Here is a 576716-nt window from a genome sequence, read left to right as displayed (position 1 = left end):
GGCTGCCCGTCAGCCCTGCAACCAGGTAGGTTCCAGCATAGGAACAATGATCCCTGTGAGCACCTTCATCTGGGAGAAAGTCGCCCTGAGTTCCTGCCCTGATGTCAGAGAATCTAGTTCCGCCTTGTATGTGTCTGTGTTCCCCAGAGCCTCACCCTGGTGCTGGAGCTCAGAGGAAGCAGGGCCTTATAAGTTCAGTTCATGGAGCCGGCCTTTTAAGAGGAACAGCTGGGTCTCCAGCAGCCTCTGTGTCACTGAGCCCCAATCCGCACTGGTTTTTATAGTCCGTACTTCTTACTGCCCATAGGGACTTCTTTTCCCAGCTCTGGGGGTCTGGTGTGGGGTTGGGATCTCTTGCTCCTCTGGGTGGCCTCCACAGAGACAATCTCCCTCCCAATTAAAAAAATGGCACATGTGGATGCTGGACCAGCCTGTTCCACACCTCTGCACCTCCTACTAGTCTCAGTGTGCTTTCTTCTTTACTTCTCTAGTTATAGGACTCCCATTCAGCAGCTTTCCAGCAGTTCTGGATGATGGTTGTTCTATATTTTAGTTGTAATTTTGATGTGGTTGTGGGAGGTGGTAAGTATAGGCATTTACCTACACTGCCATCTTCAAATCTCCTCTTTTTTTATACATGCTTAATCTTAATTACACACACATAAGTAAAAATAGGTAAACTAATTTGTCAACTTTTTAACATAGGCATTTGGAAAACCTACTTTATTATATAATGGACTTTCAGCTTTAATGGATATCCCCTTGCCCAAATTAGTTTACTATATTGAGGTTTTACTGTATTTCATTTATCCTGGGATTCAAGGCAAGTCATATATCTTTCTGGTATCCATGCTATGGATTCAAGATAATGCTATTTGATTTCTTTCCAAGCAATCTGGGGCCTGAGAATTTTAGCAGGATCTAGAAACTACTCAGTGGTCCCTAGGGGGGTGGGGGTGAGTGTGGATGTTGCGGACGCCTGTGAACATGTGAAGCACCTGTTCTCTCCAAGTGTGCAGTTTCATATGCAGCTCCCACTCCCCTGCTCCTTCAGGTTTGAAACCTCAGCACTTTCTTAATGGAGTCTGGGTAGGTAGTTCCACACAAGCCACAGAATGCGTGGATTTCTGCCACTTGGTGTATCACTCATGGTTTTAGAAACAAAACCAACAGGTGATTATCTATCTCTCTGTCTGTCTATACATCTATCCTCCCACTCACCCACCCACCCATCCATTTATAGATATTTGTTTTAAGGAATTAGCTCATGTGATTGTAGAGCCCAGCAAGTCTAACATTTGTAGGGCAGGCTGACAGGCTGGAGACCCAGGGAAGAATTGATACTGCAGTTAGAGTCCAAAGGCTGTCTACTGGCAGAATTGTCTATTCTCAGCATCTCTCACTCTTTTTCTATTCAGGCCTTCAACTGATTGGATGAAGCCCACCCAGTCCTCCACACTGTGGAGGATAATCTGCTTCACCCAAAGTCCACAGGTTTATGTGTTAATCTTATCTAAAAATTACCTTCACAGAAACATCTAGAATAGTATTTGACCAAATATCTGGGTCCCATGATCTAGCCAAGCTGGCACATAAAATTAACCATCACACTTGGCTGCCCTGACATTTGATGCCAGAGGCTTGTTCTGACCTGGCCATGTGACTGTGCCGCTCATAACTCAGCGTGCCAGCTTTTCTGGGTACCAGCCTCTCGGCATGCATTTTTCAAGTTGTGCTTCATCCTGGAAGAAAAGCCTTCCAGGGTGTGAATCCCACTTTTAACCCGAGTGTATGGCAGAGGTGATGCTCCCTCACCTTGTTTTCTTCCCGTAGGACAGATTCTTGGAGGCTGGGACCCGGCTGGCTCATCCTGCCCCTTCAATTCCAGCACCAGACCTGTGCAAAGGAGGAGCTTAATAAATATGCTGGGCTGACCCCTAGAGAGCAGCTCTGTGGGAAGTTCTCTTAGTGGTCATGGGGCATGCAGACGTCCATGCCTCTGGGCAGTGGGCAGGCCTGCTGCTGCCAGCAGCCCAGTCCTGTCCTGCATGATCGCCCTTGGCAGACCACCTGTGGGTTTTGTAGTCCCATTGCTTGGGCTGCTTGGCTCTGTCCTTAATTGGGTCCTTCAGGGCTGGGGTGCTTCCTATCTCTCCAGATAGCCTTAACTCTGGACCCGGGCCCTGAACATGGAGCTCAGGAAAGGCTTGCTCCTGTTGCTGCTTGTCAGAGAGCCAGTCTGGAAGCTTTACTATGAAAAAGTTGGCAAGAGGCCACCAGAGGAGTGAATTCGTCACAGAGCTCTCTGTGTGGTAGAAGAACAAATAATCAGGACAAAATATACTTTGATAAAGAAGCCTGCCCTTTTTGTTTACTGGCATGCATCTCTGCTTTAAGCTGTTTTAAAAATGACTATTTCATTTGCAAGGTGATAAAAGAATAAATGAAAATTTACCCAAGAATGTCTCTGTAATTGCCTGCCTATCTGCGGGTGAATAGTGAAAGTAAATTATCCGCCATGGGCCAACTCTCTGCTTTCCTAGGACTGTGCATTCTATTCTTCCTTCTCAATGGAGGACGTTGTCTGCTCCCCCAAATTAGCCAAACACAGATAATGCTGTCAAAGAATGGTTCCATTAGTTTTCTCAGATGCCTGACACCAATGTAAAAGCTTCTACCCTCATAGCATTTCAACTTCAATTTTTTTCCTACATGACTCAAAAAAATAAATTTGTTTTGTGGGCAGAGATGATGAGTTTGACAGGTTGTTAGAACAGGATATAAAGGAAAAGGTAGCAGTATTGGCTGGGGGAATTCCAGCAAATTCCATTAGGCTGCATACCATAGATGGGGATTTAGGCAACTTGGTGACTTGGAAAGGACCTTCCGGTGGGTAGGGTAGTTGTGGGGGATGGAAAAGCCTGGACTCCAGTCCAGACTGCAATGTTATGATGTTAACTTGGTTCCTCCCCATGAAGATGATAATGTTGAGATCCAGAACAAGCAACTTTGATCTCGAGCTAAGAAGTCTGGTAAGGAACCCAGGACTAGGGAGGGGCGATGTCCATAGTCTCCACATGATTCGATGTGTCTTGTAGAATTCAAAACACCGCTCAGATAACAGGCCTTTTGGAGAACTGAGCAGAGAGTAGGACACAGGGCATCCTGGAAGTGGGACAGCCATTCAGACGAGGGCTAATTTTGGCACCCATTTAAAGAAGACCTAAGAGATCCAATGATCTCTTTATATTTATTTTCCCTTTATAGAAAAGTCTTATAACAGGGAATCTTATAAAATAACTAGAGGCCCGATGCATGAAGATTCGTGCAAGAATGGGCCTTCCTTCCCCTGGCTGCCGGCACTGCCTTCGCTCTGGCCTTTCTGCCTTCCCACGCTGCCCAGAGGCTCCAAGCTGCTGGGGTGGTGCGGAACGCCTGCGTCGTTGCCATGGCTATGACACAAGCGTCCTGCCCAGCCCCCGGCCGCTTGTTGCCTGTATATGCAAATTAACCCGCCATCTTCGTTGGGTTAATTTGCACACTCACTCCTGATTGGCTGGTGGGCATCGTGAAGGTATGGTCAACTAGCATGTTTCTCTTTATTAGTGTGCATTCCATAATCTCATCACTCTAATAAAGCAGCAGTGGAGAGTGGGGCAGGAGCTCCAGAAAGTGCTCCTAGGCCTAGGAATTGGAAATCGTGGCTCCTGTGTTCAAAGTTTCCTGAGTCCAGGGTGGGGAAACACAAGGCCTGCAGTGGGAGGTGTATCTATGGGTTGAGACATAGCGACTGGGCTCAGATGGGGTTTCTTTTCTGTCTTACCATGGCATGGCCAGGTCTGACACTCAGACTATAATCTTAGATACTGGGCTTGGAGTTTGAAGAGGCAAGTTTGTTCACAGACACAGGAGTCAATCTTGGGAGCTCTGTATGAGGACTATATTCATCTGGGTTCTTGATTGTAAATAACAGGCAAATCCCCTCCTCTTTATTGACTTGTGTAGCTGAGGAATTCAGGGGTGTCTGTCTCAGGCAAGGCTGGATCCAGAAACATAATGCTCTTTCTCTCACTTTCTCCTTTTCTTGGCTCTGCTGTCTCATATTTATTTGAATGAGGGTCTCATTCTCTCCTACTTCTGATAGGTTTCCTGTATAAGGTCAGGGAAGATGGCTCCTAGCAGCTCCAGGCTTAGCCAATCAATAGAGAAAGCAGGCTTTCTCTCCAAACATGAAAACGGAAGTGATTGGCCTTGCTGGGTTAAGTGTCCACCTTGTAGACACCGTACTATGTTTGGGAAGATGTGGTGCTCTAATCATTTCAGCTTGGCACACTTGCCCACCTCTGTGACCAGAGGCTGGGGCTGGGGAAGAGGAACTATGATGGATAGCCCCATGGACCACATGGCGAGTAAGAGGCAGGGTTCCCCAAAGGAATAAACAGCAACCTAGTTCCAGAACTAAAGAGAACAGGAAGAGGCCTGCGCTGAGATGATGATGACTCTAGGCTGAGAAGAGATGCCACATGAGGGCCCTTAGCTTAGTCAGTATCATCTCACACACACGTGGGCATCCAGCTGGCCCTACTCCAGCTGAGAGGGGCCAGATTCTCCCTGTTCCATTACAAGGGCCTTGCTCCCCTCAATTATGTTACATTTGCCATGAACTTATTTTAAATGCCACATTTGGTCTTTATCTGGGTATGGTGTCTGAGGCTAACTAGACCTTTCAGCTGCATGGGTTTTATGGTGAAACATACCCCGTCCAAGAGAGATAACAAATACTTTCCCTCCTTTGGTTTTCCTTGTTGATTCTTTGGCTCCTGACACCCTCCTACTTAGTAATTGCAAAATTATGCATTTATTCAGTCAGTATTTACTGAGAACCTACTGTGTGAAAGGCCCTGAGGATTAGTGTTGAACCCCCATAGAACTTAAAGCCAAACAGGTTATAGACCCAGTTGGTGAACACATTACCGGTGGCAGTGGGATATGGGCTTCAAAGGAGAAGGATCCTGTGTTCGGACAATTTAAGACTGACCTGGCTCATGGGAAGGGAGGCTTCCTGGAGAAGGGGGTGTTAAACTAAGCTGAGGATGACCTGATTCTGAATTTTGATGGGGCCAAAGGGGTGGGGAACAGGTAAGTATGCTTGAATGCCAGGGCTTGGTGCACAGAAGGGGCTGCTGCCTGGAAGGGGCAACGTTTGAAGGCCTGGAGGCCATGCTGGGGTTAGGATCTCCAGCTCGGCAGCGGGTAGGAACTTGGTGCCATCCCACCAGAGCCCTCAGCTATGAGCGCGAGGGGAATGGCCACTGTGTGGGCCCCGTACCTCCTCTAAGTGCCGCTCACCCCCAGATCACTTGGCAGAAAGAACGAGTTCCCCTAACTGCACTTGAACCTTTCAAGTCCAGGTCTGAGCTGTTGGGGGTGAGGGCACTGCTGTAATTACGCTCATGTGGGACAGCCCTCCTGGCTGCCGTACAGAGCGGAGTGGGGGGAGGCAGGGCGTTGGGCGGGGAGATGGTGGCACTTGGAAGGCTGTTAGCTCTGCAGGTGGCACAAAGTGTCAGATTCAGGATGTGCTTTGAAGGTAAAGCCATCGGACTCATGGGCAGAGTCGGATGGGGGTGTGGTGGCGAGGAGAAGAAGAATGAGGGCGATTATGAGGCTGCGGCCTGGGTAGATGGGGGTGCCATGCACTGAGGCGCAGAAGGCTGGGAGGAAACTGACTTGGAGGAAAGAGATGCAGGCACACGTGTCTGTCTTGGAAATTCTGAGTTTGAGGAGATGCCGGGGAAGCCTGGGTATTGGGTCTGGGCTGGAGACCTGAGTGTGGGAGCTGTCGACTCAGAGGTGGGGTGTGACGTTGTGGGAGTAGGGGCCTGTATGTGGGGTGGGGGGTTCCAGGCCTGGGTCCCTGGGAACCGCAGTGTGTGGAGGTCAGTTAGAGGAGAAGCACCCAGCAAACAGATAAACCCGATGGGAGAGGCGACAAGCTGCCCGAGATAAATCATGCCAGCGCTGCCGGGCTGCAGATGTGCGCTCTGAGGACCCCCGGCACCAGGGGCCTGTCGCGGGTGATGGATGAAGGCTGCTCCCACCCACCCACCTCCCGCCAGCCTCTGCTTCCAGCCACCACCAGGCAGTCCCTCAGGAACAGAGAAAAGAGCTGAGCAGCTCACCGTGACAGCCTTTTAAAAGTGACTTTTAAAACTTCTTATAATTGTTGATTAAAAGGCCCATTGCTCCAAAGGCTCTGTTTGTGGTGGAAGAAGGAAAGTCATTTTAGGAGAAATTTCTGGGGAGGTGAAGCATTCCAGCAAATTGGCTGGGCAGCATTTGTAGCTCCAGGCTTATATTTCATAAGCCATTAAAAGCCCCTCAAGAAAGTGCTGCACAGCCATCATTTTGAGAACGGGAAATACGTTTTGTGGAGGAAGGAGGAAGTGCCAGTGGTGGGGCTGGCCGTGGGCAGTGGGAGGAGAAGGCGGGGGCCCCTGTCCACCTGCACCTTGGGGCGGGGCTGAGCTCTGCCCACCTGCCTGGCCCGGGCGGCCCCTCCACCTCCTGCCGGCCGGCGTGTGCTCCCGCTCCGCCCGCACCTCCTCACGTGGCATTCACTGCTCCTCCATTGGGAATGACCACTCCTCAGCACCATCCTCTTTAAAGTGAACCCATTTTGCCGACTTTCTTCTAAATCTTCCTAGGCCCCGCTAGCCCGCACTGACCTCCTGTGGCCCACTGACTCTTGCAGGACCCACGTGTGTTTGTGTCTGGGGACCCGCGTGCTGCTGTTTCATACATGTCTCTGGTTTCCCCCCAGCAGCCTGTGATATATGCTGAGGGCAAAGGGCGCTCAGGGTGCTGGGGGTGGGATGGACTCTGCAGACGTCAAAGGCTCCCTTCCTCTGTGCTAAGTGGCCAAGGTGCTGGTACTCCGCACCTATGGTGTCTCTGAGTACTATCTGGTACTCCCACCTATCATGGGCCTTGTTACCTCCCACATGAGGCTACCCCAGCAAATGCAGGCAGGGTGAGTGTGTGTGTGTGTGTGTGTGTGTTTTCTCTGTTTTCCTGTGGTTGTCAAGGTGAGGGCAGCTAGGCAAGCTGGTCAGGGGAGAGCTGCCCAGCAGAACCTCCTGGGGTTGAGGTGAGATCATGAAGAGTTTACATATAGCACACAACCACCTGCGGCTGGGGCAGGGCAGGGGGGCACCAAGTGTCTTTGCTCCCAGTGCCTCAGAGCCCTGTGCCCAGGGTGGGGTTGCAGACAGGCCAGCTTCTGGGAAGGCAGAGCTGCTCATCCATCAGGAGCTCAAAGAGGCGCAGAGATGAGAGGCAGTGCCTGTGGCTAGCACTCCAGTCCTGAGATCTCCCGAGTCCCGCTGGGGCAACGTGGGATGCTTTAGTAAGCTCATAAGTTCATTTCTGCGGCGGCTAGCTCGAGTGCACCTTGGACACGGGGGCCATTTCCAGGTGCCCAGCCAGGGAGATCCTCAGAGAGGGCTCACACCATCTCTGGGAAGGAACACGAGGACCTGGCGTGGCTCCTGCTTTTGGAGCCGTGGGACAATGCCCTCGGGGTGTGGGGTAAGTCCCAGTGTTGAACACCTGTGGTCATTTAGTCCCAGCTCACCTTCTGAAGGGAAGAGGGGCAGGTGTGCCAGGCAAGGTCAAGGCTGGATTCCCTCCTTTTCTCCTTCCTCTTTCACTCCTCCCTCCCTCTTTCTTTTTTCTCTCCTCTCTTTCTCTCCTGTCAGTTCATCAGTCCATCCATCCACCCACCTATCCTAGGCCTCATGTAAGGGGCTGGGGACACAATGGTTAAGGTCTGTGGCCTTGGGTTGGGAGGAGGCAGACAGGAACCAGACAGCTACATGGTCAGCATGAAGGCTGCTGTGTTAGGATCCCATCCAGCTGGGGGGGGGGTGGCTACAGGAAGCTCCCTGGGGCCTTGATCATCCCTAGTGTGAGTGGGTACAGCACCGCAGGCTTCAGTGGCTGGGTTGGGCGGAGTCTGTGAGCACAGCTTGGCTGGAGAGGAGGGAGGTCTGAGGAGTGGTCCTGCCCCTGGTGGGTGTGGTTTCTGCTCTGCTTTCCCTGTGCAAATGCAGGTTTGTGTGATTGTTTTGGAAGTTCTCTCTTTGAACCTATCTTACTGCTGATAAAATCTGGTATTTTTAAAAAAAGTCCCTCTGCAGACCCCTCCTCTCAGAACTACAGCCCCCCTTACCCTCCCAGCTCCTTTGGGAAATGAGGCGGCTGGATTAATGGATTTTCAAGGATTTTAATATTCAGAACTTTTAGAACTATTTATTTTTTTTAAATCCAGAGTGCCTGCATTAAAGTACTTTTACTTCTTTTCAGCCTGCCGAGGAGAAAGCTCTGCAGGACCCCATCCCCTTGGGAGGAGAGAACACGCTGAGCCACAGCACGGCGACCAGCCAGCGCCTGCGTGGGGAGCGGAAGGCAGGTAGGACTGCCCTGGGCCTGGTGCTGTTGGGCTGCCTCTTGTTCGGGTTCAGTTGCAGGTGTTGTTGGGACCCCACGTGAAGGGAGTGCTGGAGGGCCCGCGCTGTCCTTGGATGATGAGCAGGTGACGTGGAGTCTGGCATCTGTGGGTGGGTGCAGGGTTCAGGAGGTTGACGTCCCAGTTTGCTGGGTCTCCATGGGGAGACTGGTCGGCCTCAGGAGATGACTAGGGAGCAAAGCCCTGCCTGAGGGACAGATGGGCTTTCGGATCAGAGCAAAGGCATGAGGGCCGAGGTAGAGGACTTGGCAAGGGAGAGGTGCCGAGCCCTGGGGATAGACAGGCTTGAGACTGACTCCTATAAACGATTGAGAACAGGAAGGGCTGTAAAGGGGACCAAGGAGTCTTGGGCTCAATGTGGCAATGTGCCCAGGGATGGGCCCAGGGATGGGCAATATTAATTTTTAAGGTTGCTTAAAGATTTTTGGCTTAATCTGGTAATGTGGATTTGTTTCTCCATGGTAATGTAAGAGATTTGTGTGCTTATCTGAGAGACAGTACAAGGGGCACATTGGAGATCGTTGGGGAGGGAGGAGGAGGGCTGGTAAGCAGAGAAGAAGGTTGGGGACCAGGGAGAGAAGAGGTGAGGGGTGCACGGGGCAGGGGCTCAGAGGATGGTCAGGGTCGTTAGTGCTTGGGAGCCCCCATGAGTCCACAGAGGAGCCCAGGTGACTGGTCCCCTTCATGCCTACATTCATACATCATGTGTCCACGTGAACACTGGGCTGTTTGTTCATCTGTGGTTCCCAGGAGGGAAATGTAGGCCTCCTAGAAGAGGAGGCGGTGTCTCCCAGGCCCTCACTGAGACTTGGCTCCTGTGAACATTTGTGTCTCTCTCTGGAGCATCCTCTAGACACCATTTCATTCCTATTGGGTACAAGTCCTCTGAGATGCTCTATTAAAGCTGCCTGTGGCCCACGGAATAATATCGGGAAACACCACATTCAGTGCTTCCTTCTTGGAGATTTCCAATGAACATTAGCATTTCAAAGGCTACAAACTATTCTCGGCGAAAGAAATCTGTTAAACTTTCTTTAGTGCCGTGTTTCCTAAACGCGTTTGCCCACAGATCACTTTTGTGACAGAAAGCCTATTAAAGTCCTGTGCCAGGCTCCTCATCCCCCCCACACACCGTGGGCATTCTGATTACTCTGTATTCTCATGCTAGCTACCTGTGGACTCACAGGCTCTGAATTTAAAAGCAGGCAGGGAGTTTGTCATCTGGCCTGCTGTGGCCTCCTCTGAGCTCGGAGCAGGCCTGCTAGGGCCAGCGTGCAGACACATCTGTTTATGCCGCACCACTCAGTGGCCTGATGTGCCCACTGATTGCGTCTTGGTTTAGCAGGAGCATTTGGCATGATGGCCAGTCTGTACGCATTCATCTTCACGGCCAAACGAAGCTCACCTGGGCCCAGAAAGCTCCGTGAAGGACAGGATGTGAGCAGAAACACTCCATCTGTTGAATCCCCTCTCCCCTGCAGTAGCGCATGCCCTGGGCTGTTCTGACTGTCTTGTTTTGCATATAGCAAATGAAATATTAAAGGAAATTCTTCCGTTTTGAAACTTTTTTGTCAAGGCTCCAGGGATAGCCTGAACATGTGACAGGACCCCTGGTGCTTGGAGAGAGAAGCAGAAGGACAAAGAGAGGGAGCAGAAACCATTCCAGAGGTTGGAGCCTCCTTGAGAGGGGACAGGGATGGCCATCTTCTCCCGTCTTCTCCCTGCCGGCTGTTCAAGGCAGGCACTGCTGACCCAGAGCCTGGGAGGACATGGTTCTAGTGAGAGGCTTGTAGTGTGTCCTTGGGCAGGTAGTTGGCTTTCTCAGGGCTTGGGTTTCTCCACTGATAAAACTAGGTGGTAGACCAGGTGGTCTGGGGCTTGGCAAGCTTTAGGTGATAGGATTCTACTTGGAGTTGGTTTGTCTTGCACACATTTGATGCCTATGCTGCCTTGATTCTTTGCGTGACAAACTGAGCCAGTGGCTGTCCTGGAAGGAAGGCTGCACCGAGAGGGCCGGCTGAGTGTGGGTTGCTGTGGCTTGAGCAGCCCCAGGATTTCCTGTCCATAGAGACTGTAAGAGCTGGGGCAGCCACATGGAAAAGTTAGCATTGGCCAGCACACTTCTGAGCTGGCCTCCTGGCATCCCCCATGTCTTAACTCCTGCTGGGTACCCGCACAGGATTGTGTCTGCATCCCCGTCTGTGTGTGAGCTGGGGTCTGCTCTGGGCACAGACTCAGGGGCGGCCCCGTGGCATTTCTGATTCAAAGTGTCTACCTCTCCAAGGCCTTGCCTGGCCCTCTGTCCAGTACTGCTCTGGCCCCTGGCTTGGACAGATGTGACCTGACCCGACCCAAGTCTGGGATGACTCTGGAATGGCCAGGGCATCTGCAGAGCCCGGATCTGTGCCTCTCTGGCGATGTAGGCCCTGTGCCAAGGGCCTGAGCACACCCACCTCCCAGGGAGCAGTGAGCAGCTCCCCCTCAGATGATTGATTAGCATCCTCTGCTAACACGTCTCAGAAGCACACAAGCAGATGGCTTCTTGGGAGAATTCCTGTAGGGGAACTGGGCTTCTACAAATCCAATATTCAAATGAGAGAAGAAACTGGGAAAGAAATAAGTTTTCTCTCCCTACCTCTCAGTTAAAACCTGGATCTAGAGCCGGAGGGGGTCAAAAACAGCCTCCACTCTCTTGTGGTTGAACGCCCAGCTAGAAGGAGAAAAACAGACCCGGGGCTGCTTCTAACCAGCCTGGAAACAGGCCTCGGAAGGGCTGCTGGCAGATGCGTGGCCAAGGCAGTGGGCTCCGATCCAAATGAACAGGCTTACTTAAGCAGCTACTGTGTGTTAGGCCTGGCCTGACACTGTGTGGAACGAGGTCCGATAGGTTATGGCTGAAAAAGCACAGACCCCTGATGTAGACCTGGGCTTTGATCCTGGCTTTGTCACACTCCTGCTGTGAGACCTTGAACCAGGAACTTGGGGTCTCTGAGCCCCATGTTCTCAATCTGTTTGTAGGATTGTTGGTAACGATGCAAATGAGTTAGTGCATATAAAGAACTCAGCAGGGGCCAACTCAGAACACTGTCATTAATCACAGGGCTCCAGGCCCATGCAGCAGGCAGAGGGGGTGTGCCCCCTGGTAGAGATGACAAAGTGGAGGCTGAGAGAGATTGTGTGAGTTTTGCTAAAATCACCTGGGTTGTTACTGATAAGGCCGGGGATTGGCACTGTGGTCTCTCCATTGTCCAGTGGGACCTGCTGCCTCTGCTCCCAGCTTAGTGATGAAGATGAGTCTGCTGGGAAGGGGTGACCTCCATTCTCAGGGCCCTTTAAGTCTTTTTTTTCCCCTAAGAAAAGTGTTTTATAGAAGTCCAAGGAATTAGAAAAGCTACCCAGATCCATCCTCCTGAATGGGCAGACAGTCCTCTGTGGAGGGGGAAATCGGAGCCCCCTTCCCGAGAGCCCAGACTTCCTGCCGCCCCGCCTCCATGTTTTACGGCACCTGCTCTCTGGCATTTGGCTTTTCCCTTTCTTCTCCTTGAAATTTGGTCCCATTAATGTTTATGAGCAAATAAAACCTGGACTGCTGCTTTGGGCTGTGGATCACTGCTGATTCGGGGAGGAATGTCTAATTTAACATAATCCTGCTCCGTCGGCTTTCCATGACTGCATCCTCCTTCATGACAATGAGCAAAAGGAGGAGAAATGTGATTACAGCAGAGGCTGTGCCTTCCCCTCCTAACCTCAGCGGCATCTGTCCCCTGCTAGGAGTGGGAGGAGAGTCAGACGGAGTACTGCCAACACAGATGTGATTATGTTAATTCCTATGTGGACATGAATGGATGACCAACCTCTGGGGACACCTGAGCTCCAGGGGAACACGAGTAGTATGTCAGCTAGTTTCCCACAGAACAAGCTGTCAGTCAGGGCTGGTGGATATGTTTTTTTTTTTAATTTAAATTTAATAAATCCTTATTGTTCAGATTATTACAATTGTTCCTCTTTTTTTCCCCCCCCCATAGTTCCCCTCTACCTGGTCCCCACCCCACCCTCTGCCCTTACCTCCCCCACACTGTCCTCATCCATAGGTGTACGATTTTTGTTCAGTCTCTTCCCATACCCCCCCCCCCCTTTTCCTCCTGAGAATTGTCAGTCCACTCCCTTTCTATGCCCCTGATTCTATTATATTCACCAGTTTTTTCTGTTCATCAGATTTTTAATTCATTTGATTTTTAGGTTCACTTGTTGATAGATATGTATTTGTTGTTCATAATTTTTATCTTTACCTTTTTCTTCTTCTTAAAGAATACCTTTCAGCATTTCATATAATACTGGTTTGGTGTTGATGAACTCCTTTAGCTTTTTCTTATCTGTGAAGCTCGTTATCTGACCTTCAATTCTGAATGATAACTTTGCTGGGTAGAGTAGTCTTGGTTGTAGGTTCTTGCTTTTCATCACTTTGAATATTTCTTGCCACTCCCGTCTGGCCTTCATAGTTTCTGTTGAGAAATCAACTGACTGTCGTATGGCTGCTCCCTTGTAGGTAACTAACTGTTTTTCTCTTGCTGCTTTTAATATTCTCTCTTTGTCTTTTGCTCTTGGCATTTTAATTATGATGTGTCTTGGTGTGGTCCTCTTTGGATTCCTTTTATTTGGGGTTCTGTGCGCTTCCTGGACTTGTAAGTCTATTTCTTTCACCAGGTGGGGGAAGTTTTCTGTCATTATTTCTTCAAATAGGTTTTCAATACCTTGCTCTCTCTCTTCTTCTGGCACCCCCATAATTCTGATGTTGGTACACTTGAAGTTGTCCCAGAGGCTTCTTACACTATCTTCAAATTTTTGGATTTTTTTTTCTTTTAGCTTTTCCAGTTGAGTGATTTTTGCTTCTTTGTATTTCAAATCTTTGACTTGATTCTTGTGTTCCTCTAGTTTGCTGTTGGGTGTCTGTATAATATTTTTTTATTTCAGTCAGTGTATGTTTAATTTCTAGTTGGTCCTTTTTCATATCCTTGAGGGTCTCGCTAAATTTATCAGCCTTTTCTAGGAAATTCTTGAAAAACCTTATAACCATCGTTTTGAACTCTATATCCAGTCTTTTGCTTTCCTTCATTTCTTTCATTTGTGATCTGTTTCTTTGTCTCCCCATTTTCGCTGCTTCCCTGAGTTGGTAGAGTAGCTTTGTGTGCTAGTTGTCCTATATGGCCAATGGCTCAGCCTCCCCAGTTACCTGAGGTGGACACTCTTGGTGCACCCCTTTGTGGACTGTGTGTATAGCCTTGTTGTAGTTAAGTCTTGATTGTTGTTGGTATATATCACTGGGAGGAATTGACCTCCAGGCCAATTGGCTGTGAGGATCAGCTGTGTCTACACCGAGAGAACTTCTGTGCTGGAGACAGCCTTATGAGACAAGACTTGCAAAATTGCGAAAGCCTCTGTGCTCAGCTTGGATGGGGCGGAGTCTCAGGGCTGAGCAGACAGCCTTGGATTCCCGTCAGCCCTGCCCTATGAGGCCCCTGGGTCTCAGTGTCCCTCGTTAATCACTGTAAGCACCTCTGAGAGAAAGCCGCCCTTGAGTTTCGCCTGCTGCCAGATAGTCCAGTTTCTCCCCCAATGAATCTGGATTCCCAGATTCTCACCCGGAACTGGAGTTCAGCGCAGGCGGGAGCTTCCGTCTCCCTCCCACTAGAGAAAGCCAGCCAGGCACTCAGCCGCCCGTCCTCTCCGTGCATGTGTCTCCGTACCTCAGCCTTTTGCAGCTCCTCTGAGTCTCCGTGCACTTTTTTCTTTCCTTCTAGTTGTAGAATTTCCACTCAGCCAGCTTTTCTGTGGTTCTGGATGATGTCCGTTTTGTCTTTTAGTTGTAGTTTTGAAATTGTTGTGCGAGGCAGCAATTTAGATGTTTACCTATGCCTCCATCTTGGTTTCTTTCCTGTTTTTGTTTTTTTTTTAAAGATATTTTAAAATTGATTTTTAGAGAGAGAGGAATAGAGAAAGAGAGAGAGAAACATAGATGTGAGAGCAAAACATTGATTGGCTACCTTCTGCACACCCCCTTACTGGCGATCAAACCCAAACTTGGGCATATGCCCTGACCAGGAATCAAACCAGCAACCTTTTGGTGCATGGGATAATGCCCAACCAACTCAGCCACACTGGCCAGGCATGATATGTTTTTATTTGTACACATGAGGATGCCCTTTCCTTCTTTGGAGCAGCGGATTGAACAATTTATTACTTCAAGGATAAAACCTTGTTGAACTGGTGTGGTGCCATGTATTCCCCCTTGTTTGTATCAAATGTGTCATTTCTCTTCTCCTGAATGCACAGGTTCTTGTCTGGGCTTCTTTTTAATGGGCGTGGAGGGGCTGTCTTGGGGGGCCGAGGGGAGGGTGAGGGCCTGCACGTGGGCTGCCTTATGGAGATGCCTCTTCAGGAAGGGCGGCATATTTCTGCTGGGGCTGTCGACGAGGCTGTGAGCCAGGTAGGAGGAAGGTAATTATATCATCACATGTCACTGTTGTCTCAAGGGGCCACATTAGCTGATGCTCCAAAACTAGGGTTTACTTTGACTTTTTAATTTACAGACTGATTCAGATGCATGCTAGTTCACTCCTGAATCTTCCTGGAACAGCGGAGGTGTGCCTGGCACAGCGGGCGAGACAATGGTCCTGACATTAGGGCTGTTACTGATTAGCTGAGAATACGGGACAGACCACCATCCATGGCGATGCCCAGCAGGATGGGCAAAGGGCACAGGAATGGCATGGAGAAGCTCAAGGGCGAGCACCCCATGCTGGGTACACAGGCTTCAATGCAGGACGAGGCAGTGGGTTGGCCCTTGGAGGATGAATAGGATTTCCACACGTGGTGATGGGATCGGCAAGGCTTCAGGGAAAAGGCCATCCAAACGTGGGTGTATAAACAGAGATGCGGGCCATTCGGTGGAGGGGAGTCCTGAGAAAGTGGTTGGAAAGCCTGAGTGAGGCCCTAATGGGCTTTGAAAGTGCTTAGTGGGTGTTTGTTTAATAAATGTGTGATTTAACAGCTGAGCCTTCATTCATTTGACAAATATTTACTGAGTGACTACTATGTGCTACACACTGCTGGGGGCTGGATATGCAGCTGTGAGCAAAAGAGATAGACATCACTTCCTTGTGAGTTTACATGCAACAGAGGAAGACAGACAGTAAACAAACATGATACATGAGTACTGTATGCAGTATGTTAGGAGGAGGTAGGTTCAGGGGAAAAGAATGAACGAAACTGGGTAGGGATGGGGACACGGGGGTATATGAGTGTGTTTGGGGAGACATTGTAATGTTGACCAGGGTCACAGAATAGGCCTCTTGGAGAAGATGACATTTGAGCAATTTAAAAGGGAGGGAAGGAGTCGACCAGGTGGATCATTGGGGGAAGAACATTCTAGACACAGCGACTAGGAAGGGTATAAGACGCTGATGCAAGAGGGTGCCCGGCATGCTCAAGGAACAGCAGGAAGCAGTGTGGCTGAGGTGGGGTGAGCGAGGGGTCAGTAGGAGGAAAGGGGCCTTGTAAGCCAGCAAAGGGCTTTGAGCTTCACCCTCAGTGACAAGGGGGCTCCTGAGGGATTTTGAGTAGAGGAGAATTATGATGTGACGTCTGTTTTAAAAGTGTGTTGTGTGAAAACCTGACCATTTCAGAGTCAAGGGTGGAGGCAAGGAGACCAGTTGAGAGGCTGCTGCAGCCTCCAGGTGAGAGGTGATGGTGGCCTGGGCCAGAGTCGTGTCATGGAGGTGGTAAGAAGTGGTTCCATTCTGGACATTGAAGATTTTTTAAAAAATATATTTTTATTGATTTCAGAGAGGAAGGGAGAGGGAGAGAGAGAGAAACACCAATGATGAGAGAGAATCATTGATAGGCTGCCTTCTGCATGCCCCCTACTGGGGATCCGGCCCATGACCCGGGCATATGTCCTTGACCTGAAGCGAACCCGAGACCCTTCAGTCCACAGGCCGATGCTCTATCCACCGAGCCAAACCGGCCAGGGCTGGACATTAAAGATTTCTTAACAGACTACACGTGGATGTGAGAGGTAGGGAATCAAAGTAATGCTGCTGTTTCAGCCCCAGCCATTGGACTGGGAAGACTGTGGGTGGAGCAGGCTGGGTTGGATCAGGAGCAGTTTTAGACATGATGAGCCCGAGATGCCTGTTGACATCTGTGTGGAGATGTGAGGGGCAGCTGGCTTTCCTCGTCTGGAGAGAGGCTGGGGCTGGGGATGTAAATTTAGGGGCCATTGGCCTTTGGGTGGTGTTAAAGCTGTGAGATGGGACGAGGCCACCATGGGGTTGATGGAGAGCATAATGACAACCAGGGCTAACTTTTTATTTAGTTTTAAGTGCCAGGCATTCTGGCAAGCACGTCCCAGCATTCCCTCTCTTTGTCTCTACCCTAACCGGATGAAGTAGGAGCGGTTATTTTCCCATTTTACAGAAGAGGGACCTGCGGATCAGAGGGGTTAAGTGGGTTACACAGGATCATGCAGCTACTAAGGTCAGAGCTGGAACTTGCACGTAGGTCTGTCTGACTCCAAGTTTTTAATCAGCCCACTTACTGACTTTCTAAATTAGGGACCTAATTCTGTGCATGGTCAGGGAGCCACTGAAGGTTTTGAGCAGAGAGAGGCCTCAGAGTTGTGGGTTAGGAAGAGGCATCTGGAACCTGGGGGCTCCTGAAGAATGCACTGGGATGGGGAGAGGTAGACACCAGAGGCAGGGAGTACTGAGAAGGCGAGGGCTGAAAACGGCCCGGGGAGGGGGTTTCCAGAAAAGAAGAGAACCCCGTGGTGGCAAGTCCAGTGTTATGAACTTAACGTTTGTGTCTCCCCCAAATTCATGTGTTGAAGGCCTGATGCCCCGTGTGGCTGTATTTGGATTTGGGACATATAAGGAAGTAATTAAGGTTAAATGGGGTAATAAAGGTGGGGCCCCGATCCAACAGGATTAGTGTCCTAGGACAGTGATGGGCAACCCTTTGAGCTTGGTGGGTCAAACTTCGCCAAAAAACTGAGCATAACTCAGGTAGTGTGTCACTTTGAGGAAAAAAACATTATTTCACAAATGTTTCATCCTCAGGAGCAGCAAATGTTTCATCCTTGGCCTCAGCGGCCACATGTCATCAGAAATGGCTACGTGTGTCAGTGCTGACACGCGTGTCAAAGGTTCGCCATCACTGTTCTAGGAAGTGACATCAGAGAGCTGTCTCTCTGTGTACACTCAGCAAGGAAAGCCTGTGTGATGACATAGCGAGGCGGCTGCCTGCCAGCCAGGAAGAGGGCCTTGGCCAGAAACCGATTTAGCCAGAACCTTGATCTTGGACTTCCAATCTCCAGAAATGTGAGAAAATAAATGTCTGTTTGTTAATGTCAGTGTGTGGGTTTTTTTTTTTTTTTTTTTTATGGCAGCCCTAGAAGACTAATACACCTGACTCTTTGGTAGACTGGCTTCTTCCAGAACTGTATCTTTTTGCCAGGTTGCAGGGCCCAGCAGTTAGGTAACTGGTCTCTGAAGGGACTTCTCCCTCCCTCTTTACAATTCAACAGATGAGAACAGACCAGAAGAGTCATCGAACAATTACCTAGTGATTAGCTTCCCTGTGGAGTCCAGAGAGAATTGCTGGAAGAAAATTGGTAAATTCTTTTCATTCTTAATAAAACCTAACATTATCTTGCTAATGCCTGATATTAAGAGTTCAAAGTCATCTGTACCATTGATCTTCAAAGGAAGAGATTTCCTAATTTATTTGACAAGGCCGGGAAAAGATGTAGGAGAGATTCCTTTCAGGTGGGAATTTTATTTTTGTTTTTTAAAAAATCTTTTAAGTGTTTCTGTACAAAAAGTGGTGTAATTTTGTTTTTCATTTTAAAACAGAGTGTAGGGGAAGAATGTAAGCAAATAACAAAAAAATGCTTTTATAACATGATTTTCACTGTTGAGAAAGGAAAGGAAACATTCTAATAGTATTGAAAAGTGCAGAGATGAGATAATTTTATATTCTTCTCTAAAGGCTTGTAAAGGCCTTTGATTCCACGTCTGGTGTCCAGAGGAGCCACGTGACTGCTCAGTGGCTCCGGGGTTCACGTGCATTGAGATCAGCCAGGCTCCTGGGCACGTGGCCTGAACAGAAAGGCGGGCGTGTCAGGGGATTAAATACTCCATGGAAGTGTTGTGGGCAGGAAGCGACTTCCTGAGCCGAGGAGTGGACAGTGCAGCAGCATGCCACACCCAGGGCAGAGGGGGGCAGAGGGGGGCAAAGTGCAGCAGAGGGGGGCAGAGCCCTGGGTGGCTCACTTCTGTCTCCATTTTCTTTCCAGAAGACTTAAAAAAAAAAGTCAGAATGACATGCCTGTGAAGAAAGTAAAAATGACATATGTTTAGAAACACGGTGGCGGGAAGCACGTTAGGAGTAAGAAAAGCTTTGCCAGCTTTTGCTGCACGTGGGAGAAGAACGCCATCAGGGAGATCCCACCGTGAGGTAAACAGACTTGCCTTTTCTGGAACCCCGCTAGCATTTTCAGTTTCCCTTTGCAACGGGAAAGGCCTTTTGGCTATATATGGATCAATAACTCCAAGACCATAGTCCAGGGCCCGATTCAGCTATAAAGTCACCCCAATGCCAACAAATGATGTAGTGGAACCTTGTAATTCTGTAATGGGGAAATGTCACATGTTTTCAGATGGCGAATTTAGAACATCACATAAATTGATGTGATGCTGCTCTTGCCCCCTCCCCGCTCTTGTCTTCCTTTGACTGTCTGGGTTGTTATGGCATGTGTCTCCCTGAGAGGCTCCCCCCTCACCCCCTGCCCCCAAGGAGGCTGGCATCCTTGTCTCTGTCCCTGGTCTGGGAGGAGCAGGTTCGTGCTGTTTGATGGAACAGTTGTAAAGGAGGTGCAGAGAGGTGCGCCCCATGCAGTCAGCCTCTTGGGAAGCAATGTTTCCGGAACCTTAACGTTTTCTCCTCCTCCCCCTGAGAAAACTCTATCTCAATAAAAATGAGTGGTCAGCTGCTCTTGAGTTTTTATAAATTGATTTTGGCTCTGTCCATTATAGGTAGCTTCTGTGTGAAGAACCTGTATACATCTTGCTCAGAAGGGAGTGTTTAAAATGGCAAATTTCAGAGTGAAGGTTTAACAAAACCATAAATAAAACTTCAGAAGTAATGGAAGTGTTTATAAGCATCTGCAGAATTCCACACAAGAACAATGAGTGTGGTTTGGGTGCCAGGAATTGACTGAGGTGTTGTGTTTGCTGCGAGAGGGAAACTATTCATCTTTATTTGGCCTCTGTTCAGAGAGGCCGGACCTGGACAGCACAGGTGTGAGCAGGGCTCCGTGGCTAGGCTGTGAGAGTGAATTTATCACTGTCAGGGGCCTGGAGAGTCCAGCTCGGGAGGCTGCCAGTGGGAGTGCCACTTGAGCTTGCCAAGGACCGGGGCCTGGAGTCCACCATGCTTCCAGGCCTACTGTGTGCCTCTTGCTGTGGGAAGGTCCTAATAGCATAGTGATGGCATGATCCCAGCACAAGCTACGGGGCAGTCGGAGCACGGTATCTGTTTTCCAGCTAAGGAAACCGAAGCAGAGTGGTAGGTGACTTGTCCAAACCCCAGAGTAGCCTCCTTTGAAGCCTCATTCAAAGCCGGAGGAGAGGCTGTGGTTGCCAGGCCTGCACTCTCCTGCCCGTTTCCTCCCTCCTCATCTGAACTTCACCTCTCCGTGGGCAGGTATTGAATCTGTTCCAGGACAGAACCTGGGCTGGGTACAGGGTTGTGAGAAGATACATCAGTGTGCAAAGGTTTTTACTTTAATTCCTCTAGGATGCCCTCTGTCCTGCTGAGAACTGCACATGTGGAAGTCAGCATGCAGGGCAAAGATATAGTGACTATCATTCATTCATTCATATATTCACCAAGCACTTACTGAGCATGAAGTTAATGTCCCAGGTTCTATGCTAGGTGCTCAATAAATAATAAAATGTGCAAATGTTTGGTGCACAGGGTCAGTTCTAAGGGTGGCCCAGCAGGGGTGACTGGCAGGTGGGCAGGGTGGGTGCAGGCTTTCTAGAGAAGGTGGGGCTGAGTTGGATCCTCCTGGAAGGCGGGGCTTAGGGAGGACAGACAGCTTCCAGATGGGAGGGAAGAGGAAACAAAGGCCCCGGGGTGTGATACTCCACACCTCAGTGTTCTTATCTGTGAAGTGGGAATGGTGATAGTCTCCACCACATGAGTGAGGAATAAGTGAGGTAATGCCTGGAAGGTGCGAGCACAGTGCCTGGTAGCCCCATTATTATTGTTATTAATATTGTTGTTGTTGTCCATCACCTGATGGGGCCACACAGCTGCCTCCGTAGCTGCCCCACGAAATGCTCTCTGCTCCCTCACCTTCTGCCTCTCTTCCTTGAGACTGGCCTCTCTGGGGTCCCCATGGCCTCCCCTGTCCCATGAGTATGCATTCCAAGTGAAACACACTAGATTCTCTCAGACCCATCGGGCCTCCATCCCTGCTGGCAACATTCGAGTGCAGCTTGAGTTAAGCTTACAGACGTGGCTTGGGTAGCAAAGTCCTTTGGCAGACTTTATAATGGGACATAGATCATTACAGATGGGACTCAGATTTTACAAAATATTTTAGGAGGTAGATAAATTAGATCATGAAAAGTGCATAAGGATATCAATTATGCAGGAGCCAGAAGAACGATTATAAAGTGATCTGGCCTCTACCACCCTCCCCCAGTCCAACTGATCTACCCTGGTTGTCAAGGTTCTGAGCCATCATTTGTGACCCACAGGACGCTGGCAGTCAGGGCAGAGCTGTGAGCCCCATGCAGCCATGGAGGGCCAGCTGCCTGCCACCGCATCCACTTTCCAGCTGATCCTGGCGATTTCTGAGAGCTCAAGATGTGTCCCAGGTCTCCCTGCTTTCCCCTGGGTGATCCTGGTGGGCACTCTGGTGGTGGTGTCTGTGATAGTAAAGAGATGACACACTTCAAGAAGTGTGAAGGCGCCAGGTAAAAGGTGTTCTGCTTGTGATGAAGTCTGTGGATGATGTAGGGCAAGCATGTCAAACTCGCGGCACATGCCTAGTTTATTTGGCCCGTGTTAGCCTTTGGGTTTGACATGCTTGATGTAGGGAGACTATTGAACCAATGACACAAGACAATGATGTCTTCAAGTCACCTCGGGTGGAGGCCAGTCCTCCCTCATTACAGACCTTGCGCTTGTCGGCATTGAACACACACCTGAGCAGGTCGGCACTTTAGGACCTGGTTGACTTACTGAAAAAAGCAACGAAGAGCCAGCCTTCTAAACTTTCCCAAGTGACTGATGAAAAGCCCATCTCAAAAGCACCGGCGAGAGTTGGAGAACAACTTCAGAAGAACATAATGGATGATTCGAATGAAAACACTCATTTTCCAGAAAGTTCAGAACTGATCCACGAAGAAATTATGATATAGCAGCAGAAAATCCAGGAAGCAGAGGAGAAAGAAAGGCTGGAGCAGTTGAATGCAGGAATAGAACGGGTCTTGAGAAATAAAGTCAGCCAATCAATGTCAGTGGCTGAAAACCTGCCTCAGACTATCCGCAAGCCTGCCAACCTTGGAGGTCAGGTGGGTGATGGGAACTTGGAATTCCTGCAAAAGAGGGAAGCAGAAAAAGGAGATCAGTTCTCCATCCATCAGAAGATGATTTGAAGGATATAAGTGATGATGCCGACGTCCATGTGTCCCTTCAAGGTGCCGAAGAGGAAAAGCAGGAAGTAGCCATACAGTCGTAGGAGGAAAAGCAAATAGGTGAAGCGCTTACAGCACAAATAACGAGTCTGCAAACCGAGGAAGCATCTTTTCAGCATGAAAATTCAAACATAAAAAGTGAGTGGAAGCTGAAGCTTAAAATTCTACCTGATATATATGAAGATCATTGAAAACAACTGGAGGAAAGCCTGTGTCAGAAGGACATGTACTACTCAGAAACGAAGAAGGAACTTCTCAACATGCAGAGAAGCATGAACTCCATGGATCTGATTTGAAACATATATAAGAAGATGGTCCAAGACATGGGCAAGGAACTACAGAAAAGCACTTCCTGATAAAGAAAGGACATTCTATTCTTTCGAAAAAGAGTTGAAGCAACCAGGCAGCTGTGCCTACTGGGAAAAAGCACAAGGAGCTCAGGAAAGCAAATGATCGCAATGGCAAATGCTGGCTAAGTTCAAGGTCAAGTTCTGGCCTTTCCCAGGTGACCCTTTTGCTCCCACTGCTCCACCACAGCCCACAGAGGCTGGATGTGTCAGGCCATCCCCTGGGTCATCAGGCCCCCAGGACGGAGGATGCTCATGCTGTGAGTGCCCAGGGATCTGGGGTCACCTGCAGGTTCGACTCAGCTTCCACAGCAGCTGGGCCTCAGCACTCACAGCCAGGGCACCACATCTGAGTTTCTGTTAAAGTATTTCGGATTGATCTCTCTTTAGTTAAGCTACTATTACTAAATTGATGCCATAATTGCTCTTAGTAATATCGCATTATAACTTTATAGTAGTAGTCCTATCTAATAAAAGAGTAATATATGCAAATTGACCATCACTCCAACACACAGGATGGCTGCCCCCATGTGGTCAAAGATGGCTGCCCCCAAGTGGACACAAGATGGCTGCCACAAGGTGGCCAGCAGGAGAGGGCAGTTTGGAGGGACCAGACCTGCAGGGAGGGCAGTTGGGGGCGATCAAGCCTGCAGGGGAGGGCAGTTAGGGGTGACCAGGCCAGCTGAGGAGGGAAGTTGGGGGCGACCGGGCCTGCAGGGAAGGGCAGTTGGGGGGACCCAGGCCTGCAGGGGAGAGCAGTTGGGGGGGGGGACCAGGCCTGCAGGGGAGGGCAGTTAGGGGTGACCAGGCCAGCAGAGGAGGGAAGTTGGGGGTGACCGGGCCTGCAGGGAAGGGCAGTTGGGGGGACCCAGGCCTGCAGGGGAGAGCAGTTGGGGTGGGGGGACCAGGCCTGCAGGGGAGGGCAGTTAGGGGTGACCAGGCCTGCAGGGGAGGGCAGTTAGGGGCAATCAGGCTGGCAGGGGAGCAGTTAGGCATCAATCAGGCTGGCAGGGGAGTGGTTAGGGGGTGATCAGGCTGGCAGGCAGAAGCAGTAAGGGGCAATCAGGCAGGCAGGCAGGTGAGCAGTTGGGAGCCAGCAGTCCCAGATTGTGAGAGGGATGTCCGACTGCCCGTTTAGGTCCGATTCCGGTAGGATCGGGCCTAAACGGGCAGTCGGACATCCCTCGAGGGGTCCAAGATTGGAGAGGGTGCAGGCTGGGCTGAGGGACACCCCCCCCCCCCCCCCCGACCGTGCACGAATTTCGTGCACCGGGTCTCTAGTATTTAAATAAGATGGTTAATATAACTCTCATGAATACATGAATCCCCCACTAGACCCTTTGGAAGTTTGGGTTCTTCTACCTAAAGGGAGTTCCTAGAGGGTTGAGGTTCACTTCCAAACCTGAAACTTAGTAGTTTCTGTGTGGGGGCAGGGGTGGCACTAAGCACTGATGACACAAAGCAATAATGGGGCTTCTCGTGGGGGAGATCCATGGCATCCCCGAGACCCCAGCTCCCTGACAGCGGGGCACTTACAGGGCCCCTCCCTCCCAAAGGCAGTGTGAGGCCTGATTCCAAGCAGCTCTGGGCTCCTTGGGTGGCCCTCACCATGTGCCCGGGATGAGAACTCAGGCAACATGCCAGAGTTACCGAGGGCAGCTGCAGGGCTGGAGGTCTGTGGCTCGGGCACCCGTTCACTGCTGTGTTTTACGACGCTAAGCTGCTCTAGCTTGTTCTAGATCTTGGGTTGTGCAAACCCACGGGTAAGTGTCACAGCAAGTTGACAGAATAAGGTTTCTGCTGGCTTTCCTGGCTTGTATCTCCCAGCTTTGCCTGGGAGAAGGTTGAAGCTAGCCTTTCTGGTCCAGATAAAGAGCTCACAGGGAAGTCTCACTGGCCTGTCCCTGACCAACCACTGAGGGGGTGGCAGGAGGGGCCCAACTCTGGCCATTTGCAGCCACTGGGGTGACAGAAAGAGAACATGGCAGCTCCACATCCTACCATGTTTCTGCAGGAGGGGGGGAACCGTTCCTGGCAGGAGGGCTGCATTTTCCAGAAGAGGAGAAGAATGGGGCAGAGAGGCTGTGTGGCCTGCACACGTGTTTACCAACAGCTGCAGAGCTATAGCTGAAAGCCTCCGCTGATCGGATGGAAGAGACATGTCTGATTGAAATGAGTGCTTCTTGATTACTAGTGGGGCTAGCTGTTTCCCCAGGATTTGTGGGCCATTTGAATTTTCTTCTTTTGAGAATTGCCTGCCTGTGGCCTTTGCCCGTTTTTTCTTTCTTTTTTCTTTTTGTAGCTGGTACTGAGTATTTCAGAGTAGTGGGGGTGGTTGAATCTGAGGTTGCTATTTCCCACGGCCTTCGGTGGGTAATTATAGTGACTGTGTTTACATCTGCTTAGAAGAGACCCAGCTGAGCCTTCGGGAGACCAATGTGGAAATCCAAGAAAAATGCTCACTCCTTAATGAAATTTCTGGTATTATGAATGGTTATTAAATGTTTTATGTGGAAATTGTAATTACTGATTAAGGCCAGTATCAATAGCGGCAGATAATCAGTGCCTAACGCTAATTAGAAGGTACTGAGCAACCCCGGCGAGCTGTCTAGTGCACGTTGGGAATTGCCATCATTGTTGGCAAGCTGAGCTGGGAGGTGGGCATGCTGGCTGGGCGGGTGCCCGTGTGTCTGTGTCAAAGCCAAGTCTTGAGGGGCAGGGTAAACGCAGCCGGCAGTCATCACCCTGCTGATTCAGTGGGCTCCCTTCAGGCGAGCTGTCTTACCTGGTGGGCGGCATGGGGGCCTACTGCACCCCCCGGTCTCCAGGTGAGTGGGGTCAGGGTTAACGAAGACTCACTCGGAGTGGTGAGAGGTTTTCAGCCTGAGAGGTGGACCTCCAACCACATGCCTCCAGACCTCCTACCCTTCCAACACACACACACACACACACACAACACACAGACACTAGTGCTGAACCATTAGCTGGCTTTGTTTGTTGGGAATGTTCTTTTTGAGAGTTTTGTTCTACCTCCACTGGGGGCAGCCGATGATGCTGCACGAGGGTTTCTGGCTGCAGAATATCAGGGTCACGTTATCATTCCACTCGGGCCACCCAATGGCGTTGTAGTTTGTAGGAGCAGGGATGGGCTTTGGTCTTGGGGCCTGATGTCTGGGTGGGCGTCATGCTGGGTTATTCCTTCCTGAGCCCTGGGACAGTGCCTGGCTCCGCCCTGGGAAGTGGCCTAGCCCAGTGGTCGGCAAACTCACTAGTCAACAGAGCCAAATATCAACAGTACAACGATTGAAATTTCTTCTGAGAGCCGAAAACCGACTTCTGTGCATGGGCCACGAAGTTTCAATCGCACTGTACGTGCGCACCCGCACGTGGTATTTTGTGGAAGAGCCACACTCAAGGGGCCAAAGAGCCGCATGTGGCTCACGAGCCGCAGTTTGCCGACCACTGGCCTAGACGTCGTCATTTGAGAGGCAGCCTAGGCCTGTGAGGGGCACAGCCTCTGGAGCCCCTTGGTGGCCTGACTCCCTGTCTGTGCCTCTCCCCAGCTGTGCTTCTGTGACCAAGTTATTGAACGTCTGATCTCAGCTTCCTAATGTGTACAGTGAGGATGATAACAGTCCCTACCTCACTGGATAACTGGGGAGACTGAGTGAGTTGTGAGGAACTTAGAGCAATAAATACTACCAAGTGTTTGTTAAATATAAGTAAATCAAAAGTGATGCCTGAGGGGTGCCAGGAAGCACTAAAGTGCTCGAAAGCCCCACTGTGCGAAGGGCTGGACAGGTGCTAAGGAGCAGGGCCAGGGCAGTCTAGCAGGAGACACCAGGAGCCAGCAAACGAGCAGGACCAGTGCGGATGGTGGTTTGTGCCACGAAGAACACTGCAGCCAGGGAAGGTGGGAAAGCGTGACCAGGGGGAGGGGAGGGGGGTTTCGGTGGTGGAGCCGGTGACATCGGAGTGGACACCTTAAGGAAAGGAGTGAGTCAGGGGAGGAGGCAGAGGTAGAGGCAGGCACAGAGACCTTGGCTGGTGCTGTGGCTGCCCTGCCCACGTCCCCGAGCCGTCCTTCCCCCCATGCACCCTTCTCCCCGTGCCTTCCCACCCATCGGCCTGTGCCCGTGGCTCTGGTTGCTGAACTGGCCTCAGGCTTCTGGAGCTGCTCTCCCTCCACACCGACGGCAGGAGGGACTGGGGGTTTGCATCTCCCTTTGGGGCAGCCCATCGCCAGTGATTGATGGGTGCAGGGTGTGCCCACAGGCCCGCTGCCCCTGGCAGGGAGTGATCGACACTGTTTCCCTGGCTTCCCAGCGACGTGTCACAGCCACGCTCCGTGGGACTTTACTCGACTGCACTTGTCCACCTGGCCTCGTCCTCTCCTGCTCCATCACTTCCCTGCTGGCTTTCTGTGGGAACATTTCCCCAGTGAATCACTTTCTCACGACCCTCCTCTCAGCTTCTGGGGAACCTAAGGCAGACCCCGAGTTGGGAACAAGTGTGACATGTTGAAGGGACAATGAAAAGACCTGCTGAGAACAGGGAGAGGTTGGATGCTGGAGAGGCTGCAGGGGAGGCAGAGCTGGGTCCTCAGGGGCCTGTTGGCTGTGATAGATTTGCGTTTTTCCCACGAGCAATAGGAAATGATTGGAAGTTTCTAGGCAGAGAGGTAACTATATAATTTATTTCATCAGCACTCTGTAAAGAAGAGACGATAAGGGGACCAGAGTGGGAGCAGGGAGCCCAGGTAGGAAGTTGCCACAGTCATGGAGGAGAGAGAGGACGCCCTTGAACTAGGAAGGTAGCCAAGGGGATGAATTTGGGATTTGTTCTGAGGATTGGTAGGTGATTGGGACACATAGACTCAGTTTTATAGTTTGCCCAAAGTCACAGCAATCCTCCAAGTAATCCAGTGAGGTAGGCCCTGTTATTATCCTCATTGTACATTGTTGGTGCCTTCTATGACGTCACCTTGTACTGTTTCCGGCTGCCTGTGCCCTGCCTTCATTCCTGCTGCCAGGCCGTGCCCACAAGGCCGGGTTGGAGGGGCCACGTGGGAGGAGTCCTGGGCGGGCAGATCCTGTCCCTCCCTGGGCCTGGCTTCTTGCCTTGGAATTAAGGGAGTCCAAGATGGGAGCTCCACAGCCCTTCTGAGGCCGATTCAGGGCCCTTTCAAAGGCGGCTTTGCGGAGAGCTTTGTGTGGGGCTTTGCGGAGAGCTTTGTGTGGGGCTTTGCGGAGAGCTTTGTGTGGGGTGTGACAGGCCCAGGGCTGCCTCTGCCCCAGCAGCACTGCTGAGACCCAGTCTCTGTAGGATGGGCGGGCGGGACGAGCGTGCAGCCCACCTCCCCCGGGCTCGGAGTTCCATGGTCCCTTCCAGGGACCCTCCTCTGAGGGCCAGGGCTAGACAGAGCCCACTTTAGCTGTGACTGGGTTGAACTGGAATCCATTTTGCTTCCACAAGTAAAGATAGCATTTCTTCAGAAAGCAAGACAGTCATTCTAAGCTACGTTTCTTCCAGAAATTATCTGCAATGTGAGATGCTTGGCTGTAACTTTCAGTTCTTAGGGGGAAATAAACTCCTTTCTGCATGAGATAGAAACATCTATGGTGAGGTGCAGTGGGTGGTGGGCTTTCTTTGAGAAACCCCTTTCCCTAGCTGTGTATCTTTTCATGATCTAAATACTAAATAGGATGCTGCAGGTGGCTGGACCCAGGCAGGTCCTATGGCTTGATCCCCAGGCACATGTGGCGGGCAGATGTGGAGTTTGTATGTACCTGGGTGTTGGGCAACCCGCAGTGACCCCAAGGACCCCGGGGAGGCTAGGTCACCGTAGCCCTAGGACCCACTGACCGGCTGAGACCCCGTTTCCCCAGAAGCAGCCAGTGGTGTCCGAGGGTGGGGTGGGAATCGGATCTGTCTACGGGAATTTTAACATTAAACTATCCAAACCTTCAATCGAAACCCCGCTTCTTAGTGTCCGCTCTAACGTGTGCCAAGAGGCATTTGTGCGGCCGGCCGTTGCCGTTTGTTTGGAACAGTGACAAACGGAAACGGCCGTAGGTGCCCGGCATGCGGAGCGAACGCTGGAACAGTTGGTGGGCCCTTATTCGGACCTAGTTTTCGGGGCTAAAATCCCTTAAGCTGATATGTATGCGTCGCCGTGGAAAGACCCCGAGGCATTATTACTAAGCTACGAAGGTAAGCTGCAGAATAATTTGTAAACATGTCATTTATGTTAAAACACTCCTAGAAGTGAGAACCTTATTTCTCTACATAAGAAGAAGCCAGACAGAGCAAAATGGAACAGGCGTTGTCTTGGGAGGGGACAGGGGTTGGGGGTGGCATCCTCCTTGATGCCCCGCCTCCACAGTTGAGTCTAAAAAACGATGGTATTTTCTCACTTGTGTAATTAAGAAGGTTATAACAGGACATAAGGGGATTGATGCCTCTTTAAGAGATTTGTTAAGCACAGAGAAATGCCAGCCTGCTTCCCACTGTTAGCATCGGGCGCATTTCCCCCCAGGCCCCCTTTCCTCGGGCAGTTTACGTGGTGTGAAGCGTACTGTGTGCATATAACTTGTACCCTGCTTTTTCCTCCTGGCTTGTGTCATAAGCACTTTCTGCGCTGTTTCAACCTCTCTGTGAATATCTTTAATAGCTGCATCATTTTCTATTGTGTGTATTTAGCCCATTTCCCACCTTTCCTTCCCATTTAAAAAGTGATCTCTGTTTGGCTAGAAAATCTTCCCCCAGTCTGCGAGACAACCAACATCGCTATTACTCCCATGCTTGGTGCCGTGCCACTACATGGCGTGTGACCCGTGTGTGTGTGTACATGTAAGTATGTGCATGTGCGTGTGTGTACATGTGAGCGTGTGTGCGTGCGTGTGTGTGTGTGTGTGTGTGTGTGAGAGAGAGAGAGAGAGAGAATGAGAGTGATGGGGAACTGAGGCACTGCCCGCAGGAGGGCCTGGCCGTGGCTCCCCCAGGGTAAGTCAGGCAGAAGAGGCTGGGCCACACATTCAAGCCAGAGGCTGGGAAGTCAGGGCAGTGGCACCTTTGGATACCCCTTCTGTGAAATAATTGACAGCCGATGGCCTGGGGGTATTCTGCACTGGGCGGGAGAATCCTGGATGGGAGACCAGCTCTGCATGAACCCCCTTCCTTCCTCTGGAAAACCTCTTCCCCCAGCCGCTAACCACTTGCTGTTCTGAATCCAGAAAAGGAGGTTTCCCGAGGTGTGTCCCCTGGGTGATCAGGTCCAGGCAGGGCCTGTGGCTGGGCCCGTAGAGGCTCCTGTGGGAGGTCCAGGAGCAGCCTCTAGGCCTGTGTTCTGCTCTGAGAACTGAAGCTGCCTGGAGCACAAGAGACAGAAACCCTAAAGGGTACTGTGAGAGGCTGGGAAGGACTGTTTGTAATGATGGGGCAGGATTAAGGGAGCCAGCAGGAGATGGTGATGCCCCGCCTCTCCCTTCGCCCCCCCTCCCCTCTCCACCCCATCACCACCCCCTAGCAACATTGGAAAACCATTCGGACCTCTGGCTTGAAGGGGGAAAGGAAAGGAGCTGTTAGGAGCTCAGAGCTGACATCGCGGGAGAGAGGCTGCTGAACAGAATCTGTGGCCTTCAGCTGTTTTCTAACCTGAGATTGGGCACGGAGGGAACGGGGGAGTCAACATCACAACCTCTCTGTCCTCCCATTCCCCAGTCTCTGGTTGGTACTGCCCATTGGCAAGCCCATCGGAAAGCCAGAGGCGACGAGGGAGCCTGGGTAATGTAGTCCACCTCGGCCAGCTGCCCCGGGCGCAGCGCAGGCCTCTACTCCTTTTTTTAGGCAAAAACGATGGCCCGGGCACAGTGGAAGCACAAAGTCCCCTCAGCGATTGGATCTTAGTGCCAATCCAGTTATAGGTGATGCAACACACAAAACAGTCATTTAACTTATGTGATTGTGAGGGCCTTTCGTGCAGCGATGGCTCTCTGGTGAGGAATCCGTGGGACATGGGTCTTCACACGTACTCTGAGCGCACTGTGAGTGGCCCTTCCCCATGTCTGTCTCTGTCATCAATGGTTCAATCTTATCGTTAGACTGTAGGTCAGTGTAGGTTTATCAGGCACTTTCTCCTTCCACGTGATGCGGACAACTACCTGTGCTTCCTGGGTTTCTGCCTACCCGGAGGATTTCCCCTCAACACTGTCCCTCGGGGTCACCCTTGAGTGGAGTTGCAATACATTGTCCATCTACCTGTGACTTGTTCCAGCATGCTGTGCAAACCATCCATAAAGCAGGCCACGCTTTTCCCTCCTCTCTTTACTAATTATGGGAAGCTCCCCAGAAGGCATAGGCGTGGGTCGAGGCAGACGTGGTGAGGCTGCAGGAGTAAGGACCATGGGAGTCTGGGCCACCTTCTGACCCGTTCAGACTTGATTCTGTATATGCCATTTCCACTTGACAATGGAATTCTGCTGTGTGCTTCCAGTTTCGTGATTCGGGCGATCACCTAGCACTCAGTTCATGGAGGGTGGCTTTGCCATATAGTCGCTTGGTGTCCCATGGTTTGGTGTTCAGTCTTTCCCATGGTTTAGTAGGAAGCCAGAAGCTGCTTTACAAAAGGAGTACTGTTGTTAGCAGAATTCGTACTCGAACACCTTGGGATCAGTGCTGTAACTTTCCTATCAGGGCTTGCTGGAGGCTCTCTTATAACATCTCTACCTGCCCTGGGTATCCTATATAATAAAAGCCTAATATGCAAATTGTCCCCTCGGGCAGTCATTCAACCAAGAGTTTGACTGGTAGACCGGGAATTTGACCGCTTGCTATGATGTGCGCTGACCACCAGGGGGCGGTGTGGAACATGGCGGGTATCTGCGATGCGGCGCTGGCAGCAGGTGGCAGTGGAGGCGTTGCTGGCCCTGATGGGCCCTGATGAGAGCGGGACGGTGGCGGGATGGTGGAGCAGGTGAGTGGGTGGTGCCAGGCCAAGGTGGGTGCAAGTGGGGCCCGATCACCCTCCGATCGCCCCTCAGATGGCAACTAGCGGCGGAGACCAGGCGCTGAGGGAGCCAGGTGGGGGGCCTGGCCCTGATTGATTGCTCTGCAGGTGGGATGGTGGAGCAGGTGAGGGGCAGCGCCAGGCCAAGGTGGGGTGCCAGGTGGGGCTGCAGGGCTTCGAGGCTGGGGGCGCGAGCTGGGCCCCGATCTCCGCAGGCCACCCTGAGGGATTCCACCCGTGCACAAATTCATGCACTGGGCCTCTAGTTTTAGTATAATTGGATATGCTGGTTCACCAAATAACAGAGCAACAAAGCATCTCATAGCCAGGATTTTCTGTAGAAACTTGTCTTCATCCAGATTTCTCTCAGACTGGAAGACTTACTAGTTATCTAGCAAGAGGTCAGAGCAGGATGCCCAAATGTGGTACCTATTTCTTCCAGAATTCAAAGAAGCCCATTTAAGTGTCAAGCTTATCTTTGTGGTGAAGGGTGGAAGGAAAGCAACATTTTGGTCAGTTTAGATGGAATATACCTGTATGTTCTGGACGACAGTACCCTTAGAAACTTCACTTATGTGCCAGGTCCTTGACTTTTGCAGGGTTTATTACCCATTTCTGGCATGCATTTGTTTTGGTAAAAAAATGTATGGTGCTTCCTCATTCCTCCTCAACAGGTCAAATTTGCATAATTATATCAATGTAATAGACTATGGTGACTTTCTATGGGATAGCAAGACAATTAAGACTACATTGTGACAGAGAACCGATGACATTGTAACAGAACAGGAGAGTTGGGATAAGACAGTGAAGGTATACGGCTATGCCTGCCATGTAAAAACAAATGGCTTCTGATTATTTTTATTGACTAAGATTTGTTAGATCAATAATTTCATAAGAGACATGTATTGGAGGGAAATCTTGTTTCTTTGTATGAGGATGAAGATCTGCTTCAACCAGTAAGGAACTTTGAAGAGGATTTAGGGGTTCAAAGTTCACACTCACCTAAATGTCCCCATTTCATGTATCAGGGTTTTATATCTTTTCTACCAGTGCCCGTACCTTAGCACATTGTTGCTCAACCTCACCACTGCTGAATTTTGGGCTATCTCTGTGTGTGGCTATCCTGTAAACTGTGGGATGTTTATAGCATCTGTGGCTTCTATCCACCAGATACCAGTAGTACCCCCACAGGGTGGCAACCCAAAATGTCTCTAGACATTGCCTGATGTTCCCTGGGAGGCAAATTGTGCCCAGTTAAGAACCACCACCTTAGCATCAGATACCTGGCAAAGATTATATTCATTGGTATTTGAACTCTGCAATGCTAATACTTAGGTTTTATACCTGATCTTCAGCCATATCTGCTCTGCAACCAACCATAGATGATGAGAAACTCCTTCAGAAACTGCCATGAAGTCCTCCTGCTTTTCCACCTGTTCTTTTACTCAGGAATTCAAGGCTTTCATTTTGCCTCTTCGGTGTGTATTCCACCTACAGCAGTCAGAAGCAGTTGGCACACCCCAGGGTCTTTGTGATTACCATTGTCACTAAGCTCTCAACACTTGGACTTCTTCCTAGACTTCACCATATGCCATCACCAGTGACTTGAGTAATTGTAATGCCACTGATTACCACAGATTATCACTATCCCTTAGAAAGCTCATCCATGATCTCATCAAATAGGCGAGTAACCCAATCCCCAAATCCCATTTTTTAGTGCTTATTTCCTGAGGTCACTTCCAGGACCAATTATTGTAAAAAGTCAAGAGAAAACCTGGCACACTCAGAAGAATAACTAGAGAGAGGTTAATGTAAGGACTATTTATAAAGGTGTGAGCAAGATGAAAGGAACCAAGAAAAGGATGGTGACCACCCAGTGACTAGTAAGAGCAGAAAGTCATTACCCCCTTGGAGTGGAAGAGGAAAGGGAAGGAGCTGTTCCTGGAATGAGGTAAGAGCTGCAGGCAAAGGAGAGGGTCTCTGAAGTTGTAGCCTCAGGTAGAAATGTGACTACTACTAAATTGCTGCCTGGAAGGAGAGGAGATGGGGGGATAAATATTCCAATTTTTCTCCCTTCCTACCTTCTCATTTCCATGTGCTTCCTAGGGGCTGAGGAAGGAAGGAAACCCATTTATGTAATTTACATAGGTCAGCCTCCTGGGGTACAGGGCAAGAGTGGGGAGGAATGTGGAAGACAAACCAGGACAGTGGTTGAACAAGATATATATTACATATCCTATAAAATAAAAGCCTAATATGCTAAGTGTCCGTACGTCCAGTCAGCCGTTCAACCAATCAAAGTGTAACATGCTAATGATATGCTAAGGCTGCTCAACCGCTCACTGTGATGTGCACTGACCACCAGGGGGCAGACAGTCAACCGGTTGACTAGTTGCTATGACATGCACCAACGACCAGGGGGCAGACGCTCCGACCGATAAGTTAGCTTGCTGCTGGGGTCCGGCAGATTGGGACTGAGCTGGACATGCCCTGGAGCCCTCCTGCAGTCCCTCCCCGAATGGCCAACCTCCCGCATCCCTCCCTGGCCCGGATCATGCACAGGTAAAGTCCCTCGGCCTGGCCTGTGCCCTCTGTCAATCTGGGACCCCTTGGGGGATGTGAGAGAGCCAGTTTTGGCCTGACGGCGGAACAACTAGTCGCTATGACATGCACTGACCACCGGGGGCAGACACTCAATGCAGGAGCTGCCCCCTGGTGGTCAGTGTGCTACCACAGGGGCAGTGCTGCTCAGCCAGAAGCCAGGCTCATGGCTGGCAAGAGCAGCGGGGTGGCGGGAGCTTCTCCCACCTCCATGGCAGCACTAAGGATGTCTGACTGATGACTTAGGCCTGCTCCCTGGCCTAAGCCAGCAGTCAGACATCCCCTAAGGGCTCCCGGACTGTGAGAGGGCGCAGGCCAGGCTGAGGGACCCCCTTGAGTGATTTCATGCACCGGGCCTCTAGTACATATATACTAGTAAACTTCTTCTGCAGCAATTTAATCTCTCAGACACCAAAAGAATTTTAAAAATTACTCAATCACCTTTGAGTGGTATTCTAATAAATCATTCATATTTATTTCTCAATTTTAATTTAAAAAATTAAACATTTAAATTTATAATATTAATTTATAATTATCTTAAATTAAAAAATTTATTATTAAAATTAATTCATAATTTTAACTAAAAATTGAGATCAGTATTGTTAAAATTTATATAAGTTTATTTCACAAATGACATTCAATATATAAAGTATATTAGAACAAATTAAATTTTTCCCATTTAACTGATAATTTAATAGTAAAAATAATGGCTAACATTTATTTTGTGCTTTTCATATATTTGGTACCATAAGAGGTGCTTTGAAGGCATTAATCTAATTAATTTTTAATTAGTTATGCAAGAAAAAGCATGCTTTGTTAAGAGATAAATTACATCCATCATGTTTGTTGGGGACTCTGTATACAAGGTGTCCCAAAAAATGTATACACACTTTGAATAATTATAAAGGCAGTGTTTATTAAAATACATTTCATTTTCAAAATGTAATAGAGTCAGCTTTAAAGTGTGTATACATTTTTTTGGGATACCCTGTATATAATGAAATTGGAATTTAACTATGTGATTTAACATCAAATGTGCTAAAGCTTCCTTCATGACCTGGTGTTTTGGATTCTTACATTTTGCACTAAAAACACAAATGGTGTATTTTGACAATGCTTGCTTTATGTTTTAAATGACAGGAGAGATGACCTCATTCTGTTATGTATTTGTAAGCACTTTGCTAGAAACAACATATTGTGTGTTATTTCTTTATTCTTTATTCTCAACCAATGAAAAGCCAAATTAGATATAATTGTTACTGCATTAAAAACACACACACATTCACATTTGAAGTACTAAAACTTTCTAGGTGTGTTATATGTGATTTCTCATCAGATGGGTGCAACTTACTTAACTGGCAGAAATCATTCAAGGGTGATTTTACAGAATTATCATTTTTTACAGTCTTCATTAATATGTTGTATTTTAACATCAGTGTTTCTTATGCTTCCTGACTTTAAGCCAATGGCCCAGTATGAGTATAAATGAACTAATGTATGGCTAAGAATATGAATTTAAAAAGAGTATAATGATCAAGCCTGCTATGGCAATCAGTACTCAAGCAGCTAAGTTACAAATAGATTAAGAAACGGACCTGTTAACAGGTTCATTTGATCTTCACTAACTGCCATTCTTGTCCTCTTGATGCACACTAAGGAGTTCTTTAACTTTTAAAAAGTTATTTTATGTAATCATTTTTTTAAAAATGGAAATGGATATCCTTGCTTATGGACACGAGCTCTTGTGTCAGGCAGAGAAAAAGGCACCTTTGGTCCACCCTGGTTTTGCTGCTGCTGCTGCTGTGGGCCACAGTAGCGTTGCAGGAGGCAGGGCAGGAGTGACTGGGCTCCAGAGAGTGGAGAATTGGCTCCCAGGAGGCCGGGGCCCAGTGTCCAGCATGTCTGTGTTGAAGGAGACATTGGGGTCATATGGCCCAGGCATCCTTTAATATCCTGTATTGAGGAGGAAACAGTCTAAGAGATTTACAGTGTCAGAGCCATAAAAAGAGCAGGCACAGCCTCTTCTCTCCTTATAAACGATTCTAGAGAATGTTTGCTTTTGAGCACATTGCCCAGTGCCCCTGGGGGTCGTAGATCCTCATTTCCTGTGGCAGGAGAGATGGTTTCAGGGACAGCTGTGCCAGGTGGCCGGCTGAGGCTTGGTGAATGGCAAAGATGGGCATTTGTCTCTGGAGTCCAGGAAGGATTTCCAGTCATGACCTCTGATGTGTACCTGGGGCCTATCAAATAGGTTTAGTGACATGTGGTTCTCTTGGGGATTTAGAAGCCGACACCCCCAAAACCTTCTTTGGTGCCAGGAGCTGCTGGTAAAGCCGGCAAGCAGCAGTTGAGATGCACAGGCTCTGTGTCCTATCTGGAGAAACAGTGTGGCTTTCCACACGACAGACAGTCTTTGTGACCCACAGGACAGACCCAGCGAGTCTTGAACACCTGGTGTAACATGCAGGTGACCTTGGCTCTGTGTCTTGAGCATCAAGGTGCCCCAGCAGAGGCACTAACTTCCTTGTACTGAAATGTTTCTCAAAGCCTTTTAAGTTGGAGCCTTACTCTCTTTTCCCTTTTTTCCACAACAGAAGACTCTCTGTTCTCCGAGGAAAGATTGGGGTGATCAGTGTGCTGGCTGGTGGCTCTGTCTGCAGCCCCGCATAGCAGCCACAGAGCAAACTTTCCACAAAGAAAAACTCTGACTTGCTGATGTGCCTGCAGCAATGGCAGGTCAGGGATTTTGGTCTTGATGGTTTTCTTCTGTGAAGGGTAGGGAAAATTCCATGCTCATTCATTCAGGAGGTCTCTGTCTCCCTCTTGCTATCCCACCTCAGGCTCAGGCTGAACTCTAGCTCTGAGGGGCTGATGACTCACTGGTTACTCGGAGCTGGGCTTCTTTCCTTTGTGGGTTTACAGGACCCTTTGGGAATCATTGAAAGTGTTGGCTCATCTCCTCCACAAAAATGCCTGCTGCACAGCCACACTGAGTTCTGAGAACACTGGCGGTGGGGGGCCGTGTTCACAGACCATCCAGAATGCTATGCACTTGAGGTGTAGCATGCTGAGGTTGACAACATTTGTGGTCTTGGCTAGAGCAGAGTCAGAGCCCAACTTGTTGCCTGTGGAGAGGTGGGTGCAGGCTGGGACTCGAACCCCATGTGGAGGATCACCTCACGCCAGCAAGATTTAGCTGTTGAAACTCCTCTACGTGTGTTTCTGAATTAGGTTCCCAACATGTTTCTCCTGCTTCTCTGACTCATATTCCTCCTCCTCCTCCATCAGATACAAATATTTTTCAAAGCTGATGTTAGCCTTTGTCTCTTCTCTCTAAATCCCCTCCCTGAATAACCTTGACTTTTGTGCCAATGATTTTCCAATCAGTTTTCAGTCCTGCATTCTCTCTTGAGCTCCAGAATAATTTCCAGTTGCCATGAAGATGTCTCTGAAACCCAGAGCCCCCTCCCCTCCTGTACCTGCCCACTATACTCCTCTGTGCGGCTTCTCCAGCTGCCCGTCTGCTAGAACCTTGGCGTCACCATTGTTGGCCTCCAGATCGTCACTGGATGTATGTGTGCGTGTGTCTCCCCATCTCTCCAATCCCAATATGATGGCCTGGTTCTGGCCCCATTATCACCCTTCTGGGAGGTTACAAAATTCTTGCATGGGCCTCTTAGCTTATTTGTGTCTTGAATCATATTCTAAATTGTAGCCCTACTGCCTCCAGGCTTAGAAGCCTCGTTTGCTCCCATTTTCTATAGACCAACAGAGCCCACTATGGACACACTCAAGGCTTCACAGTCAGGACCCACCTGCGGTGGATGCTGTGAGGCCCTGCTCACATCCCTCAGGTCCCCTCTCAGTACACACAGAATATTCCTGAGAAGGTGGGATGAGTTGACCACAGTGCCGACCGTAGACCTGGGCTGGGGACCCGGGGAGGGTTGTCCTCTCTGCACCATCCTTGCTTCCTCTCTGCATGGCTGCTCTCTAACGACGTGGCTCTCTCAACTCGATTGCAATTTTAATTTCAGCCAGAGGTCAGCTGTCTCTTCCTTCCTAAATGGCTGCCCCTCCTGATTGAATTTTCTGGGTAATGGCATAATCTTATTTCTGCTTTTACTTTGGAAACTGACTCCATATTAACCTCCTAACAGGCCCCAGTCCTTCCCCTCCTCCCGCCACGTTTGCTACCTGCCCTTCTCTGGTTATCATTGCTTCCCTCCCTCCTCCACTGTGCTTGGCCTCAGGCTTCAGCCAACTCATCCCCCTTCCTTCCTGTGGGGGACCTTCCCAAGAACCACGGATGGCTTCTCTGTCTCCCATACCTCCAGTCAGTCTCTCCCACTGCTGGTTTTCAGGGCTCTGCATGGCCCACGCCCCACATCAGCCTGAGGTCGCAGCCAGTCAGTGGCTGACGAGGTGTCTGATTGCTGGCTGCAACCCAGAGCCGGGTATTTTAAAAAATTAATTAAGTAACATTATTTAAGTGTAGTTGTGAAGTTGTTGTAATTAACCTAGTTATTAAGAACTGGAAAGGAGCAAAGGGAAGGCCAGATGTTATAGGTGTGTCACTTGGGCAGCCTGGCCAGGAAGCTGCAGTTTAACACTCCCCAGGGAGCCCCTGGTCTATTCCCCACAGATTGCTGGGGGAAGGGACTGGACAGGGTGGAGAATAGACACATGCCCAGTGAAGTCTGGGTGATATAGGAAAGGTACTTGCCTGTCAGTCATACCTGGGAGCAGGTCATTGGCCAGAGTGGGCGTGGCCACTGCAAGCACGGGAACATTGGGAATATTTAATGCCTTAAACCAAGAAGTTCACTCTCTTGGTTCATGCTCTCTTGGTTCCTCTTGGTCTCTTTCGGTTCCTCTTGGTTGACCCCTTGCTTGTGGGGGCTCTCACGCTCCTGCTCTCTTGCATCAGCTCGCATAGCCCACAGTCATCCATGAGGGCCCCACACAATGGACTAGTGGATTACAGCTAGCCTGATGCTAAACCAGACCCAGTTTCAACATGGAACAGAAACTCTGGACACTGGCTTTGCTTTTAGCTCTACTGACTCCCCAGCTGCACTTCTTCCAGGACTGGATTAAGGGAAATGGGACTTTGGAAACCCAGGGATGTAATTCCACACAAATAAAAATCACTTATCCTCCAGTGCAAGTCTCAGAAAATTCTTTTTCTCGAGACATTGTAAGGATCCCACCCCGAGCACTCAGTGGGGAAAGGGATACCCCACTCCCACCAGCAACAGTTGGTACACAGTATTATATTAGTTTCAGGTATACAATACAGTGACTTGGTATTTACATACCTTACATTGTGATCACCACACTAAGTCACCATGGAAACTTATCACAATATTATTGACTATATTCCCCTTCACCTTTTCACCCATCCCTCAGCCCCTCTTCTCTGGCATCCGTCATCAGTTCAATCTCTGTTTCTATGAGTCTGTTTTTGTTTTGTTCACTCATTTTGTTTCTTTAGATTCCACATGTAAGTGAAACCATACAGTATTTGTCTTTCTCAGTCTGACTTATTTCACTTAGCATAATGCCCTCCAGGTCCATCCATGTTGTCTCAAATGGTAAGATTTCATCCTTTTTTTTATGGCTGAGTAGTATTCCATTGTGTGTATGTGTTGTGTGTATATACACAGATATGTCATAACTTTAGCCATTTGTTTATTGATGGACACCTAGGTTGCTTCCATATCTTGGCTATCCTATATAATAAAAGCCTAATATGCTAAGTGTCTGACCATTCATTCTACTGTTCCACTGGTTGCTATGATGCACACTGACCACCAGGGGGCAGACGCTCTGACCAGCAGCTTAGCTTGCTGCTGGGGTCCTGCCTATCGGGACTGGGGGAGACGGGCTGGACATGCCCTGGAGCCCTCCTGCAGTTCCTCCCCAGCCCCGATCATGCACCGGTGGGGTCCCTCAGCCTGGTCTGTGCACTCTCACAATCCGGGACCCCTCAGGGGATTTTGGAGAGCCAGTTTTGGCCTGATCCCCGCAGGCCAGGCTGAGGGACCCCACGGGTGCAAGAACCGGGCTTCTAGTTGTAAATAATGCTGCAATGCACATAAGGGTGCATGTGTCTTTTGGAATTAGTGTTTTAATGTTCTTTGCACCCATTGCTGTTTTGGACTCAGAGTTTCCTGAGTGTCCTATCCCTGTCCTGCACTATCCACCGTGGCAGAAGCCTTCATGATGAATTAGGTCCCTTGGTGTCCTTGTCCTCTTCACCTCAAAGGATTTAGTCATGCATTGGTTAATTTGGCCTTGCAGGAGATAATAAAAAATAACATTTTCTATTAAAAAATCTTTCTTAGAGACACAGATACACAATAAATAGAAAGCTTATGCCTTAGACCTCCCTGCCCCCACTGGCATCTTTCACTTATAGTTACCCGTTTTATAGAAATCCACTCTAACAAAGAGGGGAAATAATTTGCACATTCCAAAATTTCTCTTGGTTTGCAAAAGAATTTGTTGCCAGCTTTTATAAAGTAGCAAGCTCCCTTAGTGCATTTTCAGTAGTTTTATTTGCAAGGTTTTGATTGAGGTTTAACTTGGGGAACACAGGGAGCGCAGAAGCGCGCGGCAAATTCATGCTCACCTGGAGCAGATTGTTACCCCACATAGGTGAGGAAAAAATCATTTGCAAGTCTGATGTGGATGCTCTACCCCAAGTCCCACAGGGCAGTGAGTTCACATTCCAGAATGCAGGTGTCTCCTAGTCTTTTATCTTAAGCTCACTTGTAAGAATCTGTCTTTGGAATGCAGGAAAGTCAAGATCTGAGGATTTGGGTCGAACGTGATTATGATCCACTGAAAGACTTCTACAGATCATGGTGGTATTTGAACAAATCCCTCAGCCAGCTCTACTCACTGAACAGGGCCTTGTATCAGCTTCCTCTTTGCTCCAGGTTCCTGACCTGGTGTTCTCAGACCCCTGGGGTCCACCTGTGGCCGTGAGGGACCCACCGGCCCTGTGAGAAGGCATCCAGATTTGCCTGCCATTGCTTGTGTGCGTTCTTTTGGAGATTTGCAAAATATTTGGGATCCTCCCAAAGGCCCACCTGTGGTGTGTTCTCAGGAGATGAGATGGTTCTTGAAGGTCGATCCTTTGGCTTGTTCTCTGCTGGGTCCCAAGTCCTGGAGTAGAAACTAGTGCATAGTTGTTGCTCAATGTGTATTTGTGAGTTGAATGATTCAATAAGTGAATGAATAAAATGATAGCACCAGGTCTTGACCCCGGACTGCTCTGATCCTGAGGCACTCTGCCATGCAGCCTCTCAGAGGAAAGAGGCTACTTTGGTTTTCCAGAAAGGCTGGGCTGGGAGCTGGGCACAGAAGAGGGAGGAAAAGGCAGTTTTCACCAAGGACCCAAAGTGTGAACCAAAGACCCGGGTCACTGCAAAAGAAATCTCAAAGCAATAACCAGAACAAAGACTGTAAGAGGAAAGACAAATTGGATTTTCTGAGGCTGTCTCTCTCGGAGCAGTTACCTCTGAGCCTGGGGAGGGTTTGGGCTCTGGCCAGCCCTGGTTGCCGGCAGGCAAAGAGCACTTCTGAGGCCCCTGTAGTGGGGAGCAGCTGCTCTGGGCTGCCGTGGGCCCTGGCTGAGGAGCAGAGCATGAGCCAGGCTGCTACCATGTTCTTCTGTTACCAATGCACTGCCGGGGGCTGCCTCAGGCGCTGAGGAAGGTTGCCCGCTGGTGAAGAGGCACTGGATCAAGGGTCAGAGGGCCTGGTCTCGGGGCCTGACTCTGGCTCTTGGCACCCCTTGGATCTCCTGCTTTCCCTCCTGGATTTCAGTCTCTATGTAGAAGAGTTAACAGTGTCTGATCTTGTTCTTCCCAGGTTAGTTGGGGCAGATGCTGAGGAATTGTAAATGGGTTTTATAAACAATAAAATACAGAAGGCAGAAGGCACGTGGGGAGACAGGAACCCAGCTGAATGAGCTGTCAGGGTCCTCCTGTCTGGGGTCTGGTCTGTGTGGCCAGACCCTGTGGTCAGCTGGTCAGGCAGATGCTCCTGGTGAGCAAGGGCTGCCTGGGAGTCAGAGTTGACAGTAGCCCAGGACTGCCTGCAGGAGGCTCCGAGGGTGTGGTCCTGTCACAAGAGACTCATCGCTTACTCAGGTGAACGTGTAAGGAGAGTCATTGGTCAAGAAAGCAAGAAGGAGGAGCTGGTGCTCCACTTGTGCCCTAAGCTGATGACCTGGCCCTCTTCTTTAGACAATGTCAGCTACTAGAGCCACTTAATTAATTCTAAGATGCTGTGCTTAGCCCACTCTCGACAGCACAGCAGGCACACATGGCCAGTGACCCATCCCAGAGTTAATAAAGAATAGATGGACAGAGTAGCTGGGAGTTCCCGACTCAATCCCGGATGGGAGATGAGGATTCTCAGCATTCTAGGACTCCTGGGGATTGCTTTAGGTCGAATGGCAGTGAAAACAGTGCTCCTGGACCCTGAGGCCATTTTCAAGGGAGAGAGCAGAACTTTCAGGAATGGGTGAGGAGCAGGAGGAAATGGACATTGTGATTGCCTTGCCCCATACTCTCCCAGGAACTAGCAGCCTCATGATTTGAGTGGCTCTGATTGGTCCAAGTCAGTTAGGGAAACCCCACTCTCTCCTTGCTGGAGGAGTAGTTGGAGAAATGGTCCAATTAGAACAAAGCTTTAGTGGTCTGAGAAATGGTCCTCTCCCTCTGGATGTGAAAAGTGAAGCGTGGCGTTCTGACAGCTATTTTGTGACCATGAGGATAACTGATCTGAAGCCAAAATGAACACATGGAGGGCAACAGAACAGAGAGGATCACAAAAAAATAAAGCTTCACTTTCTGGAGCTATGAGACGATGAATTTCCTTTATTTTCAAGCCAATTTGAGTTGGCTATTTTGGTTTGTGTGTTGAGTACTTTCTGACACGGAGGACATATTGGTTTCTCACAATCCTCTCAATCCTAGAAGTCAGTAATTCAACTTTATAGTTTTGTGTCCTGGGGCTAGAGACAAAAGTAGATAAAAATGGAAATTTGTAGTGAAGGTTTCACTGGATACCTAAGCTTTGTGTTGGAGGTTGGAATGCTAGAAGCTACCTTGTGCTGGGTATTTCTTCAGTCCAGTCATCACAGATCCCTTTAAAAGCATGGAAAGACCCTCTTTGCATTTTTGGGGCACATAAGTCTAGTCTGTACTTTGTTGGGAGTTGGAGATGGTCTAGATCTAGAAGAATCCAATCTGAAAATTTAGGTTTGTTCTTCAAATGGTCTGTGGCTTGGAAACTACTAATAAGTTGAGAAAAAATGAGCTCTTCTCAGTTGTGTTCTTAGCTCCTGGAGTCAATTATCTGCAAGTCTTAGAGCCCACCCGCCACTTAAAATTGCACAATTTCTAAGCCTGTATGTCAGGGGCAGCCAAACAGGCTTTCATTTGGGAAACCCTCAGACGTTTCCACAAAAGCTCCCTTCACTGTCTCTGTCAGCAAGAAACTTAATAGGTGCAGCTGACAATGAGTAAAAGATGGTGTGTATGGAGGTCTCAGAGGATAATATAACGTCTTCACTGGTCTGGTATGACGTGGACCGGCAGCACAGGAGATGTTGGCCAGGAAGCCCGCCATGGGGTACGTGTCATCACTCCAGGCTCTTTTAATCAGGAAATAGATGTCAGGTGCCTGCAGGTGCCTGACACGGGACCGGGCACCCAGTAATCTAGGCATGCAGGATGATGTTAAAGGAGAAGAGCACCCCTTGACCTTGAGGAGCTGCTCTGTCAGGCGGGAAGAGGAGGCCCCCACGCCTAACTTCCAGGGTGCACTTGAAGGCTGCATATGTTCTCTGAAGTCTGTAAGAAGGAAATGATTTTCGGAATCTGGGCTTTCTCAGGGGAAATGGGGCTTGAATTAGACTTCAAAGAAATTGAGCAAATTATTATTTGGACTGGAATTATGTATTATTGAATGAACCTTGAAGCAGCCATTCATTGGCTGGGTCCTGGTGATTTTATTTACCGAGAATGTTAGAATAAAATTTATTATAACAAGAATTGGCCTGCCCTGTATTTGTCCTATATTTAAAACATGTAATTTTTCACAGTAACAGCAGAGAACATGAAATTTAAATGCAGGCTTCTTTATGGAGTCTTGGAAATGACTTTTCTTCCTAGATGGAATTGGACTATTGACTGTGTCAGGTTTGGAGGTGATTGAGCAAATAGTATTTTCTATTTGATCTTATTATATTTTAATCACATTGCAAGAAATGTCAGAATAGGGCAAAATGAGAAACTTCACAAGCTCATATTTCATTAGGAAGCCAGTTTGTACAGAAGTTTGGAAGGGACCTCACTCCCATTGATTTGCTGCGGTGATCAATTATGGCTCAGCTCTAACAGGCCGAAGCCAGTGTGCGTGGAGTTCCCACCATGCTGAGCCTGAAGATCACTCCTCCACACCCTCTGCCTGGAGCCAGCCATGCTGTCCACTGTTTAATGGGGTGACTTGGATCTGGAGGTCAGTGGATGAAATACCTCTCCTTGTGGCTCTGGTTTGCTAACACATCAAGCCATCATGGCTGAACAAATATTGCCTGTGGGCTGAGTTATATTTTGAGCTATTCATTTTTTCCTGACTCCCCTCCCCTCACCTTCTTCCTAGTCAAACAGGTAGCAGGCTTGAGGCTTCGTTGACTTAGTGGAGCTGCATGGCCAGGCTGCAAGTGGAAGTTGCTCGAATGATTTCTTGGCTTTTATTTTCTAAAAGTCCAAGCCTCTGGTGTAAGATGGGATTTTAGGAAAAAGGAAAAGTGCATGGGGGAAGCAAGAGGCAGAGAGCTTCTATCCATCACCCTTACATGGAGATTGCTTTGTCTGGGCACCCGAGGGCGGGTGACAGTCCTAACTTGATGCATTTTCACAGATGGGGCTGCAGCCTATGTCTCCTGTCCCTGCATGGTGGTGTGGAGGCAGCAAAGAGCCACAATGCACCAGACAGCAGAGGCAATGAGGAAGTCAGTGCCACTCAGTGATTCCTGGAAAGTGGAGGCTCTGCCCCTTTCCAGGAACCAGAGTTCAGGGGAGACTGGGAGGACGGAAGCCCTAGAATGGCCCAGTAGCCCCTTGACATATAGTCATTCTATAGCTTCCTTTCACCAGTGAAGGGACACTTGGCCAAGGCTAGCCATTCTGGTATCTTGGCCCAACCTCTCTGGTGCCTCCTCAGGACGTAGCCACCCAGTTAAGATGCTCCCACATTTTTGACCCTTAGAACGAGGTGAAATAATGTTTATTCTCATGTCAAGCAGCTGAGTTTGGGGTGATTTGTTATGTAGCAATAGGAAACTAATACAGAGTATTTGTCTTTTCCTTATTGACCTGTAAGGGATTTTTGTATGATAAGAATATTAATTATTTGTAGGTTATATGTTGTAAATAGCCCATGGGATTTTCATTGACTCTGCATTGAATTTATAATTATTTGGGGGAGAAGTAACATCTTTACTTTTACTTGTGTAGAACAGTGTTGCTTCTTCTTGACCATGAGTTGGGTTTAAGTCTTCTTCTATACCCTGTAGTAAGTGTGGTTGTTTTATTTGTTTAGGTCCTTCCCTCATTTTTCTTGAAGGAAAGGTAGGAATTGGGGCATGGGAATACTTCACAGGAAGGGAGGTGGTGTGAATGAAGGAGCCAGGCTGGAGATGTCACCTACATTAACTGGAGGGTGGGCGGAAGGTGCCCAGGCATGGCTGTCTTAAACGGTAGGCTCTGGTGTTAGAGCAAAATCAACCAGGCTTTGTCTACCCAGGTGCCTGAGTTCCACTGGGTTCAGGACACTGCCCTCTAGTGGCACGGGCTATTTTGTCCCCAGACCTAGCTGCTGGCAGGGATGTTTTGATGACAGTCCAAGGACCTCCTCCCTGTTTATGAAGGCAGATGTAATGAATGTTTGGATTGAGTCCATTAAGTCAGTTTAGTGCCTAGATCAGTTTACTATCAAGTCTAGTAAGCTTATTTCTGACACTTTTTTACTTTTATTTTAATGTTGTTAAACTTATTTTCAAATAATTTAATTCTGTTTTGTATGAATTGTACAGGAAGAATTTAATACATCTATCAAATTATATCCATTATAACATCTGACACTGTGAATTTTTTTTTCGTGGTCGTCGTTTCTATCAAATCCAATTTTCCTGGACAAATATTTGCAGATCTAAATTTTATCAAGACAATTATATGTATAATCTCTAACAAATTGTACAGTGTGAAATTTTAATCATTATCAGTACTATTTTGAGGAGATTATTTCTTCTAATAAAATTCATTATGACCAGGATCAAAGATTGATAGTTTATATTTATTTCTTCACTAATTTGTTACAAATTTACGAGAAGACTCTGTGAGATGGTTCCAGTTTGCCCTCATGTCCAGGTGACTGAATTGAAGTCTAATTCTCCTGTCTGTTTCTGATTACTCTGTGTGCGGGGTATACATCGCCTCCTCCGCTGGAGCACATGGTGAGGGCAGGATATCCTCAAGGACAGTGTCAGTGGTGGGACTTCCTGTCTCCGTTCCATCATCCTCCACAGAACGCTCCCTCTGTGCAGTCACGGTGCTAACCTTTTACAGACATCCCCTCACTGAATTCTCCTTTCTTAGGCCATTTTACGGGGTGGAAATAGCAGCTTAGAGAACTTAAGGGGCATAACTGGGATTTGAACCTACACTTGTCTAAATCTAAAGTCCACAGTTTAAACCACTGTATGTATTTCACTATATTTGTGTACTCAGCAGATAAACCACTCACTGCCAGATGCTATATGGGGGGCAGAGTTGTTAATTATTGTCATAGAATATCTGGTCCATACCCTCCCTGTCAACACACACACACACACACACACACACACACACACACACACTCCCCCTCCCCCAAATGTGGAAACAAAGGCTCAGGGGAGAGAAGGAATAGCCCAGGGTCGAGTAGTTGTTGGGCAGCACAGTTGGCTAGAACCCAGGTTTCCAGTCCCCCTGTGCCGACCTCTGGCGGTGATCGCCACTCAGTTAGCTCAGCTGTGAAAGTGTCTTCGACTCTTCTCCAGCTCAATGGGTGGCCAGTTTGATGGAGAAGCCAGGCAGTGTGCTTGGGGATGCTTGGATTTCCCTTGTTTCAAGAAAACTGGGAGAAAATGCCCCAGGGATGGGGACCGTTACATCACTGATTAGAAGTGACCATGTCTGGCAGTTGCCATATGCCCATCCCGGGCGGGGCCTTGTGTCTCTTACAGGGTCTAATTTCCCCGTCAGAAGGAGCTGAGTGGGACCTCCAGACCCCTGTCCTCTGTCTGTGGGATGCTGAGCAGGGAGCAGAGAAGGCTGCCTCTTTTGTTTGGCCTGGAACGCACATCCATTACCTTTTCAGCTTCCATTGTGAATAATGCACTGAGGTACTTCAGGCCCTGAAATGACGGGAAGAAGTCATTTCTTTGTGTTGCTATAACATTTACCTTTTCTGATTATGTAAGGAATGCTGCCTCATTGTGGTGCGGTTTTCCTTTAAAGGGGCTCTTTCATAACAGCCATCCTAATGGCATGAGAATGAGAGAGAGGGCCTGGGCTTTCCTTTCTCTCTTGAAAGTCCACATTCACACAAAGAAAGGAAAGAGTGGGGCTCAGAGCATGAGAAAATAACAACACACTTGACCTAATTAGACGGAGAGATAGCTGACGGGCTGGTAACAGGCTGGGTGGCCTTTCTCCATGTGTAGTTCTGGGGCATCTGTGCTGGCAGCACTGAGCCCTAAACCCGACTGTCCCCCCGCGACCCTGAGCAGTGACAAGTGGTCAGGTACATGTGCAAGGGAAGAGGACCTTCAGTACTCTGCATCTCGGGTAGTTTCCCCTGAGGCCAGGAAAGAAAGTGTTATGGGAGGGGGACGAACTGGTGGTTACTGGGAAAACTTGTAGGCTCAGTGGAGGGTCCTTGCCTTTGCTGTTCTTCTTCTGTTCCCAGGAGTCTGGCTGGGGCCACCTTGATGCTGGGTTAGCCATAAGGCGCTGACTGCTCTTTGAAGCTGGAGGTACTCCTTCTGTTTCTGAAATTCCACCCAAAAGGAGGCCCCACAGCGGAGGACCCTGTTCTGATAGAGTATTTTTAGCAGGTTGGGAAAAGGCAAGCCAAACAGGGCCTCTGTGCCAGACCTCCTCTCTGGGGACCACGTGACTTCTCCTTGGCTTAGCATCTCAGGTGGCCAACTCTCTGAGCAGTGTGCCTGGGAGGGCGGGGCTTGTCCAAGGACCCAGCACCAGTGTTCAGGCTGCCTCTGCCTCCTGGGCCCGGCCTCCATTAGCAGCCAAGAGGCAGAGCGAGTCTGACATCGCTGACCCACCAGTGAGTCTTCCTTTGTTTGACTCCATTAGCAACGGAGACTATCAGACTTTGTGAGATAAAGATTCTAAAAGCCACCCACGCCTCCTAAGCTTTCAGGGAAACAGTTGGTCTGTGCTCCTCTGGCAGATAGCTTTGGGCGGAGAAGGGCGGAATGGCTGTGGTGTGCTCCAGAAGCATTCTGTGGAAGGACTCTTTATTCGAGGCACAGTCTGCTTGGCCCGACACCCCTCAGACAGTCAATAATTCCAGTTTGCTTATGATTACCCTCGCCCCCTCCCCCTCCATCTGCCGCGGGAGTTTGCGCCTTCGCTGCAGCCGCCCCATGGCACGGGGAAGCATCTGTCTCTCTAATGACCAGTCATGGCAATCTCGCCCGCTCAATATGGCTAGATGAAGAAAACATTTAATTTCTATGAAACAGGGCACTCCAAAGCCAGATTTGACAACTGTTCCATTGAGCACGAGTATTTCACAATTTCCTTAGATAACACAAAGAAACACTTCTTACTCCCAGTGGAATATATTTGCAAGGCGGGATGTTGATAACTAGGCCACGAGAATGACAAATGGTTCTGAAATACACTATGTATTGACTTTGATGAACATGGACTGCCTTCTGTGAGATGGAATTCTTCCCGTGTGCCTTGTTCTTAGCTTGAAGGGCTCACAGACGTCTTGGTTATTCCTGCTTCCTGGGGCCTTCTTGTAGTCCTGGGGTGGGGAACCTTTTTTTCTGCCAAGGGCCATTTGGATATTTATAACATCATTCGTGGGCCATACAAAATCATCAACTTAAAGAGTAGCCTGCTGTATTTGGTCAAACATTTAATTAACCCACCCCTAATGTCTTGGCAGGGCCAGACCAAATGATTTTTGGGGCCTCGTATGGCCCGAGGGCCGGACGTTCCCCACCTCTGTGTAGTCTGAGAAGACAGAGCTTTTGGATGAGAGCCCCTGGGACAGGCATGAGTGGCAGGTAGGAGCTCAGAGGGCAGGAGATCCCCAAGGGCTGGGTCAGCAGAAGCTTCATGTAGAGGTGGGGTGCATGTAGGGAGGTAAAGGATGGGAAAGGCCTTGGTAAGTGGGAAGTTGGGGGCGGGGAGCAGAGAGGGCGAAGACATCCAAACTGTTGTGTAAGGTAAAAGTGAGGAGTGGTTGGTTGGGGATCTGCTGCTCTGTGGGCAGGGAGAGGGCTATGGATGAGTTTTTGGGGCTGTGGTCTTCTGACCTTGACCGAGATAGATCGATTCATGGTCATGCGTGCAAGCAGAGGGAAGATGTGCCTCCTGCCCCGGCCTTGTGGCTGTGGAGGGTGAGGCCCCAGAGACAAGGATAATAGCAAGGCTACCGTTATAGAGGCTCGCTGTGCGCTGTCCTGGGCCCAACGCCTTGGGGATGTTTTCATAGAAGAATATTTCATAGTAAAAGCTGATTGGCATGACGGCAGCCTGGGACAAGGAGGTGGTCAGGCTCCTCCGAGCCCTCTGCAGGTGGGGTTCCTGCTCCCCTTCTAGAGACACATTTTCCCGCCTGATGGGCTAAGACCCAGAGCCTGTGATCCAGAAGGCCAGCCGCCCTCGCCTGCTGGTGCTGAAGCCCCCTTGTCCTTTGTGGGGCTCCTCGTGGAAGGGAGGCCTGGGCTGTGGGGGGAGGGAGGGAAAGCTGGATGAAGTCAGAAACTCTCCTTTCACCTCATGAAATGGCAGACATTTTCAGAGACAGGAACTGAGAAATGGGCAAAGAAAAGTGAGCGATGATGCTTCAGAAAAGCAACTTCCACCAACATTTGCTTTAAATTCCCCAGCGCTTGGGGCTTATGTGAGTAATTAATTGATAATAATTAAGCACCTGCCCTGGATTTTTTAGATAATTAGTAGGTCAGGTGCCTATTAGCAAAGAGGATTTCTTGGGGTCCCTCTGGGTCCTGTGTCTTCTCAGTACTGTCCCCCCCTGGCTCTGCCTTGTGAAAAACTCACCTGGCTTCAGCTTGCTGTATGGTTCAAAATATGACTCTATACCCCTCCCTGCCCCAACACACACACCTCTCATCACCTTTAGTCGGCTTGCCCCAGGGTGGAGGGAAGCCCTACAGGTCTGGATTGGGAATCCCCAGAGAGAAGAGGATTTTGTGACCCATTTCTCTCTGTAGAACACATTTAACTTAAGAAGGAGGTGAATTAAAGAAGTGCTGTTAAGAGATTTTCATCATGTTTCTTGAGCTGTTATAATACCCGGCTTAAGTATTTCTGCCCTAAACCCCGCTGAAGTAGTTTCTAAGGCTCAGGGTGACTTAGGGATGCTGTGATGCTTTTCCTTTGGATACCTCTACCCAGCAACAGGCTGAGAAGGGTGGCAGGATTGTGGGAGGGAAGAGCCGACCTGTTAGATACACCCTACGAGGCTGGTTCCAGCTCTGTCCCTTTACTAATGAAATGGCCCAGCGATCCCTGCTTTCTCCCTCCGCAGGAGATGGGGAAAGCTTTAGACAAGGCAAAATGTGAATACATTGTTAGGTCTCAGCATCATGTGGGTGGGCCTCTGCCCTTTGCTTGCAGTCCATGTGTTATGCGAAGTGCTGAGGTCCACAAAAACCTCAGTGTATTGTTTGCGGATTCCTAAGAAATAATCCGGAGAACTGGCTGTGAAAGACATGGGTTTATTAGGACTTACATGCGCACCGGTGGCAGCTGACCAGTGAAATTTACCACTGCACTGGCTGCCACCTGTGAAGTTGTCCTGCTGCGCCCCATCCAGCCTGCGGACAGGCTGCACCGGGCAGCGGCCTGTGCTATTGTTTTGCCGCCACCCAGACTTTCCCAGCACAAGGTTTTATAGAGTACAGAAAACAGAGAAAAGCAGGGCATGCGGGGTGGGGGGGTGGGGGGGTGGGGCGGGAACGGGGCACATGTGCAAAGCTGTATGAGACCAAAACACTAGCTACTGCCCGGCTGATGTGGCTCAGTGGTTGAGTGTTGACCTATATGAACCAGGAGGTCACGGTTCAATTCCCAGTCGGGGCACATGCCTGGGTTGCAGGCTTGATCCCCATGTAGGGTGTGCAGGAGGCAGCTAATCAATGATTTTCTCTCATCATTGATATTTTTATCTCTCTCTCCCTCTCCCTTTCTCTCTAAAATCAATCTATCTATATATAAAAGCCTAATTTGCAAAGTGTCCCCTTGGGAATTCAACCGACTGGGTGTTTGATGGCTTGCTATGATGTGCGCTGACCACCAGGGGGTGGCGCAGAATGAAGGAAGGCCCCAGCCCTCAGTCAGCAGCCGCTAGGGACTCTATCTGTGCATGAATTTCATGCACTGGGCCTCTAGTAAAAAATAAATAATAATAAAAAATATATATATATGACGCCCCCCCTCCCCCCTACACACACACAAAAGCCAAAAGACACTAGATACTTACAATCCAGGCTTCTATCTAGAAGCAGTCTCTTTTGGCCTTTCTTAGACTGAGTTGCTGGCCAGATTCCCAAGGCCTCACAGTCCGCTTACAGATGGCCTTCCCTAACATTCCCACAGGGTGGAGGGGGAGGGGGAGCATGGGAAGGGGCCATGCTCCCATTTACCTTACACCATGGCTGCTATTTCACTCGAGCAGGTTGTCAGCGGAGGGAGCAAATGGGGGCTGAAATCCTTTGTGCACTGAGATACCAACCTGCTGCCCTTGGGGCTGTGTCTGCCCAGTGGGCACATTCTCTGACTCATATAAAAGAACAGGCTGGTGGTGGCACTGGCTAGGAATCCTCAGGCTGGTCTCCGAGCAGGGCCTGGCCACTCAGGGTCTGCACCTTGTGAATTCCTCCAAGAGAGAGCACCCAGGCCTTCACTTCATGTACTCTGGCTTCTGTTTGCCACTGCCCCCAACATTCCCCCTGCCTCTGGTTCTCAGTGCCTCTCCTCAGAAGTTCATGCATCAATGTATTCATTAAGGGGCCTGGAGCCCAGTCCAACGCCTCTGTCAGGGAGTGCTGACTGATCAAGATCAGCCGCTCTGACCCATTATCTACCCACAACCAACCCACTCCACCTCTGACCTCCATCTCCTCCTGCCCCGAGGCTGGTCCTGGCACCAAACCTGCTCTCCTGGGTCTGTTCCTCTCTTGCACCTGCTCTCCACTGTGGCCCCTGAGTTTGTACCTCCCGCTCTGACTACCACAAGAGAGCTGCTCTTGAAATAGCTCTCACCCACAGTCTTAACTCTCTTTCTCCCTGCCCCCGTCTGCCTTTCACCACATGGCTGCTGCCCCCACCTTCAGGAGGCCTGATTGGGTCATGCTGTTGGGTTTGTTTTTCAGGAGAAACTTTTGGCTGACTCTGCTGCCTTAGCCAGAGCAAACCCCCCCCCCCCCCCCCCCCCGCAACCTCCTCCCCACCCCAGTCTGCTGAATAACCTGAGCAGCTCCTGGGGAGAGGATGAGAATCCCCAGTTAGCAATTTAGAAACTTCATTTTGCCTTCTATGCATAAATTCCTCCCGGAGATTCCACAGGGGGCAGGGAGCAGTTGGTTGGAGGCAGGATATAGGGGTTCAAAACTGAGTACCTCAGCCGTTTAGCTGCCCTTGGGACTCCCCACCCATTACCCACCGAATCAGCCTGTCTAAAGCCTTTCCCCAGCTTTAGCCCAACACCAGCCTCTCTCCTGGCTTCCCCCAGGACCCTGGCGAGGTCTGAGGCCAGGAAGAAGCAGGAGGAGACAGCCAAGGACACACGCAGAAGTTTCCCAGCGGCTCTTTAGGCGCTAATAAAAACAAAAAGAAAATTAACCCAGATTCATTCTCTAATCACTAGATCACGTTAGAGCCCGATTATATAATCTATCTTGGTTTACATTCTCTCTTAACCTGTTTTTTTAATTGGTGATAATGGAGCTTGGGAGTCTCATGTTGGACTCATACATCTGGCCGAGGTGGGTGAGATGAGGCAATTTATTGTAAGCATAACTCTGGGAGAACCAGAGGGCTCTGCACAAATGAGAGGTTGTTGCTAACAGTGGTTGCTTTGTGTTGTGGGACTTGCAATTAGGATCGATCAACATTGTAATAAAGAGTCACTAAGCTACCGGGTGCCACAGCTCTGATAGAATCATTGGTTTTGGGTTCTCTGGGGGTAGTCCTTTAGTTTCCATGGGCCTGCCACAGCTAGCTAGCTAAAGTCGGGAAGGGGAAACATTATGTTTTTATAGAAACATGTGAGGGGCAAATTTAGTGCATTGGTCTATCCCTGTGCCTCAGAGTTCTAGGCTCTGCTTTCTCAGCCCCCACTGCTGCAGCTGGAGGCCCCATTCCCCACAGGTGTCCATCTTAGGCAATATAAACAATGGGAAGTGATAGTAGGACCGAATGCAAGCAAGCCATGGCCTCTTAGCCAGTTGCTGTATGGTCAAGGAGAAGCTTCTCACCCATCCTCACAGTGCCCCTGGTGGTCTGGAGGAGTTATTGGAGCATTTCCTCCAAGCCCCTCAGGAAGCCTGGGGATGGGGCTTTTTTCATCTGCTCCATATTCTCTTAGCTGGACCAGGCAGTTAAGCGATTGGCAATGATCTGTCATTGTTATTTTCAATGCCTACTTTTGTCATTTTTATTACCCAAATATCTATTTGGTTTCTTTCTATTTTTTTCTTGGTGAAAACAGAACACAGCTCTTTGCTTGCATACTGTCAATGTCTTTTTGCAATACCAGTGTTCCTTCTCTGCTGGTTCTTGTTCATTTAGCTTGGAATTGATGTTTCATTGGGTCACTGCTAACAATTTGTCAGGCTTTTTGGGCCAGAAATTATTATTTTTTTCTGCCTGGGGAACAATGTAACTATATTTGAAAAGCAATTTCCCCAGATTCAGGGGCCGACACTGATTTTATGATTCAGATATTACATGCATTGTTTTTTGCTTTGTAAATTTCTAATTTTTTCTTTAGAAGAAATACACGAATAGTTGCCTGCACATGTCTGTCTACAAGAAGGCGGAGCCATGTTTCTTCATGAACTATCACTTATGAAAAAAGAGAGAGAACACAAACCACACACATGCGTAAGGCCTGCTTGCTAATTGATGTGCTCTTCAGAATGATATAAATACTGTACACTTGAAGCAATGATCTGTAGATCTCATCCTACAAAACGAGGAATGACAAGACAGGCCTCTTGTACAAAGCCTCATCGGGAGTGTTTCAAGGGTAATGGGGTTACCTCAGCTGAATGGAGTCCTTAATATTAATTTTCTTTGCTTTATTTTTTTTTGAGGCATTAAAAAACTCGTTTTGCCTAATATATTAGCATTCATTTCTAGGCTTTGAAAACGAATCCTACTCTGAAAGGAGAGTTTTAAACTTGAAATATGAGGCCTGTATAGCAGTGCCTTGAAATCATTAACTGTCCTTTCAATATTAATTGCAGGTATATCCATCAAGGGGAACTTGTTTGTCATTAATGGGAAGGGGATGCAAAAAAGAACAGCTCCCGAAACCCCTCCAGGGGTAATGCTGTCACTCAAAACTTTGTTCTGCGATCGATCTGACCTCAGAAATGGGTTGTACCTATTGACAAAATGACAGTTGGTAGTTTTAACAAAGCTGGCGAGTGGCAGTTTTAGCAAATGGAATGGGAGTTGGTTTGTGGATGAATCTGCCAGGCAGTTTTAGCGCTGAGCAAGGTTTTTTTTGTGTGGATGAGTCTGATGAGCTTGAGGGGTCAAAGGGCAGGGTACTCCAGAATCCGTGTTTAAGTCCATGGTTCTGCCAAAGAGATGGCTTATTTGCAACGTAGCCTAGTTACCACAGGCTCAGCCTACTTGGGGAAGGTGGCATTTGTGTTTGTTCAGGTCTCTGGCTAAAGGAACATTAATTTATGTATATACTCTACATGGATTTAAAAAGTTTAGCCACTCCCCCAAGAGCCTCCACGGCTTGTCTTCTGATGTGTTTATCGACTTGTGTGCTATTGATTCCCTCTTGGGGCTGGTGACTCTTTGCTTTTTGCTCTTATTCAGCAATTTTGCCTGTTAAATTCTAATCTGGGTTTAAAACATTTTCCAATAAAGCCAAAGCTTGAGGATCATCCAGCTGAAAGGGAAGCTGGAAGCATAGAGGGCCCTCCGGGTATTTGCACTAAAGGGCTTTGCCTGCACTGAGGAGTGAACAGCCCCAGTCTGGAAACCTTGCTGGTCCAGCTGGAAGGGAGCGACTCTTTTTAAATTGAGTTTTTTTGTTTCACACCTCAGCCACCCTGTTTGTTGTTATTTTATAGAATGCCATCTTACTGGTACAGATGGGGGAATAAGCCCACTCTCATTCCTGAGAACAAACAGCCTTAGCCCCATTGTTGGTAAAATTTCCCTGCCTCCAGTTCCCAGCTTGCCCCTTTGCCAGGCCTGATGCAGTCCAGGTATGGAGATATCCAATTCACTTTACTCTTCAATAAATTCAATTTAACAAACACATATTGAGTGTCAGCTCTGTAAAATTACCATGGAAACCCAAGTGGAATCTTTAAAATCCACTGGGGAAATTGGTCAGAGTTCTCACATCCACTGACACTTCAGTGAGCAGAAAGGGTATCTTGGTCCAACCCATGCCTGGTTGTATGCTTGCATTCAGCCCACGAAAGGGGACACAGATGGAGGAAAATTTGTAAAGCCGATGATACGGCTTTTTGTCCCTGGCTGTGTAATGTTCGGCTCCCAGGGAAGAGGGATGAGGAGCCAGGGCTTTGATTTCTGTTGGAGCAAAGAGCTGAGTTCAGTTACAACTGCCTCTGCTCAATAGTGTCAATTACCCACACGCCCTGCACCGGGGCAGGACCTGAAAAGGGATGTCTTGGTGCCCGGTGACAGCCTTCTCTGCAGCACCTTGTAGCACAGCAGGGGCCAGGGGCTTCAGAAGAGCAGAGCCTCGATTATGTGAGGCACTCGTCACGCAGCGGGAGCAGGGATTGTCCCTGACACAGGGCTAGAAACCGTAGAAGCGTGGTCCCAACAGGGGTCTTACAGGAACCATGAGGCCCCGTGCCGTTTGTTCTTAAGAAGACAGTACTTCCAACTGTGCTTAGCAAAGTTCCAGCCTAGAAAGGGAAAGATGGGGCTTTGACATTTAAGATCATTGCAGTGATTATAAATCTGTGCACTGCAAGTGACAAAAAAGAAAAAAGAAAAAAAAAGAAAAGAAAAAAAGAAAAGAAAGCATAGAAAATCAAACTGGATTCAACCATGAAAGAAATCTGCTGGTTCAGTTAACAGAAAAGTCCAGATGTAAGTTTAGGTGAGGATTGATCCGAACTCAATGATGTCACCAAGGACACAGTTTCTTTTTTTATTTTTAAATATATTTTATTGATTTTTTACAGAGAGGAAGAGAGAGGGATAGAGAGTTAGAAACATCGATGAGAGAGAAACATCGATCAGCTGCCTCTTGCACACCCCCCACTGGGGATGTGCCCGCAACCAAGGTACATGCCCTTGACCGGAATCGAACCTGGGACCCTTGAGTCCGAAGGCCGACACTCTATCCACTGAGCCAAACCGGTTTCGGCAGGACACAGTTTCTTCCCACTGCTCTGTGCTACAGTTTGATTGGCTTCCGAGATGGCCCTAAGCGGTCAGCAGTTCCTAGGCCCGCAGGCTTTCTTATCCACGTCTAAACGCTTTTGCCTCAACTTTGCCACAGTCCCTGAGATTCACCCTGATTGGACTGGCGTGGCTCACATGACTGCTCCTGAGCTAATCATGGGTGGACAGAAGGAGTTCACAAGATCTGCCCTTGGGGTACACAGTCAGCTTTGGGGGGAGGGGGGACAAATGTAGACGATGAGCTGTTGAGGGGACGTGGAGGCAAACAACAAATGTTTACTACAATCTCCAGAAGGACATAAATTGAGTTTACCCCTGTCTCTGCCTGCTAGTATCTGTTTACAGATAATTAAAACAGCAACTTAGATTCATTAATGTCAGCAGCTACCATTAATTTGGGAATTTACCATTAGATTGAAAAGACTTTAATATGCCAAGCACTTTATGTGAATTTCATTACTTAATCCTTATACAAAGCCCTGAGATTGTGATCATGCATTACCATCCATCTTTGTACAGGTGGGGAAACCAAGGCACAGAGAAGTGAGGTGACTTGCCCAAGGTCACAAAGGCAGTGAGTCATAGAGACTTAAGCGTTTGAGCTCAGGTCTGTGACTCAGAAGTCCATTCAGTTAAAGGTAGGATGCCGGAGGCACCATGTACTGAATATTGCAGGGTAAGGATTTCCCACCAACAAAGGGTTTGAGTCTTTTTTGGACCCTCTGGCCTTTCTGTACAAGTATTCTCCAGATTCCTGGGTTCCAGGCCTGTTCTTGCCATTAAGCTGCCCTAAGACCTGGGGTTTCTGCTTGTTCTGAGCCTCAGCCACCTCACCTATAAAAATGAGGGCTTGTCCGCCATGGTGTCTCTGGTTATTTCCAACTCAGACAGCCTAGGGCTTCCTGAGTCTGAGCTGGACAAGGGTTTTTGTTTTTGTTTTTTTGGCTCCTGGAGGCAGGAGGGATCTTCCCCTTCCCTTCCCATATACATCGCGGGAGAGAGAATTCCACTAATAGGCTCTTGTTTTCCCCCTAAATAAAAGGAGTATTCCAATATTTTCTTTTCTAATTTCAGACTCTAAGAGCAGCAAACAAATCATGTCCAGGGATACATTTCCAGTGGGAAAGTGGCAAACCCACCTGAGATGCAGCACCTTTCGGCCTGTGGGGATTTTGTTCTCCACAGCCTGCACCCCTGTCATCACTTAGGTGGGCACTCCGCCTGGACATCCCTGACCCCAACTCCAGTGTGTACACTGTTCCTTCAGGAACACTGCAGAGCCCACATGGGCCCCCAACTCACAGGTCAGAGTGGAAGAGCCAACCCCTCTCGCAATCCCTCTGTCCTCAGAGGAGGGAACAGTTTAATTGTCAGTAGCTCATTGAGCCTTTCACTTACTTTTGCCATCCTGCTGTCCTTTCCATGTCTGTCTCCTAGAGCCACCCTTCTGAGGGCCGAGGGCCTCTCACCATCCAGGCATAGTATGTACCCACACAGGCGGGCCTGTTGCTCTGTGTGTGCAACCTTGTATTGCTGCAAAAAGTCTGCATGGCAGAAGTTACATTTGAGGTTCCACTTACCTGCCATTTGTGTAAGGCTCTCTCATCAACCTTAAAAATAGCTTTTGTGTCCTTATAAATCATGTCCCTTTTTTGGGGGGCACTGCTTTTTCTTCTTTTAGTGTGGTTGGTGGTTGTGTTTAGTCAGTGTCTGTGATCTGCCAGGCTTTGCGGAGCTGGGGTTTGGAGGCATGAAATGGTGCTTCCGATGGTGGTGCGTGTGCCCGGCTGTACTGTCTTTCTGCTCAGCACACCCCACAGGGCAGCCCTGCTGGCTCCTTGACAGCATTGGGGCGGAGCACCAAAATGAGTGACTGTATTTGTGTTCAGATTAATGAGCTTCTTGGTCACTATGTGGACTTCCTGGAGGTAAGTGGGTGCAGGTGTCCCTGGCACTGATGTGGTGACCCCCATGCAAGAAGGCTGTGTGCCCAACATGCCACATTCCCACTTCACCTCTGCAGGTTCATAAACAATTCATGTGATGTGGTCTGTCTTGATACGGAGCGGCTTATCCTAGAGAAGGGGTCGTGCTAGGAGACAGAGGGTGATTGGGTCTCCAGAGATGTCAGAGCCAAGTCTGACTTAAAAGTGTGGAGGTGAATGTCTTCTTAAAGAGATACACATCTCCTAAACCCTCAGTACATCTACTCTCAGTCGTGAGGGCTGGGAGAGAGGACACACCGACTCTCTCCCATGGTGGGTTAGCTTTTTAAAGAATGGCCTGTGGGAAATGGAAGTGCCTGAAGCCTCAGGGTGAGACCCACCTCATGGGGCAGCTGTGCTTTAGAGCATGCTGCACTATCAGCATTAAGCCAGCCTCCAGCTCCTCCTGCTTCCTTGTCCTCTCCCCCACCCTCCCAATAATGTGTGTTGAGTCTAACAAATACTTCTGGGAATATTTGCACCTAGAACCCAAATCCTTGTCTTAGTTCCTGCTTTTAGGAAATCTGACCTAAGGCACATGGTCACTACTGACCAGGATTGTGTCATCAGCATGGGATTAATAGGGGCTATCCTCCATTCATTCCAGTAATGCCAGTCCCTTTCCTACTCTGTCTCCCCCAACACTTCCTCTCTTTTTCCCTCCTTTGCTGTTTCATATGCCTGCACATACACTTGCCTACCCACTCACTCACCCATTCATCCACCCTTTGCCCATCTGTCTACACACCCATTCATCCAGAGACTGACCTTCAACCCTTCCTGTATGGTGGAAATATTAGGATTCAGATTCTGATCTGATGGAGACTCTCTGGGACCTACCATCTCTTTGAGACTGGGCTTCCATTCTGTTCCTCTAGGGATTGGGTAAGATTGGGAAACAGAAGGGTGGGTGCTATTGCTTCCAGCCAAGAAGAACACCCATCCAGAAGTGGGAACTGGCTTTGTGGATTCAGTACGACGTGCTTTTAGTACGTTCTCTGCCATTTCATGAGCTTGTTTTCCTAGAGGCTCACCACCTGGCCCTGGGTCACTGGCAGACACAGCAGAGGGAGTGTTTTTCACTTATAAATGCTGTAGGAAAAATCGAGGTGAATTATCCGGCTGTTGCATGAGTGCTTTATTGATTTCAGAGAGCCAATCAAATTAGCTGTCGGAAGAGAATGCAGATGGCACCATGTGGAATAGATTTTCTATACCCTCTAATTGCATTATTTCAATCAGTGGGTGAACATTGCATGACCTGCGGTGGGATTGGGGTGGGGTGTGTGTGTGGGGGCGGGTTGACACACTGTCTGTCTGGGCCAGGCTGAGGATATGAGCTTGAATGTCACAAGTATTTTAATACAAGATTGAGGCATTAACAAAAATGGATCTGGGTTGCTAATGGGTTAGTGCAGGTCAGGAGCAGGACTGCAAGCGTGCATTTACAGGAGAGAACGCCTCCCCACCCTTGAGTTTGGAGATGTGTCAATCCCCAGTACAAGCAGATTGAAACAACTCTCTTCCACCTTTTCAAGGTGGTATTTTTAGCACTTAAGAGCTTAAGTGCTGGTCAAATCTCAGTTCTATTCTTATAGGTGAGTTACCTTTGGCAAACTACTTAACCTCTCTAATCCTCAGTTTCCTCATTTGTAAAGTAGGACTGATAATTGTACCTCCCTCACAGAGCTTTTGTGAGGATCACCGTGCCTGGCTAGTACGTTTCCTCCTAAAGGCCATTTACCTTTCCTTTGGGTACCTGGAAATTTAAGAAGGTTCCCAGGTTGGATCATGTAACAGCTGGTTCAGTGATGCAGAAAGACCTAAGCACCTGATTTCTGCTCTTCACAGAAATTCTATCTATCTATCTATCTATCTATCTATCTATCTATCTATCTATCTATCATCATCTATCATCTATCAATATATTTACTATCCTTTTATTTATTTGTCAATTTTTCTTTGCATTTCCTTTGAGCAGGGAGATAAACATGTGAACTCTTCCCAGGTGGAGCCTCAAGTCTCTATTGGTGGTGGGTGTGCAAGTTTAATTGCAGGTGCGTTGTTGGCAGCTGTGTGGCCTCCTGTTGACAGGCAGCCATGGGCTCTGAGGGGCCAAGCTTCCTGCATGGTGGGGTGGTACTGGCTAAAGGCAATTGATTAGTGAACTCCAACCCAGTGAGACCCATGGCAGCAACTCTGTTTGCACTGGGGCTGCTGCAGCCAAGGACCCCCACAAAGTTCTGGACAAGAGCTGGTGAGGGGTGAGGAGGAAGCCTGGGTAAGATCTGTGGGACTCCAACCTAGGCTCTGTCACTTCAATGAAGTAAGAGCTCCATTTTCAGAAGTCTTGGGCCTGGGTAGCATCTATGCCTCCTGTGGAAGACTGTGCTTGCACCGCTGGGATACCTTTGGCTGTCCCTGTTGTGGCTACTTGCTCCTCTCATTAAAAACCCTTTCTTTTGCACTGGCTGGTTTTTCTCAGTGGTTAGAGCTTCAGCCCACAGACTGAAGGGTCTCGGGTTCGATTCCCAGCCCAGGGCACATATGTTGTTTGCAGGTTTGATCCCTGGCCCCGGTTGGAGTGTGAGAGGGAAGCAACCAATCAATGTGTCTCTCTCATGTTGATGTTTCTCTCTTTCTCCCCCACTTCTCTCTCTCTTCCATTCTCTCTAAAAAATCAATGGAAAAAATATCCTCGGGTGAGGATTTAAAAAAATCCTTTCTTTCATCTTCCACCTGAGAACTTTCTGCATTCTTGAACAAGTGCATTATCTTCCCTAGAAGAAAGGAGGTGGCAGTAAGGCACAGTTCTGAGATGGCATCAGGACCCAACTTGATATTTGGAGAAGCAAGTAAGTTCTTTGTGTCAGAAGAACAGCTACTTTCCTATCCAGCACCATGGCTGGGAAGAGTGGAGTGGGGCAGGCAGAGGAGGAAACTGGGAGCCAAATACTCATAGTGTGAGCCATCCTTAGGTGCTGGGGTCACAATCATGGCCTTGGCCAAACCTGTCCAGGTCAATGGAAGAGAGACAAGAGGCTCAGACCACATCCTCATCCCACACTCTTTACAGATGGAGATCAGGGTCTGCAATATGCAATGTTTGTTGTCTTATAAGAAAACATACACAAACAAGCAAACCTCAGTAAGTTCACAGTTCAGAGTATTAAACTCCTTAGAGAGAAAACTCCTAGGAAATCAAATTAGGAAGCTTATAATCGAATAAGTCTCTGTGTTCTAGGACTGCATATTTTGGAGAGAGAGAGAGAGAGAGAGAGAGAGAGAGAGAGAGAGAGAGAGAGAGAGAGAGAGAGAGAGAGAGAGAGAGAGAGAGAGATTGGGAGGTAGAAGCCAAGCAGCTCTTTGCATGTGGCTTGGCAGAGCCATGGCCGAGGGCAGCCTGGCCAGGATGCGGATGGAATGCTTCCTGTCAGTGAACCAGAGCACCTCCTAGAGCTGGCTGGTTACTCCAAGCCCCAAGAAATATAGACATTGCCTAGGAAGGTGCCAAGGGTGTCTTCAACCTCTCCTTTTCATGCACAGTGCACTGCAGATATACCTCTAGTGTTGGGATGCTGACTTCTCCCAGAATCAGTCTCTCACCTTGTTGGATCCATGATTGACAATGATAAGGCTGGAGTCCATCTAAATTTGCCTCCTGCTTGTCCCTGGGAGCCAAGCTGCAGGTTGGACACCAGCAAGTTGCAGATGCAGTTGAGGGCTGGTCAGCAAAACCAAGAGAACCAAGGGCTCTGTCTGTACTTCCTTAGCTTGTCCTGCATCTGTTCCCTCCCTTCCCTTCCCATTGGCTCTCGCCTGGCTCTTTCCTAGACTGTGATGCTGTGGTTGGCTCCAGGTGAGTAATGAGAAGGATCACAAGTAATGTCTGAATGACAAATAACTAAAGCATCAATGTTTCATATAATTTACCTTTTTTCTATAGTAGCAGACACAAGGGTGTTGCTTTAAATCTCACTTTGCTTCTGCTGTTGTTTTGATGGATGATGAGAGGCATCATTATAGAAAGAGTTGGGGGATTGCATGTGACTGGTGGCCTCTCTTATCTAGGTCAGGGCATTTGGTCTGGAAATGCCCACAAGAGGGGTCAGGTGCATGAACACCGCTGGAATGAAAGTAATAACTGGTATCCTGGACTTTACAACAACCTCCTAAGAGGCCTTCTTGCCTTTAGTCTTGCCTCCTCCAATGTATCTTCCACATGGTGGACAGAAAGATATTTCTAGAATAGAACTGAGTAGTTCTCCATGGTTTCTTTTCCCCAAAGGACAAATCTCCCCTCTCCCCTCAGAAGCCTCCTTGGGATGGCCTACAAGGCCCTGCACAATGGGTTCCCTGTCCTCCAACCTCCAGGCACATTCCAGCCTGTGCACTTGTCACCTGACAGCATTAAAACCAGAGGTGGTGGAGTGTGGGTAACACACAGTCCCACACATTGGCTATCTCTCTCTGCACTTCCAACACCAGAGACTGAAGACCTGTCTTACAGAGTCAGAAAATGGTGATGGGGAAGCGAATGCCAGCCTTGGCAATTCTGTCACGGTTTAGCTCTGTTTTCTTTCTCCTTCTCTTGGGGGAGTTGCAACACTAGAGCAGGTCATCAGGAAATACTTCCTGATGCTCAAGAACTTCCAAACTGAGGGGTAGTAGAAATAAGGTGCATCCATGGTGAAGATTAGGGCACCTCTTTAGCCTGGGACAAAATAGACCTACACAAGCAGATTGTTTTTCTATTGCTATAGTTGCAAGGACATCTTCAGACCTTTGTTAGTAGACTGTGACTCAAAGGCAGGGAGGGAGCTGCAGAGATTAAAAATGCAGGTTTTTTTGGGGGGGATAAGCATGTGTTTTGGTGAAGGAAAATACAAAAAAAGAAAAAAAAAGAAAGAAAGTCTGGTCAAGAGGTTCAGGGGATCAGGCAAAATTTTTGAACTTCAAGGACAAAAGGGAAAAGTCCTCTGTGTAAGCATGTAGTTAGAAAAACTAATTATCCACCAGAACTTATTTGCTTCTCATTACCCACCATGGGACACAGTTGGAATCTAAGAATTTTATAACCAATCAAGCTGGTTTTTATGTGTGAGTGAAGACAACAGAATGATGGATTCTGATATGCAAAAGTTCAGAAATATATACCAACTACATGTACTTCCTGGGGAAAAAAGCCTTGAGGATGTATGTCATTTATCCATGGTTTCATTTATTAGTTCAGCAAATATTTGAGCACTTCCCATGTCCTTAGGTAGGGGCTGGAGCTTGGCCTGTCCAGGAAGGAATGAAATTAAGGACTGGAGCCCAGAGAAGCCGTGTGTGGCATGGAGGGCCACGTGGTGAGCCTGGTCCAGTGACACACAGGGGGAAGTCCAAGCAGACATCACCAATCTGGTTGTAAACTGTCTAGGTCGGGCTGTTGTTCCAAGCTCAGATAGGCTCCTCCTTCAAGGGACGGAGAGCCGGGGAACCCCTGGACAGTGGGCAGCGCAGGTCTGGGCGGAATCTTACTAGTGCCTAAGGGCCTGGGTATGCAGAAAGGAAAGAGCATCATTGTGGGGAAGTACAGGCTCCAGAGCTGGGAGGCAGCAAGGGTGAGTGGCTGATCCAAAGTGGGCATGAAGGGGAACTCAGGAGGCAGGCTGTGCCAAGGGAAGTGAACAGTGCTGGTGAGAGAGTAGCTCTGATGGGGTGCGGGTGAGGGATAGGACTTTCTAGAAGTTTCTAGCCCTGATCCTGGGGCTGAATTAGGGATGTGAAAGAACATTAAAGAAGCTGTGGAGAGATGTGTAGGGAGCAATAGAGACGGCACCCCAAAGCCCCCTGGTTCTGCATGATGTCTCTTCTGTCGGGAGCTCTATGATCCGCTGACTGTGGTGTTAACCCCCTCACAGGTTCTTCTTCCTCAGGGCCCACAGTGCAGTCCTAGCAACGGTCAGTACACAGGCAGGCTGTAGCCTCTACCACAAGCGTCCTCTCCTCCTTACACTAGTCAGCAGATTTAGGAGGGCCCTGGGGAGGGGGGGTGTCACAAACTGCCTGACAAACTTCCTGCTCCTCTGGCACCTGGCTCTGGATTGACCTTGCGGTTCCATTCCACCACTGGGTCTGACCCACTGGGAAGCAGATGGGTTGTACATGAATCACTGGGTGCCACCCTCAGCAGGGATTGAGGGGCGCTTATTAGATGATGCCAGAGCGTGGGTCTCTCCTGTCCTCTAGCAGAAGTGGTGGGGGGAAACTTTAGAGCAAACATGACAAACTTGCAGCCAGCAGGTGGGCCGCATGCCTCGTTTATTTGTGGCTCGCCGGCTGTGAGTTTGACATGCTTGCTTTAGAGAATCACAGAATGAGGGAGAAGGAGGGACACCAATGTTAGAGATAATTAGAACATGCTCCTCTCTGCTCCCCCCAGAGTAAACCTCTGACCAGATTGAAGAAAAGCATAGGCACCTTTTTCTCTGTGTGAGCTTCTCCCTGCACCTTCTGGTGATGATTTGCAACTCAATGGGCCTCCCACTGCCCACTGGCCTTCTTTTTCCCTGCTTCATCTCTCTTCCTTTTTTTCTTTATTGCTTCTCTCAAGAGCTAGTGTAAAAATAACTGTGACCCCCTAACTCCCTTGGCCCTCCATTCTAGCCAAACTCTAATCTCTAGTCAATTGAGGTTTTTTTTTTTCTTTCTGCATGTATGTAAAATCCCAGCCTACAGCTCTCTGAGGTACTTCCCTTCCACTTTCTACATGTTAGGTAAAGAGACTGGACCGGGAGTCAGAGTGTGTGTCTTAGCCGGGGTGTCTCCTGACCTCTCTGGTTTCCTGCGGTGGTCTCGTCTTCAGCCTGCTCTTTCTCCTGTGCTGAGTGCAGCAGTGCTGACTGAAACAGTGTTTTGAGTCTTTTCCAGAGTGTGGCTGACTTGCTTTGTGCCCATCCTTGCCTTCAGGTCAGGGCTCATCTAGTCCAGCTCAGACCCAAACCTGACTGGGCTGTTGTTGGAGGTTCACAGATATAGACAACTTGACCTCAACCTTGGGAGAGTTTTCCAGTGTGGGCCCCTGTATTAGGCAATAAAACTGTGCTCCTCTTAAATTATGCCTCTTGTTTCTTCAGCCCTTCTCTCTGCTATTTATGTAGAGCAGGGGTGAGCAATGTCCGGCCCCTATATAAGGCCCGTGAAATCGTTTGGTCTGGCCCTGCCAAGGCATTAAGGGTGAGTTAATTAATTGTTGACCAAATATGGCAGGCTAATTTTTAAGTTGATGATTTCGTATGACCTGCAAATGGTGTTATAAATATCCAATGGCCCTTGGCAGAAAAGAGGTTCCCCACCCCTAATATAGAGGGAAACAGGGTCAGCTCTCTGGCCTGCCAACCAACCTACTTCCGTTTCCCCCAGACAGCCTCGGGTCAGAGCAGCCCTCTGGCTCTATAGCATCCTAGCCGGGCCAGAGTCTGCATGCCTGCTCCCAAGGCCTCATCTCTTTTAATCTCTGGGACATGTCCAGGGCATTTAGCATCTCTTTCTTGGTTGTATTTCTCACTCTTTCTTTTCCCTTTTTTTTTTTTTTACATTTTCTGCCTTTCAAGTTCTTTGTTCTCAATTGCTCCAGAAGCCAGACAGATGGGCTGGTTTCTTTAGCCAAAATAAAATTTAAAAATCATCTCAAAGTAAATGGGAGGCTCAGATGTTTCAGTTAACTTGCACGCATCTCCACAATGGCTAGTTTGCCATCACAAGAGCTTCCTGTGTTTAATAAGCCATCTGGGCCTGGCCATGCCTCCCTCCAGAAGGCGTCTGACAGCTTTGCTGGACTTGGCGAAGGACACTGTTGGCCAGCTGGATTGTGAGTTTCCCCGACTTGTGTAAATTTGGGGGTGATTCAGGCTGAGTAAGACATGCCAGAACGTTCTGTCTCACCTCCATTGTAAGGCTGTGGGACCTGTGGCCTCGGAGAATAATGAGTTGCCCAGGGTCACACAGCTGGGAATAAAAGCTAGGCCTCCAGACTCTTGGTTTAGCTCTCTTTCTTTAACATCAGGGAGCCTGTCACAGAGGAGGGGCTTAAGAAGGTCTTGTGGGAAGAATGAATGGATGATCTTGTTTAAGGGAAATATCAAGAGTCTTGATGAGGGGAGCATAGTTGAGAGACTTGAATGCTCTAGTTTGGAACTCTCCAGCCACTACCTTAGAAATAAGAAATGGATAAGGTTATATCTTCCCATACCACTTCAATATCTAGTCTTCAGATATGCCCCAAGGCTTCCGTCTATTCATATAAGGAGAATCATGTCCTAAAAAAGACTGCTTCAGCCAGGCTAACCTTATATTAACTTCTTTCAGGTTTGTACTAGCCAAGACAGCTTACTAGTTATAAGAGGACAAGGGGTCTACCAGATGACCAGGTCATCACGTTGCTCTTCTGGAGACGGTTGGAGGCCATGGAACTGCTCTGCTCATCAGAAAGTTGTTGGTGAGCACAGAATAAGAGCAGGGAGTGCTGGGTATTCTTCAGGATGTCCCCTCTGTTTCTGAGGTTCCTTCTTTTGATGTCCAGAGCCATGCCTTCTGGAATATGACATCTCTCCTCCGAGTTGGGGAGTGGGATAGTACAAAGAACAGGATTCTCTCTGCATCGCCTTTCTTTCTGAATCATATAATCTTGAAATGCTCTTTTTCTTTTTTCCTTCTCCCATTATGAGTAGGGTGTGTTGGTGGTGGATAAATTTATCATTTAGTCTGTAGGTGGTAGAATATTGAGGTGAGGAAAATGAATGTTACCCAGAGATCTTGGGCTTGAAGTTGGATGCAGTAACTAGATACACATTCGGGATGCTTCCTTTTGAGAAGGGATGGGATGGTAACACAATGTTAGATGGAGAAATTTTTAAATAGTTATGTGAAGAAACCTCCACAATTAACTTAGTGGTCACATATTGGGTGCCAGGCACTGTGCTCAAACTTCACATGGATTTATTTAGTCCTCCCAGCAAGCCTTAACAGGGATAGTATCCCTTTTATGAAGGAGGAAATGGACACAGAAAGTTTAGGTAGCACTAAAGGTCAGACATTGGTCAAGCCAGGATTCAAGCCTTGACAGTCTTAAGCCCTAAATTTTCTCTCTTGCTCCCTTCCTTTCTTTCCTTGCTTCCTTCTGATACACATGGCTTACAACTAAAGAACCTTATCTGATACCCCACCAACTTCTTTTTAAATGTCTGGTAGTTCAGTCTGCTTGCAAACCATTTGGTCTAAAAATCACTTCATACCATGCTGTAACTCCCAAGAGTAAACTTACCACATTAAGGACAGTTGTATTCATGCAGGCCGATTCCACTTCCCTTTAACAAAGGAGTTTTCCTTCAAGGACCTAGCAGTCATATCGTATTTTCAGTTCCATCTTTTTAGTCCTATTCTTAAAAGTCTACAGGTGCCTCACTCAGGGAGCCTAGAGTCCTGCTCCAATAATAAAGATGGGAGTACTAGTTTCCAAGTCATCAGGTATGTGGGTCTCCTTTGGGAAGGTTTTCTGGGGCTGCTGATCTAATCGAAGGCACAGAGATTCCCAGGCATGCTGGCTGCTTCCACAAGCTCTCCTCCTGAGATCCTTGAGCAGTAAGGGCCATTTGAACCCTGGTAAGCTGCTAAGTGCTCGTGAGGAGCCCTCTTTTTATGCACTTTTCTACCTCAGATGCCTCTCCCAGGCTGGAATAACAGACGTCTGTTGAGTGAATGTAAGAGTCTGTTCAAGAGGCTGCAATGTCATCTCCTCCGCAGGCCCTCTCCTTGCTCTGGGCAGGCTGTGGACAGAATATTCCAGAGCTGGGGCAACTGTTACCCTCCCGTTGCCCCTTTTCACCTCCCCGTTCTTTCTTTATGCGCACAAAAGACCAGCAAAACTTGTCTGTAAATTACTGATGCTTCTCTCTTTCCATCCCTTCCCTGCCAGATCCATAGTTCCTGATGGGGACTCAAAGGGTGCGGTGGACTCCCCAAGGCAGTGACTGCCCCCAGCCTCTTGGTTCCCCTGATGCTGTCCTGGACCCCTCTGACCTCTTCAGCCTCTGCCTGTTCCCAGCCTCCTGTCTCGCGGTGCTGTGTCCCAAGGGTTTATTTCCGCTGTGTGAAGCGGGATGGCCCCTGAGTCAGACGGAACTGCCCTTTTTAAACTAGCGTGGGATGAATTGTTCAGGGTCCAGATCTGGGGAGAAGTTTATGTCCTGCTTTGTAATGTTCTTCCTGGCCTCAGAAGCTAAGATATCGGCTGGGTCTTCAGCTCTGTGGTCCTAACCAGACGTCCTTATCTTCCTTTGACCTCTTGAGCAGCCTCTCCTGGACCCTCTTGAAGAGACCATCCATGGGATTGTTCCTTCATAGCCAGACCTGGCAACTGCTCCCAGGTCTGTCTGCGGGGGAGCTGGGTGATGCTGCTGACTTCGTCCTGTGGGGGATGGGATGCATTTACTGCATAGATAGATCCCAGCAAGTGACCGCTTCAGCAGTGGAAGAGGAGGTCACGGTGGCTTTTTTCCCTTTTAAGTTTAAACTGATGTTCTCAAACGTCTGCTCCAATTTCTTGATCCCCGGGAAGTAGCCATCTCTATTTCAGCTTCCACGAGGGCAAGCTAAACCTCCTTGTAGCCTTTAAAATGCCTTTTGTTGTTCGCCAAGTTTGCTGCCTGTTGGAGTTTTCCGTTTCATTTTCTGTCCTGCTGCTTCTGAAAGTTGATGGCTCTCTGGGTCTTTGAGCTTCCCTTTGTCTGGGACACAGTTAGCTCTGGATGTGGGATGTGGTTTGTATAATGTGGAGACGTGATTGAGAATCCGAGCGATGGTTCCCCACCTGCCACCAGGCTTTCGAATATATAGTTAACACACCGACATGCCACTGGCTGCAATTTGCAGCTCGGCGATCATTCAAACGTTAGCATGGGATGCTCCAGCCTTAGAAAAATGAAACTGCTTACATAAGAAGGAAGGCTTTATCCTGCGTGTGAAGGGTGATATGCCTTTCCTATGTTCACTCAGCAAAGGGTGGGGGTAAATGAAGGCCTTGTTCAAACTGGCTTTATTTCCAATATTGGAAGTCTGATTGGTTTTACAAATTGAATTCCTTCATACATTTTTGAAGCTAAGGTGTGTTATTCAGCTGGGATCCTCTTTTTGCACATGGAGCTCTCCTCGGAGCCGACTGCCCTGCCTCTCTTGAATCTGTTCCTTCATTATTTTCAGTACATACAACAGTAAAATATGTTAAATCCTCCAGCTGAAAGAAATGCCCATAGTGCTACAAAAAAAAAAGCCGCTGCTTTTGGCTCATTCACGGGGATAGAGGAAATTGGGATGATTTCCATTGTGGCAGCATTTCCGGGGGGAAGTGAGGATTGCTGGGCCGTGGTAACATGGCGCTCCCACAGAGGACATGGATGAGAGGCTGCCCTCCCCTGTGGATGGGACACCCAACAGTTTCCGTGCACCTTGGTAAAAAGAATGTTTTCAGGCTGTACTGTGCTCAGGGTGGATACCAAGTACGCGAGGGGTCTCAGTAAGGTCTCGGTGAGTCGCGTGGCTGAGTAGGGTCAAATAATCACTTTTTAGCCTGTTTTCCCTGTTAGATGTGTGGATGGGGTGGGTTTGGGCATAGGGGTACTGTCTACCTTGTATGGCTATAGGTTCCATGTGGGGGAGAGGACATTAGCCACCCCTTGATAGTCTCTCAGCTGTTAGTGAGCAGAATCACTCAGCACAATAGAGCAGGTAAAAGTAACAAGGTTGGTCTGGTGGTAACATCTTACTTAGCCGGCTAATCTGGACTCCGGGCTTCAGAACAAGGACCGAGGGAGACGGCCATGGGGATCCAGTCATTGTCCTTTCAAGTTTTATCTCAAGAATGACACAGGTGCTGACAGGATTCCTAACCTAGACCCTATCCTCATGTTTCCCCCAAACTGGGTCTCCCCAGGGTCAACAAATGGAGGTCCATGTGATGCCCAACACAAGGTGAACTGCCCCTTTCCCATGATCCACGGCAGTTTTGGGGTCATCAAGACAACTCAGTCTCACACGCCCTGACACCCTCTCCCAAATATTATGAAGGGGGCTGTTAATGACAACTCCTTGCACTGATGCAGAGCTTCACCCTTCCCCAATCTCCACATCTCCCTCGGTTTTTATGATTACTATTCACACTCGAGTGAGTGCCAGTGTGTGGCCCAGGCCACACCCCCAGAGTTGAGAAGACTCCAGCTGATACCCCCAAGCTATAAGCCAGGATTTGGTAAAAGCCGTGAGTGAGGCAGAGGCAGAGAGCTCTGAAGGCTGATTGCCTCTAAGAGTAACAGTTTAAATGTATCGCGTGTCTGTTTGAAAGATATTTGTCTCCTAAACAAAACAAATCACAGATCTGAGGAGTGGGTGGCTCACGGAGAACACATCTCTGGGGAGACAGTCATTTTCTGACAGACTAACACTGCGTCTTGGCAAAAAGCCGTTTTCCCCTTCACTGCACAGAACTAACCAGCCTCCAGCTTGCATCCAAGTTTTCATCTCTGCATCTAGTCTGAGCTTTTTTTTTCTGGCAAAGTCAACACAAAGTGAGACTTACCCACTGTGAAACGCCCTCTAAAGGTGGTGTTCTAAAGTTTATATGAAAATGGGAAGCACCTAGAATAGCGAACACAATTTAGAAAGAGAAGAACAATGTTGGAGGAGTTACAGACACTACCCATTCGTAAGACTTACTGTAAAACGCCAGTAATCAAGATGGTGTGGCGTCGGCATAAAAATAGATGGATCAATCAAACAGAATAGAGTCCAGAAATAGACCTTCACATATGTGGCCAATTGGTTTTCAACAAAGATACCAATGTAATTTGATGGAGAAATGATAGTGTTCTCAACAAATGGTGTAGGAACAGCTGGATAATCATATGGAAAAAAGTGCTCCTCAACATTTACCTCATGTTGTACACAAAAATTAACTCAAAATGGATCATAAACCTAAATGTAAATGCTAAAACTATAAAACTTCTGGGGGAAAAATAGGAGAAAAATCTTCATGACCTTGGGAGAGGCAAAAATTTGTAGGATACAAAAGCATAAACTAAAAAAGGTAAAATTGATAAATTTAATTTCATCAAAATTAAAATTTTCTGCACTTTTAAAGCTGATGCCAATGAAGTGAAAAATCAAGACACAGACTGAGAGAAAATATTTTCAATGGATATTTCTGACAAAGATCTTTTATCCAGAATGTATAAAGATCACATTAATCAATGATTCAAAAACAACCTCATTTAAAAAGTGGCACCTGATTTAAGTCTACTTCACACATCCAAAAATATGTGAGTGGCCAATGAACACATGAAAAACTATAAGGAGTTGCCACTGCACACACATTAGAATGGCTACAATTAAAAGAATACCCTATTGGGGAGGATATGGAGCAGCTGGATCCCTTGTTGGTAAACATGTACAATGGGACAACCACTTTGTAAATAGTTTGACAGTTTCTTTGTAAAGTTCAAAATATAATACAACCCATCAGTTCCACTCCTAAGTATTTACCCACGTGACATGAAAAGATGTTCATCCTGAAACTGTACATAGACGTTCACAGCACTTTATTCACAATAGCTAAATGCTGGAAACAGTTCAAATGCCCATCAGCAGGTGAAGGGATAAACAAATCGTGGTATATCCATACAGTGGAATACTAGTCAGCAATAAAAATGAATGGATTACTGATACATGTAATGACGTAGACGATGCTAAAAAAAATGTTACTTTGAGTGAAAGAAACCAAGACAATCAAGAATACGTTATATGGTTTTATTTAATTGAAACTCTAGAAAAGACCAATCTAGCCTGTGGTCGTAGAAAGCAGATCAGTGTTTGCCTGGGGCTGGTGGGGAATTGACTGATGGGGCACGAGGGAATTTTTCATTCTGATGGAAACTTTCTACATTTTGATTGGAGTTGGTGGTGACATGAGTACACAAATTTGTCACAATTTATCAAAACATATGTTTAAAATGGGTGCATTTTATTGTGTGTAATCTGTAACTCAGTAAAGTTAATTTAAAAAATATAGTACAAAGCACATGGAAACATCAGCCTCTGTCCTCCTAACGGAGCAATATTATCGCCCTGAAGAATGCCAGGCGTTTCTCCTCGCAGGCCCCCGGAGCTCCTGCCACCAGTGCCCGATCAGGAGTGCGGTCTGTGACGGTGAAGCCCTGGGACTTGCCCTCCAGATGGAGTCGGAGAAAACCGCTTATGGGCCGGAGAGCTGCTGCTTGTAGGGTCTCCCTGGCTGAGGACGCACCCCGACTTTCAAGGACCAGGTAGGGGATTTGCCAAAAAGCCAACTGGCCAAGGCACAGATACTTAGACTGAATGAAATACTGGTTTGGAAGATCTTATTCCAATTCAATAATTTAAGAAATGCTCTGTCTAAAGTTTCTCTTTTTAAAAAGTGGAACTGGATTTTGTGATCCATAGAAGTTAATATTTGGGGTTATTTTCCATGTGACTATACACCTCTTGAGGAAAGAGACTCTTGCTTTTTGTTTACTGCTGTCTTCCCCGTGCTTAATGGAGTGCCTGGCACATTTTGGGATCTTTACAAATATTCTTTGAATGATTGTGGGAATAGATGAAGCCAGGATTCAAGCAATGAATACGTTTATCTAATGTATTAGTCAAGAGGAAATAGGTTAGGCTGCCCATGTAACAAACAGTCCCTAAATCTTATTTATCTTCTGCACAGAACTAGTCTCATGGTCCAGTTGCCTGCAGGGTCCGTGTCTCCAGAAAAGGAGGGGTATGAAATGAGATTTGGTGAACACAGCATTGCTGTGGCCACATGAAATATAGAATAGGTTACATTAATAGATGGAGACAAGTCTGTGCTGATGGCTTGGGTGTTTGGGAAGAGTGAGCCCATATGAAGTGAACATAAGTCTTCCTGAAGGTCTCTATCAGACTCCACGCTCAGTTGTGTTTCTACATTTATCTCATGCAGTTCCTTCCATCAGGAAGGCTCTCCATTTTCTTGTTGGATGAGCTAAAATTCTGATAGATTCTTAGACAGTCAGTTAAGAGTTACTTCTTCCAACGACCCATTCCTGGTCCATGGCCATCGTTAAGTGCACTTGCATTTGCATGCTTAGCTGCACTTCATCCAGCACTTGGATACATACAGTCGCGTGGTTTCTAATGATGCCATGTATCTAAGAATTGTTTCCTCAAGTTTATAAGCTCCTAGGGACTTGGCTTTCTTCGGCTCTCTCATCCAGCAGAGGAGTGAGGACAGGTGGATGCTCAATAAATTCATGTTTTCCACAGACATTGGTTGAACAAACCAATGGGAAGCATTCACTGGGTGTAGCAGGTGTGGGCTGCACAAAGGTCTCCTTGCCGTGATTCCCAAATGGTTAGGGCCAATGTCGCCAGGCCGTCCATGATGTGCTGTGGGGTGGGCATTGATTTATCTGTGGCACACTTCTCAGCTCCCGTGGAGCAAAACCAAACCAGGTGAGCCCTGAAAAATAGAGTCCTGTGGGCTGTGGCCGCTTGTCCTCTGAGAAGTCGAAGAGCTCCGGCCCCAGGTCCTTTCATTGCCAGCCTAAGGAAGGCTAATCTGTTCCCTTTCCCCTAAGTCTAGGCTGAAGCATAATGGATAGAAGGCTTAATCACTCCGGCATCAAGATCTGCCTTTCTGTCTGTGCAAATGTTCCTGGGTGTGTAATGTGAACATGCTGCACTCATTTGGAGCCATTGTTCTCTCTAAATGAGAAAATGCAAATGAGGCACTCAGGGTACCACGCCATAACTCGCTGCATAAAATTCTTGACATCAACATGAAGCTACTTAGCATAATTTTTCTGTTAATAAAGTGCCAATTTAGTCATTTAGGTTTCAGCTTCTAAAGAATGAAACAGCATCAGCTGGATTCCCTCCTTGCCCCCCATATATGCTTGAATTTATTATTTTGCTGTTTATGTTAAAACATAGGAAATTGGAGTTTATGTGATTATTTGGCGATCTTCTACCCTAATTTGTTTACTTTCATAATGCAAGGAATTTTTGCTTATTTGAAAAGCAAAACATAATTTTTCACAGCATTTTCTTCTATTCGGGACATTTCCATATTTGAAATGACTGAGGAACATTTTGAGGATCTGACTGAGTAAAGTCTACGCTGAAGGCATCAAACCAGGGGCCATGCCTGCCCTGGTCCCACGTGGAGACCCTGAGGGAGTCAGGAATCTTGAGGGAAGCCTTGGAGGGGCCCGGGGTTCCCAGTTGGTGTGGAAGTCTCATTTCTGGAGGCCCTCCTATGCTCTCTACCTTCCTAGCCACCGCCTAGGACAGCCAGCCTCTTTGCTGGTCATTTATCTCTTTATTCATATCCACTGTGTGCCTACTATGTGCTTGTTGTGGAGATGACGCTGGGGTAACATGTATCCTAATGGGGAAGACAGATGTTAGTTAATGAATCAAGAACCACAAATTAAAATGCAAAGCAGGAGGGCAATGGTGCTTTGGAGGAGCAAAGCAAGGATCTGAGTTCCTGCCTGCAAGAGCTCTCAGTCAACATTTACTCGCATAATCACAGCAGTTTTATGAAGATTAAATTAGCTGTCAAGCTTTTCTGCATCTCCAGGTTGCTGTGAAATGTAGACACAGCCTAACTAGCGGCATCAGATATTTTTTGTCACTTTTCCAGACAGTGCCAGACACAGTTCCAGGCACCAGATATGGAACGCTCTCAGATTCTGGTGAGATGGCTGGAGGGCAGCCCAGCCTGGCCATTGAGAGTGTGGGCTTCGGGGTGAGGCGGGCATGAGTGCCAATCTGGTCTACACCACTTCCCAGGCATGCATCTTGGCCCTCCCCTTTGTAAAATGAGTAACTGAGTCACAGAGTTGTTGGGAGGATTAAATGAGATGGTGGAGCACAGGCACATAGGAGGGGCTTGATCAGTCTTGGTTATTTTATGTTCCCAGAGAGGAGGGAACACATTGGGCAGGAGTGTGTCTGGTATTTTTGTATTTCTCCTGTGTCCAGGCCAGGTCTGAACTGGAGGGAGGTCCTTGGGGACTTTATCATTATTGTGTGATTCACATCTGGAGTCCAGTGGGGCTCCGGTGCTGTTTCTAGCTTCTCACCCCTTTTGTGGGTAGGTAGGCAAGGGGCTGGGAGAAGCTGGCTCCTGGTGAGGGCCTCGTCACCCTGGGACGCCTCTGGTGGTGGCTCTCTCTGGGTCTCCAGGCACCTCTGTTGGCTGGATGTGGGGTAACGATGCCTGTGCACGTGCACTGCCCACCACAATCAAGTAGGAAGCACTGACATGGCCTCATCTAGCTGCTTCCCTGATTTCAGTGTTGGAAGAAAATAAGCTCACCCATCACTCCTAGTTTGGGTGTTTTTCTTCTCTGAAGCCCTCAGGTCTTGCTCAGGCGTGGAGATCGAGCTTGGCTTATGCAGCCAGACGGAAGCTGCCTGGTGGGGAGCTGGACTTCCCCAGACAGGGGGCATCCTGGGAAGATGGAAGCTGTCTGGTAGCTTGAGTTCATGGTTCCTTGATTCAGTGCATCTGTCCTGCTTTCCTGAGAATTCTGTGGGCTTTTGTTGTCTCTCTTTTAATCCAGGCTTCTGTGTCCCCATTTCTGTGCTGGGTTCTTAGAGGGCAAAGGCTCTGGACCTGCAGGGGGTAGCTGGAAGGCTGAGGACAGCGGAGGCCGGGCCAGGGAGGAAGGTCCTGAGCCACTTCCCTCCCATCAGATCCCGCACTTGGCTTTGCTTTTTCAACGCGTTTGTCCAGAGCAAGTGTTGGAATGATTATGCCAACCCATAATTTATTCTTTGTTCATCCTGATAATTAGCAGAGTTGCAATTCTCACATGAATTTAAAAAGATAAGCTAAAATAAATGTAATTTTTAGTTTTAATTTTCAAGATAAAGTCTCATTAAAAGCTCTTTTCACTGTATTTGTCCCTGTTTTGAGTGGGTTCACAGAGGCCTTGTCCCTGCCCCCTGTTGTCCTTGGAGGGCAAGGACCTCTTATGGATTTCTTTTAAAACATTGATTGAAATACTGATGTTCAGAGTAGGGCACAATTCTAGTTTTCCAGCAAGTCTTGGACACCGGGTTCTTACACACTCACCTGCCCTGAGCTGGGGGAGAGAAAGAGATGGTGCAGCTGTGAGAACCATGCAGTGTGTCCTCAGGAGCCTATCCTGTCCTGGGGGGGTGCGGGGGGGGGGGGTGGCTGTCCCATGCTATGCACCACTGCTGGGGTCTAGCCTCCCACCCAACTTTCCAGACATCTGCACAGTCTCATGGACTGTGACCTTCAAAGTGGCCTTCTTGAGGATCCCTGACTTCATGCTGGCCAGGCTTTGGTGTTGACATCTGTCTGGAAGGTCTCTGGGACAAATCCAAGACAAACCGAATGACTTCCAGGCTCAGCTTGTGTTTGCAACCAGACGAAGTGGTTTCCTCCCATGTGGTCTCCATAGGCCTTTTGTGTTTCTCCAAGTAAAGCTTTACCTACAGTCAGGCATCATTCTCAGGACTTTATGCATGATAACTCATTTAATCCCCATTTTACAGATGTTGAGACTGAGCCTCCTGGCACTTCAGTAGCTTGCCAAGTCACAGAGCTGGTGGGCCAGGGCTGGGATCTGCACCCAGTAGCCTGGCTCTGGAATCCGTATGTTTGGTCCATGGATTCTTTGCCTATTTGTGCTGGACAGCCTATCACAGACCGGCTGTAGCTGGCAGGGCCTACTCTGCTTCTCTTTCCAACCCCACCAGGCCTACTTATGAAGCTCCACATCGCCATATCAATACTGGGACGATGTCATTGATTTTAGTGGCATTTAGATCACAGGAGCCTGACTGGAGCTGTGCCCCGAGATTTATGCTCCCACATCCACTAGAGCTAATGGGAAAGGTCTGCACACTAAATTATGAGTGGTGGCACCGGTGGCGGGGAGTTACCGCCCTGAGCTGCCCTCCAGGAGTTTCTCCCATCGACCCTGACTTGGAATGCTACCCTCTCTAGTTATCCCCTGTATCTCCGTTGTTAGTTTTCTTGGGGAGGATGAGCTTGGGGAGAAATGTCCAAAGCACTGGGTTGGATATTCTGTAGCTGTGTGACCTCGGGTAAGTTACATCACCTCTCTGAGCTGTCTTTAATTTTCCCACCTGTAAAATGAAGCAAACACCTTGGTGTGCTGTTGAAGAAGAGTGAAAGCCCCAACTCCAGCAAATATGAACACTCCTTTTCCTTCCACCATTTCTCCTCTTAGTACAGGGGACCCAAGAAAGGCTGTGAGAATGGCCAGGTGTACCTATTGGCCCTGATCTAGAGGGGCTGAGGAGCTCAGAGAGAGGTCGGCTCTGTGACCAGAGTGCAACCAGAGGCAAGGCTTTCTTCTGCTCACTGGCTCGTTTATTCCCATATGTATTTGTCCAGTCATTCATTCTGCACGTTTTTTTTGTTTTTTTGTTTCTAACACTACTCATTTTAAGTTTGGGGGGCAGTGAACCAGGAGTATCCTGGTGGTGTGTACAGTTGGGGGTTTCTTTGCTCCCACTTCCCCACACTGTTCTGAGCCGCTCACCTGTCTTGCCACCACAGATGCTAAAGCTCCTTAAAGTTGGGTTTGCTGCCGATTTGCTTGTGCTTTTACCATCTTTTGTACAAGGTGGCACCCAGGTCCAGGCCATGCTTTTGAACACATTCTCTGGGCATCTCTGTAGGGTCGCACTGGGGGCAAAGGCTGGAATAGGCAGTGGATGAGGAAGGGGAAACTGTGGCCACCACCCAGGAGGGTGGATCGGGCCCCCTGGACAGTGCTCAGGTTCGTGAGTGTCTGATGGGGGTGGGGAAAGGGAGGAAGAGAGAAAGGGAGCCTACAGAACTTACCGTCCAAGCTGGGACACTCGCAGAACAGGAGGCTCTGTGAATAGTGGACAGAGGTGTAAGCAAGGATCGGCTCAGGGACATCTGGCCTCCCGGTCCTGTCCGGCTGAGAGGCACGGGAAGGCTTCATGAAGAGGGGAGCCCGGGATGAGCCCGATGGAGGCCGCGTTTGGTGTTCAGCCCCCCGCCCCATCCCCAAAAAGTATGGTCGCCACCAACTGTCCTGAAGGGAGCATTTTGGAGGGTCCACGTTTCTTTCTTCGTTTTTTAACCAATAAAGAGGCATGTGGAGGCTGGTGGCTGACGTAAAGCAGCCATGAGCAGTACCTTCCTGAGCGTCCGGCTGGAGTGACCCCTCCTTCCCCAGTTCCTCCATGTCGGCCTCAGTTCTGACTCGGACCCTGGATGCCGGTCTCGCTGGGTTGCGGAGAGGGAAAGAGACATCCCCAGACCCTGAGGGCTTGCTGCCTGAACTCAGGGTCTTTCCGGTTCTCCTGTGGAGCGGGCCCCAGGGAGCGCGCATCCTCCCGCAATTTACCGAGTGAGATGTGTCAAAGCCCCTTCCTCTTCAAGCCAATAAAACCGAGACTGATGGCCCACGTCAAAGTGATGAGATGGCGGTCTCTCAGGTGGCTCCCTTTGAGCTGGCTGGGGGCACGAGCATTTGGGATGAGGCCACTGTGTCTGGGACCTACTTACAGGGGGTCTCTGGCCCTTCAGGTGGCTTGAGATGGGGTTTCGGGGCCGTGATGGAGGAGCAGAGTGAAGGGACGGTGTGCTCAGGGCCAGTCACTGTCCCAAGAAGGGGGACACAGAAGCTCCTGCCTGCTCTGAATGCTCCCGAGCGGCCCGGCCGAGGCTCAGCGAGGCGCCTGCGGCTGAGGGCTGCGCCGCTGTATCTCACCAGGGAAAATAAACGTCTTTGAAAATGCCCTTCCTGCCGCCGAGGCGGGAAAAGCACACTGAGGAAGTATGTGAAGGAGCCGGTGTTTGCAGGGTCAGCGCAGCCAGGCCTCACGGAGCTCGCATCTCAAGCAGAAGTCGCACGGGAGTTGGCACAGAAGGGAGAGAACGGCTTCCTCTGACCAAGCTGCCAGCCGGCCTCGCAGGAGGGAGCTGGTTCTAGGGAATAAATGGGCTCTTCTTGGGACGAACGTTTGGCCCAATCACTATAAAACCCTCATGTCCTCCCCTGTCGCCTCAGCTTTTCCTGCAGTGGATGGATGGGGAGTGACGCGGGCGGCCTGTCCTCTGGAAGGATCCCCCCGCGCCGGTCTGTGACAGCTGTGCCTCACTTTGCTGTTGGCCGTGTGTCTAAACTTTTGTGTATAGAGCGATTTGTGAGTTGTCCCTTTTTAATGCTCTGCGGATTGAGGTGATGAATAATGACAGATAATACTGAGTGCCTACTGTATGCCAGGCTGCCAGGGTCAAAGATAGTGGTGAATACAGCTCTGACCACAGGCCCAGCCACTGGCTGGGTTACCGGCTCCCTTCCCCTGGAGATTAAGGTCGATTTGGTTCTCCCCCAGTCTCAGGGGGAGCCAGACCAAGGTGACCCCTCCCCCAAGTTTGAGCCAGATTGACGGGTCTGATCCTGAATTTTGAAAGGAGAGGAGGCAGGAGATACTGGCAGTGCCAGGGCTCAGAGCTGCGGCTCCCCAAAGGGCTGTGCGGTGGGGAGCACCGGTCCCTCTGCTGTCATCGGGGTCTCCCACCTGCCAGGTGCAGTGAGCTGGGGGCCCTGAGCAGCGTGTGGCATCAGATACGTCACTGCAATGGAGCAGGGCAGTGTCTGGGCCTGGGAGGGGCAGTGGTCTGGCCCATGGGCCTGGTTTAGTGTCTCAGGTCTAGCAGTGAGGTGGCTGGTGGGAAATCAGGGTGCATATCCAAGGACAGGGCCACAGGGACGGGACCCTCTGTAGCCCCGCCTACTTTAAACTAGAGCGGAGACGCACCCACAGGTGGAGGGGTATCAGCGCAGGGCACCGAGGAGGGGAAAAGGGCATTGCAGGAAACCTCCCTGGCAAGGTCTGTGGCCAGAGTCCAAATACATGCAAACCACCGCGTTTCAGAGAGGAGCGAGGCAACCCGAACATCGCCCTCACATCTTTAATGAACTGAACTTCTTCCTTCCTCCTTCTCTCCCTCTTCCTCCCCCTTCCATCCCTCTTTTCTTCCTACCCCACAGCTATTTACTGACAACATCACCACCAGACTCTGTTCTAGGCACTGAGGATACACATTCCCAGCTTTCAAGGAACCTACAGCTGGTTTCTCACCTGCCAATCAAACATGCCTTATGGGAGCACAGCCAGGGAAAGGCCCCAAATGCAGGGCCGCCTCCCCAGTGGGCAGGGGCTTACAGTGACGCCTGGAGGCTGGGGGCCAGGGAAGGGCTGTGCAGTCAAAGCTCCCGGGAGGAAGTGAGATGGGCCCATTCTGTAACCCAGCCAGTGGCTGGGCCTGTGGTCAGAGCTGCTGGCCTGCCCCCTCTCCCCACTTGTACAGCTTATAAAGGTGATGCCTGGCCTTACCTGGGGGAGCTGCTGTAACTGGGCTGGGATGTGGCCCGAGCACTGGGAGTTTTAAAAGCTCCTTGGCTGATTCTAATGAGCTGCCCAGGTGAGAGCCCCTGGTCTGAGAAGGAGGCGACTTGACGTGAGTGTGGGAGAGAGCCGAGAGGTCTGGGGGAGACAGCTCTCAGTCCAGAAGGAGGCTGGGGCCTGCCAGGTAGGGGGGCTGTGGATGGGGTGGAGGGTTACAAGGATGAGTCCCACAGACCCCAGTGGGAGGTAAGGCAGGGGAGGGGCAGCGGTGACAGGAGTTGCAGACAGCGGAGGTCCCGGGGAGCTGCGGCCAGTCCCTGAAGAATAGTCAGTGAGCTCAGGCAGCCCTTGCTGTAGGCCCACCTCCGACCTGGTGCAGGTCCCTAGGGTGGGAGGACTGCTGTGAGATGCACAGGGTGAGGCTGATTCCATTTCTCCTAAAAGCCCAGAAAGGGGGAGTCGGCAGGGGGTGGTCCGTGAAGCAAACAATTGCCTTTCCCTTTCCCTCGCCCTGGGCAGCACAGCTCCCTGGCTCTTAGCCTCAGGGAAAACAGGGCTCAGGGGCCCCTCACTTGCTATGACCAGTTCCCCATCCTTCAGTGAGCTGCCACCTGCTGGGAGTGGCCTTGGGTGCACCTCTCAGGGGCTTGGTGTGACCTCTGTGGAATTCCCTCTGGCCTCTTACGCTTCCTCCTCTAGAGAAGCTTCTGTTCCACCCCCATAGTACTGTAACCCAGCTCACTTCTTCCTTGAGGCCCAGAGGCGGGAAAGGGCTTACTCAAGGCTGATGGGAGAGGCAGGATTCAAATCCAGGCTGCGGGGTGTTTTCCAGGACAATGATAGCCTTTCTCCTGTGTGTGCATCCTTCGTTTCCCCCAATTGTTTGGCTTTATTGTTGCATTTAGGTCCTGGGAAATGATTACATTCCATGAAATAGCGTGATCGATTGACCTTTTGAAATGTCAGCAGCCACTCCCCGCTCTAGGGGATTTTGTGAGCTTCATCAGCCCTCACCTCCTGAGACGTGTGGGCAAACCTATCCTGTAATTGGCAAGACAGCGGCGAGAGGGGAGCTTGGCAACTGCTTATGAGCAGGACCCTTGAGGAATTGGGGCACAAAATCATTGCTATCATTTACACAAACCAGGATTGGATTAGGGAACAGGAGAAGGGCTGCAGGACAGAGCTGTGAGTCAGCAAATTGCCCAGATCTGTTACTGAGTGGACACTAATTTAGTCCCCTGACACCCTCCTCTTTGAGGAAGAGGGAGGCTCAGCTAAGCCCTGGAATTGTCCTGGATGCCTAGCTTCTGCTGAAAGCAGTGACGGTGTTTATGAGCTAATGTCTTTTCCTGCTCGGCCATGCCCCGGCTGCTGTGATGGCTGCCAGAGGATCAGGAAGTTGCTGTGGGTGAGGCCTCTGCACTGCTTGAAGATTTCTCTTCCATGCCATCCTCCTCCTGAGCAGCATACCCCTGGTTTCCAGACTTGAGGGCTCTGGCGCACCTAGCGGGAGGGATGGGATGAAACGATCCCGAATGTGTTGTATTGGTTGGAGAGGAAGACCCGCGTGGCAGGCGGCTGGCTGGAGGTGTATGCTCATGGGCACTGATGTGTGTAAAAGTCTGTAATTCATACGGTAAAGGTTGGATGTAATCGTCTAGTAATCAGAAAGTTCTGCTAAGTGGCATTTCTAAAATTTCCCAGCACAAGCAATGGTCAAGATTTTCAATGATGACTGAAAGTCTTAGGAGAGTCTCAAATGTCTTCAGATTCATCAATTTTTAAAATATATATTTTTATTGATTTCAGAGAGGAAAGGAGAGGGAGAGGGGGTGAAAGAGAGAGAGAGAGAAATGTCAATGATGTGAGAGAATCATTGATCAGCTGCTTTCTGCACGCCCCACACTGGGGATTGAGCCCACAACTTGGGCATGTACCCTGACTGAGAATCAAAACGCGACCTCCTGGTCAACCACTGAGCCATGCCGGCTGGGCAGATTCATCAATTATTAAGTAGTTATGTATGTTATTTTATTTCTTAAAAAATAGATAATTATATTGTGGCAACTTGTAATTTTCTTTTAACCAAGATGGTTAACTAATTAGAACATTCTTTTCCTAATCATGCTCAATATTATCAATATATTTTATATTATTGGTTTTAATGATGATACACTAGTAATTGTAAGCAGAATGATAGATATCATTTCTTGAATGCTAACTGTAAACCAGGCCCTGTGTATGAAATACTTTGTATATATTTTCTCAATCATTTCAGCTACCCTATTAAGTGGGTATTATTGTTATTCCTGTTTAACAGTTGGGGTTTGGAGAGATTAAATAACACATCCAAGATCACCAGGAAGGGATAGAGGATGCCCAACTCCAGCTTCTGTGCTCTGAACCGCTTGCACATGCCCCTCCTTTTGCAGTGTTACTTCACACCTACCCATTGGCTGACTTTGTGAGAGCGATTGTAGGGGACTAAGCCCTGCTTTCGAGTCACCTGAGGAGATGGCAGAGCATAGAGGAATAGAGGAGAGAAAAAACAAATGGTGTGTTTCAGGTTCTTTGCCATGCGAATGATTCAGGTAGCTGAGAAGAGCTGGAGCCACATGCTTTGTTTGTGTGTGTGTGTGTGTGTGTGTGTGTGTGAGAGAGAGAGAGAGAGAGAGAGAGAGAGAGAGAGAGAGAGAGAGAATGAATGAGGGAGGTTTCTGAAAGAGGAGCAAGTTTATTTGGACTGCATAATGCAAGGGGGATGGGTAAGGGCTCTGGCTGGGACCCAGCGGACCCATAATAGGGATGGAGAGCAGACTGAAGAGGTTGTTCAGACAGGTATTGGGTTCTGTGGCTGCCGCCCTACACCCTGTGCTTGCTCCTGATGAACCCAAGCAATATTTCTGCCGGATCAGAGGAGCACTCGAGTGAGCCCAGATCCTGTGGTGGTTGGTCAGGATCCTGGGAGAAGAACTTATGGTCCAACTGAGGCTGCCCTAGAGGTAGGAGGGGAGCCGAACCTGTGTAGAGGCCTGGTGGTGGGAGATATGGGGCCCTGTTCCAGAAAAAGGTGTGTGGAGCCTGAGGGAAGTTTTTTGTTATTCTGTAACCACGGCTAGAGTTAATCTGTAAAACATACATCCCACTAACCATCTTCTACCACAGGCCTCTGGAGCGCTAGCCAGTGTCAGGATGCCTGTGCAATTCAGCCCCATAGAAAAATGCATTGTCAACTGAAACCATAACTCCCAGGGAGTGGGCAAATGCCTTTTCATGTTTTCAGATCACAGACAGACCCCGATTCTGTTGGCCTCCCATGTCAGTCAGCAGCGGTGTGCCAGTATGAGCCAGCATGCGGCCGGCCTGACACCGTGGTTGGCTCAGGGTGATTTTGGCACAGGTGACAGTACATGACCACGTCAGTCTGGGGAGCTTCGTGGAGGAAGAGCATCCCAAGGTTGCTGTGTATTTGGAATATGAGATGCCCTTGCCTATCTGGTTATTACCTGGCTACTTCTCGCCATGTGCCTGGGGCCCCTTTGGTGGGAACCAGGATTTAGGACTGGCATTCTGCGCCCCTCGCCCTGGTTCAGTCTGAGCTGAATGCTGCCAGTCTGCTTCCTGCCTGGGTGCCTGAGTCTTCACCCGCTGTGACCTGGCCTTGATGGCAGTGAGATGTGGGGTCATGAGGTTGGTCCCCTGGTTCTTCTCTACTTTCCTTCATTAGGGTTTTCTATTCCTCTCTGACCCCAGAATTGCCAGCGGTTCCATGAAACTGCCAGTTAAACCAATTTCTTGGCCTAATTACTCAAAAAAAAAAATCAAGTGTAAAAACAAAAAAGCCTTCATACAAGTTAGTTATGGGACTGAATTTCCCGGTTTCCCTCTGGCTTTGCAAATGTCTTTTCCTCTGTGGCCCCTCACAGTTGATGTCTTCATGGGAACTCCTTTATAATGATTCAGTTATAATAACAACAGATAAAGCATTCTTTAAAAAAGTAATGAATATGTTTATTGAATTTATTGGGGTGACATTGATTCATAAAATTATATAGGTTTCAGGTGTACAATTCTATAATACATCCTCTGAATATTATATTGTGTGTTCATCACCCCAAGTCAAGTCTACTTTCGTCACCATTTATCCCCCTTTACCCTCTTTTACCTCCCCTTACCCCGCTTCCTGGTAATTACCATACTGTGGTCTGTGTCTATGAGTTGTTGGTTTTTTATTTTTTGGTGTTTTTTTTTGATATAGCATTCGGCCGTAGCTAACAGCAATATTGGAATTTGAGGAGCTGCAGAGACAAATTACCTCTGAATTTTCTTGCAGCCATAAAAGCTTTCACTGTATAGTAATTTTCCATTTCTGCTGCAGGCATATTTGCATATTCCTTAACAATTTATTGCCTGTCATTTGTTAGATATTATCCATCTCCTGTTAATAAGCTAAGACAGGTCATATTAAGACTGTGCAGGCCCCCTGTGCTCACTGTTGGCCTGCCTCTCCTGCCCACGGGGCCCCTCTGCTGTGGGAGCAGGCAGGGCATGGCTGCAGCCTGGCTCTGTGTCCGGGGCTCTGTCTGCAGTCCCTTCTGTTCTTGTCCCCAAGCAGAGAGACGATGGAGTCACAGTGTTGTGCTCCTGCTCACGGCCTTCAGAGGAAGCTCTGGTTGCCAACTCTCCCCACGTGGGAGCGGGTTCCCTGTGCAAGGGGAAAGAGCCCTGCTCTGATTCTACCTGTGGCACTGGCTCCAGTCCCTCTAAGATTTGATCTAACTTCTTTCCCTCTCTGGAACTCAGTTTCCCCAGGATTCTAGGACAGGTTTAATTACTTCTTTTCAAAAGATTGTCCATTACAGTTTACATTCAACATTATTCTGTGTTAGTTTCAGATGTACAGCAGAGTGGTTATACAAAAAAATGGTCTCCCGGATATTTGCAGTACCCACCTGGCCCCACACAGGGGCGTTATGATATTATTGACGATATTCCCTATGCTGCACTTCACATCCCTGTGACTACAAACCCCTTCTCCATTTCCACCCAGTCCCCCAACATCTCTTCCCTCAGCAACCACCGGTCTGCTCTCTGTATCTATGAGTCTGTCTCTGTGTTGTTTACTCATTTTTATTGTTCTTTAGATTCCACATATAAGTGAAACCACATGGCATTTGTCTTTCTCTGTCTGACTTATTTCATAATGACTTATTAGCCTAATACACTCTGGGTCCATCCATATTATTGTAAAAGGTAAGATTTCAAAAAGGAGACATATGTAAAACTTTAAACAATTAAAAAAAAGGTAAGATTTCATTCTTTTTTATGGCCAAGTAATATTCCATTTTTTATTTGTACCACAGATTTAAAAAAACACACACATATTTTAAAATATAACTTAAATGATTTCAGAGAGGAAGGGAGAGGGAAAGAGAGAGATAGAAACATCAATGATGAGAGAAAATCATTGATTGGGCTGCCTCCTGCATGCCCCACACAGGGGATTGAGCTCACAACCCAGGCATACGCCCTGACCGGGTATTGAACTATGACCTCCTTGTTCACAGGTCGATGCTCAATCACTGATCCATGCCAGCCAGGCTGTACCACAGCTTTTTTATTCACTCATCTATTGCTGGGCCCTTGAGTTGCTTCCATATTTTAGCTAATGTAAATAATGCCACAATGAACATGGGGTGCATTGCATATATTCGTTTGAATTAGTGTTTGGGGTTTTTTCAGATATGGTCCCAGAAGTGGAATTGCTGGGTCATAAGGCAGGGGGAAAAATGGACTTGTCTTTTTTAAAAATATGAAAGCAGTAGCACCCTGTCTTACAAACTAAGATTTCCATGGAACCCCAGATGTGGAACAGGCAGCTGGTGAACTGTACTCGGGGAGATGAGTGGAGAATGGGGTCTGGTTTTCCGGCTATTTCCACTGACCCCTCTTGCTTCCCCACACAGAGGCCCTGGGGCACCTCCTGGCATCTTGGCATCCTGTGGAACAATGGGATAAAGGTGCCGGTGGGATGGTCTTGGTCTTGCCTTCTGCCCGACACTGCAGCTCTGGGGTTATCAGCACCTGTCACAGGCCTGGTTCTGTGCTCAGGCTGCTGAGCGATTTCATTTTCCAGCTTTCTACCTTGAGATGCTAGGACTCAGAGCTCCAAATTGGAAGTAGTAGGTTCAGTTGGCCATTGGCCGATAGATTTGAAGAGGAAAGAAAAATGGTTTGATGCTGAATGTGTGATTAGATTTGCATAATTGAATCAAAATAGAATTAAAGGGTCATATGTTTACACAGCGCTGCCTAAAATCAGATTGTGGTGATGTGTGTTCAGTACTAAAATGGGTTCCTTGGGGACATGTGGATACCTGCTTCCCAGAATCTCTGCAAGACCCGGAGAGAAGTTTCTGGGTGGGGGGGTGGGGGATGGTGGTTTTGAGGGTGCAATGGGGTACTAATAACAATGGCAGAGTTGACTGAGCACTTCCTGGGTGCCTGGCCATGTGCTGTGTGATTTGCCTAAATTTCCTTGTGGAATCCTCACTACATCTGGAACATGGGTACTATTATTGCTTCCTTTTACAGATAAGGAAACCGAGGCCCAGAGTGGTTAAACTAGGAAGAGATGGAGGCCGCCCTTGAACCTGGGCAGCAGTGTCATAGGACCTGTGCTGCTGGCTCAGGCGTGCTGTTGGGAAAAACATGCATGTTCCCCTGTGTGCACTTTGTGACCGACCCTATTTCTGCTATCATTTCTATGTATCAGTTTGATCCCTGATGTTATTTGATCTGAAAATAAAATGTCAAAGTATACCCATTAGAGCAGCGGTTGCCAACCGGTGGTCGGTGAGGTCCGAAAGGTTGGCGACCGCTGCATTAGAGGATGTGTGCAGGGGACGTAATGCTCAGAAATGAAGAGTAGCATTACTATGCAGACCGAGCTGTGGCCCCCAGCAATGCCAGCGTGCTCTTGAGCCTGAGGCTGCCTTCTGTAACTGTGTGTGTTTCTCCGACCAGGCTCTCACCTGGTTTTTGTATTCAGCATCGAATGTCCTCCCTAAGGCAGTCAACCTGGCCAAGCCTCGACAGTTGTCTTAATCATGATTGAGACACTGACACATAGTCACATGTGCCTCAGGTGAAGAGAGGACCAGCATTCTCAAGGCTGTGGGGCAGCTCTGTCTTTTTGTCATTATGACATTGTCTGTGTCTGGAAGAGAGTCGGAATCCTGTGGAATTTCCAAATGAGGGCTGGAGTGACTTCTTCCTAATAGGCCACCAGATCCTTTCAAAGAGTAATGCACACCACCTCCTTTGACCCTACAAAGCCCAGCAACATAGGACATATTACACCCTGTGTGTGGATGAACAAACAGAGGCCCTGAGAGGTGACGTGGCTTAACCAAGGTCACACGGTAGCTGGGATAGGGCATAGTGAGGAGAATGAACTGCCTGGGTTCACCTCCAGGCTCTGCCCCTTGGGAGCTGTGCGGCCATGGTAAATTGGGGTATTGTCCTTGGGGCTGCACCCCATGCTGGGATGCAGTGCACATCCATGGCCTTGGTGGGGTGTGTACTTCCCTGGCCACATCAGGGCTACCTGGTTTGGCCAGGGAATGTTAGCAGACTCGTGAGCAGAGGCTGTCCACGTGCTTCTTTGGTTTGGTTTGTTCTCTTGTGGAGCAGGGTGAGGGTCCATTCAGCATGGACCGCAGAATGCTGACCCGAGGGCAGACAGATGTGAGCGTGACCAAGAGTCTGGAGTCCAGTCTGGTACAGCTGAGCCCAGACTAGATTAGCTAAATGGTAGCCAACCTGCAGACCTGGGAGAATAAATGTTTGTGATGTAAGGCACTGAGATTTTTGAAATTATTTGTTATGCAGCAGAAACCAACTGGCACAAAGTCCTTAGGCAAGTAACTAACTATGTAGCCTCCTTTTCTTTTTAAAAAATCATCACCCAAGGAGTGGAAAAGAGAGAGAGAGAGAGAGAGAGAGAGACCGACCCATTGATTGCCTCCCGTATGTGCCCCAGTAGGAGATAGAACCTGCAATCTTTTGGTGTACGGGACAACGTTCTAAACAACTGAGCCACCCGGCAAGGGCTGGAGCCTCCATTTCTTTATGAATAAAATAGAAAGATTAATACCAGGCTTGTAGGACAGGTGTGATGAAGAGAGGAGATAGGCACAGTTCCTCGCATAGACTAAGTTCTCATAGTTTTGTTGTTTTGTTTTGGCACGTGTTTTCCCTAGGGTGGTTTTTGATGCTAACACTGTTGGTGGCAGAGGGGGAATCCCTGACTTTTGGGTGGGGGCTGTTTCCCGCAGGTTTTCTCCCTCTGGCCTCCCAGCCCAAGGGCCCGGCTTGCCATAGCAGGTGGAAGCCTGCGTGGGCTCCTCAGGCCCCGCCTGGGACGCTGGTTCGCCTGAGTGACATCCTGGAAAGGCTCACGGTGAAAGGCTGACAAGGCTGGCCAGAGGGCTGGGGGCTGGGAGCCTTGGTCGCAGTAGGTCCCAGACCTCCAGGCCACCCCAGGCTGCCTTTCCTTTGAGATTATGTCCTTAAGGCGCCGACCCTGTCACCATTCACCATCATCCTGTGAGGGAAAGGTCAGAGCAGTTGATGCCTGGGAACAAATCTCTCTCTCTCTCTCTCTCTCTCTCTCTCTCTCTCTCTCTCTCTCTCTCTTTCTCTCTCTCTCTCTCTCTCTCTCTCCCCAAGGCTCAGGGCCTGAGTGCTGTGGGTGGTCGCCTCTGAGGGAGACCACCAGGCCTCACACACACTGCCCGACGCCCTGGGCCTCGTTCCACCTTGTGGTTAGTCCCTCCAGCCCGGGAGAAGCTTTGGCTGTCCCCGGGAGCAGATCTGGAGCTCAGGGTCCTTGAGCAGCTTTTTAGGACAAACCCGGGTCCTTACGCTTCCCCTGGTGAAGCCAACTCCACATGCTAAGTGCTGTCTCTGCGAACTTGTGCCAGGCATGTGACAGTCACAACCCCTCCGTCATGGGGCACTATTTTTATTACCATTTGCAGAAGAGGAAATGGAGGCTAAGAGGGGTGTAGTACATTGCACAGTGCCATGGAGGGGACCTGAGGGCCGGGCACTGGTGCTGTGGAGGGGAGCTGAGGGCCGGGCACTGGTGCTGTGGAGGGGAGCTGAGGGCCGGGCACTGGTGCTGTGGAGGGGAGCTGAAGGCCGGGCACTGGTGCTATGGAGGGGAGCTGAGGGCCGGCACTGGTGCTGTGGAGAGGGCCTGAGGGCCGGCACTGGTGTGTGGAGAGGGCCTGAGGGCCGGCACTGGTGCCGTGGAGAGGGCCTGAGGGCCGGCACTGGTGCTATGGAGGGGAGCTGAGGGCCGGCACTGGTGTGTGGAGAGGGCCTGAGGGCCGGCACTGGTGTGTGGAGAGGGCCTGAGGGCCGGCACTGGTGCTATGGAGGGGAGCTGAGGGCCGGCACTGGTGTGTGGAGAGGGCCTGAGGGCCGGCACTGGTGCCGTGGAGAGGGCCTGAGGGCCGGCACTGGTGTGTGGAGAGGGCCTGAGGGCCGGCACTGGTGCCGTGGAGAGGGCCTGAGGGCCGGCACTGGTGCCGTGGAGAGGGCCTGAGGGCCGGCACTGGCGCTGTGGAGGGGAGCTGAGGGCCGGGCACTGGTGCTGTGGAGGGGAGCTGAGGGCCGGCACTGGTGCTGTGGAGAGGAGCTGAGGGCCGGGCACTGGTGCTGTGGAGAGGGCCTGAGGGCTGGCACTGGCGCTGTGGAGAGGAGCTGAGGGCCGGCACTGGTGCCGTGGAGAGGGCCTGAGGGCCGGCACTGGCGCTGTGGAGAGGAGCTGAGGGCCGGGCACTGGTGCTGTGGAGAGGGCCTGAGGGCTGGCACTGGCGCTGTGGAGAGGAGCTGAGGGCCGGCACTGGTGTGTGGAGAGGAGCTGAGGGCCGGCACTGGTGCCGTGGAGAGGGCCTGAGGGCTGGCACTGGCGCTGTGGAGAGGAGCTGAGGGCCGGCACTGGCGCTGTGGAGAGGAGCTGAGGGCCGGCACTGGCGCTGTGGAGAGGAGCTGAGGGCCGGCACTGGTGTGTGGAGAGGAGCTGAGGGCCGGCACTGGTGTGTGGAGAGGGCCTGAGGGCCGGCACTGGTGCTGTGGAGAGGAGCTGAGGGCCGGCACTGGTGTGTGGAGAGGAGCTGAGGGCCGGCACTGGTGTGTGGAGAGGGCCTGAGGGCCGGCACTGGTGTGTGGAGAGGGCCTGAGGGCCGGCACTGGTGTGTGGAGAGGAGCTGAGGGCCGGCACTGGTGTGTGGAGGGGGCCTGAGGGCCGGCACTGGTGTGTGGAGGGGGCCTGAGGGCCGGCACTGGTGTGTGGAGGGGGCCTGAGGGCCGGCACTGGTGTGTGGAGAGGGCCTGAGGGCCGGCACTGGTGTGTGGAGGGGGCCTGAGGGCCGGCACTGGTGTGTGGAGAGGGCTGAGGGCCGGCACTGGTGTGTGGAGAGGGCTGAGGGCCGGCACTGGTGCCGTGGAGAGGGCTGAGGGCCGGCACTGGTGTGTGGAGAGGGCCTGAGGGCCGGCACTGGTGTGTGGAGAGGGCTGAGGGCCGGCACTGGTGTGTGGAGAGGAGCTGAGGGCCGGCACTGGCGCTGTGGAGAGGATCGCTGTGTCAGGCCAGAAGGGCCCACTTCGCATTGAGTTTATAAATTCAGCCTCTTAACCAGAAAGAGATTCTGACAAGTGGGGTTCAGTTTTCACTCCTCATTCGCTGTTGATGTGCGTTGGGTTTTCTTGGTACATTTACGTGACCAGGGGAGGGATGGAGAACGTCTTTCCCATGGCTTCTGACCGTGGAGGGTGACTGTATGTTGTGGGGAGGGAGGTCAGCATGGTTGGGGGCAGGTGGCCGGGAAGAGCGGGGTCCGGCGGGGTGCCTCCGGGCCAGCAGAGTGCGTTTGCTCTTACGTAATGCCTGGCTCCTCACTGGCGAGGACAAAGAGGAGAGCCGCACAAAAGCTGTGCCCACAGTTGCCATGGCAGTCTCCGAGCCCCCCTCACTAATTCCTCCTCATCGGCTGTGTTTCGGGGCCGCAGCTGAGGCGGCGTGTTTCTGGCTCAGGACCTCGCCCTGGGCGTTGGTGCTCCTCTCCCCCAGAGGGTCCTCGGAGGCGAGCATGTCTCAGAAAGGGCTGCCTCTCGGCCTTGCACGCATCTACACACACGCGCACACACACTCATCACACGCACACACCCAGTGCAGAGACGGTTGGGAAGGTGCTTGTCCCCAAGGGGCTGCCCAGTAGTCTCCTGCTCCTCCTCCCTCCCCAGCCCTTCTCGCCAGGTGAATTAGAGCCGTGCCAGGAATCTGTCCATCCGTCTGCCCTTCCATGTGTGCACATACCACTCAGCAGGTATCTTTTGAAGCCGGCCACACGCCCTAAAGTGTACAGCACAGAAATGGTCAGAGTGGACCTTGGGCGAGGGGATGGATGTCACTGATTAAAACTGGGAGTTCATCAGGCGAGGAGAGCACAGATGAAGGCCTGGGGCCTGGAGGAGAGGGAGAGCGAGCTCCAAGCACTTCGAGGAGCCGAGGTGGGCAAGGACTTCCAGGAGAGGGGTCAGCATGCGCAGGCGCATGGCATTGGAGGCTGGGCCTGCTTGGGGCCTTGCAGAGGCCGGGAGATGGAGCAGACCCCCAGGAGGACAGTCAGGAGGACCTCAGCAGGATCCTGGGGGAAAGCTCAGAGCCAGGCACCAGTCTTGTCCTCAGAGGCCCCAGATACAGGCAGGACAGCCAAAGACCAAAGATGTCCCATCCCTACCCCTGCCCCCCAAACCAGGAGTGAGCAAAGAATGTGGGGAGCGGAGGAGGGACAGTGTGGGGCCAGGAGCCTCTGGAGGAAGACAGACCCAAATACTACTCCCCACAACCGGCTGTGTGACCAGGCCCACCCACAACGTCCCTGACCCTCTGTGTCCTCAGACTGAGAGCGGTAAGAGTGCATGAAGGTTAAATGAGATACCATATCTAAAGCTCAGGCACAGACTGTCACAGCATTTCAGTGGGGATGGAGCTTTGGTGAAGGTGTGGCTTTGTCTCCAAGGAGAAAAGATGGGAGCAGTGGATCGTGAATAGAGCCACCCAAAACCAGTATCGGACTCTGGGTTTCCTTCTGTAGGACTGACAAACCTTCCCAAAGCTGCCCCCGTGGAGGCTGCGCAATGCCTTGACTTCCCTATCCCCCTCCCCCACTCCCCAAATTCTTGGCTCACTGCTGGTTAGCAGGGAGGGGATATATTGTCTTCTGCTGTCCTGGCTCAACCTGGGGACTCGAGGACAGGATCGGTGCTTGACTCTGAGCTGTGCCTCAGGCTCCTGGTGGCAGTTATTGAGGGTGTGGCTGAGGTGGGGGCAGGCCTTGAATGTTGGGTTTGGTGGCACCCGTTGCCCTCCTGACTGTGGCCACTGCCCTGGAACCCTGGGTTGCTGGCAGGCAGCCTCTAGCCTCTGGTTTCTTTGGTCTTAGGGGAGTGCATTGCTTGGGTGGGAGCTACAGATACACAAACCCCTTGAAAACAGCGATGACTTAGGAAGGAACAGTCTGCCTGCTGTGATGTTTGGGAACCCCCTCCCTCCAACGTGCCACAGCAGGGGCTGCGCCTCCCCCGTCCCTGGAACTTGCAGTGGGAGGTGAGGGTGCTGGCTGCTGTGCTGGGTGCTGGGGCCACGGACCACGAGGTGAGCCTTCAGGTACCTGGTATGTGTCCCGATGGTAATAGTTTGGAACCCAGAGGGGAAGGAGAGAAGGCGCTAGCAAAGCGCTTTGCTGGCGTGTTCTAGGTGCTGATAGCGATGACGAGGTTCGTGGCCTTTCTCAGAAAAGGCTGAGAAAGGGCTGAGGTCAACTGCGACATCATGGCAGGCCTGGGGGCTGTGCTCACTCCCACTGCTGATGGGAGGGGCCTGGGGGCCGAGCAGGAACACACAGGACTCAAAACAGAGGTACGGTGACAATGCTGGAAGGTAAGGAGAATCAGGGGCACCAGGGCCGTGGGCGCCCTCCTTCGTAGGGCTCCCGATTCTATCTGTGTGTGAACATTGAGTAGTGCCTGTCGACTGCTGGACTGTGAGCTCCAAGAGGGCGAGAGCCGGGCTCAGTTCCACTCCCCCTCCTGTCCCTAGCACCTAGCGAAGTGCCTGGCACCCAGTACTGTGAATGAATGCTGATGGGTGAGCGGAGGAGAGCAGGGAATTTCTGTGGGATGGGGTTGGGGGTGCAGAGAAATTGCAGGCCATCGCGGCAAAGGCAGCCGTAGGCCGTGCGGTGTACCTGGACCTGCATGGCATCACACCCGAGGCCCGGGGACAGGGTGATGCGGCGGGACACCCTTTGGAGAGCAAGTCCTCCGTCTCCTCTCCCAGGCACTGCCCATCCCAGGCATACGATGAAGCAATTGATGCTTTGTACGGCTTTGATGGGATCACAGGGGGGCGCTCATCAGGGGTTTGGAGTTTTGGGGCCTCCACACAGACTCTGGTAGGGCTCACAATGCCAGGCACAGGAAGTGCTTATCTTTAGCTCCGTGGCCGGCAGAGCCCTCTGGGAGGACAGAGCTAGGGCAAACAATACAACATGGTAACAGACATTAACCCCCCCTCCCCCAAGACTGTCAGATCAGAGTCCCCTCCGCCCTCTGGGTGGAAACAGGGCCAGTTTTCCTCAGGAGATGTGCAGGGTGTTATAATTGGGGAGGATGCAACAAATTTTTTATAATTGTATATAATTCCTTGTAATAAAATGTGATGATTATAGTTCTGTTCTCATAAAAGGCTTCCTAGTCTTCTAATTAGGGAAGGATGTTTTCTGTGCTCCAGAGTGGGCCCTCTTTAAAAGTTTTTATTTTTTTTAATGAGAGTCAGTGTCGAGTCTGAATCCTGCAGCTCTCAGGCAGCAGGGGCAATGGCTCCATCCGCCCCAGTCCCATCGCCGACGGGTGGGCCAGGAGCGAGAGCACTTTCTCACAAGTGGGAATCCTTTCATGTCTGCCAGAAACATTATCCTCTGAAACAAGGTATGTGCTGCCTTAATGCCACACTCACGAAACAAACACAAGCACCTACTGTGTGCCATCAGCGCATTTCGCACACGAGGGTGAGAGAGATGTGGATCCAAGAACCACGCTAAGGAATGTGGCCTTGCAGCTGTGATGCGAGCTGTGGAGTGAGGTGCACAGTGCAGCGAAAGCAGATGCCGGTGGGCCTGCCCTGATCAGGGAGGTCAGAGAGGGCCCTTGAGGCAGAGACATTTGAGTTGGGCTGTGAACGATGAGTAGGAGTTAGCGGAATTAAGGGCGGAGGGAGCCCTCCAAGCTAAGAGAGTAGCCTGATGCGTGAGGGGGTCTGGCCTGTTCTCTTCTCACACTTGGGAAGACACCAGCTCTTCCCAGCTCCCCTCCTGTGGCCAGAGCAGCAGAGACCTGGTCTTGGAGCACGTGGTGCTTGCGCCCCTGCTGGAGCTGCCAGCCCCTTCCATCGCATCCTCCAAAAGGGTTTTGTGGTGGTTGTTGTTGTTCTGCTTCTCTCCTTTGCATGAAGTCACAGCTCCGGCTCTGGTTGTACAAGTACAGGCCACTGCTGTCTCTTACCAAAGCCCCCCTGGACGTGACAACAGGCTCTCACCATCCTCCAGTCAGAGGGATCTTTATGTGGACAAATCTGGTCACATCATGCCCCTGCTCAAGCCCTCTGAGGGCTTCTTACCACCAATGATGAAGTCCACGCTCAGCCCTGCCAGCCTTGGAGTCCCAGGGCCTCCACTCTCCGTAGGGTCTTTGCACATGTCATTCATTCTCCCTGACCACCCTTCTCACCTGAACCGGATTCTGTCCCCTTATCCAGCTGGCAAACTCCTCCCCATCCCACCTTCAGTTCTCAACTTAAAGCCAGCTCGTCCAGGAGCCTCCCAGCCCTCCTAGGTCTTCGATCTAGTTTTTTATTTTAAATTGATTTCTAGAGTGAGAGGAAGAGAGAGACAGAGAGACAGAGACATCAATTTGTTTTTCCACTTATTTTTCATTCATTGGTTGCTTCTTGTATGGGCCCTGACCGGGCTTGGAACCTGCAACCTTGGCATATCGGGTCAGCCAACCGAGCCATCCGGCCAGGGCTGTCCTTGATCTAGTTTTCCACTACACTTTGCTACAGATGCTTGTTTCATATCAGTTTTCCCTTCTGGACCATAAGATCCTTGAGACCAAGCACATGTCTGACTTATTCACAGTGTCACGTGTCTTCAATGTCTGGACCATACCTAGTATGGTGGTAGTGCTCGGGAAATGAGTGAGTGGTGGAGTGACAGCTCGGGGTGGCTGTGTGCTGCCTCCTCTCCCTCCGGCGTGTCCCCATAGTCCCTGTCCCCACACAGGCCCTGGCTTCCTGTTGGTGTCGCTTGCACAGCATCTCTCGTGTGCTGTCTCTGCTTGCTGAGTGAGCTGGTCTGTGACAGATAGCTCTCCTCAAGACTTTACCCACCTTGAGAGCTCAGCCTCATGGGATGATGTGAACAGGTTTCAGGGGGAGACTTGGACCTGTGGGGAGTTCAGTGGTGGCTCAGCCTTAAATTCTTTCCGGACAGAGGTAATGAGATGTCCATTCCCCGGTTCTCAGCTCTGGGCAGCTCAGAACTTAGATGTGAGTCAGAACTACATCCATAGTCACAGCCAACTTGCTGGTTGGCAGGACGGCGGCAGCTGGGCGGCCCTCCATCGGGAGGCGTCGGGCCTGAGTGCCGCCAGCAGTGCAGACCCTGGAGGAGGCCTCAGAGAGACGTTGCTCTGGAGGCTGCCACGGCGTGGCTCCTGGCTGGCAACCACGCATTTCTGATCCATTAAAGGATGCTTTGGCAAAGGAAATGCAGATTAGGAATGAAGTCGTAATAGAATCAAATTGCATTTTTTATGGAAGGGACTACATTTTTCTCCAAATAAAATTCAGTAACAAAATTTTATTTGCTTTTTCTCAAAACCTACCTTTCCAAATTGATTTCTCAGAGAAATTGTGGAAACCAGCATGGTTAAGTGGAAGAAAGGTCTAAATGGGAGGCCTCCGACCCAAAGCATGGCATGGTTACGATGGGCCGGCTCGGGATCCCGGGGCTCAGAGCTCCCCATTCCCCCAGCACTCCTCGCTGGCTGCTCATCTTTCCCAGAGCCGGGAGAGGAGACGGCCGAGCTGCCTCTGCCGGGGAGGAGGAAATGTGTACTTTCTGAGTCATCTCATGGTAATGCAGCAGCAGGCAGGTGTTCAGAGGGAAATTATTAGAAGAAGCAGATATGAGGCTTAGAGTCTGGAAATTGCTGGAGAAGGGGATGCACAAATCACCATCTCTATGGGCTAAGGTTTGCAAAAAGGATTTTAAGCTGTCCATGCATAGCTTCAGCCATTCATGTGAAAAGTCGGAAATTCAGTTCGTCCTGCCAGTGTTTGCCCTGCATCTTTATATTTGGGAACATCTGGATCATCATCGGAATTTATCATCTACCCAGATGCTTGATAGTCCCTACATGGGGCCAGCTGTGTGCACACAGCAGGAACTGAACAGGATTTATGCTTTCTCTGATAACTATAATCAACCGCCAGGTTTTCAGTAACTGTAATCAACCCTCAGGTACTTATTGATCTCTTACGCTAGGCATATGCAAGGTGCAAGTGACATATGTCATGATGCTTCACGGAAGGAAAGTGGCATCTTGTTTGAGAGACAAAATCAGAAGCCCTGTCCACTTCACCCTTGGTTCTCTCTCTTGTTCTAACCAGGAGAGCCTCCGGGGAGTATGACAGGAACCAGGGAAGGCTGGTAGACAGGAAGGCTTCTTGGAGGAAGAGAACTACATCCATAGCTGATCTTATGAATGGAATTTAGGGTAATGAATGGGAGTCAGGGTCCCTTTATGTTATGGAAAGAATATGGGCAAGTTCACAGCAGGGTATAGGTGTGAAGGGGAGGATGAGTTGACTGGGGAAGGGGAGTGTGATGGGAAGTTAAACTGAGATCACTTGTCCGATTGGGACTGTGGGTTGAATTTTGGAGAACAGGAACAGTCACTTTTGATTATAAAGGGCGCGACCTGATGGTCAGAAGCCTGAACCCCTCAAGAAGAGAGTTTTTCTTTTATTCCGGGCACCGTGGTTCTCAATGAGTGGCTCAGAGTTTGTGCAGGGGATCCTTCTGTCCAGGTGGCCAGCACTGCACTGTCTGTGGATGGAATAAACAATAGTTCTCACACATGGACCCACACCTGTTCCTGAATGCACTGAGACTGCTGTGGAAAGATGCAATTTTATTAAAACAATTCACTGCATTTGAAGTAGCTGTTTGCACTGTGGATCCTCTCAAGCAATGTTTCCTATTCTTGACGTAATTGCTCCGAAGTGTAGGAACTGGTTTTGCTGGTAGGAAGAGGATGTCCTGCATCAGAGGCATGTGCTACTGCCCCAGGGGGCGTCAGCTTGGAGGGTGTTTGGATAAGAAAGGGGGTGGTCCAAGGTGGGCTTTAAGGGGATGGCTGTGGAGCAGAGTCAACAGCAAGTTGGAGAGATGGGAGAGAGGAGGCTGATGGAACAGCAGGACCACTAGGGAGAGAATGGGGTATATGGGGCGGGGGGGGCGGGCGGGGGCAAAAAGGTGAGGTCTCTTGCTGAATTGAAATGCGAACTCCAAGAGGAGTGTAGAGCAGGGAAGACCCGGGGACTGTGGGAGGGGCGATGGCCAGGGCACTGTCTGCTCAGGGAGCACGCAAGGACATCAGCCAGCCCCTCTTCTTTTTCCGAGTGGATCTGCCTCTGTTGGTGGCTGCTACCACCCTGAGTGGGTGGCTGCCACCCATGTCAGGAACTAAAGGACTGACCAGTGTGAGGGGCCTACAGGGTTCAGAGTTCTAGGTTCGGAAATTCCCCTCACCCACCCCACAGGCCTCAGCTGAGTGCTGGGGCCTGGCTGGCTGCAGCTGAGTGTATCAGAGGCCCCGAGGAGGACAGAACAGAAAGTCAAGGGAAGTCGGCCGACAAATACAGGTGTCTACCCTGCAGCCCCTCAGAACTGTGGGCCCTGCCATATTTCTCATCAAACTCACATGTTTACCGAGGAAGTCAGAGTAATTGAATTTAGAGAAAACGAGTTTCAAGTCAGACCTACTTATCCCCTTGAAGGCTAAATCCAGGTGCCTGGCTTTTGTGTGAGCTGTTGACAGAGTCTTTGCTCTGTCCTCGGAATGACTGGGCTGAGAGGAGTGGAGAAAGAACAATCACTGTTTTGAGGTTAAGTCATACAGCATTTCCAAATCAATGACAAAGCACAAAACCGTTTGCCAGAAAGAACTAGTTGTCCCCCAACATCCATTCTCCTCTTTTCTAGAACCATCTGTTTTCAGCCGGGCCCATGGCTCCCTTTCCCAGCTGTCCTGTCTGCAGGCTCTGGCTGTTTACTGAGCGCTGGCCCACCGGAGGTGAACTCGGTGACAGGAGTGACTTAGAGGTGTGCCGTAAACCCTGTGCCCTACACCCTCCCCTCCTTTCCCTTTGCATTTTGTCCAGAATGCAGACGTGGTGGGATGACCCTGGATGATGGCGCCCTGGGGATGGGCAGAGCAGTCAGCTAGAAGGAGTCTGGTCCCCGGGCACCCTGGGGCCACCACGCCAGCCTGGACTGATTTTGCCCACATTGTTATGCCAGAGAGAAGTAGATGTCTCCCTTATTTAAGCCAGTGTTACGTTGGATCCCTATTCACAGCAGTTACATCTAGATCCTCGTTTAACATTCTTTCATTTGAAAGTTGAATGTGTACATTGGAGAATAAAAATGATGTATAAACAAATCACCTTGGCAACTGTTTGGATATGCTGTCTCGGGGCATTCCTTCACGAGAGAGAGGAATGAAAGGTTTTTTAAAAAAAACCTGCCAGTTTGCAATGAGTTTTGAAAACACACCATCCTGGGAAGCCCCCTGGATGTTCTCCCATCTCGCTCCTCCTCCTGTCTTTGTTTATCGCTTGTCCTGGCTGAGAAGTTTATCATCTCTTGCTGGATTGAAATGTAAACTCCAAAGCACCAGGGCTTTTGCTCACTGCTTATTCCCACACCACAAAGGGTACCTTGCAGATAGTAGGTGCTTATTCCCACACCACAAAGGGTATCTTGCAGATAGTAGGTGCTCAATAAATGCTGGCTGATTTAACTAACACCTTAGAGCTCAGACTTTGCCTCCCGGCCTCGGGCTCATTGCTCTCTTCCCTCAGTCCAGTCTACACAGCCATTCTTCTTAATCTTCCACCATGTAGATCCTACACCCACGTCCACCCCTCACCCTAGCCTGTCATTGGCTCCCTGCAGGATAGAGCCGTAGTCCTTGAGTTATGACACAGGGGGCCCCAGTTCCTCCTGCATGTGCCCCGGGCCACAGGCTCAGTCCCTGGGACCCCTGGCAGCTCCCAGGCTGTGGTGCCCTTTCCTACACCCACACTGGTGCAGGTGTTGCTGCCTCTATTTGCAATACGATTCCCAGCATCCTTTACCTGGTGAACTCATCTTCCAGGACTCAGCCCTGGCTGGCCTCGTCCCACCCACCCCTGCCCAGCAGAGCGGGCCCTCCCTGCCTGGCTTTCCCATAGCACAGTCACACTTCCATGGCAAGTCTTCCTTCCACGGAAGTCACTTCTCTGGAGTTTGCCCATCTGACTGCCTGAGGGCAGAGCCCAGGTTCCCGTCCCTTTAATTCCCAGCCCCCATCAGAGTAGACCTCGGTGAAAGTGACAAATGAGTCAAGCGACTCGGGCTTTATCCTGTAACCTTGAATAAGTCATTTTCCATATCCGTCTGGCCTCAGGCCCTTGGTGTGTGACATGTGGGTAATCATAGTCCTCTGCCCATCTCATCTGGCTCTGTAACATGGGGAGCATGGGGAGGGGGTGTGCATGGACCAGTGTCACCTTGGGCTGGGGTGGAGTACACACGGGCTCTCTAGGCTGTGATACTGGGATGGCTTCTGAGCCACAGCCGACAAATTCAATCAATTCTGACTCGGAACCAGCTGAACTTCCCAGAGGATGGGCTGCATTTGCTTATACAAATACTTACAAAAAAAGTTATTTACTGTGTGCCAGACACTGGTTACACATTTTATAATATCATCTCGTTTAATTATCTGCCACTCGCTGTAGTAGGTACTTTTCTTAACCCCATTTTATAGATGGGGAAGCTGAGGAGAGGTTGGACACATTGCTTGAGGGCAGAATTAGGGAGTGGGGGTGGGGACAGAGGTCTGAACATAGGCAACTCAGCTCTGCCATCCAGGCTGGTAACCTTTGCACCTGCCATCTTTCCAAAGGGAGCAAGGGCCTGAGGGCTGGAGGCTCGGCTATGGCAAATGCGTGGGACGGTCATAACTGTGATTTTTATTTGGCATCAGAGGAGAAAACAGAAACCCCAAGCAGAGGCCCACGTGCCGTCCAGCGGGTCCCCTACAGACGCAGTGCGGTTCCGCAGTAAAAAATGCAGACCTCTTAATCAGGTGGCCTGACAACCGTGCCATTTGTCAGGGAAATTATGCCCCTCTCGAAGTGATTGTGGGGAGAATACGAAAAATAAATGAGTCGGGAGTATGTCAGAGCTGATAAGCCTCAGGGACATGGCCGAAACACAGCGAGGACAGACGTTTTAAAAGCAGTTGCTGGCAGAGCGATCGGGCCTGCTTTCCTGGGCATCCATCACCGGAGAATTGCGACTGGCCTGGCTCTTGCCAAGTGCCGGTTGCAAGCCCACATCCTCCGGCTCTTACCTGGCTAGTTGTTCCAGACTTCCATTACTGTAATGACGGGCACGGAGTGGGTGCCTAATAAGGCTCAGATAATTCCTGAGTGCTCTGTGGGTGAACAAAGAGGAGGGCGAAGCCGGTCCGTCCTGGGCGGGGCTTGCTGAAGCCCAGGAGAGAGTGTGCGGGGCTGGCTCTGCCGGGAGCAGCAGCATCAAGGAGCAACCTCACCGCTGTCAGCCCGGCACGGCATGGTTTCCAAGGACACGCCTGTCTGTTGTGTCACCTGCTTCTGGGGTTTGCTCTCTGTGTAGACTCAGCATGTGCTGGGCCCTTGGCGGCCACTGCCGCTGGACAGATGTTTTATTCTTTGGACCCTTCCAGCTTTCCCTTCCCAACTCAGCCAACCATGCACCTCGCCCCCGTGTAAGCAGCTCTGTTCCCTCGGAGGCGCCACATTGAAAGCCCACAAACTTTGAGTCCGGTGGGAGGGGATAGGACCCAAAGCTTGATTTCTAGCAGAAGAAGGAACATGGCCATTCAGATGAGAGCACTAGCCCATCCCTGGAGCGTTGCCGAGTCCCCAGGGGCAGGTTCCTGACACCGGAGGCGCCGTCGCCCTTGCCCTTTGAAAATGAAACCAGTGTTTAAGGCCCTGCACACGTGGTCAAGTGTTCAATGCTGTCCACCCACTGTTTGTTAGAGAAGAATGTATAGGCTCTTTGGAACAAGCCCTCCGAGTGTAGTCTAAAGCAACGTGGCTGTCATTTAAATCTTGTCACAAGTATGTCTCAATCCCTGGAGCTTCTCTTTGGGAAGAAGCAGGATGCCTAATAAACAGTGAATAATAATTTGGGGCTGTTCATTATTTACAGCTGCCCCAGGTCATCTGTAAATTATGCAGCCCTCAGTTACGCCTGGCTTCCTCCTTGCACGGAGCCACCTCTTTATACTGCGATCACCGTGGGTGAGAGCCGTGTGCGCCAGCTAATTGCACCAGGAGGGCAGTTTCCCATTTCTTGAAATGCGTCAAGTCCCCTGGTTGAATGCTTGTATTCCGCAAACTCAGTATCTCAGTGATGGGTCCCCGGATACTGGGAGGCAGAAAGACAGACCAGGGGTTAGGCTTGACAGAGAGGGTGCGTTCCTCTCTCTGCTGAGCATGAAAGCAAGCAAGCATCCGTCAATGGGTGCTCGGGGGAGAGAATGCTCAAGTGTCAGCTGCAGCAGTGGCTGGGTGAAGGGGAAGGTCAGGCTCAGTGGTTGCCTCTCTGTGCCTGGGAAGCTCAGGGTGGTTGACAAGCAACAAGTGAGAGAAGGGCAGTGGGTTGAATCATCTCTCAGGGACACGCAACCAAGAAGTGGGGTGGGGGTGCAAGCCTTGGCTCCTTGCACATGCTCTCTCCTCTGCAACCACCCTGGGTGACCTGGGAGGGTGGGTGGGAGGATAAGGGAGGTGGGGGTGCAGCAGCAGCTGGCCAGGCAAGGTGAGCGTCTTGCGACTGCCTTTTGCTGACGCATCTCTTTCAGCCCCACACTTGGCATGTAACTGCAAACAAGACCTTTCCCTAACACAGAGCTTAATGATCCCTTTAATGCCCGAGCTGTAGCATCACTTCTCTCTCTCGCCTGTTCCCTGTCAGCCATGGGGCATTAAACCGGTGATAAAAATGCCTTTTTGGTATGGTCCACAAACTCACCAAGAGGCTCCTGGTAGCAGTATAGCCATCCAGCATGAAATCACGAGGCAATCACTGCGGATGAGGCAAGATGAGCTTTGCGCAGGAGCAATTAGTTGAGCCCACGTCCTGGGTCCCGACCTTCACCATCTCCTTGCACCTGCACCCACTGCCCCGGCCCCAGCGGGGAGGGCCGCCACCATGGATCCCACAGCCCAAGTGCAGTTCTGAAGTCCATGCTTCTCCTTTCCCGTCGGCGCTTGGGGCAGTGAAAGATGCTTCTTCACGTCTTTAATCCAATTGAGCACAGCATTCCTGACCACATGACCCCTGGGAACAAATGTCCTTAGGTTGTTTTTCAACCCAGAAAGAAGAAAACCCAAAAGAGAAAAAAAAAAAGGAAAGAAATGCCAATTATGAATATGCATTAGGGTGATGCTGTGTTTGGAGAGGGAAGCAGGAGCCATTTGTTTTAAGCAAATAGGATCTTGATACATGGCCGGTGAACACACCGACTTCTCTATCACACAAACACGCTGGGCAAGCTTGATTTATACGGTGTGGCTGTGAGGTTTTTTCCCCAATTAAAAATGAACCGAGAAAAATCATTAATTTAACCACTGTATATTAAATTTGCATTAAGACATCCGTTTGTCTATATTTATATGTGAGTTATCGAAAATGTGAGCTCATGAATTCTAATTTTTGAGATCACATGCCAAATATTGAAGATAAATTTTATTTATTTCTGCAATTAATTCTATGAGAACAAATAGCTCTAATTTAGGGGACGGCAGATGTAACTGTCCGCCTGTGCCCTCACTGCACAGCACATGGAACGTTCATCTTTTCTCATTAGGTTCCTCCTGAGCCCGGTCTCTAATGTGCAAACCTCGGGCGCCTCTCTGTACCGCGGGCTTCCACGGCCCTGAGCAGACACGCCCAGAAAGCACTTGGGAAAATATGGGCCGTGTCAAATCTCCTTTTTCTGCTTCTCTGTGATGAGCCAAGGCTTCAGCCATCCCCCAAAGGTCAAGCAAACATTTCTTCAAAGTGTATCTTGATATTAGCCACTTGGGTGGAGGACTTGGTGGCTTTTCTCTCGGGCCACTGCCCCCACGCAGTCTTTACCATCAATATATGGATCTTAGGCAGGGCGGCTGTGGCCCTGCCTCTCCACCTGAGCACCAGGACATCTGGTTAAACTTAGAACTTTGCAACCCCCAGTTTCCCTCTGCCGGAACCCCGTCCACCCCATACCTCCCAGGGCACAGGGTTTCTCAGGGTGCACAAGGCTCAGGGCTCCAGTCCCATGGCTGCAGTGGCAAATGGTGCCCCAGTTAGGTTCTCCGAAGCCCTGGCCCAGGGCAGTCAGGTGCTACTTGGCAGCATCAGGTGTCTAAAACAATATGTTTATGGTAAAGCCTTTCTTTTGGTAGATGGCCTCACGTATTACCAGCACGGGTGTTAGGCAGTAAGTAGTTTGCATACCCAATGGGTTACACATGGGGCTTATAATAGTTTTAACCATTAATTCAAGGCAGTCCCTGCCTTCAGGAGCAAAACAGGCAATGACAATGAAGTGATGGGACTGTGATCAGGGCCAGATTAGGGGAGTTGGAGGCAAGAGCTGGATGAGCCCGGTTCCTACGTGGGAGGCCGCCAGCTGATTGGGTGCCTGAGCTCACACTTGTGCCCTGAAAGGTTCATTCATTCTGATGGTTGTCTTGTCTGTACAAGGAGCTGAATTGCCACATGCCCTCACTTCCAGATGCAGTGCTGTGGTTGGTGCCATTGTTATGCAGAAGGTGAGCGTTGGGCCAGGAGCCATGCATGCAGGGGCTCCTTCCACGGTACCGCAAAGTACTGAGAGCCTCGCCGACCAAGTGTCCCCTCTGCCATGCCACCAAGTACCCATTAGCAAGAGGTCACTTTCTCCTTGCCAGGAGCTCTTTTCCTGAGCATGGCTTGCTGGTCTCATCCTCTGGGGCCAATTCAAGGGCAGCTGCAAGTATAGTCCTGAACTTGGCCTCTGCTGCGGCCATAGGGTGGCTTCCAGAAGTCTCTTCTATACAAGAGGAATCCCAGGGCTGTGTCTGGAATGCTGGACCCTTCAGAGAGCAGGCCCACCTTGCTGGGGGTCATGGGTCATTAGTGAATTAGATGCTTTTCCAACACGAAGCTCCCAGCAGCTGGAATGTCCGTGGCCTTGCCCCTCTCCCTGGGACGCTCCAGATTCCTTTTGATTAGCAGCCTTTCTAAAATCACATTTTGTAATAATCAGCCCCAGGAACGTGCAAGTCAAGTATATCACATTATCAATGACAATTGTCATGCAAGGCTTTTTTTCCCCTTTTCCCTCAGTAGCAGAATGATCAGACAGTCTCTCTTTGATTTCCAAAGGGTTGATCACTCTTACATTTGGCTCTAGAATATATTAACACATCACAGACTCAATGGGGCTGCAGCCAGTCCTTCTGGTGGCTCCAGGCGTGAAGCATCTGATTCAGGGCTGCTGGAATCAGGAAGAGCTGTGATGGTCACATCACCTGTTACTTCTCGGAGGGTAGAGAACATATGCCTGTGTGGTGGGTGTTTGCCCTGCTTCACTCATTACTCTGTTCTGGCCTCACATCATCTGGGTGCAGCTTGGGAAAGCAGGGATGGGGGTGACCACTTTGTCTCCAGATGCTCAGGATCTGCCCTCCCTGGACAGCTGGGCATCTGGAGACAAAGCCAGAAGGAGGCCAAGGTTGGAGCTCGTGCCAGCCTGCCCACCAGCCACCTCTCTCCCTCCTGCACTTGCCCCTGTCCCGGTGACTGGTGCTGACCACTAAATACAAATCATCAGAACACAGGAATTACCATAGGGAGATAGCCTGCCACACCCATGGAGGGGGGCATGCTTGTGTGGAGCTCACCTCTGCCTGCCCTGGGTGCCCCTGCTTTGTTCAGACACCAGGCCTCAGTGAAGAGGCTACAGCGCCTACAGCTCTAGAGTCCAACAGATCTTGGTTCAGTCCTGACTCTGCCCAGGACCAGTGGCATTGCCTTGAGCAAGTGATTCCCCTTGCTGAGCTTCAGTTTCTTCACCTGGAAAATCAGGGTGATGGACAGCATCTCTCATGAGGGTAACAGGAGGCAATGCATGTAATGTCATTAGCATAGTGGCCGTTGTGATGTCACTATTCTGCTGTAGCCAGATTACCGCAGGGACTTTGCGTCCACCCCTCCTCTTGGCCTGAAGTCGGGACAGAGTACTTGTAAGGAGGGGCCTTCTCCTGTGGGGCTGATAGGGGTTTTCATCTCACTGGGAGTCAAGTTCACTTGTAAGCATGAGCTGTTCCTTGCCCTCGGTGAGATCCTAGATGAGAAGAGGAGATCAGAGATTGATTGGGTAGTCCATTAAGAAGTGGGGGACCACCCATTATGGGAACCCTAGACAGGGAGTGCTTGCTTTATGTTGGGAAGAGCCTATAGAAGTGTGCCTGGAAGAGGTGGCATGAGGTAGGGCTGGAAATATGAGGTCCACGTACTTGGGGAGGATCCTGTGTTTGGAGCTTCACTTACGGCCCCCAAGCCCACGTGTTACACATCTGGTGGAAATCCTTGGTTCACAGATATCTCTTTCCTTAGCTGCATGCTTCTGGGGGTACAGGGGAAGATAGTATGCTGTTTGTGTGTATTGAGAATTCATTACAAGGCCTTAGAGTAGGACTCAGTAGGGTTGAATACATAAATGAATGAAAATGTGAATGAATGAGAAGGCATGAAAAAAAAATGTGCTATAGTGTGGAATGCACTCTGGGATTTACTATATGGATTTCAGGAGCCAACAGAGGTTTTTGGAAATGACTGATTTATAGAATCAAAATAAGAGACCTACCTGCCTCTCTGACATCCCAGCTCAATGCACTGTCTTGCCTTTTTGGAGTTTCATTAGAGTCCTATCCATAACCAAACATATATCTTGCCTGTTGTGGTCACCACAGGCAGACTACTTGGGAGGTTTGGGAGAAGCCCCTTGGCCAGGGAGCTGTCCCAATGTCATCATTTCTGTGCTTCCAGGTGGATATTCTTCCCTTGAGTAGCAAGGCCTCCAAGCCAGCAGAGATTAGAGTTGCAAGGATGGAAAGAAAAAATTATTCTGTGAGTAGGTTTTAGATGTAATGAGAGGAGCCACTTCCATTCCCACCTCTTGATTCCAGACTGTGTTCTGGCTTTGGGGAGAATAGTACTGTGTATTGGTTGCTGACTCAGAGCGTATACTGCATCCTGTAAGTCACAATCCCAGCCTTCCTAGGTGTTATCATAACTGATGCCATAACTTTGGTTTCCCACTCTGTCCCCACGACACAAACTCCATGCCCCTAACCCACCCTGTTACTTCATCTCCATCTGCTTTGCTGGCTCGTTCTCTTCTCACCAGGCACTAATTGTTGACTTATCCAGTCCATAATCCTTAATTCTATTTCCTTCCATAGCTACACTCCCTCTCCAGGTGATCTCATCTATAGCCTCAGGGCTTAAATACCTTCTATACAGTGGTGAGCCCCAAATTTGGAACTCCAGGCTTGACTTCTCCTGAAATCCAAATTCATATCCAGCTGTCTTCTCAGTAGCTCCACTTGTGTATCCAATGGCATCTCAACATGAACATGTCCAACCTGAACTCTTGATCTCCTCCTTTGGACGTGCACACATTGACCCCCCTTGTGCTCATGGACCTGCTCTTCCCCCAGGCTTTCCGGAGTCAGTTCCTGGTACTCACATGCATGCAGTTGCTGCTCAGATCTATAATTTTGGGATTATCCTTGCTTGTTTCCTTTTTCTTATACTCCACCTCCAAGCCCTCAGCCAATGCTGTCATTCTCACCTTCAAGATAAATCCAGAATCTGACTAGTTCCTGGTGCTCTACTGCCAATACCCCGCAAGCCATCATTATCTTTTGTTTGAATCCTTTATTACAACAGCCCTCTAACGGGTCTCCCGCCTCTGCCTCCCTAGAGTTTGTTCTCAACACAGTAGCCAGGGTGATCCTTTTAAAGTGTTTCTTCACAGTACTTACCATCGCCCAACATAATCCATAATCACTTGTTTATTGCCTGTCTTCTTGCATTAAAATATAAGCTCCATGGGAATCCGGACTTTATTGGTTTGCTCACTACTGTCTTCTCAGCATCTGCAATATTTCCTGGCACATTAGAGGTTTCTGTAGTTATTTTGTTGAATAAATAAATGAATAAACACAACATCTTAATCCTCACAATAACCCTTTGTTTGAGGGCATTAAAACTCAGAGCCATTAAGTAACTTGACCAAGTCACTGAGCTACTAAGTAAGTGGCAGACTCAGGCTTTAGTCTCTCCCTTGAGCCTGTAGATTTTAGTGCTCTGCTAGACTCACCCATGTTTGTGTTCACTTCCTAGGCTGCTCAGGTCTGGAGAGAATGTTTTCCTGAGATGAGATATTCTGTCAATCTCCACGTGTGAAACTCTACTTTATTCACTGGTAGGATAATCTCCCAAACCCAGAGGATCTGCTTTGCTCCTGAACTTGATGGTCTTTTCCACATTCGACTTTGCTGGTCTCTAAATGGGCCCTCCCGCTCTAAGGCCAAGTGCAGCAGAGACCTCAGATGCCTCCAGGTTGCTGTCATGTGGGCAGAGGGGTGAAGGGACATGATTCCATGTCCACATCTACGCAGGGGCCAAATCAAGGTCAAGCTGCCCAGATCCCAGGGAATTCAGCTCCATGACCTCCAGGACTCAGGACGTGTGTCTCTGGATTTGTCTCCCTGGGAAGAGAGCAGAAGGATTTTTATTCAAGGGGAAAGTAAACGTTTTATAGCTAAAGACTGACGTGTGTGAGAATGATTCACTATGTGAGGATTTCAGGTTTTAAACAGAGGCACAATTTGTCAATTTTGGTTTCAGTTTTACAAGGTTATCTTTTCCAAAGACTAAATTTGTGTGAGCACGAATGTCCTAATGAAACATGACATTTTCTTCTATTAAATGCACCTTCTCCGGGGAAGGTTCCAAAAGAGTTCATAAAACTTCTCGTGGCATTTGGGGAAGCACATCATTATATCTATAGATGTTTGAAAGCAGGACTGCAGCCCTCATGGTGGAAAAGTACTCAGTGTAATTGAAACTATTAACATTGAGAGACTAAACAGAATTCAGAATTAGGCAAGAGAAGTAAAGGGTACTCATGTTCCCCCCCTTCCAGTTTCTGATAACAGGCTGGCTTGCAAATGTAAGAAATTTGCATTTTAACAATATTCATAATTTAATTTTCAGGCTGACACAAACTTGACTCAATTTTATCCTAAGAAGCCCGAAAGAACAATCTATTTTTTAAACATCTCAGCCTGTAGCTTTAGTCCAAATCAGAAACTCCTGGTGTTCTTTCATCTTCATGTAATAGAAAATTGGCAATATTAATACTAATGTTTTTTGCTGTTAAGTCCAAATTGGTTATTATCCAACTCTTTCTAAGGTTGAGGCAAAGGCTTTTCTAAGAAAATATAAAACTGCAAGGAGAACAGTTACATTTCAAAGCATTTTTGAAGAACTGGAATCTTGAAAGAAGAAACTAATTAATCAAGAGTCTTGTTAAAAGCAGGATTATTTTCAGAGAGCTAAGAATACATGGAATTTAAAGTGTTCTTAACAAAAGGTATTGTTATAAGGTTTTTCCAGCTATCTGAAAGCTATTGAAAAGTAACCAGAAAAACCCCAGTTAGTCCATGGAGTTATAAGATAGCAAAAAAAAAAAAAAAAAGTAAACTTCATTTTTCCATACTCATTTCAGTGTTAGGATTTTAAAAATCCTTAGGATAACTTATTTCTTTGTGAACAAATATGATGAGCAGATATTAATCCCCTCACCCACTATTATATTTTTGCTTTGGCCTCTAAAATTCCTCTTACATCCTCTAGTCCAATAGAAATTAAACAATTCATTCATACATCTGAGGGGCCCCAGCCCCCTGGGGCCTGGTTATGGAATTTGGGTGAGGAGGGTGGGGTCTGGATGGGGAGGTCACCAAGGGCTCAGCCCAGGAGCATCCCTGCTGGTTCTAGGGCCTGTCACACACCCTGACGGACTGCAATCCTGCCAGGCCTCGAGGCCAGACCACAGGGCTACCCACTGCCAAGGTGTCAGGAACGAGGGCCCCCTCCTTCCTGACCCTCTGCAGTCCCTTGAGAGGTTCACTGAGATCTGCTCGGGTGAGATAAGGAGGCTCTTCTCACTGACCTCCCAATTTCTGTACAGTCCTCATTTTTGTGTACCCCAATCCCAAGCCAATTAGGGGTGGTAGTGGGCTTATTTGCAAGCTAGTCTCTAAGGGTTAAATCTCAGGTCCTGAGACCAGACCTGCAAAGGGCCCTCACTTGGCCCAGGCTGGCAGGTACCTATAGCCCTCTCTTTCCTGCCACCAGCTCTGCACAGTGGGCGCTTATAACAACCAGTCCTAACATTGACACAGCACCTCATCTCATTCGGTCCACAGAAGCACTCCTGTGGATCGGTGTCATGAGCCTTCTTTAGGTGGGAAATTGAGACAGGAGGTGAGTGGCTTGCCTGCGGTCCATGGTGAGCAAGAGGCCCAGACTTGTCTGACCCACACCCTGCTGCTACCACTGGGGGTGCAATGAATGGTGGTTCTGCTTACTCTTTCACATTGGGATTGGAGACATTGGCAACACATATTATTAAGTGTCAATTTAAAAACGTATTTCCCACATTTTAAATTATTCCATGTTCCCATTTCCATACCAAACTTTCTCATATTAGATCCTTTGTGCAGGCTGTTCCTTCTGCCCTAATGCTTTTCCTTTAGAACTCACAGAAAGAATCTATTATCATTCAGGCCTCCATGGAACTGTTATTACAAGAGGCCTTCATGAACGCCCTTCTCCCCCCCCCCCCCCCACGCCCCCGCCCCAGCTCTGAATCACAGCCTGATTTTTAAGTTTGTGGCTCCATTGTCTGTGTCACCATTAGAATGCAGTCTCCATGGCCGCTGGTTCACTGCAGGAAGTCCAGTACTTGGTCCAGTACTTAGGGCCAGAACATGGCATGAACTCAAAGTCTGTTGAATGGATTTCTTGGCTAAATTAACGATTTCGTGGTTATAATGAGAAATCTTCCAGCTTATGTCAAGAACAATATTTAGTTTTCTATCCGGATACTTATGAGCAGGTTCCCTTTCCTTTACCCACACACTCATGTGATTGCTCTGATTGTATTCAGCTTGCATTTATTGAGCACCTACTGTGTGCCTGGCATGGCATTCTGACGTACACCATCTGTGATCTCCAGGCAACAGAGCAAGAAAAGACTCTGCCATTTCACATCCATATGGCTTTCATTAACTCTCTCTCTCTCTCTCTCTCTCTCTCTCTCTCTCTCTCTCTCTCTCTCGGAAGGCACCTTGGTCTTTCCTGCTTCATTCTCTATGTGATTTGTCAAGATTTCTTTTGTCTTCATGAGATCTGAATTAATAAAGTTTTGTTTTCTTTCTTTAGTGATTCTTTTTTTTTAGAGAGAGAGAGAGAGAAACATTGATTCGGGAGAGAAACATTCATTTGTTGTTCCACTTATTTATGCATTCATTGGTTCTTGTATGTGCCCTGATCGGAGATGGAACCCACAACCTTGGGGTGTTGGGACAATACTCTAACCAACTGAGCTACTCGGCCAAGGCTTGCGTCTTTCTTTATTATAATACTAGAGGCCCAGTGCATGATTGAATCATGCATGTGTGGAGTCCCCTACACGCTTTCGCTTTTCGCGGTGGAGCTGGGTGCCTGTCCGCTGGTGCACCAGGCCTTTCAGAAGCCTCCGGCTCAGTGGAGGCTTCTGAAAGGCCTGGTGCCGGAGCAGACAGGCACCCAGCTCCCCCACTTTTGATGGTCCGCGGCCACTGAGGGGGGCTGCTGCAGACACCTGGCTACCCTGCCGTTGAGAGGCTCAGCTGGGTGTCCGCGGCAGGCCCCCTCAGCGGCTGCGGATCTGGCCGTTGAGAGGCACAGGGGGCCCCCTGTGCCTCTCAACAGCAGGGTAGCACCCCTCAGTGGCAGCGGATCCGTGCCTCTCAATGGCCGGATAGGCCACCCCGAGTCCCGCCCTCTAGCCTCCTGCCGCCCAATCGTGGGCCTAGCGGAGTGATGGTAATTTACATGTTACTCTATTATTAGATAGGATGCGGAGACTCTTTCCTTACTTTGTGTGAAGGGTGGATCCTATTGATTACCAATAGTATTAGAAATGATAATACTATAACCCTCATTTATCTGAAGGCCAGAATTGCAGTGACCTCTACCATTAAGGTAGCTAAAAGCTTTGATGTAGGTGGTGGGAAATAGCTCATAGAGGGGCAAACTGCCGTCATACAGCTGATGCGGTTTTCTTACAGGAAAGGTACAGCATCCTGAGTATTGAGATGATCGTGTGTGATAGAAGCAGCCGTCTGTGGACATCGGCAGCCCTTCCCTCACAGAGGGAGACAGAAGTCCCCCCAGAGGGTATAGCCACCTGGAGCCTGGTGCAGGCCACCACCCTTTCTTCAACGGCAGCCTTGTTGCTATATCACTGCTTTGCACTGCAATCATTGTTATAATGATTATCAGATCAACACAGAAGTGTAATTATGTTCCAAAGACTGCTTAGTGAGGCACAAATAGTAAGAATTGTATTGTAGAAAAATTATAGTAAAAACACAGACAGACAAGTAAGTTCTGTCTCTGAGAGGAACTTGGAGAGTTTGAATCTGTCTGCCCTGGTTTCTTGTTGCCTTTGTCCCTCTGTTCCAGCCCTTATCAAACTTGGCCTTGGATTATGGCCCCTTTCACTTGTGTGTTTCTCCCTCACTAGAATGTGAGTCCCTGGAGGCAGAGAAGATGTTTTATTTATTTCCTGGTCATTGCTCTGTGTGCATAATAGGCCCAAGATAAGCATTTGCTGATCTGCATACACTTAAAGTTTGGTAACTGGAAAATTCACTTAAATTAGAGAGTTCAAAGTTAAGGCAGATGAGTTGAATTTGAATTCACAGTTGCTGGTGGGCATCATGAGATGTCAAATTAAGGCCCTTGAGTTGATTAACCGGGTGATTTTGGTTACTTTTGAGTTGAAGAGGTTTGAGTGACAAGAGTGCTGAGAAGCCATCCTGATCCATCTTAGTTTAGGGGAGGAAGACCTAGCAGTGAGCAGCGGCCGGGGTGGCCTGGCCAGAAGGAGACATTCCCGCATGGGAGGGACCCTGGATGGCCCACCGGGGGCTGCTCCTCTGCCCAGGTGGCTGCCGAGGCCTCTAAATCTCAGAGAGACGGGCTGGAGGCACCACGCCTATGCTCCCCGGCCATTCCCGTTGCATCTGCTTTGCCACAATTCTTCCGGAAACCTTCAGATGGGACGCAGAAGCCAGCTGTCTCCTCAGCTCCAGGGGGCAGCTCTGGAGGGCGGAGGCAGGAGGGACCTCATGTCCCCACACCACCTGAGATGCTTTCCCTTCTCTCTGATCTCCAGACAGAACATTTGCTCCTCTGACCTCTGCGGTCTCAGTTACATCAATTTGTTGTCTCTAATCTTTTTCTCTCTCTTGCTGTTTCAGTGAGCACCATTGGGCTTGTCTTTCAAACAAGAGTCATTTATGCACCACTCATCTGTGAACAGAGCATGGGTTTAGGGATCACACAGCCCTTCCTGGACCCCAGATCATGGCAGGACTGTCCCCCTGGCCAAAGGATGTGACAGCTCCTGCCGCCTCTCCATGAATCCCCAGAGAACAGTGTCCTCCTGAGCACTTGCGTCTCCAGCAGAAGTAGATCAGGCTGTGAAGAAGCCCAGAGTGTGGGCCCTCGCCTGCCCTGCCCCCTCAGCAGGGAGGGCTGGGCCTGAGTACTGGCCTCCCCCACACCCCCAGGAACGGGTACATAGAAGAGGAGCCAGGGAAGTGTCGGCGTGTCCGGCCCTAGTGGGTGACCTCAAGCTGTTGAAGGAGCAGTTTTGGAAAATGGATTTTTCTGGGACTCCTTAAATCCGACAGCCAGGCATCCAATTATGCCACCTATATGAGGCTCTAATTATTAAAATATCACGAATTGTGATGCTAATAGCAAATTTGATAAGTGGAAATGAATTTTTAATATCATAATTTGCCTTTTCCTTTTCATCTGATTCATTTTCTTGCTAGATGTCACTTCATAAGAGCGAATGAGACTTGGAAACCTTTCTTGCCCTTTCTGCTTGTGACATGTTTAGTTAGATTTCATCACTTCTGGGGATCACTCAGGACTGGTTAGGCGTGCATGCCTGATGGACCCCGCTCGTTTGTTTTAGTGACGACTGCCCCCGCCCCCAAGAATCAGTCGCCCTCGCAGCCTCACCTCCAGCTTGACCTGCCACAGGCAGAGCATCCGGGGCCCAGCCAGAGCTGGAGATGCACCCAGGCGGGGCCCAACGCCCCCAGCCCTGGCCAGCCTTTGGGTACGGGTGAAGTCACGTTGGCAGCATAACCCACATGTTAGGAGGCCTTGCACAAGCCTGGCCACTGGGCCCTCGCCTGTTCCTGAGTGTTTTAGAAGTTCCCTGGGCACGTCCCTTGGGCTCACGGGCTAGTTTGTGCGGCCGTTGGCTGAGCTCGGAGATGACGCTGCGCGGTGTCTGTGGCAGCGGGGAGACATTGCTCCCCTCCTCCCCACGCACCTGTCTGCAGGTATGGCAGCCTTTGGTGAGACAAATCCACCTTTTTACTTCCCACCCTCCCTGGACCAGGCAAAGGTGTTGGAGAAGGTCTGATTTTCTCACAACTAGGTGGCTCTATTCAGAATTACCCCTGCCCTCTGACCCCTGCAGCTCTGTCTTCTCAGAGGATGCGTGGTGTTCCAGAGGGACCTCAGTCCCTGAGGGGACAGACTTGTGCTGACCCCGCCCCTGCCCCTAAAGGTGCCTGCTTTGACTGACCCCTGCACTGAGCCCAGCTCAGGAGTAAATTCCAGTCTGTAGCATAGAACACATGAGTACACTCTGATGGTGAAAATCATGCTTTCACTTAGGTCATAATTCAGTCCTATTACAAGGAGCCCCTCGGCCAGTCATTGGTTTTCTCACCACGAATAAGTGAGTGAGAAGCATTATAGCGTGAATGCTGAGGCTGAACCCCTAATTTACTCAAATGCATTGATTCACCACTAAATAGAATTTTGTTCATTCGTTCAGCAAATATTTATGAAGTGTCTGCCTTAAATGCGTGGACAAAGCAGTGAACAAAGCAGATACAAATCTCTGCCCTTGTGGAGTTTATATTCTAGTAGAAAAAAAAGCGAATAAACAAGCACAGTGCAAATGTCAGGTGAAAAGTAATATGGAGAAAAATGCAGCAGGGAAGGGAGGACGGGCTAGGAGTGAGGATGTTGAACTGTACATAGTCAGGACAAGTTTGGAGCAGAGAATTAATGAGATGAGGGCACTTGGCAGATATTTGAGAAAGAGCATCTGAGGCAAAGGAACAGCCAGTGCAAAGGTCCTGAGATAGAAACAGGCCTGGTATGTCAGGGGAGAGTCATGGGAGATGAGGTCAAAGAGAGTTTTATAGTTCCTTTTAAGGGCTTTGCTTTAATGCTGGGTGATAGGGGAGGCTGGAGTGTTTAGAGCATTGAAGTGACACGATCCTCTTTATGTTTTGAAAGAATCACTGTAGCTGTGGTGGTAAAATTAGACTGTAGGAGGACAAAGGCAGAATCAGGGAGAAGACCATTGCAAAAACCTAGGCAGGCAATGATGGTGGCGTGGACCAGGGTGATAATGGTGAAGGTGGTAACAAATGGTCACCTTCTGGACATGCTTGAAGATGGGGTCAATCGAACTTAGCCGATGCATTGAAAGTGAAATGTGAGAGAAAGGGCAGAATCGAGAACTGCCAGGCTTCTGCCCTGGAAACCGGAAGCGCAGTCCGCCTGTCCGCCTGTGTTGAGATGGAGGAAGTGGGGGAGGGGCAGGGGCAGGGGCAGGTCGCAGGAAATCAGGCCTCGGGTTTTGGACACGCTCAGTTTGCAGTGCCGGTGCGCTAACCAAATGCAGATATTAAATGGACAGTTGGCTGTGTAAGCCTGGAGCTCCAGTGGAGATGGAAATTTGGGAACCATCAGCATTTCAATGGTGGTTATGACCAGGGGACTAGAATAGAATACAACTCAGATATCAGGGAAATAATGATGCTTTAAAATATGTCTCTGGCAATGTTTTCAGCAAGTAAGAGGCAATGCTTGAGAAACCCTTTTCAGTACGGGAATGACTTTCTTAATTTCTCTTCAGTTTCTTTGTCCAGTTGTGTGTTTTGATTCTGAAAAAGGGGGAAAGAAGTTTTCACTGTTAAGAAAGGAAGATTAACATAGAATTGCTTCAAAATCAGATTCAAATCGGGGCCCGCACTTGAGGTGTTTCAGGGAGAACAGCCCAGGAAAACCGTGCTGTGGGAGGAGGTTCCCCTGTGTAGTCACGAGGGGGAAACAAGGTGTGAGAGCTACCAAGGCTCTGGAAATAGACTTTTTTTTTTTTTTAAACCAGTGAACAGTTGAGAAAAAGCTTTTAACATTTTAAATATCCTTTAACCATGGATATTTATTTCCGTGAACTGATTTACATATAATTAGAATAAGTACAGGTTTTAAGGGAAAACTACAGCCTTATTCTGAGCTAGAGAAATACAGTGTTGGAGGCTTTCAGGGAATAGGGAACAATAAAACGGGAGAAAAGCATCAAAGTTCAATTTCTTTTATAATTTACCAATATTTTCAAGGCTTCCAAACAGTTTTTAAAAAGTAGCTTTGGGGAAGTAGCACTTCTAGATTTTTCCATCAATTTTCTAATTAAAAAAAGGTGCTTTATCCACTAAAATGATTCTTGCATTGAAGGTACTGTAACATGAATTCTGTAATAGTATAATGTCATCATAGCTGAGCGGCTTGGTGGGTTCAGCTACAGAGGAGACTCTGGTGGATCCCCTTCCTTCCTTCCTTCCTTCCTTCCTTCCTTCCTTCCTTCCTTCCTTCCTTCCTTCCTTTCTTTTTTTTTTGAATTGGGGAGAGGTATGACATGCAGGACACTCCCGCGCCTGCCTCTCTTCTGGGGACTTTGGCCAGTGTTGAGCCAGTGAGGTCAGGGCCTAGAGACAGCGCCACCTGAGGGCCCAGGTGTGCGGTGCTCTCGGATTCTGCGGGGCCGCTCTGCTGGCTTTGGGAAGAGTTGCCTCCCCCGCTTCCCCCAACAGGCCCTGGAGCACAGGGCGGTGCAGAGGCCTGGCTGTTCTCCTTGCATTTCCTTGCTGGCTGCTGTTTTCACATTTGGAACGCAGAGGAGGAAAAGACCCTTGCAACGCACGCCCTCCGATATGTGTCCCAAGTCGGCCTGATGTCCCAGGTTTAGCACATTGAACCCTCGACTTCGCTTCCAGAAGAGGCTTCTGTGCTGTGCATCCCAGTTCTCCTTTGGTCACAGGAGTGCGGCAGCTTTCTCAGTCCAGCTTTCACGCCAGAACAAACCTGGATCCCAGCGGTCACCAGCTCCACAGGGTGATAGGTCAGGGTGGCATGTAGGCACTGAGGAAGCTGTCCTCGGGGTTCAGCCCGGTGGCAGACACATCTGTGTTTACTGATCGTGCAGGTGCTCCCGCTGTGGCTCAGACCTTCCAGTTGGGCCCTGGCCTATGCCTAGTTCTGGACAATGGGTTGTGAGTGTCACTCTCAGGACCTGGAATTTAAAAGTGGGCGGGCGAGTGTCATCAGGGAAATTAGAATAATAATGAGATACCACTACACACCAAAATCCAAAACACGAACAACACCAAATGCTGACAAGGACATAGGGTAATAACAACTCTCATTCATTGCTGGAGGGAATGCAACATGGTACAGACACTTTGGAAAACTGTTCTGCAGTTTCTTACAAAACTAAACATGCTTTAACGATCTGATCCAGCAATCATGCTCCTTGGTATTTACCCAAAGGAGTTGAAAACTATGCCCACACAAAACCTGCACACAGATGTTTATAGCAGCTTTATCAGTAGTTGCCAAAACTTAGAAGTAACTACAGTGTCTTGCAGCAGGTGAATGGATAAACCGTGGTGCATCCAGACAATGGAATATTATTCAGCACTAAAAGGAAAGGGGTTTTAAAGCCATGGGGAGACATGGAGGAACTTCAAATGTATATTACTGAAATATGAGGAGGCTACATACGATATGATTCCCAACTATATGACATTCTAGAAAAGGCAAAAAATATGAAGACAATAAAAAGATCAGTGGTTTTTGGGGTGTGTGTGGCGTGCGGGGCGGAGCGGGGCGGGGGGAGATGACTAAGTGGAGCACAGGGAACTTTTAGGGCAGTGAAACTACTCGGAATGATGCCATGATGATGCAAACATGTCATTATCCATTTGTCCAAACCCACAGAATGTAAGACACCAACAGTGGACCCTAATGAAAACGATGGACTCTGAGCGATAATTATGTGTGGGTCACTGTAGGTTCATCAGTTGTAACAAATGTACCACTCTGGTTGGGGATCCTGATAGTGGGGAGGCTGTTCATCTGGGAACAGGGGGCATATGGGAACTCTAATTGTTCCTCCATTTTGCTGTGAATCTAAAACTGCTCTAAAAAGTGAGTCCATAGAAAAGAAAGAGAGAAAGAAATGTGAGTGGAGTTCTTCAGTCCCTCTATTCTTTCTGCTGTGAAAGAGGTGAATGAGGGCAGGGCTGGTTCCTGAGTCACCATGGAATGTCACTGATTGGAAACCTGAAGAGAAGGAGAAATGCACTTTTGTTGGGTTCAGCCACAGAGATGTAAGGGTTTAGGTCTGATTGCAGCATAGCAGAGCCTGTCCTAACTAATACAGCGCCTTTCTCAAAGCACCCGCGGACTTCATGGCTTAGTCAGTGGTGCGGTTTGGACATATGCTCCAGACAAGGAGCCTCATACTGCTTTGCTTTGGGCTATACAATGGTACGCGTTGGTGAGGATTTTCTGAGTGGTGGCCACCAGGTGGGTGTTGGCGTCAACCTCTTAGCTCTGGCCAGGTGGGTGCAGGGGTATGTCAGTGTGATTCAATTTTCATAATTTGCATGAAATGTAATCGATCTCACGCCTCATCAAGGAGACATGTTCTTCAGTAGAAAGAACAACAACCCATATAAAATTGTGTGCGTTGGGTCATCTTTCATCTACCTTTGAAGTGATTCATGGCTCTCAAAGCTAATAAAACACCTTGCTGAAATAAAATGGTCTGCCCAAGTAAATAAAACCCTGACAGTGAGAGCATGCCGTTTCCTAGGGGGCTGTAACTATGATAGCTTGTTCATTGAGAACTAAGTACAAAACCACACACTGACAAAGCTGCGAAGGAGAAATGAATCACCATAGCGGGGAGTCCGTGCCAGGAAGCACTCTGAGGTCATAAAATATATGGACTCCCAGTGCAAGAGGACGGCGAGTGGGCAGCCGGGCTGGCTTCTTGCCCCGGGCATGCCTGAGCAATCGTTCACCGCGTCAGTGTTTACCCAGCTTCCCTGCTGCACCCACCTTGGGCCAGGCTGTGTGCGGGCAGAAGGAGCAGTAGAGGTAGCCTCTCTCTTTTTAAAAAACATATGTTTTTACTTTTTTTGAGAGAGAGAGAGAGAGAGAGAGAGAGAGAGCGAGAGAGAGAGAGAGAGAGAGAGAGAGAGAGAGAGAGAGAGAGAGAACACTGATGTGATTGAGTGGCTGCCTCCTACAAAACTCTCCACTGGGGTTCCAGCCCACAACCTGGGCATGTGCCCTGGCCAGGAATCGAACCTGTGACCTCTTGGTGCATAGGACAATGCTCAAGCAAATAAGCCACATTGGCCAGGGCAAGGCAGCCTCTCCCTTCACAGGAGGCCTGAAGATCTGCTGGGGGAGGTGAGATTTACTTGTGGACACAATGAGCCACTGAAGCGTTAGTGATCTTGGGAAAGCCGATAGGTACTAAATGGAGTCAAACAAAAGGGAGAGGGCGCTGCACTGGGTCATATCTTAGATCAGGGTCCCCCACCTCCAGTGTCCTCACTGTTGGTGTCACCTTCTTGGAGTGGGATGGAGGCCCTTGAATGGGAATCCCTGTAGCATCCTCGACAGGTAGCCAATGGATCGATGTTCGAGTAGTTCCAGTGCTTGGGAACTTATTGCCTGTTGAGGAAGGTGTGTTGGATAATTCCTCATGTGAGTTGAAAGCTGCTTTCATCAGGCTTCTACTTACAGCTTAGGACCTGCCCTCAGATGGATATAGTGCAGGGGTAATCTCTCCCCCCACAACAGCCCTGCAGGCATTTGCTCATAGCAACCAGGCCACATCTCTCTGCATATACACCTGGCCCCACACACCTCTCCATGCTGAGCAACCCAGCTGCGCTCAGAAGCACCACCTGGTTTCCTGACCCCTCACCCCCTGGGTGGCCTCCCGGGCTTGTTTCAGTTGTCTGAGGCCTCGGGAGAGCCTTGCTGTTTGCAGGAGCTGTGGCTGCCATGCCGCCTTCAGGCGTGACTCTTCCCACAGCCAGGGGTGGAGCCCCGCTGGCCTCAAAAGTCTCACTGCTCCAACTTCCCTGTCCCACAGTGAAGACCCTGGAAAATCCCCTTTATGACCTAACTCCTGCCAACAAAACCATGTGCGCTCAACTTTCCCCTGCTGTCAGGAATGCAGATAAGGCATGTGCAATGCCTCTGTCCTCGTAAAGAGAGATGCTCTCTTGGCCCATGAGAACATATTGGTAAAGAATGCTCCAGTGATGTCTTAAACTTTTTTTAAAATAGTTAAGTCTCCCAGGAAGTTGCAAAAATAGTGCATAAGTTCCCGTGTCCCCTTTAGGCAGCTTCCTCCAATGACAATGAGGCTACCCTGGAACATCGTCCGAGCCAGGAAATTGGTATTGGTGCAATACTCTTAACTCAGTTACAGACCTTATTTGGATGTTAGCAGTTTTTCCACATACTCTTGTGTGTGCGTTGTAGTTCTATGATATTATGTGTAGATTAACCATCAGACAATCAGGGAACAGAACTGTCCCATCACCATAAAGAAACTCTCATATGGCTCCCCATAATCACATCCTTCCCCACCCCGAAAGCCTGGCCACCACTGACCTGTTCTCTATCACGGCCATTTTGTCACTTTGAGAATTTGTATCAATGGAATTGTACCGTATGTGAGCTTTGAGACTGGCCTTTTCCATTCGGCATGATATCCCTGGGTATCTTCTTACATGTATCCATGAGCTGAAACTATTGGATGGTTTTATATTTTTATCTTGGACAATGTGACAAGACCGTATCAATGCATATGGTTAAATGATGAGCCATTGGCTTAAGGGTGAAAGAGTGGCCGAAACCGGTTTGGCTCAGTGGATAGAGCGTAAGCCTGCGGACTGAAAGGTCCCAGGTTCGATTCCGGTCAAGGGCATGTACATTGGTTGCGGGCACATCCCCGGTAGGGGTGTGCAGGAGGCAGCTGGTCAATGTTTCTCTCTCATCGATGTTTCTAGCTCTCTATCCCTCTCCCTTCCTCTCTGTAAAAAATCAATAAAATATATTTTAAAAAATTAAAAAAAGGGTGAAAGAGTGAATTGTGCCCCCACAGCCAGTAAGTGGAGCATGGTGGCATGAGCTCGGTGACCACCCTCCCCACCACGCGGAGATGCTCTTTGTGGAGTCCCCCTGGACTGTCAGACTGTGAATGGGATGCATTCCTCTTCTAACTACCTCTGTGCTTTCAAACACATTTTTCCATAGCCTGAAGATTTCAAGATTTTCAAAAGGCAGGCATCAAAGTCAAGAGTAATTATGCTTCTCAACACACAGGGATTTTTTTTCAGGTAGTATTTTAGCAGGAACGATGGGCACCATATTTTTCAACCCCTCCGCCCCCCACCATGGTGTACCTTCAAAGGGTGTCTGTGTTCTGTGATCATCTGATCTGGAGAAAAGTTGTACAAATTCAGATTCTAATCCGGCTCTGCACACTCAGAAATCATTAGCCACAGAGTGAAACACCCACAGTGATTTGACAAATATTAACATTGCTGCCGAGCATTTCCACTGTAAATGAAAAAGTAAAGTATGTAAAAATTGAGGATTAGGTGGAAAAGAGAGCTGGTCATGTTTTAGGAATGTAAATAATTATTTAGTGAGCTTATCTATTTACAGCATTGCACTATGCAAGGAAGTTGGGGTTTTGCCACCTTTTGCTAAATCTAGGAAGTTTAATGGAATGAACATTTCTATAGCAATTCTCAGAAAGTACAAATGTATTGGCTGTAGATCAGCTCATTTGTTTCAGAGGTTAAGCAACGTAAAACTGGATGTTTAATAAACAATAATAAAATACAAAAACAGTTGAATTCTGGTGTATAATTATTTTTAAAAATTCAGCATTTATTGAAGGCCTACTTTGTGCCAAGCCTCTCTGATAGGCATCTAACAAATATTTGTTGAATAAATGATGGATGAATAAATGAGTGTACAAGGACAGGTTAATAAGAATGCCATCAGATATCTTGGATTCTTGAGGGAAGCAATGGTACAAACTTCAGGACAACACAGAAGTCCCTAAAGAATCTGTTACCCTTCCCTTACTTAATTTCAAAGTTATCTTTGTGAGCAAGAGCTTTGCATTTTGTTGGACCAATTCTAAGAAGTGATTAGTAAATATTGTAGATGAGGTATTATGCATCCATTGAGGAAGCAGTGATACTACCTTCTTCATTAGTAACCCCAGGTTAGGCACTAATATAGTGATACTACTGCTAATGCCATTACTTACACTAACACGAACAGTAAGCACCTGCCTGTTTGACCTTCGTTAAGTGAAGCTCTGTGCTAAGCATCACAAGCATGGTGCTGTTTGATCTTCACCACCACCATGTGAAACTATAACCAATGTCTTTAAAAATGAGAAACCTGAGGCTCAGAGCATTTCAGGTTTTTCCCAAGGTCACAGTGACAGTAGGCAGAGCAGTCGGGGTTTGAGCACAGGGGGTTGTCTCCAAAGCGGGAGCTCATAATCTCCTTTCCTGTTTCCATACTGTTTTGTTTCTATCTACTCATTAAAGCCAGCGTGAATGGCATCTGAAGTGGGCCTCACTGGACTTACTCTAGTCTTTGGAAGCAGTAATAACGGCTGTTTCTCTTTCAGAGATTTCCTAACTCAGACTCCTGCCTTGATCTGTCTAAACTAGTGAGTGTGATTGTGCATAAAAGAAAATTAAGACAGACCCGGGGCAGATTGGTGAGGTAGAGCAGCGGTAACCTCAGGAACTAGTGGCCACATTGACATCAGTTTGCAGTTCCCTTGATATGGCCTAGGAGATGGGACAGGGTGGGGACCTTGTGAATTCTGGACGCGTGTACTGAGAGAACCTGGGCTCTGGGCCAAGTGTTAGCACCGCAGCCTTGACCGCAGTCTGGGTGTGTTCAGCCCACAGCTCCATGGAACGCAGAGGAACAGTGGCCATCAGCTGGGCAGTAGTTAAGGCCAGCCTCTGCCCTTGGCACCCATTGATGGAGGAGCTATAGCCTTCCAATCAGCTTAGATATCACTGCGGTGGGATTTCCCTGACTCCCACAGGCCAGGCGGGGTTTCCTTTGCTGGATGCTCCCAAGGCGCCCTGTACTTCCCTACTCTGTTGTAATTGCTTTCTAAACTACTCATCTCAACTGGGCGCTAGGTGGGCAAGGAGGGGGCCCATTTGTTCACCGCTTTGCCCCGGCTTGAAGGAGGGCCTCGGACACAGTGGCTGCTTGGCAAATAATCATGCAATGATGTGTAATGTTTCCCAGACAAGGGAAGACAGGAGTGACCTGGGGACGCTGCATGAAAGGAGGGGATGGAGCCTACAGCTCGCACTGTCTGAGTGCAGGTGCGCTGGGTGTGCAGGACTCCTGGTTTAGTTCCTCAGACCCCAGCTCTTTTATTTTTGACTTACCTCTTTCTCTCTTTTTTTGTTCCTTGCTGACCTCTTGCTTCCTTATTTATTTCCTTCCTTTTATCCTTCCTTTCTCACTTTGATGTGGTTTTGTCTAGTTCTCTGAAAAAAAATTTTTTTTTCTGGAGGAACAAATACAAATTGAGAGCTTAAGAAACTGGCAGGGAAAAATTTATTTTTCTTAATAACGTAGGGAAAGCTACTAGAGGAATAAATGTAGAATGTATAATTTTCAAACCAGAAGAAAATTCCATCTACTCAACAGAATATAAGAGAGTAAGGGAAGGAAATAAAAAGAAGATATGGAAAATTATAAATGTAAAAAAGGCAGGAATAAATATTAATGTAGGAGGAATTACATAAATATAAATAGTTTAAATTCATAAAAATGTAGACTCTCTAATTAAATTAAAATATAACTCTTACCCTTTGCAACAGCATGGATGGACCTAGAGATTATTATGCTAAGTGAAATAAGCCAGTCAGAGAAAGACAAATATCACATGATCTCATTTATATGCAGAATCTAAAGAACAAAATAAGCTGAGGAACAAAATAGGACCAAGGGAAGGGATAAATGGAACAGACTGACAGATTTCCGAGGGGAAGGGCGGGAGGAAGGAAAGAGAGCAACCAAAGTACTTATATGCATATATGCATAACCCACGGACACAGACAATAATGTGGTGAAACCTTAGGGGCTGGTGGGGGCAAGATGGAGGGAGGCAAAGGGGGAGAAAAGAGGGATATCTGTAATAGAGTGAACAATTAAACAGAAGATGAGAACTTAAAAAAAAATACCAAGCAATGGATTGCCTACAAGTATATATTAAAAACAAAAACAAAAAATACAGAAAGGATAAATAGGAAAAGATTTACCAAACATAAGCCAAGATAGAAATTTTAGCATGAAAGGAATAATAGTTTAAGGCATACATATTAGAAGGGGAAGATGAAGATATATTGATAAAACAAATAATATATCAAGAAATATAATAATCATGAACATGTACATCCCTGACAATATAACATCAAAATACATAAAGTAACAATTGACAGGTCTAGGATGACATAATAAATAAAAATATCATAGTTGAGGATTTTAATTACCCTCTCAAAAACTAGAAGTTGAGCATACAAAAATCATTAGATATAGAACAATATAGTCATTATATGTATCTGTCCCAAGAAACAAAATCCTCTTTTTCTTCATACATAAATAGAACAAACACAAACAAATTATCTGGTAGGCCACAAAAGAAGCTTTAGTAAATTTAAAAGAATCAACATTATGTATACAACACAATGTTTCTGACAATGATGCAATTAAATTAAAATTTAGAATTCTGTATGTCTAGAAATTTAAAAAATACTACCAAACATCATTGGGCTATAGAAGAAATCAAGGAGAAACTATTAAAGACTTATTGATAGGAATGACAATGAAAGTACCCTATGTCAAATTTTGTGGATCATACTTTAGGCAGTACCAGAGGTAAATTTATAGCTTTAAATATAATAGGAATTAAGAAAGAATGCAAGCAAGAGAGTTAAGCTTTCAACTTGTAAAGTTCAAAAGAGAGAAACAGAGTAAACCCAAATAAAGAAGAAGGAAGAACATAAAGGGGAACAATCAATAAATCTAGAGTATAAAAACAAATGGGAAATCAACAAAACGGAAAGTATGCTTTAGAAAGACTAACAAAATAGAACTGCCTCTGGGAAGACTGATAGAAGAGGGAAAGGGGGAGGGAATATGAATTAACAAAGCAGGAGTAGGAGAGTGTGGGGACAGCTATACACTCATAAACTGGATACTTAGATGAACTAGGTAAAGTTCTGGAAAAATATAAACATGCTGAAAGTGGCCTAAGGTCTTAGAATCATAACCCTTAAAGAAACGGAAATGGAATTATCATCACCTTTCCAAAAAGCCCCAGTTCCAGATGGCTTTACAGCTGTGTTCAAAACACTGCCAAAGAAGAGATAATCCCAGTCTTGTAAAGTTGCTCCAGAAAAATGTCTAGAACTGACTTCCGGATTTTCTCACCCACTGCTCTGAACTTCTGTCTCCCCTAATCTCTCCATCTTAATAAAGGACTCTTCTCTGTGACTCATAACCATTCCATCGTTAATTCTTATCAACCGGAAATTTAAGCTGGCTTTCGAACCAGGGAGTCCAGGGAGGGACCACTGTGACCCAGAGCGGTCCAGAGACAGCGCCGATGATGCCAGTGTGTGAGGACTATGCCCAGGATTGGGGGTGGGTGGGGTTTAAGAACACAAACTCTGAAGCCAGACCACGTGGGCTTAGCCTCCGCGTTTTATAGTCTGGCGGCTATGGGCAGGGTGTGTAACTTCTCCGAGCCTCGGAGTTTGGTATGGAAACAGAGCAAAGGAATCGTACCCAGGTCAGAGACTTGTGTTGAGGTTAAATAAGACAATTCATGTAAAGGACCCATGTAAGTGCCCAGTACCTAACACATCTGTCAGTGGTGGCTGTTAGGGTTATCGAGCACTCCAATCTTAGTTTCTGCTCGTGGGGAAGATGAGACGAGAGAAAAGGAACAGGTTTGCATAAGGCCAACTTGGCCTGTGAGAAGCAGAGCTGGAGACATTAGAAATTGCTTCAAGTACAGATAATTTATTGTCAGCCTGTTTGCCTAGAAATGAGTACATTGAGGCCCCCCTGGAATCTTCCTCCTGTCCAGCACAAGCCGTTGTAAGAAGTACAGAAGCGGATGGGGAAAGGTGGAGTGAACAAATGAATGAAAGCATGAAGGAATAAACAAGGGAATAATGAGCTTTCTCTGGTGGCCCATCACTGCTGACCTTTCTCTGATTTCACTCTGCAAATTGTTGGGATTGCATCTGAAATGCAGTCCAGTGCCGTCTCTCCACGCCAGCACGTGTGCGTATGCGTGTGCGTGTTGAGGTTAACATAGGAATAAATCATAGATGTTGAATCTTCCAGGACCCTGACAGGCCGGTTAAGCAGAAGTTATCAGACCTAATTTAACTTGCACTCCCTTTTCGGCTCCCGTCAATCTCGGCTGGACAGTGGTGTACTGTGAAGTGCCTCATGAATTAATGAAGAGACGTCAGCTTATCCAGCCTTAACTGCTATGTTGACTTCATTTCAGGATTTGACCACAATAAACAGCAAAGAACTCATTTCCTGCCCAAGATGCAGAACAGCTAATCCCCAGCAGGAGAGAGAAGATGCTACTCGGGAGATGAGCTGCAGCAGAGGGGGTACTTTCTGAGAGATTTCCAGGGCTAGTGTTCAAACAGGGGCGTCTCCTGTGACCCAGGAGTGGTGAGTTCCCTGGAGGCCTCCGACTTGGCTGGGGTGCCTTGTGGTGAGTTTCACCTCAGAAAGTTTGACGACTGGAGAGAGGAGACCTCAGTGACAAAGCGCTGTGTGAATTGTAAGTCCGCGAGTCAGTTTGACTGGAGGAAATTTTAGCATTGCTTCCCCTCCCTTCATCCTCTGTGGGTTTCCCACCTACAATGGGGAGGCTGAGCTATATCATCATCAAAGGCCCTTCTTGCGCTAATAACCGACACCTTGACTCACCGAGCATGTACTCTGGGGTATGAATGTGTGTGTGTGTGTGTGTGTGTGTGTGTGTTATTTTGTGTAAAGGCTAAGCAGCATGGTCTTACACTCACAGTAAATGGGGGCCATTTGTGGATGTATGAACCCATTTCTGGCCTAGGACTTCAGACTGTGGATAGTTCTATAATCCAAATAAAACCCCTGGGGAGTGGGGTGGAACAGGAGGGATGGTCCACTTACAGAACTGAATATACTGAGGTGACATTGATCAAAACCATAAAATAGTTTAGTGGGGTGTTTGGTAAGTAGTGGACTGCTCAGGCATTCAGGATATATCGTTCAACATTGCCTCTCCTGTATCTTCTCATGGAGCTTCCAGTAGGGTCCAGACCATGACAAGTGGATGGTAGAACCAACTGGGTGGAGTACAGATGTTATTAAATTAGATCCCAATCAATGGAGTCCTCAGTGTACAGTGGGCTGTTGAACACAGAAGAGACGACAAATATCTCATTTAGAAGACCCCACTTCTACTGGTACTCTCTGTGCATTGGTGTGTTGTGTGGTGTGTGATATCAAGGGAATTGGATCTCGGTGACCAATAGTCCCAGTCCCCCTTCGTGTTAACCAAAATACCTTTCATAGGGTTCCTAAACAACAAAAACTGGTATAGCTTTCTGAGTCTCAGGAGACTTTGCTGATACTGTGAAGGGAGTGGGAGGGCATTTCCCAGGTTCATCCCTAGCTTGCTGTCTTCCTCAGCCCCCTTCATCTTCTCTCAACAGGTGGCACCACATTCACCCACTTACACAAGCCTAAAATCTTGGTGCTCTCCTTAACTCACGGCTTTCTTTCTCTCATACCCCAAATCCATCCATTCTTGACAGTTATAGCTCCAAACTATGTCTTCAATCCATCTCTTTCTCTCCATCTCTAAGGGATCACATGGCCCACCTTCATTGCTGGCCTAGAAGAATACCGCAGTCTAGTAACTGGTCTCTCTGCTCTCCCTCAATCCCCTGCCAGGTTGTTTCCTACCAATAAGTAGAGGGACTTACACAAAACCTTAAATTAGCTCATGGCATTCCACTGCCTTCAACCAGCAGGTTCCTTCTCATTACAGAATAAATCCCAAGACCTTACCATGACCCCTAAGCCCTGTAAGTCCTGGTCTTCCTTATCGCTCTGATCTCATTCCAACCTTACTGGACTTTGCTGTGTTTCTAGAACATGCTAGTGTGTTCCCCACCTCGGGGCCTTTGGCTTTCTGTCTCTCCCTGGACACTCTTCCCTGAGACATGTGCAAAGCAGGGCTAAAGCCCACAAACACATTGCCAGGGGTCAGGGAGAGGGTTTCAGCAAGAACTTCAATTCCACTGTGGCTTCACAGCTCAATTTCTGCCCTGCCACAGGGTGGAAAGGAAAAAGAACATGTTCACTGTTTACTTGCATGTTGGAAGAAAGGAGAGGATTAGGGCCGGGATGGTCTTTTTCAGCACAGCTGAAAACTGGAACTCTAGTGGCCAGAAGGGCTGCGCCAGCCGTAAGCACAGATTACACACGTCCCCTGGACACCCAGGCACCTGAGTGGAGTGAACGCTCTTTCCTTCTGGCAAAGCACATCCCGGTGGTCCCCGGGAGGACATGGTTTACAAAGCACCGCACCTTCATCCTTTGCAATACCATCATTTTATTTTGATAACCGCTTGAATTTAGGAAATATTTTTTATTTGCTAGAGAATAAAATAAGGATTAGAAATGTTAGAGAGAAAAAGTTATCTCCCTGCACAGCAGAAACCTAAGAGTAGCTTCCTTCTGCCCTTGGGTCTTCCATGCGGGCTGTTTTGTCCCCCTTGGGTTGCTGCCAGGTTCTCACCGCCCTCCCACGTGGGGCAATGCCGGCTTCACTCTTTTCTCTCTGAACCTTGTGAGCTCTGTGGCCATGCTGCCTTTGGGGCAGGCTCTCTCTTGATTAAACAGGACAGTCAATTAGTCTTATTCATGATGCACTACGTCGTTAAGCAGTTTCTCTTGAGACAGGGTTTAGCTCCTGTGTCTATGGATAGCTCTCTGGGAGGGGCACCTGTCTGGTGGGTGCCCTGCTCTGCCCTGGGTTGTGGGATGAGCCCTCAGCTCATTGCAAAGATCTCTAAAGGGCCACCATGAGGCTGTGTGTCGACCTCCTAATTTTGGGGATCAAGACCGAAGGCCCAGAGGGATGGTGTGGCAGGCATGAGAGCACACATCAGCCTGGAGGAGGATCAAGGAGAGGACAGAGGTCTCCTGAGGTCCAGCGTCTGGGGCTTGTGCCCACACAGTGGCCCCAGGTCTTGGAAAGTTCTAGAACCCTCATATTTTTTTCTTCACAATGGAAATATCTTTAAGGGTTTCGATGATTATAATTTAAAATGATTCAAACTCTTAATCCACAGAGTTAACACCTTCTCAGAGCTGGCAGGGTATATGTCTAAGAATAGATTTTTTTCAATGTCTATTTCATACACATACCTACACGAATGTGTTAAAGCTGGGGTCTCCTGTATCCTGCTTATTTTACCTTGGAATATATGGGCACTCTCCTGCTTTCACACATCAACATTTCTGAAAAAATGTTCAAAAGTTAAATATGTGAAAGTAAATAATCGACATACATTTTCTAAGGTGATTACAGTTTTAGAGACCTTAAGATTATTCTGGCACCTCATTCACATTCTTGGAATTTCTTCCTATACTTTGCACTTGAACATGAAGTCCACAAGTTTAAAACTCCTTGTAGTGCACCGGTGATTTCTTTGTTTCAATTTTATTAAGCATGTGATAACTTTCCTTCGTGTTGTAAATAACATTTCGATTTCTTTTCTTATCGTTCATTTTTATAAGACAACAAGGGCATGATGCGATAAAATATTCAAGGGTAATTCTACAAACTGCTCGGCCACACTCCTTAACCTGTATTAGGGCCAGCAGTCAGGGTCACCTTGCACAGCTCAAACATGCTTCCCTCTGCTGAGCTCTGGAGGCCTCAAGCTGGCACTTGAGCGGGGCTTAGGGGCCCTCCATGTGGTTACAGAAGTGTGGGTTATTACAGAGCTGAAATTACAGAGTCAAGGATACCTGTATCGTGGATGTCTTTCCAGGCAGTGGAAGCTGACTCAGCTCCTTAAGAAGAAAAGGAGCTTGTCAAAGGAGAGGGGCAGCTCACAGAGGTACTGGGGGTCCGAGAGCTAGGCTTGGAGCCCTGCTTTCCGGAATGACTAAACCCGCCTGCAGAGCTGTCCTGATGAGAAAATGCCCCCGGGAAGCCCAAGGGCTGCAGGTGGCTCTGCTGGGAACTCATTTTGGTGAAACCACTCCTGCCACTAGTACCGACACCACTTCTGTGTCAGAAACTCAGCCTCGCACAAGGAGGCTGTCTCGACCTCTCTCCTTGCTAGCAAACACCACCCCCCCCGCCCCCCCAACTGGCTTCCTCACTTCCTGTTTGAAGTCTGTGTGCCGTGTCTCATTGGTGGGACCAGGTTATATTCCCGTGTCCTAGCTGCAAAGGAGGCTGGGAGGTGAGTGGGGTTTCTGGCCTTCGAAAGCTGTTGGAAATGCAGGAAAAAGAAAAAAAATGTCCTCTATAAGTACAAATAGCTATAGTGAATTATCCTAAAGGCTCCATAGTATCTTATTTTATGCACATACTCGAATTCATTTAGCAAATCCTTATTAGCATACATTCAAATAATTTCCTTTATGATCACTATTAAAATCATATTACAATGAACATCTTAGTGTATCTCTGTGTATAATAGTATATACACATATCTCTATATACTATATACACAAATGTGCAAATAAATTTGTATACTTTAACTTATTTTTTTTAAATATATTTTTTATTGATTTCAGAGAGGGAGAGGGAGAGAAAGAGAGAAACATCAATGATGGAAGAGAATCATTGATCAGCTGCCTCTTACATGCACCCCAGGCATGTGCCCTTGACCGGAACTGAACCTGAGACCCTTCAGTCCACGGGCCAACGCTCTATCCACTGAACCAAACCGGCTAGGGCTTTACCTTATTTTTATAGGATTAATTCTTAGGAGTAGAAGTGCTGTCCACAGGATATTTAAAATCTTATACTATGATACATGTTACAGCATCGTCTTCCTAAAACTTTTGCTGAAGTGCCTCTAAACAAAGATAGATCATGTTTAAAGGCGTTGTCAAGTTTAGGGAGTTTTAATAATATTCAAATAATTAAGAAATGGTTACACATGCAAGTTTCTAAATGGCAGCTTTGTTAACCAGAGTCAGAGTATCTAGAAGAAAGGGAATGGCCCCTTGCCCTGCCGAGCCTGGTAACAGAAAGTTCACTGTGCCAGACCGTATTCTGTGGGTCTGTGCATGGATTCCCCAGACTCTCAGTGTGGGCACTGTGTGCCTGGGTCTCTCCCATCCACTTTAGTGACACTCCGTGAGCCCCTAGGAATAGGAACTCCACGTTGCTCAACCAGCCCCAGGCTGCTGCATAGGGTGTATGGAAATGACTTCCCCACAGGAGAGACGGGGGAGGGTGCTGTTTCACAGTGCAGTCTATGGAGCTGCCTGCTGGAGCCACAACCTGCACAGCCGAGCATAGCACCCCTGCAGGCAAAGCAGGAAGGGTCGCTGGGAAGCCCCGCCAGTACTCCTTTTGGGCTTTTAACTCATTTGTCTAAGGCCACTGGTTGTGAAACATTAAGCCTGTTTCCCCTCCAGAGCAAGAGGCAGCTATGGTGACAGCTCCTAAGTACAGAAGAAACACATTGTGAGTTCTGTGACATTTTACATTCCCGACATTGCCCGGCGGCCAATGGTCCCTCTTCCAAGTGACATATTGATTGTACATACATGCAGGGTGACTGTGATTGTGTGCAGTATTTTGAGCTCATCATCTGTTATCCCACTCTTTTTGTCATCCTAGGCCCAGACAGTATCAAATTGGAAGCACTAGTGTAGAAAATTACGAACAAATCAAAAAGGACTACAGCTGTGCCCTGAATCAGGCCGTCGCTCCACATTTAGCGCTTCCCCTGATGTGAACACCCTGCTCCTTTCTTCTCCCTGTTAGGCGGTCTCAGAGCCCGGGGCATGCTGGGATAATTAGAGCTACACTCTGGCCTTGCTTTGAAGCTGGGTACACGGTGTCCCCGACAGCAGCAGAGTCTGCTGTCCTAGAAACCGTGTTACATCTTAAAGGCCATGGGGTGGCTCGCCAAGGTGTGACAACCAAGTAGAGACTGACACACAGTGGTTTATGTGGCTGTGAATGGCAATTTCCCTCTCCCAGGGCACCAGGGATGGCTCTTCCCCCAGATTTTATGAGACTCTCATTAGTATCACACCGCTCTGGGGGATTTGTGACCAAGGGGATAATGAGAGGATGTGTGTTGTGCAAGGTGGCATGAGCATAGGCGCAGCTCCGTCAGGTGGATAATTTCATGCATCATCAGAGGGAAAAAGCTTAACAAAGGGCAGGTGGGCCGGGCTCACCTTGTCACTCTGATAGCCGTGGGCTCCTCCGTCCTCGCACCGAGCCTGTTGTCGCTTTGTGTTTGCTTAACGTACCTGTGCTGGAGGTGAGCGGGGCCTGCATGTTAATGTTAGTTGGGAACAGTACAGGTTCTTTCTTCTTGTTCTAAAAAGTCAGTTCTGACTCTTTTCTTGGCTCACAGAGAGTGTGGGCAAGGGGAACGGGGCTGGGAATGTCTCGGTGCTGACCCTTCAGAGTCTGTGGGAAGGGTCACCATGGGTGGGGCGAACATGGGGTGACCAGTTTGTTCACCATCCAGGCTCAACCTTGGGCTGGTAGCACATGAGCTGGTAGATGAAAGCTTGCTGCTGTTCCCCTTGTTGTGGGACCTCCTGGCCCTGGGCAGTCCGAGATGATGAAGGGAGAGAGGCACTCCTCTGAATATTCCAGGGACCCATGTTGAAAGTCAATTGGCCATGCATGTACGTTTCTGGACTCTCAGTTCTATTCCATTGGTCTCTATGTCTATCCTTATGCCAGTACCTCACTGTTTTGATTACTGCAGCTTTGTAGTAAGTTTTAAAATCAGAAAGTGTGAGTTCTCCAACTTTGTTTTTCCTTCAATCTCTTTTTACAAGATTGTTTTGGCTTTATAGGGCCCTCTGCAATTCCTGCCCAACTGATTTTTGACAAGGTGTAAAGAAATTCAATGAAGGAAAGATAGCCTTTTCAACAAATGAGGTGGGACAATTGGAAATTCTTAGAGAGAGGAAAAAAAAAAAAAAGACTCTCAAAAGTCCTTGACCTTGCACAAAACTTCACTCAAAATGGGTGACAAACTGAATTACAAAATGTAAAACTATTAAACTTTTATAAAAAATAGGAGAAAATCTTTGGGATCTTGGATTTAGACTTGACATTAAATGTAAGAGCTATAAAAAGGAAAACTTGATAAATCTGATTGCATCAAAACTAAAAACCTTTGCTCTGCAAAAGACCCTATTAGGAGGATGAAAAAAAACAAGCTAAAGGGCTAGTATTGAGATACATAAAGAACTCTTAAAACTTAACCGTAATAAAATCAAGCAATTTGATTTGAAAATGGCCAAAGACATGAAGAGACTTTTAACCAAAGAAAAACATACAGGTAACAAGTAAGCACATGAAAAGATGTTCAACATCACTTTCCATTTAGGGAAATGCAAAATAAACCCACAATGAGATGTCATTACCCACCTCTCAGAATAATAGTGAAATAATAGTGACACCAGCAAATGCAGTCAAGGATGCAGAAATAGGAATCACTCATGCATCGCTGGTGGGAATATAAAATGCAACAGCCACTCTGGAACATAGTTTGGCCATTTATTAAAAAACTAAACATGCCACTATCATACAAGCCAGCAAGAGCTCTCATGGGCATTTATCCCAGAGAAATGAAAATTTACATTTATATAAAAACCTGTATACAAATGTTTATAGCAACTTTATTTGTAATAGCCCCAAATGGAAACAACCCAGGTGGTTCAACAAATGTGGTACTTCCAGATCATGGAACACTAATTCAGTAATACAAAGGAACTACTATTGATATGTGAAGCAACTTGAATGACGCTCTAGGTAATTAGGCTGAGTGAAAAAAAGCCCAAGGTTACATATTGTATCCTTTTCTTTCATATTCTTAAAATGACTAAATTATAGAGATGAGAACAGATGAGTAGTTGCCAGGGGTTAGGGATGAGGAGGGAGGGGCAGAGGGAAGGGAGATCGGTGTGACTTTAAAAGGTGTTTGGTGGGAAGAGATCAACCAATGACTTTGTATGCATATATGCATAACTCCGGGACACAGGCAATGGGGTGGTGAGGGCAGGGGGCGGGGTGGGAAATGAGAGCAGGCTGGAAGAGATTAATGGGGGAGAAAGGAAGACATATGTAATACTTTCAACAATAAAGATTAAAAAAATAAATAAAAAATCAATGGGAAAAATATCTTCAGGTGAGGATGAACAACAGCAGCAATAAAAAGAATAAATACATGATATAACATTTCCAGGAAATAAAAAGGCCTACAAGTGGGATTTTCTGTGGTGATGGAAAGGTTCTGTACCGTGACTGTATCAATGTCAGTATCCTGGCTGGGATATTGTACTATATATAGGTTTGCAGGATGTTACCATTGGAGGAAAGTGGGCAAAGGGTGCAGGTGGTCGCTCTGAACTACTTCTTACAACTGGATGTGAATCTCTAATATTGTCACAATGAAAGGTTTAAGTTAAAATATCAATAAGCGAGACGTTATTTATCCCTCCTCCCTCCCCTCATTTATAACAGAAGACTGTGAACCTCTCAGTGTGTAACAAGTGAGCACACACAGAGGTTAGGTGGAGGTCAGACGAAGATGCTCATGTTTCTATCACTCAGTCTATCTCTAAACAGCACTGACTGCTGGGATGGTTGATACTGTTACATTTTACATTATTTTTATTCTTTTTTAAAAATATTTTTATTGATTTTTTTTTTTTACAGAGAGGAAGGGAGAGGGATAGAGAGTTAGAAACATCGATGAGAGAGAAACATCGATCAGCTGCCTCCTGCATACCCCTGACTGGGGATGTGCCCGCAACCAAGGTACATGCCCTTGACCGGAATCGAACCTGGGACCCTTCCTTCAGTCCGCAGGCCAACGCTCTGTCCACTGATCCAAACCAGTCAGGGCTATTTTTATTCTTAGTTATATATGTTTGATTTGTGCCCACAATAGATTGTGTTTAAAGACTAGAAACATAAGGAACCCAGTGATGAAATACAAGATAATTAAGAGCAAAACATGGTAAGACTACAATCCTACTTCAAAATTACCTTCACTAATCTGTAAATGGCATTCATCTCCTAAAAGAAATCCTTATATAAAACATCAAGATGTCTTTGGTACTTCAAAAACAGTGTTAAGAAGAGAAAATAGAGTGACAATTATATCCAATTTTGCTTTTCATTTATTGAGAATAAAGTCTCTGCCCACACCCACAATGTGCTATTTGCAGAGTGCGTGCAAACAGCAGCCTGGAATCTCTCCCTTCCAGTCATCTATAAACAAAACATAAAAGCTACAAAAAGGAAAATGTAGTGTTTTTAAGCATAAAATTCTATAAATTCAGACATCAACTTTTGGAAAACAGTGTTTGCCTATACTTGCTGCTGTGTCATGGAGTTAAATCCCAACGTACTTTCAAGTATATATTCAGTCCCCAAACCAGATATGACATATCATTTTTTAGTGTATTTTTCAGAAAATTATGCTTTCTCTTATATAATATAATAAAAGTTAAATATTGTACACTTGTTAAATGATACAAAGTGGAAATTTGTCTGCAATGACTGTATATTATAAATGTTAATCATTGCATTAGAACAAACTTTAGACTACAATACTTAATATGATACTCTTAAATAATTTGTTTAAAACTTCGAGTCACTCCTTTGTCACATGCCACACAAAGATGGCAAACCAGTTTTAAAAATCTTTTGAGGAGGGTTGCAGTGATAGGCATTGCAAGTCACAGATGGCTAGGCAGTGCTGACAGGTGCCTGCATTCGACAGCTTTAAAGCCTCCTAGACAGTAATGTGTCCACTGTCTCTTATCTAGGGCAATTAGGAAATGGAGAGCCTTGGTTAACTAAATGTTCTCCATAACTGACAATTACAGCATGTCTGAGCACTGGATTGGAGTCAGGAGACTTCAACTTTCTTTGTGTGTGTGTGTTTTTTTTTAAATCCTCACCTGAGAGGGAAAAGGAGAGGGAGAGAGAGAAAAACAAAAACAAATATTGATCGGTTGATGGAACTACAACCTAGGTGTGTGTCCTGACCGGGAATCAAACCTCCAACCTTTTGGTGTATGGGATGACGCTCCTACCAACTGAGCCACACCGGCCAGAGCAAGAGATTTCAACCTTTGATCTAGCCTAGGTTTCTTGGACAAACCAAGTGAGATGGTGACAACATTAGTAGTTCCTGTCTCCCATGCTGTGTGTCAGAGGCCGGTCCAATAATGCATGAGGTTCTTATTTATATTTTAGCTTCTTTCTCATTTGGTATGTTTTCTACTTCAAGTCACAGAAAATCTCCACTCAATTGATGTAAGCCATGAGGAAAATAGGAATGTCGAGGTCGGGCAGCGTCAGAGTGGTTATTTCAGCAGCTCATCTCAGCAGGCCATTAAGGTTCCAGCTTCTCTCCCGCTCCCTACTCTGCCACCTTCCATCAGTCAGCTTGGCTGCTCTCAGGGTAACAAGATGGTGACTGTAGGTCTCGGGGTCCCTTGTAATGAATGAGGATATTGAGAGGGAAAAGAGACACCATCTCTTCCCAAGCATCGCTTTAACCCCCCAGCAGACGGTCTCTCACCTCTCCTTGGCCAGAACCGGGCCCCCTGCTCTCCCCTTAGCCAGTTCCTGAAAGGGGACTGGGAGCTTCATGGCTTAGACCAGGATGCGGTGCTTTGTGGTTTGAAGGCCTGGCCTTCTGGTCCCAAATTCTTTCTGTGCACGTGGAATTCTGAGAGCAGTCAAACTTCACTTCCTCCTGTTATCAGGGCCTTTCTTAGGCCCCTGGTACCATCAATCCAGCCCCTGGGAGTTGGATGGGACTTCTGTCCCTGGAAACAATACCATGGTGAAGGGTTTTATTGTTCATCTCCCTCCACTTTCACCATTCATAATTCCCTGTCCATCACTGCATCACCTCTTTTGTCCCAACGTTTTAATTAAAAGTCTTACTCTACACCACTTCTTCATTGCCTTAAAAAGTTTCCCAAATTTCACTTACCTATTGAATCGATACCTTACTGATCTCCATGCTGGCTACTTTTCTTCTACATTAGTTAAGAAATTATTTCTGAGTGTGATTTTAGGTTGAGAATTTTGCATTAGTTGCCTATATTCACTTAATTTCTAGATGACTAAATGAGCCATTACTTAAGAAATCAGCATTTATATTAGACTTAGGGAAAACCTTTAACTTCATAGCTCTTTTTTGATTGGAGAAGCCCTAACTTCTATAGATACTAGCAAAATAAAGGCATAGACTTGTATAATTGAAAATGGCCATAGAAGTTCATTTAGTATGACTGCCTCGCACTTCACCCACCCCCAGCCCCTACTTGAGGATGAGGAAACAAGGGCCAGAAAGGGTGCGGCTCACCCAGCCAGAGAGGGGCAGAGACAGGAGAGGGAGCCAGTGCCAGTGCCTCCCGTCCAGGGCTCTCCTAAGACAGCCTGCTTCTTCAGTCAACTTCACGGTTTGGTCTGAAGATTTACTAAGACATTTTTTGGACAGGTAGCAGAATGTTAAATTATGCAAGACAAGGAAGACAGTTTCCTGCCTTTTCTGATCTTAGTACATGACCTCTTGGCCTGGCTTCTAGTGGGTACTTCTGGGCACCATCTGAGCAGCCCAGAGTGGCCCTGACTCATAGCTAGTGACAGGAAACTTCTGGTTGAATCTGGAGGAGGTGCCCTACTCTCCCCTGATCCCACGGCTGGCTGCATGTCACCTCTGCTTCAATCTGAAATGATCTGTAGGAGACACGTTACTTGGCAGCAATTTTGATCATATGGTTGTATTTGTATTAGAATAGAAATTTTGAAAGTTTAAAAACCAGTAAAGTATATATATATATATATATATATATATATATATATATATATATATATATAATCTATAATAATAAAAGGGTAATATGCTAATTAGACCAGACATCCTTCTGGACATCATTCCAAACATCCTTCCAGACAAAGCCAGGGCCGTCCTGGGTGCCTGCGGGCGGCTGAGGGAAGCCAGCCTGGGTCCCAGGTGCCAGTGGGAAGCTGGTGCCGGCAGCGAGCGGAAGGAAGGCCTACTCTTGCACGAATTTTGTACATCAGGCCTCTAATATATATATATATATATATATATATATATATATATATATATATATATATATATTAGATTTTAAACTTTTTGACCTCATATATATACATTGCTAACTTCCTTTTGTGTGTCTGAGTCTGCCTGGCTAGATCTCTCACCAATAACCTAGAGTGGGGGTTGGGGTTAGTCATCTGAACTTGTGTTTCCTTTTAGCTTTCCCATTCCAAACTTAGTGAATTGTTTGAAGTTGAAACTTAACCTTTTTTTTTTTTATTTCGAAGCATCCTAGTTGGCTACTGAGAATATCAGTATTCTTTCAAGTTCTGAAGCAGGGTTTCAAGCAAATTCTGAAAATTTCTGTGTGAAATCCAGCCTATTTAGAGCAATACAAAGAGGTGCAAAGGTCTGCTGGCATTGATGCCATTTCCCCGAAGGCTTGTTTGATTTCATCATTCACACTTCACCTTTTTTATTCCAAGGTGACTTTTACTTCCACTCTTATTTTATGCACAGTAGTCACAATAGCTCACTTCCGATGTTAGCATCATCTCTAGGGATATCCTGTACATCTGGTTTGTAGCAGCTACATTCTCCCTCTTCTTTGGGAAGCAGAGGAAGTTTGTGGAAGTCCAGTCCCTGTTCCCTGCAGTAAACAGGGCTATTTCTGATCTTGGTCAATCTGCAGACCCTGACTTACCGGTACATACGACCCTGAGTTATTAAAAACACCCCCCCGAGGCCTGGCTGGGTTATGTAATAGGGCCATGAGGCTGAACCAGGGACTTTGTGTTCAGAGCTGAGAACAGAGATCTGGTTTCCCAAATAACTCACAGTGTGGGAGGGGAGATGAACTCAGCCGCTGAGCTGTGGGGCACCATCTTGACCAGGACTTAGAATTACATTTCAAAGGGAGATACAGCGTGTTTCCAAATCGCCCTGCTTCCTTTTATGCCTTTTAGTCTTTCTTCTATTTTTCCCAAGATAGAAAGTGCCATCCCTTTCTTGATCCAGCTGTAGAGAATCTGACCTCAAGCCTTGAAGGTCAGTCATGGGTGGCCTTGGCAAAGACAAAATCTGAGAGGGCATTATGCCTTCCAAGGCCCGAGGGGCACTAAGGAGGGAGTAGGCTTTACTCTTCTGAGACTAAATCCTGATATCCATGTGGAAAGTCATAGCAAACCTGGAAGTCACCCAGGTCTCATCCAGCTCCCCATTTTACAGATGGGGAAACTGATGCCTCTAGCAGACATATGAGTGACTCGGGGTTACCAGCTGAGCAGTGGTGGAGGGAGAGCTGGATCCCAAACCAAAACCTGTGTGAGGGCAGAGGCCATGTGGCCCAGCCACGGCGTTCTCCTCCACATCTAGCACAGTGCCTGGTCCGTGGGAGGGCTCCGTAAGTATCTGTGGAAGGAAAGAGTAAATGTACTGCCTCTCCCTCCACATCAGCCTGGTGGCCTTCCCCTTCTGCTGAGATTTGACTAAGTTTATCCTCAGAAAAGCCCCCTGCCCCTGCCCCAGGCCAGGAGCTATCACAGGGCATGGCCAAGACACTGCTCCCTTAAGGCAGAGAGTGACCCCGGGTCCACACAGCCAGAGCAGGGGCAGTCCCCCAGAGAGGCCCCTGCCCAGCCATCACCACCAGCCTGGCCTGGGCTGGGGCCAGCGTGGGACTACAGTATGACCACTTGGGGGGCCCTAGTTGTTACAAAGATGTTTCCAGTTTATTTCTGCTTCAAGACCGATCTCTAGACCAATTAACAAAAGAAAAGTGACTGCTTGGTTGCAGTGGAAAAAAATGCTTAAATCTTAATAAAGATTGGTTTAGTAAAAAAAAAAAAAAAAAAAAAAAGTTGTGGGTGTTGAAGAGGGATCCAGAAAGGTTTGGGAGCCCCAGGCTTGAGGATGGGGCTCCAGCTGCAAAAACGTCTGGTTGTAGGAGAAGGAAGACCTGGCCACAGCTTGGCCAAGCTAAGCAAATGTCATCACCTGGGACTGCCCCTCTATGCCCAAGACTTTGTAAGATTCTGCAGTTGGGAGAGGGCAGATTCAGAAGCAAGAAAGTGATACAAACTGCCTTTTCGCAGGTCGTTGGCTCTCAGCCAGGGCGAGTGTCATTTGACGTTGCCTCCAGGGACAGTACCGCCCGGGCTCTACAAGCTGTAGGGCCAGTTAGTTGTGCCTCTTGAGCGCACGGCCTTGGAGAATCCAGCCCCAGAAGGAGCCGGGAGGAGAGAGAGGTGAGGAGGGGTGTTTTGGCAGGTAATGGGGGTTGTCACCTGCCAGGCTCCCGCGAGCCAGGGGCCGGAGCTACTCCGTCCCGCGGCGGGTGCAGGGGTCGCCCTGGAGCGCCCGAGTCCTCGCGGCCCGCGTGCGCGCCCCAAGCTCTGCGCACCTGCTGCGGCCCCGCGCGGCTCAGAGCGGCGGGCGGGTGGCTGCGCGCACAGGTGGCTGCGATTGGATAGGCGGGGCCGGGAGGGTGACGTCACGGGCTCCGGTCCCGGCGGCAGAAATAGGGCAGCCTCGGCGGCGGTGGCACAGCAGTGGGCAGCGGTGGCTCGGAGAGCTGGAGCCGCGACAACCTCCAGGGCGCCCGGGACCCGCCAACAGCCACAGAGACCGACCGAACGCGGAGCCGGGGCGCCGCTACCGCTGCCGCCACGGGGCGCTCCCGCGAGTGGGAGTCCGGCCACCTGGTCTTTCCTTCGGCCCCAGCTGCTTCAGGTACGCGGGAGCGGGGAGGGTGCCAAGCCGCCGCCAGCAACGCCGGGATGCACCCCGTCGGGGTCCCTGCGCCCACGGGTCTGCGTCTTCCCGCAGGGCCCGGAGCGGACGCTTGCTTGTCCTCCCAGCCGGTGCTGGGAGAGCCAAGTTTGCCCGCCTGGCGGGCGGCGGGCACGGGATCACGGAACGCGGGCTTGGCTGGGCTACCCCGGCCCGGGCCAGGACTCGGGGTAAAGGCTGGGGCGCCGAGGCTTGGGGCCCACGTCTGCTGGAAGGGCCGGAGTGATCTGGTGGCGCGCGGAGCGCGGCGCGGAACAGTTGGGGCCGAGCCCGCAGCCCGCGCGGGCCTGAGACCCTGCAGGCGCCGCTCTGGGGCTCAGGACCCCTAGCGGCCTCGGCGAGTCAGGCGAGCGGCGGCCCTTCGGCTCGGACCCGTGCCCTTGGCCCCGGGCTCACTCCCCCCTCCCTCCAGCTTTGCGGGGAAACTTGCGTCTCCTCGCTGCAGCTCAAGGGCCCGCTAAACTCGCCTGGCCCTCACTTCCCCGAGCTCCCAGCGTCTGGGCTGAGCGTTGGGCTCGGCGCGGGAGGCTGGGGAGGACGGACCCGGGACTGAAGGCGGCCCGGGGCAGCCTGCAGCTCTCGTTCTGCGGGGCTGGTCGCAGTCCCGAGCGTGCAGCCGTGTTCCCCGCTGGGGAGTCGCCAGGGAGCATTTTGTTTTGGGGCCGCCCAGGCAGGGGAGCTTGGTCCTAAGAGACCCCGCACGGTGGGTGATCTCCGCCTCTCTCTGCGCTAGCGAAGGAAACCCGTTCCAAGTTTCGGGGGACTAGGCTACGCCAGGCAGAACGCTCCGCCTTGGGCGCGTGTCGCCTCGAGTTTGGGGGGAGAGCCGCGTGAGCCTTTGCGACTCCCTTCAGCTGACACAGGGCCTGCCTGCCACCTGAGGACTTCTGTACCTTCCGCTCTGGAAAGGGCAGGAACCCGCTGGAAGTAGTGGGGTTTCTCTCCATGCCCGGCACGTGGCGAGCACCCGTGCAGCGGGTCCGCCCGCTGGCAGTGCCTGGGGCCGGCGGAGTGGAGCCCCCCTAGGCCCGTATCCTCGCCCAGAGTTGGTCCCCATGAGCTGTCCAGCCTCGCTGACCACTGGTAACTGTCCCCGACATTGATGAATAGCGCTTCCACAGCCTCTCCTCCGCTCCCCTCTAGGTGTCGCTTCCGCCGAGGTTTCTGGCAAGTGAGAGCAGTGCCAGCAGCTTGGGTCTGAAACCCTGGCACATTTGTGGCCATGCTGTGTGTGCACCAGGAACCGTACTAGACCGGCCCCCGAGATACAAGCATCCACCCACATTTTGTGAGTCAAAGATAAATAGAATTTCAAGAGGAGGTGGCACGGCAACTACTGATTAGTGCCCCAGAAACGGGCCTATATTACAATCTGTGAGGGGGAAAAGGGGATGGGGAAGAAATTCTGACTTTTCTCAAAAGTCCCTATTTTTCTACTATCAGGCTCGAGGGAAAGCCAAAGCTGACTTTTCACAGTGTCCTCGTAATCCTGGAGTGGCCTGGGGCCAGCCCGGGGTCTGGGCAGTGGTCAGGTGGAGGGCTCACCTAGGAAGCAAATGGTCAAGGGGATGCGTGGTGTGGCTTCTATGACGCTAGAGCCGCAGCAACCCTCAGGCAGTAGCTCAAGCGGAAGACTTGAGCTGATGCCCACAGGGCCCATGATGTCTGCTTCTCGTCTGAGTTTTGAAGGCAGACACTGCAGCATCTCTAGACCATTTTTGTTTAGACACACTCAGCTGAATGTTCGTTTTTCTCCCCATCCCAGGGGAAAAGACAGCCCACCCCCCTCCCTGAAGACAGACCGAAATAGTCATTGATGCGACCTATTAAAATTGCTCATTAAAAAGTTGTCCCAGTGGCTTCTGCTCTCTTGGAATTTTATGACCACCCCCAGTTTTCGTCAATCCCAGGAAGGCTCTTATTGCTCCAGAGAGGGGCCAGCTTGTTCTGGCCATCCGGAGAACTCCTGTCCCTTTGGTTGTACCTGGAGGTAGGTGAGGGAGGGGCAGGTTGGATTTTTTTACCTTGATAAATCAGTCACTCAGGATTCTTTTCTGTCTACTAAAGGCTGCAGCATTTTTTAAAAAGTGATCTTCATGTTGCGATCTTTTGTTGGACTTAACACTATATTCCAGAACCTGGAGTTGAATAGTCAAGATTTCCTGAAAATTTACCTTAATTCCTACTTTGCTCTTTTGGGTATTTCTCTTCAGACTCAACCTCCTTGTGTTGCTTATTTGTGGTCAATTGTATGCTTGCTAACTTAATGAAATTAGGTAGTTATTTCAAGAACACGTCTTTCCTTACATTTTCTCTCTCAATGCACAACACAAGGCATGGAACGTCAAATAAAACAGAATTACAGTTGAGAGAAGATGGTACTTTAAGAGGTATAATCTGAATGTTGGAAGGGTGAGGGTTACTGGAAGTTGTGTGTGTGTGTGTGTGTGTGTGTGTGTGAAGCTTAATAGTAAATAGGAATGCTATAGATTAGCATATACATTGTGTACAGACTAATTTAGGCATCTAATTTATTGTTGGAACAAATCAACCAAAGACACAGAGTAGGAATTAATAGAAAGTGCAATATAACTTCATTATGGTTTGTGGCATGTTAGCCTGATATATTTCCATACTCAGTTTCCTGGGTTGGTATTTCAGGGACTATCTTAGGAAGTTTGACCCCCTTTCTTTTTTCCTAAAACACTCACAAATAAAAACCAGGGTCCTAAACCTTCCAACAGAAATTAAAGCATAGCGTCCTGGTTTTAGGCTGGGGTTTGTGTGGATTTCATTTCCTTTTTACACTGGGCAGGCAGACAGAAGAGGACTGCAGGGTTTGGTGGTCCCCAGTGGGTGTCTGTTTGTTGATTGCCAACATCCCAGGTGTAAAATGCAATGCACCTCCAGTAACTGGCGAGGACATACAGTTTTTCAGTAGGAAAGGTTGGACATGCAGGCGCCTCAGGGTCACAGACCTTACCAGCACTCTTCAAGGTTGGGTGTTGTCGCTTGGTTCTGCCAAATTGTCGTCACAATTTCTGGTCCTGTCCATTACAAAGAGAAGCCATTTCCATGTGGCTAATCCATATGTCTGCTTTGGTAATGTTACCGTATTTGGAGAGAAAGCCAGAGAGAGAGAGAGAGAGAGAGAGAGAGAGAGAGAGAGAGAGAGAGAGAGAGCTCATGAACAGTCTCCCGAAAAGCTTTGATGGTCAGAATTTCCTCTTTTTCTCAATCAGGGCTGCTTCCCACTGGAGAAAAGAAGTTTGTATTAAACCTGCCAGTTTAACGATGGTGCTTCTCTCTGGCCTCTGACCCTGTTCGATAAAGACAGCTTCCATTCTGGCCTGTGTTCTCTGGTGGGGCGGATTTGGAATTGACATCCTCATACCAATTTCTCCCTACTGTGTCGTATTTTTCAACTTTCTTCACAAAGCAAGTCAAAATTTAGAATGTTACATTGTACAACTTTGTAGTGCCCCATAATTTTAAATACAAATAAACAAGAGAACCAGTATAACATTATATTATGAAGCCAGAAAATCTCGTGGTTTTTATAAGGATCAGGCAGATGCCCTAGTGGTAGATGCACTAAAAATAGCAAAATCAGTCAATCTAAACAGAAGGCAAACATATTCCATACATGAGTTTGTGACAAGGTAAGAAACAGGACGGTTACCTAGACCTGGGTTTTAGTCTCGGTCTGGCGTGCTGTCACACGCGGGTGAATCCCTTAACTCCCTGGGCTCTGGTGTTCTGTCCGTGCAGCCGACTGGCTGGCCCCTGGCTCCCCTGAGTGTGGGGAAAGCGAGGCACAGGAGGCGAACCTGGGAGGATGCAATGAATGACTTCTCTTGGAAACGCGATGTCTTAGATATCAAGGGACTGTGTTTTATGAGTTGTTTGAAAAGGTGGTCCCAGCTCTTTCCTGAGGACGATCTTGGGTAGATTTTTAACAATCCTAGCACTCTAGCATGGACTGAATGACGTTTATAAACCTGAAGTGATCTCAGGAGGAACTCTAGGTTGCACAAAGAGGGTTTGCGACCTTATTGATGGTGCCTTCCCATGTCTATAACCAGGAGATTCTTTTATTCCCTTCTGTCTGAAGGCCAGTAGGGCTACTTGCATTTGAGGAGTAATGTGTCTACAGGTCACCTCCCGCAGAGTGACTGTCTTCGCCATGCTGGTGTGCCCATGAACTGAGGGGCATCCTTGTTGCCTGGCAGTCTGTGCACCACCATGTGGTTTCTTCTTGGTCAATAAAGACAGCAGCAGTGAAAGCTGAGAGCCTGCCGAGTGGTCCCCTCCAGAGGGGGGTGGGGTGCAGGAGCGGAGCAGCATGGCTTTCCCTCGCCCTGCTCCTTTGGTCTTGGTTGGACCCCTGAAAAGCTGGAGGAGTGCAGCTCTTGGCAGCCTTTCGAGGAAAGGGAGGCTTGGGGCTCAAGGTCTCCTTTCACATCATGTTAAAAACAGCAGTTTGTCAAAATAAAATATTGCTAAGTATTGAGTGGCAGCAGAGAATGGGGGTTATGAGCATAGATATCGAGTCCAGCTGCCTGGCTCAAAGTCCCATCTCTACCACTTATTTGCCACATGGCCATAACCCCCCTGCCCCCCTTGAGTGCACAAATTTTGTTCTCCGGGCTTCTAGTTGCTATATAAGTGTTAACCAAATAGTTCTACTTGGTTATTAGACAGATCATCAAAATTGATTTAGACCCAATATTAATTCTTTTTTTATGAACTGAACTGTCATAAAGCTTGAGTTGTAAATTTTTAGGCTGTTGCTACTATAGATGTAATGAATTGTCACTCACCCAGAGAATAGAATGACACATCTACCATGCAAATGAAGGTTGATCTAGTGGTAGCTGAGCTGAGCTCAGCTTTACAAAGAAGCTGCCTAGGAATGTTTCAGGAGTTGGCCTGGCTCCTGTGTTCTCCTGCATTCAAATAAAATCTCCCAGGACCTCAATACAAACCAGATGAATCCAGGGACAAGTCCAGGTGTGACAGGGCTGAGCTCCAGCTTCCCAAAACACAGAACAGCTGGCTTAAAGCCAGAGGTCAGGCTGCATACTCCTAAAGGGAAGTGATTTGCAGCTTGCCAAAATAGCAATTAGAATGAGTGGATTTTATTTTGATGCCACCCATTAATAATAAAACATCAAACATAACTGGTCTTGGATTACCAGGCAAGTTGAAAACTAAATTTTGTGGCTTGAATATTTCCTAACTCCTGGAATTGACAGCTGGACACTAGCTAGAATAAGTCTTGATGGCCTTGCTTTTTTAGTTTTTTTGGGCTGGAAGGCATGAGCAGGGAGAAAAGACCTTCCCTGTGTGTGCTCAGCCCAGCAGCACTGTTGCTGAGAGTGGACAAGTAGGAAAGAATTAATAAAGGAGAGTGGGAAGCAATGTCTTTCTAGTTCTAGCTTGAGTTACTGTTGCTGGTTTTAAAAAATTTCCCAAAATCCAGCAACCGGTTTTGGCAGTGTCTGGAACGTGGCTCTGTGTTCAGGAGAGAATAATTTATGGACAGTAGGGAGTCGCCATGTTTATTTTTGGAAAAACCGGTTGCAGTTCGGGAAAGACATTTCTATTCCTTTCCCCGCTGAGTGTGATGTTCCCTCCTCCCCAGTGCTGGAGGAACCCCCAGGCCCCAGCTAGAGTGCCAGATGGGGTGTGCTGAGTGGGTGGCTGCTGGGAATGCTCCCGTCCTCTCCCAGGTGGCAGCCAAAGCCATACCTTTCCACTTACCTCTGCCTCCTTCAGAGTGCAGAGCGGGGGGGGGGGGGGGCAAAGTGGGCGCGACTGTGACCTTCACGCTATACTTACCTGACACCTGGACTGTTGCCCTCGTAGCTCCAGCTTTGCCAACAGATGTGGAAGATGAGCAGCTGGAGGAACAGATGTAGGAGTGGGAGCCTATGGACTCTTTTTAATTTAAGAAGACACCTTCTCGTACAAGACAGTCAGAACTTATAACCTTGCCTTTTCGTGGAACCGTGTTCCTGCCCACACTTTTCAGTCTGCTTCTCCTTCCTGGGGGCATTTCTGTCTCAAGCTGGGGACATAAGCAAATCTGGAGAGGCAGCTCTATTTGGGTGTGGAAAGCAGCCAAAGGAAACCTGGAATGTGGCAGGAGTGTGTGTGTGTGTTTGAGCACTAGTGACCATGTGGCACCTCTGACGCCCTTTGTTAGGGTCGGAGTCCTCCAAAGCTGTTGCCTTTGGGGGTGAACAGGGGTGGACGCCTCCAACGGGCTGTAATGTCCCTCAGGCAGTTAATCCTTTTTGACTGGGGCGCCTTCTCTGGACCAGCCCTAAGCCAGGTCCCATGGGCTGCTGGCCTCCAAGGCGCTCTGTGTCTTTTCATCTCCCAGCCAGGATCAAGATGCAGTGTGGACCACATGCAATTAGGCACTAAATTGTGTGGTGCTCACAGAAATCAATAACCCCTAAAGCGCCTGGAGTAAGAGTTGTAAACACTGCACCATGCGTTCTATCTTGCTCTGTTTCTTAGAGATACTGAAATTGAGGTCGGAATATGTTCATAGTAGAAACCCTTTAAAATAAAACTACAGCTACTTGTGCAAGTGGACTAGTCTGTGTCCTGGTCCCCTTTAGTACAATGCCCAGCACATGACAGGGAGTGGAATATTTATTGTAGCTGATCCTTAGTTTTTTTTCATCCAGGTAATTCTGTGATTACTTTGAATTGCCCATGTCTTGTCTTCTGGGACTTTAGACCATTTATCACGGGAGCCTCCGGAAAAACCTTTAAAGTGATTGAAATCCCATTATCCATGGGCTGCTTGGATTCTGCTGCAAAAATGATTGGTCTTGAAATGAAAATATTGGACCTTATAATTCTATTTTGAAGCTTGTAGACTGAGATATCAGCTGCAAACGGGCTGCCACGGGCTTAACATCAGCATTTATAGAGCACTGACTGCTTTCTGAGGACACCGAGGCACAGGTGCATGGTGACCTCACAGAGGGGCCCAGCGTTGTCACCCTGGTCTGTTCTTACAGACGTAGTGGTAGGTGGCCTTTCAGATTGGCTTCTACAGAGCAGCTAGCATTTATAGAGCCCTTACTGTGCGCCTGACACTGACTCCTTCCATCCTCACAGCAACCCTATGAGGTACGTATTATTGACTCCATTTTAGAGAGGAGTAAACCAAGGCCCAGAAGTCATATAACTTCTCCATAGTAGAACGGAAAAGTTGTTGCTAGGATTTAACTCAAGTTTATCTGATTCTGGAGTACAAATACTAACTACCCCACGACTTGCTTGCACTTTGTAACACTTAATTCTAAGCCCTTGCCATTTTCTCAACAGACTCAACAAAATGAAACCAGGACACGTTTGGCTGCATCTCGCACTGCTTGGGGCCTCCCTGCGGGCTGTGCTGGGATGGACCGACCCAGGAACCGGCAGAGGCCCGAGCGTGGGTGTGGAGGAGTCGCAGGCAGAGGTATTGTCACTTAGCAGCTGACCTGACATTGCAAACTGATTGCTTTACAGTATCTGACTTACCCCTTCACTTTTAGTTTATATCAGTTAGATTGCAGTGTGAATTTAAATTGGTCCCCTTCTTGGTAGGGGACAGAAGAAGCAACATGTGTTGCTACGGACAGAAGGTTTACATCACACTGTCAGTAATGGTCTAAATCTCTCCAACGCTGAAAATGCATTCCAAAACCCAGCTGGAGTTGCAAGGTTTGTCTTCCACAAAGACCTCAAGAGAACCGCCTTCCTGTATATTCAATAAACCCCAGAAAATGCACACTCATGGGTGGAGCACACCCCACGTGAATGAATGAAGTCTTTTAATTATAAAATATATTTTAAGAGAAATGAACTCCTTTTCGGGTCTATAGATAAAAAGGAGCATGCTGAGAAAGAACTGGCAAGTGGAGGTCCTCTGGGAGGCCGCCTTAATGAACAGATGAGAATGATTAATGGCATGCTAGGTGTATATAAATGCTTCTAAAGTGCTTGGAAAACTTGTTCTCAAATACCTCCCTGGAGAGTCTGATATACTGCTAATTGCTTAGTGAACTTGGTCTTAAGTAATGAAGAGGATTCATGAACTACACCTCACCCTGCTCAGGTAGCAGGCCTCATGAATTTGGGGCTCATGGGGGACACAGCTTTTCTGCAGAAAAGGTTTTGTATGTGCTGAGCTTTAAGAAATGACTTTCAAGACCCCCTGGGGTTTTCCCTATGATGCGGCGAATACTGCGTCTCCTCTAAGAGCAGCTCAGGGCACCTGCACTTCCGTTGCCATCCTCCATGCACACCCTTCCCCCACCCCGTTTCCCTCTGTGTGCATTTCCTGTCCTGTGGGAATGACAGAAAAATTACCTCAAAAAGTCAACACTGCCAGCGAGCGAGTAACGGTACAAAGTGTAGGGTTGGGCTAATGCATTTATTTGATCAAATGATATGATTTCTCTTTCATTATTACTTAATTGTAATGCAGTCCCAAACCTATGGGGCCTTAATCTTCAGGGAGCTTCAGAGGTAATTTGCCGCACACTTTTCCTGCTGAAGTTAGCGAGGCTTCCTTTTGTGGTGAGCAGATGATTAAATAGAAACACTATCTCTCCCATCTAAATCCGTGAAGGACGCAACTTAATGCTCTTTTGAGAGAGTCTGGAGGCTGACTTGCTGGGGAGCACAGCATTCTGGAATGGCTTAATCATTATTCTCGCATCCACGGAGAGAAACGATCACCTAAATCCTACAAATATACTGTGGCATATTTGATAGCAAAGCAAACAGGCAAACACGTAGGTTGCTTACTTAGACTGCTTACTGTTGGGGCTCGCTGGCCCACTGCTTCAAATCACTTCTTTCATGTAAAATAGTCCTGTCGATTAAGGTGGAATTTAGATGGAGGTAAATTGAAGACAAGTTAATATCAACTTAGGGTCTCTTTATCTTAGCTGGGCAACACCCTAATACTCTGTGCACCAACAAGAAAGAGCAGCTACTACTCATCCTGAGGGAGGGAGGCTTTTTTGTTTGGGGGTGTGGTTTTGCTCTCCCCCCATTAGGATAGATGCTATTGTCTTCCAGGCCCAGGAATTTGTTTTTCTAATCCTCACCCGAGGATACGATGCTTTTATTGATTTGAGAGAAAGAGAGAGGGAGACAAAGAAAGAGAAAGAGAGATATCAATGTGAGAGAGAGACATCAATTAGTTGCCTCCTGTGTGTACCGCAACCAGGGACCAAGCCCGCAGCCTTTTGACAAAGGCTCCAGCCCACCAAGCCACCTGGCGGGGTGCCAGTTCCAGGAATCTTGTTGCTTCCAGAAAAGGAAGTGACACCTCTGCAGACTCTTCCTGCAGGTGCAACTGCATCGATCCAATGCTCTTCGCTATAGATGGGGTTTTGCAAAGGGTTGTCACTTCTACCCGGGGAGTCTGCTTATAGCGATGGTTAAATGAGCTGATGATGACGTGAAGGGCCCAGGACAAGGGACCGCCTCAGTGCATGTTTAGACAGAGACAGAACATTTGTGACTGCTTAGTTTGCTGACCTTGGTCACACTTTATGCGCCCGCCCCCCCCCCCCAAACACACACACACACTTATCGCCAGGGTCTTCCTGCTCAGGAGGCTGTCCCGTCTTTCCACATGCCTGAATCATCCCCTCTTCTGAGGCTCAGCTCTGGCGCTCACCTTTTATCCAGAACCTTCTTTGACCACTCTTGGTTACATTCAATCTTTTCCTCTGAACTCCTAGTCTTGGCTACCTTTTTCCCCCCCATAGATGAAGCCTATCTTATTTATCTTTCTCTTCCTCACAGTGTCTGATCATTTTAAGAGCAAAATAGAAGCTCAGTGTGCTTCTGAGCCAATCAATATTTTTCAACATTTTGGTGGTAGTCATGAAGTCACGGGTGCTTTCCAAATCCCGATTAGACCACCTGGTACTTAAGTGTGTGACAGCTCCCTGCACAGCGGGTTCCTTTCCAGTGGAGACACGAATGGTCTCCCCAGCCGCCTGCCAGCCAAGCCAGGCTTGTATCTTATCCGCATCCAAGAAAGTCCCTGTGTTACAGGTCCTGGGTAGTTTTTTTCTTTGAGTTGTAGCTATTAACATATCCATAACTCACTGCCCAAACCACATGAAACTCCTCTAGCAGTTTCCTCAGACAGTCTTATTTTCTGGAAGAATAAAAACCAACAGAGTTTCTTGAGACTCACAAAATAAATCTAAAGACTGTTTCAGGAACTAAATGGTAAAATGTTTCTGTGTTTGTTTTCTTCCTGAGAGTAGTAATTTACAAAACATTCATTCGCTTAAGATTTTTAAAGTACTTGGAAAGCATTAATAAGATTTGATTTGCCTTTCAAGTTATTGTACCAATTACTTGAGTGACCTAAGGGTAAGTAAGAATTAACTGACCAATGCATGTGTGTTCCTACATTTCTAAAGCAATTACAGCAAATGTGAATTTTGTTAAATTGTTTTACGAACAAAGACTGCAGTTGACATAGCTTCAAGGAGTTTGCCATTTTACAAACATAGATAAAAAGAAATTTAGCTGGGTGGAGTTGCTCTTTAAAAAGGGTTGAGTGGCAGAATGGCCTAGAATACTAATGCAATTCTGAATTCAGAAGAAACAATTCTGAGAGATACAACTTATTGAAATTCTGAAAGTTATATTTTTCCCTTCCCCCTATGCTCTGGCTAATATAGAAACAGTAGTAAAATCAATGTTGGTAGAATTTTATATTTGGGGGGAACCAGGAAAGTGAGAAGTGATGTGGTGGCAGCTCCAGGAACTCACCCCCTCTTGAGGAGCAGGCATCTAAAGGAGGGCCCCCCCACTTTGGGCCCTGGATGCTGTGTTCCCTCCACTCACTGGGCTCTGGGATTGCATGGTGGCCATTACACAGCCTTATGCATCCTTCATGTGTCTTACCGAACTTTTTCAGAATTGCTCTTCCTCCTAGTTTCTAGTCCTGCACTAGATAACTAGACACAATCACATTGGCTCCTATGCAAACTGTTAGCTTTGTAAGCCTCAGTGCTTACGGGCCAGAGATGTGCTTGGCGGTCAGACACCACGTGTTTTTGATCTGTGCAAATTTTCATGGGAAGTCTTGGAGGAAGAACTGTGTCCGGGGGTGTCCGTAACAAGGATGACTCCCCTGTTTCCTAACCCCAAGGGTCAGCCTAGGAAAGCCCCATCCTCCCTGGCTGACTGGCCCTTTCCCCTTTTTCACAAGACTGTGCTCACGGACACTCCTGCCTCTGAGAGGATGGCTCCTCATTGCAGAGCCCTTACCTGCTCTGGCTTCTTCTGTGTTGGTTGGGCTTTCAGGAGGACTTGGGCTGCTAAGACTGGGCATTAATTTAAAAATAAGTTTTTCTTAAAGTGTCATTGTTCTTACACATGTGACTGAATCTAAGGCCATACTCCCCTGTCCTTTCTGGTACTGTGCTCCCCCCTCCCCTCCCCTCTCCTGGCCCTTCCTTTTGATTGGCTGCTGGGGAAGAATAGCTGATCTTCCATGGGCTGTAAGGTCTGCCCATTATCACCTCTGCTCACTCTGCCCCTCGCTTTGTGGGTTTGGTCCGCCCTGTGGACAGACAGGTCCAGGCTGGATGCTGGGCGTTTTCTCTGCTTCTCCTGCAGCACAGGCCTGCATGTATCTCTCCTGTATGTCCCCGGCATCACCCTTCCTAAACGCTCACTGTTGCCAAATCTAGCATTTGACGGACTTTCAAAGAAAATGATGGGCAAAGTGTCTCAGCAAGAGGCAGAGCGGCTCTTTCACGGGCAGGGAGCTCTGGGGTTGCTGCCTGCACCCCTTCACGAGGAGCAGGACTTCTACTGCAAGTGGGGTGTGGGGCAGCCTCTTCTAGGCTTGCACGCTCAGCATGGCTCTCTGCTGGGTCAGAGGGTGTGGGTTTTAGCTTTTCAGGTGACGTTGGGAGAGCACGAACTCGCATCTGCAGATGTGTGCGTAAATCCACAATTTTCAAGGCGAAAGAAGGTGGCAAATGCTCCAAGTTCATGGGGCTGTTGGATGAGCTGGTTCCCACCGCACGTTGGCGTGGGCTGTGCCCTGTGCCAGCACCCTTGGAGCTTCTGTGAGCTTGTGAACAGCCAGGGCGGCCTGTAAGTGCAGAGGCTGATGCAGTAGATCGGGGTTGGGCCTGACATTCTCATTTCTCACGAGCTCCACGTGATGCTGCTACTCCCAGTCCCAGGGCACACTGGGCAGGAAAGTTCTAGAGGCGTCCTCCCCCACGCCCCATACACACACCCAAGGAGGAGCATCCAGCTTGTGACTAAGCCTGGCCTTTGTCAGCTCTTGCCAACACGACAGTGCTGACTGCTGTCAGGAAGGAAAGAGCAATGTACACGCTGCAGTCATGGCAGGAAATAACATGCTGTGGGATGGGCGTGGGGGCAGAGACAGGTAGGTGAGGGGAAAGGTGAATTTAAATAGCCTGGGTTTGGAGTCATTTTCACCTATTTTCAAGCAAGCAGGTGGAGAGAGGTACTTACATCTCTGATCCCAGTGCTCCTCCTTGGTTTGTTTGTAGGTGATTTAAATCCTGAGGGTCAGCCACACCCTAAGCTCTCTCCCACCACCACCTCCATGCCACTCATACTGGTGTCCTGTCCCAGTCTCTGTCCCCCGGGCCCATCCAGGCTGTTTGGAGGAGCGCAGCTGCCTGGCTAGTGTCCTCTTTGGAGCTCTTATTCTTTATCCTTGGACAGAGGAAGTGGCTGTCTTCGTCCTTTGGGTTGGATTTCTCCTCACCCACCTCTCCTGGGGAGCCTTTTGCTCTGTACGGGTCGGCGCACTGCCCTTTTAGTATTTTGAGATTATAGGTGACAGAGTTTTAATTGGCTCTGAGAAGTTCAATGCCCCGGGAAAATGAATATTTATGAGTTCACAGAGAACTATTATTTTTCCCCTCTTCATTTAGCATTTACTCATCTAACTACTTTATTTATGCCTTTGCTGCTGAATAAGCTGTGCTCCTTTAGGACACTGCCCACCCTGTAATCAGGACAGCAGGCCCTGCGTTGTCAATGGGGCTCTGATTTCCATTTTGGGGGAGTTGGCAGCATCAGGTCTGCTAGGCCCCCATCATCTGCTTGATTTATTCTTGGTGACTTATGGGCTGTCTCTCTGGCTTCCCGTTTAGAGAGAAGTAAATGCTTTGCTGGTGTCGGCCAGATTGTCACAGGCCTCATGTAGGTGGGCCTCACTCTTCCCTCCCAGGGCCTTTGTCCTTCTGCCTTCACTGCTGTGGCTTCTGCTCTGAGCTCCTGGCCCTGCCTTGTCTCCACCACCTGGGAGGCGGAGGGCCTGGTTCCAGCCACGCTGGGCGTAGGATGCGGTGGGCCTTGTACTGGAGCAGGCGGCCCCTGAGGGAGCTGCAGTGGGGGCCAGGCGATGCTGTGGGGAGGACGTGTGTCCCAGTGGCTGAGAAGCGGTCTGTCCGTTGAGCCTGCCCTCCCTCGTGATTGGTGACCACACACATTTGCATTTTGGCTTTAGGCATTCCCCTGAGACAGGAAGACATGGACTAAGGAAATCCCGTCTCTTTCTTCCTAGGGTCCAGGTTCCAAGAGCTTTTGGGGGATTGGATGGGAAGAGATTAAACAAGAACATATATGCATATACTGGTATACATAACCCATGGACACAGACAATAGGGCGGTGAAGGCCTGGGGTGGGGCGGGGGCTGGGTGGAGGGGGCAAAGTAGGGGGAAACGAGAGACATTTGTAATAGTGTCAGTAATTTAAAAAGAAAAAGTGAAACTTGAGCATTCTCATTTAACACTTCATCTTGATGGGGCTGCCCGCCAGCTGACCCTGGAGACAGACAGTTCCTAGCCCCATGCTGTGCTCAGACATTTCAAGGACTATAGCGATATTCAGAAAACAAAATTAACTTCATTTCAGTTTAATTTAAAAATGTGTTCTGACAGCACTTCGGGGCTTGGTAGGGAGTGGCGACCCAGAATCCTGCCACAAGTGGATCACCACAAGCAGAGACAGGGCCCGAATCCTGGCGGGATTGGGGGAAGGGGTGGCTAGCGGTTTACCTGGCGCTTCTTCCTCCTCTCCAAGGGAAGGTGCCACACAATCATGTTATGAGGCGTCGTCGTCCCTGAGGATCTGGGCTGCAGTGTGATCCATCGGACAGCAACGGAGGGCTGGTGGGTGGGGGTGAGGAGATGGAGGAGAGCGCTGAGGTATGGCTGTGGGGTCAGCGAGTGAGTGTAACTGCCCGGTGATGGCAGTGGAGCTGGGAGTGGCACGGGCGTGTGTAAATTCTAGTGACCCGCCTGTTATAGGGCTGGCTCTCTCTCTGCCGTCGGAGTAAAGCCTGTTAGTCCTTTCACCCACTCCCAAACTTGGAAGATGGCCCAGTGGGGGAGAACCAAGCAGAGACCTCAAGCACTGGAGGAACCTTCTAACTCATTGCAGCCCGCCCAAACCTGCTTATTTCAGGACGAGACCACAGGATTGTCGCTGAGGCTCTGCATTCCGGGCCTAGCCTGGCCCAAGTGAGGTCTGTGCACCTGAGGCCCTCCCTTCGCTCTCTGGACCTCTTCCCCAGGGCCTGGGCCTCTGCAGCCGGCCTGCTTTTCTGACAGCACATCTGGCCCCACGCAGGCTGAGCGGCCTCGGTGCTCCCGGCGGCTTGGCTGGCTGGGTGGGCAGCCTGATGCAGGCAGCTCTGGGCTCTGGGAGAAATGGCTGCTGTCCACCCCCCTCTCCTAAGCAAACCCCGTACGTTCCACGTTCCTGCTTTCTCCTCTAGGATATTTGTTGTTGTTTTAAAACCCCGTAGTTGGTGTTTCCTGCTGGGGCTGCACCCCTCGCCTGACGGGCTGCCTGTCTGCACTGGCTCCTAAGGAACCTCAGCCCTGCCTCTGTCTCAGGGGCCTCGAGTCGGAGCACCCGGCGGCTCTAACCTGTGTCTTCCCTTGCCAGCTGTGTGCTGAGGGCCCTTCCTCCCTGTGACCTTCAGGTTAGCGATGAGTAAAATGCAGATGATCACAGCACCGCTGTCAGAGCTGTCATGAGGACTGAGATGGCACCTGTGATTCCTGGCACCGAGCACCTGCTCAGAAGGTGGCAGTCAGAGCTGTAATCCCAGAACCCCACTGTGTACCTCTCCCTCCCCACGGCCTGGCATGTCCCCCTGGGCCATAGCCCTTGTCACTCCGTGTTTAGCAGGTGGCTCTGGGGGTGGGAGGGTGCTCTCCCCGGTGGAAAGGTAAATCTCCCTGTGTGAGCTTCCCCCGGGGCCCCCCAGGGTCCAGGAGAGCTTGGTACAAAGTGGGACGTTCAGATATCTGTCAGGTGAGTGAATGAGTCAGCGATCTTTATTATTCATTTTGGCATCACGTAGGAATTTGGACAAGGTGACTAGAGTTTCTAGGACTCCTTACAAAAGAAATCCCAGGAGAGAGTCACCTGACTGTCTTTGGTTTCTACTTATAATAGAATCTTGTCACAGTTTCAGATCTTCCCACTGTCCTTCCTGAATCAGAGGGAGCTAAGGGAGTCCTATAGGCGGTGTGTGTGGGCGGGAGCAGAGTCCTCCACTCAGAGGCTGTGCCTTCCTAGAGGGGTCCCTGGGGCCCGCGTGGCCCCGGCTGTCCCTTCTGTGGCCAGGCCAGCATCGCTGAGGCAGGCACACCTGCACCTCGCCAACAAGGGAACCAGAGAAGGAAATGTAAAGTCAGACCAACGCAGGGTGTTCTGTTCGTGCGCAGAATTTTCAGTCAGCAGAAACAGTCTGTGGCTCCGGGGAGGGTGGCCGCCCGCGGTCCCTGCGAAGGGAGGAAGCGCCCGAGGGCGATGGGGACAGAAGTTCTCTTTGGAGATGTCGTTACATAGGTGTGAGGCTTCTGATGGCTTTTCCCGACAGTCACCTTAGGACGATTGGATTAAAAGCGTGTCTAAGCTGTTCTATCATCTAAAGCCCGCTCTCTGGATAAAGAAAGCAGAACTCTTCCTATTTATTTCCCTTTCTGGCCTTGCACTTAGAGCATGCCCAGAAACTTCCTCTGTCGTAACGACCTCGGGTTTCTGTGCTTCTGCTGATGCCACATTTTGTGCATCCGCTCAGGGGAATAGACTTGCATGTGGGCACGCTGGGAGACGTCAGATGGGAGAGGCCTGCCAGGCGGGGCTCTAATTGGAGTGCTTCTAAAAACTGCCCCACGGTGCCTCCTCCTCCTCCTCCACTCTCTGCTGTTTGGCTGTTGCATATGCGGTTGTTTCCACTTCAGCATTTGGCTGTGGAGAAGGGGATTTTCTGCCTCATGCTTGGGTGTTCATCCCCTGGCCGCATAGCTCAGGGGTATGTCCTCACGTCCCCAATCAAGGGCCTTCTCGGGACACCGTTTACCTACCGAGCATGGGTTTCTGGCCCCTGGGTTGTCCGGGCCAACAGGAATATCTGGTGGACTTAAATCTTAGTCATCAACAGTATCCATTGAGCACCCAGCTCTGTGCTTGGCCCTGGGCCAAGTAGGTGACGAGAAAGAGGATTTATGATTCCGTTCTGGGGGCTTGAAGACCAGGGGACCAGGGGGTGCGTGGGGAGATTGGGAGGTAGATGGAGCAATCCGCAGTTGCTGAGGGAATCTGAGTTAGCAGAAGGAATTACACACCTCTGTCGACTGTTGCTCTTTTCTAACCTGTGTATAGTGATTCAATTAAGTTCTCAACCTCAGCCTGAAGAAAATTCAGTCTGTTTATTGGCTAATGAAGGAGGAAGCCACTAGCGCCTGCCTGTGGGGGTTCCCCCCACGCCCCCCTCCCCCATCCCACAACAGGATGCTGGTCTCACAGGCCAGGCTCTTGCTTTAGACCCACCTGGGGCTAGGTGTCCGTCCTTGTCCACTGGCTGTCCCAATGGGTTTGGTCATTTTTAGGAATGGAGACACTTCCATGGCCATGCTGACTAGAACACAAATCTCTGTGCTTCACGGAAATGTGTAATAAAATTTAAACCTGACCTCGTTCCAAACAACCATTCCTGCGATACAGGAAGAGATGGTCATGAGCTGCTCCCCGGGAAGTTCCTGCACGCAGGCTGGCATCTCACCGTGTAACCGCGAGCAGGAAAAGGCGCAAGCAGAGCTTTAGGAAATCAGCTGTATGCTCACACACGGTGAGCCGTGAATACCGTAGAAAGCATATTTGGCTACAGTGTGGGCCAAACCGTGGGTGGCGTGAGTTTAGAGCAGAGAGGCGCTGGGTGGGAGCCGGGGTAAGGGAGGACTTCTGGGAGGCAGAGGGCCTTAGAGAGGGTGGGGGAGATCTGGGTGGGCACAGTATGTAAGTGTAGGCATGGGCTGGAATAGGACCATATCTTGTGGGAGGAAAAAGGAGAAGAGACTGGTGGGCTGGGTGTCCAGGCTGCTGGCAAAGTGAGCCATCTGGGACCCCTGATGGCCAGGAGCAGACTCGCCTCCCGATGTGCCCATGAGGAAGGGGTATCCTGAGCCCAGGAATCTCCTGGAGCCCACTGCCGGCTGCGGGTGGGCTCAGGGCATCGAGCATCAGGCGGCCGCCTTCCTCTCCTTCTTCCCATCCTCCATGTCTCTCTCCTCTGGAGACTGGCTTTTCCTCAGAGCTGTACACCCCACCCTGTGGACCTCACCATGTCACATCAGCGCCGTGGCCCTGGCCCTGCCATCACTCGGGCCTCCTGCTCCAGGGCCCTGGACTGCTCAGAGGAGGTCTAGTCTTTGGGAACTTGACTGAAGAAGCATCTGCCCTGGTCCCATCCATAGGGGATAGGTCTGCGTATGTGAGGTGACATGTAGGGGTTCTGATTAGAGGGTGTGGGTGCAGGCCTTGGAGAGCGGGAGAGCAGTTCATGTCAGTGGAGGGGGCTGCTGAGAGCGAGGACCAGCCTCCATCCTCTCAGCACGCGCTCAGAGCAATGTGCGCTGAGGTTGTTAGAGAGCTGGAGTCAGGGGAGGAGGGCCTGCCTATGTGGTCTTAAAGCTTTGCTCTTCTTTGCCTGCCCACCTTCCCCTACCTGTCTCACCGGTATCCTCCCCCACCAACCCGGCCCATCTGTAGCTGGGCAGCTCGGAAGCCTAGCTTATCCCTCTCTGGGTTTTCCCAGAAGACTTGTTATAAAGTCTGCCTGACCTCTGGGTGCCGACTCACATATCAAGGTCAGACCCTGACCGTCCTGGTGCCTGTGCACCTGACACCCGGGCCTGTGCCCGCACCCTGCCCACCAAAACTGAGCCGGCTTTGGGGCTCGGACGTGGCCCTGCGACTCCAGAGTCTCATATCCTGTGGCTGCAGGGAGTTCCTTTGTGCAGCTGCTTCGAGGTTTAGCTGGAGTCATTCTTGGGGAGAGTAAAGGGGCAACATGGGAGGCGAGTCCTGGCTTTACCAGATGCCTCTTCTTAGAGAGCCTGACGCCCAGTGGAATCAGTGAGCAGCATCGCACTTGCGGGGTAATTAGGCCAGTCATCACGGACGACAGGACGCGCGGGGAGCTCCCCCGCTCTGGGCTGCGCTCTGCTCCCAGCCAGGTGCAGAGTCTTGTTGCATTAGGAACGTGGTGTCTGCGTGATGTCTATTTATGCGTAACCAAGAGCTAGGGAGTGGTGGGGACAGAGGGCACCTGAGGGTGGGGGACAGGGGGGCCTCTGGAGCTCAGGGCTGGGAGTCTGGATGACATGTCTCATCCTTTCCTTACGGGAGGAAGGAGGAGATTCCTGCTAGGAATTGTGGTTTTGGAGATGGAATTCTTTCTATAGCTCAGTGATGATAGCATTAATAAGCAGCTACCATTTTGTCCAAGTTTAAGTAGATCCCTTCACTGACTTCTTTAAACGAGTTTGTGAGGGACTCAGAGGTAGGTGAGCTGTGGGGGTCTCCGTGTATTAAGTGGGGGAGCTGGGTGGACAGGCCTTCTGACCATCCTGCCTATGCTCCTAACCACCTCCCCTACCGGCTCCCTAGTACACACATTGTTCTGGTATCTTCTCCTACCCAACAGGAAGGGCCTGCAGGGGAGTCATTGATCCTAGGAGAATTAATATCTTTTTGGCTATTTCCTTCCAGTTCTCCAAGGGGGTCTGGTGAGAACTCCGCAGCCATTGTCTTGTGGGTCCCTGAGCATCTGCCCCCACTGCTGTGCCCGTGCACATGGGAAGGTGCCTGGCCTCTGGATGCAGACCTAAGCGTGATGATGTGTGGTCTCTGTTTCTGCTTCTAAGACCTGGCCTTGGGGAGTCCCCGAGGGTTCATCAGAGTGTCTCCTTTCAAAGCTAGGCTCTGGAACCTTGATCTTAGGGAGGAGGCAGGATTCCCAGCATTAGTGAGCAGAGTAGTTACCAACAGACAAAGGTTTTTGGAGAGTCAGGACACGTAGTGGGAAAAGGCTGGTGTTTGCTGACTCCCGCCAGCCACAGGAAGAGAATAAACCGTCAGTGCTAGTTGTAGCCAGAGACAAGCCCAAATGCTCCTTCTGTGGGGGGGTCGAGGGGGAGGGCTCTCCTGCCAGGGGTAGGACAGCCCCAGGCAGACGGGCACAGAGCTTGGCCACGCTGTGGTCATGGGCAGCGGCTCCTTCAGAGGCATGCCTGCCTCATCCAGAGGGCACCCCACCTATGGAATGGGCGTGGCTGGGGAGTGATCAAAGCTGCTCATGATCCAGGAGGGCGGGGCAGCTCGCTGGGCAGGGCGGGATACACACAGTGCCCATTCCACAGAAAGCTGAGGGAAAGGGATTCCAGCATTTCCGGATGCTGGAGCCAGCGAGCCAAAGGGAAGCCCCAAAGGGTGAGAGAAAATCAGGGATGCCAGCCTGGCTGCACGTAGGAGGAGGTGTGAGGGGACAGCTCTGGTCAGGTGTTGATGGTTCTCGATTGACCCTGTGCCACCAATGGAGTCTTCGCTCCACCCCATCTTCCTGGTCATTGCCCACTGGTCACAGCAGAACTGTGGGCCCTGCCTGCACCCCCCTCCATCCTCCCCCCCCCCCCCCCCCCGCAGAGGCCCTGAAACATGGGTGAGCTCCTCTTCCATTTTGTGCTGGGGCAGGATGATGCCCATCAGTCCCGAAGGTGCTGTCTTGGGGTGGGGGGGTGGGTGGAGACTGGTGAGTTCCAGCAGCCACCAAACAGTGGATGCTCCCTGTACCCTCCTCTCTCAGTTGTCACAAGGATCTCATGGGCACGACCTGAATCTCACCTTAGCGCTGAGGAAGCGGAAGCTCTTGGAGGTGAGCATCTGCAGCTGGGGCTCAGTGTACGGGGCCCAGGGCCCGGCTGTGCGTCTGCGGGGCTGCAGACAGCCAGCTCACGCCCTCCAGGCAGTCACCCCGCTCCCATCACCAGAGCGGCTTATCAGTTCTGGGTGCTGCGCCTGCCTGCCTTCCTACCTGCGCCCAGGGCTGCTGAGACTGCGAGCTCACATGGCATCATCCCTGTTGAGAGAGAACACCGTCCCTCCTTAGGCACCTCCCTGTGTAGTTTCTGTGCCAGTGACACCAAGCAGCCCCCTGCCAGCACCGGTGGAAGCCACGCTGGCCCACGGGAGGCTGCAGCACCAAGGAGGCAGTAAGGAGCAGTGACGTGCAGAGTGAGAACCTAGTACTGGGGGAGAGGTTGTAAGATATTTGTGCTCAGTGGTTCCCGCTCTTGTCCTCACATTGAATTATCTGCAGCTTCAAGAAAGTACTGATGCCCGTGTCCCAGCCCCAGAGACTGCACTTCATTGTTCGGGGCTGTGCCTGTTTGGGTCTTTTCATCACTGGGTTAGCCTAGGGAAGCAATTCCGTCAAAACACTTCCCTCACCACCGTCCTCCTCAGACTCCGCTCTTTAGAAGAGAGAATATTCAGGCTGTTGGGGACGAGGTGTCCATGTGTCATGCCCCAACACCAGCCCCTCTGGGTGGGGGTGACTGAGGCTGGCCTGGCCCTGAGCTGGCGGCGCGCGCTCCAGCCCCGGAGTGGTGCAGAGTGTTCTTTGCACACCCCTTGCTCGTTCTCACAACAATCGCAGAGGCACCGCCCTGAATCTCACCTGGCAGCTGAGCAACCTGAAGCTGGTGGCGCCTCCCACCTGAGAAGCCAGGGGAGGACAGGGAGGAGCTGTAGGTTTTACCTGGGACTCTTGGTGGGCCGGCCGCTCGGTGAATAGCAATCCAGCCACGCCAGCCACCGGGCACCTTCCTTCCTTTCTGACTCTGCTATAAAAGGGAATTGAAAAAGAGCCTTATTGTGCCTTAAAGGCTTTTTAATTATATATAAGTCACTTAATTTAAACTACTTTAAGTTCCATTTTTAATATAAGTTTTATAGCGGTACAAAGGAAGTGCTTTCTAATTAAAGTGTGCTTGGGGATTTATCTCCCGGTACAAAAGCAGATGCCCATGGGAGTCCAGGCCAATTATTTATTCAGACAACAATCAAAAATCACCAAGCACTGGTCGGAAGCAGGGTGGTGAAGGTTTGTGGGAGGGAGTAGGCGTCGGTGGCTCCTCCGGTGGGAGCAGGGGGCTGTGAAGATCCAAGGAGGAGGGTGTGGAGGCTCACAGACGGAGCTGCCCTGGTGATGCTCACGGCCAGATGCTCACAGCTGCTTCCTCCACCGCTTCTCAGCGCCGGTGCTGCTGCTCTGAGGGGCAGCGGGTGATGGACAGGGGCCTGCTTATTGGACAGAAGGGGTGACTGAGCAGGGAAGGTCCTGCTCCAGCGGGGAAGGTCTCCACTCAAACAACAGCCCTTGGGGGGCCCTCCCCCCTGCTCCCTCCCGTGCCCCCCCCCCGCCACTTTATCTAAAATACAAAACCCTTCCCCTCTGTCATTCCCCGCTGTCCCCACTCCCTGTTTTATTTCTGACCGTGCAGCTTTGTAACATACATGTTTTATGAATCTCATTTGCTTGCTTGTTGTATGTTTCTCCATGTGAGATCATAAGCATTGTGGGGACAGGGGCTGCGGCTGTCTTGGCACTGCTGTATCCCAGGACCGTACATATTTGTTGAATGAATGAATACATGACCAAATGAGTAAACGAATAGGTCAGGAGACCCATCAGGGTGTCTGGGGGAGAGTCAACGTGGTAGGCATAGGAGGATTAGGCCTGACAAAAATGCACGCGCAAAGCCGAGCCCACGGAGGCTGGAAGTGACCAGAAAGGAAGTGAAGGGTAGGCGGAGGCCACGCCTCGGAGGCCAGGGCGCCCTGGAGGGCAGAGGGGTCACTGACCGAGCTGGAGGATCAGAGGGGAGGGGGCCTGTTTCTGGGCAAGATGAGAGATTCTGGTTGGATTAGAAGGTCTTTACTGCCCCTTTTGGGAGAAGAGGGTGCCTGTCCTTAGGTGTCGGCCACACCACGTGTTTCAGCCTGACTGCTATCAGACACTGCCTCGCAGTCCATTTTCCCAGCTGCCCCCTCTCACCCACCCCTGCGCCACCAGGGCTCTGCAAGATTTTGCATCTTTATGTCGGATCATCTGCATTTGTGACTACTCCCACCCCCCCGCCCCATGCCTGCCCCATGCCTGCCCCGGCCACTCCACGTACAAAAGCAAGAATGAAAAGTGGACATGAGGAGCATGCTGGAGGGTAGCCTTTCTTCCTCTTTTGTCTTTTAATTTTCTAGATGCCGGCTATTCTACCAGTAAATCTCATCTTGGGCTTACAGCTGGCAGAAAGGGAAAACGGGGCAGGTTTGAATGTCATGCTAAGCAGGTGACATGATCTTTTTGGAAGGTGCCTGGAGGGTATGATGAATAATGAACATGTGAACCTGTCCCCTTTCCTCCTAGGGGCCATCTGTCCTCCCCCGAACACCCACAAGGCAGTCCTGATTTTCTTAGGGCACGCAATGTGCTGGGCTTGCTGAGTCCTGCTAGTGTCGCTGGAGGTGACTGTCATGAAGGGCCCCTACTCTCCCCCCTCCCCATGCTGAGTCAGAGCCCCAGGCTGCTAATTGTTAGGAGAGGCCCTCACGCAGTGATTGCTTGTGTGGAGGCCGAGATGTGGATCATTTTCCAAATCAGAACGTTAATTTGTTGGGTTGTCTGAGAGATTAAACCGGAAAGGGCCCCTCTTTCCTTCTTGGTCTCTTAGCCTGGCTGTGTGCAGGCGATTATGTTTAACAAGGTGGAGTGATCAATTAGTCTTTGACATTTATTCCGTCAAACGCAATTTTAATGTTTACTTGTTGCTGTGGGAGATTAGCCACAGAAAACTGCCTTAAATTTGGAGTCAACTTTTTAAAAAAATTTTTTAAATGAATAACCTTTAAGATAGAGTTTCAAAAATTAGAATTTAAAATCCCTAAATTCTCATATAATAGTCTATTCATTCTTTACTTTTAAAAATGAGAAAATTAACTCCTAACGGGTCTTAATTTTTGAAGGCCTGGCAAATATCCTCACACTACCTTTCCTATCTGGTGTTTTATAGTTACCATCCATCCCCTTTCTCTTTAGAGTATCGCAGCTTTCTCCTATACTGGGCAACCTCTGCTCTGCCTCAGAAAGCATTGGGCAGAATGGCCTGTGAGACGCAGCCCATGCTTCTGATTCGCCCTGGCTGGGCTGTCTGGTCTCCCCATTTTACAGATGGGTAAACTGTGGTGGGAGATGGCTCTCTCAGGGCTACAGCTGGTGGAGTAGTCAGGACCAAAAGCAGGTTATTCAGACTTCCTGGAGGCTGCGAGGGTCTTGTTTCACAGGATCCCTCAGGGACATATAATAAAATTGATGTTCCTCCCTTGTGTGCCACAGGGAGGCTATAGTAGCTTCATAAAAGTGATTTAAAAACAACAACAACCAAAAAACAAACAAAATAGATGACTTGCACCTCAATCACAAAGAGGTTTCTAATATTTTTTCAAAATTGTCTATACGTGGTCTCTGCCGTTTGTCTTGATAAACCTCTGTTTACACTCTCCTGTCCTGTGTAAGCACTAGTTTGCTTACACTGATCCATTTGTTATTGGATGGGAAATACAAGGGACACAGATCTTACGGTGTCAGCCATGGTTCAGCCCAGTGCAGGTCACTCACTTCCTTTGCCTGTGCTGTCATGCCCAGCCCCACCCCTTCTGTTCGTGGTCTCCTGAGAAAGGCAGCAAGGCCTCACCTGATTGGGCAGGTTGTGGGTGAAGCTGGCTGACAGGCCAAAGCAACTCCCTCAGCTACCTAAGCATCTTGGGGTTCAGATGCCGCCCGTGCCTCTCCCGCCTGCAGCCTGCCTGTAAGGCATCGATAGCCCATCCACCCCGAGGACTCGGGCCGTTCTCTGTGAGGCCGCAGGTGAGCGCTGACCTCTTGCCTGGGTGGCATTTCTCCAGAGCTGGCACGTCCGTGCTGGCATTTCCCTTGAACACTTGCCCAGAAAACTCTGCTGTTAGCGGGATTATCCACTTGGCCCTCAAACCAGCCTTGAGTGTAAGGTTAATTCCCTAACCCTTTCTTTATCTGGCTTTAAGGCCCAGGCATGTTGTGCTGGGAAATCTAACAATGGGAGGTTTTCCTTCTGCTTTTAACTGGATGATACCGGTGAGATAAAGTGTACAAAGTGCTCGGTGTGGGCTCAGGAAACGGGAGCCAGTGACGGAACACAGGCCACGTAAGGCATCGCTTCATTTAGCTGTATCCTGCCCGTCCAGGTGAAGATTTCAATTGCAGAATGGGGTCTTGCTAGCAAAAAATGGAAGTGGTTAGAGTCAAACTTTTAAAATTCAAATGAACGAATGAAAAATCGCAGGAAGGGTTGTTAAAGAAGCATTAGTTTTAAGAGCATCTCAGAAGTGAATAAAGTAGAATTTAGATGTCAGAATTTCAGTCTGAATTAGCCCTGATAGCACAGCTTCCATCTCCACTGTATCGAATGGTTTATAAATTGAACGCGTGGGCTTCCTTTTGTAGCTGCTTCAGGCACTTGGGGCCTAGAGAACTCTGAGGAAGGGCGTGTCCTCAGCTCCTCTGAGGCTGGGCCCTGGGCTCACCATCAGGACACTGGCAGGGGCAGAGGGCCGGCCGACAGCTGCCCACCTGAGCAGGTTGTGCCCCATCTGTGCCAGGCTCACCTCTGCTTTGTCTACAAAGACCTGGCCATGTCGCGCTCCTTTCAGCTTAACTTTCCTGGCATCTCTTCTTACTAGTGGGTACTTTTGAGCCCCATTTTCCTAACCTACACAGCCAACATTTTCCCAGAAGCCACAGAATCCCTTAATATTTCAAGTGACAGACTGAGACTTACCCTGTCATCAGGGGTGGATGAGGAGGTGTGACTGTGGTCTGGGCCTGCGCTACACCACCCTTTTCCTGAGCCTCGTGCGCAGCCTGAGCTCGGAGCACAGCCTGGAGTGGAAGTGAGAAGGCCCCCCTGGCATGGAGTCTGAGGCTCCTCATTCATGCTTTTTCAGCAGCTCTCAAGCTGAGGATCTGTAATAGATTTTTGGATTATGAAAAATACTACTCAGCCCTCACATTATATTGATTCAAAAATAAAGATTATGCAGTTCAACGGCACAGTAAAATACAGCTTTATGGAATGGTAATTTTTTACTTAAGCTCCTCTACATTATAGTGGAAGATAATGGATCTGGGAAGGGTACAATGAGGAATAAAGCTGTTGTATTGTATTGGTTAAATGACATTTAAAATGATTTGGCTGTCAAATTCGTGGAAAGGTTATGAACAGTGAATGAAAAATCTAAAATTAATTCCCTCCTTCAAGAAAGTGTGATTTATACCATAATAAAATTAGATTTTTAGTTAAAGAAATTTAGTCATTAAGTAATGCCCATGCGCTAGCTCTCATTTATAACCGTCTTGTTTGAAGCTTCTGCAGCAAATAATTTTTCCCTTAGGCAATGAACCCAGGGCCTTGGTGTCAGTTATTCCAGTGAGCTGTGTTCTATTCAGTTCTGCTACAGCTTTTGGGGGGTTGATTTTCAAGTACTGGACAGACAGGTGTGTTTTTTTATTAATCCTTACCCAAGGAATGAGGATGTTTTTTCCATTGACTTTTAGAGGGAGGCGGGGGAGAAGCATTGATATGAGAGAGACACATTGACTGGTTGCCTCCCACATTCCCCCTTGACCAGGAATTGAACCCGAGACCCTCCAGTGCTCAGGCTGACTGACGCTCTAACCACTGAGCCGAGGCGGGAAAGACAGATTTTTATTTAGCCTCAATAACTGATGGAGCCATTGAACTCATTGCCTCCCCCAAATGATTTTACCATCCCTCTCCGTTAGTTAACTTCATTAATGGTGGTAGTGATGATGACAGCCACCAGGAGGATGAATGTGTGCCAACCACCATGCTCAGCATGGTACAGGCTTATTGTTGTTTCACTTAATCATCACAGCTACTCTGTGAGGAAGGCACCATCATGGCCTGATTTTGCAGATGAACAAACTGAGGCTTAGGAGGCAAACTACTTCACCAAAGTTGTCGGGGTACAGCTGTATGGAGTTGACACCTTTGTCATAAACTCAGAAACTGGATATATGTGGTTTCTTGCTTGATTTTTAATTCTATATATGTTTTTCTCTGTTTTCTTGATCAGCCTTCTTAGGAATTTATCAAGTTTATTATCTTTTCAAAGAACCAACTGTTGGCTTTAAAATTTTGTGGTATTAGTTTTTTTCTCTTATAATTCATTGATTTCTGCTCCTAACTTATTTTTCCCCTCTACTGTTTATGGGCTTAAATTGTCCTTTTCCTAGCTTTTAGAGATAGATGTTTAGGTCATCAATTTCTAGCCTTTACTTTTTTCTACATGCATTTAAGGCTATAATTTCCCTCTAACTACTGCTTTAGCCACATCCCATAATTTTTTAAATGCTATTATTCAGTCATCATTCAATTCAAAATATCTTCTCATTTTCTTTGTGATTTTCTTTAGGAAATTATACAGTATACTTCTAGATTCATGGATCAGATATTTGGACATTTTTTTCTATAGTCTTCTGTTATTAATTTCTAATTTAATTTCTCTACAGTCAGAAAAATATGTATGTTCTCTGTATGATTTTAATAGTTTGAAACTCATTGAAACATCCGGATGACTCAGCATATGACTAGTTTTTATAAATGTTGAATGGATACTTGAAATATTGTGCAGTATGTAGTTTTGGGGCACAGTGTTTGATGTACATCAACTAGGTCAAGTTTGTTCATGAGGTTCAAATCTTCTATAGCCTTACTGTTTTTTTCTCTACTTACTCTATGAGTTAGTTACAGAGGTTTCTTAAATTCTCCAACTATTGTGGATTTGTCAATGTAGATTTCTTCTTTTAGTTCTTACAGTGTTTTTTTAAAAAATATTTTTATTGATTTCAGAGAGGCAGGAAGAGGGAGAGATAGGTAGAAACATCAATGATGACAGATAATCATCAATTGGCTGCCTCCTGCACGCCCCTTACTGGGTATTGAGCCCGCAACCTGAACATGAGCCCTGACTGGGAATTGAACCATGACCTCCTGGTTCAGAGGTCTATGTTCACGCACTGAGCCACACTAGAGGGCAGTTCTTTTAGTTTTGACTTTATATATATTTAGTATATGCTATTATATGTGTATAAATTTAGAATTTCTATGTATTCCTATTAAAATATCCTTTTTATCTTTATGAATCATCTTCTTTGTCACTAATAATAATTCTTGTTTTAGAGTCTACATTGTCTACACCAACTTTATTTTAATTGGCATTACTATGGTTTATCTTTTGTATCTTTTTACCTTCAACCTTTTTGTATCTTTTTATTTATGGTGTGTCTCTTATAGGTAGCAAATAATTGAATTTTGTTTTATCTAGTATTTCAACATTTGTATTTTAGTTGGATTATTTAGTCTACTTTTTTTTAAATGGACTTAAATTTAACACATTTTCCCTTCTGTTCTTGGTTTCTTTCTTCCCCTGTCCTTTCTTGTCTTTTTTTTTTTTAAATCTATCAGTTTTTTTTTGTTATTTTTTAAATCTCATTCCTTTGACCTCATAGCACTAATTTTATCTTCTTCTTCTTCTTCTTTTTTTTTTTTTTTTGGATAGTAATAGGACATTTTCATATTCAATTCCATTTGAACTCCAGACCATTTGTGATCATATTGCATTAATTTTAGTTTTCCAACTATTATTACCTAGGAAGACGTTATTGATGTTGTGTTAAATAGCCAAAATTAGATTTCTTTTAAAAAATATATTTTTATTGACTTCAGAGAGGAAGGGAGAGGGAGAGAGAGAGAGAAACATCAATGATGAGAGAGAATCATTGATCAGCTGCTTCCTACATGCCCCCTACTGGTGATCAAGCCTGCCACCTGGGCATGTGACCTTGACCAGAATTGAATCTGGGACCCTTCAGTCCGCAGGCCAAAGCACTATCTACTGAGCCAAACCAGCTAGGGCCAAAATTAGATTTCTTGATTTTTAACCTTCCTTATTTATGTTCTTTGTTCCTTCTTGCATAACTGTGCATTCATCTCAAAATTTTCCTTTTGTTCAGTGTTTCCTTTTATTGCTCTTACTATTAATCTGCTGGCAAAGTATTCTCAGTTTTTGTTTGTTTATATAAGTCTTTATTTTATCTTATGAATTCCCATATTTTCACTGAGTTTAGATTTCTAAGTGTTTTTCAGAATTTTAAAGATGTCATTTGTTTTCTGAATCCATTATTTTTTCCTGAAAAGTCAGCCATCAGTCTTATTGTTGCTCCTTTGTAAGTAATATACCCTTTTCACCCCCTCTGCTTTCCCTCTGGCCATTTTTAAGACTTTTTTCTCTCTTTGTATATTCAAGTGTTTTTCTTTGAGTACCTGTTGATGGTTTTCTTTGTATTTATCTTACTGGGCTTTTAGAGCTTCCTAAATCTCTGGTTTCATGCCTTTCATTAATTTTGGAAATTCTCAACCAATATCACTTCAAATATTGATTCTACCTATTTTCCCCTTTCCTTTCACTCTGAAACTTCAATTACACGCTTGTTAGACCATTTCACCATGTGCCATAATGTCTCTCATATTCTTCTGTATTTTTCATTTTTTATTTCTCTCTTTCAGATCTTTAGTTTGGTTATTTTCTACTGACCTAGCTTCCATTTTACTAGTTCTCTCTTTAGTTATGTTTAAGCTGCTATTAAATTTATCTGTTAGGCCCTGACTGGGTAGCTCAATTAGTTAGAGTATTATCCCAATATGCCAGGGTTGTGAATTTGATCCCTGGTCAATAAAAAATTCTTTCAGTTATTTAATTTTCAGTTCTAGAATATCCATTTGATTCTTATTTTAATATACTCCAATTTCATGGTGAAATTTAACATATTTTCTTTTATTTTCCTGAACATATTAGTCATAATTATTCTAGAGCTTGTGTCTGATAATTCTAAATCTGGATAACCTGTGGGTCTGTATCTGCTGTCTACTTTATTGGATTTTAGTCATTTGATCCCATTTCCTGCAATGCCTATTAATTTTGAATTGTTTGCTGGACATTACATATGAGAAATTGTAAAGTCTGTGGGTAACTTATTGTCTTCCACAGAAGATTTACTTTTCTTTGATCTGCTCAGGAATAGAAGTTCTTTGAAAATATATGATCTTAACTGAAAGTTAGCTACGTTTACTAGGGCTCCTCTTTTTTTGGACAGCCTAATTTTTTGTCCCTGTAGCATCATGATATTGTCAAAATCTATGCTTAGTTTTTTAGCTTATTTGAAGCTAGTTATTGTTTGCTTGTTTGTGTTGGTTTTTTGTGTTGTTGTTGGGGTTTTTGTTTGTTTGTTTGTGTTTTTGCTTTTTTTCTCAACTTCTTGCCCTTTATGTGCAGCTCAGGTATAACCATATAACGCAAGAGGAAGCTGTTTGGAGAATATTGGGCTCACTTCTTTCTGGTTCTTTTCCCCGGGTTTTAGATGCTCAAGTTCTGGATACTTCAGTAGCCACAACCCATGTACCCCCAGTGAGACTTTTTAAAGCTCCAAAGCATCACTTTCTGTTTGGCTTCTATACAAAACTGCAAATGCCCCAAAGGAAAAATGTGGCAGTGAATATGGGACTCACTTCAATGGACTTTTCTTCTCTCCAAATATTGGCTCTTTAAATTTTGGCTGCTTTTGTTGCTCTTATGTGCCTTCAAAAAACTTTTTTTGTTGTTATTGTTGAGAATTTAAAAACCTCTTAAACAACTTTTATAGTTTTTTCTTAATAGAAGGATTGGCTTAATACAAGGTATTCTTTTATAGCCTGAAGCAGTTTATTTCATCTAATTTTCACACTGTCTTTATGAATTAAATAAAGATGGAATGTTATGTGCAGGAGCTTTGGAATAAGATTTTTAGAATTTAAATCTCAGCTGGCCGTTGACCAAAACTTGGAGAAGTTTTAACCTCTCTGACCTTCCCCCTTCCTCCCATTTTATTAAATACCTGGAAATGAAGTTGAAGAAACCTTTAAAGATCAGATAATCTCATTTTTAAACTATTCAGAGCAAAATAAAGGAAAACTTCCAAATACATTACATGAAACTAGTATCATTTTAATTCCTGACTGAGAAAAACAATACCTAAAAGTTATAGACTACTCTCACTTATGAGTGTTAATGTAAGAATATATTTAAATCATAGAAAACAGAATTCAGCAACATGTTTTTAAAAATACACAGTGGTATATATAGAACTGTATACACAATGGAATACCACTCAGCCATAAAAAGGTAAAATATTGCCATTTGTAACAACATAGCTGGACTGTGTGGGTATTTTGCTAAGGAAATAAGTCAGACAGAAAAGGATAAAAACCATATGATTTCATGCATATGTGGATTATAAAACAGAAAAGGAGCAAACAAACTCATAGATATGGACAACAGATTGGTGGTTATTAGAGGGGAAGGGGTTTGGGGGAGGGTGAAATGGGTAAAGGGGATCAAATATATAGTGACAAATTAAAGCTAGACTTTTGGTGGGTGAGCACACATACAGTATACAGATATTGAATTATAATATTCACCTGAAATTTATAAAATGTTATTAACCAATGTTACTTCAATAAAAAATATAAAGAAAGAAAAGAAAGAATTTTTTTAAAAGAAAAGTTATTCCAGAAATACAGGGATAATTGAATACTATGAAATCTACTAAATAAGTCATCAAATTAATAGAGCTAAGGAGGAAAAAATATCATATAATCATTTCCATAAATGCAGAGAAAGTCTTTGATAAAATTCAACACACATTTTTTTTTTCCACTCAACAAATGTGTAAGAGCATCTGTTCTAATGTAGCACTGAGGATGCAAAACTGGAAAAGATACTCACATTCTAGTGGAGGGAAAGAGGCAGTGAATAAGTAGGGAACACGCTGGGCCATTTGTTTCTTTAAATATTTATTTAAAAGTATGTATGGATTTCATTATTATAATAAACATTTTATTTAATAGGCAAACACTAAAGTTTTTTTCTCAAAGTCAGAAACAAGACCAGGATGCCCACTATGTCCACAGTATTTAACATTAAATTAAGGGTTAGCTAAAGCAATAAGATAAGAGAAAGCAACTAGAGACATAGGAAATGAAAATAAAATCATTGCTATTTATAGGTTATATAAATAGAAACCCCAAAATAATCAATGGAAAAACTATTACAAGCAATAAGATATTTAGTCAAGTGACTGGTTATAAAATTAATATATAAAAATCAATTGCCATCATATTTACAAATAAAAATGAGTTAGAAGATATAATGGAAGAGAAATTTCATTTATGATAACAAAAACAAAATATTCAAAATACTTAAAGGAAAATGATAAAAAAAAACTCTTGAAAGAAATGAAAGTAGACTTGGACCAATTATTGAAAATACCATGTTGCTAGATAAGAAGGTACAACATTATACCACAGTTAGCTTTCTCTAAGCTAATTTATAAATTTTATGCATTTGTAATGAAACTTCCATGAAGTTTTTTTCTAGAGCCATAAAAGTTGATTATTAATTTTCCCTGTTCCACAAATACTAGTTATTTGTGGAGCAGGGAGCTGAGGAGCAGCGTGGGAGGAGCTGGGTTTGTGTTATGCATGCTGTGCTTTGTGGCTACCATACCTCTCAGTACACTTAGCACTGGCCATGCTCCCTCTTCTGAGCCCTGAGGTGTGAGTGTCCCTCAGGAGCCAGCATTCCGGAAGCTCACTGGTTCGTTGTGCTATGCTGCTGGCTGCTGGCCTATAACATGCATCTTTCATTGGCCTCCACTGGGCTTTAGACTCATTGCAGAGGTGGCAGTCAGAGAGTGTAGTTTGGGGAGGACAAACTTCTCAGTGCCTCCTCAGTTTTCTCTCTGATATCACTTCCCCTCCTGACCCCAAAAGGATACTAGACAAGAATGCTAAGGTATGAAAGACCATGTCATTTCTTTAAAAAGTGCTGGCCTGGCACTGAATGGTCTTCTTGGTTGTGATGGTGAAGAGTTGGCCCAAGTTTGGTGTTTTAGCTTCTTCAGTTACTAGCATGGATTTTCAGCTTACTCTTAATAGTAGGCTTTTGAGAGTAAGCTGGTCATTTATGATGAATTGTAGATACTTTATGTAGTTATGAAACTACAATATATGTTTTCAGCCCTTTCCCCCTATTACTTCTCACTGGGTGTTTTTCTGCTTCCTGGGCATTCTAAACCCTACCTTTCGTTAAGCTATTATCTCTCCCTCCCTCCCTTATTCCTATCTGAAAGCCTGCCCTTCTTCAGTGCTGCGTTCAAAGGTTCTTTTACAAGTCCCTTTCCAGCTGAGTGTGAATATTTATCAAGGAAAAATAACCCCTTTATTTTTCAGTAATTCATGTTTGTTCTGTAGCCTCCTGTTCAACTGCGAATATCTTCAAAGCGGGAACTCAGTGTGTTTTACCTATGTAACTTCTAAAATACTTTGCTTATTGCCCTACATATAGCAGGAAGATGAGATTGAATTTAGAAAAACCAAGGGCTTAATGTAGTCAGTGGCATGGACTGGCATTCCATATTGTCCATAGATCCTACCCTTGGGAAACTATTGAATTGAGCATAATCAATCACCAGATCATGCCAGTGACCTACACAAGCAATAGTGGTCTTCGCTGTGGCACCACTGATTGGAACCTGCTGCTGGTGAGATAACTGGCCCTTGACTATCGGTGTTTTCCCCAGGCCCTTCAAAGCACCTGCAGTCTAGGTGGAGTCTTCCACCTGGTACCAGCTCAGATTCCACATAAGGAAGACCATGAGAGTTGGCTCTGCTCATTTAAAACTGCACAATTAATAATATTTTCCCCTAAGTCCCCCAAGCAACAAGTTGTTTACCTTTACAGATATGTGTGTGTTGAGAGTTTAAGACCCATCCAGCATTGCTGAATGTCATGTTCTTATGACATTGTTCACCTTTGTGTGAATAAATGGCTAGTAAAGGGTGGGATGTTTGCAAGTAACTGTGCACATGAATTATTCTTCAAAAACACAAAGCCTTTCTTTTCTTGCAGGAATTGAGAAGCTTTGAAGTCACAAGAAGAAAAGGTAGGAAAAATGCATTCATACCCATTTCATTCTCGTGTTGATGTCTTGGAAGTAGTTTGTTGAAGCTAAGATGAACTTCAGAATGTGGGAAGCCTGTTCTTTGAAATTTCATGTGGCCTTTTCTGGGTGCTGACTGTTTGGCATTTGGCTTCCGGGGACTCAAGAACTGAGTGTCAGGTTTGCTTGAGAGAACTATGTCTTCTTCCTTCAAGTATCAGAGGTGGTGGTTGGGAACTGGCTCACTCATGATCATGTTTACAGTCTCTTGCAAGAAGCCTTATTTTATTTTTAGTGCAGTTTGATATAATTATTTAGTTTCACCCAGCAAAAACAGCACCAACAATAGAAAATGGTTTATGTTTTGAGGTATTTCAATATCTTGGAAAAGATGCCACTGTGAAAAATATTTCTGATTAGATTTTACAGCTTTAGCTAAGCTGAAATAGAAATAACCAATTACTTTCCCTTTTGAAAACAATTCTGTGATTTCCTGTTTTCCCTGCCAGAGTTCCTTAGCACATTTGTTTTCTGGTCTCTGAGGTAAGTATATGGGTAGTAATTTCTGAAATCTTTCTGTGGAAATTTAAGTTTCCCTTATTGTCCTTCAGCAATACCCAGTCTCTAATAAAGGAATGTCTTTTGTATGGTTTATGAAATCATCACCAGTCATCCCTTAATTGAAGGGAAGATGAAGTCAGAAACCAAAGTGAGTTCTTGGTCTAGGATCGGGCCTTTGGTTTTCTTTTTGTTGTTGTTGTTGACACCATTACAGGTGTTCCTCCATGTTCCCCCTCTTTGCCTGTCTCTGCCCAGCCCCCGCCCCCTCCCCTGACCTTCACCACATTGTTGTCTGTGTCCATGGGCTGTGCATATATGCTCTTTGGCTAATATTTTCAGCTATTATCCAGTCCCCTCCCCCCAACACCCTCCCTTATGACATCTGTCAGTCTGTTCCATGTATCCATGCCTCTGGTTTTATTTTGTTCATCAGTTTATCTTGTTCTTTAGATTCCACATAATAGTAAGATCATATGGTATTTGTCTTTCTCTGACTGGTTTATTTCACTTAGCATAATAATCTCCAGGTCCATTCATGCTGTCACAAGGCATAAGAGTTTCTTCATGTTTACAGCTGCATAGTATTCCACTGTGTAAATGTACCACAGCTTTTTTATCCACTCATCCACTGATGGGCACTTGGGCTATTTCCAGATCTTGGCTATTATAAATAATACTGCTTGGAGACTGTAAAAAAAAAATAATAAAAAATAAATAAATAATACTGCTATGAACATAGGGGTGCATATATTCTTTCTGATTGGTGTTTCGGGATTCTTAAGATATATTCCTAGAAGTGGGATCACTAGGTCAAAAAAACAGTTCCACTTTTAATTTTTTGAGAACTATCCATACTGTTTCCACAGTGGCTGCACCAGTCTGCATTCCCACCGACAGTGCATGAGGATTCCCTTTTCTCCACACCCTCACCAGCACTTGTTGTTTGTTGATTTATTGACGGTAGCCATTCTGACAGGTGTGAGGTGATACCTCACTGTGGTTTTAATTTGCATCTCTCTGATGATTAGTGACATGGAACATTTTTTCATATGTCTGGCCTTTGGTTTTAGATTTAACCACACCTTCTCTGTGGCAATGTCTCCGAAAAGTGGCAATCTTTAAAAAGTGAGCAAATTCCATGTTGACTCCCAGATGTAACATATTCCTGCCTCCTGTTTAGCTCTTATTTTGTATACTACAATGAAAGACATAGAATGGCCATTTTTGTCAAAGTGTGTTTCTAGAGCTTGGAGACCTAAATTTTCCACATTATATTAGTGGACTAATCAAACTAGGTGTTTGCTGCTGTCCATGGTGCTGGAATCTTGGATTCAAAGGATGTAGGTAATCTAGTTCTAGGATGAACTTCTGGCTTCCATTCTCATTTGCTGTTGTCTCTGGGCTGCTATTGTCCATGTCCTCTGAATTGCATCCATAGGTTAAAACTGCATTATTTGGGTAGAAAAACTAAAATAAATTGGACGAAGGTGGGTGGGGCAAGGAAGGCACATTTCTTATTGAAAGTTGTGTTCACAATGGGTGTGATGACCATGTGAGTTGAAGAGAAATAACAACAAGGAGAGAAGGTGACATGAACTTTGCTTTTGATTACTATTCAATTCATGTCAGTATTTCTAAGTGTGAATGTGTGGAATTAATTTGCATTGTGGAATCACATTATTTTGGAATCTTCCTGTCCTTGTGTTAGAACTGTTTCTAAATAGTAAGATTGGGGTATGAGAGAACTATGTATATTTTTCTCAAAGACACAAAACAGTCTAGAATACTGAGGCTGTCTGAGGATGAGCAAAGGCTTGGTCAGGCTGTACTCTACTCATCTTGAAGCAGCAGCTTTCACACTGGCTGACCAGCACTTCCTTTGGGTTTGTACTGGCAAATTTGTCTTGACATCACATAAACGTTTTTCTTCCTATTTGCACTGATGTCTTTCTTGCTTGTTTCTGTCAAAGTTGAGTGTTTGAGAATCCCTGAAATAGCCCAGTTCCTTAATGTCAATGCTTATAACCTGGCAGCAAGGAAGGAAAAGTGAACCTTGCAGGTTGCTTGAAAGTATTTCTCTGTCTGAGAATTCATGGGCTTGGGCAGTGGGGTTGTTAATCTTCTCCAGAACAGTGTAGGGGTATACAAATAATAGAGACACTGTGAATGTTTTAATAAAGTATTATTCCTCAACACAGAAGATGCTATTGTCTACCCACAGATACTTAAGTTTGGGGGCCTTAGCTTTGACTTTGAGCTAGAGCTGAAAGAGAAGCAAATAAGTAACATTCTGAATGTTTCTGTTCAGTTTACTGGGCCCAGCAGATTCTGGAGAAGTCTGGAGAGGTAGCCTCTGGGTCACAACACCTAGGATATTTTTGTTTTGTGTTGTTTAAGTCCCATACCTGACTCAAGGCTACAACTGGATGACCAATTGCAACTTCACCCTATATGACTCCTGGACACTCTTCACTAAGTCTGTGAAGTGAGAGGGACTAACATTAGTAGTGGAACTGAAGTCCAGGCTAAATCATAGTGGGGCTGGAGACTGTTAGTGACATGATGCACCGTTTGCCTGAGACCTGCTCTCTGCCATGTTTCCCTCTATGGTCCTCCCAACCTTGGGTCCAGTGTTATGGTCCCAGACCATAGCCCAGCTTCCTTACCTCTGGCTTAACTCACATTGTTCCTATAGCCTGCGTGCTCTTTCTTGAAGTGTTTAGCATACCCTACCTTCTCTGAGAGATCGGGGATCCTATTAGGTCAATCATTTCCTGAGAGTAGAGACCCTCCCCTCATTCACCCCCAGATCCCTCACAACCCTAGCCCAGGGCCTGTAACTACTCAATAGTTGTTTCTTGACTTAAATACAAGCTATACATTGCTTTGTATAGGTCCTAACCCAGTGAGTGATGTCCTGATCAGAAGGGGGAATTTGGTCACAGACACATAGGGAGGACACCATGTGATGATGGAGGCCGAGACTGGAGCCGTGAGTCTGTTCGCCAAGCATTGCTGGCAACCACCAGAAGCCGGGCAGGGGCAAGGAGGCTCCTCCCTGGAGCCTTCAGAGACAGCATGGCTCTGCCAGCACCTTGGTTTCTGACTTCTGGTCTCCAGAACTGTGAGAAATTAATTTCTCTGGTTTTAAACCACCAATTTGTGGAACTTGATTACAGCAGCCCTAGGAAAGTACTACACCAGGCAAATGCCGGACTCAGTATTGAGCTAGTTTTGCCATTGTTGATGTTTTTACTGCAGAATCTCTCAAGGTCTTTAAGACGCTAAGTATGATTGTCAACAATGGGCTGTAATATGCAGCATTTCCCAAGCTTAGCTTCCCATGGCATCTCCGTTTTGTTGTTTTTTAGCATGTTGGGACTGGCATGCAATGCCCTTTGCAAGCCCCTCTGTGGAGAGTTCAGGGAGAAGGAGCACTTCCTCAGTGCCCAGGACAGGATGCCCTGGCACCAGTGTCTTTAAGGGCGGTGCAAGGACAGGATGGTAGGGTAGTAATAATGATAATCACTTCTCAGTTGTTCTAAAGTTTTCAGAGACCTTTCACTTTTTTTTATCCTCACCTGAGGATATTTTTTTCCATTGCTTTTCAGAAAGAGTGGAAGGGAGGAAGAGAGGGAGAGAAACATTGATATGAGAGAGACACATCAACTGGTTGCCTCCCACATGCACCCCGACTGGGAGGCAGGGAGCGAACCGCAACCTAGGTACGTGCTCTTGATCAGGAATTGAACCCATGGCCCTTCAATGTGCGGGCTGACACTCCAACCAATGAGCCATACTGGCCAGGGTGACCTTCACCATTTTTTACCTCCCGTGACTCTCAGGAACCCAGGACATGAGCAGGGCAGGTAGCACCTTATGCATGCGACTCCTCCCTTCCTAGCTATCTGATTTTAGTAGCAACAAGGGCTCCCTCGGATGTGTCCATCCTCTCTCTAAGGGGTGGTAGCTTAAATGACTTGGTCTTATGTTATCACATCCAAGGTCTCTGTACCTACATGCCTACTCCCAAGCCAGACTGCTGAGAGGGACACTCTTGTGAGAAAACTTCCTAGGGGAGCTTTGTTTCCAGTTGGCTCTGTGGTAAGGATTCTTGGGGGAACCTGGAGGGAGATATAGTTTCAGAGATTTTGCCAGGACTGAAAGACTGGTAGGATGTGTTTTTTTGGGGAAGGACCCGTGCCTTCCCAGCTGAACAAAGCCCTTCCACCTTCAGGGCAGTCCCATATTATCCTCAGGTCCTGGGACGCACGGGTGCGAGCTTCACGGGGAAGGCGAGCCGGCTGCTGCATCATCTGCTTTCCCATGCAGGTGTTCTCCCCTCTTCCAGACACCTACAATTTAATTTCAACCTTTTTCTGAGGCTTCAGCACAAGGTGCCAACCTCACCTCTCCTCCTAGCCACTCCCCAGTCCACTCGGAGGGCTGGTGCTGATTACGACTGCCAGGTCTCATCTGCTCAAACCAGTCCTTTTCTCTAACCGATCCCATCATGTTGGATTACAGCCACGAGAGAACACTTGAGCTGAGCAAGTGTCTGGGATAATGCAGCCCTTGTCGGTCATGTCTCAGGAGCACGGGGTGATCTGTGCGCTCTTACGGATGCCTGTGCCTGTGCTACGGGTGGAGGTTGTGAGTTTTGGGGTGGGCACCAGTGTCACGTTGCATTACCCAATGACGGCTCACCCACATGTTCCAGTCCGGACCCACCTAGCCTGGCTCCTAGCAGGGCTGTGAGGGAGACCTGGGAAGAGGGATGCTGCTGTCTTCAAGATAAAAGGAAGAGGGGAGTGACGGTCACACACAGCATCAGGGTGGCTCAGCTGCTTAGCAATGCACATCTCCTCAATAAACATGACCTGCAGTCCTGAGTGTAACTAGAGCCTCACTCTCTGAAAGCCCTTGGAATTATCCCTAATTGGCAGCTGCCTCTAATAGCCCCTTACAGTTCTATGCATCTGGAGAACTTCAGCTATCAAGAATTGCATTCTGTTCACCATTCATTGTGATTTTGTTTAGCAGCTGCTTTCTGGATCTCTCAGTTGTCTGCACAATGTCTCTTGGTATGAGGTGAAGTCTGACTCTCTTCCATGAAACCGATTAATAAACTCCTCGCTTCTTTTGAGGTAACTTCTTTAATGGCTGCAGATGCAGGAAATTTAAAAGGGAGTTGTCCAGATTGGACAGGGCCCGGGGCGGTGGGTCCTTTTCAAATCTGAGAAAGAGGTGGAGTTTCCGGCCCCGTCCTGCCCCCACATGTACAGTGGAACTTGCTCTTTCTCTCCTATAGTCGCTGGGCTCCGGAAAGCTGGGAGTGATGTCTACCTCCTTCTACTTGTAACCCCACAGAAATGGGCCTTCTGGATGGCGCTGTTCTTTGTCAGTGGCTGGAAACCTACACTGTACCTGGTTGCCCAGGTTGAGTGGGAAGTGGATGGCACAGCAGGCTGGTTGTTCTGGTTGAAGGCAATGAATTGGTGCCTAGTTTTTATCATGACCAAGTGGTGAGCAGTAGAATCTCACCTCACCCCTTACTCACAGTGTAACTTTGGGCTAGTTACTCAATCTTATCTGGGGGGAAAAAAGTGGGCATAGGAATAGTACAGACCAGTAGTTCCAACTCCTGGATATAGAAACTCAGCGTGCACCGGCTAAAGTCTGAAAGGCAGGTGAAACTGCAGAGCCCCAGGGGGAGCTGGCTTCAGGAACAGCTGCTACAGGGGCTCTCCGCTCTCCCGCTCCTTCTTTCCTTTGGCTAGGTGGCCTCTTTCTTTTTTATTCTTTTTACCCTCACCCAAGGACATGTTTATATTGAGTTTTGGAGAGAGGAAGGGGAGGGTGGAAAGAGAGAGAGAAAGAGAGAGAGAGAGAGAGAGAGAGAGAGTTGAGAGAAACAATCAGTTGCCTCTTGTATGCACCCCAAATACCAAGGACCAAACACACAACCTAGGTGTGTGCTCTGACCAGGAATGGAACCACAACCTTTTCGGCATACAGGATGATGCTCCAACCCACTGAGCCACCCAGGCAGGGCTTGTTGGCCTCTTTCATGCAGCCTTGCAAGATGGCTGCCCGCAGCTGCAGCTGAGTCCTGATTGCTCGCCACCTTGAGGGTGAAACAGCTTTCCCCAGGATGACACCAGAAAAGTCCCAGAGAGGATTATGATTTGCTGGGCTTGTATTATGACTCCAGCTCTAAGCCAGCCACTGTGGTGGGGAGGGGATAGAAAACTGTGATTGGCCAGGTGCGATCACATATTCTCCCTAGAGGGTTTGCAAAACCACTCTCACTCAAATGCCGGAGAAATGGGCACAGGTTTGGTCCTCAGAGGAAGGGTGTTGGCAGTATGCAATCTATGCCCCTCACAGCCTCATGGAGATGTTGTTGTGGGGAGGGATGGGGTGTGGACAGCCCTTGGCACAGTGTGGGAGGTGGTATCAGTGCCAGTGAGGTTGGTAATCTTCACTATGGCTCTTCTTAACCTGCACCTGTAGGTCTTAAACATAGAGTGAGGACCACCTCCAACCTGACCTGCATGTGACCTGCATGATGTTGCCTGTTGACTTTTCCTCCCCTCCGGCAGAGTCTTTTGTTAGCTTTATGCTCTAGTTCTCTCATTCCACAATCAGAAGAACCAAACAGCTGCCTTCTTGATGGTGACTTAGAGAATTTAAGGACAAACACTCACAACCCCCCCTACCCTCACAAATCCTTGGGCATCACAGTTAGTGACTCCTTGTCTTTCCTTGTAGTTACGGTGTTGCAATAAAGCTCAGGTTGTGCAGACCAGGGCCCTTCCCAAGGGCCAAGCACAGTGTTGGCCAGAGGAGTAGTGGGCTGTGGGCAACCCCAAGCTTCCGTTCCCAAGATTCCCCGAGATCATTCCGAGTCCGTGGGCCTGGGAAGCCCGGCTGGGCCCCATTCAGTGAGCACCGAGGGAGGGTGAGATGCCTGGTACATTCCAGGCTGGCCTGCTCTGTGTCTCCACTTATCACAAGGCAGAATCACAGGCATGAGGACTGCTTGGTGGTTTGGCTCTGGACCCATGGCTCCAGGCTCCCTGGCCCCACCGATCTGCTATGCTTGCTCTTCCTACCCAGGTCCTTGGAAGGCTCCCTGTCCTCAGAGACCATCCTCAGAGCCACCCTGCTCTTGCTGCCAACGCGTGAGTCCCCCTTCTAAAAAGTGCCCCCAAGGTGCTTGTGCAGATGAGCTGTCTCTGGTTGGGATGGGCAAGCTGTAGGCCTGGTAGGTGTGGGCAGGGCCATGAACCCTGTGCAGCGAGTTGTGCTTGTTGTGGCGTCTCCTTGGTGCCATTGCAATATGTGGGCATGGGTCCCTGTCTAGGATTTGTGGGGCAGAGTCATGTTCCCTGAGAGTTCATCACCCCCACAGGGTATGAGGCAATGCAAGTTCACAGGACAATAGGGCGAGTCCTTCCCGAGACAGCACTGCCCTGAACTCCGAGCTTCTGTCAGGTTCCGAGAGGGGGTGGTGCCACTCCCACCAGCCCTGCCGAGGCCCGTCCCTGCCAGGAGGCTCGCTTCTCGATTCTCTTCTCTGAGACCCCAGCTCTGAAGGTTGGCATTTGTCCACTTCACCCCTTGCCTGGGCCCCAAGCCCGGAGGCGTTTCTCTGCTTTTCAGAAACCCTTGGAATGATCTTCTCCATATAAACATGGAAGCCCTTTCCAGTCGCGTTAAGCCATTTGCCCAGCAATATTAATGCACCGTTGGCGAGCCTCTGGGTTAATTACCTGTGACTCGAGAATCATTTGTTTCTGTCTCTTCTATCTCGTCACTGCTCAGCAATTTTTACTAGGAAACCAGCTACAGAATCCAGCCGATCATTCCGTTCCCTTCTTTTCTCGTCATCAGAATTAGTCCGTCTTTTAAAAACTCATCTTTGAAAGCCTTCTTATTTTCAGCTTGTGTTCTCTTAACAGATCTCAGCTTCAGTGGGAACAGAGCCAAACTGGAGACAGTCGGCAGGGTGGGCCGTCTCATCTCCATGAGTGAGGCCTGGCAGGGCCCTCTCCGACGGGGAGCTGCCTGCTGCCCAGCCATGGGCCAGTTTCTCCCCGTGGTGAGGGCTTCACAGTGTGCCCTCTGGGGCAATCGCTGGCCTTGGTGACTGAGCCACGGTGTCCCTGGAGGTCTTTGCAGATCGGGCAACCCGGTTGCAAGACCCTGAGCATCAGCACCCAGCCCGGGGCTCTCTGCACGCCTGTTGCAGTTACACTTCTTCTTGCCCAGGGCTGCCACTGGGTTCCGAGAAAAGTCGCCTACGTACAGAAAAGTTTTTGCAAAATGTTGAATTTTACATGAGGTGAGATAAGTTTTCCTTGTGCACTGCAGGAAGCCAGGGGACATGCGATGCAGAAATGAGCAGGTTCTGACCAGCCTCCGGCTCTGTGAAGTGCATAGAGCATCCACTGGCCTAAACTGTGGGAGGTGTCATTGTTTGGACCCCTACGCATCCTCCTTTCTTTAGCTCTTCAGCCAAAGGGCACAAGGACCAGGGCCATTGTGCAAACTCCTCCCGGTGGCAACTTCTTAATACTTACATCCATGGGCTACTCAGAAGCTTTATTTTACATTTTTCATAACAGATCCCTTTCTTCTTGGGAAGGGGGGTGGGGGCTCCCTGTGCTGCTCCTTCCAGATGGGCATTATGTGGCAGGTGGGGACACAGCTGGTGGGGCACCTGGGCCTTCCATATAACCAGAGGTCTTGTTTGGAGCCATTTTTATTTTTAATAGGCAATTTCCTGTTTGTCAATACATTAATTTAGGGGCAAAGGCTTACCCACTGTTTTAATATAAACTCCTTAGATTGAGGCTATTCCTAATGGAAATATTTTCACAGCTGTGTCTTATTTAGTACTCATGAACACCCTCTGACGTATGCATTACAATTTTATTCTGTAAACAGAAAAAAAACGAGGGACGCTTTGAATGTTATAGGAAATGGATCAAAGAATGAAAATGGGCTTGACCCTGGTCATTCAGGAATGCACATTCTGGATGGAAATCCAGCAGGGTCGTACCGTTCTGATTGAAACACTCACACTCACACACATAGATGCATCGGTCCACGGTGGACGTGCCCGCAGGGCTGGGTCCGTGGGACCTGCGGGTCTGCCGCTGCAGAGAGAAGTGGGACCTCCAGGTTCAGCAGAAATAGGCCTTTGAGAGAAAAAATCACAGGCCTGGAAAATGAGTTGTGGGAGTAAAAATGCATGTCAATCTGTTTGCTTTACTGATTTTAGCAGCGACTTGCTCTCTCTTTTTTGCCGTAAGCAGCATTCCCACTCAGCTGCTGGGCTGCTTCATCTGAATTTTTATCCTTTGTTTGAGTCGCTGCATGGTTGGGCAACTGCGGCTAAGAGGAGACGTTGATCTGATAGGGTCAGATCTAATCTCATGCTTAGAAACTTCAGCTGAAAATAAAATGAGGGTTTTTTTTTCCTCTTTTTTTAAAGACAGCAGGTCTGTAATGCTGTGCTAGCCTGTCACATTTCCCCTTTTACAAAATTTAGAGTAATAACGTCTTACACTTGGATAATGTTCCCAGGCTGCTTTTGCTCTCAAAGAACTTTCCTTGTGTGTGATCTCATTTAACATACGTTCAAGAAAGCCTTTGAGTTAGGCAGCGTGAAGATGCTATCATTGGTGTCTGCCAGATGAGGAGACATGCTCAGAGGTGGCAGGGACTTGTCCCAGGTCACACAGCTCCCTGAGGCGGGGCTGAAGATTCGGAGATCAGCTCTGCACCCTCCCCCCCGGGCCTCTTCCCCCATGTGTGAGTTTACAGCAGAAGTTTTAAAATTAACACCCCATAGTAAAGCACGGAGTTTTTAGTGCTGTTTTGGTTCTTTCAAAAATAAATTCTTATCATGACAACTCTTATCATCGGTCAATGGGATAATTCCCACACCTTGGGGATTCAGCATATTGAAAATGTGTGTGCGGGGGTGGGGGGGGATGGGGGAGGGATGGTAAAAGTTAATCATTTCACAGTACATGTCTGTGGTGAGGTTTAATTATCACTTGACATATTTCATGGATTAAAACGATGACAGTTTAAAATATAGCCAGGAAATCCATTCATTATCGTGTGTCAGGTTACATCAGAGTCACCCCCAAATACAGATGCTCCCCAGACAGATGAACCTGCCGCACGATCTGATAGCTACGGATGGCCCTGAACTGAAACTCGGACCGAGAACTGCATTCTGCCCCTGCTGTCAGGACCCAGAGGGAGCTCGGGTGCAATCCATCGGTGTGCCTTGATTCTTGCATCATGTTGCAGGTGCTAACCTCGCGATGCTCCCAACCTCCCCCCGCCCCCACCACGGGCTTTCTGCAGAATGTCTAATGGACAAGGTAATTTACTGTGAAATGGGCTTTGAGGGAACGAATGACAGCTATTGGAACTGCAAGGGGTGACATACATTTCCATGTCTTCCCAAGATGAGGAGGTCGAGAAGCAGCTTCTTGGGGAGGTTGCTGGTGCGGGTGGTTTGATAAGCTCAGCCTCATCTTTCTGTTTAGGAAATAATTACATAATTGCCCCTTTCCCACAAGCTTGCTGGACGAGGAGCTGTCCAGAGCTGACCTGTCTGTCCAAATGTCAAATTTGCGTTTGGAGAGCCCTGGGAGAGGGAGCAGATGAAGCCATCTCAGCAATGCAAATGCTGTTTGACATCTACTAGCTCAGTGCTTATCCATGCTGACAGCGGGGTCCATTAGGACGCCGTGTCGTTGATCTGAGGCACTCGAACATGGCCCGAGGCATGCCGCCCCGGCCGGGCCCCAATGAGACCATCTGAGAGCACACCGGGTGTGCCTCGCTCTCTGGTCCAGGGGCTCTGCCACCCGTCTCTGTCTCCCCTCAGTCTCTGGTTTCCACAACCATCCCATGGCCAGTCTTCATGCCTGCCTGAATGCTCTGGGTGGCAGTGGCCGTGCCTCCTTGGGAGGTCTGCCTCGCTTCTTGGCTCTGCCATTCAACTCAACGATCCAACTCCGGATCTGGAAGATCAGGCTGGACGGGGGTGGGGGGGGTGGGGGGGGTGATGCGTTTGGGGCCCACGGCTATACATAGTGAGCAGCAGAGGTGGGATGTGAGGACCGGAGCCAGCGTCATAGACCTCAGGGCTCTCTGTGGTTGTTGTTCTCACGTTCTTCCCCTTCTTCCTACCCTTGGGGACAGCTTTTCCCTTCTCTGGAGAGCGGCACAGTGTCTGACGCCCTAGATGCCATTTCCCGGGCATGTACATTCTGGCTGTGTTTTCTAGTTAAATGTCTGCTTTGACTTTTGTTTGAAATATTTCTAGTTATTTTGTTTTTCTGTTGGGGAGGAAGGGACCACAGGAGGGACATATGATCACAGCTGTCACTACTAAAGTCCCACCATAGCTTTGCTGGGTTAACTCGTTTCAGCGCTCCCAGCCGTCCGTGCGGCCGGCCAGCATGACCTCCCAGCATGGCCTTCCATTTTCCAGGTGAGGAAAGGCTTTGGGAGGATTGGCGGTCAGGCTGGCTGGCTGTCTCAGTTGGTGCCCGCACACTGGCTCTCACTGGAGGAGGATCTGAAGTCCTTAGAGAGAGCGTGTCTCTGTGTCTCTCCGTGGTGGCCTCGCTAGGACCCCTGTCCTGGGGACTCTCAGCTCTAAGGTACATCTGCAGGGCCTTTTCTCATGGCCAGCCCTGGAGAAGCTGAAGGAGCACAGTGCCCCTGTGGCCCTGCCCGGTGGGGGCGGGAGCAGTGTGGAGGACTGGGGAGACAGAAGGGCAGGTCAAGGCCAGACACTGCAGCTGCTGGGTGCTGGGAACAGAGGAGAGGAGGCTGGTGGCTCAGACAAACCGGAGCCTCCGCCTCTGACTCAGTGAGCTGCAGGCAGCATCAGGCTCGCCTCCCACACCCCCGGGGGGATCAGAGGGAGAGTTTCCTTCTGTGGACAGGAGACCCCAAAGCAGAAACGAACATGGCCACTGTGGTGGGAGCCCAGGGAGTGGCGGGGGCAGGAGCCTTTGCCCACGGGCTGCACTGCCCTGTGCCTGTGGCTCTGTTCCCATCTTCAAGGGGCCAGAAAGGACTTTGCCCACAGATGCCTCTCCTGCCTGATGGCTAAGGCCTAACCCCCTCCATGACTGCTCCCTCCCCCTTTCCTCTTCAACACCCCATAGTGATTTGGGGTCCTGAAGGAGCGGCAGAGGTTCCACTGAGCCACCTCACACCTTTCCTGGGGAGCTCACCATGCCTGTCTGCCTCTTTGTGAGAATAGCAAACACAGGCTTCTTCTAAGAACCCCAAGCCCAGTGTCTGTCCCATATTTATTTTGAATGACAGGCCTCAAACTGGTGGCCCATGGGCCAGATTCAGCCGGTGGTCATGTTTCATTTGACTTATATAGTATTGGCCCACAGAGGGTTTTTACAAAAATAGGTTGATCTTATTAAGTTGCCAACATTTAAAAACAAGGACATTTTGTATACAGATTCAAATAGGACAGTTATCTTGGAATGTGAGATGGTTTGTTAACCCTGGTTCTATTTGACTTCATGGCAGCAAGAAGCTGTGTGAGCAGCCATACCCTTAGAGAGTGCCCGTGCTCTCCTGTTTGCCACAGTCCGCACTGCTCCCTAGTGCCTTCCTAATACTGAGACCAAGTGTCTGAGGCAGTTTTGGAAAATGAATATAAACAAGTTGATGTCCAGAAAGAACCACACTGACTAAATTACCTGAGTGGCATCTGTAGGCATTTGAGTTTTTAGCCCTATTTTGAACTCAGGTATAGAACTTGTTAATCACAGTGCAGAAGGGACAGGTGTCAGTGAGAGGCAGGACAGGGGTGAGGTGGGAAGAGCAGGAAGCAGGGAGAAATCCTATCTAATAAAAGGGTAATATGCAAATTAACCATCTTTCTGTCACAAAGATGGCCATGCCCATAGCCACAAGATGGCGGCACCCAGTCCTCTCAGCCCTGCCAGAGTCCCCCAGTCCCAGGCGGGCGGCTGCTGAGAGCAGGCAGCATGAGCGGCCTGGCAGAATGCTTGCTTCGTCGCCATGGCGACGAGGCAAACGTTCCTCCCCGGATGCGGAGGGCCTCTGGGCAGCGGACATGGAGTGGCCAGGCCCCGCAGAGAGCTACTGGTGCACGGATTCATGCGCAGGGCTACTAGTTTAGTATAAAGGCTGAAGTAGCCCTTACTCACCCTCTCCTTGAGTATCTCTGGTGAAGCTGGTGTCCCTAGGTGGGCCCTTGGTTTTGGCAGTTAAGTCTCCCATTAAACTTATTTTCTGATATTTATGCCTTGATCTATAAGCATTCACTCCAGGCTATCAGTTTGCAAGTGAGTTTCCAGCTTGGTAATTAATATTTGTGCCTGTTTATGTAAGTTATGTCTTCAAAATGAGTCAGTTGCTTTAAGCATTTAAAAGACATTTTGCATATATTTTAAAGTAATTGCTTTCCAAAAATATTTCCTACTGATATTTTGTTAAATCTAAATGTACATTTATAGTACTCGGTAGACCAGAATAGCTCTGATTTATATGTTTTGGTCCTCTGGGTTAAAAAAAAAAGAGAGAGAGAGAGAGACATTTTAAAACCATCTTTTTAATCAGTGTACCTATTCCAAAGAATCCCTTGGTTTCTCGAGAACCAGTCAGTGTTAGAAAAATAATAAATATGGCGTGTTCTCTGGGCTGATTTAGAATTTAATGAGAGATGACATCTGAGCCCGAGAGCAAGCCTGGCTAACTTTTAATCTGGGCTCCGAAGTGTCCCAGAGCTTGGAGGAGCTTATTAACTCCCTCTGTGTCAGTTTCTTAATGTGCAAAATTCCGATGATAAACAGCAACTGACCTTGTGTGGTGAGAATTAATGCTTGCTGAGTAGCAAGTATTGTTTTAATAAAATAGTCCTAATTGTTTGCTTTGTACATTTTCCGCTTTATTATTTTTATTATTTCTCTTTGCCTCTGTAATTGGTAGTTATTGTGTTCTCGTTACTTTTTTATTAGTCATTTTGTAAAAACTGTATTGTGATTTATCATCTCTCCCACACTTACTTCCCCCCAAATGTCGTCAGAGGAGGCAGGAGGCAGGCAAACATCACTCGCCTCTAACGGAGTTGGAGCTACGGGCAGCTCCTCGCGGCTCGCCCTGGTCTTAGCAACAGTGGTTCCCAACTGGTCGGCTGCTGTGCAGTTAAAGGACTTGTAAAGACGCCAAGGAGACTTCCTAGAAAAGCATCTAAGTAACAGTGAGAGGGCAGGATTAAGAGTCTGCATGGGGACTGTGAACTCCTTCCATGTAGGAGGAGCAGGGCAAGATGGTCCCATTCAGCTTGGGACAGGCAATGAGCCCATTCTTATATAAATGAATAAATAAGTGGGAATCAAGGAGAGCTCTTCCTATAGTAGAATGCCAGTTAAGAAATTTAGGAGGGATGATAGAGTTTAAAAGTCATCAATGGATACTGAAAACCAATAGCCCAAACTTGATGACAAATATATATTTATATATTCTGAAAGTATTTCTTCACCAATTATTTTTTAATTACAAAGAGAAAAAATACTACCTCTACTTTGGAGACACTTGGTGGGTACCACCTCAACCAAGGGATTAAAGCCAACATCATGTGCCTCTTGATTTGATGTACTGAGGAAGACAAAATGCCAGTTCTGTGGTATTCCTGTTAATAATTTATCACTTGAATCTTATCATCAGAAAACATCAGACAATTTCAAGATGTAGGATAGTCTACAAAATAACTTTCCTATACTCTTCAAAATACCAAGGTTATAGAGAAACACAGAGAAGGCTGAGGAACTCTTCCAGATAAAAGGAAACTAAAGAAATGTAACAACTAAATGCAATCTGTAGCTCCTGGACTAAGCGAGAAAAATAGCTATAAAACACTATTGGAACAATTAATAAAACTTGAATATGGACAGTAGATTAGATAATAGTGTTGTGGCAATGCTGATCTTTACAGTTGTACTATAGGAGCATGTCTTGACCTCAGGAAATATATAAGTTAAGGTTAAAGGCATCTGATTGCTTTACCTTGTTCTCATATAGTTTCCAAAAAAGTGTGTGTGTGTTTGTGTGTAGTGTGCATATTTACATGTGTGTATTATATATTATAATAGAGGCATGGTGCACGAAATTTGTGCACGGGAGGGTGGTGTCCCCTCAGCACAGCCTGCACCTTCTCCAATCTGAGACCCCTCAGGGGATGTCCGACTGCCGGCAGTCAGACATCACATAATCCGGGACCACTGGCTCCTAACTGCTCACCTGCCTGCCTGCCTGATTGTACCTAACTGCCCCCCCTGTTGGCCTGGTCACCCCCAACTGCTCCCCCTGCAGGCATAGTCGCCCCCAACTGCCCCCCCCCCCCGCCGGCCTGGTTGCCCCTTAGTGCCCCCCCCACCGACCTGGTCTCCCCTTACTGCACCCCCTGCTAGCATGGTCGCCCCCAACTGCCCCCCCCCCCCCCGCCAACCTGGTTGCCCCTCACTGCCCCCCTCTGCCAGCCTGGTTGCCCCTCACTGCCCCCCACCCTGCCAGTCTGGTTGCCCCCAACTGCCCTCCTGCTGGCCTGGTTGCCCCATGCAGCCTCCTGCTGGGTCGTTTGGTCGCCCCTCACTAACCCCTGCTGGCCTGGTTGCCCTACACAGCCTGTTCGGTCGTCTATTCGGTTGTTTCAGATGCGATGGTCGCTTAGCCTTTTATATATAGAGATATTATACATATAAAGAAAGAGACAGAGGGAGAAATGATAAATAGGGAAAAAGTGTGAGTTCCTTATAATATTCTTGCTATTTTTCAATAAGTTTAAAATTGTATCCAAATAAAAAGTGATAAACCTATAACGAAGAATGTTCACAATAAAGAATCATTAAAAGCATTCCCTTTAAGATCATAAGCAAGTTAAGGGTGCCTGCTATGTCTCTTCTATTGAATGCCATACTGGAGGTTTTAGCTGGTGCAATAAGGCAAGAAAAAGAAATGAACAATATAAAAATTGGAAAGTAAGAAACAAAACTCTGATTTTTCACAAATGATATAGTTGTATAAAGAAGCCAAAAGACTCTCTGAATAAATTATTAGGACTAACATATTTTAATCAGGTTGCTAACTATAAAATTAATATACAGAATTTAGTTGCATTTCTATATAACAACAAAGAGAAAATGATACCACAATGATACCACAATCACTGGCATAAAAAATATAAAGTTTCTAAAAATGAGTATAATTAATGTATGTAAGATATTCATAGAAAAGAGTTGTGACAATTTATTGAAGGACTTAAATTAATGGATAAGAAAAGTCAATATTGCAAAGAAGTTTATTTCCCCCAAAATGATTATTAACCTTCTGTCAGGTGTATGTGTGCATGTGATTTAACAAGCTGGTTCTAATATTTTCATTAAAACGAAGGACCAGAAATAGTGATGGCCATCCTGAAGAAAAATCACAAATCAGGGGCTCTTATACACTGTTGGGGAGAATATAAATTGTATGACGCCTTTGGAAAACAGTTCGGTCTGAGTATAGCTGATAGCACTCATGCCCTAGGACCCAGGCATTCCACTCCCAGGTGTATATTCTCAGAGAATTCTTGCACAGCACGAAGGTGCTACTGTGAGGGGCAGTTTGCAGTGACTGGATTCCTGCAAGTTATGATGGTTGGTCTGGGTGGCCTCAGACCAGCACGAGGCAGTGCTTCCTTCTACCAGGTCTAGGGGAGAGGCTCTCTCCTTGCATTTTCTAGCTTCTGGAGAAAACTTGCTTTCTTGGCTGTGGCCCCACATGGCCCCTACCTGTGCTTCTGCTCTGACTGCATCCTGACTCCCACCCTCGTGCTTCCTTCTTGGAAGGTCCCTGTGATTGCATTGGGCCCCCCATGGTAATGCGGGATAATCGCTGCATCTCACATCCTTGCCTTAAACACGCCGCACCGTCCCTTTGCCCCGTAAGGGACCGCAGGTCCAGCGGACTGGGGTGGGCGCCTCGGGGCAGTGTTCTCTCTACCTCAGGGCTGGGACAGGCGCCCCTCCCTGTTCGGCTCCCTGCCCTGGAGCCTGCTTGCTTTTTCTCCCAGGACAGAAGGACACGGAGTATTGGGTGTTACACGGTGGTGACGGATGCCAGGAAGGAACTCGGTGGAATACTTTTTAGTGTCACTCAGAGAGCATGACTGTGACGGCAGAGGCCCATGGTGTCCACCCCGGTCACTAACCTGGGGTTTTGTGAACGGGAACTCGACTGACAATTGGAAAAGGACCCTCTTTCCCTTTCTCTTTCCTCACCTCACACCGATTTATTTCAGGCTGTAACTCACAGTCTTGGCAAGCGAAACCATTTGTCGCTCGCTTCATCACTCCGTGCCCTGGAGTGGAGAGACCTGCTTGGAACCGCGTCCTCCGAGGTGACTGGCTCAGCTGGGAGGCCCGGCTTCGGTCTGTGCTGGGACATCCACACGCAGCTCTGGCCCTCCCTCTTCCCCGCTGGTCTGTGACACCAGAGGCAGGACTCTTGAGGCCTCCTGAGTCACTATTGGCAGGAATAATCCTGAAACTCACCATGTGGGTGGTCCCTTCCTGGCAAGGTAACCCCCAGGCCTGGGCCCCAGCCACCTCCCCCCTCTCCCCTTTCATGCCTCCCACCATTAGCACTGGGGTTGGGCAGCACTTTCTCCAACAGTGGTACCTGGTGACAATTTATATAAGGGACTAGGTCAGCCAGAAAGCTGTTAAGATTTTGCTGGAGAGAAGTTGATAGAAACAGTGTGAAGACAAAGTCATACCAGTGGTCCCCAGAGAGACCCTGGGAGAGGGTCAGGATGGTGGGGCCCATCCTAGCTTGCATGAGCTCTTCTGGCAAACAGGACTGTCGGCTCCACCAAGCGTCCAGGCTCAACACCACGCTCATGCCCCGGCTGTGAGATATGGCCCCATGTCCCAGTCAGGGCACTGCCCGCTGTGGTCCAGCCCACACATTGGGCAATGGGGCAGTCCCTTCTCTTGTGGCCTTGCTGTCGTAGCTCAAGGAAGGGTGGCAAGACTCCAGACCAGAGTTTGTGGTGTTAGTGTTTGAAACACACAGACCCCAGTTACAACCTGCTTTGTCTGCACCTCTGGCCCAGCCCAGCCTGCCAGATCTCTGCGCTGGGCGTGGGGCCCGGGGCCAGCTGGGAGCAAGGGGTTACTTGGCTCTCCTTGGCCAAGCTGTCTTGTGTATTTGGGGACTTCGTGGGAAGGGATCACGGTGGTCAGGGCAGGGTCCCTGGCTGTCAGTCCACCTATTAGCAGGCTGGCAACACAGCGATTTCTAAGAGGACGCGATGAGGCCCTCCTTCCCTGTACACTTAGATCTTCCCCGTGACACCGGCGCATACCCTGGGTGTATTTTGCCTCCTTGCCTCGTCTACCATCTCCTTGAAGGCAGAGCCGATGTTTTTGCTTAACTTGTGCTTATTTTCCTGTTGTCTCTTGAAGCTGGTGAGGCTGGTGATGAGTACAAAAATACACGTCATGAGACTCAGAATGATGGGGTCCCCTGAGAACTGCTTCGTGAGCTGTCCCGAGTCAGCCAGCGAAGGGTGGCGGCAGAGGTGGGAGCTGGGAGTCCAGTCCGGCCAGGTGTTTTTAACCTGCCCTCACCTTGACGCCGCGGAAGCACAGCGGCTGCGCTTGGGCTGCAGCCCAATCCCCGCCGAAGATGCTGATCCGCTAGTTTTCCCCGAGCCCTTCCTTTTTCCTTAGATCAGTAATTCCCTCCCCGGTTTTTCAGCGCCCCAAGGTGTCTCCAGTTGTCTCAAGAGTTGGCACAGAATTCTCAAAAACATTTGCTTCAAACGAAAAACAAATATGCAGAACACAGCAGTTTTCGCTGCGTTTGGAGGAGGGGAAGAAGTGCCGCAAAATCCAAACAAGCGCCTCGGCTGTCACTCTCCGAAAGGTTGGCTTGTTTGCTCAAGAAAGAGAAAAGGCAACAAGAGCCCGCGTCTCCGCAGCGGTTTGGATCAGAGTCTGAGGCACTGCTCACAGACGCAAGCATACAGAACCTCTTCTAAAACACCATTTTGCCGCTTTCTTTTCCCTTCCTATAGAAAGCAAATGTTATTATAGATGAACAGTGTTATACAAAACACCATTCAATAGAGATCTGAGCTGGCCAACTCTGAAGGAGCGAGTCTCCGCGAAGCAGACGTTTACGGTGTGCTGAGCCTTTGTGGGGCCAGGAGTGGGCCCTGAGGGAAATGCTCGGGCTGGGGTGGGGGTCCCAGCTGCTTGACGGGTCCTTAGGGAGGCAGCAGGGCCTCCGTTTCCTCCTCTGTGCAGTGGAGATGAGGATAGTATGTACCTCATGGTGTTAAGAGAAGTAAATGAAGGTTTATCAGAACCTTAGAACGGAGCTTGGCACATAGTAGGCATATGTGTGCACTAAATAAAACATTGAAAGCCTACTATGTACGAGAACGGTGCTAGGTAGGCTCCTGTTCGCTGAGGGCCAGTGGTGAAGACCGGGAAGGGCACAGCGGGGGGGGAAAGGCCTGCTGGTTCAGCACAGACTCGTGGGAGGATTCTTAATTAAAACATTCTGGTGCCGGTATTGGTTGGTAATATTTTGGGCAAGTCATTTGCCTTTTTTGAGCCCCAGGGCATTTGTTAGGGTGTGTTGGGTTACCACGACAAACAGGCTCCACGGTTTTAGTGCCTGAGCACCGCAGAAACGGGCTTCTGCCCCAGGAGCGGTCCTGGGCAGGTGTTGGCGTTGTCGAGGCAGCTGTCCTCCACATGGTCATTCAAGGACCCAGGCTGACAGCAGCTTCCAAGGCTGCCCTGGAGGTCCACGTCCCAGCCAGGCCGGGGAAGGAGCAGGGGGGCATGTCTGCAGCGGGTGGCACTCGCACTGCCACACACTTTCTAACGGAGAGGACTAACCACATGGCCACCTCCAAGGGCAAGCATGGCTGGGGGATATCCGCTCCGTGTCCAGGGAAGGAGAACAGATTCTGTCAGACATCTCAGGTGGCTCATTTCTGGAGTGGGGGGTGAGGTTCCCTGCCATGCGGACTCACATAGGTTGTTGGGTGTCAAGTCCCCTAAGCAGAAAGGAGCCATGTAGACCAGGGGAGCCGTTGCCTGGGGCACCGTGGCCTTGGCTTGCAGAAGAACAAGGTGGGGGTTCAGCCAGAATCTCTGATTCACCCCCACAGGGACCGTGAATCACATTGGAGTGCGACATGCTCTGTGAGAGCACACGGGCATCTAATCTTTCCCAAGAAGGGACATCTAATGCGAGAACAGAGGGGTGGGCCCAGCAGGGGCAGGGTGTGCAGGGCCAGGTGGAGGGAGCGTGTTGGAGCAGAGGGAATCCCGTGAGCCCTGAGGGAGCAAGAGCACAGCTTGAGTGAGGAACCAAAACTCAAAGAGGCCAGATATCGGGGGGGGGGGGGGGGGGGGGGGAAGCCAAGACACCAAGCAGTTGGTGGCTGGCGCAGAGCTTTGCAGTCCATCTTCCTGTGGGAAATGCCCCGTTAGGAAAGTGACTGATCTCTTGGCATCACAATGGGATGCCGTAGGAGTGGTTACTGAAACAGCATGGAAGTGTGTGGAGTTCCACCTCCAGCCACGGATCTGGGACCACCTTTCCCCTGTCCCTGATGCACACTATTAACCCGTCCCCGAGGGGAAGTGGCAGACACTTACCAAGGTTGTGTTGTGCTTAGATGGAACTGGTCACCAGAGGTCACCTGGCTCCCAGCGCAGGTCGGAGGAGCTGAGTTAATGGGATCTGGGTCGTCCTTCAGACTCGCAGGTGAGAGTGCACAGATGAGGCCTAGCACGGCCAAGGCTGCAGTGCCGGGTGGGGACCCTGGCCGTCAGGGAGCCACTAGGACCCTCTTGTCTGGGCCCAAGGCTATACATACATGGCTGGGTTTTGCACCCTGCTGGTTATCACTCCACAGTCCACGCAACCTGGGCTTGCTGGTGTTCATTTTGCCCCTTGATATTTCCAAGTAAGGAGGTAAAGTAAGGGGAAATCAATAGGACGTAAATGATGACTCTTGCTGCGCTGCCTCCCTTCAGCCGTTCAGTTCGCGGGCCTCTCAGGGTCAGTTCTGGCCTGCAGTTTCTAGGTCAGTCCCGGTTTCTAGCTGCATGATGTGTCTGGATGCCTGTGACTTTCATCAGTGTTGCCATGAGCCCCCCTCATGCACAGGTGTGGGGTGAGGTGGGGGGAGCTTATGACTGAGGATGGGACAGTGGGCACCGCCTGGCCCCACCTGGCTTTGGGGTGAACCCTGGTTTCCATGAGTCCGAAGCCGTGTTCGGTGGGAGGGTTGCGTCTCTGAGGCACCCAGCTCCACGTCTTCCTGGAACCTTGACTAATTTTTGATTCTCTGGTTCTGTTAGCCAAGCATTAGACGGAGTACCAAAATATACCCTCCAATTTGCAGAGAAGTGGAAGGTATTCAAACACAGAACCAAAATAAAGGATACTTTTTCATCTTCCACTGAAACCCCTCATTTTCCAGCAGCACAGAAACAAAAGAGGAGGCGGTGGGAGCGTGCCTTGACTGAGAAGCAGCGCGCAGCTGTCTCCCGGAGGGATGACGCGCCACTGTCCCGCTGCTGGGTGGGCAGGGGGAGCACTTCCTCCTCAGCTCCCTGCAGAGCTGGAGGGAGTCCTCTGGCAGCTCCATCCACCCGGGCTCAGAACCTCGGCACCCTCACCAGTTCCTCTGGGTCCCACATCTGCCACGTCCAGGTTAGCCGGCAAGCTCTCCTTTGCCTCCTCTTTCAGATCCATCCCTCCTTGGCCTCGAAGTCCTCATCCCTGGTTCCCTGCAGAGGCCTCTGTGGCCCCGGGTGCCCAGCACCGCTCCAGTGCTCGCCTGCTATCTTCGCACACTGGGCCAGCTCAGTGTGGGGGTGGAGGGTATGCGATGAGCTTATTCACGAGGAGATCTAAATGGCTGTCACGGGGAGATGGCTGGGAATCTTCTCTGCTTTTCTGCCTGAATTTTGAGGCCATCCTTGGTCTATCCTCACCTGCCTCTCCGGTGACAAGTCCCACCCCGCTCTAGCATGCTTCCTTTGTTCTGGCTGTATATTTGGGCTTCCTCTATTTTTGAATAAATTCTCCATTTCCTCGAAGGTCCAGCTAAGGTCTCATCTCAGTTTTTCTCTGTTCATCTGCTTTTTTTCCCTATCATCCAAAACCCACTCCTCATTGTCCAGTGCTTGATAATGAGGCTACCCGCTAGGTTTCACGGGTTACCTCATCTCCCCAGCCATGTTGAGGAGAATAAAAACAGCCACAACACATTGATCACTTACTATGGACCAAAGATTAGGCCAAGCGCCTCTTAACTATCACTGCCTTTATTATGCTCAATAACTCTAGGTTGGTTAGTAGCAAAATCTTATTTTAGTTAGTAAATCACACTCCAGGAATCAAAGCTGTTTCGCTGTGAAAGCAATCCTTTAACCAGCATCCTCGCTGTGTGTAGTCCACAGTCTTTGCTCAATAGCAGTTATTGAAAGAATGAACAAGCCGTTATGTCTTCCCCCTGACCCTGGGGCCTGGCATAGTATGGAGCACATAATACTTGCTCAATTAATATGTCTGATTGACATACATGAAGGGATAAAGACCAGGGAATAGCTCTTACTGCCTTCTGGAGTTAGCCAGTGCTTCAGTTGTCAGTCAGTCTAGAGATCCAGATTCTAGTCCTAGCACTCTGCTAATTGGTTGTGGGACCTTGGGCCCTAATTATCCGCATGCACAGTTTCCTTATCTGTATGACAAGGGGTTGTGCACAGGTCCTGCGAACTCTGAAATTCTTAATGCTTTTATTTCCGTTCCCTGAAGAGGTTAATTAGGACGAGGTGCTCTCTAACTGGCAGCTACACAGCTGAGACGTAGCTCGTTAGTGAGGACGGCATCATTGCCAAGGCTGGTATGGTTACTGATGACTGTCTGCCATTCTCCGGAGAGCCAAGACCGTGAGGAGATTGCTTAAGATGAATAAAAATTTCCCCCCCAAACACCATCAAATGAGAAAGCTATGGATCCAGAGCTGGGAACATTAGTGGGCAGGAGGTTTTCAATGCTCCTAATTTAGCTCGCGCTAATTCTTCCCTAAGCATCTCTGCGTCCACACTGGGGTAAAGGAGCCGCCTTTGAGTGGAGCTCTGTGTCTCTTCACAAGCAGGAAGCCAGGACAGGCCAACCCAGGATGGGCATGGGCAGAAAGAATCTAGCTCCTGGGAACCCAGCCTCATCAAGTGTCACACTTGGCCAGCTTGGTTTGGGGTTGGAATGTGTGTGATAAGCTAATGCACATGGAGATCTAAATAGCTGCCAAGGATCATTTGCATTTTTCACTAAAGGGATGCATTGTTCATGGAAGTCCCCCAGACATCAAGGGGACTGTCTATCCTGTGAACTAGAAATGTCAGTTCCAAGAGAAAAAAAAAGTGTCCTATCAGAGTTGGTAACCATGGTACCTTAGGTGGGTAGAATGCTATTGAATGAATGAATGAATGACAATAATGATGGTAGCAGCTACTATTTATTGAGCACCTATAATATGTCAGGGTATGTCCATAAACACACTTAATTATCACACCAACACCAAGAGGTCAAAGCTATTACCCTCACTTTAAATATGGGAAAATCAAGATCCTATAGGCTAAGGTCATTGTCACTTTGGTAACAAACACAATAGCTGGGTTTCAAATCCAAGTCTGTCTGGCCTGGAAACCCATACACCGTCTTAGAGAACAAGAGAGTAACTTACTGTGTTGTCCACTACCCCAGCCTTAGCACTCTTGGTGCCCCTGGTCTTTCCTCCTTAAAGGTCCTATATCCAAATACAGTCACACTGGGTTAGAACTTCAGCATATGGATTTGAGTGGACATAGTTCAGTCCATAACACCTTCCATGGAAAAATTTTCCAAAGTCCTTAGCTACACCTCGCTGATTAAAACACGAAAGTTCCCACTATCTCAAAACAAAATCCTGAAACAGGTGGCTCCTGCCCTCAAGAAACAGAGTTTTAAATGATCAGATCATTGAATTGTATGCTCTATTAATGATCATGGGCCTTTGGAATGATGGCTAGATGCCCCTGTAGAAGCTTCTGGGCTCTGAGGGGCCGCTGGGGCAGACACATGCTAAGAATGTGTCAATTAGCTAATCAATTAGCTTAATTTAAAAAGTGGCAGCCACTGAAATATTAAATGTGAACGTTTCTGTTGAAAATGGTTTAGGTTGCAAGTCACATCAGAGGGATGTCTGCCTCAGCATGATGTCATGCGTTGGCCTCCAAAATGCAGGCAGAATATGGAAAAGCTGGAGCGGGTCCAGAAGTGAACCACAGGGTGCATTAAGGCACACTAAATGACGTTAGGGGGGAAAGTGATAAGAGTTGTGTTTCTTATTTTTTAAGCCCAAGGCCCAAGGGATTATAGCAAATAGTTAGTTTACTGTCCTCCCAGTGGTTAAAGGAAGAATGCTGACCAGCTATTTAACATTTTCTTGGAAAATTTCATAGGAATCATGGGCTCCAGTCCAGCCAACGAAAGGTGGAGGAGGCAAAGAGGCAATCATTTTGATTTCTGTGTGATTAAATACTGAATTAGACGAGCGAGACAGTTGCACTGGTGCTGGTCCTGTCCTGACGGCCGTTTGTTTTGACTGGTTCATGTGCAAGTAAACTCACGCCTCTCCTGCCGGTGGAATTCTTGCTACTCATAAACAATCCCCGCCCCCACCCCCCAACATCTGTATGCCCCTGTGGGGATCCCGGGGACCTGGAGACACATGCCCCTACCTTGTTTTGCACACTGTCTCCTGAAATTCCCGCATCTTTGTCACAAAGGGAGCTTTATATCCTCTAACTGTGCCTCTTGGCATCTCTCCTCAGTCGCATCCCTGTGCTCTTGGGACAACCCTGCAGTTTACAAATCCAGCTCTCGGAAGCACATTAATCCAGGTGACCTGTAAGCCTCACTGTGGCCAAGACCCTGAGTGACTTTCTTACTTGTAACTTAACAATGGGTGTAATATCAGTTTGCCCACTCTGCCTGTCCATGAAAGAGGATTTAATAAAAATTCCCACTTAAACATTAACGGCCATAAAGAGCCCAATGGCCAATAGAGTCCCTCCCTGGGAGTTAATTTAGAAAGAGTTTATAAGCTAATGGGCCAAAAAATGGGAAAGGAAATACTGTTTATTGAGAATCATTTTTTCTGTTAAAATATTGCTGATTTACGAAGGAGATGCTGCTGTTTCTACTTGTATCATTTATTCGCGATCCCACCAAGACTTCTGAGAGCCAACTAGATGCCAGGCACTATATAGGTGCTGGGGAGAGGGTGGCCAACAGTGCAGAGCTCCTGACCTCAGAGACCTTGCATTCCTCACTTGGGATTACCAATTGCCCTGGACAGAAATCCAGCCAGAACTGTTGTCAGCAAGGAGAGAGGGATGTGTCACTGGAGAGGCCAGTGATAACTAAACTGGCTCCCGACATGACTAGATTCGGTTCTCAGTAGGGAAGCAAGAGATGGCTCCTCCCCGCTACCTAAGTTAAAACCCTCAGGTCTCCTCTCCCTGGACAACCTTGAGTCATGGACTCCTTCTTGAACACCCAGTACAGAGAAAAGCAAAGACTGCATCAAGGTCAAGTGGAGACCCTGTTTCCCTGTCCTGGTGCTGAGTGTGAGGCCTGGGTCACCCAAAGAGTGGGGCTGGGTGATTACTTTAAAACAGGTCCAGGAACTCTCACCCTAAGAAGGAACAGTGGATGGGGAAAAAAGACAGTTACTTCCCACTCCGCCATTTCTCAGGGGAGGAAACAAACTTCAGAAAGTGTACATGACCCACTCGAGGCCTCACAGTGAGAAGCAGGGCTGGCCGTGGGACCCAGGTCTGTCCTGGCACTGGGCTCCTTCCGGAAGCAGCAGGCCAGTGTTTCCCTGGTCCTCTCCAGCAGAACAACCGTCTTCCTCCACGTCACTCTTCCAGAGGGTTCAGACACACCCTCACCCTTCATCCCATTAGGCAGGTCTTGTTCTCCAACACCTAGATCTGTGTTTTCCAAAGTGATGCATAATTCTAGGTTATATATACTAATAAAAGCCTAGGTGGCCCTCGCGCCCTCACGTCATCACAAGATGGCCGCCCCCAAGTCGTCACAAGATGGCCACCACAAGATGGCCACTCCCATGTCATCACAAGATGGCCACCCCCAAGTCATCACAAGATGGCCACCACAGGATGGCCACCACAAGATGGCCAGCAGGGGAGGGCAGTTAGGGGCAACCAGGCCGGAAGGGAAGGGCAGTTGGGAGTGACCAGGCCGGCAGGGGGGGGTGCAGACTGGGCTGAGGGACACCCCCCAGCGCATGAATTTCGTGCACTGGGCCTGTAGTTACATATAATAGCACATATATAACACATACATACACGTATATATGACTTTCCATAAAAGCAACCCTGTTTTTTAAAATCCCTAATTGAACACTTCCCACCCTCCCGTCCTTCTGAGCAGGACCCCAGCCAATCATTACACTTTCCATCAGCAGGGACCGGCAGCCTCTGCTCTCAGCACTTAGCACCGTGCTGGGCACACGGCAGACACCCAGGGCTGTTGCTGAATGTGGAATGGGCCCTGCTGCCCTGGAGGGCGTGCACCCCTCACAGGTGGTTTGTGTCCTGAGAAAGCTGTCTGTCACCTGCTGCCTCGGCAGCTGCCCATCCCCATCCCGCCCCAGACACTGAGCATCTCAACGGACAGCTCTGGAGTTCTCTTCCTCGTGCTCGCCCTGCACGCTGCAGTGTGCAGCCCATGCTCGGCACAGAACGGAGGACTGGGGTCACTTCCCAAGACCACCCGGGGTCTGCAGGATTGCAGGGAAGGAGGTGGCACAGGCCCCTCGCCATTGCTCAGGACTCTGTTTCGGTGTCTAGCGACATCCTCCAAGATGTTCTCACTGTCTTCCCCCAAAACCCTGTATTTTTAAACATAGAATTAATACAACCAGGGTGCAAAAAGGAAGAGGGGGAGGAGGGGGAGAGGAGGAGAAGGAGGAGGAGAAGGAAGGAATGGGGGGAGAGAAAAGGGGGGAGAGGGGAGAAAAGGGAGAAGAAAACTTGAGAAAAGAAATACGTAAACCCACTTCTTATTGCCACTTGGGCTTATTTCCTCTCAGGCTCCTTTCATGTGCATCTGTTTTATGTGGGTTTTTAGTTTAATACAGTGGTATCTACAGTCTAATTCAGCTGCTTATTCCAAGTAATTTTATGTAATTTTTTTCTCTGCAAAATTGACTCTCAATCTTCTGTAGCTCCCGGGGCTGTCGCTAACACCTACATCTCAGGCCTAAGTGTTGTAATTAGACCCAGAACGAATGTAAGTGACTTGCAGGGTCGAAGACCCTGTGCCCTCTCTCTCTCTCTCTCTCTGATTAGGAGATTGTAGAGATGACTTATTCTGAATTCTCCTTCCTGACTGTGCCTCTCGGAGCAGGAATGGTTCCTGCTAAACAACAAAATTCTCTGTAAAAGGCAACTTGCTGGGAAGGAGGGATAATATCTGGTTGGGGAAGTACAGCTAGTTACTGCGTGGGAAAAGCCGGAGGGGTGCAGTCACCATTATCATGGCTATTGCCCTTCTCCGAAAGGTGGGAGGCAGCCCCACAGCCTTGAAATGGCCCGGCCACTGGGCTCTCCTTTGCATTGCTTCTCTGGGGAGACCAGACTGCAAGAACCATGTCCCTTGGTGACTAGCGACATGAGAGCCTCAAGGCCCGACCCAGCCTGTGCTTCCTGAGGCCTGGTGCTCGGCTTGGAGCCGAAGGGCTGGTCCCGGACTGGGGCGGGAGGGGAGATGGTGAACCAGCTGCATAGGTGACTGTTAGTGCTGCTTAGGCCTGGGTGTCCGGGAGCAATGGGCACTTTTTGGCTTCTTGAAGGGAAGCCCTGTGGGGGCAGCCACATGGTTGGACTTTACAATGGTCAGAACACACCGTAGCCTTTTGCAAAGTGCCATAAACAATATGAGACAGTAAGGACAAGTAATTTGGTGAAAGAGGCAGAAGCAAGGGAGGGGGCACCCCATTCCTTGCTTGGGAGTCCTTGGTCCCCACCTGACAAGTGAGCTCTGGAACACACAGCTTGGTTTTGCAAACGTTTGTGTGTTTTTTTTGTGTGTGTGTGTGTTTTTTTTTTTGTTGTTGTTGTTCCCTCTAGGTCTCTGTACCTTTATCTGTAAAGTGCTCCTAATAATAATACAATAATAGCCTTTCTTCTCTTGCTGGTTTGATGAAAGCCTCAAAAAGGGACTGAGCACATACAAAGGGCAGTGTTCATTTTGTTCCATGCCGTGGTGGTCAGGGAATAATATCCTTTTAATTTCGTTTTGAGAGAGCTTTTCATTTGTTTTCAGCTTCCCAACTGATCTATCTGTTTTGTAGTCAGTTTGGAAAATACAGCAAAGCACGTAACGAATGTTTTAAAACTATATTAAAAACCATTACTGTTTGCATGCGCGCCCTGTCCAGGCTTTTTCTCCTACGCAAGGGTTCAGAGCAAAGCACTTCATATCTTTGTGCCGACACCCTCATCTATGCAGTCCCGATTTCCTCCTGAGCACCGAACTTTAGCAGCAAAATCGCTGGGCTTTGGAGCAGAATATATGTAGAGTTTCAGATCTGTAGAAACACAGTGTCAAATTGCCATTTTGAAAAATGATGTTAATTCACAACCCCACCAGAAATTTAAGATAATGCACTTCCCCCCTCACCTGTCCTTTGCTGGGTGTTGATATATTTTGTAAAGTCTTATTTGATGGTATGAAAATGGCATTTCCTTGTTTTCATGTTGCCTTTGACCATCGGCAACGATGAACACGCCTTCTTCTGTTTACTGGACACTTGCCTGGATTTCTCTGCAGCTTGTACCTTGGCCTCTTTTCTGCTGATGTATTTCATCTTTTTCCTTGTAAAATGACACTTCACTCTATTAAAGGCATTAGCTTTTCAGCATATATTTTGCAAATATTTCCCCAATTTGTCGCTTGCCTTTTAATATTGTTTATGATAGGTTTGATGCACTCAGGGTTTGATTAATTGTTTACTTAGAAAATTTTTCAAAATTTTTTTCCTCCGTTGTATCTGCATTTGCTCACATGCTTAGAAAATTCTTTGCAACCCAAGAATAATACAAATATGCATCTGTACTTTCTTCCCATACTATTATGCTGTCCATGTTTGCATTTCTTTAGTCTGTCGAGAATTTTGAGTTTGCTGTTAGGCAGAGAGTTAATTTAATTATCTCCCGTGTGGTAAGCTAGTTGTCCCAACACCATATTCTCTCTCCTTTCTTTGAAATGGTACCCTTTTCATTTGCAAGTACCATTGCCAGGATTTCTCATTCTGTAGTTTTGATCTGTGTACTACCCCATACTCCATTGTTCTAGTTTCCCTAGATTTACAATTTATTTGATTTATTTACTTACTTATTTATTTATTTCCATCACCATTTACCCATTTATGACATCTTCCACCAACACCCCCTTGCCCCCACCCCCACCCCCCGCAACACTACCTGCCCTCTGCCCCCTGCAATCACAACACTGTTGTCCAGGGCCATGAGTTCTCTCTCTTTTTTTCCTGTTTTTTGCTCAGTCCCTCCATATAATTTACTTTAATGTCTGAGAGGGCAACCCCCCATACAGTTGTTTCCAAATACTTTTTGGAAAGAAAGAAATCCTGTGGGGGATTTATTGGAATTATGTTCATATTATAGGTTAATGTAGAGAAAATTAAAATTCTTATAATTTTGAATGTTCCCATTCAGAGACATAGCATCTCTCCGTTAAGGCTCTTATTTTTCTCAATAAACTCTTGTAATTTTTTTCATATGTATTTTGTAGTTTCACAGACATTTATATTTTGCTTTGCTATTATAAACTGGATTACTTTTTTGGCATTATATCTGTTCTTCTATTAATTTATAGTGTTAAGTTGCCTTACTAAATTCTTTATAAATCCTAATAATAACTTGGGGGATTACTGATTTTTTCCATAAAAGAGGATTATTTTTCTCTCCTTCTTTTTCATGTTTTTGACTGTGAGTTGGTTTCCTTGTCTAATTGCAATGACCAGAGTTTCCAGAAAACAAAGTCCTAGGACCGTGGTCGGCAAACTGCGGCTCGCGAGCCACATGCGGCTCTTTGGCCCCTTGAGTGTGGCTCTTCCACAAAATACCACGGCCTGGGTGAGTCTATTTTGAAGAAGTGGTGTTAGAAGAAGTTTAAGTTTAAAAAATGTGGCTCTCAAAAGAAATTTCAATCGTTGTACTGTTGATATTTGGCTCTGTTGACTAATGAGTTTGCCGACCACTGTCCTGGTATATCCTGTGTTAACCTCTGTCTTAATTCTAAAAGTTAAAAGAATGCCCCTCAGTGAATCATGATTAAAATTGTATTGGTTGTTATTTTGAGGTATGATTTATTTATCATATAAAGCAAGCGCTGTATTTCTGCTTTACATGGGAACTTTGCCAAGTGCCTTTTCTACATCTATAAAGTGTTTCTCGCCTTTGGACGGCCAGTGAGTTGGCAGAGTGGTTAAGGGTGTGGGTTCTGGAGCCACACTCCTAGGTACAAATCCTGGCACTGTCATTTATTATACATGGGGGTTTGGACAAATTACTTAATCTTTTTGTATCTTGGTTTTCTCACCTTTAAGTCAGGATAATAATAGCCCCTCAGTAAATATTGGCTATTAGGTATTATTGCTGTTACCATTGTTTTGTATATAAAATTCATTTCCCCAAAATAATCACTAAATTCCTAGAATTAATCCTCATTGGTCATGGTGTGTTACTCTTTAAAAAAAAAAAAAAGTGCAGAAAAATAAAAAAAATGGAACTGCCTTATGACCCAATGATTCCACTTCTGGGAATTTATCCAAAAAAACCTGGAACACTAATTTGAAAGAATATATGCACCCCTACATTCATTGTAGTGTTATTTACAATAGCCAAGATTTGGAAGCAGCCCAAGTGCCCATCAGTAGATGAGTGGATAAAAAAAACTGTGGAACATTTACATAATGAAATACTACTCTGCTGTAAAGAGGAAGAAAATTGTACCTGTTATGACAGCATGGATGAACCTGGAGAACATTATACTAAGTGAAATAAGCCAGTCAGAGAAAGACAAATACCATATGATTTCACTCATATGTGGAATCTAATGAAGAAACTGAACTACCAAGCAAAATAGAGACAGACTCATAGAAAGAGAGAAAGCAGACTTTTAGGGTTGGTGTGTGGGGGGGGTGCTCGGCTGGGGAATTGGGTTGGGGTGTGTGTTTGGAGGAGCTGGGCAAAAAAAAGAGAGAGAACTCATGGACATGAACAACAGTGTGGTGATTGTGGGTGGGGAAGGGGGTGGGTGGAGGTGGAAGAGAGGATAATGGTGATGGAATATAAATGAAGTAAAAAAAAATAGTGCAGGACTTAATTTGTTATTTTTTTAGTTAGGGTTTTTGCATAAATTTTCATGAGATTGAGCTGTTGTTTTAGTTTGTATCATTGGTGGCTCACTGAGAACCGCTGCTGTAGAGCCTAAGACCATTGGAAAACACAGATATTTACATTATGATTAATTAACAGTAGCAAAATTACAGTTATGAAGTAACAACGAAAATAATTTTATGGTTGGGGGTCACCACAACATGAGGAACTGTATTAAAGGGTCGCGGCATTACAAAGGTTGAGAACCACTGTTTTAAGTACTGATTTTTACCTGTCTATCTTTAATCTTTCTATGTTTTCTTTGTTTTGCCTATTTTTTTTTAAAGCAGATGCTCTTTGTTGAACCAATCTGAATCTTTCATTTTGGAGCAAGAGGACTTAACCTAGTTTTGTTTATTATAATACTAGAGGCCCAGTGCATGATTGAATCATGCACGTGTAGGGTCCCCTACACGCTTTTGCTTTTGATCACGGGGAGCTGGGTGCCTCTCCAGCGCGGCGGAGGCTTCTGAAAGGCCTGGTGCTTGAGCGGAAAGGCATCCAGCTGCCACACTTTTGCTTTTGATCACGGGGAGCTGGGTGCCTGAGCGGACAGGCACCCAGCTCCCACGCTTTTGATGGTCCGTGGCCGCTGAGGGGGGCTACCCTGCTGTTGAGAGGCGCAGGGGGCGGGACTCCCACCCCCTGCGCCTCTCAACGGCCGCTGAGGGGGCCTGCCGCGGACACCTGGCTACCCTGCCGTTGAGAGGCGCAGCTGGGTGTCCGCGCAGGCCCCCTCAGCGGCCGCGGATCTGGCCTCGATCTGGCCGTTGAGAGTCGCAGGGGGCGGGAGTCCCGCCCCCCTCAGTGGCAGCGGATCCGTGCCTCTCAATGGCTGGATAGGCCACCCCGAGTCCCGCCCCCCAGCCTCCCACCGCCCAATGGTGGGCGTAGCGGAGTGATGGTAATTTACATTTTACTCTATTATTAGATAGGATGTGTCATGATTGGAAAATCCTTCTTTCAGCTTATTTGGTTTTCTGAATTTATGCTTCTTTTGTCTTTCTTTGCTTTCTGTATTTTACCCTATAAACAATTTTTATTTTATCATTTTCCAGTGTTTTATGTGGTATATTCCCTATTCTTAAATCTCCTACAGATTATCTTTTAAGTCTTTGGGAGCATTTTAAATTCCTCTTTCTCTATTTCTCAAATATATTGAAAGAATGTCTTTTGAATCCCAATATTAATTCATTTAAATGAATTTTTAACCTCCTTTCTGTTTCCAATTTCTCTCCCCACTCCTCAAACTTTTACGTTTTTGTTTTTATTAGGGATTTGGAGCCAAATCAATTTGAAAAAAAATATTTTGGTCTTTCCTTTCAAAAAAATGTTGACAGTTGTTTTTAGCTAATCAACTAATAATAGCATTTATGTAGGTTGCATGGCTTGTTGAAGGTTATAGCTTCAGGAATGTCAACTTTCTTGGGTTAGTTGTATTTATGTTAAATTTTCAAGTAATGCTTCTGAAGAGCACCTGAGCATTACAGTGTCTGAAATGTTGCATATCCAAGAATATAATACTTTCGTACACGGAAGACAACTTTCCCGGCTATGCTTCTTAAGTAAAATTATTTTCCCTTACAACTGAGAAGACATTGCTCCGTCATCTCCCAGCACTTTGTGTCCAGAAAAAAGTCTAAAGGAGGCTGCTTTTGTTTCCTTGGGGGAAATCTGTTTGTTGTTCTTTTATTTTCTTGCTACAATGCTAGAACCACTTGCACTCCTTTATCTTCGTTACGCAGATGTTTGGTTTGGATAAGTACAGGCATGCATTTGTCAGCATTTTTTCTTCTGGAACACAGTGAACACTTTTAATCTGTGCTTTGGTCTCTGAGAAAGATTTCTTCCACTGTGTTATAAGGAACCCTTCCGGCTTGTCTTAGGAAAGTGTGTGTGGAGGAGATCTCTGCTGCCTGCCCCACACCTCTGTGCTCTCCCATCTCTGCGCTCTGGGAAAGCTTCTGACGCTTGCCTTCCCTGTCACTGAGTTTTGTACCATTTCAGTTCTGCTCTTTACTGGCTCCTCCATGGATGTTAATTATGCAAATTCACTTCCCGCCTCTGTTGATGGCCCATTTTCTGTGCTACCTACCTTGGATTTCCGCATGTTGTGCCTTCGTCCTCTTCTGTTGTGTTTTGATATGTTCTCTTGTCTTTTGATTTATTCCTCTTCTCTATGGATGCCTGTTTCCTTCTCAGAAGCCCTGGCTTTTTGAATTCTGTTGCGGTGCAGAAGTTTTCTTAAAGTTTCTTCCGAATCCTGAAATAGATCCTTTCCAGATATGGCTCTTGGGGATGACATTCCTCTGATGTGCAGATTCCACCCCCACATCCACCCCCACTCCTTTGCCCCCCGCCTCCTGCCGGGTTTAAGTCCTTTACTCACCATAGAAAGAGGAGTGATCCACTCCCACTCCTTGTTTGCCAATAGCCAGGGCATTCAGACGCTTTTGTCCTTGTGGTCTGCCCACTTGGTGGCTCAAGAGGATCCCCTCCTACCTGCAGGTCACAGGAAGCATTCTGCTCAGGTAGTTCTGTTTAACCAGGCGTACCTTCCAGCCCCACTGGCTGCTCCTCTGATGGGCTGGGGATCTGGATGGGGGCGGGGCACAGTATATTCAGAGGATGTACTGCTGCTGGGATCTCTGCTCTCACCCACTGTGTCCAGGTGAAGTCCATTGTCACTGCTTGTACTGCTGGCGAGCATTGTTCTCTCTGACCAGAGAAAACAAGGACTTTTGTCCCTATAATAATTAGCAAGTGATGCTTACTTGTGGAAAGAAACAGCTCCGCCCTGTTAGAACACAGGGTGTCCCCAAAACATGTATTCACACTTTAACAGCTGGTAGCTCAAAATGAGTGTTTCTCTCTTTTCAGCCAGACTAAGCTTTGAACAAAGGAAAGTCATCCTAAAACGCTACTGGAAGCTTGAAAATGCAGTTGAAGTACAAGCACTGCCTTTATAATTATTCAACGTGGGTACATGTTTTTTGGGACACAGGGTGGATAGCTGGCTTTCATGCCCCCACTTCTCAGGCGGATGCTGAGGCCAGAGGAGATGGTGTGTCAGAGCCTCACACCCCGGGATGCAGCCCTGCTCTTGGGTGCATTCTGTGACTCAGCGCCAGAGCAGGAGGACAGGAGCATGGGGCTTTCTGCCTTCCAGAAAGGTCTCTCTGGGGTTGAATGAGGTCAGCACCCTCAGTAACACACACACTAAATTTCGTTCCCTTTTGCCTTTAAAGTGTTTTGTTTTCTCCAAGTTCTCTGGGAGCAGGAGATGAAACCTGGGTAGGGAGCTGAGTCTGTGGTTTACCCCTCCGCGGGGAGAATTGATCTTCCTGAAAGCCTGCGTGGCCTGCTCTGGAGGGCCAGGGACATGGCTGGGCAGGCACAGCGATAGACTCCAGAGTCATAAATTCATCCTGGGACGCTGACAGGAAGGTGCCCCCTGGACGACACGAGCTTGCAGCCCAACCTTGGAGCATCTGGCACAGTCCTTGGGGTTTGAAAGGTAATTTTTAATAGAGAAGTGGGCAGACTCTCGCTTGACTTAACACTCGGTCTTCTGGGGTCAGTGGCTTTTGTTCATGTGTGATGCCAGCACGTTGTTTTGTGTAGCATGGTTGTGTGTGTGTGTGCGGGGGGGTATAAGCTGTAGCTTGCTGACTAGGAGTTTAGTATTGGGGGTCAGACAAATTCGGCTCCACGTGCAGCCATGCCACTGAATAACTGTGCCCTTAGACAAGTTCGTTAACCACACTGAGCCTCACCTCCCTAACCGTACGATGGGGCTAGTACTGCCTCATAGGGTTATTATCCAGATTAAAGGAGGTAAGTACATCGATCTCTTGGCACAGGGCCTGGCATCCAGTGGGCCCTCAAACGTTAGCTACGATTATTAAGGATGGGTGAGTGGACCAGATCTTTTTTTGCTCTCCATGTATGAATCGTGGCATCTGGGATTTGTGCCAGACATTTGTCCCCAGGGCCTGTAGACAATTGACATGTGAATGACTTCTGAGGTCCTTGCCCAGGTTCAGAGCAGGCGCTTCAAGGTCAAGGCCCTCCCCCAGTGGGCATTGCCCAGGGAAGCAGGAGGTGGGGCTGGCACAGTGACCGCACAGCTTCACAGCTATCTCTGTGTCTTGTCTTTTTTCCTAGTGGCTTACATGTGTTGCCGCATTAGGCCCATTATCCATAATGAAGCACTCAGAGTGTTTAGCAACCCAGATGCAAGGGCACTCCTTCACTGAAGGGCTCTGTGGATGTGAAATGAATCATTTCCAGAAGAAAACAAGTAAAAGCTCCAACGGCCACATTGCTAGGCTAAGAGCAATAACTGTTTGAATAGCGAGAGTGAGCACTCAGTGGTCCTAGTCCTTTAAAAGGTTTTCTTGGGATGAATTGGTGCTTGTAGAGTGATTTGCTTCTCTGAGAGGGTGTTCAGGGTGCTGCCTGTAATGAACAAATGAGCGAGGAGGAGGCAGGTGCCAGGATGGCAAAGCCTCTTCTGGATAAAGAACAGAGGAGAGGAAGTTAGGAAAAGCAACAATCTGAACAGAATATGGCATCGAGGAACTGAGGAGGTTGGCCAGGTCTTTGCTGTGTGTGCAAAGGAGGAGAGGGCTCTGTCTCAGAAGAGTCCAGAAGCCCGGGGGAGGCGAGGTTCAGGGATAGGCAGCCCCGTGGACAGGAGGAGGGCCCCACTATTGCAGGCGCAGCTCTACTGGGTCTGAAGGAAGCTTACACCTGGGGATGGGAATATGATAGGGTGGCGGGAAAAAGACCAACATGTTGAAAATCGTTGCCAGATTGTTTTGTTTTCATATGTGTTGTTACTTTCAAAAAAGAGCATTAGGCCATTGAGATGGTGAAGGCAGTTTCTGAGCTAGTTCCAAAGCAGCCTTCTGATCGACCTGCAGAAATGACCCAGTGGCCCAACTTCTTTTCAGCCCGATTGGGAAAACTGTACGAAGCCGGGGGCAGCCTGCTACATGGTTCACGGTTATTAACAAAACAAAATGAAACCAAGTTTTGCATTGCCTGCTAGTTTATTTCACGTGAACCTTGCAGAGATACTTGCTATTTGTTTATTCAGCCAGACATTCCTCCAACAAATGCACAGTGGGCGACCCCACTGTGCCAGCTCTGTCCTGGGCCCTGGGAGCAGAGATGGATGCTTACACAATTCTGTTCTCACCTGATTTCCACCTCCGTGCCATCTCGGCACTCCAATCCGAGAGTGTTTCTGTCCCGTCTGCCCCCACAACACGCTGGGCAGATGATATGCTCATTACACAGGTGAGCAAACAGTCTGAGAGTGATGGTCACATGGATATCAGAGGAAGTGGTGGGTGAGTCAGAAGCCAGAGTGCCCCTTCTGGTTCCCCATCCCCTCTTGTGCACCCAAATGAGCTTCAGATCTTTCTTCTCTCTCTACCTGTTCATCAGTGCTTACCTGTCCGTACCCTCACTCCCTCAGGGTTGAGCTATTGGCTTTTCAGGGTGACAACTGATTGAATCAAGTCCTCTGTGCTGATGGGTAGGAAGCTAATAATGGCTCATTGTCTCCTTTCTGTGCATAGACTTGTATCCTGGCACAAGGTCATCAGCGTGTCAATCAAATCTCTCACCTTTGGCTCCAACAGACTGTTAACTAAAGTTGGGGATATGCCTGGACTAAAACTTTATAACTAAGAGCATATCCCTGCCATGTCACAAATCTCTGGACAATAAATGAATTGACATAGCTTTTATGTTTATAAAATAATTATCAGCATTTTCTTTAAGAGGTGGGTTTAGATAACACCTTTGATTTGATCTTTCACTCAATGAAGACTGCCCAAAGTTAAAGATTCTTCCCCAGCTCCAAAGAGACCCCCTTTTATTGGGATTGGCAGGTCGCCCCTGGCTCACCCTCTGTGGTTCGGCAGTCGTCTTGCCTTAAATAAATCTACTTGAAGGTTGTATTTCCTAGCAAGTGGGATGGGTATTTTTTATGGGGATCGAGAAGAGGTAGTTTATTGGATTTTGTCTTGCATCTGATTTGTTTCTGCCAGATGTTGATAAGCAGCCCCGATGCCATGACTCCAGGCCTCGGGAGTATTCATGTTATAAACAACCTCCCGTGGTTTCATCTGCTGGGAGGAACCCTACGTTATCAGGAGATGTTAGACTTGCAGTTTCTCATCCGCTCAGAAAAAATATCAGCCGCTGTGGCAAATGCACTCCCTCTTTTAAAAATTCATTCCAAGGAATAAGAGAGAGAATTTATTGTAAAATATCTTCATCCCTATGGAAATAAAAATTCTGCCTAATGGCCAGGAACCTCCCCTGGGCTTTGACTAAGAAGGAACTGCAAAGATGGGCATTTCTTCTGTCTGTCTGTCTTTCTTATGTGCTAGTCAGGCTCCAGGACAGTCTAGTCCTCGGTCCTCATTGGAGCAGGTGCCTTCTGGGACGCAGAGGTGGGTCTGTGAGGACCTGCTGGTGCCAAGGCCATGCTGGGAGGACACTCAGTGACCAGTGGCGCTGACAGCACAGCGGAGCTCGAGGCCACCACCCTCCTCCGCTCTTTGACTTCGGACACGATGTCCCTTGTGTTCTGATGTTTGAAAACAATGCCCGTCATAGTTGTTTTTTCTGATTATAAAAACAAAACATGTCCTTTGTTTAAAAAAAAAACACACAAAACCTTGAATCTATAAATATGTAGAAAGGAAGGCAAAAATGACTTGTAATGCTACCACTCACAGATAGTCTTTGTCATCATGCTGATTTATATCCAGTCTGGTATCTCTTAAAAAATGTATGTTGTTTCCACAAGACTGGGATCTTCCCGCACATCCTATTCCATAATCTGATTTTTTCCACTTAATGCTTATTTTTCATTTGCTGTTATTTAAATATATATATATATTCTTCGCTGTGCACCAAGAGGCCATCCTGGTATCGTGAAGATATGGCAGCGCCAAGCCCACAGGGAGCCTGCCCTCAGGGGCAGGAAGCAGGCATTAAACAAATCATTGCACCGACAATCACGTGATTGCAACTTTATAAAGAGCTATGATGGAGAAGGAGAGAGGACTGTGGGTGGCTGACTTAGTCTGAGAATCAGGAAAGCTTCCCTGAGGAAAGGGCTTTAAAGGTTGATTAAGCAAAGAGCCCAGGGAAGAGTGAGAGGGAGATGACAGCTCTGGGGAGCTAAGAGCAGCTGGAGTGACTTAGAGAGGGAGGGAGGGGGCAGCACAGGTGACACAGGAGAGGTAGGGGGGACCAGATCGCTCAGAGCCCCAGTTAAGGATGTCGGATTTATCCTAAGAATAATGGTGGGTCATTGGTGGTTTTTAATCAGGGATATGGCTTGATAAGACTTGCAGATTTAAATGAATTACTCTTTTGCAGAGAATGGGACTGTGGGAATTTAGGGGACTGTGAGAATTTAGGGGACTACTACAATAATGTAGGAGTTCAGTGCCAGTCGTTTGGAATAGAATGATAGTGGAGATGGGAGACATGGGTGGATCTACCTATTTTCTTCTATGTTGGAGGCATACGTTGATCAGATATGATGAATTGTTGGATATGGAAAGCAGAAAGGGCAAAGACATCAAGGATGCTCCTGTGTTTCTGCCTTTTGCAATTGGACAGAGGCGCTGGATGCTGTGACGGGAACCCTGGGGGAGCACCGGGACTTGGGGCAGAAATGGACCCTGGTTCACCATGAGCCGGATGTGCCTGTGGGAAAGGAGACGTGGGCTGCTGGCTGGGTAGGATGGTAATGCAACCGAGGGCCCTGGGCCGAAGAGATAGACTTGGGAATCATTAGCATGTGGGCAGCAAAGAAGCCCTAAGTGGCTGAAATGGTCTGGGGCACGAGGGTAGAGTCTTCAGAGAAGGCCACAGCCTTTGAGCCCCTTCATAGGAGGGTGGACCCTGGGGCTGGGCCTCTCAGCTCCTCAGGCCAAGCCTGTCCACAGCCCTTCAAGGCAGCTTCTCTCCTTTCAGCCTCGGTGACCCCAGGCATGTGCTCACTAGCCAGCTCACACTGGTTCATCAGAGCTTATGTTCAACTACCAGGAATTTTTGAGCCAGTTGCTTGAAATTGGTCATTATAGGAGCACTAGTTATCAAATTTCCCGGTACATGAAATTTGTGTGCGGGTATGGTCCCTAGGCCTGGTCTGTGATCAGGGCCATCTTCCCCGGCTGCCTGCAGCCGGCCCCGCCCCCTGCTGCCACCCACCCCCGGTTCCCCTTTCACCATCAGGCTATCGGAGCCTGACGGCCGGGATAAGGGACCGAGAGGTCAGCCATTCCCGCCCACTCTCCGGCCCTGCCCCCGCCACAGGTTGCCCTCTGTGTGTGAGGTGACTGGTGGGGTGGGGGCCTTGGCCTGGCGCCTCCCACATACCCCACCACTCACCCCCGGTTACCCATTCACCATCAGGCGATCGGAGCCTGCCGGCCAGGGAAAGGGACCGAGAGGTGGTCAGTGCGCCTCATAGTGACTGGTCGAGCGGTCATTCTGGTTGTTCTGCCGTTAGGGTCAATTTGCATATTACCCTTTTATTATATAGGAGGATTCACACCATGGAAATCGGCAAATGCTACAAATTGGGACCGGCTCCCCATCCTCACTTTCCTTATCAGCCCACCACTGTTTATAACCAACCTCTGTTTTTGATTCCGGCATTACTAGTATTTTGTAAATTATCTCCATTTGAATTTGAGGGGGAGAGTTACCTGTGATCACTTTGATATCTTTCTTCCTCTCTCCTTTTCGTTAATCCTCACCTGAGGATATTTTTTCCATTGCTTTTTCAGAGAGGGTGGAAGGAAGGGGGAGAGAGAGAAACATTGATGTGAGAGAGACAGTTCTGTTGGATTAGGACCTATCCTAACAACCTCATTAAGTTGAATACATCTGCAAAGACCCTATTTCCAAATAAAGTCACATTCACTGGTACTAGAGGTTAGAGCGTCAATATATATTTTTGAGGGGCACAACTCAATCCATAGTGATGCCATGTAACATAACATAACCACAGAAATGGCGGGTCCCAGGGATCAGGGCACGGACCATTTAGAATTCTGCCTCACTCAGTCTCCAAAGATGCCCTTTAGGGAATTGTTTCATTTCTAACATACCTAAAAATAGATTCGGTGCTATCCAGAGCTCCTCCTTGGGTGGCCTCAGTTCACCCCTGTTCCTCCCTTCCCCAATTTTGAGTGTATTGTCCGCCTGCCACACAGAACTGTTCCATGGCCCATGCTGCCCGCTCTCCCGAGGGCCGGGCTCAGTAGGTTACTGCCAGGGCTGACTGTGGTAGTTGGTACAAGGCACAGTAGCGGGAAAGAGCTCTCCCATCCTTCAGACACCACCGATGTTGTGCTCCCATCATCGGCAGAGGAAAGTTCGCTCTTGGTGTTTATTTTTGTCTTAAGATTTGAAGCGTGTAACCAATTGCTCCCGTCTCCCTGCGCGTTTGGATTGGAGGACGTGGCTCTCTCCTGCTGGCCGCATGCCTCGCGGCTCTCCTGGAGCTGCCGTGTGCAGGCTGCAGCCGTCCCAGGGCCGCCTGCGAGCTGCCTGCCCTGTCTTTTCATCTTCCCAGGAGCTCGCTTCCCACGGTGAGTAATGGCCAAAATTGCACAGCACTTAGAGCCTCTCTTTTATCTCCCCCGCCCTGAGATGTCAAGCAATTCAGAAGTTAAAGCACACGTTTTTATGAAGCAAAAGGAGTCTTGTTGGTATCTGTGTTCTGCAGGAATGTTGAAAGCAGAACAGCTTCCCACTGTGTGTCCAGTTTATTCTCTCCCGGGCACTTTCTTTTGGAGAATTTCACTATACTGAGTGATCATTTGATTGTCTACCCAGAAAGATTAGAGAGGAGAAGTAGTCATTAGGAGATCCTTTTTGGAAATGGGTTTGGTTATTGTGTCAGCTTTTATATCCTCAAAGGTTAATATGCTAATCAGCTTGTTGTTTTTAACATGGCTGTTTTTGTCAAGTTGCCTCAGAGTGCATTGCAAGCTTGGGAAAATTAACACCTTCATTATTTTGTGTGTCTGCATGCTGATCTTTGCAACCCAAGACGACATGACACCCCGGGTCAGGGGGCTGGGCCTTCTTGCTGCTGAGGCAAAGTTCCAGACACGTCTGCTCCGACCTGGGTCCTTTGGGATCAAAGCTGTGCCTGTGGCTCACTCTGTGAAGACGGGAGAGGAAGGGCTTCTTCTGAGCAGGGACTTGAACCCACAACTTTGGTCTCATGAATCCTTCGTTCAGTGGCAGAGTCAGGCGGTGTGATGAGCCGAAGACCAAGGCTCAGGAAGTGGGAACTGCAGTGTCCGCTCTGAGCCGCGTTGGTGTATCGAACAGGCACAAGTCGGCTACCCGCCACGGACATCTTGTCCTTCTCTGCAGAGTGAGGGCTCGGCTTTTCTTGCAGGGAGCTGGGCGGGTCACCTGAGTTCACAGAAGTGGAAGTGTGCCAGCCCAGGGGAAGAGAAGGGTGGAGATGAAAGAGCCTTCAACTTGGGAACTCCCTTCCTGGTCCAGCAGCGGAGCAAATACTTACTCGATGCTCCCAGATTTTCTGAAACAGCCTCTCCACCCGGCCTCGGCTGGCCCATGAGAGGTGATAGAAAGGAAATATGCAGCCTGGCGTGTGGCCCCCCTGGTCCAGTTGTAAAGCTAAGACTTGCACAGAACAGGCACTAACTACACATTGGCTGATGGAACAAATGTATGTCAAACAAAATATGAGAAGGCAGCATTTAGGCCCGGCCTTTCTAGGATCCCATAATCAAGCTGAAATGTGTGCCATGGGAGGCGGGGATGGGTATAGATTGTTGCTGCCTCGAGGACTTCAAAGGGATGAGAAGGAGGCGTGGGCGGCGTGGCCGCATGTCAGAGGCCCCAAATCCCAAGGCGGCCTTCATCAGCTGAGCCCCTGCTCAGTCACAGAAGGAATTTAAAATCATGTAAGGCTGTGCTTCACTGAAGCACATACAAGTTGTCAGTGTTATGAATAGCAGATTTTAAGCCGAGCTGAAACCCTGGGAGGTTGTTTCATTCCCGGGTTTGAATTTGGGGCAGCCATTGGCAATTGCAATTTGTGGAAGCCCTTCCGGGAGATGCCAGCCCACAGCCCCCACGAGGGAGCTGACCTTTGCTTAGACCCACAGCCAGATGAGCCTTCCACTGTGTTACTAGACTCCTAGCACCCCCCCAGGCCTCCAGGCCCCAGTGATGTATGAAGCCGGGAAGGCTCCGGCCAAATGGTCCGATCCCTCCAGGGATTTCAGCAAAGACTTGGCCTCTGATGCATCTCGGAGCTATTTTCCTAGCTTTAAACTGGCCCTGTTAGGACCAGGTTAGACAGTGATATGAGGGCGGCTTAGCCAATCCCCGGTGTGCGGTTTTTAAAACACGGCCATGAGAAGGGCTGACATTTAGCCAGTCTGCAGCCATTTGGTTGAGCTAAGCATTTATGGCTGAGATCCACTCTGACTGGTCCGTGCTCATGCCACACCACTGTGTGTGTGCATGTGCGTGTGTGTGTGCGTGTGCAGTGTGTGCATGTGCGTGTGCGTGTTTGTGTGTGTGTGTGTGTGTGTGCGTGTTTGTGTGTGTGTGATTTGTTGGTGCTGAGAACTTGCTGGCCGTTGGGGATTGGAGAAGCTCCTATATTCCCTGTCAAACATCCATGCGTGGTGATTGTGAAGGCATTTCCTATAAATAAGGAAGACACATGTTGGCAGAAAAAAAATAGAAATTTTTCCCCTGGACTCAGCCCTCACAGGCACTGCTATGGAGCCCAGCTGTGAGGTAGTTGGTCCAGCACAAAATTATCCAAGACCTCCCCTTCCTCACCACAGAGGAACAGGGCTTGGAGCTTCAGACTCACATGATGTGAGTTCCAATCCCTGTCCTGCCACTTAAGTAGATGTGTGACCCTGAGGTCACCTTCCTTGAACTCTCATGCAAGATGAACATAGCAAAGCCTACCTCCTGGAGGGATTGTGGTCATCAGAGCAGTAAATGGAACGCCCCTGGAACACTGCTTGACTCGGAGCAGGCGCTCAGTCAGTGGAAGCTATGGCTGTGATATTATTGTTATTGTTGTTTGCCTGAGGGGGCAGGGGAAGAAACCTCGGCCCCCTGAGGTTTAGCCCAGGCAGTCTTGGGGGTCATAGTCCCCGTGATCCAAGGAAAAGGCATGCGGCGCCTCTGTCAGACCCAGATTCTGCGTGTCACTCATGCAGCTGTGGTGCAGGAGCCGCCAGCCTCCGACCTGGCACGGGGCTGGCGGCCACAGCACACTGCTGTCCGACATCTCTGGTACACTCGAGCAAGATTCCGGCCGGGGTGCATGCCCTTCCTGCTGCTGGAGGAGTCCCTGCACCTGTCTGTTCCGCCCACTGATGTTTTCCCTGGCTCTTTAGACAAGATTGGGTGTGTTCAGGGTGGTATGGCTATAGGCTTCCCTTGCTCTTTAAATGGAAGGCAGACCAAAGCATGGCTATTACATTTTATGATTTGTTTGTTTTTAAGTAGGAGATGCTCTCAAGAAAGCCAGGATTTAGAGAACGGTTGAGAGGCAGGAGGTTTGCATGGAAGAATTTACCCAGAAGGTACTTCTCCGCTGAACCCACACTAAGCGGGCTGTGCATTGGGCTCGTCTGTGGCACGAGGGTCAGTCTTCAGGCACAGCAGCCTTCTCCCTGGTGGCACAGGCGTGGCTGGGAGAGGAGGCTGCAGCGCTCCCAAAGGGTCTTCACCTCCTTCACAAATGTGCTTCTGAGTGAGCAGTGGGTGGGCTGTGCAAACGGGGCGTCAAGAAAAGTTCTCAGGTGCCTCCTCCTCCAGGGAAACTGCCATCACAGTCCCTCCTCCTGGTCAGCCCACATGCTCCCACCTTTCTCCCGCAATGGCATGCTTCAGAAAGCTTTGTCCCCAGGACTCACTGTCCATGCTTGACTGTGGTAAGAATCTGACTTCTCCATAGAGCCCCGGGGGCTGTTCGATTCTTTGTGAAAGGGCTGGGGATGTGTAAACCCTGGAGAAGGGACACCCAGCAAAATGATGAGGCTTCGACTGAAGCAGGCTTCTCCACCACGGTCTTGAGCTCAGTTACTTGGATTACTTGCTCATCCGTTAGAGAAGCCAAAATGTGCCAGTTTCAGGGTGTGGCTTATCTCTTACTTCCCCGGACTGACATTCCAGTTTCGTTTCATTCCCCTCACTGATGGGAACACCTGCCTCCTAGGTGTGCTCACCACACCTGAGGTCCCTGCTCTCTCACGGCAGTCACGGTGGGCGGCCGGGAAACTAGCCACGGAGCTTCTCTGGGAGCTCAGACCTGTCCCCACAAGCGCGGCCTTGCTCATTAAGGCCCGTGCTCCCATCTCCCACGTCAGCTGCAGCCCCTCCGTCCCAGTGGTTTGTACGTGGGCTAGCATTTGTGCCGATCCTTCTCATAGATGATTCTGGCTGCTTGTTCCCTGGACTGATTTCCATCACGATGCTATGGGTCAAGGCAGGAACCATCCTATCTGCTTTGTTTGTTTAACACGGATATGTTTGGTTTTCTGCCTCCAAATGAAGACAGTTGTTTACAGCCTCAACAGTCAAAATATTTAATAAAAAACACCTGCAAGTAAAAAGGACTGAGAAGATGGAAAAAACGCAGTCCACTGTCCAGGTTGATCAAAGCATTTGCACAAGATGCCTTGATGTGCGAGCCGTGCCTCCCTGCGCTTGGGGTGGCGTGTTCAGGGCAGGGTCGCACCTGTGGGTTTTCCAAGGCTCGGGCCACAGGCCTCGTTCTCCTAACCGTTGTAAAGGCAATAAATGTGTCCATAAACCAGACCACGCTCTTCAAAGCAGCATGAGGATTTCAGAGTTTTCAGGTACATTTCAGCCCCATGAAATTAGACCCAGCTGATCAAAACCTATGCTAGGAGTCCCACAGGGTCTAAGGACACAGTTGTTGAACATTTTAACTTCAAAAACTGCCACCAGTCAATGTATTCTGTGCTGGCAGAATATCCAAAAATGTCTGCGCCTCTATTTCCAGAGTGAGATTCCACGTGTGCCAGCGTCCCCGGGACATCAGGGACGGCGCCCGTGAGTCAGTGAACTCACTCCTGTGCTGTGCGATGCTGGGCTGGAGAGCTTTCCAGGAAATTAAATTACGCATGGGTAAAACACAGCATCGCGAGAAAGCTATCACCACAGTGCCATCTTAGGCAGGATAACCCACTGGCAGATAAAAGTTGCAAGACTCTTACACATGAAATCCTCAGTCATCCCTGCTTACACATGAAATCCTCATTCTGCTGCTGTTTAGATGTTCTTAAACACATAGCTGCTGCGTATGTGTGGCCTCTCTGTTGTGAGTTTCCTTAACTGTCAAATGGATAATAATGCCGGCCTCTTTAGGGAGAGCTATGGAGAGCAATGTCTTAGGATGGCTAAAGCGCTTAGAACAGTGTCTGGCACATAGTAGGTCTGCAGTTCTTAGTACACATGTTAGAGCTCTGTTTTTCACTGTTGGAGTTTTCCTTCTTTTAACTTTGTGGAGTTTGAAGCAACACTTAGCTGGGGGTTGGTTTTTACCTCAGAAGAAAACAAATACCGAGGCTGGAAGATTTACCTTTTGACAGAGGATGATCTACGTTGACACCAGAACCCTCCATTATCCCCACTCCAAACATATAAACGTTGGTTAAAATATTACTTGGGAAAAAAATTGTTTTCTAAAAATGTCATAACCTAAAGGTAAGCAGAATTTCTAGGTGCCAAAAATGAACAAAGAACTCTCAGAGGCAGTGATTAGTGAACAAGCAATGTTGTGGCACCCTGCGGTCTCAGGGACCATATCAGACTCAGATATAAGCCATCAATGTTGGTAGCCGAGACTTTAACATCTATGCCAGGACAGCAAGTATAGTCTGCCCCTGGACCATACCAAAAGGCCTCTACATAGCACAAAACCCGGGGAACTACCAGGGACTAAGACAATTTTACCACCTGGGCTGGTAATTTGTGATCTGCTGGAGTTTGCTTCACACGTTGGTGTGGGCATATGAATTTAAACTACTTACATGGTGCTGAAATTCTAAACGTAGAAATTAACTTGAAGGTAGGTCCCAGGTCAGTAAAACCACTAGTGATCTTAGAAGAAACACAGGTAAAGAAACATATTCATTTTAAAAGACTACTTTCATACCAGAATGTATGGGATGCCCATGGGAAAAAGAAATCCTGAGCCTAGAATATAAAACTGCAGATCATAAAGAAATAATTTGCCATGAGGAAAAGTTAAAAGACTCAGCATGCTGGAGGATTAAGTCCTTCAGAATTTTTGGATAATAAAACAATGTAAAAGTGACTATTTAAAAATTCACATTTGAAATTGTTAGAATAGTAAAGAGAAGAGAATTATAAAGAAAGAAGTACGGTGGGGGGAAAAACAGGTAAACTTGGAAAGGTAGGATTTCTAGAGATTAATGTTATTAAAATTGATAAGTCAACAGATGGGTAAAAGCATATTAGACATAGCTGAAAAGAGACTTATTGAACTGGATGACACCCCTAAAGAAATTATCCAGGAAAGAATTCAGAGAAACACAAAGGTGGAAAATATAAATCAGATATTAAGAGAACATATTAAGATATTATTGAGAGATTTTATTAAAATATATCGTTAAGATTTTTGAAGAGAGAATAGGAGGTCCATAAGGAAAGTATACAGGGAATGGCAGAGAGGAAACATTAGAAGTAATACTGGCTAATGAAGTATTAAGCATTAAAGGAAGATGTAATGAATTCCTAGGCTGAAGGAGTGCACCAAGTTCCAAACAGAATAAATACAAATTACATATCACAGTGAACTGCAGAATACCAAGGATAAAAAGAAACCCGAAAGAAAAAATAGATTAACTACAAAGGAACAATTACTGATTGTAAACTTTGTATCAGCAGCAGTGGAGGCCAGAAAGCAATCAAATAAAATCTTCCAAATTATGAGAGGAGATAGTCAACTCAGAACTCTATTCAAGAGTGAGAGCAAAGATACTTCCTGACAAAGATTTGAGAGGTTATCATTCACAAACCCTGTCTGAACAAACTACTGAAGAAGGCAATTGAGCCCAGAAAATAATATGGAACACAAAAATTATTGGTAGAAAGGCTAGTAGGAAAATATATGGGTGACTATAGTAAGCAATGCCTGTAGAAAAACAGCAATAATAAGATGATTACTTTAGGGGAGTTTAAATATGAGATGGGAGGTGATAATGATGACCAGTACTAAAACATTTTATGATTTTGTGTTATTTGAGAAGATAACAGGCCTTAATAAATTTTAGATTTTAAGTCAAAATGGATATTAAAATTTTAAGGGTAACCTATAAAAGAAGAGAAATAGAATATAATTTCTAATCTAGAAGAGTGGAAAAGGGGGGTTGGATAAATAACACTAAACCAATTCAATAGAAGGCAGGAAAAGTAGAAAAAAATGAAGCCAAGTAAAAGCATAATCATATAGCTCACTGGTGGCACTCTGTGAGACCTGAGCAAAACACGTCCATGCAGTCCTTCCTTCCTTCACTTTTTTATGGTACCATGTCATTTTTTTTAAAGCAAAACAAAAACATGAATGAGGAAAAAAAAAAAAGAATGAGAGGTGACTTGCATAAAGGATGGGAGGTGAATACACCTAAACCAGGACAGGTAAATAAAAGTTAAAAAGAGAAACAAATTTGACAAAGAAGAGGATGTCTTCTTGCACTAAGACCTAGAATGAGATGATGGTCCCTGGGGGTCAAATTTAGCATGAAAACAGGCATTTCCTGGCAGAGGGGTGAGCTGTGGGCAATGATGTCATTGGTCGCAGCGGTCAGGCTAGAGACTTGCTTTCGGGCAGGGGTAGGCCTTTGACCTGCCCTGCGTGCATGAGCATCTGTTCGGTCGTCAGTGATGAGTGGCTGCTTGTCCTTTGTCAACCCTCCGGGAGGGCTCAGGGCCATGCTAACAGAGTCAGGGGACCCCCTTGGGCAACATGGAGCTGAGAAGATAGATAGGGGTTATTTCGGGGTCGGTATAGTATATATTCATTGTCCAGACACAGTGTGCTGTATGTGCTTATTCTAAAAGGGAAGTTTTCTCCCAGAACCAACATTAGTCCCTGAGCTGGTGATCTCATCTGAGAACATTTCGGGAGTCTCAGCCTGAGGTTCTCCTGAGGGCATGGACAACGTCCGAGGTGATGGAGCCTTCCGGGTGGGGCCTCAAGACACCTGAGGAATCCTCACTTGGTAATGGAGGCCTCCCTCCATGCTGCCTGAGATGGTCACAGTGAAAGGCCCTTGCATAAGCAGCCATGTGCACACAGTTATTACTGTGCCATGCTGGTTAGGCCCTCCCTCCCTCACACCTGGCCCTGCCCAGCACTCGGCACAATGAGCGTTTCTGAACAGGAACCAGGTTTCCACAGTGGACCAGGCTGAGCTAAAAGTGGGTTCCCTTGAGGGGCCTGCCCCAGAGCTGAGCTGAAAGTGGGTTCCCCTTCGTTTCAGAGGTCCAGAGTTTGACGTTACTCTTAAGAATCCTGGATGCTGCTGGGCCTGATTGGGAGCACCCCGTGTCAGGACACGATTCCAAAACAGGAAGAAGCCAAGTTTCCAGGGGGCCAGTTGTGCTTAATCAACACCGGTACACACCCACTCCCAGCCCCGGCCTTCTGCCCAGCGGGGCTTGGCGAGATGGCTTTCTGGGCAGGCCCTAAGCAGGAGCTCCAGGTTCCCACACTCCGTGAATGTCTGACAAGCCGCCTCCAGAAGGAGGACCAGATGCCAGAGGGGCAGGGTTAGGGGTGAGGTACCTCACTTGGAGATGGGGAGCGTCCTGGGGCCTCTGAGATTAGGGTAAAGGTGGGTCCTCTGAAGCACCCGTATGCATTCCCAGCCTAGCACTGACCCCCCACTCCCCTAAGGACGTCCTTGCTTCAGTGTTTTCATTTTCCTCGGTAATGAAAACTGGCAATGGTTTGGGAATCTTTCTTCCAAATCTACATTTTTAATAACATCTCTTAACCAGAGATACGCACATGATCTCCACTCTACACATGGAAGGAAGTGCTCCATCATTAATCTGTGTTGGTTTCTTACCAAAAAGATGGTGTCTCTCATCTGTCCTAGTCTTCCTAAAAATCCTAAATAACACAAGTTAATTATATCAACAAAATTAAAATTATAAAACACCAATAAAAAATCTATACATCTTATATATATATATATATATGTAGATTTTCTAGTTTAGCTTCCAGTCCTTATACACACAGCTGTGTGGGAAGAGGTCTGACTTCTAGTTCCTTAACTATCTTTGTGTGAGGCGCCAGCCCTTCCATCTTGGAGCATCAGCGTTCCCATCTGTAAAATGATGGTGCTTGACTGGACCATTGCTTTTGGACCTCACGCTCTACACTAGGCCCTAGCGATGGTGAGTCCAAGGCCCACAGCCGCAGGGCTAGAGGCAGACCAGGTCTCCCGGGATGTTTCAGAGATCAGAGAGGTCCGAGGTGCCAGCCCTTTGCTGAGGCTCTGTGGAGGCCACGGAGATGGCAAGGAATGGCGAGGTGGGGTCCTGTGCATGTGGTAGCACCCACAGAGGGGGATGCAGCCTCCTCCCAGGGCTAACTCTCCTTTCTGAGTGAGGACGTGCCATCTACTAGGGCCGGTGCTAAACTGTTTACATCACCCGCTCAGGGCATGCTCACCACGACCTGATAAGGTTGGAATTTTACATTTAATAGCGGAGACCTGAGGCTCAGCAGCAGAGGCTTATCTGAGGTCACAGAGATAGACCGCCAGCAGAACAGTTCAGTAAAGCGGGCACCCTGTCATCCTGTATCCCGGGGCCCCCGTGAGTGATGCTTAACCTCAGAGTAGCTCATGCTCTATCATCTGCAAGGAAAGATGGTGACAGCTCAGACTTCGGGAGGATGAGAATACCAAACAGGCGGCAGCATAAATTGTGGGTGTCTGCCCTTTCCCGTGTGCGATCGTCCTGAGCTGGGCCACCAGGGGAGGGCAGGGTGTAGACAGGAGCGAAGGCACGACGTGGGCAGTGAGACCAAGAGTTCCGTGCCCGGCCTCCCTGTGCTCCCGTGGTGAAAAGCCCAGAGCTCACAGGGTGCCAAGGACGTGGTTGGCGTCCGCCTGCTCTGCGCAGCCTCTGCCAGCTCTTCTACGTGGTTCGCTGCTGTATTGGGTTCCAGGGTTTTACCCACTTCCCCAGACCCAGCTACCATCAGGGCAATGTAAGTGGGTTGAAATCCTGACAAAGCTCAGTTCTGTCCTTGGGAGGCAGGCGTCAGGGGCCTCGTGCAGGTGTCCTGAAGTCCCCAATCCTCCTCCTACTGGCTACACAACTTGGAGCAAGTTATCCTGCCTGAGCCTCCATTTCCTCACCAGTCAAGTGCAGATAATATTACTTCGCCTGAGTTGGTGGCGCTTCGATACGGATGTAGTGCTGAAGACAGCGTGGTCCAAACCTCCTTCCCCGCTCCGCCCGCCCCGGCCAGCTCCAGCTCTGAGACTCCCCGGCCCTCCTAAGGCTGACCCTCTCCCTCTCCTGGCTGTGGCCTCAGCCCCCTCACTGGGGACCAGGAGCTGGGGGGGGGGGGGGCTCTCCCAGCAGCATGCCCATCAGCGGTGGTGGTCACCGGGAGTGCCTGGTGTGGGGTGCTGGGTTTTAGGGAAACACATTTTTCTCAGCTTACCTACTCAAAAGCAGTTTGAAACGTGGTTGGTGATTGAGCGGGTTTTAAAACTGAAGGACAGACAGGGAAGGGCATGCTTGCTAGGATGATGTCCCTTTCTCCTGTACCTTAGAGAAACCAACCTCTCTCTTTGTCCCACCCTCCCTCCCCTCCTTGGTCTCTCCGTCAGTCTCTCAGTCTCTCTCTGTCTGTATATCTCTCTCAAGGTCTGTCTTACTTGCTCCATTTTGGTCTCTTCTTCTCTCCCTGTACCCCCTCCTCTTTCTCTCTTCTCTTTAGGTCTCTCTTATACTCTCATAGTCTCTCTTCTTTGCTATCTTGGTCAGCCTCTCTCTCTCTCTCTCTCTCTCTCTCTCTCTCTCTCTCGCTCTCTCTCTCTCTCTCTCTCTCACACACACACACACACACACACACACCCGCTTGCTCCCTCTTTCTCTTCCTCGAGCCCGTGAGTTACTGATGGCTACATGAAGATTACATGTTCATGAGTGTGAGCTAATCCTGCTGTGATTGCAAGTACTTCTAGTGACAGGTACATCCTGCTCACCTTGGGAATATGTCCATTTACCCACAGGAAGACAGCCACATCGTCCAGAATTGGAGAAAAGAGTGTTTGCCACCTGTGGGAGAGTTTGCCTCCTGCACTTAGGTAATGGGTTCAGGACCAACGTGTGCCCATGGACGGCAGAGCTGAGCCATTCAGCCTCTCTCACCCACAGTCTCTTGATGCCTGGCTGAGTTTTCCAGGCACCCAGTGTTTGCTGAGACTCTGAGTATTGTCAGCAAGCCTGCGGCAGAGCCTGTGTCTGCCCCGCAACCCGCTAAGACAACTTATTTGCTGCTGCCCTGGCTGCTTTCACTCGCATATTTGCTAGGAATGTGCTGATGATGAGTCATTTGCCTCTTAAAGGACCTCTGCAGAGCAGCAAGTCCTGGCCATTTCTAGTTTGAGTGGCTGCAAAACGGAAATTAAATTAGACCTCACTTTCAGTGTTCCCAAAGTCAGCCGTTGCACACACAGCTGGCCACCCTCCCGACGAACCAGAAGTGGTGAGGTTCGGTTGCATGGGAATCAGCGCCATTAGCTGCCCATGAAGGGCTCCTTCCTGCCTCCTCTATGAGTCTCCAGGCAGACAGTTCTTTAGCACCTGCTCCCAAGAGCCGGCTGTGAATGTGCGCGCTGGCTCCGTACTTATTCCAAAGCACATGCTCAGTAAGAGGACCGTGTTCCCCCTGCGGAGCTGCTGCAGGGTCCCCTCTGTGGCCGGAGACAAACCCTTGATGCTCTGCAATGTCTTACAGATAGGTTGTTGTTTTTTTCTGGGTAGAGAAGTGGCACTATCTGAGGCAGTCACATTTCATTTTTATACCAAAATTCACAGCTACTATCCAGGGTAATATAAATGTATTGAAATCCTTGACAAAGAGATAAAAACAAGAGAGGAGCCAGGAAAGTTCTCTGGGTGAAGGTAGCCTGCAAATCATCCCTAAATGAGAGTTAGCCTGAATTCAAAGCATCTTCCTGCAGCAATAAGAATTGTTACTTAATAAATACAAGCTGTTTGCATGCAGGGAGCTCTAGCCATCACGCTCAGGACCTCAACTTATCCCGATGACAACCATGCGAAGTAAGACAGGGACATCCCCACTTTACAGAGGGGGACACAGGGCCTCATGCTGACGTCAGCCGGGACTAGATTTGCAGTGTCCCGAATGCCGGCACCAGGCTCTTGTCACTGCGTTCTCACGTAAGGGACGGTAGACAGTGTCACTGAGCAGTGTCTGGGAAGAGCCACCTCGGGGTGCAGAGAAAGCCGGGGAGGTCTGGGTAGTGGAGGCGGTTCTCTTTCTGGGCCGGCAGAGGGTGGGGACTCTCAGGTGAGCTGTTCTAAGCCTCACACGAGGCTTGCTTTTCTTTGACACGTGATGGTTCTCATCAACGTAGAACAGAGTTCCCCTCACATGTAAGCTAGCGGGTGTCTTCTACTCTTCCTTTCTTGGTTAGTGAAGAAACAGGAATTTCAATTATTTCTAGTTTTGTGGGTTTTTTTAAAGCCCAATTTGTGCAGTGGAAGTGGCCTTTCTTCCAGTGTTGTCTTCAAAGTTCTATGCAAGGAGGCCTGTGAGAGAAACATCCTCCTCAGAAAGCAGTCTTCTTCCTACATTTCTAGTCTCTGCAGAGAGGGGGCTCGGAGTGTGTGATACATCACTTCCGCTGCTGACTTTCATTCACTTCAAGGGTCCATGCCTGGGAGATAGAGAAATTGCCCAGGTTGCTATGCAGCAGAAAAGGTGCCACACCCAGGGGACAGAGGACCTGCATGGACCTACGACCTGGGCAGAGGTTCATCTGGGAGAGGGTGGACAGGGGGCAAGGGACAGCAGAGCCCGGTTAGTGGACACTGAAGCAGCCACTTGGCTGGAGAGTGATGGATGCTGGGAATTTGGAGTGGGGATGAGGGGGGCGAGGGGCCAAAGGGAAATAATGGGAGTGGACATTCTTGCTGGGAGGCCTAGCAGGCTGCAGGGAGAAGCTGGAGGGGGTGGAAACTGCAGCCAGTACCTCTAGTTCAGATGGTTTGGGAGGGGGCTAAGGAGGCGTCCTGTGGGCTGTGTGGCAGGATTGACAGCAGGAAAGGGTTTCATCTTCTGCTGACCCCCCGTCTGCCTCTGCCCAGAGGCTCCCACCTGCCCTGGAGCCTCCTGGCCTCCACTACCGTGCCCCGCAGGCACCTTGCTGAACCACGAAACCTGGTGGTGAGAAGCTCTGTGAGGAGGGGAAAGGCTGGCTGGTGAACTGGCCTTCGCCTGTAAGCTAAGTAATGAGGCCCGTCCGGGGCCAGGGTCAGGGGGGTCTGGTCCATGATGAGGACGGCTAGCCCATCCATAGGTGACTCGGATGGTCTTAGAAGGTCTGGCTTTAGGAGAGAGTGCAGTCAAGGCCCCATCCAGCATATACCAGCCTTTTTGTTGGGGTGGGCGCTGAGCGAGGGCTCACTGTGGGGTGCACATGTGTGGAGGCGTGTGTACACAGCCTTTGCCGGCTGCTTGGCTTTCTCTGAAGATGGAGTGTCCACGAGACCCTCAGGTCTCTGTGCAGCCCCCGTGGGTTACCTGCATGGGGCCAGAGGGGCTGCCTTCCCAGGGCACACAGCCCCAGGTGGGCCTACTCTGAGCCTCCCTCCTTTTGACAAATTGAAGCTGACCCTTACACTGGCTGAGGGATCCCCAAACCTCTGCCCTTCAAGGGAGGCCTTGGGACCCCCTACCCTCACACAAACCATCTTCTCCTCCCCTCCGACCCTCCTGGCTGTGTGCTGTAGTGGGGGAGCCTGCTTGCTCCCGCTCACTCTCTTGACAGCTGGGCCTATAAATCTGTGTTCCCACTCGGACTAAGGGTGAGCTGCAGGGCCCTGCTCTGGGCAGCCAGCTGGTTGCCTGGCAGGAAGTGATGGGCACCAATGGACAAGGCAGGGGGTCAGCCTGTGTTAGCCCCTGCAGCGTTCTCTGGAAGCCGGCCACTCCTGTGGCTTCTCAGGGCCTGTGACAATCAGGGCTGAGCCAGACTGACCCCTGCGCAGCCCCCACCCTCGCCGGCGATGTTTCCCGGGAGCCTGGCCATTGTTAACGGTCTCCCTCCCGCGCTGTCCTCAGCGGCGGCGTGCCGTCAGTGTCGCTCCGCAGCCCGAGCCGGAGCAGTGCCAGCCAGAAGCCTGGATCTGAGTTTGCGTCTCTTGGCATTGCAGTCTGGGCTCCCTTGTTCTTTTTCAAACAAACAACTCGCGTGGCATTTTTCCCCCCTTCGTCGATTAGCATTCGTTTTTAGTGAAACTGGGGCTGCGTGTGCAGGCGGACTGCCTGGCTGTGGTCCTGCTCGTCTTTCTCGGATGTCTCCCCTTTCCACCCGGAGTCAGCTGCCCCCCCTCCCTCCCTCCTCCCTCCCTCTCTCCCTTGCTCTCCAGACCCATTATCCCCAGGAGCTGGGATCCAGTTCTCTCTGCCTGTGCTCGGGGTTTGTTGCTGTAGGGGTGCCCTCCTAGGTGCCGAGGACAGGAGTCAGAAGTTTGCAGCCCTCCTCCCGCGCCCCCCCCCCCCCCCGCGCCCCGCCATCCTCCTTGCGTTAGGCTGCTGTCCTAGGAGCGGAACGTTCCCTCCTCGTGGTGGGTCAATTCTGGATCACTCCCTGCTTGTAGGGACTGTGTCTGGCCTTTCACCCTTGCAAATCCAGGCAGTGACACAGAGCCTGGCCCACAGGGGGCATTCACAAACATTTGCTGAATGAATGAACAAAGAAAATGTTCTTTCGAGCTGAGTGGCTTAGCACCTGTGATGAGAGTCCTTCCACAGCAGTGCTTGGAAGCTCAGGAGTGGTTAGGATCAGAACCAAAACCTAGGCCCTGCTGGGGGGCTCAGTTGGTTGGAGCATCGTCCTGTACGCCAAAAGGTTGTGGGTTTGATTATTGGCCAGGGCACATACCTAGGTTGCAGGTCCAATCTCCAGTCAGGGTGCCTATGGGAGGCAAGTGATTGATACTTCTCTCTCTCTCTCTCTTCCTCTCTCTCTAAAAATCAATAAAAAATGTATCTGCGGGTGAGGGAGGAAGGAAGGAAGGAAGGGAGGGAGGGAGGGAGGGAGGGAGGGAGGGAGGGAGGGAGGGAGGAAGGAAACGGACAACCCAAACCCCAAGCAGGGATTAAAGGCCCAAATACCTGGGCCCCATGCTCGTTGCTTGTGCAGGCACCAGACGTAGGCCTGCTCTCAGAATGTGCTCAGCAAACATTGTGGCCCCCGCCGCTGCCGCCGGGCTGCTCATTAAGCTTATTAGGCAGTGGCCACTGTCCCTGCAGCCTGGACTTCGGGGGCATCTGGGATTGCCGGGACTGCGTCTGTGTCATGGTCTGGCTCGTCTCCCCCCCTCCCCCCAGGTCTCAACTGTGATGTGCACGGCCTGCTGCTAGGTCAGGGGTAAAACCTTCGGGAGAGAAATCTCATTTAGTGTATGTGTTGCCGAAGTGAACAAAGGAAGTAAACATCAAGTTTTTCTTCCCGGGAAAACAGAGGCTCATCATCTAACGAAGCATTTCTTCAGGGTCATGTGGAAGGTCATCTGAGAGCAGAGGCTTAAGGATTAGATGTGAGATTCTAAGAGAGGCATCACTGGAGAAAACACAGCAGAAAGACTGGTACAGAGGAGACGCTGGCCCCCAGCACTCACACACACAGGCCCTCTCACCTGCTATCCAGCAGCTGCGGCTACTGGTAGACATGCATTTAAGTTGGCCCAAGGTTAACTTGACCCAAGCCAGGCATTATCAGGGCAAGGGGGTGGCGAAGGACAAATGAGAGAATGCCTCCCAAAGCAAACCTTGGTGAATTTGAAAGCGCTTTACTTTTCCAGCCATCACTTGGAGCGATGTTCTGGCCGTTGGTGCAGTAAGATGGCTGTGCGAGCACTTTGGTGGCATTTGGCTTTTCAGTCTCACTGAGAAACTCAAATAGTAGTAATGGCAAATGCAGGGTGGGGCCAAGGTAGGTTTACAGTTGTTTGTATAGAAAATAATACAATAATTGATAAATAATAATACAAGAATAAACTCTGTTTCCCATACTCACAACTGTAAACCTACTTTTGCCCCACCTGTACTTATACAGGGCTTACTCTGCACCAGGTTCAGATGGGAGACAATGAGATCGATATTAAAATTCCCATTTTACAGATGAGGAAACTAAGGCTTACAGAGGTGAAGTCATTTGCCCAAGATCCTGGGGCCAGTAGATGGCAGAGCTTAGCTTCAAACCCAGGCATCGAGCTCCAGCATCGGTGTCCCCGCACTGTTTGCTCTGTGTGTGTGGCGGGGGGGGGGGGGGGGGGGGGGGTGCGCAGCTGTGGTCAGCAGTGCGGGATTCCATCAGATGCACACCAGTTTTTTCTCGCTTTATGTGTCAAACGCTTTGATAAACATTGTCCCATTTGATCCTCATGGAGAAGGAGGGAAGAGTGTCACCTTCTTTGTTCAAAAACAATTTTTGAGTCTTGTACGTAGTTTATTTTGTTTAAGGAGATGAAAGGCATAGTAGCTACACCTGTATGCATTTCCCAAAGACCACAGAAAGAACTCATGGCACACAGGTAGTCTTTCATTTTTGTCAGGCATCTGAGTGTGTTTATTTTTTTGAAAATGGTGTATTAACTTTAATAACAAAAAGGTCACTAGGTGGTCATATCCTCTCCTGGTCATTCATACCCTCCACCCCTCAAATCCTCAATGTTGGTTTTATAAAGGATTCAAAAGCAGCCCCTAGGGACCATTATCCCTCAAACATGGATTAGGATTCAAAGAGAGACACAAAACTCAGCTCCTCTTTCATTTAAAAAATAAAGTGGAGAAACTTTTAGGTTAAAAAAAACACACACACATATTCTCATAGCTGCCTCAGGAGTGGACCTTAATCCTTCCACCTGGAGAGATGCCTTCATATCTGCAGGAGGCCATGGACTCAAGCCAAACTGAGCCTATTCCTCATTCTCTCTCCGGCTCTTCAGTGGCTTTTCTTAGGCCTTCCAGGAGATTTTGAGTGGCTCCATGCCTGCGACTGTGGTGATGACCCGGGGACTTGGAACAGGATGCTGCCATGCCCTCTTGGACTCCGGCTCTGATGCTTCTCTCAGTGTGTGTTTGGCGGGGGAGGGGGGGAGGGGGCTCCTCCTTCTCCTACAGCACAGTGTGGGAGAACAACGGGGCTGGTCCAAGTCTCAGTAGCTTCTCTGGTGGTGATCAGGTAATGGTACCCTGTCCAATTTCTCCTCCTCCTCTTCACTGGATTCCACCTCATCCACGTCCTTGTCTAGAGCGCTAACCCGAGGCTCCACTCGCGCGGCTTGCTCAGGCACACGGTGTTCCTATGGCCGGGCCAGAATGATATCAGACTCTCTCACTGTGAGCAGTTCATCAATGAACTCATCTACGTGCACCAGTTCGAACTTCCCACTTTGGTTCTGGCTCTTAATTCTTCTACAGTCATTGTACAGAGGCTCCAAGTACTTGTAGTGGCTCCAATCAATTGCAGTGCCTGTTGGCCTCATGTAAAGTGCTCCCAACATGTGGATATACTTGAAGTCTTCATTTTTTATAAACCCAACAATGAGATCCTTCTCCAGTGGAATCTGAAGCATCCTCAAGGTCAAACACAGAAAGGGAGCTGGCTTTATGTTGCCACCGTAGATGACTCCCACAAACCTGAACTCCATGGCTTCATTGATTACAAGTTCAGCCGTAAGTCCCAAGCACTCCTCTTTCCAGTACTTGGGCTCCTAGATTCGCGCCCGAATGATCCCATCCACCAGATATCAAGGGCAGGTGCCATGGATGCTGTGAGCATCCTGGACCCTGCGGTTTGTCATTTTAGAACGCCTTCGGTTCTATTTCTGTCAGGTCCTTTAGTGTGTCATGTCCAGGTTAAAAAAGTAAATAAAAAAACCCAGTGAGAAAAGGAGAAAGGTGGAGGAAGTCTCATTTACATAGCTCAGGCGACCATCTTGAAATTGGAAATGTTGCACGGGTTCCTTTCAAAGACAGTGCCATGATGCTGATAGAATCCTGCTTCTGTTTAACTCAATGGCTGGTGTTTTTCCCACTGGTGAAACCAGTCCACTAGAAGCCTGTGGGTGCAGGGTGCAAGCCCTGGCAGCCAGAGGTTACCCAGCTCCAGCAGTGTCTCCTTACCCAGCTCCCACATAGAGCCATGATCATGAGACCCGTGACTGGAGCTTGTGACCAGCTCTTGAGGCCTTTACTCTGGAGGTCTCAGGGGAGGGTCTCAATAGAATATTCATCAGCTTTCCAGGTGTGTCTCCTCAGGGTTGTGGTCTCTGCTGATTGGTTGGCGTCAGGGCAGGGGCTCATTCGTCATCGTAGCTGGTCCTGGTGTCAGCCATGGCATTGTCCTACCTGGCCTTGCTGCTAACTGGGTCTGGAGCTGAAACACAACTGAGGCCTAGATGTTATCTCTAGTTTGACCAAAACTCTGTCTGTGTGGTCAATAGACTTGAGGCTTTTTTCCTCTGATTATTTGATGCAGGAGTATTTCATTTTTTTAAACATCTTTATTGAGATAAATTTACATACCATAAAACTCATCCGTGTTTACTGTACAATTCAATGGTTTTATTATATTTACAGAACTGTGCAACTATTACTGCAATCTAATTTTAGAAGGTTTCCATCATCACCCCCAAAAGAAACCTCATGCCCATTTGTAGACACTAATCCACTTTCTGCCTATAGATCTGCCTCTTCTAGACATTTCATATAGGTGGACTAAAAATAAATTTGTGGCCTAGTGGGTCTGGCTTCTTTCACTGAGCAAATGTTCTTGAAGTTCTTCTGTGTATCAGAACCTCATTTCTTTTCATTGCTGAATCCTACAGCATCCTATGTACCACATTTTGTTCAACCATCCACTAGTTGAGGAAGATCTGGGTGGTTTCCATTTATTGGCTATAGTATCATTCTCTTTGGATGGAAATGAAGTGGGTCTCAGATACCCTGTTACAGTTAAGTCATCAGTGGAGTCAGGCTAGACTCAGGCTGGTGACTCCCAGTTCATTCATTGACCCAAGCAAACACGTATTTTGCTCCTTCTGTGTGCCTGGCACTGGTCTGAACCCTGGGAGCCTGCAGTGAGCAAGACACAGAAGGCCCCTGTCTCCATGGGACCACCATTGCAGTGGAGGGAGACAATTAGCAAGTGAACAAACTTACAAGTGTTAGGTACTGGTAAGTGTGCTATGAAGGAAATAACATGAGACAATACAAGAACATGTAACAAGGAGTTCAGAATTTTTTTCAACATTTCTATTTTATTTAAACTTCTCTAGATGCTTTCCCCAGCATTGGACATTTTTGTTTTACTTAAAGAATTATCCAAATAATTTCACTTCACGTGGAAAATATTCAAAGATTTGAGACAGAAGGAATGACTTTTAGCTGTATACTTTCAAGACTCACCCATGGGCTGCCCTGTGGGTGGGATGTGGCTGGTCTCCATGCTACGTGTACATCCCTCCCCTATCCCCCCAAGTTCCTGCCCCCCCTCCACCTGAGAAGGCAGCGTCCTTTCCATTCCACAATTGAGGGCAGCTCAGTGGCCTCGGGAGCCTCCAGCCGAAACTGCATTACTGTGTGTGAGCCGATTACCCCAGTTATCTGGCCATGTAAAAAGCCACAGTTTCACTCTTCATGAAAAATTAAAATCTAGTCCTGATCTGATGGAAGGAAACGGATGAGGCAACGTGGGTGAACTCAGCCATTGTTGATCAGGCAGATGATAAACTACTCATTTTCTTGACTCGGGGGATCCATGGAGAATCTTAAAGAGAAAATCACGGAAGAAATTAAGATTACATTTGCAGGCCTCTAATATTGGGAATGCATTCTAAAATTGCAACAAAATAAGGTTCTCTCCTGAAAATGCATTATTTACCCCCTGCCTGTTACCGCAGTTACAGATGCTCACGCCTGTGGTTCAAACCCGAGTCGCTGATAGAAGCAGACCAGGCGACTTGTATCTCACCAGGAAACTTAGAATTTCAGATGAGCAGTCATGGTATTTTTAGACTGGTTGTGTGTACAGTCACATCATAAATCGTGAGGATAAAGGTAGCTGTGTGCATCTAAGTCCATCTGAGGCCACAGCATACATTTTGAGAGAGGAAAAAAAAATCAAGAAATTGGTTACCTACTTAATTCCCACCTATTTTTCATCAGTAAAATCTTGGAGGAACATGGAAAGTGGCTTGTGGTTCAATGGGGCCTCCAATGGAAGAACATAATTTGCTCCCTGATGAAATCCACTCCTACAGTCGTATTTACCAGCGTAAAACTGGGAAAGAGAAAATTGTCCCACTGGTGTTAATGGATTGGCATCTGCCTCAGATGCCATCACTGATGAAGTCACATAAGCCGGACAATGGAAACTTTTCAATAATTGAAGCACAAATAAAAATGAAATGTCTGCAATGAGAGGTGTGCTTTAGTACCCGCCAAGGCGTTATCAGTTATCTGGGCAAATTTCTCTCTGAATTCTCTGGGAAAGTGGCACTTTTCAGCAAAGAAAGAAAAAGGATCTTGCAGCGTTTTGAAGATAAAGTTTAAAGAAGATGCTTTCAGTAAAGTTGTCACCCGAGCCAATTAAAATGCAGCCGGTTGTTCTCTCAGAGAAGAGAAGCAGACAAAACATTAAGGGGTCAAGTCTGCCACCCTGTACCTTCCTGAAGAGAGAAATACTGGAAACTGGGAAAAAGCAGGAACCCCACAGAGCAGTTTGATTCCCAGCTCTGAAGCCACATATGTTCTCCAGTCTCGGTTTCCTCGTCTGCAAGGTGGGGACTTATAAGCCCCGTCTCCACAGGTTTGCTAGGAGGATTCAATGAGAAGTATGAAAACATTGAGCAGAGTAGTCAGCATAAAGTAGATGCTCCACAGAGTGGCAATCTGGCGGATAGGCAGGGAAGGAGTGGAATTTGTTAGAATAGCAGGGAGAATCAGAGAGAAAATGGTGGAACTGCTTATTGGTCATTTGTGAGAAATTTGACTCCCTCTCCTGAGAAATCAGAGCAAAATTCTTATAAGCCAGTTAAGCTATAGCAGATTTAAGGAATGTATTTAACTTCCCCCTCCCCTTTCCTTCTTTCCTCCCTTCCTCCCAGCCTCCCTCCCTGATGTTAAGATTTAAAAAAAAATTGTGGAATTGTTACATGGTTTATTCTCATGGACAATTAGTGAGTCATTTGAACAGTTATTTTAAACAGACTGAAACATAGTGGGTAAACATTTGCATATCAATGGCATTAGTCTGTTGGCTCCTTGAGCAGAGTGGTGATGGCAGAACATGCAAAAACCTTCACTAACGCAAATGGTTTACTAAGCACTCACTGTGCCAGGCTCAGCCCCAGGTGTTAAGACACTTTGCCAAAGAGGCCAAGGTCATGGTTATAACCTTCAGGTGGGTCAATTGGGTTTATGCTGATCCACCTGAAGGATCCCATGACCCCAGCCCCAGGCACTGAGTGTATCTGACCCAGACTTCGCTTGGTTCCTAACCTCATCCAGCCATTTCCTGGGGTTCACACTGTGACATGAGAAGGAACTTACAAATCAGTCTTCCAATTCTAGTTATAATATATGTATATATGCATCGAACGATCACTCAGTGGGTTCCACAGACATGGGGTCAGTGAGGTCCATTCTCCACAGAAAGGACAACCTCTGGCTCCTGAATAAAGAAACTGCGACGGGCGAGGGAAGGGGACTCTGGAAAACACAGCGGAAACGTTGGCGGGACAGAGACCTCTCTCTCCCCAGAAAATGGGCATCTGGCCCTAGCTGGCTTGGCTCAGTGGATAGAGCGTCGGCCTGTAGACTGAAGGGTCGCGGGTTTGATTCCCATCAGGGCACATGCCTAGGTTGCAGGCTGGATCCCCAGTAGGGGGCGTGCAGGAGGCAGCCGATCAACAATTCTCTCTCATCAGTGATGTTTCTATCTCTCTCTCCCTCTCCCTTCCTCTCTGCAATCAATACAAATATATTTTTTTAAAAAAGAAAATGGGCATCCATTGTTGAGGATGGCAGATTTGACATCTGATGTACTGTTTTCTGTTAAGAGTAATGGCTGGGCTATAAAAATTTCACAGAATCATTTTCTCTACCACAACTTCTCTCTAGCTAGCTTTCCTATCACTCATGAATATTTATGCCTTGTCTGCTTAAAATGCTTGGAGGGGGGAAAAACAAACTTTGTTCTCAATCTCAAATTATTCTGCGAGGTATAAGAGCATTGGTATAAGATAGTAACAGTGTACTTTAGCTAAACCAAGTGCTTAGACCAATATTCATTTAGAGCCCACATGGGCTGCATATTAACGCCGAATGTAATAAGGTCCACAGGAGATAAGGAAATTGAGGGGCCCTCCACAGGGTGCCGAGCGGGCCAGCGCAGCTACGCGCTTCCTTCATGGTTTTGTAATCGAGCTTCACACAACTTACTGGAAGCTCAGTGGCGAGGCTTCGGAAGGTTTGGGGATTGATTCCATTTGGTTCAGATGCCCATCAGGACTCCTGTCTGGGTGCTGTGGCCTGTGCTTTTGCCCCATGCGCTTACCTTCTCCCACCTCCCAGCTGACCTCAAGCACCTTGGTTCTTGCCTCTACTCTTTGCCTTTTCTCTGCCCCCTCCTTCTTCCCTGAACTCTGCCCCTGCCTACCCCCACCCCCCGCCCGCCCCGCTGCACTGTCCAGAGCTCCATGAGGGGGATCCCACCGGCCCACACTCTTCTTGAGGCCCGATACAGAGGCAGTTCCTCCGCTCAGAGTTTCCGAAGGGTGGGAACCATCACTGGCCAGAGCAGAACTGGCGGGGAATGTAGAGTCATTCACAGGCAGGCTTCTGAAGTGAGGGGGGCGGGGAGCTGATTATGCAGACCACTCCAAATTCAATCTCCTGCTTTATGTTTATCGCTGGAGCCGGTGATGGAAGCACCGCCCGTTAATTCAGACTCGCCCATTACTTATTCTCTATCTAGAGGAAATAAAGAGAAACAATTACCTTGGTGTGACATTCTGCCAGCTCTACCGAGCCACCTGCCTGCACCTGGACTTTGCTAGCAGCAGAAAGAACGAGTTAGATGCTAAATATTTCAGAGGGAAGAGAGTAAGCAGGGCTATTGAAAATAAATTTAAAAGACCTTCATGTATTCTGGTCATATATCCCCGGCATAAAACTTCCCCGGAGATAAAATAGCTTTCTGACAGGAGGGCTGAGGGAGGGAGGGAGGGGGTGGAGGGAGGGGAAACACTGGGAAACCCTCAACCTCCCTCTCAGGCGCAGGCGCCTCCTTTGTGAAGGCATCTTCGAAATGATTGAAGGTGGCCTATTACCACGGAGCCCTTTTCAATAAAGAATTTTAAATTATAAATGACATTTTGTTGTGTGCCCTTCTCTCCCACCTGTTGGTAGTTAACGGGGAAAATCAATACAGTTGTTGTCTAAAGGGAGCAGGCATCTCAGGACGTGAAGCCTGGAGCTTAGTTCTCAACTAAGACGCTCCCAACCCGCCCCGATGTACGTCTGCGAAGGCCAAGGCCTGGGACCGGCCTGGCCTGGACCGGCGGCGCACAGCCCCCTTGAGGCACGCAAACATTCCCTTTCGGTCCCTGGCCCGGTGGGAGCTGAACACTGGGACGATTTGGGACCGTGGATGACTGAGGCTGCCTGGGGACCCTGTGTGCTGTCTTCCTCCCACGGGTGGTGGGAGTGAACATCATCAATTAAAATTACAGGACTACCTCAACGAGACAATTCCCAAACTACAAAGAAGTTGCTGTTTGTTTACTGCCCTTGGAGAAGCTGCTAAGACGGAGGAGAGACCATTTAGGAGAAATCATGGGTGCACCAGCCCTTTCCACTGACCCTGGCGTTCAGAATTTTCTCTCCTTGCCTCAACCATTCTTGGCAATTAGGTGTGCTTTCCTTATTAATGCCAGGGTAGGGAAGCAGAAAATGAAGGCCCTTCTTCGCAAATAGCTGCTTAATGTTGCAATGCCTGCCTATAAGTCACGGAAGCCAGGGAGGTTTGCCCATCCCTGGGCACGGAACGCCCTTGATGAGCTGCTGAATGGAATTACTTGCTCTGCCTGACATTTGCCGCTGGCCTGTGCCCTCCCTGCTGCATGGGCGGGGCTGGGCGCGCTCCTGCAGGGGCTAGAGTGGAAGGGCCTGGCCCCCACAGAATCGGAGCCTGCCTTCCAGAGGTGCCTTGTTCTCCAGCTGGGCCCTGCACACCCGCTGCTTCTCCGCCAAAACTTGGTCCCCTCTGCCCCCATCCTTTCTCCTCAGGCGACGTGATTGGAGCTGCTGGGCACTGGGAGGGAGGGGATGCAGGGGCCATAGAGAGGCTGTGCGTATGTTTGTGTGTCCCATTCTGTAGTCATGAGCCGTCACTTATTGTTACCTGTGCGTGCGATGCCGCCCTAGATGCTACACACCCAGGTCTCAGTTTCCAGGTGTGACGTGGGTAGCTCTGAAGACGGGGCTAGCTCCCCTGAGCCTCGCTGGGCCTAGTATGGGAAGAAAGTTCAGCAGGAAGAAGTGAGGTAAGACCTGAAGTCTGCCCTTTTTTCCTGTGGAGTCCATCACGCCACCCCTGCAGCGAGTTTCTCTAGAAGACGTCTCCCATGAAGCCTGTCTAGGCAGCGGCATTGGTCTGGATGCAGAGGACTGGCCCGGCTGACCTCTTGACCCCATGACCAGTTGGACAGCCGTCAGCTCAGGCTGCCAAAGGTGTCCTTACCCAGGCGTGCCTGGTCAGTTCTGATCTCAGACCCAGAGAGGCCATGGGAGGGACACATTGCACACAGCCAGGAGCGCTCTGTCCAGCCCGTCAGAGCACCCTGCGGACCCGGAGGCGTGGGGCTGCTTGCCTGGCACACCGCTGAGTGGCTAATGCGCCTTGACGTATCACTGCACAAAGCACACCGCTGATACTTTTCTCTTTTCAAATTCATGCCTCTCGCGTAGCGTCCAAAAGCTATAGGAACAGAGCACTGGATCAGATCACATTGGACGGGCCAGGCTGTCTTCTCTAGAGAGGAAATAGCTGCCCCTCCTGGGAGGAAAGGTGTCTAAGGAAGCAGATGGGGGAAGGCTTGTCAGAACTGGAACTGGATGACAAACTCCACAGAAGTCAGAGCAGCCTTTGCTGAGAAGGCAGGACCACAGCGGGAGCTCCCCGCCCCAGCCTGGTAGTAGTGAGCCGGGTGGGCAGTGGGAGAGACAGGGCCCAGGGGGGCAGGCGTGCAGGAGCCACGGGCACTCTCCGCAGTCTGAGGGACCTTGGGAAAATCACATTCCTGTTCCGGTTCTGGTTTATCCATCTTTAAAGGCTGGGGTTGGACTCAGTGACCAAGCTCTGCCCCTGCTATGCCAGCATTTGGATGGCCTCCCATCATTGATCTATAAGCTGACTCTAAAAGTTGAGGACAAATAAATTACATTTATATTATTGTGACTATAAAAGTGTCCTCTGGCAAGTCAAATTATGTCCTAATATTTAACTTCATTCTCTGTGCATCCAGCACACTGACCCCTTGTTTCATGCGATGAAGGCTTTTTCCTGGCATCAATTTCGGATAGATTCTCCTTTTTACTCCCCATTAATTGCCTTTCACATATCCTCGCATTCATTCAGGTTACCTCTTCAGTCATCAGCTGTCTCTTTAGCCTGAAGTCCTCTCTCTTGGAGCCTCTGTTTCTCAACCCACTCTAGAACATTCTTTTAGGTTGTACCACTGTTTCAGAATATCCTGACTTTTCCTTTCTTGGCTGTTCACCAATGAATGTTCTCCCAGAAATGTCTGTAAATCCCTGGCTCAGTGAGGGTAGCTCTCCCATTCTCCATTTTTATGTGATTTATTCTTCTAACGTCATTTTCATTGAGACTCAGGAGGAGGAAGAAATGCATGTGCCTACCCTGTCAGTTTGAACCCTCCTCTTCTGTTCAACCTGCTTGGAAGATCTAGCCCTCTGGTGTTAGCACTTGGCATCTCAGGCGTCAAATGCCCAGAGTAAAACTGTTCTGTCCTCTCTGCCATCCCCCAGACATAGCTACTTCTCCTCCCGGCCATGCCCGGCTCGGGGAGCAGCACTAAATCCACCCACTTGTCAAGTTGGAAAACGGAGTCATCTGCCATCCCTCCCTTTTCCCCCTCCAGCATCAAGGCCACTTGGCTCCACCGTCTGTATTTGCATCTGAAATCTGTCCACATCTCTACCCCCCACTCCACCAACTTAGACAAGCCAGCCCCCTCTCACCTGAATGACCCTCCTCCCCTCGCCCTGGTTTCCCTCCTGCCAGCCTTACCCCCACAAGCCATTCTCCCCATGGCAGAGTGAGCCACCTAAAGGGTAATTCCAGCTCCCCTCTCCATCGCCCTTACAAGTCCCCACCAGGCCCTTCTGCGTGAGCTAGCCCCTTCCTACCTCCCACATCTCAGCGTGTCCCCACTCGCTCCTTTGCCTCTGGGCTCCAGCCACTCTGGCCTCCTCCAATGACCATCTCCCCTTCCCCCAACTCTGCACAGCACCCTCTTTCTCATTCTCGGGCACTGAGTAAACGTCCACTCACTCTACGTGGGTTTCGCCCAGCCATTTCTTGCCCGTGCTTGTTCATTTCCTCCACAGCTCTTATCCCATTTGTACGCGCGCATGCAAACAGCTCAGAGCATGATGTGTTTGCTGGTTTATCGTTGGGTTGTGCACTGGACCCTGGCTCTCTCCTTCAGCGGGTTCTCAGCCCTGCCTGGTGCCTGGGCGGGTGTGCCCAGCAGAGGCCCAGCGTGGGTGGTCTCAGCCAGCCTCTGGTCATGGGCTGGGTGATGTCTTCTCCTGGACGGATCTCTGGCAGATTCCTGACTCCATTGCATCTCCGACCACTGCAGCTCACCCTCCTTGGAACTGGAGATGCTGGCTCTCCCAGAACACAAAGGAGAACAGGCACTGGTGTGTCATTCTGCCTCTTCACAGACTGGTCCCAGCTGTCTTTCCCACCATATCTCCCTCTGCTCTGCCGCTGGCCCTCTGCCCTCTGCCCCTACCAGCCACCCTCAGGCATGTCTTCTGCCTTCACACATCCGTGCACTTGGTCAGCTTACGATGCCCTCTCTTCCATGCCTGCCTTGCACATCCTGCCCGTGCGTTAGGGCCTGGATGGAATGCCACCTCCTCGGGAGGTCTCCCGAACCCCCGCACTTGTACGGACTCTCTCAGCTCTTCCCTTGTGCAGCTCGTTATAACTCATGGGTCATCCTGCCCGGCACCTACGTGTTGGTTGGGAAGGTGTGCTACCCGCACTGACTGTAAGGTCTGAGAGATGATGTTGGTCATGGCTGGCCTGCCCGCCGGGAGCCCCTTGGTGGACATTGCACGACAGGAGCAGATGCGGGGAGCTTGCCCAGTGCTGGCGCCCAAGCATCTCAGGGCTGGCACCTGGACATTAGGCCTGGGGTGTGGCCTACTGAATGGTGAAGCTGGTGTGCAGTGTTACAACGCTAATGTGGTTCCCCTGTAACAGGCGGGGCGTCCACAGCGCTGTGCCCTCCGCCGTAGCAGGCGACGTGAGTAAGGCTCTCTGAGAAGCTTCCGTGAGCCTCAGCGAAAAACTCTCCAGCGTCCTTCCCTCAGAGCTCTCCCTCGTCCTGCTTATTCACTGCCTCAGGGGTGAGCCAAGATGCAGTCGTCTTTCCCAGACAGACGTGCTGGCCTGGTGGTCCCCGGGGACTGGTCCTGCTCGAAGGACGGAGTCTTCTGCAATCCGTGAGAGACACCCGGGGGCATGACTCCCACGGCACGCGGGCAAGGCCTGCTGTGCCCTTGTCGGTGCAGAGCTTGTGTGCTGGGTGCTGAGCTGGTGGGAAGCATCGTCTCTCATTTCATCCTCTCCGCAGGAGGAGCCGCGCAGGGGCTGCGCCGTGAGCGCCTGGCACCCGCACCCCCGTCTCTTGCCGAGACACCTGCCTGTGACAGGACCGGCAGAATGCTCCAGACGTGGTGAACCTGGAAGGCGCCTGCCAGGCCCTCCTGCGCGGTGCTGAGGCTGTTCCCTGTGAGCGCCCCATTCTGAAGGCAATTAGTCTAATTGCTTTTGTTATTTCAGAAAACAAATTAAACCACCCGAGTGTTTCAGGGCAGAAAAGCGTCTGCAGTGCGGTGTAAGAAACGTTTCAGGAGCGTTTAGTTCACGGCCAGCAGTGCCCGAGCAACAGGCAGAAAGCAGGCCAAGGGGCGGGCCCAGGAGGCCAGCAGCTTGGGAGGTGAGCCGCAGGCCTGTGGGGGTGGGTTTGGGGGAAGTCTCTGCTCCTGGCCGTCCTGCCTGCAGGTCTGCGGATTCCGTGTCCCCCTGCCCACCCCGCCCATCACTGACTGGGCTCGGGCTCGTCCTCTGTGGCGAGGATCAGTAGAGCAGCCACCAGCTGGGCTCCCTGTCCTCCCTGCGCCCTCCTCACGGCCACCACAGGGGCTGCCTGAGACACAAGTAGCACAAATGGGGACCTACTTCACTTCTGGACAGGCTTCCTATAGGCTACCGGGCACCCCTTCGCACGGGGAGCCAGAGGCCCAGCCTGCCTGCACGCAGGCCTCGCAAAACCTTCTCGTTTCCCCATGCTTTTGCTCTGTGCTTCCTGCTGCTGAGCCTTTGTCCCAGTGGGGTGGGGTGCACCATCCACACCCACACCCACCCACCCATCCACACACCCACACACCTACCTGTCACCCTACACTGCTCCCTCAGCTGCAGGCCAGGCACCCTGGCCTGTGTACCTTCCCTGCCGTGGTGGGAGGAGTTAGGCACTTTCTTCTTTGTGCCCCTCGGCCTAGGACTGATCTCACGTGCTGTGTTGCACCATTTGTCTCTCTGGGACCTCACCAGGCTGTGAGCAATTGAGAGAGGAGGGGCCTCGCCTTGTTCGCTGTGGTCCTAGCGTGTGGCAAAGGGTCTGTACTCAGAGAGAGTCCAGTACCCGCTGGCTGAGGAAATGGGTCTAGGTGGGCGGATGGATGGACAGTGGATGAATGAGCAGCTCTGAAGATGGGTAAATGCTCTTGTCCCAAGGAATTCTTTCACTTCAACCTTCTCAAAATCAGGGACTACCCCAGGGAAGAGAGGGATGGGGTGGGTCACTAGGACTCTGGGGGTCACCCGGCACCACCCTTCCCTGTGTGGGAGGCAGATGTGGTGAGAACCTTGTTCAAAGAGTGTGTGAGCAGTTTGACGACAGAGGCCAAGTCCTCCTTCCTCCCACGTGAGGCTCACAAGTTAGCCTTTCTCCCTGTTCCGTCGCCCTTAAGTGTGCAAATCCAATTCAGCCTCTCCCTGACGTGCTGGAACCTGGTTGGCATAGGGTGGGGGCCAGGTCTCTTGGACGAGCCACCCACCCTGTTGTGTCCCCATAAGAGGACCCTACAACACAGAAACACCCATCTTTTTAAAGTTGCCCTTGATGATGTGTTGAAAAAAACAGAGGAGGGTGTAGCCGGAAGGTCTGCTCTGTTTCTAGGACCCGAGTGGCTCTCAGACCCAGGACACAGACCAGCCCCAGAGCCACTGGGAAGGCTTCTTACATCAGCCTTGGGCCCCACCCGGTCTGGTGGAATCAGAATTGCTGGGTGGGGTCCAGATGGGTATTTTAAGCTAGCACCCCTGGACTTTCTTATGCAAGGGAAGGGCAAGACTCCTTGCCTGGGAGATTCCACAGGTGGGAAGAATTCAAAATGACAGAAACCTGAATGCAGGCATCCCCCTCCATCTGGGATGCCCCAGCCTGGCCCTTGGAAACCCACCCAGGGTCAGCAGCCTTCGCCCCTGCTCTTTCATCTACTTCTCCTGCCTCAGCAGAAACGCATCCTGCTCCCCACATCCTCCAAACTACCTGCGTCTTCAACCATCGATATAATTACTTGGAAACGCTGCGTCCTGGTTGGAATTTATTTTAGTCACGCTTGTCTGCATGCCCGTTTGTCAGACGCGTTGTTAAGGTTTTTCCTTCCCACCTTCAGCGGGCTGCATTGTCCGTCCATTCGGGTTCACGCAGCTGCTGTCACGCGGGCCAGCCTGTGGCCAAGGTCCCATGCCGGGCCCGGCTGGAGATGACATGCCCCTCAAGTGGCAGGGGGCACTTTCCTCCACACAGCTGGGCCAGCCCATGGCTTCCCTGTGCGAGGCTGGCCAGGGGGGGTGATCTCGCGAGCCTCTTCCCTGAGCGGCGGGGGTGGGGGGTAAGGGACACTGTTCTGGGTCACTTGTGCCTGGAAATATAGGCTCTCTGCTGTGCTAGTCTGCCTCCCCGCCTAAGTCCCCCACTGCCCCGTATGCTTCAGCCCCCACTGGGGCTCAGTCCCTGCTGGGGGCTTCGGGATGTGTGATGCAGGACCTGCCCTTGGGGCCTGCGCTCTCTGTTTGGGGAAAACGCAGCACACAGGGAGTGACAATGAGTAAAACAGGACGGCACGAGGAGCATTATTCATTCTCCCACATTTAAGTGGAACAGAATTGTGGCCTCAAGGAGCTCAGAGGAGATGAATGTGGGCAGAGCCAGGTAGGAAGGGCATTGACAGGCGAGGTGGAAAGTGGAGTGGGTGCTCGGCTGGCAGTAATGATGGCAGAGGAGGGAGCGGGCATGGCCTGGGCACAGGCCAGGGGACGCCAATGTGGGGGCACCTTTCAGGGACTGACAGTGAGAGGCCAGACTGCCCTGTGGGCAAATGATCATTTCCCCCGGTGGAGGAGAAATGCCCAGGGGTGTGGTTTACTGCACAGACCGTCCAAATTAAGGCAGGTCATCAAAAGGCTTGATTTAAATTTCTTGATCCATCAGCTACGCTTTGTAGGAAAACATAAAACATAAGAAAATGAGCTCTTCTTTCACATAACCTTTGAGGATTTCTCCCTCAAACTTGGCAGGTGGGTTGACCTTTTCCCGGCTCCTGGCCCTGAAGTCCCAGTCTCCCCCCCCCCCCCCCCCATTCTACACAGCAGCTCCTGTTGGTGGAGGGCAGGTGGAGGGGAGGGGAAGGGAGGGGGGAAATGAGGGGGAGAGAGGGGGAAAGGAAGGGGAGGGGAGGAGAAAGGGAGCTGGAGGGGAGGGGGAAATGAGGGGGGGAGAGAGGGGGAAAGGAAGGGGAGGGGAGGAGAAAGGAAGCTGGAGGGGAGGGGGAGGGGAAGGGAGTGGGGAACTGGAGGGGAGGGGTAAATGAGGGGGAGGGAGGGGAAAAGGAGGGGGAGGGGAGCTGGAGGGGAGGGGGAAGGGGAGATGGAGAGGAGGGGGCGGGGATGGGAGAGGAGGGGAGGTGGAGGGGGAGCTGGAGGGGCTGTGGGCCAGCGAAGGCCAGGCAAGGGCCCTGGTGCTTCCACCACAGCAGTCACCTGAGCTGGCCCCACAAGACTGGGGCCAGAAAAACCTGCCTGTGGAGTCAGCGGAGAAGAATGGTTCTGTCATTGGAGACCGTAGCTGCCTTAATCGGTGATGTGGGCTGTTCCCGAGACCCCGACCCTGTGCCTGGCCTGGTAGATTCACCTCAGGGCTTTTGTGTGGATGCAGGAGAGGGGGCGCTTCCATATCCCCATGCGAGTGTGGGGAGCAGAGAAGCCAGGGAGAGCATTCGCGAGCCCCGGGGCTGTGAGACGGTTGCCATGAGTCCGTGAACACACACTGCACGTTCAGTGGCTGTCCCGGTGGGAATGATTGGACCTGAATCAGAACAAGGGATCAATGCAGACCTGGTAGGATCCTTTGGGCCATGAAGGCTTGGGACTGCCCTGCAGCTAATGGGTTATGCAGGTCGGGAGGTCAGTGCTTGCCTCGCCAACCTCCGCCTGCCTTTTCTGGTCTTTCTACCCTTCCCTGCCTTCAGGTGCTCAGTACCTAAGCAGATATCACTGGCTGCCTGGTCCCTGTGAGGACTGTGTCTGCCTTTCTCATGCCACAGCCCCTGACTTGGATGGTGGCGTCTGTGCATGACGGGGAACCAGGCCAGCTGGTTTGTGAACTTGGAGACCATCGTTTGCTCTTCATAAGGGGGTTATGTGCTCGGCGGGACCCTTCCCGTAACCCCGAAGAGGCTCAGAGCTGGCCTCATCCTGGCTGGGATATGTGCTCATGAGAATGTGTAATTATTTTCTAATTTTAACATCCTAGGTCATTGGATCTTTTCTTTTTAAATGAGTTGGGGAGGGGTTCTCAAATGAAGAAAACGTATGAGATTTATTACCCACACTGATCAAAAGGCATAACAAATCACCTAAATGGTATGACATGCTAGATATGCATAGCGTAATAGTGAATAGGATTGAGCACCGGCCCGTCTCCCAGAGCACTGGTGTGAAATACACAAACCCCCAGGTTTGTCTGGTCCATCATCGGCAGGGTTTGTAACCACAGCATTTCTTTGGAAATTTGGATTGATTGATGGATTGATTTTTGGTTTGAGGGAAACCAAATCTGCATTCATCTCAAGATGTTTCAAGGACATATTTGTAGCAACAAACGTTGGTGAACTAAAACTGGGAGATTACACTGTGGAGTTGATATGTGGAGCAGGAAATTGGTCAATGCCCCAGTAATCTACTTAAAGAATTGAATTAAGTCCCCTGCAAGCACCCAAACTGCTGAGGATGTGAGAATCGCCCCGTTGTTCTTGAAGAACCAGCGCTGAAGTCATCAGTCTGTGATGACAGGGAGGATGGGTGGCAGGGTCCGATATTGAGACACGGTATTAAAACCCACACTAGTATGGCATTTCCCTCTGGATTAGGAATTTTAATAGCAGAGCAGTGTTGACAGGTGAACGTATAGATAAATGGATGCTTGTGAATAAGTGATTTGTGCAAGCCGTCCACAATTCTCGAGAGGGTTTTGTTCCCAGCAGGCTGTCGTCTGTGGAGAGGCCGTTTTGTGGATCATGGGAAACTAAAATGCAGTTTTCCACAGACATATTCCCCAGAATGGGGGTTGATTGATAGACGAGCCTCCAAAACTTTATGTAAGCCTTAATGTAGTTTAAAAATACTCCACACAGCCCTAGCCAGTGTTGCTCAGTGGTTAGAGCGTTGGCCTGCTCACCGGAGGGTCACGGGTTCCAGGCCTGCTCAAGGGCACATACCTGGGTTGCAGGTTTGATTTCCGGCCCATGTGGGAGGCAACCAATGGAAAAAACATATCCTCACTCCTTGCATGAGGATTTAAAAAAAAAATACTTCACACGAGTGGTTAATATCAGAGAACCCAGTGTTACGAGTAAAACAGTAACATTGAAGAGGAAATCATGTTTTTGTGGGTTTTTTGATTGGTGTACCTTTCAGAGTGTTGAGAGGCTAACCTCATAGCATGCAAGACTAGGAGGGGTTTGAGTGATAGTTGAGTCCAAGCCCCTATTTGCCAAATGAGGAAACTGAGTTTCAGAGAGGCACAGAATCTGGCCGGAGGTCACACAGCCAGCCAGTGTGACTGGAACCCAGGCCTGCCCCGACCCAGGGGATAATGCCTGTGGCAAGTTTCCCAAGAGACTGTCAGATACAGTTAGGGTCCTCCAGGTTGTGCCGAGCCCCATTGGACGTCTCTTATTCCCAGGTTCACTATAAAACATGTCCGGTTCCTTCTTTCTACAATGGAGATGGGGCCTAGGACTACTATTAGGCTCTCGAGAAATAGAGCCCACAGACAAAATGAAATGTGTGTTCATGTGGGAAACAACAACCAGGTGTAAGTGACCCAGCTGGGAGAAGGTTGGTTGCCGCAGGGCAGAGCAGGGCTTGGCCTCGGAGAGCCACAGAGGGCAGGCAGACCTCCCACCAGGGGGCGCTGTCACCTCCACTCAGCCTTGTTGCAGCCCTTGTTGGAAAGAGCACTGGCATAGGACCATGTGTCCATGATGGGACGGGAGAGAGGGTCACGTGAGTCCTCAAAGGAAAGGGGCGATGGTCATCTAAAAACATAGTTCACTAGTCAAGGGAGTATAACCCAGAGCACATCGAGGCCAAAACAAGAAATAAAAGCCGGAGTATTTCATGTCACTAAACTCAACGCTGACATTCAGCCTGAACCTGGCCCACTCATGACCTCGCAGTGGTCTCTGTCCCAGAGACAACCTCGGACGCCGGAAACCCACATGAGTCTCTCCTCTTCTGTATGACCCATCGCCTCAGAATAGCCACTGCTTGAGGACAAGGACTGTCTTGTTTTCTTGTTAACTCTCTTTGGTCCACTCGTCAGATGTTTGATGATATCTATTGATTGAATTTCCTCAAGTGTAAGGTAGATTTCTCAGAACAAAACAATATTTTAGAATAACAAAATTTAATATTTAGACTTGAAATTTTAGACAGTGTTTATTTTTGTATTTCCATCTCTGCTTTCCTTTGGTAACCATCAGCTTGTTCTCCATATCTGTGTGTTTGTTTCTATTTTGTTTTGTTTGTTTATTTATTCATAATTTAGATTCCACATATAAATGAGGTCATATGGTATATGTCTCCCTCTCTGACTTATTTGAGTTAACATAATACCCTCTAGGTCCATTCATGTTGTCACAAGATTTCGTTCTTTTTATGGCTGAGTTATATTTCATCATAAATAAGTACCACTTCTTTATCCATTTGTCTGTTGATGGACATCTAGGTGCTTCCATAGCTTGGCTATTGTAAATAATGCTGCAATGAACACAGGGGTGCATATATCTTTTTGAATTAGTGTCTTTGTTTTCTTTGGATAAAGGAAGCACATGTTTCTTTAAGATCTAGAATTTATGATCTATTCATAATCACATTTGGTTGTACCGCGTATTGAGTGGCTCTTGCTGTGGTATCAGTTCCACGTGCAGGTCTTGGCAAGGTGGTTACTGATAACCGAAGGAAACGGGGGAAAAAATAGTGGAAAAGCCTCAGTGTCTGGAAGCCTGCGGCTGAAAGAACCCCGGAAGGGTTCAGCCTCCTGCACCCCCTCATTGGAAGTGGTGGGGGTCTGTTGGGGACAGGGAGGTGACAATGCCATTCCCCTTAGAGAGGCAGAGATCTGAGCTGTCCATCAGCACCAGCTCCGCTTTTGACTTGAAGGCCTCAGAAGCTGGATATCGACGTTCCCCTCTGATTCTCCTGCCCGCCCCGTCCAGCATATGTGAAACCGACCTCCACACCTCATGTCCTTTCGTGTCCTTCCCAGGAGGCTGGCCAAGGCCTAAGCACACAGCCGGTTGTTCAAAAAACACTCGCTGACACATCTAAAGAGTTGCAGGTTTCAAAGCATTGGACTCTTCCCTCCCCCACTCCCACTGTGTGTTTGATGATAACACCCCAGCTGATAACAGCAGTCCGCACGACAGCCCCCACGACTGGCCAGCCATCGCCCATCACCTTGGGCACACCCCGCAGGCCTGGTCATGCCCACTTCACAGCAGGGCACAGACTCGGAGGACAAATGTCTTGCCAGATGTGGAAAGGCCAGGATTCCAACCCCAGGGCACCTCTCCGGAGTCCCATGAAGGAAAGCCCCGGCTCCCGTGTGAGGTATATGGGGTAGGACACCGCCTTGGCCAACGTCAAGCCTCACTTCAAGCTGGGGTGGAGACAGGCGGGAACGGGAGGCATGGCGGGGCTGACTCTACCCGGGCAGGCTGGCTAATGACATCTGTGTTTCCTCTGGAGTGTCCTGGCTGGGACCGTAAAGCCCAAGGCGGATGCTTCAAGGCTTCCATTACTCAGTTCTTAAGGACGAAAATCATTCTTTTCTATTTATACATAAATAACTGTTTTCTTGAGCAGGCTCAAAGAAATGAAACACAGATTGAAATAATGTTGAAAATGTTTACCTATTTCCTCTCTGAGGACATCAGATTAGCCCTTTCTGTGGGCGGAATATGTAATCTGCGGGGAGACAATATCATCCTTTTGATCTTGCAATACATTTTTCATATCTTTGCCGCAAAAGCTGATTAGTATCGTGACATTTTTAAACAATGACTGTTCGCTGTGCGGAATGGGGAGGGAGAGCTGAGCTGAACGTATAGATAAATGGCTGCTTGTCGAAGGCCAGGCTGTGGGAATGAATTTTCCTGTGTTTCTGTGGCTCGGTGACATTGGCATTAACCCCTTCATCCCAGGACGCAGTCTCGTGCACTAATTGGAATCCGATGCTCGGCCGTACGAGTTGGCTTCTCCTCGCTCTTACGCGGGGAACCCTTGATTAATGGCCTCCTCCACTCCTTCCAAGGTCGCGGCGCCCCTTTTTCTCCTGGAAGTTAAAGGACCCTTGATTAAATGGCAGGAGCGGATTGAGTGGGCAGATGTGTGGGGAAGGGCTCTTACACACTGTGCAGGGCCACGCAGACTGGAGATGCTGATGACTCCTTTGTGGACGGCGCCCATCGGCGAACGGCACAGGCGGCCACTCGGCATTTGATTGGCCGGCTGCCCTGGCTCGCTGACATGGAAACTAACGTTTCCAAAAGGCTCCTTCGCACAGCCACAGCCTCGCCTCCCTTCAGAGCTTTGCAGCATTTCAAAGGGAAGGCATCCGATAAAGGAGAAAGCAGCAGAAGCAAGCGGGAAGGACACAGATTGCCAATGTTTTGTTTCATTTTGGCTCCAGAGAGTTTTGTTTGTGCGGGGGACGGGAGGGGAGGGGGGAGAGGGCCAGGGTCTCTGTGGGCTGGGGGCACCCGCCTCCAGGAGGCCCGTGATGTCCGGCCCAGTCGCTGAGAGCAACCAGCTGCCAGGCCAGGGAGCGGCAGCGGGAGGGCCAGCAGCCACCAGCAAAGGGAAGGTTAAGGCTGCCGAGCTGTTTGCGGCGCCTGCACCAGGCCATCCTGCAGCGGGATAAAAATTCCCTGCAGCCACAGGGGGGAACAGATACATCAGGAATACATTTGAAATTATATTTCCTTCTCTTAGCTTTCTTTCTTCCTGCCTTTCTTCTTGTTCCTTCTCTAGCTCCCCACCCTGGGAACGATGTTACAGAAAATTATAAGTTGTAAATTCCGACCCAGTGCGTTTACTCTGTCCTTGCTAAGCTGCCTGCGAATGCAGTTGCCCCAGTCATGTGTCAGGAGGCCTGTCCTCGAGTTCACGCACCACGCAGGGATCTGAAGAGCAAACACAGGAAGTCGCCAGGGCAGACTTGGAGCCACGGGTGGGCAGAGTGCAGGGCAGCCGGGGCAGAGGGTTCCCCGCTCTGTGAGCAGCCAGGCTGTGTGCTCTGGGGCATCGCAACGTACAAGGGAGGCTCGAGTCGCAGGCCGGGCGCCATGGGGCCTGGTTCCCTATGCAGCGCCAAAGCTGCCGGAAGCAGATCTCGGGCCCACGTAGCTTATGGCTTTATTGATACTGTGCTCCGACCCCTGAAAAGTCTTTCCAGGGAAAACGAGAGGTAGAGAGAGCTCCCAAGCTTGGGAAGGGTGGTCTCGTCGCTGGTGGAAACAGCTCTTCCACGGAGCCACCAGGAACGCATTTTGGAGACCCAGGCGTGAGGGGACGAGGTAAGGCTTGTTAAAGTAAAACCAAAGGTCTGTCCCCAGGTGCCTGGTGTCTCACCCCGACCGGGCGCTGGCTCTGTCCGGCTGTGGAGGAAGCCCAGCCTTGTGCCCACCAAGCCCAGAAGGGCCCGGGCCCAGAGGTGTGCCACTGCCCGGCATCAGCAGGGCGTCCGACGCTGCCTTAGGCCAGTGCAGGCCATGCCAAAGCGCCGTGCAGCTCTCTGCCTTTGCCTCTCCGCTTCTCTCCCAAGACCTCGAGTGTCGTCGTCTGCTGTGGAAGGCTCCCTGAGTGTGGTCTCCACCGACATAAGGCCTCCCCAGGGTCTCCCTCTGCTCTCTCCCTCTCAACGTTTCCCTCTTGCAGGCCTCCTTCCAAGACCCTGCGCCCTTGGCCTCCCCCAGTGAAGTCTGCAGGCCCCACCCCTTCTAAAAGGCCCAGTCCATTTGAAAAGGCAATCAACACAGGTCAAGAAATATAGTCAGTGAGGAGCACGTGCATGCATGTTTGAAAAGCAAACGTCTCATCTTTTGCTGCGGGAGCAGTAGCAGCCGCAGGGTACCTGTCACCTTCAACCAGAGGTCGCGGCTCCGGCGTCCTCCCCGTTCATTCCTTTGGGTTAAGCATTTCCTGCCTGCTATTTTCTTGTGAAAGAAAAATACCTCTCGAGACAATATGCCTGGCACTTTCACGGGATGAGTTGATCTGGAGCAGGGAAACTGGGAAGTGCAGAGGTGAGGAGCCTGGGAAGGTGAGGCAGTTAGAGGAAGGAAGGCCCACACGGGGAGACCACTGAGTATTCCACCTGCCCTTTCTCTCTCCCCCCCTTTCTCTCTCCCTCCCCCTTTCTCTCTCCCTCCCCCTTTCTCTCTCCCTGCCCCTTTCTCTCTCTCCCCCTTTCTCTCTCCCTGCCCCTTTCTCTCTCCCTCCCCCTTTCTCTCTCCTTCCCCCTTTCTCTCTCCCTCCCCCTTTCTCTCTCCCTCTCCCTTTCTCTCTCCTTCCCCCTTTCTCTCTCCCTCCCCCTTTCTCTCTCCCTCTCCCTTTCTCTCTCCCTCCTCCTTTCTCTCTCCCCCCCTTTCTCTCTCCCTCCCCCTTTCTCTCTCCCTCTCCCTTTCTCTCTCCTTCCCCCTTTCTCTCTCCCTCCCCAGCAACACGCTGTTAGCTTCTCGAGGCAGGGCCCTCTCTTGCTCATCTCTCTGCCCTCCTCCCTTGGTCTGGAGCCTGTCACTTACGTATTTAATCAGCTCATTGAGTGAGGGCTACCAGGTGCCAAGCACTGTGCAGGGGGTGGGCCTCCCAATCAAACTAGACCCAGTCCTGCCCCGCACCCCTGGGGTGCTCCGGCCTGTGAGGAGGTGGGCCACAGAGAAAATTATAGAACAAAATGCCACAAGGAGAGCCTCGTGATAGGACAGACTGCTTTGGGACCCCCCACATCTTCGGGTTCTCAACCCGTGCAGGCTCAGTGTGGTTGCTGAGGGACCCCTCGCACCCCAGCTGGTGACTGGCAGGCCCTGGGTGGTATCATGACAACCCAAGTGCAGGTCAACAGAATTCGGAGGGCAGCCTGAACAGGGTGCGCAGCCGTCCTGCCCCCCCGATACCTGTAATTCCACAGCGAGAAACACCGCGTTTGGGGGCAGACATATCCCACTTTCTTGTCAAATGGTTCCGGTGTCCGGGCAGCCACCTACCGTCTGTGTGAGGTTATGAACTCCAGGAGTTCCTGCTGCAAGTTCAGGGTCAGGGTTGAGTCTGTGTCGCAGAGCTGGGTGTGGGGGAAAGGGTTTCATTGATTCAAGGAGGAGGAACAATCCAGCACCCTTTCAGAGAGAGCTTGCCCAGGCCCTCCTTGCCAAGTCTCATTTTTAAAAGCTCTGCAACTTCGCTTAGATGTATGTGTTTTCGCTTTGTAATCAGATTTTCACCACACTGATATATCATTAAACCTTTGTTTTTACAATACATGCTTTATTGCAAAACCAATTTCAACAAAGTATTGCAGATGCAATGTAATTTTTATGTCTTAGTTGTTGTTTTATTTTTTTTCCCTTTTTTGGTTGCTAGGGTACCAAACACTTTTGAAAAAGTAGCTTGATCATATCTATAATATGGTGGTTTTCTGGATAAGAGATTGCATTATCCCCATGTAATATATTTGGGCAGACTGTATCCATCATGGCTCGGCTAGATAAATAAATTAAAACCCGCTGATTGAGGAAGAAATGCGATATTTCTGTTGCCAAGAACGGTTTATGCTTCTCTTCTGACAGCTGCTGTGTGGCTGGTGTGCCTCATCCCTGCCCAACTGAGTCATTCCCGCTTCTGTGAAAGGTTAGAATGCAGCGGCTCTCCGAGCTGCGGGAACACTGCTCTGAGGCCGGTGCCCCCCACAAACCCCCCGCCCCCCCGCCTCTCCGGCCCCTGCACCTGGCCCCTCTGCCTAACGAATCATGAGATGAACCTCAGGGTCCCTGCCACAGGGAGAGCGCCACACGGTGGTCCCTGCTGGGGACCCCACCCTTGCCTGGGTGCGGGCTGTGACTCCCAGCCTTGGATCAGCTCAGGGGACCTCTGAGAAGGTGGCTTGTTCTTTTATCTCCTTCCCCGAGGTGGCAGCCTGGCTGAGCAGGAGCCAGGGCCAGCCCCAGGGTCTGAGCTGGGTCAGGGCTCGCCGCCAGCCGCCAGCCCTGGGCCCAGGAGGGCCTGGTCGTGAGCAGCTGAGAGGAGCCAGGTGCGGCCGGTGCTGCTCCCAGGGGAGGGTGCCGTGGCCCGGGTGGGAGCAGGCACTCCAGAGCCCACCGAGTCTCAATGCAAGAACTTGGAAAGCTGTAGTCCAGCCTCTGAACAGCCAGGAGATGGTTGTACGGAGGCCATGGGGATGCTGATGATAATGATGGACTAGAGACTGTAGGAGAGGTGGCACCATTTAAGTTTCTAATGAGTATCCACTGCGGGTCTCACATCACCTCCAGCCCCTCCCTCCCAGGCATGCGGCCCTGCAGGAGAGAGAAAGAATCATATATCCTCTTCTGCCTTCTCACTGCCTGTGTTGTCATTGGATGTAGAAGAATAGCCTAGGAAATGCAGGATAGCACACTGAGGTGAGGTCTGGTCTGGGATCAGGATTAGTTCGTTCATTCATTCATTCATTTGCTCATTCATTCGTTCGGTATGGGCTTCAGGCACTGTCCTGGGCACGATAGGAATCAAAGTCACGAGGCACTGTTTGTATTGCCTCCAACAAGCCCCTTCACCTCTGTGCCTCGGTTGCCCCAGGGTTGTTGGGAGGACTGAGTGAGGAAAGGACGAGACACAGAGTGAGCCTGTAATAGAGAAGATTTTGGTCACCGCCGTGTCTGTGGTATTTCGCTGTGGTCTGAGGACAGCAGAGCTGCACTGCGTGCAGGCACTCCGGGCAGGGATGGCACCGGCGCACCCCATCAGCTGCCCGACACCCTGCTTCCCCAGAGAAAGACGACTCACCCCTTGCTTGTGTGGCAGAAGGGCTCCGAGGATTCAGAACGGCAAAGCGTCTCCACTCTTCCCCTTTGGAGAAGTGAATCCTTTCTGAGATGGACTCCCAAAACCAATGATCTTGAGGTCTGTTAAAACTAACTAAATCCCTGCAGAGCAGCTGTCGAGGCCATTGGAACTGTGAGCAGTTCTTATGAAAGTTAATTGAATGCTTTCATGATAGACCATGTGCCCTCCATGACACATTCGTGGTTAAGATGATGGATTCTGGACCCCGACTGCCCGAGTTCAAGTCCAGGCTCTGCTACTCACAAGCGGAGTGATCTTGGGCTCATTGCTTCATCTCTCTGAGCCTCCTTCCCCTCACCTGTAAGTCACAGATGGAAGGCAGTTGTGAGGGTTAAATGAGTTAATACGCACAAAGCCCTCGGAACAGGGCGCAGCATTTGGTAAAGCCCTGGATGTGTTAGCTGCTGTTGTTAGTGTTTCAGGAGGAATTTCCATTTAAATGAGAAATGTCTATAGAAATTGCCTACACGGAAATCTCTTAACTCAGGAAAATTTCCTAGCTGCGGTACCCGCTAAGTATTCCTGTGTTGTTTTCCTCTCTTTGCTCGGTGCAGCACAAATACCTTTGTCATCTCTTAAAAATCCCGTTATTTGGTTTGGTACTTGAGAGATAGGAGCAAAGGATGATGCAGCAAGAACAGTCTGCGTCTCTCCGACCAGCTTCTTCCCAGGTGTTCAGACAGGCAAGAGTGACGCCCAGCAGGGCAGCCGGAGTGTCCATGCTCCCAAGGCACCAGGGGCCAAGCAGCGTCCCCTGGACTGCTGACGTCTTCTCCTGACGGCCTGGGTGTGCGGGGGCCACAGCCTGCGCGTCCGCAGTCAGGCTCCCGGCCACCGCTCCTGCCCCCGTGGTTTTGCACACTCACAGGCTGCACCCGGGCAGTACTCACCCAGGCGGCTCCCAAGTGGGCCAATAGGAGACTGGCCTGGCCCCTGGACCCCAGGGTGTATTGTCAGGGGCCTCCTTTGGCCTTTACGATCACCACTCACTCCTCCCTGCCAGGTCAGGGGCCCGCCCTCTGCTCCTGCGGCCTGTGCATGGAGCCCAGGGAAGCCCAGGGCTCTGCAGGCCCGTCTCCCCAGCTGGGTGTGGGCTCCCGCAGAAAGGGACCGTGTCTTTTCTGTCTGCACTGCAGTGCCTCCTGACACTTGGGGGACTTTGCCAAGATGGGGGGAGGGCTTCCTTCTCCAGGTTCTCGGATCCAGGGTTCCCTCCACCTTTCATGTTCCCCACCCTCCCTCTGCTGCTGCTCCCTACAAATCCTCCCTCTCCTTATCCCCCTGCCCCCCGCTTATCCCTCTCTTCCTACCTCTGTCCTCCACCTCTCTCCTTCCTTCCTTCGGTACAAGGCAGGCAGACGCGGGACAATGACCCTTCTCTCTCAGCTGTGGCCGCCTTTCTGCGCATGGCTCCTGGTGACCTCAGTGCCCTCTTTCCTCGTAAAGAGTTACGGCAATTTCACTGCCAGAGAAACAGAAAAGCCCAATTCTCCTGCCTGACTCGGACAATTCTGCTTCCTCCTGAGATGCCCGGGGCCTTGCAGAAATCCCCTCCTGTTCAGGGCCTCGGTTTCTCGCCTGTAAGGTGAGACTGCTCTGCCCCCAGCACGGCACTCCACTGACCCTGGCAGGCGGCTCTGTCCACGGGGTGTCGGGTGGAGCTCCAGCCCTGTTGCCTTTCACTGCTGTTGACATTCTCAAGCTTTCCTTCTGTATATAATGGGGCCCCCAAAGATTTCTCGATTGGAATGGAAACCTTTCTTGCCCATTAGCCAATGCAGGTGGAACTAATCAATATGTACGCTCCCTGCCCACCCAGATCAATTCAACCTGTCCTTGGGGGGCTTCACCAAGATGGGGGGAGGGCTTCCTTCTCCAGGTTCTCGGATCCAGGGTTCCCTCCACCTTTCATGTTCCCCACCCTCCCTTTGCTGCTGCTCCCTACAAATCCTCCCTCTCCTTATCCCCACCCCCCGCTTATCCCTCTCTTCCTACCTCTGTCCTTCACCTCTCTCCTTCCTTCCTACCGCCTCTCCCTCCATCCCTCTCTCTCCTTTTCTCCCATTCTTTCCCTCCGCACACTCCATGCCTCCTCTAGTGTGACAAGCTAGGGCCTGGGAATACCTGGAGTAAGGTCACGCCCCCACGTGATCTGAGTGCTAGCAGGTTTGGTCGGCCTCTCTCCCAATGGGTCTGCAGCCCTGGTCTCCCCAGCCCCGTGATAGATCCGATCTGAAAGGGCGCCGGGTAGACTCCCGCATCAAGTCAGCTGCTGTGGTGCTGAGATGACAGGTGCGATGTTTTCCTGGGGATGCTGATCTGGGAAAAGCACAATCTCCTGCCGTAATGGAGCTAATGGTGCTCCGCTCAGGACAGCTGCACTTACATCTGGTGTTAAAGCGCCGTGATTTAACTTTATGATGGGAGAGGATGCCAGCACGTCCACTTGCAGGATATAAATTACGGCGATTGCTCATGCACTTTTTTTAACCCTGATTCTCCTGAATTATGAAAGATGGACAAGACTGGCGATGGTTCTCAGGTCTCCCCTGGGCCCTGTGGGCTTGGAGTGCGTGAGGAGCCCTAGCTCGCGGTGTGCAGATGGCTCGGAGGCGGGCCATTAAGGCGCAGTCCTGGAGGAACCCCCAGCCCTGAGGGGTCCATCACTGTGGCTCCGCAGGTTCACCCTCAGGTGACCTCCTGGCCGCCTCCTCGTGGGGAGCTCCAGGCTGTGTGTCATAGGCACCGTGGGTGGTACAGCCGGCCGGCTCTCCATGCTCTCCCCCGACAGAAGCAGGCTCGGGGGTGTACGTTTGCATCCTGGGCTTTCCCCAGGGCACAGACATGGAGCAAAGGCTGGTTTCCGTGTTTGGAGAAGAAACTGGATACAGCTCTCAGCGGAAAGAGCCTTTCTGTCCACGTCAGTTAGTAAGTGGCTGCACCAAAGCCACTTGTGCAGTGGCTGCCAAACACAGAAGATCTTTCCCACTTGTGAGTCGAAGTTGGCCTGACCCTGGAAGGGGAGCCTGGGTTGTAACTTCGGCCGGACAACTGACCACTGGGCCCCAGTAAGGGCCTGTGAAACCCGGGAGCAGAGGGCCGGGCCCACGGCCGTAGACCTCCACTCAGGAGGAGAGCCAGTTGGCCTCGGTTTCCTTGCCTTTGAATTTCCCACATTTGCCAATACTTCAAAGACCTCCAGGAAAATGAATGGCACAGCGACACTGGGGGGAGGCGGGTGGAAGGAGAAAGTCAGCCGTCTCAGAAAGAAACCTGGGACCCATTTATGTAGCCCTTGAAATACCGAAGAGAAGGCCGTGACTGGGGGTCACCCCTCACCCGGACTCCACCTGGAGTGATGCTGGGAAGCTCCCCCTGAACCCCGCCCTCTCAGATGAGGTGTGTCCCAGGTTTTCCTCATGCAGAGCTCACTCCTGGGCACGTCACTGGCTCACAGACTCCAGACTGGTTTCCTGACCCCACCGCCCTGGACCGAGCCCCAGAACCTGCCTCTTCCAGGAGGTTTGCGAGAGGCCCACGTGTCCTCGGCTCTTGGCGGTGGTTTCCCTTGGCTTTGCTGTGTTTCTCCAGCCCCGTGGTGTCACGCCTGCCTCTCTCTGAAGGCCTCTATGTGGTACCTAATTCAATGGGCCTCTACAATCTGGGGGTGGGGTGCCGGCATTCTGCAGGGTCATCTGAGTCCAGGCTAGGGCGAAGCACGGAGGTGCAGAGAGAGCGGACACAGCCTCCCTGCTCCCCAGGGCTGCCGGGAGCTTCCGCGAGGGCGCACCAGGTGTGTGCCTGCAGGGGGCTCAGAGGAGAGGTGGGGTTTGGGAATGCCCCTTCCCTTTTCAGTGGTTGTCTGTGTGCCTAAAGGCCACCACCAAAATGTAAATGTTATCTGGAAGGGAAACCCATTAAACCATTGTCAGAATTCCCTCCCCAGAATAAGTTAGTCAATCCGCCTCAAACACCTGGGTATGAATTAGTCACTCGATTACCTGAAACATTGGTGGCAGCTGTGGTTTAAGACACTGGCTCTGGGGACATGGATTTAAATCCCTGTCATCTCCACTGCGGGGAAGACAGGACACTCAGAGCCCCCTCCCCAGGATCCTGATCAGGAGGCTGTTTTGTAACAAGTGCTGCAGGAGACCAAGGCCACCCCTTTGAGAAACACTGAAGAGAGTGTGACCTTGGTAGTTGCCAGCAAGCTCTCGGGGCCTCAGCCTGACTCTAACGTGGGGTGTTCATGTGCTCCCGCCGTGTCGTTGAGAGGAGGCTGACAAGAGCCCGGTGGGCTCTCATGGAGGGCAGGCCCTGATCCTGTGTGTGTCCCCGGGAAGCCCTGGGAGCCAGGGAGCACCTGACATCGTGTTTGCGATGAGGGGATGCTGGCCTGTGACAGGAGTGACACCTGGGGGGGGACAGGACTCCCGTGGCCATCAGCACACTTGTGCCCCCATTGATGGAGCTGGCAGCCAAGCGCCTGGCAGTGTGGCCCTGGACGCTTCTCCGGATCAGACAGGGCGGGTGCTGGCCCTGCGCCCTCCCAGGTCCCTGAGGAAGGTCACAGGGCCTGGGAGGACAGAGGGTGTGGAGAAAGCTGGAGGCCCTGACCCTATTGCAGAGTTGACAGAAACCCTTCAGAAGGGCGGCTCGGGGAGGGGGCCGCATAGGGCCTCATCTGGGGCCAAATTAGTGGAATGTATCTCCCGCTACTTCAGGTCACTGTTTACTGACGGTGCTGAATTTAAATGTCTTCTCGGCATCTCAAGTGTGAGCAGAGACTAAACACAGCCGCTTCCCTGCTAATGTGCGACGCCTCTCACAGCAAACAAAGGGGGAAATAACACATTTCTCTCGGATGGCAAACGTCTCACCTCCTGGTCCAAGAAAGAAAACAAGGAAAGTTCTGTTGAAAAATTAGGAAGTTTCCACCAGACTGGCTGGGTTGTGGAGCTCACACTGAGATAGCAGTCCCCGGCTCTGCCGCCGGCAGTGTCTCCGTGAGCTTGATCGAGTCGGAGCTGCAGGAACCTGACCCTGGATCTCGCCCAGCGTGTTGTCCTTTCCCGTGTCAGCCAGGTGCTGCTCTCAAGCGCTGGCTTTGGAAATTTCCGGAGGTGCATTTCATATGCTTTGAAAGGCAGAATGGCGCCGTGGTTTAGAGAGAAACTTGGGGGTCGGGTGGCCCGTACGGCCTGGGCTGGTCCTTCCCATGCTCCATGCCTCAGTCTTCCTAAATGCAACGTGGGCTGGTAATAATGCTGGCCTCGTCACTGAGGTTTGTCATGTGCCCAGCACACAAGTCCTCCTTAGACGTTGACCATCACTGCTCTTCCCATGACCTCTGCCTGTCCCCTGCTGCCGTGGCACACGCCACACGGTACCTCCGTGGCACAGGTAGGGAACCCAGAAAGAACAGTGTTGTTGGGTCTTGAAAAGTTAAAAGGACGTGGGACTTTAGTAATAGGAGCCCTCTTTCCCCTCCAGCCGACACGAGCAGCTTCGTTTTCCTGACCCGAACGCTCTAGACCTGTGCTCTCACCTGTGTGCCTCCTGGCCCCCCTCTGCTCCGGGACTGAATCACTGGTGGTCAGAGCACCCAGGGACTGAGGTCCAGGGAGGGGGCAGGATGGGAGCTAGAGAGGACCAGGGCCAGGCCTGGAACATGGACCCACCCAGAGGGAGGGGCCATGAGGAGCAGAGACATCCCACGGGGCCTGCTCCAGAATCAGCACCTTCATGGAGGACACTGGGCTGGGCAGTCAGTGGCAGTAGTGAAAGGCAGTGGAGGTTGAATGGGGACTGCAGACAATCAAGTATCTACCCTCTTCCCTGGGGCCCAAAATAGGAGGCTGGGAGGAGGATGCTGCGGGCTCAGTGGAGCAGGTGAAGGGGCTGCAGGAGACCTGGCACCTGTGCAGCCCCTGCCCCAAGGGCCCTGCAGAGGCCGCTGCTTCACCTTCACTCCTGCCCTGCCCCTAGAGCACACAGGCTATCTAGGGCGGAGCCAGGCCCCGGGAGCTGCAGCCTGCTGTTCATGCCCGGCCAGGGTGTGGTAGCAAGCAGTGGGAGCAAACAATGATCTAGCACAGCGGTCGCCAACCTTTCGGACCTCACGGACCACCAGTGCTCCGTGGACCACCGGTTGGCGACTGCTGAGCTAGCAAGGGAGAGGAAATACAAGGCATAGTGTGGACCTACTTGGTTGCCCAGTGTGGGCAGAGAGGGAGCTGTCTGAGCACAAAGGTGTTTGGGCAAGAGTGGGAGCAGGACACCAGCGGGCCCCAGAGAGGGAGCCCAGGCCGCAGCTCCTGGGCCTTTGTTGGTGTGGGCCTTGGCCCAGCTTTGCTCAGCACTTCTAACGGCCCTGGCCACCCTCCTGTGGGAGCTGTCTCCATCAGTTTTGGCTGCTAGAACAAAATACCACAGACGGGGTGGCTTTTAAATAACAAATACCTGTTTCTCCGAGCTCTGGAGGCTGGAGTATGAGAGCAGGCTGTTGGCGAGGCCGGTTCTCAGGAGGGCCCTTTTCCAGGTTGCGACTTCCCGCTGTGTCCTCACCTGGTGGAAGGAGCTAGGGGGCTCTCTGGGGTCTCTCTTATAAGGTGCTAACCCATTCATGGGCCTCTACTCTCATGACTTAATCACCTCCCTAAGGCCCAAGTCCTAATATCATCACCCTGGGAGTTAGGTTTCAACATATAAATTCTGGGAGGACACATTCAAACCACGGGATGGGTCTGGAGGGTTAGCTTCCCACCTGGTTTTAAGAAGATACAATAGCAAAAGGGGTTGGGGACCTTCCAAAACCACGAATGAGTTGCCCCAACACCAAAATGTATGGGAATTCTGTTCAAATTTGGATGTTTAGAACATTTGGGATTTTTCCATTCCCAGATGGGAATCCCTAAATGTTTCTATTTCTTCCTTAAGGCACCTTAGAAGAAGTGAGCTTCCTTATCACTTTCTTACACCTGGAAGAATCTCAGCTAGGAACGATTGGATGTTTTTGGACTTTGGGTGAATTTAAACTGCACATTTAGACTCCACCACCCATGTTTGATTTCTAATTAGAATATCACACTTGCCTTATGAACACAGGGTGTTGCGCAGAAGACCTTCTGCGAACGAGGTTGGAGATGGGTGGAAATAAAGGTGGGCCGTATGGAAAAGAATGATATTTCTGCAGCTATATTTGAGGTAGCAATTTTCTGATAAACTGAATCTTAAAAAAAATTTTTTTAACCACCAGACTGCCCTGGCCAGGGTGGCTCTATTGGTTGGAGCATCCTCCCATACACTGAAAGATGGCGGGTTCAATTCCTGGTTAGGGCACATACCTAGGTTGCAGATTCTGTCCTGGTTGTAGTGTATACAAGAGGCAGCCAATCAATGCTTCTTTCTTTCTCACATCAATGTTTCTCTCTCTCTCCCTCTCTTTCCCTGCCTCACTCTAAAATCAATAAACATATCCTAGGGTGAGAATAAGAAAAAACACCCACCAGATTGACTTAATGTGACTTGTTCATATTTAGTAAGATATACAGGGTACCTGTTGTTTCTTTAAAGAAGGTACAGCCCTGGCAGGTGTGGCTCAGTTGGTTGAGCATCATCCTGTACACTGACAGGTCACTGGTTCAACTTGAGGTCAAGGCACATGCCCAGATTGGGGGTTTGGTCCCCAATCGGGGTGTATATGGGAGGCAACCGATTGATGTTTCTCTCTCACAGCGATGTTTCTCTCTGTCTTTTTGCCTCTCCCTTCTCTCTCTATCTAAAATCAATGAAAACATTTTTATAAAAGAAGGTACAAAATGCAGTTTCACATGACAAAAAATGAAGTGGTGCATAACATCTGGAGATTCTGATAGTGTTTGGTCAATGGTAAAATGAGACTTAATCAGTGACTGGTTTTGTCTTGGTGACTGTGAAAGTCTGGTTGAGCCTGTCTGATTCAGGAGAAGGGAAGGCATGGATTTGGGGGTCCTGTGACTCTTTGTGGGTCATCACACAGATGCTGCTCTGTTTTTTCTTCTGGTTTCCATCAGAGTTCAAGATGACACACCACTGTGTGGAAGCTCTTTAAGGAGTACATCAAAGACTGACACCCCTGCTGTATTGGATTGGTTTTGCTGAACATGTTCTTATTGACTCTGCCCAAAAAAGAGATGTGGATTATTTTTTCCTTTATCTTGAAAAAAAGATAAAAACATCAACATCACATCTCTCAAGAAAAGCTGCAGAAGAGGATGTTCAATAAAAATGGATCTGACTCCATGATAGCATAGACTTATTAGCATCTTCATCTCCTTCTAATGACTTAATGGTGAAATATCACAACTGTCCACTTAGCAACAAAGAGAAATGGTTGAGAGCTGAAAGGGACGCCTGTGCCATCCATTTGCCGTCTGGCCGCATCTTCTTGTAGCCAAACAGAGGGAAAAAGATAGCTGGGCTCATGTTACCCCTTGGCATGGACATATAGCTGTCCTAAGCCAATCAGCCATCAGGAGGTTATTGCTGCCTCAGATCATCAAATCAGACTGTGCCTGGAGACGCCTCCTCATTCCCCCAGGAGGAGGATGCCTGGCCCACCTCTGATGTGCACATACGGTGCACTTGTTAGAAGCTCAGACCCAGGGAATGAGACCCCTGTGGGCTCCGTGTGAGAGAGGGGAAGCAGGTTTCTGCCCCAACTAGTCATGCTTCTGGCCATCAGGGGAAATGCCGGCAGCTCACTGATTGACAGACATGGCTGCCCACACCCACTCAGATACATGGCACTCCACCCTGCGCGTCCATCTATCCCAGGCCCTCAACCTGGCCTGAATCCCTGCACAAGAGAAGCTTGGCTCACCAGGTAGACAGTGACCTTTACCAATGATGCTGTCGGTGTGTGACCAGTGTCAGCCATTGGCCACATTGGAGCATGCCTGTGGGAGGTGAGAGGCTACATTGAGTGTGGGAGTCACAGCCCTGGGTTCCCTGTCCTAACCTTGCCGTCAGCCATCTCTGTGGCCTAATACAAGTAACCAATTTCCCTGGGCCCTTTCCAGGGTAGAGTAGCCCTGTGTGTCACTGATGCTGGCCTTAGGCCTTTGTTCAAGTCTCCACCCCTTGCCCTGCCCTCTGTGGGGAAGGATTGGCCACATGTGACCCTCCTTCTCTGAAATCTTGACTCAATAGTTCTTGCCCCTGGCAGATGCCACCCCTGAGGGCATCTACCACCGCTGTCTGCCTCGCCTTGGGCCCTTCCCTGGGTGCTGGGACAGACTTGGTCAGTGCACCCAGCAGGCCAGGAATCTGGGAAATTAATGTCCTCAGAGCAGCCATCAACCAACAATGAATGAGAGCTGATGGATAAGCCACAGCTCTGCACCCTCAGGTGGACGGGGAGGCGGGCTCTACCTCCATCGCCCAGAGGTGCCTGCTCAGCAGGTTTGAGTCCTAGTTGCCCGTGGCAATAACCTGCTCATTAATGTCCCCTGTGTCAGCTTCTGTCTCTTCCTTGTTTCACTTAATCGTCTCTTATCAGTGCATGCTGGGATCACCTCCCAATAAACTACTTGCACTCAAGTCCTTGACTCGGGATCTGCTTCTGGGAACTGCACTCAGGCAGGTCCCCGTTACACCGACCCCTGTGCCGTGCAGGCCCTGACAGAGTCTTTCCTTGCCATCCTCAGGAACAGGGCCCACCCGGTCACAGAGACAGGAGGCCCAGTCCAGGAGGGAGTGTCAGCTGTGTGTGCGTGTAGGCCTCTCTCTGCGGTGCCGTGAGGGGCCCAGCAGAGGTGTGGTGAGACCATGCGGGTGGCGGGGCTTTGGTTTGCTGCTGTGCCGGAAACCCCTTTTCTGTTCCGGGCCTTGGCTGGGCCCTCTGCGATCTCCACGGTCTTCCCCTCCCTGGCCTCTCAGAGGTTGTGTCTGCCAGTGGGATGAGTCAGGCCAGTGCCCCGATGCTGCACCTCCAAGGAGGTGACCCAGCTGCTTGGAGAACCGGGACACTTTTTGGCATATTCGTCTGGAGCTGCCCGTGCTCTGCAGGCAGCAACCTTCCCTGATGCAATTGATGTTTCGGGTCAAACCCTGGACATGACCACGAGCAGCTTTGCCAGCCAGGCCGATGGAAGTGTTCAGTGCACCCCGGCCACTGTGGGGTGGTTGATTAGACCCGGACCTGGGCCTGCCACCGGCAGACTTTGATCCTCTCCCTAAGCAAGTGCCTTGCTGTCCAAACCCCTCCCTAAAACGGGCCTGGTGAGACATCTTACAGGCACCCTTGAGCTGCCCACAGCCACCAAAATGGACAGAGCTGTTTTTGTGTCCCCGCCTCACCCTCGGATCCCTTCTTTCTCGCCAGCACCCAGGGGTGATTCAGTGAGTGGATGTGTCCCAGATGTCCAGAGCTGTCTCCTGGGCCACCTGCCCAGCTGGACCCTCCATTCTGCTGTGGCCAGGGCCTGTGCTACAAGTTTGCTCTTCCTTCCTCCACCCGCACCTCCATCCTCCACCCCCACCCTATCCCCTATCCAGGGAGCTCTGCTCTCCAAGAACTGTCCTCAGAGGGAGTGAACAAGTCATCTGTCTGCGCTCAGAATGGAGAAATCAACCCCCAGCTCCTCCAGGTGTCTGAGCCCTAATGAGAACAGGCTTGCAGCCAAGGGAGTGAGTTCCTAATGAAGAACCCTACCACTGAGGTGCTGGCCCGGGGATGGGCGGAGATGGGCTGAGCTCATGACACCCGGGCCTGTCCCCTCCATCAGCTGGGAGCGCCTCTCATTCTCAGTTCTGGTTTCAGAGACAAGGAGAGACAGTCCCAAGAGGAAGGGCTTTCCCAAGGTGTCCCATGAGTTGGCCCTTGAGGTTTCCCGAGGCCGGAGAGAAGGCATGGTGTTCAGCGTACTCTCACGTTTCCTACTACCTGGCAACCCTGAGCTATTTCCTTTTAGTGATGGAAAGGACAGTCTGACAATCACAGGATGAACATTCTAACATGTGGTATCAATCCTCAGTCTCACCTAGAGACCCAAAATAGCTTTTGTACGGATTTAAGATAGAAACTCAGGTCACTAAATACTGGCAGAATTGGGCCTGGTCATGTCAAAAGACGTCTTTAAAAAGTGTTTTACATAAATGACAAAGGTGATCAAAAGGGCTTACAGAGTTCTAGGGGGAAACTCTCCTAGCCACGCCTTTTCTACTCTGATCATCCTCCTATCCCCACTCCAGGAGGCCCAAACCTCCGGACATTAGCCGAGGCTGGGAGAAGATTCTGTCAATGCATCGGTCAAAGCATCGCTGGGCTCCCAGGCGCCCCGGGGAACACACCATGCTGTTTCCCGTTCCAGTTTCCTTCCAGGCAGTGTTACCAGTCGGTGGAGTGAGAGAGACAGTGTCACCTCCCAGAGACATGATTTACTGACTCCACTGACTTCCACAGAGTGAGCAGGAGAAGGAAAATAGGCATGTGGACTCCAGCTGCCCTGGGCCCCAAGCGCATCCTGACCCTTTTATGTACGGGGTGGGCAAAAGTAGGCTTACAGTTGTGAGCACGCGAAGCAGAGTTTACACTGTATTATTATTTATTTATTATTGTTAACCTACGTTCGCCCACCCCTGTATAATGTGGCTCGATTCTCACAAAATTACATTCTTTGCCTGCAGCCCAGATGCTTCCCTAACTCTCAGATCTTTGCCAAAGGTGCAGCTACTAGACCACTTCTGTTCCTCTTCTGTTCACCTAATGGATTTAATTTGCATGTGGGTTTTTCCTCATTTAAATGTCCTTCTCCTGAGGTGTGAGCCCCATAGTCAGACAGTCAGGGTGGTGCATTTGCTGTTCTGCCTTCCCGGAAATCTTTCCTTAGTTAAACTCTGTCTTCCTCGCGCGTCCTGTGTTTGTGAGCATGGGAATTCAGAGACCTCTCTCTCCCACCCCATATCCATTTCTCCACATCTCACTGACCTGTACAGTGACCCTGACTTCAGGGCCATCACAGAATCTTTTCTGTTTACAACCCCCAAAATATTTCTTTCCACCAATAAGATATGTTCTCCTTCTAATCAATTCTGCCCAATCCATAGACATATCTTGAAAAAGTTTTCGAAATTCACGCACACAAGTTCTAGCATCCTGAGGGGAAAAAAGCAAATCAATGTATGACTTCTTGTCTATAAATATTGTGTGCAAGAAGATACTGGAGCAGTAGTTAGAGAGTATTGAGAACAAAAGATTATGATCCAAGAATTCTGTACCCTGCTTTGGTATCATTCATGTGTGAAGGCAAGAGAAAGTCATTCTCAGATATGCAAGTGTTCAAATATATATGACGTCTTCCTGCTTTTTCTTATTTAAAAAAAAAAAAAAGTACTTTGTCATACACCGCCCCCACACTGATAAATAAATCAGAATAAATGGCTCAGAAAGAGAATTTGTGTCATAAAAGAATGGGCCATGAGATTCCAAATGCATTAATTGTAAAGTTAAGTATATATAATTTAAGTAACATATTAAAATATACAATAATAAAAGCATAATATGCTAATTAGATCAGATGTCCTTCTGGATGACCTCTGGATGAAGCTGGGGCTGCGAGGGAAGCCCGGGTCCTGGGTGCCAGAGGGAAGCTGGTCCCGGCAGCTAAGGGAAGGAAGGCCTACTCTTGCATGAATTTTGTGCATTGGGCCTCTAGTTCATTAATAATAAGGGAGAGGGAGGAAGAGAAAAAAGGAAGGGAGGGAGGGAGGGAGGGAGGAAAGGAAGGAAGGAGGGAGGGAAAAGAAAAGATGAAAGAAGAGAAGAAGAGGAAAACTTGGCCCATGAAGCTGAAGGTGAAAATATAATACCAATAAAAGAAAAGGACAAAGCAAGGAAACATTAATAACAGAAATAATGGAGAAAATATTTAAAGAAAGTTTAAAAAAAATCAACTTCTTAATAAGAGGCAAACCCTCCCCTATAGACTCAAAGCAAAACACCCCCCCCCCCCCTGCCTATTTGCATTAATGTTGGCTGGCCAATGTTCTTCCCCAGGCTCTAATCTTAGAGATTTCATCTTTGATGAACTACTCTTCTGATTCTGATTCTCTATGCTCAGGTTACCTCATCCATGCCCAGAATTTCAAGTGCCCCCCAAGGGCTGTGACTCTCACATGTGAAGCCCTAGTGAGGCTTCTGCTCTGATAGTCAAGCCCATACGTCCATCTTTCTACTTGGCACATGTACTTGAGTGTCTCATAGGCCACTCAAACTCATAATGTCCAAATCTAAACTCATGGTCCTTTCCCATTATCAACCCTCCCGCCCAAACAAAAACAAAGTGCTCCTCAACCCGCATTTATAACTGTGATAATCACTGTCCAGCCAAAATCAGGGACCCATCCTTATCACCTTTCTCCTGTAGCCACCCTATTCAGTCCATCCCCACGTAAATCGTTTTGGCTTCACATCCTACACGTGTCTCAAAATCAGCCACTTCTCTCCATCTGCACTACAGTCACTCTAATTGAAGGTAAAGTTATTTCTCAACCAGGCTGTCATAGTCACATCCTAACCAATTTCCCTGTATCGGTTTCCCACCCAGATAGCAGAGTGATTTCTCTTCAAAATGCAATCTGTGATTATGTCAATCAGTGATGTGCAGGTAAATGTTTAACAACTGGCTCTTCAAGGCAGGGAAAAATGCCTGATCAGTAGCATTCGCCAATTTCCATGGTGTAAATCCCTCCATGGGTGATTTCAAGTGACCAGTTCAGTGATGTCACTGGACACAGAATTGGGAAGACATGTGCACAGCTCTGTTCTTGTGTGCAGAAGTCTCCAGCACATCCCTGCTTGTAAGCCCTCCACTCAAAACCCTTTAATGATTTTTCATTGCTTCTGGAGTAAAGGCTCAAATCCTCAGCAAGACCTGCATGGTCTGACTCCACTGACTTTTAATAAACCTCAACTCACACCTTACTCTCCTGGTTCTCTGCACCTAGCAAGCTCCTTTCTGCCGCAAGCTTATCCTCTGTCTGCAATGCTCCAACTGCCCCCCACCACCAACCTGGTTAACAAACACCTCCTTAACAGCTGAGCTTAAATGTCTCTTTCTCAGGAAAGCCTTTTCCTAAGCACTTCCCCAAACTAAATGAAGCCATTCCATTATAAACCTTTGTAGCACTTAGTAGCTAATCATGCCACATACCATAAAACATATACCACCTTTGTAATTTTACATATTTTTAGGAAATTATTGATTAATGACTGTCTTTCATGCTGCACTTTAATTTCTACGAGGATAAGCACCATATTTGTTTTCTGATCACCATTGTATTCCCCAGTGTCTAGCACTCAGCACGTAGGATATACTCAATACACCCGTGATGAATGAGAGATGAAAAGACATACACTTAGAATCAAATGGCACAAGGACATTAAAGGGAAAAAAGGGAGCCAAGATCTATTAGTCAAAAGCACACACAACAAAAAGGCAAAGGTAGCAATTTTAGAGGCAAAGTATAATTCAAGGTAAAAACATCAAATGAGGTAATTTTATGGTGATAAAATCCATAAAGAAGATGTGATGGTCGAGAAGTTTTATGTACCAAATAACATCAGCCGGTACTGTCGGGGTTAGAAGGCAAAATAAGAGCACAAGTTGCAGTGTGAGGCTTTTTCAGACCAACACAACTGAACAGGAAGGACAGAAACCAACTTCAGGACACAGAATACTCACACAAAGACGGTGTTTCAGAATGTGAGAAAGAGATCAATCATTTTCAAATGGTGCTTGGGCAAATGATTAAGTGTTTGTTTGTTGTTGTTTTTTAAAAAAAAGTGGGGTTGTTCCATGATTCTAGTTGGATAAAATGGCTCTTCTAAAGTGCTAGACATTAATAATCATAATGGGAAAACGGTCCTGTAATCGCATAAGTCTGGGAAGCACTATGTTAAGCCAAGGTAAGCAGATTTCTTTATTGCAAAATTTTCAAAATCTTTGTTGCTACCATGCACTACTTCATTTCAAGGCAGAACTACAGTACATATTGTTCCCAGAATTACTTGACCACAGACTATTTCACGAGACTGATGCTTTATGTTCGGCAGAAATCGCTTGGGGAAATGTGGCTTCCAAAGTAAATAAAATCATAAAAGACCTCAAATAAACATACACAGATATTTATATGCTTTTATCCAGATGAGTGAGACTCTTCTCAGCCAAACAAAAAAGGAAGACACAGTTTGGGAAATGGTTGAATTTGATGACATAAAATCTTTAGGTTTCTGAATATCATAAAGCAAATGAAAAACGAGGGAAAAAGTGGTTGGAGTTAGGAATGACTTTGCTATGTAAAGAGCTTTTCGTAATCAATGAAAAGATTACTATTCAAATAGAAAAGTTGGTGAAGAGCATAAATGGAGAATGCATACCAGTACACACACACACACACACACACACACACACACACTCACACACACACACTTCCATCCACCAAATATGCATGATGATCAAACATTAGCAAGATTGTTAACCTCACTAATAATCAAAAGAAGGCAAATTAAAACTGTAGAATAATATGGTTTGGGGCTATTAAATTGGCCATGTTTAATGATAACTTTTAGTTTGAGCAAGATAAAGGGGAATAAGAACTATCAATTACAGCCAATGGGAATATAACATGGTACCACCTCTCCCGCCAGTACTTTGGCAGTACCTATTTATCAAGTCTCTTTTTTAAAAATGCCTTTGATTCAGTAATTCCACTTCAGGCAATTTATAGCAAGGGGGGGGGGGGGAACGGGACTGCCTAAAGATTTATGGACATGGATATTTACTGTAACCTTGTTTATAATAGCAGAAATATTGGAAGCAGCCCAAATGTCAAGCAGTGATTGGTTAAAGAAATTATGGTATGCTCTATATGTTGAGCTATTACGCAGCCTTTAAAAATTATGACTTGTAGAAATATTCACAATAAGGGGGTTAAGATAAAAAACATGATGTAAAACTATCCAGATTCCAATTATATAAAAATACATATTTATGTTTATGTAACTGGAAAACACTCTGGTGAAATATACCAGGGTGTTAAGTTATTCTCTCTGGAAAACATTCTATGCATTTTTCTAACCATCCCCCACTCCTCTACATCTAATCCATAAAGTCTTACCAACTCTATTTCAAAGTGTACCCTGAGTCTTTCGGACTTCCCTCCATCCCCACCCCTGCGCACTAGTCACAGCCACCTTCATCTTTCACCTTGACAAACGGAAGCCTCTCATTGGTCTCCCTCCCTCCGCTTTTGCCCTGTTATAGGCCAGTCTCCATGCAAAGGCAGAGTGATCCGTATTGAATGTAAATCAGATCACATGACCTCCTGCTTAAAGCCTTCTAGGCTTTCCCAGCACACCTTGCATAACATCCAAAGTCCTTTCCTTTGCCAGGACCCTGAGGTCCCTCATAATCCCAGCTGCCTATCTGACTCATCTTGAGCCCCTCTCTCCTGCCGCTGTGCTGCACCTCTCAGCCTCCCTGGTCCCTTCTCTGCCCCTCCCCTGTCCCACCTTGGCCTGCCACTAGCTCTCTCCCTGCCCTTTACCTAGCCAGCTCCTTCCTTCTGGGTCTCAGCTTCAATGTCACCTCCTCTGGGAGCACATCTGATCAAATCATTGTGTTTTCATTCTCTGCAGAGCACTCATTGCCATCTGATTCTTTCTTGTGTCTACCTCTTTGTGGATTATTTAAACTTCCCCCCACTAGAATATACACTCCAGAACAGCCTGCTCTGTCCACTAAGAACCCTGCCTTAGTGGGCAATAAATGCTAGCTGAATGCACGAACTAGAAGATGAAACTGAAAATGTTTCATCAAAACTGGAAACGTTAAATCATGACCACCAATCTCCAAAAACTGAAGTCCTCTGGAGAGTCTGCAGGCTTGCAGGGGTGTCCCGCCCTGGCACAGGGTGGGTAATCTCTCCCCTCTCGAACCTCCCAGACCAGAAAATGACATTAATGTGGAGGGGCAGGTGGAATGGATTTTCGGTGTCCCCTGCTTCAGAAACAAATCGCACTATTAGGCTTTTGCAGGTCTCTGGGGAACTGATCCAGGTTTCGGTGAATTCCAATGAGCTCCGGTTTTAAACAAGCACGATTTCCTCTCAGGCTTTTTCACTCACTGAAAAAGTACAGCTTAGATGTACTCACCACTCCAGGAATTCCTCTTTCCCAACATGACAGCTTGAGAAGCCAGAGGTAGAGCTCTTAGTGAAGCCCGATGACCTTGAATGGAATGGGACCCAAGAAGCCTTCTGCTCTCTTTATGAGCCACTTGTGGGACTGCTTACAGGAAACGGGCCGTAACCTCACACCACAAGGCACAATAGCACATCACCAAGTTGCCAGTCTTAGTGTCTGTGGTCTTGAATGTACTTAAAGGTCCCCAACGGACACTGATTTGTCACACTGCTGTGGAATAGATTTGAATTGAGTGCGATGCCAGGCTGCTGTGTGAAAATAGATCACTTAGCCAGTAAGTGGGCCTCGTCAGCCACCCAGCATCCCATCTCAAAGAACCTTCCACTGGACACTGGGAATATAAGATCTATAAGAGGCAGATATTTACCTATTTTGTTCACTGCTGAAACCCTGGTGCCGAAATCAGTACATGCACATGGCAGATGCTTAATAGTTACTGTCTCATGAGTTAATAAGTGAGTGATAACATTTGCCCCCCTTGCTGAGCACCCAGTGTGTGCCTACCCTGGCTCAGTAACCCCAGCAACTTGAACTCTTAGTCCTCACACCACCCCCACGAGGTGGGTTTTACAGAGGAGAACCGGAAAAGTTAGGTGCTACACATTTCATGCAGCTCATGTCTATTTGAAAGTTAGACTTCATAAGGATGTTGTCTGGTCCTTGGTGTTGAGTAGATATTGTGTGAGAGGCAGGAACGTCATGGTGAGGAGAACCCCTCTCAAATGGCTAATGTATTTAGAGAGGCAGTGTGATATACAGAAAACCAGTGTGGCAGGGAGTTACCGTATCTGGCTTCAAATTCCATCTCCTTCACTAACCAGTATGAACTTGGACAAATCACAACCTCTCTGAGCCTCAGTTTCCTCATCTGCTAAAACACACACACACACACACACACACACACACACACACACACACACACAAGATAATGAAACCACCCTTGCCCAGCTCATAGGGGGTATAGTGAGGTGCAAATGAGAGAAAAGACGTGATTGGATAACTGTCAAATCCTATGTTAAATTGTTGAGGTAGGCCCATCAGTGTTTGACCCATTCCATTGGGCTTTGGTATCTATCCCTGAGTACTTGGGAGATTTTGCATATGAGTTATTCCATATAAAATGTTGCCACGTGACTTGCACATAGTAAGCCCTCAGTAAATACTTGTATTACTATTATATTACTGGAAAAGACTCCTGCTGAGCCCTGAACACAATTTTTATGTAGAACCAGGTGGTCAATGAAATTCACCTTGGGTGGTATTCAAGTTATCTACAGTGGTGTAACAAATTACTCCAAATTTAGCAGCTTAATTCAACCTCTGTATTATAGCTCACACTGTGTAAGGCAGTGGTCGGCAAACTCATTAGTCAACAGAGCCAAATATCAACAGTACAATGATTGAAATTTCTTTTGAGAGCCAAATTTTTTAAACTTAAACTACTTCTAACACCACTTCTTCAAAATAGACTCGCCCAGGCCGTGGTATTTTGTGGAAGAGCCACACTCAGTGGGCCAAAGAGCCGCATGTGGCTCGCGAGCCGCGGTTTGCCGACCCCTGGTGTAAGGAATTTGGTCAGGGCTCAGCTGGGTGATTCTTCTGCTTCAGGTGGAGTGTTCAGCTGCCAGCTGGGCTATAATTGAAGGTCCCAGCCAATGTCACTCACATATTTGTCACCTTGGCAGGGTCAGCTGGAAGGCTCCCAGGTAGTGTTAGAAGATTTCCACCAGCCTGTCCTACAGGATAATCATACCTCTTACCTGGTGGCCCAAGGCTCTAAGAGTGAGTGTTCCACGATGCCCTTGTGAAAGATTCAAGGCTTCTTAGCCGCAGAAGTCCCAGTTATGTCTGGCACATTCTATTGGTCAAGCGAGTCGACCTCTCTCCATCAACAGTTCACTCTAATTGCATTTAACTATTGTCTACTGGAGTTTCATAGGAAATTGTATTGTTCACACCACTTTGCAGGAAATGTGGGGCCTTAGATCTGTGCTGGTGACTCCCGTCTTTATCATATGCCCTTTTCCTCTAAGCCTTGTCCATGGAAGACTTTGCTGACCACCCTCTACAGCTTTGCCAAGGCAGAATTAAGCAAGGCCACCCAGGCATACCTACATCCATTTATGGATGTGACCGTCAATGAATAATCAGTGAAAAACACAAAGGCTTGTTTACCTCATATGCTACCAAGTGGACTCACATTAAAATGCACATCAGGAATTTGCGGGAGGAAGGGAGGAATGAGGGAACAAGCCAACCTGCTTATTATTTTGGAAAGCCATACTTTACTCTTTTGTTCTGTAGAATAAGACTTTGATATAATGAGTTTGGCTGAAGTGCCACACGCAGTGAGCTAAGGCATGCCTGAACAGTGATTCCTCCACTTCTGTTGCTAGTTCATGAAGGTCTCTGTAACCAAACTTGTAAGGACTCTGACTTGTCCATTCCTCTCCCAAGTCCTGCTGAGATGGCACTGATGAACTGGAAATTTTACATTCGTTTCCATGGCAACAGACATCACTAGCCTAGGGCCACTCCCTGAAACCTCTGCAAATGCCACTTTTCCATTAAGTCTCAGCCCTGGGAGACGTCGGAGCGGATGCGGAAGCACATGCCCAGCCCACAGGGCCACTGCGGCTGCAGCAAGACTGGGCTTCCGAAGGAAGTCTGGCTGCACGTCCGCACAAACAGCAGGTGAAGCAAAGATAACCAAATTGGTTTTTCTCCGATTGTTTCTTCTCTTGTAAAGTTTACCCCTCGTGTGAAAACTCTCACTTCCAACCCACATCCCACACCCAGGCAGCTTTCTATCTAGAGTTTGGAAATTGCCCAGATGAGGAAAAATTGTGCTTGTTTTTCCCAAGTGCTTTGTGTATCTGTAGCTCTCGGATCTTTCTCAAGTACTAATTATGAGCATTTATTTACGGCGCACGTCTCCAAGGCTGGTGGTGTGCCGTGCTTGTCTGTAACCAATGACTTGCCATTAATCAATAGTCAAAGATCCAAAAACAAGAATGTGTGAACTACGGTCCAGACCTAATTAAAATAGAATAGGAGCGAAGGGCCTTTATCCTCTAATTGAGTTGCATTGTGGTGTGGAGTGTGCCCAGGCATTCCGGGAGGCGGCTGAGCGACCGTGACTTCATGCTGAGAGTAGATGCCTCACAGACTGGCTTCCTAAGCTTAGCATGCTCTGAGCCCCTTCCTGCAGGCATCCAGGGGGTCCAGAATCCCATAATACAATGAACCCCGAGGGCCTAGAAATGGCTTTAAGGTTAGGAGCTTGGAAATCCACACTCAAAAGACAGGCCTAATTTTATTTTATTTTTTTATTTTTTTTCCTGTGATCTTTGTGTTTTGTTTTTTTCTTAATTTCTTTATTGATTAAGGTCACATATTTGTCCTCATCCCCCCATTCCCAGCCCACACCCCTCCCCACACATGCCCCACCCCCCTGTTGTCCTTAACCGCTGGTTAGGCTCATATGCTTGCACACAAGTCCTTTGGTTGATCTCTCCCCTTTACCCCCACCCTTCCCTACCCTCCCTCTGAGGCCCGACAGTCTGATCCATGCCTCCTTGTTTCTGGGTCTGTTCTTGTTCATCAGTCTATGTTGTTCATTATTTCCCCTAGATGAGTGAGATCATGTGCTATTAGAAATACACTTATAAGAACCGAAAATGAGACAAGCAATAATGGTTATGCTGACAGGCAAATGAATCAGTCTGTAGTGAGTTTCTTCCTGGGCCAACAGTTCTTTTGAGACCCAATTTCAATGTCACACAGTTCCTTATGTGTACATGTCAGCCATGACATTTCAGTTCTGGATGGTGGACAAATGGTGGTAATGTTGGTCTGACCCTCTCTGGTTTGGTCCTGGGCAACCTGTAGTGACGCACAGCTGCTGACTGCTAGTATGGCAAGGCGACGTCAGCGTCTTCCATCTCTTGACTGCTTCTCTTCGGACAGGCCTAATTTTAAACAAGAAAGGTTCTGGAAGAACAAGGCGTTTGGCCTCAGCCCCTATCTTTGACATCCCTCAGCTTGACTGTTGTCACAGCGAACACTGTTTCTTCCCATTGTCCCCTGGGTGGTGGTCATGAGCACAAGATCTGGTTCCAGGGAGTCCTAGGGCAGAGTCCTCCCTCTGCCTGTCTTCCCACCTCTAACACAGTAAGGAGCCAGCCCACATCAGTGCACTCAGCACCGTCATCCTCACTGTCCTCAGCCTTACTGTCGCCATCCTTGCCATCGTCTGAGTTGAGGTCGGGGGCAGCCCCTTGGTGCCAGCGACTCTACTGGTAGTTCTCTGTGCTCTGTGCTGTAGAATGAGGCCCAGAGAGGTTGTGTGACTGGTCCAAGGCCACACAGCTGGTAAAAGCAGAAGCATGATTGTCGCCCAGGGCTGGCTGACTCCCTGCTGGTGACCCTGCTGGGATGATGTGGAAGAGACGGTGTGAGCTAGTCCGTAAAAGTGAACACTGGGGTATTTTCAGATGTGAGGAAACCCAGTGTCCTTCCCCTGGGCCTTCAGGCACCTGAGAGACGGGACACAGAGAATGTGGCAGGGTGCCTGAGAGGAAGGGGTCATTTTAGAACTTGAAATCTCGACTTGCTGCTTCCCAAACTGATGCTGACTTTGGGAGGAGACGCTGTTTTAGCCTGGCTCTGGCTCTTGCCTGGTGGGGGCAGTGGTGTTTGCTAAGCTAAAGGAGGGACCCGGAGGTTGTCTGGATGTGTTGTGAAAGCAGGCATCGATCGGCATGTTTTCCGCCTGGGGGTTGGGGAGCAACAAGACTGAGAATCACACCTCCTCCCCAGCCCCACCTGTCACCGCTGCCACTTCATCCCCACTGCCTGGCCACCCACCGCCCCGCCCCTCCAAGAGGAACAAAGCCGGAATCGATCATCCCGACCAGCGGTGCCGCTCAGTGTGCTGTGCTGCTCATGGGCCGTGGAGCTGTGCTGTGAGTAAGCAGAATGGTTAGTTCTTCCCTAACGATCTCCGGCAGGACCACCTCCGGGACCTTCTGCAATTAGGAGCTGAGGAGCCAGCAGGGCAGCACTGCTCCTCTGCCCGGAGCCCCTGAGCAGTGCCAAGAGCTCCTTATGCAGGAGACCCAGGTCCGCTGGTCCTGCGGGACAGCCCAGCCCAGGAGGGCGGGAGACCGGTCCTCTCGCACCCTCAGGCTCCCAGCTGCTCTGCCCTCCCTCCCTTCGTGGGGAAGTCCCCCTTGCTCAGGCCTAAGGGACCCTCACTATTCCCATTGCACAGTCTGTGTTGTAAGAATTTACAACAGAGCATACAGATGTCATATTATGAAGTTGTACACTTGAAATGTATATGTTATTTACCAATGTTACCCCAATACATTTAATTTTTTTTTTAAGAAAATAATTTCTAGCTTGGAAAGGTGGCTTCTTTTGCCATCAGAGGCCCACTCTCAGGGACAGTGGCCAAGCAGGGAAGATGAGAGCTGCGGGGAGGTCAGAATAGCCAGTTCCGCCTCCCCCTGCACTAGGGTCCTCAACACGGGGACAGGAGCCCACCTGAGTCATTCCTGCTTCCCTTCCCCTCCCCCCAACTTCAAACAGACTCTCTGCTCCATCTGTCTCTGTCCTCCCTTGGAGGTCTGCACTCCCCCAGGCCCGGCTGTGGGCCGGGAGGAGACCTCGCCACACCAACAGGCTGTGGCAACATCAGGAGACAGACCTGGCCCGGTGACTCTGTCCAGGCCCGTCTCCCAGGCCCAGCGCCAGCTCCAGAGCCTCTGTGAGTCAGAAAAAAGCACCCTCAGTGGGCAATGGGGCCTTGTGGGTTCTTGACAAGTGGATGGTTTTTTGTGCAAAGAAAATAGTGTTCCTTCATCTGGGCAAATTCAGCCCCAGACCAGGGTCCGTAGCTGGGCAAGCAGAGTCATGCTGGATTTTATCCCTCACTGGCCACACTGTGCCGTGCACAACTGCACAGCTGTGCGTGGTAGCCATGAACTGGACCGTAAGCTGTGAGGGCTGGGGCCCCGTCTGTCTTGGTCTCTGCTGCATCCCCAGACCTAGTGCCTTGCCCATGGTGAGAACACAAAATTACTCAGTGAGTGAATTAACTAATTAATTAATTAATGCTTTCATTTAAAGTTCAAGTTTATACTCTCAGAGAGGAGCCCAGAAGGGCTATTCAAGGAAATGAATCTCCAACAGTGGAAATTCAGATGTCAGGAGAGTCTTGGGAGGTCAGTTTGACCTTAAATCTTTCCTCACAGGAGTCTGCTGATTATGATCTGAACTCAACTTCAAAATACCTTCCCCTACGTCTCTCTCTTAATACCTCAGCACAACTCCTACTGTGGAGAGTTGTGAAAGCCCAGGCCTGGAGGGGCTGGCAGTGTGGTCTGCTAGGCGCCTCCTCCCCCGGAAGGGCCCTGTCCTGTGAGTGCCCGAGCTGATGTCCTCCCTACGCCTCCTGCTGAAGGCGAGGCCAGTTGGGACGAGCCATCCGAATAGCTTGAGAACAGCTTCTGTAACAAACCTTAGGCTTTAGCTGACACTCAATTATTTTTTTCAGTAACTTTAATGAAATTTTAATATTAAAAAGATACACAAACTAAAAGCTATGTAGTAAGGTATCTTTTAAAGTTGGTAACAAATCACCCATTTTCAGTGCCTGGAACATAGTTAATGCTCAATATATGTGAGTCCATAGATCTTGTACATCAATATTCACTTGAAATAGATTAATCTATAGTCTAAAATTTGAACATAATTTGGTACAGAAGAGAAATTTTGCTTTATAAAGGATTTTTTTTTTTTAAGATTTCCATGGAGTTATCTTTTTGTTGGGAAGGGCGGTCAGCGCTAGCATTTTTCTGGCACCCGCATGGGCCAGAGGTTGTGTGAGGTGCCTGTGCTCATTACTGCGAATTCTTCTCTGCTGGTCTCAAGGGAAGGTTTATTCTGCCATTTTTCCAGATGAGCTCAAGACTGGGGGACCCCAAAGCGGCATACTCTCCCTTCTGTGGGGGTTAGCAGTGAGCCCAGGTATGGGAAAGTTAGTTTTACAGTGAATTCTGAGCTGAAACGGCCCATGGTGACCACGTGGTCACTGCCAGCTTCCCTGTCCAGGCCAGCCTTCCCTTGGCCTGACCAGGGATGCCCTCCCGAGGACACTGTCACCTCACCTGTTAGTATCTCAGCATCACCAACAGGGAGGCAGGTGGGCCAGCAAACCGAGGGGAGCTGTAGGGAACCAGGTGACCCCTGGACATTCTAAATACTGTAACGGAGCCACGGAAAATGCAGAGCTCGTCAAAATATGCCATTTTCTTGTCTCTCTTGTGTCGAATGAAAGCATCATCTCTTCTCCCCTGGCCAGGTGGCTCAGTTGACTGGAGTGTTGTCCCATACACCAAAAGGGTGCCGGTTCCATCGCCAGTTGGGAGCATACAGGAGGCAACCAATGGAAGTTTCTCTCTCACATTGATGTTTCGCTCTCCCTCTCCCTTCCTCTCTCTCTGAAAATCAATGAAAATATATCCTTGGGTGACGATTTAAAAAAACAACACATCATCTCTTCTATTCCCCATCTCCCAGACTGTCCTGTCAGGTTGCATGTTTCTTGGGTTCTCTGTGACCTTGCTGAATTCCCAGCTGGTGCCAGGAGCATGTTTTCCTCACCCTGAAGTGACTATCCCACGAGGTTCCTGATGGCCGCCTGCACTGCCCCGGGTCTCCACCCGTAAGTAACCACGTGGGTGGAATGCCTGTGCTCTGACTTTTTGAACTGCTAGGAGGTTCAGGGGTGCCTGCTGTCTGACGCAGGTCCTGAAATCAGGGGACAGGTGCATATCCTGATGGTGTCAGACAGAATGCCCTTTCTCCACGGGGAGCCGTCCTGGTTCCGTGGCCCTGTTTGTCTGTGGGTGCCCTTGCCCTTGAGCGGGCAGTGACATCTGCTGGTGGAACCACAGCGCTATCCCTCAGTGCCTCTGTTGGCCTCAGGGCCTTGGACGCCCAGCCTTTGTGTACCTGCTGAGTATTGTGTTGTGAAAAGTTTCTACTCAGTCATATCTGTCTTCTTCCTGCCCTCTGCAGGGTCCCATGGCTCTGTCTGAGTCACTGGGATGGACTTTTTCTTGGAGGAGAAGGAAATTGGCTGTGTCTCTAACCACCTTTATCCCCGCCACCACACCCTCCCTCACCGCCATGCTCACCCCCTTTGCATCGCCACCATCACCCCGCCACCTTCACCACTGTCACAACACATCATCTCTTCTATTCCCCATCCCCCATCCCACCCCACCTTCCCATTCCACTCCCCACTCGGTCTCTCCCTTCACCTCCCTCTTTCCCCATCACCACCACCTCCCTCCCTCCCATCACAGATCTTTGTAAGCTCCTGTTTGCATGCGGCAGGGACTTAGCTGCTTGTGTTGCAGCAGAATCGGGAGCTCCCCTGCTCTGAGGTCCCAGGACATCTCCCCTGCAGGGACCACTGTGTGGAGTACCTTAGCAGGGATGTGGGGTCACCTGGGGTAGCAGGAGGGGGCATCCCAGCGGGGAGGAAGGTGTGCATGTCCCAGCTCCTAAAATGCAAGCAAGACAGCAGGAGGTGTCACCTGGGTGGGCTTAGGACTGACGCTTCTGCTGAGGTAAAGGAATGCAGGTCCCTGCTGCCTCTGCCTCCCAGGAGGTGAGCAGTGCTGAGTCGTCAAACAGGAATCCAGACGCAGCCAGCAAACAAGTCACATTAATTTGTGAAGTTCGAGAACAAAGCCAGTGTGCCAGCTCCAGCCTGTGGTGGCAGAAATGCCAGGGGACCTTTTCTTTCTCCTTCATTGTCCCCACACAGCAGCTGTAAAAGGAGACCACAGCTGGAGCCAGGTGGGGGCGGGGGGGCGCCCACGCAGCTCGGCTCCACCCCTGTTCACTTGAGCTCCTGCTCTCAGAGCGCCAGGCCAGGAGCCTGGGCACTGGGACCATCCCCTCGGTCCCGGGGGCTTGAAGCTCGGAGAACAAAAAGAAAAGAAATTTGTCAAGAGTTTCTTCAAAAGTAGGCTGAGTGACCTCATTACACATGTCACTTCCAAATCAAACACAGATTTCCTCATGCAGCGGTAGAATTGTTAAATTTCACAAATTGCCACATTTGAGAATTGTCTAAGAATGGCTTTTTAGGATAACACTCTCTTCTCCATCTATACTCACTCCCTGGGAGATGTCGCTAATCCCGTGACTTTACAATCTTGCAAATCTCTGCCTCCAGCCCGCACCTCTCTCCTGAACTCCAGGCTCATACCGACAGCTGCCCTCGGTTTTCTCCACGTGGACACTCAATAGGCATCTCAGTCTTACTGTGGTAGGAACAAATCTGATTTATTCGCCCAGACCTGATCATCCCCGATTCTCCCCATCTAGGTGAATAATAAGCTCATTCCTGACCCATCTTTCCCTCACCTCATCGTGGGCTATATCAGCAAGCCCTGCCTAACATAGCACATTAATCCCTCCACTCCTCCACACCCACCACCCAGTCCTACCGGTCAGACCACCAGCATGGCAGGCTTCGGTGATTCCAATAGCTTCCTACACTGGTCTCCCTGCTTCTTTCGCCACCCAGAAGCCAGAATCCATTTTAAAAACATAAATCATCCTCTCTAATAAAATGGCAATATGCAAATTAACCATCACTCCGCTGCATAAGCCACGCCCACCAGCCAAGCCATGCCCACCAGCCAATCAGGGTGAGTATGCAAATTAACCCCAATCCAAAATGGCTGCAGCCACAGAGAGCAAGGTTTCCTAGGTAACAGAGGAAGCCAAGCTTTCCATAGCCGTTGCAGGCCTAAGCCTCCACTCAAGCTACAAAGTTTCAATTATAGAAGGTAAACAAATTCAAACAAATGGCGGCAGAATGGAGCTTGAGAGAGCAGGCCAGGGTTGCCGGCGGCAACAGGGGAAGCAAAGCTTTCCGCATACCCTGGCTGGGCTCACCCGCTTAAGGCTACAAAGTTTCAATTGTAGAAGGTGAATTAACTGCCACAGAAATGGCTGCCGCCCCAGGCTACAAAGTTTCAATTGTAGAAGGAAAATAAATTCCAGATACCAGGGCCTCCCCTTGGGTTGCCAGGAGGCGTGGCCGGCCTGCAAACCACCACAGGCCCCTCGCTCAGGCCGCCCCACACCCCAAGGGAACCCCCACCCTTATCTGTGACACCCTTCAGGGCAAACCAGCTGGCCCCCACCCGTGCACCAGGCCTCTATCCTATCTAATAAAAGAGTAATATACAGATTGATCATCACTGCAACACACAATATAGCTGCCCCCATGTGGTCAAAGATCCTGCCCCATGTGGACACAAGATGGCCACTGCAAGATGGCCAGCAGGAGAGGGCAGTTGGGAGGCACCCGGCCTGCAAGGGAGGGCAGTTGGGAGGGACCAGGCTTGCAAGGGAGGGCAGTTGGAGGTGATCAACCCTGCAGGAGAGGGCAGTTAGGGATGACCAGGCTGGCAGAGGAGGGAAGTTGGGGGCAAACAGGCTGGCAGGGGAGCAGTTAAGCATCAACCAGGCTGGCAGCGGAGTGGTTAGGGGGTGATCAGGCTGGCAGGCAGAAGCGGTTAGGGGCAATCAGGAAGGCAGGCAGGCAAGCAGTTGGGAGCCAGCAGTCCTGGATTGTGAGAGGGATGTCCGACTGCCCGTTTAAACGGTCAGTCGGACATCCCTCCAGGAATCCCAGATTGGAGAGGGTACAGGCTGGGCTGAGGGACAACCCCCCGCCGGGCACGAATTTCGTGCACCGGGCTTCTAGTGTCATATAACTGTCCTGCTCAGGGGCATCCCGCTGCTTGTCTTCACACTTAGGGTGCAGTCAGAGCTCCCACAGGGCCCACAGGCTGCCCACCTCGCCTCCCGATCTCTCTCCTTCATGCCAGTCACGCTTCCTGTTCTTCCTGAAAACACCGGATTGGTTCCCACTGCAGGGACTTGGCATTTGGTTGGTCCTCAGATCCTCTCTGGCTTGATCCTTCACTTCATGGATGTCCTTGCTGAAAGGTCACCTCCTCCAAGAGGCCTTCCCTGACCACCTTTTCTAAGTCACCTTCACCCCTTCATTCCTCATCCACTTTCCCAGCTTCTTTTCTTCGAGTCTTTGATCACTTCCTGTCCATCTCTTCCACTCGGATTTAAGCTCCATGAGGGCAGGGATTCTTGTGTATTTTGTCCACTGCTGTATCTCCAGTACATGGAGTAGGGTCTGGCGCACAATAGTGCTCCATTGGCATTTGAGTGAATGAATGAATGAAACTAATGCCCACCCAATGTGCTGTCCGCTTCTCCCCAGATTTGTGTCCTGAAAGGTGGCCAGAAAGGCTCACTGTGATCCCCCAGAGCAGCACTTAGGGGTCGTTTCTGAAGAGAATGGATAAGGTGTCGGAAATGTCTCTGCTTCCAGGCCCCCCCTGCCATCCCATCATCGCCCACATCAGGGCCATGGGAGGCTGCCAACAGGGCCGATGGAGAGCTGGGCAAACTGGGAAACTGGGCATCCTGCGCACACAGCCGTCTGGCCTGGAGTCACGCAGCAGGCAGGGAGTTCAGGGCCGGCTACAGAATGTGTAGGGCCCATGGCAAAACGAAAACGTAGGACCCCTCACAGTGGCATGGAAGTTAGTCTCACCCTCCATGGGCCCACTGCCCCACCCCACTGTAGGCGGGGCTCCCTGGGAGCTTGAAAAACCCCTGCACCAGGAGGCGTTCAGACTGGATGAGCGAGGACCCCCTCAGTATTTGCACCATGGTGCCGTCAGCCTGGGGCAGGAACAGCCGCCATCATGCCCTACCCTCAGATGCCTGGTGGTGCGGGGGTACAAATATTACTCTGCCCACACCCCCACCCAGGCCCCTGGCAGGGGTGGAAGGCAACAACAGAATGCAGCTGAGCTGCCTCTCCCAGTGGAGGGCAGCAGCAGGGTGAGTAGGGGAGGCCAGCCAGGGCCCAGTGAGTGGGAAGCAGGCAGCAGAGAGCCATCCTGGGAGGGGATGAGGCTGCGTGAGTCAGGACACAGCCAAGGCACCAAGCCCCAGGCACACCCTCCACTCTCCCATCAGATTCCCCTTACAAAACACAAACTCAAAAGTAATTATTAAGACTTTCAAGACAACAACCTCAGAGCTTTCATTCCTAAGCACAGGGTCCCTCTGAGTGTGTGTGTATGGGGGTATGGGGGAACGGGACGGGGGGCGGGGTGTAGGGGGGAGAGATTATACCAGTCACGTGCCCGTGAGGCCAGCGCTGGTTGTAGTTGCAGAGCTGAGGGACAGCCAGGGTTGCTGCGACCCTCTTTGGCTTCGGAAGCGCCTCTGAGGCATGAGCAGCCCTGAGTCACTGCCAGGCCCTCATTTTCTCTGCTGTCGCTGCTGTGGTGGCACCATCACATGACATCATCCAATTCCACCCGGGAGTCGGCACAGGAGCCCTGTCGAGGGCCGCACCAAACCCTCCCCGCTCCCTGGCACACACAGTACCTAGCGTACGGTGGCAAGCCCTGGATTACTAGGTAAAATCCCTGAGGAATAGAGAAGATTTCTTAAGTTTTCATTGATCATTTAATCTCAAGTGTTGTCTTGGGGGAAAAAAAGTAAAACTGGCATGTGAATATTTTTAATTGACATATAATCTGCATGCAATGACATAGTAATAGTAATCTTTGTCAATGATTTTTGACAAATGCATAACCAAATAGTAATCTTTGTCAATGATTTTTGACAAATGCATAACCATCACTGAAATCAAGACCTAAAGCATTCCATCAGCCTAGAAAATGACCTCAAGTGCCTTTCCGGTCCTCCCTCCCACACACAGGCAGTCTCTGTGCCCGTCACCATAGGTTAGTTTTAGCTATTCTTGAACTTCTGGTGAGTGCAACTATACACGACACAGGAAAGGCTCTTGTGTCTGGCTTCTTCCACTCCACGCAGCACTTCTGCGTGGCTGGTGAACCGTCTGCTCCTCTCTGCTGAGGGGTGCTTCACCGTATGACTGTGTCGCAGTTTGCCAGTTATTCCCGTTGATGCACATTAAGTTTGTTTCCACTTGGGGACTATTATGAACGAAGCTCCTATGAATAGTTTTGTACATGTCCTTTTGTGGGCATAGGCTTTCATTTTCCTCGGATGAATACTTATGGATGGCAAATAACAAGATGCTCCACATCCTTAGGAAATACAGATTAAAACCACAGTGATATGCCACGACACACCTGTTAGAATGGCTAAAATTTAAAAGGCTGACCATAGCAAGTGTTGGCAAGGATCTGGGGGAACCAGAACACTCATATGGGAGTGTTTTCTGCTTTGGTTATTTCTTCTATTAACTTTTTCTTCCTGCTACTTCTCTTTGGTATTTTCTCTTCTTTTTCTTTCTTATTGAAGTGGAAGTTTAGTTCATTGTCTCTTTACTTCCATTTTTTTCTTATGAGAAGTGAAACATTATTCTGATTGTTGGTTTCCTTAAAGCAGATGTACCTTTTTTTTTCCCTCTGGCTGCTTTTTACATTTTCTTGTTTTCTTTGGTTTTCAGTAGTTTGATGGCGGTTTGCCTTTGTGATTTTCTGTGTATTTACTTGAAGTCACTGACCTTCTGCGATATTGAGTTGATGTCTTTCATCAGCTTTGTAAATTTTTAGCCAGCATCTTTTTGTGTATTTCTTCTGCCCTGTTCTTTTACTCCTTTCCTTCTCAGACTCCAATTACAAGCATGTTAGTCATATTCAGATCATCCCACAGCTCTTTAATGTTCTCTTCTTTATTATTATTATTATTATTATTATTATTATTATTATTTTCTCCTCTGTGCTTCAATCTGGGCCTTTTTTATTATTGACGTGTCTTTGAACTCTTTGATCCTGTTTCCTGCTATGTCCCGTCAGCTCTCATTCTTACTAAAGACCATTTAAGAAACCCTGTATTTCAGATATTTTATATTTCAGCCCTATTAAAGGCTCGTCCTCTGAATTTGGTTCACTTGTATATGTATTTCTTTATTACTATCCCATAACGGTTAAAGATATGAATTTTAGTTTTTCTGGTGTTTTCTTGATGTTATCTTGGGAGCAACAGTCTGTTGCAAACCTCGGTATCCTAGCTAGAAGTAGAAATCTGCCTATGAAATTTTAGGTGTCATGTTTTGTTTTGTTTTTCCAATATTTTCCATATTACTGGAAAATTGCAAGAATAGTAAATGAATTATGATATAGCCTTCACCCAAGGACTCCATTCCAGTTTTGCAAACTGTCCTCAGAATGTCTCTATAGAAAGAGAATGTAAGCCAGGTCGCCCATTGCACTTATTTGCCATCTCTCCTCAGCCAGCGTCAATTCACAGCAGTTCTTCAGTCCTTCCCTGCCCCCATATTCTTAACGTCTTAAAGATGATAGGCCAGTTGTTTAATAATGTCTCTCCATTTGGGTTGGTCTGATGTTTCCTCATGACTACACTGAGGTTATGAGTTTGGGGCAAGAATGTAACTGAAGTTATGCCGAGCTTTCCTCCCTGCATCCCATCAAGTTAGGAATTGATGTCAACTTGTCCCATCACTGGTAGTGTTAGCTTTGATCACGAGCACAGTGATATCTGCTTGCTTTCTTCTCCGTAAAGTTGTTATTTTTCTTTAATATTAACAAGTTTTATGCTGAGATACTTTGAAATCATGTAAATATCCTGTTATTCTTCTGACTTTCACCCACTAATTTTACTATTTGTTGATATTTTTATTCCTGAGTTAATTGGTACATCATGATGGCCAAATGAAATTTTTCTAGTTCCATCATTTCTTCTACATTTATTAGTTGACATTCTATAAGAAAGAGTTTTTTACTTTTCCTATTTATTTGCTCACTCTTTAAAAATCCGTGTGGATTTGTGTTTATGTGATAGGATATTATCAAGTACTATCATTGCTTATTTTTACGCTCCAATCTCCCAGGTTTGGCCAATGGGCACTTCTTCCAACTGGCTTCTGTGTCCTTTCGGCATGTCCCGTGACTTGAGGTGCTTCCTTGCTTCCTGGCCCAGCAAGATGTTCAGGACGATTCTTATGCTTTCCCTGCCTCATCCCTGGAATAAGCCATTTCTTCAAAAAGCGTTGGTTCCCTTATAGTGGTCAATTGCATTTAGAAACCAAGACATGAGAATTAAATGTGCTCCTTGTTACTGGGGTTTTGCTGCTCTCAGATCCTCTCAGAGAAGAGATGTAAGACACATATATATGCACATGCACATGCACACACATGGCTCTTGAGAAGCACGCGCTCACATCAATACCTCCAGTGCCAGTCCAAGCAACCATGGAATTTGCTCTTGCTTCCCCTGTTTGCATGTCTGTAACTCTCTTCTTCAGTGAGAAAACTGGCTCCTACTTTCCTCAATATATTTATTTGTTGCTAGATTCCCCCATACATAAATCATCTCCTCACCCCACGGGGCTGCTGCCGCACTCAGCCACCTTCCTGTGTGGGTCCTAATCCCACGGTGCCATCACCCAACTCGGCTGCCTACCAGAACCAACTGGGCCACCATCCCTTTGGTCCCCTTCCTTGTGAGGCCTGACCCCCATTTTGCCGCCACCGTGCTCTGTGGCCTTCCTCTTAACTGTGACTTTTTTGAAGATTAAAAAAAAAATATTGTTATTCTCTGCTTGGAATAAAAGAGTAGATGTCATTCTGACCTGTTTAGGGTTGTGGTAATAAGTCTGCTTATTGTCACGAATCAAAGATAAATTTGTTTTGGTTCATATGACCTGCTTAGAAGGATTTCTTTTCTTTTTAATGTTGTCTCATATTGCCACTCTAAGTCCGATTGAGCCAATACTGACTACAGAATGACTTCTGCCTGGGGTTTAGGAAGAAATATGTCCATGAGAGGAAAGCCCCACTTTCTGATGCTGCTGCCTCAGGAGTGCAGGACCGGTCACCAACAGCTTGTTCTGACCCAAATCAGCTAGAGATCAGATGACATTATTGGTTGGACCCACACTGTGTGGGGCCTGCCTGAAGCAAGGCATTGCTGGCTAGAAGGTGCTTCAAACTCTACTCGGTCTTTTTTATTTCTCTTATTGGAAGTGGAACAAAAGGGGCCGGCCGCTGACCTGGCGTTTGTCCCTAGCCGCCTTCAGGAAAGCACTGTTCCTGAGAGGCCCCCACTCTGGGTTTGGGGGTGGCAGGCAGGAGCACAGGTAATTAGTGGCACCTGTCCTTTTCTTTCTTTTCTCCATGGCACCCCGTTCATAGGCTTCTCTTTATGGTTTAACTTCCTGGTGATAGAGGAGTTTAAATTTGCTTTACACACGCAGGGAAATTAAGATAGGTGACCTTGCCCTGACCCCGCCCTTCCAGAGTCTCCCCTGTCGCAGGAACTATTCTCAGCCACTCACCAAGGGCCGAGTGGTGGTGTGTTGAAGATAATATCCCTGTATTTATCTCAAAGTGCTTTTTAATTGTTGGACTGATTTTTTTAAAGTCATCATCTGACTCCTGCCTCTGGCAACATGGCAGATAAATATGTTTTAAATCCTTTTAAGCATTGATGTGCTAGTAAGAAAAATACTAAATACTTCAGAGGCTTAAAAAGCAAGTGAAATCGGGAACCCAGAGGAGTAAAGTGACGGTGAAGCTGTCTTGACCTTGAGGCCTTTTGTCCAGCTGGGTGAGCTTCCGCTTTGGGTTGCATGCCCTGCGTGATCCAGGATCCCAAGGCCAAGTGCCAAAGCCCCCTGAAGGTGGAAGTATTTGGAAAACTTTCCCCACTCCCCATAGAGACCTGGGACCCCAAAGGGTTATATCTACAATGGCAGGGTCATGAATAGAAAAAAAGATGAAGTATTCAGAATAAGGAAACGAAAGAAAGAGAACCATAGGAAAAGGCAATAAACAATTTAATGTAAACCAAATAAATACTAATAATATGTGCACACAATGGGCACTGTAGGTGAAAATGAATGAATCACAGGTACACACAATGATGCGGATGAAACACAACAGTGTAAGAGCAAATGAAGTAAGTCTCCATACAAACAGTATGATTCCTTCATATTTATCTCATGTTCAAAAACATGTAAACCAAGCTATATATTGTGAAGAAATACAAAGATGAGCTAAAACTGCAAAGAAAAGCAAATGAATAATAAACACAAAATTCGGGATAGTGGTTACCTCTGAGTGGAAATGAGGGAATGGAATTGGAAACAGGAACATTTCAAAACTAATAAAATGGTTCTTTTTCTTTAAATGGGAACTGCGTGAGTCCATAGTTGTTCCTTGTACCACAATGCTGATGCTGTCCACAAAGTGTATAATATTGTTTTATAGCTACTCATTATTTAACAAGAATAATTGATAGTTATTTGAATTTTATGTTTATGTGGTGTGAAATGGGGTTTCAATGTCATTTAATGCCAGGTGGATAGCTAGTCATTTATCAAATGACTCATTTTCCCAATGCAGTGGTCACTCTTGTCATACATCAAATTTTCATATGTAGTGGGATTTGTTTCTGAGTCCTCTCTTTTGTCCTGTCAGGTTTACATTGACTTGTCTATTTCTAGGTCAATACCGCATTGACGTGAACACAGCAGCTTCCTGGTCTGATGTTCAGATGTCTGGTATGACACATCTCCCTTCACTATTCTCCCTCTTATTTGTCTTGGTTAACTGGGGCACTTACTCTTCTAAATGATATTCTTAAGGTCATTTTATCCAATTCCAAAAGGATTTCCTTTGATTTATAAATTTATGGTAGCATCTTCCCACCCAAGGTAAGAAGTGTCTTTGCATTTGTTCAAGTCTTATTTTATGACCTTCAATAAGGTTTTATAGTCTTTTTCATATCAGTCCTGTGGCTTCCTTGTTAAATTTATTCATAAATATTTTATGGTTTTTGCCATTATTATGAGTGGAATATTTTACCTTTTCCATTTCGAAATGTTTATTGCTAATGAAGAGAAGAATGATTAATTTTGGCATATTTATCATCTGTCCATCACTTCATCATAATTCTCTTCCAATTTTAACATTTTTCACTAGTCTCTTGGTGTTCTAAGTATACAGATACACAACTAGTAAAAAGAGGTAGTTGCTACTTGCCTTCTCTGAATTTTTACTGATTATTTCATTTTCGTGTGTTATTATCCTTCCTTTTCAAATAAAAAATGGTGAGGACAGATATCCCTGTCTGGCTCCTACTTTCATTAAAACAGTGGTTGGCCATTTACAATGACATATTTAAGGAGTTTTCCATCTTTCCTTTTTCCTTAATGCTTTCATTTGGAATGACTACTGTACTTTAGTGCTTTGTTTTTCTGTTTTGGCTCTGGGTTTTGATATATGTCCTCTGCTTAATCTTGGAGGCCACTAATGTGACCCTCAAAAGGGACCATTGTCTCCTTAAGTTCCTTTGTTTTATTTTTGGTTCAAATGCATGGTTTTCTTGGGAACACTTTTTAAAAATATATATTTTTTTTTTAATTGATTTCAGAGAGGAAAAGAGAGGAAGAGAGAGAAACATCAATGATGAGAGAATCATTGATCAGCTGCCTCCCACGCGCCCTCTGCTGGGGATTGAGCCTGCAACCTGGGCATGTGCCCTCACCAGAAATCCAACCGTGACCTCTTGAGCCACGCCAGCAGGCAGAAACCCTCTTTTCGCTACACTCACTTCTAGAGTTTTGATACTTAGTTGTCTCTGTTGATGTTGTCATCCTCCTCCTGCAGCAGCTCCAATTCTGGTCATTCTTCCCTCTCCCGAGGCTGGGCCCCCTTGAGTAGATGGTTATTTTCTACTGCCTGCTCGCTGGGGCTCACGTTCAGACACTGAAGTAACAGGAGGAAGTAGAGGTCCCACAGGTGGTGCCTGAGAGGGGGGCCTCTGTCTGGGAGTAGACAGGTTGCCAGGCCCCTACGGAGACACTTGGAAAAAGCCTCCTACTGCCTGGTCAGCACGCGCTCTCCTGGTCTCAGAGGTCGAGCAGGCACAGCCCACCCAGGAAAGCCAGCCTCCCTGAGCCTGGGGCCCGCCTGCCAGAGGCCTCAGAGCGATTTGGCTCAGGCGAGCCAGAGGGCGGGAGCCGAGAAGAGAAGAGAAAAAATGAAATTATCCGCTTGATACTGTGACTAAGCTTTGTTTTGATATTCTCCAGTGCATATTTTTATGGCTGCTAATCTCACTGAGAGATAAGGGGAGATCATGGAGAGGAGAAATTGACACCCTTCTGGTTAAAAAATGCTAAATTTTTCTCTGCTACCATTAGATATTATAATTGAGCTCTGTCTTTTCTTCGTTAAAAGAATAATCAAAAAGAGCGTGTTATTGTCTCTGGTTGTGAGACAATCTGAGACAAGGGGCCTGCGGTGTTGACCTCGGGGCAGCCCTTGTGCAGCAGGTAAAGCAGCCTGGAAGGGGGGCGCATCCCCTCAGTGCTTGCAAGTCTAGAGTAGAAAGTGCGGGGAGCGTCACCGTGCTTACCCTGAGTGTCTCCACAATAAGCCTGGAAATAATTGGAGGCAGCCCGAGGTGTCGTGGCCTGGAATCATTAGTTGGTGGAGAAGCAGGAAAGAACCCACGTAATGAGGCATCAGCGGGAGAGTGAAGACCCATTGAGAGAGCAACATCTGGCCCTCAGCTCGAAGCAGGAGAGGCAGGGAGCCCTGCGGAGCGAAAGTGACAAGGGAGCTTGGTGCCGGGAGGAAAAATGAGGGCTCTGGTGACAGAGGAGAAGACAGATGCAGACTGAAGAGGCTTTAGGCAAAGAACAGGAGCTCGGGGATAGGAATGTGTTTGGAGGAAGTGCTCTAAAACAAAACCATTTTGTAAGAGACACTCTCCCGGAGGCAACAATCCTATTGTGCTTCCCATTTTTATGCAGCTTTTCTTCCCAAGGAAGTCTCAGAAATAACCTGTCAGAAGTCAGTGAGGCCCTAGCGGGTTGGGCGCAGTGGATAGAGCATCGGCCTCGGACTGAAGGGTCCCGGGTTTGATTCTGATCAAGAGCACGTGTCTCAGTTGCAGGCTCGATCCCCGGCCCCAGTTGGGGGCACGTGGGAGGCAACCAATCGATGTATCTCTCTCACATCCATGTCTCTCCCTCTCTGTCCCGCCCCCTTCTTTCCACTCTCTCTAAAACTCAATGGAAAAATATCCTTAGGTGAGGATTACCAAAAACAATAATAAATAAAAGAAGCCAGTGAGATAACCTAATAGAGCAAATACAGGTAAAAAGGAACAGAAGAGATTATTGTCATTATATTCTAACCAGAAGGCATGCCAATTAGAGCACAGGCTTTTATATACATCCTAAACTCACAGGTGTGAGGTTATTTTTCCAACTCAAGGAATCTCTATGCAACCCCCTCATGTCTGATGAGGAAATGGAGGCTCACATGTGAGTGAGACCAGGTAGAACCCTGGTCTGTGGTCTCTCACCCAATGCTTTCCACAACCTCCACCCTTACTGCTCAGCACGTCACCCTGCCTGTTTCTTTAAAACCATTCATTTCTGATTACTCAGACCCCCAGCCTTCAATCTGGGGTCTCTGCAGTGTCTTCCCCAGATTCACTTTCACCCGGCATCTTCCGCAGCCTGCTCTGTGCCAGGCCCTGTGCTGAGCTCTGAACGTAGGAAGTAGAACCTGGTCCTTGTCCTAAAACCGCAGAGACCACCTGTCCGCGGCTCCGAGCCCGGAGTGCCTGTGAGGTCGGGCTGCTGCGGGCCCTGCCCCAGGGCCTGCTGTTCTGTCTGAGGAGCCAACGGAGCTTTGTGGTGACAAGTGCCGAGTGCTGGCCAGCAGGCAGGGAAACCTCCAGGCGATCAGCCTGGGAGCTCGGATTAAGTGGAGAATGCCTCTGGGAGGCCTTGGGGAGAAAGCTCTAGAAGTCCTGTGTCAGGTGGCAGTACTGTCATCACACAGCGTGGAGGGGAAAATGGCACAGCAGAGCCAAGGGCACCAGAAGGAAGAGAAACACCAGACCTGACTGTGTAAGTGGGCCCGAGGCATCTGTGGGACGGGGAGGCCGTGTGTGGGCGGCCTGTGAAACCGAGCCCTGGCTCACCGGGCAGCTCAGGGCCCCGCTCACTGCCTGGCACCACCCGAGGTGTCCAGTGGAACCTGCGGAGTTTGGGCTACGGGTCAGTTCTGGTCCCTTTCAGACGCCCTCAACTCAGAAGCTGGGCAGAGTCTACCCGGTCAAGCAGTGCCTGAAGTGGGAAACTTGCAAGGGAAGCATTTCCTTGAGATGTTCTGAAGCGTGCTATTTCAAGTCTGCCTTTTAAAACCAGCCCATGCTTCCAGTGTACACATGCTCACCTTCTCATTAAGTCAGGCTTGAACACGGACCCACCCACGGTGTATACGCGCATCAGTAAAACCAAATGGCTTCTTAGCTTTCAGTCCTAGGTAGTCAACCCAGCACCCACTGAGCACTTACTGTGTACCAGCTCCTGACATGAATTCTCTTGTTTCATCCTCAAAACAATCTTGTAAGCAGCAAACCATTGATCTTCTCATTTTCAATTCGAGAGGAAAGAGGGTAGGGGACTTGCCTGGGTCATAAAGCTAATGAGGGCCAGGGTCCGTTCTGAGGTTTAACTGACTGTTACTTGAAACCCAGTTGCGCGGGCCCGAGCCCTGGAGGAGTTCTGACGCAGCTCGCATGATGGTGATGCAGTCCTGCGTCATCCGCTCACGCACAGGCCAACTCCACCATGTGCCTCTGACACATGAGAGTTCTTATCCGTCTCAGCAAAGCTGAGCTTGGTGTTTGGGGCCTCATTGCCTCCCTTCTGGGGTCTTTTTGTACTCAGCTGGGGGCTCCAAAGGAAGGGGGCGCCCCGGGTAAGGGAAAGGATGACAGTCCTTGGCAGCCCACTCAGGTGCCACGTGTCACGGTAGGCACTTTGTGTACTGGGGAAATTATCTGAAACTTGGGAATAAGGCAAAGGGTTGGTGTGGCGAGTGCTCCCAGTGTCATACTGGAGCATCGCTGCACAGACCCACCAAGGATCATGTACTGTCTGGGCTAGGGGCTTTGTTCAATCAGCTTACTGCTGATTAAAGGCCCAGACTATGCAGTTACACATTAACTTGTAGATTTGTTTCCAGTAAAGGCGCAAACTCTTTCTTTCTGATAGAAAAATGACCCCAAAGGTTATGGATTTCTTGCCCTGTAGGTCATTAACCAATTATGTGTCTCATCTAACCACCTCCTCCACCCCCATAGATCTCCTTCACTTCTCCTGCCCGTCCCCTCATTAACGAGTCTAAATCTTTAACTCAGGCTCACTTTATATTTCCCTGAGAGTCGTGATTTTAAGTATTTATGTGTATTCTAGAGGCCCGGTGCATGAAAAATTCATGCACTGGAGCGGGGGGTCCCTCAGCCCAGCCTGCCCCCTCTCACAGTCCGGGAGCCCTCAGGGGCAGGAGGTGACCCGGCAATCAGGGGAAGGTGATGCCCCCATCACACCTCTGCTGCTGCCACTGCCAGCAGCGCAAGCCTTGGCCGACACTGGTTACCTGAGCCTTGGGTGACCCTGGGTGGTTGGGGAGCTGAGGGCAGGTCCGGCCACACTGTGCACCTGCCCACCACCCACCCCCAGCTGGGCTGAAAGGACTGGGGGACTCTGGCGGGGCTGAGGGGCCTGGGCACCACCATCTTGTGGCTACGGGCACCACCACCTTTGTGATGGTGTAACAGTCGATTTGCATATCCCCTCTTTATTAGATAGGATTTGGCACTTGTATTCGCCTGCAGTCAGAAATCACCGCCTCCAAAAGCCCTGCCCAGGGAGTCCGCCGCCTGCAGGAGCCTCGTCTGTGCTCCCATTGATCCAGAGTTGGTTGGGTACAGACTCCTGAGGCAGAACTGAGAGCCCACCCTCAGGTGAAAGGGCTTCCTTCCCTCCCGACATTCCAGGCACCTCTAACTCTGGCTTGGTGGTTAATTTGGAAGCCAGTGTGTCAGCCTGCAGTTTAGGACCTGTGAGCAATGCACAAGACAGGTTACGTTCCCGCCGGCGATGGGTAACCGTGTGTTTCTGTTAAGCTTTGGGCACTGGAGAACTTGGTCAGGACTTTCAGAGCTGGCCAAAATTCTGCTTTGGTGAAGCACACGATTGCCTTGGTCTGGGCTCTGCTCTGTGGTCACCGGGAAGATACCACATCTGCCCAGCAGTCACCGAACAATTTCAGGGGAAAAGGTAGGGGAGGGGCAGGGAGACACTGAAGCTGAGAGACATGATAATGGAGGGCAGGTGGCCAGGTGTCTGTGCATGACAAGGAGTGGGTTTGGGTCTGGGATGTTCAAAGATCCAAGCACAGCTTCCTCCTGTCACACTGTACACCTCCAGCCCTGAGAAGTAGCTTAATTGGCCTCCCAGCTGCACATTCTCGAGGTGTGTGAGAGCAGAGATCCGATAGCCAGGCGTGCTGATGTTGGAGAATTTGGTCAGGACTTTCAGAGCTCGTCAAAATTCTGCTTTCATGAAGCACACAATTGGAGACTCTCAAACTATGGGCATCTGGACCCTCCTGGCATGAGTTCCTTCAGGCAGGGACCCTGTCCCCGGCTGAGCAGATGATCCCAAGTCTGAGCAATTTGGAGTGAGACTGATTCAAATCTAGACTCTACACATCTACAGCCTACTTGCTGTCTGACCATAAGCAAGTCACTTCTTAACTCATAGTTCTTAATCTGTAAAATGGGCATGTATGCATGCCTCAGAGTGAGGTGTGTTTACTTCCCAGAGCTATAAATGAAGATCAGATGAGCCCACAAATGCATCTAAGTGTTGGCATGATGCTTGGCCTGACATGCCTCCGTGCACAGCAGTTACTGTAAGCTTTGCCATCTCTGGCTGGGTGCTAGGAATGCACTTCCCCTGGGAGGAACTACATATTTTCTTCCTAATACTTGAGTGTGAGTGAGACTTTACAGGGCAGATTGGGCCTGAAGCAGCCCCAGCACCCAGGGCACCCAGAGGGTGTGAAGGTTCCCACCAAGGTGACCAGGGGTGAGAGCCCAGGAGGGCTGCTCTCCTCCCCCCTGCAGCCTGGGAGGTGCCAAGAGCCTTGTGACTTACGGGAGTGTCTGAGGACTGGCCTTCCCAGCCAGGACTAGAGACAGGACCTCCCCGCAACACTCAGTTCCCAGGGGCCAAGAAAGGCGTCCAGGGAACCAGAGTCACCCCACTTTCCCAAGGGTACAGTGAGGCAAGGTGGTAACTTTGCCTCTGCAGTCACGGCTCCCTGCAGACTGGGTCAGCCGGGCAGGGTCTGCTCTGAACAGGACTGTGTGGGCCAGGCCTCTTCCTGGGCCAACCCCTGGCTCTGCCCATGGGCTCCAGGGCCCCAGGCTGCTCCACTCTCCCGTTCCCAGGCTCTACCCCTCACTTTCAGGTCTCAGGCCAAATCTCACCTCTTCCACGAGGCTTCCCTGACCTTCAGATGAGCGCTGGTCCACTCAGCCGCCTGTTTATCTCCTTCCTGGCATTTATCACAACCCACATGTCTTTATTTACTTGTTTTCCTCTTCACACTCTGTGATCCTACGCTGCCATGGAAGTGTCCTGAGGACAATGCCCCCGTCTGCTTTGGGTCCCAGCACCTAGAGTCGGGTCTGGCACATAGGCGGGGCTCCAAAATATATGTCGGATGAGTCGTGGATGGAGAGCTGTCAGGCAGGCCCTCCTGAAGTGCCTCATTGTCACCACCCATCCACATGGGCATAGAAGCTACACTGACTGGCTTGTGGGTCTCCGCCTGGCTCTCACACAAACCCAAATTCTGCCGCCACGTCCCAGGCACTTGGGTGGTCTCTGCAATGAGGGAGTTGAAGTTGACCACATATTCTGTCTGAGGACCACCCTGAGCATGTCTGAGAGCATAAGTCATCTTGGGAGGGCAGGGAAGGGGGGTGCTGAGACCATTACCTGCAGCTCCCGGATGGCACACCCCACATGTCTACACACCTCTGTAGACACACTGCTCTTCGAAAGGCAGGTCCTCAGCTTTGGGTCTTTAAAAAACCTGACGCTGACCCAGGCTATGGGCTACAGCCCCTGCTGAGTGTATATGATGCACAGAAAGGAAAGCCTGTAATCCAGCTGTGTCTGCTGATGGTGGGCACGTGGTTCTTGTGCAAGTGCCTTCTGTCTGCAGAAGGTGGAGCCTGGTGCTGTGCCAGGCTGGGGTTCAGGACGGGCAGCGCGGACGGTGGCTGGCTCTGGGCGCTGCGCATGCCTCTGCATCCACGTCCCACCGTTCTCACCTGCATTGGGCCTTGCTGAGTATGCGGCCACCTTAGAGCCAAGAAGTCACCTCACTGTGGCTTTATGGCATGGGGGGGGGGGGGGTACGGGGGGGGTGTGAGGCAGTCCTCTGCTGGGGTCTGAGGGCCTGCAGGAGGAGGCCCAGGCAGTACTGCTGAGGAGACCTGGAGTGGGGACCTCCCAAGGCCATATAAGGGGAGGGCTCTCCTCAGAAGTCAAGGCGAGGACAAGTTCTCAGACAGAGATGATGCACTGGCCAACATGCTTGCAGGCGATTTAGCATCCCAAAGTGGAAAGTGATGGGCCTCCTCGCATGTGCAATTCAGCACACAGTCCCTGAGAGGGGATCTTGCATAGGTTTACTCTGTGCCAAGGAACCGGTTACAAATTGTCTGTGCTCGGGTGCACTCAGTGGTGAGAGAGGCTTCCTGCTTGGGTGAAGGGATAGGACCCCCTACCTGTGTGTGGTCCCGCCACTGGGATCGCACAGACGTGACCTGGACGTGGCTAACCTCCACCGCCTCTGCCTGCGCTCGGAGTTGGCAGTCCCAGGTCTGTGATGCTCAAATGGAGAATCCTTACCTGAACCACAGAGGAAGTCTTTAGCGCTGACTGGTACAAATGGGCTTGTTTCTCCTCCTGTCATAACTTTTGTGTAACAATTCCCATTTCTGATCATGTTCATTAAATTTAATCAGTGTTGAAAAGCAGCTTTTTGGTACGATGATCCGTTTCTGACCTGGGTAAACGACTTCCTTGGTGACTACAAATTAAACAGGTTATGTCTTTTGCATGCATCATGGTTGTGCTCGCCAACACTGGGATAGTTGCGGGAGGTCTCACTCCGTTACCTTTCCCACTACTGTTTTATCGTCATCCTGGTAGAGTGGGCATTCATCCTGTTTTAGTAACAAGGAGGCAGTGGTGACGGGGGCTTGTTTAATGAGGAAGCCGCGGCTTGTTGGCGTCTCTGTGGCAGATGGGATCCCAGGCGGGTGTTCCTAGCTTGGCGCAGGCCTGTTGTCTGCCGGCCGGGAAGTGAAGTGAAGGGGCAAGGCTTTAAAGCTACTTTTACCTTAATTGCAAATATTAGGAATCAATTGTTTGCTGACAGCTGATCCCACGTCAGAGAGAACCTGAGTGTTTTGACCACTTCCACGAGCCCCGGCGGGCACGTTTTCTGAACACGAGGGCCTCAAACGTGGGCGAATCACACGTGGGCATTGGCAGCACCACACGCAACGCTGCTCTTCCGCGGCGTTCACTGCGGTTACGCCTGCGGGTGATTCTAAGGAGAAAGGGTCAGGAGAGGGGTTCTCCCTGTCCAGAGCGAGCTGGCTTTGGTGGTCTCTGAAGTCCCTCCCTGTGCTTGCCCCAGAAGGCCCACCTTCAAGGACACCTGTCCCCTTTGTGCCGCCATCCTTCCAGCTTCCCTCCTGCCCCCTTGGAGGAGGCCAGGGGAGATGCACCCCTCAAAAGGTCACTGCCTGGGTGACCCTCCCCACCCTCTCGCCATCTCAGCCTCTGGCCTGGGGTTTGAGCAATAGCAACATCTGCGTGAAGGAGATCAGCTTTTAAAACTGTTGTGTTTCTTAAAACCTGAGTGTACCGGGGCCATGTGAGGACAAAGGCCCAGCCCTGCGGGGTCTCCTGAGGCCAGAGAGTGCGGCAGACACGATGGGGCAGGAGGATTCAGAGAGGGCACTTGGACATGAGATGGCAGGAAAGGGACCCCGGGTGTGAGTTAGAGCTGATTAGGGGTGGGCAGCACAGCGGAAGCAAAAGAGACCACGGACTTGGAAACCTTGACTCTGGTTTTTTTCCAAATGGAGCAATTAGTGGGTGCCCTTCCCATCACACACGGCAGCTTATTAAGACGGCGATGCAATGGCAATGCGCTGAGTCCTGGCGCTGTGTGGAGGAAGAAAGAAATGCTGACCTTTGCACAGCTGTTAGTTTCTTCTAGTAGCCGCCAGCGCTTTCCGGGGTAACCCATTTTCCAGGAATCAGGCTCATCAAACACACTTTGTGGCAAAGCAGCCACAAGCACGGGGGTGGGGGCCTCCAGCCCAGAGCCACCCTCCCTCTGCCCGTCAGCCTTGACAGGAAGCTGTGCACTGCGGCGGCTGAAGGCCACGGTGACACGCGAGCAATTAGCAGAGTGGGCAAAGGACATTCCCGCGCCCGCGTAGGATCCGCACTTTTACACTGCTCGGAGATATTTTGACCTTCTAGTTTATTATGATTCAAGAAAAAGTCAATATTTCTTAGCTTGCCAAGGCCGGAGGAATTTAAATGAGTTATTGAATCAAGCACTTAATCTACTGATAACTGATTCTTTTCCTTTCAAATCTATAATGATGAAAAGCAGGCTTAACCAAAAACAAGAAAAGGAAGGTTCTTTTTTTCCCCCGTAGACAATTTTAGCCCATGGGATGGGAGCTGAGGCTGGAAGTGCGGGCTTGAGTGCCAGGGCCATTCTGTTTTGCGGAGTATTTTGAAGGTTTCATTAAAACTTAAAAGCAAAACTTCTGTGGCCATGAAACCTGCATTCATGTTTTAATTTGATATTCCTTTATAATTCTCACTTCCTATCTGTGGCCATCAATGCCACGTGCAGTCAGCCGGTTTCCTGGGCTCCTGTGGCCGTGGGTGACGCTGTGGGAGACGCTTGCTGGCCTTTCACTAAGTGGACCCGGTTCAGCACGAGCCAGTCTCCCCTCCTCCTGCCCGCTTGGCCCTCTGAGCTCTGGGCACCACTGCCTGAGATCAGCATGGGCATGTGTTGGGTGCAGGTTCTCAGCCTTCTTGCCGGGCTACAGCACTGTGCTGGGGGGGACTAGGCCGTGGAGAAAGGCTGCTGCCGCCAGGGCGGATGACGCGCGTCCGGGGAGCTCTGGCCTCCCTGCCCTGACTGCCCTCCCGCCCCATCCTGACTCCACTTCCTCCTCACTCTCCACTTCCTCCCTAGATTCCACAGCGGTTCCCCAGGGTCTAGCATATGGGACCGAAATTCCTCTGCCTGGCTCTCTCAGTCCCCTGGAACCACACCTGCTCCCCTTTACAGACCCACTCCGCGGCCCCTGCACAAAGCTCCTCCTCACCTCAGGTCTCCTCCCTGCAGTGTGTTACGGGAGCTTGACTCAAGCCTCTGCACCTCTCAGGAAGCCTCCTGCTGTCGGTCAGCAGGGCCCATGGGCACTTTGCACCTCCATGTAGCCCCGTCTACCTCTCCCTTCCAGATGGGCAGGGCTCATGTCTGAGATGTTGGGTGTGAGCCATAAAAACCGGGCTCTCCACTCCAGGACACTGCTCTTGGCACCCACAGCCACCTCCTGTTGGAGGGAAGGGACTCCCTCGGGCACCCGAGCCCCCAGGCCCCGGCCTCACAGGCAAACGGAGCCTCTGCTTGCCAGGACTTGAAAGAGCCGCCAAGGACCCCACCCGAGTGCCTGCAGCTGACCTCTGTGTTTGTATGCCTGGCAGGGCTCTCCAACTACGACGGGCTGCGGTCCTCCTGCGGAAAGAAGCTGTGCGGCCGCGGGAGCAGGTGCACGCTCAGCCGGGAGACGGGGGAGCCCCAATGCCGGTGCCTGGAGGCCTGCAAACCCAGCTACGTTCCCGTGTGCGGCTCCGACGGGAGGTTTTATGAAAACCACTGTGAGCTCTACCGCGCCGCCTGCCTGCTGGAGAAGAAGATCGTCATCGCCCACAGCAAGGACTGTTTCCTGAAAGGTAGGAAGGTGGCTTCGTGCCCCTATGGTTTGGGCTTTGGGGGTGGTTCTTCTAATGCCCTTCTGACCACTGACCCGGTGCGCTGAGTTTATAGGTTCAAGTGTAAAGGCAATAGAGAAAGAGGAAGGCTGGGGCCTTCGCAGCGTGGCAGCGGTGGCATTTTGGAGATACAGGTTCTGTTGTGGCCACCTGCCCTCGAAGAGCAGGATCCAGGGAGGCCCAGTGGTGCCCTGGCTGCCATGGGACACAGAGGAACCAGGCCACGAGGTGGTGCCCAGGCCTCTCACTCACATCGGGGTGCTGATAGGGCCTGCACGTACCCCCTGGACAGAGTCTCATGAATCAGGACCATCTGTGCATAGCATGTGTCCAGGTGGACACCAGCACAGTGAGTCTCAGCATGTCAGGCTCTCGAACTGTGGCCTGGAGTAGTCGCTAGTGGAACAGCACTTCATGCCTGGCCTGGCCTGGCCAGAACACCCTGAGCAAGACAGGGAGGCCCTGAGTGGACATCAGAACATGTCTGTGGAGTCGAGGCCAAGGGGTCCGTGCTCCGTGCTGGGGTTGAGTCAGAAGAGAAGGGCAGTGGCAGTTACCGCTGGAGGGATAGAGCCTCGGGCAGGGCCTAGGGCTCTTCACACCTGATCCATTCTCAGCACCTGGCACAGTGCCTCGCACCAAGGAGGCACTCAGTGGCTCACAGATGCCGGAAGGTGTGAGAGTTAGAATGCAAATTCTTGTGTTGATGTGGCCCCAATGAATGGTACATGGTACATGGTACACAGTGTGACAGGCGTGTTTCAGCAGTGGAGCACAGGTCTGTGGTTCCTGCAGCTTTTGCCCATGCCACTTGCACTCACGGCCGTGGGCTGTGGCAGCAGGGAGCCCGGGAGCACTTGGGCTCTGGAAAGCCAAGTTTATCCCTGATGGGAACGGTCTTGGGCACTTTCATGGCTGTGCTTATGACGCTAATGCTGAGGTGCTCCAGAAATCATGAGGCACGTTATGGAAATGAGGCCAAAATGAGCCCAAGAAAAATGTCCCTGGTCCGGGAGCACTGCCCGGCCGCGAGCCTGCGGAGTCCCCAGCAGCGGTGAGCTCTGAAACACTTGACCGGCTGCTCTGGCTGTATTGGCCGTGTTGAATTTTATAGACTGATGTTCCGTTCTCCAGTTTCCAATATGGCATCTTCCTGAAGGTTTTCATTTCTGCCTCAGAGTATGCACAGCCTCCCTCCCCATCGGTTATTCAAACAGCATTTCTCATGTCACGCGAGGGAAACACAGCCACCACAAAACCCAGGAGGGATGGGGTGCGGGGCGAGCAGATTCGGGTTCTGTTTCATGCTGATTGACTTTACCCACAAAATCCTCCTGATGTGTTGAGTTTTGCACAGATTTCGTGAGTCCCCACCCAGGCAGTATGGAGGGCCACTGGCCGGAAGGTCCCTGTCAGTGGGGAGCAGGACTTGCGAGGCCCCCAGAGGTTGCAGCTCAGCTCTGCCACGCCCCAGCTGTGTGGTCTTGGGTGCATCACGCCACCTCTCTGGGCCTTTTCTCAGATGTAAATTCAAGGCTCCCAGCAGTACCCGCCTACGCTGTGGAGAAAAGTACATGAGATGCTCCCAGAAACCACTGAACATGTGTGGGCAGTTACAGGTGTTGGTATCAATGACACCTGTTGTCATCCTGCATCTAATCCAGTGCGGCCTCAGGCCTAGAGCAGGGCGATGCATAAACTGTGCAGGGTCCTCAGAGGCAGCAGCAAGGCTCTGCCCAGCAGGGCTTGGCAACGTGTCTGGGCCCAGGTGGCCTGTGGTAGTTGGAAAGCGGGTGTGGAAGGCACTGAGTCGGCCTGACGCTGTCCCGGAGACGCCCTTCCTGCAGGCCTGGCCCGTGGGTCGGGCCCCACGGAGAAGCCTTCCCAGCCTCAGGCTCGGGGTCAGCTCCAGGCCTGGCAGGTGGGGGTGGGGGTGTCTCGGAAGAAAGGGGGGTGTAAAGGACAACTTCCCACAGTGCTGCCCCCACGATGGCAGGGCAGTATTTAATACCATCTGGAGCTCCTTGATGATCATATATCTTTTGTCCCAAATCACCAGGGCGTTATTAATACAGGAAACTTAGAAACATCTTCCCCCCCCCTCCCCTGCAAATAAAAATTCTAAAATCATCTGTTCCATTCTCTAGTCCTGCCAGACTTTACAAAGAGAAGCTATGACTTCCTTCTCTAGGGTTTTATCTGTCTCCAGAAGTCCTTACGGGGAGGGGGCGGCGTTCACACCCCGTGGGGACACAGGGCCTTGCCACTCTGCAACCATCTCAGCCCCATTTACAAGAGAACTTCTGGTACCAGTGGCCATGTCAATGGGGTGCCTTGTGAACTCAAATATCACATCATTTAGGGATCATTAGCATGTGAGAAATCAAAACTGAACTCCGAATCGTTGCCTCAGCTGGGCTTTGCAGCCTGGGCACCAGCTCTCCGGAAGTCCCAAGCAGGGTCTCTTGCCGAAAATCGGGGGTTCAGAGGATATAGGATGTGGTATCTCTTTCTTCTGGTGGCAAAATTAGAGTCATAGTTGTTCTCAGCCCCAAAGACCGCCCGCGAATACCAAGATAGTGGGTGGGATTCTCTGTAACTTTCACTGCTTATAGTGTTTTAAAAGTTGTCTTGTGACACGGGTTCCTATTTGTGTACTAGTTGGCGCTTTTTAAATTATTTTCCTGACTTGGTTTTGAATTCACGCTTTATCTCCCTACGCTGTTCTGTTCGAGAAGACATTGCCTTTCAGCAGTCACTCACCACGCCAGGGCTGTATTATCCCAGATGATACAATGTCATAGCCGGGCAGTTTTCCAAACAAACCATGAAATTATGGAAGAAAGGAGCCTCTTAGGGGTTCAGTCGTAAACGGACCTCAAGCTTCTCATCCCACGTGCTGTTGTAGGTGCTTCAGAGGGGGGTTTCCAGGCTCATGAAAACAGAGGAAATGATTTTCATTTTTGACAAAACAAATTACTATAGGCTCACCCACAGATCTTTTGCTGTTACTAAACACAGGAATAAAAACCCAACCTTTTGTTGCATTAGCAGAACAGCTAGATCTTACTGCCAAAGAGACCTCTTTTTTCTCTTCTTGTTGGTACTCTGAGTCTTGGTGCTTTAGGAACGTAAATTAAGCCCCAGGCCTGCAGGGCATTTCCGCACTTCCCACCAGTTACCTCTCCAGCTGCAGACCCAGCTCCCCAAGGTGTGTGCGATCCTGGCACAGCGCCCTGTCTGGGCAGGGGTGTTAGGGGGTTGGGTTTCACTCTGTTGGAGCGGGTCCCTATCGCAGGGAGGTGCTGGGGCCTGCGGGAGCAGCATGGGGGCGGAGGGGGCAACAGGCACAAACTCAAGGGCACCAGCTTTAGATCCATCATGGAGCCATACCACACCTCTTTGGATGAGGCATGTGAGCTCTCTGCACCTCACTTGCCTCATCTGTAAAATGGGAATGATAATTCTACCTACCTCAAGGAGCAGTGCCCCACCCAGAGTGAGCACTCTTCTCTAAGCGTAATCGACAGCAGTCAGGTTGATGGTGATGTTGTTGCAAATATCAAAGCACATTTGAGGGACGGATACAAGAGGCCGAACGAACCCTGCCCGCACATGCAACGCCGTATACGGGCTAAGCGATCGGGGTGGTGGGTACTCCAGCGAGCCAGCCAGGTGAGAGAAGAATGTTGGTCGTCATTTATTTAACGGATGACTGGGATTTGACCTGCAAATGATCAAACTTAAACCACCTTCTCCAACTGCCTTGCTTTTTGAAAGAGATGTAATGAGTGGTCCAAGCTCACCTAGCAAGTTATGAGAGAAAGAAGGGGAGAATCAAGAATTCTGATTCCAGGTTTAGAGCAGGTTTCTGGAATGAATGAAAGGCTCTCAGGAACTGTCAGCTGAGCCTGAGGGAGGGGTTGTCTGCCTGACTGAGAAGGGGAACGTCTAGGGAAAGAGCTGGAGAAGAGACATTCGAGGCGTATCTCGAAGGGTGAGCGCGGGCGTCCTAGATGCCGGCAGGAAGTGCTGCGGACCCAGGGGAGAGCCGGTGGTCAGAAGGCAGGTCCCAGCGGGGAGTGCAGCTGGGGGTACACGCGGACAGGCGGGTAAGGGAGAGCTGAGGAGGCCTGTGTGCCAAGCCGACCAGGTGTCAGGTAAGCTGCTCCAGCTTCCCCATTCCCCAGACAGGCACCTCGGGCCCGGAGAGCACTAAGCAGTCCCTGCCCATGTCCCGCAGGCCCCGCCACTGCAGCCCGCCCTTCTCAGACACCCGCAGCTGTGGGGCTGTTTGTCCGGCAGGCATGTTCACAGCAGATGCGATGGCCTCGTCCCGTTCCCCAGGAGGCTTCCTGGTGAGGAGGGAGAGCTCCGAGCCATGGTGGGTGGGAGGCTCCGAGGCGCTGGGCTGGGGTCCCAGCAAGAAGCCCAGCCCGGGCTTCTCCTGGAAAGGGGGCTGTCATCCCAAACGCACAGGCCTCCAGACATCAGAGCACCAGGCCCCGCTGTCCTCTGGGGAAAGAGCTGCCGGAGGAGCCCAGGACAAAGCAGCAGTGACCCCTCACACCTGGCCTGGCTTCTTGGCACTGGCCGCCACCCTCCAACCCTTTCTCCTGTTTCCATTTTCTTCCAATTGTCCTTCCCCCCCTGGCCCCACCCACATTCTGTCCTGAGGCCACTGCTGCCCTGCAGCCACAGCCACTGCAGAGGAATCTGTCTGCACCCAGTGTCCTTCCTGACCTTCACTTTCAGCTCCGCAGAAAAGGGTCTGGCCACTTCACCAAGCCACCAGCTTCACAGCCATTATTGACTGTCTGCTGGGGACTGAGGCTGTGCAGGGCCTGGGGATACAGTATGATCGGGATGCTGGGCTGACCTGGTGGAATTGGCCAGTCCCAGCACCCCCTCTCTCTGGGCCATCATGTGGGAGCTGCTCTAGCCAGAGACACTGCCGAGACCTCAAGGGCCACTGGGAATCCTCATGGACTGTCTCCTGTCTTGCCGCCTCCCCTGTAGGTTCAGCTGGCACCCATGCAGACAGCTGCAAGCCACGGAACTGAAAGTTTACCAATAGCCCCCCATCCCCGCCCCGCCCCCAGCACAGCAGCCTCAGAACTCAGTCCTCCCATTTATAGTATCTGCTTCCAGGATCAAGAAACACAACTTAAAACAAACATGTGTATTCTTGGGATATTTCCCTCCAGGTTTCATGCAACAAAATGTCTTGGTGTGAGCACCCTGCAAATGTGGGAGAATGTTATCAGCTCAGCACGTGTGATGTGCTTCACAGAACCGCTATACTTGGGATGAATTAATTACATCCCAGTAATTAAAAAGTGCTAATAAGTTATTGAGCTGAGGAAGTCTCGCACTGCATTGATTTCACTTATGCAAACAAGCCGCAGCCTCCAAGTCACCCCCCACACACATACAGCGTCTCCTCTTCTTCCCTGACACCTCCTCATCATCATCTCCAACTCCTCGGCCACTGGCAGGCTCAGGCTCTCTCATCCTAAGCCTTGTCCCAGCATCTGGCTAGGTGCCATTCCATCTCTTCCCTTCCCTTCCCTTCTTTCCCAGGCACCCTAAGTGTCACCTGCCCTGGCTGCCTCCACTTCCCCAGCTCCCTCTGCACACTGTCCACTAGGGTCTGCGGCTGGCTGCTGTCCCCATTAAGATCACGGTCTCCTTCCCAATGTCAAATCCAGGTGCAACTTTCCAGCCCTGGTCTTACTGCATCCCTCCTGCAGTGGCACCTGTCAATCTTCTGGCAGCCCCTCCATGGCTTCCATGGTTTAGCCCCTCCTCTGACTCTTCACAGGCTCTTCCTTCCCCAGGAGCTTTATGTTTTTACTAGAGGCCCAGTGCACGAAATTCATGCACTCAGGGTCCTTCAGCCCGGCCTGTGCCCTCTCGCAGTCCGGGAGCCCTCGGGAGCGGGCCTAAGCCATCAGTCGGACACCCTCAGCACTGCTGCGGAGGCGGGAGAGGCTCCCCCCACTGATACCGTGCTCGCCATCCATGAGCCGGGCTTCTGGCTGAGCAGCGCTTCCCCCTGTGGGAGCGTACTGACCACCAGGGGGCAGCTCCTGTGTTGAGCGTCTGCCCCCTGGTGGTCAGTGCGCGTCAGAGCAACCAGTCGTTCGGTTGATTTGCATATTAGCTTTTGTTATACAGGATTGTTTTATTACAGTGCGGTTGGCATACAGTACTATATTGGTTTCAGGTGTACAACATAGTGATTTGACATTCATATGCCTTACGGAGTGATCACCACTCTAAGTCTAGTACCCACCTGTCACTGTGCAAAGTTCCAACAGCATTGTTGACTGGATTCCCTGTGCTGTGCACCGCGTCTCCATGGCTTATTCATTTTCTGTATGGAGGTTTGTACTTTTTACGCCCTGTGCCTTTTTCACCCATCCCTCCACGCCTTCTGGTGATCATCAGTTTGTTCCCTGCTTCTATGAGTCTGTTTATGTTTTGTATTTTTAGACTCCTCATACAAGTGAAATCATACAGTATTTGTCTTTCTCTGTCTGACTTCTATTACTCACCAGTAGCTTTCTACATGTGGATTCTCCTGGGGGTCCTCCTTGGCTCTCTTCTCTTTCCATTCCACCCCCACCCATGGTTCCAGCCATGCCTCACATGCCAATAAGACCCAACTGTACCTTCATCCCTAGCCTCCCCTCCATATTCCCAGCTGCCTGCCTGGACCCACCCTCAAAGGCCCACCGGCACCTCAAATTCAGCGTGTCCCAAATGAACATCCACATAGGAACCATCTCCCTGTTCCCTCTGCCCTGACATAGCTCTTCTTCCTCACACAGCGTCTGCCTCAGTGATGGCAGCAACTCTCTGACACCCCAAGAAACTGACATCTTGTTGCTTCCTCCTTGCATCTGAGCCCCTACTCCAAAACCCTGCCAAGTTTACTTCCTTATCATTTCTTCATCCCACCCCTCTCTCCTCTACCTCTTCTGCTGCCACATACATACATCCCACCACCATCTCTCACCTGGATGACCTCTATGTCCCCCAAGCTATCCTCTCAGCTCCTGGTCAGATAGTTCTTCAAACCATCCTTGCATGTGGCTTTAGGAGTGAGCTTTCCAAGACATAACTTTGACCATGGCACTCTCCTGCTTGAACCCTCTGTCTGTCACTCAGCAAACATATACCTCCTGTGAGCCAGGTCTATCCCGGGCGCCGGAGGTACAGCAATGTACAGAACAAACTTCCTGCCCTCACATCATGCGTCGTCTTATGGGAGAAACTAAGCAAGAGGAAAGTGCGCTACGTGGTAACAGATGCCATGGGGAGGAATAAAGCCAGGAAAGGGGTTAGTGAGAGCTTCTTGTAGTTGTTGTTTTGCTTTAATTTAATTTAATTACAGTTTACATTCAGTATTATTCTGTATTAGTTTAAGATGTACAGCATAGTGGTTAGACAATCATGTACTTTACAGAATGATTCTCCCCCCCTCCCCAATATTTCAGGTACTCACTTGGCCCCATACATAGGTATTATGACATTATTGATTATACTCCCTATGCTGTAATCTATATCTCTGTGACTGTTCTGTAACTACCAATCTGTACTTCTTAATCCTTTTACCTTTTTTACCCAGTCCCCCACCCCTTCCCCTCTGTCAACTGTCAGTCTATTTCTGTATCTATGAGTCCATTTTTATTTTGTTTATTTATTTTGTTCGTTAGATTTCACATATAAGTGAAATCATATAGTATTTGTCTTTCTCTGACTGGCTTATTTCACTTAGCATAATACCCTCTAGGTCTATCCATGTTGTCAAAAAAGATAAGATTTCATTCTTTTTTGCAGCCTAGTAGTAGTCCATTTTGTATATGTACCACAACTTTTTTATCTACTCGTCTATTGATGGGCCAGTAAGAGCTTCTAATATGAGAAGTGACATTTGAGCAAAGACCTGAAGGATGCTGGGAGAGTACTGAGTGAGGCATTTGCATCTCTGGGAGAAAAACATCCCAGCAGAAGGAATAGCAGGTGCAAAGCCCCTGAGGTGAGAGCTTGCCTGGCATGTTTGGGGATCAACAAGAAGGCCAGGGTTCCTAGAGCAGAGCCAGGAAGAGGAGAGGTCCAGGGGAAGTTAGAGGGGTGTTGGGATAGGTCCTCCACATAGGGCCGTGTTGGTAAGTGGAAGCCCAGACTCTTAGCCACTGTGCTCTATTGTCACTTAATTATTCCGCAATGCCCACCAAGGGATTGCCCTGAGGGGACCAGCCGAGGAGCTGTGAGGATCCGCCATGGCTGGAAGAGAAGACCTGTCCAGGAGCTCAGGGCCAACATCTATGTTCATTCTTTATCTGAGATAAACCCGCCGGGCCCAGGGGATTTCCTCTGTGAGCCCCAAGCCAACCAAGGTGCTATCAGAACTACTACCAAGAGGAGGGTCCCCTTCTGTTACAACCTCCTGTCAGCTTGCCAGTGGGAATTGTGATTTCTCTTTCATCCCTAGCTCACCAGAGATGTTCCACTCACCTTCAGAGGAATGCACAAATCGATGGTTATTTACTAAACCGGACAGATGCAGTCCCTCAGAGGTCCTGAGGGAGAGCATGGGAAGCCCTAGTCAGAGACCCTCCATGCAGTATGAGGCAGGGGGTCCCAGCCAAACTGATGGTAGATTCATAACAAGGACCCTGCTCGGAGGACATGGTGGATTCTCTGTGGTGGGGGGCCATCGAGTGTGTTGAGGGAAAATGAGGAAGGAAAGGGACAGAAGGGGGCAAGGGAGGGGGCTACTTGGAGCCTCCTGCCCCCCAGGATTCTCCCCAGGAGGCTGCTTGAAGAAGATGCTGCATGGGGGCAAGGGGTGCCCTGGGCTCAGACTGCTGAGAACCACTTAGTGGAGCCCATGGCCAACACTTGGGAGGCTTTGAGTGATGGTCAGGAGTGAAATGTTTAATTACTGGAGCGAGGAGAAGTTGATTTGGGACTTCTTTAAGGTTTTTCCCTTCTTGCACCTTCAATTAAGATCAAGGTCCCCGTGTAGCAGCCGCTAAATGACACTGCACATTGAATCTCCGTGCTCAAGCGGTTTATCTAATTACCTGCGTGACAAACTCCCCAGCTGTCACACCAGCCACAACTCAAGCATGTTGACTCTGGGTGCCTGCCTGAAAGTTGTTCTGTGTTAATAACAGGCCAAGGAAAGGACTCCCATATCCTTTTGTACACGTGGAATCCCTTTGAGGTTCTCCCGTTGCCTGGTAGAGATTTGAGGAGTCGAAGGGGCCAGCAGTAGGAAGGGCAGTGGGTGCAGGAGGTGAGCAGAGGCCTGGAGGTCAGCCTGTTCTTGGCTCTTGAACCGCCCCCGCCCCCTCACCCCCAGGACCTGCAGAAGGTATGGCTGCCCAGCCTCTCTCCCTGCATTTTTGGACAGTGAGCAGTGTGTTTGAACCATATTTTTTCCCAAAAAAAAATAAAGGGAGGAACACTTACCACTGAGACAAATTAACTGAAACAAATCAGGGGAGTTGGGGATACAGACCCACCAGTGTTCCAGGGAGAGGTAGGTGACGGCTAACCTCCACCAGCAGAGTGTCTGCGTGGGGAACATCCCCGCAGAGCAGGCTCGCCAAACACACAGGTAACAAGACCACACCCAACAGCCCACACTGGGCCTGTGGTATTGAGAACTCAGCCAGGAGAGCCCAGCCCTCTCCTGCATCCAGGGGTGTGGGGAACCCCCTGTAGCTCCTTATTGTGGGTGAACTTGTGCCAAGTCCTGTGCCAGGTGCCACAGAGAACCGGGTCCAGGACACGGAGTGTTCTCGAAGCCAGTGCGGGGAGGCAGAGCTGCCCTGCCACCAGCGTGGGCTCCGCGTCCTGTGAGCCCTGCCCTCTGCCTGCCTCCTTGCTGTGTGCACTTCTGCTTTGATGCACCTCGATCGCTCATTAATGAAGGTAATCGGAGTGAAACTACTTTCAAAAAGCTGCTCCAAATGCAAGCAGTAAAATCACTTTGCTTGCAGGTAATTAAAACCCCCAGAGGCAGTGAACTCCGACCACTCATTATAAGCAGGAGGGCTGAGTGGTGCTTTTGTCCTTGTAGCTGGAAGGAAGGGCTCATCGAGCAAGCGACCTCTCAGGCTTGTCTGTTTACTTGTCTCCCTTGGGGAACTTCTGTTGCCTCATCCACTGCTTGTCTTTTAGTCCACCCCCACCCACTCTGATTGGCTGGCATGTGACCCGCAGGCCTGGCGTCCAGTGGTTCAGCAAGTGCCTCTCTGAGCCCAACCTGCCCCACTCGGCCCGGCTGAATTCTCTTCCTCCCCACCTCCCCTTCTCTCTCTCTCTCTCTCTCTCTCTCTCTCTCTCTCTCTCTCTCTCTCTCTGTCTCTGTCTCTCTCTCTCTCCCCCTCTTTCTATCTAACTCCCTCCCTCTCCCTCCTTTCCTCCCTCCCTCCCTCTCTGATGACATGTTCCATTTAAATATAACAAATCTAGGCTTTCAACTGATTGGATGAGGCCCACCCACATTGTGGAAGGCAACTGCTTTATTCAAAGTCCATCGATTTAAAGGTTAATGGCATACAACAACACCATCACAGGAACACCCAGCGTAGTGTGTGATCACATGTCGGTTCCTGTGGCCCAGCCAAGTTGATGCATAAAGTTAACCCCATATCTACTCACTGCAGGCTTCCAAGTGCCTCCCTTGTCCAACCAGAGGTACAGGCCATTGGGAGGGAGGCCTGCATGAAGTCCTTCGATCGACAGGAGCCAAGCGTCCCATCTGGGCCAGGCCCTGCACAGCGGACATGCTGGCCTGTGGTCAGGGGCACACCCCATTGCCACCCCACCAGAGAGCAAGGTGCTGGCTCGGAAAGGAAATACTGTGGCCGTCGGGGCTGTGCTTCCCCTGCCCTGGGGCTGAGGATGGAGTGTCAAGCCCTTGGGGTCATTGCCCCTGCCTCCCCGTTGCAACCCACCCCACCCCCTGCCCAGCACCCAGAAATTACACAGGAAGGGCGTTGCTCTGGACCCCATCAGCCGTCACCTTCCATCACCCACCACCCTTAGGGGCGTCTTCTGCCAATGGCTATTTTCCCAGTGAAGTTATTTTCTTCCACCAGCTTAATAGTTTAAACAGTAACGGTTTGAAATTATACTTGAACGCTCAAATGATATAAGATGCAAACTTGAGGGGAGCAAAATCAAAGGGGAATGAAGGCGGGAGGTTCTGAGGTTTCTCAGAACACGGGAACGGTGCACCAATGGCGGGAAGCACGCAGGCCACAGAGGCTGCTGGTTAGATCCCAATGCGACTCCGTTCCGAGGATGCCTTTGTCTGGGAACCCCACACCTCGCCTGCCAGCTGCCAGGTTCAGAGAAGCAGGAATCAAAGTGTTTATCAGCCGCCTGGTTGGCGGGAGCGTGGGGGGAGCGGGACTGGGCGGTCCCTCCTGGAAATGGGGAATGAAGGTGCAGCGGGAGGCTCGCCTCTTAATAAGGCAGCAGCCAATTAGCAGAGCAAATGTTTGAGGTGTCCCCGCTGAGTGATGGGATGTCTGGTCCTCTCCCAGAGTCCCTGGGGCCCGTCAGTCAGGCAGGCAGGTACAGGGCGTGTTAATTGGAGAGAATCTCCTTCCAGGGAGGTGAGCCCTGGCTTGTCATTTGATGGGACCGAGGTTTGTTTTTGACAAGGATCTTTGCCTGACCCATAAAAGGACACATCCTTCAGATATCCCCTCTCCTCGGGCACTCTTTGTTTGGGAATTTCTCACCAGGGGAACCCAGAGCTGGAGGCCAAGGCTGGGAATCTGAGAACCAGGAGAAGTTCAGCAGGAGGGAGCTGCGCCGACCCAACCTGGTCCCTGGTCAGTGAGGGGGGTGTGTCTGGGGATCCCTTGCTAGGAGCCCATCACCCTGCTAGGAAGGTGTGCAGGATTGGGCCACAGGAGAGGCTGTGATGGGGGGGGGGGGAGAGCAGGGGGGGGGACATCTGAAGCTCCAAGTAGGGCAAAGTCAGGGTCAGCTGGGCTTGCCCTGAGGGGGAAGAGGTGGCCTACCAAGGGAGAGGTTCATTTCCAAATGGCCCAGCATGATGGGTCAGTAAAGGCTGCGTGGGCACGGGGGGCCGGTCCAGCTGAAGTCGGAGCCAGGTCCAGAGTTGGGGAAGCTGATTGAATATCTGCCAGGCAGTGGTCTCTTCCTCTTTTCCCTACCACCCCCTCCCCCTCGTCTTCTCATGTCCCCAATTCCACTGTCCCACTCCACCCTTCTCCCCAAGAAGACTGGCTGTGTGCCCACATATATTTAAAACAAGTGACTGAAAATAGCATGTTTCTCAGTAAACTGGGTATTCACCACATGGCACGAGCTACTAGTTTAGACTTTTTAGCAACGTAAGCAGTTTTACCAGCGTTTCGACACAGTTGAAATGGTGAGTTGTCCAGGCCCCTCTCAACATCATCACCCGGGGAACCCGGGGATGGGACCACTGCCATCTGGCGCCTCGGGTGGTCAACTCCTTATGAGCCTGCAAGTTGGTCTTTGCTTGGAGGAATCCCTCTCTCCGATTTTTCAATCACCATCTGGATTATAACTAAGTGAGCTATTTCTCAGTGTCCTTGCTCCAGGTTTAAGTGGGAGGAGCAGGAGGGGTGATGGAAGCAAACAGTCCTGGGGTAGGTGATCGTTTTTCTCCCACTGTGAAAAGGCGCCCGAGGTCCAGAGGTGCATTGGATTTGCTCCAAAACACATCCCAGGACCCCACCGAAGTGCTGACTCACACCACGCCTCCAGCATGAGTCAGCGGAGGCCGGGCCCAGCAAAGTCACTTCCACACCAGCGTCGATAGTCATCGCTGATGGGGAACAGGAGGTGGAGAGTGGGGAGAGCTCTGGCTCACTCTTCTCTGGGGTTCCCACTCACACTTCAGTCAAAGTCACGTGTGAGACCACGTATATGATGGTACAGACACTTCCATCGGACAGTTCCCGGGGGGGGGAGGGGGGGGGGAGTGCGCTGGAGAAGCAGGAATCCACATTCCCATCATGTCTAGGCCCCTCTCTAGTGCTGAGGAAAACCCTCAGGGAGGCTGTAAATCCGGAAAGCAGAACGTAAGAGCGAATGGGTTTAAGGCTAAGACTCGCGCCTGTGCTTCAGAAGAAAACAATCTCCTCCTGTTGTTAGATCTGCATTTAACATTGTGCCCACCAGACACCCTGAATATGCCAACAGGAATGATGGAGCCTCAAAAAGAAGCTGTTCTTTGAAATTTCCTATCAGAGCAATTTGAAGTTTTTAGCATAACAAAAGCAATTACATCAATCTTAACGCAAATTGCTTCTTAATGATCAAATGTTCATCCCTGGAGCCTCCAAGTGTTTAGGAATATTCACAAAATTAGTATTTTATACACAAGACTAAAAGAATTTACATTTCCCCCCAAGGTTTCTGCACTGGGCCCAGGTATGGGCCTGGGTTAACAAGCATGTGTGCACAGAAACCTTCATTTTCTTCTATGTCCCGTAGGACAGTCGTAATCAAGTAATTGAAAGATAAAAGACAACACCTCCCTCCACTGAACTGCAGGTTCCAGGTCTGCCTTGCTCACGCAGTGGGCCTGGCACAGGGCGGGCGTGGAGGAAGCCTGTGGTAAGCACGTGCTCGGGAGAGGGAGGGCTGGTGAGGAAGGGAAGGGAGCAAGCCTGTTTTCACCGTGGTCCGCGGAGCAGCAGTTGATTGCAGGCTGAGGAGGGACTGAGAAAACCTCAACAGGCCCCCGCTCTGCTGCTCAGCTGCCAGGTCACTTGTCGCATTTCGCTCCCACAGCCTCCCTCTTCCTCCCTGGTCAGGCCCTGACCTGGGTGCACCCACCTGCCGCTCTGGCCCACGGCACATCCGTACGATTGGAAAGGAGGCCACCTATTGGACACAGAATCTTCTTCTTCATTTTTTTATTATGAAACATGACAGACAGAAGGGATACAAAATGTGTATGTATGACTGAAAGAATAATCATTGAGAGAAGAGCCCTGTGTTAGGAATTAGGCTGTGCTTTAGGAACACCCTTGCCCTTCTGTACCTCGCCCCCACTCTCATCCTCCTCCCTGCCCTGGGGCGGCCTCTGTCCTTTCTGACTCCTGTGGTCATCATGTTGTGGCGTGTGTTTTTTTAGTAGTCGTCTCACCGAAATATGTGTGGAAACATGGTTTGCTTCCTCCTGTTTTTGAACTTCATATAAATGGAGCTGTGCTGTGGGTGTTCTCTTTTGATTTGCCACTTTCACTCCATGACGCCGTATTTGTAAGACTCACCCAGGAGGAGTATAGCTGGATCTTCCCCGTTTTGTTACTGAAAATCCCCTTACGTGAATATTCCGAAATGGACCCGTTCTGCGGACAGCCACATCAGTTCCGGGTGGGGCTGTTCCAAGCGATGCCGCTAGCATCCCTCTCATCCCTGGGGGTCCCTGTGCCGGCTCCAGTGCCGATGCCCACAAGTTCCTCCTCGAGTCCCTCCAGTGTGCATCCCGAGGCACTGCGCTCCTAGCCTCACTTTTGTTTTCCAAACTCATTGGCCAGTTTACCTCAGAACAGCAGCGTGTGAGAGTCCCCACACTTCACTTACTAACCCTAATGACAGCTAAACATTTCTCATTTTTGCTGGCCCGGTGGGTATGCAATGGTATCTCATTGTGGTTTAATTGATAGTTTCCTGATTACTAAGAAGACTAAGCATCATTTCACTTGTTTATTGACCATTTCGATTTCCTCTTCTCCGCAGTACCTGCCCAGTGTTTCTATTCAGTTGTCTGTCTTTTCTGTGTTGATTGGTAGGCGTTCTTTATGTATTTTGGATACTTAGTCTTTGTTGATTACATTTATTATAAACATATTCTTCTAATGATAGCTTGACTTTTTACTTTCGGTTTCATTTTAAGGATACAACTTCTTAATTTTAATGTAGTTGACTTTATCAAATGTTTTCCTCACATTGCAACATATAAGTGTATCAACGCAACACGTTGTACACCTTAAACTTACACAATGCTATGTGCCAATTATATCTCAATTTTTTAAAAGTATCTTATCCCTCATGGTTAGTAGATTTTGCGTTTTTTAAAATAAATCTTTCCATCCCCCAAAGCCCTACAGCTTGTACTTTATAATGTCGCTTTTTACGTTTAGTTTTTCTTAATATAAGAGCTTTCTTGAGACATAATTCATGTTATCATTCAATTAACCCATTTAAACTGTACAGTTCAAGTTTTTAACATATCCACAGCGTTGTGCAATCATCTCTATAAACAATATTAAAACATCTTCAGCACCTCCACAAAGAAACCCTGCCCCCATTAACCGTCACTCTCCACTTCCTCCCTTACCCCCGCCCCCAGCCCCAGGCACCACTGCCCTAGCCCTAGGCAAACCCTAATCTCCTGTCTCTATAGGTTTGCCTATCCTAGACACTTAGGACAATATGTGGTCTTTGTGACTGGTTTCTCTCACTTAGCATAATGTCTTCAAGATTCATCCATGTTGTAGCCTGTATCATACCTTATTCCTTTCTATTTGCAAATACAATTTCATTGCTTGGATATACCAAAGTTTATCCACTCATCAGCTGACAGACACTTGAGTCATTTCCACTTTGGGGCTATTATAAAGATGTTGCTACAAACACTTATGTACAAGTTTTTGAGTGAACATATCATTTCTCTTGGGTAATAATTAGGAATAGAATTGCGTATGTTAACTCTATTTTCAACCTTTTGTGGAACTGCCAAACTGTTTACAAAGTGACTGCACCATTTTACTTTCCCACCAGCAATGTATGAGGGTTCCAGTTTCTCCATATCTTTGCCAACACTTGTTATTATCTGTCTTTTTAATTTCAATCAGCCAAAAAGGTGTGAAGTGGTATCTCATGTGATTTTAATTGGCGTTTTCTTGGTGAATAATGATATTGAATATATTTTCATGTGATTATTGGTTATTCACATATCTTCTTTGAAGAACTGTTTATATCCTTTACTTATTTTTAATTGGGAAATTTGTTTATTATTGAGTTGCAAGGGTTCTTTATATATTCTGGACCCAAGTCTCTTATTAAATACATGCTTTGCAAATATTTTCTTCCATTTCTTGGGTACTCTTCACTTTTTTTGTTATCCTTTGAAGCACAAAAGTTTTTTAATTATGATGAAATCTAATTTATTTTTTTCTTTTGTCAGTTATGCCTTTGGTGTCATATTTAAGAAGGCATTGCCTAGCCCAAGTTCACAAAGATTTACTTCTTTTTTTTTTCTAACACTCTTATAGTTTTAGTGTTAACATTTAGATCTTACATTAACTTAAGTCCATTTTGAGTTAATGTTTATTGTGACATAAGGGACCAATATCATAATTTTACATGTATCCCAGCACCATTGTTCTTTTGCAAGATTATTTTGGCTATTCTGAGTCCATATGAAATTTTGGATCAGCTTGTTAATTTCTGCAAAGCAATCAGCTGGGATTTTGAGGGGTATTGCATTGAATGAGTAGGTCAGTTTGGGAAGCACAGTATTGCCATCTTAATAGTATTAAGTCTTCTGATACGTAACCATGGGATGTCTTTCCATTTATTTTGATTTTCTTTAATTCTTTTAACATATTTTTTGTTGTATGTGGAGTATACTGGTAAGTTGTGTACCTCCTTAGTTAAATTTTATCCTGCAGTATTTTTTCTGTTTGAATCTGTTGTAAGTGAAATTGTTTTCGTATTCTCAGAATGCTTACTGTTAATGTATAGAAATACAACTGATTTTTGTATATTGATCTTGTCCCCTGAAAACTTGCCAAACTCATTTATTAGTTCTAATAGTTTTTTTATTGGCTGATTTAGGATTATCTCCTTAAAAATAATGAATGAAATAAAGATAGATAGTTTTACCTCTTCCTTTCTGATCTAGTTGCCTTATATTTCATCTTCTTGACTAATTGCCTGGCCAAAACCTCCAGTGAAAGCAGACATCCTTGTCATGTTCCTGATCTTAGCACTCAGTTTTTCACCATTGAGTATGATGTTAGCAATGGCTTTTCTATAGGTGTCCTATATCAAATTGAAGAGTTCCCTTCTTCTACTTTGTTGAATGGTGTATTTTTTAATAAAAAAAGAGTGATAAATTTTATCAAATGCTTTTTCTTCAACTATTGAGACGAATATGTGGTTTTGTTCTTTTTTTCTATTGATATTATATATTACATTAATTGATTTTCATATATTAAACCAACCTTGCATTCCTTGGATAAATTCCGTTTGGTCATAGTGTATAATATTTTTAATATGTTGCTGGATTTGGTTTGTTAGTATTTTGTCAAGGGGTTTTTTGGTATCTATAATCATAAGATATATTGGTCAGAGGTTTTATTTTCTTGTAATGTCTCATTTTGGTCAGGGTATACTGGTCTCATAGAATGAGTTGGGAAGTGTTCCTTTCTCTTTATTTTATGGATGAGTTTATGAAGAATTGGTATTAATTATTTTAAAATGTTTGGTAGACTTCACTAGTGAATCCTTTAGATCCTGTGCCTCCCTCCCTGGGCAAAGTCTCTAAGCCACTACTCCAGAGCTTGGAGCAGGGATAGTGGCCCAACTTTTACAGAGTGACACCCTAGTTTATGAGTGGAGTGCTGGATGGGGATGGTAGCCTCCAGTCTTCTCATCTTGCCTCTCCCGGCATGGAATCTCTATCTTATGAGTGGGCTGGGTTGAAGGCATTTGGGGTCCCAGTGGCCTTGGCCTGCCTTGCCAGCAGTAGAGCTTCCATCCTGTGAGTCAGGGCTGTATGTAATAAGGGAGCCTCAGATCCCTCAGCTGCACTTGCTTGGAATGTAGCCTATGCAACAGGGAGCTGGAGGGATGAGAAATGCCGGTGTCCTCCCCTCCCAAGGAGATATTATAGACCTGAGTGGGAGCTCTGTCTCCTGGGCCACTCCCATTTACAGGGGCCTTCCCTCACACTTAGCTGGCAGGGGACAGGGAGTCAGGAGGCCATGGCTCAAGTAAGAGTCACTGTTCTTACTAAGATTTAGTGGATTTTCCTGGAAAAAATGATTTTTTTTTAATATATATATATATATATATATATATATATATATATACACACACACACACACACACACACACACACATATATATACACACACATATATATATATATTTTACATATGTGTCCTTATTCCACCCACCCCCATTACCCCCCACCCCCCACTTATGGCCCACCCCCCTGTTGTCTGTGTCCATTGATTAGGCTCATATGCAAGCACACAAGTCCCTTGGTTGATCTCTCCCCCTTACTCCCACCGACCCCCACTAAATATCACATGATCTCACTCATTTGTGGAATATAATGAATGGCATAGACTGATGAACAAGGAAAAATGATTCTTTATGTGTTGCATACCCTTAGGACAATTTCCAGGCACTTTAATTGGTTCGTGTTTGGTTTCTTTCATCATTTTATCAGTTTTGGTCACTTTGGGAAGCAGGACATGTTGTCATTACAGAAGTGGAATCCCATGTTCACCTTTAAGTCTACCCGGAAGTAGTTTTTGTGACTGTTGTAAAGTAAAGACCAAGTTTTTTGGTGTCTTGGTTGTTGTTGTTTTTTTTTACCTGGATGCCAATTTGTGTTAGCATCGTTTACTAAAAGTCCTTCTATTCCCCCGGGCATCTACAATAACACCTTAGTCTAGCAGCAAATGCTCACTCATATTTTCAGTGGCCTGTTGTGGAGCCCTCTCTTCTCTTCAATTGATCTGTTCCTATACCAATACCACACTTTCTTAATTACCAGAGCTTTATAATAAGTTTTGATACCTCATAGGGCAAGTCCTTGTTTTACCTCCTTGAGAGCACCGAGGCTGTCCTCAGCCCTTTGCACCTATCTGTAAATTGTAGAATCTGCTTGTCAAGTGTGTGTACACATATGTGCATGCATGTACACATACCCTGGTAGAAATTTCATTTTTATTGTATTAAACCTATGGGTCATGTTTATTTTTGTAGCCTACCTGGAAGTAAATTTTTTGTGAATGGTATAAAGTGCAGACCTAGCTTTATTTTTATTTTTTTTAACATGGATCCCAACTTGTGCTAGGCATCATTTATTAAAAGATCTATCTGTTCCCTCAGGGATCTATAATAACACCTCTGTTTTGTAGCAAATGCTTATATTTTCAGAAGAATGGACGTTTTCCATAGCTGTGTCCTTTAATCCACAAACAGTATATCTCCATCTGTTTACATGTGAATATCAATTTATGTGAGTAGAATGTCTGTCTCTAGGCCACGGATCTTTCAGAAACGTATGGCATTTTCTGCTGTCTCCACTCCTTTCTCACAAGAGTTGATCTCCCTTCAAATGTGTCAACGTGAGAAAAACAAATTACCTGAGAGTCTATTGGTGACCGAGAGCCAGACTCCCAGACAGGTAGACATTGTAGGTAGCTGCCTCTGTGGGATTCGCCATGCCCAGCGGGAGCAAGAATAGAGGAAGGTATGTTTTTGTCACAAAGGAGCATTTGCTTTGAAGCTCCTCCGCCACCTTTTACTAACTGGTGTGCTTCCTTTTATGCTTTCCCCAACCTCCCAGCTATTTTCTGATAATGGAGAGCTAGCATGAGGCTGTGCTATTTCAATCAAAGCAGGAAGACCTTGATTGGGGGCTTTGAAGAGTAGACACTGTTGCTTTCTTTTTATTGCTGTTGTTTTTCTGATTACAAAGGTATTATGTGCTATTTGCAGGAAGCTTAGAAAATACAGAAAAGCACAAAAGAGAAAAATAACACTCATTTACCATCAGAGAGAACAATGGATAATATTTTGGTATATGGCTTTAGAGTGGTTTATACACACACACAACTATGCACACATTTGCCCCCCCCCCCCCCCCCCCCGGAATCGTACTTTATAACCTGGTCTATTCACTCAACAATAAGTGAAACCATCACTTTCTTGGGAAAAGGGCTGGCAGCCCCGGCAGGGCAGGCGGTGGTGCTGAGGCGTTCACGGCAGGTGAGGTCGGCAGAGGATTCCTTCAGGAGCGGCAGGGGTGCTGGAATGGAACAGCCCCTGCATTTCTGCTGCCTACACACATTTCTAAATCGTGCGTTCGGTTGGGTTGCGTGCCAGTCCACCATGGAATTCAGCCCACTCACTTTGAGATGGTTGGCTTTGAGGTTCCTTCCAACTCTAAAATGTTGGGATTCCGAGACCTTCCCCTCACTCTGTGGCCCCTTGCCACCCGCACGGTCACCGGCCTGAATTGTTGATCTGAGGATGTTTTATTTAACTTCCCACCAAGACCATGACCAGAAGGGTCCACGTTTAACCAGGACGGTAGCACTGTCACTATTTCTACTGAGTAGGGGACCTATGACAGGCCGTTCCATCTGCACAACTTCACAGAGAAGAGATGATGAACTCAGAACTATCTCTGTGGATGTCTGTGCCCTGGACCCAGTCGTGGGGACCCTACATTCCTCTCTTCAGCTCCACCTCTGAAATGAGCCCTCCTCTGAAAGGATCTTAGTGGGAATAAAGTGCTCTCCATGACTGCAGAGAAGACAGTTACGCAACTGCATGACTTATAAAATAAACTCCCTTGTCACCAGCCCAGCCTATGTGGGGCAGCTGGGGTAGGGTGGGAGCAGAGGCTTGAAATCACCCTTTCTAAGCGGCCGCCCAGGAGTGGGCTCAGGGGTTCCCTTGCCCAGGAGCCTCCATTTCAGGTCCAGCAGAGGCAACAAGGCGCCCCTATCTGTGCTGCTGGGGGTGCTCACTTCAGGAGGGAGGCAGAGCCCTAGGGGTGAGGCTTCCCAGCCTCTGGAAGGGTGGGGTAACTGTGAGGCTCTGCACCTGCTCCGTTTAAGCCATCAGAGAAGAGCAGTGTGCCATAGGTAGAGCCAGACAGTGTTTCATGCTGAGATTTGGGGGGGCCACCTGCTGCTCGGGTGCTTGTGCAGGACACCCACCTTAGTGCCCCTGGGGGACCAAGAGGCATTGTGGCCCCATCCAGACTGCCTGGCCTAGGTTGTGACCAGGGCATCCCAAGAAGACAGGGTAGGAGTTGTGGGCTCTGCCCCAGGTGGTGGCTCAATGTGGGGCCAGCATCCCGGACTCATGCCCAACCTGCCTAAGGACCGTTCCAACCCCAGCAAGGTCATGAAGGCCAGGGGGTGTTTATCCCTCATGAGCTGCAGACCACTCCCTGCTTCAGCCTCTTCATGGAGACAGGAGGGGCGGCGGGGAGCCCGTGCGCTGGGCTGTTTGTTCCCATAAGCAGAATTTCCCAGCTCCCACACATGCTCATGTGGGTGCTGCTACTTATTCACACTATCTCCCTCTCATGTGGGCACACAGTGGGCTTCTTATTCTACAGACAGCTGGTTGCACAACCTTGTTACTCATCACATTATCACCCTTGCTATGTGTTTCTGAAAGATGTCTCGCTTCTCCTCAGGAAGTAGTTCCCATCATACAATGGTGGGCCTGTGACAGCTGGCACTGTCCATGTGACAGGGAGCAGGCCTCCAGTCCCTGGGAGTGACCAGCAGAGCCTGGAGGCTGCGTGTGTCAGGGAGGAGGGCAGGACTTTCTGGCCCGGGAGGGAGGCTGATGCACCTGGAGGGGCCTCCAGCCTGGAGCCTGGGTGTCTGCTCCAATAGGTGCTGCTGGATCTCAGTATTTTTCAAGCGCAAATCAGCTTATTTAAATGATGCTCCTATAACTAACAATGCCTGGTGATGGGTGATGGTGTGACTACCTTTTTCCATGACACTTCAAAGGGTCTGAGAACAAAGGGAAAATGGCATTTCCTTGTCTTCCAGCTGATGTTTATGCACATGAATCAGCTGCCTCTGTCGGTATTATTCTGTGGTTCTTCAATCGGACAGGAGGCCCCCCTCGCCCCAGAGTCCTTGCCCTGCCTGAGGGACACCCAGGCAGCATCTCGCCCCCAGTCAGGTCTCAACTTGCCACCAGGGGTCCCAGATTTCTTCAGTCATCCTGCTTCCTGAGTCTTTAGGGACACTTACTAGCCGCACCCCCTCCCCCCGCTTTACATTTCATGGGAATCCTGCAGGCGAATGTCCTCAGAAGCAGATGCTCTCAATGCCAGCAGGGCCACCTGCTGTGAGGCAGGGAGGAAGGACAGCCACCAGCAGCCCTGAAATGTGGGCAGGACTTACCTGGCGCCAAGGTCCAGGTGAGCGGACCTCATCACTAAGCCCACTTCTCCGAGTGCCTCGGAGCTGCCACACTGGCCTCGTCCCTCCAGGGGCCCAGCTTGCCAACACTGAGGCTCCCCAGAGCCCCAGGAGCCAGGCCTGGTGCCAGGCCAGGGGAGCGGGCCCCGCCTCTCTCATCACAGGCCAGAAGTCCAAGCTCACATTTGCACTGGGACCCAGTTTGTACCCAGTTATTGGAACTAAGACAGGTCAGGCTCTTACCCTTGGATTGATCTGCACCCCGCCCTGACCTGTTGCTCCCTGTCCCTCTGTGGAGCCGGTCGCCTCAGACTCCGATGGGTCTTCCTTGGAACTCTGCATCCGTTCCTTCTCCCCTGTCCCAAAGCCATCGCCACACCTTCTGTGGTCCCGTCTCTCCTATGCCCCACAACACGCCTTTCCCTCATTCCCCCATTTTGCAGGGTGAAACTGTAGAGTCCAAACCCTGTTGCTACCATACACCAGCTTTCCTAGGACCCCCCTGGCTTGCCTTGTCCTGTCTCTCTTCAGGGCTGGGACCAGCCCTCTCTTCCTTTGGGTACCCTCCACCAGGCGTCCTGCCCGCCCCTGGCTAATTGTTTTAAAAATGACCCAGATTATTCACTCTAGTGGGACTGGCCTGAGGGCAGATGCCAAGTGATGGACCCGTCTCTGGCCAAGTGACAGGCCTGGGACAGTCAGTCGCAGGGCCTGTCTCGCTGCCCTGCCTGCCAGCCATGCTGCATTGTCCAAGTTACCTTGTCATCCCCTCGGCCACAAGCTGAGAATCCTGGCAGCAACCAGCTCCCTCCTCTGCGTGGGCGACAGAAAATAATGAGGGCGCGATGCAGGGTAGTGCTCGCCAGGGGAGGCTGTGGGGCTCACACCACACACGGCGGGATTTCAAAGGAGATGGAGTGGCGAGCACTGGGGGCACCGGGGAGGCTTCCCAGAGGAGGTGGGATTGGAACCCAGCAGGATGGGCTTGGGTCAGAGAGGCAGGACCAGTCTCAACACAGCGGACTGACCAGCAGGGCCTCGCTGTCACCTGGGGAGGGAAGTGGTGCTCTTCCATCTGTATCAAAACGTAGCTGTTCTGTGTCCTCATCACCAGGGCTTTGCTCTCAGCTCTGAAGACTTGTGGACAGACTGGGGTGGGGGGAAGTGGAGGGGTAGATCTAATGGGTTCACTAAGCCCTGCTGCAGCTGCTGCCGCCAGGTGACCAGGTGACTAGGAGTTCACCCAGGAAATCAAATAACACAAATGCCACTTAGCGGTGCCATTTCAGGCCCAGCGTGCCAGTTGGTGTCTCTGATATCTCTCTGTGTAGAAGGCACCCCCCTGTCAGAACCAGGCCCTGAGCTGAGCTGTTGAAGAGAATGAGCAAGCAGGCATCCGGGTGGTGGGCAGGGCTGGGCTGGGTGCCAGGGCCTGGAGTTCCAGCCTCATAGGGTCATGGCCTTGAACCATCCTGGTCTCCCCCCTCCCCCGTCCCTTGGCAGGTGGCCTCACTTTCTCCTTCTGTACAATGAGCCGTTGGCCTGCTGTTCTCTCTGTCCCCTTCCCACCATGACATGCTATGGCTCTTCTGTGAGTGGTATTACGTGTCTCAGTGCTGGTCTCAGCCCAGGTCCTGATGAGGAGCCCCAGAGGGGAGGACCCCCAGGGAGGGGACTGGCGGAGGGACGGTGCTTGCTGCACATTAGCAAGATGCCAGTCGCCAAATGCAACAACTTGCATAATAGGCTTCTTGTTTTATTAAAAGGCATGATTCTCTCCAGCCAATTCTCAAATGCCAGATGGGCAGTGAGCTTTGGAAGATATAAAGAGATTAACATTAACAAGAAAAGGGCAAACTTGGATGCTGGTGGCATTCAGCAGGCCACGTGCAGGTGTGCCTGCCAGAAGCCCCTGTGGGGCGCAAGTCAGCCTGGAACCAGTGTCTGCAGCTTCTCCATTTATTGGGGTAGTCACCTCTCTTTGGCTCAACATTGGCTTGTCCCACTGTAAGAAAAACTCAATCCCTGAAGCGCCGTCTGCTGGAAAATCCTCTTTTACAGAAAAAGCCAGTTGGCACCAGGAAAAAATCCTGGCCTGCCAACCGATCTTCACTCGGTGAAATAAAATTATTAGAATGGGCCCGATGACAAGCCACCAACGTGTCCACAGTTGGGCAGGTGGAAAGGACCTAGTAGATTTTGGCTTGGAGGGCCCAGGTGAGCAGACAGCAAGCCAAGGACACAGGTGCCCACGGGCAGGGGCTCCCGCTCTGTGGTTCTATTCTGGCGTTTGTTTCTGGCCGAGGCCTCTGCATGTGATACGCCTCCTGGTGCTTGGGAACTGCACTGGGCATCAGGTGGCCCGAGTTCCCTCCTTGCTCTGCCTCCTGCTCTCTGGACCTCAGTTTCTGCAGTTAGCTAATCCCCAAGATCTCCCGAACTTCTGATACTGCCTGCAAGTTTAGGAGTCCTCAAGGCCACCCTTATGGTTGATCATTTGCTACAGGGGCTCACAGAACGCAGAACAGCCAGTATAATCACGGTTATGGTTTATTACAGCAAACGGATACAGGTTAAAATCAGCAGAGGGAAGAGGCACATGGGGCAGGGCCCAGGAGGGTTCCAGGTGCAAAGCTTCCGACTGTCCTCTCCCAGGGGAGTTCTGTGCGTGGCACTTGCTTCTCCCAGCGATGCTGAGTGACGGTACACATGGCGGGTTGCCGACCAGAGAAGCTCACCTGAGCCCCGGTGTCCAAAGACTTTATTGTGACTCCATCACATACACAAGGTTGACTTGCCCCTGTGGCTGACCTTAGCCTCCAGCCCTTTCAGAGGCTGAGCTGACACTGGGTGACTCATGGCTCCCACCATATATTGCATTGTTATAGACCAGTGGTCGGCAAACTGCGGCTCGCAAGCCGCGGTTTACCGCTCTGTTGACTAATGAGTTTGCCGGCCACTGACCTAGACTCTTGATTCCAATAATTACAGGCTGTTGTTGTTCCTTGTGATTAAGCCCCTATCCCAGTGGTCGGCAAACTCATTAGTCAACAGAGCGGCAAACCGCGGTTCGGGAGCCGCATGTGGCTCGCAAGCCACAGTCTTCCGACCACTGTTATAGACTAACGTTCACAGATCAACAAAAATACTTGTCAGGCAGGACATTCCAAGAGCACAGAGATCTCCTCCTCCCAGGAGCCAGGGAGTGGGGGGCCGGGGGGGCGGGAGCAGGGGGAAGACCAGTCTTTCCTTGGACAATGTTAGCTCTTTACTGCAGTCTCCTGGCTCCTTCAAGGTCCCAGGCTTGGAGTGTAGAGTCTTGATCCTGCCTGTTGGGCCTGGGTTTGTAAACAACAGGGTAGGTCAGAGAACAAACTCTCAGCCAACCAGCAAAATTAGTTTTCCATTCGGGTACATCCATGTCACCTGTGCAATTGTGTTTGCTTGGTTTTCTCCCACGGGTCACGGCTGGCCGGCCCATTAACACCATTCGCTTTAATTTCCTTTTCTGCTCCCCTGCTCTTTGATTCCAAATTCCTGGCTTGGCTGCTGCAGAGACCCAGGGCGGAGGCGACCTCTTCCCTGCTCTTCCTAAAGTCTTTCACTGTCACGGTGAGGGAGCGCCGGGAGACAGGGCCGGGCTCAGCCGTAGCTGTTCACACGCCTTGGCTTGTGGACACGGTCACAGAAAAATGCCACGCACGGTGGCGGTGGGCCTCTTCCCCGCGCCAGCCTAGCACCCAGGGTCTGATTGGAATGGAGTTAAAGCGACCCAGACCTGTCAGTGTGGCTTTGCTTGGATTCCTAAAACACTTCCGAGAGTAAAAGGAGCCAGCGGCTGTTGCTTTGTTTACCTGAGGACGGAAGGGAGGCATTCCGGGCCGAAATTTTCCACCTTGTTTCAGGGACAGCCCTTGCAAGCCCACGTGCTTTTAGGCAGTGAGCGCTAAAAGCCGTCTCACCGCGCGGTGGGGTGCAGACACTATCTCAGGTTCTGGCGTTGCCATTGATGGCTGAATTGCGTCCTCACTCGCCGTAGGGCACCTGGTTCTGGGGTCGGCATCCTCCTCCCTTGCTGCCTTAAGCAGGTGTGCAGTCGGGTCCGCTCCCCCTCGCAGCCCAGAGCTGAGCTCTTTTTTTTTTTTTTTTTTTCTCAAATAAACAGTCTTTTTTTTTTAATATATTTTATTGATTTTTTACAGAGAGGAAGAGAGAGGGATAGAGAGTTAGAAACATCGATGAGAGAGAAACCTCGATCAGCTGCCTCTTGCACATCCCCTACTGGGGATGTGCCCGCAACCAAGGTACATGCCCTTGACCGGAATCGAACCTGGGACCCTTGAGTCCGCAGGCCGATGCTCTATCCACTGAGCCAAACCGGTTTCGACCAGAGCTGAGCTCTTCCGGGAAAGGAGGCCCTCAGGACAGGCCTTCAAGGGGAGGACGTTCAGTCGCAAGAGTGGGGCCCTTTCCTCCTGACAGTGTTTAGCTTCAACACTTCAGTACAAATCCAAGTTTAAACGTACCGGTTACCAGCATTAGAGTGCCCTCCACCCAAAATTTAAGCCAAGAGAATTTGTGGGATTTTTAAATTATTATTATGGTTTTTGTTTTTGATGTGTTCTTGATTGTTTGTTTGTTTTGGCTTTTCAAGTTCTCATGTTTCTTATGAGGTCACTAATGCCTCATGACCTAATTATCTCCCAAATGCCCCACCTTCAAATACTATCACTTTGGGCTTAGGATTTGAACATAGGCATGGGGAATACAAACACTTAGTCCATAACAGTCAATAAGCATTTATTGAAGGCCTGCTGTGTGCTTGTGACTGTGCCAAGCACTGGGGGTACAGCAGTGACCATGACAGACAGCATCCGTGCCATTGGGTTGTTTATATTTGAGTAGTATGCTATATTAGATTGAGATGGAGAATAAACACATGCACAGACAAGTATGATAAGTGATAAAGACTCTAAAGGAATGTGAATAGGATGATGTTTCAGTAGGGGGCTTCATGGTTGGGATATCGTGGGAAGGCCTCTGTGAGGAGATGGTATTCGAATTGAGAACTGAATGTTGAGAAGGAGGCAGCCATGCAAAAAAATCTGGAGAAAGCTCCAAGCCGGAGCTCAGCATGTGCAAAGGCCCTGAGACTGGAAGGAGCTTGGCATCCTCAAGGACAATAAGGTCACCATGGCTGGAGCATTGGAAGTGAAGTGAAGGGTGGTGGGAGATGAGGTCAGAGAAGTAGCCAGGAGCCTAGGCAGACTGGGCCAGTAGACCATGGTCTGGGTTGCCCATGAAGGTGGAGTAAGAGTGAGAAGAGAGGTCCCTGTCTGCTAGGGGTAGGAGAGGATCTGAGGGCTCAGCCTCATCCATTCATCTGGTCCCACCCGAGCCTGCGGGTCATGAGCTTTGCAGGCTACACATGCTAATGCAGACAGTGAATGTTAATACCCACAGCCCTGGTTCGACCTTTTCAGCATTGGGTGTTCTGATTAACTGGCCCGTCTCCCTCCTCAGCACATGTGGAAGACACTTTGTTCAGGGGGAAGTTGAAATGGCCAGCCCATCTAATAACAGAATATTGAAAAGGTCACAGCACTACAGCCGAGTCCTCCAACCTACAAATCACAGAGAACGTCTGCTCAAATAACTCATTCTCCTGACAAATCAAGAAGCAAGGCCTGAAGGCTGCACAGCCGATTAGGCTCATCAGAAATCAGAGCGCCAGGGAGAAATCGATGGAAGAACGCTGCTGCCCCATTCAAGGGGTCAGGGCAGCAGGGGTGCTGATTAGCAAAGCAGCAGGTGGTGGGTTTGCTGTCCCCTAGTGGCCACTGAAAAGACAGCAGTGTCAGAGTTGAGCTTGAAGTCCCAAGGGATGCTGGTACTTGTCCTGGCCTGGGGGAGGGAGACCAAGTCTTGGTCAGTAGTTTAGCCAGAGGCCTTTTCTGGTTTTCCCCAGAAATGTTAATAAGCACCTTTTCCTGAATCATGGCTGAATAAAACACTTGCCATTAAAATCCCTGAAGTCCTATTTTTCCCACTAAGGATTTTTTAGAAATTAGCTTTTGCCATGACCAGTCTTTGGAAAAAGAGTGAGCAAGAAGGTGGAAAACCCAGACTCCTCATAAAATGAGGACACATTTATGGCTTCATTTATTACAGGGTTCCACAAACAATGTTCAAGAAAAATTACTGATTTAATTAAAGACCGGGCAATTAACCTTCTGTGTGCTCCATCAGAGGCCTTCTCGAGGCTTCGCACGGAAGCCTGTCTTCATCTATGAGGCAGCGGCCGCAGCGAATCTTAATAGATCAGCCAAGCCCGATTGAAATGGAAAGCTTACCTTAAAAAGAAATCTAAGAAGATTAAGAGAGGGATGAACATCAGAAATGACTGATAAAACCATGATACGGAACGAGAGAACTGAAAGGGAGAAACAGGATACGCAGAATATATTTTTTCAATCGTAAGCACAAAGATTTCAGTGGGCTTCAGAGATAAGGGGGCTTGACATTTGGAGAACAGTTGATTAAAAGCTTTTTCAGCGCAAATGCTCGCTTTCACTGGGGGTTGAGCACAAAAATCCATGGTGTAAATTGAAATTCTAAATGCTTAGAAAAGACTAAAAGATTTACTGCCACAGATTCAATTAAGTGGCTAAAAAAAATGTCCCATCTCCTTCAGGACTCATTTAGGCGCCTGCCTCATAACTGCACCATTTCCCCAGCGCTGTCCGCTAATGTGCGTCGGAGGGGTGGTGCCTGCTGGGGGCCCCGCAGGCTTGGTTCCAGGACCTGCCATCAAGACTCTGCAGGATCTGGAGGCCCAGGCACAGGGCAGCTCTGCCACGGCTTCCTTCTGAGGCCCTTCTGCCACCAGGACGGGAGGTTTCTTGTCCACAGGAAGCTTGCTGGTGTTCCCTCAGGGGTCACAGGCCTTGGGACAGGAGGCTTCACTGTGACCCCCGCTGCCAACAGAACCTGGCTTAGAGGTTAAGTGCGGTCCGGGACTGGTCCTCTCAGAGACAGAGCCTAGCTCACGATGCACACTCGCTTCCTTATTTCTGAGCTGTCAATCTGTCTGCTGGGGCTGGAGTGTGGTTCGTGTGCGCGCCTTAGCCAAGCAGTTCAGTCGGAAGGGGTGATTTAAAGATCAGTTCCTAACAGCACATTGAAGGCCCAGAGGTTGGCCTGGAATCAGCAGGGATGCCGGTGAGTTATTGCAAAGTGGCAAGTGTTCGTTTAATGCCTTCTGTCTATGAATTAACCCAGCCGTAGAAAACAATCGTTAGCTCGGTGCGAGGCGGTCTCGGTGGTGAGGGCCTGCACAACGCTGTGGACGCTGATGGAAAGGTGGGGAGTGGAGCGGGTGTGGGCAGCCCTCGTTTTACGCAACCCTTGGTGTGTGAAATTGCAGCTGGACCAGGCTAGGGACGGGAGCTCATTCCTGTGGGCTGCGGCCTCCCCCAGGTCTGAAAGGCCCCTCGGCCCACAGCCCAAGGGTCATCCTGGCTACAGCGCCCCGTAAACTGGCTGGAGGTCCAGAAACAACCTTGCTTGGCCTCCTACGTGGATGCTAAAGGCTGTCGTTTTAAAAGAAAGAGCAAAGGAGGTGAAATGGAAACGTAGTTAATATAGTTAAAGACTTTGGTACATTGGCCGTCAGCATTGAGGGCTGCCAGGTGCCTGCTGGCTTCTGTGGTCACAGACAACTTCCCTGGGGCCCGGGCTCAGGGGAAGGCGTGGTGATGGGGAGGGGGCAGAAGGGATGTCATCTAGGGTGTGAATCCCCAGGATTTCTGGGGAAAGCAAGGGATTAGAGAGGCTGATCCCCACTGCCTTCTGTGCCCCAAAGGAGAAGGAGGGCTAGAGCTGGAAGTCAGGGGCAGTACACCCCATCCTGTATCACACCCCACCGCACAGAGACTGCCTCCTGGGGAGCACCCGTCACAGCCGTCCCCAACCGCAGTGCTGAACCATGAGGTTATTGTCCCACCTGTTTTGCCCCCCTCTGTAGGTCATCCAGTTTATCTGGAAGGAGAAAAGAACAAAAAGGGGTAATTTTTCCTGAAGAATGATAGAGCAGACATAAAACCCCAACATGGAAGTAAAATGGGAGTAAGTTAGAAGAGAGGAGAATCAATGAAACAGAAGAGGTGTAAAAAGCTGACAGCTACAGAAGAAGGAGAAAAGGAATCAGAAGATTAGAATTTAAATCCAGGTATGAAACATGAGATAAAATAGTGAGGAAAGGAATAAAATAAAAAACAAAATGAATTTCACAATTAAGTATTTAAAAAGAAGATAGCTTAAAAGTGTGAGATAGAGTTAAACAGCTACTGAGAGGTCCTGGCAGGGTGGCTCAGTTGGTTAGAGCATCATCCTAATAGGCCAAGGTTGTGGGTTCGATCCCTGTCAGGGCACATACAAGAGTCAACCAATGAGTCCATAAATTCTCGCTCGCCTCTCTCTCTCCCTCTCTCACTCTCTCTCTCAAATCAATCAACCAATCAGTATTTCTAAAAAAGAAATAGCTGCTGAGAAAAAGAGAGAAGAGGGAGAGGCTGAAGAGGGAGAGGCTGAGGCGTCCTGGGAGAGCACGTGAAGGCGCTCACATCACAGATGTCACACCACCGCCTGTGCCAGCTTCCTAGGCCCACCCTGTCCTTTTCTCCCAAACCTGAGGGCCCGCATTTTCCAACCTTGGAGGAAAGGGCTGTCCCGCTTTCACGCATGAGCATACAGCGGACCCAGAAGCCCCAGCACCTGGGCCCATCCGAGAGACTCGGAAGGCATAGATGGCGATCCCCTCGTGCCCACCTAGAAGGCACCCAGGCAGTGAGTGTTGGGTAAGTGAGAACTAACAAATACTCACGTGAACAAACAAAGTCATCCCACAGCCAAGCCTTCAAGCTCTGCTCCTCAATCTTTCATCCAAGGCCCAATTTTTTTTGTAACAAATTACTTGTAATACCCCCTTTGTAAACCTAAAGTGAAAATGATAGATAATATAATCTACTTACAACATAATTTCAAAGTAGGATGCCCTAAATTGAAATATAAATGAGAAACACAAGGAAAGTAATTTGTAGTAAAACACTACTAGTATGTATCTCAATATGTGGGTGCTCATGCAAGACCTGACAGAGCTCACGTGAGGAAGCCAGATGGTGACATGAAAGCAACCGTGACCAAGGCAACTGATTCAGGTGTCAGGTGCACTGAATTGGCAGAGTATACCACAAATAACGCATTGCCATTGGCAGTGAACTCATGGGGAATGGCTTTTGATAAAGTTCTGAATAAAACAATGTATACTCTTCCCTTGGTTTTCATAGTAATTGCTGGTATCCCAAATCCCCAATATATAAAAACCATGCACAAGGTATGTTGAATTTATATATAACCGGAGTGAGGTTCTAGGCTCAAGTAATTATAAAGATGTTTTCAACCTACATGGCTGTCCAATGAGACATTCAAAGAAATGGGGACCGCTGACAATTCATTGTTGTGAAGAACCATGTACAATGCAGAATGCCTGGCATCCCTGGTCCTTCCCATTCAATGCAAACAGCCACCTTCGTCCACACACCACACCCCCAGTGACAACAGAAACGGCTCCAGTAATTTCCAGAAAAACCACTCGAAGGCAGTTCTGCCCCACTTAGAACCAGTGTCAGCGGGAGAAACTTGGCGTTTGACAGCCCCCATGGATCACCTCCTGGCCGTCTGGGTGCATATCCCAAGCCTCCGAAGTTGCAGGGAACATTTTTGTGGTGAAAGAAGACGTTTAGGAGCAAGAGCAGGAAACCCCATGAGAGAGACCCATGCGTTTTGGCCCAGATGGATGGGTCTGGTGCTCTGTAGGTCCTTGGGCAGAGAACAGTGAAATGAGTCTCTTGGAGCCTGAAGACAGCAAGTGGAAAAGAGGAAAGAGAAGTGAGCTCACGCAGGAGCAAAGGACCCTGGGAGCGCCCCCTGCTGTTGTGGAAGGGACAGCAGATGACAGAAGAGAGGATGCTTCTCAGTTAGAGTAGTAAATAAATAGGATAATTGTAATAAACGGTTCAAACTCATGGTGACAGAAGCCAGAGGTGAGGGACTCCCGTTCCCAGCATGGTTTTCATGTAGACCAATGCTTCCATCAGGCTTTTAGGAAGCTCTGGAAAGAAGCCAGCGCTGCACGACTGGAGTGTGGGCCCCGCCTTGGAAAATTTATTAGAGCAAGAAGAGGTCAGGAGTCAGGTTTCAGACTCATTCTCAGTTGCAAGGGCACAGAAAAAGTTAACCTGATGTTCTCCTTACCCCGAGTCACTTAACTCATTTCTAAAATTGGTTTCTTGCTCGGAGCAAGAATTTTGAGCTTTATAAACTCCAAGGAGAGAAAAAAGTTAATACACAATTGTGTTATTGTGATTGAACAGTTTTATTCTCCGAGATTTAATTCCCCAAATTTTGCTTTAGGAAAAAAAAAAAATACTACACAAGGTAAGATGGCAATTAAACTGCCTGTGTTCGGGAGGATTACTCATGGCGATAACTGGGAAATGTGACAGAGAACGGGCCACGCCATCTCAGAAGACACGAGCTCTTTCCCGTTATTCTGGAGCTCTCTAGATTATTTTTGAGGGTAAATGCATTGCAGCTCTTAACTGCCTGAAATTAAAGTGGAATTTGAAAACATCTTCTCTCCTCGGTGCTTCTTTTATTTTTACCGAGCATAATTGGGTGATGGAAAGAGACGTTTACTTTTTAGATGTGTCGTCTCTTATTTCCCTCCAGCTGTGATCACATGGGCAGGGACTTCCCCTCTGGGATTTTGTTGGGTTGTCTGGTTCCCTTCGCCGGCCTATCAGACTTGGCGAGGTTAAAGGGTGTTCACAAAGAAGGAAAGCCAGTTTATTGCAAAAAGTTTGTATTGCCTGAAAAAATAAACTCTAAGAGGCAGTAATAGTCATGTTTATGTTTTTTAATCTTAGATTGGAAACGAGAATATTTTCAGATTTAGATGCTACAAAAGGATCGTTGGACCAAAACACATTTCCATGCTTTAAGGTCAGAGCTTGGAGCCAGCTTTGCATGAACAATGGGTTCTTTCTTCCCATAAAACAGGTTTTAAAAGGTCAGGAAACAGCGAGGTGCTGGTCGGGGAGAAATCACCCTAAGTTTTCCTTCATATTTGGGGGTAAAAGTTAAGAGAATATTATACGTGGAGTGTGCGATGTAGGTGAATGATTGGGGATAAAGAGGAGGGGGCGTGTGTGTTGCCCTGAGGCCCTGGGCCTGGTGGAGGGGGGGAGCCCCAGCCACCGTGCGCCGTTGGGACCAGTTCCCTGGGCAGCCTGTAGGAAATCCGCTTTGCTAGTGCTGATCCTAAGTTTCCCCTAGCACCTGGCATGCCTCCTGATCCCACAGGATGATTCCGTCATATTTCATTTAGTTCTATGCTAAGTGTTGCTTATTTTCTCTCTTCAAAACTGGTGAGCCATCTGGGCGTATCTGCTCACTGGACTGCTCAGGCATCTAGAACACCCACTGGCTCCCTCTGGTAGCAAGTCTCCACAGGCTGCCACCCCTGTGACTGTGTATTGTGTATTTATTTCCACCCTTTTCACATGCAAACTACTTACTCACAGCTGCTCGGGACCAGTGAAGCCTACACCAGCCAGAGACGGCTGCTGAGGTGGGGCTTCCCAATTCTGTCAGCAGTAGACAGAGAGTGACAGGAGCCAGTGGGCACAGAGCAGCCCTGAGGCCCACGCCGCCAGCGTGGCAGTGGCATTTCCCACCCCCACCGCCACACACACAGTGCTGCCATCGCTTGGCTGCCATCAGCCTGTTCACCCTTTGGTGGAGAATCAGTGCTCCTGGGGCTGCAGATTTGATGTAGGGAACAAGGGTCTGACTGGGCACAGCCTGTGCAGGGAAAGGTTGTCACAAAGCCATCAGCTAGTGCCACGCCCACTTAGTCAGCAGTGTCTATGAGTGGTCTCGTTGACCACCTGCCCAGTGCCCACCCCTTGCTGGCCCACTGGCCGGGGTCCTTCTCAGGCTACAAGAGGCCTGAGCCCAGTCTTGTGCACAGGAGTATACGTGGCCTCACTGGGAGGTAAAGATTTCATTCCCCATGGTGGTCGGCAGGGGCAAGCACTGGGTGACAGAAGGCAGAAGGCAGAAGGCGGAGACCTGGGCCGGGCCCCCCGGCACTCCATGACTTCCTCTCCATCTCAAATGTCAGCGCACACTCAGCCGTGAGGGCTGAGCTGGGATACGCCCAGGTCTCCCCAGCAGTCCCCATCCTGCTCTGAAACAGGTAAATGTTCCCAGAGGGTGGCCCTGCAATCTTCCCACATGTTTTACTCCTCTCCTATCGTTTATCTCCATCCTTAGGATAGTCCTGCCTCTAGGCGTCATTTTAGGGATGGCCAGACTAAGCTTAGTTCGGAGAGGAGGAGGGACCAGCCTAAGGCCACACACAGGAGCAGAGCCCAGCCCAGCCCCAGCCTCCCCACGGGCAGAACAGCCTCCTGTTTTCACAGGTCCACTCCTGGTCTTCGGTTGGCCATTAGCTCTGGCCTGTCCTCAGCAGGTGTGTGGGGCGGGGGGGTGGGGAGAGGGGGGAGGCGCAAGCAGGAGAGTGCCGCCTACATCACCCAACGTGTTTCTGGTTCCTGCTGCTGCTTAAAAGAACTGAACTTCAAGGAGTACCATGTAAAACCCGAGGCCCTGTGGGGAACAATGTCCCAGCAGGCAGCATGCTCCCTCCTGCTTTTGCAGTTGTTATGTAAGACATGTGCACGCGTGTGCAGCTCCTCACAGTCTCCACTGTCAGGTAGCAATTAAAAAAAAATTTTTCCAGAAAGTGTTGGTCTATCATTTTATGGCTCCACTTGCCCCACCCCACCCCACTCCATTGAGCATTGGTCCCTCAGGATATCTGTGCAACACTCTCGTTCTCACTCTAAATCATTGAATTTGAGAAATGACGCCCCCCAACACTCCCACCAATCTCAGGGAGCAGGGGGAGAGCCTGGCCTCCTTTTGGTGGGGAAGGGACCTGTCATGCACCCCTCAGCCTGAGAGGCAGTCTGGCTTCAGCCCAGCTGCAGACCTTTGCCTCCTCCTCTGCAGAGGGTTTGTCACCAAAAAGTATCTCCAGGGTGACAGAAAAGTTCCTGATGGCTCCTCCCACAGACCAGGGTTTACTCAGGGGGACACTTCATGGTTTGGCTATGAATAGCAATTATAAAGCCTAAGACCATAAACACGGAACACTGAACTCATCAGAATACAATATAGCCTTTCACCGGGGGTGGCGGGAGGGTAGACAGGAGTGTGCTTGTTTATAGTGTGGAAGGGGAGGCAGAATTGTGCAAAAAAGAGCAAAATTCTCATCTTTCTTACTGGGATGTTAATAAATAGTGACTAACACTTCAAGAAATAGAATTTTTGTGGTTAATTCCAATGTAACCAAGTAACGGGGCTGAAAGGGATTGTTGCTAGAGAAGAGAAATGGGAAGAAGGACAAAGGCTTGCTGTTTTTCACTAAAAGCCCCAATTAGACTTTAAATTAAATTATGGGCTTTAAATTCTTTAAATTATGGGCTTATGTAACTTTGTTTAAAATATAACTTTTAAAATTATGTTAAATATTTAAAGATATAAGAAAGAATAGAAATCATCTTGAAAGAACTAAACACTCTAAAAAAGAGCCAAATGAAATTTATAGGGAAAAATGTAATTGCCATTGTAACTAAGAATTCAAAATGTAGATTAGATAGCTGAGGAGAGAATTAATTAATTGAAAGACAGCTAAAGAAACAACCCAGAATGTAGCATTGAGAAATAAAGAGAAAGAAAATAGGAAACAAGCAGCTAAAATATGGATGACAAAATGAGAAGATCCAACATACGTCTAATAGGAGTCATAGATGGTGAAAATAACAAGAATGAAAGAGAGGCAAAGTTTGAAGACAATGGCTGGGAATTTTCCAGGATTGAAGAAGTACTTTCAGATTGAGAAAATACAGTAAGTTCCAGGCAAGATGATAAAAGCAGATTCAAGATTAGACAAATAATGGTAAAACTGTAAAATATCAAAGGCAATGAGAAAAGTTTAAAAACTACCAGAGACTTAAAAAAAAAAAAAGACATATTATCTACAAAGGGACAATACTTAGACTGTCAGAAGAGACAAAAACAGATGATAGGACAAATGGAATCATGGTGGTAGCCCTCGATGGAGGTTGTGTTGCCAAAACAAAAAGTTTACATCAGGCAGGTACTGCTTGCTGCTTTCCAATATCCATCTCCCCACCACCCTCTTTAATGACAAAATCTATAAGTTATCTAAGAACTTAGCCATTCAGACAAAATTCTACTTTCCCCAGCCTTCCTAAGTTGGCCGTACACTAAGTCTGGCCAGCGAGATAAAGCAGAAGTGTATGTGAGAGTTCCAGAAAGTCGCCTTACAGAAGAGGGGCATGCCCGTCTCCTTCCCTTCCTCCGTGTTGTTGCCTGGCAGGAGGCTGTTTTGGCTGGAGCTCTAGCTCTATCCTGGACCATGAGGCCACCGCAGGCCACACCCAGGGGATGGCAGAATGGTGAACTGGGAGGACCCTGAATTTATGGCAAGTGAGTGGAGACGCCAGTTCAGGCCAGCTCTGAACTTCCTGCTTCCAGATTCTTTCACGTGAAAAAGATAGCAACACCTTAAAACTTGTTTACGTCACCCTTTTGAGGTGCCTGTCACAGAAAATTTAATTTAAATGATGCTGAAGAGCTTTTGACTGCAGGAATGTAAACAGGAAGCCAAACCGTGGGAGAAACCTTCAGAAGGAAGAGAGAAAGAGGCGTGGCCGGGCCTGAGAACCTGGGGCTGGAGGGACAAGCTGCCCTTGATCACAGATCCTGGACCCTTCCTGCAGCTGCGAGTCGCGAGTCCTAGGGCAGGAGGCAAAGGCCGGCAGGCTCCAGCCCCAGCACAGCAGCATGGGCTCCCGAGGGTCCCACCTCAATGCCTCTAATAACTGTTGCCCTGGGCAGGTACGTGACACTCTCCCTGAGAGAGAGGAAAGATCAGTCCACCCCATGGGAGCTGTGTGGTGTGACAGCTCAGGGTCATCATCGCAGCATTCCATTTCAAAGTGCAAGGCTGCGCTGGCTGTGCTGTTAGCTTCTCTTGTGCAGTGGGGTTGTGTCCTGTAGGTCAGTGGCTTCTGCACTGTTTTGGGCTCCTCAGAGAGCTGGGGCTGCAGGGAGGAGGAGGGCACACACACACACACACACACACACACACACACACACACACACACGTGTACACAGGCTCCCAAGAGGGGGAGCAGCCTTGCGCTAACTTTTCTAGCAATTAGAAGAGTGTTGTGGTTTTTTCCTCGGGACCACCCACGGCTCCTCTCTGAGTTTGTGACTCTCTCCCTCGGAGGCAGGAGTCACACCCAGCCCTCCCTCTGCTGTCACAAGATGTGTTTCCTTTTTAAGCCTGTGAACTTGAGAAAACTATTCTGAGATCTCACTCAATGTGATAACAAACCCCACAAGCCCTTGCATCCTGCTCTAACTAGCAGTTATTGAAAAGATGACTTAGATGTTTTAATTAGCCTGCATGCGGGAGTACCCTGGTTCTGCTTAGTTGAGTTGATTTCAAAGCCAGTGTGTCGTTGTTAGCAATGGTAATAAGAGCCACATTGTTCAGACAGTTTCTCTGTGGCAGGCTCCACGCTAAGGACTTTCCATACATCTTCCACTTAATCCTCGTAACTACCCAGTGAGGCAAGTTCTATTAGTATTCCCATTTTTCAGATGGAGACACTGAGGCACAGATAAGTAACTAGCCCACAGTCCCTGCACAAGGAAGTGGAGGAGGCAGACCATGGGTGAGTTCAGATCTGTTGGACTCAGTCATGGGAAGCAAGGTGGAGGACGCACAGCTGAGGTCCCGCTCCTGTGCACAGACTCACCATCAGGGACTCCCGCAGCTCTTTCCGCCCTCCAGCTCCCACACCTGGCTAGACTCAGGGCCTCTCTCATCTAGAAAGCTTACAGCCCTTCTCCTATGGCACAGGTCTCCTCTCTTCTGGGACCCCCACCAACTTTTATGGGGTTTAGATCGTCTCCTCCAAGGAAAAGGCCAGAAGGCTCCTTCTGGAAGAGGGACCCCAAGGCTTGCCTCTGCAGTTCTCATCTCCCAATTCCTCTCCCCACCTCTCCCAGCCATGTGACCTGATCTCCTACGGGAGGGAAGACAAGTTTATAAATTCCCATGCATCCTCCCCAGCTTAGCTGCAAGTGCTCTGAACTTTATGGACTCCATCTCTTTATTTCTTGCTATTAAAAGTCAAGATTATAGAGCTTGAGAAATAAATTATTTTTCTAAAAGCCTGTCACCTACAAATTGAAAGCCTTCGTTTCCAGAAAATTGTCTCTGCTATGAGTTTCAAGAGCCAAGAAGTTGATACCTTTGCGCTCTGTGCACCATATTCTCCCCTGAGCCTCATGTCTGGTTTTAGTGGCAAAAGAACTTAGGAGAAAAAATAATTCTCTGAAAATGAAAAACCACCAGCCATCATTTTGAAATACAGGTACTCCTCGACTTACGATGGGGGTTACGTGCCAATAAGCCCATCGTAAGTTGAAAATATCATAAATCAAAAATGCATTTAATACTTAACCTGACCTACCAAACCCCATAGCTTAGCCTCACCTACCTTAAATGTGCTCAGAACGCTTACATTAGCCTGCAGTTGAGTTTCATCTCAAGAGGAATTACCTCTTCTTCTCGCCAGAAGCAGGAGACACAGACGGGCATTTTGTAGACATGATGAGATGTAAAACACAATATCCAAAACACGCGGGCGACACTGTACACTGTAGGGTATGTATGGGTTGTTTACCTTCATGATCACACAGCTAATTGGGAGTTGCGCTCACTGCCACTTCTCAGTCACGAGAGAGCATCGTACCGCATATCACTAGCCCAGAAGAAGATCAAAATTTGAAGTCGTTTCTATTGAATGCGTATTGCTTTTGCACCGTCATAGAGTCAATCAAACTTAAGTCGAACCATCGTAAGTCAGGGGCTGTCTGTACTGTCCTGCTCACCTGGCTATGGCTTGGATAAGACTGGGCCTTGGTTTCTTTGTCTTTTGCGTGAAGAGTTGAACTTACTGGTCCCTCAGACCACATGGGCTGTGACGACCCAAGATTCTGACATTCCAGCAGGAATGCTGGGGCCCTTTCAGAATGGACATGTGTGAGGAAGGGTCTCTCTCCCCTGCAGTTTGAGGCAGTTTGGGCAACCCAGGCTCGGTCTGAGCCTTCCACACTGCATGCACAAGATTAGCCCAAGACAAATGGTCCTGCCTGACGCCAGCCATCTTCATCTGCGGGGATGGAGAATCGGGGCTCTTATGGGCCTGATTTGTGAACTTGAATGAGGGCTTCTAGAAAGCTATTTGTAAAATTCATTGCTGTCACTGGCTGCAGCTAACACATTCCATCTTCTCAGAATAAGTGATTCCACATTCCATGCATTCATGAAATAGAGTGGACTGTGGGGTGGGGGTGGGAAGGGCTGGGTGAAGGGGTGGGGCAGGCTGGGGAAGGGCATGGAGAGAGTGCCACTGGGCAGAAGAGCCACAGGTGCCTCACTGCTGGTGGGAATGTGGTTACAGGGAGCTTCCCGTTAGCCTCCCACTGCCTAGCACCAGGTCTGCTCTTGCCTGCTTTCTCCTGGGGAGGTCCTCGAAGGGGTTTCTGCACACCCGGGGGAGAGGGCTACCCCATTTGAAGAATGTATGCACTCGGTCTCTAGGCCTGGTCAGGCAATCCAAGTCCTGTGAGCAGGAAGTGCTGGGAAGAAGCCTGGAGGCTAGCCTGGAACAACGAGTGGGTCAATGCAGGCCCCGGCACATTTTGAAGGAGTCGAAGCCATCTGCGATCTCCTCAGAACAAGGTTTTATCTATCAAATAACCATTGTACTTCTGATGGCACCTAAGGCAGGTTTATCTAGATCAAAGTGTAATTTAAATTTAAAAACTGAATTAGTGAAGAAAATTAATTTCCTAAGCTACTCTTTTATGCCCTTGCACACATTTAGCTAATATACTCTCTCCCAGACCTGTTTGGTTATCTGAAAGGTGGGGGTAACGCCCCACACTCTACTTGGGGAAAGGCAGCTGTGATTCTGAGTCAATGCATGAACTGGTTTAAGGGTATTCACAGCTGCTGAGGGAGAAAGGGTGCTCCCTGCTGACCACAGGGGTTATTTGTAGCAGCTCTAAGTCTGTGTTAAGCCCACCAGGCCCTCTTTTTGGTTTGCTGCATTAACTTCTTGGTCCACAAGGTGCTCTGTGTTTGTTGCTGACCAGGAAATCCCTGGAACCACAGCCTGCAAGTGTCACAGCAGAGCTGGGGTCTGCAGCGTTTGGCCCTGGTTGGAGTGAGGGCCGGCTGCTCTGGATGTGTTTTGGCTTCTTAATGGCTCATGTTCTTCAGAAGCTCCAGCGCCTTTGACCAAAGAGCAGAATCAGGCCTCTCTGAGCCAGGAGGTCAGCAGGTGGCATTGCCACTGCCGATGTTGCTAATGAAGGCTCTGACCTGGGTCATTGGGCAAGACCAGCTGTGTGTGCCGTGTAATGGGTATTTGCCCTCACAAGTCCATGGGGGTCGATAGGCCTGGCTCTGAAGCCACAAGTGCTGTTTGTGAGGGCTCATGGGAGGGACTCAGTTCTTTCTAGTCAGGTGTTCCTTGAGAGCTCTTGCTGAACCAGAACACCGGGTTAACCAGGACGCCTACCTCCCTGCGGTGTTACAGCGGAGGCTTTGCCACTGGGCTGCACGTCCAGAGAGGAGGCTGTTTCTGCTCAAATCAGACTGAGATCGTACAGCACATCATCCTCTGAGCTGTGAATTTGTGAAGCGCACAGCACGGAGGTGAGGGGCGGTTTGTAATGACTGTGGATTCCTGGAAGTTACGATAGTTGGTCTTTGTGGGCTCCAAGAACAGGATTCTTCCTGCTCATGTGAACTGGAGCAGGTGTCTTAGATTCTTTGAATCTGTTTCCTTGTCTCTAGAACAAAAAGTAGGGCTATTTGGGGAATTAAGTAAGACAAATGGAAATAAATCAGCTATCAAATACCGGGCTCAGAGTAGGCCCTTAATTGACAGTAAGGGTTGATTGCTTGTGTGCTTTTTTTTCTATTTTTCTAAATCTTATAGCTTGTATCTCCTCAGGAAGGCACAGCACTATGAGTGCCTATTACATCCCATGGAGAACTTCAATCTTAGGGCACTGCATTAAGATCTCTTGGTTTGGGTTCCATAAGCTCTCTTTGAAATGACCTCTTTGTTTTGTTTTTATTAGTTAATAGTTGTCTTGTTCAGGGTCCTCTTGAGAACCAAGTTGAGGAAGCTAGATGGTGCTGATCTGACCTCAGGGAATTGAAAGTCCAGGAGGACTGGACGGGAGAGCCTGTCTGCCTGCCCCTGCTCTACCTGTGTACCCTCAAGTGCGCTGCTGGGTGCCACACCTCCCCACCTGCAGGACCGCTCCTCCAGGGAGAGAGCCCTACACAACCACAGAGGAAACTGGTGGCGGCTAACTGTGCTCATGAACCTACTCATAGACAGTTGAACTGGACACGGGGATCATGAGACATTTGAGAAAACCAAGAGCATAAAAGAGAAGAACCAAGATGAACAAAAAGAATGACTCTGGAGGATATGGAACAAAAGAAAAAAAATTAATTCTAATAAAAACCCTAAGAAAGAGTTGAGAAGATAGCATTTCCATAACAGAAGAAAGGGCTGCTATGAAAAGAAGAACAGAGCAAGAAATATTCCTTGGAAATTAAAAATACAATGGCTAAAATTTAAAATTCAATATGAGTCAAAGAAAAAGTAGCAGTATCTCATAACATAGATTTAAAAAGAGATGGAGAAGGTGGCAGGCATAGACAATCAATCTAAAGGTGTCAATTAATCTACTCAGACTAGTCCACTCAGAAAAAGGGAACAAAGACATTTGGGAAGAGGAAATTATTAAGGAATGACAGAAGAAAACTGACCAGAACTGAAGTGAGTTATAGGTCCTCAGATGGAAAGACCCACTGAGAACTGCGCAGGGGGATGAAAGAAGGTCTACAGCTGCATGTCCTCTTGAAATTTTAGAACATCAAAGGTAAAGAGAAGATGCTAGAAGCTTTTAGAGAGAAAAGATGGCTGTCAACAAAGAATCAGGAGTCATTTTTATCAGATAGGTGGTATCAACACTGGCAGGCAGTGAAGTAATTGCCTTCAAATATCTGAAGGAAAACAATTTTATATTCCAAATAAAGGCATTTTCAGACTTGCAAGGGCACAGAAAATTACCTTCTTTCTGGCCCAAAAAAAAAAGGTAAGGGGGAGGGTACAGAGGTGGGGGGGAGGAGCTGGTATAATCCAATTAAACAGGAAAGGATTCTAAAAAGAAGAGCTGTGTAAAAAAAAAAAAAAGTAGAAGGTGAGAAACCAAGATGGCGGCATAGGTAAACACCTAAACTTGCTGCTTCGCACAACCATTTCACAACTACAACTAAAAGACAAAACGGACATCATCCAGAACCACAGGAAGGCTGCCTGAGTGGAAATTCTACAACTAGAAGGAAAAAGAAAAGCACATGGAGACTCAGAGGAGCTGCAGAAGTAAAGTGCACAGGTACGGAGGCGCGCGGTCAGAAAGGGCTGTCAACTGAGTACACAGCTGGGTTTCTCGATTGGGAGGGAGACACAAGCTCCTGACTGCTCTGAACTCCAGTTCCGGGCAAGACTCTGGGGACTCAGACTCATACAGGGAGAAATTGGACTGTCTGGCAGCGGGCGGAACTCGAGGGCGGCTTTCTCTCAGAGGTGCTTGCAGCGATTGCCACAGGACACTGAGACCTGGGGGCCTATTAGAGCAGGGCTGACGGGAAGCCATTGCAGTTTGCTCTGCCCTGAGACCCTGCCCTACCCAAGCTGTGCACAGAGGCTTTTGCATATGAATGGCCTGGTCCTTTGAAATCTAAAATTACCTAACAAACTGCAGCTGAGTCAGAGAGACCCAGAACATACAAAAGAAGGCCCAAGGCCCTACAAAAGCCTGCATTGCTTCACAGCTGGGCCTCATCTGGGCACCTCCAAAACCCAAACAAAGAAGAGGAATCTGCAGATCTCTCTGTAGCTCCTGCTGGGTGGCCTCAGGCAGAGGCTAAATTAGCACCTCCTTGGAGATCCAAGAGCCAGTGTACCCAGTGGTTAGAGTGGGACCATCCAGATTACAACTCCTCAGATCCATAAGGGAACACTCAGGGGGCAGACTCAGTGAGCACCAAAGCCCCACTGAAGCAAGTCTTGCCTCATAAGGGTGTCTCCAGCACAGAAGTTTTCCCATTATAGACACAGCTGATCCTCACAGCCAATTGGCCTGGAGGTCAGTTCCTCCCAGTGATACCAACAACAATCAAGGCTTAACTACAATAAGACTGTGCACACAGCCCACAAAGGAGTGCACCAAGAGTGTCCACCTCAGGTAACGGGGGAGGCTGAGCCACTGGGTCCTATAGGACACCTAGCACACAAAGCCACTCTATCAACTCAGGGAAACAGCCAAAATGTGGAGACAAAGAAACAGGTCACAAATGAAAGAAATGGAGGAAAGCAAATGACAGGATATAGAGTTAAAAACCACAGTTATAAGGTTTTTCAAGAATTTTCTAGAAACTACCAATAAATTTAATGAGACCCTCGAGGATATGAAAAAGGACCAACTAGAAATTAAGCATACACTGACTGAAATAAAGAATAATATACAGAGATCCAACAGCAGACTAGAGGATCCCAAGAATCAAGTCAAAGATTTAAAATACAAAGAAGCAAAAAACATCCAACTGGAAAAGCAAAAAGAGAAAATAATCCAAAAATATGAAGATAGTGTAAGGAGCCTCTGGGACAACTTCAAGCGTACCAACATCAGAATTATGGGGGTGCCAGAAGGAGAGAGAACAAGATATTGAAAACCTATTTGAAGAAATAATGACAGAAAACTTCCCCCACCTGATGAAAGAAATAGACTTACAAGTCCAGGAAGCGCAGAGAATCCCAAACAAAAGGAATCCAAAGAGGACCACACCAAGACACATCATAATTAAAATGCCAAGAGCAAAAGACAAAGAGAGAATATTAAAAGCAGCAAGAGAAAAACAGTTAGTTACCTACAAGGGAGCACCCATATGATTGTCAGCTGATTTCTCACAGAAACTATGCAGGCCAGACGGGAGTGGCAAGAAATATTCAAAGTGATGAATAGCAAGAACCTACAACCAAGATTATTCTACCCAGCAAAGCTATCATTCAGAATAGAAGGTCAGATAAAGAGCTTCACAGATAAGAAAAAGCTAAAGGAGTTCATCACCGCCAAACCAGTATTATATGAAATGCTGAAAGGTATTCTAGAAGAAGAAGAAGAAGAAGAAGAAGAAGAAGAAGAAGAAGAAGAAGAAGAAAAAGAAGAAGAAGAAGAAGAGAAGAAGAAGGGGAGGGGGAGGAGGAGGAGGAGGAGGAGGAGGGGGGAGGGGGAGGGGAGGGGGAGAGGTGGTAAAGATAAAAATTGTGAACAACAAATACATACCTATCGACAAGTCAATCTAAAAATCAAGTGAATAAAAAAATCTGATGAACAGAATAAACTGGTGAATATAATAGAATCAGAGGCATAGAAAGGGAGTGGACTGACAATCCTTTTGGGGAAATGGGTGTGGGGGTGGGGGCAGGAAGAGACTGGACAAAAATTATACACCTATGGGTGAGGACAGTGTGGGGGGAGGGGTAAGGGCATGGGGTGGGGTGGGAACCGGGTGGAGGGGAGCTATGGGGGGGGGGGGGGGGAGAGGAACAACTGTAATAATCTGAACAATATTTATTTTTTTTAAAAGTAGAAGGTAATACATTCAAGTTAGAAAATGAAGTCAGAAGAGAAACTGGAGGATTTCATTTCTTACAATAATCAAATTAAGCCCAGCCGGCATGGCTCAGTGGTTGAGTGTCGACCTATGAACCACAAGGTCATGGTTTGATTCCCAGTCAGGGCACATGCCCAGGTTGTGGGCTCGGTCCCCAGTGTGAGACGTGCAGGAGGCAGTCCATCAATGATTCTCTCTCATTGTTGATGTTTCTATCTCTCTCCCCATCTCCCTCCCTCTCTGAAATCAATAAAAATATATAATAAATTTAAAAAATGTTTTTTAATCAAATTAAGAAACTCTAAAACTTTAATCATATGATAAAGGAAGAAAGAAATATTTGAATACATTTTTAAATGGCAGTTAAAATTATGGAAAAATACCAATTGCTAAATAAGAAAGACATAGTAAAATGTTAAGCAAACTAAAATATGTCATGATGTTGAGAAATTGAAGGAAGGTGAAGAAAGAGAACTATTTGTGAGACCTGAAACAATCCCCTTCAGACAGCATAGGGGAGTCCCTGCGGTGAGGTTCCATGGTTATTGTCATCAGAATGTTGGTAATGCTTTTCATTCATTTTCACTTTGAGAGTCAATGAATAGAAACTTACACTTATTACCTATAGTAACAGAATGTAGCAAGGTAAAATTAACATTATAGATCATTTAAGTCAGAAGTAACAGGGAAAGATCAGGGATTGGATTTTTTCTACCTCAAAGGGCAAGAAAGACTGCCTAATTGATCTTTCTTTTCTTTTTTTTTAAATTGTATTAATTTTTTAAATCATTTATTACTTTACAATTACAGTTAACGTCCAATATTATATTAGTTTCTGGTGTACATCTCAGTGATTAGACACTATGTAACTTACTAAGTGACAATCCTGATAAATCTCATACCCATCTGACACCATACATAGTTATTAGAATAATTTACTATATTCCCTATGCTATATTTTACTTTCCTGTTACTTTTCTGTAACAGCCAATTTGTACTTAATCCCTTCACTTTTTTCACCCATATCCCCAACCCCCTCCCATCCAGCAACCATCAAAATGTTCCCTGTATCCATGAGTCTGTTCTGTACTGCTTGTTCATTTATTTTGTTTTTTTTTTATTCAATTGTTGATATGTATTTATTGCCATTTTATTGTTAATATTTTTTTTTTAAATATATTTTACTAGAGGCCCGGTGCACAAAATTCGTGCACGGAGGGGGGGTGTCCTTCAGCACAGCCTACATCCTCTCCAATCTGGGACCCCTCGAGAGATGTCCGACTGCCCTCTCACAATCCAGGACTGCTGGCTCCCAACTGCTCTCCTGCCTGCCTTCCTGATTGCCCCTAAATCGCTACTGCCTGCTAGCCTGATCACCCAAAACCACTCCCATGTCAGCCTGATTGATGTCTAACTGCTCCCCTGCCAGCCTGTTTGCCCCCAACTTCCCTCCTCTGCCAGCCTGGTCACCCCTAACTGCCATCCCCTGCAGGGTTGATTGCCTCCAACTGCCCTCCCTTGCAGGCCTGGTGCCTCCCAACTGCCCTCCCCTGCTGGCCATCTGGTGGTGGCCATCTTGTGTCCACATAGGGACAGGATCTTTGACCACATAGGGGCAGCCATATTGTGTGTTGGATTGATGGTCAATCTGCATATTATTCTTTTATTAGATAGGAAGATAGAGGCCTGGTGCGCAGGTGGGGGCCAGCTGGTTTGCCCTGAAGGGTGTCCTGGATCAGGGTGGGGTTCCCTTGGGGCGTGGAGAGGCTTGAGCAAGGGGCCTGTGGTGGTTTGCAGGCCAGCCAAGCTGCTGGTGACCCAAGCAGAGGCCCTGGTATCTGGAATTTATTTACCTTCTACAATTGAAACTTTGTAGCCTAGAGCGGAGCCAAGCCTCCTGCTAGATCCATGGCTGCCGCTTGGATTTGTTTACCTTCTATAATTGAAACTTTGTATCCTTGAGTGGAGGCCCAGGCCCGCCAGAGTGTGTGGAAAGCTTAGCTTCTTCCGTTGCCGGGGAAACCCAATGGTAGCCATCTTAGCTGGGGTTAATTTGCATACTCGCCCTGATTGGATGGTGGGTGTGGCTTGGCTGGTGGGTGTGGCTTATGTAGAGGAGTGATGGTTAATTTGCATATTATCCTTTTATTAGAGAGGATTGAATTTTTACAGAGAGAAAGGGAGAGAGAGAGAGAGTTAGAAACATTGATGAGAGAGAAACATCAATCAGATGCCTCCTGCACACCCCCTACTGGGGATGTGCCTGCAACCAAGGTACATGCCCTTGACCAGAATCGAACCTGGGACCCTTGCGTCCACAGGCCGACACTCTATCCACTGAGCCAAGCCGGTTAGGGCTATTGTTAATATTTTTAATCTTTTTTTCCTTTTTCTTAAAGAAGACCCTTAACATTTTATATAATACTAGTTTGATGGTGGTGAACTCCTTTAGCTTTTCTTTGTCTGGGAAGCTCGTTATTTGTCCTCAGATTCTAAATGATAGCTTTGCTGGGTAGAGTAATCTTGGTTGTAGGTCCTTGCTTTTCATCACTTTGAATATTTCTTACCACTCCCTTCTGGTCTACAAAGTTTCTGTTGAGAAATCAGTTGACACTCTTCTGGGAGCTCCCTTATAGATAACTAACTGCTTTGCTCTTGGTGATTTTAAGATTCTTTCTTTGTCTTTAACCTTTTGCATTTTAATTATGATGTGTCTTGGTCTGGGCCTCTTTGGGTTCATCTTGTTTGGGACTCTCAGCCTCCTGGACTTGTATGTCTATTTCCTTACCTGGGTTAGGGAAATTTCCAGTCACTATTTTTCAACTAGGTTTTTGGTTTCTTGCTCTCTTTCTTCTTCGTATGGCACCACCATGATGCAAATGTTGATATGTTTGAAGTTTTCCCAGAGGCTCCTTACACTATCTTCACTTTTTTTTTCAAGTGTTTTGTTGTTTTTTTCTGTTCTGAGTGGGTGTTTTTTGCTTTCTTATATTCCAAATTGCTGATTTGATTCTTGGCTTCATCTACTTTACTGTTGATTCCCTGAAAATTATACATTTTAGTTAGTATATCCTTAATTTCTGGTTCTTTTTTATGGTTTCTACTAGAGGCCCGGTGCATGAAATTCGTGCATGGGAGGGTGTGTCCCTCAGCCCAGCATGCACCCTCTCCAATCTGGGACCCCTCAAGGGATGTCTGACTGCCCATTTAGGCCTGATCCCCGATCCTATCGGGCCTAAACGGGCAGTCGGACATCCCTCTCACAATCCAGACTCCCAACTGCTCGCCTGCCTGCCTTCCTGATTGCCCCTAACTGCTTCTGCCTGCCAGCCTGATCACCCCCTAACCACTCCCCTGCCAGCCTGATTGATGCCTAACTGCTCCCCTGCCAGCCTGTTTGCCCCTAACTGCCCTCCCCTGCAGGCCTGGTCACCCCTAACTGCCCTCTCCTGCAGGCCTGGTCACCCCTAACTGCCCTTCCCTGTAGGCCTGGGTCCCCCCCCAACTGCCCTTCCCTGCAGGCTCGATCCCTCCCAACTGCCCTCCCCTGCTGGCCATCTTGTGGTGGCCATCTTGTGTGTTGGAGTGATGGTCAATTTGCATATTACTCCTTTATTAGATAGGATAGAGGCCTGGTGCATGTGTGGGGGCCAGCTGGTTTGCCCTGAAGGGTGTCCCAGATCAGGGGTTTCCTTGGGGCATGGGGTGGCCTGGGTGAGGGGCCTGTGGTGGTTTTCAGGCTGGCCACACACCCCGGTAACCCAAGTGGAGGCCCTGGTATCTGGGATTTATTTATCTTCTATAATTGAAACTTTGTAGCCTTGAACGGAGGCCAAGGCAGGCCAGGGCTGCAGAAGCTTGGCTTCCTCCATTGCCGGGGCAACTCAAGCCTTCTGCTCTCTCCAGCTCCGTGGCTGCTGCCGTTTTTGTTGGGATTTATTTATCTTCTATAATTGAAACTTTGTAGCCTTGAGTGGAGGCCTATGCCAGCCAGGGTGTGCGGAAAGCTTGGCTTCCTCCATCGCCGAGGAAACCCAAGCCTCCTGCTCGCTCCGTGGCCGTAGCCATCTTGGTTGGGTTAATTTGCATACTCACTCCTGATTGGCTGGTGGGAGTGGCTTGTGGGTGTAGCGGAGTGATGGTTAATTTGCATGTTACTCTTTTATTAGATAGGCTGTCCTTTTTTATGCCGTTGAAGTTCTCACAAAGTTCCTTGAGCATCCTTATAACCATTGTTTTGAACTCTGCATCTGGCAGTTTCTTGCCTCTATTTCATTTAGTTCTTTTTCTGGAGATTTCTCCTGTTCCTTCATTTTGGACCTCTTTCTTTGTTTCCATATTCTGGCTGCTTCCCTGTGTTTGTTTCTATATATTAGGTAGAGCTGCTACATCTCCCAGACCTTATAGAGTGGCCTTCTGCAGTAGGTGTCTGTAGGGCACAGTCGCCTGAACTGGGCACTCTAGGTGCGCTCCTGTGTGGCCTGTGCACTGTCCTGTTGTCGTTGAGCCTTGGTTGCTGTTGGCACGTCACTGGGAGGGATTGATCCCCAGGCTGACTTGCTGTGAAGATTGGCTGCAATCTAGTGGAGGAGCTGCTGGCAGGAGTCAACCCTATGAAGCAGGACTTGCTTCAGTGGGGCTTTGGTGCTTACCAAGTCTTACCCTTCAGTGTGTCACTCATGGAGGTGGTTATAATCCAGCATGGTCTGAAGCTGTCCACCAGGTTCCCTGGCTCTGGGGCCTCCCAGGAAATGCAAGGTCAGCCACCACCTGAGCCCTGCCTGGATCCATCTTGAGCTACAGAGCCATCTGTACATGGCTGCTTCTTATGCTGGGCTTGGAGTTGTCCAGAAGTGGCCAAGCTGTGAACCAAGGCCATCTGTCACTAGTGCCAGGCCTGTAGCCACTTAGCCAGAGGTACAGGGTATGCAGAGGCCCCATGCTGCTTGTTTGAGAGACTTTAGCAAAGTCTGAAGCATGAGGCAAGAGAAGCTAGTTGTATATGGAAAAGCCACTGGGAATGGCCCGTAAGTTGGGTGGGGTGGGGTCTCAGGGAGTCACCAGGATGAGGTAACAGTGTGAGCCAGGTTGATGGAGTCTCAAATATGGTGCCTGACTGCTGGCTCTGTGAGGGGAAGGCTCAGAAAAGGAACAATGGCTGAAAGCTGTTGCCTAGCTCTCACCCTAATGCCAGACAATTCAGTTCCTCTCCATATGTCCCTGGTTCCTTTCAAGCTACTGCCCCAACGCTGGAGCTCAGAGGGAGTGAATCCAAGTAAGTCCTTGCACAGACCCTTTAAGAGGAATGCCTGGGACTCTGGCAGCCCTTCGCCTCACTCAGCCTCAATCCTCCCTGTTTTTTACAGCCAGAAGTTATGTGGACTACTCTTCCTGGCTCTGGAACTCTGAGTTTGTGGCTGGGATCCCTTGCTCTCCAGGGGGACTTCTGAAGTCAAATTTTTATTGATTGATTTGAGAGAAAGGAAGAGTGGGAGGACAGGGAGCTGGGGGAAAACATTGATTTGTTGTTCCACTTATTATGCATTCATTGGTTGATTCTTATTTGTGCCGTGACCTGGGATCAAACCTACAACCTTGGCGTATTCAGACAATGCTCTAACCAACTGAGCTACCTGGCCAGGGCCCTCCCAATTTTTATCGGCCAGATGTGAGTATGGCACCAGCCTGTTCCCCATCTCTGCCCCTCCTGCCAGTCTCAATGTGGCTTCTTCTTTAAATCCCTAGTTGTAAAACTTTTATTCAGCTAGATTTCAGGTGGTTCTGAATGATAGTTGTTCTGTAGTTTACTTGTAATTTGATGTGGTTGTGGGAGGATTTGAGAGCTGCATTTACCTACACTGCCACCTTGACAGGAAGCCCTGTCTAATTGATGCATTATTTAAAGTTGTACTGTTTTGTTTTTCTGGTATGCATATTTTACTTTCAAAACTTAAAAAAAAAATAGGCCACATCAAACATCTGAAGAGTTTCTACCCAACTATTTTTCACAGGCTATCATGCTTATAAGAATCCACAGCCTTTTCTGTTTGGTGCCTTTTGCTGTATTTTTATTTATTTACTGTTCTCCAAAGATCGCAATTTTGAATTGCTCGATACATTTTCCCAGCTACAGATGTCAATGTATTTATGTAATGAAAGTGCCAATATGTATGTGCATATCTGGGATTAGCATAGGGATGATGAAGGCAGTTCAGTGTTGATCAATAATCGTATTTGATGTGGGCTTTTTACTCTGCTGCTCTCAACCATCTTGTACTTTGATATGTATTACCACCCACTGAGATTCTGGCCTTGACTAAATAGAAGTTGCTGGCGGAAATTCACAATCCAGGGATGGAATTCAAGTGGCATTGCTTTCAGAATGACAATGCAGAATTAGGTCTTGTAGAGTAAATAGAAACCCAGTAAATGGGAAGTGTGCCCTTAATAAAAATGTCTCTTACTGCCTTGAACACAACAAAACAAACATCACTATACTGCAGCCTCCAGTAATGAACACTTCATGTTTCAACTGCAGGGTCAGAGTCATCCTTCAATCAAATGTGTAAGCAGTTTGACCAAAAGGTATATTTTTGACACATAGGGTATTAGGAGATCTGAGATGGTCAAAAGCCAGCGTTTGAAAAGAATGGCACAGTGTTTTGAAAAGTCCCCTGTATGCCACATCCTGTGAGGCTCCAGGGACAGAGAGGTAGCCCTGGGCCGGCCTCCCAGGGAGCCCAGGTGCTGACCAGCCTTGGGCGGTCTCCACATCTGTGCTGAGCGTCCAGCCCTCTGTTGGCTCAGCTCGTGGCCCGAAGGAGACAGTCCACAACAGAGCCAGCCTCAGCCCCTTCTGTCCTCCTCACAGAGGGTTCAGAGGAGAAGTCCAAACACTTTCTCTTTTTTTCCAGAGTTGCTAAGGAAATCTGTGCCCTGCTTTACTCCTTGCTGATTGAAATAAAATGGATTTTTCTAGGACGGGTGGCCTGAGTCCTCATTATAATGCATAATGATGACCCATATGGCACAAGCAGCTTTCATCTTGATGGCTGTCACGGGTGCTCCCTGACCTGTTCCTCCTCAGAAGAAAGGAAAGGCCCTAATACCCCCAACCCCCAGTCAGGAGGATAATGACAGGCACTGGGGTGTCCCCGGGCTGGTGGGAAGCAGCTCACCTTGCACCGTGAGGACCATGAGCAATTGGAAGCAGCAACTTCCGGGAGACTGTTAAAAGGCCAAACTCTGGGTGCCACGTGTGCTGTGATTGCCATATGCAAAAACACGCAGCACCAAGGAAAGCGACAAGAGGGGATACGCAGAAATACAGGGGGCCTTGTTGCTAGAGGTTCAAAAATTACTGGCGATTATTTTTTCTTTTGCCGAATTTTCTCATAATCTTCTTGAAAGGGGGACTCTGGGGGCTACAATTGAGTTACAGTAGAACCCGTTTATCAGCAGTTTGACTTTCCACTACTTCAGTTACCTGAGGTCAACGACAGTCTGAAAATACAAAATGGAAAATTCCAGCAATTAAAAATGTCTGAAGTTTTAAATTGTGCGCCTCTCGGAGTAGCATGATGAAGTCATATACCTTCATCCTGCTCTGTCCCACTCAGTGTACATCATCCCTGTGCCAGGTCCTGCTGTCCCACTCAGTGTACATCATCCCCGTGCCAGGTCCTGCTGTCCCACTCAGTGTGCATCATCCCTGTGCCAGGTCCTGCTGTCCCACTCAGTGTACATCATCCCTGTGCCAGGTCCTGCTGTCCCACTCAGTGTGCATCATCCCTGTGCCAGGTCCTGCTGTCCCACTCAGTGTGCATCATCCCTGTGTCCAGCTTATTCACGCGTAGGTGCGCCCCACCTGTTAGTCACTTAGTTGCCTCTCAGTTATCAGATCAGCTGCTGCGATATCACAGTGCCTGTGTTCAAGCCACCCTTACTGTACTTAGTAATTCCATATTCACATAACTTTCATTAGAGTATATTATAATTGTTCTATTTTATTACTGTTGTTCTTAATCTCTTACCGTGCCTAATTTATAAATTAAACTCTGTCATGGGTATGTATGTATAGGAAAAAACATAGTATATACAGGGTTTGGTACCATCTTTGGTTTCAGGCATCCACTGGGGGCCATGGATAAGGGGAGGACAATGTAAATGAACTTAATGGAAGTTTTCATTATCATTTTATAACTAAATGAGCCACAGGACCGCCACATGGCCTGGGTTTGGACCCTTCTCTCTCGAGTGGGTGAGGGGAGAACACCGAACTACCAACAAATCCAGCTCCGCAGAAAGACCACTTTCCCTCCTTTGTCCAAGAGAATGAGTCCCCAGTAACCGTAGGGGCTTCAGTCAGACGCACGCAGGTCTCCCAACCTGACCAGGCTGGCGTCCATCAGGTAACAGGTCTGGGAGCCTGGGGCCTCATCAGCTGCGCGGCCCGGCCCCTGAGCAGCCCTACCTGTCTCATCGCTCTACCTGCTCTCGGATCAGGGCTGCAGGAGAACAGCCCACCCCCGCCCCACCTGCCCCGGGGCACGTGTTACCCCTGTATCACTGCCTTGGCATCCTGTGAGCTGCGTCAGCATAGAGGCCCCGTGGTGGTCGGGCCGGGCGTCCACAGCAGAACAGAGATTCGTGGGCAGCTCTTGGTTGGGGTGTTCCTGCGCCTGAACCCAGAGACACACAGCCGCTGCCAGAGCCAGCAGGCAGAAGCCGACTCCAAATGTTTTTTCTTTCTTGGGTGTTTGGGGTAAAAATGTAGCAAGTCGACAGCTTGCTTCCTCACCGAGGTATCGTAAGTGGAAGACGAACCATGCTGTTCATTCGGGGTGAATCACATGAGATTGCCACACTTTGCGTGCCAGTGTGCTTTGCTTTATAGCAAAGGTGCCTTCTTGTTTTCTCTTTTCTCTGATTGTGAATTCCTGCTTCTGCCCCTCTCGGCACCCTTTGACCCTCACAGGCCTCTCCTCGAATCCCGCCTGCTACCTCTGGCCACATAGGGTGCGGCACCTTGTCCCTCCGGTTCCAAGCCTGCCATTCCCTGAGCTTCAGGCGGTGCTGCCAGAGACGCGTCCGATCTGCCTTCCCCTGTGGGCAGTCCTTGCCGCCCTCCTTCCTGCCCACTTGTCACCTGGTCCCATCTCCCTGCCAATTCCTGGGACTCCTGAGGTCACCCCTCTGTCAGAGTGCTATGCAAACTGCCCGAGCCAGCGATGAGGTGGCCGAGGTCCCGAGAAGCCACACAGGGAGCCATGGGTACCTGAGAGGATGCTGGAGTAGGTGCTCGGCATTCTCACAGACCTGGTGCAATGGGTAGATGCATTGCACTGGAGACCGCTGATGGGTCAATGAGATAAGTAGGTATTCTTATTGTTCTTGCTCCGAGGATGGGGTTCAGAGAGGTTAAGTGGCTTACCGGAGGCTGCACAGCTTGTAAGTGCTGTATCCAGGGTTCATACCTAGGGTTTCCTAGAGAAAGAATGCTTCATGGTAGGCCTGGAAGAACAGAGGGGATGTGGACACGCAGAGAGCAGGGCATGGGGTGGTGGTACACAGAGGTGATAGGAGTGTGTGTATTGGTAGTGGGGGGCGCTCCACTGGCAGGTAAGAACGGGAGACAGGCAGGAGGTTTCCTCTCTGAAAGGTCTCCATGCTGCCTGTCTCAGCTTCTGCTCCTCCACACACACACACACACACACACACACACACACACACACACACTCACACACACACACACACTCGCACACACACACACTCACACACACTCACACACACACACACACACACACACTCTCACACACACACAATACTCTCACACACACTCTCACACACAATACTCACACACACTCACACTCTCACACACTTCTACACTCACATACATACTCACACACACACTCACACACACACAATACTCTCACACTCACACTCACACACTTCTACACTCACATACACACTCACACACACTCACACACACAATACTCTCACACTCTCACACTCACACACTTCTACACTCACATACACACTCACACACACACACAATACTCTCACACACACTCTCACTCCCTCACACACTTCTACACTCACATATACACTCACACACACACTCACACACACACAATACTCTCACACTCTCACACTTCTACACTCACATACACACACACACACACACACACACACACACACACACGTCGGCTTGGCAGGGAGTCCTGTGACCACATGCGAGTGAAGTGCTGGAAGAGGAGGTGAGCATTCTGTGTGCGCTGGGGTGTGAGACCAGGAGCTGAGCTGGCTAACATCGGTAGGAAGCCTGCCCCTGGCTGAGGGTAGTCACCTGGGCCTTGTCTTAGGCCTGCGGCAGTTAAAGCAAATGTCATTGAGTTCTGCACACATTCTTCCTGTCTTCTCTAGTAGTTGAGGAGAGAGGCATGGCTGAGGAAGCTGTCCAGGGAGCACTGTCATCAGAGCCCTGGGTCTCTCTCCCTGGCTCTGCGACAGGAGCATGAATGGGCTGGTAGTTCCCTGGACAGTAACTTCAGAGGACCTTCAGGTGTACATGCCTGGACCCCAGCAGTGGTCCTGAAGCCTGGCTACCCTTCCACGGGCTTTCAGAATAGAGGCCTGGGCCCCATCTCAAGGGGCTGGGAAGACTGAGACCCAAGCAACCCTCCTTGCTTCCCTCTATCTCAGGGCAGACTATGCATTTTTGCTAAGTTATCCGAGTGAATTACTTTATTCCTCTTTTATGTCATGAGAAAACCCACATGGTCATTTTATTAATGTTTTTGCAATTACCACGTAATGATTTCCAGTTTAGTGTGGTTGCTGGTACAGAGACGCTTCATCGAATATCTGCATGATGGGCCTGCAAGTTCTCTGGGGCCAGAAGGTTTTCCCATCAATTAAGCTTCAAGAGATGAGTTTCAGGCTCATCTGCAACCATATTTTTATGTTTCTTTTAGGGCTTTCCTGCCTTCTCCTGTTGTCTTAGAGACTGGGAAATGTGATGTGGGGCTGAGGTGTTTACTAGTGGGTGCAGAGAATAGGTTGAGGTCATTACTGAATATTAACGTGCTGCTTGGAAGTAGGACGATTTATATTTCCATTACAGTCACTCCTGGGTGCCCCCCAACCCCAGTGCCGCCAGGGAGAGGGCTGTGTATCCTGGGCCCTGGGATCAAGGCCCGGGAAGATTGAATTCCCAGAACCTTCCATGGACCTCACACTCACCCACCACTCCAGAGATCTTGGGATTCTGACACATTAAAATACAAAGAGGTCCTAGCTGGTTTTGCTCAGTGGATAGAGCGTTGGCTTGCAGACTGAAGGGTCCCAGGTTCGATTCCAATCAGGGGCACATGCCCAGGTTGCGGGCTCGATCCCCAGTGGGGGACATGCAGGAGGCAGCCGATCAATGATTCTCTCTCATCATTGATGTTTCTATCTCTCTCTTCCTCTCCCTTCCTCTCTGAAATCAATTTAAAAATATATCTAAAAAAATAAAATGCAAAGAGGATTTCCCTGCCATCCAGAGTGCTCCTCCTCCGTGCCAGGTGAGGTGCCATCCTGGGCCATCGACTCTGACAACAGCCCTGGGGACAGAGGCTATGGGTCCCCGTGTACAGATGGGAAAATGAGGCTCAGGGAGAGAAGACCAGGGTTTCTAGCACTCAGCACAGCTCTGCTCACACACTTCCAGAACACGAGTGCATGGGAGAGGTGGACACACCCAGCCTCTGGCCTGTCCTGGGAGCACACATGAGGGAAAATTAAAAGTACAAAAGCGATATTGTATCTTCTGGGGCCAGAAGCTTTTCCCATCAATTAAGCTTCAAAGAGATGAGTTTCAGGCTCATCTGCAACCATATTTTTATGTTTCTTTTAGGGCTTTCCTGCCTTCTCCTGTTGTCTTAGAGAGACTGGGAAATGTGGCGCGGGGCTGAGGTGTTTACTAGTGGGTGCAGAGAGTATGTATGCTAGCCAAGATTTGGAAGCAGCCCGAGTGCCCATCAGTAGATGAGTGGATAGAAAAGCTGTGGTACATTTACACAATGGAATACTCAGCTGTATAAAAGAAGGCAATCTTACCTTTTGCAACAGCATGGATGGACCAGGAGAGCATTATGCTAAGTGAAATAAGTCAGTCAGAGAAAGACAAGTATCATATGATCTCACTCATATGTGGAATCTAATGAACAAACTGAACTACCAAGCAAAATAGAGATGGACTCAAAGATAGAACAGACTGATAGCTGTCAGGGGCAAAGGGTGTGGTTTGACAGGTGAAGGGATTAAGCAAGAAGAAAAAAAACTCAGACACAGATAACAGTATGGTGATTATCCGAGGGAAAGAGGGTGGAGGCAGGTAGAAGAGGGTAAAGGGGGGAAAAGACTTGACTTGGGGTGATGAACACACAATACAGTATACTACCGATGGTGATTTATAGAATTGTACTCTTTACACCTATATAATTTTATTAACCAATGTCACCCCAATAAATTCAATTTAAAATTATTTTTAAAAAGTGAAAAGAGCCCTGGCTGGTGTGGCTCTGTTCGCTGGGCATCATCCTGTGCACCAAAAGGTCGCTGGTTCGATTCCTGGTCAGGGCACATGCCCGGGTTGCAGGGTCCATTCCCAATGGGGGGCGAGCAGGAAGCAGTCCATCAGTGTTTCTGATGGATATTTCTGGCATTGATATTTCTCTCTCCATTCCTCTCTCTAAAATCAATAAAAAACTATCTTTTTAAAAAGGTAAAAAGAGAACTGATTCCAGGCCCCATACTTCTATGCACTGAGCAGGGTTCCCTCCCCCATCAGTGAGAAATTCGGACACGTGCACCGGAAGAAGAATCTCCCAAGACATGGGTGCCATTTTAAACATAATTATTGCAGCAGCCCCACTTTCAGCCAGCAGACTCCCTCATTTTATATTTACTTTTAGTCCCACTCTATTTTCTGTGACCCATTATCTCTACTAAGTCATTTTTAAAAGCCATAATCATGGCCATTTGCTCAGGTGGATTTGACCCAGATAAGTGGGCCCAGATCCACTCCTTGAAGATGCTGTGGCCCCCAATTAATCACACAGAGCCAGCCACCGCCAGTTTTACCTCATCTCCGTTTAAAAACTAGGTGGTGTGCACACAAATCAGTTGCAGAGGGTTTCAGGGCAGGCTCTGCTCCTTTGCCCGCCTCCCCAGCCCCCACCTTCTCCCCCAGCTGAATGGCCCAGCTTTGCTGAGGGGAGAAGGAGGCGGAGGAGGTGAGTGTGTGTGTTCTGGGGCCTGCAGATGAGGGGCTGCCGCCCGGTGGCCAGGGTGCAGAGCCCTGTGCCCCGTGCCTCTTTGCCTGTGTTCCGCCTGAGATCTAGAGTTACGGGAAGCCTGGTAGTGACTCACGTCCTCATGAATGCACAGAGCAGGGAGGAGCTACACGGTTGCCATCTCTGCCAAGCCAGACGTTCAGAATGAGGATAAATGATCTCCCTCTGCTCCTTCATTGTAAGTCATGCTGCTTGGGGTCAATCAGTTCATCCCCCGCTGCCAAGCAGCCCTCATGGGCGTGGCGGGTACAGTAACTGCAGACGGGGTGCATGCCCTCCTGTCCCCGAGGCCCCTGCTGGCAGGTGTGTGCCACCCACTGGGGAGGGAGTTAGCATCAGAGGGCAGTTAATGCTCCGAATCAAGTGCAGGGTCTGGGCCCTGATTGCCACAGGATGGGGGAGGGGAGCTGGCCAGGGATGGCTTTCTAAGAGAGCTGTACCCAGAAGGGTGGGCCCGGACTCTAACAGGGAGGGCATTTCACACAGAGGAACCTGGCTCCGGAAGCCCTGGTGAGGCTGGGCCTGCAGGGCCCACCATGCCATCCATCATGGCTGGTGAGTCAGGCACGGTTGGACCATGAGGTGGTTCCAGAAGGGTCCATCTTGATCCCTTCTGAGAAGGTGACCCTTGATGCCCTTTTCCAGGGCCATGGCAGTTGAGTCTTAGGCTGAGCCCTCATTTCAGTCCTGGAAATCTTGGGAGCCCAGGAGATGAGCAGAGCAAACCAGGGCATGGTCTGTGAGCGGTTCCTCTGGCCTTACCCAAGGAGGCCACCTCTGGTGCCAGGGCCCATGGTGAGCACAGACCGACCTCCATGCCATTATCTCAGCAGAGCCGCCTGATACCAGCCAGGCCTGTTCAGAGGGAGGGTGTTGGGAGCCTTGCTTACAGGGCCTGTGAGGGTGTCATCTTAGCGCCTGGACTGTGTGGGCGCTTAGTGTGGGAGTGAAGCCAGGATGCTCCAGGGTAATGGCATCCCCTGACCCAGTCTCCATTCCTCCTCCTGAGCCTGCTCAGCAAACCCCGTCTAACCCTCAGCCTCCTCCCCAGAGACTCAGGCTGAGCTATCGAACAAACTCCCCCAGGGAAGATGAGCAATTCGGAGCCTGGCCCAAGGGATGCCCAGTCTCAGAAATACCTTCACTGAATGTGGTTCTGCTCCCCCTCAAGGGACACTGGCCCTGGGGTTGGCTACAGGTCATTCCGCTCAATTAGAGACTTAAACCCCCATCTTTGTGTGTCCCCTGTATTTCCAGGCACTGGGTGAAGGTCAGCCCAGACCCCAGATCGCTGAGCCAAGGCTGTTGGCAGGGAAAGTCAGGACCTGCCAGTGTGATAATAAGATTTGCCCAGGGAGTGGCCCTCCTGTCGGTAGGGTGACACCCTCCTTGTGCTGCAGAAAATCCTGTCCTCCCCCATCACAGCCCCCTTGGTCCTTCCCCATAGCTGTATTTGCGTCTCATGGGGTTTCTTGCAAGAGCTGAAAGACTGGGATTAGAAGAGAAGGGGTGGTGGCACTGAGGCAGGCAAGGCCCCCAAGAGTGTGGGCACAAAATGCCAGGTGGGCAATAGCCCAGCTCCATCGCCAAAGCCCTGGGCCCCAAGGCAGGCCTCTTATTGTTCCTAGAGGCCTCGGTTTCCACATCAATGAAATGAGGGTCTGAGCTATATCGTGCCAAAGCCTTTACTCCTGCTCTTGGGGGCTGTGACCTAAGCTTTGTGCTGGGTGGGCTGCGTAGGCATCTCCAAGAGGCAAATGGGGTGGGAGGACGAGGCTGGGGCCGAGCTGCTGGCACAGGACCAGTGTCACTGGGCTGCATACCCCAATCCTCACTCGTGTGTGCTTATGTCGGTCTGTCCGTCTACATGTGTAAGGACGTTTTATCCTGTGTCCTCTGCACGCAGCCTCAAAAGCCAAGAAAGAGTTCCTCACCCCACACCCTTGAAAATCTTTGATGAGGACACAGTTACCCACCAAACAGAGCACCTTTCGTGGGGAAAACACAAATCAAGGTGAGAGTGCGATCGCCTTCTTTAACTGATGGCTCCTGTTCTTATTAGGGGCCATTAGCATCATGTGACGTTTTTTGAGCCTCACCAGCTGATTTGGCCTTTGGCATGGAAAGTTCTTTATGAAATTTTTAACCACCTTTTCAAAGCCCAACTCAAAAGAAGACAAGTAAACATTCCCGAGGCAAAGCACGCAAACCGTGTGACACATGCAGGCTGCACCGTACTCACAGGGACACACGCAGCACACCTGCCCAGGTCTCAGGTCTGAAGAGCTTCAAGCTGTGGGCCGCTGGCCCCACCTGTCTGCCTCCAGGTGTGCTCTGGGCTGTATACATTCTCCTTAGGAGCATCCTGGAGGGTCCCTGTAACTCCCACCTCCTGTGGGTCCTGAACCCTCTTAAAGCATCTGAATTCGTTTTCTTGCCAGATAAGGCAACGAGGAGGCCATTCTTGGGATCTGAGAGGGCCGAGCATTTCCCAGTGTGTGAATCTAATAAGAGTCAGCATGTCTGCAAAGTGCCATTGGGAGTGCACAGAGCAGACGGTGAGACGGTGAGACGGCTGGCTGCGCTGTGTCTGGAATAACTCAATTTGCTGGAAGAGGAGCCACACCCAGGTTTCCTCTTCAGTCCCCATGGCCCACCCTTCCCATCGGCCCAGCTCCTCTCAGGGCCAGGCTCTGGGTTCTGGACCCCGAGTCAGGACTTCCCAGCCTGCTTCCTCCCTGGGCGCTGGCCCTGCCCCTGCACGATCATGTGTTAAGCGGCCTCCAGGTCCTTGACTTGCCCAGGAAAGATTTCAAAGACGAATCAGAGAGAGAATAAAGTAAGTTTTATTCAGGTCGAGGGGAAAAAAGAGGCCAGTTTTTCTGTAATGCCTCCCCTTCTAAAGTGCATGTCCCCACAAGCCCAGCAAAGCTTCTACAGATACAAATGTGGAACACGTTAACGTGGGGGCAGTCCCCTCCTAAAGACCCCCGTTCAATCGCACTGATTGGCAGTCCACACCCCCTCACGCTGGAGGGGGTGACAACACCAAGGCCATGGGTACACAGTGCCGTGGCCATCAAGGCCCTTGTAAAGCCCAAGGAGGCGAAGCCACGGTCCCAAAGGGCAGCAGCCACAGTTCAATCTTGCCCACATCACCAAGGGTCTCAGGCTCTGCAGATCAAAGGCCAAGGCCAAGGCTCAAACCAAGGCCCAGGCTGCGGCTGCAGCTACAGCTCAGGTTCCAGCTCAGGCTCCCAAAGGTGCCCAGGCACCCAAGAAGGCTCCAGGGTAGAGGCCTCTGTCTGCCAATGTGAGGACAGAAGGAGTGGTGAGACCCCTGGGCTGCTGTCTGCCTGGGCCTAGTGTCCCCCTGTGCTATTTGTACAAATAAACTTGAGGCGGGATCTGTCAAAAAATAAAAATCAAAACTAGTTGCTCTTGGGCGTGGCTCAGAAGCTGAAGATCACCTCGTCTGAGCCAACACCCTGAGCAGCACCATGGGCTGCACCAGGCAGATGAGGCATGGACTCCACGTCCCCCCTGCCTCAGTCTCCTCACCTGCTGCCCCAAGGTGCCGGTGCCCTGTCCAGGGTGTCCAGAGAGAACAGAGACAGGGAAGAGCCCTGTTTCGGAGAAAGGGGGAAGGAGACGGGTCCTGCCCCAGGGGTGCCTGCGGGCGGCCTCTTTCCTCCTCAGTGAGGCGTGCATGGAGGGCTTTCGCATTTACTCCAGTTTCCAAACAGCACTCTTTCACTTTGGGGCCATGTGATAGGTGTGCCAGTCGACCATTAAAAGTGTAAGTGGATCCTCGTCCAGGAATGCATCCGGTTTTGCTTTCTCTAATAGGAATAGAAGAGAGGATCGTAAATGTCAAACAGCAGACTGTACAGCAACACCATTGAACCAGGCATTCATGAGCAAATGTGCCATTTATCTAACAAAGGTCTGGGTGGTTTTGTTCATTTAAATTACCTGATGCTGGAGCAAAAATGGAGATGAGGGTTTATCTTCGAATTCAGGTGCACGTGGAGGTAGATATTTTCATGCAGGCTTGGTGGGCTCTGGCACAGCAGCTGGGGACCGAGTGCATGGCCAGAGTGGCATGTGCATTGGGCCCAGGCAGGCTGTAGGTCACGTGGAGCCTTAGATGTGCAGATTCTGTGTTTGGGCTCAAAGTGGGCTCCGTACCTTCAAGAACCGAGAGCATGCAGATGGGATGACGAATAGGACCCTCCAGGGAAAGGAGCAGAGGACACTGACCAAGGACAGTTGGTCAGCCGGGTGCTAGGCTCCTGGGGGGCCTGGGAGAATAAGGGCACACTCGTGAGTGCAGGGGCCCATTGCTGGCTCTGGGGTTGGGACTAGTGAGTGAGGAGGAGACTCAGGTGGAGCCCCGAGTAGATGGAAGGGCAGGAGACAGGCTGAGCATCTCCAAAACTATCACCAGTGCCCCTGTGGCCCTTGGCCGTGTCCACCCAGGGTCTCAATGGCTGGGTTCTTTAAGAGAGTGAAGACTCTCATGCCGGAGATGCAGAGGCACTGGGCACAGTGTTTGGAGAAGAGAGGATGGAGATAAAGGCAAGCTCCTCCAAGCCTAAGGGATCAGTGGTCCAGATTGTGTGGCTTACAGTGGACAGAAGCAGCTCCTTGGAGCTGGGCTGTTGCAGAAAAGTGAGATTTGAAGAAGGGCTTTTCAGGAAAGGAGCACCTGGGAGCAGAGTCTGCAGGCCGGCTTTCTGCCAGGTAATGGGAATAGCCAGGGGCTACAGCGTAGGCCATGGTGTGCACACCTCCCATGGTTCCTGAGTGTCGGCAGCAGTGACCCATCTGCCCAGAAGTCACAGGCCCCAGGAAACAGCCAGCAAGGGGTCACCACACGGCACACCTTTGATGCATCTGTTTGTGTTTGTTTGGGGATTGTGACGAGACCGTATTGTGTGTGCTTAACGATCTCCTGGAATTTTCAGAACTTTGTGGCTTGGTCAACGCCATCAGTAAAACTATATCATGTTAGTGGAAATGTATCTTAAGATAAACCCATTGGTTTTGGCATTTATTGTTAATTGAATTTTCCCAGAAATGGCAGCAGAAAGATGGTTAATGTTCCTGAATTTACATCAAGTTAAACATCTGTTCCTCTTAAGCTAAACTCCAGTAAAGTTATGGCAGCTCATAAATTAGATCTGGGAGTAAGATGCTTTCTGCTCTCCGCACAGCTTAGCAGTTCCAAAGTAGGCCTCAGCATGACACATGGCACCCGAGGCCTGTGTCACAGCCACATTCAGCTGTGACATCAGTGCCAGGCGATTGAGCCAGGTTTTCACTTTGGTGGGAAAGATCACAGCTTTGTCAAGCGGCAAGTGTCATTGCTTCCCAGCTGGGTACAATGTGGGGACTGGGATGCTAATGTTTGCGTGGGGATCAGGAGGAGCCTGCCCACAAGTGACCCTATAAGCCGTGGGCACATCTGGTCTCTCCCTTGGGCTCCACTGGGGGCTCTCCCGTGTGAGGGTCGCAGGATCTGAGCCGAGGGGCTGGCTCTCTGCCAGGTCAAGAAGGGCTAGAGTCTAGTGGGTGTGGTTCTCAGGCATGGCTGGCTACTGGGTGGTTTCCGAAGGGACGGCCTGTGTGCCTGTGTGTGGTTTGGGAAGCGAGCAGCCTACACCCACATGTTTGAATCTCGGGGCATGATGCACCAGCCCATCCCACCCCCCATGGAGAAAACTCGGCCGGTGAACAAGGGGGCTCTATAGGCGGCGGGGGGTGGGGGGCCTGGGGTTGGTGTAGGGGGCGCGGGAGCAAGTTGGAGGAGACCAGAGGATGTGGTGCAGGAATGGCTGGGGCGGGGGGGAGGAGGAAAGGCAGGCAGATACTGCCCCTCCCTCATGCAAGGTGTCTCCCACCTCCCCTCACCTGCTCTGGCTGCTTCCTGTGTCCAGGACCTGGGCCTCCAACAGACCTTCACCACATGGCCTGTCTCACTCTCAGCATCTGAGCTTCCCTGTATCTGGGTGGCATCTCCTACCTTGCCCACATTCTGCAAACCCCCCTTCCCTGGACCCTTTGGAGCCTCCAGCCGCACCCACACCTGGGGCTGGGAGCGTCGCCTGCCACAGAGTGAAGATGGTCCCTGCGAGGCCCAAGCTGGCCGGGGGCGCGCGGCTGATGGACGTTCACAATGTCTCTCTTGCTTCCCTTTGTTTTGCAAGAGAAAGTGTTCCTTTGATGGACATTTAATTCCAGAGGCTGCTACCTGCTTCCTGTCTCTCTTTACTCAAAAAATTAAATGCGGATGTGCCTGTGCTGCTGCTATAATAATCTCCCTCGGCCCGAGGGAGTGTGGCTGGAATGGGAGAACATTAGGATCTTCAAAGAGGGACAATTATTGAGGGAACTAGATTAATGAGGTGTCATCACAACTTAGCCAGATCTGCGGCTGACCTTTCTCATGGAGAACGGGCTTGATAAATGTAGTTCATTACCAAGTTCTGACATGAAAATAGGATCCCACTCTGGGCTCCTCAGCAGGCTGATCAATATTTTATCTGCCAAAGCAGGCCTGGCCTGGCAGCAGGAGGAGCCCCGCACACTCCTGCTGGCAGGAAGCTCAAGGCCAGTGCCAGGGGCTGGCCAGGCCGGCCCTGCCGTGTGGAGGGCACCCAGGCCGGCAGGCGGGGGATGCCCATCAGTGTCAGGCTGACCAGGACATGCACCTCCCTCTGTGAGAGGCCCCTGGGGAGAATGTCCATGAGCAGGGGGAAGGGAGCGAGGAAATGTTCTGTTTTTCCACAAACACCAATATAATGGCCAGCTGTTCCAGGTGCTGGGCACTGGTGATGGGGACGGACAGGTGAGTCATCCAGAGAAGCCTCAGGCCTGGCTGACCATTGGACTTGGCAAAGTCCTCCTACATTTCCTCTGATGCAGCGACTTTCAGCCAGGTGCCTCCAAGGGCACCCTAGACGCTGCGAGAACTTCTAACACATGCAATGCCTGACTAGTCAGTCAGGGCCACTGACCTCTTTTTCCTTAGATTGTCAAATAAGTTTTAAAAAATGACAAGAACCAACACAACAATAGCCATCCAGTGTGAATGAATCAAAATTATACCTATCTTTTTGTCAGACTAGCAAAAGATATCTTTTTGATGCGCCACCGAATTTTAGGGATTCGTTTATGTGTGCCATGAGATGACAAAGGTTGAGCATTGCTACTTGAATGTCATGACCCTGTAAGGTGGTGATGGGGCTATTTTTGCCCCCATTTTAAGGTGGAAAATGGAGGCAGCAAGGGCAAGGGCACCTGCAAGCCCTGCTGCCTGGCATGCTGTTCCCTGTGCCACCTTCTCCCCACACTCTCTCATCCTGCAGGTCTCATCCTGAATGCCCTCCCTCATCAGCTTCCCCTCCAGGCACCCTGGGTGCTCAGACCAGAGTCCCACCACCTGCCCCAGGGTGCCGCCCAGCCTCTGGCACAGAGTTTGTAAGTTAGTGCTGGATGGGAGGAGCAGGGCGGGCTGGGCTCTCGCATGGGGCAAGACCAAGGACTCGGGGAGCTGACTCTGGACACTGGGACGCCACCCTGTCCCCCAGGCTGTTGTCTAGACGTGTGCCTACCCTCCTGGCCAGGAGGCCTGTGCTGGGCCATGGCCAGGGTGTAGGAGCAAAAGCCTGTACTTCACAGTGAAGTGCAGGAATGTGATAGAAGGGGCGGGGCCTGGGGGTTGCTGCAGCCCTCTCCACAGGACCCACCTGCCATGTGGAGATGCTGCCTAGCTGGAGACCCCTGGCCCCGGGCCACAGGCAGCTCACAGGAGCTCTACGCTCCACCAAGGTCTGTGAGGAAGGTTACAGGTTGTGGGGGACCAGCGAGAATGAGACATCTCTGCCCAGCTGGCCTGTCCTGGCCCATCCTTCAGGTGGCCCTGCTGTGGTGTGTTCTCAGGAGTCTGACTGTGCACTAGCATTTCCATTGACCCCATAGGCCCCATGTCCATCTGCTGTGCGCAGCGACCTCACAGCACCGGGCGTGAATGCCGCTCCCAGGAGAGCCTGACCCTCAGGACAGGTCCCCACAGACCCCCACACAGAGACGCCCTCACCTCCTACACCAAAGCTTCGGTCTCAGCTCCCGTACTGCCTCCCGACTTCTGGGTCATTTACCAGAACTGGACTTAACCCTGTTGATGGCAAGGGGGCAAAATTTATCTCTCTCCTTCACCAAAACTGACCTTTATCCAGGCCTGGCAAGAAGGAAAACCCAGCAGGCTGCCACATCTTCCCCTGGACGGGAATGTTTTTATAGCAGGACAAGGCCACTATTTTCAACACTGTGCAGCCATACAGACTTAAGGATCAGGTTTGCCAACTGGTGGCACCAAGCCAAGCGCTCCCCGGCATGGGCACCCAACAGGCCAGAGAGGGCGCCAGCACGGTAGGGGAATGGGAGAGCCTGGCCTGTCAGAGCCTGGAGCGCCCAGAGAACAAATAGATTTGATTACATTGAACACAGCAATTGATTTTTTTCTAAATAAACATGCAGGAGGAAATGGTAACAGGCATCTGTTTCTGACAAGAATCAATTGACCTCAAATTGGAAGAAAATCTAGAAACACAAACAAGCACAAGAGGAAGTGGTTGGGCGCCCAGGCTTGTCTAGGGAGAACAGGAGGGAGAGCAACAGACAGACTCCCCCAGCCCTTCCCCCATCAACAGCTTCCCTGTTTGCTGCTCTTCGCAAATGTGGTCCTACTGATGATAAGGAGAGAAGAGCTGTCGTTTGGTGAGCCCTCACTCTGTGCCAAGCCGTGCTAATCCCTCTGTGCATATCTTATTTAATCGTCACAACGGCCTGTGTGGGAGGCAGCTGTGTGGGAAGTGTGTCCTCCCACTTCCCAGGTGAAATCACGGAGGCGCCTGGTCCAAGGTGCAGGTCCCGGCAGCGGCAGGGCTGGGGCTGAAGCCCAGGGGACCTGAGTCGGCGCTCTCCAGCCCTGCGTTACAGTGACCGTCCCAACCCCTGATTCTCCAAACTGGCCTGGGGATTAAGGGAAAGACTCGAGGCCCCAGACAGTGCATTCCCAGCAGCACCTTGGCCTCCCACCTGGAGTGGACGGCGAGGGTCCCACCAGGGCTCAGGAAGCCCTCCACCCCAGGGAGGCGAGAGAGCGGGGCTGGAGGGGCTCCCCTGCTCTGCTCGCACCCTGCAGCCTCCGGTGACAGGCTGTGCCTCCTGGGGTGTTTCTCCCAGTGGCCCGCCACCAGGAAGACAGCCAGTGTCCGGTCGCAGTGCATCCCAGGCCTCACCTGCCAAAATGCCACGTGGTCCTGACGCTGTGCAGCAGCCAGGCCTGGGTGACAGGCCCAGAGCGAGGGGCTGTGTGCTCCGGTGTTCATTTCGTAAAGCTTCCTTTGTTTCTTGGTTGTAGACTTGCGTGCACATGTTTGTTTTGCAGTAATCCAGCTCTGGGAGGGCACCTCGTTAACTTAAGCAGGGCTTCTTAGTCCTGTTAACGAAAACTCCCAAATCTAGGAAGCCACGTATTCAGAAGCAGCCTTTCACGTAGGATTAAGGCAAAGACGAGCTATTACAAAGTGAAATCGGGGCCAGCTTCCCCGAAGCCACCGTGGGGCTGCCGCTGTGAATTCCCCTGGACAAACTCCCCGGTCCATCTGGCAATTGTTCTATGTCTGGCACACAGTAGGTGCTCAGTAAATCTCTGTGGGATGGGCAGGCAGGCTCCGTCCCGCATTTGCATCATGTGTGGCATGTATTCAGTGCTCAGTGGATAGCTATGGGGTAGGCTGGTGGGCAGGCAGGCAAACAGATCCCATCAGCCCCAGTGGCCCCCCGCCCCCCCCGCACTGCACGCGGGAAATGCCCAGAACGGATGAAGGTTCTCGCAACGCCCTGGGGAGGAGTCTCACTGCAATAACCCCTTCTCCCCCTCCAGGCGACCCGTGCACCATGGCCAACTACGCCCGCCTGAAGAATGTCCTGCTGGCACTGCAGACCCGCCTGCAGCCACTCCCAGAGGGGGCCAGCGGCCGCGGAGACCCTGCCTCCCAGAAGCGCCTCCTGGTGGAATCTCTGTTTAAGGACTTGGATGCAGATGGTGACGGCCACCTCAGCAGCTCTGAACTGGCTCAGGTGAGTACGGCGTCCAGTGAAAATAAAATTAAGGAGGAATCGGGTTTTCCATGGCGCATGTCCATGAAGAGAACCTGGAGATCACGTGAGGAGAGTCGTTTGTAACTGCCTCTGTGCTGGGACGCCTGGTAGGCCTCCTGCAAGAGACCCTTCTCCAGGGAGCCGGAGAGCGTGTGATCCAGGCCTCTCAGAATCTCTTACAAACAAACGGCGCCAGTGTCTCCTTCCCACCAGCCACCTTCAGCCAATATTTACAAACAAGCTTTGAAGCACTCGCAGCTAGCTGGCAAAACACATGCTTCGGGGGGGCTGGTCTCTGATGTTGTCCTTAGGAAGTAAACCTTCTCTCCCTGAGTCTTTTACTTTCCCCAGCGGGAAGGCTAAAGGAAGCAGGCTTGGTTTCACCACACACCCCTGGGGCTGCAACCTGGGCGTCCCCCGGTCCTCTCCCCTAGGGTCTCGCTGTTCTTTAGTACCCAGGTATCAACAGCCCAAGCCCCAGCCTGCTTGCTGGCACAAAGCCCTGTGTCCACCCCTAAGCACTGCTCTTCCTTTGAGAAAACACTTGCATCAGGCCCTGCAGTTTGCCTCCCTCCCCAAACCCAGCGCATGTGTCCGTCTGTCCAGCTACAAGGAAGTGCAAGGGCAATTAGCTCCTGTGGCAGAGAGACGCGGGGAGGGAGCAACCGGGGCCAGTCATCGCCAGCTGTAGGGAGGATCTTCCTGGCCGGTGGCAGGAAGGCAGGCTGGGTGGGCCAAAGCGCCTACATTCCTGCTCCTGCTCCTGCTCCTGCTCCGCTGGTTTGCCTCTAAGGACCTAGGGCGCTTGAGCCGCATCTGGCAGGTGCAAAGGTTTGCTAGGAAGGCAAGGTCGGCCTCCCCAAGCAGGGAGGTGGGCAAGAGAAGCTCGTCCACAGAGACCGAGTACCCACCAGAGGACAGATAATAAGTCCCCGCCTTTGATGTCGCTATAAAGAGACCTTCACATGATGTGGTGACCTTAGCAAAATGGCCAGGTCATTGGGAAGGACTGGGCTGGGGCGTGCCCTAACCCTTCGAGCACCGTGTGTGCTTGGCAGTGAGCCAGGCCTTGCCCTGTGATGTAACAAGCAGAAGAGGCCCTTGCTATGTAGTGTAGTAGCTGAGAACACAGGCTTCACGCTCACACTGCCTGCGTTCAAGTCCCGCCTCCAGCATTTTCTAGCTGGTGGGTCTTGGGAGACACCACACCTCTCTGTGCTTCCATTTCTTGTCTGTGACCATCACAGGGCCATGGGGAGGGTTAAACAACTAAGGCGTGACGTGCTGGGCACGCAGCACGTTCTCAGGAGGTGATAGTATCGATGTCCTCGTCATCATCTTGATGACTATTACTGCCTCCTAACCCTTTCAGTGTCCTCTGTTGTGGGGCAGGCACTGCTGTTACCTCCACTTCACAGAATCAAGCAGCTCGCCTGGGTTTGTTCACTGCTCAGACATGATGGCACCAAGATGAACCCCAGGTGGGCTGGTGGGCGTACACCTGCTCCCCTCGCAGCACAGGGGTCTCCCAGGGGGAGCATGGCTCCCACCAGGAAGTTCCACCTGGTCCTCTCAAGGTCTATGGGGCCAGCAAGTGTCCCCAAAACCTGAATATGGAACAGTCACCCAGAAGCCCTGCCATGCCAAGTCCCCCTCTTGGGCCCCCTGCTCCAACCAGTCCAGAGCTCGCTTCCTGGGAGCACCTGCAGACCCCACTCTGTCACCCACACCTGGACAGCACCACCTTCCTCAGCCCTGCCAGCCAGCACAACACCAGCTTCCTCACCAATAGGCCCAGCTATGGCTAGGACCCCGGGGGGCAGGGCCAGCAACCCACAGATGACCCAAGCTGCGCTGGGAAAGCCCGGGTCCTGTTGGTGACGGTTCCCTGCAGGAGGAACCGCCTGGTGATTCCCCGGCCACAGGCTGTGCAGGCAGCACCTAGGGCAGATGCTTGGCTTGGCCTGGACAGAGGCTGCTGTGGCTCTTGCCCCCCAGCCCACATGGCTCCCAGGTGGCTAAGTAAACAGGACCTTCCTGGTCATGTTGCTCTAACCAGGCAGAGGCGTTCCCCGAGGCACCTGGAGCCATGAACAAGCATGGTAATTGGGTTAATGTATTTATCGTCCATTTCATAAATCTGCCAGGCAGAGCCCAGCTAAAGGGAGCCTTGCCTTGACACTGACTCAGAGGTGTTGCGGAAAACCGTGTAGGTCCTATGAACCGTTAATCAATTTCCAATGCAGAAATAGACAAAGGGAAATTTCCATCCTGGAAGATTGATTTCGGGCGTTATGGTTGATCTCCCTTTTATCGACCACTCTTACTTGCTGGGTGAAGGGTCATTTTTTTTTAACATTACCACATTAAATTGCCTTTAATATAGCAGACCAAGCTGAGACTGTTAAATAAAGAGAAAATGCCTCTGTCCCCCTCTTCCCCGCCCCCTCGAATAAAATGAATTTTTTTCCTTCTTCTAAGGTTTCCTTCTGAGCATTTTTTCTGTAAGACACACCAGCGTCTGGCCCCAGCTGAGCAAGGGTGCCAGAAATCTCTACCTTTAGTCACCTTTGGCATGTGGCTGGTCATGCTGGGGAGAGCTCCGTGCCCTGCGGCCTGGGCCACATCCAGAGAGGAGTTCGTGAAGGCCCACCCATGGCTTCCTGCCAGGATCCCAAGGACAGACATTCTGTCCCTGGCAGGGCCGGGCAGGCAGAGGCGGGGCTCAGGCTCCTCAGTAGAATGGCAGCCCTCCCTTTTTGGGGGCTGTGCTGTGGTTAGGGGGCGCAGCCCTGAGATTGCAAGGGCTGGTGGGAGTGGGGGGAGGAGGTGCTAATGACCTTCCAGCTGTGCACAGCCACGATTTATTTGCTGAATTTGTTTGATCAGGCCCCTTCTCTTCTCTGGTTCCCCATCGATAGCGAGAAGGATAGATCAGGAGGCCTCAAGGATCCTTCTGACCTCCGACCCTCTGGGGTCTGTCTGCCCAGATGGGGAGAAGACGCACCTGAACACTAATCCCGATTCTACCCAACCACTGTGTGACCTTAGGAAAGTCCCTCCCCATTCTGAGCCTCAGTTTTCTTATCTATAAAATGGGAAGGTCAGACAAGACAAAACCAAAGAGCTTCGGATGCTCCCCATGGCCCACTGAGCTGTTGCTGATTCCTCGCCCCAATTGGCCTGAGCCATGTCCCAGCAAAGCCCACAGCTCTGAGCTCACTCCCGGCTCTGGCCTTGTTCCCTCCCTCACCCACAGCACGTGCTGAAGGAACAGGACCTGGAAGAGAGCTTCCTGGGATGCTCGCCAAGCGACCTCCTTCGATTTGATGACTACAACAGTGACGGCTGGCTGACCCTCCGAGAGTTCTACACGGCCTTCCGTAAGTCAGGCCCCAGGTGGCCGGGCGGGCAAACGGGCTGTGTCCGCAGGCATTCCCGCCCCAAAGTGTCAGAGCCTGGAGTCTGTCCTTGGTCTCCAGGGTTGGTTTCTCTCACGGATGAAAGTGGTTGGATTTGCTCTGCAGCAAGCCTGAGCTTGCAGAGGGTAAAGGAGTGGGTTGGGAGAGGGGTGCTTGGTCTCTTCCTTTTGGATAAAGGTCCTTCTTGCCATCATCTGAGGAGCACGGGACTGTGATTTACGTGTGTCTGGGAGTGCACCGCTGGATACCTCGGGGGGAGACTGTGCCTGTACGTGGAGGGAGCAGACGTTAGGGCTCTCCCTAGGCTGTGGCCCCCCAGGAGGAAGGTTCTGCAGGAGGGTTCTGGAGGCTGGGCCAGGCGGGAGAGGGAAGTAAAGGTGGTGCTGGGGTTGATTTTTGGCCCCAAAGAGATGAAGCCCCTTTGTGTCAGACAGTATTCAGGCTCTGCTTAAAGCAGGTGGTATGTGCGCCCTGTGTGATGTGTCCTTGAACTTGACCTTCAGGCCCTGGAATTTGAGAAATAGGTGTGAGACACTGCCAGGGTGCACTGAGCCTCTGAGCCACAGACCCTGCCCCTCTGCCCATCCCCCACCCCTCCCTGGAGCTCCACTTTCAGAAAGGTGTCCATGTTCCCTGTTGACATCTCCTATTGGCAGCTGTTACTCCAAATACTCACAAGGCCTGGGGAGGAGTCCTTGGCAAAAAGGGCTCTGGTGGCAGATGGAAGAGGTACTTGTGTGACATAAGAGAAGAGCAACAAGTGTGCTTCTTCCCGCAGGAAATGTTCATGAACTTGATGCAGGGGTGCCTTTTCCGTTCACAGCATCCCTGTTGCCAAGGACCAAAGCCCACGCCCCAAGCACCGGGCTCCGCTTATAATGCGGTGACTAGGCATGGTTTCCCATCTTCCTCCTCCCTGCCCATATCTGCTTTAACAGTGATGTCTGCTATAGGATAGTTCAGAATACGGTGTGAATGACTGGCAGGCTTAGCCTGCTGTGGAGGCTGTTGGCTTTGTGGATCAAGGAGCTTATTCCCTGAAATGAAGAATGTATGGAAGTATCAGCAGCTCCCTAGACCTAGTTCCTGAGAGCCCACTGTTAGATTTTCAGGAATTTTCAAGACAAACAAACAACTGGTAGCCGTGAATCATCTTTGGTGGGAGTATTTACAACACAGAAATGACACAAAAAGAAAAGTGGGGGGGTCTCTTTCGTCTGGAGAGCCAGCTGTTAAGCATTGCCCTGCACATCACTCCTGTCCCAGAGTCCAGCTCCTGCAATATCCTCTCCATCCACCTTCCCCAAACCGAGGCCTCCTGATGATTTCAATCTCTGTTGAATCCGGACAAGGAAAGAGTGGGGTGGTCAAGGCAGATGGCAGGGAGGTGAGCCCCCCACAACAGGAAAGCAGCATCCCGTGTTTAGGACACTTCTGAGACAAAGGAGCTGTGAAGGAAGAGGTTGGCGCATTTTAAGAGCCAGGGGTCAAGGCTGGACTTCAAGTATCCCACAGCGGCACATTCCGCAGGGAATGCACCGCTCACGCACTCTCTGGAACCACAGGAGCCTCTGCTCAGGAGCTCTGTTCCTGGGAATCAGTCTGCGGCCAAACAGGAAGCTGTTGGTGTTATTCGCAAGGAGACAGAAGCATCCCTGCTGCCCCGATGGAAGAGAAGGCGCCTGGCCTCCCTGACAATGGTCCTGACAGCCACGGGCTGCCGTGGAAAAGGAGGGCCGTCATCGCTCCACCTCCAGCCCTGTGTCTCACAAAGAGCAATATGGTGTCTGTTTCCTTTATTCCTGGGCGATTATTTGAAAAGCACAGTGATCATCATTTTTAAAACAAATTAGATTCTGCTGTCATCTTGGACTTGTTTTGAGGCAGCCAAACCATTCATCACAGCCCAACCCAAATAATAGATATGCAATAAAATGTAAACTCACAGGCATTAAGGAAGCCACAGAATGAGTTAACCCCCCATAAAGGCCTGACATGCGGCTACTCGGCGCACGCGGGATCAACGGTTCTTCAAAGTCATAGGAACTCTAAAGTCCCAGAGCGCTGGGATGGATTTATGGTTCAGTGAGTGTTAAATAGGTCATTGAAGTGAGACATGTAGGTACAACTTATTACCCAGAAATCAATGGGCATTAAAGAAATCTCACTACAACTCAGAAAATAGTAGCTCAAATATGTCAGCAGCTACATTTTGGATTTTGTTTTTAAAGGTTGACTTTAAATTTTTATTTCCTAGTCTCTGTTTTGCCAGGGTCCTTTGGGTACCAGGCAGGGTGCGTCCCGGCATTTTCCCTGGAGAAGTGGGTTGTATTTACAAGTGTGGAGGCGGAGCCTCCTACATCACATCTGCTTGTGCAGCTGGCACAGCCGCTCATCAGAAGACGTGCTTGTCATTGTCCGCAGCTGCCGAGGGTGATGTCAGGAATCTCAGGGCTGCTGGTTGCCCATGCTCAGCCGAGCTGGTTCCTGGTGGGCTGTACCATTCTCTGCAGAACAGGTGGCCCCTCCCCAGGCAGAAGAGCAGAGGACAGGTCCCTCAACCTTGGAGTCAGTTCAGCCTCTTTCTAACTGTCGGATGGAGCTAAGGCTCCCAGTCACCCATCTCTGTACAGTGAAATATGATGGTGGCCTCCCTCTCATCCTCCTTTATCACCCAAACAATCTGTTCAAGTTGTTTTTGGTTTTCCGGATGACCGGCTGACCTGGGAACTAACGGCACAGTGCCCCCCGCCCTTCCTCCTGGCCCCACCCAGCATGCAGCAGAACCAGCCGCTCGTCCCGGCTGCAAGGGAGAGACCCAGGCCCCAGACTCACTGTGAGCAGGATGTGCACCAGCCCTGTCTGTGCATCACAATAAATTAATCTGAAAGTTGCTCGTTTAAAAAGCTTCTCAATAATGCATGTTTTTGCGCTTTCCTGAATGTTTGGGCTGGGATCTTGGGAAAACCATGTTGCTTAGATGAGGATTTTTTTTTCTCGCTTCAAATGCATTACAAGTTTCTCCTGCTTTTTAGAAAGATACTTGTTCTTTTAATGAATCCTGTGAGAGCAATGTGTTGGATGCCAAGGAAGGGTTTGAGCAACTAGCAGTGCGGGAAGGAGGCCTCAAGTGTGACCATTCTGGGATCACAGATGCACCGTGTCCAGAGGAGCACCCGAGTCTGGGGGACCATGGGGAGTTGGCTGTGTGGGCCGCACCCTGTCCCTCAGCTCCAGGCAGGCAGGCAGGCAGGAAGACAGGGATTTCATCGGATTATTGCAATACCTCAGTATCCAGGGCAACTCTGTGAAACAGATGAAATGGTCACCCAGTGAATTACCAGCTGTTTTTCTGCACTGTTGCTGCAAAATGAAAGGAAGGAGCCACGTCATTATCCCCTAGAATAAATCATGCCCGGCACAGGTCAGACACCATGCCAGACACACCACCTCAGTCAGTCCTCACAGCCGCCGGGGGGATCAGCAGGGTGACAAAATACAATGGCGAGCGCCAACCTCCCTCCCCCGCGCCCTCCCCCCCTGGCTCCTTACTCATGCAGGTAGTTCAGACAGGGAGTTTGGATGTCAGAGGACCGCCTCAGCCTCCCACTGGTTCCTGAGTGTGGGATAGTGAGTAGCTAGACTTCAGACAGCATGGGATTTATCGAAAATTATATCTGAATCCATTTGGCTCTTGAGTTTGGAGAACAAGTAATGCCTGCACCCCAGTGTCAGTGTGGGCTGAGGCGGGACCATTGGTGTGATCACTCCCCTAATCCCAAAGGGACAAACCGGCGGTGCTCGCACAGGACTTGCAGATCAAGTTGAGAATTCACTGCCTTTGTTGCCTCATTTTCTCAAGGGCATACAACAGTTAAGTCGGAGTGGCCGGGAGTTGGGCGGGGGGGGGGGGGTTGAAAATTGGAAGACAGAAGGTGCTGTGAGTCTCACCACCCCCTTCTAAGGGCAGACATGGGGGTACTTTCTCCTCCTCACCTCAAGCATAGAAAGAGGGGCTTCAAGGAGGCTCCCCAGGAGCGCCCGAAGGCAGTCAGCGTGCCATCTGAGTGGTTTTGCTCGTCAATATCACTTCAGTTAGTAATGGGCTCGCCTAACACTTATCATGTGTCAGCACTGTGTATTACGTTCCTATTTTACAAATGAAGAACTGAAACTGAGGGAAATTAAGTAACTGACCCAAAGTCACACAGTCAACAGGTAGAAGAAGTGGGATTGAATGCAAATGCCTGATTCTGGAAACTTCTCATACATTTAAGCACACTTTGCAACTCACTAGAATTCCCCAGTAATGAGACTCGCACTGTCCCCACAGTTGGTTCCCTAAATGGCAAGTCCCGACTCAGCGGTCTCCTCCTCCATGAGGTCTTCCTTAATCCCTCTTCCCCCTCCACAGCTCCACACACCTTTCTCTGTGTGCCCACAGCCGTGAGTTTTTCTCTATACGGTAACAAGGCTGTGGCCTGATGGTTAGGGATGTGGACTAAGTCAGACCTTGTTCGAATCCTTGTTCTGCCACTTATTAGCTGTGGGACCCTGGACAGGTCTTGACCAGAGGTTATGCTGGGTTTCAAGTTCCTCTTCTGTACGGTGGGCAGAATCACCTCTGTGACTGAGCAAGGGCACGCTGCCCGCCATGCATAGAAGCCAATACTATGGCACCGGCTTTTGAGAAAAGAAAAGCTTTTGCTAAGTCAACCCAAAGGGAGGCAGGACATGAGGCTTAAATCTGCCTCCCAATCGAGGGTTTGGGGTGAAACTTAAGGGGCTGCAGCACCAGATCTTCCTAGACAAGGGACCTTTGCTTCTGCGGGGGTTCCGGAATTCGGGATCCGCTGTGTCCCTGTCCTTTGGTTCTGTGGGGGGAAGACGTTTGGTCCCGGCTCTCCTCTGCCCGTGCTGTGGCTGCACGGCTTGCAGCTCATTCTGTCGTCTCTGACAGGACATGGCCAGTCGGAGCTGGTCTGCGGTTACACCCCACATAGGGTTACTCAGGACTAAATGAGATAATACGGGTAAAGTGACGAGAATACCTTGCGTGTAGTCGTGCTAAGTAATTATTGACCAGGTAGGTCAGTGTTGGGGGTGGTGACACTGGTGAGAAAGCCCCTCCCTCCCAGCCCCGGTCACTCTGTGCATGCCATTGCCCTCTTGTCCACATTAGTCCAGAGGCTCCATGAGGCAGAAGCTGTTTTGCTCACCATGTGCTCTTGCCTGGCATGGGTCTGGCACCCAGAAAGCCCTTGGTAAATGCTCACTCGGTAAGGGGATGAACTATCTGGAGAAACACACTTGGCAAAAAGGGGTCCAGACACAATGTGCCTGTCACAGGGGTCCCAGAGGGGCCAGGGAAGAGGGAGCACAGGAAGCACCTTGTTGGGGTCCCACAGGCAGGGCCCTGGTTGGGGAGACCAGCAAGGCTGTACCAGGCCGATAAGGGCACCCCCATGGCTGCTCCCCAGCCCAGACATCCCTGATCCACTGAATGAGCATTGGGGTGTGAGGTGCGTCCCTGAGGCCCTAATGCTTCCCGAATGAAGACAAAAGCTGCTTGTCCCACAAAGCTCCCATTCTGCTCCCAGGGCCACTAATTGCCCACTTAGCCCTCCTCAGGATGTGTTCTTTTAGGCGGTTAAGCCACCTGCCTGCTGCTTGATTGCCTCCAACAACTGTGTGTGGAGATAAGGGCTCCTGCTCAGGCCGCTCCTCAGCCCTGTGGTGTCTGGGTCCCAGGGCCACATCCCAGCCACAGCCGCAGACTCTGGCTTCAAGAGGCCAGGCTTGGCCAGCGGTCGGCTTGGCCGTCCCTGTGCTAATCTGTACACCTTGGAAAATAATTTATTAGCATAGAATGTGGGTTTGTACAGAAAATAACTTATTAGCATAGAATTGGGTTTGTATATCTTCTGAGCTCAGCGCCTGAGAACCCAAAACACACCTGCACAGCCTCCGCTTGGCCCCCATGGCTACCTCCCTCCCACCTGAGGCTACATCACAAAGTGAGCTCGACACCCACAGAGGAAGGCACAGCGCGGGGTCTTGGAGCCTCCACCGCAGCTGGCCTTGCTGCCAACTGCAGACCCTGCCAGCTCAAGCCCCCCGAGCTGGGCCCTGGCCGGGCAGGGTGGGAAGGTCGACCTCTGGAGCAAACCCACTGAGCACAGACCCAAGCTCCCTGACTCAGGTCAGTGCCAGAAATAGTCAAGGAAGCAGCACCATATTGGACCACTGTGGGAAGACTGGGCGTGTCTGCCCTGATGCTGGTGTGGGCCAGGCTCTCTGAAAAGGGGGAGAGCATCCCGGCAGGGGTGCAGGCCCTTTCTCTCACTCAGCTACTGGACTGTCCATTTAAGGGGCAGGCCAGCCAACCAGAACATTTTAGAGGAGCTTGGCCAGGGCAGGGAGACCATGAATGAGGGAAGATTTAGCAGCTGAGGCTGGGAGCTTAGGAGGAGGGGAGCCTCAAATGAGCAAACACTCACAGAGGCCACTCTGTGGACTGCAGCTGTGAGCAAGACAACAGGCCCCGCCCACACAGAGCTTGCACTCTGTCAGGGAGGTGATTGGGAAAAGGGAAAGCAGCCAGGTCATCCAAGTAGGAGGTGGGACAGAGAACACCGGTGTAGTGTTGGCCGGGAAGGCCTGCTTTCCCCGGGGAGATTAGAAAGGGACATTTGAGATGAGGCCCACACACCAGGTTGCAGATAACCAGCCAAGGGCAAGGAGAAAGGTGGCTCAGACAGGTGGGGCAAAGGGCTTGGGTGAGTGGGGAGGCTGTCACAGGTGGGAATGGCTGATGTGTGGGGTCCCAGAGGGCAGGACTGGCCCAAGAGGCCAGAAGGCAGGCGTAGCGTAGACCTGCGGAGGCCTCCCCGAGTCAGCTGCCCAGCCTGCGGGAGTTGCTGGGGAGTGGGGAGGCCCCATCGCTGCAGGTGCACCCAGCGCAGGCACGTGGCTGGAGGGGATACTGGGCATCAGCTGGAGAGCTGGACTTGGCCTTGGAAGCCTTTCAGTGATGCCTGTCAGGACAGAAAAGTGAGCAGAGCTGTTGTCTAAGGTCTCCAGTGCCTGGACTCTGTGTGGTAGGCCTCCTGCTGAGGGCGGGCTGCCCTCACCACCCCCACCCCCAACACACACACACACACACACACACACACACACACACACTGCCTTGGCTGTGCTAGAAAACCATTGGAAGCCCCTGGTGGGGGCAGGGAGGTGTTGATGAGTCCCTCACCCCCATGGGAGCAGGGCTGGTGGAATGCCCCACCCCACACACCGTGCATGTACAGGGCTCCGGGGTGGGGCAGTCTCATTATACCATGGGGGAGAGGGGGGGTCAGTTCTGAGCCAGAACTGCTGCTTGCCAGCCGTCTGGCCCTCCACCACTTTCTTCTTCTTCTTCTTGGAAGTTTCAAACCCAGACGCCTCTTTCCCATCACGCATGCTTTGCTCCTAACAGCTGTATTGTTGGGCCCAGCACTTTCTAGCCATTATCTGGAGCTGAGCCTTCAAGCACTTTCCATTTTTAAAGATCCCAGCTGGAAGCTGTCAATGGCCTCAGTGCAGAGCAATTGAATAGGAGAAAATGAACTAATTATAGGTTGTTATTGAAAATCTATTATATACAAATTGCAAAGAAAACTCATTAAAATATGATGCTTTGCTGATTTTTTTTTTAAACCTCCTCTTTGAGGGAGAGACAGGAGCAGGGTGGCTGGGCACCTCGTTCCTCACTATCCTTGGTGAGCACTCCCCGCAAGGCCACAGACCAGGGTCTGGGTCTGAGGCTCACGTGCCACAGCGCCCAGTCTGACACCATGCACCATGGAGAAACAGAATGGAACAGAGAGATTTCTGGTTGTTAGTAAATACTCAGAAATGGCTGCAGAGGAAACAAAGAATTTCATTGCAAAAATATAAAATGAGAACAATTGAAATGTCAGCTTTTACGAGGATAGCACCGTGATGTCCTCGTAAGTCTCAGTGTTTTTGCGAAGCTTTTGTGAGGACTTCAACAAGCAATTAAGGACTGAAGGTCACATGACCCATTCCAAGCTGGCTCCCTGGGAAAGGAGCATTGAGAAGGCTTGGGATGTGAATGGCCGTGGCCTTTCAGAGCCCAGATCTCCCAGGGGCTCCTCAGAAGCCAAGGCTGCCTCCTGGGAGTGTTCTGAGCCTCCCCAAGGCTGTCTGACCCAGGAGTACTTGCAGCACAGGTCACTGACCTCTGCCTTGTGGTCTCTCCTTCCTCTCCAGCCACCTTTTCCAGCCTCTGTGACCATGTCCCCCGAAGCCCCACCACTTTGCAGGTCCAGCTTATGGGCTACACAGGAACAAGGTGCTAGGGGTGGAGAGTGTGGGAGGGCTCCATTCACATAAGCATGGCGACTTACTGGATGGACAGCACATGAGCCACACCCGAGGCTGGGGCACTCAGAAGTCCCAGCACCAGGTTGGCCCCTGGCAGGAGGTAGTTGGAAGCTAGGCTCTGGGGACGGACAGGACCTGGATAGGCAGAGGGAAGTGTCTTCTCCTGGGAAAGAAGAAAGGGCGGGGCACACCCAGGCTGCTGCGGACTGAAGGGGAATGCTGGAGGCCCCAGACCACAGGCCAGCGACCCTCCTGAGGTGTCCTGTGCAGCAACAACACCTTCTGGCTGGCTGGTCCTTCCCTTATCAGGACAGTGGCTCAGCAAATCTCCAGCCCCAAAGGCTGAGGGTGTCTTCCGGGCACACAGCCCTGCCCCTCCCTGGTTTCTCCCTCTTGGCAGACAGGGCACTGAGGGCAGGGAAGATTGTAGGTGGTTGAAATACACAGAGGTCATGGGACCAAGAGTGCCTGGACGAAGACAGCAGCAGAAGGGACAAGGCAGTAACAAACCCAAGAGGCACAAAAGGGCAAAGGAAGGAGGGCTGCCTCTGTGAGCAGGCAAGGCTGGTACTGCCCAAGGCATTCTGTTGCAGCAGGAAGACAGGGGGGAAGAGAGGGAGAAGCCTAGGGCTGTCCATAGGTGTAATTGTAGCCTCATGTGTAGTGGGTGCTTGGTAAATATTTGCTGAAAGTGTTGCTGATGGATGTGGGGTTCTTGCAGTGTCACGAGGAAAAGCATTTCTGGGACCCAGAAGCGAGGCTGAGGCCTGGTGGTAATATTTATTTGTCATGCAAAATCAAAAGGATGCCCCTCCGATGTCCCATCTCCGTCTGTGCAGCCATGGAAAATCAGGGCCAGAAACAGAGTCAATGTCCGGAGATCCCGTGCCATATTAAAGCTTAGTTCAGCCCAGCATCTGGCTAGCTTGGCTTGTGTCCCTGGGTGCAGTCCGTTGCTGTGCTGCGGTACCCGGGCTCCCACCTGGAGCCTGTGTGTGGGGTCCACATGGCCTTTGGCTATGGAGAGAGAAAGCGGGAACGCACCAGGGGGTGCAGGTCACCTGTACTTATGTATTCTCAGGCTTGGGAGGAACCAGAAGCTTTTTTAAAATAACCAATCAGCTTCCCACACTTTCGTGGGCTTGCATTGGGGCCCAACCCCTGGAGACAGGCCTCTATGCTTAGGCACCTCCCCTCTGCCTCTTTTACTTCTACTAAGCATGTCCTTAGCTCTCTCTGCTCCCCGGACAGCCCAGTACAATCCAGTACCAGCGGGGGGAAGGGAGGGGTGTTAACCCCTTGCAGGGACAAGGCTGTGATTCGTTGAGGTGTGAAGCTGTAACTGAAGCAAACAGGCTTTGCTTCCCAGCTGAATATGCTCAACAATGTCTGACTTCCCTGCTCCCTTTCCCATCAATAATTAGCTAACTGCAGCCACAAAAGGATTGAAGACCGTGATGGATTTTTTTTAATTGCAGTAAAGAGAAAAGGTTTAGCGTGGCTGTAGTGGTTCCCAGAGAAGATTAAGAACAGAGAGTCAGGGGCCCCTCTCTGGTAGTGGGGGGACCATCCTGTTGCCCACACGTAGCACCAGCCCAGGTTAGCGGCCCACCATGGTTCCACGGGGGTGTTGGGCTAACTGGGCTACTGGTTGGCAGAGAGGTGTCTCCAGCCTGGACCACTCCCACCCATGCTTCTTTTCACGCTTTTGGTCCTGGTAGAACTCGCTTTTCCCCAAAAGCTGGCCTTCCACCGGATAGTGGGAAGCCACCCGTAGGTCCCTTTAAACTGTGGCGTCTGACAAGTCCATACCAAGTGCCTCCCAGAAGCTCCCAGGCTGGACGCTGTGAGGAGGCCCAAGGCCAAGAGGTGGACGGGGATTCAAATGCCCTTTGCAGCCGGGTGGGAACGTGGGCGGTGCTCCCCACCGAAGGAGGAGCACAGGTTCTGAATCTGGGGAGGAGGCAGTAAGGTACTAATGGCCATATGCTCTGAGCCTCCATTTAGCTTGCACGGGATTTGGTAGGGTTCTGGGGGCCCCTGACTTTTGCCCTGACTTGTGAAGGCTGCTGTCATCCTTGGGCCTGAGGGATCCAGGCTGGCACTGGGACAAACACAGGTAACTAGTTTCTTGAAATCAGGAAATCAGTTTCGCTCTCTGCGCAGACTCTCCAGTGAACTGGAGGCTTCTCCGCCTGTGGGCTTGCAGGAAGAGGGTGGAGGGGTGGATAAGCTGAGAACCGCTGACTCATTTGGCCACCACCACTAAGTGACCTACTATTGTTTTTTTAAGACAAGGGGCTACTTGGCCCTGGTTTTTCATTTCAGGCTTCAGCCAGAATTCAACCCTCCGGCACTGTCCCATCTGTGCCCCACTCACAGCGCCTGTGATCTGCCCACGGCAGGTGGGAGGCAGCCTGGTGTGCGAGCCGCCCCGGGCAGCCGGCGAGTGAGCCCTGGAGAGCCATCTTCTCCAGATGGCACCGGTGTTTGTCTTCTCACAGGTGCTTCAGGCACAACTGTCGGGAGCGCCTCCCAATGCAGTTGAAACAGGCCAGTGCGTCCTGCCCGTGTGGCCTCGGAGGCGCCCCTGAGCAGAACCCACATCTGAGCCTCACCCACCACCCCAGCACCCCCAGGTTGGTCAGCAGGTGAAAGTGCTGAGCCCTGGAGGCAGGACACAGTCATCCACACCACAGATACTTCCTACAGGCTCCATTCCAGGCCAGAGACTCAGCAGGTTTCAAACAAAAATCCTCACTCTCATGGGGCTTGCCTTCCTGTGAGGGGGCAGGGCAGGGCAGGCAGGGGACACATGGGCAGCAGAGTTTAACCCGGCAGTCCCGGAAGGCCTCACGGAGATGGGGTACCTGAGTCAGGTGGTGAGGTGGGTGAGGGCACTAGCCATGAGGTCAGCTGGGGAAGACACATCCCAGGCCCTCGAGTGAGAGTAGGCCTGGTGGCTGGGGTGCCATGGGAAGGAGGGGGGTCAGAGGGCCTCGAGGGCCCTGGAAGCCAGCGTAAGGACTGGTTTTCATGAAAGAGAAAACCTTTTGGAGGATTTCGCGTTGAGCAGTGACATGACCTGACTTTGTGTTTTAAAAGAGTCGCTCTGGCTGCTGTTTTAAGAAAAGTCTGTTGCTGTCACGGGGCAAGGGCAGAAGCGTGCCGTCAATTAGGAGGCTGTGGCCATAATCCGGGTGAGAGATCGCAGTGGCTACGATGAAGGTGACAGGCACAACCGTGGTGAGAAGGAGTCAGATTACGGGTCTGTGTGGAAGGGTGGTACCAAAGAGAGTTGCTGATGGGTTGGACGTGGTTGTGAGGAAAGAGATGAGTCCAGGATGACTGACTGGGGTTTTGGCCATGAGGACTGGAAGGGTGGCGTTGCCGTTAACTGCAAAGGAGAAGACCAGGGGTGGAGTAGGTTTGGTGGGGAAGACCAGGAGTTAATTTGGGGGCACAATGAGTGTGAGGGGACTGTCAGAAATCCGAGTGGCAGTGATGAATAGGTAGGTAGGTGGATATACAAGATGGAGTTCAGGGGAGAGGGCCGGCTGGAAGGGGAAATCTGGAAGTCCTTCGCATATTGCCAGTGTTTAAAGCTGTGAGGCTGAATGGGATCCTCCATTGGTGAGTATAGATGGAGAAGCCTATCCAAGACTGAGCCCAAAGAGGCCCCAATGTGAAGGGGTCGGAGAAACGAGGAGGAGCTAGCAAACAGAGAATGAGAAGATTGCGAGGTGGGAGGGAAACGAGGCCAGTGTGATGTCCTGGGAGCCAAGACCAAAATGAGTTGTGCCAAATGCAGCTAAGAGGTCAGTGAAGATGAGGACAAAGAAGAGAGCCTTGGATTCATAATTTGAAGGTATCTTGAAGGGCAGTGTCTGTGGAATGACATGGGGGGGGTGCAAAAGCCTCATTAGAATGGGTTTAAGAGTAAGAAAGTGGGTAGAGGAGAATTGGAGACACTGGGCACAGAGCACTCTGCTGAGGGATGTGAACAGAAGAGTCGGGCAGCAGCTGGAGGGGTAGCAGTAGAGGTAGTAACAACACGTTTGTGTGTTGATGAGAATCATCAAGTAGAAAGGGGAACACCGATGCTGTGGAAGAAAGAGGTTATATGCCTGGAAATAGAGTCGGTAGGGCAGGTGGAATCTGGTGCCCAGGTGGAGGGTTTGCTGTACAGAGTGGCTGGTAGATCCATATTAGTAGGAGAGAAGCCTGGGAGTGTGACCACAGGTACAGGTAGGTGGGGAGATGTGGTGGGAGCCGGGGTGGATGTGTGGTTTCTTAGTGCATCAGGAAGCAAGGTCATGGCTGAGAGTGAGAATGGAAGAAGAGACGTGGAGGTGTGAAGAGAGAGAAAGTCTGGAACAATTGTCCGGAAGAGTGGGAGGGCGACATATGGAGAGAAGGCAGTGTGGTCCCTGGGCAGCAGTAAGGGCCCCTTTGAGGCCCATAATTATGAATTCAAAGGGACACCGGTCAGCAGGGCAGTGCACTACCCCAGCCACATTCAGCTACACAGACGCAGGCACGGAGCACACAGACAGATCTAACCAGGGCTGGGGTCATGCCAAGAGGGGCAGGAAATTGAGGGTATGTGCAATGTATGATTGCAATGACATAAACCCCGTGGATTAATGCTGGGTGAGAAGGAAGTGACATCATGGTGGAAGTGACACAATTAAATGGTTGGTCGGTAGATTGTGGGTCCCAGAGGAGTTGAAGAATTGTTGGTGTCTGGATATCTGAGAGGATAAATCAGAAGAGATAGGAAGTGGTCAGAGAGGAGGATGCCTGAAGATAAAATTTTTCAGGATTCCGTTATTTGTGATGACAATGTCTAGACTCCAGGATATAATCATGGGAGTGAGGGCCCATAGGTGGGGAGTTGGCAGGGTAAAGCACTTGATGTTTACATCATCCGGTGTTAACACAGGAGGAGCATCCAAGAGACTGCTGACAGCCAGAAGCTGCAGTCATCAGAGATGGGGTGGGAGTGACCCATAATCAGTAGATGACTGCACCAAAGAAGGAGCATGCCCGGGTGTTTCCCTCTCTCCCTGGGAGCATGTTCTTTGAGATGGAGTCCTCTTTTTATCCCCATTTTATAGAATAGGAACTGAGGCACTAAAGGGTCAGTAGTGGTGGTAGAATGGAAACTCAAATCAAGGAGTCTGCCTCCAGTGTGGGCACCCTGCCAGCATGCTGCATACCCTCAACATTTGTGAGTTGAGAATGAGTGATAGTTGGTCCTTGCCCCCAAGGAGTTGGTTTCCTACAGGAAATGAATATATGTTCAAAGTCTATGCAAAAAGGCTGTGAGCCCTGACCAGTGTGGCTCAGTTGGTTGGAACATCGTCCCATACACCAAAAGGTTGCAGATTTGACTCCAAGTCAGGACATATACCTAGGGTGAGTACAGGAGGCAGTACAGAGATGTTTCTCTCTCTCTTTTCTCCTCTCTCTCTCAAATCAGTAAGCATGTCCTCAGGTGAGGATTTTCAAAAGGCTGTGAGCTAGTTGACAAAAGACTGCCTTGGAACCTGAGGAGGTATAAGACCTCCAAGCAAAGAGATCTCAGAAGTCTTCAGAGAAGGATGGGTGGGGGTTCATAAGCAGATATGGTAATAGGGAAAGGCATCCCCCATCACAGATAACAGACTAAGCAAAAGTGTAAAGTTAGGAAGGCCCCAGGCCATCTAGCATGGCCAGTTGTCCTTCGTGTCATGGACAAGTAAGGGAGAAACAGAAGATGATGCTGGAGGGAAAGGTTAGACCCAGAGCGGCAAGCGCTTGTGTTATGGAGCCTAATTGCAGTCATGCCAATGCCAAATCTCAGGGGTTTAACACAGTACAGACTTATTCCTCCTCGTGTAGAAGTTCAATGCTGGGGCTCCATTTGTGGCCACACAGTGACACAGGAACCCAGGCATCTTCATTTTGGTGATTCTACCATCTCCTAGGGTCAGATTTATTTACTGGATGCCCTGTACTTGGACAGTATATAGATAGAGTGGAAGACCTTATAGATTTTGGGGGAACCCAGCAAGGATTTCTAGTATCCCTTCTGACACATTCCATTGGCCAGAACTCAGTCACATGGCCACACCCAATAGCTGGGGCAGCTGGGAAATGTAGTCTATAGCTATGTCCACAGGAGGGAAAGGAAACTGATTAGGTGGATACAAAACGGTCTCTGCCATAGGCCCCCAGATACAGACCACAGGGTTTGTGTTTGTCAGTGAAGTCAGGGAGGCCAGGGAACCAGGGAGGGACATGATCAGAGCCTGCTTGACCTAGAGACACCCACAGGAGAGAGTGATGGGGACCCCAACATGGAGGCAACAGGAGGAACAGAAACAGGCCACAAAAAGGGATGATACTGAGAGGCTCTTGTGGTTGTGGGCTGGGTTGGGAGTCGGGGAGTGAAGGAGCTGAGCAGTGAAAGATAATTTGAGGCTTTGGGAGGGGGAGGGGGGCGCGCCGGTCTACTTCCCTGTCTCCGCAGTAGGGACACATCAGGCCATGGAAGATGAAATGGCAGCGTGTGTCCCACGACAGTCCTCCTCGATCCGCAGCCTGGCCTCCGGGAGGGGGGACAAAAGGGCCTATTTTAATTTTCTTCTTGGGCCTCCACATGACAAGGGAGAAATATCTCCCAACATTATTATCTCTCAGAAAAATACTCTCTGGAACCATAAAAAGGGAAATACAGAGAAGCCAGACCACGGAGGCTGCCCCTTAAATCAGGAGCTCGTGAATTATGGTGGTGGCACTCTCTAATTCCTCCGGACGAAAACATTAGAGATGACAATGTCCCTTTAAATCAAAGGCCCGGGGAGTTGGGAAGAGTCAGTGGGCTTTTTTGTTCTTAGTGAGGATTTTTTTTTTTTTTTTTTGTCTCTTTCGCCTTGTAATAAAGTATAAATCATCACTTGTGGGGACAGGCTCTACAGAGCAAGCTGTGAACATGGATTTTCTGAAAATGAAGGTGTTTGGTTAATGGGAATCATCTCATCTCGGGAAACGTGAGAGTTTCAAATGATGAGTTTGCTACTTAACTTCACACTCATTATTTTTTATTTTTTTGTATTCGCGGGCTGGCCCGGGCCTGGCTGGGGCACCACTGTGATGAATCGCGGGGGCACGCTCTAGGAGGCTGGCGGCTACACGACCCCCCTGCAGTGGGGCCACTGGGCTCAGGCTGTGCCGGGTGGGGTGGGGGCCCCAGAGCCCACCTACAGGGTGCAGGAAGGAAGTGCCTAGAGGCAGGGGGCTGGGGCCAGGCCTGGCGGGCGGAGCTCTGGGGCCGCACAGAGAACCCAGAGGCCAGCGCAACCCAGGAGGAAGGGCTGGAAGCCACGGGTCAGAAGCCCTGCAGGGCAGAGCCTTAACCGGGCGGACCTGTGTTCTGGGCTCTGGTGTGGGAAAGGAGTACAAGATGGGGAAAGACTCGGTGGGTCGCCCCAGGCCAGGGCCAGGACCGGGGCAGTACAACCAGCAAGGTTCAGCCCTGGGCTGCTTCTCTCCTCTCACTACACCCCAGCTCCCATGTCCTCGGGCAACACCTAGTCTGTGAAGTTGGCTGAACACTTGTAACCAAGGTAGGAAAGTGGACTCGGACATTTCAGAAAAGTTTTCCAGGCTTGGCTCTGAAATAGGAGAGTTTGCCAGGTGCCCCAGACACCCTGCCCCTCTCCTCCTGAAATAGCCAAGCACCTTAAAGGGGTGGTCTCCTCTCAACTCCCTGGCCTCGCCGCTGACTCCTGTCACTCCCCTCACCACCTCCATCACACACTTGTACAGATGAGGGCATTGAGAGCCATTCCTGACCTGCAGTTGGCATGTCCAATGGACCCACCTCAGTCTCTATCAGACTTGAACTCTGAGCCCACGGTCCTCTCTCCTTCAGACACTCATTCACCATCCACCTCTTCGGCCACCACTTGTCCGATTCCTTTGCGAGTGAGCCCTCTCCTCCACCAGCCTCTTACACTTTGTCTATAGAGGGCTGGATAGCAAATACTTTAGGTGTGCAAGCATACAGCTTCGGTCACAACGACTTAACCCTAACCTTGCGGCACAAAAACAGCCGTAGACAAATAATAAATTTTGCAAAGCAGGCAGAGGGCCGTCCTGAGACACTTCGTGAGCTTCTCTCCTTGATGTACATTCCCCTCAGGAGGGTCTTGACCCACCCACACCTCCAGACACCAGGCTTCCAGCCACAGGTGTCAGCATCCCCGTGTGTCCCCTTGGTCATTACTTGTAGGCACCACACACTTAGTGTGACCACACTCCCCATCCACCCCACAGCCCATCTCTCCTGCATGTCCTGTCTCTCCAGTGTACTTTCCCCTTAAATGTATTTTACTTTAATCAGATTGCCTAGGGCCTCCGAGTGGGTGGGAGGGTCTTTGAGAAGTTGCCTGTCTGCAGGGGAGCGGGAGGGGGCGGTGACGGAGGCCCATGGAGAAGCTGTAGCCAGGACACATGGCACCAGAGTGAGAAGCCCACCTTGCTGGACCTGGACTGCTACCTGCTGACAGGCTAGCCAGCCACCCGGCCAGGGCCTTGGCGTTTCCATGGGGTCTTACAGGGTCGTCTTGAAGAAAAAGGAGTCTGTGGACTCTCAAGCAAGAGACCACACAGGCGAAGGGCAGGTATCAGGTGTTGCCATGACCACTGTAAGGAGGACAGGCTGGTTCTCAGAACCATCTATGGATGCTCCAGGGAGGGCGGTTTGGGGCCACAGGCCTCCCTTCCTGTGGCTCCTGCTCTGCCTCACCCCAGTGAGCCCATGGCCAAGGCCCAGCCGAAGTGTCTGCAGCTAAAATTCAGGGATTTCAGACATTCATGTCCTGGGGCCCCCCATCGTCCTTGTGGGACCACCTCCCCAAGGGCTGCTGATTGGCTAGGAAGCAGAATCCTGGGCTGAGAGGAAGACTCGGGCCTGAGGCTCCTGTTTCCACAAAGGAGGCTGCGGGCCTCCTGATGGCCTTCCATCCCCAAGAGAGCGGCCAGGCTGAAAGCCGCTCTGTCTCCAGCCCGGCTGTCCCAGGGGCCTGGTGCTGGCGCGGGAGGGGCGCTGTGCTGAATGTGCCCCTGATCGATGCGGCTCTAAACAGTCTGTTCATTTAGAGCTCGCAGAGCCTCCCCTGCTTCCCGCCTGGCGCAGGCAGAGATAAAACCCTGTCTTAGCATTCACGCCCCTCCTCTGGTCCTGAGCTGCGGTATCCCATAATTAATTCCCGAGCGCCTTTGCGAGGGGCACACTCGGCCCGAGGACGGGTCCCTCCCGGCGCATCGCTGATGCTGTTGCTAACAGACCGACTGTGAGGATTTACTCCGAGGCCTCGTTTTTCATCCTGGCCGCTCTCTTGGGGAAGGAAGGCGGCAGCACCCCCAGCACGCGGGCCCCACTCCTGGCACGCTCGCTCGGGGAAGGCTCTGGAATTTATGTCACCCATTTGAATACAAATGCAATTGAGACAAAATTCTTTTTGTTTCAGCAGCCATTGCTCCATTTTTGTTTCTCATCAAGTGAACTGATGGCCAAGGAAAGTGGAAATAACTAACTGCTGGGCTGTGCCAAGCGAGCTACGCTTCCCCCCCGCCCCACACCCCCGCCTTACTATGTCGTGGAGCCACAGGTTGCATTACCAGCCAAGGGCTGGGGCAGCTTGGGAGGCGGAACAACAGGCTTAAGGCCATATCTGTGCCAGGACAGGTTGCTGGTCGGTCCAAGTGCCCCCACCTGCAGGACACCTGCCCTGCCACCCTGTGGCCTCGCACTCGTCCCTGGGGTCTGAAACACGGCCTCAGAGGAGTTTTCTTCAGCAGAGATTCCAGGGAAGGGAGTCGGGCCCAGTCATTCATTCGGGATGAGGAGGAAGCGGTGGCCCAGGGCCCACACACCGGAGCACCGACCCATGCAGGGAAATGAGGGGCACGGGCAGAAGGCTGGGCATGGGTATGGAGGACTAAGCCACCCGGTCTGAATGACAGGTGCCATGGCATATCATGAAGGTTGCAGGCTTCCAGGAAGGAGACGGCTCCAGCTGGGCTTTAAGGATGGCAGACATGATGGCGACAGAAGGAAAGGGCTCTGCCCTGAGGTGATAGAAAGGTTCAGAGGAGGGATTAGGAGACGGGGTTCAAGACACGGCACTTATTCAGTGTTGACTAGGCACCCGCGGCGCCCCTGGTCTGCACCATTCAGGACTGAAGTGGGACAAACCAATGGGGGGACGGTCAGAACTGGGCCTCCAGGCCCGTTGAGACCTGCAGCCACCGGCTCTGTCCTGGTTTGCCCTGGGGCTGCAGACCTGGCAGCCTCCACGGTCCCACTGCTATCCCCGCCCCCGGGTGGTGGGCTCGCACTTACCCCGTGGGCAGGAAGGAACCTGGATGTCCCATGTCCGGGTTCCACTGGGATTTCTGGCGCCATCGCAATGTTGACACAACGGCTGGGAGGCCAATGGCAGGAGCTGCCCTTGCTCCTGATGAATGACCCTCACGGAGGGCAGAGCCCGGAGCTCCCTGACCAACGGCCCCTGACCAGCCTCACTCTGCTTCCCTGGGCCCGGCCTACACACACCCCCTCTGGGGTATGGAGAGCAGCCTCAGACACACCCTCACCCTTGTCTCTGGACGGAGGGCAGGAAGCTGCTCATTTGACCCAGGAACAATGAGCAAGGTGGCATGAGACCTAGAGAGGTGGAGTCCCCTCCATCCCCAGTGTCCTCTTCAGTGCTGTCCAGCTGTCCTGACAGGCTGCCACCCAGGGAGGCCAATAGAGCTGGGTCACAGCCCTTCTCTCAGGTACCCCCAGGCCTTGGGTGCACCTCAGCTCTTCGGGAACAATGGGCCCCCAAGAAGGTCCTGTCCCAGCATCCAGGGCCAAGGAGGTGGGTGGGGGACTCGTTAAAAGCGTGCTCTGTTTTGGTGAGTTTCCCACTGCAGGGCTGTGACTGTGACATGTTTTAAGGCACTCGTGGCTGGGGGGGTTCTGTTTCTGGTCTTGTGAAGACTGAATGTGATACTGTTTCCGCATGAGCAGCCACATCACCTTGGACAGCTCCATGCAGTGAGAGGCCAGGAGTGGGGCCCAGGCCCACCCGGATGCAGCGCCTCTCTCTGGCTGTGCTCATCCCCAAGACTCTCGTCCACGTCCACAGACTCCACCACGCCCCATCCTCCGAGAGGTCGTGTCACTCTGCTCAGGGCTACCCAGCCAGTAAGAGGTGGAGCTGGAATACTAGAAATAAGTCAGTGATACTTTTTAAAGGGTAGTAACTCTTCCTTACTGAGCCATTACTCTGTGCCAGGCACCTGTGGTAAACAGTTTATATATTTTGTGTTGTTCAATCCTTAGACGGGTAGTAGTATTAACCTCATTTTAGAGATGAGGTGAGTAGGGTCAGAAAGTAGCAGAGGTGGGATTAAACCCAGACAGTCCCACTCTAAGGCACATGGCTTTTCTGCCACACAGTTCTGCCTCCCAGGGAGAGGGCGGGTGAGGGAGAGACTCAGAGTGCTTGTGGTATGGCAGTCATGGAAGGCTCCTTGGAGGAGGTGGCATTTGGCATATGAATCGTGTCCAGAAGGGTTTGTGTGATTAAAGTAAATGGCAAGCAGAACAATGTGAGGAAAGACCTGGAGACTGGAGGGCACCGGACACATTCAGGAAATGGGGTGCAGCTGTATCCCGGAGCACAGGGCACGGGCATTCGGGGGCAGTGGGAGCCAGAGAGGGGAGGCCTGCCAGAGCACTCAGGCCCCCAATGCCAGGCTAGGGGCAGCCATCCAAAGCTCGGGGCCGAGGAGAAGTAGGGCCAGGGCTGAGCTGGGTGGAGCTCCCCTGCCTGCATCTCAGAAAGGAAAGGATCCAAGCGCTGCCCATTGGAGGCGAGAACCTGGGTCGTGTCCCCAAACCAATGCCAGTTTCACACAGGCGCGCGTGCGCGCGGCTGTAACTCATCAACTCCCAGCACCCGTGCTCCCTCCTGCAGAGAGGAGTTCCTCTGTGAAGCTCTGACGCCCTTAAAGCTGAGGACTTCCCGAGGACGGCGCTGGCGCTGGCCTCGTGTTTGTCAAGATGCGATCTCCGGTCCGCTCCACTCAGCGGAGTCGGGGCCGCCAGAGTCAAGGGTTGTTTCTAAGCGAAAGAGATGGAAAGAAATTTAAAATCAATACTTCTCCAATTAGGTTTTCCTGTTACGGGATAAAAACTGCTCCACGCCGGCCCACAGGAGGAACGTGGTCTGTGGAGCGGCAGGGTGATCAGTGTGTCTGTGACTTCCAGGCGCTCACGGACACTGACTGAAAACAGAGAGCCGAATTGTTTCCACAAAGCAGCCAGGAGGCCCGCGTGCCAGGACCCTCCCATCGCTGGGGCCAGTGCACATGCCACGTCCTCGGAGAAGCCCGCCCCATGCTCTGCCCTCGGGCCCTCCCTTGCTCCGAGGAGTCTGGAAGGTCCCGTGCCCTGAAGTGGCCTTGAGCCGCGGCACGATCTCTAGGCTCCAGAGCAGCCACACGGCTCATGAGTAGTCAGCGTCCCCCCTCCACCCCCACACCCATAACTCACCTGGCTGTGCCTCTCCCTCCTCACACAGCAGCATCTCTGACTGGATTTTTTAAATTAAAAAAATAAATTAAAAAGCCCTTTTGAACCACAGCCTGTGGGTGAGAAAGAACATTTTTGTCAGACTGAAAAGGTGATTAACTTGCAGTGGGTGGATATGCATTTAAATGTGCTCCATAAAAATGAGACATCTACAAAAGACTGGGCCTTGACCCAGGTGTTTTTGCATCTGTGAATCTGGAGACCTGGGATGGTCTCGCAACGTTGCGGGGTCTGTTGTCCCTCCCGGATAGCAATGCAAGCCAGCGGGTGTTTCCCGGGAGCCTGGCACGATGCTCAGTGCTTGTCCCGTGTTAAATCCTCGGTGTCTGTGAGGCAGATACTATTACGACTCCCCGTTTACAGAAGAGGACGCCAAGGCCCAGAGTGTAAGGGGATCTGCCCAAGGCTGCACAGTCAGGAAATGGTAGCGCGGGGTTAGAACCCCGACTCCTAAGCGCCGCCTTGCCGTAGACCCAGGAACACTGAGCAGTCGGCCTTGTGTTGTGATCATGCCACACACACCTAGGATTTGCTTGCCTAGGATCTGCCACGCAGGATCCATATGGGGAGGAAAGCCACCCGGTGTCTGGCATGATTTGGTGTGAGCAAGAGAGTGAGAGAAACGTTGAGGGCAGGCTGTCCTTCTGAATCTAGATCTTGAAGGAGAATTCTCACAAGTGGGGCCTCCGTGACTTGTCTCCTTTTGTTTTATTTGTCATTCCCCAATGGACACAGCTTTCCAAGACAGGGCCCCCATCACTGTCCACCATTTGGAAAGCCTGGGGGCGGGGAGGGGGGCAGTTGGAAGCTGGATCCTCAAGGCACAGCATGGCCCTATTAGAGCCTTGAAGAGATCCCACCTACACACACAGCCCCACAAGCTGGCTCAGGTCCCCAAGCCCCAGGGAGGGCTCCTGCAGCACACTTAGAGGGCAGGTGGTCAGACCCTCCACTCGGATCTGTCATTGCTGAGCGGTCCTCAGAGGCAGGCGGAAGGTTTCTCTGTGACCTTGTGACCAAGCAAAGGCTTTGATGGGGTGCGCCTCCTCCCACCCAGGGCCCCAGCCTTGTGCTGACAGGCGTTCCGTGCCCCTCTGCTCCCAGATTATTTCTCAGAACTCAGTTGCTGTCTCTTTAAGAAGAAGCAAATGTCAGATGAACCTTGCAGGATGGTGGTGTTTGTTTAGAGAAAATTGTCTTCCTGTGAAGGGGCTGTTTGTTCCTGTGGTAACAAGGCCAGTGCAGGCCGCTCAGGAGTGGGACCCAGAGGCTCAGAGCATGAGAGCAAATGGGACAAACCCCTAGTCAATGGGACGGAGCCCAGGCCAGGGTTGAGGGCAGGTCCCACTGACCAGGCAGAATCAGCAGGCTGCGCCCACGGGCAAAGTGATTTGGGTGTCTGCTGAGGGTACCCCAGGGTCTGCCCTAGTCTTAGAGCATGAAGATGGGACAACTTCTAACTTCAGAAGCCACTACTGAGCCTCTAGTCCAAGCATGTCAAACTCAAAGGCTAACACGGGCCAAATAAACAAGGCATGCAGCCCGTGGGCCGAGAGTTTGACATGCTTGCTCTAGTCTCATCTCACAAGAAGAGTCATACAGGAAGAAACCAGTCCTCCTGTTAATTAATGGGATAAAAATGCATTTTGTGTTTTCCAATTTTAATTTTAATTATGCCATGAATGTTCATTGGAAGTCCAACAATGCAACTTGAGCTAGCAGGAAACCAGAAGGGACAGCTCCTCCCCCAGTGGCCACAGCTCCCCCACCCAGGACACACAGGGTTCACTGGGCAATGCCTCTCGGGCCCCACACGTTAAGGAATTTCCACTACATCCTCAACAAGGGGCTAGGTGCTCCTGCACCGCCCATCTGACCCCACAGCAGGACACCTACTGTTTCCTCTGCTTGGAACCCCCTCCCCAGACCCCATTGTCTAGTCAAACTCTTTTAAGAATCAGCTCAAGTGTCCCCTGTGCAGGGGGCCTCTGAGGACACAGCAGATGCCCCACCAAGCATTTCCTCCCTGCCTAAGTCTCTCCTCACTTCCTCCCCTGGACTTACTCACCTCCCATTTCCCCAAAGGCCTGGCACATTGTGGGTGCTCCGTAAATTCATTCTGCAGCGAAAAACATGCACCAACGTTCCTGACCACTCCCTCACCTTATGGACCAGGCTCTGGCCTGACCCAGAGTCTAACAGCCAGACCCAGGTCTGCCCACCACACATGTAAGTGAAGCCCTAACCATGGCTGCTCGGTCCAAGAGTCCTGGTCAAATCCCCTGGCCACGCTGCCTCTGGCCTCTCCCTGGAGACCCAACTGTGCCCTGGAAAAGTGAAATACCAGGCTAAGGGGCCCTGCACCAGTGCAGACCCCCAATGGTAGCTAACGAGACAAGAAGTGCATCTCTTCTCTGCCACGTTCCCTCAGTCTCCGGTCCCATCACACCCTCCCACTTTTATTCTGTGTTCTAGTTAGTCAGCTCAAATCTCAGGAGAATCCTGGACCAGGGCTGCAGCAAGAGCTCAGCTGGGAAGTCCTGCAGAGCTGGGTTGCTTCACCTCCCTGAGCCTCAGTTTCCTCGTCTGTACAATGGGAGTCATAAGAGCACCTGCTTCAAAGGGTCATTCTGGGGGCTGATGGAATAGTGTGTGTGAAGGGCTTAGCAAGTGCAGGACAGGATGCTCAGGGAAGATTAGCTTTTATTACTATCAGTCTTGGCCTCCTAAATCCAACCTACTTGGGACCATTTTCTAGAAAGAAGGTTCCAGGCAGTAGTCAGCAGGGGTCTTGCAGGGGAGTCTGGACTCTGAACCATCAGATCACAAACACCAGGCAAGGGGGAGAGCTGGCTGGCTCAGGGCTCTGGAGGTGGGGCTGGTGGAAGAGGCAGGACGTGGCTAACAGGCACCCCCATTCAGAGCATCCTGGGGGTGTCGCAGACCCAGGGCACCAGTGCGCCAGCTGCACTGCTCACCCGCCAGCACTTACCCCTGTGTTCCCCATGGCCGGCACTGGGCAGGCTGCTGGTATCCGAAGGTGAACAAAACTAGACGTGGCTCCTGCTCTCAGAGAGCGAGCGTACTGTCTGTGGGAAGAGTCAGAAAGCAGTGGATGGCCACTCCAGGCGGGGCAGTTACGGAGTGGGGCGCCCCTCTGAGGGGAACACAAAGATGAGAAGGAGCCAGCGGGAGTCCAGGCAAAGGACACAGCACAAGCGAGCGAGGCTGTGTTCCAGGAACCGAAGGCGGCCAGGTGGCCGGAAGGTGGTGGTGAAGGGGAGCTGCCAGTGGGGCGGCTCTGCGAAGGACAGAGGGTGAAGTGTGCTCTGTGCAGTGGCCAGCTGCTTATTAAGATCCCTGGTTTGGGGTGTGGGGTCCCAGGCTCTGTGCTGGGCCCGTTGGGGAGCCTCCTGCTGGTGGGAGTGTCCTGAGTCCGGCAGGGCTGGGAGCTTGGCGCAGCCTCATTTCAAGAACAGTTTCCAGAGCAGGTGGGGGATGACTTTCATGCCTCATTTGCACCCACCTGGCCCAGTCTACCTCCGGAATGGCATGGACCTTGCCTGGGCGTTTGAAAGGCTTTCAGTAACTTGGCTCATGAATATTCATGCCTGGGTTCCCCCGGAGAGAGCTCTGAGCCACTTGGGCTGGGCAGAGTGGGTGGGGCTGAGCCTGGGCTGGAGATTTTTCAAGGTCTCCTTCCTGCATCTCCTCCCAAGTGTAGCTGTTATCCTGCCTTTCTAACATTATAGAGTCCTTTCGCATGTTTTGAACTTTATATCAGTGGAGTCCTATAGTGGGACTTTATTGCATGTGGCTGCTTCCTCAGATTATGTCGGTGAGATTCATCTATTGTAACTTCATCTACAGAAGTTTGGTCCTCTCGGTGGTGTATAATATTCCACTGTAAGAAGGTGCCGCAGTTGATGTGCCTGGGTTGTTTCCAGTTTGGAGTCAATAATGCTCCCGTGAACCTTCTCGAGAAAGTCTTTGACCTGCATCTCAGTTGGAAATGTATCTTGGTGTGACGCTGCCCACGGAGAGGACTCACAGAGTGGCAAGATATTGACTGCTGTTTCAAACCCTGTCGTGAGAATGGGACTGAGATTGAGGTGATGGTGGGGAGGCGGAGGTGGTGGCCTTTAGCCCCAAGGCACCTGTCACAGTCAGCTAGCAACACAGCCTCGGGGGGTCATAACTGATCCCTACACGGTGGCTCCAAGCCCCGGGGTAAAGGCCCCTTCCCTGCCTCAGGGCCAGGGCCACTCGCTGAGGATCTGTATCACAAGGCTGAGGGCTCCCTAGGCCAAGCAAAGGAGTGTGAAGCAGCAGCCAGGAGGGGAGCCTGGGCCAGACAGGCCTTCGGGGGCCCTTCAGTTGCCAGCAGTCAGACAGCCAGGGGGTAGGAGGAGCCACCTGCCTTCCCTCTCTCTAACTCCCTCCCTCCCGCTCACTTCCTCCCCTCCCTCTCCACTGGGGAAGTGCCCTGATCATCCCCTGTGGCTTTCACCTCGGGGGACAACAGGTGCATTTCCCTCCTTGAATAATGTGCAGGCCCCACTTAAAGGGAAAATATTGTGGTTTCTCTCTGTTGCCTTAATTTACATTTAGTATAATGTTAGTTAAATATGTACAAACATAAAACTAGGTACACGTTCGTTATGCATAGAGTTCTTCTACAACCATAAAGCTAAAACAAATTTATACATGAAATAAAAACAAACTGCAAAACCAATGAACCTCAAATTAACAACATTAATTTAATGGGACAAACAATAGTGTTTTCCTGAAACTAAATCAGCGCTCACAGCGTGACTCTGGGTGGTCCGCCTGCATCCTCTGGTGTTTTCTGCGACTTCGCCCTGTGCTGGGCGAAGGCTCAGCCCTCCCCCCCCCCCCCCCCCGCCTCTTCTCCACGGGGACCACTGCGAACCCTTCGCACCTGCAGTCGCAGCCCTCCTTGAGCCTCTCTTTGCTCATCAGTAAGCTGGAGAGGGTATCTGTTGTCAGCATTAAGCCAGTTGGTGCACATGTAGTGTGCGGCCAGGGCTGGTCTCACAGGCGTTTTTATTGTGTACTGTGCCCCGCGAATTGTGTTGCAGTTCCTCTGCAGGGCTCAGAGCCAGGCACACAGTTGGCTCTCAGTCATGGATAGCTGCCGTCGTCGCTGGGACCCTGTCTGCGTGACTAGGTGCAGTTTCTTTGTGATGTTTTCTTCTGAAGACAGTTTTATCTTCCCAGTATTAATAGGGGTTGGAGAGGCCACCTCATGTGTGTGGGGTTGTATTTTACTAATTCTTGGACTTGGGGGTGAGCTCTGGGGCGGGGGGAAGGGGAGGCAGGGGATCATGGGTGTGTTGATGGAGGGGTGAGCATCTCCCGTCATGTGGGAGGGCTAAGAACACCAACCCTCGCCTAGAACCAGACCCTGGCCTCCCTGACATTCAATCACTTTTATCATAACCTGCAAAATGAGGTCCGGCAGAATACTGCTATTTCCTGGAGACCACTTCAGTAGGTGGCCAGAGTTTAAGTTAACAGGTTATGGAGGTACAGACACTATAATGGATTAGAAGCACCCACGGAGTTGCTCATTTAATGTTCCCTTTCTATGGCTGCTCTCCTACAAAGCTGCACCGATAGCCCTTTTCCAAGAGTGAGGTATTAATAATCACGGCATTCTGCAAGAGCAGGCAAGGGCATCGAGATCTGGCAAGGTCTCGCTATTTGTCCCAGACTTCTCAAGGCTCCTCAGCTGTCCCAGGTGGGGGGCGGCCCCGGGCGGTGAACTGCTCCAGGTTCTAGGAGGCACTCAAGCAGCAGCCCTGCCTGCCTGGAGCACATCTCTGCGAACAACGGGCCATCAGCGCTGGCCACTGCCCTGGCCATGGGGAGGGGTCTGCCAAAGAAAAAGGGATTCTTACACCTCAAGGCGCAGGCATCAGCATCCAAGTGTACTCACCACGGAAGACTTTGCTCCCCAAGAACAGTGAATGCTTCCTCGGGGGACACAGAGGGTGAGGACAAACTCACTCCCTGAGCTTGGTGATCGGCCCTCAGGCCGGCCCCCGAGGAACAGAAGGCCCCCCCGCAGGCAGCGTCCCCTGTGCGCCTGGCTCAGGCCCTGCAGCCAGGACAGCAGCCACGCCCCAGAGGGAGGCTGCTCCAGAGCGGGCTGTGCGGAGTAGATTTTGAAGACGTCTACGGAAAAGGAAGGCAAAATATCCCATTAGCTAACTTTTGTATCGATTCCGGGTTGAAATGCTACTTCCCATAGTTAACGTGTATTATTAGAATTAGAGCCACCAGTTTCTTTTGACTTTCTTATTGGGCTGCTAGACAATGTAGAGCACATACGTGGCTTGCGATGCGTTTCAACTGGACAGCACTGCCCCAGAGAGAGCAGAGGGAATGTCTCAAAGGTCAACCAGGAAGGTCAGGATTCTGACAAGGGGAGAGAGGCCTGAACTCTCCCCTAGCAGCCCCAGCAGGCACTTCCCCCGAACACTGGCCCTCGAAGGCTCCCTCCCGCACCCACTCCTAAAGTGAGGCAGGATGGGCACTCCTGCCAGGAGGCTCCGGAAGGGGCACTCAGAGGCTGTGCCCTCAGGATGAGGAAGTCGGGCTGGGCCTTCAGGGCCACCTGAGTGCCGACAGATGGTCCATGGTGTCACATTCCCTTCTGAGTCTCCGTTCGAAATCTGGAGAAACTGTCACAGGCCTGCCGCCACGTCAGTGCCCGCCGACGTTCACCACTCACCGTGTCGCCGTTAGGGCTAACGCAGCACGGCCGTTTGCAGACTAATAAATCGGAAGAGTTATTATTCCTTTAAAATGCGGACATATCTGGGGTATCCACTGAACGACGCACATGGAATAAATTACTTTGGGGATGACACTTCTTAATTGAATTGAACTAACAGCTTAGTAATGTGTTGCAATAAGAATATTAGGATGATTAAAAGATCTGAAAACTCTTGCGAAATTAAATGATTAAACATAATGCTGAGTAAATGAACAAGCTTGCATGTATTAATCAGTTGTGGGCCCCGGCAAATGGCTGTGTAACTAAATGCACATTACGACCTACAAACGCATGCCCTCCCCCGCCTCCACACGGCCTTTCCATCATGCGCTCTTTACTGCCACGCTGGGCAAGCTGCTTTTTCCACAGATAAACAATATGCTGGTAATTTCGTGAATGTGACAGGTGCAAGAGCTATTGCTTCTTGGCAAACACTCGTTCCTTTGGTTGTGGGGCTTCAAGGAATGGCTGCGTAGTTAATTTTCAGTCTCTGTTTTTCACTAAAATGGCACTTTATGGGGCACAAATTAATGGAATTCTGGCTTCCATTCTGATCATGGGAATTGACCTTCCTGACCCTCCCCCCTATGCGAGATGCCCCTTGTCTCCTGTTAACCCAGTTACCTCTGTGTGCTTTACTTGTCTCAGGCTGTTAGTTGGGCACGATGGGCTTATAAAGCAGAGGGTGGAAATGTCATGTTGGAAGAAGATCCTGATTCCAAAGGCCCCTTGGCCAAAGCTGGCTGCTCGGGGTGGAGGAGGAGCCAGCAGGTCCAGAGGATGTCCCAGGAGGGTGGTTCCCACGTCCCTCCATCGCTCTGCAACTGGTCTGCCAGCCAGCACTGGGCAGGTGCCTTTTGTATGACCTAGAAAACTGATTACCTTCTTTCCTCAGCTCATCCCCTACCTGCTCGGAGATAACACAGGCCATTTCTTTTCTGATCATATAAATCTTTCATGCCCAAGTCTCACTCATAATTAGTTGCATAAAAATGCAGGTTACGCCTCGATCTGATATTAGGAAACATGAAAACAGTGAGGAGTTTTGTTTCGCTCTCTAATAAAAACTCTCAAGGTCTCTGTTACACAGAGAACAGAAGGGACATGGCATCTCATTAAGGGTAAAATCCAATTCCGAGCAGAATCTCACTTGCTGGAACTGATGCTGAATATATTATTTAAAAGGAGGGGAAAGGCCCAGCCACTCGGCACGTCTGTGCTCACCCACCTGCACTGCCTCCCCCAGGCCCCCGCCCCTCGCAGGGCTGAGAGGCTCGTGCCTCCTACACCAAGGCAGCGAGAAGCCCAGCAGAGGCAGCTTCCCAAATGAAAATATATTCCCCCGACTAAAGTGCTGAACAAACCCCTTTTGCAGCACATCACGTGGGAAAATAATGCAGTGGAATTCCATTAAGCCGATGGCTCCTAGGGAACAAGTCAGCTTTCTGAAAAGCTCCAGATGAAGCGCTGCAATTGTCTCAATGGCTTCATGTAATCGACTACCAGGGACACAGGATTCATCTTCCCCAATTTGGCAAATTCAGAGCCATAGAAAAGGATAGCACTCCCAAATTACCGGGACGGGAGCAGGCTCTCCCAGGCGCGTGTGGGCTGGGCTTCCGCAGTCTGCAGCCACTGCCGCTCCCCCTGGCCCAGCTCAGGCCTGGAAGCCCACGAGGCGGTGCTCACTGGACTCAAGTAGAATGTGAGACGCCCCTCCCAGAGCCGAGGCCTTGAACTCTAAAGATGGGAGACAGCTCTCCAGAGCCCACGAGTCCTGAAGACTTAGGCCCATTTAGAATTGTGGACTGTCCTTTCCAGATGGTACAGCTGCCTTGCTAATCAACCCCAGATCCAGGAATTCAAGTGGTCCGGGCTGCGAGTAATTTGGGGGTGTTTTACAGGCTGCCAGACAGGGGAGAGTGGGGTGGCCTGTCTCGGGGAATTTCAGGCCCCACATCGTCACCTGAAGTGGAAGAGTCAGACCTTCACCTCTGCAGACCTCATTCCTTACTTTTCTCCAGGGCAGAAATGCCGGAAACAATAATTTGTGGAAACTCTGAAAGCCACAGGCCTGAGCCAACAAGGAGAGAAGTAATCAAGACTTTGTCATCCGAGGAGGCGGATGGCCCCAGTGCCCGATCAGATTCAGTCGGGAATGTATTTCGCCATTATCGCAACGGTGGCCTCCAGCTGCCACCCCGGCCGCCGGCTCAGGACTGGAGCACGAAGACATTCAGTGGCACAGTCTCTTATGGGGAGGACGGAGCCCGGTGCCCCTGGCCTGAGAGAGGAGAGTGGCATAATGCAACAGAACATTTTTGAAATGCTAATGCATGCTCCCCACAACTTAATTTTATTTTGTTCTTATTGGCTTTTTTATATGACATTTCACAGTCCCGTGGCCTCAATAGCTAGATCTGCATCGTAAAAATGACAACACGGTGATTTAAGGAGGGGAGTCCATCAGAGTGAAATGGATGATGTGCTTTCAAAGTAGTGGTTTAGCACCTCTTACCTGGGGTCAATGTTCATTTTCAATATATCATTAGAGCATCCTGGTAAGTCACTCAGAGAGTGCCGTGTTCCTCTTCCCTGGCCCCACGTTGGGCGATAATGGAGTGGAGCCTGCAGGAGGAGCCAGGCCAGGCCCTTGGAGAGGGAAGATGACCAGGTGTGTGGGCACAGCCTTCCACTCGGAAGTCGGTAGTGAGCGACTGATGGCATCCAACTCGCCTCCTCTCTCCGTCAGCTTTATAAGCACAGTGTTCACCAAACCAGTATTCATGAAACTCCAAGTGCAGTCAGCCCTGCATTCAGCAGCCCGGCAGAGGAGAGAGGACACGCGATGGTGCCTGGTGGGACTCTGCAGACCCCGTGTCCGCTCAAGGCAAAGGGCATTGACGGGGAGCAGGGCAGCCGCCTCCCCTCTGGTGAGGGCTTAGACCAGAGCACTGGCTGATTGAAACGGTCCCCAGACCCCCCACCCGCCATCCCACATGAGCATGAATTCCTAAGATCTCAGCCCTCAAACCCAAGGGCCCCTGTCTCATCACCATGAGACCCCAAAACAGCAATGCTCCTAAGGGTTTTCTTTCCTTTTCTTCTTAAAATGGCATCTTGTCGGCTTCTCAGAATCCTTTCCTTCCTGATTGGCCAGAGTGGAGACGGGAGGTGAGGCTGAGGAGGGACATCTTGGTCCAGGTGGGGTTACAATGGCAGGAAGGACCGCCTCACGGGGGCGCTCCAGACAGCCAGATGTCAGTATACACTAGGGTGCTGGGGAAGGGGGAGATGAAACCAGGGTCTCCAGGGATGGAGGAGTGTGGACAGGGCCCTGGGTATCGGTATGGGTTGCTTCTGTGTGTGGTGTGTATCAGGGAGCACTAGAACTAGAAGGTGCTTTATCCCAAAGACTTCGGACCCCTTTAACCCTGAACCTGAGCCTGTTGTTACAACGTGCAAAAGAGAAACCTGGCCGGGCCCGGCACAGCTTTGGCTGAAGGTTCCCGACACGGGCCATGTCCCAGGTGAGGCCCGAGCATGTCCCCACACAGGGCCTGCAAGGCCTCCTGACGCAGCAGCCATTTGTCAGCACGCTGACTTCTGCTCAGGGGCGCACACGCCCCCTCTGCTGGAGGCGGTGGGACTCCCACAGTGGCCCCAGTCCCCATAAGGCTGTGCAGTTGTAACCAAAAAGTCATTCAGCAGCACAACCACAAACAAAACACACATGAGATTAAGATAAATTGCCCACCCCATTGCCAAGGACAGTATTGCCAGTGCCCAGTGCCAGGGACTTCCTCTGCCCCCCCCTCCCCCCCCCCCAGCCTGGTGGAGGAGCCTTGGCGGTGGGTGCATGGCACCATGTTTAACTCTTCAATGACCCCTCTCTGACTTCTTGAGGAAGAGATCCAGATTTGTTTTTTCTGGAATTTATAATTGCCCCCCTCTCCCTTCAACCCCAGTGCACAGAAATGGGGTGCTAAGAAGAAAAAAAAGGCCTGTGCTGAACTGCAGGGTGTTGGTCCTGCCTCGGTTTCCCCATCCTCTACATGGGACAAGCCTGCCACTGGGATGAGGTCCCGGATTGCCATCCCTGCAGGGGTGCTGGACAGCCTGCCTGGGGGGAGGGGGGCACCTCCTGCCAGCCTTGAGCCCCTATTCTGCAGCTGGTTCTCCAGAAATCAACCCACCAAATGATACCTTCATCAATTGTTATGGGAAACAATTTCCCAAACCTCTAGTTTCTCGGCTACCCTGGGGACAGTTGGAATTCCTCTATTTTTGAAGGTTCACGCCCTGCGCCACCCCTGCCCCAGAGGCACCCTCTCTGGGTGCAGGGCTGTGGCCACACTGGTTTCAGGGTGGGGCGTGGCAGGGCAGAGCTAGAGCCTGGAATTCTTCACACTCATCCTTACCAGCTTCACTGGTTTGAGCTGAGATGTCGTGGGCATGTCTGCATAGCACTGAGCTCCTCCGCCAGCTGGTGCCAACGTGGCCAGCGCATGTGGGAAAGCCCAGGACACAAATGGACAACAGCAGGGAGTTTGGCTTGGGGCCAGCTAAGTGGGAGCTGTGGGAGATGAGACTGGAAACGGGGGCTCGTGGGCCTTAAATGCCAGGCCGAGGAGCCAGTGGGCGGGGAAGAGGTCTGTAGGGAAACCGCCTGCTGGGACATCTCCCGGGAAGAGGCTGGTGCCCCGGCCACTAGTGGGGTCCTGACCAGGAGCAGCCTCGGAGGAGACGAGGAGAGACGGGTGGGTTACGAGGGGTGCGAAGGTGGTTCGACTGTAATTGTAAAAGGGGGAGAAGTGAATGAGATTTGGGTTCATTCATCCCTAAAATGGAGCGCTCACTCAGCCAGCCTGCAGCCTCCGCATGTGCCTCGCAAGGCGGGCACGACGTCGTCAAGTGCAGCGACAAGCAATTTGCCGTGGGTCAGGATGCGCAGGTTTCCAAACTGACAGATGGCGGGGGAGTCTCTGGAGAGGAAACGGGAAGCGTTTTTCTTACCAAGATCTGTCCTTGGACCAAGCACACATGATAGGGTTCTCTGCCTTCGTCTTTCATCATCAGGTGCACCCCCCCTCCCCCCCGTCTCCATCTGCAGCCAGGCACAAAGTCCCTGCCCCGAGAGAGGCCACTTATTCTCTGGGGAATTCCCGCTCTCACTCACCCAGGGACTTCCCTCCTAATATTGCCCCTTCTCTCTTTTGCATCATAAAGTTCGCCCTCTCCATCGGATCATCTCCACTGGCTCGCAAACACAACACCTCAAAACACAAACCAGTCTTTCCTTGGCCTTTCACCAACCATCCCATCTCTCTGCTCCCCTTCATGACAAAACTCTCCTAAAGTGCCCCTTCTCCCACCTCCTTACATCCCGTTCTCCTTCAGTCCATCCCAGAGTCCACTTCACTCCCCAACGCTCTCAGGAAGCATGACAGGTTCCAAATGTCAAGGTCCCAGAGGACCTTCACGTTGCCCGCGATCAAATCTCAGTCCTGGGCTGAGGGGAGCTCTTGGCGGCGCTGGGCACAGGTGACCCCCACCCTCCCTCCCAGGCTCCGCCTCCTGTGACTCCTCCTCATCCTCTCACCTCTAAACCTTGGGGGCACCAGGACTCGGTTCTAGACCTCTTCCCTGAGACCATACTCCCTAATGATCTCTGGTCCCTGGCTTTCAATATCATGTAGACATGGATGGCTTCCGAAGGTGTCTCCTGGCCTGGACTACTCTTCGGAGCCCCAGACTCATCTAGCCAACTGCCCACCCCTCCGTCCACCTACTACAGTAAAAACAGAGTCTGGATTTTACCTCAAATGTCTGCTCTCTCTCTCTCAGCCTTTTAGTAAATGGAACCAACACCTACTTAGTTTTTAAGGCCAAAATTCTAGCTTCTATTCTTGATTCTGCCCTTTCCCTCAAACCCCATACCCCATCTAATAAATCACCAATCCATTAGCTCTGTCACCCTCTGCTCTGGCCTAAGCCACTGGCACCTGCAGCATGGGCCCCTCACAGGTCTCCTGTCTTCCTCTGTTGCCCATTCTGTCCACCCTCCACACAACTCCAGGTGCCCCCCCAACAGCCTCCACCCCTTCCTGAGGTTGGCCCACCCCCTCCCACAGCCACACACCTCTCCCAGCCAGTCCTGGTGGTTCTTGCCGTAGTTGCTTTAGGAGTGAGCACGAGACACAGATCTGGCTAACGGAACGTGAGGGGACCTCAGCATTGGGGCTTCTGGGAAAAGCTTCCTGTTCTTACAGCTCACGCACAGCAGAGTCCCCATCCCCCACTCTGGGATGAAGTGCCCGCCTGCAAGGCTAGATCTGTAGGGTATAGCCACACACTGAGGGCTGCAGAGCCTGCGTCTCGGCGACATTCCAGAACCACAGAACAACCTACCCAGGAAACTCCCTCTTCTCATTAAGTGGATGAGAACTTTTCCTTATTAGTCAGCCCATTTCCAGTCAAGGTTTTCTGTAAAGAAAATGAAGACATCTTGCCCCACGCACAGATGTTCTTTAATAGCATAAATTAGACCATTTTAGTTTCCTGCTCAAAGTCCTCCGGAGAATGGATTCTCATGCAATAAAACCCCAACTCCTCACCATCCTCATGGGCCCCGCCAGCCTGGCTCCTGACCTCATCTTCATCCACACCTCTGACCCCTGCCCCCGAGACCTCCTCTCTAACCCCGGGCTGCCCTTTTCCTGTTGGTGCCTGTAGCATCACCAGCCAGAGAGGGACAAGGCTCCTCCAAGTTCCAAACCTGAATTGCCCCCAATCCCACCCACCCTCCTGGGCATGGTAAAACACTCAGTGACCAAGGCCACGGGAGCTTCCCGGATGTGTTCTAAAGAGCACAGGGGGTGCCCAGAGGGAGGACAAAGTCTGAACCCAGCTCACCCATGAATCTTGGGAGGCGTGCTGGAAAGAGATGGAGGCCGTGAGCAACGTTGCCTTTAAAGATGGAAGTTGGCAGGAGCTCCGTGGGTGCTGGGAACAGCGGAGCCCAAGGCCGGGCTTGGGACCACTCCTCAGGGGTTCATCGGTGCTGTGGCACGCTCGGGAAATTGGAATGGAAACAAAAACAAACACACTGATGTGAGCTGCTCTCCAAAATGGTCTGCTGCTGCCTGTTTACAAAACCCAACCGTGACTTAGCGTTCTCAGGAGACTGAATAATTAAATAGAAAAAGCTCCATTTATTGCTGTTTTTGCAAGACCCAGATGGCTTCTCCCCTTTGATGCGGGGAGAATGGTCCCAGTCAGAGGGCTCAGGTGGGGTGAGGGGACCCAGCGGGACCAGCTCCCTGTCTGGCTTCCGCTGCTCGGGCTGCCTGCTGGACACACCCCAGGCCCGGGGACTCCAGGAGAGACACCTGCGCAGCAGAAACTGTGTCTGCTCCCTCTTCCTCGGCCAAAGGTTCTTAGTCACAAGAACACTGCAGTTTAGAAATCATTTCAAAGCCTACTCACTGGAGAGACCCAGAACATGTTTGCAATCGAGTTGCAGATCAAATGCCTTAGGGAAGTTTAGAGGATTATTAGTCGATACTGAGATGGTGCATTAAGACTGCGTGTGGGTCCCTGCACCTCCCAGCTTGCCTCACTCGGGAAATGGCAAGAGGATCAAGCCAGGAGCTCAGGAGTCATCCCTGGCACCCCTTTTCCTTGCCCCTCGTCCACACTATTTCCAAGCCTCTTCTCTCCGTCTCACAGTCACCCCTGTCTCTCACCTGAACTAGTACTGTCTCACCTGCTAAAGGGTCACCCCACCTCCTCTCCTCTCCCCAACAGCCTATTATTCACACAACAGCCAGAATGATCCCTGCAATTCAGATCACATCCCTCCTTGACTTAAAATCCTCCCGATCCCTTTCCACGGCCTGAAATTAAACTTCTAAGCCCTCACCACGCCTCTGCCTGGCCACCTGGCACTTCCCACTTCTCTGCACCTGTGCTTTGCTCCCTTGGCGTTGGCCACACTGCCATTCCTCCGTTCCCAGAGCATTCTCAGCTCGTCGGGCCTTTGAACAAGCTGTTTTCCCTTAGCAGAATGCCCTTTCCCCAGTCTTGGCCTAGGTCAGTGGTCGGCAAACCGCGGCTCGCGAGCCACATGCGGCTCTTTGGCCCCTTGAGTGTGGCTCGGCGTTAGAACCACTTCTTCAAAATAGACTCGCCCAGGCCAAAAACCGACTTCTGCGCCTGGGCCACGAAGTTTCGATCGCACTGTACATGCGCGCCCGCACGTGGTATTTTGTGGAAGAGCCACACTCCAGGGGCCAAAGGACCGCATGTGGTTCGGGAGCCGCGGTTTGCCGACCACTGGCCTAGGTGCTTTTCTTCTCATCTTAGAGATCTCCACTTAACCCATTGTACGCCAGAAGCGTCTGTAGACGCAAGCGGCGGACCTTCCCCACACGCCATGCAGGTCTGTAAAAAAAAAAAAAAAAATGTTTTCTGGACACACTTTAAAATCATTTTTCATGAGAACTTTCCACTGAAAATATTCAAGAACACCCAAATTGTGAGTAATATATTTATTTTTATAATAGTCATTGCAAATTGATTTTTTAAATTAAATTCAAAATATTGCGGCATGTGGGGATGGTTTCCGTTTTGGACGTGTGGCGGTTAACTGGTTAAATGTCTCCTAATGAAAGAGGCTCCCACCGCCACTCCCACTCACATCCTAATAGGCTTCCCTGCTGTTCTCTCAGCATCTTGTTCTTTCTATCTGTAGTGCTTATTATACACGTTCTCTCCCGGCCCACTCTGAGGCCCCCTCCCTTGCCCAGAGTCTGGACACTATCTGATCATGAAAGCAGTAGAAAGGGCTGTGGGATGAGAGTGAGCTGCCTGGACAAGGGTGTTCAGGGGATATCAGAGCAGAAGTTGGATCTCCTCTCAACAGAGGATTCTCAGAGGGTTCCTGGCCTGAATAACTTGGCCTCTCACAGGTCCCTTCCTCAGCTCACTACAGTTTCTTTCTTTCTCTTCTGAGGGAGTGTACTAGGTAATTAACACCAGCTGCTGTAGAAACCCCCAAGTCTCAGTAGTACAGAGCAGAGGCTGCTTCTCACCCTTATCAGGTCTGAGCAGGTCAGGCAGCTCTCAAGCAGCAACTAGGAGGCTGTGTTCTTCGCTTTCACAAAATACATGACCACACAGTCTCCACAGAGGAGAGAAGGTAGCGTGGATGATGACTGCATTAGGCAGGGTTCTCCAGAGAAACGAACCAAATAGGATGCATCGATGGGTGGGTGGGTGGGTGGGTGGGTGGATGAGTGGGTAGGTGTGTGGATGGGCAGATGGGTGGATGAATGGATGGATGGATGGATGGGTGGGTGGGTGGAAGGATGGAGAGAGAGGATTGGCTCACATGATTTTGGCAGCTGAGATTTGCAGTCAGGAAGTTGGGGACCCAGGAGAGCCGATGGCATAAATTCCAGTCTGAAAGCCAGCAGGCTCAAACCCAGGAAGAGATGGTGTCTGAACTCCAAAAATAAAACAAGGAGGAGGGAATCTGAAGATGGCACAAAAATTGAATCAGATTTTGCATAAAGAAACAGGAAATTTTGGACAAGTGCACGTCTGGCTGGTCCAGAGCCCCCTGAGGAGGCCAGACACAGCTCAGTGCTCAAAATGGGAGTGTCAAGATGAAAGGCCCTACAACAACTCGTTCCAAGCCTCCCACCTGCCAAGTGCCAGCAGCTGTTGGAAAGGAGTGAGTGGAGGGGAAAGGGGGGGACACAACGCATCCCACCTGTTGTATCTGCAAATGCCAGGTGAAGTCATCATGTCCAGGAGACATTGAGACGTTGCCTGTCCCCTACTTGGTCAGAAGACATGGTTTCTGTCCTACTTACCAACTTCATAGTGTGGCCCTGGTCACAGGAACAAGACCAGATCAATAGAGCTTGTCCCACAGGTGCCACACTTCCTTTGGCGACTCCCAGGTCACCTGAGGGGTTCATTCTGAGGAAAGAACATGAATTTACAAGGAGAACACTGTGAGAAGAGGCTGCAGCCGCAGAGTTGTGTCTAAGCGCCCACCTGGCTCTCTCCCCAGATGGCCCTAATTCTCAAGCAGGCCCCTGAGACTGGCTTTGCCCTGCAAGGTTCAGTCTAAAAATCACTGTGCAGCCCGATCAGTGTGGCTAGTGGTTGAGTGTTGACCTATGAACCAGGAGGTTGCAGTGCGGTTCCCAGGAAGGGCATATGCCTAGGTTGTGGGCTCCATCCCCAGTTGGGGGTGTGAGGAGGCAGCCGATAGATGATTCTCTTTCATCACTGATGTTCTTATCTCTCTCCCTCTCCCTTCCTCTCTCTGAAATCAATAAAAACGTATTTTTAAAAATAAATAAAATATCGCTGTGCAGGCAGGTTGATTGAGCTTTTGACGGGCTCTTTTCACCAAGACCATCATTTGGAAAAAAAAAAATGCCAACTGTCCAGATGGGAATGTGTTCCATTAGTGCATCTCCAACATGCGAACACTAACGCCAACTTGACGAGAATCTGAGAATAGGAATGTGTTCCATTAGTGCATTTCTAACATATAAATACTAACGCCAACTTGACGAGAATTTGAGAAATTTAATTTTTATTGCTGTGAAGCACCAGAATCCTGCTTGAGAAGGTGCTGATGGGCTTATGAGTGTCTCATCGAGTTCAGTGCAGTGTGAGGAACAGCACCCGAGGTCACGGGAAAGCTGTAATAGGAACTAACACCGGCTCTCCAGCGACTGAAGTCTCATGGCCTCCTGTTTTCAGGAAGCGTGTTTGTTACCTGCTCACCCTGGGTCCATTCACCGCAGCACCGCCCCTTCTCTCCAAGCTCCAAGGAGCAGGGAGAGCAGGTGTGCAGGGAGCAGGCTGAGAGCTGGTGTTTGCAACACCTTGTGTCTGGAAAACCAAGGGTGTTGCCGCTCTGGTTTGAAGGACCTAGACAGTGAGCTAGGTGTCTCCCCGGAGACAGCTGTCAGCCCAACTTGGCCTGAAGCTACCGACTGTGTGCCAGGCACCATGCTAGGCACCGGAGCCCCAAACAGCCCTGCCTGGGACCCCACTGCCGGACACGCAGCCTAGTTAGTGCGCCACGAAGGTCTGTCTCCCGCTGACTTCGACAACCGTGGCCGTGCAGCCTGTCCCTCTTAATCCCAGGGGAAACAAGGGGAAGCCCACTGACGTCAGAAGGCCAGGTGCATAGGGAGGTAGGAGTCCCAAGTTGTGAGGCCCCCTAACTCCCTTGCCCGCCCCAAATTCCCTGCTCGCCAGGCAGCCTTCCAGTTCTTATCACAGGGCCATTGTCATCTGGGGGCGTCTCTGCCCAACAGGCCTGGACAAGCTCCCCATTGACTGCTCTGACCTTCTCTTTCCAAGGGCACCAGCCTCTTCCTATAGCCGCATTCTGCAGGGGGGTCACTTAGCAGGGAAGCGGGGCTGCCAGAGGAAGGCGTGCCGCACAGCAAATAACTGGGAGTGAGGAGAGGTTCGGTTGCCATAAATCTCTTCAGAATTTTACACGGAGCTGGAGAATATTGACATGAGTTAAATTCAATAAAACAACATTTAATTAAACTTTAAATGATCCAAATATTTGCACTTTGGTTAATGTTTGTGTAGTTGACAGCAGAATTATGATGGTCTGTCAGTATGCACCATTCTGATTTTGCGAGTCTTTCCTGTGCTAAGTGCATGTCCTCAGACATACAGATGATGGGCGGGTGTGCTCAGCAAGGTCGCGGGAGCCGGCAGTCCCAGGGCAGAGACCTAGATGCACACACTTCCTTCCTGGGGTGCTTTGGTTGGTTGGTTGTTTTTAGCCCTGTGCTATAGGCTCCTGCAGACATTTTTTTAAAACTTTTTGAAATATATTGCTTTGGGGCCACGTGGAGGGAGGCCTCCTGCGTTGCACGTAAGTGTTACATTCCAAATGAGGGTGGTGCTCCTAGCCTGGTAATTAGGGCCCCCTGACCCCCAGCCAGCCAGTCTACCTCACCTCCCCAAATCCACCTGCACTCCCTTTCCATCTATGCAGACATCCCCATCTTCTAAGACAAGGGTTCTCAGGCCTCAGGGTACCATGGGAGCCCTGGGGTGCATCAGTGCATGAGTGAAGGGGTGCATATATCTTTTTGAATTAGTATTTTGGTTTTGTGGGGATTTTTTTTATAAATATCCAGAATGGAATTGCTGGTCATATAATAGCTCTATTTTTAATTTTTTTGAGGAACCTACATACGTTCTCCATAATGGCTGCACCAATCTGCGTTTCCACCAACAGTAAACAGGGTTCCCTTTTCTCCACATCCTCGCCAGCACTTGCTGCTTGTTGATTTATTGATAGCCATTCTGACAGGAGTGAGGTGATATCTCATTGTGGTTTTAATTTGCATCTCCCTGATGATTCGTGATGCTGAGCATCCTTTCACATGTCTTAGGCCATCTGTATGTCCTCTATGGAGAAGTGTCTATTCAGGTCCTCTGCCCATTTTTTAATGGGGTTGATTGTTTGTTTGTTTGTGTGTGTGTGTTGTTGTTGTTTTTGGTGTTAAGTTTTATGAATGCCTCATATATTTTGGATATTAACCCCTTAATGGATGCATCATTGGTGACTGTCGTCTGCCATTCAATAGGTTGTCCTTTTGTTTTGTTGATGGTTCCTTAACTTTGCAAATGCTGTTTAATTTAATATAATCCCATTTGTTTATTTTGTTGTTTCCCTTGCCCACGGAGATATATCCAAAAAATATATTACTAAGAGAAATGTCAGAGTTACTGCCTATGTTTTCTTCTAAGATTTTTATGGTTTGGGTCTTATATACATCTTTAATCCACTTTGAGTTATTTTCTTGTATATAGTGTGAGAAAGCAGTCTAGTTTTTTTGTTTGTTTTTTACATCATTTTCTCAACATCATTTCTTGAGGAGACTGTCTTTGCCTCATTGTATATTCTTGTCTCCTTTGTCATAGATTAATTGGCCATGTAAGTGATAACATACCTGACTTCTTCACAAGCCCTACTCACCAGCCATTGGGAGAAAAATGCACCTAAATATTCAATCCATTATACAGCTGAGTCCAGGCTGATGATCATTTTTGCAGTCCACATAAGTAATGCTCTCCCTAAGAAAAATGTTTCCTGTTTCCAATTCCCCACCCCACCCCACGTCCCCAGCTGCTCCTCTATCTGGTTTCTGAGTGTGGATTTAAGCACCCTGCCATTCTCCACCACCTCCAGTTTCTGCTGCCGGGACCGCACCCCCCCACCCCCCACCCCACCCCAATACTCCCCAGTTGCCCTGTCAGAGGTCAGCCCTGGCTGAGCTCCTGGTCTAGGCTCTCTCAGCCTGGTGGATTCTGGAGTCTGAGGTTCCCTTGGTTCAGCCTCCCGCAGCCCCCACTGGCACTATTCAGCCCTCAAGGTCAGGAGGTCATTGCCTTTGGGCCCAGATCAGCTGCCTCCTACACGCTCCCTACTGGGGGCTGAGCCTGCAACCTGGGCATGTGCCCTGACCTTGTGGGCACTCAACCACTGGGCCACACCAGGCAAGGAATCCCATGAGGAAGAGGTACCTTGTCTATACTTGGGGAGAATCTGGGTTCTGAGCCCTAAGGGCCAGCACAGCACAGGGGAAGCTAGACAATTTTAGCAAATTCTCCTTATCTCTCCTCTCTCTGCCCTCTATCTCCAAAGCCGGGTGGAGATGCAGTGGGCTAGCGCCTTCTCTGCCCTGAGAAATAAGCCTCATGACTCCGAGGTGGGAGGGCGGCACACAGAACGTGATTGAAGAGGGAATGTGAAATGCGCCTTCGTTTGTGAAATACTGCGCGGGTTGCATCTGCATCAATCACGGGCTGCTTATCTTTCCTCCTGCGGCTCCGTCACCGGGAGCCACATTTGTCCTGTGTGTGGTTGTCCCCTCTCCACTGGCCCGTTGGCTCCTTTCCTCCTTTATTTCCATTTTCTCCATTTTGCATCCATCCGTCCAACAAGCGCTGATTGAGCACCGAGTACTAGTATATACCTTGTTCCTCTTCGTGGGCCCAGGGCACTGAATGACTGTGGGTGGACAGGGCTTTGCTCCTCAGGTTCCCACCTGACTGCGTCTGCTTTGCAGTGCATCGCGCCTGTGGCTTCGTGCCTGCGGCTGTTTTGGCTCCCCTTCCCCTCCCCTCTCCCACACACGCTGGCAGGAGGGTGTGAGCACAGATGTTCTGCCTGATCTCAGCTCAAAAGTGCCCCACTGAGTCACACAGCTCCATCCCCAGCTCTCTGCCTTGCTCCACACCTGTCAGACACCCCTAGGCCCTGACAGAGTCTCAGTCAGAGTAAACAGGGCTCCGAGCATTTTTGCTGTTATCCCAGAATAAGCACAGCCCTCCTTACCCCCGAGCCAGCTGCCTCCCTCAGCTCATGCCGTCTCTGACCCAAGCCCCCTGACTTGCAGACTTGGGGGAGGCAGTCCAGCCTGTGGGCTGGTGACTCTCCCTCCAAGCCTGATCCCATTTTGGTTTTGGAACATCTGAGTCTGGTTAATGTTTTCATAAATCCCAAGAATTTCAGAAAGCCTGTGGTTAAAGGGAAATATTTTAGACCCTTCCCATTTGCCTGAAGAATGACCAGTCTTCGTGCCAGTTATCAAGTGTGAAATGGCAACGATTAATAATTTGTGCAGCCTAAAGTACACTTCAAAAAATTAAAGGCTACCGTGCATGGTGGCTGAGCAGAAATCCAAATCCAAGTTCAGAGAATCCTCAGACAGAAACAAGCCTTCAAAGGTCAGCCAGTCCATTCCCCAGACTGCAGACAGCGCAACCTTTACGCTGCCCCCAGAAGGAGAGCTTGACTGCACCCAGCCGGGCCCAGCCCTCGTGAGGCCCGAGGCCGGGAGCACATGGCGGGCGCTGCCCGTCTGTCCGGGTCTCTGTGTGATGGCCCCAGGGCTGGCAGCCCACATTCCAGCCACAGCCCAGGTGGCTCCTGTGCACTCGCTGTGGTTCCTGGCCCATTTTGACCCACAGAGCCCTTTAACCCACAGAGCCCTTTGGCCATTTGGCATAAGTTGTGGCCCCTCTCCCAGCAGGTATGTCCATCTGTCCATTCTGTCAGCACGTGGTGGACAAATTCCCGTTGCCTTCAAGCACCCTCGGCCCCTGCCCCGCAGGAAATCCCCGGCACCTGACGGCCTTCTTCTCCCTGCAGAGGTGGTTCAGCTCAGCCTCGCCCCCGAGGAGAGGGTCAGCGTGGCCACCGTGACCGTGGGGCTGAGCACCGTGCTGACGTGTGCTGTCCGCGGAGACCTGCGCCCGCCCATCGTCTGGAAGCGCAACGGGCTCGCCCTGAACTTCCTGGATTTGGAAGACATCAACGTAAGTGGCCTGGCTCTGACTTGGAGCTCAAACGTGCGTCCAGGGGAAGTAGCCTGTGCAAGGCTGTGGCAGAGGCAGGGCCTGAGGGCTCTCTTCTGCCACCCACATTTGGTACCTCCCAACCTGCTGCCTGACACCTGGAGGTACCAGAAAACCCAAGTCCCACCACAGGCAGAGGCAGGATGCCTGGTGGCTGTACGCCTGCCGGCCAGGCCCAGAAGAAGGGGAACGGGGAAGCAAGGGGGCAGGGGAGGAGGTCCTTGTTACAGGCCAAAGCAGTTAAGGCCAGGAGGTGGGCGTGAGGATGGGATGTGAGAGGATGGGGCTGTGTAACGAGCCCACCGCTCAGAGGGAGGGACCACAGTGCAACAGAGAACATGGCCAGATGGGAGGGCTCCGGGCAGGGAGAAAGAACATCTGGGTGAGGTCCCCTGGGGGGTGGAGGAGAAACTCCGGGCCTAAAGCTGGGCAGAATATAGGCAGCTGGACATGGGGAAGAGGGGTTCCCTGTGGAGGGCAGAGGCGAGCTCCTGGGCTGGGTTGGCTGGAGGGCAGAGGCCAGGTGATGAGGGGAAAGAAAATTAGGTCCAGCCTGGGGCCCGCTGGGGCCTTGCTTATGGAGTGGGAAATGGGGGGTGATGCGTTGCGTGGGAGAGCCCTGAGCTCACACAGCCTGGTGTGACCAACAGGAGAACTTCTGCACTCTGAGGGCCCCGGCAGCCTGGGCTGGGGTCCCAGCGTCACCCACACTGCCTGCAGCACTGAAGCAATTTCTTAAACAGCTGATCCTCAATGAATTAATTTATCAGAAAAGCGACATTAGTGGTACCTCCCTTCTGCTGGACTTGAGAAATACAGGGATTCATTCAAGCATATTCATTGGCCCTGGTTTGGCTCAGTGGGTGAAATGGTTTCCCAGAAGTTCGTGTGAGAAGACAGAATGACGTCACCAAGCAGGGTGCTGCCAGGTCAGCAGAAACGGGGGGCAGCCCTGGTCTTGGCACAGGACAGGTCAACTGGCTCAGAATGGGATGCCTGGGCCAGAGAAGGAAGACCTGTGGGATGTGTGGCCAGTTCCCGCTAACAGTGCTAAGGTGCTGGGGGAGGTGCTGGTCTGTGTGACCCCAGAGTTGGACTAGGACAAAGGGCCAGGGCGAACCCCAAAAAGAAACCAATTTTAGCTCCTTAGCTGAACCCCATTCCAGCCACAGCCCTGCCTGTGGATGGAGTGAGCCCTCACAGCAGGCAGTGAGCTCCCCAGCCCTAGAGACATGCCCGTGCAAGCAGGAGTGTGATTAGCAATGCCGCTGGCCACAAGAGGGCAGCTAAACCCACGACCTTGCAGTCTGCTTTATGGGGAGGGCCCCGTATGGAATTCTGCAGGAATCCTCCAGAGTTGGGATTCTTGCTGCACCCTGGAAATTGTGCAGGAAGCAGACAGAAAGAGGGGCCATCCTGGAGTTCCATTCTGGGCAGAGCTGGCAGGAGTGCCCTCCCCCCAGTCACACTGGGCAGGTCCGTTTCCTTGTGATTTCCTCATAGGCTGGATTCTACCCATATCTGAATGTCAGTGCCAGCACAAACCCGGTGGCTGCTTGACGGGCAGATGCTGATGGGAAGTCTTCTGAGCCTAAGACACCCCAGAGCGTGTCTGGGGTCTTAGCAAGGGAGGGTAGTGTCCTGGGTGCATGTGTGTGTGTGTGTCGGGGTGCACGTTTGTATGTACAAAAGCTGTCAAGGTGGGCATCAGCTTTTAGCCGTGTGTGGCCAGTAGTGATTGGTTCAGAACCAGAACAGGTCTGCCTGTGTTTGTCTGAACATCCACGGGCCTTGCTTGATGCTCTATTTAAAGACACCAGAAATAAAGGCTGAGGCAGAACTCCTCTTAATGCACTTGCCATCAGTTAATTAAATTACTTTGAGTGTGTTTCCCTCCCTTAAACATGCCTCCAGCACCAACTCAATTGCATTTTTACTTTGCACAGTGAGGTTAGCAATTTGGGTAATTGTGGGTGCAACTGGAGATTAATGGCTTCTCGTTACCTCCCAGGAAGCACTTGCTGCTCGTGGTCAAGTCAGCAGCCCACACACAGGCAGGGCTCTGAACTTCTCAGAAACCCCCATGTGAGGGTACAGGGCAGCACCAGCCCCACAGGGGTCCTCGGGCCTGATGCATGCAACCACATTCTACACACACAAACACACACAACACAAGTACACACACACAACACATACACACACCTATTCACACATATACATATGTGCATGCAGGTGTATGTGGCTCCCCTGCCTTAGGAAGAGGAGGGAGGCAGCACAGCCTGCCAGTGAAGGGCACAATCTCTGGGGGGTCAAAGGTACCTGGGTTTAAGTCTCAGCTCTGCCACTTAGTAGTTGAGTGACCTTGGAAAGGCCACTTGACTCCTTAAGCCTCAGTTTCTTCCTCCGTGAAATGGGTATGAATAGTCACTGCCTCATAGGGTTACAGTTGCAGATTAAATGAGAAGATACATGTGACATTCTTGGCATAAGTGATCCATGCTATTATCACTCTCCTCCTCATCATCATCATCATTATTACTATTGCTGCTGCTGCTGCTGCTGCCACCAAACACCTTGCATCCTGAGTGCCCAGCAAGCAGCCAGCAGAAGCCTTGAGGCTCCCCAGTCAGGCAGCTATGACGCTGGGCTGCCCCTGCTGCCTGTCCTCAGGACGGGACAACACCATCCATGTCAGTCTCAATTCAGGCAGGGAGACGGACAATGACCAGCCACCTCCTGCAGGTCCAGAGCTGGTGGGTGAACTGTGTGACTTCTCTGAGCCTCTGGGGACATGGGGATGAGGATGTCCTCCCTGCGGGGGCATTTTGAGGCTGAAGATGGTGACACGACTAGCCAGGTGCCCACACAGCAGGTGTTCATAAGGAGCAGTCCCCGTCTGGGGACAGTGAGGACAGCAGCCCTGGGAAGAAGTCAGCTGTGGGGGTACAACCAAGTCCTCTGGGTTCAAGGGGTATTTTTGATGTGGTCAGGGGAGAACAGCCTAGAAAGGCAGCCCTGACGGGGCAAAGATCAGGGATTGAACAGCTTCTAGAGACTCTCAGCATACAGCATGCCAGTGCCCGCCCCGCCCGCCCCCGCCCGCCCCCGCCCGCTGCAGTCAGAGATGGATACTGTCCCCCACGTGGTAATTAGCGCCTGGCACAGAACACTGCACAGACCAGGAAGCTGATCAGCCTACAAAACCCAAGGCGGGAGCCGAGCGAGCATGGGGAGGTGCGGGCCTCCTTGTTTTGTCATTCGGATGAGACATCTTGATTGGCAACAAAATATTAATCACTTTTTCACTACTCTCTTAATGAGACGCTTTCATGGGCAACAAAATATTAATTTGTCTTGTCTTATCTGTTAAGAATTCTGTTAATGAATTCACTCACAGGGCCATTACAGAATGCCATCCTAATGACACATGTAATTAAACTTTTCTGACTTGCAAACACCAAGGATGCCTCGAGCATCAGAATAATATTTGATTAGAAAGTAAATGTACCCTTTAGCCCGGAGCCGAGTGGGAAGGAGCCTCTCGGATTCCCCAGCGATCAGTGTCGCTGTCACAAGCATTCATGAGTCCCGGGTGTGTGTGTGTGTGTGTGTGTGTGTGTGTGTGTGTGTGTCCGTCCAGATGGTGCAGACGGAGAGTCATCCTCTGGACGCACATACTATGAGCTGGTGAATCCAAGGCCTGTGCCAGAGCGTAGAGCAAAGACACCCTCGGGCTCGAGGGGGCTGAGACATCAAAAGGCAGAGTTACAGGTTCCATGTTACAAGGAGGGAGCCAGTTCTGGGGGCCGGAGGAAGGGGAAGTTCTGGCCCAGGTTCAGGGGACAGGGATAAGCAAGAGAGGAGTCTGGGTGGGGGGCTGGGGCCAGAACATGACAGGCTTGAATAATAGCATAAAGGATCTTGGCTGTCCCCACAGGCAGTGGGATTCGTAGATTTTAAATTGGGGAGTGACATGGTCAACTGTCTGTTTGACCATGAGCCCCTTCCAGCCTAAGATTAAACATGCACCCAAGGGGGACCCCAAATAAGTGGGACCCAAAAATGGGAGGAACCCTGCTCATGCTCTGGGAGTGTGAGAGGAGCGGGGTTAGGGGGATTCCTCCCCAGTAGTGCATTCAGCGTGGGGCAGTGCCCCAGGCTGCCCGGTAGTTCAGGCAGGACCTGGTGTGCCTCCTGGGGCTGCATGAGCCACCCACCCCTTTGCAGGAGGCCCCAGCTTGCATGAGGGATCCCCCTCCGCCACACCAGGAAAAACACCGCCCCAGCAGAGCAGCATCAGGGACCAAGAGTTCAAGGCCCAGAGACAGGCGCTCCCAGCAGAAGGTACAGCCGGGAGCACCCCGTGGCCGCTGGCAGGGGGTCTCTGGAGTGTGCCGCCTCCTTCTGTTTGTTCCATCAGAAATCAATAGTTTCCACCCCCACACCTACGCAAGCTAACCAAGGCTGCCTGTGCTGTGTTTGCTTCCTGGCCAGCTGCCACTGGTTTCTTTACTGAGGCAGTCATGGGTCTGGGCGCTTCAGACCGGCCCTGCGGCCTCCCACTTTAGCTTTCAGGACATGACCCACTGCCCCCACCTCCGAAGCTACTTGGGGGCAAGGCCATGGCACCTCCCATGGCACCTCCCAGAGCTGGAGCCCAAGCTCGAGGCTGCTGTCCAGGAGTGGGCCTGAGCTGGCGTCGGACGGAGGACAGACCCTCACCCCACTGTGGCCCGCGGGCAGTGGGCCCGGCCCTGCTCTGTTCAGACAGCACGATGTCAGGTACAGAGGGCACTCCGTCCAGGGCCTCAGCCACATCCCCATGGGCTTAGCCTATCATCAGGAAGAATTCTGCTTAGGAGCTACTGAGACACCTGTCACTGCAGGCACCCAAGTGGAAAGGGGACCAGCTGGGTAGCCATGGAGGACTCTCCCAGCCCTGAAGTCAGTCAGACAGCCTGAGAGAAGGGGCGTGCTTGGGTGCTCACAGGAGCCCTGCACATAAGCCAGGAACACCCCGATCCCACCCAGGCACCCACTTTTTCACCTGGACCACAGAGCCCTGACTTTCCCCCAGAGCTGCCCCTGCAGCCCCTGTCTCCTGAGGGCTCAGAACCGGGCTTTGGGGACCAGGGTGGGGGCCCATCTCAGAGGCAGATCCATAGGCCCCTCCCCTACCCTGGCCTCCAACCTAGGGGTTCTGGGGGTCCTGGGGAGAGGCTGCCTCACTTTCTGCAGAAACTGAACATGCAGTCCATGCTAGGCCTCAGTCCTCCATCCAGACCAAAGGTACAGCAGCCACTCAGGGTGGAGTGAAAAGACTGTCCCCAAACCCAGCTGCACACCCTGCCTCAGCAATGTCACCGCCCTCCCTCATAACTGCCTTTCTCACTGTCCCTCATGATCCTCTGGGACAGGAGAGCGGCCCATGAGGAGAACAGAAGCAGGGAGAGGACATCCCAACGTCACAAAAACAGCTGGCCAGCTGAACCCCTGCTGCTGTCTCCACCCTCAGTGTGGGCAGCTCCACGCCCAGGGGGCCGGGGGCCATGCTGCTTTGTGCACGAGAAGCACCTCATGTGCCGCTCACCGAAACTCCAGGAGGCAAGGGGGTTACGTAACTGACAGGGGCCAGGAGCTTGTCAGGCCTGCGGCCAACCTGCACACCCAGCCGGAGCTCTCTGTGTGCCTCACTCTTGGGACATGACCCGCAGCACCCAGCCTTGCCCAGGCCTCGCTCGGGGGCCAGCTGGGCCGCCTCCTGCTCCAGCAGTGACTGCTGCAGTGCCCGGGCCCCTGGGGATGTGTCCCCGCAGATACAGGCCCATGTGTCTCAGTAGCCTCTGACCTCTCCCCAGCCAGGAGGGGAGCAGAAGGCTGAGACCTGCACCTGGGATCGTTTGGCTGGGAAATTCTCAGGGAGAGGCAACATTTTTCTATTGTATTCTTTAAAAAAAAAAAAAAGCCTACAGCAAATCCAGTATATTTCAAATGACTTGAAAGAGCCACTCTTTTTTTATTGGGTTATTGTTTTTTTTTTCATCTTTCACCAAATCTTGCTTTTTGGGGCTTTCAGATGTCGGCAGGCGGAGCTCAGTAATAAAAGCAGAAAAACAAAACCCTTTAGAGGAAAGTATTCGTGGCAGTGTTTGAAGGATGTGTTAAAGGCTTGCTTTTTTCCCAGGCCTAAATGGTGTAAAACCAGGAACAAATAGCTCTAATGAAGCATGTGCTCACAGCCAGCTCCTCTTTGGAAGTGAATTAGTAAAAAGACCAAAGAGAATGATTTAGGAGCTCATGACTCATTTAATTTTTATTGTCTTTATATGAACCAGTCATGAGTCCATTGTAAAGAGATGAGAGGCGTTTGATCAGCATGGAGAGCTGTTTGCAACACGATAGACAGTGGTTGTAGGTTCTGCATTAAAATAATCTCATTAAACACTTCGGTTCATTTTGTTTTAAAATCTTGGGAAACACTGTATTGAAACATTCGAAGGCTCTGGCCAGCTCTCTCCGGCTCGTGTCCGGCTGCAGGTGACCTCCTGGTCCCTTAGAACCTTGGAGGAGTTCAAGCCACTGGGAGTGCTGGCCAGAGCGCTAAAGAGACAGGGGCCAGGCCCGTGGTCCGCCAGCCTGTGCAACTCCTGGGGAGGGCTCTGCCCCTCCAGGTACCTCCACTGGCCTTTGCTTTCTCAGGGGCTCCCTCAGGGCCACCGCTCTCCCCTCTGTCACTGGCTTCAAGGCTTCCCCTGTGCTCAGTGACCACTTCTGGCCCCATCTCAAAGGGACAGGGTCCCTCAGGGAAGTTGTGATCCAGCTCCTAGACCCTGAATGCAGAGCCCCAGGCCATACTGAGCACCTGCCAAGCTGGCTGTCCTCCCCAGCCCCAGCAGGACAGCCCACATTCAGCCTGTTTGGGGGCTTTACCTGCTGCAAACAGTACTGCAGTAAGCATCCTTATACACACCTCTTTGCACGTTTGCATAAGTAGGTCTGTTCTTCAAAGTAGAAAGACTACATATAGGGTGAGCATGTTTTGGGTTTTTGTTTGTTTGTTTTTAATATATTTTTTAACTTATTTCAGAGAGGAATAGAGAGGGGGAGAGAGAAAGAAACACCAATGATAAAAGAGAATCGTTGATCGGTTGCCTCCTGCACGCCTCCCACTGGGAATCAAGCCCCTAACCTGGGCATGTGCCCTGACGGGGTTTTGATGGATGTTGTCAAATCTTCCTCCAAAAGCCTGTACACTACGTTACACTCCCTCCAACAGTGTGTAAGAGTTTTAAACACCGTATCAGGAGAAATTTCCTGATTGCAAGCCTTCTCGGTCCCTGAAATGAGCTGTGGAAGAAAATTTAATTAAATCCTCCCTGGAGTGTTTCAAGGACAGCATGAATGGCAGCCACTGTTGTTGTGAGTATGCTCCAGCTTAGAGAAGCCGGTGCCCTCAGTAAGGCCCTCTCAGCCTGGAGTTCACGATCCATCTCTGAAGGCGTGTTGCACTTTGCCCAGATGCAGGCAGCAGGCTCTAGCAGTCTGGAGCTCAGTCTAGTGCCTGAGTCCCTCCCCCGCCCCAGCTGGCCATGCGGAGCTGATGGGCTAACCATCCAAAGCTCTGTTCAGGGACTCAAGCCTGCAACTCGGGCCCCATGAGCTGCCACTCCCCACACGATGCTCTGGAGTCCTGGCCAGTCAAGAGGTGTCTGCCCTCTGGCCTCTGAGGACAAGCTGGGGGCTCAGAACTGTCTTGGACGTGAGCCTTCAGCTGCAGGTGCCCAGACACCTGTGCGTCCTCCGGCACTCAAGTTTGTTCCCAGGACAGATGCTCAGCATCCACACAGCTGGGTCACAAATGCCCTGTTTGAATTTTGGTGCCAACTACAAAGTTAGAGACAGCATTCCATGCAAGACCACCCTCACTCTGGCAAGTCTGGAGATTTCCCAAAGCTACCTTCAGAGTCCGTCATTTGCTAGAAGGACTCCCAGAACTCTCTGAGGGCCGTTACACTCGCGGTGACAGTTCATTACAGGGAAAGACTACAGATTAAGATCTGCTGAGGGGAGAAACCCCTGGGCAGAGTCCACCTGTGAGCTCCCGTTGTCCCCTCCCCTGGAGTCGTGGACATGGTACTTTCCCAGCATCGGCGTGTGACAATGTGACAGAGTCCTGCCAGCCAGGGGAACTCACACAAGCCTGGTATCCTGAGGTCACTCACATATGCCCACATGGCTGACCGCTGGTATCCAGACCCTGGGGAGGCAACACTAATGCCACTTGGCCCAGAGCCCCCACCACTTTGTTAGACTGTCCGGTGGAGAAAGCTCCCCGGCCAACAAAGGCCTCCAGAGCACGTCCCAGGAGCTGAGGACACAGACCAGACCTCTCCTCAGGGGCTGTTACTTCCCCACCCTTCCCTTCAGGGCTCCCCAAGAGACAGCACATGTGGCTGACACACCTCCATTCATTCAGCAAATATAATTGAGCACCTCGTATGCACCAGGCACCATGCCACACAGTGGGGACCAGAGAGTGCTGCACAGGAAGATGAAGTGCCTCCCCGTGACACTCAGTCATGGGGAGACTGGCCACAGAAACCCGTCAGCCAGCAACCGCATGCTCCCTGCATTCCCGGGGAAGCCGGGAGCCCTCCCCAGGGGCCTGCTCTCATGCCTCTGGCTCCCTCCTCTGGGCCTGGAGGATGGGCAGGAGGACAGACCCACTGAAAGTGACTGTCCATGGCCGCCCTCCCATGGGGACTCAGCAGCTACTCAGGGATCATTTCCAGTTGCAGGGACTTTCTAAAGAGGACTCTGGGCAAGAGGACTGGTTCTGCAGAGTGGCAAGTCTGTCTGGATCAGAGTGGTCAGCTGTAGAGGGCCAGTGGGTTGGAACGAGCATGCGTGTGCTCAGGTTTACTGCGTGTGTCCACATGGAAGTTTGCGTGTGCCCACCAAGGGTGCGTCTGGTCCTTGCTTGTGTGAATGCAGACATCTCTGAGGACTGGCCATCGTCAAGGAGCTGCTATCGCTCGATGATTGGGTCCGTGATGCTCAAATGTTTGTGCAGGTGGGAAGCTCAGGTTCGTATAATTCTGGGGGCCAGAACTGAACCAGCATGGAGGCAAAGACCACCTCCTTCACTCCATCTTCCCCAAAGAGAGCCAGGGGTGTTCCAGAGAAGGGCACGGGGTTGGAAAAGCTCTAAAAAAATGTTTCTAAGCTGAGTTTTAACTTGTAGCCTTGACAGTATCCTTAACCCAAACTCTGAAACCACTCTGGAGTCCTTGTGCTTAACACCTAGTCACTCGGTATTCAGCACGGATGGCTCATTTTCATGTTACTTAGACCTGACTCCCATGCATCACTATGACAACATCCCTCATCTCGCCTCTGCTTAAATATAGTTTAATACGTAAGTCTCATTTAATTACTTTCTTTATTAAGGGCAGATACTTAGAAAATAGCTTTTTAAAAGGCAAAAACCAAGTCTTTAAGTAAAATTGTCTCTTTCCCAAAGATGGATGTGCATCAATACAAAGAATGGTCTAATCTGGCATCTGTTTATTGCTAGAAAGAACCTTGATTTTGCTAATACATTTCTATGCACCAGAACAAAAAAAAAGCCATCCATAAAAAGACAATTACAGAGATGCAATCAAGCACTGATGGCAGTGTGCAGACATATCTCAGAGAGCATGCAGGAGAGTAGGGATTGCAGGTTCAGTTTTATGTGGCTTCTTATAAATCAATTTTTAAAGTAATTTCCTCACATCCAATGAGGTAAATTTGATTTCTGTAGTCAGTATTCATGTTCCAGAAAACAATATGCACTTTGTTCTATAATTACACAATGCCTATTATTTTAGCCTAGAGACATTATTTTATTACAGAGCCAGGTTCTTCCCAGAGCCCAAATCACGGGCTGGTAATGAGTGAGGTGCTCGAAGCGGAGCCCGATGCATCCCGCAGCCCCGCGTGCCCTTGAAGAGCTGACGCACACCCCTCCGCACCGGCACCGACTGAGCGCCCAAGTGTGCCTCCGCTCCACCTGGGAGCAGTGAGGAGAAGCGGACAGAGGTTAAAGGGCTTTGTTAGGGGCTCGCCAGAAGTCACCCGTCTCGTGGAGTCTGGGATGGGCTCTCCCATCAATGCCTCCTGCTCCTAGTCGAGCCTTCTCTCCAGTCAGTATCAGTGGGTCCTGGCCAGAGGGATGCAGCGTGGAGAAGGAGACAGGGCAGGAGGCGGGGGCGAGATGGAGCCCAGTTCTCTGCCTTCCCGACCGGACCACCTCGTTTTGACCCATGTGACTGGAGACATTTGGGTGGATGGGAAGGCAGGAGGTGGGCTCCTCAGTGGTCAAACCCAAGGAGCCAGAAGGCAGTCCCTGCAGGAATCCTAGCCCACGCTGCACAGTCTGCTCAGAGATGCCGGTCCCGCGCGAGGTGCTGGAGACACTGCGTGCAGAGCCCCTGCCCGCCCTGTGGAGCTCACATTCCGGGGCGGAGGGGGCAGGGGGGCACAGACTGCAAACCAGGCAAATACAAGGAACAGTGTAAATGGTAGTGAGTGCCAACAGAGAAATACAGCAGGAAGGAAGGCGGGGGGCTGGGTGGGGGTACAGAAAGGGTGGCAGGTAACATCTGAGCAGACTTGAAGGCGGGAGCAGGCCAGGCCGATGGGTTGCTTTTGGGGAAGAGGGCGCAGCAAGTAGGAAGCTCCTGAGGGGGCAGGAGGCCTGGCATGTTAGAGCATCAGCGAGGGGCCCCTGCTGGAGTGGAGTGAGGAGGAGAGGGGAAGGAGTTGGGCTGGAGAGGGACAGGAGATCCTCCCTGCAGACCCTTAGCCTGAGGCTCCGGGCTAGGAGGGCGTGTGGCTGCTGCGTGGAGGTCCCTGCCTCCCCCCAGAGGGAGATGGTGCCTCAGCCCCAAGGGTGGCAGTGGAGGTGGTGAGAGGAGGTCACATTGTGCTGTGAAGGAGGCAGGACTGGGCTTTCGTTTGGGGGGGGGGGAGGGTTTCTGAGGATTAAACAAGGTGATATATGTCACACTTCCTGGCACAGAATTAGCTTTTAAAGACTGTGGCATCACTCTACACTGATCTGTGCGAACCTCGGCCTGGGGCACTTCTCAGCTGGAGGAATGCTGTGCTCCCGTGACCACACAACCCCATGGAGGTGACAACGAGCCCAGGGGGCATCAGGGGCCCTCCCGTGAGGAAGGGCTGTGGGCGCGAAGGCTCAGGAGGACAGTGTGGAGGGGAATGAATGCCAGGGGCCCGGCACCGGGGCCACCCTTTGGGAGGGAGCTGCCCTGGAACCGCCCAATGAGGTGCTGAGGGGCTTCCCCGGTGGCGCCGCACCCAGCTTCCCAGCCCGCTTTCAAGATGCCACCCCACCACGGGACGCCAGCAAATTATATTTTCCTCCAGATTTAGGCTTTGACACAGGCAATAGCTTAGACCAGAAATATGTCAGCCCCAGAACTGACTCACCATTAACTTTTCATAAGCAACTCAGGTATGAACCCTTTACGACTCTGTTATGACACAGGACAAATCAGCTATCTGGTGCTTTATTTTTATTATTGAAGCTTCCGCAGAGGGATAGGAGTGCGGCTTTCTGAAGCAGAGCAAACGTTTCAGAGAAACTCAGGGCTCCAGCAGCGCTCTCCAGTGTGCTACTCCCTGGGGGCGCTGGGGCATTATTCCCTGAAAGCTGACTGCACGGTCCACCACCCACCTCCCCTCTGCCCTAACGGGGCCTCTTTCTGAGCCCGAACCCCCTCATTGGGCTAGTTCATTGGCCAGAAAGCATCTTTAAAGGACTCGTGAGGGTTGTGGGCGGGCCCTCTGGAGTGGGAGCAAGACAGAGGGTCAGCGTTTCGAGGAGCGGGAGCACGATAGGAACCAGGACCCGGAGCTGCCGTGTGGCTGCCCTTGGGCAACCCTTGTGCCCACGGCCTGTGGCCTCTCCTCCCTCCTGCCACAGATTGCTTCTGTGGAAGCCGGGGGAATGGCAGGAGGATGGGTGGTGTTGGCTCCAGGGAGTCAAGAGGAGTTTTGCATCTTCTGTTAATAATGACAAGAAGAGTAACATCCCCACGTATGTCACACTCCCCACAATGGAAAACGTATTCACAGACACTTTCCTGCCCCGTCTCCCACACCTCATGAGGCAGGCAGGGCACAACTTGCAAGTGCAGGCACCCGTGCCAGAGGGATCAGGGAGCGTGCGGTCCATGACAGAGTTCAAGCTAAAACCTGAGTCTCTGTCCCAGCGCTGGGCCCATCACTTCACAACCGGCACGGCACAGCCCTGTTTCTAACCAGGGAGCCAAGCCCTCCTCAGTCCCCTCAGCTCTGAGAACCACACCTCAGAGATGTCTGGTAGCTAAAGCCAAACCTGATGAGGGGTCCCCCTGAAACACCGGGTAATTCTGTCTCCCAGCCTGTCTGCAGTTGGGCTGGACCGGGCCAGCATTGCGCATGGTTCTGCTAGAGAGAGCACGGCTGACCGAAAAGGCCCTGGGCAAGTGCTTTGTGCCCAAGCGCTCACAGGGGCCTCTGACCAGCCAACAGCCCCTCCCACCCACCCCTCCCCTACACACTAGCCCAATGGGAGCCCACATTGTGAGCTGCAGAACCACAGGGACAAGGCTTACTGAGTGGTATCCCATGGACCACACACACACACACACACACACACACACACACACACACCTTCACTCACTCAATCACACCCGCATCGGCCCTCCTGGCTCTCTTTATGCCCTGCCCTTTGTTGCTGTTTGCCCCATTTTCCTGAGAGTCTTAGTTCTTTCCTCTGGGTTTTCCAGACCTCTGCAAGCTGCCTGAAATTATTTTGGTATCAAGGTGGGATCTAAACCCGTGGTGAGCAAAGCCCAGCCCACAGGCCAAATCTGCCCACTGCCTATTTGTTTACATAAAATGTCATTGGAATATAGTGGCACTGCTTAATTTATGTGTCATTATGACTGTTTTCATGCCACAAGGCAGGGCTGAGTAGTTGACAGAAACTCTGTGGCCCACAAAGCCAAAACTATTGCAATCTGGCCCTTTAAGAAAAAGTTTGCCTACACTAAACAAGGCGCCCTCCTCGAACAGGTGGGCAGGAGCCAGGACCCAGCCAATAAACAGCAGGGCAGGTGAGCCCCGTGGAAACTGAGAGGGAGCTTGCTGGGGAAGGGTTCAAGCGCGGCCTTCCCCAGAAGGTGAGCAAGGCCTTACGTGGACATACGGCTCCGGGCAAGCGACACGGGACAGCGGGACAGCGATGCAGGTCCCGCTGCCCCAGCCTGCACAGCCCCGCAGGCAGCTCTGCTGAGCAAGGAGACGGGCGGGAAGGAGGGCTCAAAGCTGCAGCATTTCTGTTTCCCTGGAAAACTGGGAGCCCTGCCCATCCTTCCCAAGCTACTCAGTAGAGAGGCCAACCATGCTGCCTTCCTCGCCCCGCGCAGGACTTCGGAGAGGACAACTCCCTCTACATCACCAAGGTGACCACCGTCCACATGGGCAACTACACCTGCCACGCCTCCGGCCACGAGGAGCTGTTCCAGACCCACGTCCTGCAGGTGAATGGTTAGTAAATGGCTCCGTGCATGTCGTCCCCTCAAAGCGTTCCCCAGATGCTGCTCAGAACAACCCTCCCGCTCCTGTAGTCTGTCTTCTTAAAGAAACATCTGACCCCGAACACCCCATCTCTCTCATAAGCAAAGGGGGCAATGGGAAAAGGGCAACGCTCGCCAACTGATTTTGGTGTCTGGCTTCACCCAAAGCCCCCTCTGAGGAAACGAATCCTGGTGCGAGGGGTGAGTCCTGAGGCGCGTCACCCTCCGTCACCCTCCGCAGCTGAGGCTTCCAGGTGACAGGGCAATGGCCGGCTACTGTGTATGGTCCTGGCTCCAGAGAGAAGCAGACACTGTCTGAAACTCACCGCCGCTTCAGGCAGTGTGGACCCATGTCACTTACCCAACTGGGAGGCACTGTTTCCTCAGCAGCTGGTTCCCATCTCCCTCCCTCAGAGGCTCAAGCAGCCTCAGCTGGGGCCAAGCCCAGCCCACACCTGGGCAGGCCTGGGAGGCTCTGTGCTCCCCCAGCTCCCGCCCCCCCTTCCCCTCCCCCCTCTCCCCTCCCCCCTCCACCCCCGCCATGCTTGCCAGGACTCCTGGGACCGGGAAGAAATAACCCCTCCCAGGGACAGCAGCCAGTTGCAGCAGCCATGTTTTCTGAGCACTTGCTCTGGCCAGGCCTGTGCTTACACGTCACATGGACGCTCCCAGTTGGTATACTTTAACCCACGTATGGATGAGTCTCTAGGCGAGGTCACTTGCCTGGGGCCACACCATGGGCAGGTCATGTTCTAGACCCAGGGCGAGTGCTCTGACCCCAACCTGGCCACGCCAGCCAGCAGAACAGACAAGCCACTGTCTCCCCACAGTGCTGTGGCGGATGAGCACCCTGGGGAAGTCAGACTCGCCCAGCCAGACCCAGCTGGGCATCATTCCTATCACCCGGCAGGTCTGAGAGGGAGTTTGTGCGTCAGGGAATAGTGGCATAGTATAGAAGCTCAAGTCAGCCCCACATCCTTTGAGCCAGCTGGTGTTCAGGGCGTCTGCTCTGAGATAAAGTGAGCAAGATGTCAAGAATGAGGTTCAATTTTGCTTACCTCTGGGATCCATGGTGACAAGCCACTTAAGGACAACTGGGTGAGCTCAGTTTGCCTGTGCATTTACCCTATAGGATGTGTTAGGGACTTTTATACTCATATGTGCTAAGCCATATTTTATTAATTTCTCCCTTGAGCTGGGATACACTTAATCCTTTTGGGGTTTGTGGCTGTGCGGTTGGCTTGAATCCAGGCCTACGATGAAATCTCCGGCTTTCACCAGAATAACCCAGGGCAGTGGTCGGCAAACCGTGGCTCGCGAGCCACATGCGGCTCTTTGGCCCCTTGAGTGTGGCTCTTCCACAAAATACCACGTGCGGGCGCGCACGTACAGTGCGATTGAAACTTCGTGGCCCATGCGCAGAAGTCCGTTTTCGGCTCTCAAAAGAAATTTCAATCGTTGCACTGTTGATATTTGGCTCTGCTGACTAATGAGTTTGCCGACCACTGACCCAGGGTTATTAGTTACAACACCCGCCAAGGGAGCCAGCCCAGCTGATGTGCAGGGGGCAGCAGTGTCTGGGCCTCTTCCCGGCAGGGGCAGGACACATGCTCCACAGTGTGAAGAGGGCTTTCCGGTCTACAACAGGCGCAGGTAAATGCACAGCACCGTGCTGGGGAAGGTTTGGCTGCAGAAGAACGCCACGTGGTTTAAACGCCCGGGTCCCTGGGGTCCTCAGACAAGCCTGGAAAAGGGAAATCAATCAACATCCCCAGATCCTCAGCTCAGCCCTTCATTCCTGCCCACACGTCACAAGAACCAAGGGCACAAAGAGGGGGCTTGAGCCATGTCCTCCTTATTCCCCTCAAAGCCAGTCTGTGAGGAGGGAGGGGAGCCACCTGCCGTTACTCACAGGTGAGCCTGGGTTTCTAGAGGGGACTGCGGTCTTAAATGCCTTCCTGCATTAAGTGGCCATGCCATGGTGCTAGGAGGGCCTTCTGCCCCGAGTCCCCCCAGAATTCTGAGGCTGAGCTCAGGATGTGGAGGAGCCAGTCCTTCCCTCCCTGTGCCAAATCCACAGCAAATCCCAGGCCCACACACACCTGTGGTGGCGCTGGGCTCCAAGGAGAGAAGAGACTCCTCCCACCAGGTGGGAGTGGACTGTCCAACTGGCACTGGGGAGTACTCTACCTCCCGGGCCTCTGCTCCCCTCTCCCTCTCCCCACAGCCCCACCAGCCCAGCCACTGCTCATCTCCCCTGAGGGGGCTGCTCCTGGCGCTGGGGGAGTCTAAACAGCAAAACCTCCCCACAGAGCTCCAAAGAGAGGCCGTTTGAGATCCATGCTCTGACCCCAACCTGGCCACGCCAGCTAGCAGAACAGACAAGCCACTGTCTCCCCACAGTGCTGTGGCGGATGAGCACCCTGGGGAAGTCAGACTCGCCCAGCCAGACCCAGCTGGGCATCATTCCTATCACTCAGGAGGTCTGAGCACGAGTTTGTGCGTCAGGGAATTGCTTAGAGATTCCAGACTTCTCTTCCAGCCAAATACTATCAATAGAATTGGAGGAAGCATGCTGGGACCTCTTTATCTGTGATCAGTTTTCTACCTCATTACATGTAGAAATGGGCTTGGCTGCATGACATCTGGGCTAGGCCAGTCAGGTGGCCCTAGCTCCCCGAGCCCTGAGGTCCCTGGGCTGCGCTGACCCCCAGGCACTTGGGGTGGCATTTGGGGCCATGAACCAACTCCCTCATGGGAGCAACATGCTAACATAGGCCAACTGTGACCTCACAAGGACACAAGTCCACTGCCTGCTGACCTGGGAATAAGATGAGAGGTGATCAAAGTATTCCAGAAGTTAAGCTTGGTGTGCTGGACGGAGAGGGAAGCGCGTACTGTGTGAGGCGGGGGGTGGGGGGGGGGGGTGTTGAAAGGAGAGTGGTATAGAAGATACAGTAGTAAGTAACCCTTGCTGAATATCTCCCATGCACCATCCCTGTTTCAAATGAGGAACCTGGGGCTCAGAGACAGCAAGTGATTTGCCCAGAACCCCCAGCCCTCCAGTGAGTAAGTGCAGAACAGATCTTGACTCCAAAGCCCAGGCTCTTGACCCCTGCCCTCCCCTCCCTGTCGGGGTATGGTGTTGTTGCTATTGGAGAATCCAGATGTGGGGTGCAGGGGCAGGGGCACAGCAGCTCAGAGCTGCTGTGGGTGTGACAGACCTGAAGGGGTTCGTTTTCCTGCGTGCATCAAAGCCCAATAAGACATGCACAGGAGTTAGTAGCAAAGAAAGGAAAGGTTTATTTAAGGAAGTAGCACCCAGCTTGAAGACACAGGTGAGCTAGTGTTCTAAAAACCTGGTTCCCTGATGGCTTCTAGGGGATGGATTAGAGAGAGAGAAAATCGTTAATCATCGCAACTAAAGGAGTTAGGGTCGGGGGCCCCACTGACAGGTCAGGGCCAAGGTGGGGGTGGTTAGTCTTGCATTTGGTCCTAATGTCAGCCAGGGAGTGTTCTGTCTGGTTACGCAAGAATGTGGTCAGTAGGGCCAGCCCACCTTCCTGGGTCTGGGGCTGAAGCATAACTGAGGGCAAGGTGTTATCTTTAGTTTGATGGAAACTCTCTTCTCTTGATCAACAGAACTGAGGCTTTGTTCTTTTCTCTGAATATTTATTAAATTGGTTGGGGTGACATTGGTCAACATGAACATATAGGTTTCCGGTGTGGGTTTCTGTATATTGCACCATGTGCCCACCACCCAAAGTCAAGTCTTCTCCTGTCACCATATATTAGGGCTCCCTTCTCCCCTCACCCCCTTCCCTCTGGCAGTCACCACACTGCTGTTTGTGTTCATGCGTTTCAGTTTTATATCCCACATAGGAGTAAGTCATATAATTCTTAGCTTTTTCTGACTAACTTATTTCACTTAGCATACTGTTCTCAAGGTCCATCCATGTTGCTGCAAATGGCGCTATTTCATCCTTTCTTATGGCTGAGTAGTACTCCATTGTGTATATGTACCGCATCTTCTTTATCCAGTCCTCTATTGCAGGACACTTTGTTTCCATGTCTTGGCCACCGTGAGTAATGCTAGAGTGAACATAAGGATGCATGTATCTTTGCAAATATATGATTTCGAGTTTTTCAGGTGTGTTCCCAGGAGAGGGATTGCTGGGTCACATGGTAGCTCTGTTCTTTAATTTTTGGGGGAACTGCCAGAATACTTTCCGTAGTGGTTGTACCGGACTACATTCCCACCAGCAGTGGATGAGGATTCCCTTTTCCCCACAGCCTCTCCAACACTTGTTATTACTTGTCTTGTTGGTAATGGCCACTCTAACAGGTGTGAGGTGGTATCCATTGTAGTTTTGATTTGCATTTCCCTATTTGCCAGTGAGGTTGAACATTTTGTATGTATCTATTGGCTGTTCATCTGTCTTCTTGGGAGAGGTGTCTGTTCAGGTCCTCTCCCTACTTTGTGATTGGGTTGCTTGTTTGGTGCCGAGTTTTATGGGTTCCTTATATATTTTGGAAATTAAACCTTTGTCGGTTTGCAAATATCATCTCCCATCTGGTTGGCTGCCTCTTTGTTTTGTTGTCTGTTTCTTTTGCTGTGCAGAAGCTTTTTAGTTTGATATAGTCCTATTCATTTATTTGTGCCTTTCCTTCCCTTGCCTTTGGGGTCAAGTTCATAAAATGTTCTCTATGACCAATGTCCATAAGGCTTTGTTCTTTAAGGCAGTTTGACGCTGACCAGAACCTAATTGTCCTGAGGGCTTAATGATGAGGGAGTGGCGGTGCAGTGTGTGCAAAAGTGGAGGGATCTGGTTGAAGGAGGCAAGTTAATCCTGCTGCAATGAGACTGGACAGAGCTGGCTTGAATTAAGGGAAAAGCCATCTTAAAGAAATGACGCTCCTGTATGGCTACATGGGCTGCACACTGGGGGGGACAGGGGACAGGACCCCTGCCTCGTTCATCTCTGTCCCAGTGTTGAGCTTAGACCTGATCAGAAACAGCTGGCCTGGCGAGAATCTGAGGAAGGACCCGCTGACAGTGACTATAAGGCCCAGTCCCTGCCCCCAGCATGACAGGAGCTGGGGAACTGCATGGCTGGTGTCCCCAGCTCCGGGTGGGGCTGAGCAGGTCACTGTGCACACTCCCGATGCTGTTCGGGCTCCCAGGAGGCTCGCAGAGGTGGGGGCCTGGGGAGCTTTGCAGGTTGTGGCCTGGTGCCAGCGAGTAACGTTCGGGCAGGAGGACCTGGGAGGCTGAGAAGGCACTGCTGGTGCTCAGGACACATGGAGCACTGCGTTTCTAAGGAGCCCCCTGAGGAAGGGGTGGAAGGCGGCAACACTCACCTGTGGGATTTGTTCCTTTCCACCATCCGAAGCTTGAAAGATGGCCCTGAGCAGCTTGGGTAGAATTCGGTGCCATTGCCCAGCAGGGCTGCTGGGGGTCCCTTTGGGTCCCCTGCAGGTGGCAGGTGGCCTGTGGCTTACTCTGAGGAGAGAGCAATGTTCTGGGTCTGGTCCTCCAGCTGGGATCGCCTCAGAAGGGAGACAGGAAGGGGAGGAGGATGAAAGGAGGAGATGGAGGCGGGGTTCAGAAGATTCCACCGGAGCAGCTGATGTGCTGGGGAGTTTGTGTGTGGCCTGTGGGCCCATGAGACAGAGATGCCACTCCTGGGAACAGGAGCTGGGCTGGGGGCTGCTCCATCCTAGGCACAGGGCAGACCCAAGCTGCTAGCACCTCTGTCAAAGGGTCAAGACATGAACTCTGAGCCAGACAGACCTGGATTTCGTCCTAGTGCTGGTACTTCCTTGACATGCAGTCTTAGGTAGTAAACTTACCTGTAAAATGGGAATAATAACAGCACCTCCTGCCTCAGAGGCCTGATGAGATATGATATATGGAAAAGCCTGATACAGATATAGTTCAAAGTCCATGGTAGGAGAAGATAAGAGGGAAGTTTGGGGTTGTCTCGAGCCATATTTTACTGTAGTTGGTTGACACAGGTCTGAGCTAGTGGCTCCTCAAAGAGCCTCCAACCCATTATACAGATGGGAAAATTAAGGCCCCAAACGGGGAGTAAAATATAGACTTCTTCTCCCTGGAGCTGCCTCACTCCCTGGTGGCAAGAGCAGGACCCCCCCATATGAGCTGGGCCACCATCTTCTGAAGCTCTCCCTCCGTGACTTGGCCTTGACCTGGGTGGCTAAAGGAATTCCTTCCAGGAAACTACTGCCTCTCTCAGATTATTGGTATTACTTCCCCATAGACCCGGCCTCCCAGAGATGAGGCCCAAACACTGACATGATTTATAACTTCATGCAAACCTCCCGCACTGCTTTCATCAGAAGGAGCAAGAACTCCAGACATAAATGATTAATCCATTAAATTAAAAACACCCTTGACCTCCCCACCGTTCAGACAAGTAGAGATTCATCCCCAAAAAACGCAATCATCATCTCCCGCATCTGCTGACATCTCCCACGTGGTGCTTTCGCGAATGTGCCTCTTACTCGGGACACGTTTGTGCTCCTTCCACGTCGGGAGTGACCGGTGCTTCCAAAGAACGCGGGCCTTCGTGTCATGTATTCCAACGTTTTCACTGGAAGGCTTGGCAAATTTTTTTTTAATGAAGTTGTTTACACAGGACATATTAATCTCAAATGATTTTTAGTGCACAAATTACACAAAAGAAGAGGGGAGATCAGGGCAAAAAAAAACACAAAAAACAGTCGGGTCCTTGCCTTGCTGCTGGCAGAAAGCTGATCCCCCCCCTCCTCGGGGCAGGCAGGACGCTTTCTCCGTAGCAGGACTTTTTCTGACAGGGCCCTGCCCAAGTGGGGCTCAAGGGCACCAGGTCTTTGATGCCTCCTGCCCGGGGCTCTCCTCAGGCTCTGCCAGTCCTGGCCGGAGGCTGGACCCAGCGCTCTGGCTCTGGTAGGAGGCCCAGCTTCTGCCCGCGGTGAACAGGCGCTGGCTCAGAGCCTGGGGCCCGTTGCGCCGACGGCAGGCTCCGTGGTGCCTCATCCCACGTGAAGGGGACAGTTTGGTCCTGGAGGCAGTGGTGAGCTCCCACCCAAATGACAGGGTCACTTTCTTTAACATCCTGGTGCTGGTTTTCCCCTTAGCAGGTAGTCAGGTCAAGGCAAGATGCGCTTCTCAGTGGATCTCCTAGGTTGCCAGGGGGCCTCGGACTGTCTGCAGGGCCCCTTTTCACTGCCGCCCTGCCTGTGCTTCCGTTTCCTCTACATCAATCCTTCCGGAAAAATAAGGGAGACCTAGCCACCCAGAGAGGGGCAACAGCAGCCACCTGTCCCCGTGAGTCCACCCTCCACGCATACAGACACATACAGGTACTCCTGCACAGTGAGCTGGCCCTGCCCACCTCCCCCCATGCTCCAGCCCCGTGAACACTTCTCGCTTCCCCAACACGCCTGGCCTCCTGACTCCCCGCCGCACACTGTTCCCTCCCTGAGAATGCACTCCCCCCCACACACACACTTTGCTGCCAACTCCCCCTTATCTCTCAGATCTCAGCGTCGTCATCACTCCGTTCATTCAGCAAAGATGTACGGAGTTTCTTTTACATACCACTCACCAGCTGAGCATAGAAGCATAGCCACGAACAGGCCAAACTCTCTGCCTTCATGTATGTGTCAAAGGGCGAAAGGTACTAAGGAGGAATTTTTTTAAAACAGGGATAAGGAGAGCCAGATAAAAGGTGGGGCTTTTAGATAGGGTGGCAAGTGAAGGCCTCACTGATGCCGTATGGAGGGGAGTGCTTGACCAGAAAGCCGGCGTCTGTGGGCAGTGTGGGAGAGGGGCTCAGCACGGGGACCTGTTAGCGTTCCCTTCAGCTGTCTCCCAGAGCCACACAACCCAGTCTCTCCTCAGTGTTAGGGTCGCCAAAGGAGGAATGCACGAGGCCAAAGTGGTGAGGGATTATAAATTTATTAGGTCATCTGGATACCAGACTGGCTGAGCCCCAAAATGGCACCAGCACCCAAAGACGGGGAGTCAGAGTTTTTAAAGGGCTCTAGACGGGCTTTTTCTGGGCGGTGAATTCTCTGTGCAGGTCTGGAGTCTGGGAAAGTCCGGAGGGGAGAGCTAACGGTCTTAGCAAGTGGAATGTCCATTGCGAAGTGGCCTAAAGGTCAGTTCCCAGGGGAGAGGGTATCAATTCAATTATTTGACCAGACCTAACATTCATACCACTCCAGTCTGCTCCTAGCCGCTCCCCTCCACCACAGCCCAGGGTGAGTGGCCATGAGTGAGAGCTTGTGCACTCACCCTGTGAGAGGGTGCCTGGGTTTCTGGCAGACTCCTGTCTCTCCCTGGCAGACAGACTTCCCGCTGACTTGCACAGCTGGATGTTATGTGGGCTTCTCTCCCTAGCTCTGCTGCTCTGTGCTGGGGGCCCCAGCATGGAGTTGAGACCCCACATTCCTCAGGAGGAACCTTTGCAGCTGAGAGACCCCTCCAGAGTCCCAGCCACTGCCCTTGGGAGCAGGGCCAGCCCATCTCATGTCTCTGCCCTTCCTATAGTCTCAATGTGGCTTCTTCTATAAATTCTTGGTTATAAGATTTTTCTTTTTTACTGATGTCCCCGTTTTCCCCCAGTCATAAGAAATCTCTTCAGCTAGCCTTCAGGTGGTTATTCAGGATGATTGCTCTATATTTTAGTTGTAATTTCCAGTTTGGTCCTGGGAGGAGGCGAGGGTACCTTCCACCTCCTCTGCCTTCATCTTGCCCTGGGATGCTGTCTCTTATTGGACAATAGGAGCTTCCAGATAAGTAGTTGCCCACTTCAGGAAGAATCCATCCCCCATCATTCCAAGAGAAGGGTGAGGCTTTTGTTTCATTCAGTATAATATCCAGGTGCCTTTACATAAGCTCTCACAAACCTGTGTTGAAAGTATGTAACGTAAAATGTGTGCGTAGGGAAGAGCCCTCAGTTCCACTGAAAATGGTAATTATTTTATCTCCTGGGCCCAAAGCTGGGGGTAGGATGGAAGGTCCTCCAGACAGTCTCCACTTCTTCCGGGCACCTCCCCACAGACAGCCCAGGTAAGAGAAGCCTGCGTTCCATGGAGGGTGACGCCTTGCCCACCCGTGCTCATGTGGTGAGTGGGCCGGGCCATAGGCCAGCCCCAAGCTGGACTGCCAGGGCCCGCGGCCGAGTCAGAGTTAAGGAGGGCACACTTGCCTTTCGCCCGTGTTCCGGGGATTGAGAAGGGGAGCAGTAAAAATGACCCACTGGAAAATCAATGGATTGCCCCCAAGCAGGGATATAATGAGTAGCCCTGCCAGTCAGCGCTCATAAGTGCTTTGTGAAGCACTTCCTGCAAGAAATGAGCCTCTGTTCAATGGCTTTCTGATAACAGAAATAATATATCTGAATTTTATTCATTCAGAAATAAATGTCAGTGGCTATTGCTCTTCACATGTAGCAGCTGAACCACATTAAATATTTGGGTGTCTTTCTGGTCATATTTAGAATAATGATGAAAGCCATGAATTACAGGGTAGGAAGCCTGACGTGTTTGTTGCCTGCAATCCATTTTATAGCTTTCTCTTAGGGCGTGAGTTGCTGAATAGGATGATTGTAAGCTGCTTACAAAGGGAAGTGCGGAGTTGCCTCTCAGCTCACCTCCCTGGAGCAGGATTTCGGGGCTGGACCCCAAGCCCGAGGCCAGGTGAGGGCCTTCTCTTACCGGCACCGATTCTCACCCACAGTGCCACCAGTCATCCGCGTGTACCCGGAGACCCAGGCACAGGAGCCGGGGGTGGCGGCCAGTCTGAGATGCCACGCAGAGGGCATTCCTATGCCCAGAATCACTTGGCTGAAAAATGGCATGGATGTCTCAGCCCAGATGTCTAAACAGCTCTCCCTTTTGGGTAAGAACCACCCTCAGTGTCTGTGCTATTCCCACCAAGTTCAAGCGGACACTCTCCCAGGATGGAAATGAGAGGCTTGAGTTGTTTCTAAGTCTGATATGTTGGAGTGAACAGATGTCGCCCCAGACTGCTCTACTCTCTGGGCCCCCACAGTCTTGTGGGCTTTCTGAGGGCAGTGACGAGAGGCTGTCAGTCAGGTCCCAGGTCACCCTCAGTTCCTTCAGGTGTTCTGGCCCTTTGTGGGTGAATGTCCGGGATGTTGGCTACCCCCAGCCCTGCTGAGGGGCTCCGTGTTGTTAATGCCAACACTGTCCATAGTTCTGTGAGCAGAATGGGGAGGGTGGAAGTGGAGTTCCGGCTGAGCGGGCCACGCTGAGCACTGTCCTCTCTGCAGCCAATGGGAGCGAACTCCACATCGGCAGCGTCCGCTATGAAGACACGGGGGCGTACACCTGCATTGCCAAAAATGAAGTGGGAGTGGACGAAGATATCTCCTCACTCTTCATTGAAGACTCAGCTAGAAAGACCCGTGAGTCCACGCTTGCCTTTGAGCTCTTCACTGAGCTGGTGGGATGTGCGGGATGTCAGGGAGGGAAGTAACTGACCAGGGCCAAAGCTGTCTACCATGAGCCCCTGAAGACAGGGTAACACCCATATCCTTCTGTGCTCAAACCTGCGGACAGAGGGTGCCCAGAGGGGAGCACACCTTCCCTGGCAACCTGGATGACTCTAGAAACATAGAGGAACTCTCTGGACAGCAGACAGAGCCAGGACCATAAGGAAGCTCACATATCCTGGCCCCAGTTCTGCTTCCTACCTGCCCTGAAACCTCTGCCCTCATCTACAAAATGCCCCCTACTATCCACCCAGCAGGGAGGGGCCGCTATCCCATGTGGCCCAGGGACTGGCTGTGCACACCGACCTTTATCCGGGGATGCTGCCCACCTGGGTGCTAAGGGTGCTCTCCCTGGTGGCCACTGCTCCCCAAGTGGGTCTGCTGCTGTGACTTCAAGGGCGTGGGTGCTGGCCATGGTCTCATTCCCTCAGTCACGGGCTCCAAGCTGAGTCTTTCCCAGCACGGGAGGTCATCAGAAGTGTTTCAGATAAGGAGGATCCTAGTTGGAAGTCGGAGCTCTCCTGGAAGTAATCCTGCACGTCTGAGAGAGATGTAGCTCCCTCTTTGTCATCTTGGCAAGTAGAAAACCCCATTAGCTTCTGGGATTCTGGGACCTGATGTCAAGGATTCATTCAGAATTGAAAGGGTCCTGAGATCCGGAGACGTTTGTCCATGTGCACAGTCCCCCCGTGGGCAGGCAGTGGTGTTGTTCTGTGCACTCGATGGCAGATGTTCTCGAACTGACACTGTGGGGAAGGTTCTCACTCTGCTTTCTTCTTCTTTTCCTCCCGTCCGCCGGCTCCCGCGCTCCCAATTCTCCGCGGCTGCAGTTGCAAACATTCTCTGGCGCGAGGAAGGTACCAGCTCACTCGTTCTGTGTTGTGTCTGTGGCCACGTGTGTTTGTAGTTCCAAAACAGGCCATCTTTCCATGAGCACCAAACAGTCCCACAAGCGGGGTTCACGTGTCAAATCAGACCGGAGAGGGGAGGTCCAAGTCCAACTCAAGTGGTGCACCCTGAGAAGCAGCTTTCAAACCTCCTAGTGTCTTTAATGGTCACCAAAGCATTAGAATTTAGAAATGGAAAGTTTCCATTTCAAGCTCATTGAAACCTCCACTGGAGCGGCCCACTCAGCAGGGGCTCCTGATCAGATCCAGGCCTTGAACTTTTCTCCAGCGGCTGGTATTGGTGTTGGGGTTTAGTATATACTCCAAGGAAATGCTGAAGGAGAAAGCTATGGTGATTTGTTGACATGTATATTTTTAAATGAATAGACTTTTAAATTTTGCACTAGCAAACAATCTTTAAACATTAGAGTGGGCCATACAAAATTGCATTTTTATACATCAAAGCTGGCCTACTATGGACAAATTGATATGGTTCAAAAAATAGCAGACAGTTGACTCTGGATGCTGCCTGACCCTAGCTCCTAGCCATGAGGCACGCAAAGAGCTTTTGCTCTGCGTCTTTCAGAGGTGGTGTTTTTCTTTTCTTTTCTTTTTTTAATATATTTTATTGATTTTTTACAGAGAGGAAGGGAGACGGAGAGAGAGTTGGAAACATCGATGAGAGAGAAACATCGATCAGCTGCCTCCTGCACACCCCCCACTGGGGATGTGCCCACAACCAAGGTACATGCCCTTGACCGGAATCGAACCTGGGACCCTTGAGTCCGCAAGTCGACGCTCTATCCACTGAGCAAAACCAGTTAGGGCGAGGTGGTGTTTTTCTAAGGAGGTCACTGCAAAGGGACCCAGAGGATGCAGGAGGCCCTGGGGGTGTGAAGTCCAGCTAGGGAGGCCCACTTAAGATCCACGCGGCCCAAGGGCTGGCAGGCGCTGCACTAATATCGGACAACCCAGCAGCAAGCACTTCCCATTGTGCCTGGGCAGCTGGCCGCTGGTACCCGTCACCGCTAAGACTCAAGGCCGGAGATAGGGAAATGCAGAGGCCAAAACAGAGAGGCAAGCTGCCCGACCACAGGGCACTCTCAAGTCTCCCCAGGAGAAATGACATGATGAGAGCACACAAAAGCAAGGAAAGCGCCTTGGTGCCCCCTTAGTAGAAGCTAAGCCCAGACAGAAGCTTGCGGGGGTGGGGGAGAGGTGCCTTGATCATGAGGCTGGGTCTCCTGTGAAGTCGATTGTTTGTGGAGTATTTGTTTAGTCTCATGTTCCATTGCCAAATGTGAGCAAGGCACTGTGCTCAGCCTGAAATGTAGCTACAGCTGCAGACCCCATGGAGATTCTATTAAAACCTTCAATCTTACGGTGGTCCTTCCGACCATCAGTTTTCTGAGAGGCCCCAGGAGGCTGTTCCTGGGGTCTGCTGTTGAGCAAGGGCTTTGACCCCCTCGGACCCCTAAGTGTGAGTGAGAAGTTTGCCAGGGGAGAGGGTACAGAAGCAAAGGTCCTGCTGAGGGCTGAGACCCGGCACTCATGGCTTGTCTGACTCTCGGGGCAGGCTGCCCAGCACCCAGGCTCCCCTCGGCAGCTAGGCAGATACTCCTGGTCCATGCCAGCTTTGAGAGGCGGGGTCAGGCTGTTCGCCATGGCAGGAACCCTCTTGCCTAGAGCCCTTCTCAGCACAGAACCAGAGGTAGTCGAGGCTGCTTCATGGACTCGGGGACCTCGGTCCTCACTGGGAGCCGCAGGCACTGGTGCCGTCACCATGGGCCTCACGCCCCGAAAACTGCCTGCAGAGTCATTGGAAGCAAATGGGGTGGTGATTCCTAGTATTTGCCTGACTTGTTGTTTTCTAACTCACTAAAAACTTAGCCAGACAAGTTCTTAAGAGGTGGTGTTTTTCTAAGGTGAGGTTACTGCAACGGGACCCAGAGAATGCAGGGGGCCCTGGGGGTGTGACATGCAGTTACAGAGGCCCACATAAGAGGCGTTCAGAGTTCGGGCGGGGTCCACCCATGCACAGCACCCTAAGCAGAGACTCGGGCTCTCTAACCTGGCTCCCTGCAGAGCCCTCTGTGCGCTGCACATCAATGCACTGGTGCTCTCTGCATGCGAGGAAAGAGTTCTCTGCACATTTATTTAATTTAATATATTTCATTTTTTTAGAACTTATAGAAATCTTTTTATTGTTCTACCTTCAAAATGTATGAAAGAGTGGGGAGAAAGTGGGAGGAAGAACTCCAGCCTTACCCATCTCTGTGCCAGGTTGGCCTTTTATGGAGAGGCAGAGGGAGGGGACACTCTGAGCAGGGGCTCAGGGTCTAACCCCAACTGTGGCACAAAGGCAGGTGGCCTCCTTGGACCTCAGTTTCTTTGTCTTTCAAATAAGGAGGCTACACTAGCTGGTGGTCCCCAAGGCCTTTTCTTCCCAGACGGCCGGGCCCTGGGCCGGGGTGGGGGCAGGCAGGCAGGCACAACCAGCTGTGGGCTCTATCACCTGGCGCGAGCTGCCACAGAGACACGGCTGGGGCAGAGGTGGAGCCCACAGTCTTGAGGGAGGCGTTTGCCAGCACAGACAGGCTGGGACTCCGTTTGGACCGAGGAGCACCTGCCACAGCATCCTGAGGGCCCCACATTCCAGGAAGTGGTGCTGCTCCTAAATGTGTTCAAAATAAGAGCCTTTGCTTTGGGGGAATCATCTCATCCATCCTGAATTTAGTGGACAACGTACAACCCAGGAAGGCTTTGCCCTTCAGAACAAGAACGGTCAAATGTATGTCAACGCCACGGCTGTCGTTTATTTGAAAACCTGTGTTGGTGGCCAGCTCTAGTTGACTGATGTGCATGTCTGGGAGGACACCTGGGGACTGCAGAGCCCTCTGTGTGCTGTTCTGATTGACAGCCCTCGGGCACCTTCTCCCATGCTCCCCATACCACCTGCTCATCTCACTTCGCCCACCTTCACCAGGACTTGCACTGTGTGCCTGCACCCGATGCACCCGAGCTGCGGTTTTGTGTGTGCCCGATGTGGCATGTGACCTCACCATTGGGGGATGGGGGGGAGCACGGTAGCTGCTAGAGGAACATAACCATGGCTGTGTTTGCTCCTCCCAGGCCTCAGTGTGGGAAACATGTTCTATGTCTTCTCCGATGACGGCATTATCATCCTGCACCCCGTGGACTGTGAGATCCAGAGGCACCTCAAACCCTCTGAGAAGATCTTCATGAGCTATGTAGGTTCCCACGCCCAGAGCCCTTCCACATCACACACGGACAAAATCCTAAAAGTCAGTCTTTCACCACAGGTGCCATTTGATTCTTAAATTCCACCTACTATACGTGGTGTGGTTCCAAATTTGTCCCAAGGCTCAAGGAACACGAGGCTGAGCATGTAAATGCCCGTTCCTTCATCAGGCAGCCACGTCCATGCACTAAGCCCGAGGGGAGGCCCAGGCCTATGAATGGGTTCCTGGCCTCCCCAAGTTCACAGCTGCCCAGTAGGTGCTGTTAGAGGATGTGGAAGGTGCGTTAGAAATTGAGGTGAGAAGACCCCTGGGACACGTGATCCCTGGGCTCAGTTTTGCAAGCCCTCAGTGAGGGCAGTGGTCAAAAGGGCTGGCCTAGGAGCACAGAGGGAGTGAAGAGGTCATTGTAATTGTCCAGGTGGGAAGGTGGTGTCCTGGTGAAGCCAGTGGCAGTGGGAAAGGGGAGAACTGCATGGACTTAGAGCTAGTCCCAGGTAAAACCACAGGGGACCTGAGGGGAAGCCTGAGTCTTGCTAGCAGGAGGAGAGTGCCAAACACCCCATGGGAGGGTTACAGTGGAACGACCCTCTTTCTACTGGGTGAGGAGGAAGTTGGTGCATCTTCTCTCGGCCTCTCTGCTGGGTTAGATGTCCATCCACTTTGTTCAGCGGGAAGCAGCATGTTTAATTGGTAAGGGCACAGGCTGCAACCGAGGGACGTGCCCTTGACCGGAATCAAACCCCTGACCCTTCAGTCCTTGGGCCAACGCTCTAACTACTGAGCTAAACCAGCTAGGGCGGCCTCAAAGTTTTTGGTCCAAGTAAGTAAAGCAATGGAGATGTCATTGATGTTTTTTTAATGGAATGAGCAGGGCTGATGGTAAAATTGAGAGTTGATCTTGGACTTCCATGTCTGAGATGTTCATTAAACAATCAAGTCAAGCTAAATAGTTGGCTATATAAGTCTGGGGTTCAGGGAAGAGGCCTGAGCTAAAGACGTAAATTTGGGAGTTGTAGGCATATAGACTGTAGCTAAGGCCATAGGTTTGGGTGAGATTAACTTTAGAGAAGAAAAGTTGTTCAGGGTGAACTCTGCAGGATCCAGCAACAGAAAAGGCCCAGCCACTGGAGTGGAATGGAGGAAGAAGAACCAAGGAGTAGTTAGATGGTGCCCCAAGTTCAAATAAAATTATGGCCAGGGATTAATTTACAACTGAGGAGTCAACATTGACCTTGGTGAGAACACTCCCAGCTTTGTGGTGAGTTCTACAGCAGAGGGTTAAGGAGCATATGAGAAGTGAGGAAGCAGAAAAGTGTAGGGAATTCTTTCAGAAGTCTGGCCATTAAGAGACATTTTTTAAATAATGGCTATGAGGACAAAGAGAAAGTAGCACAAAAGAGTGGAAGACTATAGCCCTGGAAGCTGCTGATTAAGAGGCTGCAGAAGAAGTGGGGGGAGGGGAAATTGATGAGGTGGGAAGGTTGTGTGCCATGTTCTGTGAATCCAAAGGATTCTAAGTGTGACAAGAAAGGGACTGAGGAGAGACAGGGGAGAGGGAATCCCGAGAGGTCTGGGGCGGGGTGGGGGGAGAGATAAGAAATATACATGGTAGCCTATCTCCTTCACAGGAAGAAATCTGTCCTCACGGGGAAGGAGACGCCACCCAGCCGTGCCAGTGGGCGTCGGCAGTGAACGTCAGGCACCGGTACATCTACGTGGCCCAACCAGCACTGAACAGAGTCCTCGTGGTCGACGTTCAAGCCCAGAAAGTCCTACAGGTACGCCTGTCTAAGGGAGTGGGGCCAGCCTGCCCAAGTCTTCTCTGCTTTCTGCACCCTCTCCGGCTACTGTGAGGGCTGGTCAGGCCGGAGGGGGAAAGCAAAGGAGGCTCATGAGTGGTGTTTCAGCAAGTCTTGACTGCCTAGCAGGTGCCATGCACTGTTCTAGGTGCTTGGAAAACAGCCAAAAGTGAGCAAGGAAGTTCTAGATCTTATATCGTAGTTGGGGAAACAGACCATAAATCAGAATGATAGGGAGTTTTAAATAGTGAGTGCTATGTTACTAGAGGTGAAATGTGATAGAGGAACTGGAAGATGATTTTAAGTTGGCTCTGGAGAGGAACAGAATCTGAGATCTAAATGCCAAGTGGGATTCCGATCCTGGGAACAGAGGGAAGGCCAGTGATAAGGGGGAGAATGGGTGCCTGGAAGTCCTGGGTGAACAAAGGCTAATGAGGTAGAAGCAGTGAGATGGAAAGCCACTGAAGGATTTTAGTCAGGGGGGTGACTCAGTCTGGCTACTGTATTAAGAAAGGACTGCAAGAGAGAGCAGGGGTGTGGTCACTGAAAGGAAACAGGCAAGAGTTGACAACAGTGGAGGTGGTGAGAAGTGATCCGATGCGGGATGTAGTTTAAACAGGGAGCCCCGAAGATTCTCTGCTGGGTTGAATGTAAGGTTTGAGAGAACAGAAGCCTTTGTTTGCTTGCTTTAACTTCAGCACCTGTAGAATGGAGATGCCATTTACTATGTGTGGTGGGCTGAATGATGGTCCCCAGGATGCCCCCATCCTAATCCCCAGAATGTGTGAATGTCACCACATATGGCAAAAGAAATTCAGCAGATGTTAATGAATTAAGGATTTTAAAATGGGGAGTTATCTGGGTGATCCCTAAATGCAAGCAAACGTATCCTTATAAGAGAGAGGCGGGGATAAATGTGAAGAAGTTCTGCAGAGGAGGAGGAGGCAGTGTGAGCACTGGGGCAGAATGGCATATAGCTGACTTTAAAGATTGGAGAATGGGCCATGAGCCAAAGAATGTAGTTCTAGAACAGTGATGGGCAACCTTTTGAGCTTGGTGTGTCAAACTTCGCCAAAAAACTGAGCATAACTCGGGTAGTGTGTCACTTTGAGGGAAAAACATTGTTTCGCAAATGTTTCATCCTCAGGAGCAGCAAATGTTTCATCCTCGGCATGCGGCCGCGTGTCATCAGAAATGGCTACGCGTGTCAGTGCTGACACACGTGTCATAGGTTCGCCATCACTGTTCTAGAGGCTGTGAAAGTAAGGAAATGCATTCTCCCCTAGAACCTCTAGAGGGAGCACTGCCTTACAGAGCCATGTTGGTTCACCCCAATGAAATTAATTTCAGACTTTTGGCCTGTAGAAACTGTAAGAGAATAGATTGTGTTGCTTTAAGCCAATAAGTATGTGATAATATGTTACTATAGCAATATGTTACTGATGTACTATGAGAGACACTTTGAGCAAGGCTAGGGGAGAAAATTAGGAAATCGGTTTGGCTCTGTTCAGTTTCAGGTGATGTATATATCACGTAAACAGATAAACAGGTCTGGAGTCAAAGGAGAGGTCTACACTGGAGATGTCAATGAGGGTATCATCACCATATGAACCATATTAAATCCAGAGAACTGGATGAGAAGTCACTAAGGGGAGTATAGACAGAGCAGAGGTACAGGTTGGAGCACTCCAACACTTAAAGATCACAAAGGAGAGAAAAAGCCAACAAGAAGACCCAAAGTAGCTGAAAGGAACAAAGAAAATTATAGATGGGGTATTCCAGAAACCCAGAAAAATGTTTTAAGGGAGAGCTAGTGGTCAGTGGTAACAAATGTTGCAGAGAGCATTTGCATGTTATGAAAACTGACCACTGAATTTGGTACCATGTGGATCCCCTTGGCAGGCAGGAACAGAGAGGATGGTGGAATGCAAGCCTGAGGGAGCAGATCCAAGTTAGCATGGTAAGGAAGTGGAAATGGTGACTATAGGCAACCATTTTGTGGAGGTTTGCTGTAAAGGTGAGTACAAGCAGACAAATGAGGCAGTAGCAGGAAGAGGATATGGAAAAAACTTTATTTTTAGCATAGGTGACATTATAGCATTGATATGCTGATGGGAGAGTTGCTCCCAGAATTCTTCTGCCTCGTGGAAGTAAGCAGGGATCAGTGAAATCCAGGGCATGCAAGTGGAGATGCTAGCCTCAGATAAAAGCACATCCTTTCATTGTAAGAGGAGGAAAGAAAGTACACAGGTACTGGTGCAAATACCTGATACGGGGGCTGGTAATTGGATGAACTTCTCTTCTGGTTGCTTTAATTTTCTCAGGGAATAAGAAAAATTATCACCGAGGTTGGAGGAGAGGTGAAAGTTGCATGTGAGATTGAATTTACCCAGGAAATGTGATAGGGCTTCTGGGTAATCGTGAAGGCCCACATAAGGATTGTGGATGTAAATTTAAAGTGAGGTCAATGAGCAAGGCTGTATCTTTTTTCCCAGCAATGTTTAGCTGCCCTGGTACAGACTTATTGTATGGAGAAAGTTGGATATAACCAAGTTAGTGGCTTTTTCTGGCAAATACAATAGGAGGCTATTGATTTCCCTGGCCAGAGAACATATTTTGAATAATTTGAAATACCTGGAGCTTGGTTTTTTTGTCCACTTAGCCTAACAGCTGCTGAGAGGTATGTTGAAATTTCCCACCTTGATTGTAGTTCTATCCATGTCTGCTTTAAAATTATAATACCTCCTGGGGCGGGGGGGAGAGACTCCTTTATTCTTATAAAATATTCCTCTTTATTTATGATGATGCTTCTTGCCTGAAAGTCTATTTAGTCTGAGTATAGCTAAATCAGATTTATTGTGATTAGTGTTGTCATGGTGTAATTTCCTATCCTTTTACTTTCAACCTTTCTATGTCCAGGTATTAAAGATGCTCTTTTATAAAGTCTTTCGGCTTTTATCTAGTTTAATAATCTTGGTCTTTAATTTGGAATATTTGATCCATTTATGTTTAATATAATTAATTTATATAGTATTATCTAGTATCATACTGTTTTTTAATTTGACCTGTTTATGTTACTTTTCTCTCCTTTTTACTTTTTGAATTAGTCAAACACTTTTATTATTCTGTTTTCCCTCTATTCGCTTGTTGACAATTCATTCTTTTATATTATTATTCTTACCACCATTGAGATTACAACATGCATCCTTACCTCAATACAGTTTCATACAAATTACTTCACTTCCCCATAAACGATAGAACCTTAGAACAACTAACTCTTTTAATTTAACCCTCCCTCCAACCTTTTGCATTATGGTATGAATGAATTTTAACTCTACATATAATTTAACCCCTGAAGAAATGCCTATTATTATTTTGTACAGTTGATAGTCATTTATATTCACCCACATATTTCCCTTTTCCATTGCTCTTGATTCCTCTGAAGTATATAGTTAGGTGTGGGATCATTTTCATTCTACCTGAAAATGTTCTTTAATGGTTCTTTTGGTGCAGGACTGCTGGCAACAGAGTCTCAGAGTTTTGGGTTGTTTGAAAATAAAAATACATAAAGAACAAATAATGTTAAAGTATATTTTCACTGGATATAGAATTCTACATTATTAGCAATTATGTATTTTCAGCATCTTAAGATGCTTCTCCATTATCTTCCCATTCTTATTGTTAATAGGTCAACTGTCAATCTTTTGAAGGTAATATATCACTTTTTAAACTAATTTTCAGATTTTCTCTTTGGTCTTTAGCAGTTTTACTAAGATGTGCCAGCTAATGTGTTCTTTGTATTTATTTTGATTTGGGGTTTTTAGGGTTTCTTGAATATATGGATTGATATATTTCTTCAAATAGTATGCTGTCTCATTCTCTCTTGCCTCTTCTTTTGGAACTGTTTTTTAAAAAAAATTAGACCTTTCCATTGTATCTCACTTATCTTTTTCCATCCTTTTTTGGCTCTTTGTGCTTCAATTTGGATATGTTCTATCAACCTTTCAGTTCACTAATTCTATCTTCTGTGTCTAATATGGATTTTTTAAAACCTATTTATTGAGCTCTTAATTTCAGGCATTACATTTTTTACTTTAGAATGTCTATTTAATTCCAAATTACCTTTTTATAGATCACCTGGAGGTCTGTTGTTTGTGGGGGTTTTTTTAATGTTGTTTTCAGTCATATAGTCTGTATCTTGGAAAGCCTAGTAATTTTCTTGTGAGCACAACAACATTCCATATAAAATATTTTAGAGACTTTAGATGGCTCTCATCCACCAAAGAAAGTTTACCATTTCCTTTTTAGGCAGAAATAATAGAGAATGAATCTTTTAATCTTACCAAGTACTAAGTTGAATCAAAGCTGAGTTGAAGTTTTTGTAAAGCTTCACTCCTAGGCCTAATGTGTTCTTCAGGACCTTTTCCCTTTGTTCCGAGGCATCTTGAGACCGTGAGCAAGTCTGTTCTGAATTTGAAGAGATAAGCCAAAAATCTTAGACTGTTGTTCCACAACAGCTCAAATGAGAATATGAAATATGATGAGAAAGGTTAAGCAGAAAGAAGAGATAATGGCTGCAGTCCAAACCTTAGGGAGGTTTTGCTGTGAAGAGGGCGGACAATATCTGGAAGAGGTATGTGTAGTCAGGAGGTGTTTTTAAAAGAGAGAGAGTGTACAATAATCTAGAGATGGTGTCAAGGTGGTATCATTGTTGGTGTGTTAAGAAGCTCTGGGTAGACGAAGACAGTGGCAGATCTCAAAGCTTTTGGTAAGTGAAAAGAGTAGCCAGGAAGCTGGGAGTAACAGGAGGAGCAGCTACAGACATGAACAAAGGACCTGAGGTATGTGAAGTGTAGTAGAAAAGCAGTAACAGCCTTGGGGCTTCAGAGAACAGGAGGTTTTAATTAGATCAAGAAAGTAAAACAAGACTTCAAAGATGGTGATGAATGGAGAGAAAAAAAAAAAACATATTTCAGCAGGTAAAACAAATCAAGAGTTTGGTTTTGTAAATGTTAAGTTGAGCTCATCGACAGAGGAGTGAACTCTAACGTCCTCGGAGTGCAGTAGGTTAGTTGCAGCCATGGACTGGGTGAGCTCATCCAGGGCCAGGTTGCACACAAGAGAAGGTCGAAGCTGAAGGCCTGGGACATGCCCACGTTCAGAAGACAGGATGAGGAAGATAAAAGCTAGGGAGGTGGGAGGCTGCGTGAAGAAAATGTTTCCAAAAGGAAATAATTAACCATGTGGAATCTTGCTGAAATGTCAAGTAAGAGGAGGATCACAAAGGTGACCTTCTGAGCCCTGGCCGGGTGGCTCAGTTGGTTGGGGTGTCATCCTGTGTACACCAAAAAGGTTACGGGTTCAATCCCCAGTTGGGGTACATACAGGTGGCAACCAATTGATGTTTCTCACATCAATTTCTCTCTCTAAAATCAATAAACATCTCTGCGGGTGAGAATTTTTTTTTAAATGATGACCCTCTGAATCTGACACGAAGGACTAGAAACTGTCAGTGAAGTGATGAAGACAGACACTTGGTGGGAATGAGGAAAGGAAAAGTGGATTCAGGGGCTCCACAGACAGTTCTTTAGCAGTTTTGACCAATGGGGTTTTCTCTCCTAAAATCTGAAAAGCTAGAATCTGGTTAGTTGAAATTGAAATTTCAGAAATTATATTGACAAGGTATAAGGTATGGTGGCTGAGATGTGGAGGAAGGAAAGATCATTGAAACCAAGAAGGAATTGAGAATGAATCATCGTAGAAGAGGGTTTAGAACTTATAAAACTACATTACAAGCAGAAGAGAGAAAAGTCTCCATGTGCCAGGGCCACCACTGTCCTCGGGGGAGAGCAGAGTATCAGTTACAGCAGTAAAAATAACCTGCCTGGTGCTACGGTTTGAGTCCCAGCAGCTCCCACTGAAGGATGTGCAAGACAGAGGCTGTGGAAAGATAAGGTGATAAAGGATGACCTCCGATGACCCAGGAGAAGGGGCCCACTCACCAGTATCCGGGCCGTGGAGCAGCCTGGGGAAGGACGCTGAGGGTCTAGGAGGCCCAAAAGGCTTCCAGGAGATGTGATGGAAGGGTCCTCAGCCGACTCTTAAATGGATAACTTAAAGCTTCTGTGTTGAGGCTTTTGTTAAGATGCTCTTGATCTCTCCTTTAAGTAAAACACACAAGGAGTTTTTAAAAGGGAGAAATTGCTGACCACCAGTTTTATGCCTCTGAAGACAACAAACCCAGAAGGCAGGCTTCTGCACGGGGCTGCCTGCCTCTTACCCAGGAGCAATAGCCACGTGCACGACACCCAGAAACGACCACTGTGTCAGCCCCTACGACAACCATGACCAACTTATCTTTTTGTTGTTGTTGTTCAAGTCCATAGGTGTGGACCCTCTGCCGGCTAAGCTGTCCTATGACAAGTCACATGACCAAGTGTGGGTCCTGAGCTGGGGGGATGTGCACAAGTCCCAGCCAAGCCTCCAGGTATGTTGAACACGTGGAGTCTAACCCCTACCCCATCTCTCCCTGTTTGTCTCCCACTTCCCTAGTGACTAATCCCATTTATCCAAAATATGTCCATAAGGGCTTAAGGAGAGGGTAGGAAGCAGCCTCAGGCCAACACTCCTCACAGGCAATTGACAGGGTGTCTTCAGCAAGGCCTGCAGTTAAAGACAGTAATACTCAGAATAGGTAGGATTCTCATGGTATGACAATCAGAATGTGGCTCCCAGGCCCCACAACACCCGTCCCTCCTGAGCCAGGATCTCCTGGGGTCAAACAGCATGAAGACTGGAGTCCAGGCAAGAAGAAAGGAGACAGGCTTTCTTCACCTTGGGCTGGGTGGGCTAGAGATTTAGTGTCAAAGCAAGCACTAGATGCTGGCCAATAAGGAAGGGAAAGGAAAGGAAGCAGCAGCAATTATGTCCATAAACTGAAGTGTGTTTATGGGGTGCCTCCAGTGTGGGAGGGCACAGAAAAGTTAGGTCATCTGCCCATGGTCCAACCCCCGCAGCAGGCTCTGCAGCACCCACCTCCAGCTGTTGTACCCCCTCCCGGGAAGAGCTTGGGCCCCAGAGATCTGTGGGATTCCTCCCTCTGCCAGCCAGGGAAGACCCATGCCACCCCTATGTTGCGTGTGTGTGTCTCAACCTTTCTCATCAGGGATGCATGAGAGGATTAAGATCTACATAAAGTGATTTGAATGCCTGTTTTCTCAATTCTCCCCAAAATGATGCATAGAACCATTCTAGATACACAGAAAAGGTAATTCGTTACATATAATGGATGCCTTAAGCCTTAGGGTTCAATTATTTCTCCGAACCCCAGCTGAGAAGGGCTACAGATGGAGCCAAGTTCACCCTGTTCCCGAGATTGGTGAGAGGCCAGGAACACCCTATTCTAGAGAATCTTCCTCCGGGGACTGGCCTCCTGCCTTCCTTTGCTGCACCAGGGGGAGGGCACAACTTCACCAGCTGCAGACGGAGACTATGTGGGTGATTGAACTCATCAACCATCCTGAGCCCCCGTGAGCTGACAACAAATAACAACCCATTGGAACTCCTAGGACCCAAGATAAAGGTCAGTCAGAACAGAGGATAAGCCCAAAGAAATGATCTTATTGGTCCCTCTGGCAGCTCTAAGAAAGCACTTGAGGAAACTCTATGGGAGGAACCACCAAAAAAGATTCTTCTGGAACTAAAAATGAACAAAATGCTTTTCTAATTTTTAACTGCAGTAGATAAATTGGGAAATGCATGGTTTCTACCAAGACCCAAGTATGTGAAGAGACTGAGACTCAACATCTCAGAACATGGAAGTTTAGAAAGAGAAAAGGAAACTGTTGGAATGGAGTCCAACATAAATACATTTGGAATAAAATTTCCAAGAGGATCTACAACTTCCTGGCTAGACTTAGAAGAAATGACACATCTCTGCCCTTGTTAGTAAAAGAGTAGAGGGGAAATCTTACAAGACAGAAGGAACAGTTACCTGTAGAAGAAACAATAGTCCGATGGGCCTTAAACTTCTCACCTGCAACAGGAGCTGGAAGACCGTGGAGTCACATTAGTTAGATAAAAGGGCTGATGTCCAAGAATCCTGTACCCCACCAAGATAGCATTTACCTGTCAGGACAAAGGAAAGATATAAGAATATGCAGAATCCGGAGAGCGTATCACTCATGTGCACATCTGAGGAACACATTTGAGGAACCAGATCAGAGACATCGAGAAGGATAAAGAAAAGACAGTCATAAGTAAGGAACCTGGAGAGGATGGTGTAAAACTAAAAGTAAGATGGATGCCATAGCTGGTTGGAGCATGATCCCATACACCAAAAGGTTACAGGTTCGGTCAGGGCACATGCCTAGGTTGCGGGTTTGATCCCCGGTCGAGGCACATGCAGGAGGCAACAGATCAATGTTTCTCTCTCTCAAAATCAATCAAAAGATATCATTAGGTGAGGATTAAAACTAAATAAGATGGATGAGGAGAAACTATCTGGAAATGTATAATCAGTGCTAAGTAATGATGTTAGAATTAGCAGAGACACGCTGAAAGAGAAATCCTGATACCAGGCTATAACTAAAGATAAATTATTTTAGTAAAAAAAAAGTACAGAGTGGAGCGAAGAGAAGGGAGTAAGAATACTCAAAAGTGTCATCTTATTTGGATAAGAGAGGATATAGAGAATGTTTGAAATTAATAGCTGAGAACTGAATTCTGTTAAAAGCAGAGGTGATCAGGTTGGGCTTTAAAAAAAGAAGGAAAGAAAGAAAACTAGCTCTAATGTGTTTATGAGAAACACATAAAACAAAATGATAATGAGATTAAATTTAAGGCCTGGGAATAGTGATGATAGGAGAGCTAAGAGATACGTACAGGTGGTAATATTAGTACCAGACAAGGTGGGACTTAAGGTTAAAGGTACTCACCAGCATAAGGAGGGACATGACAACAAACAGCCAGTAGATCTCCAACGACATGACAACTAAGAGCGTGTGAAAATACAAGGAGAATTTTATTTAAAATACACTTATATTGTTATACCAAGGAGACAAAATGATGACATGGGAAAATTGAATAATATGACTAAGGAACTTGGTTTAATTAATACATAGGAAACCTTTCATCTGCAAATAGTTTTTTCACACGTTCACATATAAATAAGTGTACCAGTAATCACGAAGAAAACATTTACAAATTTTATAGATGTTATAGACTACATTATCTGATAATTAGAAGTAATTAATATGTGACCTAAATAAAATGTGACCTAATAAGGAAACACTCCTAGATCATTATTGGATCAAAGAGGAAATTAAAAGGGAAGTTATAAACTATCTCAAAAGCAATGAAAAAGAGACCGTTTCACATTAAAACCTATGGGAGACAGAGAAAGTGTACACGAGGAATATTTGTGTCTTCAAAGCCTGCAAAGCAAGTATTTGTGTTAAGATATTAGGAAAAGAACAAAATAACTGGTAAGGATATAAATTAATAGAAACAAAATAATTAGAGAACAAATAGAGAAACAGATATCTAACACAAACAAATAAAAACGGGGAAAAATCCTGGTAAAGGAAAAAGAGGCAAAATGAAGAATGAAAGAAGGCTATGACTATAGATACAGGAAAATGAAAATAATTGTAAAATAATACTACATTGCAATTCTGGGGCGGCAAATTTTAAAACCTAGAAGAAATTAATGATTATTTACAAAAATAAACTGACCTAAGAAAATGAAAACAAACTAGAACAATTATCTTTGGAGAGGTTTCTAAAAGATTAAAGGTCTATACAGAAAAATGTATATCTGAGTTTTCTCAAACCTTCAAGATTATTTTAACTCTCTCAGATCATGGGGGGGGCAATGTACAGCTCCTTTGTCTTAACCAGAATAATTATAAAAACTGATTAGTTTATATTTTTATACTATTTTTAATCTCACGAATACAAAAGCAAAATTCTAATCATGGTGTTAGACATATAGATCAGCAATGCATGTAATTGCTGAAGCAGGGAACAAATTAAATTCCCAGATGAAATGACGGTTCGCTCCCAGGAAATCAGTCAACATTATATATAACACAAACAAATTAAAACAAAAAAAAACTATGATATTTCCAATAAATGCTGAAAGGCATTTAATTAAATGCAGCAGTCTTAATAAAATACCTAAAAATAGGACTAGAAGGAAACTTCTTAAATATAATGAAGACTATTTCCCAGAAACCAAGAGCAAATTTTGCCTAAATGACAAAGCACTAAAAGCATTTTAATTAATTTCCATAATTAAACCATGATGTCCTCCATCACCATAATTGGCAAATCCAGGAAATGTGCACTATGACAAGAAAATGAAATAGATTGAATAAGCCTACCTTTATTGCTGTCGGCCGGGGTTAGGGAAATGAGCACTTCCAGAAAGATCAACTGACATAGCCTTTGTGATGAGCAATTTGGAAATGTGAACCAAAAGCTTCAAAACGGTGCTTTTTGATCCAGCAACTTGACTTCTCAGAACTTATCCGTAGGCCATGATCACGGATATGGACAAAGATTTAGCTATGTGTTACTGCATTGACTGTATTATAGACTGATGAATTTCAAAGGGGGGGGGGGTGAGGGAGGAGCGATTAACCGGGGAACTTAGATGCATAGATGCATAGCCCATGGACACAGCCAATAGTGTGGCAGAGGCTTGGGAGGGGTGGGTTCAAGGAGGAGGGGATTCTTGCAGGGGAGGGGGGGGGGGCGGGGGGTAACAAAGCAGACATCTGTAATGCTTTCACCAATAAAGATAAATTTAAAAATAATAATATTCTAATGTTTCTAAATACCCAACACTAAGGCATTGGCTGCACAATCTTCGCCATGACTACAGGTAGATGCTTCCACAAAGGAGGCCTCCCCCAGCAGCCAGTGTTGGAACCCTTGGCATCTTCCTGACTCCTGCCCAGCACTCTCTTACCCTCTCACTCCCAGGCCCAGCTTTTAGCTGCCTCTCAGCCTGTTCCACGGGACACCTTGTGCCCTGCCCTTCCCCAAATGCCACTTTTCAGCTGGCTTGTCCACCCTCTGAGGGAGATGCTCGGTCTTCCTTACCCCACCCTGACCAGCGAATGACATCTGCTGTCCAGCTACATACACATGCCTCCTGTACCAAGCTCTCAGAGCCAGCAGATTTGAGGGGTTCGACAATTACGTTGGAGTCCCTGATGCACCCAGCCACGTGCTGGTACACACGCCAAGGAACTCAAGGCTGGTTGGAGCAATGAAGCTGGCACGCCCACAGCAGTTCACGGCCCGCTGTACTGTGTTGTGATGAGGTAACCTCTGAGAATAGGGTGGCAGAGTGGTGCAACGTGAATGACACTGACGGCTGACGGCCTGTAATTTTCCATCTCTATGATAAGCTAAAATGACAGGCCTGCTATCAAGCAAGGATTGCACAGCTTCTTGGACTTCTCTGGCATTTTCCCCTCGACTCTCCAAGATCCCGTCTCCTAAGGCTGAGACTTCCTTCATGCCCAGAGCTTTTCCTCACGGACTTGCCATGGAAGTATCATTCGGCCTTCTTTTAATCCCAGGAAAATGACCTAAAGCAACCGTAGAGCTTCAGAGCTGCCCCAAGGTTGAAAGTGACAGCTCTTTTCGTTCTAATCGGCATTCTGCCTGCCGACCCCTGGGAAGCGTGGTTCGGAAAAGATTCAACCCTCACACCTGCCTGAGGAGACACCAGGTGCTGTTTGTCTCACCATTAAAGTAAGAGCCAGAAGACAATTTCATTCGAAAAAGCAAACGGCATCCAGGGTTGAAAGCCATGGGCGTCACCAAGCCCCGCCCGGGCTCGTCGGCCTGAGGCTGCGGAAATCTGGATCCTTCCTTCCGTGCACGGCCACCAGGTGAAGGTCGGGAGTGTCTCACCTCCCTGTTCAGGGTCCAGCCTCTGCCTCCTGTGCTGCTCAGACGCTCTGGGCCTGTCCTTGTGGGGCCCTCAAGCCAACGTTGCCCACAGGCCGGCCACGCTCCTCCCCTGGCGGCAGGTCAGCCGCCTTTCAGGGCAGTGGCCCTGGACTTGGAGGCTGATGAGCACGTGAAAAGGCAGAGGACACAGGCCGCCCGGCTCGCTGTCTCTGGCCTGCCCAGGCCCAAGGCCTCCGTAGCTAATGGGCAGGTAGATGCCCGGCCTGCCCACAGGGAGCGCTCTGGCAGGACCTGAACACCACTCTCCTCCTCTCTAGCCTCGGACATCCCTTGACTGTTCCGCACTGCCAACGTGCCCGGCCCTGTGCAGACAGCAGGGACACACGCCAGGAATGGCTCAGGTCACCTCCACGGGGAGAAGTGTAACCTCCAGGGAGACAGGCAGCCATGCTCTGACTTCACCAATTTGTACCAAACACAAGGCCTGATTCCTCACTTCTCACAGCGAGTCCCTTTGTGACACTGAACCTCTCCCCGTCGTTCCGATCACAAGGCCTCTCGTGGCACAACCAGCACCCCGAACGGCACCTCTGCCAGATCCCCGCTTTCTCGGAGTCACAGCCTTGGGGCACGCCTCGGTGAGCGACAGATTCCCAACAAACCAGCCCAGGCACCTGGCATCAACGGAAAACCAATAACCCGCCATCAGTTCCCAGCTTCACATTCTCCTTATTGAAAGCTCTCTCCTTTTCCCAGGGAGGCCTGGGTGTTGAGAAGGGGGGCATCCCTGCTGGTGGGGAAGTTGTATCTGAGCAGAGTGATGTTTCAGTTTTGGGACCTCCCTCCAAAGCCCCAACACAAGTCCAGCTCAGTCCCCGCTCTGCAGTCACCACAGCTGACAGCGTGCAGCCGGTCATGCCAGGCAGAGTGGGAGGGAACAACTCCCTCCTGTCTCACGACTTCCTGTCCTGCCTGTGCCATTCCACCCTGCTCCCGCCCCTTCCCAAGACTGTGGCCTGTCCATCATCTCTCTCTAGCAGCCTGTCTGCTGGGGAGCGTGCAGAGGGCGCCAGGTTTCCAGCCCCCCACTAGGACGGGCCCTCACAAGGACCCCTGCTCTCTGTCACAGGTGATCACGGAAGCCAGCACCGGCCAGGGCCAGCACCTCATCCGCACACCCTTTGCAGGAGTGGACGACTTCTTCATTCCCCCAACGAACCTCATCATCAACCACATCAGGTGAGGCCCGCCGGCGAGGCCCCGAGGCACTGCGCGCTCCAGCTGTGCCCCGCGGGGGACCCCTTCGCCCAGGGTGGGACCTGCTCCTGTCTCTGTCTTCCCCACTCCTCTTGGGCTGGCTTGGAACCGCCTCAAGGAGGGACAGAGAAACGGACCCACCCCTACTCTCTAATTGTTAAAGTTCAGGAAGGTACCCAGCTCCTAATGTCCTCGGGGGCCCAGTGAGGTCAAGGAGTTGCATCCTCAAGGTGAGGACAACAGGGGAAAGGAGAAACAGCAGTGGTTAATTTAGCGCCCTCTCCTTGCTAGACACAAAAAAAAAAAACTAGTAGAAGTGGTCTCGGCCCTATTTTACAGATGAGAAAACTGAGGTTCAGAGAAGTTAAGACACTGGCCAAGGTCACACAGCCAGGAATTGGCAGTCAGACTAAATGCAAAGCCAGGTCTCCTTTGCGTGCCGCATCCTGCCTCATCCTCCGCTAACCACCGCCCATGGGTCCTCTCGGAGCCCCCAGAGCGGCCGTGCAGGGGGCCTCCAAGGAAGCAAGGCCCCCTCAGTGCCTGGTTGCCACCATTCAAAAGAAGAGCCTCAAATAACAGCCCTGGCCTCCGAGGCAAACCTCCTCCCCGCCGGGCCACTCCCCCCATTCATTTCAGAGCACCCCTGACTCTTCCTGTAAAGTCACCACTGCCCCAAGACTGAGCCTGCCCTTGATAAAGTCATCAAGACCCAGTTGTCAGGTGGCACTATTTATGCCTTCCCTTAATCTGACATCAAGCACCTTTCTCCAGGAAGAAATGACTCATGGTTGCAAGCTGATGCTGAACTTGGAAAAATAGGACTCACCCATGTATCCTTGCCCAAGGAGGAAAATCACCACTTTCTGCCCTCTGCCCCCCCCCCCTCATCTCTACCCCCTCCCCCAAAACCCTTCCATCCCCACTGCACTGCAGAGACTGCCTGGGGAAGAGCCTCTAATGTGGTTCTAAATGGGCAGCTGAGTTCAGCTGGGAGTCCTGCAAACGCAGAGACTCAGCAGCCCCTGTGTGTGGCTTTCACGTTCAAGTTCCTTAGAAGAGTGGGTTTTCTTTCCCGCTCTTTCCCTGCGCTGGCTCTTTAAGGATGCTTCATAGATGCTCTAACGTGGGCCTTTTCCCCACTCTGAGGCGCCGCTATTCGAGAGGAAGTCGTGGAAGCGATTTTCCTCTTTCCTGCGGGGTGAGGCAGTGTCCGAACGCCTCTAAGGCAAGGGACCTAGGAGAGGCTCTGAGCGCGAAAGGGAGGCCTGCCTTTGACTATGGAGCAAGCGGCCTCCAATGAGGAATTTCGGGAAGTCCAAACGTGAGCTGCTACCACCCCCTGAGCTCTGCCTCCAAAGCTTCCTCTTAGATTGGATCCTCCCCAAAGCCCTCCGAGGAACGGCCCTCTTTAGATTCCCGGAGGCTCAGAGGGGAAAGCAAGGGCCCCAGGCCCCGCGCTGGCAGGGCCCTCAGCAGCATCCGGCCTTCTCAGCCCCCTGCCCCCCAGCATCACATATGTGGCCGGAGAGGGGCTGCCCTTCCTGTTCCCAGGGAGAGGGAACACGCTTAGGAAACCTGGGCTTCACGGAATCTGCGTCCTCCAATCCCCACTCACCCGTTAGTCCAGAACCCAGCGGGGACGGAGGCTCCCCTCCCGCGTCCTCGTCGCAGGCCGAGTCGGGGCACCCGCTGTCCTTTCCCTGCAGGCACAGGCCCCCCTTCCCAGCTGGCACGCGGCCTCGGGGAGACGCCGTGGCAGACCCGTTTACCCTCCGGCACCATTTCTAAAGATGAGCGCGTGCACGACAGCGCCTGGCCAGGAACCTGTGTAACTAACGCCCCTCCTGTCTGAGGTCGCAGATGAACCACGTAGGAAGCCGTCCCCCGCAGAATGGCAGCTCTTCTCCGGGGGCTGTCCGATCCCTGAAGGAGTATGACAAAGGGACAGGCTGCAGTCCTGTGAGAGGAATGACAGATCCCCGACCCCGAAAGGCCTCCGACCTCTGACCTCAGTTCTCCCCTCCCAGGTTCGGCTTCATCTTCAACAAGTCTGACCCTGCAGTTCACAAGGTGGACCTGGAGACGCTGATGCTCCTCAAGACCATCGGGCTGCAGCGGCACGGCTGCCTGCCGCAGGCCATGGCCCACACCCACCTGGGCGGCTACTTCTTCGTGCAGTGCCGCCGGGACCGCGCCACGGCCGCTCCACAGCTGCTCATCGACAGCGTCACGGACGCCGTGGTCGGCCCCAACGGCGACGTGACCGGCACCCCGCACACGTCCCCCGACGGGCGCTTCGTGGTCAGCGCCGCCGCCGCCAGCCCCCAGCTGCACGTGCAGGAGGTCACGCTGCGGGGGGAGATCCGGACCCTCTACGACCTGAAGATCGGCCAGGGCATCTCCGACGTGGCGTTCCAGCGCTCCTTCACCCACAGCAATCAGTACTGCGTCTACGCCACGCTGGAGGCCGAGCCGGACCTGCTGTTCCTGGAGCTGGCCACGGGCAAGGCGGGCATGCTGAAGACCTTCCAGGAGCCGCCCTCGGGGCCAGCCGGGCCCTGGGGAGGGCCCCGCAGGATCGTGAGGGACAGCGGGCTGTTCGGCCAGTACCTCCTCACGCCGGCCCGGGAGTCACTGTTTCTCATCAACGGGCGACAAAACACGCTGCGGTGTGAGGTGTCGGGCGTAAAGCGGGGGACCACGGTGGTGTGGGTGGGCGAGGTATGAAGGAGGCCAGCGCAGAGCCCGGGCCACCGGGCCCCACCTCGTCCCGACGCCGCGGCCCCGAGCTGGCGCCCTGTACATTTTTACAGACAAAAGCAAACACCTGTATTCGCTTCGTGGTTCGACACTGGTCTCCTTGCAAGTTTCCTCGTCTAAGGTATGCGCTGCTCACCGGGTTGCGGAGTTCTCGTTAGGAAGGAGGAGGTAAGCCCTGGGCCTCGGGGAGAACACACGCTGCCGTGCCAAGGAGGCATCTCCGTGCCCAGCTCCACGCCATGTGGCTGGGGACGCCGTGGAACCCAGCGCTCCTGCTTTCCAGGCGGGCGTTTCCGTCGGTTGCCTTCACATAGTCATTCTCCTTCACCGCCAGACCCAGCCAGACCGCGCCCTGCGGAGGGGCCTGAGACCAGGCCTGGACACGGCCCGCCAGGAGCAGGGGCCTCGCTCGGGGCCGGAGAGCCGCGCCTGCCCTCGCTCTGCTCCCTTTCCTCCTTCGCAGCTGCTTCCTGCTTTTCTTTCCATTTGACTTGTCGTTCGCCTGAGAGAGAGCCAGTAAGACTTATTGCAGCTTGGGGGGGTGGGGAAATCACTCACTTTATTTTGGAAATTTTGATTAAAAAATAATTTTTTATAATCTCAAATGCTAGTAAGCAGAAAGATGCTCTCCGAGGTCCCGCTCTGTTCGTCCCTGCCTTGGGCCAAGTCTCTGAGAGTCACCACCCCAGGTCCCCCAGCCAGAAAGAACAGTGGTTATCAAGGAGGAATGGTCCCCTGCAGCACTGACACCCCCAAGTACAGATCAGCCACCACGATGGCAAAGACTGCGTTCTGGGCTGGGACCCCAAGAAACTAGGATAAACCCGGTGTGCCTGCTTTTCACCATGGAAGGGGGACAGTGTTAGTTAATCCTCACTCGAGGATATTTTTCTATTGATTTTTAGAGAGCATGGAAGGGAAGGGGAGAGAAAGAGAGAAACATCAACTGGTTGCCTCCTGCACGCACCCCAACCAGGGCCAAGGATCAAGCCTGCAACCGAGGTACATGCCCTTCACCGGAATCGAACCTGGGACCCTTCAGTCTGCGGACCACCGCTCTATCCACTGAGCCAAATCGGCTAGGGCTGGAAGGAGGACATTTTATTAGCCAGTCTCAGATTCCAGGCAGATGGGGCTTGCCTGGCAAGGTGTGGGCAGCCTGCAGGATAGCAACCTCCAGACGCACTGCTGAAACCCCAAGGACACAGTGGTGTCCAGGCAGGTTCCCTTTTAAAAACCAATTTCCTCTCTGCCTGTGGCCCTTGCGCTCAGCTCTGGTGCCCCCCGTCCCTGCATCATCGCAGCGCAGTTAGTACAGGGAGGGATCCAGTATTTCTTCTTACACACAGCCCCCTCCCCCGCCCTCACCCTCCCCCGCCCCATCTCCCCAGTGGCACACACTCCGAACCTCAGGATCAGAAGGATGCAGGCTGGTTGTTATTCTACTGAACTATTCCCACGTGTCTTGGCGACGGGGGCTCTCAGTACAACCCAGCAGCTTGGGGAAGACAGCCTGTGCTGAAGAATCTCAGCAAGAAAGAGGCTCCCCTGGGTTCTCAGAACACTGCTTTCCTTCTCACATCAGCGGCCAGAACATACCGGCCCACTCGCCGGCCTGCACGATCGCCTTTCTAACCACCTGAGTTGGGAGAGGCGGTCCCATCACAGACACCTTAGCTAGTGTAGCCCCTTCACCCGCCAGCATGGCCATGATTTCCTGTGCTGCTGAGGAACGGCCCTTTTCGGGGAAAGGAAGGCAAGACCTTGCCTCACTCAATACACAGCCCCCTTTCCCTCCCTCCTGACTGCCTACCCCCACCTGTATGCGCCCCCCCCCGCCCCCCCGCGTTTCCTGAGATCAGCCATCTTCTTGTGCGTCTCTTGTATCTTGGTCCACCAGACACCTGTTTCCTACAATTCTCAGGAGTGTGTCCAAACATGTACATTCACATTTTAGATTTTTTTCTAAAGGTACAATATGTAGATATAGGTTGAGGAAACTGTCTTCAAAAGCCTCATATTCAGTTACACAGTAACTGGGATGAATGGTTCTCACCCTTTATATTCTTTTTTTTAATTTTTTTAAATATATTTTATTGATTTTTACAGAGAGGAAGGGAGAGGGATAGAGAGTTAGAAACATCGATGAGAGAGAAACATCGATCAGCTGCCTCCTGCACATCCCCTATTGGGGATGTGCCCACAACCAAGGTACATGCCCTTGACCGGAATCGAACCTGGGACCCTTCAGTCCACAGGCCAACGCTCTATCCACTGAGCCAGACCGGTTAGGGCTTCTTTTTATTCTTGCCTCAATCTCTTGACACATTTACTTCCAAACTCCCACTCTAATCACAGAAATTCTCCAACTTTCATGAACTTCACCCTCCAGAAAAACCTAAATTGTGGCAGCGCCTGGCAGAAAAAAGCCCCCGCGCCCACCGGAGGGAGCCCACTGACAGCCGTGCTCAAACGCGGGCCCCTCTGGGTTGCAGGTTCCTAAGAAGAAGACTGAACTGATCCCAACTGGCCTCTTAAACTGGGAGCCACCCCGCAGCATCTGCTCCTCCCCCCGTCCCTCCCATTGCCGAGGGTGCCAGAAAAGCACATCTGCCTCTCCTTGTCCTCACGGTGCAGCTCCCGTCTGGCTGCCCACGTGCCAGACACAGCTGGACTGGAGAAAGGAATCACAGGCCTGAAAACTGCGCAATGTGCAAATTCACCAAGGCTCGCGGGGAGATGCTTTCCCGCAGAGCTGCTTGGGTGGGAGGCAGGGGGCAGGCTGGCTCATGGAACACAATTTGAAACCAGCTGGGGTCAGAAGTCATCACAACAGTGGGCCTTGAGGCAAACCCAGCCAGCAATCCTTGTGATGAACACAAAAGATCAACTACTCGTTTTTCACATTAAAGGAGGATTCATTTTACCAAAAGAATCACCAAAAAGGCCGCTTATAGAGTGAACTCACTATCCCAACATTCCTAAATTCTGAAATAAAATTTCACCAAAATTCAACATAGATTGGGTTTGTTTTTTTTTTTTTTTTTTTGGAATAACAAACACAAATAACACCTGTGGTGACATTAAGGCTTGAATTGGAGGCCCTCATCCTCGCAGTGAGCCCACGTGGAGGTCCCAGGTCCAAAAGGCCACCCAGTTGCTGGTGGTAGAAGAGGGAGTCTGTCTCTAGACGATTGTGTGGACTTTCTGCACAAGTAGGCCTGGGCGTGGACCCTGACCCAGCGAGTCCGGCCTGGGGCTGGCCCAGGCTTTTAAGTCTCCAAGTCATTCACGGGTCCTATTAGCCCAAGTCCCCGGAAGTAGCCAGAGAGCCCTTTAAAAACTTGGCTGGGGCCAACCACTACTAGCAACTCCAAGTACTTTGATCTAAAGATAGCATCGCCGGACACAGAAGCTCCGTCCCTGCCATTCCCACCCAGCCCGGCCCTCTCCCCACCTCCCAGCTCCAGGTAGGTGCCCTGGAGGACAGTTCTCACCCCAAATAAAGCAGAGACCCACCTGCTGCACTAGAGAATGGTAACCACGGAGACTTCATGTAGGAAAGCAGCCTGGAGTCAGCTTTGTGCAGCCACAACTTCTTGTTTTCTGTTGACCAATAACCTGTGAACTAAAGGCAATTTCAGAACTGAGATGTGAGACAGATTCATTCTGGATATATTTTTCTACAAGGGGCTTAAAAAGTAATTGGTTGATTTCTCAGAGTGTGTTTTATTCAAATACCGTGGACGCTGAACCATCCTCATCACCAAACCCCATAGCTCGCTCTCTCTGACCCTCCTCTTCAGAAGCAGGCCCGCAGGAGAGCTGATGGCGCCACCTCCCTCCTACACATCCGCCAATCTACCTCACGCTTTCCTCCCTGCACCCAGCACTGCCAGGTGCTGCCCCCATGCCAGGACGCCAGACAGGTGACGGGGATGACGACAATGCTAACGTGGAGTCCTTTGCCATCCTCCCCGACCCAGGATGCAGATCCCACTCCAAGTGCAGTCAGAACCCATGGGGCACAGCCCCTTGCTGCCCAGAATCCCACCCCCCAAACGCTTGCAGCCCTTTGGAGTCAGGTGAGCAAGACTAGAGAGAACTCAGAACGTCAGGAAAGTCAGCTACTATCAGACAGAAACTGTCGACGGGGACAGAGACCGTGACATCTGCTCCAGCCTCATCCCTGAGAGGGCCTAAGCGACACCTCCCTCCATTCCAACGCTATTCTCTGCTTTGCCTGCTTCCTCCCTCTGCCTTGAGCCTCCTGCTCCTTCAGTCCAAAAGGCAGCTGACCTCACTGCCACCCCAGCCCCTTGCTTTGGGGTAGAAGTAAGCAGTCGCTCACAGGGCCGGATGCTATTGTTACTTTCCTCCCAGGCTGGCGTGTAGGCAAAGCAGTTTTTCTAGAAAGTCACGAGCTGCCTTGGTTTCTCTGCAGAATCTTAGAGATCATAGGACAGAGATGCTTTAAAATTTTTAATGGGAAAATGCCTCCTCAAGCTGTGACTGCAAGACCCCAAATACCTGTCGGAATAGAACCCACTTCCTGCTGTGGTCTCCACCAGATGACCAGCCAAGTCACTGGAGGACCTGAGCATCTCCCCTGGGCCTGCAGGCTTCGGGCACCAGCCGTCGGCAGTCAGCAGGAGCCCAGCAAGCATGGTCTCACACATCCTTTGGAGCTGTGAGCGGCAAGTGGGAATTTAACTCTACATAGTGTGTGAAATTATGGAAAATACAAGGAGAATGGGAATCGGTCTCCAAAATTGACAAGGCTTCTTTAACCAGCGCCAGAATATTGAGCATGTTTTTGTGGGGGTTTTTGACTAAGCCACAATTCACACACCCCTCTTTTCAAGCTCATCTTAACTAATGTAAAACCATCCCTTCCCCGTGGGGCCCCAGAGAATGTGGGCCATGACCTAGAGGGCTTAGCCTGCACTCCACAAAGCAATAACCGTTGGCTCGCCCCTGCCCCAAGCCAGGTGACACGTGCTGTCCTCATGTCCACATGTCATCATGGCAGGATCGGAGAACGCTGCCTTTTGGGGGACTCTTCAAGATCAGAGCTTCATTTCTAAGGAAGGGCCACCAGGATTGGCTGGTTACGGGGCCCAAGAACTCTCGAGTGAGAAAATTCCCTAAATCTAAACCTTCATCCACTGCCCAGCATGACATCTGCCTGAGGTTTAAGAGTTGCTGGTCCCTGGCTACTACAGCTGCTTCAGAGAGGTGAGGAACAACAGGTCTGCAAGTCACCCACGCCAGAGCCACAGCACACCCTTTCGTGGAGCCCCCATGGCCCACACCCCCTGCCCAGCCCCTGCCCCTTCCTGGCCTGGCCCCTGCGCACCCTGCCCTGCCTCCCCCCACTGCCCACGCTTTCTGAAGACCTGTGCGATGACCCGGAAGCAGAACTGGGCATGGAGTTTTGCTGGAATGGTCACACACACTGCTTCCTGCTGTAGTGTAGCTGAATGCCCCTCAAAATATGAAGTCACACACACCCCGCTTGTCCTGTAGCGTCTCATCCAGCCCCGCCTCAGAAAACTTTCAGATCTCTCATGTCAAGGCAGATTACATTATTTTGAGCAGTTGTGTAGACTCCAAAATATATTTTCTGTAACCACCGTATTTCTCAAAAGGCCTCCTGTAATTACTATACATGTGAATTTTTCCTTATTTATAAAATATATATAAATTATTTTTAATACATCAACTTTAGTAGAAATTTGTACCAACACTGTAACTGTATGTGGCATTTGAAATAAGTTGCGTTTACTTTGACGTATCACACAGTATTGAACACACCGTGTATTTGCAGTACCACTTGATATAAAGATGACTCACAAATTATCATAAAGGACTGTCATTGTAAATGCTCTTTTTCGAGGATTTTACAATAAAACTTGAGAAAGGTCAACTCTTTCTGGGGCCAGTCTGTTGGAGGTTGTTAAAATGAGAACTGATTCGGAAGGACCTTGGGGTCCTTCTCCATCGCCGTTACAGGTGCATGATGGTCAAAGTGAGATGGCCCCTACTCTGGCCTGGTCCAAAGAGCTTCTGGACAAAGGCAGGCACCTGAACCCGGAAGTCTTTTTTCTCCATGTTGAAGTTTTAGCTTCAACCAACATCTGGTTCAAAACTTCTCATCACCTGCCTTGGCAGCCCCTTTAAATTCACCACAGACCCCAGACTCTAATCTGTTCTTGACTCTAGTCACTCTCGGTTCTCACTAGAGCCAACATTCCAGCTACCATGAAGAAGGCATAAAGTGTTTGGTAACCACCAAGCTACTAAAGTGGAACACCTAGTATGTGCCAGAACTGTGCTAGGTGCCAGGGATAGAGGGTTGGACAAAGAAGACAGACCTTGCCCTTGGTGAGCTTCAAGTCCACTGCACCATGACTATTAGTATAGGTTCTCAAGAGAAACAGAACCAATGGGTATAGAGGGGTGTGTGTGTGTGTGTGTGTGTGTGTGTGTAGAGTGGGGAGAGAGATGGGAAGAGAGAGGAGAAATTAATTTTAAGGAACTGGCTCATGTAAATGTAGAATAGGCTAGGTTGGCAGCTGGAGAACCAGAAAGAGTACAGTTCAAGCCTAAAGGCAGTTTGCTGGCTGAATTTCCCCTTCTTGGAGGAGCTGTCTTTCTCTCTTAAGGCCTTCCACTGATCAGATGAGGCCCACCCACACTGTAGAGGATAATCTACTTCACTCAGAGTCTATTGATTTAAATGTTAATCTCATTAACAAAAAATACTTTCATAGGTACATCTTGAATAGTGTTTGACCAAGTATCTAGCCTAGCCAAGTTGACACATAAAATTATCACAATGACATAAACAAAATGTTGTTCCCCCTTTCTCCTAGGGAAGTAACCTACTATGTACCAGGCCCTGTGATAAGCACCCCAAAAATCAGGGGGTGCTATTATCTCCATTTTATATCTCCACTGTTCTGCATGTAACGCAAAGAGATAAAGAGATGGCAAATGTAAAGCAGAGAGTTAAAAAATATAGTCGACAAGTGAAAACAACACACATCTATTAGGAGGTCCAAGGAAAGAACCATGAGTTTGGACAAAGGCAATATTCAGCAATAATGGCTGCGAGGTGATGAAATACATGAATCAAAAGATGGGGAATGGGTGCTGAGCAGGAAAAATTAAAATAAACTCGCACTGGCAGTGAAAGCAGATTGCCAAAGAGAAAATACACTCTCCCTACACAGAAGCAGCAAACTGACAGACTCCTCAACAGCAATAGGAAAACACAGAAAATATGGAATAACTAGAGGCCCAGTGCACGAAATTCGTGCACAGCAGGAGGGGGTGTTCCTCAGCCCAGCCTGCACCCTCTCCAATCTGGGATTGCATATATCTATATCTATATCTATATCTATATCTATACCTATACATATACATATACATATACATATACATGTACATATACATATACATATACATATATAGAGATCAGAACTCGTATGGTACACATGCCCAGTAGGATCAGGCCTAAACGGGCAGTTGGACATCCCTCTCACAATCCAGGACTGCTGGCTCCCAACTGCTCGCCTGCCTGCCTTCTTGATTGCCCCTAACCGCTTCTGCCTACCAGCCTGATCACTCCCTAACCACTCCCCTGCCAGCCTGATTGCCCCTAACTGCCCTCCCCTGCAGGCCTGGTCCCCCCCAACTGCCCTTCCCTGCAGGCCTGGTCGCCCCCAACTTCCCTCCTCTGCTGGCCTGGTCACCCCTAACTGCCCTCCCCTGTAGGCTTGATCGCCCCCAACTGCCCTCCCTTGCAGGCCTGGTCCCTCCCAACTGCCCTCCCCTGCTGGCCTGATCGCCCCCAACTGCCCTCCCTTGCAGACCTGGTCCCTCCCCTGTTGGCCATCTTGTGGCGACCATCTTATGTCCACATGGGAGCAGCCATCTTGTGTGTTAGAGTGACAGTCAATTTGCATATTACTTTTATTAGATAGGATAGAGGCCTGGTGCATGGGTGGGGGCCAGCTGGTTTGCCCTGAAAGGTGTCCCGGATCAGGGTGGGGGTTCCCTCGGGGCATGGGGTGGCTTGCAGGCCGGCCATGCCCCCCACCCCCCGGCGACCCAAGTGGAGGCTCTGGTATCTGGGATTTATTTATCTTCTATAATTGAAACTTTGTAGCCTTGAGCAGAGGCTAGGGCAGGCCAGGGCAGGCAGAAAGCTTGGCTTCCTCCATCACCAGGGAAACCCAAGCCTCCTGCTCGCTCAGTGGCTGTAGCCATTTTTGTTGGGATTTATTTATCTTCTATAATTGAAACTTTGTAGCCTTGAGTGGAGTCCACGGCCGGCCAGGGTGTGTGGGAAGCTTGGCTTCCTCCATTGCCGGGGAAACCCAAGCTTCCTGCTCGCTCCATGGCTGCAGCCATCTTGGTTGGGTTAATTTGCATACTCGCTCCTGATTGGCTGGTGGGCATAGCTTGTGGGTGAAGCTGAGGTGTGGTCAATTTGCATATTGCTCTTTTATTAGATAGAATGCCTGCACACTGCTTAGAGAAAGTAACAGTAACCCAGACGTATTACCAGAAAGCTACTAAAGTATGTACTTCCAGAAGACTGAAATTAAGCTGAGAAGAAAGGAAGGGAATTTAAGAAATTGATTTTTTTAAGTATAAACATCTAAATCAGTGAAACAGTAAGAATTATTAAGTGTAGAGACAAAATTGAAGTGGAATTTAAAAATGGGTTACACATAAGATGAGAGAGGAGTCATCCAAATATTAAATAAATATGCTAAAGCCCTTTTGTTGTTCAGGAGGAAGAAAAGATTTTTTTTGTCTTTGAAATTGGATGTAAGCTTTCCAAACCAATAGATGGAGAGAAAGGGAATTAAAACACTCAAAATATAATACACCACTATATCAGCTCAATAGAAGGCAAAAAAGAAAATCAGGTAGCAAACAAATAGCACAATAAATAGAAATAACAAAATAAGATACTAGAAATAAATCCCAATGACAGTAATCACAATGGAAGAAACTTACCAGTTAAAAGACAGATTGCTAGAGTAAATTTTAGAAATGTAATGTTGCTCTATTGTTTGTAAGAGAAACTCGGAAGACACAAGCATACATACAGATGAAAATAATGGATTGGGAAATCCAATGTCCATCCATTGATGAGTGGGTAGACATTTATGATAGACCAGAGAATGGAATGTTAGTCAGCCGTAAAAAGGAATGAAGTACCAACATGTGCTACTACCTGGCTGAACCTTGAAGACATTGTGCTGAGTGAAAGAAGCCAGATCATACAATCATACAGGGTATGATTTCACATATATGAAATGTCCAGAATAAGCAAATCCATGGAGGCAGAAAGTAGAGTTGCCAGGTGCTAGGGGAGAGGAAATGGAGAGTGATGGCTAATGGGTACAGTGTTTCTTTTGGGGTAGATAACAATGGTCTGGAAATATAGAGTGGTGATGGTTGTACACCTGTGTGAATATACTATAGATCCCTTAACTATACACTGTAACAGGATGGATTTTATGGTATGTGAATTATATCTCCATAAAAAATACATAAAATAGCCCTAACCGGTTTGGCTCAGTGGATAGAGCGTCGACCTGCGGACTGAAGGGTCCCAGGTTCGATTCCAGTCAAGGGCATGTACCTTGGTTGCGGGCATATCCCCAGTAGGGGGTGTGCAGGAGGCAGCTGATCGATGTTTCTCTCTCATCGATGTTTCTAACTCTCTATCCCCCTTTCTTCCTCTCTGTAAAAATCAATAAAAATGTATTTTAAAAAAATACATAAATAGAAAAGCATTAAACAATGGATTGGAAATACAACCCAAATACAAAAGTATCTTTTTAAACTCTTCTGGTCATATCAATATCTAACAATAGACTTTAAGGCAAACACAAGGGATAAAGAGAGTTACTATGTGATAACAGTGGCCATTCACCAGACAGATAAAACAAATTCCAAAAACATAGCCACAAAATGTGTAAAATAAATGTGATAGTGTTACAAGCAGAAACTGAAAAACCTGCCATCATGTCAAGAGATTTTAAAATAGCTCTTTTAATAACTGTCTTGAGCAAATAAAAATTGTAAGGATATAGAAGATTGAGCCACACAATAAATAAGCTTTAGTCCATAAATGTGTGGAACCCCGCAACAGAGAAAACACATATTTCTCTTCACATGAAACTATAATAAAAACTAACTATGTACTAGGTACAATGCCACAAAAAAATTTTCAACACCACAGAATCAAAATCATAAAACATGTTCTCTGACCACAATGCAATAATACAAAAATCAATAACAAAAATATAACCAAAGACTCTCTATACATTTGGAGGTTTAAATGTGTAATTGTAAATAATTCATAAGTCAAAAAAGAAATCATAATGTAAATTAGAAGATATTTCAAATTAAGTTATTAGAAATATATCTATAATATAGATATAGATATAGATATAGATATAGATATAGATATAGATATAGATATAGATATAGATATATAGATATATAGATATAGATATAGATATATAGATATATAGATATATAGATATAGACATATAGACATATAGATATATAGATATAGATATATAGATCGGAACTTGTATGGTACACATGCAGCAAGAGAGAGAGGGAAATCTGTACATTAGACGAAATGCCTATCTTAAAAAAGAATAAAAGGATAACATCATAGATCTGAACATTCAACTCAAATTGCAAAAAGAACAGAGTCAAACCAAAGAAAATAGAAAGCAAAAGAAGGGTAAGAGCAGAAATTTTAAAATATAAAACAAATGATAAAAAGGATTAATAAAATTTAAAACTGGTTCTTCGCAGAAACTAATAATATAGCAAAACCACAGCAACACTGATCAGGATAGAGAGAATAAACAATGTTAGGAATGAAAGAGAAGACACAGTTATCACAGATTTAGCAGAGATTTTTTTAAACATAACAAATCACTATGAACAACTTCAGGTAATCCATACAAAAACTTGAAAGAACCATTTCCTAGAAAAATGGTTTGCCAAAATGAACTCATGAAGAAATGGAAAACCTGAATAAGCCTATAAAAGAAAGCAAATCAATAGTTAATCTCCTCACAAAAACAAAACCCAGAACACCAGACCCAGACAGTTTAAGAGGCAGTTCTGTCTTATACAAAATGATTCGGAAAATAGAAGAAAAGCGAACGCTCCTCAATTCATTTTATGACACTAGTAAATTCTTAAAACAAATGCCAGATGGGAACAGTGAAGGAAGTGAAAACTGTGGGTCAATCTCACTTATGAACAAAAGAAAAATACTGAATAAAACTCGAGCAAATCAGATCCTAGAAGGTAATACCTCGTGACCAAGAAGAGCATATCCCAGTAACACAGCACAGATAGATTCTAATCCATTCGCACATTTCACCATATTCACACATTAAAGAACAAAAATCTATGATCCCCTCAGTAGATACAGAAAAAGCACTTCATAAAATTCAGAAACTATTCGTGAATTTATTTTAAATACTAATTAGGAATAGAGAGGAACTCCCTTAGGAAATAAGTCAGTTTTGAGAATTTTGTAGCAATACCCTTTGGATGCAAATACTGACGAGAGAGAGAGAGAGAGAGAGAGAGAGAGAGAGAGAGAGAGAGAGAGAGAGAGAGAGAGAGAGAGAGAGAGAGAGAGAGAGAGAGAGAGAGAAAGAGAGAGAGAGAGAGAGAGAGAGAGAGAGAGAGAGACTGGGTGGGCAGAGGGGCCTCACCGTGCCTGCCTGGCAGCATGTAGTCCTTGCTGCTCTGAATGTCCTCTTCTTTCCTTCTGAATGGAAATCCCTACTTGGCTCCATCCTGCACTACCTGACAATGGTAGTGTGCTGGGAAGGGGAGGCCGGGGCTTGTCTTTTGAGTTCAGAGATCACCAGTGGACATGAAACTCGTCAGGACCTGGAGGAGAGCCTGCACACCACCGGGAGGTCTCCTGATACTGGGTCTGGAGGTAATGGCTCTATGTGGCCTGGCATGTGTCCCTTGGAGAGAGGGTACAATGTTACATGTATATGATGGAGACTGAAAAAAACATTTGGTGAATAAAAGAACAGACTGTAGCAAAAACTGCACAGCTGTTCACAACTTCATTTCTTCTTCCTTCAAGGCGCTCAGGTAGACTACAGAATCCAGCCTCCTTTGCAGCTGGGTGTGGCCACAGGGCTGAGTCCCATTGGGAAGCAGGCCTGACTGGTAAATCCCCCTACCTGTGGCCCCTTCTACTTCCCTGGTGCCCTGGGAAGCCACGTGTTGGAAAGAGCGTGGGTCTCTCGTGTGATCAGTTAGAGAAGTGGCCACCCATCACAAATACGTGATTTGAAATTTAAGTGAACCAAAATATCACTTTACTTTTGCTGCCGAGGGCTGTTATAACAACTAGTGTTATATTAACTGACAGATAACTGAAACCTACACTACATGTAACGCGAAATGTTGAACTCGTTCCCTTTAGTCAGCAACAAATCAAGAATGTCCCCTGTCTCTTCTCCTTTTAGGATGGTGCTGGAGGCCCTGGCAAGTACAGTAATGTGATTGATTGACGACTGGTTGACTGATATGGCTGGGTGGATGGGTGGGTGGACACAGATGAATGGATGGATGGATGGATGGATGGTGGGTGGATGGGTGGGTGGCAGAAGATTAAAAAGGAAAAACAAAAATGTTATTAGTTACACTGTATGTAGATAGATAGAAAATCCAAAAGTTTTTAAAAACACACTTTTAGAACAAATAAGAGAGTTTGGCAACTTTGCCAATAAATGTAGAAAAGTCATTTGTGATCTTATATAATAGCAACAAACAGTTTGAAAATGTAATTTTTAAATAATGCATAATGTTAATAGCATACAAAAATACAATATACAGCCCTAGCCAGTTTCGCTCAGTGGATAGAGCATCAGCCTGTGGACTGAACGGTCCCGGGTTTGATTCCAGTCAAGGACACATACCTCGGTTGCAGGCTCCTCCCCCTCCAGGCCCTGGTCAGGAGCATGCCTGAGGCAACCAATCGATGTTTCTCTCACATTGAAGTTTCTCTCTGTCTTTCCCTCTCTCTTCCATCCTCTCTAAAACTCAATGGAAAATATCCTCTGGTGAGGATTTTTTAAAACTACAATGTACAAAACAATAAATCTAACCAAAAGGTATGTGTTTTTATAGAGAAAATTGTATGCTTATAAAAGTTATTTGAAAGACATATAAATGATGAAATATGTTATGTTCATGGCTAGAAAGGCTCAATATCCTAAAGATAGACTTTTCCACAAGTTAATATATAAATTCCATGTAATTCCAATTAAATTTAATCTAATTCCAATGAGGCCAGAATAGACAAGACAATCTGGGTCGTGGGGAAAAGTAGGGTTGATCTTATAGATAAGGTTTTTTATAAAGCTATAGTAACTAAATCATGGTCATATTGCTGAAGGGATGAGTAAAAATACCAATGGGACTGAGTAGAAATCCCAGAAACAGGCCCACATATACATATGGGAGCCAGACATGTGCCATAGAGGTAGGATTTTAAAAAATTAGGGAGAAAATATGTGCAATTCAATCCGTGGTTCTAAAACAATTAACTATCCATATTAAACTAAGATAAAATTAGAGCAAAACTATATAAAACCTTTAGAGGAAAACATAAACTATTACTAAACTCAGAATAAGAAAGACTTATTAAACAAGTAACTAAAAACACAGACCAGCCCTAACCGGTGTGGCTCAGTGGATAGAGTTTCGGCCTGCAGACTGAAGGGTCCCAGGATCCATTCCAGTCAAGGGCATGTACCTTGGTTGTGGGCACATCCCCAGTGGGGAGTGTGTAGAAGGCAGCTGATCGATGTTTCTAACTCTCTACCCCTCTCCCTTCCTCTCTGTAAAAAAAATCAATAAAATATTTTTAATAAATAAATAAAAACACAGACCATACAGGAAAAGATAAATAAATTTGACATATGCATATCCTTGCTTGCATGTGCACAAAGATATTCAGGGACTGTACATAAGAAATGAATAACAGAGCTGGGCAGATGGGGGACAAGAGTGAAAGAAAATCATTTAATTTATACCTACCATGTGACATTACCTATTTTTAAAATAATTTTTAAATGTCTATCCATCAAAGACATCATAAGCAAAGTGAGAAGACAAGCCACAATCTGAGGGAAGATGTTTGAAGTCATATAACAAAGCATTAGTATCCAGACTACATAAAGAAATTCCTAAAAGAAAAAAACAATCTGATAAAAATGGGGCAAAGATATGAACATGGAAATCACAGGAGTGAAACCTGATGGCCAATAAAAAACAGTTACTTAATTTCATTAATAATCAGGAAAACGTTATTTAAGTTTACATTCCACCCTTATAAGAGTGGCAATAATTAACAAGTCCAATAACACCCAGTGCTGATGAGCTCCTGGGAAAATAGGGTCTCTTACGCATGTTTAGTGGAAGTACAAATTGGCACCACCATTTTGGAAAGCAATTTTGCAAAATCTAAAGTTAAAGATGTGTAATCAGCAGTTACATTTCTAAGTATATACCTCAGAGAGACTCCAGCACATTTGTAAAAAAAAAAAAAAAAAAAACACACAGAGTATGTTCACAGTACCACTGTTTGTAATAAAGAAGAATTGGAAACAACCTAAATGATCATCAGCAAAAGAACAGATAAATTGTGGTCTAGTCCAGAATGGAATGTTAAAGGAATGAATGAGAGCTACATTTATTCATTTATTACCATGAATAAATCTCAAAAACATAAGGTTATAAAAGCAAATTACATAAAGATATGCACAATAGGATGTCATTTACCTAAAGTTTTTAAAACACAAAAAAAATATACTATCCATTGCCTGTTGCTACACACATGATAAGACAATCCAAAATCTATATCAGTGGTTAGCTCAGGAGTGGGAGTGAAGAGAATAGGGGAAGGGGGAGGGCATGTAGACTTCAACTGTCTCTTTAATATCATAGCTATTATTTTTTAACCTAAAGAAAACATGGCAAGATATGGGCATGTGATGGAGCAGAGCATAAAACAGTAGGAGATGGGTACACCAGTTTTTGCAATATACTACTCTATACTTTTCTTATAGTGAACACATTTTTTTAAGTTAGACCCAGACAAAATAATTCATGAATCCTGAGAGAATTCCAATCTTCATGCTTTATCGTATTTCCTACTTTAAAAAATTAATTCACTGCTATGCTTTATATTATCTAAAGTGCAAATAAACAAGTATATACCATAAACTGTAATAATCTGCTCTTTACTAGAATGTGGTTCTGGATGATGGGTATAATTTTCTTTCTTTTTTTCTCTAAGCAAAAATTCATTTCAAAGTTCCAAAAAAGGAAAGAGAAAGAGAAAAAAAGTGAAGTTTCAGCTTCAAGTTGATAAACTAAATCAAGGCCACTGTCTTCTCCTTCTACAACAAATCCGTAAAAATATCTCCAAAAGTCTTCAGTAATAAACATACATGTGTTTATTGGGAAGGAAACTCTCTTTGACCACAAAATATGAGGAATCTCTGAAAGATAAAAGAGACAGAAAGAAAGAACTGAAAAACTGCGGAAGAATGCTTCTGACCAGAATAAAAAACAACTCACGTACACCACCAAAAAGAAAGACAAGCAGCGGCACAACAGATATTTCATGCTCATGGCGGAAACCCAGGGCCAGAGAAGGCCTGGGTCGGCGGTGACTCACAGGGCACTGTCACAGGAACACAGACGCAACCCTGCACATTCCGCCAGCAGCCCCAGTGGGCCAAGCATCAGCATGAAGAGGTCAGCCTCCAGGGAGCCGTGAATGTGGATGCTGAGGTCAGAGAGACGGGGTGCTGTCCCAAATAAACAGCTAGTGGAAAGGGGACAAGGTTCACCCAGGTCCAGATCAGCCCCCCAGGTACCCTTCTCAGTAGAAACAGTGATTCCCACTCATTTCTATGCACGCATTGTACAAACAGCAGACAGACACCCAGGGACCCTCAGCTAAAGTAAGTGCACAAGGATGGATCACAAGCATCAACACTGTAAGGGACAAATTTAGCAAACAGGAGAGCTAATTCAAAAAAAAAATAAAGTTAGTAGAGCAATTAGGACAGGATGTTTTTATCAAAAGAATATTTTATATACTCAAAAAAATATGAAGATAGCACATTCATTCAATAAAAAGAGTAGGTTATGAAAAAGCACCTTTTTATTTAGGTATAATTGACACTAACATTAGTTTCAGATGTACAATGTAATGATTTGATATTTGTATATATGGCAAAATGATAACCTCAATAAGTCTAGTTAGCATTCATCCCCATACATAGTTACTAATTTTTTCTTGCAATAAGAAGTTTTGAGATCTACTCTCTTTGCCATTTTCAAATACATGATACAGTATTATTAACTACCATGCTGTACATTATATTCCCATCCCACCAATATTAATAAGGATTGAATTGCTGATACAGAAAAGACTCAATAAAAGGGCTAAGTTGCAGAATGGACACATCTAATGAGGGCACCAAGGAATCATAAGAGAAACTACATACAAAAATTAATGAGAAAATAGTGAAGAGAAGAAAAATGAACATTAAATATCTCCCACAGCTGGAGATAAAATATGTCTGCAGAATGAAAGGACCCATTGAATCCTATCCTATATAATAAAAGTCTAATATGCAAATTGCCCCCTCTACCGGGAGTTCAAGCACTCGCTATGACGTGCGCTGACCACCAGGGGGCAGTGCAGAACATGGCGGACATTGGCAACAAGGCGCTGGCAGTAGGTGGCAGTGGAGGTGCTGCTGGCCCCAATGGGCTTCCGGGTGAGCTGGGCTGCGGCCTCTGGGACTGCAGGGGCCAGTTGGGCTCCCCATGGGTTCACACAGGAGACAGTCTGCGAGGCCGGCCAGGAGAGAGTGCGCTGCCCATCCGGCTTCCATGCCGCACCGCTGGGCAGCCCAGAGGCCCACGCTGCGCCCCAGCCCGCGGCGTCCGGCTGCGCTCACCGCATCTCTGCATGGGGACTTGGGCACTGTGACTCAGGCAGGGGGGGGCGCATGGGGACCCAGGGACCCAGGTGCTGTCCAGGGCCTAGAGATCAGCTGGGACCTGCCCTTCCATGCCAGATGCTCACGCTTTGATTGCTGGCCAGGCCTAGGGACCGCACCCGTGCACGAATTTCATGCACCAGACCTATAGTGTTAAATATCTCTCTCTCTCTCACACACACACACACACACACACACACACACGTACACACACACACACACACACACACACACACAGGCCCTACCAGATATGAAAACACATTATAAAGCTTCTGTGATTAAAACATTGTGGTACTATGCATTGCATATCTAGACAGAGAGACCAATGGAACAGGGGAGAAAATCCAGAATATGAAAATTTAGTTTGCATTAAAGTGGTATCTCAAATCAATGGAGGAAAGATAGGCTTTAAGGAAAAAATGATTTTGTACACTAGGTAGTCCTAGAGACAAAAATAAAACTGGATTAGTAAGGATTGAACTGTTGATACTGAAAAGTCTTAATAAAAGCCCAGGATAATTCCAAACAGATCAGAGGTCTAAAAGTAAAAAGTGGAACCACATAAGTATTAAAAACAAAACATGTTGAATATCCAGAAGCAATTAAAGAAAAAAAAAAAAACAACATAAATGTGGGTACAAGTTAAGTCAAACTTCTATATGACAAAAAAAATCAATGCTCCTGCCCTAACCGGTTTGGCTCAGTGGATAGCGCCTCAGCCTGCGGACTGAAGGGTCCCAGATTCGATTCCTGGGGCATGTACCTTGGTTGCGGGCACATCCCCAGTGGAGGGTGTGCAGAAGGCAGCTGATTGAAATTTCTCTCTCATCGATGTTTCTAACTCTATCCCTCTCCCTTCCTCTCTGTAAAAATTCAATAAAAAAATTTTTTTTTAAAATCAATGCTCTTGTCCAGCCAATATGGTTCAGTGGTTGAATGTCACTAGACCAGGAGGTCAGTTAGATTCCCAGTCTGGGTTTCGGGCTCCATACCCAATAGGGGCCGTGCAGGAGGCAGCCAATCAATGGTCTGATCATTGATATTTCTATCTCCCCCTCTCCCTTTCTGTCCCTGAAATCAATTTTTTTTAAAAAAATCAATAGCTCCTGGCATTAAATAACCAAAGATAATATGTTGTAGGAAAAGATAGTACCATAATGATCTTAGAAACCTAATAAGAAATGTGCAAGAAATAGTACAACTGTAAGACTTACCTAAAGGATAAATAATAACCTAACTAGAGAGAGAAACCATTTCTAAGAATAATAATAATATTAACAATTCTCTCTCAAATAGTCTATAATAATATTGTCAACTCTCTCTCAAATAGTCTATAAACTCAATGCAATCACAATTCTAATAACAAGATTTTTCAAGGAATTTCATAAGGTGATTCTAAAATGCATATGAAAAATGTAAATATAAAAATGGTACAGCCATTTTGGGGAAAAATTGATAATTTCTTATAAAACTGAACACACTCTTACCAAACAATCCAGCAATTGTGCTCCTTCCTTGGTATTTACCCAGAGAGTTGAAAACTTATGTCCACATAAAAAACCTGCACATAGATGTTTATAGCAGCTTTATTCATAACTGCCAAAACTTGGAAGCAACCAAGATGTCCTTCTGTAGGTGAATGAATAAGCTGATACATTCATACAATGGAATATTATTCAGTGCAAAAAAGAAATGAGCTATCAAGCCATGAAAAGACTTGAAGGAAATTTAAATGCAAATTACTAAGTGAAAGAAAAGGCTACATACTATATGATTCCAACTATAAGACATTCTAGAAAAGGCAAAACTATGGAGATAGTAAAAAGATCAGTGGTTGCGAGGGGTTACGGGGGAGGGAGGGATGATTAGGCAGAGCACAGAGGAATTTTTAGGGCAGTAAAACTACTCTGGATGATACTACAATGATAGGTACATGTCATTATGCATTTGTCCAAATAATGCATAATGGCAGCCATATAACACCAAGAGTGAATCCTAATATAAACTACTAGAGGCCCGGTGCATGAAATTTGTACACGGGGGGGGGGGGGGGGGGGGGCGGGTGTCCCTCAGCTCAGGCCTTCACTCTCTCCAATCTGGACCCCTTGGGGGATGTCCAATTGCCGGTTTAGGGCCTAAACCAGCAGTCGGACATCCCTCTCACATCCAGGACTGTTGGCTCCTAACCACTTCTGCCTGCCAGCCTGATCACCCCCTAACCACTCCCCTGCCGACCTGATTGACGCCTAACTGCTCCCCTGCCGGCCTGATCGCCCCCAACTGCCTTCCCCTGCAGGCCATCTTGTGGCAGCCATACTGTGGCAGCCATCTTGTGATGACGTCACACAAGGGCGTCGCGCGAGGGCGTGACGTCACACAAGGGTGTCACGTGAGGGCTTGACGCTACCTAGGCTTTTATTATATAGGAATAGACTTTGGATGATAATAATGTGTTAATATAGGTTCATCAATAGTAACAAATGTACCACTTTGGTGAGGGATCCTGATAATGGGGGAGGCTGTGCAGGGATGGAGAGGGGGGGAAGAGATACATAGGAAATCTCTATCTTCCTCTCGATTTTGCTTTGAACCTAAAATTGCTCTAAAATTATTGTCTAAATAAATAAATATTTTTTAAAACTTTAAGTGTAGCTCAGCCAGTGTGGCTCAGTGGTTGAGCATCAACCCATGAACCAGGAGGTCATGTCACGGTTCAATTCCCTGTCAGAGTACATGCCCAGATTGTGGGCTCGATCCCCATTAGGGGGTGTGCAGGAGGCAGCCAATCAATGATTCTCTCTTATCATTGTTTCTATCTCTCCCTCTCCCTTCTTCTCTCTGAAAGTAATACAAAATATTTAATAAAAAATTTTTAAGTGTAAATATTCAAAAGTCCTAAAAACAAGTTTAAAAAAGAAAAGAGGAACTTGGACAAAGTAGCTCAGTTGGTTGAGCATCATCCTGTGCACTGAAGGGTTGCCAGTTCAATAATCAGTCAGGGCACACACCTGTATCTCGGGTTCAATCCCCAGTTAGGGCATGTACAAAGAGCTGTTAATTGATGTTTCTCTTCTCTCTTCTCTTCTCTTCTCTCTTCTCTTCTCTTCTCTTCTCTTCTCTTCTCTTCTCTTCTCTTCTCTTCTCTTCTCTTCTCTTCTCTTCTCTTCTCTTCTCTTCTCTCCTCTCCTCTCCTCTCCTCTCCTCTCTTCTCTTCTCTTCTCTCTCTCTCTCTCTCTCTCTCTCTCTCTCTCTCTCCAATCCATACTCCCCCTCCCTCTCTCTCTTTAAGCAGGTCCTCAGGTGAGGATTTAAAAAATAATAGTAAAAAGAAAAGAGGAGGAGCTTGTCCTACCAAATATCTAAACTTGTACAACTAAGGAATTAATACTGTTTATACTAGAGTAAGGATCGACCAGAAGAATGTAATTGAGACTCAGAAATGGATCCATGTGTATATAGAAGCATTTCAAATCATTGGGAGAAAATTGGATCTTTTAACAATGGTATGAGTCCATTGATTCTCCATTTGGGGGAAAATAAAATTATGTTCCTACACACTATTCTCAAAAATAAGTTCCAGAGAGAAGAGAGATCTAAACATTCAACAAAATGTCAAACCTTTGGAAGAAAATGTGAAGTTAGACAAAGTCTTCTTAAACAAATCACAACCAGATATATACATAAATTAAAAAATGATAAATTTGGCCCTACTCAGTTTGGCTCAATGGATAGAGCGTCGGCCTGTGGACTGAAGGGTCCCAGTTTTGATCCTGGTCAAGGGCATGTACCTTGGTTGTGGGCACATCCCCAGTAGGGGGTGTTCAGGAGGCAGCTGATGGATGTTTCTCTCTCATCGATGTTTCTAACTCTCTATCCCTCTCCCTTCCTCTCTGTAAAAAAATCAATAAAATATATATTTTTTTAAATGATAAATTTGACTAAATAAAACTTTTAAAGTATGAAAGCAAAAACAAGCAACATGAAAAGTCATGCCACATTCTGGAGAGTACATTTATCACACACCTAACAAAGTATCCAGCCTACATAAAGATCTCCTAGGACAGTGATGGCGAACCTATGACACGCGTGTCAGCACTGACACTCATATCCATTTCTGATGACACGCGGCCGCTGAGGTGGCCGCATGCCGAGGATGAAACATTTGCTGCTCCTGAGGATGAAACATTTGCGAAATAATGTTTTTTTCCTCAAAGTGACACACTACCCGAGTTATGCTCAGTTTTTTGGCGAAGTTTGACACATCAAGCTCAAAAGGTTGCCCATCACTGTCCTAGGAAAAAGATAACCCAATGGGACAATTGGATTGCCAGGAAATTCATTAAAGAGAAAAACCACATAGACAATAACATATGTTTTCTGTCCCTTGCCTCTTCCAGCTTTTGGTGGCTACTGGCATTCCTTGGCTTGTGGCTGCATCACTCCAATCTCTGCCTCTCTAGTCCCATTGCCTTCTCTTCTTCTGTGTGAAAAGACCTCCCTCTCATAAGGATACTTGTGGTTGCTTTTAGGGCACTCCCAGGTACCGGATACCCTCCCCACCTCAAGATCCTTAGTTTAATCACATTGTTTGATGTAGAAAATAATAGTCATCCTTTTGTCATATTGGGTAACATTGACAGTTTCCAAAGATTAGGATGTGATTATCTTTGTGGGAGGGAAGGAGCATTATTCAACCTACCAGAGGCTAGTTGACCCCCATTTCCTTGGTGTAGAATGGGGTTATAATAACTATCCAATAGGGTTGTTGTGATCATTGAATGAGTTAATACATGTAAAGCACTTAGAACAGTGCTGGGCACCTAGTAACTGCTCAAGAAATAGTACCAGCCATACTATTAGTAATAGTGTAGTACTTAAGGATTTTTTAAGCAAGATACAAAAAGCCCAAAAAATAAAAAAAATAAAAGATTGCTTTTAAAAATTCTACTCCATTAACATTTAAATAGTCTATGTATAATAAAGAACTCTGTATATAAAGTAAAAAGAAAAGCTTCACACTAGAAGAAGATATTTATTGGCAATGCATGAATGAAAGATTAGAATCTATAATTATAAAGAACTCCTACAAATCAATAAGAAAAAGAAAAACCTATAAAAAATAGGCATCAGATTTAAATAGGTGATTCACAGAAAGAAAATATAAATGGTCAATAAATATGAGGCGATGTTCAACCTAACGAGTAATCAGGGGAAGGCATTTAAACTGCAGTGAGATACCATTCACTTCTATTAGGTTAGCAAACCATGAAAAGTCTAACAATGTGCCATTTAATGGCCAAGATAAGAGCAATGGTGAGAGTACAGATGGTGACAACTGATTTGGAGTTCAATCTAAGCAATGTTTATATATAGCACACTCCATCAATCTAAGAACACTGATTTCAAGACGCATCATTATTTTATGTACCAATCAAAGAATAACACTGTGAAATCATTGTAAGACATCAGGAATTTCAGAGATGTTAAAATGAGAGAAAAGGTACATCTCAGACTATGAAATACAGTAGGAGGGAAACATTGAAAACAACCTAAATGTTTATTCATCACAAAAATGGCTCCATAAAATGCACTATATATTCATACCCTGAAATTCTTATAGCAGTTAAAGGGAATAGATCACCAAAACAAGATATTACTGGGTGGAAATAGCAAGATGCAGAATCATATCCAACAGTATAATGTTTATGTTCACACACACACACACACACACACACACACACACACACACACAGTCACACCAAACTTGTAAAAATTACCTTTTGTGGTGGATGGATTGCATCAATGCCCCCATTTTCCACACTTTCCTGAATTTATGCCCTTTCGTGATGCCTGCCTATACTGCTCCAGGCTGAGGTGTGTAACTTGCTTTGGCCAACAGGGCAGCAGAAAACTTGACACGAGTGAAAGCTTGAATAAACATTTAGGATGTTGTCTTTCAGACCCTCAACTAAACAACAGGGAATCTAGGAATTCCCTGATGGAGGGATAAGTGGAGGAGAGTGAAGGCCATCTAGTCCAGACCATTCAGACCAACCAGACCACAGCCATCCTGCCATGTGCTCACAGGGCGGCCCCAATGAACTGAACTACCCAGGCAATCTGAGAATTCACAGATCGATGGAGGTGGTTTAAAGGCACTAAATACATTTTGGAGTGATGCATTAAGAATAAGATGATGTTTGCCCTGGTTCCGTTGGTTTGGCGTCATCCCATGCACCAAAAGGTCACTGATTCGATTCCCTTTCAGGGCACATGCCTGGGTAGGGGGCGTGCAGGAGGCAACTGATTGATCAATCGATGCCTCTCTTTCCACCATGTTTCTCTCTCTCTCTCCCTTCCTCTCCCTTTCTCTCTCTCTAAAATCAATAATAACATATCTTTTTAAAAAGAAATAGGATGCCGAAACCGGTTTGGCTCAGTGGATAGAGCATCAGCCTGCGGACTGAAGGGTCCCAGGTTCGATTCCGGTCAAGGGCACGTACGTTGGTTGCGGGCACATCCCCAGTGGGGGGCGTGCAGGAGGCAGCTGATCGATGTTTCTCTCTCATTGATGTTTCTGGCTCTCTGGCTCTCTCCCTTCCTCTCTGTAAAAAAATCAATAAAAATAAAAAGAAAAAAAGAAAAAGAAATAGGATGGTGTTCAAAAGGGACTTACACCTTACTTGTAATTTTCCCTTTAAAAAAGGATGAGGAAGATAATAAGATACAGATTAATGTTTGTAAAGATTTATTTTTTAAAGTGGCAATGGTAATTCTTAAAACAGTAAACACATCCCTGACTGGGTGGCTTAGCTGGTTGGAGCCTTATCCCATATACCAAAAGGTTTCAGGGTTGATTCCTGGTCAAGGCACATACCTAGGTTACAGATTCGATCCCCAGTCAGGGGCATATGAGAGACAACTGATCAATGTTGCTCTCTCTCTCTCCCTTCTTCTCTAAAATCAATAAAAACATATCCTCGGGTGAGGATTTTTTTAAAAAATATATATTTCTTCATTGATTTCAGAGAGGAAGGGAGAAGGAGAGAGAGATAGAAACATCAATGATGAAAGATAATCATTGATCGGCTGCCTCCTGCATGACCCCCACTGGGGATTGAGCCCGCAACCCAGGCATGTGCCCTTGGCCGAAATCGAACCTGGAACCCTTGAGTCGGCAGGCTGACGCTCTATCCACTGAGCCAAGTCGGCTAGGGCGAGTGAGGATTTTTTTAAAAAGTAAATACAAATGCCAGAAACATGAAAAGACACTCAGCCTCAGACAAATACAGATGAAAAGAGTAGAATCTATTTTGCTCATCAAATTGGCAGAAAAGAAGTTTAATAACATTAAACATTTCAAGGGGATAAAGAAACGGGCACACAAGTGCTGGTGGAATTCTAAGCTAGCATAGCCACATTGTCCATGTCTGAATATTCTAAGACCAGAAATTTCAGCTCTTAGTATCCATTCAGACCAAAAAGCACCAAAAAATAATGTGCCTCCCTGTTGGAAGCCGCCCACTGCCTTCACTAGCAGAAAGAGGTGGACAAGGAACCCGGAAGGCTGGTTAACCTTGAAGGCTCTGGCGAGGGTCAGAGCCAAGCCAACTCTCTAGTTGAGACAAAGCGAGCTGAAGCAGCTTCCACCTTTTAGTCTTATGTAAATCCTTGCTGATGGGCTATCATTGAGCTGTTATTGGAATTGCCTGCCTAAGGGCTATGGGTGTATCCCTTGAGCTGGGCTCCCGCCTAGCCCCCAATATTTCCAAATTAATATTTTCTAGTTTCTTTCATTTGCGTGCTGCCTCCTCCAGAGCCCGAACCCTGAACTTGAACCCTGAACCACGCGGGACGTGCGGGGGTACACTACACCTCCCTACCAGACTAAATGAAACAGACTCATATATACAGAGAACTGACTGGTGGTTGCCAGAAGGGAGGGGGCTGGGAGACCGGGTGAAAAGGTGAAGGTACTACAGGCGTCCTCAAACTACAGCCCGAGGGCCACATGCGGGTGTTTTTTGCCGTTTTGTTTTTTTAATTCAAAATAAGATATGTGCAGTGTGCATAGGAATTTGCTCATTTTTTTTTTTTAACTATAGTCTGGCCCTCCAACAGTCTGAGGGACAGTGAACTGGCCCCCTGTTTAAAAGTTTGAGGACCCCTGGATTAGGAAGTACAGATTGGTAGTTATAAAATAGTCATGGGGATGTAAAGTACAGCATAGGGAATATAGTGAATAACATTGAAATAACTATGTATGTTGCCAGGTGGGTATTGGAAATATCAGGGGAAACACTTTGTAAAGTATATGATTGTCTAACCACTATGCTGTACACCTGGAACCAATACAAAATAATATTGAATGTAAACTATAATTCAAAAATAAAATTTTTAAAATAAAAATAAAACCAAAAGAATTAAACAGCCTCCCCCCCAAAAAAAAAATAAAATAAAATAAGACATTTTACCAAAAAGGTTATACAGACAGCAAATGGGCACATGAAAAGATGTTCAGCATCACCAGCCATGAGAGAAAGGCAAATCAGACCACAATGAGCTATCGTTCCATCTACTAAAACAGTAAGTAGTTGCCAAATGCTGGCAAAGAAATCGTACCTCTCATTCATGTCTGGCGGGGGGGCGGGGGGGGGGGGGGGGGCGGAGGCACATGAAATGGGATAGCCACTCTGGAAAACAGTTTGGTAATTTCTTAAAAAACTAAAAATATACTTATCATATGACCCAACAATGGCATTTGACCCAGCAATCACTTACACAAGCATGTATAAATGTTGTGTGGATGTAACTTTTTATTTCAGTAACTTGTATCCACACAACCTTTATACATACTTGTGTATAGCAGCTTTATTTATAATAACCAAAAATTGGAAACAACCAAAGCTTCTCTTAATAGGTGAATGGTTAGAGCATGATACACCCACAGCATAGAACACTACTCATCAGTGATAAGGAAGAAACTACTGGTACGCACAAGAACACACAATGGGGAGGAACCATAGGTAAACACCTGAACTTGCTGCCTCGCACAACCACTTCAAAACTACAACTAAAAGACAAAACAGATATCATCCAGAACCACGGGAAGGCTGGCTGAGTGGAATTTAAACAACTAGAAGGAAAGAGAAAAGCACACTGAGACTGGGAGGAGGTGTGGAGGTGCAGAAGTGAAGAGGTACGGAGCTGCACGCGGAAACGGGCTGGCAACTGAGTATGCTATTGTCTTTTTCAATCGGGAGGGAGATACCAGCTGCCGACTGCTCTGAACTCCAGTTCTGGTCAAGACTCTGGGGACCCAGACCCAGACCGGGAAAAATTGAACTGTTGAGAAATTTACAACCCCACCCAAGCTGTGCACAGAGGCTTTTGCATATGACTGGCCTGGCCTTTTGCAGTCTAAAACCTAACATACTGCAGCTGGATCAGAGAGCCCCAGAGCCTCCAAAAGAAGGCCCAAAGCTGGACAGCAGCTTGCATTGCTTCACAGCTGGACCTCATCTGGGCACCTCCAAACCCCAAACAAAGAGGAGGAATCTACAGATCTCTCTGTAGCTCCTGCTGGGTGGCCTCAGGCAGTGGCTGACTTTGCACCTCCTTGGAGATCCAAGAGCCAGTGTACCCAGTAGTCAGAGTGAGACTATACAGATTACAACTCTTCACATCCATAAGAGACAGACTCAGGGGGCAGACTCAGTGAGCACCAAAGCCCCACTGAAGCAAGTCTTGCCCCATAGGGTGTCTCCAGCACAGAAGTTCTCCCAATATAGACACAACTGATCCTCATAGCCAATTGGCCTGGAGGTCAATTCCTCCCAGTGATACCAACAGCAATCAAGGATTAACTACAACAAGACTGTGCACACAGCCCACAAAGGGGTGCACCAAGAGTGTCCACCTCAGGTAATTGGGGAAGCTGAGCCACTGGGCCCTATAGGACACCCTAGCACACAAAGCCACTCTATCAACACAGGGAAGCAGCCAAAAGGCGGAGACAAAGAAACAGGTCACAAATGAAAGAAATGGAGGAAAGCAAACTACTGGATATAGAGTTCAAAATCACGGTTATAAGGTTACTCAAGAATCTTCTAGAAATTTAGTGAGACCCTCAAGGATATGAAAAAGGACCAACTAGAAATTAAGCATACATTTGACTAAAATAAAGAATATACAGAGATCCAATAGCAGGCTAGAGGATCCCAAGAATCAAGTCAAAGATTTGAAATACAAAGAAGCAAAAAACACCCAACCAGAAAAGCAAAAAGAAAAAGAATCCAAAAATATGAAGATAGTGTAAGGAGCCTCTGGGACAACTTCAAGCATACCAACATCCGAATTATGGGGGTGCCAGAAGAAGAGAGAGAGCAAGATACTGAAAACCTATTTGAAGAAATAATGACAGAAAACTTCCCCTACCTGGTGAAAGAAATAGACTTACAAGTCCAGGAAGCGCAGAGAATCCCAAACAAGAGGAATCCAAAGAGGACCACACCAAGACACATCATAATTAAAATGCCAAGAGCAAAAGACAGAGAGAATATTAAAAGCAGCAAGAGAAAAACAGTTAGTTACCTACAAGGGCGTACCCATATGATTATCTGCTGATTTCTCATCAGAAACTATGCAGGCCAGAAGGAAGTGGCAAGAAATATTCTAAGTGATGAACAGCAAGAACCTACAACCAAGATTATTCTGCCCAGCAAAGCTATCATTTAGAATTGAAGGTCAGATAAAGAGCTTCACAGACAAGAAAAAGCTAAAGGAGTTCATCACTGCCAAACCAGTATTATATGAAATGCTGAAGGGTATTCTTTAAGAGGAGGAAAAAGAAGAAAAAGGTAAAGATAAAAATTATGAACAAAGTGACAACAAATACATATCTATCAACAAGTGAATAAAAAATCTGATGAACATAATATACTGGTGAATATAATAGAATCAGGGGCATAGAAAGGGAGTGGACTGAAAATTCTCAGGGGGAAGGAGCTATGGCGGGGGTCGGTGTGGGAAGAGACTGGACAAAAATCATACACCTATGTATGAGGACAGTGGGGGGCGGGGTAAGGGCAGAGGGTGGAGTGGGAACCAGGTGGAGGGGAGCTAAGGAGGGAAAAAAGAGGAACAACTGTAATAATCTAAACAATAAAGAGTAAAAAAAAAAAAACACACACACACACACACACACACACAATGGGTCTCTAGGGCATTTTGATGCATGAAAAAAAAGCCACTCTCAAAAGGTCACGTACTATGAGAGTCCATTTACATAACACTTTCAGAATGACAAGATTATAGAGATGAAAAATAGATTAGTTGCCCACAGTTAAAGATGGTTGAGGGAAGGGAGATGGGTATGACTATTCAGGAGTAGCAAGAGGGAGATCTTTACAGCAATGGAATAGTTCTGATGCAGTGGCTTTTACACAAATCTATACAACTGACAAAATGACAGGACTATACACATACTGTACCAATGCCGGTTTCCTGGTTTTGTACTATAATTACAGAAGCTGTAACCACTGGGGGGAAGATACTATCTCAGCAATTTCCTGTGAACCCATAATTATTTCAAAATAAAAAGCTTTAAAAATAAAAATGTTTAAAATACTAAATCTTAACATAAAGCATCTGTGCTAAAATAGCTTATTTCTAGATTTTCTGGTTGCAGAAGTGTAGAGTGTTTTTTGGCCTTCCTGCTGGGCTGATGGTGGTCAGACACGACACAGCCAGTCTGACCACCTGGGAACCTAGCCAGGCAGTGCTATTTAAACTGGAGGTTGAGATCCATTCGTGAGCCATGAGAAAAAGTTTGTATCTAGCAACCATTCCAAATTGATTTTGAATGAAATAGTCACCCAAAAAATATCAGAGTGCAACACGTAGTAAGAACAAGCATGATTTCTTGACATTTTCATGCAAGTTTTATACGTAGGTGTGTATCCTGGGTCACTACAAAAATATATATATATTTCTTACTGAGGTTCATCAAATATACTGTTAGAAAATACGGTCCTATGACAGCACCTTCCCGTGGGCTATGGAAGCGTATGCCAGGCATCCTCACTGGACTATGGGTAACAGAGGAAAACTGGGGGTGTAAACATCCCTCAGTGGGGGACAGCTAAGTAAATGTGGTGTAGTCACCCCATTGAACACAACTGTATTCCTTTTGCATGGCTGCTGTAACAAACTACCACATACTGAGTGAGTTAAAACAACACGTATTATTTTACAGTTCTGGAAGTCAGAAGTCCTGTGAGTCTTGTCAACCTACACTCAAGGTGTCCGCAGGCTCTAAGGGAGAATCCATGTTCTGCTCATTGAGTTGCTGGCAGAATTCAGACCCTTGCTGTTGTAAAACAGAGGTTCCTTTTCTTACTGGCTGTAAACTGAGCGCCATTCCAGTTTCTAGAGGTCACAGCATTCCTTGGCTCATGGCCCCTTCCTCCATCTTCAAAAGCCAGCAGCAGCATCTCTCTGACCTACCTTCTGCCTCTTCCTCTGTTAAAAACTCCAATCATAGCAGGCCCACCTCGTAATCCAAAATAATCTCCCATCTCAAGGTGCTTCCCCTTCATCACGTCTGCAAAGTCCTTTTGCCACGTAAGGTGACATAGTCACAGGTTCCAGAGGTGAGGAGTGGACATGTGGGGGGAGAAGGGGTCATCATTCTGCCCACCACACCGTGAAGCAGTTTTTTCCTATTTTGTTTGTCAGTTTATTTTGTCCATTAGATTCCACATAAGAGTGAGATCATATGACACTTGTCTTTCTCTGACTGGCTTCTTTCACGTCACATAATAATCTCCAGGTCCCCCCCATGCTGTCACAAAAGGTTTCCTTCTTTTTTTACAGCCGCATAGTATTCCATTGTGTAAATGTAACACGGCTTTTTAATCCAGTCATCTACTGAGGGGCATCTTGGCTATTGTAAATAACGCTGCTATGAACACAGGGGTTTGTATGTTTTCTTTCGAATTAGTGTTTCCGGATTCTTAGGATATATTCCCAGCAGTGGGATCACTGGGTCAAACGGCAGTTGCATTTTTAATTTTTTGAGGTAACTCTATACTGCTTTCCACAGTGGCTGCACCAGTCTGCCTTCCCACCAGCAGTGCACGAGGTTCCCCCTTCTCCACATGCTCACCAGCTCTCGTGTGTCATGTATTGCAGAGACCACTGTGGACCCCATAGATTCCATAACCAGAATTCCATCTGTTAACCAGTCAGGTGTTACCCACAAAAAACTTCTTGACCTTTAGTCACACCATGTTGACTTCATGTATAAACACATAAGGAAGGATGAGATGAAACATGGAAATATTAATCAAGACAAATAAGATTTTACAAAGGTAGATAAATTACATGGGGGTCTCTCGCCTCAAAACTTTTTCTACTTTGGCTCATTTTAATTATCTTCCTTTTTCTCATTTATTTTTTTAAATATATTCTTATTGATTACAGAGAGGAAGGGAGAGGGAGAGAGAGATTGAAACATCAATGATGAGAGAGAATTATTGATCCCCTACTGGGGATGGAGCCCACAACCCGGGCATGTGCCCTTGACTGGAATCGAACCTGGGATCCTTCGGTCCGAAGGCAGACGCTCTATCCACTGAGCAAAACCGGCTAGGGCTTTCTCATTTATTTTAAGAAATCTGGCTACTGAGGCTTTTGAGCGGAAACACTATTCCAAATGCACAATGGAAAAGGAAAAGAATTCCATGACGAACCAGCAAGGCAGTTTCAATTGTCACAAGGAGGGGAAATGTTTGCGGAAATGACGGACATTCCAGCTGCATTTGCCAACCATCCTTCAGACTTCTCTAGGGCCTGCTGAGGACAAAGCCCCAGTGAGCGAGTGGGACCCCGACGCAAACACGAGGGGAGCGTAATAAACATCGTGTCATTTCCATGACAACTTCCTGACCCAAGAAGAGCCAAACCTCTGTGGCAGCTCTCTCACGGGAACTCCAACAAGCTTCCTCACAGGATCCAGAACAGGGTTTCTCATGGCATCCGTAACAAGCTCTCTCACAGGATCTATAATGGGATCTCTCACCGGAGCTACAACCCTGGTCTGGAGCTTCAAGTGCTCTCACCACAAGCAGTTCAGAGCTGGTGGAATCCCCATCCTCCTCCACACCCGGAGCGGCAGCGAGGCAGCTTTGGATAAATGCACAGTGAGAGGCAGCAGCGTGGGTATGAGGCCAGCAGAAGAGAAGCGTGACCAATAGCAGAGTCTAACTTGTAGGCCCGGCCCCTTCTCACCCAGGAGTTTCTTGCGTGCTATCAGACCAGCAGGACTGAGACAGAGTGGAGGTGGGGAGGGTGCCAGCAGACCCTTTAATAAACCACTCCCAATGGATCCTGGGAGCTCAGAGAGCCACACCACTTAAACCTTCCTCGCACCACAACCTGGTGAAGGTTGCTCAGTTGCTGCCAGATGACTATCTCCAGGACTCCAGGTTCTCTTCCCATTAAATCCGATTGCTAATAAAGAGGCTTTAATGGAGGGTATGAATCTTTGAGCAGTAACTGTGTATCTCAGGTTTTTGTACTAAACACCCCTAAAATGAATCTCTAAGCAAAAGAACATCTGTCACAGCACCAGCTTGAGTCGACATTAGACAGCTGGGCCAATCCCAGGCCCCTACCAAGCAGAGAAGCCTTCTCGCCCCGCCCCCCCCCCCAAACCCACACACATGTACACACCACGTTTGCACAGCACAAGCAGCCTTCTCACCTACTCCAACCACGCACACAACCCTTAGCCACATCCAATGCTCCTCTTTTTCTCGTGGTCATAGTGTTGAACACTTCCCCAACAGGGAGCAGAGAGCGGGCTGGGATGCCCTCCCACGGTCCTTTTATTGGGCCACAGAGTAAGTTACTCTCAGACTCAGAATCACTGATGATTCTACTCTGGGAAGAAAAGAGACTGTAGAGACCAGAGTCTATCTTGTAGCCTGTGAAAGCCTGACATCCAAATTCAATATGTGTTGGGGCTTCTAAATAACAACGGTCCTAAAAGCATGCCTAACCGATACTTGACACTGGCGACGTGCCAGGCCTAGTGGTGAGCACTGGCTGTGTCTCATTTCACTCTCACCACCACCCAAGGAAGCCGTGGCTGTCCTCCCCAATCTCTAGATGAGAAAACTGAGGCCCAAAGAGTCAAGTAACATACCCAGAGCTAATAGGTGATGGAATCTAGATTCAAATCTAGTTCTGCCTTAATCACTAAGTGCCTTCTAGCAATTAAAAAATTATACACACAAACCTCTAAGACAGGGGTGGGGAAACTTTTCTCCGCCAAGGGCCATTTATAACGTCATTCACAAACCATACAAAAATTATCAACTTAAAAACTATCCTGCTATATTTGGGCAATCATTTAATTAACTCACCCCTAATGCCTTGGCAGGGCCAGGCCGAATGATTTTGCAGGCCTTATATGTCTGGATGTTCCCCATCCCTACTGTAAGATAGACTTTTGTGAGAGAACTCACTAAACAGAAATAGAGCCCTAGCTGGTTTGGCTCAGTGGATAGAGCGTCAGCCTACTAAAGGGTTCCAGGTTCAATTCCAGTCAAGGGCACTGCCTGTTCGTGGGCTCAATCCCCAGTAGGGGGTGTGCAGGAGGCAGCCGATCAATGATTATCTTTCATCATAGATATTTCTCTCTCTCCCTCTCCCTTCCTCTTTGAAATCAATAAAAATATATTTTAAAAAAAAACAGAAATAGATGTGAGAGACCATGACTTTCCTAATGAGCATGTCATTCCTCTGTAATGCCACTGGACACACTGGCCATGCATCTTCCATGTCAAGGCCCATATGCTGAAGACTTGACCTATGACCTTGCAACATCACCAAGGAGTTTCCCAAGAGAGCTGGCACCCGCCTGGTGCTTTGCATGGAGTTCCTCATGCAAGAACCAAGCCTAAAACACAGCTTTCATGTAATAATTATCTTGACCACCACACGACACACATAAGGCAGAAATCGGATACCTCTGCTTCATTTCACACTGAAACAACACTTGTGGGTTTAGGAAAATTAAAATCCACTTTGCTCATAGCCCACCAATGATGGCAACAGGAAAGAAGCAGGCCTAGGACATACATAGGCCTCAAGTGCAGCTAGGAATTCCCGTTGAGGAGCAAACCTCAGCACGAAATGGAAACTGAGTCTTGACCTGAATTCACTTGAATTTCAACACCCATTTCCACATAACACATCTCCTCCTCAAGGGGTCAGGGAGTGTCCCCCTGAGCAGGGACAAGGACAGGCAGCTGAGGCTGAGCTGGGCCTCTTTTTTTTATTTTTTATTGGAGTGACATTGGGGGCTGGGCCTCTTGCTACTCTAAAATCCCACCTTTCTGTCACTTCGCAACACTCCTTCCATACACCTTTTCCCAAAACTCTGTGTCCTTGGGCAGCCCTTTGAGCACAGGAGGGCGGGTGCCAAGGAAAGTGGGGGGGGAGGGCAGGGCGGGGGCTGCACACTGTGGTTCTTTCTAGGGCTGGGAAGCCGTGGAGGGGATCCATCCCACACTTACCAAATATCTCCTAGGTGCCAGGCACGGGGCTAACGGTGGGCTGCCGCTGCGTGCGACCTGCCCTCATACACCCCACAAGCTGGCGGGGCACAGGGGCCCGTGAACAGACCCTGACACTCCAGTGTGATCAGAGCTGTGACACACGATGCACAGAATCCTCTGGGAGGACAGGGGTCCCCAGACCCGGCAGAGGAGGTGAGGCATGGCAGGCTCGGGGAGGGCTTCCTGGAGGAACTCCTAAGCTGAGACTTGAAGGGTGAGACGTTAGTCTGGCAAAGCAGAGGAGACAGTGCGGGGACAGGGATCCTGAAAGAACCACTATGTCTAAACTCTGAAGAACTAAAAGAAGCTGCTGCAGCTGGCGGGCAGCATGCGCTCCATCCTGAGCCCTGGCAGGCAGGGGAGCGAGCAGGGAGCTGGCGCAGGGCCTTTGCAGGGGAAGCTGCCGAGACCCTGCCTTCTCCCAGCACAGCCTCCTTGCGATGCTCCAGGGAGTCCAGTGGGGTCTCAGGCCAGCCTGTCTGTCTGTGCATCCCGTAAAGGGTCACACGATGAGAATAGCTGACCTGGTTATTCTGAGGTCGGGTGAGAGAGAGGTGGCATTAGCCTTATCAAATTTGGCCAAGGCAAATTCATGGAGACAGAAAGTAGGAGGTTACCAGGGGCCGGGGAGGGAGGCATGGGGAGCTACTGTTCAATGGGTACAGAGTTTCTGTTTGGGATAATGGTGGTGGATACATTCAATATCCATGACGTGTATATGTAAAAATGGTTAAAATGGGAAGTTTTACGTTATAATTTTACCACAATTTTTTTAATTGGCCAAAACAGGGGGTCACCTAAACTGCCAGTCCTTCCTGGCCAGTCCTTTCTAGACATTAATCCAATATACGGAAGTTCTGGTCCGGGACCCGGCACACAGTAGATGCCTACTACATAATGGTTCCCATTCTTACTATTATTATTGAATCCACACAGCTTTTCTTGTAATCACCCAAGTTATGAATGAATATATTTGCTATTAGTGCTCCTAGAGCGTTTTTATTACAATTAAGTATTAATTAACTTAACGGTCGCTAGAGAATCCCCATTATAACTCCGCATCATGAGTTTTCAAATTCAAGTTCAGCTTCCCTTCCCATCGCTTACTCCCATCTCCCCCAATAAGCTGTTTACCGTTTCAATTATTTTAGTTCCAACCACTGTGATCACTGTACTTAAAATTCAATCAGGCTTCTAATTTTAAGCATCTTTTCTGTGTATAGTGTCAACAATTGACAAGCGTCTTGAATTTAACATCTGTTCCCAGCAGTAAATGGTTTTAAATTTGAGAACTGAAAACACATATAAGGCAATTATGAGCAGCTCCCACACTGTGATTCATGGCTCTGCGTCAGCAACTTCCTCCGTGACAGCAGCCGTCCTGACGGATGGGCCTGCAGCCAGCAGCGCGCGCAGCAGAGACTGAGCAAACAGCCTGGACGCCCCAGGCCACCAGAATGCCTTTTGACAAACAAAAAGCAACCTACTGTGCACCAACAAACCTGCTGGACTTTTTATAGGCACTCTCTCATGTAATCCTCAGGTAAGCTGACTTCCCCCAGAGCTAGGAGTAAAAATGGGGGTCTCTGGGGGAGTCTCAAGTGAGTTTGGACAGCCCTTTCTGGGAGCCTCGTTGATGTTCACAAGCAAGAAATCCTGGCAGCTGGCCCTCCCGCGCCTTCGCGGCCAGCGTCCTCTGAGACAGCGATGTCTGTGCCATGGCTCTGCTGTTCAGAGGATGGAGGGGCAGGGGGAACCCAGCCGGAAACGGTCCAGCTGGGTTCATGGGCTCAGGTACGAGCTTAGAGAATCGGGATGCAATGAGAGCTGAGGTGTTTTTCATTCAGATTTGGGGAGTGACACCCCCCGCCCCAAGCTGAGACAACAGTGGAATAATTAAATATGTAGATAGAAGGAGGCAATTTCTTTGGGCTCAATCAGATGCTAATTATAATTAAATTGATAAACTGTGAAGGGAAGTATAAATGCTAGACATATACTGTATTATCCAGGATGACTGAAATTTCAGGTAGGAAATGTACTATTTGTAGTTCTCTAGGGCAGAGCTCTCTTAACCCCCAGCCTTCCACTGGGCCTTAGAGACTTACGGATCCTTCGAGGCGGTGAAATAAATGGGAAGGGAAGGCAACTGCCCTTCAGGTGGGAGCATGCAGCAGAGCACACACCTGAAAATGGTATCAAGTTATTAACCAATGTTATTTTTTTTTAATGAGATGTATTGGGATAACAGTGAGTGAAAAATAAATTAACAAATAACCCTCCCATCTCAGCCTCCACTCAAAAGCCTTCCCACCTTCTCTGAAACCCGGCTTTCTGTGGAGGCTGCCCAGGGGGATGTGAGTGGAGACCTCGCCTCTCTACTGTCACATCAGTACCTTCACACCTCCAACAGCCTCATCACATCACCCAGTGACTGACAACCACTCAGCTAAGACTTGAGCACCTGCTCAGCGGCATGGCTCAGTGATTAAGTGTCAACCTATGAACCAGGAGGTCACAGTTCGATTCCTGGTCAGGGCAAATGCCCGGGTTGTGGGCTCAATCCCCAGTGCGGAGTGTGCAGGAGGCAGCCCATCATTGATTCTCTCTTACCATTGATGTTTCCATCTCTCTCTCCCTCTCCCTTTCTCTCTGAAATCAATACAAATATATATTTTTTAAAAAACTTGAGCACCTGACACCCATCTTCCCCTCCCTTCCCCTCCTCACAGGTGAACATGGATGACCCACCTGCACCCTGACCTTCACTTCCTAGACCAGTGGTCTGCAAACTCATTAGTCAACAGAGCCAAATATCAACAGTACAACAATTGAAATTTCTTTTGAGAGCCAAATTTTTTAAACTTAAACTTCTTCTAACGCCACTTCTTCAAAATAGACTCGCCCAGGCCGTGGTATTTTGTGGAAGAGCCACACTCAAGGGGCCAAAGAACCGCATGTGGCTCGCGAGCCGCAGTTTGCCGACCACTGTCCTAGACCATCTCTTTCCAGTGTCCTCCTCCTCCACTCCATCTCAGCCACCCAGAGTCACAGCCTGAATCTGGTCATACACCGATAGTACTCCCCTGTCAACATCATTCATTCAAACATCTCTCACTCTGACCACCCCTCCTCTTTCCAACCTGTTAGGCACTGCCTCTCTGGACATTCTTTGATGGGCTCAGAACCTCCAATCCTTCATCCCTTCTTTCTCTGCCCAACCCATCAGTGTGGAGCAGAGAGACCCATTGAACAGATTTGTCTTTTTCCTTGTGTAAATGTGGATGCTTTTAATTATTTCATTAGCAGTATAATGCTGGCTTTGACTTGGAATGCATGTGTACATAACTTTTTAAATCACCATAAGAAATGATATCAGTCTATAGATGGGTGTTCAGGGACGTCCTCTATTATATTTAAAAACAAATCTTAAAGGAAGGAAGAGAGGGAACCACATGGCTTTCTGGAAAGAACATTCCAAGTGGAAGGAACAGCAAATCCTAGGGCTTTGAGGCAACAGTATGCTTGGCAAGTTCTAAGAACAGCAAGGTCAGCACAGCTGGAGCAGAGCAAACAAGGGGGAGTCAAAGAAATGAGCAAGGTGGCAGGTGGAGCCCACGGAGAGCCTCCCAGGCCAGGAGAGGGCGTGGCCTTTACTCTGATGGGAGGGTTTTGAGCAGAGTAGTAACAAAACCCAACTTGCATTTTGAGAGATGAGCTCTGACTGCTGGGTCCAGAATAGGCTTTAGAACAGGGCGAGGGCAGAGACAGGAATGCCAGGGAGGAGGCTATGACAGTACTTCAAATAAGAGATGGACAGAGAGGAAGAAGCAGTGAAAAGTCGTCAGATCTATTTTAAAGCCTGCATTTTGAAGGTAGAACCAATCAGACAGATAAAGATAGCTAACAGATAACTGATAACTGTTGGACAGGTGATAGCCGGAGAGCTGATATAGCCGGAGAGCTGATAGAAGATAGATCACTAGAATCAAGTAGGTACATATAACATCTGAAAGCACACCCACAACTTACTGTTGAGTGAGAAGCATATCACAGAGCAGAACTATGATCCCACTTACACTAAAAGAAAATCACATATGTATACATGCAAAGAAAGATATTTGGAATGAACACACTCAAACGCTAGCAGTGATTACATATCTGAGGCACAGGATCAGAAGGCGGTTGGGGGAGCTGTCATCTTTTATGTTCATGTATTTCTGGTTTATACAGGGAGCCTACATACCACCACTTGTGCTGAATGGACAAGTCATTTGGTAGTGAGCACCCCTCCCCGAGAGGTGGTGAGCCCTGGGCGTGATGATGTCTTCCTGAGCAAGTCACCAAAGCATCAGATGGCATATTGGACCTAGATTCTCTCCAGCTTTGGGCTTCCTCCCCAAGATTAACCATCTTTCAGGACCTCCTCACCTCTATGAACTCTGGTTTCCTCCCTGGTAAGTCAGGGATGACAACACCTACTCCACTGGCAGTGGGAGAGGGCGGAGGTAATGTATGTGCCGTGTCCAGCACAGCGCCTGGCGCGCGCACACACACACACACACACACACACACACACACACTCACACACACACACTCAGTAATTCTCTTCCCGCTCCCCAACACGATTCCAGGGAAGTCTGGGGTTGGGGCTGCTCCCAAAGGCTCAAAATGCCCTAATGTTCCAGATGGTAGGAAGGCAGAACATTTGTTGGGCCTTTAAAAGGGATTCCAGTGCCTCACCCCCCAAAGGGGGAAGGTGTGCCTCAGACCCAAGGGCAGTGCTGCTTGCCCCAGACCCCCTCTGAAGAAAGGCAGAGTCATGTAGAAATACCCCCAACCCTACTAGCAACCACGGGTGGCTGAACTCCCCGAAATTCCACATCAAGGTCAGAAGTTCCTGGCAATTTGTGATTTTCCTCTCTTGGTTTAAAAGATGGCCGTGGGGAAAGGGAAAGAAAAGCTGAATGCTATTTATCTAAAATCACTAATGCTTTCTGAGAAGCTATAAAATGTACATGTTCTTGCCAAATGGATGTCAAAAGAGCTTTGATCTCCACTTTGGCCGGAAATGATCCGTCCCCTTCCTAATGCAGATATATGGTTTTCGTGCCTCAAATCTGCCCAGTCAGATGCACAGTCTTAATTATTTTTGAAATGATTAAAAATGGGGCCATAAATCTATGCTCTGACACGACATGGTGATTTGACCCCCAGACATAGCGTAATGGGTTATTAACAGTGCTTCCCAAATCTATTGAAATTTTTTTCCAAAGAGATTCACTAATTAATAGCTGTTCACACAATGATTATTTTTGAGTAAGTATGGAACTGTGCCACATTATTTTGTGATGAGAACATAATCGTGCCCATTAAAGTTATTTGTATAGTTTTTAACCTTCTGCCAGAAATAAATGAGGCTCATCTAAGGGTACCACAAACTTTGTGACAATACCTAGAGGTTATCTCCTCTGTGACACTTACTTCTCTAAACTTATTTTGTAGCCCAGAAACTTAGAATTTGTCCTTCAGCTCTCTCCGGGGCCCTAGAAGCAAATGGCACTGAGGAAGTGCCCGGGAAGGAGGGTCCTCATGACCTCGCTGACATCACACCTACCCTGCTGTGGCCATCAGGCTGCTGCCCCTCAGCCTCTGGTCATCTCCTGCCCACCTCACCCCTCCAGTCCATCTTCCTGGCCGAGCCCCTAACACTCAGTCAATGTAGCCACTAGCCTGCCTGAGCTCTGCTTCCCTGGGCCCTGGCCCCACTCCCTTTGACTGGCTGGACCTGCTGAAAGACATGTGCTCATCTCACTCATCGCAGTGTTCAGGAGATCCCATGAGACTGAACTTGCGGAGGTGTAGAGAGCTTGCTTAGTTCACACTTGCATTTGAGGAGCAAGGCGAGGTGGGAGATGAGGGGCCTCACTTTTTCACACCTAAAGACATCACTTTTGGCTGGAGTATCTTAGGGCATGTTTGGGGTCGTGGGGAGGTGTGCCTTACTACCTTACCAATGAGTACTCCCTCCCGAGTTCTGGGAGCCTCCTGCCTCAGATCTGGGTAAACAGAGAGGGCCCAAATCCATGAGGCAAAGGTATACTAAAAAAGGTATTTGTTGTTTATCCAAAATTCTAATGTAAATGGGCATCCTGCATTTTACCTGGCAACTCTGGATGGACATGAGATGGAGGCAGGTGTTCACCTGCAGGGCACCTCCCTGATCTGCCAGGTGGTCTCCCCCATTCCCAAGGCATAGTCTGCTGTACGATCACCCCTCTCCTCAGCAGCCACAAGTCAGGTATTCTGGGCTCAAGCTCTGTAGGGTCAGAAATGAAACTTACCTAGAGTTCTCTTTCATCAAAATAACTACATCATCTTGCCTCGGCCCCTGCCGCTCTGTCCAGCTCCTCCATCCAGGTGACTCATCTCCTGCCTAGCACTCGCCTCCTCCCCCTCCCAGGAGACAGCCTTCTCTCCCCACCTTCATGCTCCCGCCAGCATCTCAGGCATGGGAGCTCACAAGGTATTGGCCCCTGATGCTGGCTACCGCACACTCCAAGAACTTCCTCTGTGCCGTGTGAGGAGCTGGTGCTGGTCGGGAGGCTGGGAGAAGCAGTAGCAAAAGCTCACTATTGCAGTGACCTGTCTCCTCCTCCCCGGCCTGAGGAGGTCTCCCTAGCAGAGGCTTCCAGCAGCTTCCCACCAGTTCCCCAGATCCATTCTTTCATTGGCCAACAACTATGTATTACCCCCTACTATGTTCCAGGAACTACTCTAGATGCTGGGGAGACATCAGAGAAAAAAGAACCTTGTAGCACTTATCCACAGAGCAATCGAGAAGCACCAAACACAGCAACAAAACATTCAGCCACAGATCAAAATGGAAGCCAAACTTTCATCAGCTGTGTCAATGACAGGTCACACTGGCTTGCTTGGAAACATCAGACTATTTCAAGAAAAACAGAGAGGAACCAAGTAATTCAAACATGGCCAAATGAGAGCATTCATAAATACATTCAAGGTTGTTCTTTGGGGAAAACCAGACTTAAAATAGTCAAATCTCTCTATTTGTTAATAGTCAAGTAACAAAAAAATAAAAATTTAGATGATAAAAAGAAAAGGGGAGCAGATTTAGGGAAGAATTAAAAATTGTAAGGCACTTAGCTATTCTTATTTGCTAATGAATTTCAAGATTTCGATGGCTTTGATGATTTTCTGGGAGGAACATAAATTATCAAAACCAACCCTTTAAGAAGGTTTTAAGACCAATAACCAAGAAAAAAAGTTGAAAAGTTACCAAATATTACTTTCACAATAAGCTCCTGGTCCACATATCAATTTAACTTGCAAGAAACTGTTAATTCTTAGCATGTCAACTGTTCTACCACATGAAAAAAAGCTGATCAGTAATCTAATTCATTTTATGAAACTATCATAACTCTGACACCAAAATCTGACAGAAAGTAAACAAAAATCTATGGATTTTTCTCACTTATGAAAATAGGTATAATAATTTTAAATAAAATGCCAGAAAATAGAATTCAACAGAATACTAAAAGAATAATACATAACAATAAAGTAGGGTCTAGCACAGAACGGCAAAAATTATTTAGTGTTAGGAAATCAGTCATATTATCTCTCAGACCAGGGCATCAATTTATACTTAGTCTTATGCTTAGATCAGTGATGGCGAACCTATGACACGCGTGTCACCACTGACACGCGTAGCCATTTCTGATGACACGCGGTCGCTGAGGCGGCCGCATGCTGAGGATGAAACATTTGCTGCTCCTGAGGATGAAACATTTGCAAAATAATGTTTTTTCCTCAAAGTGACACACTACCCGAGTTATGCTCAGTTTTTTGGCGAAGTTTGACACACCAAGCTCAAAAAGTTGCCCATCACTGGCTTAGATTCTTGTTATATTCAACATCTTTTCCACATGAAAATTCTAAAACCTGGGAATAGAATGATACTTGCTGAACATAATAAAGTATACAATATGTAAACAATTTATCTTCTGAGGATACTGGCTATATCGAATAGTTGTGTATTTAATTATAAGACACTAGAGGCCTGATGCATGACATTCATGCACTGGGGCGGGGGGGGGGGGGGGCGCGGTGGCGCCTCAGCCTGGCCTGTGCCCTTTCGCAGGCTCCCACCACCGCCACTGTGCTCGCCAGCTGTCATGCTGAGCAGCACTCCCCCTGTGGGTGCACACAGACCACCATTGGGCAGCTCCTGCCTTGAGCGTCTGCCCCCTGGTGGTCAGTGCGCATCATGGCAACCGGTCGTTCCACCTTTCAGTCGATTTGCATATTATCCTTTTATTATATAGGATTATCAATGGGAAGAAAATATATACAGCGGTGGGCAAAAGAAGGTCAAATTACCAGCCTTCATTACCTAAAAGATAAAACGTAGGTAAGGATATAAGATAATAAGACAAGTAATACAAATAAATACAATAATTAATTAATAAATAATGATACAAGAATAAACTCTGTTTCAAGTACTTCAAACTGTAAACCTACTTTGGCCCACCCCTGTGTACACTCCCCTTGGTTATTCTTAGGTGCATTTCTTTTACATTGTTGAAATAATTCCTTTCAATCAATGTGCAAGGTTACTACTAAGTCATTCTTCCCCCCCCCCCCCCCCCCGCTTCCCACCAAGCTATCATTAAGTTGGTGCATCTTAGAACCAATACGTTAAATTTGAAGAAATAAGACATCTCAAATGAACAACTCACATCATTCCTCCCAGTGTTACACTCAAGTTTTGACATTAAAATGAGGAATGAGACAGGGATGCTCATTATCACCATTATTGTCTGAGAGTCTTCAGAAAGGCCTGATCAATACAATAAAAAGCAGCATTTAAATATAAGACTATACTGTCATTTTCATTCATTTGCTCATAGGTTGTATTTCTACATAATTTAAGACAATTTAATCTAAAAGACTATCAAAACTAATTTTTTAAAAGTTCAGTAATACCATGGTTATTAGTAATTATGCAAAACTCACTAGTTGGCAAGGTTATGGTGAAAAAGACATACTCATATGCTGTTCATAAGAATTTAAATTAGTACAACTCTTTTGGAAACAATTTGGCAATACGTGTCAGAAATCTTAAAATACTCATATAAAAATAAATAAATAAACATTAATAACCCTTCTGGCAGATACTATTGCTTCCCCAAAGCTACCCTGGCTTTTTTCCTACTAACAGAACCTAAACTTGGGGGAGAAATGCCCTCGGCCCCAATCTAAGGCAACCATGCTAGTCCTGTTACCTTTTGTGAGTGATGGGTCTGATAGGCCTTTGATAGACTATGTAAAGGAACATCTGCTGGAGACTTTAATCCCTGGAAAGAGAGAGCTCTCAAGGAGAAATCCTTATTCCTTGGGATCCTATCAAATAATGATGTGATGTTTGGAGCTATGGCAGCTGTTTTGGGCCATGAAAGAACACATTGTCAATACCCGGAAAAATAGGGAGCACCTGGGCTCTTGATGAAAACACCAAGCCACTGTTCCCCCCTATGTAATCTTTCCTCTAAAGATGAATCTGCACACGGAGTGGGCACACGTCATTCACAGATGCCTGACATCCTTTTAATAACCCCATGATATTTTGGTACTTTCAAATGAGTCTTCCCTTCCTAGACTAGGAAGACAAAAATCCACTTATCAACCTTCCTTATTGCCAGACTGAGGACCTGTGTCCCAGGTTCTGCCATGTGATCCACCCATATGGGACTCATATTCAGAAAGGAGAGGTGAAAAGACAGCCATGTACAAGGAGCTCACTTTTCTAGTAGGGTGCTGTTGGAGACAACTGATCCTTCCAGGGAATCTGCGCTAGAGCTTCTGGAGTCCAGAAGCCAGGGTCTTAGAGCAAATCAGCAGGCAGTGGCAGCAGCAATGTTTCACTGCAACGTTCCATAATGGGATGGAGCATGGTCCTCGCTTCGTGGTTCCTGGCTGTCGTATCCAAGCCTAGCTCTCTGGATCACCACCTCACACCCAGTCTCTAATATCTTGCATAAAGATTCTTTTCTGTTTAAATAGGGACTGTGGATGCTGTCATTGCAAGTGAGGACCAGAACCTATCATTCCACCTCTAGCAATCTATCCCAAAGAAAGTAATCTGAAACCTAGAGAAGAGCCTTATACAAAAAGATGGCTATTGTTACATTACCTGTAATAGTGAAATCTTTTTAAACAATTTAAATGTCCCACAATGAGAAAATTATTAGGTAACTTATAATAAAGCCACTGGAAATCTATAAAATGTTTGTAATAATTACTAAGACAATAACGCAATAGTGAAAACCCGTGTTAGTTTGATCATAGCCATATTCATAGCAAGGGGAGTCCCCCAAGCATTTCCCCTACGTGGGTAAAGGATTCCTTTTACCTTTTATTTGTCCAACAAGTACCTCCTATGGCAAACACCTTGGGGGCATGGGGGACAGGTGCCCAGCCCATGAGTCACCCCATCTTCCCTGAGAATTTGCCTCCCACACCACAGTGCGGGTCCCAGCAGCCATGTTTGAGCCTCATGACCCCCTCCCTGACCACAGCTGACTGGATCTGGCCAGATGACTGACCCAGGCTGGGTCAGTGAAACTCTTCTCCAGGTATCTGGGCTCAGAATATTAATTTCCTCATGTGGCTGGAACTGAGATCCAAGTGAGAACTCAGTGGGCCGGGGTGGCCATCCGCCTCCTATGTCCAGAGGAGGAGGGTAACTGGCCTGCAGAGAAAGAGGAGAAGAGGGGACAGAGGAGAGGCCAGGGGGGAGGACAGGTGGCAGAAAGAGGGGGAGAAAGGGAGAGGGAAAGAGCTGGCAACTTTCTAGGTTCTAACCAGCCCTTTCCTGAGTCCCAACTTCCTTCCTGTCCATGGGTTCTGAAAGAAATTCTTTCATCCTTGTAGTCATTTTTTGCCACTAACTAGTTTGAGTGGGTTTCTGTTACTCAGAACCAAGGATGGTCTTAGTAGCACATTTCTAAAGGTGACGCTGTGGTAGGTAACTAGACAGACATGAGCAGAGCCAAGGATGATGGGCCAGGACAGCCCTGGGTGCCTAGCACCAGGCAAAACTGGGAAAACAAGGACCTCGCCCCCAGGGTCCTTCAGCTAGCGGATCACTGGTCATGAGGTTTAGGACCCCCTGACCTTTCAGATCACTGGCCATGGGATTCGGACCCTCCCCTGACCTTTCCTCCCCTGGCATGTCCCTAGTCATTCGGGTTAGAACCCCTTAGAGGGGAGTCAAACCAGGAGGCCAGAGAACAGCCTTAAGCATTAAGCCCCCAGGACAATGAGGTTCTGACCCACATCAAATACACCTGGGCCGCAGCTGTGGTTCAGCTCCAGGCCCAGGAAAGCAGCTAAAGCGACGCCAGGCCTGACGTCGGCACCAGCTGCTCTGACTAACCACCCCTGCCTTGGCACCTCAGCAGATTCCAGGGCCTGAAAGGACACCCTGGGAAGCTGATGAATATTCCCTCAGGATCCTCCCCTGAGACCTCCAGATAAATACCTTCAAGCAGAGGAACCCATGCAGCTTTCTCTGTGGAGCACGCCCCTGCCTTTCCCTCCCCGCTCCCCCCTTCCTCTTTCCCCTCAGCTCCAAGGGCCCTTCTTTTGCCTACAGCTCACGTCTACCTCTGTGACACGCTAAATAAACTTTCTCTTACAGTTTGGCTCTGAATTCTTTCTTAGCCAGAACTCAAGTACCAAAGTTGCTGAACCAAGATCCAGCCTGACTCCACCGGTCTAACACCTGGTGCCGTTCTTGCCACAAATAAAACCTCAGGATGCCGCAGGAAATCTGAGGGCTCCTCACCCCGGCGTCCCTGACTTCTTATCTGTCCACCGTCACCTTCTCTCTTGAATATCAGCCTACACAGCCAAGCTAAAATCACACAGGTAAGCTTGGCCAAACCAGCTTGGCGATGAGTGTTTCCAGCTCCCTTCACTGGTCAGCGTGGAGGGCCAAGGAGGATGGAAATGAGGGGAGAGCATAAAGCCATAGGCATTAAGAGTGGATTTGCCTGGCCCTGGCTGGGTGGTTAGGTTGGTTGGAGCATCATCCTGTACACCAAAAAGCTTGCGGGTTCAACCCTCGGTCAGGACCAGTATGGGAGGCAACCGATGGCTGGCTGGCTTGCTTGCTCGCTCGCTTTCTCGCTTGCTCTCTCTCTCTCTCTCTCTCTCTCTCTCTCTCTCTCTCTCTCTCTCGCTTGAAACCGGACAACAAATGGGTTCTCTACTATTCTATTTCTGCCCCTCACACTTCCTCTCTCTCTAAAATCAATAAACATATCCTCAGGTGAAGATTTTAAAAAAGAATGGACTTGTCTTTACTAGAAAGAAACAACATTTTGGAGCTGGGAGTTGCTTAAAAGGTCTTGGCCAGAACCAGGAGGAGTTGTGGGGGAAGAAAGTTAATCTGAAGATGGGCATTTTGAACAGAAAGCAGAGATATGAGCACTTGCTAGAAGATTCTGTCTTCAAGGACATAAATGGGTATAGAGATCATTTAGGAAGTTGCCTGCATAACTCCTGGCGGTCCTCTTAAGAAAACCATCAGCAAAGCTATTTCTTTCCCTCCTCCCGAAATGCCTGGTGCGTTTTTTTAAGATGCTTAATTGTACTGAGACTGATTTCACGGGGCAAAGTGTGGGACAGATAAACCCATCCAAGCACTTAGAGTGAGGAGAATGGGATTTGGTGGCTGTAATCCTAAAAATAAGAGGAAAAGGACCCACAGGAAGGTTTGTGCATTCTCTGAGGAAAGTGCTGCTGGTGACTGCACATGCCCACAACTCCCCAGAGTGCAGAGCACGCTGCAATGTGCAGCAGGCCCCGCAGCCCTTCCGCACCACGGGCACGGGAGCCGCTCCAGGAATCCTGCTTGGAATCTAATTCAGTTAATGGTGATGAGATGACTGCTGATCACAATGATTAAAGCCTTTGCTGATGCAGAAAATCTGGGACCTCAAAAGGCCAGACCTTACATGTCCTCCAGCCCCTCTCCCCCACCCAGTGCCTGGGCCGTGACCCAGCCTAGACCAAGATAGACAGATAGACGAGTCTGTTTCCCCGCCCCACTTCACACCCTCAGGGCCCATTCACTTGAAAGGTAAAGAATTTCCCAGTCCAACACCCATTCCTGCTACTTCTGAAGAGTCAAATTCAGACCTGCAGGCAGTCCTTTCTTCGAGACTCAGTTTTCCCAAAGGAGCCCAGCTTTCCCTGTGGCCTCCTGGGACTGCTGCTGCTGAGAAAGAATGGACTATCAGAGAAAGCACCTTCTAAGGCCCATGTCTGCATATGTGAGGGTTGTTATCACACTCCCACAGGGGTCAGGCATAGGGTCCAAACAGAAATTCCTTCCCATCTCATCTCCCCTATTCCATTTACTCAGAATCCTTTCAACACCTTCTCCTCCCTCTTCTTCTCAACCATGCTCTTGATTCCTTGATTATTTGGAAAGTCCTATGAGGTCGTTATGGAAAGATGACCGATTTGTCATAAAGAATGCCCCACACACTTACGTCCTGGAAAAACCATCCTGCCACAAATCCATTCACCCATCTATCTATCCATCCAACTGGCCTACTCCATGCAGTCTTCCCACAGCTCTGTGGCATCTTCCCCGCCCCACACACATGCAAAGTGACATCCCCTTGGTTCTGAAAGGGAGATTCAAAAGTCCCAGGTAATTCCGTTTCTTCAGGAGCATATTGGAAGATTACTTATCTTTGTTCTCTAGAAAATGAAGGCCATGGATCTTGCTTGTTATATTACTCCGATGAGAAACAAATAATTCAGAAGGTGACAAGTTAAATCACTATTTTGTAATTTATGAAAACAAAACTAATACCCAAAGAAATATTTTCTCTGCCATTTTATAGCAATTTCACCATTAAACTGTCTTGGATTGCAATTCATAACAAGGAATAAAGAAAGGGAAAAGGGTGTCTTCAGCTCAGCCAAGAAATGTGTTCTTCTGAACACTAACCATTTTCCCTGTAAGCAAAAACACTGGACATCATTTCCAGAGTAGCCTAGCCCACCTGAAATCCTGAGTGGGAATGACCAAGGTCACACTGAGTGGGCAAACTGTTTCATCCTCCTTCCTCCCCAGAGAAAGCCAAGTCCTCATGTTCTTTGTGAAGATAGAGAGCCCTGGACTCTGGGGGTCAACATCTTTGGTTTTCAAAGTCCAGGGATTTTATGCTGAAGGGCTCTTGGCTGACTGGGGCACCAGCTCCCAGGTAGAAATGGACCCTGGGAGTGTCTAGGCATCAAGCCACACAGATCCAAACAGAAATAGAGGCTGGCCACAGTCACGGAGGCCACAGGCCCCACGTTGAAGGAACCTACCTCCTGTGCCCAGAAAATCCCCAGAGGCCAGTACCTCTATGTCTGGGTTGCAGAACCTTAAGGTGAGCAGTCCTACACAACCCGGAATAAACAGACAGGAGGGAAGCTATACACTGGGTACCTTGCTCAGCTGGTTGAGCCCTCCTGACTTAGACACTCCCCTTAGGCCATCTCCCTCAGCCTACGGAGTCTATTACCACGTGACTCTCAGACACCTATCTCCAGCCAGCTCCCTGCTCCCAGTACCAAATGGCGCCTTGACATTTTCTCTCAGACATTTCAACATCATTGCATTTAAAACTCCACCATCCATATCCAAGCTAGTGATTTTTTCCACCACACCCTACTTAAGGGAGTGGCAGCTTCATCCTCCAGCCACCCCACTGGGCAAGCCAGACACCTGGGCGTACCTGCAACACCTCCCCTTTCCTCTTACCACGTGTCCAATCCCTCACCAAGTCCTTAACTACCTCAGAGAAGCGCATTTCCCTGCACCTCCACCTCCATCACCCTGGTCCAAGCCACCACTGAATCTCACCTCGACATTTGCAGGCATCTCCTGACTGGTTTCCCGACTTCCGTTCTGGCTCCTGAGCAATCCATTCTCAATCAGGAGCCAAGGTAAGTCATACTCTGCTTAAAGTGTTTAATACTAGCCCATTGCTCTTAGGATAAAGACTACATTTCCTTCGTGGCCCTGCCTGGTCTGGTTCCTGCCTGCCTCTCCCATTTCATCTCGTGCCACGGCCCCTGGCTCTCTGCACTCAGCCTCCCATTGGTCCCTTGAACTCACCTTGACTCCTCTCACTACAGGGCCTTTGCCCTCCATGCCCACCCCACCTTTCTTGCTTAATTATCTCAGGGTTATCGTTCAGGCCGCAGCTTCACCATGCCTTCCCATGGTAGGAGGTCTTCCCCGCTGTGTGCATTTCCTTATGGCACTCAGCACAGTTAACAATAATGTTGTCATATGTATGGTTACTAAATTTCTGGCCCCACTAGAATCTACACTCCACGAGGGCAGGGACAATTGAGTCTATTTCGCTCACCACCACACATCCAGTGAATAATTACTGTACAAATGAACAATGAATAAGGACAAGATCCGGATTCCATTGCCATGGGCCAGCACCTTTCCTCAAGGGAAGTATATACTCCCCACAGGCCTCAGCCCAAATGTCCCCCAGGCTGACCCTTGTCACCAGGCTCTCATTATTTCCCCCTTGAGTGAGAGAGTGTGGCTAACTCAGGCCCCCATGGCCATACACTTGGTATCATACACACCAGTGCTTTCCCAGGCCCTTCTGAGTGACACCACAGGACAAGAAGCAATAGGCTTCTCTCTCAGAAATTTGAGATCCACTAAACCAGAACCACCTACCCACCCACAGGCAGCTCTCTCTTCCCTTGTCCATCCCACCCCACATGCAGTCCTCATCTTGCTAGCCTCTCAAACATCCTTCAGAAAGGAACATCATCCCTAAACAGTCCCCAGGGGAAAAGAAAGAAAGAAAGAAAGAAAGAAAGAAAGAAAGAAAGAAAGAAAGAAAGAAAGAAAGAAAGAAAGAAAGAAAGAAAGAAAGAAAGAAAAAACATGTACGAGGGGAGACGTTTCAGGCTGAGCCTGGCAGGAAGCTTGACAACATGGTAGAATGGGCCCCTCCGTGTCCATGCGCAGAGACAGTGAGGCATCTCCCAGGAGAGGACTTGACCTGAGAGAAAAAGGGCCAAGCATTGACGAACTTGACCCAGAGACCACGCTTGGTGATTGACCAGCTCTGGTCCTGATGCCGCCACCTGGGTCATCACCTGGAGAAGAGAACTATGACCCAAAACCAAAGAGCCCTGTTCTACTAACGCCGACGCTCTGACGGACGGCAACAGCCTGGCCGCAGCGCCCCCGGCTGGAGAAAACAGGAAAAAGAGGAGGCACCTCCTCTACTGCGTGAGCTCCGAGCCACAAGCGGGAACCTGAAATACCCCGGTTCTGAAAGTGGCTCCAGAAAGAGAAGTCAGACCCCTCAGAACCAGGAGGGCCCAGCCAAGGGACCTACCAGGACCTACAGCAAAAGAAGAGAACACGCCGAAACCGGTTTGGCTCAGTGGATAGAGCATCGGCCTGCGGACTCAAGGGTCCCGGGTTCGATTCCGGTCAAGGTCATGTACCTTGGTTGTGGGCACATCCCCAGTAGGGGGTGTGCAAGAGGCAGCTGATCGATGTTTCTCTCTCATTGATGTTTCTAACGCTCTATCCCTCTCTCTTCCTCTCTGTAAAAAGTCAATAAAAATGTATTTTTAAAAAAGAGAGAGAGAGAAAACACAACCCAAGACACCACCATGGTCCCTGACCCAGCCTTTTACTGGACATAAAGAAAAATCACAAAATCCATGGGGAGCCCGGCTGGGACCTGGTCCTCATGAGCCAAGAGTCAACAAAGAAACTTGTGTGAATATGTGCCAGACAGGAAAGAGCTTAAATCCCTTTACAAAACCTGTAGCATCAAAGCATCCCAAGGGCCTCAGACCTTCCAAATCTAAGTCCAGAGAGACAGATTTATGGGTCATTATTAAACTGCTGAGAAAAGTACAAACCAGGAGACTATGAGACATAAATCAGACAAATGAGGCTGCGGCCCTGTCAGTAATGAGACATGGACACAGGCCAGCAGCACCTCAGACTCATGGACACCCGGTTCAGAGAGGGTGGGGACAGGGAAGGGTCAAGGCCTGAGTTCCGCTCCCCCTCAACCCCAACCAGACCCGCCTCGAACCCTCTGCCAGTGGACTTTCGGTGAAGGAAGGCAGAAACCGGCTCTGGGTCAGCTCAGGTGAGTCAACCTTGTAGAGCGAAGGACATGACACACCGGGCGGTTCTTGTAGGCGAACGCCGTGGCAAAGCGGGAGGGTTTGATTCCAAGTAGGCGAAAAGCCGGGGTGAGCAGGGGAATGACAAGCTTGGACTCCTGGTGGGGGGTTGGGGCACGGGTAGGACACGCGTGTTCATTTCCTCATCTGCCAGCGGGGCCCAGGCACCATCTGGGCCTTTAAGGAGGTTGGGTAAGATGAAGCCTTATTGTTGATAGGAAACAGAGGGCTCAGGTGCCAAAGGTCCAGGGACAGCATGGGGCCCGCCCCAGGGTTGGGATGGGACACGCGGGCTCGTTTCTGGGTGAGCCCAAAGCCCCAGCTGCCAGGGAGGGCACTCCGAATCCAGCTGGCAGACCAGCTGGCTCAAGTCCCCTGCCACGCTGGCCTCTCCTCCCACTAATTCCCCATTTGGTGCAAAAACTGCCTTTTCCCTCCCAGACCTACGGCACCTGAAAGCTAATGGCCCCTCAGCTCTGTGCCATGAGAGCTGAGGTTTTCTTCGGCCGTTTAGAGGTGGGGTGTCTGTTGGCCCCCGCTCCTCCCCACTGCCTGTGCCCCACACGGGCAGGGGTGCCTCCTCACTCACCCCTCCGCAGACACTACAGGTGCACTGGCCCAGAGAGGTCAGGGTGCAGGGACAGGGTTCAGAAAACACTCCTTCCCACGTGTAAATAATCATATTAACAACTACAAAGTCTACATTCCTTGAGCTGGACACTCACTAGGTGAGTGTAAAGTTCAGGTAATCTTTCCAACAACCCTAAGAGGTAGGCAAGGTTCTGATGCCATTTTGTGGGTGAGGAGATGGAGCCCCAGAGGGTAAGTAAGGTCGCCAAGGTCACCAGGTGGGAGAGGCAGGGTTGGAACTGGCCCTGTCTGGCTCGGGAATAGGTATGAGTCCCGCCTCACCAAGAGGACCTTTTTACAGCGAAGACCCAGGGTGGGCCTGCCACACCGAATCCAAGGTGCTCCTCTCCCCTGGTGGGTACAACAGTTAAGACTTCCTAGGTGCCAAGTGCGGGGCTAAGCACCTGTCACTTCCCATTTAACCCTCGCAGGCAGTGTTACCCCACGGCACAAAGCAGAAGGCCGAGGTCAGAGGCGGATTACAGGCACCGGGACAGCCTCTCGGCTCAGGGCTGTCTGAGTCCCGCGCCCATCCTGTGTTTGTTGCTGGGACCCCGTGACCGTGGGGTGCTCTGGGCAGGCTGGAGTCTAATTCCTCGCCACTCCCCGCAGGGAGACAGAGCAGAGCTTTCAGGCAGGAGGAAAGCTGAGCCTCACTGGCCCAGGCGAGGAGCCACCCTCCCGGGACACACACGCCCCAGAGGAACTGCTCTGCTTCCGGTCTCCAGGCAGGTCAGGCAGAGAGCGGTGCCAAGGCCAATGGGCCCAAAGAAAGGCCCCAGGCCAGGCAATTTCTCCCCCACAAAGTACCGTAAACCCTGGAGCGCATGCCTGCAGACCTGTCCGTTATCCTGGGAATGCCCCACATATGAACAGAGAGGAAACTCTGAACCCCATCCCAGGACAAAGGACCTTGAGGAGCACCCCACCCCATCCCCGCGGATCCTCCACACCCAACCGCACCTCACCTTTGCTCCTGTAGGTGGAGGAAGGGTCTGGCCAAAGGACTAGGGGTACAACCGACAACCCAAGAACTAGAATGGGCGCCCAGGTGAGCCACGAGGGCTGGGCACTGCGGGGCCGTGCTCCCGCTCCCAGCCCGGGCGGCAGGGTGCGATGGGCAGCTCCTCCCTCTCCTGTGTGGCCCACATCTGCCACAGGAAGGAAGCCACATGGAACCATGGGGGAAGCAGCCTTTCTGCCCACAGAGCCCGGGGCCCTCAGGTGCTCCTGCAGAGAGCCATCGGCTCCCCAGCTGCCCTCACCTCCCTGGCGCTCCTGCCCCACGTGGGGCCTGTGTGCCCAGAATGGTGCTGGGCCTCACGTGCATTCTTGTTAATTCTCGCCATCAGCCCAGCAGACAGGACTATTGCTGTCATCTCCTTTTGCAGATGAGGACATTGAGGCCCAGCGAACTTCAATGCCTTGCCCAATCACTCAGCTCGTGTGTGGAGGAGCCGAGACCAAGGCCAGGCCTATCCAAGCCTCCCACCTGTCTCTCAGCCTCCAGGCTCCACCAGTCATCTCTGCACCCGTCTCCCCAGTGCCAGACCCTAGGGAGCATCAGGCAGTGCGAACCACCCCTCGCTGCCTGCTTTCCCTGAACCGCATCTTCCAGCGCCTCTCCCCCCGCCGGCCCCGGGGCTCCCCAGGTGATGAGCTCCAAGGAAGCGCTGATAGGTAGGCCCACGCCCAGACACTTCAAGCTGCCGGCTGCAGTGTTGCCGCTCTGGGCTCCCCAAATGTTTACTAGTAAAGCCCTGAGTATTTATAATAAAGCTGATCGGGCCTAACCGATGGGGCCAGGACAAAAAGGAGCCAATTACCCAACACTCTCTGCTATGATCTTAAAACAGACGTTTGCGAGGGTAAAATTATGGCTTGTGGTTGGGAAGTGCGGATACAATCCCAGCCTTGCCTTTTATGGCTGCTCATAAATGTTAAATGCCGCGAGGTCTACCTCTGAAATTCAGCTGTTGCCTTTTGTCGCGGGTTTCTGAAGCCAAGGCCACACTTGGGGTTGATGTTCTGGTGATTACTCTGCAACTCCAGAAACAGCGTGCACAAAACTAGGGAACCTGGCAGCAGGGGGCAGGCCGCCCGGGCCCCCCCCCCCCCCCCCAGACCGCCCAGGCCTGGAGTGCAGGTAAAGGGTCCCCTGCCCCGCCCTGTGGTTCAAACCTAGGTCTTCCCGCCTTCCCAGAACCCAGATGGGCCTGACTCCTGGCACACTTATACCGGGCCAGGGCAAGGTGGCTCCCGCACATTCGGTGTGATCTGCATGGAGGTCTTACCTGTGCTCTGGGATTTCCCCGGGCCTCCCACAGTGGGGGCTCCTGGAAGCCAGCAGTGCAACCAGTTCCGCTCATGTGCCTTCTCACACAACTGCCCACAGAGGAAGTGGAGTGTGGCGGTAGGGGGGGTGCAGAGAAGGGCGTCTGGGAAAGTGGAGCTCCCCTGCTCAGAATTCTCAACAAAGTATCTGGGCATCTTTGCTCAAACCCAGAGGCCCTTTCTGACAGGCCAGGCCTGGGCCTGCTCACAGGGCAGCCCCAGAAACCCTCAGCCAACTCACCATCTCTGAGCATGTGTGCCCAGGAGTCCCCGGACACCACACATGGAAAGGTACGCAATGGCTGAGTTGTGTCCCCTCAAGAAAAATACGTTGTCGTCCCATTACTTCAGGATGGAAATAGGGTCTTTATAGGGTTAATCAAGGTAAAATGAGCTCATTAGGGTGGGCCTACCCCAATGTAACTGGTATTCTTATAAAAAGAGGGAATTTGGACAGAGACAGACCCCCACAGGGAGACACAGGTGTGGAGACACAGGGAGGATGCCGCCTGCAGCGGAGGAGTGCCTGAGGCGGCTTCCAGAAGCCGGGAGAGGCCTCAGGAGCCAGCCCTGCTGACCAGACCTTGATTTCACACTCCAGCCCCCAGGACCCAGACTCTAAGGCAGCATTACCCCCAGGGGCTTGGTACTTTGTTACAGCGGCCACGGGGCACCGGGTTAGTAACAACGAAGCCAAGAACAGGGCATTTGGCACTTTTAGGGGCACGGTTTGCCCTTGGCCCATCTAAGGTCCAGGGCAGAAGTGGGTTCACCCTAACACACGCTTCCTCCAGGCCCCAGAGAGGGCCCTGGCGAGGTGTTCCCAGGGGCCCCCGTTTTGGGTCAAGTTGCAAACTGGGCCATTTTAATCCAAATGCGGCCGAAAAGAAAGTGTAATCACCACCAAGTCAGTCTAGGATATAAGAAGAAAAGGCCCCAGAACAGCACGCAGCGGGCACCACCAGCGCCTCCACACCAGCTCCTGAAACACTGCCCAGCTTGTCCCCAAGCACAGGTGGGAGGGAGGAGGGGCACCCGCCCACGTTTTCACAGACAGCACTGCCATGGAGAGCACGTGCAGGCGCACTGGGAGGAGAGCAGGCCAAGCAGGAGACTGCCCCTGTCCTCCTACTAGGAAGGCAACCCGTGACCCAGACGCCAGCTCTCCGGGCTGTTTCCTTGGCAACCAGGACAGGTGTATCCCGATTTCCAACTTGCTTTAGAGAAGATGACCCCTCCACAGAAACCTCAGCCAAGCCCATTTGTAGCCGGATGTTGGAAACCGGGGAACCTGCTGAGCCAGGACGAGAAGTGGGCAGCACGTCTGAGCGGGCGCTCTCAGAGACCAGCCGCCTGGCCCACTGTCACCTCTAACCACCTCCCTCCTCAGGAGGGCCTCTCCTCCAGCAAACCCCAACCCTTACTGGAGTGCCCCCAAAACCCCCTGCTGTGAGGGCCAGGAATTGGAGGAGGTGGGGGTACGGAGAGAAGCCACTTCCTGAATGGGTTAGTCTGCTCGTGGCTGCCGGGATGCCCACTCTGAACGCATGCTATTCCTCGACATGTGAAACTGTTTTTCCTAAAGAGCAGACCCCTCTGATTCTACTCATAGCACATGTAGGCCCCACGTAACCACAGAAACCCAGCTGGGCTCTCTGGCCACGCTCCTTTTTCACGTGACCCAACCTCAGGATCACCATCTCCTCAGCAGACCCCCCCTCCCCACAAACAGAGGAATCAGCCCGCGGGCTGTGTCCCAGCTTAGCAATGTGCCATGGCCTCCCACTCCCGCAGCCAAGGCCCCCTGACGGGTGTGAAAGCTACACGGGGTGTTGCTGGTATCGATGACTTACCTGCACGTCCTGTGTGTCCTCGAGGAGTGCCAGGCCTCAGCCCAGGCTCTGAGGCTGGGCTTGTAGCCGCAGGCAGCCCCACAGCTGTGCGACACCTACTGAGCTACCTGACCTCTTGTTCTGCTGTTCAAGCAGGCCACGCTCAGGCGGCGGCAGCACCCGCCGCAAAGGTGCCGGGGCCGGCATAGCAGACTTGGGGCCAGCTCTCTCGGCGCGCACACCCCCCCCCCCCCCAGGTGCCCTGGAGCTGCAGGCACAGCGGGAGGATGTGTTGCTCCTCCCTCCAGCCAGATTCCTCCTTTTCTGAGCCTCCCAGGGGTCTATGTGGCCTTTCCCATAATCGACCTTGTTCACCACCACCCCCATCTCGGAGGGTGTTTATCATCAATACAAGACCCCCAGCCCCTATATAAAATAATGGCTGCAGAAAGGGGCTGGGGGGGCATTTTACCCACTCACCCCTGGCCCCTGATCCCTGGCCACTCTCTGCCCCATGCTTTCCACCCCAAGCTGTTGGCCAGATCCCCCCACACCTTTGGTCCCGCTGTCCTCTCCTCTTGAGCGCCCTCACCAAACCCTCTCTGTACCGGCTCATGGCGCCGCCGCCCACCATCCTTTGCTTCTGGGCTCCTGCTCACTCCCTCGGGCTGCTCCACAGCTTCTCTCCAGGGCTGATTGTTGACTGTCTGTTCACCTGTAGAACCCACTCAACTAAGAGCTACGTGAAGACAGCTGTGAGCCTGTGGACAGCTGCACCCCAGCCGAGGCAGAGCCCACTGGTTGCTCAGAGAAAGTTTGTGGACCAGACATCAAGCTAACAAATGAGTCCGGGCTCCCCACTGGCTGCAACCACCAGGTCCCCTGGCTGCCACAGCTCCCAGGTGAAGGCCTCCACTCCAGGCAGCCCATTCCTGGGAGGCGGGCACCCTCACAGCAGCACCAGATTGTCAGGAGCCATTTATTTTGTACACTCAAATTAACGGGAAGCAATTTCATTAAGATAGTGCTGCTTGATGAGTTTGTTCCAATTCAGGGCTTATTTTTAAAGTGTCCTTAAAAGCTGTGTGGAGCCGGCTAACGGTCTGAATCTGACTTAAACGGAAATTGCGTGCCACGATGTCTCACCTGGGAAGCAGAGGCCCTTCCCTTGATCTGCTGGGACCCCTCCAAGCCTCAGAGCTCTGCTCCAGTTCGAGGAGGGGTGTGCATACCCAGAGGCTGTGAGCCCCATTGGAAAAGAAACTCAACTCAGCCAATGCTTCTCCCCTAGAGAAGCTCTCAGCCCGGCCAGGAGGACACTCAGAGAAAGAAGTCACAGACTGGCCTACAGTGGGAGGGCCTGGGACGTGGGACGCACCTGGAGATGAGCGAAAGGCTGGGCCCCCGGAGAAGAGAGCACACACTAGCGACCGCAGTCAGGGCAGGTGCACGGAGCCTGAATCACCCCAGGCTGGTGTCAACTGGATGCAGTCAGTATTCAAAGAGTCACGTAGAAATTCCGAACTTGACTTGGCATTGCTTAAGGAACACTTTGCATTTTCCTCTCTTCCTGCTCCCCACAAATGTACTCCAGTCACTCTCGCTCCACCTCCCCCACCCCCACAATCACCTTCACCAGCAGTTGTTTATTATATCAATCTCCAGCCTCATTTATTCCCCCTTTACCCACATCCTCACCCCCAGAACTAAAGCATCAGATCAGCACCACCTGGGAACTCGTTAGGAATGCAAATCTCGAACCCACTGCAGACCTGCATCAAAACCTCTGAGGTTTTAACCTGTGTTAACAAGCCCGCCCCCCAGGGGTTCAGAGGCACAGTTGAGACCCTGCTTTACCTGAAAGGACAGCTCAGGAGCTGATCCACAGCAAGGTCCCTCTCGCTTCCCTGCACTTCAGCTCAGTCTCTTGTCCCCATTCTCCTGAGTTGGCATTACAGAAATCTGGAAAACAGGCTGGCCAAGACAGAACTCCGGGGGTGGGCAATGGCAGCAGGCAGCCTTCTCTGAAGGAATGGGGGTGGAGAAGGGGACCCTCATACACCGGGGAACCTTGTGTCTTTCCTATCACCCAGAACTGGGATCACTACCATGAGGCCAGGAGACTAAACTGGTGTCCAGGGGCTCATCCCGAAGCTGGTCTTAATCCTCTGCAGCAGACGCCCAGGACTCAGACGCACAGCGGCCTCCTACCCAGAGCTGGAGACTCCTACCCTCTGCAGAGGCCAGGCCAGCCCCTTCTGGGGCTACTAATGGGGCCGCACTGAGCCAAGTCCACAGGAATGGGGACCTCTGGCACTAGTGAGATGGATTCATGTGTCACTCCGGGGGCAGGAAGCAGCACTTCCACCCCACAGCCCTGCCCAGGGGCTGGTGCCCAGGCCCCCCAGGAGGTGCTCTGCTCCTTAGGCTGCCGGACAACATTGTTCTTCAGGAGCCTGGGCTCCTGGCAGGACAAGGACAAGAAAGGAAGTCCCCGCTCCCCCAAGCCCTGGGACTACTTATGCCTGGGCCAGCTGTTCCTTATACTGCTGGTGGGGCTTCCAGTACCTTTATCTTCTTGTCGGTCTTCCACAGCCATCAGCTCATGTGATGGACAGGACTGGTGTGATGAAGGAACTGGGGCTCCTAGAGGTTTTTTCAAGTCAAAATGTGGCCCATGATCAGCATCACCTCGGAGCTTGTTAGAACTATAACCCCTCTAGCCCCACTCTGACCTACTGAATCAGAATCTGCCTTTTAGCAAGATCCCCTGCTGAGAGTGAGAAGCACTGGGCTGGGTACTTAGCCACAACTGGGGTCACTCCAATATTCTTTTATAATAAACTAGAGGCCCAGTGCATGATTTAATCATGCACCTGGTGCACCAGCGGGCTGGCTGTCCGCCGGTGCACCAGGCCTTCCGAAAGCCTCCAGCGTGGCGGAGGCTTTCGAAAGGCCTTGTGCCGGAGCAGACAGCTGGCCAGCTCCCCCGCTTTGGCTTTTGATCGCGGGGGAGCTGGCCGGCTGTCCGCCGGTGCAACAGGCCTTCCGAAAGCCTCCGGCGCAGCCATGACACAGACGCTGAGCTCGCGGCGCCACTGGCGCCGCGAGCTCAGCATCCTGCTGGCCCAATCAGCTACCCCGGCCACCCTGAGTCCCGCCCCCTGCGCCTCCTGCTGGCCCAATCGTGGGCGTAGCGGAGTGATGGTAATTTACATATTACCATTTTATTATGTAGGATGATGCCACACTTGGAGTGATAAGGACCTAGGGGTTTCCTCGCAAAAGCCCGTAACAGAACCTCTGCTCTCTAGTGTGAGGCCTCTGTTAAACCACACTGCTTTTGCTTTTAGCTACCCTGAAGGAGAGATGGCCATCTGTATTCTCCAAACTCTGGGACTCATCTTGGAGTGAAGTCTTTGCCAAGTAGGACCCGAGGCAAAGAAGAGCGACACCGCCCTCCGGTGGCAGCTTCGACACAGCCGCTCCGCTTGCACAAGGCGGTCAGACAGGTTGGATCCGAGGAGCCCGGGCTACTCCAGAGTTCGCTATATTCAGAGAGGATTGTTTGGAGGGCAAAAGCCCCATATTCTAGCCGCACAACTTTCCAGGTTAACATTCTTCAGAACAGCTGGAGTCGGGATTCTGGGCTTTGCCATCTGCTTGCTCTGTGAATTTTGCCTGCTGTGGCCCTTTCCTTATTCAGAAAGGAGTTGGATATAATCTCAAGTATGGTTCTACTGTTCTTCGCTGAAAACACTGCACTAATGTTTCACTGAGCACCTGCCCTACATTCTGTGCTGCACACGGGCGGCAGGGGGCAGCTGTGATGTAGGCAGGAGAGATTTGGAACGGATTAAGGCCAGGATTGGTGACAGGAAAGGCCCGAGTCCTAGCCCACACATCTCAGAAGCTGAGCCACTAAGGTGGTTTTCCAAGTGATTCCAGCTTTCTTTTCCCCAAGCATTAGCCAAGTCTTAACTGAATCACAGACCAGGGTACTTTGAATTTTAGTGCGTGTAGAAAACAAACAATATACGTGGTGGGGAAGGACCTGCTCGCCTGTGATAAGAAAAGCATTTGAAGTGTTCTCTTTCCCTTCATTGACCCAGGACTCCAAATTTAACAGTCCACCTGGCCTCTTAAAGATGTAAACCCAGACGTGACTCATGAAAAAGGCCTCAAACACAGCTCTCTATATTCTTTCAATCTGGCGAATCCCACAGAGGACTTAGAAGTAAATATTTCCTCTCCCTGTCCTTACAAAATTGCACCAAACCCTCCCTCCTTGTGCCAAAACTGGAGTGACAAGGTCAGGATTAGCCTGGCCCTTTCGCTTGGATACTGGATACATCTGGAAAGCCTTTTGAAATTTTTTCACATCCTCTGAGGTTTTTCCTTCTCTGATCCCTGAGAAACGTTCTGCCCACTTTGTCCTGAAAGTGTTGCTCCTTCCTCAACATGGCCATTTTTCCACCTTGCCTCCCAGTCTGCTGCTTCAGAAGTCACCTCCTTCCTTTCTACACGGATGGCACCTGCTCCGAGTAGCAGTCCCCACCTCACAGTGGACAAGGGCATTGAGGGTCAGCCAGAGGTGCAGGAGAAACACTCAGGAAAGGAATGCACTGGCAACTCCAAGACTGCCATGGTCTCTAGTAACCGATGGAAACTACCCCCTTGTGCACACAGGACAGTGGGCCCAGGATATGCCCAACCTCCTTCCTCCCAAGCTGATTCCTCTTTTCAACCAGACCAAACATCTTCAGTAAGTGCTCTCCACCTGGGCCTCATGCACATCCCTGAAGCCCTACTCCCACCCTTCTAAAGCACGCCCACAGGGCATAACCCTGCAGGCCACTGCCACCTCACTTCCCAGACTGCCATCCTCCCTCACAGGCCTCCTGCATTCCCCTCTGGCAGCTTGTTTCCTTCAAAGCTTCCACTTTCTCTTTCTGACACATCCGAAAATGACCCACCATTCACAGGCACATAGCCTGACCCCTGAAGCTTCCTCTCACACTCACCCATAGCTTCAGGATCTCCACAATCCACCTCGGAGGACTTCCCCCATCTTACCCAGACTCCCACCAACCTCCGTGACTGCTACAGACTTGAAGCTCCACATGTTTGTTACGTCTTGTGTTCCAGGTTTGAAACCCTGGAACTACTCTTTTAAAAATACAATTCTAGATTTTTAAACATTATAAAATTCCAAAATGCTGATTAGAAGAATCTTAAAAAATACAAACAAGCAAAACATTTACAAACAGAAATCACCCACAATCCCACCTTGGGAGAAAACCACTTCATTTTGAAACATCTATTATCCAGTTTTGGTTTTTACACAAATATTTCTTGGTCTTTCCAAACATGGGAAGTTGTGCATACTGTTTTATAACCTACATTTCACATGTAAAAAAGAATCTGTTAATGCCACTTAAAGAAAAATGGTTCGGGTATTATCAAAGCCATAAGCAAAACAGCAGGCCCCTGAAGCCTGCCTTGCATCACCTTGTCATTACCCCACAACGGTTAACCCCCTTCCCAACTTCTAACAGCATAACTTTGTCTTAAAGTGAGTTCTAATTTTCCCACTTTCCCCCTCTTCATTTGGCTCTTCCCCTCAAACATGAGTTATTTTAGAAGTCCCACTACCTCCAACTTCCCCCAAGCCCAACTCATCCTGTACATATCACATGAACTTCCCTCAAACACTGTCACCCTCAGACTGAAAGAGCTAAATAACCCAATGTGCCATGCCAGAACACCATACCAGAAGCCCAGTCTCTCAGCCCTACCTGACAAGCACTTGAGCTGCTTAAAAGGCCTCTCAAAAGCCACTGGTCGGCCCAGCCAGCATGGTTCAGTGGTTGAGCGGAAGTCACGGCTCGATTCCTGGTCAGGACACATGCCTAGGTTGTGGGCTCAATCCTGTGTGGAGCGTGCAGGAGGCAGCCGATCAATGATATTCTCTCGTCATTGATGTTTCGCTCTCTCCCCCTCCCTTCCTTTCCGAAATCAATTTCAAAAGAAGCCAAATGCTTCTGTGTGAGCTCTGAAAGTTCACATTGAGCTGAAGCTGCCCCGTCGAAGCCCTAGCTTTGCTTATAACACCCTCTTCCCCAGGGACATTGGCACCTCTTCTGCGTAAACAGGACTGTTACTTTCCTTTTAACCCCAACACCCGTGTAGGACTATGCTCTGGATGATGGCTAGCTGGCTGGTCCCAGGCTTCCCACTCCTCTGCCAAGGAGGCCCAGGAGAAAACCCACCTTACTACAGATGCATTTCTGAAGGTGGCTGGCATAGGCCCTGCTGGTCAGCCCTGGCAGGTAAGCTCCTCCTAGCACAACCAGAGGATAGGACTGTAAAGTGGCTGGACCCTTCCGTATCTAGGCCCCATGCCTCGTCGTTAGTTTCTCTCCTCATGGCTCCATCCCTTCAACACTCACCACCCCACATATACACCAACTCACATGCACCTGTGTGCACACACCACATACACCCAGTGGTGGTAACTGTTACTAGCACTCTCTGGGCCATGCTCTATTCTTTAAAAGGGCAGACATCAGGGCTGGTGCTAACCTTTATGGGGCCATAACCCACCCTCTACTATTGTCAAAACCCTCAAAAGAAAGCCCAGTCACAGGAACAAGGTAAGGAAGGATTCCTACATCAGAGAACTGGGCCAAGACTCAACACAGAAGAGCCGCTTCTCCCCACCCAGTGTGCTGTGCCTCAACTGCTCTGACTAGAGGTCTCTGACAAATTAGCTAAGAGGGATTTTCACGACAAACACGCACGTGCGCGCACACACACACACACACTCTCTCCTCTCTCCATTATGAAATTAAGGAAACCATTCCTTTAAGTGTAAGACAGGTTTCTTTTATTAATTTTCCCTAAACTTGTCTCATGTTTACTGAATGTTTTTCTTTGTGTAAGAACGTGACCTGGAGCTTTAACATACCCATTTGGATAACGCAACCTGAATAAATGCTTGTCTGCACATAAATCATCAATTATCACACTCTCTGGCCTGGCCGCCATGTAAATCCAATTGGTCTTAAAGCCTGTCTAAACAGAGAGCAAGCAGACCACATCATCTTAGTTATAGTTTCAACTTTAAACTTCAAATTTTCTCCTATCCTGACACCCACACCCTCCCCCACACACAATTTTTTTTTTTTTTTAATTAGAAATGGCCATTAAGGACTGAGTCAGTTGCAAAGAGTTGGCTTAATCCTGCAGCTAGCACTCAAAAGTAGCTTTTGGCCTCCCTCACAGCAGGCCAGGTGGAACTCTGGAAGCATGACAGGTAGAGACGGGTCGAGGATGTTCTCAGAAGGGGCCAATGCCTGGCTCTTACGCATGCTTACACACCAGCATAAAACACTTCCACCTCCCCTTCTCTCTAAGCAAAGTTTCTCTGTAGCACTTGAGAAGTTAACACCCTACAATTTTTTAGTGCGCAGATGGACAGAATCTTATTCTAAATACACAAGGTAGATTATATTTCTAACAACATTAGGCCAAACTTAACAGAGAGACACTCTGTTATACAGAGTAACAATTATTACAATGATCCAAAATGTAACCAACAAAGCTTACAGGTTTTTAGGGCAGGTACCAGCTCCGGCCTCTAATACAGGCTTTCCTTGGGAGTTCCCCAAGTGCCTCACTCCTATCAACAATGCCCCAAAGGGCAGTCACAGGAAATGCTTTGGTGCGCCTGACATTGGCTGCACAGTAAGAATGAGGTGTTGCTAGAGTCAAGCACCACACTTCTTTAACACTAATTTCAGAGTCACAGTACAACCCAGTGTGTTTTAGTTTCTTGTATGATCTGTCAGCTGTTGAAAACATACAAATTGGCATATTCATGACAGATATTAACACATAGTTATTGTGAATAAGATTTTTAAAAATTTGTTTAACTCTGGTCCTAGAACTTCAGGCTATACCTCAAATTTACAGAACATCTCTCAGCTGAATAAGGAGGCCAGGATACAAATCTTTGCACCATAATTAATAAGAATCAATTACTCAGGTGAATTTATCATGCTTATATCCAACAATACATCTACCCAATTCTAAACTCCCAAAGAGAAAATTATTTATAGACCTTTGATGCTTGGGATATTAGTTAAATACTTCAGGAACGTAATTTCTAAGGGCTTTCAGGTCTAAAATCCTCAGTTAACTTGCTCCAGGTAAAGGGGTCTGTTTTCCCAAGAGCAGCACATGGCATTTGTAATGGGAGCTCCTTTATTGGGGGCAGGGACTATGAAAAGGGTGGGAGTTGAAGTGAAGCAGAATCGGGAAACTCAGAGCATACCTGTTATTCTATGTTAATCCATGCCATGCCATGCTCTAGCCCCACCCCCATCCCCACACCAGATAGGGAGACCTTGTGGCAATCTCCACCACAGGTTTTTGAAGCGCAATTAGGGTTCCTGCCATGTATGTCTTAATGAAAAGTCTGCTTGATAGCCGGTTATAGTTTTTGCTATAGCTCAACTTCCCAAAACAAACGTATCTTTGTATAAGCATGATTTAAACATAAAGGGAGTGAGGCATAAGCTCGGTAAGCCTAAATGGGGTTTCTAAATAGTACCATTATGAAAAAGATAACAATGCACTTAATTTCTGTATGTAACTATTTAGAAGTCAAAATGCTCCATACACTACCAATATCCCTTCCCCTGAAATCCCCTAAAAACTGACTAAGAAATGTCCAGTATTGGATTGCTCTAGTTGATATTTAGAACAAAGCTGACAACTTAAAGCTTTATAATAGTCTGTTTTAATATAAACAATTGTTGGAATCAATCAATGTCCATTTCAGGAAGCTTCTTGTCTGAATCCGAAGGCACAGCTGTGTCTGTGCCCTGCTCAGCAGCCTGAGGGCCTGGGCTGTCTCCTTGTCCCTCTACTGGTCCGTTCTGCTCTGCATTTTTTTGCTCCTCTTTTGGAGGTTCCACTTTGGGTTTGGGCTTTGAAATTATAGGGCTACAGATACTCATCAGCTCCTAGAATGATAGAAAATTGTGGTTCCTTATAAAATAACAAATTTTATACATGCACATGAAATCCAAGTCCACCCTCCTACACTCAATCCCCAAATCAGAAGCTAAGATCCAATAATGAAGTTTTTTCCTAAATGTCCCTCTCTAAGGACTATCAATAAATAGCGAGGCCCTGGCTGGCGTGACTCAATGGTTAGTGTCAGCCCATGTACCAAAGGGTCTCAGGTTCAATTCCCAGTCACGGGGAGGGCCATGGTACAGGAGGCAACCAATGGATGTCTCTCTCTCACATCGATGTTTCTCTTGCTCCTCTGTCTCTCTCGCCCTCCCTCCCTCCTTTTCATTCTTCCTGAAAAGGCAATGGAAAAAAATATCCTCAGGTGAGGATTAACCAAAAATAAAAATAATGAGGCTGACAAGAAAAGACTATTTAAAATTTAAAGCCATAAAGTACCTTAATTTTAGCTTCAATGTCTTTTGCCTTGACAACTGGATCCATAGTCAGACTCTGCTTGTTCTGCAGATTCAGTTTCTTATTCATCCACTCCATGGCTTCATTTGTGCTTTTTTCCACCTTCATCACATCAGCAGCATCCAAATGGTCATACTGGTCCTCCTGTACCAGCAGTCAACCAGATTGTGTCAAAGGATGACACTCCCCACCCAAGTACCCACAAGTATATCAGTCTTTCAAGAAGTTGTGATCTTTCCCAAAATAAAGCACATTAACACTCACAATCTAATAGATATTCAATTCCTTAAAAATTCAAAAGAGGAAGCCCTAGCCAGTTTGGCTCAGTAGTTGGGAGTGTCGGCCCCGGACTGAAGGGTGGCAGTTTGATTATTCCAGTCAAGGGCATGTACCTCAGTTGCAGGCTCAACCCCAACCCCAGTCAGGATGGGTGCAGGAGGCAACCAATCAATTGTGTCTCTCTCACATAGATGTTTCTCTCTCCCCATCCCTTCCACTCTCTCTAAAAATCAATACAAAAAAAGTATCCTTGGGTGAGGATTAACAAAAAAATTTTCAAGAAAGGAAAAGTAAACCCAATTTTTAAAACATTCAAGAAATAGATTTGAAGGTCAAAAACATACATAAGGTTGCAATTAAAAGGTTTCAACAGTAAAAATAGCACATGCTCTACACACAATCTTAAGATAATTTTATAATGCAAAAAAACTACATGTCATTAGATAAGACAGCAAAGACATAAATGCTTGTTAGGAACCAAAATAATAAATACAGTATTTTAAAGGAGTCTTTTCAGAAACAAAATTTTAAAAATTTTTAAAAGAAAAAGAAGCTCAATTTATCTCTCTTAAAGCTTCTTACATGAACAATACATTGAAGACCTGGAGTACAGTGCAGTGGTTAAGAACCCAACTCTGGAGTCAGACTTCAGGCCAGGTCCCAGCTCCCCAAATAACCTTGGGTGTTGCTTAAGGACAGTGAGGCTTAAAGAAGTTAGAAATTGCCCTAGCTCAGTGGTTCTCAACCTTCCTAATGCCGTGACCCTTTAATATAGTTCCTCATGTTGTGGTGACCCCCAACCATAAAATTATTTTCGTTGCTACTTCATAACTATAATTTTGCTACTGTTATGAATCGTAATGTAAATATCTGTGTTTTCCAATGGTCTTAGGCAACCCTGCTAGCGGTTCTCAACCTGTGTGTCGCGACCCACAGGTTGAGAACCGCTGCTGATTTTTATTTTAAATCAATAAAAATAATGACTTTAAAAAACAAAGTTAGAAATTATCTATAATTGATACTACCACAACCTTCATAAGAGTACTGGTGTGGATTTAATGAGCTAATATATTTATGAAGTATACATCATATAGTGCTAAAAAACTTATAAGCAGTTTATTATTGAGATAGTCCTACATCTGCATAGCAAGCCAAATTATATGCCTAATGTGTTCTCAGAAAGACCAGGATAGAACAGGTTAAGTCACTTATGAAACATTTCACAGCAAAAAAAGGAAATTAAAACAATATTGTTCAAGTCCAGATTCCACTTATTAAAGTGGCAAATCCCAGGGTCCTTATTAATATTCAATAAAATATTATACATTAACAACTAAAAAGAAAACATTACCATTAAGTAACAGTTAAACAGAACAAGAGAAACACTATGTGAGTGCCTCAAAGTTTAACTCTACCAAAACAATAGTAGGGAAGAGGAAAAAACAAAAGATACCTTGTTTTTGAAAGAGCTGATTACTTTCATATACTGCTGAATTTGTTTCCCTAGTTCTTCAAACAATTTTGGTCTTTCTTCAGATTCCTGGAATCTTGTCTTAATAGGCTGACCTAGATTCTTAATGAAAGAGAGAACATACAAATTCTTCATAGAGCAGCTTAAACTATCAGTAGCATTGTTTCTACAACTAATAAAATTTATTATGGATTAAAGTACATTTAATCTCCATGTGCCATATATAAATTAAATATTTCCCCCCAGCCCACTGAAATAGACAGGGTTGGGAAAAAGTAGGTTTATAGTTTATTCTTCTATTATTTTTTATTAATTACTAGCGGCCCAGTGCATGATTGAATCATGCACGTGCAGGGTCCCCTACACACTTTCGCTTTCGATCGCGGGGGAGCTGGATGCCTGTCCGCTGGTGCACCAGGCACCCAGCTCCCCTGCTTTTGATGGTCGGAGGCGGGACGTGAGCTTGCTGCCCCAGAGGCCCCTTCTGTTCCGCATCACAGCCATGGCGCAGATGCTGAGCTCGCGCTGCCACTGGCAACGCGAGCTCAGTGTCCTGCTGGCCCAATTGGCTCCCCAGGCCACCCCAAGTCCCGCCCCCTGCGCCTCCCACTGGCCCAATCGTGGGCGTAGTGGAGTGATGGTAATTTACATATTACCATTTTATTAGGTAGGATACTAAAGGCCTGGTACACAAATTCGTGCACAGGTTGAGGTCCCTCAGCCTGGCCGGCTGCGGGGAGGGGCCGTGGGAAGTTGGCCAGCCACTGGAGGTTGGCTGTGGGAGCACACTGACCACCAGGGGGCAGCTCCTGCATTGAGCGTAAGCCCCCTGGTGGTCAGTGCGTGTCATAGCAACCTGTCGACCAGTCGTTCGGTCATAATGGTTGCTTAGGCTTTTATATATAGACTAGAGGCCTGATGCACGAAATTATTGCACGGGGGTGGGGGGCTTCCTCAGCCCAGCCTGCACACTCCCCAATCTGGCACTCCTCAAGGGATGTCCAACTGCCCGTGTTTAGGCTCGATCCCAGTGGTCTGGACAGTCAGACATCCCTCTCACAATCCAGGACTGCTGGCTCCCAACCGCTTGCCCCTAACCACTTCTGCCTGCCAGCCTGATCACTCCCTAACCACTCCCCTGACAGCCTGATCGATACCTAACTGCTCCCCTGACGGCCCGATTGCCCCTAACTGCCCTCCCCTGCCAGCCTGGTCACCCCTAACTTCCCTCCCCTGCAAACCTGGTCACCCCTAACTGTCCTCCCCTGCAGGACTGGTCACCCCCAACTGCCCTCCCCTGCTGGCCCAGTCACCCCTAACTGCCCTCCCCTGCCAGCCCGATTGCCCCCAACTGCCCTCCCTCGCCAGCCTGGTCTCCCCCAACTGCCCTCCCCTGCTGGCCCGGTCACCCCTAACTGCCCTTCCTTGCCAGCCTGGTCGCCCCTAACTGCCCCCCCCTGCCAGCCTGGTCGCCCCCAACTGCCCTCCCCTGCCAGCCTGGTCGCCCCCAATTGCCCTCCCCTACAGGCCTGGTCCCCCGCAACTGCCCTCCCCAGCAGACCTGATCACCCTCAACTGCCCTCCCTTTCAGGCCTGGTCCCTCCCAACTGCCCTCCCCTGCTGGCCTGATGGCCCACAACTGCCCTCCCCTGCCAGCCATCTTGTGGTGGCCATCTTATGTCCACATGGGGCAGCCATCTTTGACCACATGGGGGCGGCCATCTTTTATGTTGGAGTGATGGTCAGTTTGCATATTACCTCTTTATTATATAGGATGAACTGTAAACCTACTTTTTGCCCCACCCTGTCTACTCAGGTTTGGTAAAAGAATACTCCTCAATACTGTTCCATGTGGAGCCACTATCATCTGAGCCCTAATGCTCAAAACACAGTGTGGAGATCCTGAGTCAAACAAACTAAAAACTGATGTGAAATAAGTGGAACTTGAAAACTGACTGAATATATGTTATAGCTTAAGGTTACATTTTCTTTTAAATATATATTGAAATATTTTTGGATTAAATATAACATGCAGGACTTGCTTTAAATAACAGGCAGAGGGAGCAGAAATGAAACAAAATTGGCCATAATTTGATATCGGTTGAAGCTATTCTTCTCTCTTCATTCATGTGTTTGACATCCCCCATAACAAAAAGTAAAACAAAAAAACTCAACAGGAAGGATCTCACTGGAGGCTCTTGCTATTCTTGCCAGGATGATAGGAAACTGCAGGCACCATGTATGTTTAAGCAACTCCATTCCAGGTTAGTCACAATGGCCCAGTTTGACAAGAAACTAAGTAATCCAGAGAATATAAAAAGTCCTTGGGCATTTGCATCCTCTCCTAAACAAAGACCTCAATTTTAGATACCTCTTTGTACTTTAATCCTAAGCTTTACCATCAGATTTTTCAAATGAGAACCAGATGTTTTGTTTTACTAAGACTGAGAACCAAAGTAATATACACAGCCCTGCCCTAACTGTACTGCCTACCTTTAGGACAGGGACACATCTTGCTAGTATTAGTATCTCTTGACACCAAAAATACACTCAGGTTCAATTCAATGAACATTTTAAGTCTAAACTCAGTTTTCAGAAAAAATATTGTTACAAGTAAGTTCTAAAAGTGAGAAAGATAATGAACCTAGCCCTAGCTGGTTTGGCTCAGTGGATAGAGCATCAGCCTGTGGACTGAAGGGTCCCAGTTTCGATTCTGGTCAAGGGCACATGCCCAAGCTGGGGGCTCGATCCCCAATAGGGGTGTGCAGGGGGCAGCTGATCAATGATTCTCTCTCATCACTGATGTTTCTCTCTCTCTCTCCCGCTCCCTTCCTCTCTGAAATCAGTAATTTAGTAAAAAAAAAAAAAAAAAAAGATAATAGAACAGAAGTGATAAAGCATATAGTTCTTCCATCACTTTCAGGCTGTCTTCATTACTTGATCTAATTCCTCCCAATTTTGATTGCTCTCACTGAAAACTACAGCATGGGTTCAGGACACTTCTACTTTCAAGAGTCACTTACTTTTAACTCAGCCAATTTATCGATGTAAACTTGCTTTGGCTGGTCTTCCCCATCCTCATACAACCAATTTTCAGTATCTTCTAGTTTCAAAGTAAAACTGTTACGATCCTAAAGATGAAGAAAATATTGTAATTAGCTCAATTTTGATTCACCAATTTTGATTTCATCCATTTTGAAATCACTTTATTCACTAGTGTAATCACAGGCACAGACTGGAATTACATCTGAATTTTCTTTTAAAAAAATATGAGGAGGCCCTGCCTGATGTGGGTTCAATTCTTGGGTTCAATTGGGTTCAATTCTTGGTCAAGGGCACATACCTGGGTTGCAGGCTCAATCCCCAGCCCCAGTCGGGCACATGTGGGAGGGAGGCAACCAATCAGTGTCTCTCTCACACACTGATGTTTCTCTCTCTTTCTCTCTCTCTCTCTCTCTTCCTCCCTCACTCCCTCTATACAACAATGGTAAAAATATCCTCGGATGAGGATTAACAAGCAATAAATAAATAAGTATGTATGTATGAGGGGGAGATAGGACATATAGAAAACAAGACGGGCACAATGTAGTTTTGCTTGATAGAGAAGTTTATTTGGGTATGTTTAAAACTTTAGAATTAGAAACTGCATTTACAAATAAGTTAAAATAAACACCAGGGAAAAGTTAGTTGATTTAAAGATACTGGGTAAATAATAGCATGTGAATGTATCAAAAAGTGACAAAGACTATATATAACCTTCAGGAAACACTCCACTAATAAACACAAAGTAAATCCAAAAAGTACATTTTAATCATTTTACTGTATACCTACAGATGCACACTTCCCTTCTAACACATTTAAGGATGCTCCCAGAAGACAAATAGGTAGCCACACTGTGACACATACTTACATCTTCACTGACAAACTTCTCATATTCACCACTGAGCTTGTCTCTCATTTCATACACATATTCTTCTACTGCATTCTTAGCATCATTCCTCTCCTTCTCCAGCTTATCCTGCATGATCATCTTACCCTAAGGACAGTATAAATCAATTAAGACATGCATCTGGACAATTCAAGGCAATCTCCTCTTAAATATTAAGTAATAATATATTTATCAAAGAGAATCCCTTTTCCTCAAATGCTTTTAATTCTGCAAATCATCCAAGAAAGGAGAGCTGGAAGTATTGGTCCTCAGTAAATGATGAAGACCAATTGAGTTTTGTGGGTATGCTTAGAAAAAAAGCGCAACAGAAATATCAAGTTGTAGAAACTCAAAAGCAAAACTTAGAAAAAGAACTTAAGACAAGAAAACTTTAAAAAACTTTTAGTTCAGCCCAGCAGGTATAGCTCAGTGGTTGAGCATCAACGAGATCACAGTTCAATTCCCGGTCAGGGCACATGCCCAGGTTGCGGGCTCAATCCCCAGTGAGGGACATGCAGGAGGCAGTCAATCAATGATTCTCTCTCATCATTGATGTTTCTCTCTCTCCTTTCCTCTCTGAAATAAATAAAAATATATTTTTTTTAAAAAGAATTTCATTTAAAAATAATTATTATTAGCTCAATGTCCAAAGTGGTATCTCTACTGTATTATTGTTCCTATGGAAAACCAAGAAAATTATTTATACAGTATAAATGTTAAAAGTCTGTAAAATAAAACTATTGTAAGATCCAATAAATACATAAGAAAACTCACTGGCGATAATTCAATAAATATGCTCCAACATCCCAAACCTTAGATTTCATAATAGAGCTTCTAGCAATACCGATGTAATTTCACCATAAAAGAATTTAGGATTACATGGGCTCTATTAAACTTGCTCTTACAGAAACCAAAAATCTAAAAGTATTTTTCCCAAACAACCAAAAATGCCTAACAGTCACTAGACACAGAGCTTGAACACTATGTCACATTAATTTGTTAGTTTATTATTCTAAGATGTGAAATAACCACCTCATTTTCAATGTACAAGTTGAGCATCTCTCTGTCTATCTGCCATAATAGCTGATTCTCAATTGGCAGATCCACAGTACTGGTCTTCACTTTTGCCTTCTTAGCTTGAGGTGGTTGATCCATCTTTTTGTCTTTTGATCCAGCTTGAGAGGTCTAAGAAGAAGCACATAAACAGACTAACTTAAAATTCTGAATGGGTCACGTTTCAAAAGCTATTTTTGCTGTTTATTCATTTTGTTTTCTGATAATCTAAATAACCTACGACATTTTCTTATAATATCTGAAAAGTTAAAAATCCTGGGTCCATCACATCCACAACGACTGGGAGGCTTGACCAACCAGAAGTCAGTTCTGCAGTCACAGTGACCCAGCACTGACTGCTGAGGGGGCTGCAAATCAGTCCCAGAGAAAGGCCTAAAGAGAGAAGCAGGGTCTGATCCGTAGCCTTTGTGGCAGCTGTTGATCAGCACTTGCCTCTCTCTTTAGCTCTGGGCCTGGTCAGCAGCTGTGCCTCCATGTCTCTCCAGGCCTCCACCGGGGCTGCTGATCAGCCCCCATTGATAGGCCCAGAGACACTGGTTGGCATAGAAACCAACCAATCAGAACCAAATCTGGGTCAACTGTAAGGAGCCAATGGCTGCCTAGGAGGTAGAGCTTTTGACGCTGACTGGCATAGAAACCGATCAATCAGAACCAAATTGGCCAGCAGAGGAGGGCAGTTGGGGGCAAGATCAGGGGAGGGCAGTTAGGGGTGATCAGGCTGGCAAGGGAGGGCAGTTGGGGGGGACCAGGCTTGCAGGGGAGGGCAATTGGGGGTGAGATCAGGCTGGCAGGGGAGGGCAGTTGGGGGCATTGTGCCAGCAGGGGAGCGGTTAGGGGGTGATCGGGCCAGCAGGCAGAAGCCATTAGGGGCAATCAGGCAGACAGGCAGGCAAGTGGTTAGGAGCCAGAAGTCCGGGATTGTGAGAGGGATAGAGGGTGCAGGCTGGGCTGAGGGACACCCCCCACCCCCAGTGCATGAATTTCATGCACCAGGCCTCTAGTAAATACTATAAAAGTAGTCAAATCCAGAGAGACAGAAAGTAATGGTGCTGTCAGGGGCTAGAAAGAGGAGGGATGGGGAAATCGGAAGTTGCTGTTAAATGGGTATAGAGTTTCAGTTGGCAAGATGAAAAACTTCTGGAGATTGGCTGCACCACAATGTGAATATATTTCACACTGCTGATCTGCGCGCGCGCACGCGCACACACACACACATTAAACAACCTCCCATAATTTCACAGTCAACATAAAATCACTATTACATCTTCTCTAATTTTCTTCCACTCTTACCTAAACATATAGACATGCATATGAAATTAATGGGGAGAGGGTATACAATTCTTATGGACCAGAAACATTATCAATATGATTTCCAAATGTCTGTACCTATCTACATTCTCACAAGGAATGGGAGAACCTATTCTACTGCACCCTGGCCATAAACAGGAATTAGTTTACCATCATATAACTATTATTTTCTTTGGGTAAATAACCTTTGCTTCAAATTGTGTAGCAATATTTCATCCACCATTCTTTTAGGATTTTAGTGATTTTTTCCCCCAAGTGATTGACTTCTTTTTTCTAACTGTATATTATTTATCTATTCAAGTTTTTTATTGTTCAATCTATCCATCTTTTCCTGTGATTACTTTCATTGCTTTGAAAGCCCTTCCTGACCCACAGATTAGAAAAATATTAAGTTGTTTTGTTTTACTTTTAACACTCAAATTTATCTACAACTGAGTAATTTCCACATCTCCTATCCAAAAAACTTAAGTCAGTTGCTGAAATTTATGTATCATTTGTATTTCATTTCCTTTCTAATCAGTTCCCAAGCCAACTCATGGAAGAAGCTTCAATAACAACCTCCCTAAAACTTCCCACAGTTCCTTGGCATTTGGGGGTGGGGGCGGTGGTGGTGACTGGTAGCACTCCCTCCCCTACCTTCCACAAACACATAGGAGAATGAGTACTCTCTCTCCCACTGCCCCAAACCCAGCCAACAACATGAAGGTTTTCCACCTTGGAAAATGCCTGTACTAGACTAAAGCATATGTGAGCATAATTTCCTCTGTACATTATTTTCTTTTTTGTAAGTATTTACACAACTAAAACAAAGTAATTGTAATTTGTTAACTGATATGAATATGGATAATAGACTTAAGCTACCTTAAAGCTCTGCCAAACGTTTTAAAATGCCATAATCAGAAATGCTTAGGGTGAGATTATACATTGCAATGTTATAAATAGCTGGGGTGAAAAAAGGTGTTTTCAATGCTGATAACAAATTTAACATGAAAACTCAAAAAGTTAGAATTAAAGAACAGGCATGTTACATATTCATTTAAATAACTGCTTGGGTAAATACTATAGCATTTATATTCTTTACAAAATATATTTAAGTACATTATTTAAAACAGTAATTTTTTTACAAAAAAAGACAAGGTTCTGAGAGGTGACAAAATATGAAAGAATTATCTCACTTATCAGTAAGGAATGGGTAGGCTGACTATTTAGTCAAGGACATTCAGAAAATAGCATTAAACAATCACTAGTATAATAAAACTATGGCTTCTGAGAGCTTTTTCTCATACATCAGCCAGAATAGAGTGCAAAGACCATCTTGCCAAATGTACTTTTCAAAACATACTACAAAATTCTGCTTAAAAACTATTCAAAAATACACTAAGAATTCTTAATATAACTATCTCCCAAACCATAGTGAAAACACAGCCAAAACCAACTATCTATGTAAAGAGACTGTAATATTTCCTCTAAAATACAATTTATACCTCCATTTCTTCAGACTCAGCCTTATTTTCTGCTGGCATCTGCTGTTGTTGCTCTTCAACATGTGGTTCCTCTTGGTCCACTTGCATCTTCTGAAAAACAGGTCCCACCAAATCCTGAAACTAGTTCATACTAGTCAAAGGACTAAGCAACCTTCATGACACACTGGCAAAATCACATGGCATCAAATTCCTGCTGACTTACCAGCCTTCAGAAGACCTGGATTCAAATTCCAGCTATGATGCCTATATTACCTATAACACAGAAGTTTTCCTCTCTGGATCTCAGTAACTACATCTGTATACTGGAGGTAACACCTGCCCTGCCCTATCCTTATATAAACAAGAATGGCTGTGAAATTGCTCTATAAACCATAAAGTACTCATAGTACACAGTGTGGCAATATTTAACATAATATAATCTGAAGAGAGCATAAGTTTCTCCAAGCTTCCTCATGAGTAAATTTATCTGAAAAATCTTCACAAAATTTTCAAGCAGTTTTTAAATCAGCCTTTTCATCCTCAAAAATACAACTGTTGCATGCATTTGGGGAGTTGAACACGTTGAGAATTCTGTTAAAAGACCAAAGCCTGACAATAATAAAAAAGAAGGGAGAAGTTTGTAGAGACCCTGAATCAGTGGCTTTCAATGCTTACAGCACCCCAGAATGACCTCAGAGGCTTTTAAAACTACTGATAACTGGGCCCTGGTAGGCCCAGATCAACTCAAACAAATCTCTGGGGGTGAGACCCAAACACTTGTAGTTTCATAAAGCCTTGAGGTTTTGATGCACAATAAGGACAAGACAATGCATGACCAACAAATGAATGTCAAATCTATTCTACTTGTGAAAATAATCAACTAAGGGCTCAGAACATTTTTCAATAATTAAAAATAATCAAGAATTCTAACAAGTGCATGGTCTGAAGGAGGGAGCTGGTTATGTTACATTTCCTTATAAATTTTGTAGACTTTCTGCCAGTTCACCCATGCTGGGGAAGGGGATGCATGCAAACCCACACTCAGTTGCTCTGTCATAATGTTCCTCCCTTGTCACCTCCCTTGTCTATTTGCTATAATTTCTAGACAAGTCAGCTCTGGGCCCCATAAGTGGTATAAAATGTCCAAATTACCTCTTCCTCCTTTGCATTCTGATCTGTTTCCATTGGTTCCTCATTTTCCTCAAACTTGTGCACTTCCACTAGAGATGCACTGGACACACTAAAAATGCCATGGACATTTACTCGAACCTTGACTTTGACTTTTGAACTTGAGCCATCAGACTGAGGAGTGACTTTCTGAACAGAAAACTGAGCTAGGGACATATGAAAGAAAAGAGAGAACAAATAATCTGAGAGGAGGAATTCAAACATAAATATATAGCCACATAGCCAGGTTATGTGCATTTCTCAGTTAACAGGTCAGTAACATGATACCTCAAAGAAGAAATGTGGGTACTCAGAGAATTTTACCAAATCATATTTCTCCGTTCTTTTTCACACAAACTCTTATCTTGCCTCAATTAAGGACGCCAACATCTTTTAACCCTCCAAACATTTCTTTCCCTCCAGTCTCTTATTCCAACTCCCTTTTTAGGCGACTGCCAGATAAATTCCTAAAACAATTTTGTCACATTCTCCTCTATTAACAAAACCCCAATGATTCCATAGTGTTTCTTTGATTTATCTAGAACTTGCTACTTCCAAATTCAGTTACTAAACTAACGTCTTATTTTTTAATTCACAAAGCTCTGCAAAGCATTAATTATCTTAATTCGGTTAAAACTGAATTTAACTCTTTCAGTATCTAGCACCATTATTATGCACAGAATATACCCACAATGTGCTTTAACCAAGATATATGCTCCCACCCTAGCTGCTTTGGTTCAGTGGATAGAGCTCTGGCACATGGATTAAAAGGTCCTACATTCCATTCTGGTCAAAGGGCATGTACCTCAGGTGCAGGTTCAAGCCCTGGCCACGGTCGGGGTTCATGTGGGAGGCAACCAATTGATGTGTCTCTCTCACATCCATGTTTTTCTCTCTCTCTGTTTCTCCCCTGCTTTCACTCTCATATATGTTTTTTTGGTTTTTAATTCCCAACTCTCTACTTACCTATAGCAGGGTCTGGATAGGGCAAATCCTGAGGAGAGCTATAATAGGCCTCAAGAGTGAAAGGTTCCTTTCTATAAAATGAGAGTACTTTAGAGAAAGGAGCAGCATGATTTTTTGGAAAGACTTCACAGTCACTGAATGGAGAAAAAAGACAAGAACACAAATTTAGGATATCCCTAACACTTTTGCCCATGAACTCTAGTTTTGTAATTATTGTGTAGCTTTAGCTACTCTTCTCAACTGGCTTAATTTCCAGATTATAAATTTCCGAGAACAAAATACACACACACACACACACACACACACACACACACACACACGTACATGTAATGTGTCCATTTTTTTAAAAAGGAATGTATTTCAATCAGTACAAAAAGGCACCATTTCTGCATGATCAAGTATAAAAAACTACATAAAGATACAAATTTAGCCCTAGCTGGTTTGGCTCATTGGGTAGAGCATTGGCCTCTGGACTGAAGGGTCCCAAGTTAGCTTCCGGTCAAGGGCACACCCCGGGTTGCACGCTCGATCCCCAGTAGAGGGCATGCAGGAGGCAGCTGATCGATAAGTCTCATCATTGATATTTCTATCTCTCCCTCCCTTTCCTCCCTCTAAAATCAATAAAAACTTATTTTAAAATCAAACAAAAAAATGTTAAAGATTTAGAGAAGTTAAAAAGGAGCTCAATACTTCACTCAGACTGTTTAGCATTGAACTAACTTTAAGTACAAAAGTAATTTGGTAAATGCTCTTACCTGGATCCTTCTTCAGCAGGCGAGTTCCACCTCAGGGATATGGGATACGGCACCACATCAGTGATGGAAAACTCTCTCACTTTGAAAGCAGGCGATAAGATTGCACACTAGAATAATTTTTTAAAATTCCATTTAACAAACATTGTAAACTGATAGTACAAGATCTATTTAAAAAGAATTCAGAAAACCATCACTAATAGTTTTAAAATATTTACAATTGTATCCAAATAAGTAGTTTTATAAACTTCTATTTGTCAAATTATCTATAATCTAGCTATTCCTTAACATTTTTTCATTAACCCCAACCTTTAATTGATGTACATTGCTACTTCATACATAGACAACAGATGAAATGCCAAATCCAAAAGTATTTCAGGTTTACCTATGTTTCCAGTACCTAGTTATGAACAACACTTCTGATATCCATTTTAAAACAAAAATTTCAGAATCTTACCAACTTGAGATCACTCCAAGCTAACCTCAGGTTATTAATTGAATACATAAAACCACCATCGTCTTGTTGCAATGATTTGTAAGTGGCTATCTGTGGAAGAAAAAACTCACCTGCAGTGCACAGCCTCGAGTGACAGCTTCATCCGCATTTAGTGTTGTACTGAGCTCTTTACCAAAAAATTTGCTGATCTTCTCTTTTACTGCAGGGATTCGCGTCGCACCACCAACTATCTCCACTGCATAAATATCTTCTTTCCTTAACTCTATTTTAAAGTGATTAGACATTTAGATTTTAAAAATCTTTTAAATTAATATTTTACAATGAAATGAAAGAGCAATACAGCACTTTATCACAACAAAATAACTTGCAGATGTGTAACAAAACCTGTCACTCCTTCCTTATACTCCGTCCACAACAGGATGCACACCAATGTGTGCTCACACACTCAGGTGCATAGCATCTGGCAACAAATAGGTATGTTTTCATTATCAAAATAATGGGAGCAGGGTGGCACAATAATATGGGGATTTAGGAGGTGAGAGTCAGGAATACTCAATGTCCTACAATCTCCAAAAGAATCTCACACAAAAATTATAACAGTTAAGCTAGCCATAAGGAAGATATGAGGGGGTTGGGGGGGGGGGGGGGGTTGGGGGGGGATAAGGATACATATGTAATACCTTAATCAATAAAAAAAATTTTTTAAAAAAAGGAAGATATGAGGGCCTTGAACTATTAGGTCAGTCCTGACACAACATGAAAGAAAAAGAGGTGTTCAGATGCACATCTAGCCACTCCAGCACTTCATCCCAAATATAAACAAAATCCACATTACAGCACATGTAGAGTGTATAATATGCTCATGTCAGAAGGAAAGAAGGTACACACCAAGGTTCTGCTGTCACTCATAAAATAACTCTTAATACCACCCTAGTTTCCTGGTCACATTTTACGTAACAAACACTAACAATTTGTTGAGAAGGACTATTTAAAGAAACAGGATGTCCCAGTGTGGAAAGAATGTGCCTGTTTGCCATAATCACTGTGATTTAAGACTGAACCTTTGTCAAGCTGACAGTACTTTTCAACACTCTGAAATAGCTAGCAACCAACACAACAGTGGATTCTAAATAAACATTTGTCAAACATTTTGGGGAAATTAGTAATATATTCCTAAATCAAACTTGTATGTTTTCACCCAAGATAAAAAAGCACTCCATTAAAATCAGCATGTGGTTATCATACCCTCCCTTTGCTCTGTCATTCAGCAAACAAAAGACTCACTGACAGAAAAGCCTGCAAGACTGCTATGGCAGCACTGCAAAAGACAATTTTTACCACTATAAAGTAACTGAAAAGTTTACATCCATCTTTGAGTCTGAATTAGGTTTCCCGGGAAAACTTTTAGATTTCCCTGGACACATAACAGTGTGCCCATAGATTACTTGGGGGAAGTGTGAGTTCCAGAGGGAAAATATAAAAAAGCTTAATATAGCACTGACGTTGTTTGTCCAATGAAAATTTGTATAACTGAAAAAATAATGAACAATATTTCCAAAGAGTGTGAGGTACACAAACAATTCAACCACAAAAATACTTACTGGATTGTTCCAAAACACTACGAAGTGGTGGCTCCACTCTAGCTAAGAGATCATCACACATCTCCAAAAATTTGCCTCTATTAAAAAAAAAAAAAGGTTAAATCACATTCTACTTTTATGTGGAGTGGATGGCTATAAACAAAAAGACAACAACAAGCACTGGCAAGTATATAGAGTATATTGGCTCCCTCACACATTCCTGGTGAGAATATGAAATGGTGCAACCACTTTGGAAAATAGTTTGACAGTTCTTCAAAATGTTAAACAGAGTTACCATATGTCCCAGTAATTCTACTCGGTATACAATAAAGAGAAATAAAGCATACAACCATACAAAACCATGAATGTCCACAATAACAATCATAAACAGCCAAAAAAGTGGAAAAGCCCTGAAGTCCGCCAAATGTACTCAGCAATAGAAAAGAATGAATACAATACTTCAGTTAAGATGATGGCGTAGGTAAATGTGGTACTTGAATTCTTCCACACGCACATCAAAATTACAACTAAACTGCTAACAACCATCATTCAGAACCACCTGAAATCTATCTGAATGGAAGTCCTACAACTAGGAAATTAAAGAAGACGCCCACAGAGACTGATAGAAGGAGCAAAGACATGGAAATGCTGATCCTACACCAATGGGTGGCTGCAAAGGTACCCCGAGGAGCAGGGGGTCCCAGCCCCACTTGAGGCCTCCCTGCCCAGAGTTCCAGTGCCAGAAAGAGGAATCCCCATAACTTTTGGTTATAAAAACAAACAGGGCCAAGTTAGTGGGGCTCAGTGTTGAGCGTCGACCTCTGAACCAGTTAGATACCAGGTCAGGGCACATGCCCATGTTTCAGGCTTGATCCCCAGTAAGGGGCATGCAGGAGGCAGCCGATCAATGATTCTCTCTCATCATTGATCTTTCTATCTATCCCTCTCCCTTCCTCTCTAAAATTAATAAAAATGTATTTTAAAATAAAAAATAGGCCTAGCCCAGTGGTAGGCAAACTCATTAGTCAACAGAGCCAAATATCAACAGTACAACAATTTAAATTTCTTTTGAGAGCCAAATTTTTTAAACTTAAACTTCTTCTAACACCACTTCTTCAAAATAGACTCGCCCAGGCCGTGGTATTTTGTAGAAGAGCCACACTCAAGGGGCCAAAGAGCCGCATGTGGCTCGTGAGCCGCAGTTTACCGACCACTGGCCTAGCCGGTTAGAGCATCAGTCAGCCCATGGAATTCAGGTCGCAGGTTCGATTCCGGTCAAGCACTTACCTCAGTTACAGGTTCAATCCCCAGCCCTGGTCAGGGTGCATGTGGAAGGCAACCAATTGAAGTGTCTCTCTCACATCAATGTTTCTCTTTCTCTCCCCTCCCTTCACTCTCTCTAAAAATCAATGGGAAAAAAATATCCTTAGGAGAGGATTAACAAAAAAATTTTAAAAAGAATGAATCCTAAGAGTAATATGCAAATTAACCATCACTCCGCTACACCCACATGCCACGCCCACAAGCCAATCAGGAGCAAATATGCAAATAAACCCAACCAAGATGGCTACGGCCACAGAGAGCAGGATGGAGGCTTGGGTTTCCCAGGCAATGGAGGAAGCCAAGCTTTCCGCCTGCCCTTGCCAGCCTAGGCCTCCACTCAAGACTACAAAGTTTCCATGATAGAACATACATAAATCCAAACAGAAATGGCGGCAGCCACTGAGCTGGAAAGAGAAGGAGGCTAGGGTTGCCCCCAGCAATGGAGGAAGCCAAGCTTTCCGCACACCCTGGTTGGCCTAGGCCTCCGCTCCAGGCTACAAAGTTTCAATTATAGAAGATACATGAGTCCCAACAGACATGGCTGCCGCCACGGAGCAAGCAGGAGGCTTGGCTCTGCTCCAGGCTACAAAGTTTCAATTGTAGAAGATAAATAAATCCCAGATACCAGGGCCTCCACTTGGGTCACCAGGGGGCGTGGCCAGCCTGCAAACCACCATAGGCCCCTGGCCCAGGCCGCCCCACGCCCTAAGGGAACCCCCACCCTGATCTGGGACACCCTTTAGGGCAAACCAGCCAACCCCCACCCATGCACCAGGCCTTTATCCTATCTAATAAGAGTAATATGCAGATTGACCATCACTCCAACACACAAGATGGCTGCCCCCATGTGGTCAAAGATCCTGCCCCCATGTGGACACAAGACGGCCACCACAAGATGGCCAGCAGGGGAGGACAGTTGGGAGGGACCAGACCTGCAAGGGAGGGCAGTTGTGGGCGATCAGGCCAGCAGGGGAGGGCAGTTAGGGGTGACCAAGCCGGCAGAGGAGGGAAGTTGGGGGCGACCAGGCCTTTAGGGAAGGGCAGTTGGGAGGGACCCAGGCCTGCAGGGGAGAGCAGTAGGGGGGGACCAGGCCTGCAGGGGAGGGCAGTTAGGGGTGACCAGGCCTGCAGGGGAGGGCAATTAGGGGCAAACAGGCTGGCAGGGGAGCAGTTAGGCATCAATCAGGCTGGGAGGGGAGTGCTTAGGGGGTGATCAGGCTTGCAGGCAGAAGCGGTTAGGGGCAATCAGGAAGGCAGGAAGGCGAGCAGTTGGGAGCCAGCAGTCCTGGATTGGGATCGGACCTAAACGGGCAGTCAGACATCCCTCCAAGGGTCCCAGATTGGAGAGGGTGCAGGCTGGGCTGAGGGACACCCCACCACCACCACCACCGTGCACAAATTTCGTGCACTGGGCCTCTAGTATATGAATAATAATATGTTAGGATGCAGATGAACTTTGGAAACATTAGACTAGATTTTTTTAAAAGCCAATAAAAAAAAAAAAACACATTATGTAACTCCACTTATGTGAAAAGTTCAGGATAGGTAAATTCAGAGAGACAGAGTAGATTTTTAGCTGTTTAGGGCTGGAGGAAAAGAAGAGATGAGGAAAGACAGCTAATGAGTACAGTTTTTTCTTTTCTTTGTTTTTTTCTTTTAATATATATTTTATTGATTTTTTACAGAGAGGAAGAGAGAGGGATAGAGAGTAAAGAACATCGATGAGAGAGAAACATCGATCAGCTGCCTCCTGCACACCCCCTACTGGGGATGTGCCCACAACCAAGGTACATGCCCTTGACCGGAATCGATCCTGGGACCCTTGAGTTCGCAGGCCGACGCTCTATCCACTGAGCCAAACTGGTTTCGGCTCTTTTCTTTGTTTTAACATAGTTAAATACACTTTATCTTTTAGATCCGCTTTAGGTTTACAGAGAAATAAGAAGTAAAAGAATTCCCATACATCCCTCAACACCCTTCCCCCAGTTCCCCTATTGATATCCTGCAGTAGTGTGATATACTTCTAACAACTGGTAAGCAATATTGATACACGATGGTATATATTAGAATTCTACACGTTCTGACAAATTGTATAATGTTAAGTATCTACCATCACAGTATCATACAGAGCAGCTTTACTGCCCTAAAAATCCTCCATGCTCCACCCATTCAATTCATCCCTTCCTCCCCAGAACACTTGCCAACCACTGACTTTACCTTTTTACTGTCTCCAATTTTGCCTTTCCCAGAAAGTGATATAGTTTGAATCACACTGGATAGCCTTTTTAATTAACTTCTTTTACTTAGAAATGTGTGTTTAAGGGTCCTCCCTGTCTTTTCACAGCTTGACAGCTTATTTAGAGATGACATTCTAAAATTGGGTTGTGGTGATGGCTGCACAATTCTGTGCATATACTAAAACCACTGAAATATATACTTTACAAGAGCCACTTTTATGAATTACATCTCAATAAAAAGAAAAATTGTAGAGATATAGAAAATACCCATCAGAATGGCAAAATTTCAAGACCACTAATACCAATATTGGTGAGGATATGTAGCAACACAAAGTCTTACATGTTGTCAAGAACTTAAAAAAATGACAGTTGTATTTCTAACAGCAAGCAATTCCTCAAAACGCTAAACCCAGAATTACCAAAGGACCCAACAATTCCACTCCTAGGTATATACCCTAAAGAACTGAAAACAAAAATACTCAAATACTTGTTCATGAATGTTCACAGCAGCATTATTAACAACTAGAGGCCCAGTGCATGAAATTTGTGCACTGGTGGGGGGGGGGGGGGTCCCTCAGCCTGGCCGGCACCCTCTACAATCCGGGACCCCTAAGGGGATGTCCAACTGCTGGGCCTAAACTGGCAGTCGAACATCCCTCTTGCAATCTGGGACAGCTGGCTCCTAACCGCTCACCTGCCTGCCTGCCTGATGGCCCCTAATCACTCCACCTGCCTGCCTGCCTGCCTGATCGCCCCTAACGGTCTCTGCCTGCCTGCCTGATCTCCCCTAACTACCCTCCCCTGCTGGCCTGATCGCCCTTAACTGCCTCTGCCTTGGCCCCTGCCACCATGGCTTTATCTGGAAGGAGGACCAGTTGACCGAAAGATGCCCAGTCTATCCAGTCTAATTAGCATATTACCCTTTTATTAGTATAGATAGCTACAAGGTGAAAACAACAATGTCCATCAACTGATCACTGGATAAATGGGATATTATTTGCATGAAAAGCAATGAAGTACTAATACATACTACAGTGTGGATGAACCTAGAAAATATTATTTAAGTGAAAGAAGCTGCAAACCAAGACAAAAAAAAAGCTTACACATACAGGGGTGGGCAAAAGTAGGTTTACAGTTGTGAGTATATGAAAGTTTGTTCTTATATTATTTATTAAATATTGTATAATTTTCAATTTGAACTATAAACCTACTTTTGCCCACCCTTGTGTTATATGATTCCATTTATATAAAAGATCTACAATAGGTAAACTAGAGATAAAAGTAAATTGGTGGTTGCCATGGCACAGATATAAGAAAAATGGGAAGTAACTACTTAATGGGTATGAGGTTTTCTTTTGAGGCGATGAAAATGTTTTTTCAGTAGGTAGAGGTAGTCATGGCATGACATTGTGAATGTACTAAATGGCACTGAGTTCACATTAAAATAGTACAAGAGCCCACACAGTGTTCTCAGTGGTTGAACTTCAACATATGAACCAAGAGGATTACCGGTCAGGGCTCGATCCCCAGTGGGGGATGTGCAGAAGGCAGCCAATCAATGATTCTCTCTCATCACTGATGTTTCTATCTCTTTCTCCCTCTCCTTTCCTCTCTGAAATCAATAAAAATATATTTCAAAAAATAAAATGATGTAAGAATTTTACCTCAAATTTTTAAAAAATTTAGAAGAAATGCTATGATGTCAGAAATAAATGATCTGGTTTCATTAGTTTGGAAAAAAGACTGCTAGTGAGCATTAAAACTAAATGAAGGCTACAAAATAGAATAAAGAATATAATAGCTATGTGCCCTGACATTGCAGATACAGTAAATTGTATGTTTTTTCAAAGCAGCACACAAGCTAATCAACTGTTTTCAGCTTTTAAAAGTATAATAAATATCTATTTGGCTCTCAAGATCACCTAACACTCCACTAACAATTTCTGAAACATAAACGGGTACATCCCTATATCCTAGCCCCCACCACCATGTAACACATACAAAACTGCTACTTAATAAAAAAGAAAACCACCACTTTCAAGCAGGGTGGAAAAGGTGACTGCAAATTTGGTTACTAGGCACAGCAATCTTAACTCTAGCAGAATAGGAGCAATTTAAATTCCACCTCAACTTTTTTAATGCCACACTTCCCTAAACAAGCCATCAGTCTTGCCTGAACTCTACCAATATAGTTCATATCATAAAGAACATCTCATTCTGCCCTAGCCAGTTTGGTTCAATAGACAGAGCATTGGCCCAAGGACTGAAGGGTCTCAGGTTCGAGTTCCAGTCAAGGGCACATACCCCGGCAGCAGGCTGGATCCCAGCCCTGGTCAGGGCTCACATGGGAGGCAACCAATTGCTGTCTCTCACATTGATGTTTCTCTGTTTCTCCCCCTCCCTTCCACTCTCTCTAAAAAATCAATTAGAAAAATATCCTCTGGTGAGGATTAACAAAAACAAAAAAAAGAAGAACATGTCATTCTCACTACCCAAGCAATCTAACCAGACAACAGGAACATTCAAACAACAGTAACAGTAACATTTCTGAGGAAAGTCCTGAAACATCTGTAGCACTGTACAGAAAGAGCTGTTGTCCTCAAGAGATCCTAAACTACCCCTAAACACCAATTTCTGAATCAATGACTAAATCAAATTCAACATAATTCTACATTAAAGCACTTTGCCCTGATTTTTATGAAAACTGGTAATCATGTATAATTCATGTACATGTAAGAACTACCAACTTCCTGCAATATTCAATTAATCAGAACAAAATCATCAGTCTACATTATTAGAATAGTCAAACCCAACCTTCACATAAAAAGCAGAATTCTGAATGGCCTCTAATTTTTACCTATAGAACTGAAGTTATCATATAACAACCATGATTTTAACAATTAGCTAATTAAGGCTAATAAAAGTGAAGAAAAATCACAGTTCAGTTTAAGGTCAAAATATTAACATGATTACCTATTCATAGTTCCAGAAACATCAACATCATTCATAAAACATTCGATGCTCAAAGGGAGGTCTGAAGCATTTGCACTCATCAATTTCTTGAGTTTCTCACACTCTTGAGACAGTCGTAATAATGCACGGATTTTGGACTTTATGTCTAGCTTGTATTTCTTTCCAAATTCTTCACAGAAGTGATTTACTAACACCTCATCAAATTTTCTGCCTCCCAGTGTTGTGTCAAATGCAGTGGCCAGAACCTTGGAAAAAGGTAATTAATTCAAAAATGAAGCAATTTAAAATTTTATCATGATATATAGTTAATGGGTAAATTGTATTAAGGGGTGGGGGAGACATTAAGATTGAAACAAGGCATGTGCATGTGTCACTTAATCATTGTTACAACCATTGTGAAAAGAGACAATGTAATCCCCAATTTACAGATGATGTCACAAACCTAGTCAGATCAGATAATCTGCAGGTCATAAAGCTAAAATTTAAAACCCAATATCAAAAATTGCAAAACCCATGCCCTCTCCCACACTAGTCTGCTTCCAAACAGCAATTATACATATATCCAATGCCAAATATACGAACATGTCATTTACACAGTTCTGGTCTTATTGCTATCACAAAACTATGAATAATACAAAAGGCCTTGCTCTATACATCTTACCACCAGGAAAGATGCTAAAGCCTAACTCATAGCAATTTATTTCTCCAGAGGTCTAAGCTTCCCAGACATCTAGAATATCACTCCTAGCCTAGTTTCTTTGAGACATCAAGTTCTAGTCCTTCCACCCTTTTAGCAGAAGGCTCAAAACCTTAAGAACAATCCCAGCTGGTGTGGCTCAGTGGTTGAGCATCAACCTATGAACCAGGAGGTCATGGTTCAATTCCCGGTCAGGACACATGCCCGGGTTGTGGACTTGATCCCTAGTAGGGAATGTGCAGAAGGCAGCTGATCAATGATTCTCTCTTATCATTGATGTTTCTATCTTTCTCTCCCACTCCTTTACTCTCTGAAATTAATAAAAACATACATATTTTTAAAAAATAATCTTAAGAACATAATCTCCTCAATCCTCAGTGTAAAAACATCAATAGACTACATGTTAAAGAATCCTCCTAACAAGCCTGTAGATAAGCATTATTTCCTCACATTAAAGTATGGCTCCGCAATCTTAAGAGATTTTTCCTCATACCTGTCAACTCTTTTTTTAAAGTTATTTTAGTGGGAGGACATCCATTTGTTGTTCCACTTATTCATGCATTCATTTGTTGATTTTTGTATGTGCCCTGAGAGGGTGAACTTGCAACCTTGGCATATCGGGATGATACTCTCAACAACTGAGCTACCAGGCCAAGACCCATGCCAACTCTTAATAAATTATTTTGAGCTGACAACTTCCACCCACCCCTATATACTTAGTTTCTAGTTCAGATGACTCATAGCAAGTTTCCATTAGTGAAACAAAATCCTTTAAACATTTATTTAAATTGTCTCTCACAAGTTCCTAATTAGCATACATTTGTAATAGTCTTCCAGAAAAAAATATACTTACTTTAAGTTTTGCTCTATTAAATGCACATACAGAAACTTGGTAAGAAGAATGCCCCATATCTATGAAAACTACATTTCTTGGTTTCTCTTCTAAGGCAGGAAGATCTTGCTTATAGATTCCATATGCAAGAGCAACTACATAAGAAAAAGATTAAATTCAACATAATATTATCATCTAAGAGTAAACTTAAAATTTAAGTAGGAAACAAAACAGACTTTGTATATAATGAATGGAGCTGCATCATATGCTCAGTTCTAGAAAGAATTAAATTCTTAAAAGCTTTGCATAATTTATTCATGAAGAATATTAACTTCAAAGAGTTCAATGCTGACTAAGGGTTCCTTAATGTTTCCAAATCCAATTTCCAATTCCAATGACTTTGGCAATTGTTCCCAAACCACTTCTCTAACTTTCCCAAACATATTTTCCAGGATTTCTTCTACCATTGTGCCATCTCAGCATTCCCACATATCCTGTCCCTGAGATGTTGCTTTACACCCATTCCTCTGACTCCACCAGCCCACAAGTCATAGAAAAGGCCAATCTTTAAATCAAAGCACTGCTCCAATCACACAATAAATGTATTTCTTTACAAACAACCATGTGATTAAATATGAAAATACAGAAAAAGTACTGGTCAGATGAATTCTTCATATGTGACAGAGTAACCAAAAAAATAAAGAAGAAACCCTAGCATCTTCACAACCCTCAAGATTAAGTAAAAAATTTTAGTTAATAGTCTCTCTTACCTGCAGTAGTTTCATTCATTAATCGCAGGCAATTGAGACCAGCAATCTGTGTTGCATCCATCACTGACCTTCTTTCTGCATCAGTATAGAAACAAGGAACCTACAAAAAAATTTTGAAAGTTTACTGTATTATGGAGACTCATTTAGGATGCACCTGTCAAAAAGCAGTAAAACCCAGAACCACCCTCAGTCAACAACAGCCATTTATTCTGCTTATGATCAGAGGATTTCAAACCAGTAGGGAAAATTTAGAAAACTCAACAAGTGGTAGTGAGACAATGGCTAGTCAGTCATATTAAAAATAATAAATTGGCATTCCTACTGTACAACTTATACCAAAATTTAGGTCAAATCAAAAACTGAAATGTTAAAAAAAAAAAAATCAAGAGTACTAGAATGAAAGGAATTTTACCGTTAGAGTAAGAAAGGATTTTCTAAATATAACACAACACCCAGAAGAAAAAAAAAATTTCTGACTCATAAAAAATTCTAATGACCAAATGGGGAAAACATTTGCAACTCACATCATAAAAACGCGAAGAGCTAATCTAATAATATGTAATGAACTACAAGTCAAAATGGAAATCACAAACTCAGAATAAAATGAGCAGAGAACAGGAACATTTCAAACAATGGAAAATACAAAATGGCTCTTCAATTTTAAAATGTTCATCTTCACCTAAATAGTAAGATTACATACACTTTGATACCATTATTCTACCTATTAGAATTAGCTAAAACACCAATAAGCTGTGCTGATGAGGCTGCAGTGAAATAAGCCCTTTCATACATTACAGGTGGAAGTGTGAATTACTGCAAATTCTTTGAAGGGTAACTGAACAGCTGTAAAAATTACAAATACAGCCCAGACGGTGTGTCTCAGTGATTGAGCATCAACCTGTGAACCAAGAGGTCAGGGCACATGCCCAGGTTTCTGGCTTGATCCCCAGTAGGGAACGTGCAGGAAGCAGCTGATCAGTGATTCTCTCTCATCACTGATGTTTCTATCTCTCTCTCCCTCTCTCTGAAATTCATTTTTATAAATTTTTTAATTACAATACAGCCCGGCCAGTGTGGATCAGTGGTTGAGCATTGACCCATGAATCAGGAAGTCAAAGTTAGACTCCTAGTAGGGGGCATGCAGGAGGCAGCCAATCAATGATTCTCTCTCATCACTGATGTTTCTATCTCTTTCTCCCTCGCCCTTCCTCTCCCTGAAATCAATAAAAATTAAAAATAAGAAATTACAAATACAGTAGTCCATTTGGGGGTATGCAAGACCCCCAGTGGATGCCTGAAACTGAGGATAGTATCAAACCCTATATATACTATGTTTTTTTCCTATACATACACACCTGTGGTAAAGTTTATAAATTAGGCATAGTAAGAGATTAACACCACCTAATCATAAAATATAACAATTACACAATATTCTGTAATAAAAGTTAAGTGAATATGGTCTCTCCCTCAAAATACCTTGTAGTGCTGTACATACAACGTGGATACAATGAACAAAAGGATGATTCATAATGCCAGCAGGACAGAGCAGGCAGAGCAGGACCCAGAATGGCATGCAACTTATAACTTATGAATGGTTTGTTTCTGGAATTTTCCATTTAATATATTTGGATTGAGGTTCACTGCACGTTACTGAAACCACGGAAAGTGAAACCATGAATAAGGGGGAACTATTATACACATATCTTTTGTCCCAGCAATTGCACTTCTAAGAAGTTAGCCTATAAATTCTACAAACTTATCATATAAGAGCAAAATGATATTTAAATGTACTCATTGCAGCATTCTTCACTATTAAAAAAAAAAAAAAACTGCCTTAGCTGGTTTGGCCCAGTGGCTAGAGCTTCGGCCTGCGGACTGAAGAGTCCCAGGTTCAATTCCAGGCAAGGGTATATACCCAGGTTGCGGGCTCGATCCCCAGTAGGGGGTGTGCAGGAGGCAGCAAAAACAAAACAAAAATAGATGTGCAACAAAAAGAGACTGGCTAAATAAGTACCTCATAAACTGGAGTCTCGCAGACATTAAAAGGAATGATGCACTTCTTTACTGCTATGGAATGAATACAAGATAAATTGTCCAAAATTTGTTAAAAGAAAAATGAAAGTTAAAAAGGATCTATCTATATTTGCTTCAGTACATAAAAACCTCTGGAAGATCTGAATGTGAAAAGTGATAAAATTGGTAACTTTGGAAAGAAAATACTGCTTACTAGGTAACAAGTGTGTGGAAGCTTCCATACACCCTCCTATCTACATATTTGATTTTTGACACTGGGCTATTATTAACTTTCTAAAAAAATAAAGTTTATGTTTTAACAAGAATCAATTTATATATTAAGCACGACACACCCAGGTTCTATTTACATAGCAATCAGACATAGCATTAGGACAAAGAGCTAGAGTAGTGACTGTGCAGAAGAGAGTTCACATAGAGGCCAGAGACAGCTATCCTTAGAAAGGTCTAATGACAAGGTGGGCCCTTTCCTAGAATCCAGGAACGTGAATGATAAACAGTTCCCTAAGTTGATACAAAAATTTCCCTAAATGTTAAGAGTGAGGCACTGTGCCTAAACTGTTTCTACAACATAATTTATGCAGAATACCTACTTTATTTCTGAAAGTCTGTAATTTTAGTACATGCTAGGCATAAGATACCTACATGACTGACCTTTTGCCCCTCCAATAGAAACCCTGGACTCCTTAGGCCCGTGGTCGGCAAACTGCGGCTCACGAGCCACATGCGGCTCTTTGGCCCCTTGAGTGTGGCTCTTCTACAAAATTCCACGGCCTGGGCGAGTCTATTTTGAAGAAGTGGCGTTAGAAGTTTAAGTTTAAAAAATCTGACTCTCAAAAGAAACTTAAATTGTTGTACTGTTGATATTTGGCTCTGTTGACTAATGAGTTTGCCGACCACTGCCTTAGGCTACAGGCAGAACTTCCCTGGTGTATGACATTTTCACACATGTTGTCACAATCTGTTGCTGGAATAATTAAGCAGTGCTTAATTAAAAGGGACTCTTGGCCCTCACTGGTTTGGCTCAGTGGATAGAGCATCGTCAAGTCTGCAGACTGAAGAGTCCCAGATTCAATTCCAATCAAGGGCACATGCCTGGGTTTCGGGCTTGATCCCCAGTGGGGAGTGTGTAGGAGGCAGCTGATCAATGATTCTCTCTTATCATTGATGTTTCTATCTCTCTCTCCCTCCCTCTTCCTTCCTCTCTGAAATAAATAGATAGATAGATAGATAGATAGATAGGACTTTTGGAAGCTTGTGCCTGGTTTCCTCCAGACATTCATTGCCCATGTACCTTTTCCCTTTGTTGATTTTGCTTTGTGGCCTTTTGCTGTAATAAATCTTAGCCTTAAGTACAGCTATATTCTCTGAGTCCTATTAATTCTCTTAGCAAGTCATCAAAACTCAGAGTAGCCCTAACCGGTTTGGCTCAGTGGACAGAGCATCGGCCTGTGGACTGAAGCGTCCCGGGTTCGATTCCGGGCATGTACCTTGGTTGCGGGCACATCCCCAGTAGGAGATGTGCAGGAGGCAGCTGATCGATGTTTCTCTCTCATCGATGTTCCTAACTCTCTATCTCTCTCCCTTCCTCTCTGTAAAAAATCAATAAAATATATTTTAAAAAAACAAAAACAAAAAAACTCAGTGTAGTCCTTAGGTCCCCCAACATATGACTTAACACATCACCTTTAAACTTGTTCAAAAAGTTAAAAACACCACTCAGGCATTCTATCATTTTACATAAATTTTACTTCAACACTGAGCATAATACAGGATCAATGTTAAAGGTACTAAACTAGATGGGGAAATGAGGATAAATCTGACAGACCAATAAAGAGTTCAGAAAAGGCAGAAAGCATCTAAGAAAATACAGTGTCTGTACTGAATCTTTAAGAAAAGTAGTATTATTCTTTTCATCACCAGAATGTGACACAACAGTCATAATTCAATTTTTCCTGACAAATGTCAGTTCTGCTTTACTAGATAGCCAAGAACTAAGGAATCTGCCAGACAACAGACTGTGGTGAAAAAGCTACCTAACAGTCCTTGCTTTGTCAATCAAAGCACCAACAAAGGAGGCCACAGAGATAACATATTAGATAACAGCCACAGAAAGAGGAGATTCAGTGACAAAGCCAATACAACTGCCGAAATTTCAATGGTTGCTAAGGACTCCATCATCTTACAAGCACATTGCTACAAACAGCCAAGCTTCCATCTAGATAGGATTATGGAAAAGACAAGATAAAATCTATTGCTGCTTTGCCTTTAGAGCTAAATACAGTGACAGCAAAGATACAGAGATACAAAGGGAGAAAAATAAAGCATTTCTCATTGAGAGTATTCAACTAATTTAACAAATAAGTAGCCACTAGACACTATGCTCAGTGCTACAAGAAATCCAGGATGAAGTGGGCTTTAAGATAAACCTTTAAATAGGCAGAACAACAGAGGAGGCCGAAGCAATAACTAGGGACCAGAAAAGAGAATTCAAGAAAATGAGGACTACTTTGATAAATTTCTTAAAATAATCAATCATACAGCAAAAACCAATATTATTTGCAGTTAAAATGAAAATGCTTCTTCATGCAAGACTTAATAATGAGTAGGGCTCAAACTCACTGAAACAACACAGTCCACAACAGGCTTTTTAAGAACACTTTCTGCTGTCTCCTTCAGTTTGGACAAAAGCATGGCAGTCACTTGCTCCGTGGTAAAATTTCGTTCTTCCTCCATATATTTCACCTGCAATAAAATGACAAAAGGAAATGAACAATATCTCACCATCATCAATGAAGCATTATCTCAAGATGGAATTGAAGAAAGCTAGTTTTAGAAATAAAAATAATTTACCTCAGGGACGAAGGTTCGGGAAGAGGGAGGCATCAATATTTAAAGGTCACTTTTAGCTTTATAACATGTACATAATACTTAAAGATGAGGATCACTATGTAAAAACAATGTTGTGGCAACTTTATCAATAAAACCTGAGACAATTTACCTGTGCAGAAGCAAGTTGGTGAAGCTCACCATGAGCTAAATTGCCCCTCTGTAAAGGATCTGATGGTGAACTACTTTACCATCTGACATACTGTGTGTTATCACCTCCCTAAGATTCAATCTAACCTGAGGACATGGTTTTAGTCTAATTCATTCACTGCTGTAGCCCCAGTACTGACAGACATAACAAAATAAATACTTGGTGAATTAAAGAATGTAACAAAGCTTCCAGATAGCCTACCCTGGATGAAGTCTGCAACTTTGACAAGAGTTGCAAATTTTTTATGTTGAAATACTGCAAGGATAAGCCCCATCCCACATATACCCATAATTCCCCAACTACAACGCAGACCAGAAAATGTCACTCTCTTCTTTTAAACCTGCTGCGCTACCTCAGCTTGAGAGCTACCTGCTCCCCACTCCCCAGCCCAACCATAATGTACTCTGGTTTAGAGTCTAACAGTTTCTCATTTTATTGCATGATAAAGATGGAAAAATAACCCTCCCGGTGAGCCTCCTTCTAAGTTGCCTCGTTTTCCCTATTTGTCTAAACTTAGTCAACTCCTCTACCCTTGTACTTGGATCCACTTAACCTCCAGGTCTTCTCCCTAGTCTCTTTCTCCTTTGGCCCTTGCAATGCTTATGACTAAATCTGCCAATATTCATCTATTTCTTTCTTAATGGTAAGTATCCCGTCCCCTCCCTCCCCCCATTTCTTCACCTCCTCTGTACTCCAGATTTACCCCTTACTAAGTCATCCAAACTGTTCTGAGATTATTGCCACAGATATCCTAAGTAAACCCAGAGATTATACTTCAGTTATCAGAATTCATCACTTCTAAATTTAACTGAATTCTCATCTACAATGTCACAATCAACTACTTTTTTCTCTCAATTCTTATCATCTCTTGGAATTTGAGCCTGTTTCCATGATTCTAATTTCTCCAATTGGAGTATCTCAAACACCAAATCTCCTCTCTCTAAACTCACTTGCCTAGAAAGTTCAACCACCCTCCGGGGTTCTTCTTACCACCTTTAAGTGCTAGAGAGACAGTGGAGTGCACCCTACCCATCCCCAGCCTCTCACCTCTTTTGAATGATCAGTTCACTGCATGCTTCACAAAGAGAATCTTCTAGATATCCCAGAGATATCAAAAACTAAACTCCCTTTTCCTCAAAAGAACAACATCTCTTCCAATCTAATTCATACTGTCAAAAGTATGACCATATATCTGGCTAATGACTTAAAAGTGTTGATTTCTTTGACTGCTCTTCCTCAAGTCACACCCTAAAATCGCATCAGTAAACAAGACAGCCCTAGCTGGTTTGGCTCAGTGGATAGAATGTCAGACTGAAGGGTCCCAGGTTCAATTCCAGTCAAGAGCACATGCCTGCGTTGTGGGCATGATCCCCAATAGGGGATGTGCAGGAGGCAGCCAATCAATGATTCTCTCTCATCATTGATGCTTCTATCTCTCTCTTCCTCTCCTTTCCTCTCTGAAATAAATAAAAATATATTTTTAAAAAAACACACAAAAAAAACACAAGACAAGCAGCAATGGCCGCATTAATTTTATCACTACCTATCTGTCGAAGCCGTAACAGTGCCACTGATGGTTCTCAATCAAAATCAAAATCATTGAAAAAAATGCCAAACGGTCTTTACTAGCAAGTTTTTCCTAAGCATTTTCATTATACTATGAAATTAGAATGGTATTGATACACAATGACCTAATAAAATAAAATGCTATATTTTAATCATCAGGAATTATCTTGAGAACCTTACCTTTATACCTGTTAATCCAGTAGGCAATTGCACAATATCATATGCAAGGTTAGATTTTTCTGCCTCCACAAACGGATCCGAGAATGCTCGGCCATGGAATCTTTTAAATCCCTGGACTGTGTTCTTTGCATTGGAAATGACCTAAGAGAAAGGAAAGCTGAGTCAAAAAGTAGAAAGACTGATAGCAATTAAATTAAGAAAAAAAAAATTCAATAGCATCAGATTAAATTAGCAACATTGTAACGCCACAAAGTTTTCTTCTGAGTTTCAGTTTTCTTCAGCACTAAACTTTACTGAATGATGCCTACTAGCATGTAAAGTGAGGCTTGAAGGGTGAGGGTCTTAACAAGTAACACAGAGATCAAAGACAGCCCCATTTGTCCTGCTTCTCCATATAAAGAGATCATTATACTTACAAAAGTATTTTCCACCTTAAAATTCCAAAACATCCACACATAATGATTTTTATTCACTTTTAAAAATTACTCCTAGTTTGTAATTCAATCTTTCCAGGAATCAATTTGGAAGTATGTGTCAATTCAGAAACTGTAGTGAAAGAAACTTACCATACTGACAAAGTATCTATACTAATAAAAGGGTAATATGCTAATTAGACCAGGAGACCTTCCGGATGTCCTTCTGGACAAAGCCATGGTGGCGGGGCCGAGGCAGAGACGGTTAGGGGCAATCAGGCCAGGAGGGGAGGGTGGTTGGGGATGATCAGACTGGCGGGGGGGGGGGGGGCAGTTGGGGGCAAGCAGGCTGGCGGAGGGAGAGGCATTTGGGGGCGATCAGGCCGGCAAGGGGGGGGAGGAGTTGCGGGGGAGAAGGTTGGTGGGGGGGATATATGGGGGCAAGCAGGCTGGCAGGCAGAGTGCTTAGGGGCAATCAAGCAGGCAGGCAGGTGAGCGGTTAAGAGCCAGCAGTCCCGGACTGCGAGAGGGATGTTCGACTGCCGGTTTAGGCCCAATCCCACAAGTATTGGGCCTAAACTGGCAGTCAGACATCCCCCAAGGGGTCCCAGATCGGAGAGGGTGCAGGCAGGGCTGAGGGACAATCCCCCCCCCCCCCCCCGCGACCCGTGCACAAATTTTGTGCACCGGGCCACTAGTCTACATATATAAAAGGCTAATATGCAAAGTGTCCCCTCGGGAGTTCGATCGCTCGCTATGACATGTGCTCACTACCATGGGGTGGTGCGGAACAAAGGAAGGCCCTGGCCGGCAGCCAGAAGGCCCCGATCGGCCCTGATAGCTAGTCAGGCCTAGGGACCCTATCCGTGCACGAATTTCATGCACCAGGCCTCTAGTCCTATATAATAAAAGGCTAATACACAAATCGAACAAATGGCAGAACAACCAGTCGCTATGATGTGCACTGACCACCAGGGGGCAGACACTCAATGCAGGAGCTGCCCCCTGGTGGTCAGTGCGCTCCCCCAGGGGGAGTGCCGCTCAGCCAAAAGCCAGGCTCACGGCTGGCAAGCGCAGCAGAGGTGGCAGCAGCGCTAAGGACCCCTCAGGGGATGTCCACCTGCGGGGAGCGGGCCTAACCCGGCAGGCGGACATCCCCTGAGGGGTCCCAGACTGTGAGAGGGCACAGGCCAGGCTGAAGGACCCTCCTGCGCCCCCGCCCCACCCCCGTTCATGAATGTCGTGCACCAGGCCTCTAGTTATTTATCATACCAGAAGACTATAAATAGCCTAAATATGTATGGGTAAATAAATTATGGTATAGTTATATAGTGGGCAAGATTATTTTAGGAGGTTGGAAGACAAGTATCTATATAGTATAACTTCACTTTTGTAGGGGAAAAGCTATTTATACGCTTAGAAAGAGTACAAGAGGTTACGCATTCAGATACTAAGTGATTTTTGGATAGTGGTAGTACAGTAACTTCCAAATTCCCTATAATATTCTATCTATATATTTTTTTATTTCTCTACAATAAACTATTACACCTTACGGGAGGAAAAAACACTGGCAAAGACATTCAAAAAATTCAAGATGAACTCGTGCTTAAGATTTACAGACTCCTCTTCCCAATGCTGGAGCTAAGTGTACCAAGCCCCAAGGATAAGCTACAGAGCCCCTCTGCATCAGGTATGTCCCAGGGCCCACACAGAAGACCTTTTGTAAAACAATGCCTCCCAAATCAGGCCCTGCTTCAGCAAGCTGCCAAGTAGAAACTCAATACCACAATTAACTATGTCAACCTAGAACTAGGCAGCCAATTTAATATAATAACTATTCTCAAGGAAAGAAAATTTTAAAAACAGAGATTCACTGAAATTTTAGAAGAAAAGACATTCAATACAGCTGTGTACTTGCTATCTACTGAGTAAAACATCTTGAACTTTTTAAAAATAAGATTATAGCCCTAGCCAGTTTGGCTCAGTGGATAGAGCTTCGGCCTGCAGGCTGAAGGGTCACAGGTTCGATTCCAGCCAAGGGCACATGCCCGGGTTGTGGGCTCAATCCCCTGTAGGGGGCGTGCAGGAGGCAGCCGATCAATGATTCTCTCATCATTGATGTTTCTATCTCTCTATCCCTCTCCCTTCCTCTCTGAAACCAATAAATATTTTTTAAAAAATTATAAAACACCCGTTTTAATTAATAATCAACTGGCCAACCACCATTTTCTTAGGCTTATGAATTTTAGGCCCTTCCGGTTTCAGAAAGAGAGACAAGTATTCATTCTATATTTTGCTCCAGATTGAACCATAAAATGATCAAATATGCAACTCCTTAATGTCACAGCAACCTCAGACACTCAGGATAACAGAACTCTTGGGATTCTGCTGCTCTGAAAAAAGCAAATATGTCAGATTCCTAGTTTACAAAATAAACTAATGGTAAGTTAATGTGCTTCTACAAGTATGCTTTCCTTCCTTGAGAATCTTGATTAACAAGATCTATTCTAGAAACAACAATGACCCTCAATATTAGCAAGAAAGGCCCAACGAGACAACTTTAAAGAGCATTTTAAACATCAAGGAACAAGCAAGCCTTGCTTAAAACAAGTTCTGGGCAAAATACATCCTAGCAGTTTGCATTAAACAGATTAGTATACTGTTCATGCTGTTCACTCAAGTACATGCGAATAGGGGTAAGTCTGTCTCACAGATGTATGCACTGCCTACCAGAGCTAAACACATAATGAGCACTCGAATAGTTGCTAAACGGAGGGAAGGATAAACCAGAAAAATAAGTCATTTTAGGAAAAACAAAACTCTACCTACCTGGCTTTTAGCTGCTGCTCCAATTGACCGATTCTTAGGTCCAAAAGAAATGCAAGCCCTAGAAGATAAAGCAAACATTTTAGTATATTACATCCAAAATTAATGCAACATTACAGTACATCCATAACCACACCAGGCAAGATTTCTGCCTTCACTAATAACAGCACACAGTAAGTCTATGACTTTAACCTTTATAGTGTTCAGTAAAATTGTCCACAGAATGGGCTGCCTCTTAAAATAATTGGAGTCCTCTCATTATGTTGCAGTTTTATGTGATGACAATCTGTCTAAAATACTACAGAGAGATGGACTAGCCAGTCTCCACTATCCTCTAATTCTTCAAGTCTAATATTCAAATCCCAACATAAAATAATGTACCCTCATATAAATTCATCAATTAAATGTTCTTTGTTTTTTAAAACAACTTATAACTACAAAAAGAAAACAGCCTATAAACCCTGAAAACAACTCTTGTCCTTTAGTATATAAAGTAATTTTTCTAGAACTAGCTTCTGAGGACTCAATTTCTGACACAGATCTTCATTCCCACTTCTGAACACATTCTTCCTAATCACCAATTCATACACTGCCTGCTGGTTTGATCTATTTGCTGCTTAATTTAGAAAGCAAAACTGAAGCCTGCTTAAAGGTAAACTACTTTAAAATACTATGCTTAAGCTTAAAGTCAGCTATATTGGAGTTGAAGCTTTTGCTATCATGACCCCTATGCATCACTCTGTTGTTTTTTTTCTAATTAATCCCTGTTACCCTGCATTCCCTTAATTCTCATATATCTGGCACCTCCCTTTACAGTAGCTGCTGTCTCTTAAACTATAAGATCAAATTTACTGACACCACCTAAAAAAAAATCCCAAGACAAAGCTCTTCCCAGAGTCTATCCCTGCCCCCTTAAGGTGGTAAAGTCCACTTCCTTCTGCTTTAATTATTATGATTGCATAAATTGCTCATATGTAGTATCTCACTTAATCCCCATAAGCACCCTATCTTATTCCCATTTTATATGAAACTGAGATCAAAAAGTTATTAAGTAAATTTATCCAGGGCCATGTAATCAAAAAGCAATGGAGTCAGATCATTTCTCCATACTTTACATTCTAGTTTTGACCTTCTCTATCCTCCCTGGAAGCCTAGTTCTTTCAATTTAACAAAGAAATAGGGCTCTGGAGTCATACTGTGTTGGTCCAAATATTGGACACCCATGCACGAATTTTGTGCACCGGGCCTCTAGTAAATAATAAAGTATTAGCTATTATTATAATTCCAGTGAAGCCCTGATCTAAGTTTCATACAAAAATATACCTACCAGTATGCTATAAAAATTCTGCTTCACCTTCTCAAACTGTCCACTAAAATCCAACCAGTCATCTTTAAAATAATCTATCCATGAGAAATAAAAATACTACTTCAATTTAAAAAGAACAATTTAATGACCAATATGTCCAACAGCACAAATTGAAGGGTTTTTCAAACTAAAAACTTAAAGAAACCTAATATGTCAATGTGAAAAAATATTAAGTTGAATATTAATTACTGCCAGCATTAGAACCTAGTTCAGTTCTTTCTGGTGCAAGCTCACAGTAGAAAATTAAAACAAAGTACAAAGAAAAGAAGTTACCTGTAATTCCACACACAAAAAAATCTCCCTCCGATCCTAAAGGGCTACCATTAGCATTTAGGTGAATACTTCTAATACAGGCATAACTCATTTACATAACACTTAATTTTATTGCCTTTCACAGGTGTGTTTTATACAAATTGAAGGCAAGACTCTCCACCAGCAAAAAGACTATGGCTGGCTTCATGGCAATACTCGCTCTATTGCCATAGTCTGGAATCAAACTCCTAATATATTGAGGTATGCCTGTAAATATAAGTCCTAAAAGAGACTAGATTAAAAAAAAATCATTCAATTTGTTTCTCTTCAACTTATCTCCTGAAAAAGTCTTCAGTTGTTGAATTATTCCGTCATGGAACAAACTAAACTCCCTTGTTCCACAGCTTTCATTATTGAGCCTTCATATACCAGGCAGAGTGCTAAGCATTCTACACTTGGTTCTACTAAATACTCTGAGGAGAAAAAAAAAAAAAAGCCTATTACTGTCCCCATTTTATAATGAAGAACCTATTCAAGAATTCCAAAATCATCAGGACTACTGGACTTCAAATCTCATACATGCAAACTTGAGTACTTCAAACCAAACCATTAAATTTATTCCTAATTCTACACTTTCCCTGAGACTATCCCAATCCTTTCCTCCATGTGTTTTAATCCTATTTGCTCAAATCCCACGCCTGCCTTTCCTCATCGCTCCATCCCCCACTGATGTAACGTCTCCTCTAAATTCAGTATTTTAAGTCTGTACATAAATAAGCTTTCACTGTGCTTTTATGTCATTCATATTTCCAACTAGAACGGTTATAGCTGTAAACAAGAGAACTTCTATCTTACACTTCCTCTATACTACACACAAAGCCAAGTTAATGCTGCTAAAAATGTAAAGTACTCGGACACTTGCTGTTTGACACTACTTTTCCTCCATTCCAAATTACAGGTTGGCATTGTTGGAAATTAATTCAAATCAAGTTCAACACTCTGTTCTTGTTCTTATCTTTATTTGTATGACTCTAGTCCTAAAAATAATCTTTTTTAAGATAGAGAATGGCAATGATCTCCCTTTCCTGGGTAAGAAATACTACTGACCAAATATTTATGCACATTCTGATTAGAATATTAAGAACAGCTGCTATCCTTAAAAGGTAGTTTCATGTTTGTGTGAGTACTCTCAGAGTATTAGGATAGCTGTTGCTCTACTTTCTTAAAACTAAGAAAATGAGCTTTTCAGAGAACCAATAGTATTTAGATTATCAAATAAGAGATGGTGGCAAAATGATTTGGAAATGGTTATTATATTAATCAGAGAATCCTCTGGTTACTTAGTCCCAAACTATCAAGTACCCAAAAAAAGTTTATATCAAACAGAAAAGTAACTCATTTCATGAGAGACATAGTTCCTAAAGCACAGCAAATTCCTGAGTCAGTAACATTTGCACATTAAAAGCCACATATTTGGAGGGTTTTGGAGTGGGGGGATTGAGCAAAAAAGAAAGAGAACACATGGACAACAGTGTGGTGATTGTGGGTGGATGAAGATAGAGGGGATAAATGGTGATGGAAAAATAAAATGAAAAAAATTTTAAGCCACATATTTGATGAATACTAAAAGGCAAACTTCTATAGATTTCATTTTACTGTACCAACGTATCATTTAATAAAGAGGATTAACAAAAATATAAAAAGGTGCCGAAACCGGTTTGGCTTAGTGGATAGAGCGTCGGTCTGCGGACTGAAAGGTCCCAGGTTCGATTCCGGTCAAGGGCATGTACATTGGTTGCGGGCACATCCCCAGTGGGGGGTGTGCAGGAGGCAGCTGGTCGATGTATCTCTCTCATCGATGTTTCTAGCTCTCTATCCCTCTCCCTTTCTCTCTGTGAAAAATCAATAAAATATATTTTTTTAAAAATAAAATAAAAATAAAAATAAAAAATATAAAAAGGTAATAATGGCAATATTAGCTAATACTTCGGCGGTATTAATTATATGTGAGACATTATTCTAAATAAACACTTTAGTTTAACTCCTTAATCTTCACAACCCCATTAATACAGAGAAATCATTTATGTTCCTAGTATAAATTAATCTAAGTTTTTGTAAAGTATTACGGCAATATGTACTAAAACTCTAAGCATACATATCCTTTATCCTAGCAATTTCACATCTGGAAATCTATCCAACGAAAATAAAAGTATTAACATGTAAACATAAATATAAAAATCTACTTGTTGAGCCCTGGCCAGTGGCTCAGTTAGTCGGAGCATTCTCCCATACATCAAATGGTTTTGGGTTCAATTTCCAGTCAGGTCACATGTCCAAGTTGCAGGTTCCATCCCAGGTTGAACTGCATATGGGAGGCAGTCAATCGTTTCTCTCCCTCTCCCTCTCTAAAATCAATAAAAACATATCCTCGGGTAAGGATTTAAAGGAAAATAACATCCTCAGGTGAGGAATGGAAAAAAAAAAATAACTGGATGCCCGGCCGGTGTGGTTCAATGGTTGACCCATGAACCAGGTTCTGGTTAGATTCCTGATCAGGGCTCAAGCCCAGGTTTCAGGCTCGATACCCAGTAGGTGGCGTGCAGGAGGCATCATCAATGAAGATTCTCTCACATAGTTGATGTTTCTACCTCCCTCTCCCTTCCTCTCTCTGAAATCAATTTTAAAAAAAACACATTTTTTTTAAAAACTACTTGTTGAAAAACTATAATAGCAAAATATTAGAAATAGTCTGAGGAAAACATGTCATAGCCATAATACAGAATTACATTATTTAAATTCATATTTGACTGAAAAATGTCTAAAATACAGGGTGAGGAAACGCAGGTTTACAGTTGTACACATGCTAAAGTTTATTCTTGTATTACTATTTATTAATTACTGTATTATTTTCTATACCAAGTATAAACCTACATTTGCCCCACTGTGTATAAGTGAAAAAAAATCAGAAAATACAATATTATCCTTTTTGTTTACACACACACACACACACACACACGCTATATATATTAGTAGAAATCTAGAAAAAGGTATGCAAGGATTGAGAGCAAATAATTGAAGGAAACTTAATTCTAACACTTTATAATGTTTTTATTGTTACAGCAAACATTTTGTTAAGTCAAGAAAAAAAAAATGTTTGTTTAGGAAACTAATGGCAAAGTTCCTGTACATTACTTCTACCAAATTTATATATAAGGTTGTATTTTAGTTCTTAAGTGATTTTTAAAAACTACTTTCTTTTAATATTTTTATTGATTTCAGAGAGAGGAAGGGAGAGGTAGAGACAGAAACATCAATGGGCTGCCTCCTTCACATTCCCTATTGGGGACTGAGCGCAAAACCCAGGGGTGTGCCCTGACAACTGGCGACCTCCTGATACATTATGCTCAACCACTGGGCCACACTGCCTGGGTGGTGAAGTCATTTTTAAAGAATACACTTTTGAAATACACCTGTTTCTCAAATTCACAAATGATTTACAAAATGTAGCTAAGTGCCAGAAAATGTGTTAGCTTAGCTGCTGGGTATTGAGCTTTAACAACTGTCTTGACTGCAGTTCATTAATAGATTAGCGTTACCTTCCTTAAATGTGTTTAAATGGGAATATTTTGGTGCCTGGAAGTGTGATGACGGTGCTTCCAAGACTGCTCTTGTAAGAAGGTTCAAACCTGTCTTTTTATAAAAATGTATTTGAGCCTTGGCGGGTGTGGTTGAGTGTCCTCCCCTGCACTAAAAGCTTGCCGGTTGGACTCCTAGTCATGGTACAATGCCCCGGATGCTAGCCCCATCCCCAGTGAGGGACCTGCAGGAAGCAGCTCATGGATATTTCTTTCTCTCCCTCTCCCCTCCTCTCTAAAAACCAACAAAAAAATTATATATTTTTTAATTTTATTTGAGCCAGAGGACAGACAACTGGAAGCAAGATCTCAACAGATTGAGGGAAAAATGCTTTATAAGAGACTCCTTTCATAACCACAGCAATTAGACAGGAGGGGAAATGGTGTAAGAAGTCTGAAGCTTTAATTAACAAATCAGCCTTCTTTTTCTTTATTCTTTTAAGTGTTTTTATAGGTTTTAGAGAGCGAGGAAGAGATAAACATCAATGTGAGAAACACCAATCCACAGCCTCCCGCACGATGGAGCCCGCGCCCTGACTGGGAATGAACTGGTGACTCTCCGGTGCATGGGATGATGCACAACCAACTGAGCCACATTAGGAATTTGAAGAAATTATTAATAACCACCCTTTCAGAGAGCAAGAGCTGAACGTATGCATAGTTTCTGGGTGTTGGCAGAGTAATATCTCATACCTTATGTTTGCAAGAAATTCATTCCTCTCTGAAGTGAGTATCTTTACATGTCATACAGATCTAAGAAGAGCAACAGGATGACTTAGATTTAAAGAAAAGGAAGGCTGCCCTGGCCGGTGTGGCTCAGAATGAAGCTTAGAAGATTTTGCCCAAGAGGAAGACAATGGATTGAAGGTATCTCTATGTACTCAAAAAGTAGATTCTTACTCTAACCAGGAAAGTCCTGGGGGAGTCCGGATTTTTTAGACCTGTGTCTATACTGGTCCCCTAACTTATTATTATTCTAGATGTCAAAATGAACCCCTGGGTCATTCATTAACAATTGTGGACAACACCCTGATTGGAATGGATTCCTGTGAAAGTGGATGCATACAGAATAGCAGAAAATGACCCAATACAGTTTAATGTTCTGAAGCTATATGAAAAAGTGAATGCAAAGATATCTAGAAGGCATCGATTTCATTACATCCTTTCCTGATGTATGTCCGCACCACCCCAAGTTTGAGACCTCTGGTCCCGCAGCTTGAGCCTCAGGTTCTCTGGCTCCCTCGCTTCCGGGCGCCGCCCCGCCCCCACTCACGTGGGACTCCGGCCGCTCCAACGTCTTGCCGCGGGCAGACGATAGAACCCGTTCAACTTTTATTAAGTGCCGGCTGTGTGCAAAGCTACGAATTCTGTGTTAGGCTCAATGAAAGTCAGTACGCCCTGGGCCTGGTCTCTGCTCGCTGAGAGAGGATCTCGGACCCTCCTACATCCCAGGCCTGCCTTCCTTCCAGCTCCTACCTGTGCCCGCCGCTGGTCCGAGTACCCGCTCACGGCTTCGCTCAGCTGGCGGGCCACAGGGAAAAGGCCTCGCCCCTGGCGCAGAACCACAGAGCAGGTCGCGGCCACTAGTGACCTGGCACCCAGCGGGGGTCCAGTATCCACCGGTCTTTCGGCCCGGAATGGAGAGGACTCCCCGGCCCGTGTTCCTCCGCAGAGAAGGGTCGCAGACCAAAGCGATTGCTACCTCCCCATCCCCCAGTGCACGCGGCCGTGGCCTGGCCCACACTTACGGCGTGCAGCGGTCGCTGTACTCATTAGCTATGGTCTCGATGCCACCGGCGCGTGCCACAGCAACGTAGCAGCTCTGGAAGCCCAGGTCTATGCCCACCACCGACATGGCGCCGGCTACAGCTCGGGCTCGAGCCCGGGTCTGGCCGGCGAAGCAGGACACGGACCCCGGCGGGGATGGCGCGCGGAGAGTGGGCCGCGTAGGCCAGGGGACCGGTGCGAGTGCGGGACGTAGGCTTGCCCACACGAGCGCCTAGGTTCTCGGAGACAGAGCCGCTGCGAAGCGTGCTGCTCAGGCCGGCTCCGGCTCAGCGGCCGCAGAGAGGGCGCCGGGTAGCGGGGGCGGAGAAGATCTCGAAAGATCTCGTTGCGACGAGAATGAAGGTGCAGAGCGAGAACTGCGGAGGAAAAAAAAAATGTTCTCGCGAGATCTCCACTCAAGCTCTTCCTTTAGTGATCCCGCCCCCAGTCACGCACTAGCGTACGTCAGGTCCAGGCGTGGAGAACCCGAGAAGGTAAAAAAAAAAAAAAAAAAGGTTGGGAGGCGGAGCTAGCGGATTGAAGCTGCGCACAGAATCTGCCGCAGCTGCTTTCCCCCAAGGCAAAGAGCTGGGAGCACGACCCCTTCCAAAAGAAAGGAGAGAGGGCTGGAGGCGCAGTACTGAGGAGGTATCTTCGGCCTACTTCCGCCGTTCTCTTTACATCCAAAGAAACTTCCGGTGGTGGGACCTTCTGCGCTCCAGTTCCGAAGGCTCTCTTACCTCCCTAGGGGTAGGTTGGCCCGTACTGGGGAAAGCAGCTGTTGGAACATGGCTCCAAATAAGTCGAGCTATGTCAAAGTCAAAGACAGCGCCCTCTCCGGCATAAGGAAGGAATCCACTCTCAACCCCACCGCCTCGTTTTTTTGTTTTGTTTATGTTGTTATGCATTGTCGCACCGTTCTCTACAGCACTCCTGTCCTTAAATCAGGCCGAGAGACATACAGGACTTTTATTCCCAACATATTCCAAGAACCAGTCCTGAGCTGGATGCAAGGGACATAGATGATAAACTACCTGGGTCCGTTCAGACCAGCCAGTAAAGTGGTAGGATTACATAAGGTAATGAATCTTTTTTTTAAAATATATTTTTATTGATTTCAGAGAGGAAGGGAGAGGGGGATAGAATCATCAATGATGAGAATCATTAATTGGCTGCCTCCTGCACGCCCCCTACTGGGGACCCTTCAATCTGACTGCAGGTCGACTCTATCCACTGAGCCAAACCGGGGGCATGGGTTGGATTTTTTGTTTTTGTTTTGTTTTTGTTTTTTTAGTTTTTTTATTTATTTATTTTTTACATTGTTGCAGAATGTCTTCCAGTCACCAGCTACTAAGCAAGCGGGGAATGTAATGGGTACCTCTGCCAGGCTTGCTTTCCCTCCTGTCTCCGAAGCGGGCAGAATATTAGCCACTCTCCAGACATGATCCTGGGAGGTTGAAACTAATAAATCTTAATTTAAGGGCCTCACTTGCAGGAGCACCTGGGAGAGCAATGACTTGCTGTTAAGGAGTGTTCCGAGTGTGGAGGGAAAGCCAGCGTGCGATCAGCAATAAGCATGTCTGATAAATTGCTTGATGAGATTCAGAAGAAGGAGAAGCTTAATCTCCAAGTCTCCGGTAATTTGTGGTAACTTCTTGTTCTAAATATTTACTTTTGTGATTCTATTTTTTAGGGTCCCCAACACACAGAGTTTTGTGTGTGTTTTTTTAACTTAGGTTGACCTTGACCTTCCTATTTTTCTCCTACTTAGGGGCATATCAATCACCTCAAAGACAATATTGGCCTTAATTATGACGGTCTGTCTCCACTAATCTATTCTGGGTTATTAAGCACTGAGCAAACAGAGGCCAGGCCCTAGGCTGAAGTGTCTAATCCACCTAAAAGATTACTACCTCTGGCTTACACTGTGTCTCTGCCTTCCTGCTTGTGGGAGGCCTCCCCAGCCTTTAGCTAAACTGGCAAAAAGGCACACCCATCTCTCTTTATGTTCCAAGTTCATATCTATTTGCCTTGGCACTGGTTTCAGTTTAAAATACCATCAACCCTATCAATCTTTTTAAGGATTTGTTCTCAAAATAAAACATTAACATCAGTCACAGGGAGTACTCATCCTGCTATAAATAGTTTCCTGGATCATCAAACTTATAGCTCAAGAGACTATTCTGGGATATTTAAATAAATGAAGTCAGGAAAAGTTATTTAAGAATTCTGAAGAATCTTAATGACAAGTTTCCAAGAATCACAATTGTGAAGCAATGAAATTGCCAAAATGATGTTGGACACACTGTGAGTAAAGCACAAGTTCTTTTCATTCAGCAGACTAACCTGAGTATTTTCTTTTTTTAAATATATCTTTATTGATTTCAGAGAGGAAGGGAGAGGGAGAGAGAGATAGAAACATCAATGATGAGAGAGAATCATTAATCGGCTGCTTCCTGAATGCCCCCTACTAGGGATGGAGCCCGAAACCTGGGCATGTGCCCTTGACCTGAATCAAACCTGGGACCCTTCAGTCTGCAGGTTGGCGCTTTATCCACTAAGCCATACCGGCCACAGCTATCTTGAGTATTTTAGAAGAAGGAAGTTATTAAATGCTTTTCTCTCATACAATGGTTAAATTTGGTACCAAGCAATCAGGAAGATGTTTGTTTTAAAAATACAGTATGCATAGGCTGTTCATCAATGAGACAAAAGGTTCAAAATTGGGAATTTATAATCATCCCTGCCAAAAGTCCTGTGGAATATACTCTCTGGAGCAGCTTCTGCAAATCTTTACTTCAGGAGGAAGCTAAAAGCTCAGATAATGGTGTATTCTGGTCTCCCTAATCTCATAGTCAGTGGACCAGTGCCCTTAGTTAAACCAGAATCCCTCAATGATAATTACCATACCCTACCTCACCTATAGCTCCTACAGTATGTGCTAAACATTGTGCTGAGTGATTTGGATATCATAATACATTTAATCTTCATAGCAAGCCCATGAGGTAGGTATTATTTTCCAATTTTATAGAGAAAAGTAAGACCTGGTGAAATTGAGTAACCTGTTCAAAATCACACAGCTTTGAAAACTCTGACTTCAACATGGGTTTCCTATAGCTAGACCACTGCTTTCTTTAAATTCACATTATTTTCAGAGGCTCATTAAAGTAAATATGGGGGGGTGGTAAAATAAATAATTCAACTAGCATCATTCACTATTGACATATTGGAATACATTCCTTCCTTTCAGTGCTTTTGTTGTATATAATGGTTGAATTTGGTTGTGCCTTTTTTAACATTAGTTTAAACCAGCCTTTCCCAAACTATATTCCCCAGCACAGTGTGCCATGAAATATTAATAGGTTAATATTACCATTTTAAAGTCTCTGAGAAGTCATGTAGAAAATCTGTTTCACTTTGTTTTAATCATAAATACAAGTATAAATATAAGAAGTATAATTATATAGTTAAGGAATAGTAGAACATAATTTAGACTCCTGATTTTTCCCCTCAAGCATTATTCTAATTATATGTTCTTCTGATATAAAAACTACCATTACAGTTCACTTCTAACTCCAAATTGGCTGAAATCCTAGGGTCCTTTCTCACTCTGTCAAACTGACTGCTTGCATAGCACCACTGTTATCTCATTCTCCAAAGCCCCAAGTTTTGCCCTTATTCAGGCTGATTACATATATATATATATATATATATATATATATATATATATATATACACACTAGAGGCCCAGTGCATGAAATTCATGCATGGAGGGGGGGGGTCCCCTCAGCCCAGCTTGGACCCTCTCCAATCCAAGACCCCTCAGGGGATGTCCAACTGCCAGTATCGGCCCGATCCCTGGGAAACCGGCAGTTGGACATCCCTCTCACAATCTGGGACTGCTGGCTCCTAACTGCTCACCTGCCTGCCTGCCTGATCGCCCCTAACTGCCCCCCTCTGCCAGCCTGATCACCCCTAACCACCTCTGCCTGCCAGCCAGCTTGCCCCTAACTGCCCACCCTGCCG

General features: G+C 48.8%; 2 protein-coding genes and 1 pseudogene across 3 annotated transcripts; 1 reads left to right on the top strand and 2 right to left on the bottom strand.

Moving 5' to 3' along the window:
* Nucleotides 1–142783: 142783 nt before the first annotated feature.
* FSTL4 (follistatin like 4) lies at nucleotides 142784–466982 on the top strand (the record flags this gene model as incomplete). The annotated part of the gene is made up of 16 exons (XM_079773030.1): nucleotides 142784–142910; nucleotides 150324–150459; nucleotides 176500–176533; nucleotides 305213–305461; nucleotides 374054–374250; nucleotides 377531–377654; nucleotides 420753–420919; nucleotides 434440–434560; nucleotides 444338–444499; nucleotides 444894–445028; nucleotides 445946–445972; nucleotides 449135–449253; nucleotides 450894–451043; nucleotides 457444–457551; nucleotides 464125–464234; nucleotides 466283–466982. The coding sequence occupies exons 2-16, from the start codon at nucleotides 150334–150336 to the stop codon at nucleotides 466980–466982; spliced, it is 2529 nt and encodes an 842-aa protein (XP_079629156.1). The 5' UTR covers nucleotides 142784–142910; nucleotides 150324–150333.
* LOC307100264 (pre-mRNA-splicing factor 38A-like) lies at nucleotides 235063–235950 on the bottom strand (annotated as a pseudogene). Its single transcript has one exon. The product of its transcript is annotated as a pre-mRNA-splicing factor 38A-like (transcript).
* Nucleotides 466983–529708: 62726 nt separating the features above from the next.
* Nucleotides 529709–573095, bottom strand: HSPA4 (heat shock protein family A (Hsp70) member 4). The gene is made up of 19 exons (XM_079771071.1): nucleotides 572672–573095; nucleotides 565674–565731; nucleotides 562432–562572; nucleotides 560268–560390; nucleotides 555615–555714; nucleotides 554866–554999; nucleotides 553316–553560; nucleotides 546804–546880; nucleotides 545313–545464; nucleotides 544749–544855; nucleotides 543994–544127; nucleotides 543013–543194; nucleotides 541882–541971; nucleotides 539048–539200; nucleotides 537998–538123; nucleotides 537111–537218; nucleotides 534070–534189; nucleotides 532320–532481; nucleotides 529709–531868 (listed from the first exon to the last, which is right to left on the bottom strand). The coding sequence occupies exons 1-19, from the start codon at nucleotides 572776–572778 to the stop codon at nucleotides 531665–531667; spliced, it is 2523 nt and encodes an 840-aa protein (XP_079627197.1). The 5' UTR covers nucleotides 572779–573095; the 3' UTR covers nucleotides 529709–531664.
* Between the last annotated feature and the right edge of the window lie 3621 nt (nucleotides 573096–576716).

This window comes from Cnephaeus nilssonii (assembly GCF_951640355.1).
Source record: "Cnephaeus nilssonii genome assembly, chromosome: 5".
Lineage (NCBI taxonomy): Eukaryota > Metazoa > Chordata > Mammalia > Chiroptera > Vespertilionidae > Cnephaeus > Cnephaeus nilssonii.
This window is presented reverse-complemented; position numbering and strand designations above follow the sequence as displayed.

Bases quoted from the DNA above. Each gene is read 5' to 3' on its own strand.
- HSPA4 (XM_079771071.1), bottom strand. From the start codon at position 572,778: ATGTCGGTGGTGGGCATAGACCTGGGCTTCCAGAGCTGCTACGTTGCT. The intron at 562,573-565,673 runs GTAGGTAGAGTT...CCTTTCTCTTAG, and splicing joins GAGCAGCAGCTAAAAGCCAG to GTCATTTCCAATGCAAAGAA. The intron at 545,465-546,803 runs GTAAGTATTTTT...ACTTTAAAATAG, and splicing joins TAGTGTTTTGGAACAATCCA to AGTTAAGGAAAGAAGATATT.